The 576,716-nt window shown below is 41.5% G+C and overlaps 3 protein-coding genes across 4 annotated transcripts; 1 reads left to right on the top strand and 2 right to left on the bottom strand.

Annotated features, from left to right (window-relative positions):
* Nucleotides 1–35,309: 35,309 nt before the first annotated feature.
* Nucleotides 35,310–42,681, bottom strand: ST8SIA3 (ST8 alpha-N-acetyl-neuraminide alpha-2,8-sialyltransferase 3). Its single transcript, XM_016223499.2, has 4 exons — nt 42,503–42,681; nt 41,034–41,153; nt 38,057–38,614; nt 35,310–35,592 (listed from the first exon to the last, which is right to left on the bottom strand). The coding sequence occupies exons 1-4, from the start codon at nt 42,679–42,681 to the stop codon at nt 35,310–35,312; spliced, it is 1,140 nt and encodes a 379-aa protein (XP_016078985.1).
* Nucleotides 42,682–251,399: 208,718 nt separating this feature from the next.
* Nucleotides 251,400–524,797, bottom strand: WDR7 (WD repeat domain 7). The gene is made up of 28 exons (XM_016223510.2): nt 524,664–524,797; nt 507,597–507,768; nt 504,706–504,812; nt 503,090–503,168; nt 499,617–499,791; nt 498,626–498,702; nt 497,688–497,807; nt 496,068–496,213; nt 495,631–495,733; nt 493,485–493,641; nt 493,017–493,265; nt 492,073–492,293; nt 480,676–480,871; nt 476,846–477,060; nt 452,538–453,307; nt 451,136–451,224; nt 443,329–443,427; nt 440,723–440,841; nt 438,737–438,860; nt 415,305–415,421; nt 369,117–369,338; nt 340,341–340,527; nt 330,049–330,166; nt 327,724–327,873; nt 327,090–327,172; nt 310,741–310,840; nt 259,776–259,880; nt 251,400–254,116 (listed from the first exon to the last, which is right to left on the bottom strand). Exons 2-28 carry the CDS (start codon nt 507,753–507,755, stop codon nt 253,913–253,915), a joined length of 4,491 nt encoding a protein of 1,496 aa, XP_016078996.1. The 5' UTR covers nt 507,756–507,768; nt 524,664–524,797; the 3' UTR covers nt 251,400–253,912.
* Nucleotides 524,798–537,918: 13,121 nt separating this feature from the next.
* On the top strand, nt 537,919–564,010 carry TXNL1 (thioredoxin like 1). 2 transcript variants are annotated; one of them, XM_016223532.2, is made up of 8 exons: nt 537,919–538,191; nt 545,308–545,404; nt 547,184–547,357; nt 552,257–552,379; nt 554,037–554,106; nt 555,645–555,817; nt 557,626–557,730; nt 561,429–561,848. In XM_016223532.2, the coding sequence occupies exons 1-8, from the start codon at nt 538,094–538,096 to the stop codon at nt 561,435–561,437; spliced, it is 849 nt and encodes a 282-aa protein (XP_016079018.1). In that variant the 5' UTR covers nt 537,919–538,093; the 3' UTR covers nt 561,438–561,848. The 2 variants fall into 2 exon arrangements, with proteins under 2 accessions (XP_016079018.1, XP_016079017.1); XM_016223531.2 differs by lacking the exon at nt 561,429–561,848 and adding an exon at nt 563,776–564,010 and having other exon boundaries at nt 537,920–538,191.
* The last annotated feature ends 12,706 nt before the right edge of the window (nt 564,011–576,716 follow it).

The raw sequence follows: 576,716 nt of genomic DNA, 5'->3' as shown, positions 1-576,716 counted from the left end.
CCAGGGTCACTTGCCTTGTAAATGTGCCCTCTTTATGACCCATTTTAAAAGTGAACAATCCCTTGGGAAACCAAACAATCGTTAAAAATATATACTTAAAATATTGATTTCTGCATGTTGAGGTTGCTTACGATAGTGGGGGTTGGGTGGGGGAAATGAAACAGGCAGTGGAAGGAGCCACATCTGTAGTAGTTGATTGGATCTAAAATGTAAGATTTTTTGCTTGGCTTATTTGCCCCTTCTCCATGCCACTTCAAATCCTACCCATCCTTTAATACCCTGTCTGTAAACTTTCTGGGTGAGATCCAGAGTAGGAAATGGATTTTATGTTGCAGCCCTGGTACATATACAGTATATGCACATTTCAAGGAGGAAAGATGTCTTTTTAAAATATCCTATTGTAACCAAACTTGTATTTAAAATTAATTTCTAAAGTGGAGAGCCTTGTTCTGGGTTATTTTCTTCTCTGTATAGCATTTGTTTTTCTTGCTGCTTATTTAGCACATCATCTAATGCTTGGTGTTGTTATTTGCGTATGCGGTTCACTGGCTGCTTTAGATAGTAAGGATGCCACCCTGAAGGGAAGTCTCTAATGATATGCCATAGGACTCTTGACCCTACCTTGTTCAATATTTTTTTTGAAGTCTTTACTGAGGGTTAGAAAGATTACTCATCAAATTTGTAGGTGACACAGAGCAAGTTGCCATAGTTAACATATTGAAAGGCGAAATCAAGATTCAAAATGAAACATGAATGTTGGAATGAAAACCAACACAATGTAATTTAACAAAGACCAATACAAAAGCCCTTTATTGAGGCTGAAACTATAAATCAAGGGAGGTTCCTGGATTGTGACAATAATGCATGTGAAAAGATGGGGATATAAATCTTATATAAATGCAAAATGGTTGAAAAATATTATTCTGCATAAAAAAAGCTAATGCAATTTTATGCTGCATCAATAGAAATATGGTATCTAGCTTGCAAGGAAGGTAACATGTTGCCAGTCTTCTGGGCTGGAGATTTATCTAGCTCTAGCTACCTTATTTTAATATAAACATTGATAAGTTAGAGATTAGCATAGGTCCTCAGGATGTGAGGAAAGAGGAAACCATGCTGTATGTGGAAGAGTAGAGCAAATGTTTAGCCTAGAGAGGAGGCAAATGCTACAGTCCATGATTGCCACTTTAAATATTTGCCTAGTTGTCACGTGGCAAAGGGGGTAGTTTTTCCTGCTCCCCTGGCAGAGCTAGGACCAAAGGGTAAAACTGACAGTGGAGGTGACTTTGATTCTAATAATTAAGGTTATCCAAGAGTGCTGCAGGTTGCCCTATGAAGGAGTGAATTCTTCATCGAGGGGAGTACCCTGCAGAGGCTGAGCGACTGTCTGGCTAGGATGCTATTAGTAGGGATCAGCTGAATTAGACAACAGGTTAAAATAGATTATCTCTCTGGTTGAATTTTATAATTCCCTGAATTGCATATTTGAAAAATGTTACTGTGAAAGTGATTTTATAGAAATGATTTTAATAGATACATTAATATTCAAACTTGTGAAAACTTTAAATGTGCACAGTAGAACATTTTGTATCTCAAAGCACTATTTATAAAACTATTCCTTTATTTATGAAAAACACAACTTTGTTTCTTGTCTGCATTTCTAAAATCCAAAAAAGCTCTGAAAACCAATATTTTCGGAACTCATGTTGAAATAACCTTAACTGAACTGATATGAGACTATTTCAGTCTTTATTCCAGTTAGAATTAACAATCATATATACCTCTGTAGAGTATTATTGTATTTGGTTATACGGTGCTGCACAGATCCTGTTGGAGATCATGATTTTTACCACTGATGTTCAAAATACCTGAAAAATCCTCGATTCTAAGCTATCTATCTCCAAAGGACTTGGCTAAAGAACTGTTATTATTAGTTATCCTGAATTAGACAGTTCTTGTTTTCTCAGGGTAACTTGAATTCATTGGCCAAAAATCTAAACAATAAGCTCCATTACTTCCCTATGCTAGAATGATTCTCAAGAACTATTTTCGGGTCCTTAAAACTTGTCACAGAAGGAATTTGCTCTCTGAGCCAAATTTGTACTATATATTGAAGCAATAAGTTGCTCTGCCATTCCATATATATTTTATTAAGAGGTCGGTGGCAAAAATGATCAGTGTCAAGGATCTCTTCCCAAAGCATAATTTTATATTACTTAAGGATGGCTCTGGGTGACAGTATCACACTTTTCTGCCCTAGGTGGAGTATTTAGTAAGATCAGTTAATTAATGGCTTTCATTTTATAAATCCTTTCTATAATTTTTACTCACTCTGCAGACATTTATGGAACACCTACATACTCTATGCTCGCTCTCAGCTAGGCAACAGTGTTTAAAAGATGAATGAGATGAAGATAGTAACCTTAATATGCTCACACACTCATTTCACCCTGAAAACAACCTGTCAAATAAGCAGGACATATATTATCATTCCCATTTTAAAGGTGAAAAAATGGAATCTGGGAAATTAAAAGATTTGTTCAGAGTCACACATCCAGTAAGTTGTAGAATAGAACTTGAATTTAAGGCTTTCATTCAGAGTCTGGCTATCTTTTCCTTGTATTAACATATATTGGGAACTGGTTGCTTGCCATATAAAATGTGTCTTCTTCTCACTCAACCCTTATCAGAGATATTTACTTTTGCTTGGCTGCTCAGAATTCATAGCCACTTTTTGTGTTTGGGGAATGCACTGTGAAATAAGCTTTTGTGAGATATGGGTCTCAACTTCTTACTGTGAAAGCCAAAAAGCTCAAACTTTTCCTCTTCCCATCCTCTGGCAGTTAGAATATCAAGTTAGCTCAGCCATGGTATCTGCCTTCCTGAACATAACACACCAAAGAACAAAAGAGTGAGGACAGCCTAGAATTCAAGCTGGTGAAGGTGGTACATTCTATATCCAGCTGTGGCAGTTCATCAGCCAGGGAGGATCTTTGGCCATGATTCCTTATGCTTGTTCTTTGTTGATTTCAGACTACTTTCTGGACTGATTCTCATCCCTTTTTTAGTCTGCGCTGTAAGCCACCTGCTTTCCTTTCACAGAATTTGTCTGCAAAAGTTAGCCTGAGTGAGTTTCTGTTGTTTTCAGCTAAGAACTTTGACTACAAGAGATTCATTTTATGGATAAGGTAGTGAGAATTGTTCAGATTTTGGACATATTTTGAAGGGGAAGCTGACAGAATTTGCTGAGGGATTGGATATGGAATGTGAGAGAAAGAAAGGAATCAAGGAAGATATTAGAATTTTTGGTCTGAATAATCGAAAGAATAAAGCTATTAACAGTTCCAGTTGTCTCTTACAAACTACCCCTGAAATAGTAGACTAAGAGCCATTTTTATTATCTCTGTTGGCTTGGTTGTCTCACAGCATAATGGCTGGGTTTTGAGGGGGAGTGCTTCCTGAAGGTGAACATTCCAGGAGAACCAGGAAGAAGCCGCATGGCCTTTTATGACCAAATCTCAGAACTCACATAATGTCACTTCCACCATATTCTATGGCTAGAATTATTCACAGGCTCATCCAGATTCTAAGAGGAGGGGACATTGGAGCATCAAAGAATTTGGAGCCATGTTTAAAACTGTCATACCATTATTAGGGAACTCTAAGAATGGGTTTGGATGTGTTCTAGTTTTTGGAAGAGTTTAAGAAGGTTTGGTGTTGGTGCTTCTTTAAATGTTTGGTAGAATTCACCCTTGAAGCCACCTGCTCCTGCTTTTCTATATTGAAAGTTTTTTGTTTACTCCTTCAATCTTATTTGTTATTACTAGGTTCAGACTTTCTATTTCTTCTTGATTCAGGCTGGTAGGTTGTATATATCTAGCAATTTCTCCATTTCTTCTAGGTTGTCCAATTTGTTAGCATATACTTGTTCATAATAGTCCCTTATGATTCTTTTTATTCCTGTGGGATCAATAATGGCTCCTCTTTCATTTTTGATTTTATTTGAATTCTCTCTCATTTTTTATTCTAGCTAAGGGTTTGTTGATTTATTTCTTAAAAAAATCAAATCATAGTTTCGTCAATTAAAAATATTTGCCTATTTTTAATTTTATTTCTGCTCTAATATTTCATTCTTTCTGCTAATTCTAGGATAGTTTTTCTGGGCACAGTATTCTTGGTTGGCATTTTTTTCTTTCAGTATTTTGAATATATCACTACACTCTCTCCTGGCTTACTTAGTTTTTGCTGAAAAATCTACCTTATGGATGTGTGTGTGCCCCTTGTATATGACAAGTCACTTTTCTTTTGCTGTTCTCAATATATCCTACTGGTCCTGTTTGTCTGGAGAACTCTAATACAGTTAAACGTATAATTCTTTTTATAGACTGCTGAATTTTATTTACTGATATTTTGCTAAGGATTTTTGCGTCTATATTTATGATGGATATTGGTCCATAGTTTTCCTTTTTCATATTGTCTGGTTTTGGTATCAGGATAATACTAGTTTCCTATGATGCATTGGGAAGCTTTCTTTTATTCTGGAAGAGATTGTGTGAAATTGGTGTTAATTTTTCTTTGTGTGGAATTGGTAGAATTATCTAATGAGTCCTGAGCCTAGAGAATTCTCTTTTCTGAGTTTTTAAGTTGAAAATGTAGTCTCCTTAATATAGTACTAGCTGATTTGTTTCATATTCGGTGCTACTTTGAGGAATTGGTACATTCACCTGAGTTATATTTATATGTGTAGAATTGTTCATTCACTTTTTGATGTCTGCAGAGTTTGAAGTGATATTTCTTGTTCCATTCCTGATATTGGTAATTTGTGTCTACTCTATTTTATTTTTGTCAGTTTGTTAGATGTTTGTTGATTTTATTGACCTGTTTGCAAAGAATTAGCCTTTTTTTTCCATTGATTTTTCTCTATTGCTTTTCTGTTTTCAATTCCATTGATTCCTACCCTTTTTTCCTTTCTGTGACTTGCTTTGGGTTTATTTTGCTCTTCTTTTTCCATGTTCTTTTTTTTTTTTTTTTTTAATTGATTTCAGAGAGGAAGGGAGAGGGAAAGGGAGAGAGAGATAGAAACATCAATCATGAGAGAGAGTCATTCATTGGCTGCCTCCTTCACACCCCCTGCTGGAGATCTAGCCCACTACCTGGACATGTGCCCTGACCAGGGATTGAACCTTGATCTCCTGGATCATAGGTCAATACTTAACCCCTAAGCCATGCCAGCTGGGCTTTTTCCATGCGAGATTTTTTTTTTTTTTTAAATCTATAAAGTATCTCCTCTTTATTTAAGTTAAACAATTTTCAAAGATGGTTTCCATCTATAAAGTGGACAAAGTACAAGCTCTGTACAGCAGTTCTTTTAAAAAATCAACTGGAAAAAAAATTACGAAGCTATATTTTGAAATTTGCAAAACATACTCACAGATACCATCATTTTAGCTTTTATGAGGACATAAGAAAGACCACCACAGAGAAGATGACAAGCTGCGCCACGCTGCCCAAAGGGCTCTTAGGAAAGGATCTTTATTTGTAAAAATGGAGCGGGAGGGGGAAGATAGCCCCGATGACTACAAAATATAGCAACGGCAGTAAGTCACTTTGGCACACTGTGTCATGTAAACATAGCCCGCGTCCGGGGAGCCCTCCCGGCCACCGCTCACAACCCCCACACTATCCAAGGCCGCTGCGCCCACCAGCTCTGGGACAGGGAGTGCCCTACAAGGGACTACGTGTACCCGTCCCCTTTGAAACGTTGGTCAGACTTCTGGGTTGGGTGGGTGTGTGGGCGAAGGATCGTCAAGAACCTGATGAGAATTTGTTTTCCACCTAAGCTATATTTGTTTTCCTTCATTGGGATTTTTTTCTAACAGTAGTAATTGCTCACAGGTGACAGGGTCTGACGTCTGACGATGGGAGGCAGGGCTCCGGCCCAGTGCATCGGCACCTCCCCCACTTGTATCTGATGGCCTTACACACGTGGGAGATTGTTGATATGAAACTTTTCCTCTTTTCTTATGTAAGCATTTAATGCTAGAAATTTACCTATCAGCACTGTTTTAGCTGTATCCTACATATTTTGATATGGTGGATTTTCATTTAGTTATATGTATTATATAATTTCGTTTGAGAAATTGTGATGGAGTATTTTGAAGTGTGTTGTTTAGTTTCCAAGTTTTTAGAGATTTTTTGTTGTTCTGGTATTGATTTCTAGTTTGTTCCATTGTGGACAAAGAACATACTCTATAATGTTTTAAATTGAGCGAGGTTTGCTTTATGGCTTAAGATATGGTTTATGTTGGTATATGATCCATGGTTGCTTGAGAGGAATGTGTATTCTGCTATTGTTGGGTGGTGTGTTCTATCAGTTAAATGCTGATTAGATCCTGTTGTTGGGTAATGATATATCCTTGCTGTAGTGTAGTCTAGTTGTTCTATGAATTATTGAGATGGTGATGTTGAGGTCTCCAAATATACTTGTGGATTGTTCTACTTATCTTTCTGTATACTTGTATATCTATTATTATCTATGTACTTCTACATATATTATTAGCCTATTTTGCTGCTCTGTGTATGGTGAAAATTCATTTAGGACTGCTATGTCTTCTTGTTGAATTGACTGTAGTATAATTATGTAAAGTCCCTCTCTGATTTTCTTTGCTGGGAAGTTTATTTCATTGCTCTTGAAATTTACTGATAATGGTATAGTCACACCTGCTTTATTTGATTAATGTTTACATGATACATCCTTTTCTGTCCTTTGACTTTCAACCTATCTATGTTGTTATATTTGGATTGAGTTTCTTGTAGACAGCATGGCTTTTTTATTGATTTGAGAAAAAGAGGAAGGGGGAGAGAGAGAGATAGGGAGAGAGAGAAACATTGATTGGTTGCCTCCCATATGCACCCCGACCAGGGATGGAACCTGCAACCTGGGTATGTGCCCTGATCAGGAATAGAGCTCATCACCTTTTGATGTACAGGACAATACTCCAACCAACTTAGCCATACTGGCAGGGCAACAACATGGTTTTTAATCCACTCTGCCAATCTTTATCTTTTAATTGGTATACTTAGACAATATTTAATGTAATGATGAATATATTAGTGCTTAATTTTTTTGTATTTTGTTTGTTCTCTTTTTTCCCTGCCTTCCTTGAACATTTATTAGCATTTCATTTTGATTTATCTGTATTGTTTATGTAGCTATATCTTTGCATTGCTTTGTTCGTGGTTGCCTTAGGTATTACATTACATATACATAACTTATCACAGCCTACCAGTGTTGATATTTTACCAGTTCAAGCAAAGTTTAGAAATCTTACCTCTCCCCCATTTAGAATACATTTGTTTTAAATATTTCCTTTGCATCTACTTAGCACTGCTATATCAAACAGTGTTACTATTTTTCCCTCACTGTCAAACATAATTTTGAGAACTTGCGAGCAGAAGGAAGATGTAGTGTATTCATGTTTTTGCTCTTTTCACATTCTCCCTTCCTTCCTGATATTCCAGGATTTCTCTTTTATCACTTTTTGTTAAAGAACTTCCTTTAGCCATTCTTTTAGGATAAATCTGGTGGAAAAATTATCTTAGTTTTATTATTTTTCATCTGAGAATGTCTTGATTTCTCCTTATTACCTGAAGGGTATTTTTTCTGGATGTAAAATTCTCAGTTGACAGTTCTTTTCTTTCAGCATTTGAAGAATATTCCACTTTATTCTGGCTCCTATGGTTTCTGGTGGGAAACCTGATATCATTTGAATTGTTTTTCTCCTGTAGGCAAAGTATCATTTCTCTCTCTCTCTGCTATTAAGATTTTTCTTTGTCTTTAGTTTTCAGAAGTTTGACTGTGATGTTTATACTATTTGGGATTTAATCATTTTCTTAAATGTGTAGGTATATGTATTTTGACAAATTTTAGAAGTTTTCTGTCATTCTCTCATATATATAAATATATGTGTAATTTTTAAGTTTATTTTTTATTGACATTATTACAGATGTCCCTTATTTCCCCCCCACCTCACCCCTCCACCCAGCCCCTGCCCCACCCCAGGCCTTCACCACACTATTGTCTGTGTCCTTGAGCTATGCATATATGCATATAAGTTCTTTGGTTAATCTCTTTCCATCCCCCCACCCCTCTCCCTTCTGAGATCTATCAGACTGTTCCATGTATCCATGCCTCTCGACCTATTTTGTTCATCAGATTATTTTGTTCATTATGCCTCACTTTTATCTTTTTGTCAAATAAGGTTATAATACTCAACTTATTTTACAGGGTTTTAGATCTTGGTGTATTGGAATAGATCAGAAGACTAGGTGGAAATTTGAGCCTAGAATCCTAGGTTCATACCTGTCTCTTATACTGACTATGTCATTAAGTCACTTACCCTAAGTGTCTTTTTTGATCTATAAAATAAGAGGGTTATACTCCCTTCTTTCTTTCTGCATTAGGAAGTAAGATGTAATTATCCCTATTTCACAAATAAGGTATGTAAGATACAGAGAGGCCAAGTCACTTGTTCAGGGACAGGACTAGAAATAGGTCTCCTGCTTCCTGGGCATTTTTCTCTCTTTCATTTTTTTTTTTTTTTAAATTTTTTATTTTTTTTGTTAAAAATATTACAGATGTCCCTTTTTCTCCCCAATGACCCATTCCACCCCGTCTCTCGCCCCTCCCCAGTTCCTCTCCACGCCATTGTCTGTGCCCTTGGGTTGTACATATAAATTCTTTGGTTAATCTCTCCCCCTCCACCAACCCACCCTCTTTCATCTCTTTTTCTCTCTCTGAAGGGTAGTTTCTGAGCTTTTTGCTCAGAAAATGACTCCTTGGCTTGCCATGGCATCTGGAATTTCCATCTCTTTTCATTTCTTTAAGTTCGGCCACTGAAGATGTCAAGAGAGTTGCCACTCTGAAAAGGCACATGTAATCCACCATCAAGACTTCAGCACTGATGCCTCAATCATATTGCTTTGGCACAGAGCAGCAACTAAGGGAATGGAACCCAGCAAGGACGTTTCCAGGTACTGTTCAAAAGCTGATTTGAGATGTGGTTTCTGTGATTTATGGAAAGCTGTGTCCCAACTTAATCAAGTATGAGTGAATCTTACAAGTCTTTCAGTGTGATATTAATGTAGATCAGCAATTTTCAACTGGTGTGCCACATGAATTTTTAAAACATGGAATACCTGATATTTAGTCAGGGGCACTGACCTCTTTTCCCTTAGATTGTCAAATAAAAAAATGACAACAGCCAGCACAACAATAGTTATCTGGTGTGAATGAATCAAAATTATACCTATTATTTTTTGTCAGATTGGCAAAAATATTTTTTGGTGTGCTGCACAATTTTAGTAATTAGTTTATGTGTGCCATGAGACTGAAAAAGGTGGAAAATCGCTGATGTAGATCATTAATGTGAAGATACAGCATTTATAATAGGAATGAATAAAAATATTTCTGCAGTATATTTTCTCTGTGAAGTAGGGACCTGTCATTCAAATACCAAATGCTACTCAATCTCTTAGGTAATTATTATATAATTATTACAGCTGTTTCCATGATAGCACATAGCTGCTCTGCTCATATCTTAGGCTTTGTCCTGTGGAGAGAACCAGCTTGAATGAAGTTCCTTTCCTAGCCTGTTGAGTGGTGATTTACATGGGGGTGGTGGTGGGGGTAGAATTCCACATTTCACAAAGGGGGGTGGGTTCTAGAAGTTAATGTGTGTTAAGAAGGTATGAGTAGGAAGTAAGATTTGAGGTGGCTGGAAAAGAAAGCTGTTTGGCTGATTCATAGCCTGGAGGTACTAACATAAAGAGGAGATGAGTACTAAGGAAAACAGCCTGCTCATAGGAAGGGAATACAAAGTTTACAGCTGTATAAAAATGGGATCAAATGGGATGGATTGGACTGATGGAACTTTTTCAAATCATTCCGATCTGGCCTTTGTTTGAGTGTGTTTTGAATTTTGAGCGATGTGTTTCCTCATAATATGTATGCCATCATTCAAGTGGTTCAGTGACCCAGAGATCCAAATGCATGAAATCTCTTTAAAGAGGCAGATAGACAGGTTTCTAACCATTCAGCTATGTGGCTACATTCAGGTCCCACTTAAGAAAATTACCTGGATTTAAGATAATCCTCAGAGGATTTTGGTTCCATTAAAAACTTTGAGCACAGGATAGATGTAATCCTTGATTCCTCATTTAATAAAATATAAAGGGAAATGAGTGCACATACATCAGCACCCTGAAATAGCAGATGATTAGAAATACATTGATTGGAATATATTCAGACAGATAGAAATACATTTGAAATCACTGGATGACATTTCAGGTGGCGACATTTCAGGTGGTTGGTTGTTCCCCCTTCCCTTTTTCAATCTGATGCAAAAAAAACAAAACCAAACCAAAAAGAATGCTTCTTTCACAGAAGCATTTACACTTGTCTGTATTCACAGAATGCCAAGGCATGATATTACTCACTGATTCCTGACTTGCAAGTCAGGGAAAAGATTTTAACCATCTACCAAGTGTCAAACACTGCACTGGTTACTTTGAAGTTAACTGAAATGGAAGACAAGGACCCTGCTCTTGTTAAGGAGACAAGGCTAATAAGCCTCTGAAAAAATGTAAAATATTGCATATTAAATATATCCATGTTATAGTTTTCACACTAGTTTTGCAAGCATATTTTCATTTGATACTAGCTATATATTGAATGTTTAATATGTGCCAGACATCATAATATGTTATCTCATTTAGTCTTTCTAAGAACCCCGTGTGGTGATGTGTGTGAGCATGGCTATCTTAGAAATAAACTTTGAGATAGAGTTTTATGCAGAAAGGTTATTGTGAATGTATTCAGGAGAGACATCTGTAAGGTAGTGGGGAAGGCTTGATTGGGCAGAGGGAGAAATTGACCTGTACTTCTGTGGCAGTGGGGCCTCAGTAGATTCTGCAGGGAGCTCTGGAGATGGGATGGCCCTTCAGCATTGTCCCATACTGAGGCATGGGGACCAAACCTTTGTATCCCTTCATAAGCCAGTCATTGGTCATAGGTGGTCTCCTAGGAGGGACTGTCATTCTGGGTGAGGCAGATCCTTGCCACTGAGGGCAATTCTGAGTGATGAACTCAGATTACTCAGCACCCAGTATTCTTGGCAGCTGGGGCATGAGTGTGTTGGTCCTGAAGAGGGGATCTGGTGGAGCACTTCAGTGTGCTGCTCAAATCCACTTCCTTTTTATAAAAAATTCGCCCTATCTGGGAACATATATTGAATTTTGGTTGGTCTTATTTCCTGGGAACTTGCAAATGAAGGTTTAGTGGATAATACTATAGCTCTTGCCTCTACAGTTGATCCCAAGGTTGTAACTAATGTTTTTTATTGCCCTTCTTTACCATTCATTCTAAATTCCCCTTAACCCTGGCTAGCTCCTCTGCTGGTCTTGGTATCTTACTTCCCAGAGGTTGCTGAGCCCCTGGTTACTGTGCTTTTCTCAGGTTATGGCCACTGTTCTTACCATTAAGTGATACGTGTGGGGGCATCATGAGACTCCACAGTGGATCACCTGATAGCCACCTGACCTACAGAACCTATACTTGCACGGTAGCAAGCATGCCATTCAGTGCTTAGAACAGTGCCTGGCACATTAGAGAGTGTTCAGTGAATGATTGTTGACCAAGCTTGGTTTTACTTTTCGCAATTTCCGTTTTGATGCCCTCTTGTCCACTCTTCTCCAGAACTGTTGGCTGCTTAGCTCACTTCCTGACTTTGGTGCACACCGTGGGTCTGTCATTCTCTTAACTCTCTGATCCATTTTTACCTTGCCTACTCCACTCCCACCCAGGCCTTCTGGTCTTGCTACTACTCTTTTCAGGACCTTTGCAGTCAATTGGTAAAATAACAGCCACCTCAATGTGTATGGTGCTCAGTATGCACTTACCAGGGTCCTTCTGGAAGAACTGCTTTAATGCAAAGATTTATCCTTGATAGCAGTTATTTCAGGGGCAGTTGCAGTTAAGAGGAGCTGAATTAGGGTGTGAGGAAATTTGAATGTCTTTCAAATCACCCTGCTTATTCTACTTATGCCGAATGACTAGAATTAAGAGGGAACCCTAGGTGCAAAGAGAGTGTGTATTTGGATGCTGGAACGGGATTTCAGGATATTCCAGCTATGAGGGAGGAACCATCAGCTGGTGGACTGAGACTTAAGTTTCTAATGTTGAAAGATTAAAACAAAAATCTTCTTCAGACTTTTTCCCTTAAAGAATTTTTTATATGTTTTTATTGATTCATTAGAGAGGAAGGGAGAGAGAGAAACATCAATGATGAGAGAGTCATTGATTGGCTGCCTTCTGCACGCCCCCTAACTGGGGATCGAGCCTGCAACCAGGGCATGCACGCTGACTGGGAATCGAACTGTCACCTCCTGGTTCATAGGTTGATGCCCAACTGCTGAGCCACGCTGGCCAGACTCCCTTAAAGAATTTAATGAATAGATTGGGGATTTTGTTTGTGTAGCCCTTTAAGAAAATGTGGCTCTGTGTATAATAATCTACCCTGTCTTAAGAACCTATTCATAAACTGGCAGATTTAGAAGCAGAGCTCTAAAGCCTAAAGGCTTCAAGACCACTGTGTCAATGGTGCTAACCTGCTAGGGGTGTCTATCTCCTAACCTGTTAGGGGTGTCTGCTCACTGAAGACTGACCCCAGGATCTGAGAAGTGTAGAACCCTAGAGGCTGGCCACTCCTCTTTCCTCCCAATGCAAGAATCTGTGACATTATCTTGAAAATCTCATTACTTCTTGAGGCAGCCCTTCAATTGCTTTTTGGCTAGTAGGGTTCGGAAATCCTCTGACTCGTGACTTCCAGCCCTTAGTCGTATTTCACCCTTAGGAGAACAGATTCAGTCCTCTGCCTTTGCCAGGTGCAGCTCCAGCAATCTCTTGCTTCTGTTGCTCAGCCTGCAGAGGGTTAATTATGTATGCAGTTCTGCTCTGCAGCCAAAAACACAAAAGGCGGCGTTGAATGAAAGTCACAGAAGCTGGCCTTCTAGTGGAAGGTGCTCTGCCTCTCCTCCCAAAACACGTGAATGTGAGCAATAAGACCACCACTTTTCTGTGTGTGTGACAGAGTCTCTGCCCCTGGGCTTCTGCATCCTCATTTGGAGTTTCTGGCTCTATGGTCAGTGTCTCTAAGCACCTTAGAAATAGTCCTTGGTGTGTGTGTGTGATGAGGACTAGTGTGGGGTAGGTGTTAGGAGGGAAGAATGCCGGAGATCTAGATTATTCTTTAATTGACAAAGAAATTGACTTCTGAAATTTTTGCAGAGTCCTCAAGTAAAGCCGCTGCCCACACCATAGCCATAATCACTAAATTTGATTAATCATTGAAGATTGAGTCCAACTTTCAAATGCTCTCCCTCTGGACACAGCATCATTCATATGTTTGGTTGGTATTTACTGAATGTTCATTGAATGGATAATCCTATTGCTGTTGTGCATGGAATGCATTATCTAAGCCACCTGCGAGTTTGAGATTGACTAGGAGAGACAAGTCAGTGATATCAGTGCAATCATAATAATTGTAGCTACCATTTATTGAGTGCCTACTCAGTCAGATGTATAATTCATGTAACCCCTGCTCCACCACCCCTTACTGTAACATCCTTGGAAAGTATGTATTATCAGAGGTTTTGTGACCAATATGTCCCAGAGCTGAGACTAGGGTCCAGACTTTTCTGACTGCATAGCCTTGGTTCTCTCCATGAAGCCCCACAGCCTTCCTCACAGGAACGGGGGTAGAAATCTGTCACAAGGTACATAGTATCTTTGTGCTGAAAACATTGTGAGTTCGGTCCAGTTCACAGCCTCACTGCTCATGCAAACACTTTGTGGAATAAGTTTAATCTAGGCAGACATCCTGGAGGAGTTGTCTCCTTGGCTAAATTGTAAATGGAATGGAGAATTCTAATTCATGGGGAAATCAACTTGGGCTTGCTTTGGACTTGATTTGTTTAGGGATCAAATATACCTGAAAAATGGAAAAGCTATCCTCCTTCCTCTTTTCCCTATTTCCTTCAGCAAGGAGAAAATCTAATTTAAAGGAAATGGAGAGGGGTCCTCTCCCTCTGGGTGTCTCCTTTTGCCTGTGCTGAGGTAGGAAAACTCATCTCCCTGTTCATTTCCTTCCTCCCTCTCCCTTCAGATTGGAGTTCCCATCCTGCACTTTGTGGTTTTCACTTAACTAATGTTAATGAGATGGCATTGTAATCACCGGATTTTATAAATATCTCATCCACAAATTGGACCACAAAACCCAAATGAGCCAGCTGAGCATCTATATTCCATGAGCCTGTGTTTTCCCCATAGTCTTAACCAAAGGATGTAAAACGTGTTCTTGCTTAGAAGCTGTTCAGGCCCGTGGGTGTTAGATGCTGGGGACCACTGCTGTCTGCCTGGCCCTAACTCAAGTGGCTTGTTGGGTATGAGCCTTTCACACAGTCCTGGGTGATGTAAGGGATTTAGGCTTGATCAATTATACCCTTTTCAAGTTAACGCTAGAAAAATGAGAAATTGATTTTTTTGACGAAACAATATTTTAGAAATTCAGGATATAAAAATGGGATTTGACCTCTCTTATCAAGTCAGCTATCATGATGATGATTACAGTCTACAATTATGCCATATTTTCTATGTCACAGCCTAACTCGATCAGCTTGTCAGATTTGTTTCAGGGAGAGGGTAGAGCAATGATAAAGTGTCCAGCTGTGACTGTTTTGTGGTGTGAAGGGGAGAACCTGGCAGATCCATCTTGTTCAGCAAATCTGCTGGAGTGAGCATCCTCTGATTTGGCCATCAGAATCTAACAATCCAGCTTAATCTCTCTGCAGAGATCTATACTGAATAATTTTTCAGGTGTTTCATATTTTTATCTGGTATTTCTTATTTTTACCAACATGCTCCTATTATTATACCAAATCATAACCAAACAATAAACAAAGAGATAACATATATTGCAGACAGTCTATTGACTTACTATTAGGTTCAATAGCATTTTGAAGGTGGGACTGAATTTTACTCACTTTTGTATCCTCACCACTTAGCACACTGCTTGGCCCATAGAAAGGACTTAAGTCATGTTCACTTAATATTTGTAAATTATAGTCCAACCTTGGAACTATATGAAGAATAGTTCCCAGGATTCTCTACTGCAGTAATATGAAAGAAATCCCAATTATTTAAACTTTTCCAGTAAAAAATGTTGTTTCCTTTGGGTTAGTGACTGTTTGTAAGGTGGTTAGTTAATCCAAACATTGAGTGACCTGGTAAATGAAGTAAAAAATAATTATAATGGAAGGAGGACATGAAAAATTTTGTTAAAAATGATGACTTCTCTTCAGATATGGGAATCTGAATGACTGTATCTTTAATTTTCTCACTATTCATTTCCAAATATTTGGGAAAATGGCCATTTTCAATACCATTTATTCAATCACTGATTTAAGAGTCATTATAATCATATATGAATTCTTGGATCTGCTTTTGAAATTTCTGTCCTAGAATAGAATATATTGATTTTTCTGTCTACTCATCACTAATAATACACTTTTAATTATAGTAACTTTTTTGTAGGTTTAATATCTGCCAAGGCTAGTCACTCATTACTAATTGTTTTTTGATATTTTTTTGGTTATTTTTGCATAGCTTTTCTTTAGGCTGAACTTAAGTCATTTTGTCAAGTTAAGTTGTTCTTTCCTTGCTCTCTGCCTTCTATTTCCAAAATCTGGTTGTAATTTTAATTGAAATTGCCCAAATTAACTTTACTAATTTGTGGGAAAATTGACAAATTTATGATGTTATATCTCTCAATGTGATGTTAATTTTCACTCTAATGCTATAGAAACAACACTGTGTAGCAGGAAACAACCAGTCTAAGAATCAAGGCATATGAATTCTAGTATCTGCCCAGGGAAGGAGGTTAGAACATTGACCTGTGGACTGAAGGGTCCCAGGTTCGATTCCAGCCAAGGGCACATGCCTCAGTTGCAGGCTCGATCCCCGGCCCCGGTTGGGGCGCATGCGGGAGGCAGCCAATCGACGTGTCTCTCTCACATCAGTGTTTCTCTCTCTTTCCCTCTCCCTCTCCCTCCCTCTCTCTCTCTCTCTCTCTTCCCCTTCCACTCTCTCTGAAAAGCAATGGAAAAAATATCCTCAGGTGAGGATTTTAAAAAAAGAGAAGTGGCTAGACCAGATGATCAGTAAGTAGGGTGTTCCTGCTATTGTCCACATCACAACATTCTTGAAAGGGAGATAAAATCCTCTTTAGAATTATGCCAGGAGAAGAGTCATAAACTCCTCCTGTCCTGGGCAAATGGTGATGAACAGTTATCCTGTCAATAACGGACTCTAAAATGTCTAAGACCAGATGAGGTGACAGCCTTAGTATTAACAGCAGCCTGGATCTAAGAGTTGCTCTTATGTGTGATCTCATGGGTTCTGTTTGACCTGATGATGTGCAGGATCTGTCAGCACAGCTGCTCACAGTGCAGCGAGAGGGGTTTGAGAAAGGCCCCTAGCCCTTCCAGTCAATGGGCTGCTGCCTTTCATACCTGTGGAATAATAAGACTTTCTAGTAGTGAGACTTTGATATTTCTAGGTTTAAAACTATTGTTGAAATGAAGCTAATTTCTCAATAGGGTGAAAAATAGATCTGATTATATGAAAATAATGGGTCCCCTTTACAACAGTCACTCCTTTTTTTCAATCTTTGGAGGTAACTGATTAATCTGTATTTATAAAACTCGTGGAGACTGTAAGCTATAAGTGTCACCTCTGTGCTGCCAAAGCTTTGAAGGGGCAGAGAAGATTCTAAGTGACTTGTGTTCTAACCATTCTGAAATATAATGATGTCATGTTGATGGAATTCAGTTTATTAAAAGGGACATCTGACTAGTGTCCATCCCTAGAAGGAATCCAATGGGTAATTTGTACATAAGAGCAATAGAGACTAGAAAATATCTATGAGGTGACTGGAAAACACTCTAAAGTTCAGTGACCCTCCCTAAGGTCCTGGAAAGGGAGTAGGATTTAGACAAGGGAATAATCACTGTGTTCAAAGTTAAGTAGGACCAAGACTCTTATAAATAAATTTATTTATAAATAAATAAATTCAGTCTGTTATAGTTCAGCAGGAGGCAGCTTTCAATTTGTATGCCGCTAAATTGGCACATGTCTTTGACCCCAGACATGTACCAGTGGGTGTATCCTGTGCTGAAAATCAGGTCTGCTCAGGGAGGGTCAGATTGCTTGTAACCTTGGGAGGCTAGTAACCACCATAGAGGATGGGAGAGAGGGTAAAATGGGACGGTGTTTTAAAGTCCTCTAGCGTTTTCCCTGGTCTGTCATCCCATAAATTCCGCTACTAGGAATTTAGTCTCACAGATTCTTCGTGGTGCCTCCATAGCTCTTAACCTTTTTTTATGCTGTTGAATCTCTTTGGCAGTCTCGTCAAGCTTGTAGGCTATGTCTCATAATTTTAAATGTGCAATTATATTGTGTGTAACTATCAAAATAGTAAAAACAAAATTTTTGATATAGTAATGTATGTTTCTTACGTTAATGCATTAAATAAGATCTAGTGGTAACTTTAATACCTATTTATTTCAATGTAGTAATGAAAATATGATGTTTTAAGATATCTGCTGCAATTTAATATATGAAAATATCTAGCATTTCTATTGGTGATGATGTCACAGGCATTGTTAATATCACTATGATTTGTTGTCTACTTTCATAATTGAAAGAAATTTGTAATTTCAGTTAGAAGTTAGTGAAAATAAAGATGTAATTTGTTTCCCATTCAGATTCCTGGACCTCTTGAATTCTATTTAGGGTGAGCAACTGTTTCCCAGGACTCAGGATGTTCAGTGCTAAAATCAGGACAGTTCCATGCAAACTGGGACAGTTGGTCACTTAGTGGTTAAGCATCTTCCTCTGGAAGCTCCACAGTAAGATGTAAATTTCTTTCTCAAAGGCAACATATTATCTCACTATTACCTTTTCATTTATCAGGAGGAATTAGAATTAGCTCCAGTGACCAGATTTACCAAGCGATAGAGTTCCTTTAAATCTACTTTGCTTTAATTAAAAAAAAAAATTTTGTTTTCCATTTTCAGTGGACTCCATTGTGTTTTCATGGTTGCTGTTGGAATGCTGACAAGTTAATTACAGCATAACATTTGTTGTTTCGAATCTAAGCAGCAGCCTTTTGATTAGAGAAGTTGGAAAGTCAAGTACAGTACAGGGGTGGGCACAGAAAAGCCATGTAGGGCATAGAAAAGCCACTGCAGCAAGAGGTGGAGGAGGCGGATACCAACAAGGATGCAGGAAGGTGAAGACACTCCTCGTCTCTGATGTCCATGTACTTTTTTCAGCATCGCTATGCAAAGGGGCCCAGAGTAAGAGTCAAGGAACTTAGATTTCAGTCTTGCATCTGTCATTTACAAGTTGTGTGACTTAGGAAAAGTCAGTTCACTTCTCCAAGTCTCTGAAATTCCTTTCAATGTGCATATCCTCTGGTTGTCTTTCTGAGAAGCCACATTTTTAGTGCCCATTTACCTAGAGAGTATCATCCCCCTGCTTCTTGTTTCTAGATGGAGGGAAGAAGTATGCTGGGGTTGTTTTGACCATGACATTTCTCTCTTCACTCCCCACTTTGAGCCAGGTCTCAAAGTGCCATTAGTCATGGTTCTAGGAACTGCTGGCTCCTGTTCTGCAGGCTCCCCACAAGGGACATCATAGACTATTATGGGGCACAGGTAGCATGCAGCCCAAAGAGGTTATTTGGGCCAACTCTCTGTGGAGATTGATATTCCTGTATGTGGCTATAAAAGTGTGTGGACCTGTTGACTTTTCCTGTTTAGCTTCTATTGTTTAGTTGAACATTTGAGCCGATGGATAAAGACAGCTTACTTTGGGATCTCAGTGCTTCATCCAGTTAGTGTGGTCACTTACGGGGAGGGCTGAGCCATAAGTAAGGCTCAGTAACCTCCGAGGGAATTTTAGCATGTTTTAAATTGTTTCTGAATGGAATCATTGGGTGTTTTGGAGGAAGGAAAAGAAACAAAGTAATCAAACTTTTTTTTCCAGATCACAAAAATAAATGTTCATTGGAGAAAATTTAGAAAATTATAGAAAGGCACCAAAATTTTGCCATGAAGGGACGGCCATTGTTAATTAATGCTTCCAATTATGGATATGGAGGAAATGCTGTAATTGAATATCTGAAGGAATTTCTGAATGTATCTAATCATAAAAAGTATCTCTACTATCTGGTGGGCTTCATGCTGAAATTAAGTAGTATATGCTGACTCCTCAGAGACATTTACTTTAGAAGAAAAGCATTAACAACCCCAACAGAACTTTCTAGCTGGATGGGGAAGGCTGACCATTGAGGAGTAAATCCTACTACATGAGGCTGTTAAGTGCAAGGACCACACACTGAGCCACACTGTCTTCCTATCTCTGAAGCTGAATGAAGCATTTTCTGTTGGTGGAAATGATGCTGCTGAGGAGATAGGACTAGCTGCTGCAGGACCTTTACAGATACAACTCTAAGAAGAGCCACATGTAACCTGAGCAGTTGTACATTGAATAAGCACTTCTTGAGTACCTCTGCTGAAGGAGTCAGAATAAAAGGCACAGAGAAGTGTGGGATGTGGTCCTTAACTTCAAGGAGCTTACATTAGTTGGGTTACCAGGTACAAAGCATAAAATACAAAGCAAGATGAGTTAAAGGCCAAAATGAGTAGCAAATTCAAGGACCGCCATCAATGGTGGGGATTCAGGGCAGACTGCGGAGAACAAGCCCACATCAGGAGGAAGAACTCGGTGGGGAGTGCAAGCCTGTTTGGAGGAAGCAGGATCAGTAGTTGGAAACCAAGAGGTTAAATTGGGACAGTGTCTATGTGCACACCATCTTTTGGTGACATATGTTTTTGAAAGTGTAAAGTCTAGCCCTAGCTGGTTTGGCTCAGTGGTTGGAGCGTTGGCCCGTGGATTGAAGGGTCCAGGGTTCGATTCCAGCTAAGGGGCATGTACCTCGGTTGCAGGCTCCATCTCTAGCCCCAATTTGGGGCATATGCGGGAGGCAAACAATTAATGTGTCTCTCTCACATTGATGTTTCTCTCTCCCCCTCTCCCCTTCCCACTCTCTCTGAAAAGCAATGGAAAAAATATTCTCAGGTTGAGGATTTGAAAAGAAAGAAAGTGTAAAGTCTAAGATATTGTATTAATCTGGGTAGACAAAGTTATGTGTTGGTAATAAATGAACCCTCTCAAAGCTCAATGGTTTAACAACAGAAGTTGGCTTGGCTCACTAGAACATTGCTGTGAATGCAAAATCATGAATAGGTTTCTGAAGATGCCATTTTTTACCTCATGTCATAGGTTAGTCAACTTCAATATTTTCTACATACGTATTATTTTTCCTTTCAATGAGGCTGTCAGGAATTTACCCACCCCACCTTGCAGCCTGTGTTTCCATAGCCACTTTCTCCCTCCCCAGAGGGACTAAGTCTGTTTTTCTTTCTCCATCACAATGCTGCTCCCTATTTTATCCCTTGGGCTTCTTGTGTGTCACCAAACTGGCAGCAGAGAAGGTCAGACTCCTAGTTCCAAGTTCCTGGGGTTATTCTGATAATTCTCTCCTTACATAGGCTGGGTCTTGTGGTGCTGTGTGCTTCCTCACTCATGTCCCGAGGGCCTGGCTTGCGGGGGCACCATCAGAAGCCTGAGATGATTATGACTTGTGCATCTCAAGAGCAATCTCTGTTTACAAAACAAGGTGAAATCTGGAGTTGGAGTTACTGAATCCATGCAGGGGCAGATGAGGACACCAAGCCGGGGGGGCTGAGTGGGAGGGGTACTCTAGGGAGTTAATACATGAGGAAGGTCACTGCAGTCAGAGGAAAGCCAATGAGGAGGACTTCCATGAAGCAGAATGCTGGGACCACTTAAAGGGCCGTCAGAGAGTTAACTCTACCCCCAATGAGGAAATAGACCAGGCAATTGAGCACAAGGAACATAGGGAATTACAAAAGTTAGAATGACAAAGTTCTCTGGTCCCTTGTTCCTGGTTGGTAGTTCATGATTCTCTTCTTTATGTAGTATCCTGATTACCCCAACCCTCCTCCTTTTATACCCAAGACTCGCTGAACTTACTCTTCCATCAACCCTTCCCCCTGCTCTAGTGTTTGCCTGATATGTCAAATGGAAAATTCCTTCTCTTAGCTAGGGATGGACCAAAGAGTGAGAAAAACAGGCCATGCAGTGTTCCCAGACACCAGTGGATCATTTCCTGGTCTAGGACTTCCAGGTTGGGGGATGTCTCCCATCTGGGAACTCTTGGCTACCTATGGGAAAGAACACTTAGGCCATTTCCTCTTAGAAGCTTTCACATCCTATGTAGTTTTGTCTCCTAAGAAGGCTCCAAGTAGTCATTCTGGTCTTGATATATTTAAGGCAGAAAACTTTTTTATATATGTTTCATTCTGAAAGATGTAATGCTTCCAACAGGACAAAACAAATCTATGTGGCTGTTTCAGTTTTTGATTTTCTATTTAACTTTGCCTTTTCTCTCCTTTAAGTCACTCAATCATCCTCCTTTACTGTCTTCTATACTTTGTTAAAGATAGTTTCAGTATGTCCCATTTCTGAGAAAAATATCCCCAACTAAATTTCCACCATCGTTCCCAGCAGGCTTTGTTTGCTGATTGGGTCACAAAGGTTTCTGGAAGCTAAATCAGATATATTAGTGTTTGTGACTAAAGTTGTTTAGCTCTATATCTATATATCTGTGATATCTTCTATAAGATGAGATGAGTTTTAAATTGATCTTTAAGTGTTGAACAATGTGTCCACTGAAACATTTTAGACATTTCTTCTGAGTCTGTCACCTCATATCATAGATTAGTCAACTTTCATATTTTCTACATACACGTGTTTTTTTTTCTTTCAATGTGGTGCATGCACCCCAGCCAGATAACTCACTTACACAGGACCAATATCCCAGCACCAAGCATCTCCTTAGTGTAGGAAATGAGTTATTGTATACTAGGAACATCTTTAGAATTTGTTGACTTCGGAGATGATAGTTGATTTGTTTTTGAATCTGTTGTTGGAGGCATATCCATTTACCATCCATAGACATGACTCCCACTGCCCAATAATGCTCCGGGCTTTTGCATTATGGATTTGTTACTTTTCAAGGGGACTAATGGCACCTGGAGCATATGCGTTACTGAACTGTGTTCTATAGGCTGATGAGTCCTTGAATTACTTGGCAGATGGGGTAATATTGTAAATGGATGTAGTGGGTTGAATTGTGGCCCCCAAAATATATGTCCACCTGAAATGTGACCTCATTTGTAATAAGGGTCTATGCAGATATAATTAAGGTAAGGATTTTAAGATGAGATCATCCTCGGTTGGGGTAGGTCCCAAATCCAATGGCAAGTCCTTATAAGGGAAGGGGAAACATACAGACACACAGAGAAGGCCATGTGAAAATGGAGGCAGATTAGAGTCATATAGCTACAAGTCAAGGAATGCCGAGGGTTGCTGGCAGCTACCAGAAGCAAGGAAAGAGACATCAAACAATTCCCCCTTGAAACTTCCAGAGGGAATCAACCTTGCTGATACCTTGATTTCAGACTTCTGCCCTCCGGAATTGTGAGAAATTAATTTCTGTTGCTGTAAGCCACCAAGTCTATGGTAATTTATCATGATGGCCCTAATAAACTAATACAATAAGGGCTGTCAAATGAAGTATTTTACATGTAGTAAGGAGCATGTTCCTTAAAGCAAAGGTTGGCAAACCATAGCCCCACATTCCAAATCTGGATGCTGCCTGTTTTTGTAAATAAAGTTCTGCTGGAACACAACCATGCTCATTAATCTATGAATCATCTCTGGCTGCTTGTGTGCTACAGCAGCAGACTTGAGTAGTTGTGACCGAGATGTAAGGCCCACAGTGATGAATATATTTACATATATACAAAAATTTTTGGCACACATGCAGATTTACTTAAGAGTGTGGGACAGTGATAGAGAATAAAGAATTCTGTAGTGGTTTCTTTGGCTACCCTTAATATATCTGCTTTGAAAATCTGTATGTTTATATTTTGAATTTGCTTAAAGTCACATCTATCTAACAGAAGCAGAGATATTGATTAAAAGAAGTTCAACAAAAACAACTGATCTATAGAATTTGTGTAGCCTCAAGGTAGATTGTTTAGTTCAACCTCCTCATTTTGACTTCTTGGACTTAATGTAAATTGGAAACATTATTAGGTTGGTAGGATTGAGTAAGCAATAAACATACCCTCAGAATAAGAAAAAGAGCTATCTATCATTGTATTGAAGGTCCCGTCTCTCCCAGATGGTCCTGGGTGCTTTTTATTTGATTAGCAGTGAGGATGCGATTAGATGGGTTTTCTCTCTTGATGAGTGAAATTCTCTGAGCTCCTAAACAAGAGATACTAGTAACTGAATTTAAGTAGCACACAATAGCTTATTTATTTACCTTGGTGTAGTACATAAAAAGACATTATTTCCCTGTTGAGGAAGTCATCCTCAGTTACGACTCATGCTTTCTCCTAACCTTTGGCCTTTTTGAAAGCTTTTTCAATTTTCTAGGGAAATAAAGATTTAGAAATTTGGCCATTGAACTTCTACTTGAGCATTTCTGATTGGTTTTGAAAAAGGCTACAGAATTTTTCATATCTCTTGAAAATCCACTTTAAGGGCTTTATACAGGAAAATAATCATGGATGTACAGACATTCAGTTACAAAGATATTGACCAAAGCACAATGAAAAGTGTCAAAGATTCTAAACCTAAATTTGAAAAAAACAATGGAGATTTGGTTAAGTAAGTTATAGTGCTTCCCTATTGTGAGTTTATCATCAAAGAATATTTGGTAGCATGGAAAGATGCTCTCGGTATACTTTCAATTTGGGGAAAAAGCAGAAAACAATAGTATGCATGGTGTAGAACAAGCACACACTCAGAAAAACAGGTTTAGGTGGTTTTTTATATTTTTTTGCTTTTCTCTATTTTCTAATATTTTTTCAAAGAATATATTTGCAATAATAAGAAAAAAGTTAAACTGGAAATGAGCAGATTGTCCTTTAAAATATGTTCATTTAGAATTGAAGCTTGTTAGTTGATATAAAAATAACTTTTTTTCTTTTGTTTCCCAGAAGAATTGATAAAGTACTTAAGCTTGTTAGGAGAGTACATTTGGACAAGTCACCTTCTTTCCTGAGCCTGGGTCTCTTCATTTAGAAATGAGAGCAGTGAGTTCATTGAATCTCTAAGTTCCTGGTGACCTATGACATTCCAAGTAGTATGAGATAGTATTCAAAGCAGCCTTTTAGTCAAGCTAACTTGCCAAGAATAGTGCACTCAAATTGGGGGATACCTCAGCTGTTGCGGATGGTATCAGCCACCCCTTGGGCCTTTCGACCCTGGAGAAGGCCCACTGGAGAAGGAGCCTATACTCTTGCTTCGATTAACACAGAAAACTGATTTCTGTACTGGCCAGGGAGCCTTGAGTTAGTTTGGTCCTTTTATGAGTGGGTTCCTTTAATCCTCTTTGCCTGGATCAAGCTGTGGCATTGCATTTTCTTTCTTTCTTTTTTAATGTATTGATTTTAGAGAGAGAGAGGAAGGGCGCGGGGGAGAGAGAATCAACAGTTTGTTGTTCCACTTATTTATGTATTCGTTGGTTGTTTCTTGTATGTGCTCTGACTGGGGATTGAACTCACAACCTTTGCGTATTGGGATGACGCTCGAACCAACTGACCTACCCGGCTAGGGCACAATGCATTTTCTTAGGGAAAAATTTTTACTTTTAAAATTTAATTTGTACTAATGGGCCCCAGGCAAAGAGAGCTGGCAATTTATCTTGCTGTCAATTTCATGTTTTGCAGAAGTTTGTGAAATGTTTTGTTTTAGAGCAGTTTACCTTTTCTTTGTGAGGGGTGCTGAGGGGAATAATTAACTCGGCAAACAGTTTTCAGAAAACATAAGCCCTAAGTATTACATCTAGCCTCTATAATTTTTGTTGTCTTTATTCCAATTTAATGGGGTCATTCTTTTCTCTCTCTCTCTCTCACTCTTTCTCAGTGACCCTACTTGCATCCCAGCATTTCCTGGAGCTGCCCAGGATAAAGGATATTCCCTAGTAATATGTTGAACTGTTTCTCCAATAAGACTTTTTTAACTTTTTTCAGGATAGGCATTGTGATTTTCTCACTTTCTACCCTGTTCATATCCTGTCCAGTGTTGTGCATAGTGACCAATAAGGGTTTTAAGTTTGAATTAGAGAGCATTCAGCAAGCCCTCTCAGATGCAAACCTGTTTACTGAAGGTGGGGTCTTTTCAATCATGCAGTATTTTTTTTTTTTAACCCTACACAGTTTCTCCTTTTGCTTGAAATTATTATCAGCCAGCCTTAAGAACAGGGTGAATTTTGTGCATTAATAATGCTGGGACATTCTTGATGTTGGAAAATGGATATTGAGAAAAACAATTCCTGGCCATTAATTCATTCAGTCAGCAGACAGTAAGTGTTGACCACAGTGCTGCCTGGGCAGCATAGTCAGAGCAGAGTGAGGAGTTTTGGTGTCTGTGGTGTAGGCACAAAGATGGGAAGGGAAAGAGTCAAAAGTGATCCATAGACTCTATGATGTGTCTGTCCGTCTATCCATCTGTCCATCCATTCAACAAATACCAGTTGAGAGCCTACTAAGTTCCCAGCACTTACAGGCATTGGGGACATGGTGTGACTAAGACAGGCAAAGTTACCTGCTTTGTAGAAGGCAGAACTTATAATATGCATAGTGGGAGACATAGATAAACCACGAGTAGATAATTACTATCATTTCAGGTGAGGAACAAAAATGCTATGAAGAAAAAATAACACGGTATGGGGATGGAGGCTAATGGGGACATTTAGGGAAGGCTCTTTGAGGAAGTGGCCTAAAGAGAGGCTGGAATGAGGTGAAGATGCAAGGGAAAGAGCACTGGGCTGGGAGTCAGGCTGCGTTCTCATTTTAACTCTGCTACTCACGTGCAACACGGATCAAGTCTCTCTGTGTCTCTCCTTCACCCAGTTATTGATGCAATGAAATGATATAGGTGACTGTACGATTCAAGGTACAGATTATTATTAATAACATTAAGGCCTGTTGCATGATTTGCATTTAAAGTACCTCAGGCAAAATTGTGTGTGGGAAGCATTTTTAGTTTTTGCTGTTAGTTCATGTCTGTTGGCAGCCAAGTCCGACCTTTCTGGAGTCCCACAAATCTCCAAGGAGAATTTTTTAAAACACCAAGGATGAGGAAAAGGAGAATGGATGCACTTCATCTTTCCACTGGATGAAGTGTGTTAGTGTGTGCATGTGGGGTCTTCCTAATGGGACAGAAACAACCAGCAGTGTTCTCCAATGCACGATAAACCAGTTTATTTAAAAACAATGCATTCAGTACTGTGTTTGGCACATGAGGCAACGAGGCAGGCACATTCACACGTACAGGTACACGTGGGGAGCTGTCGAAGCAAATCATTGCATTTCTTCACAAACTATAGTCACAATGCACACACGATTACCTCTGCAAAAGAAAGATGACCGTCCTTGATCACCAGGAAGACAGAAGATATTTACATGTTCCTCAGTCCAACAGTTCTTTCAGGTCTTCATGGCTCTGTCAGTCTGGCAGCTTGTTTTTAAGGGCAGATGAGACTGCCTTTCACAAGAGACGTGAGCCTGATTCCTAAGGGCTGAGGCTTCTTCTAAAGAGCAAGAAAGCTTCTGAAGGGGGTGGGAGGGAATGAAGTCTTCAATGCCAGTCACTCAGCATGAAATAGCATTTTCCAAAACAAATGCGTCAAGTGTGTGGGGGGCAGGGCTTAATGGTTATAACAATATAAGAAGCATTTATTTTTCCCTGACACATGCTTCTTGCTCATTTCTTTAATAACTTACATTCATTGTTCTCCCGAGCCTTTGGACCTTTTGGCTTCATCATTATAGAGAGCTTTGTTCTTATTTCTGCATTAAATAGCATTATTTAAAATGATGCTAACATGAAATGGTGAAACCAAGTAGGTTAAGAGAGAGAAGACATCACAAACATTCTCTTGTCTTGACTTCTGATTTTTGCTTTCACAATGGATTGTCAACTTCCTTTCTAAAGAGTGGGGGCAGCATGATGTGGTGGAGCAGAATCAGTGTTTGGGACGTCCATACTCCAGTTCCATTTAACTAGCTGGGAAGTAAGTCACTTCCTACTTTTGGAATCTCAGTTTTCACATCTCCATGTTGAGGATGTTGACCTGGAATCTAGACCTGAGATAATGTCTAGACCTGTGAAGTTCTGCTGTGTCCTACGTGAGTAAGTGATGCTGCAATGTGATGTTTCAATATTTTCATTCTGTGTCCTGGGAGAATTTCAGTGCTAATTGCTCATGCTTGAGGATTGGATCTAAACCCATCAATAAACCACTCCCAGGGCTCTTGGCTGTCAGGCTGCTTCTCTGAATAGTAAGGGCTCAGATCTGGATCTTAAAATGTGGCTAAAGAGCATTTCTGACATGAAAACCAATTATTTTAAGTCTTGCAAAATGGTCTAGATTCCAGATTTCAGAGGGAAACCTCCCCTTCCTTTTTGCAAGTACATCAATGACTTTATTCCACCTACGTACATTGACTAAACTTCTCTTCCCATTATCTACCAATTTTCCTTCCCCACTTCCCTAGCTAACAATGCTGTGAGAGTGGCTGATCCCCCAAGGCTGGTTTTACTGTGAATCTGTTTATAATAAAACGGGGCCTGCTGGCAGGTCCCTTCTGCTTATGTTCATGGACTTATCTCATTGGTGTCCAGAAAAGAGCCAGAGAATGAAGGTGTACTTTTTTTCCCAGGCTACATGCAATTTGTTGTGAATACAGAACAACATCTGAACATGTACCTGACTCATTTAAAACAAAATGTAGCTTATCCAGTGTAGAGAATCAAGCTCATTTAGATGACTTAAGGAGAACAGCAGACAGAGGTGTACCCTGGCCTTGTAAACATAGTATAGAAAATGTCCAAAGTGAATTTCAAACCTTTACAGTCTAGCAATGCCTTACTGAACCTATAGGATATTTTACTACAGCAAGGGAAGTAGAATTGGTCCTTTATGATCTAATTTTGATTTACTGCACACAGAATAAAAACGATAGCCACTTATTGTGAGGGATTAAGTACATTTTTTCCAGCATTGCCTTCCAAAGGATTTAATTAAACCCATCTAAGAGTGGCTTTTATCAGAAAAACCTTTAGTTTGCAAACAAAACTTGTTTGGTCACTCACCAGGGTATCTGATTTCTAAACACTCAGTAAGTAGGATCTTCACTTACAGCTAGTAAGGAGGAAGAAGGAAAGTGTACTGTTCAACACCCAGGGAACTGCAGTGGCCAAGTGTTCATTGGTAGTTTTTATTTTCAGGGACCCATGCCTTACACTAGCTTAGCTGAGGGCAAGGCGTCACATGACACCTTCTTCTGCAGTTTGCCCAGTGGTGTTTCTTGAACATATGGAACTTTTCTGAGGGCAAATAAAGCCCAGCTGAGTGCATACTCAAAGCCTGGGAATGAGGTGTACTTAGGTGGGTATCCTCTGGTAGAGACATTTGAACTACGGAGCCTCTCTAGGTGTAGTGGGGCCAGGTAAGCTCATTGGATGTCTTGTTCTTTCCCTGTTCCTTTGTGGGCACTAATTTTTTCTTGATGCCTGTGAATTTTGTGTGCTGTCAGAAGGATGAGAAGCGAGTGCTCAGGGAAAATTAGTGAAGTGGGGAAATAGGCGATAGGCTACAGGATATGAAAAAAGATTATCCAAACATTGTTTCAAATGGCAGTTAAATAAAAATGTTTACCTGGAAGGTCATCCTTAGAAATTAGACAAGCCATGACTAGTAATCTCCTAAGGTACTGAGGAGTATGTTGAGAGGTTCCTAAGAGTCACATGGCTGCTAGAAAATATTTTGAACACCTAGGGTCTGTAGCCTCTGCGACCCAATAATATGCTAATAATTAGTAGAACTAACCAAAGTAGAAATGCCTCCTTGAGGGGAGGGGGTACTTAGGAATTCCTCCAAAGCCACTGATAGTCTCTCCTACTTGGTACTCACTGATTCAGAAATTGATGGGCTCTTAAAAACATTTCAGCTGGTTGACATCAACTTTGTAGCTTGAAATTGGCTATGGTGAGAGTATTTACACCACAGAAATCGGCAAGTGCTACAAATCAGGGCTTCATCATTCTTCAGAGCCAATTGTTGAACATTTAGCAGCACATCAAAGAGCTAAAATTGTTTCTGAATCTCACAGAAGGGAAGCTAAAGGAGCCCTTTACTATCGCTGATGATTAAAGGCTCTGCATGTGCACAGCTATAGAGAGGAGCCAGGCCAAAATTTCATTAGGACGGGGGCACCTTAGTAAAGGTTGGTACAAGGCAGCCAGTACCAATTGATAACCTCTCATATACATAGTTGGTCTTAGAATTTTAGCTCCTTGAATTTCTTTTTTTTGATTGGTTTCATTTTAACCTGAGGACATTTGTATGGGTATTACCTGGAGGTTGGGAAATCAGCCCCCTTTAGGAATATTTTAAGCTCTGGGAATGACATCCAAGTAGACTCTGGATGATTAATTTAACTTCCCTGTTTCTCTATCTATTTGTAAAGATAAGTTACCTGAGATCTGCCTCTCAGTTTGAAATATAAAAAAGCTGGCCTAGGGGTAAAATATATTAAAGCTATGTCTCTCCACTCTATCTTCAGGCTTGCATTCATTCTGACTAACCAGTTACTCTTTGCTTACAAATTGGTGACTGGTGACTTCAGCCAAAACAGTTGAATGACTGAGTCACTAAGACTGTGTCTGTGTTGCCATGTATCCTGATAACTTCAAGGAGCAGATCTGCTATTAATCGCTTAAGGAGTGATAAGCATTCAGCTACTCTGGTGATAATGGTATATATGACTTTGCTATATATCGTTGGTTCCAAAATGCTAGCTACATCAGAATCACCTGGGATTTGTAAGCTGGATTTATCCCAGGACATTGAGTCAAAGGTGTGGGTGGGATGGGGCCAAGAATTGTATGTTAAAGAGCTTCTCATGTCACCCAGCTTTGTTTGCTGGTGGATCAGCAGCATAATCCAGGTCCTAACCCTACAACCTTTTGTGATCTTAAATTGGAGATGGTTATTCTATGACAGGCTCTTTACTGATTCCACTGTAATCAAGAGAATGAGCATCATTAAGGATAAAAACATCTATTCAAACACATGTATCTTCAATAATTCATTACAATAAAAAGACATTTTAAGAAATACTGCATAATACAATAATGACATTCTAAAATTTGCTGTAGCAAAGCAGAGTGTGAAAGAGGCATATTTAGTCATTTTGGTCCTTGGTGTCAGTTCACCTGTGGCCTTGATTAATTGGGCCACAGATCCCAGACAGGTCAGTCAGGTGGCCCAGGGGCTCTAAGTCCCCAGTACTTATGATGCTCATCTGAGTTTTCCCAGTCACACACTCATAGCCCCAACTCTCTTTGAAATAAAAAAACAAAAAAAACAGTTCTGCACGTTCAGGGAGTAGAGGCCAGACATACTTTTGCCTGGCACATTCACACAATCAGGGGAAAAAAGATTTAGAGATCTAGAACTATACAGAAAACTGCTCAGTCTGTCATTTTGCACATGAAGACCCAGCCCAAATTATTCATTATTATTTGCACATCTTAGCATATTGAACTAAATGCAATAATACAAAGTCTGCTGTTGAAATTGCTTACAATATGGAAGGCATTGACATAAGGTATTTCTTACTTCAAGGGGTCCCAGCTGAAAATTATACATGTGGAGAAGTACATAACTATTCTCAGTATTCAACTTTTAAACTATGCATACATATCACTAAAACAAGGTTTTATAAGATGAATAGATTATTGAAGGAGATTCCAGCTATCAACGGTGAACTGTCAGTAACTGAATTGTGATTTACCAGAATCATAATTTACCAAAGGGTTTTTCTCTCATTTCAGGGGAGAATGTATGTTATTATCAGCAGACATTGTATACCTAGGCAGGCATCCCCTTTATTGTTTTGCATTAAGAAGTAAATAATTTGGGGGGATCTTTTTTCCCTGCTTTGCCACTTTTGTAACTTATTTTCTGTGCCTTGTGAACCCCAGACCAAAATCACATTTTCTTAGAGCCCATCTTCATTTGATACTGATAAGGGTATTAGATAAGGAGTTAGAATTTCTCCACTGATCACCTATATGCAATTGTGGCAAAATCACTTAGCTTCTTTGTTTCTCCATTTCTTATTTGTAATGTCAAGAATTAGGACTAGAGATGCTCAAAGGCTCTTCCATGTTCAGTGTCCTAGGGTTCTACCATTCTTTCCCTGCTTCCTTTGGCCTCAGGTCAATATCTCATTGCTGTGTAAGAGTGTCTAATAATTAGTACCTTGCCCAAAGTCAGAAGAAATGCTCTTCCATTCCTTGGCTTCCCCACCAAATAGGTTAGTCCTGTCATTCACATTCATGGAAAACTGGATGCTCGGGCACAAGGAGGCTGAGGCAGCCTCTCCCTTTGCACATTTTGGATGGTAGCCCCACGGTCAGGTGCCTGACATCAAAGTCACAGACAGATGGCACAGTGGTCACAGCACTGCTAGGCACATGACACTACTAAACACAGTACTTTTACAAAGGTCAAGGATATTTAAGACACAGAAGCAAAAGCAGAAGAACCATAGATGTTTAATTATCAGATATGGGAAAGATTTTCTGGATGTGGGAGGCATTCTTGGTATCCCATTTTAATTCTGTCTCCCTTGGAACTACATGTCTGCACGTGACATTCAGAACATCTGGTGAAAACAGAAGAACTAGCATTAAGCAGGTTGCTAAATGTTTGTGGGTTTTTTTTCTTTCTCCAACTGATTTGGTTATTTGTATTGGTGCCATGTGTAGACAGTCTTAGGGGCTTTAGGTGAAATTTATTCCAGTAGTTGAGGGTGGACTCTGCTGTGAATATCTGCAAAGAAGAAAGGTTCTGACAAAAGGATGCGCTTAACCTAGAACCAGTAAAAGAAGGATAATGAAAAGGCCAGGGGCTTGTATCTGTAGCTCAATCAGGAGTGGGGACCCAACTGATTCAGCTACAGGTCCTGTGTTCCAGTTCACTGTGCTTGACCATACAGGCCTGGAAGTTCTGGTTACTTGCACCACTGCTTTTCATATCAGGACTCGTGGGATCCACCAACTGTTTTGGTCGTGACAGTGGTTATATAGGTTTAATCTTTGAAATAGTCTTTAAAGATAAAGAGATTTTGTATGATCAACTAAAGGGTGTTTTTCTCCATGCCGGAACTGTAGGTGAAGGGCATAAAACTGCCATATATTGAGTGCTTACTACATGCTGAAAACTGGGATAAATGCTTTACCCACATATCACATCGAATTTTTGCAATAGGAGGGAGTTAAGCTGTATACAAATAATTTATAAATTATGAGAATTGTGGTTAACCGCTGTGGGAGGGCTTTACATTTTCTACAGAGATTTTTAAAGAAAAGGGAAGGGTGGTCTTTTTGGATCAGGAAGTCCTCCCTGGAAATGGGATAAGCCTGATCTTTAAGCCCATCTAGTTCTGGGAGACAAGCTGGTTTCCCCAACATTTTGAGTTCTTGTGAAAATGATAGATGAAATGATGTTGGGAGATGGAAAAGTCTTCTCACTGTAGATTAAGGTGGAGCGAAGAGTGAAATGAGATTAAAAAAACCCCAGCAAACACTTGGCTTTATGATGAGATCTAATTTAAATGGTCTACCATAGACCACTTAACTGGTTGTAAGGATTTGATTCTTAGCTTTTTTTAACCTGTCTGGTTCAAAGTGTCTATATATTTATATTTAGTGAAATCTAATGGACACATTGGGATTAAAACTCTAGAGTCAAAATCTGGCCTGTGTAGTATTGGCATTAATATCACTTAGCTGTTACCAAATGAATTAAGTGCTTAGGAAGAGCCAACTAAACATTTTGTCAGTTATCAATCTCTCAGTGATCCTGACAGAACCCACTCAGCAGGAGAACTGTAGTACTGTCCTCTTTAAAGTGACAGGAACAAGTGTGGTGTGGTTTTGCTAGGCATCAAATTATGCCATTGAATTAAAAATTTAAAAAACATTTTCCCTTCTAATTATTCCAAATATCAAGCTATTTTAGTGTTTTCCATTTGGAAATACCTATTCCAATTTCTTCTCATCTATTTGGATGATTGCTATTCACTAATGTAAAATGTGTCACAGTTGGTAACGTGTTTGAGCCTATATGGTTTTTCTTTCATTAGTTAATATCTGGATCTATGTAGGCTTCTCTGATTAGCTTTTAAAAAAATTAGAATAAGAAAGCTCCCCTTCAGAACCAGGCAGAACATGAGCATAAGGACTGTGTCTTTCCTTACTGTATTTGGTTTAATTTTAGGTATGATTATACTTTCCCAAAGAGGGGTAGTGAGCTGGTTACTGAATTACAGCAATTATTTTCAACAGTATTTGTAACATTGCAAGAAATCTGGATGAGATTTCTGGAAAAGCTACTCCACCCAAATGAATTACAAATATGCTTGACTGGCATTTGGAAAGAAGAAATTCTTATTAAAATTTAACATCAACTTGGCCAGACTTGGGGCTGAATTGGAAGAACAAAGTGCTGCTCAGTGAAAAGCCAGGGAGGGAAGTGATGTGGTTTCTACTTCTAAGGCTGAAATAATGAAAAAGAGAATGGCTCACTTATTCCTTCATGGCAGGTCTACACATCTCAAATTCCAAGAGTTATTTAGTATCCCATCTTGCCACTACACAATGGCTTTTCCTTTTGAAATGCTTAATTTGTAGATGTATAGATCTGATCTCAGTGGAAAAGGGGAATATCCAGTGTCTACAATTGTCTTGAAGAGAGCAAATGTTTCTGGAGCAGTGCTGGTGGACACAATGATAGTGAAGGTGACCTCACTGAGCACTAGTCACATGAGGGCCTGGCCTGGCCAACCTTGAAGCTTCTATTCTGCTCGAATCCTGCTGCTTCTCAAAGGCTCTGAACGGGCAACATGTTTACAACACTTTAGGCTATATGGGATCCATAACAACTTCTAAGCGTTCTTCTTCTTTCTCTTTATGACCCAGGCTCTTAAGCTGATTCATTGCATCTATATTCTGAGAGAATTCCCAGCCCAGTGCTTGAGCTGGGGGTTGGGGAGGCACTAAACCCAGGCTGGAATGCCCTTGCAGATGTGGCCACAGAATGATTTGCCATAATGGCACTCATGTCAAGTGGCCATTCCACCCAAGACATAGGCTTTCTTTGTGATAGTGGAAGACACACTGCATTATATGACACTCACACACAGGGACCAGTCTGCTGTAGAATAACTGTCTGGACTAGTGAGAACTTCCTAAAGGCATTTCTTATCAAAGTAATCATAAGAAGATCCATCATGATTTGCTCTGTTTGTCATGAAACGTCAAAGTTGCCCAGAGCCTTGAACGCAAAAAAATACAGATGCAACACATACAAGCAAAGCTAATTCACTATGATTCCTAGCAAATTATTAAACTCCATGGCAGTGGGGGAAGGAGGGCGTGGTTGTAGGGAGAGACAAAGAGATAGAGGGAGAGAGGGGAAGGGGGGGATAGAGAGGGAGAAATGAGATATGCAAACCAATTTTTTACATTTCCATTTTGAAGAGCCCAATCCCATACAAGAAAAATGAAATTCTGCCCAAGTAGACTAGAGGCCTCCCATTATGAAGACTATATCTGAGCAAAGCTGCAGATACTCTAGCTCTAGTCCTCATAAAAAACAGGAGGCAGTTTATTATTAAAATACAAACATGAAAATACTTCAAACCATTTCATTAGCAGCATGGTTCCAAATGCAACATTCCCTTTATCAATCAAGTTTTAATCATGTGGTTTCAATGCATATGTCCTGCCAAGACCCTAAAAGAACAGTACAAAAGAGGGAGAAGACATCTTTCCTTTTAAATGGCAGACAGTCCTTATAAGAAATTCTCTAGGGTTCTATTCTGATGACTACTCAGTTGGATTTGGGGCACTTTTAAAGCCACCATTTGGCACTTTCTGTTCGGAGTTCTTAGGCACAGTGTGACAGAGTCAGCTTGGTGAGCCCTTCCCCATGCATTCGGTACAGCAGCTGAAACTCAGCAGGCAGCTGGTGGGACTCCTGCCACTTGGTGGTAAATTTAGTTCCTTTTTTGTCATAGTAATGGTATGGAAGATCTTCCCTTGTGTTGGGGTCAAATCCAAAAGGCCAAAATCCATACAAGTGGATCTCTTCACATATTGCTGATGCAAGGGTGTACATGAGAATACCTGTGCTCAGCCGTTTGGGTGACAAATGTTTGTTTTTCCAGTACCTGTGGAACAATAAGTATAGGTGGATTCAGAGGCCAGTGTTGAAGGTTTCAATCAGAGAGGTCATTTGACTGTCTGGGAGGTCAGTTTGTTCAAGCTACTCTGATAGTACTTGCTTTGAATCTATCTTTTAGACCATAAGACACCTCTGGGCAGGACCACATATATATTTTGTGAGACCAAGTGAGAAATGAAAATGTGGGTTGTAGCAGATTATTAAACCAGGAGCCATGCCCTTCTAAGAACGGGCTTCTGTGTGAGACACAGGTGGCATATGTTTGAAGCCAGCTCTGCCTCTGGGTTGCCCTAGAGAGTGGTGGCTCTGACACATTGGTGACACCACAGAGGCCCACCAATGAGAATGACTGTGCTTCTCCTACACAAAGGGGCCTTGGGAGTGGGGAGGGGGTTGTTTACTCTAAAGGGACCTGTGTCACTTCCTTACCCAAACCTAGAGATTAAACCTTTCTTCTTGGGCTTGGCAAGATTGTAGGGCCTTATTTTTTAATACCCTCTTATAAAAAATCATATTCCCTGCTCCTTTGTTTTCTAACTAGGGCTTCCCAAGTCCTTCTTTACCATGTCAGGACCTAAGGAAAGTATTTATACACTTTCTGAATTAAAAAAAGCTAAATTATGGTTGTTGTTCCTTCCATACTTAGTATTTTGAAGCCTACTTTCCAACACTGCCAAATATTTGAGACTGCTGTGTGTGTGTGTGTGTGTGTGTGTTTGTGTGTTCTCATTGGCTGTGTGGGCAGAATTAAACTGTTCATGAATCAGTTTTCTATGGACTGTATTTCCTTCAAGTTTTTATTGAACCCAGGTGCTTGGTTCAAGCCTGCGTGGCTGTGGGACACTATGGCTAACACTTTGGGCCTTCTGAAAGGTTGGGGGCAGGGTAGGCCACAAAGGCCAATTTCTTGAAGTTTCTGAGCATATACAGTTCCTTCACTACTTGAAGGCTTTTAAGAAAATCCTTTCCCATTCCAGTTGAAATGTAAACATTCAGTCTTGGTTTTAATATTCTAACTTAGGAGTTAGAATGACTGGTGGCAATACAGCTGAATTTAAATAGAGCAAGAGGGGAGCAAAATGATGAGGTCAGAAGATCACAGGAGAGGCCAGCTTCTCATTCTGGGTCTGCCCTTTTGTGGACAGTGACGCTGGGTAAATAACTCCTATTCTTTGTACCTTAGTCCACCTTTAAACTTAGGAGTTGGGAGGCATTACCTCTTAAAAAGGCAACCATAGAACCTGGGAAACTGGGACAGTCCCAGTTTTTGTCTGTTGTCTTCCTCGTAATGATTACTAACATCCTCTCTCCCTCAAAGAAACGTTTCCATTTGGACTAAATGATGATGTCACCCTACCTGTTAGATACATACCAGTTTGTCAGACAACGATTCTTCCTTCTATGAGAGGTCAACTAAACAGATCTTAAATTTGGAAGACTTTAGAGGACTACCAGATGGGAAAAATCTACTATGAGATAAAAATCTTTGGAATTCCCTGTTTTCACCAGGCCTCCCAGAACCCACTGTAACTTGTAATATCTGGACAGTAAGTTAGGACATTTGGGCTCCTTGCATATGGGGAAATTAGAGTTGAGGCAATTTGTTCAGATGATTTAAAGAAAAAAAAATCCTACAACTAATCTTGCTCTATAAAATGCCCCTGGATTAGTGGTTTCCAATTCTGACTGCATATTAGAATCATCTGGGGAGTTATAAAGATATAGCAAGTGCCATCTCCTACCCTCCTCCTCCACCAGACAAATTACAATAGAATCTCTTAAAATAGAGCCCAGGCAACAGTATTTTAAAAAGTTATCCAAGTGATTCTAATGTACAGCCAGAGTTAAGACTCATCAGACTAGACGAAAATATTGCATTTCTGGTCAATCTGTCCATCAAATTACAAGGGATAACAATGAGCTCATAAAATACTATTCACATATTCTGGCACTGAAATCCAAAATTACAAAGACAGATTATGCAATTTATGATTTTTCTAGGTGTTTGTCTAATTTTGGACATCTATAAAAGAACCTAATTATCAAATAGAGAACATTTTAAGGCAATTCCATCTTTAAAAAAATGCTTGATTTGTTTAATTTAGCAGTTGGCTTTATTGGGACATAGCTATCCATTTAAAGAAAATTCTTAATCTTTAATGATTTTCATGACTGCTCGTGGGGGTTTCCACTAAGGTAGAGGACAGAGAATAGAGAGATGAGGCTGGTGAACCACCAATTCCCCCATTTGACACTTGATGACCAACTAGGGGTAGGAGATTGAACTTCTTACCTAGAATGGTTCATCCATTCATTACAAAACATAGGAGTTTGCGCTAAAATACTAAGCTAACCACAACAACTAACTAGATAGCTCCCACTCCCAAGAGATTACAATATTGATTTGCCATCTGGTGGGGTATGAGTTAAAGGCAATAAAATATACACACCTGTTGACATGTTGCATTATATTCCCAGGCCAAGCCAATTGGACCTTTAACTGACCTCTGTGTTCAACAAAGAAGTCAACTAATGTCCTGGTAACAGTTGCTGAAGTGTGGAAGAAAAATGCAGGGATCCAAAGAATGGCCCCATCGAGCTTTTTTAAACTGAGGAAAAAGTTGTTACGGTCCTGAATGGTCAAAAGATTGTTGTAATATTTTTCCAGGATGCTGGGGTTGAAGGTGGTAAGGTTGGTTTTCCTTCCAACATCTCTTTGGAAAGCCTCCGTAGGGGCGAAATTGCAACGAAAAACAAAATCTGACTTATCTATTTCTTGTCCACACCGGCTCCCTGTCAGGATCCCACTATTTCCAACCACAGCACAGATATTATAATGCTTATTCACAATGGGTGACACTTCTGGAAGCAGTGATCGGAAGTTATTGCTAATAGAGAAAACATATTTATGGTTGGAATAATCATAGTGCATCAGTTGTCCGATCCGAACACTATTCTTGGTCAAAGAAAAATTTTTTATTACATCGACATGCTGAAGAATTTCTTGCCTAAAATAAAAAGAAATTCATTAAATGCATCCCATTCAAAATTGATTTTCCATCTTATGTCTTATGCTGCCATTTCATTCAGACAATAATCATAGGCACAATGAATCCAAGAAAGATTATACATTCATAATAACTGTGGTTGTTGTGGGGAGACTGTTTCAGAACCTACAGATGTGTTACTCTCTCAGTCAAGTTGTGTGTTTAATACTTCAAGTCTTGTAACTGTTATAACTTACAGCTGTAGCTGCCATTCTTTGGTTTTCTGCTCTACATGAAGAGCGTATTTGATTAAGGAAAAGGCACAGGCCAAACTGTGTCAGAAAATACAGGGAGACAATTTACAAAGGCCTCAAAAAGCTCACATTAATGCACAAATATTGGTGACTTAGAGTCTGTTACTGGGGACTACTTGTTTGCTGTTGGACTGCAGTGTTCAAGAAATATCAGATATCACTGGTGTCCAAATAAGAGCCAAATAGATATGAGTCAGTATGGTACTATCTATTATTAAAATATGAAAATGATAATGGCAGTGGGTGTAGTTGAATATTTAATAGAAATGAGATGATAATCTCATTAAGGTCCTTTGAATAATGAAACAGGAATATTTTTCTACTTGATTATATAGAAACACAATTTAGTTGGAGATACCTAATCCTCAGAAAAAGAGGCTATTGTAAATACTGAAAAAGTGTATACTGAGAATTCAAATAAACAAGGCAAGGGTGATACTTAGTACTAATTTCAGGTTGCTTTCATGTTGAGCTTTAAGTAAAATTAAGCATCTCTTAAAGTCTCAGCTATTTAAATTATTTAAAAGAGACTAGTAACATGTTACTTTGCTATTAGATTCTCCAGTTCTAAGAAATCACATTGAATTTTCTGTACATTTTGCAATAAAAAATAGGATTAAAACTAAATGCTTTGCACATCATTGCTTTACCTAGAATTTTAAAAAATTACTTCATTTGTCAAAGTATAGAGCAGCATTAATACAAAACTGAAAGTTTTAATACAAAACTTCCAAAGTTACCAATACTGTTCTTTACAAGCTGTTCCAAAGGTAAAAGTAAGTTTAAAATGATTCTGGGAAAATTAAAGATTACCTAATACATGGATTGAAAGGAGGGAGTTTTGAGAAAGAAATATTTTTCTGGCTGGTTATTTGGGTCACATGGCCTAGTATGGGAAGAATATTTTTATTGAATAAGAAATATGTTTTGGGAAAAGGTATGACGTGTTGTACCCATTAAAGTTTTCCAGGTTTTCTATAAAATTAATATTGGATTAAAAACCTAATAGTTAAAAAGGCACTTCCTGGGTTTTAGAATTAATTATTGTCATAGACTAATTTCTAATTAAACAGTGGTTTAAAAGTTTTAATCATGATCACATGATTATGTAAAAAAAGTATGTCAACTTTTTAAGTAACATTTTCATGACAGCATGGATATCTACTAAATTTGTTTTAATTCTGTCATTAAAATAAAAAAGAGAGAGGGCAATAACTAGAAATGCTATGACCAAAACACAATCTCCTAAATAGATTGGTAACATATGTATTTAAAATAAGTATTCACACCCCTAATGAATACACTAGATGGCCTACATTCCATTTAGCAGCATAACCCCACCAAGAAGGGAGGAGTAATGACTTACCTGGGGTGCTAAAAGTAGACCAGAATCACTGAGGAGAATAAATAAATTTGAATAAATCTAATCCTTCCTCCCCACCTCAAAAACAAAAACAACCTAAAACCCAAAACCAAAACCTCAACTGCTAACTCCCATCCCACCCCTCATCAACTCCTTCATGTATAAAGAAGGCTGCTACTGACAACTAATAAGAATGATGTTGGGTAGCTTTTACAATCTATTAAAAGCTGTCAAGGTTTAATGAAAACAAACAGGCAAAACCAAAACAAAACCATACTTAAGTACCTGCATATATTGGGGCCAAGATTTTCATAGTAATTTGACAGGGATGGATCATAGTATTTTCTCTGTGTTTCAATGAGATAATACTATTTTATTAAAAAATTTTTTTTCAGTAGGGGAATGAAAATGCATTGGGTAGTCTTTTTACAATTAACTTTTTTAAAAAAATAGATGGCTTTGGCAGTATTAGCCATGCATGTTAACTATATGGTGCTCAACTAAGACCAAGTTAGGGAGGATATTGGAAATATATTTTTTCTTCCATTCAAATTGGTCTTCCTGACTATTTTATTTTATGAGAGCGCACTGCATACATAAAAAAGGGTTACCAGCCAGCCTTTGTATAGTCAGGCCAAGAAGACAATGCAGATATATCTCAGGGCTGGGGACAGAATTTTGTTGTTTTGGATTATTTTGTTCTGTTTTCTTTTTTGAGCTCCAGAATTCAAAAACACTTTTGGACCTTCCCCCGCTACCCTACCTTTGATGTAAAAACGCTGTCCGATTAAATGTCCACTTAGGTTTCTCTTGGAGTTCGTGGGTCAGAGAATTCGTAATGGGCACAAATGACGGATTTAGAAACTTCAGCGCAAACTGTGACCTGGAGAGGAGCGTGGGCACACAAACATGCTGGCCTCAGCTGGGGGGAAGCCAAGCTGGCCATTAACGTCCGCGCGGGGCGGGGCCGCTGGCGCACGCTCAGGCTCCGTCCCACCCCGAGCCCCCTGTCATTTGGCTCACCCTCTGCCCCCCCTCCCCCGCCACACACACCCGGGAGGAAGAAAAACAGCCAGGGAACCCCGTCTCCATTGTCCATCCCTCAGGGTGCGGGAGACCATAAAATGGCCGTCTCGCGGAGAGGAGAGCCGGGCTGCAGCCGGCGCGCCGCTCGAGCCGGGCGCGTGGTGAGGACCAGGAGTCAGCACCGCGGACAGCGGCCGCGCCCGGCGAGCGGGTGCCCGGGCGAATTGATTTTTTCAGAAAGGGCGAGAAACCGGAGACCTAGGGGAAGGCTAGGGGTGGCTTCTGCCTTAACCTCTTCCTTCCCGGAGCTTAGGTCTGAATTCTTCCCCTGTCTTCTGACTGGGGACCCCAGAAGCTACCGGCCCGCCCTGCTCTTCTACCCAAGTGGGGCTGCTTTAGGGTTTGCACCTCTGGCCCAGCTGGGACCACAGCATCGCAGCTTGAATTTGCCAGCCGCCCTTCGGGAGGCCCTGCTGTGAGAGCTCGTAGGGGGGTCAAAGGTAGGGGCAGGGGTTCCCCATAAGCTGCGCCAAGCTGCGCCTGGAGCCTGCCCCCTGCCCAGTCCAGCCTTGCTCCAGGCTGTGGCTTAGACTTGGGACGAGGGGGGGAGGCCCTTAGGAGCGCGGGGGAATTGCAGAAATCCCGGAAAACGGGGGGTGTGGGGGGCTGGCGGCCTGGGTGAAAGGATCGAGGTAGAATGCCCCAGGGGCTTGGTAAGAATAGACCCGCACAACATTTGATGTGAGGGAGGGGAGTGGAGGAGGCTGCACGGGGAGTGAGGCGCCTGCGCCATTAAAGTGCCTCTGGATCGCCCAGAGCCCAGCCTGGAGCCCTTGGACAGGGCCCAGGAAAGGCGCTCACCTCCCACACATCCATCTCCCGGTTCACCTCCCCTTCCCAAGCGCTCACACTGCTGCTCTCTCCACCATCATTCTCCTTAAACCCTGCCCTCATTTTGGAAATGTGGAGGGGGAGTCGAGGAAGCATAGGAGAAATGCAATCACATCGATTGGTACAACGGAGTTTAGGGGCTTTGGGTTTAAATAAATAAAATAAGGGAGGAGGGAGGGAGAACCGGAGAGAGGAATGGAAGGACCACACAGTTTATTGCCCAAAGTATCTAGGAGAACCCCAACCCCCCCCTCATCGCCCTCCCCCACACCCCATAAACCAGATGCCCGAGGGAGCTCGGAGGCCCTCACTCACCGGAATCCCGCGTGGAGCATGTACATTCGGGGCGCCCCCGGGCTGGCGTACTTGGAAGTGGTGAAGATGTTCTCCTTTTTCAGGGACACGTAGCTGATGAGCGATAAGATCAGCAGGGCAACACTGAGCATGACCAGCCCCAGCACGCTGGCGACCCGGGCCATTTTGCAGTTTCTCATCCCGGGCTGGGCTGGGATCAGGAACCTCGGGGAAATCGGTCCATTGAGCAGCCAGCAGCTCGCTGGCGCGTCAGGGTGTTTGAGTGCGTGTGTGTTCGCGCGCGTCAGCGCGTGTGGCGGGGGAGGGGACCGGGCCACGGAGCCGCGGAGCCACGGGGGCAGGGGGGAGGTGTGCGGGCGGGCCGGGGCCCCCGAGAGAAGTGGGACCCCCAAGGCCGGGGCAGGCGGGCCCGAGGCTGAGCGGGAAGATGGAGGGTCTGCGTTGCGGCGCCGAGATGGAGTGCGCTGCGCTGTGCGTCTCCGGCTGCGGGCTCAGGCTCCCCCGCGCGTTTCCAGCGAGGCTGCCATCTCCTCCGCCGCCTGCAAGATAAATGTGATTGGAATAATGTTACAGTTCGATCTAAGCACAGGATTTAATTAATGAACTCTAATCTCCCAAATAACCGGGGGGAGGGGCGGGGGAAGGAGAAGAGTAGGGGAATTGGCAGAGGCAGGGGAATCGAGGCTGGAAGGCTGCAGCCCCGTCAACAGCCTCCAGCTGAGGGGTGCACGTGAGGAGGTGGCTGTGGGTAGACAGAGGCCCAAACTTAGTTGAACGGTCCATTCGTTACTTTATAAATATATCACAGAATAGACAAATAACTGGATTTGCTGTCCTGAAGGATACACACCAGCTGGGTGCTTCTGAGATGCAGGGAGAGTAGTTTTAGGAAGGCAGGCATCTGAAAGCTGCTCTCCTCCCTGTGGAGCCACTGCCCTAGGCCCCACGCGGTAGCACCTTCCCCTGATCCCCAGCAAAGAAGGACTGACCAAGGGCTGCCCCAGCCTACCTTGGAGTACTTAAAACCTCCTTGGGATTTTCCAGAATCTCTCATCTGCCTCCTATGCTTACTATATACTTTGCTCCTCTCCAAAAGATAGGTAGTTCTGGCATCCTCTCCTTTGTCCACAGCCCAGCAGTCCCAGCACAGGGCAGGTGGCCAACAGGGTGTGGCTCTGAGTTCACCAGGCATGGAGCAGTTCTCCCTGATCTAACTCTGCATTCCCCACTTTTCTGACTCATCCCTGTGGCCAGGCCTTGGGGATGGGCCACCTGACCTAGTCCTGAGAAGCCTAGAAGCTGAAGGCATTATAAACCTTGTCCGTTTTAGTGTATTTTAGTGTAGTTTTTAGTGTACATGTCCCACTACAAAAGGCAAAGGAAAGGATGTACGTGGTGAGGCATTTTCCTATAGAAAATGACAAAGATCAGGAAGCTCTTTGGTTCTCTTTATAAAGCAACATTATAGGGTTTCCTGGGTCCTATGATATGGACTCATTCTATCTGGGTTTAAAAATCGATCTATTACTTATGCTTAGCACCTCTCTGTGAACCTTCTAAGGAAAGTCCTACTAGGCTGATTCCCATATTGCATGTTGGTCATTGAAAATCATACGATGTAAAGGAACAAAATTAGCCAGAAAATGAACAGGCCTAGAGGTGAAAATAGATTGCTCAGTAATTACCAGAGGGAAAAGTCCAGGGGATGGTACTTCGAAGAGGAACTGTGGCTGCTGGACACAGGACTTTTCACGCTTAGGATTATAGCAACTTACTACATTAAAAACTAATTAGGATATATTTTTAAAAATTACCAAGTCAGACCAGTACAAGAGTGTAGAAGGGTGAAAACACAAAATACAAAAATGAAATACCCCTCTGTCGTAATGTTTTCTAGGGAAACATTGTTATTTTGCACACAGTACTTTCCCACACCCATGAGTGCCCACTTTTGCAAACATGGCTGTGTTGACATGTGTAGTCCCTTACCAACCAAGAGTTACTTCCCCACATGGATGGGGAATTCTGGGAATGGCAGTGTCTTTTGTTAGAAGCAGCCTGATTCATTCATTTATTTCTGTTTTCTTTCATCAGTTTATTAAATAAAATGTATTGCTTATCAGGCACCATGCTGGATAGATATAGGGGCTGTAAAATCACCCGTGACCTATAATGCGTACCATCTTTTGGGGGAGTGAGGAGTAGCAGCTGGCAGTCCTATGTGAGGAGCTCAGCAAAAGAAGCCTGGCGAAAGAACTGGGGAATGAGCTCTGCCGGCGAGGGCATCTGAGCTGGGTTTTAAAGGACTAGGGATTCACTAGGTAAAGAAGTTGAAAAGGGACATTCCAAGTAGAGGGGGTCTAGGAGGCAGGGAAGATTATCGTGGGCTTGGGGCACAGCAAAAGGCATGAGGTGACTGCCACAAAAGATGATCCTGAAAAGGGAGTTGGGGTCGGATTGTGAAGAGTCCTGGAAGACATGCTAAGGAGATGGCTGTATCCTAGCAGCTCTGCTTGGGCCATCCAGCATTTATAGAGAGAAGTGGCTCAGTCTGATTTGCACTGAATGGATGTAGGAGCAGCTGGAGTCAGGCCCACCGGGAGATGGAAACAGCAGCTGTTCTTGTGAACGTCAGCTGATGTGTCCAGTGGCTCACCTGCCTGTCCACATGCTAGAAGCCCCAGTGTGCCTTAATCTGTCTGAACCAGTTGACCATTTTATGTTATGAGACACTCCTTAATAAGGCATTAGGGGGTTGACTTTTGGAAGGGCAAGTAACCCCTCCTAGACAACACAGATCATAGTGCAGTGAGCTCGAGGGAGTCCACTGGGAACCTGATCTTTGGCCATGTGATTGGAGTTCTTTCTGCGTATTATTTGCCTGACTTCTTAGTTGCTGGTAGACCTAACAATGGCCACAGAGGAAAGATCTTGGAATCCTCTGGGTTTCTACCTCCTGTTTCCTTACAGGAGATAAATACTTTATGAGTTCAGAGGTTGGAAAAGCCATTGTGGTCAAAGAAAGCTTCACAAAAGCTCTCAGATGGATCTGGAACTAAAAAGATGCATGGAAGTTTCCAGAGATGGAGATGGTAATGGGGCGGGGCAGGAGGGGACAAGCAGGCTGAGAAAAGATGTGGAGGCTGAAGAGGGAAAGGCCAGCGACTAGATAAGCCCCCTTGGAGTACAGTGAAAATGGCCAAGATATAGAGAGCTCTTATGGGCCATGTGCTTTTTATACATTATTGGTAATCTTTGCCCCGGTCTGGCAAGGAAGGCATACTTATCCTCACTTTGTAGTTGGAGAAACTGATGTTAAGGATTCGCTCAAGATAAAGCCTCTTTGACTCTAAAGTCCCCTATTTCCACTTTTGCATACTGCTTGCAAGGAGGTCCTAAGACAGAGAACTGGAAATGTGTGTGTGCCTGGGAAGGCTGAAAGCATTGTCCTTTGGTAGTGAGAACCACTTAATACTACTGATGATGATGATGTCACCTCACATTTATTGCATACCTGCTGTGTGTTGGTATTACACTAGGCATTTTACATAACTGAGCTCATTCAATGTCTCTTGTATCCCTCTGAGGATATAAGGACTGCCACCATTTCAAGGATGAAAAGCTGAGGCTCAGAGAGGTTAGGTAACTTGCCAAGGTCACACAGCTAGCGACTTCAGTGTGTTCCATTGGCATTCCAGGGTCCAGAGGAAGAGGAGCTTAAATCGTCTCCCTTTGTCATTATGGGGTTACTGAAGAAGAGAGTGCATAGTAGGCTCTTTAAAAAAGCTATTTAATCATAAGGGTGGAGAGGTGGGGACAACAAGGAAAATATCAGAGAGACACATCTGAAAAGCAGTGGACTTCTCTGGGGCTGGAAGAATGCTGGGTAAGGCTGGAGCCTGGGGACAGAGGGCTAGCCACCCTGTGGGGACAGCCGGGAGACAGCATCTTACCTTCACTGTATCATTTAATGCCAGCACAGCTGATGGTCAGTGTGGAAAGAAGGCAGGGAACTTTTCTGTTTTACATTGTACCTTAAGTCCAGGCTTGGGAGAAGGCTGGTCTCCAATACTGATTGGAGAGAAAGGTTGTCCACCTTGACTGGGATTCATGAGTTGGCTTGCCTATTGAAGAGACCATGTTTAATTAAATTAATTGTTTAGGTATAGATTAATATTAACACATGCACATAATACAAAATATAGAGCATGGAGGGAGGAGGGATGCACTCTGAGCAGTAAAACTCCCTTCCATTTTTATCTCTGTAGAGACAGCCACTGTTGCTGTTCAGAGATACTCTATGCATCCACAAGCATATGCGTATGTATTAATTTTTAAAATGTGAATTCTGAGACCAGTTTGAAGTGATGTTTATTTCAAGGTTTTTGTCTGTATCTTTACAAAAGACATTTGCATAATATTTTAACATTTCAGATGTTTGTGACAATTACGTTTTTTGGAAGCTGAGGGATTACTCATTTTGCACCTCCAGACAAATGCTTTCCTTAAAGCTCAGTGAAGCATTTCTGTGTGAAAGGAATACAAGAGCTTCGAATAGCATTTTCTTCATTGAATAAATAAAACATATTTGGAAAGCTGTCTTAAGGCTTTTTTTGTGGCCCAGTCCGTAGGAAATGGTTTGGAAGGAGCTATTATGTTCAATTGTGTTAATCTCCTGGGTTCTTGCATAGAATTTCGACTTTTCAGATGTTTGCAGCAATTACTTCTTCTAGAAGCTAAGGTATTATAGTTGGAGAAGCTACTTGAAAAATAATCTTATAGTTAAGTTTGAAGCTATTGCTATGTCTATTGTGCCCCTTTATTGCACTGACTGTGGGTATAGGAAATTACCCACAGTTAGAGCAGGTGCAATAACATTACCGAGGTACCGTCAGGGGCGGTGTTTTAAAAAGAAATCTAACTTTAGCCTTCATCTTGAGATTTTGGGCAGTTCTTTGTCCCTTGTGCTTCTGAAACTTTAATTGTCAACAGCATATCTTTGAGAGCAGACCGCTCCCTCCACTTTTTGTATGTTACAAGAGAAAATGGTAAAATTTCCATGTAATTTTAAGGTCTGCACTACCGCTTGCTGATTTATTGACGAGTGCTGCTTCCTCAGAGGGAATGGTAGGAACTGTTGAAGGGTGGACTGACAAGGATCCCCTTCCCTGGCTCTTGACCGCCTCTCCCAATTATAAGCACAGACCCCTACCTGAAATTTCTTGTGTTCTGTTCACAGGGAATTCACAGGGATACGCATTCCCTGGACTTCCCTGTATTGAAGGACTCAGTCTCAATGTGCATGGAGAGAGATTGAGCGACACCTGCCTTAGATCATGGACCTCCATGTTCTATATCAAGTCGTGTTCACAGCAATGCTATATAATAGTATTTTCATTTGTTTCTATAGATATGGGAAAAAAGACTCAGGGAAGGTAAGTAGCTTGGACAAGTTCACAACATTTAAAAAATTTAATATAGGACCATATCACTGCACAATTATTTCTCTTCTCTCCAAATCTTGGTGCCTCCCATGCCAGAAGCTTAGGGTCTGTATATGGGGGCATGAAAGATGCTTCTTGGAAGTGGATGTCTCATTTCAAAAGCCACGGATGTGGTGCCCACCTTGACTTTTGTACCCCTGTCGGGGTGTCTGAGCTTCTGTTTTGAGGAGGGCAGTTTTGAAGCAAGCCTTTCCATAGGTGGAAAAGGTTGGGCGGAGAGTATCTTAGGAGTTACAGGCAGATCGGGAATGCAATTAGCACTTTCTCTCTGATAGCAACTGGAGTAGAAGGAACCAGACAGGCGCAGAGGCGAGAGGAGGGTAACTGATCCTCCCCGCGATATCTCTGATGCTAACACCAGTTATCTGACACCTGGCTTCATTCCTGTGTAGAATTTTACCATCTTTTTATTCTTGTTCTGAGTTCAAGCTGCTTATTAGAAAAGAGAAACTCAACCATTATGTGTGCTATTTCCTTGACAAAGAATTGTATTTCTTGTATTTTTGCTGAAGGAAAGCATCAAACAAAAGTGAGTAGAGAACATGTTGTAATACTACTCGTCGCATCTATGATCATCTATGATTAAAGAAAGCCTCCCTATTGGAACTTAGTCACCACAAACAGGTACCACTGCTCACGGGGGGGGGGGGGGGGGGGGGGGCAGGCACTACCTCAAGGGCAGTCAGAATGTGGAAGATTGAAAGTATCGCTGCTTTTCTTGGAGCCTGGCATGATATATTATATATAGATAGGCTTATCCAGGCACCTGAATATTCCCCAAGATCGTCACCGAATTCTACTGCTGGCTTTGGCTCAGATCTTGGACAGTTTCCCTCATCTGCCAGGGAATTAGACTTTTGTGATCCTGCAGTATCACCGGCACTCACAGGCATCTCTTACTCTCCTCTGCTTTCTCCATTCTCTGTAACAATTAGGATTGACATGTCAGTAGGGACCTTATAACATTAAAGTTACTTTTTAATATAGGAGCATCCTTCAACACTTTATTTTTATGTCGGATGGCTGTATAATAACAATTTTAGGTAAGCTTTGCAAGACTATGGAAACGGCATCTATTACAGATCCTGTGTAAGGCTCGCTGTGAAAAAGCGAGAGTTGCAAACAGCGTTAGGCCTTCAGATAGGGGCCGTGAGCACTTATCAAAGGGCTCTCTCTTTGTAAGCCCAATGTGGAAAGGGATGCTGGTTCCATGTAGGACTTTACAGTTGATAATCACTATCTTTAGGGCCATCTTTGGGGAAAAGATCCTGACAACCATATAAATCTTACATTTTTATAGCACTTCAATTTTTTTTCAAAGTACTCTCACATCTGTTAGCCTGTCTTGACCTCCCAAGGAAACTGAGAGTTGGGCACAGCAAGTATTTCTATCCCGATTTCACAGATAAGACATAAGGAGGTTAAATCACGCAGTAGGGCAGGGGACTGAGGCTAAACAGCTATGTCTGTTGTTAAGACTGCTAGTCCATCTACTTAAAAAAAAAGACCCCTCTTTTTTATTCTCTGCAATCTAGCTTCTCTTGCTAAAATCACTTTATTTAAAGCAATGTTTCTCAACTCTACATGCACGTCTAAGTCACCTGGGCAACTGAAAAATAATGCCACTGCTCAGGCCCCATCCCAGGCCAATTGCATCAGGCATTTCCATGTTTTTTAAAAAAATTCTGTACAAATAATTAACTTTTTAAGATTTATTGACCTTTCTCTATTTCCCTCTTTCTCTGAGAGATATAATCCAAATATTCTCAGGCATCTATATGTCTTAAAACTCCTCAGGTGATTCTGATACACAGTGAGGATCAAAACCATTGCTAGAAGCAGACCGATGGCCACCCTCATGTCAAATTCAGTGGCTTTTTCTAGACTACTTACTGGACCCCCTGAACATTAATTCCTTCTTTGAACTCGCTTCTCTTTTGGTTTCCACGGAATGGCACTCTCTTGGTTCCCTGCTCTGTAATGGTGCCCTCCCTGTCTGTCTTTCTTCTTCTCTGTCTTTGTCTTGTCTTCCCAACTTACATGACTTCAGCCTTGCTCTTTTCTCTGTATGGTTACACAACATACAGGGAATAGTGGGGAGGTTTGTGCAAAGGGCCGTTTATTTGGAAGGACTTGGACATTAGACTGTAGGCCATCCTTTACTTTGATCACTGCTGCAGCTCGAGGGCCTAGGATAGCTCTAGGACCTGCGACAGACACGTGCTCAATAGCTGGATGAATGATCACATCTATTTGACTGAATTTCGTATCTGTGTGTACAGTCCTGGTCCTTTAATTCCATCTCTTGGATGTGCCACCATCTCCTCAAACCGAACCTGTTCAAAACTGAGCCTATCATCTCCCTTCCTCCTACAAAATAGTTCTTCTGAATGTTTTCCAACCATGTTACTGCTTCCAATAACCTCATATTTTCTGTCCTGTAAATTTGCTTTGAATATTCTTTCTCCTTCACCCAGGCTTGCATCATGATCTCCCCACCTGGCTGGCACTGCCCAGCCCATGGCCTCTGGTGGGGAAGCTGTGGTATGCTGTGCTCTGGGCACTGACTAGACCAGGAGTGGGCCCACCCATCCATTGCTGTTTGCCCATGTGGTGATCACAGAGACAGGCTCTCAGTTCCCTTGGAACACAGAGGCAGAAAGTGGAGAGCGTTGACTGGCAGAAATGGAGGAACTACTGGAGTGACTTTGGGAGTCACCTTCTTGGACACTGAGTGACTTTCTAGATTCATTTCCAGGTCCTGTGAATTCCTTTATAAAAATTCAGTTTTTCTTAAGTTCGCTGGCATGAGAATGTTTTGGCAACACATATCCATAATCAATTATATCAATGTTAGTATTAATATTTTTCCCTTGAAAATGATATATTTTTCTCAATTTGCTTCTTTCTTTTTGTACCATTTAAGCAAGGTCCTACCCACCTCATGCCTGAACCAGGTAATAACTTTCTAGTATTCCCACAAAGCATCTTTGATCTCACCTGGATACTGTGCAGTCACCCACTAAATATTTAATGATAGCATACTGTGTGCCCAAGCAGTGCTCCATGCTCTGGTGATCCAGTGGTGAGCGATGCAGACAAGATCTGTCCCCTTGTACTTGTGCACTAGACCGTCTGCTCCTGTCTACTCAAGGGCATTGGTTCCGCACTCCTCTCCTGCATCATGAAATTGTTGCTCTCTCTTACTCCCCTCCCAACAGTCTACAAACATAGTTTTATTTCTTCCATCTTAAAAAAAAAAATTCTTCTTTTGTCTCCCACTTTCTCCTTCAGCTATGACCCTAGCTTTCTGTCTCTCTTTATAGCAAAACTCCTCAAAAGAGTTGTCTATTCCTTTTTTTAACTTTAGTGAGGAATAATTGACAAATATAATTAAGTGTACAACCTGATGATTTGACATACATACTAATTGTAGAGTGATTACCAAGATCAAGATAATCAACATGTCCATAACCTCACATAGTTAACATAGTTGACTCTTGTGTCTCTTGTGTGCGTGTGTGGTGAGCGTGCTTGAGATCTACTCTTAGCAACTTCTAAGTATGCCGTGCCGTGTAGTTAATATACAATGTGGTATGGTATACTTGAAAGAGTTGTCTATTCTTAATGTCTACAACTCTCCTCAGAACCCACTTCAATCAGATTATTGTCTGTACCTTCCACAGAACCCACTCCTGCCAGGGTCATCAATGACTTTCCTATTGCTAAATCTAATGGTCCACCTTCATTCCCAAACTTACTGGTTGACTGTTCCTTCTCAATTCTTTGCTGGATTTTTCTCATCTCCCTAAACTCTCAACTTTATAGAAATGCTTAAGTTTGGAGACACCGAGCCCCCCTGCTGGGAGTCTTATTTCCCCCTTTCCCACATATCAATGTCCTGCCTATCCTTTGGAGACCAGCTCAGACCCACTATCTCCCAGCTCTCCTGTCATATCCTCATGGTTCACTACTTCTCTTACCACCCAGCTGCCCTGAGTCGGGGTTATGTGTGCACCTCTCTCCTCCAGTAGTGGAGAGGGAGTGCTACAGAGAGCATGCTCCCCACCCGGCTCATCCTTGTATTTCCCACGGTGTCCGAGACAGTGCCAGGCACACAGCCGTCACTTAGGCTCTTGGAATTGTTGCAGAATGTGTAGGCTGGTCCTTCCAGCTTGAGGGCAAGAATTAATCCTCTCATCCCTTCTTCCCACCCTCAGACACATTTATCCAAGTGACAAAGACATTCATTTTGTAACAAGTTGGTACATATGAGATGAATGGCTGAGCAGAGGCATGACACCTCTAAAAAAATTTAAGAAACAACAGACAATGAGACTTAAGCCATGGCCTCTAAAGTGGGTTCTATCTGATGACTGGCTGGAGTAGAGAAATAAACATTTGGCCTTCCACTTGTAGTTAATTTTCAACTAATCCTTTGAAAATGCCTAGTTTTGTGTTTGCTTTATAACATATTAATATAATTTATGATTCTTAAATGCACATATATTAGGAATGCATCTAAAACTTTTACTAATAGAGAGGAGTGACTGAAAAACCTTTGGAGACCATTGATTTTGAGAAATTTCTGTCTGGCACCATTAATCTCATTGAAAATTCTAGTCTGCCACTACTGGACTAGAGGGGAAAGGAAATAGTCATTCTAAGGCACCGATGATTTGAACAAGTGTTTTTGCAAAATTGGTCAAAATTGGGCCTATTTCAAGGGCCAAACAACCTCTCTGAAGAGGTGGGTCAGCTCTTGGTTGGGTGAGGACCAGCTTTACGTGGGAGGGGCCAACCCTTTCCCACCAGAGCCAAATACCTTGGTGCCCCTGTGGATACGGCCCACATAGTTGTAGGGGCTGGTTGCCTGCCAGCATGTCCCTTCCAGCAGACCTTTTCTAGCTGCTACATCCCCGTTTGTAAATTATTCTTTTGTTGCTCTGCTCACGGTGCTCGCCCACCCCACGGCACTTTTCTTTCCTGCTTGCCTAGGTGTTCTCTTTGGCCACCTTACCTAGATGCAAATTTTAGGGCAGGAGTCTAGCCAGGGTGCTCTGATCTGACACGGTCCCCTAAGGCAATGAATTTTGGGATGTGGTATCAGATATGCCTCCTCTCCTCACTGGTGCTGGGAAATGGGGTTCTGAGGACTGCAACAGGAAGAAATCCTCTGAAGCAAAGGTGGGTGTCTGTGTTGAAGAAGCTGCCAACACTGCTAAGCCTGAGAGATGACAAAGTATAAATCCAGGAGCAACAACTGGAGGGGTCCCCAAGCTGGGCACCAGGAGCAGATGCTGAGAGCAAGCAAAGAGGGTGGGAGAGAAGGAACCCTGAGGAACCCCCAGCTTCTCTAACCTGGCTACACATACCCTCTGTGGGAGGGTGTCATACATATGTGCTGCAGGTAGGTAAAGCCAAGAGATGGGGCAAAGATTTTTGCACTCAAATACGAAAGAGTATGGAATAAAATACAGAAAGAACATGCACCTTTAAGGTAAAAACACATGTTTGTTACAGATCCTTTTATGCCTCTTCCCAGACCCCAGAGGATTTGCCTCCCCTGTTGCCTGCTTGTGGGAAGGGCTGTACTGGAACATCTGCCTGTGGGCTGTTTAGTGTAATGGGTCAGAGGCAGAGGAGACAGGCCCCTGGGTCAGCCCCAGCGAGTGAGTGTGACACAAGCCAACTGGGCCTCCCACACAGCACCTGGGCCAGGAGCAGAGCCTGCGTGTGGCAGTCAGTCTCCGCTGGGCAATCCGATCCCACCCAGGCATGAGGTTTCAGCCTCACCTCTCTCTGCACGCAGTTCTTGCTTCTGGGTGTCACTTGCCCAGGAAGCTGAAACTAGGGAGAATTTTCCACTGTGTCGGAGCCAGGGCCCTTTCTGAGGGAGGAGAGAGCTCTTTTGGACTGGGTCAGGGCTGCTATTGGGGGTCTGAGCGGAAGGGCCTCTGCCTGTGTGGTGCAGAGTCACTGAAGGTTAGAGCAGTGAACTCTCTGCCCGATTCCATTGTTTCCTATGAGAATCCTGGAGCCCAGAGACAGATGACTGGTTGATGGAAGACACAGAAGCAAGATAACAACTTTTTAAATTAAAAATTAGAAATTGTTTTATTAGAAGAACACTTAATATGAGATCTACCCTCTTAACAGATTTTAAGTGTACAAATATAGTATAGCTATCTATAGGCACAGTCTTGTAGAGTAGATCTCTAGAACTCACTCATCTTGCTTAACTGAAATTTTATACTCATTTGTTACCAAGTCCCATTTCTCCCTCCAGCCCCTGGCAACTATCATTTTATTTTTTGTTTTTATGAGTTTGACTATTTTAGAGATACCTCATTTTAGTGAGACCATGCAGCATTTGTTCTTTTGTGATTGGCTTATTTTACTTAGCATAATATCTTCAAAGTTCATCCATGTTGTCACATATTGCAGTATTTCCTTATTTTAAAAGATGAATACTATTCCCTTGTGTGTGTATACACACACATATCTCATTTTCTTTATTCATTCATTGGTGGACTTTAGGTTGTTTCCACATCTTGGCTATTGTGAATAGTGCTACAATGAACCTGAAAGTGCTAATATCTCTTTGAGGTACTGATTTCAATTCCTTTGGATATATACTCAGAAGTGGGATTGCTGGATCATATGATAATTCTATTTTTAGTTTTTGAGGAACCTCCATGCTGTTTTCTATAGTGGCTACATTTTTTGCATTCCCCACCACCCATGTACAAGGGTTCCGTTTTTTCCACACCCTGGATAATGCTTGTTGTCTCTTTTTTAAAATCATAGTCATCCTAACAGATGTGAGATGATACCTCACTGTGATTTTGATTTTGCATTTCCCTGATGATTAGTGACATTGAACATCTTTTCATATACCTGACAGCCATTTGTATGTCTTCTTTGGAGACATGCCTATTCAGGTCCTTAGCCCATTTTAAAAATCAAGTTATTAGTTTATTTTCTTTGCCATTGAGTTGTAGTGGTTCTTTATATTTTTTGAAAATTAACCCCTTATCAGATATGTGGTTGCAGATATTCTCTCCCATTCCTTGGGCTGGCTTTTCACTCTGTTGATGGTCTCCTTTGCTGCACAGAGCTTTCTGTTTGATGTGGTCCCACTTGTCTATTTTTGCTTTTGTTGCCTGTGCTTTTGGTGCCACATCCACGCCTTATTTATCAAGACCAATGTCATGAAGATTTCCCCCTGTGTTTTCTTCTAGGGGTTTTATAGTTTCAGGAATTACATTTAAGTCTTTAACCCATTTTGAGTTGATTTATGTGTTTGGCCTAAGATAAAGGTCCAATTTGATTCAATTCTTTTGCATATGGATACCAAGATTTCTCATACCATTTGTTGAAGAGACTATCCTTTTGCATTGTGTATTCTTGCCACTGCTGTTGAAAGTAACATCTTGGCCTTTCGTTCCTCCAGTGCCTTTCATTTGAGGGGAACTGAAAGGTCTGTCTGCTCCAACAAGGCCAGGCCTTGCCACAATGGTCAGAATGTCCTAGAACAGTCTTTGCCAGAGATTTATCCTAAAAAACAGTGACTCATAAAAATATGCATAAGGATCTTTATAGAAACACTATGGAAACTAGTAAAATACAAAGTCAAATCAAAAGATTTTGGTTGTATCCATTCAATGTAATAATGTTTATTATTTTAAAAAATCTTCTTGGGGTGATTATGCACTGGCATAGGGCCTCAGTGATGGATACAGGGTCGTTAGAAACGGCAGTGTGATGGCTGGGTGCTAGACTGTGGTGGTTTTAATATTTTCTTTATACTTTTCTGTATTTTTCTACAATGAATATTCATTGTATTATTTGTACATTATTTACCTTTTAAAATAAAAATAAAATGTCTTTTTGAGTGACTATAATTACTAGTTAGTGAAAGTTGCCAGTGTATTTTACCATTTCTGGGTTCATTGAGTAGCCCACACCTTACCTCTAATTTGACTTTTGTTTTTGCTGAAGAACCTCCTTTATAGTAGTTTATACAGAGAGGGAGTGTTGGGTGGTTAAAAAAGCACCTACTAGTTTTTGTATATTTAAAATGTCTTCATTTTGTCCTTACTCTCTAATGATCATTTAGCAGAGTGTGTGGTTTTTATTACATTTTCCTTCAGCACTTTGAAGATGTTGTTGTCATCTGACATCCATTGTCGTTGCTGAAAAGATTAAGGTCAGTTTAATGAGTGTATTTTTGTAGAAAACCTCTCCCCCCCCCCCCCCCCCCGCATCTCTCTCTGAGAGCTTTTATGGCTTTTCCTTAGTGTCCTGCGGTTCTCCTGTGCTGTGTCTGCGTGGGGGTTTGTCTTTTCTCCCTTCGCTTGGTGAACACTGTCAGTCTGAGGATTCCTCCTCCCTTGTGGATTCCTAGCCATTTCCTCTCTGAATGTTGCCTTGTCACCAATTCCTCAGCTTTCTTCTCCTAGAAGTCTGGTTACGTGCATCTTTAAGTCTTTCAATCTATCCTCTATGTTTAACTATTTTGTAAAATTCTTAATTGAGGCAAAATTTATATGCAGAGCAATGCCTAGACCTTAAGTGGACAAGTTGATAAATGTATGCACCTTTTAACCACTGACCTCAATCAAGATTTAGAACATTTCCGTCACCAGGAACTTTCCCTTCTGCCTCCTCCCAGTCAATTCCCACCTCTCGATGACAACTGTTGTGATTTTTCCCAGCATATTTCAGTTTTCCTGGTCTTGAACTTCTTATAAATGGAATCAAGCAGAATATAGTTTTTGTGTCTGTTCTCTTTCACTCAAAATATTTTTGAGACTCAACCATGTTGTTGTATGTGCCAGTAACTCATTCCTGTTTTTAGCAGAGTAATATTCCATTGTAGAAAAATACCAGAATTTGTTTAATCTATTTTCCTGACTTATTTGGGGTGACTGGATTGTGTTCTAATGACTGCTTTTTTTCTTGAATATTAGTCACATAAAATCAGGAAAAAGGTCTTTGAAATCCATACTATGCCATGTTTACCTCTTAAGTCCACACTTTTTACCCCCTGTTAGAACCCAGCCTTCTCTTACCCAGCTCTTGAATCTCTCCACTTATTTTCTCTGTCACCTAGCTGGAAAGAAATAGGATTGCAAAGTCACTGACACTGAACATTGGGGAATGTGGTAAATAGAATAATGCAGCTCCTCAGTTTATTCATGTCCCAGTCCCTAGAACTTGTGAGTCTGTTATCTTACAAGGCAAAAAGGACTTTGCAGATATGATTAACTTAAGGATTTTGAAATGGGAAGATTATTGTGGGTTATTGGAGTGGGTCCAGTGGAATTACACATGTCCTCACAAGAGGGAGGCAGGAGAGTAAAGGGCAGAGGGACATGTGACAGAGGAAGCAGAGTTAGAAAAGGTGATATGATGATTGGAGCAGAGAGAGAGACGGAGATGGAGAGAGAGATTGGGAGATGCTGTGCTGTGGCTTTCAGAACGGAGGAGTCCGGCCCGAGTCCTGGAGAAGGAAACAAATCCTCTCCCAGAGCCTCCAGAAAGAAGGTGGCCCTGTGATGCATCTGAGACCTCTGATCTCTTGGACTGGGAGAGGGTAAGTTTGCGTTGTTTCAAGTCATGTTTTTGGTAGTTTGTTACAGCAGCAATAGGAACCTAGTACAGGGACTGAAGGTTTGACCTTCCTAGAAATGTTTGGAATCTAAAATGGGCCCACGGCCTGGTGTGGCTCAGCCATTGGGCGTCGACCTAGGATCCAGGCGATCAGGGTTCGATTCCCAGTCAGGGCACATGCCCGGGTTGCAGGCTCAATCAATGACTCTCTCATCATTGATGTTTCTCTCTCTCTCTCTCCCCCCCTCCTTTCCTCCCTCTGAAATCAATAAAGATATATTTAAAAAATAAATAAAACATAAAATGGGCCCAAAGGAGAAGGGCATTACTTAACTCAAATGAGTGACTGTTAGGGTGGGGTTCCAGCCACCAGGTGCTGAGACCTCACCTGCGAGGCCTGCTCCTGGGATGCCCTTCCTGAGCTGTAATGCCTGGGCTTCCTTCCTCAGTGCCATTGCTTGGGAGGAAGCCTTCTCTAAGAAGGCTTTTTCCGTCATGCTATTGAGCTGGGAGGGTGCTAGGAGCAGGTTTTAATTTATTAGAGTCAGGCCAGGTACAGTGAAGGGGACAGGGTGTAAAAATACGCGAGATTCTCCTCCTACAGGCTAGAGGCCTTATGCGGCCCTGGGCATCTTGGAGGAGATGCCCGGTTCGTAGAAAGGGCACCCAAATCCATGGCTTGGCCCAGTGAGGTCTTGCCCTTCAGTCCTACAGGCTTGGCAAGGCCATGTGGCAGCTCCTGTAACAAACTGTGCAGTGGAACCAGTTGCAGTGAGAAACAAAGGTGATTTTCCTTGCGATTCTTCAGAGATAGCAATATGTCAGCAGCCTCCGCAGAGGCTGAAAGGAAATGAATCAGTGCGAGAAAGTGACGGGTACCATCGGTGCTGAATGGTGAAAAGGACTCCGGAACAGTATCTTCATTGATTTTTTTCTGTAATTGACACAGCATCTTGGTTTGCCTTCGGGCTTCAGAAGGAGAAAACGGGGAGTCCCTGTACACAGCTTCCTTGGGTTGGAATTGAATAAAAAAAATTTCCCCGAATGAGCTGCTTTCCCTCCGTTCCTCTTTCCCTTTGTGCCTTCTCTCTACTGTCTCCCTCCTTTCTGTTTCCCTCATTTCTTCCTCCCTCCTCTCCCCATCCCTCCCAGTGTCCAGTGTCTCTCCCCCTCCCACAGTTCCTTTTGTACAAATAAAAGCTTAGACAATACACTCCATAAGGTGGGGAACCAATTTTCTCTGGATGTGACATGACGGCCCTTGAGAAAGAAAAAAATAGCAGGTTCCATCTTTCATGTTGGCTTAAATCTCATTCAGTCCGAAGCTCAATATTTTTTTGTGTGGGAAAAAAAATGCACCCCTCGCAGTTGCCATATCTGAGAACTGTCCTCTGGGGTAGGATGCTGGGAGCAGACCTGGGGTCCCCCTCATAGGAGGTGGAAGGATCACCTCCTCACTTTACTGGTGGCCCCCGGCCTCAGGGCAGAGCCTGGTCCCCAGCTATGTTGCTGGTTACGGGTTTCATAGATGGGAAAAGCAGAGGTTAGCCAGGTGACTTTCAGGAGAGCCTCCTGAGATGAGTCAGGCCTGACAGCTGAGGTGGAGTCATTTCCCTCTTGAAGCTGGCCTGACAAGGCCTGGGAGAGAGGGTCGGAGTTCCTAAGCCAAAGGGAAGAGCTGCCTGCAGATTTATCAGCAGCGGCTTGGCCGTGCCCGAAGAAAACAAGATTTGGTGCCGGGGAAGGCAGATGGCCTGATAATCTCTCTCTGTAGCAGACATGCTCGCTCAGGTGTGCTCAGAGCGGAGGGAGAGCATTCGAGACATCCTAGCGTAGAGATGTTACATCAGACCAAAAACTAAGTCTTGGCACAGAAGACATTCAAAAAGTACTTAAACTGAAACGAACTTGAGGGGTTTTTGTTCGTTTTTAAGAGGTGGCTTCAAATTTGCCTTTGCGAAACATGCTCATTTAACAAATATTTATAAAGTTCCTGCAATGGGCCGGACACTGTGTTTTATGTTGTGAATGTAATGGTCAGCAACAAATCAGACGGAATGTCCTCTTTTACAAGACAATATGAAACTACCAGTGTGGTAGGTGCTGTGGAGGAGAGGGGGTGGGGTCCCCAGAGGGATACAGAGGGAGGTCAGAAAGCAGTTCTCTAAGGAAGTGGTGCCCCTGTGCTGGGGGTTGAAATCTGCAGGAAGAGTAGGAGGAAATAAGGGGGAGGGAGTGGGGGAATGTCCAAGGAAAAAGAGGCATGTACAAAGGTCCTGGGGCATGGCAGCCTCGAGGAAGTAAAAGCCAACTCGTACAGGGCTGAGAGTGAGAGAATTGTTAGAGTAAAGTTGTAGAGTGGGGTCCAGGCTTTGTTAAGGCTTTTGGTCTGTATCTCAAAACATTTGGAGGGATGTTTTTTTTTAAGTAGCCCATGTGCAGTAGTCCAGGCAATATATGGTATTGACTGGGATTAGGGTGGAGGTGCAGCAAAGAGGATGGAGTCCACAGATACTTTTAAGAGAAACTCAACTGTATTTGGTGATGAGCTGAATGCGAATGGTGAGTGAGAGGAAAGAGTCAATGGCTCCTGGGCTTTTGGCTCGAGCAACCATCTGGATGGATGGTGGTGGTGGCATTAGCTAATGGGGAGAACCATGGAGAAGGAGCACATTTGGGATGGGTGTGAATTTGGTATTAATCATGTTGAATTTTAAGTGTCTTAAAAAATCTAAATGGAGAGTCAGGTTAACTTTTCCAAATTCTTCATGGGAAGTTCTCCTTGCTACTGAGTGAGAGCTACTACCATATACAAATTCATTTGGCCCCCATAAGACATAGGTAGGTAGAGCAAGTATTATCATTCTCACCTTTAGATGAGAAAACTGAAGCTCAGAATGGTTAAGTTGCTTGCCTAAGGTCACACAGCCAGAAGGTGTAGAATTGGGGTCAGTTTAATTCTTTGACTCCTAGTGTAGGCCCCCTTCACCGCACTGCTTTCTAGTTAAGGCATATCAACAAAGATGGACTTCTTGGCACTGTGACAAACTGCTAGAGGATATTTTGGAAGATGGGGACTTCTGCCTAGGTGGCCACATAGTCTGCCTACAGATGAGGTTGATGCCACAGAACATCCTAAGTGCTAGTGACAGACGCTGATTGTGTCAAAACGCTATCACAAAACGCTTTACCATGTGGTCATGGTTCCAGGGGTCAGATATCACATTCGAGATGCAAAATTCAACTAAGAGGACTAACATTTATTGTTGATACATTTATTCTCACAACAGCTCTGTGATATGATCCCCGTTTTATGGAGAAGTTAACTGAGGGACCTTAATATAAGTTGTATGCCCAAGGTGACTCACCCAGAAAGTGGCCAAACTGAGATCGAAACTCAGGTTGGTCTAGTGGTGAGTCTGTGCTCATTGAATAGAAGCCTCACTGGGTCCTCATGGGATGAGGGGCTGAACCAGATGGCCTTGAAAGGACCTTCTGACGCTCTCATTAAAGGTACGAATCATGAAAACACTGTTAGGGGGAAAAATAACACCAAACATGATCCTAATGTGAACAGTCTGTTGCTTTATGTTATTTTTCCCTTAATACAAGGGTCACCTCTGTAGATGTGTGGAATACTAATGCCCATTTTTGCCTGATCTTATAAAAAAAAAATCAAGCTCCCAATAAAGCAATAAAACAATTCTTATGGAGCTGTCATAGCAGGAGAAATTGTTCTATTCTGCTCATTTTTCCATTCTAGCAGTCTGCTTTTAGCTTGGGAGGAAGATATAATTTGCTAGGGAAGATTTACAAGTGGAAAAGATTTAGAAGTGGCTTAAGAAACCAAAAACAGGACAGGTATCGGGCACCCCTTTTGGATAGGGGAGTTTTCCTCGCCTCCTTTATCTTACTCTTGTGACTTCCTCTGTCCTTTGCTTTTATCTGAATGTGTCTCCCTGTCCCCCTAATCTCCCTCCCCCTAGATGTGCTCAGTGCCTTACATTAGTGGATTGCCACCTCAGCTACACTTCGGAATTGCCTGTGGGGACTTAACAAATACACAGATACTGGGCAGCATCCCAGACCAATTAATTCAGAACCTTTGGCACTGTGGCTGGGTGATGCTAACGTCTCGCCAGGGTTGAGACCCACTGCCCCGGCCATGGCGTTTGTCCCCAAAAGCCTTCCTGGGATATTTGGGAAGGGCTAATATAGGAGGTAGGCATAGGGAGAGTAGCTAGTGAAGGTGACCAAGGCAGAGATTCAGAGAGATAGAAGGGACCTTTGTATGACTGATGATGGAGGAGATCTGTGCCAGCCTGGGGTGTGGGGGTGTGGTCGGTGACATCTCAAGGAGAGAGGAAGTGAGTGAGAGAGACTGGGGAGGAGGGAACCATTGGTGGTTCAGTTGGAGTGATTTTAAGGGTGTGGGGGGAAGGCAGTGATAGAAACCTACCTAAAAGTGATGAGGGATCAGAAGTTGAGAAAGCAGGAATAGGGAGTGTATCTTTCTCTTTCAAGGCAGTTGGTGGCCAAAGGAAAGAATTCTAGAAGCAGTAGCATGTTGTGGACAAGTGAAGGAACAACTTTTTATTAAAATGGGGAACTTGAACATGTTTGTGTGTTGAAGTCAAGCACCAGCAAGGAGGGACAGAGAGGTGGAAGTGATCAACAAAGCTTCCATGTTCTTCCCAGGTTGGGATCTGACTTACTTTCAATCTTGTTACAAATCTTTGTGCTTCAGTTTCCATATCTGTAAAATGGGGGCAATGACAGGAACAGCTGCTTCAAAGGACTCTGCGAGCCGAGAGTGCCTGGCACATAGCGAGCTCGGTATGATACGTGCTTGCTGTTGTCATCTCCCCCCTTCTCCTTCCTCCCCCGTTCCTTCTCCCTCCCCCTCCCCTCGCTAACCCCCATCACATTCTTTTAGCTGCACTATGTATCTATCCCTCTCTCTTTCCCAGACCACATCCACCTGGGAGCACAGCAGAGGAAGGTGTCACAGTGCTACAGGGCAGAGGATGGCAATTTAGCTCCTCTGCCTCTAACTCTGGCTTTTTTATTATTTCCTTTACAGTCTTTAATAGCCATGCTAATTTTGTCACAAAAATCTATACTTGGTCCTTGCAGCATATGGTGCAATGACAAAACTCTCTGTGTAGCAAAGTGAGGGGGAAGGCTCATTTCCACAACTTTTAATTTTTAAAAATGTGTTTTAAATGTGGGTAACAACACCTGCAACTCTTGTCTGGCTCTTAGTTCCTGATTCTGTCCCTGAGTGTGGGGCTGTGGAAAGAGCTCTGGGCTGGGCTTCAGACAACCTGGGTTTCTTCTTTTGTTCTGCCAGCAAGCAGCTGTGTGGCCTCAGGCGAGTGACTTCATGTCTCTGGGTCCAGATGATTTCCTATGAGGGCACTGAACCACTGCCATTTTTTGGCCTTCCTGAGGCTACTGCCCACTATTGCCATCCATCTGTGATTAAGATCAGGGGCCTTACATCTACCCACCAGAGGTTGCTCAGAAGGCCAATGTTGCTGGTCATGAAAGAAAGCCATTGAGGAAAGGCAGGGCAGGGTTTGTAGGGGATCATAGAAGGCCTGTCTAAATCTCTAGTAGGCCCCCATTCTCATCAGGGAAATCCATTATTCACACCTGATTCCCTTTGTTTCAAAGACAAGGTCTGCAGGAAGGCATCCTATTTCAAGTCTGTCACATCTCAGCATGAATAAATGTCAGATGATTCTCTGAGAGTACCAGGGCCTTGACGGGAAGGTACACAGAGTGGAGAGGGTAGCAGATCACTGAGAAGGGAGAAGAGGGCAAAGGATTCTCTCATTTCACACCTGGTGTGTGTGTGTTGGGGGATGGGGAATGGCACATCTGTTAGCTATGCTGTAACAATAACTATCTTTCATTACCGTTCTAAGTAGTGTAGCGTAGTAGTTCAGAATGAACTTTAGCTCTGGATAGAACTGGTTACTATCCTCAATTTACAGACCAAGAAGCTAAAGTTCAGAGAAGTTATGTGACTTATGGAAAGTCACACAGTGAATTAATGTCAGAGCTGGGATGCAAATCCAAGTGAGCTGGCTCCAGTCTGTACTCTTAGCTGTTATGCCTTGTTGCCTCCCTAAAGTCTTGTCATTGATCTCATGTCACCCTTCTCCACCATCTACTTCTCCATGTTTTAGTCATTCATTAATCCTAGAGAGTCATCCCCCTCCTTCCTTGAAGATTTTACCTTCTGGCTGGCTGTTACTCTTGCTGATAAAATTCCTGCCATAAATCTTGGTAAATGGTCCTTTCTTACCTTATCCTACCTGCTTCTTGACCTCCTCATTCCAATTCATCTCACCATCCACTCTACCATCCTCCCAAGTCATACCTTTGACTGTTATTACCAATCGCCAGTCCCTTAATTCTAGTCGTCTCACTTTGTAACCCCCGCATCACAACTATCCAGTTTACTTTCCCTGATCCCCAAATCTAATAACTAATCCTTTCGTAGTACCTGCAGTTGACTGAGCCTATCCCCTTTTCACTGTCCTTCATCTCCCCCCACCATAGCCTCCCTTCTTCCTTACCCACTTTAATTATCATAGCCCATAATTATATTTACATTCTTTCTCAGATTTCCAACTCTGGTTAAATTCAATGTCCCCTGTACCCACAGAGCTAAGAATGGGACCAGAGAAATGCACACGGCCACACTGGCTAGTCTCACCGTGAATTCATGACACTAACTTCCATGGGCAATTCTACTGCATCTCTCAGGTTATCCAAAAATCTCATATTTGACTGAGTTCTACTTTCTTTTTCCTCCAGCCTTTCCCATATTTACTCTCAATTGATGATCTTGTCTTGCGATCTCGCTGAGAAGATAGAAGCATCGGAAGAGAACTCGCACACACATCTGCTACCAAATTCACTCCCCACCTTCATATGTGCTCTCTGTTAAAATCAAATACAAGATGGAGACCAGATTTAAAAAATCTCTGAGGAGACAAAAACATTTAAGCCACATAAGCAAAACTAAATTTAACTTATGAACATAAATGAAGTTAACTTGTTATTTCTTGTAAATGCCCGTAATCATCATAAAAGAAACTTGGTCATCTTCCTAAAATGGTAGAGATACTCACTTCTAACCAAGCCCCTACCATCCTGGAACCCATATTGTAATAATTAATCATTGTAAAGGTTAAACAGTTTCCTCATTTTCACTTTATAAGCCCCCCTATAATGTCATGCCTCTGAGTTTCATATCAGTTTTGAACTTGATAACTCCTAGTTTGTGAACTGTGCTTACATGCACAATAAACTCTTACTAAATACTATTTTATTGATCTAATGGTTTAAATTTTTATATTTTTGATAGTTTCTGGTGTCATAAGTGGGATCCCCCCTGCAAAAAAAGACTCCCATTAACTCCAAGGCTGGTGAGCATGCAGGTAGTAGTACCCACAGAGCCCATTGCGTTCACTGCCTTCTTGACAATTATAGAGTTTGAGGGTAGGTCTCTCTTGGATCCCAGCGCTGCTCCCTTAGTATTTGGAACTATCCCACTTTATACCTGTCTTTTGTTTGTGGAAACTTCTTAGTAAGTAACCTTAATTTTTTAAAAAAATGAGAAAACAGAAGTTCCCATTTGGGCATGTATTCACAATAATTCCAATTCTAATTCCAAAAAGGATCAGGAAAAGGCTGGTCCCTATATTACTTGTGTTTACCCATTGACAGCTTTGAGGCCAGGAGCCATATCTTAAGTGGTGCCCACTGTACAGTTGGTGCTCAGGGAACCTGTAAAAAATGAATAAATTATTCAAAACGGTGTCATTGTCAGGGAGCTAGAGAACATGGGGACTTTGGGTGTTCATTTAAAAGGAAGTGTTGGGGTTTGGGGGGAAACGCTTTGTGAAGTATATGATTGTCTAACCACTATGCTGTACACCTGAAACTAATACACAATAATATTGAATGTAAATTGTAATTGAAAAGTAAAATTTAAATTAAAAAAAAAAAGGAGTGTTGGGATGCAGAGGCATTGTCTCTCTGAAGCTGGTTTTGGGGAGAGGTGGTTACAGGTCTAAAGGCATTTTTAAAAGCCTATTTTTATCCAGAGCCTGCTTGTGTGCTGGGGTGTGAAATGATGAATGTATTATCAGCAGGGCCTTCGATGGGTCCGTGTGATTTGATGTGGCCAGAAACGGGTTCCTTCTTCACACAGTCTCTGGGGGCAGCAAGACCAATAGGACCACCTACTACTCTAATGATCTACACATCCTCCCCCCAATTAATGCAGGAGATGATTTTTGTCTTTTAAAAAATACAGTCTCAGCTTGCTCTAAATGTGCAGTGTCCAGAATGGTAGTCACATAAGACTATTAGCTTGGAAATGTGACCAGTCCATATTGAGATGTGCAGTGAGTATACAATAACCACCAACTATTTAAGACTTGGTACAAAGAAAAGAGTGTAAAATCCCTCATCAGTGATTTTTATATTGATTACACAATGCAATGAAAATATTATAGACATACTGGGTTAAATAACAAATTTAAATTATAGTTATTATTCTTATCATTTTAAATGTGGCTGCATAAAATTTAAAATTACACATGTGGCTAACATTGTATTTCTGTTGGACTATGAGGGGCCCATTATTAGTATGCTTGTATTTTATTTAGGTCAAGGAAGTTGTAAGATCTGAATAGGTAGAGAGGAGAATGGGATCCTGCATGGGCAAAATGCCGATAGCTGACACCACAAGGTTCATTTAGCAAAGGATGGTGGACCAGTTGGCCACAAACTCACCTCTAGGTTTCCCTGCATTTGATCTTGTTCTCTGAAGACTCGGGTGTCAGTTTCACCATCGTTTCAAAGTGCTGGTAAAGAAAGCACAATGACTATTCTGCGGCTGTGTTCTATTACTGAGAACTTGCTACGGGCCTTGGGCTGTACTGATTACTTGATCTACATTTGTACTAATGAAGTAGGCACCTGGCTATCCCCATTTTACAAATAAGCAGAGTAGACAGATGGTGCACAGAAAGATCAAGATGGTGCAAGTTACAGGAGATGGGGAGTGAGGGTAGGGAGTAGTCACAGGTGTTGCCCCAGTTCCTGGCATGACAAGTAGGGGAATGCTGGGCCCATATCCTGGTTGGGATGGCAGGAGGGACTGGTTTCCCTAGTGCCCTCCCAGCAGATGCCTGGCAGAATGTCCGATGTGCAGCATGTGCTCGTTAAACATTTGTCAGTTCACCATCTGAGCCTTCTCCCTTCCCCTCACTTTAATCATGCTCCTTCCTTGTTCCCATCACCTCTTCCCACGAAAATGCCTACGTTGCATGGTGGACAAAGGATAAGGATCGTTGTTAGAGTCAGATGGACCCAGGTTTGGAGGCAAGTCCTGCTCCTGACTGGCTGAGTATCTGGGAGGAAGGCGAGGCTCAGTTCCTCATAAGATGGGGAACCGCCACCCACCACACAGGCTGTAATGGGGACTTAATGACATGTTGAATGTAGGGAAGCTCCGGGTGCTATTAAATATTGGCTAACATCATTATTCATCATCTTCTTGTGGCTCACCTCCGCTGCCTCTCTATTTTCCTGGTCTCAGTTGCTGGAGGAGTGGAGACCGACAGATGGGGGGACTAGGGATTAGATGCGAGCAACTTCCATGCTGAGGTCCACCCCGACCTCCACCTCAGGCCAGTGCACTTTTACTCCACCTGTAAACTCCTTGGAATATGAAAAGAGCCGGTCTCTTCTGGTGTAGAAAAAGATTTTTTCATAAGGATTGTCTTTCTATAAATATTTTGAGGCTTGTTTTTTGTTTGTTTTTTTCTTTTAAATGTATGTGTAATTAGCAAGTTTGGGCAGCCGCCCTTTGGAAGCTGGTGATCTGCTTTGCAGGTGCAGGTAGCAAGTAGACAGAAGAAACCATGTCAGCAACATAGTTTCAAGTGTGATCTTCTTCTGGCTGTCTTTATCATGGTCCTATGACCAGCCACGTGCCATAGGTCAGGGATGCCGACTGAGACACTTTGTTCCATTAGAGGTGGAGGGCACAAGCTGGGGTGGCGCTCAGCCTAGGGCTCGCACACTGAATTTCAGTTCCAGCTCAAGCTTTCATGCATGATGTGGCTTTGGGCAAGTCCCTTTTCTTCAATGGGTCTTGGTGGCCTTATCTGTGTAACCCGGGGGTGGTTGGGTCTGATGGTCTCAGCTCTTGAGACCCCTGATTAGAACCACAGAGGCAGGGACTGCACCCTCCTTATTTGTAACTCCATCCCTCGTGCCTTGCGTGGTGTCTAGCATACAGTAAGAGCACTTACTGTATGCTAGACACCACGCAAGGCACCCAGGGCAGTTTCAGCTGTGACCATCTGCTCAACAGCTTCTGCTGATTCTAAAACATCTGGGAGAGCTGGATAAGAAGGGCATTTAATAGCTACATGAGTTGCTTTGGGTAAGCTGAAGGGTTTTTACCATTTTTCATCTTTTTCATCCCTATGCTATGCACATACTACACACAGCATAAAATAATACAAAGAGGTGTAATAGTAAAACTGCTCAATTGATCAAAAACTACTGGGTATATTGAAAATGATGAATAGAACGTACATATTTACTTTATGATTATGTTTAGTAAAAAAAAAAAAAAAAAGTACATATTCTGGTTCAAGAGAAAGAGCCCAGGACCTGCTTAATGCATTGCATCAGTTCTATAGATGGAACCTCTAATGTCGAAGCTGAATTGTCATGGGCTGTGATGATTTGGTTGGCAGACCTGAGAGAGATTTCCTTCTCAGCAGCTTTCAGACTCCTCTCAACGTGCTTGCCCCTGGAGGTGGGCAGGATCAGCTGAGGGGACCCACAGACTTTATTTGTGAAGTTCATTACTCTAATCCCTTAACTAAACCTGTTCCTGCAGACCATTCCTGAGGCCGTTGGGTAGACAGTGAGCTGTGGAATTCTCTTCTCTAAGAGGGAAGGATGCACGCCAGAGCATTCGGCCCAGGGAGGGACTCAGTGTGCTCGGTGCCCTTTGAGTAATAGTCATTAATAATTTAGGATTGAAGGCACATTGTATTCAAAGCACAAAATGAGGACCCTGTGCCTGAAATTATGAGCTGACTCATGTGTGGTCAGGATGGCAGGTTGGGTGCTGATCTCAGACCTTGTAAACGGACAGGCATAACTCAGCACCTGGGAGCAGATGCAACAAGGCCTTGGCCTGAGGAAGAACTGCAGGATGGGACCCCCAAGCTCATAGGTTTCTCCAGGGTTTTCTCTCCCTCCTTCCTTCATGCTTCCCCACTTTTCTCCATCAATCTCCCTCCCCCTCCCCGTCCCCTCTCCCCTCCCTCCCCCTCTCCCCCCCTTCCTTCCCCTCCTCTCCTCCTTCCTTCCCTCCCTTCTTTCCCCCTTCCCTTTCCCTCTCCCTCTCCTGTTCCCTCTTCCTCCCACCCCACCCCCTCATGCATGCACACGCACACACACGCTTCTGTACACACACACACACACACACACACACACACACACACACTTCGAACCACTCTGAAGACTTGCACAAACCAGAGCAGTGAGATACACAGGTACAAAGAAATCACACAAATGGGAGGGACTTCATCCCAATAGGACAGTTCTCATCCTAACCGTCTGAGTTTACTTTCAATTTACAGTCTTTGTCACATTTCATCCTTTCTGTTTCCTAAAATGCTCCCTTCCAAGAGCCCAAGAGGGATTGCTTCCCTTCTTCCTCTCCCAGCTCCGGGGGTGTGCTCTGGGCGGTGCTAGCACAGGGCTGGCTGCCAGTGCCCAGGGCTCCTGGAGGACAGTGTCATTCTGCCTCAGGCAGCTGGAAGGCCGGAGCAGTGGGGCTGCAAGAGACTGCTCGTTCTGAGTATAAACAGGTCCCTGCACCGGACATTGGATGGAGACTTAGAGGGGGAAAAAAGGCTGGAGCTGTGTGATTTTCCGTTTAGTTACAAACAAGATGTACAGAAAAATGCCTGAATGCACCAGGAGAGTCAGGGTGGATTTGTGGGGCTAGGATTGGGCTTTGAGTCTGAGGATGGGAATTAGGGTCCTGCTGGCTCTCACACTAGCAGCCTAGGTGGCCTTGAACCAGGCCTGTCACCTCAGCTTCCTCATCACCCAGTGAGACGGGTGGTCCAGATCGTGCCCCTCCCCTTGAGAAATGCTCTGTGAGAACTGGGCTCCAGGATTAAGGCAGCTGGAAGTGCAGCTCACTGTAGCAACAGCTGCCACTTCAATAGCACTTGGTTTTGGTCTCAAAACATATTAACATATTCAGTCCTTGCAGACAACCCTGTGAAGCAGGTGCTGTTGTTATTCTTATTTTGCAGATGAGGAACAGAGAGGTTAAGTGATGTGCCCAAGGTCACACAGCCAGTAAGGGGCAGAGCTGGGGCTCAAGTCTTACCTCTGATCCTCTGTTGTTAACCACTGTGCTACTCTATGCACATTGAGATAGTCAGGCAGGGCTCTGAGTTCTGCAGTAACGAACCAGTTTAACTTTGTTTAAGCTGGTAGTTCCCAAACTGATTTAGCCCCCAGGAAGCATCAGAGTATGATGACTGAAAGCACAGACTGGGGTCAGACATGGCTGAGTTCAGTTTTCTTCAACTTCAACTGCAGTGACCTTGAGCAGTGCTCAACCTCTCTGAACGCCAGTGTCCTCACCTATAACATGGGGATAGAGGTGATCATGATGATCATGATGATAGGGTTGCTGGGAGGATTCAAGGAACCAATGCATGAAAAACTCTTTGCATAGTGCTTGGCATATTGTATGGATGCCAACGTTTTCTGTAGACTGAGATAGACAGATAGACATATATTAGAAATACATCTGTATGTTATATAGAGATAGATACATAGATATATACACACACACACACACACACATATTTTACTGAGTCTACAAAACTGACATTCCTGAAACACCTTTTGGGCAATATTAATCTAACAATCTCTAAGGTCCTCTTTTCTCTTCCCCCTATTTTGATTTCTGATTTTTAATTCTAAACTTCTTAAGATCTTATTGATGCATATGTGGGCTTCCTGTGTGGAAAGAGCTCAGGTGCACAGGATGTTACAGCTGGGAGTGCCTTAGAGACCATAGTGTCAAACTCACTTGGTTCACAAAGAGCTCAGGCATGGGGAGGTCTAGTGACTTGGCTAAAGCCACTGTCCGTGGTGCCATCATTGGAAAAACAATGTAGCCATACGGATCCAGAGAGTTATAGTATAGCACCTCATCCCCTCTCTTGATCTGGATGGGGCAGGACTTTAATCCCTATGGGCTTTTAGAGCAGGCTCCCACAGCCTCAGGGGTAGAGCACTCTGGGCTGGCTTTCTTGAAAACCTACTCATGAGGATCTCTTTAGCTAAGTTCCCCCTAGGGCCCTCTGTTTCAGCTGTTTCCGGTCTCTCTTTGATTTGTTTTAGGAATGTGAACATTTTCTAAGATCCAAGTAATGTTTAGGGAAGGGGTTGCAAACTCCTTGGCTTTCCTGGCCAAGGATATTGCAAAGATGGGTGTTGGGCCTATTTGAGACACTGTCGGTGGTCACTGCCATAGCCTCAGGGGAGCACAGCCCCTCCCTGAAGTCATTCCGGTCCCCACACTCCACAGTGCTGATTACCAGGGCCAGCATCTGCCTTGATTGCACTTTCTAGGCTTACGATTTGTCATCGTTGCCTGAAGAGTCTTAAAGCACCTTGCTGATGAAGCCTTTTCTCTCCTACCAACCTGGGCCTCAGGAGGTTCATGTCAGACTCTGGCCCCTCCAGTGGATGGTCTCCTGCAGTTTCACACCCTGCTATGTTGGGCCCACCTCTGCCCTTTGCCCTCTGGGGCTAACTTCCCAAAGCTTTGTGTCCCCCTTTTAGAGAGTTGTTTCTGCAAAGTGGATGACCCCTCAGAGACCATAGTTTTCACCCTTTTTCATCTAGGTGGGGCAGTGACCTGACTTTAGGTCAGTAAGATGTGGGAGGAGTGAGATAAGACACTTGCAGGCTCAGACTATATAAACCTTCATGTGATCCTTGCTTTCCTTTCCTCTGTTTGCTGGGTGGATGTCGAAGTGCTGAATACACAACTTCTGTTGTGTTAAGGTTCTGATGTTTCACTATTTTGTTGCTGTAGCTAGTGTTCCCCTAATACATATTCCTATTTCTTCCACTAGTGATATTCCCTGCCCCCCAACTCCAGCTCAAGGCTGCCTCTCGTCTGAATCCTCCTGGCCCCACTGATCTCAGGGTGCGCTCTCCTCTGCATTCTGTGCCTCGCGTTGTCACACTCAGGCAGTTCCCACTTTGCTGCACAGGGGCTCGTGGAGCTAATTGAAGAGGACAGGGACCTTGTTCTATACTCATTCTGCATCTCCCAAAATGCCTAGCGCCAAGCTCGGCAAACAGTAGGCACTCAATCAATACTTGTTGATCGATTTGAGAGAGGCTGGAATGATCCATATCAAACCCAGGCATCATCTGGGAGCTTGCTGATTAAACAGATGAATCTTGCAGCCTTTCCTTAATGCCACCAACCCAGCCTTTGCTGAGGGGAGCCCCGTGTCTGAGCCTCCAGGCTGCAGAGCCCTCCTTGCTGGCCGGTTCCTGGCTGATTTCCCAGGATCCGAGGCCTCCAGGCCTCTCTTAAATGGCCAGAGCATCCATCAAATGACCTGTCGACTGAAGGTTATTCTTTGTTCTCTCTGCTCCTCCTGCTTAAAGAAAAAAAATCCACGGTAAACCCTGCTTTCTAAGTCTCCTGTTTCTCTACCTATCTGGGGAAAAGTGGCATAGTGGTATCTTCCAATTACTGTACTTGTATTTCAAAAATATGTATTTATGTTATAAGGTCTCATAGCAGTGCCATGACAAGGGGCCTGGGAAGCCCAGACCCAGGACTAGGGGTCGTGAACCTTAGTTAGCAGCATACTTTAAGCTGGTTTCTGCAGTAATGCTGCAGCCGCTGACAGGTTAGTGAAATGTTCAGCTAGACCAGGTAGTTGGCGTCGTAGTGATCAAAATATCTTAGCATCACTATTATACTTAGTCTTATTTATTTTATTTTTTCATTACTTTTTGTAGTACAAGTAATATCTGTCTAATGAAAAACAATGAGAAAACATGGAAACATAAAGAGAAAATTAGCATCACATGGATTTCTGTGAATCAAGGATAACTCGCTGAATATTTGCTGTACATCTTTCCCAGACTTTCCAATGCCAAATATACATTTCTGGCATATATACACTCCACACATACTGTTCTATAACTTGATTTTTTACTTATCAATTTCTGCCTTAAATATAGAAAGTATATTTTTAACATTATATTATTCCATTTTATGGAAATGCATCATTTTTTCAGAAAATGATTGTTATCTGTTGTTGGATATTTAAATGTTTTTCTGGCTCTGGCTGGTGGGGCTCAGTGGTTAGAGCATCAGCCAGTTCACTGAAGGGTCAAGGGTTTGATTCCTGGTCAAGGGCATGTACCTGGGTTGCAGGTTCGATCCCTGGCCCCGGTTGGAGCTCGTGTTGGAGGCAACAGATCGATGTGTCTCTCTCACATCAATGTTTCTCTCTCTCTCTCTCACTCTACCCCTCTCCCTTCTACTCTCTCTAAAAATCAGTGGAAAAAATATCCTCAGGTGAGAATTAACAAAAATAATAAAAAAATGGTTTTCTGTTTGTTTTGTTTTGCTATTATAAATTCTTTGGTGGACCTTCTTATATATAAACATTTTCATGCTTGTGTGATTATTTCCTTAGGATATATCCATAAAAGCGGAATTATGAGGTAAAGGGGAGTGTAGATTTTACAGGTGTTTAATACCTATGGCCAGAAAGGCCACATCAGTTTACCCGCCCACCAGCATTACAGCTAGTTTTAATTTTATCCAGTCAAATTGATTTGTGTATGTGGGTAGCAACCAGAGAGGCCGAATGGGGAGAAAGAATTTAAACAGTTAATTTATTTCAAAGCTGTTTATCCTGGTACAGTCTGCTCTGGTTGAATTCTACTGCTTTTTAAAAGAGATCATTTTTTTTTTTTGCCAGATGCAAGGTTGCAAAGCATCTGAAATAGTACATTTGTGTGAGACTAAAGGACATGGGTTTGTTTTCAGCATAATGCAAATGGGCAAAAGCAGTGTGTTCTGGAAGCTGTGTTGTGGGGTGTGAGTGAGGGGAGGTGTACATATTCATCCTGTGGTTCGTAGCCTCCCCACAACTCAAGGGCAGATTGTTTCAATAGGAAACAGGAGAAATCTGCTTTTGAGATGCCCAGGGAAGAGAGAAAGCAAGGCGAAGTGTGGGCTGTTTTATCTTCCAGGAAGAATGCTGGAGCAGGAAAGAGCTGTATTCGGGGAACCTGGCTTTCTGGTGTGTGCAGGTGTATTAAAATTCTCCTTAATGTGTCAAAAAAATCTCTTTCAAAGTAAAAAATAGAAACTGGTAATATCTCCCCTGTCTCCTCCCTGCCGAGCTCAATTCTCTCGTCTGCCTTTTGACTCCCACACTGCCAGCTTGCTGGTGGCTGGTGAGAGGGTTGGTCAGCATCTGTGGTGGGCATAGATGCTTTGCTGCAGGGAGCACCTTTGCCCATGGAAAGACCCTTCATATTGCCTGAGGTCACATGTCCTGATTAGCGTGGCCCCCGAGGAAAGAAAGGTGTTGGCTTATATATGAACCCCTGAGTAGGACTGCTTCTGGAAGTGGGCACTAGCTGTCCTGTGGAGAAACAGGGGAAGGAGCTTCTGTTAAACCCTATACTGGAAGGTCCAATCAAGTTGTCCAGAATGTGGGTTTGTGATTCTCCAAAAAAAAGTTTGAGACAGTGTCATGCCAGGGGAAGAGAACTGAGTTGAGTCGGGATTCCTGGTTCTGCCAATGATGCTAGGGTGACAGTCATATGACTGCTCTGAATCTCAGAGTCTTAACATGTCAAATGGCAGTGATGGGGTTGTTTGTGAAGCTCAGATGGGCTAATCCTTCTAGGCTCGCCGACTCTGTGATGTATATTCCCTGAATTCCCTGGTAGAAGTTTTCTCTCCCATCATTCCCTGTTTGGTTCTCTCATAGTACATTGTTTGTATGGCTCTTATTATACTGGGTTTGTGTACTTACATAGTTTGTGTCCTTTGCTGGACTGGGATGTCAGGGTAATGCTGGTGGCCCTGACAAATAAAACCCTCCAGGTTTAAAGGCTTTGCCCAATAGAAGTGTACTTTTCAATTACTTGACTGATGAGCACCTACCTCCATGTAGGAATTCAGGGACCCAGATTGACTGATGAGCACCTCCATGTAGGAATTCAAGGACCCAGGTTCCACTATCTTGTGGTTCTGTCATCCCCTAGATCCTTGGAGTCATATACATCCAGCCAGAAAACATGGGATGAATGAAAAGAGAATGCTTCTTTAGCATCTTGACTTTTGAGTGACTTATGTTACTTCTGTTCACATTTCATTAGCGAGCACAGCCGCATGGCTCCAGCTAGACGCAAAGGTGGCTGGGAACCTACATGGCTGCGCAGTTGCACCAGATACAACTCTCTTCAAAGAAAGGGCAAGCCTGACTCTTTGGTGGACAGTTAACTGTCTCTTCTACATCTAAGATCTCCATGAGGGCAGATTTTGTATTTTCTATGTCTTAGCACCTGATAGTGTTCCTGGCACAGATGTTCATTCAGTCCAGTAGACTTGCATCATGTGCGCATTTAATTTTGGTAAATTTAGCTGCACAGGGAAAGAGAGGAAGAAAACCTTCAAAATAGTGCCTGTTGTTCTGTTTGCCAATCCTAGGCAGTGGATAGACAACTAGAGCAGGGTCTGCAAACTACAGGTGACAGGTCAAACCCTGCCCACTGCCTGGTTTTGTAAATGAAGTTTTATGGGAACACAACCATGTCCATTGATTTACATATTGTCTATGGCTGCTTTAATGCTACAATGTCAGAGTTGGATAGTTGTGACAGAGTCTGCAAAGCCTAAAATATTTACTATCTGGCCTTTTTCAGAAAAAGTTTGCTGACTCCTGCTCTACAGAAAGAGCATGAGATGAGAGACTTGAATCTGTTCTTTTGTCAGTTTCCATTCCCCTGAGCCCTCTTAGAGTGAGCATGTCATTGTGCCAATGTGATGATCAGCCTAGTGTTTAAAGACACATGTTTTTAATACAACATGGTATCTAAATGCAAACCAACTACTTTGTGAAGCACAGAGCGTGTATACAGTTTTTTATAGGTGAAGAAATTTTAAGGGCAATGTTTATCTTGCACACTTTCTTCAGAATTTACCGATTCTTATAAAATGTGACTCCACTGTGAAAGCATGTTGAATGACTGCGTAAGTGAGCATGACAACCCTTTGGAAAGTTAAAAGGATCCTACAAATCAGAGTATCACTGTTGCTTTCATTTCTCACTTATTGTATTTCAGGAAATAGAGAGACTGCTATCTGAATCCCAGGAGAATAACCTTTAACCCCGAGATGCTCATTAAAAGTTTATATTCTACTAGTTTTGTGATTGGTTGGCCCTCTCTCCTTCTTGGTTAGTTCATTGTCACAGAAAAGAACATTTTGTTTTTTGTTTTTTAGAATGGGTGGCAGCACTACAGACATCCTGACTGGCAAATAGTGGAAGAGGATTTGACATCTAAATACATGCCACAGTGGCACCCTGGGCATTAATGCATCTTACTGGCCTCTTTCCCTTCCTTTGCTCAATTTCCCACTCTCCTGCTGATGCTTACTGGGGCCACCTCCCAAATAAACTATTTTCACTCATATCCTTGCCTCAGAGTCTGCTTCTGGGGAAACTCAAACTAAGACAGCTTGTCCTTCTAAAAATTTATTTTGTTGCCCAAACTAACCGTTGAATGTGGACTTTTGAGGGTGGAGAAGAAAAAGAAAGTTGAAATTTTTTTCCAATTTTGGACTTTCCCAGTCTTTAAGCTTGCATATGATGAAACAAACAAACGAACAAAATCTATGGAAAAAAGGTTACAAAATCAGACATCCCCTAGTTTGGGGACACCTGTGAAGCACAGTTGTGTTATCATAGTTTGGAGAATTATAAAAATGATTTCTCCAATGAGAAAATCAGATTGCCTCTAATAATAGATATAGTCAACCAACAAGAGTTTTTAAAATTACTACAGGTAATCCTGATATATAGTCAGGACTGAGAGTCACTGCTCTATGTAGGTTTAATCCATGACATTAAAATAGCATCATATAGCTAGAGTTTATTGTCTGTTTCTGTGAGCCAGGAGATGTGCTAAGTCCTTTGCATTTGCTATTTCATCTAATTTAGACAGTAAGTTGTAGGACAGGATTTTTTGTTATCTGCATTTTACAGATAGTGGGCCTATACTGAGAGAAGTAAAGGGACTTGCCTGAGACTGCACAGTCCTTGATTTGTGTCTGAAATTCAGGCAGAAATTTAGTCTCGTGCCTTCATCAGGTACCATGTGTTCATGTACTTTCTCTCTCTTTCTTAGTCAAATTTTCCAAAGATTGATGTCATCAAAGGACCAGTTTTATTTTATTGATTAATTTATATTTAAAAATAAATCTGTTTTACTTCCTTTGCTCTACTTTTCTTGAAATTTTTGTTGTTTTTACTCTTCCTGATTTGTAAGTTGAGTTTGTTTAATTTCTATCTATCTTTTGTATTAATAACTTGTTTATTGCTATTCATTGGCTTTTGAGTACTACTTTGGCTGCGTCCCATAAATTTTGCCATTTAGTGCTTTCATTGTTGAGTTTTAAAGTTTTCAAGTGTCAAAAATCCAGAAATAGCAAAATTAAAAACACCAGATTAGTAAAGTGGTTTTTAGTAAGAATTTATCATGCATGTAAGAACAGTTCATGATCTGGGAACTTTTAATACTGATGTGAAACTTGGGGGGCGTGGTATTATCAATGGCTTATAAAGTGAAAATGAGGAACTTATTTAACCTTTACAATAATTGTTTATTACAGTGGGGGTTTCCAGATGACAGGAGATTGATTTAAAGAGATTTTCTCACATTATTTTAGGAAGATGATTAAAGTTTCTCTTATCATTATCAGAGGCATTTACAAGAAATAACCTAAATTGAGTTTTGCCTATGTTCATGAAATAAGCTAGATTTAGTTTTGCTTATATGGCTTAAATGGCTTTGTCTATTTGGGAGATTGTCAGGTCTGGTCCCTATTTGATTTTATTTAACAATTTTCCTCTATTGGTCATTCTTCTGGCAAACTAAGTGTTTGACCAATTAGTATAGCGTTACTCTCAGTTACCATTGTTGACAGCCAGGATGGAGAGTCACATAGTTGCTGCTACCAATTGACTAGTTGGGATAGAGGGTCATGTAGTTACTGTCATCATCGTTTGTGTAACTATCATTGAATTCTTCCAACTCTCTAATCCTAATGGATACTGTTTGACCTATGAGTGTCTGCTAAAAGGCATTTAAAACCCTTGAGAGGTTACAAAGCCATAGGGAAGTTAATATGATGACCATAAGGAAAATAATAGCCAAGAATTGAAGAATTTCTCAGAGCAGAGATTCCCAGGAGCCAAGATTTAACCAACTAAATAAATCAAATGGATTATATTTTGATTCAGGTTTTCTTAAATCAACCTTCATTTTTCTGGATAGTGTGTAATTGTGTTACAGTTTTTTTCTGAGTGATTTACATAGGCACAGCATGCTGAAATAGCAATCACATAGCCTCATGATTACTTGAGACAGAATCTACATGAAGATGTTTTATTTCAGGAGGCAGTGCTGCAGGTAAACTTCCACTTAAATTAGGTCTCTATGTGGTGTGAGCAGTTGAGTAATTTAATAAGCATTTCTATGGAACAAAAAAACGAAGGTTAATTGAGCAAATTTTAAACTCAGTTCTGAGTTTGGAGAGCAGCTAGTTGAGAAAATTTCTAGATTTGAGTTTGAAGCACCTTTAGATGAGGAATGAGGATAACAGTTTCAATTTGATGGAGTTTTCTGTTTGCAGTTGATCTTTGATGATATCATTAGGTATTCTGGTGAACTCCCCTGAGTGGCTCATATAGCAACAGGCATGAAGGTTGTCCATACATGATCTGTTGTAGTGGTTTCTCTGAGGCTTACAGGTAGATGGCAAAATCTCAAACACACTGAACAGGACTAGAATCTGATAATGGGTACACTATAGTTTTTCTATTAAAACATTTTTTTCTATAGTCATTCCATTTTTACCAAAGATAATTATGGGGAAATGAATTTGCATGTAAAATAAACTAGTTTTGTTAAACTTGGCTTGATTATTTATATAAATGTGGTAAGAATAATGATTCTTTGTATATTCTCAATTATGACATTCCAGTCAAAGCTTTGCTAATATCTCAAGGACTTTAGAAGTCAACCTTAGTTATCTAAAATTTCCTGGTAATAAGAAATCTCAGATCAGACCTTTAAGTCTCTTTAAGAGAAGAAGCGAAGCTAAGGGCTTGTTTGTTTCCTGTTACAAGGAGAACAGATTATTATTGAACTTATGTAGATACATATATTGTCCTGAAAAATGAGAATATTTAATAAGAGTTTCTGAATTCTGGAGAGATCAGGTCGGAGGAAAAGATAAAAAGTTTCAACCTTTTTTTCTGCAAAGGTATACTTTACCAAATTGCTGCAGGTTATAGATAGCTTAAAAGAAAGGAGCAAGAAGGGTCCTTCAAACCTGGAACAGAAAGTTTTAAAGAACCAGAAATGTTTTAAATGAAGTCATAAAAATTATAATCGTTTTCTAGACTTCATTCAGCATTGTGTAATTAATTCTTGTTTTGTTTGATCTCTAGGGCTTGCACTTTTATGAATCAATCAATTTTTCCATGAGAGTTCTAGAAATTTTTACCCTGTTTAGTGTTATGATCTAAAAGTTATCAGAAACCTGTATTCTAGAGCACTTTCCATGAATCTCTTTGAAGGTGAAGTATTTTTGCCTGTAGTTGATTGTCAGTGCTTTCAGAGAGGCATCAAGAGTTAAGTAAAGCAATAAATGTCTGTGAATGAGAAATGACTTAAAAATAGTCATAGTTAAAGTTTAGGTGAGAGTTCACTACAAATGATGCAATTGATAAATAAATTTGGTTACTTTTATGATACACAATTTTATAAAATAATAACGAATTGTGACTGATAACATTATATCAAAATATATCAGATTTTTAGGAATTTCATGTAATTTATGAATTACATTAATAATACATAGCCACATAAATATAACCTAAGGAGGTTAAATATATATATTTTAATATTCTCATTGATTTTGAGAGAGAGAGAGACATTGATCAGCTACCTCCTGCATGCCCCCCCGCCCCCCCATGGATAGAGCTCGAAACCCAGGCATGTGCCCTGACTGGGAATTGAACCAGTAACCCTTCAGTGCACGGAATGATGCCCAGCCAACTGAGTCACACCGCCCAGGCCAGAAGGTTGAATATTTTTATTTGATCATGTTTCCCTGCAATGTTTAACATATTGAATTAGCCTAAGTAAATTAACATTTCCCTTTTTACAAGCAGAGAGAGTAAAATCTTTTGAGATCTGACAGGGATTCCTTATAGTATCCCTGAATTAGCTCGAGGTCAAAAATACTTTATTCAGAATTTGTTTTTGGGATGTTTGTCAAAAATGTCTAAAATTTTAAAACACTTGATCAAGTAGAATCACGGGGTCACTTAGTTATCTATTCAGCCACAGTGTCAATTAAAAGATTTCAAGGGCAAATACAAAAAGTTATAGTTTAGAAAAAAAAACTCTTTTAAAATTGAAAATACTTAGTTTTTCTAAGTGATTAGACCTGAAAGAGACATGAAGCACAGGAAATTATATATATATGTTGTTAATCCTCACCTGGATATTTTTTCCATTGGTATTTAGAGAGAGTGAAAGGGAGGGAGGCATGGCGGGGGGAGGGAAGAGAAAAAAACATTGATTGGTTGCCTCCAGCAATCGGCCCAATCAGGCCAGGGATTGAACCTGCAACCCAGATGTGTGTCCTTGACTAGGAATCAAACCTGCGACCCTTCATTGCGCAGGCCAACGCTCTAACCCCTGAGTGTGCTGGCCAGGGTGAAGCACAGGAAATGTTTGATGAGATGCAGAATTTTTGTTTCCTAAGATTACACTAAAGGGAAAGAAAACTGTATATAATCTTTTATTAAGAGCAGACCAATAATCTAGGAAATTTAGTGATCTTACTAGAGAGAAAATTAAATCTAGTTTTGTATCAGTACATTATTGATTTTAAAAACTCTTAAATAAATCTATTCAATGTCAGCCAGAATTAACCTCATAACATATTCTCTCCCCGCAAACCTGTAATTTACTATAATCATTTAGGTTTTGTCTTACTCTTTTTCTTATTCTGGAACAACCAGTCATTTTATTTAGGAAGAAATTACTGTTTTTTTCTTTTAAGAAAAACACATCCTATATTCCTTGCATACTCTTCATATAAAAACACACCTCATTTTCTTCTCATACTTTGCATACAAAATTGTTTTTCTTCGCTATTGTTTCTAGTAGTTTTATTTTTACTTATTGATTAAAAATTTTAACTATTAGTAACTGACTTTCCAGTGAAAACTGGGAAACTGGCAGTTGAGAACTGTCTCTCATACATATTAGTATCCCATAGTAGGTTAGCACATTTATAATGCATAATTATGAAAAATTATACTTTTAGTAGAGATATATGTTTTTTATAGTACAATTTTTAATATGACAAAAGAGATACCTATGATACACCAAAATAGCTCTTGTCTCTGTGTAATAATTAAGAAAGCCGAAAGAAGATAAACATGTTTAGCAATTAATATTTCAGTAAATTTTTGAAAATGAATATCCATTATTAGTTTAACTTAGTATAAACTTTTATCATACTTACATCTATTTAAATTACTTGTTTTCAATAATTAATGCTTGGATTAGACACTAAACAGCTATCTTATTTTTCATGTTGAAAAATTTTATAATATAGAGATAGTGTGAACTTATTGGACTAGTAAACCCAGGTAGAAAAAGTTGTATGTTTGCATTACATTTAATGATGACAATTCTGAAACATGTCTGCTTTTATTAAACCAAAAACTTAAATTAGCTTTCATTTATCAAAGATTATCCCGCATAGCCCGGCTGGGCGTGGCTCATCGGTTGAGCGTCGACCTAAGATCCAGGCGATTGGGGTTCGATTCTCGGTTGCGGGCTCAACCCCCAGTAGGGGGCGTGCAGGAGGCAGCCGATCAATGACACTATCATCATTGATGTTTCTGTCTCTCTCTTCCTCTCCTTTCCTCTCTCTGAAATCAATAAAGATAATGTTGTGTTTTTTTTTAAAAAAAAGATTATCCCGCATAACTAGAGAAGCATTTGGATTAGTTTCTATATTTCTGAGAATTTTAGGAATACTTAATTTATATAAGCATTTATTTTTCTTTAAGCCAAGGAAAACAATAGAGCTCTTTAAAAAATATTACATATATGTAATATACATACATGTAGAATTTCCTATATATGTAATATACACATATACAGAATTTCCCATGTGTATAATATACATACATATAGGATTTCCGGTAGCCATAACTCTATATGCTCCGTAGACTTTTACCTAAAATTTGAGAAAACATCAATTATCCATATTAAAGAGTGGAGGGAGTGGCTGAAGGAGACTGTGGGAAGCCTAAAACCCTTCTCCCTACCCCCAAGCCTGCCAGCCGTACAGATCATTAAAAACAATCTTTGTATCCCCTCCCCACTTTTGTATTCTTTATCTTAGTGACTTGGTCAGAATACATTTTTAACATATGTTGAGTTGAGTAGTCACACCCATCATAAAATAATTAGCACTATGTATTAATATCAGACGTATCAGCATTGAGAACAAGAAGCATTAGATTTCAGGGTGACCAGGTGTCGCCAGGTGCATGAGGGAGGAAGTGAGGCAAGGTGGAGTGGAGTGGAAAGTATTTCCCAAGGTAAAGGATGGCAGCATCCACCTGATGCCAGCGGGAGCATGCAAATCGTGTTCATTTGCATGAAGGTAGAAATGGAACAGGTAGGGTTTGATGGCAGCAAAGAATTCCTGCTGCAGGGCAGTGGGAACTCAAGGTGAGTAAGCAGGATGGGGCCATCATGTTTAGGGATTTTAAATTTAGAGCGAGGACTTCAGTTTCATATGGGAGGTGCGGGTAAGGCTTGGTGGGTGTTTTAAGGTCCTATCAGTGATGGGCAAGATGGGTTAGAAAGGAGGGAACAGAGTGGAAACTAAGAGGATGGCGTAAGCCTGGGAGACGTTTTGAAGAAAGAATCAGTAGTATTTAGGGACTAATTGAAAGTGTGAGCTGAGAATAGAGAAGAGTCATAAAGGTGACTCCTTGGTACCCAACCTCAGGCTGGGAGATGGTAAAGACACAGGAAAGTAGGTTTGAAAAGAAGACCACGAGTTTGGTTTGAGATGTTGAGGTTGGGAACATCCAAGGTGAAAGGTCTGGAAGTGATCAGGTTGTAGAGGAAAGAGGTGGTAGAACGGTTGCAGAGAAAGCCACAAAAAGCAGGAAAAGAGAATCTCAAGAAGTGTGTGGGGTGGGGGTGGGGTGGGGGTGTCAAATGTATCAAATGCTATAAAGAAATGAGAGCCGGGTGTTTAGACAAAGTGCTTGAGATTTGGCCATGAACACAGTTTCAGTTAATGTGATGGTCACAATCAAGTTGCAAAGATTTAAGGGAGAATAGGCAGGAAAGCTGGGGGTGGGGAAGGGGGCAAAGGTCCTAACGGGCACAAGCAACATTACTTTGTTTAACCACCAAGAATGAATTTCCGAGCTTTGAGTTGGAGGTCACTAAGACCATCACAGAGAACAGAAGACTTTAGGCCTTTGGGAAGTTGTGCTTAGTGGGGGAAAAAATTAATCTACTAAAAGCTTCCAGAGTAGTGAAAAATGGGTCTCAGGGGAAGTATGAAAGGTGATGAAGGGACCAAGTTGGGGCCCACATGGAGGGCATCGCCTCCACCTGCTGGATGGTGAGTAAAAGCTGTTGGACTCTCATCTCTGGAGAAAATGGGGTAAGATGAGTCAGTGCTTCCTCCTGTGACAGCAAGAGATGTGGCTGGCGATTCGGGGGATTTCCATGGGGATCAGAAGCAACCACTTACGCCTTAACAGTTTCCACTTGTGAAGATTTCGTTTTTGGAAGACCCTGTTGGCTCATTAAGGTTGAGGCAAGAAAAAGCTCCTCACTTTGATGCGCCTAAAGCGAAACTCATTTCTTTCAGGTCAAACATAGCATTAGCTGCACCTCCGCTCTGAGAGGAAATCTTGTGGGATTCCATAATTACAGCCTAGGAAATAGTTTCCTAGGACTCCTCCCAGAGGGAATCAGTCGGGCAATGTCAAGTCCTTGGTGGGAGGAGGAGTCTGAATGGGGATGGTCAGGTTTTAGGAAAAGGTCTTTAATCCTGCCGAGGCACTGGGATGCACCCAGGCCTGTCCATGTCACATGTTGGTGCGTGGCGCAGACAGAAGCATGCCGGTCTGAGGATGGCAGGACCTGCTTTTAGCTCTGGCTTGGTGCACTTGGATAAATCACTTACCCCTTCTGGATCTCAGTTTTCCTCACCTGTAAAATGGTGGGTGTGGCAGTGATGTGCAAAGTAACCTATCAAGCTTTTCAAGCTAAAATTCTCTGTGATTCGGTGATAAAGCCCCAATGTCACCACATGAGAGGGTAATGAAGCAGGTCATTTGCTTTGTGGGGAGATCCTGACCTTCCGCAGGGGATGTGGGGTCCAATTTTGCCATTGTCAGTGGCAAGTTTCCCCCAGGCCTGTCTGTCTGAACTAAAATAGATGATACAAACTTCTGTTTAAAAATGCACAGGAGGGCCCGGCTGGCATGGCTCAGTGGTTGAGCATCAACTTGTGATCAGGACACACGCCCAGGTTTCAAGTTCGACCCCCAGTGGGCAGGGGGGTGTAGGAGGCAGCTGATCAATAACTCTCTCATCATTGATGTTTCTATCCCTCTCTTCCTCTCCCTCTCTCTGAAATCAATGAAGACATATTTAAAACAAAAAAATGCATAGGAGGATTGTGGGGTCATTTTGTAAGAGACAAAAAGCACATGGTTTAGAAGCCTGGTGGAACATAGTCCTTTGAGATTTCAGGGGGCAAAGGCCATATAAATGCTGAGAATTCTTGTGTCGGGGGTGGGAACTGCCATTGCCTATGGAAGGAGGCCTCTGTGCTTCCTAGGAGAGGGCTTTCAAGTGTCATTATGCAATTGGTTTGCAATCATGATACCTGGGAGGAATAGCTTTAGATTTTACTTTTTTATCTGGACAATTTCCCTGCTAGGAAAACTAAATACTGATGTGTACATAGCTGTACATATGTGGGGGGTGGGAGAGGAGTGTACGTATTTAAAGAAGATGCTTTCTATAATCATGTATCTCAAACTTTTCCACTTCTATGACTGAATCATTCTGAAAGTGGGAGAGAAACCGGCCCAGATCCTGTGTGCCGCTTCACCGGTCACCCTTGTTCTTTCCTCTCCTTTATAGACAAACTTCTTGCAAGCCTCATTCACATTTTCTGTCTCCAGTTCTTTACTTGGCACTCATACCTCCCCAGCTCCTGGTTTTACCCTCACCACTTCACAGAAATGTTTCTCACTAAGATCTCTACAAGCTAAGTCTAATAGATATCTTTCCTTCTCTTCACTCCTCAGCAGCATGAACAGAGGTGGCCTGCACTGGAGCACTCTTTCCATGGTACCATAGGCCATTGTATTCTTTCCCTTTGTCTTATGCATTTTTCTGGTCCCTTTTGGGGCTCTTTCTCCTCTGTCTAGCTACTAACTGCTGTTGTTCAAGAACTACCCAGCTTCTCATTCGCATCTCTCGTTCTCCCTCCCTAATTAGTTTCATTCACACCCTTGAATGAAAGGATGTGGATGAAACCCTTTCATAACCCTCCAACTGCCAGTGATACCCAGATTTGAATCATAGACAGATTCTGCATAACCCCCTTGGGGTCAGAATGGCTTTCCATTTCTAGTGCCAGTCCCCCATCAAGGCCATGAACCACGCATATTTTTTTGTAAAAATTAAAAAAAAAAAATCCTTACCCGAGGATATGTTTTTTAAAATTGATTTTTAGAGAGAGAAGGAAGAGAAAGAGAGAGAAGCATTGATGTGAGAGAGAAACATCAATTGATTGCTTCCTGCACGCACCCCTACTGACAATCAAACCCACAACCTAGGCGTGTGCCCAGGATGGGAGTGAAACCCGCAAACTTTTGGTGTGCGAGACAGTGCTCCAGTCAGCTGAGCCATCTGGCTAGGGTCATACGTGAGTTTTTATAAAAGTAAATGATCTCTCTTTTCTAGTCAAGCTGGCAGAATCAAGTTGCTACTTTTCATCACGATAATGCACCCAATAATGTTAGGGAAAAGTTTGGCTTCCCTCCAAAGAAGACACAATTCAGTTGGAAAGATAAAACACACGCATGTGAAACAATACATTCCAGAGCAAGCTGGGAGGAGGGAGTACACAGAAGAGGAGGGGCCATGAGCAAAATCATGGACAATAGTGAAATCTGACTAAACAAGGTGTGGGCATCCCTTCCTTTGCACAGATATATCCATTAGTCAGAAAATGAACCCGGCATTCTGTAATATTCTATCAGAAATTAACACTATCACCAGTCTCATCAAAACAACATGAACAGTGCATCTAAAAAGCTATTTAGCAGAACCACTCAATATTACACGCGAGGTTTGAAGATGTCCACTTTGAAATCACTCCTTTTAATCACAGACTGAAGCAGCAAGATGTAGGAAAAATTATTCTTGCCTCAAATTAATTAGGATTCTCTGTGGTTGAAAGCCTTTTCAATGGAAGAAAAGGAAAAATAATTAATGTCGCATTAAAGATGACAATGTAAGAGGGCTCTGTGTGGATGCCACGACTTTTTAAACCACTCGGTGTTCACAGAGCATCCAGGCTTTCTTCAGGGACCTGGTCATGGTGACTCAGTCAGGAAGGGGGTCCCTTTTACTTCTGAGCGAGTGGCTCTTAGAAACTGTTAGAAGTAGAGGAGGAATGTTGCTGCCTTAGAATTTGTTCACAGGATGATGCTGGGAAAGCAGGCTGGACGCGGGCAAACCTGAATGAGTGAAGTTTCTTGCATCTGTGCCTTCCCAGGCTATCCCCAACTGTGTCCTGATTTCAAACACTCTCTTGCTAACTCTGGGATCCGTGTTCCACTGTGGAGTCTCAGGCCTGGCCGAAGCCCCACACCTTCTATCAACCTTCTTCCTGCCATCACAGTGCATCTGTCCAATGTCCTGTCCCCTCAAGGCCTTCCTCTCCCCTGTTGTCTGTTACGTTACCTTTAGGTAAACTGGTTTTTATTTGAATGGTGGCTTCCTGCAGGCAACAGTGCAGTCCAAAGACATTTTAGACCTAACAAGTATATCCCCCTGTAGTCATAGCACGTTCAGCATTGGGTGAGGAGCACTGGCTTTGAAATAGAGCAATCTCGGTTCTAGGTGGGAGCCCGACTACTTCCTAGCTGGGAGTGCCTAGGCATGTTGCCAAACCACTCCGAGCCCTGTTTTCTTTGTTTATAAAGGGCAGATCATGGTACCTACTTCTCAGGGTGGAAAAAGATTAGTGGTAATGGATGTGATGGGCTCAGCCCAGAGCCTAGAACGAAGTAGACTTTTCTTACATGCAAGTTGTGACTCTATGGGCCACTCACCCTGCCTGTGGAAATACTGTTTTTTAATTAAAATTCTCCAGATTTGGTTGAAGGAGGAGTAGTGATGGGAAGGTGATGGTTCTGCACCATCCAGTCATGTACAGACCTGTGTACTGGCTGCCTGTCCAAGCCGGCTGCTTGTCCCTGCTGGCTACCTGTCCCTGCCTGTTACCTGTCCCTGCTGGCTACCTGTCCCTGCTGGCTGCATTGCAAGGACAGTCCCTGCTCCTGTTCCCATGGAAGCAGCACTTACTGATCCAGGACACAGAATGACTGAGTTGTGGCTGGTTCTGTCTCAAGCTGGCTGTCTAATCTAGAGTAAGTTACATTTCCTGAGAACATTAAAGGAGCAACTAAAGGAGGAACCTTTAGAAACTGTAAAGTGCTATGTAAGTGTTGGCCATGAAGAATGCCATTTTCAGTTTGGTCTCACAGTCTTGAGGGAGCCAAAGAATGCTCAAATGCACGCGGGTCCATAAACAGCCCCGGACACTGGGGAGAGGGGAGATCACGAGGATTGTCTGGGGAGACGTGGGGACCTTATTTTCATGAGGTTTGGCAGAGATTGTTTTTTAAAATAGTTTATAAAACTTTCTATTTTAAAACAACAAATGTTTATTAGTTTAAAAATAATCTCCCACACACCAATTACCCATTCACTCCGACCATCTAGTCTAATCTGTATCCCACCGACTTCCACCTCTTCCATAGTATTTTCTTTGTGTGGGTTTTTAAATTTTTTCTATTACGGTTTACATTCAATATTATTTTGTGTTAGTTTCAGATGTACAGCATAGTAGTTAGACAATCATACACTTTACAAAGTGGTCCCCCTGATATTTCCAGTTCCCAGCTGGCACCGTACATAGTTATTACAGTATTATTGACTATATTCCCTATGCTGCACTTTACATCCCTGGGACTATTTCATGACTGCAAATTTGTACTTCTTAATCCCTTCACCTTTTTTACCCAGGCCCCCACCTCCCTCTCCTGTGGCAACCATCAGTCTGACAGATTGTTTTTTCAGACCTGAATTATGCAAAGACATTGTCCTCCTACAGACACCCCACCTTTTATGAAGAAGTCTCAGGCAGCTGCCGCCCCTGGGTCAGGGAAGGGAAGCACTCCGTTTTCTTCCTGATGAGTAACTTAGAAAGGACACCCTTGCTCAAATGCTGATGGCTGCTTCTTACAGTGCAGTGCCCCTTTTACAGTGATTGAGATGGTGGGGCTGGTTTTCAATGGCACCTCTCAGTCAGCCTTGTAAGAAGGACCCTAACTCCTGTGTGTCTTCTGAGCTAAGAATGTGGTCCTCAGCCTGGGGTTGTAGCTGGAATTCTGGGACAACAGGAAAAACCCTGCTCCACATTTGGTCACACACAGCTTTGCCACCAGGTTCAGGGGCAGCATGTTTAGAAGTGGGGAATGTGATGATGGCATCCACATGCATTTAACCAGAGATGCTCAGAGGTATATTATAATTATGTGTGCATCACACAGTGGCCCGGCTCAACACCGGCAAAGGCCAAGGTGAGGACAGACTGAAGGACACATAGCAGTGACACCCTTTTCTGCTTAGCCATTGTATTTCACTTAACTAATATTCAGTGGACACCAGCACTGAGCTGGTGACTGCAGTCCACTGGAGAAAACAGACATGCAAATAACCCAAATACCAGACAAGATGGAAGATGGGGGAAAGTTGGGTAAGGACTGTCTTGCACAGCACAGCTGGCAGCCTGGAGTCAGGCAGGAGTACCCAGAACCAAGAGCTGGAGAAATAGCCCTAACGCCATCACCTGTGGTCCCGGATCCAGATGTGCCGGAGACCTCCTCAAGTCTCCATTATACAGGTCAGCAAGTCCCCTCTTTAGCTTGAGTCACTTGGAGGTAGAGCTTTGTCCCATGTAATCACGGTGGTCCTGACTATACAATCAATGAGGAGACCATTTTTAATGTCTTGACGATCGCTCCAAATTGACAGCAAGATAGACTGAAATCTAGTGCAGAGGCACTTCACTGGATATTGAACCAAGGGCCTCTGTCTTAACCCAAAGTCATAGTAAACGTAAAGGTGTTTTCGTTCATACTGTATGTATATTTTATTTTGCACCATCAGTGTAGTGCTGGGGACTCAGTGATTATGCGATGCGATAAGATATGAAGTGTTATCTTTTGTAGGTTGTTGTCATTCTTGCAATTTTTTTTACTTCTTACCTCCCTATCCCCATACTCTTTTGGATTTAAATTTATAGGGATTCAGGTTCTGATATTGACCTTGTATCTCCCCAATCTTTACCCAGACAAAGGTTGGAGACGGGGAGAAGAAATTGATGAGAAAGAAGATGGGGAGTTAGGTTCAGAGTAGGGAAATGACCCTTCCCTCTTGTTGCAACCCCCTTTTAAATTTGGAAATCTGAGGGTGCAGAGGACTTGTATAACTCACTTATAGGACAAAGCCTAAGACTCAAAGGCAAGTGCTCCTAACCTTCAGGGTGGGATGAGGTGCTTGCAGGCAGGAGAGGCCAGAGCAGTCTGTGCTTCCTGTGGAAGGGTGGAGTGGCCACCCCACCCCCCACCCCAACTCGGCTGCATAGAAGCCGAGGATAGAGCTAGACCAAGGCTGAAAAGGACTCGTTCCCATCCACACCTGGGCCGCAGCAGCATTGCACAAGCCCTGTCCCCTCCTCCCTTGGAGCTTGGGATCAGCTGCAGGAAGGCACAAGGGAGGGCAGGAAATCCTGAATGTAGCTGAGATTTAAACCTGAAATAGTTGTCATCATGGAATTTGACAGTTTTCCTGAAATTAATAAGGTTGCATTTCTGACTATCAAGTAGAAATGAGATATTGATAAATACATGAAATCCCGTTACAGGAGAAACCCTTGAGTTTGTGACATAAAATCTGTACCCGCTACATACACTTTTGGCTACTAATCTTTAGTGCCAAGGTAGAATCTTCAGTTTAAGGAAAAGGGGAGATGGGTTTGACCAGCCAGGTCCCCCCCTGGCCCCCCCCCCCCCCCCCCCCCCGTGCTTGTGGACTTGTCAGCTCTGCATTTGCAGCCGTTTTTGTCTGGCGAGGGAGTGACCAGCCCACTTGCCAGGGCCCACAGCCATTAATTATAGGAATCGTTAATTTCTGAAGGACCTGAAGCCTTAGCCCAGATAGAGACCTCCCACCTCTTATTTCAAAATGTAGATTTGCTTAGGATAGAGAGATTAGTTTGTGTAAATGAAAACAGTCTACTCCTTTTAGGCAGTGGTGCTCAAACTTCAGTGTGCATCAAAGTCACCTGGTGGGGAGAGGGAAATGGTGCTGGGTAAAATGCAGATTCCCAGGCCTGGCCCCTGAAGTTCAATTTTGATGTAAGTGATCCTTGGTACACACTTTGAGAAACAGCCCAAAGAGTAACATATATACCGTTTGGCTTTCCTTAAAGGCTCTCAGAATGGACAAATAGCTCATTCAGATCTCTCCTGCAGATTAGTTCTAAAGACAATCCAAAGTTTTTAAGGGGGAAAATCATGTGAAAGGTACTTTCTCTAGCAAGTTGATAGCAACCAGAAGGGAAAACGTGCCTGGAATAGACATGACATCTTAATCATTGGTACTGAGGAGCTGTAATGCCAGACTATAGAAAGCTTAAATAAAACTGTAGCTCTCTTTCTTTTATTAAAGAAAGAAAGCCCAGGAGTACAATAGCAGAACAAGAACTAATTCGGGAAGCTTGCTGGTATGATATTGTCAATCACACCAGCGATGTGGATAAAAGCTTTTAGCACATGAATAATTTCAGTGAAAGGGCTTCATCGCTTTTTATTTGCTGGGCATTTACAGGAGAATAAACATGCTGGTATATATTATATATGGAGTGAAAGTCAGCAGCAAATGAAAGCAAAGACCCCCAGACCCAGCTACCAGAGCAGACTATGGTTGCTTAGCAACCAGGCAACTGGAGAATTCTCTCTCCCTTCCTTTCTTTTGTTTTTAGATTGTAGTAACCTTTGATCAATTTTGGCTCCACAACAAAAGCCTTGGATATTTTGAACGAAGGGTACCTGCTAATTTGTAGTGGAAGGACGTGGACCATGACACCAATTTCTCCTTCGAGTTTTATATTAAACAGCAAAACAGTCTAACATTTCTTTCAAAAGTCTTAGTGCTGGTGGGCTGGGTCCCAGATGAATCTGAAGTTACATGATAATTGCTTCCAATTACTCTAAAAGATGTTGCTGCCTGTCAACTCACTCACGTTGATTCTTCCTCTGATGGGCCAGCTTTGGAAGCCTGGTTCTTGGTTCTAAATCCAGTTCCTAAGAAGAAGTATCTGAATGCCCAAATCCTAAATCCTTGGGAGACTTTAAATGCCCATTTCTTTCAAAAAATGTCGTGGATTTAGGGAATGCTGAACTGGAAAAGGGCGTTAGAAATGGTCCCTTCTGGTCCCTTCTTTCCTTACAGGCTCTTCCCATTCAAATCCTTACAAGGCAACTTGCCAGTGTCCACAGGCCCAGCTACCAACTGCGAAAACTCCAGATTCTTCTCCCCTCAGGGAGCTTGAAAACCGTGAAGAGCAAGAGAGGGTAGAGATAACGATCCGATTCAATTCGTCCACCAGCATAGGAGGGAAATATCTGACAGCCACGATGCAGCATGTCAGTGGAGCGTCCATGGGACAAAGCGTTACCGGCTTCCAAGGATCACATCTCACCAAAGTCAGCTAATAGTTTGGATTCTAGTGGCTGAGTCCATGTCAATGAAATTAACTTTCCTGACTCAATCAGTCAAGGACTCCTAATAGGCCAATGGCTCCATTTCCTTAGAGATGTGAAGGTGGGGAGCAGAAGTTAGGAGTCGTGCCTTTCTGGCTCTGTGGTTCCTCCTCTTCCAGGTCTTCTGTCGGCTCCAGATGAGGGGCACCATGTCAGCAGTGCAATTCTTTTCCTCCTTCAAAAGGAAGGGAAAGAGTAACTTTGCTCTTGGTCTTGATCAACTTTGGAGTGTACTTGCCTTGATGAGTTAGTTTCATGGCTTCTCCGTGGCTCCTATCAAACGAGGAGCATAATTCCCAAGAGTCAGTTCCCTGGCCCGTGGGTTATAGGTGAAAAAGGGATGGATGGCCTTGGGTTACTCTCCAAACCTTGCCCAAATGTTGTCAGGTATGGTGACAACCTTTGCTGGCTAAGGATGTTGGGCACAGAGTAAGGGAAATTGTTCATCCAAACTGACCTGGAGAGTATTGTGGGGGATCCCAGAACGGTCAGAGGAAGGGAGTCTGTGTCTGCACCCAGTTTTCTGCTCTGCAGCCCCACATCCCGGTTTGTCACTGGCTTACTTGACATCGCGAGCAGATAGCAGCTCCTTGCACTTTGCTGAAAAGAGGCCGAGCAATGCTCACCTGCCCTGAAGATCCCTGAAGTCTGAGCTCATTCTTGTTCGGCTGCTCTCCACAGCACCTGTCACTTTTCTCCCTGTCCTCAGTTACTGCCACCTGAGCAACTGCCTGGGCGGGGAAGCACTTTGAACTTAAACTGTCTTTGTGTCTGTGCGTTGGGTTGAGCCTTAATTTCGATTCTCCACCTGCTTCTGCATTTCGGGAAACCTCTGGGTGCCCTCCTGTGGCTCATTTAGAACCTGGAGGATCCCAGAGACCGGCCAGCCAGACATGCGGGGGCCTAGGAAAGAAGAATCTGCTTGCTTTCTCTGCGGCTTGCCACTAACTCCCTAATGAGCTGATTCCATTTCTGTGAACAGGTGAACTAGACTGGAATTGCTTTTTGATTATTACTGCTTCCTAAAGAGGATTTAGGATTATGAGGCTACTGTCGTGAAAACGCCTTCCTCCTTCCTGGCTGCAGAAGGAGCCAGAACCTGGAAATAAATAGGTTAGTGGAACAGTTGGACTGTTGAGAGGCTCACAAACTCAAAGCAGTCACAGAGGGACATGGTTTTGAGTGGCTGAGTTAAACATTTTATAGCCAAGACTTTCATTCTGAGGCCTGAAAATTTATGTGTGAACCTAACCCAGGTGTCAGACAAGCACGATTCCTAACACACACTCTTTATGCCCTGCTGGGTGCTGGAGCTGGTCAGTTCAGTGTGCAGACAATTTAATTTAGCAAATAGTATCAACGAAACTGGTAATTGTGTGGTGCAGGGGCGAAGCAGGAGCCTGCCCGACTCAGTTCTTTGTTTTTCCCCAAGTTGAGTTGGGATCATGTAGAGGTCACTTGTAGCCTTTGTACCTTTATCCTCAATTATTAACTGTATACTCAGGATGAAGGAGTCAGAGAATTGGCAAAACGGGGAAAATAAGGCTACTGAGAAAATAGCAACAGAGGTATTCAGAGACCTAGAAATCTCTGTTGAAAATTCTTTGAATTGGGTGTGCGGCCCAGGATATACATTCCCTATAATTGTCGCTCCTTCAGCTATTGGATATAACGTTTTTCTTAGGGGACCCTCTTGGAATTAACCCTTTGGATAGAGAGAGTATGCTAATCTTAAATGTATGTGTTTCCTTTTGGTTTTAACCATTTGTACAAATTTACAGTTTGGGAAATTGACATTTAATTAAAATGCTGACTCCAAAAGCTTAGCTCCATTGACCACAATTCCAATGGAGGAAAGTCAAAGGGGATGTCAGCACCAGCAAGCTTCCACCAAGCACCGGAATTGGAAGGGAGAGTGTGGAGACCCCACGAAAGGGCTGGAGTCTGGGGCAGCGTCCCCTGGGCAGCCCTTCCCTCCACTGTCAGACTGTGGACAAGACGCTGTCAGACTGCACACCGGCAGAGCAGCCTTGATTAATTCCAGAGCCTGAAGCATCAGGACTGGCATGCAGGGTGCTGTAGGAGGAAGAGGCATTTCAGGAGGGCACTGGGCAGCCTGGGGACATCTCAAAGGGGTTTGTGAGGGGTGGGTTTCCAGTCCTTAATGGTAGATGATCCAGACTCTGTTATCATTTAATTTGCCTATCCACCAATGAGACCTTTAGGAAAGCAGACTCTTTATGGGATGTCTTTTCCACATTTGAATCCTGTGACCTATAGGGGAAAGTAATAAAGGGGCATTAGAGCTTTTTCTGGTCCCCAAACTTTCTGGCTTCAAATGTGACCAGGAGGGTGGGAAGAGAGCTATCCTCAGTCCTCATAGGACATTTACAGAGAACATATGGCCTTTCCCTAGACCAGGGTAGTCTAGGAACTTGTCTGATCAGGAGTGTGACGCCAACTGGGTTCCCAGGACACCTGTGAAGATGTTGAACTGTGTTCTGCCCTTCAGCCCCCAGTGACCCCTTCTTCTCGTTTCCTTCATTTCTCCAGAGCAGGCTGGCCTCGTGCTTTTGTAACTGGACATTCCAGCCTTATCACAGGGCTGGTCAAATGTTTGTCTTTTATGGACTTAATGTTTACTTAACATGCAAGAGTCACTAACCACACACAGCATGATAGTCTCTCAGTCAATCAAGTCCATATTCCTTTCCTAAGCCCTGAATTGCTTCCCTGGCTCTGGAGTCAGCCTCCCTGAGGCTGAGTCCTTTATCAGCTACTATCTGTAGGTGAGTTACTTAACCTCTTTGTGCCTCAGTGTCTCTGTCTGTAATATGGGCTAGTAATAGAATTTACCTCATGGGGTTGTTATGAGGGTGAAATGTGGTAATAGAGGTGAAGGACTTAGACTAGAACCTGGACCGTGGTAAGTGCTCAGTAACTGTGCCTTGATTTAATAGCACCACTACCCGATGTGGATGGACACCGTCGGTATGTTCCTGTGCTTGCTGGAGCAGGAAGAGCGGATGACTTCCTCTGTTAACACGACAAGCCCACCAGTCCTCCTCACTGCCCCAGTTATTGTTGTTGGTGAGGACACAGTTACAGTACCTCTTTCAGGGCCTGGTGATGCATGGGAAGGCCCCAAGGTGCTCAGACCATTTCTTTTAGAGCCTAGCAGTGGGGACAGTAGAAAGGAGTCTTAATCATTTGGGTCTATGGAAGTCATCTTTGAAACTTTCTTTCAGGCCGGCTTGGCATCAGTGTGATGCTCAGATAACTCTGCGAGCTGGGGTGTGAGTCTGGGTGCTCTGTTTTGACACCTGGATTCTGAATCTTCCAGTGCCCGAAAATGGGAGTGTTTCTACTGGAAGTCACTTGGGACGTTGGGGGCACATTTGTCCTCTGAGGTATGAATCACAGGGGGTGTGGGAGGGCGACATGGAGGCTAAAGAGAACTGAGGAACTAACGGAGTACACAAATTAATTTAATTTCTGGGACAACTGAAGTTTCATCATTCAATTAATGATGATTAATTAGATCTTAGGGCTTTGAAAAGTGCAGTGTTGTGGCCAGAATTCAGTATTACTGTCTGAAGATCGTGGTGGACTTACGAGGCTCTGCTCTGACTACCGGTGCTCACTCTGAGGTCTTGCAGACCGAGAAGCCGTGACTTCTGAGTCCCAGGCTGTCATCTGCAAATTTGGGGTACTAACAGAGCCTGCCTCAAAAAGTTAGTGTGCAGCTTAAATGTAAAGTGCTTAGTACAGTGCCTGGCTCATGGTTAGTTATATGCAAATGCTTGTTATTACAATTATTAAAAATTTTTATTCCAGTGGGAATATTTACTTAATCAAAGATTCTAATTAGGTGGGTTCTGGTTCATTGCGATTTCTCCATAAATAGGCAAGTCTTAGAAAATAAGTTTTTGCCCAACCGGGCGTGGCTCAGCAGTTGAGGGTCGACCTAGGATCCAGGCTGTAGGGGTTTGATTCCCTGTCAGGGCACATGCCCGGGTTGCGGGCTCGATCCCCAGTCGGGGGCATGCAGGAGGCAGCTGATCAGTGACTCTCTCATCATTGATGTTTCTATCTCTCTCTCTCCCTCTCCCTTCCTCTCTCAGAAATCAATAAAGATATATTTTTTAAAAAATTTAAAAAAAGAAAGAAAAATTTTTGATTCTAATTGTGAGGGAAATGTAGAGCATGATGCAATTGGATTGGGAAGTATCAGGCATTTAAAGGGTTTTGTCTGGTGACATGCTTCTTCCCAGGAGAGTGCTGGATCTATGCAGACAATCCATAAGTACCAATTGATTATGAAGGTGAGGCCAGATCTTGTCTGTGGCCCTTGTTTGATGTTCCCAGAATTGGGTGCCAGGGCAGGTGGCACTAGGACTCGGGAATTTTCTCTCTCCCCTTGCTGAGTTCTATAAAGAGACAGCTCTTATGCCAAAAGAGCAAGTCCCCAAAGATTGTTTTATTATCTGTAGCTCCCCCTCTTAAATTGGCCAAAGGTTGGGATTCTCTGTGGAAGACATAGTTCATCCCAGCAGGAGAGATGGTAACCTCAAGTACCTCCATTAAAGTCATCGCTAGGCCAAGCCAGGAGCAGCTCGGGGAGCATCAGTTCCTGGGAACTGGGGGCCTCCACCGTATCCAGAGCCCAGAGCCAGTAGGGCTGCCTTCCAGGTCATTACTTGCTATTGGGGGAGACACAAAAGGATGGGCACTCAGTGAGTGCTTATTTATGATACCCCTGTCCTTGTCATTCTTGTTACCACTGAGATATGTAATGTATTCTGGTCTGCTCATAATTATATGGAATGTCATCCTTTATATAGTTATTGTTGAGAAATAAAAATTTAATTAAAAATTGGAACCTTTTAAAATGGACCTAACGTAGAGCAAATTCTCAAGGGAAATAAGATTGATCAAGACATTTACAGATTTTCAACTCTGGTGTAGATAGCAATGAATTAAGAGGCCCAAGGAACAGAGAGACTCTCTTTCCTGCATTTCAGTGTCTTCTGTTTGATGGCAGAGAAGCTCAAAAGATATTGGCATCCTGATGGGAACCACAGTGTTGTGATTAAATATGCCATCGAAGGCTGTGTCTTCTGGTGTGTGCAGCAAGGGAATTTCAGAACAAGTGTTAAAGCATGTAAACAACTCTGTTATTTGCTGAGTGCACATGCTACTGGTCAGTACTATAGATCATTTCACTGTTCTGTTCCATTCCTTTTCTCTTCAGAGAGGTAAGGAAGGAATCTATGTAGGAAATAAAACCTTGACTAATTAGTAAGGCCCGGTCTTCCGTCCCTCCCATAAACTCATTTATCAGATATGCTCCTTTTTTAGCCAGTTACTTTAAAAAGCAAATACTCTTTATCAGACATGTCTCTATTTTAACCAATTACTTTATTGCATTTTTATTACAAGTGCAAAGGTTAGGCAAAGTCGATGGCTGCTGTCTGCATGGTCCTTAGTCACAGCAAACACTGCTGGTCAAGGAACTTTGGAACCAGGCTTCTTATTGTCCAAACTGTCATTAGTGCCTAAGTAATTATGACAAATGTCTTTTATATGTCAACCATTATGTTGAAAGTCTCCCCAAGTTCAAGCACATGAGAGGGGAAATCACCTCCGCCTTGGATTCTTCTGATAATCTTGAAAGATTATTTCTCAACCCTAAACGGATGTGTGTAAAATGGTCTTTTGTCAGGTAAAGCTTATGGCACTGCCCAGTCATAAATAGAGATTGATAGAAGCACAAGTATTAATTACACAGCATGTTAATTGGGTCTAAAATTCCACTTTCCATTTGAATTTTGAAATTTATATAGCCATTTGGCAATTTGTCTTGTACTAGCTTTTTGCTCATTCTAACAACCACAAATATAACATATTTCAGTGTCTCAAGCCCTTTGTGGAATAGACAGTGAGGCTGACAGAGAAAATAAATGGACATAGATATTTTAAGGGTTTGATGTTCATTCAGAGAATTCTTGCCTGAAATTCTAATCTTCCCGAGATTTTGTTCCATCTTTGTACAAAGGACGCTGGGAAGTGGGGAGAGATAGTGGAACATGGGGAATAGGTAGGCCTGTGGACCACTGAACTGACCGACTTGAGTTGATATTATTGTTACTTGGGGCCAGAATGATAGAGTTCTGATGGGATTTACCACTGGCCAGCTCTGTGGTCTTGGGTAAGTCATCACACCTTTTGAAGCTTTAATTTTCTCATCTGTATTTCAAAGGTTCCTGCTGGATGAATATTTCTCCAACTGCGGTCCGTTAACATCATTTAGTGCTTGTAAAAAATGTGGCTTCTGGCCTCCACTCGAAACCCTTGAGGGGTTGGGATGGGGTTGAGAATCTGCATGTTTAACTCGTCCACAGGTGCTTCATGCACCCAACAATCTGAGGGTCACTGGCTAGGTGAGCCCCACCGTTCCTTATGCTCTCATAGTCCATACTGCTGGCAGGGACGAGTATGGGTGACTAAGACAAGTGTACATATGGTGATGCAGCTGACAGCAGGTAGCTCGATGGGCTGTTAGTTTTGGCAGAGAGAGGGCAGTCTTCTGGCCTGTGGTCATGGAGGGATGGGACTCAAAGGTCTGGTTGCATCTGTTTTCACTTCCTTGAGGCACACCACCTTCTCCTGTGGGTGGTGAGCCTGGATAAGCCTGCCTGTCCAGGAGGAGTGCAACCCTTTGATGTTTTATTTGGCTTCTTGGAGACCAAACAATCTAACAATTGACTTTATGTCCATGATTTGGCCATGGATGCAGCCTCTGTTTCTAAAGCTGTGTGAAATTGGGATAGAGTCTTTTCCTTCTTTCCCCCATCCCTTCATCCTCCCTCCTTTCCTTCTCTAGATGGAGAGATGAATAAATAGATCAATTAAGTGACATGCATAACTGTCCTGATTTGAAGTTGTCCTCCCTCATCTTTTCAACTCCAGAGCATGTTGTCCAGATGTCACTCTCAAGGGTCTTACCCCTTCTCACTTTGTATTATCTGCTCCCCTGTTGACCTCCTTAAAAGCAGGGCTCATGCCTTTAACCCCTATATGATTCTATGTGCCTGCACTTCACAGGTGCTCAGTCTTTGCTTGCTGAATGAACCAATATGTAGCATATATAGTACCATTTCTTGAGCAACTACTATGTGCTGGCCACTTGCTTTGCACCTTAACATATGCCATCTCATTTAATTCTGCAGTCCTCTGCAGTAGGTATACTTTTTATCTCCATTTAACAGCCAGGAAAGCTGAGGCTTAGCAAGGTTAGGTGATTTGTCCAAGGTTAGAGGATTTGGCTTAGCAAGGTTAGGTGATTTGTCCAAGGTTAGAGGATTTGGCTTAGCAAGGTTAGGTGATTTGGCCAAGGTTAGAGGATTTGGCTTAGCAAGGTTAGGTGATTTGGCCAAGGTTAGAGAGCTAGTAAGTGATGAAACCAGGCTTTGGGTAGGCCTGACTGGTCCAGTGGCTGACTGTACTTCATCACTACTCTGTACCAAATGGTGTCCTCACAGGGAGTTAAGAACCAACCAGACTAGCAGCCAGGTCTCTGCCAGCGTCAGCACCCAGAGCACTGGTGCATCTGATGAGCATCCTTTAAGAGAATTCACAGTGCAACATTTTCCATTTTCACAGTCTGAATTTCCCATCACCTAATCTGTTTGGCTCATTCTAGGTATTTCTGATGCAAATGTGTCTCCTTTAGGACACATACAAGCACATCCATAAATACACTCATTTGTTCAGTTCTAAGAGCCCATTGCCAAGCTTGAAACCAGATCTGACATTTCTGAGTTTCAGTTCTTTCCCTGCTCTTTTCCCCCGCCCCTTTCAGTCCCCTCTACTCCAAGCAGCCAGAGTGAGAATTTGGGACTTTCAAGTTGTATCCTTCTCCAAGGGCACAGGGACATCCCCCTGTGTCACTTTAGAAGATTCGATCTGTAAAGCAGGCAGAGAAAGAAAGAAAATATCATTTTAGTAATAAAATCCTCAAAGTGTATTTCAGAACTTATTGTTGTAAGAAATAGCCACCTCCCCCCCCCATTTCCCCTTTCCCCAACAGCGAGCACGTGGCCTGGGAGGGGCTTCCACCCACTCTGAGTCCAGCAAAATCCTGCCCATGGATGTGTTTCTTCAGTTCGAGCCTCTTGGAGCCAGGTGTACGCTTCTGCAGGCTGAATTTAGCAGTAAATTATGTTTCGTTTTCTGTCAGCTGCCTGACAGCTAAAATCATATTTACTGTCAGAGGTGACAGGGGTCACAATGGTGATGTATTGAAGTGCCGCAGAGTCACGGGGGAGCAAGGCTGGGCAGTAGCTCTGGCCCCTTCATTGTTACCTGCTTCCTGTAGCATGTGACCAGAGATCGGGTGCCTGGGACTGAATGGTTAAGGGACACTGTGGTGCAGGTGAGCGCCACACTGAGATGCCATCTCATCACAGTCACTGAAAACATGGCCAGCTTCATACGCATCTCTTAATAGTCTTAAGATGTTGTCGAAATCCTATCCCTAAATTGCACTGTGACAAAATCAAAAGCCATTTCTGTGAGTACCTCCAAGCACTGGACTCCTAAGCATTTGGTTATATTCAAAGGAATATTGAAACTCACAGGCAGCAGGGCTTAATATTCCCCAAATGACTGATTGTTTCTTGTCATTGTCTCAGCCCCCACCCCCAGCCCTCACCCCTGTAGGACGTTTACTTTGATCACTTTTAGAGACCAAAATGAAGTGTCTTTTAGATAGGTGATAAGCCCAGCTTTATGACTTTACTGCTCACGACATGACGTTCTCTTGCACTACCCTAGGCTGGCAGTGCCTCAGGGCGTCTGACAGGCCATTCAGCCGGGGCCTCTCATCACTCCCAGTCCAGATCTTGAGCACGTCCCAGTGCAGAAGGTGCACATCTTTGGAGTTTCCCATCTGTGGTGGGTTGGGGAGCCAGCCTGTGGGGAGGGGAGGTTGACTTCCTCGCCCTTGGCCCGGGTACTACATTTCCCTCCTTTGTTAGCCCAGCTGATGATGCAGCTCACGCTGCTGAGGTCCTAGAACAGAAGCAGCAGCGTTAGGGAGAGAGTATGGTGCTGATTCGGGGAGGTGGTATGAGCACCGCCTCAGGGGAAGGGGCTTCAATGCCTCGGCCTCCCCAAGCTGAACACTTCTCATGATACAGTAGACTTCACGTTTTCTATTTGGAAAAAGATATAAATCAGTAGAAAAGCACCTTTTCGCTACAGACATCACAAACCAGAGAAGCAAAGCAATTGCAGTTACCAGATGGGATGGGGATGGGTATTAACTTTCAATTTCAAGACACAGAATTTTGTCCTTTTGATTTTTTGGTTTCTGTACAATAAGTCAAGGAGATCAACATGTGTCAACCTCTCTTCTGAGCCTCTCTCTTAGCTTCTGGTAGTTCCAGGTTTTCCTGGGCTTGTAGATGGCCCTCTTCGCCCAGTGTCTTCATATCACCTTCCCTGTGTATGTGTTTCTATGTCCAAGTTCCTCTTTTATAAGGTCACCAGTTGTATTGTGTTAGGGCCAATCTAATGGCTTCATTTTAACTCGATTGCCTCTGTAAAGGCCCTATGTCTAAATAAGGTACGGGGGGTTAGGACTTCAACATATATTTATTTGGAGGAACACAAGTTAAGCCATAACAAATTGTACACACACACACACACACAGAGAAAGAAAGAGAGACAGAGATTAAGCAGCATGGGCGATTCCATTGAGGGCTTCCACAGAGAGATGGCCTGGTGGAGAAGGCCGAGACAGGAGACATAAACTTGCTTCTTTCCCTCATTAGATTCGGTTCCCAAGTTCCTTCCAAAGTGTGATCAACTCACCGTCAAAGTAATTATAATATTTTAAGAGACCTCTATTTCACAGAATCTGGCCCCCAAAGACAGGCCAGCCACAGGCTCTTGGTGTGTAGCGGGAGGTGCTTTGTTGATCTCTAGGAAGGATGAAGGGAGGCTCTGGTCCTGAGCTGTGACTTATTTAAGGGGTTTTCAAAGGAAGCTCTGACCAATACTGATTCCTTCCTTAGGCACTGACTTTGGGATCCAACCCTGATAAAAGTGCAAATGCAGTGTCCCCATGGTAGAAGTGGCGGCCCTGAAACTCAGAGGGATTAAGTTCTTCCCTCAAGATCTTGCAGGTAGTATATGGCAGAGCTCACCTTTAGTCATTGGGTCCAGGCCTAACAGAGTCCAAAATCCTTACCCAATTGTCTGAAATTTGCTTCTGGGCCAAAGCAGGGATTGTGTGTCCCCTTCCTACCCCAAGTTCGAGGACTGATGGCTTGGGGCTGGGGCAGGATTTGGAGGAATCTGTTTCCCCCTAGAAAGGATAGTGTTCTTTATCCAAACTCACTTTTTCCCCCAGAGAGAACTAGCTGTATAAAGGCCCAACCTGAAACTGACTTCTGCATTTTTCTCTCTTGGGTTTTAGAGTTACAGCAAAAGGCAGGGAGGACCACCTACCCATAGGCAGAGAGCGCACCTTTAAAAGGGGCTCTGGGAAGCAATATTTTCTCCGTAGATCAATTCCAGGACTAAGTTCCAAGGAAACCCAACATTTCTAATCTTGGGCTAATGTCCAATCAGGTGCAGAGAAGAGAAAACCATTGGCTAAGAACTTAGTTCATGGAGGGCGAAGGGGCGGACAGGGGACTGTGACAGCCGGGCCAAACCCAGAACAGGCATCGAGAATCAAGCCTTGAGGTAGAAGGTTGGAAACTTCAGAGCTAGGTAGGGCTTGGATGATGATTTCAAGGGCAAGTTCATCCTCTTGGGCTCTGTGTAGGGTTTTCCTAAGGAATGAGTAAGATGAAATGTTAATCCAGTTTCTCTCCCTTGTTTCCAACATTCAAACTCGTGAAAGGTTAGGGTTAGTAGGTACATGCATCCAAACAGTGCCTCCTAATTTATGCGTGTGACTAAATAACTGCTCATATCCAAAGAGTGCCCTTTGCTGAGCCCTCTCACATACACTGACACTTGATAAACCCTGGGAAAGCCCTGTCACCTGCTGTACTTCTCCCTAAAGCCCTAAACACATGACCAACTGCGTACTCACCGCCCACTTCCAGCAGGCTGGAAGCTCCGCAAGACAGAGACCATAGGCACACAGGACATGCTCAACTAATGTTAATGAAACGAAAAGGAACCACTGAGACAGAGAGTCACTTGTCCGAGGCTCACAGGTGGACCAGAGCCAACGTTGGGTGCCTACTGGGTCAGGCTGCCTTCATTCTGCCTCCACACATCCTGCTTGTGTGACCAGAGCCTTCTCTGAGCTTCAGGGCCCGTGGGGTGGCCACACTGAATGCACTTGGTCTTCCCTTGTTTCACCCCAAATCTGCATCTGGAGGAAATTGCATCAAAATACACTCCGCTGACAGCAGAAAATGGCCACTGGCACACTGAGGAGCAATGGGAGGGTGTGGGGAGAGTGTCTGTGCCTAGAGTGTTTCTAGATGGTGATTATGATGGCCTCTGTGAAGCAGTAATCGGGACTGATCTTTTCTTGGGTTTTGCACTGAAGAGGGTCCCAGATAGCAGCCAATAGGGCCCCCTGGGCAGGCGGATGGGCAAGTACTGAACACTTTGAGGCAGCATTTTAGATTCAGCAAACTTGTGTAATGTGCAGAAAACAGCCTGTGCCGGGCATGGTGCTCTTGGAAGTCATTAGCCAAGGTCTTCTCGTGGAAGCCGTGCTAAGGTGTTGGGGCAGTGTCTCCCTTAGGCTGGGTAAAAGTGCAGGTCACTCCCCTGCTTGAGGTGATGACCACAATGGCAGCTTGTCCTCCTGGAGGAAGACTTGGCTACAGACACATTGCCCCAGTGACTGTCCTCAGGGACACAGGAATCAGGTCCCTTGGAAAATCTTAGGAACAGGAGGTTGAATGGTATTTCCTGTGGCATGAGAATCAGCAACCAGAATCCACTGGTGAAAACAAAGGTTCTAAACAACTAGGGATCAGGGTGCTCCAATGGCCCCTTGAGAGATGGTCAAGTGACTGCTGGGACAGATCCTTTTTTGTCTCCTCGTGAGGGAGCATGGTCCTTCCAACACCTTGCTTTCAGACTTTTGGTCTCCGGAGCTGTGAGACAATACGTATCTGTTGTTCTGAGCTGCACTGTTTGTGGCACTTGGTCACGGCAGCCCTAGGAAACAACACAGTTGCTCCATGGGGAGCTCTGGAGCTGGGTGGCCCTTAGGAATTGTTTCAGTTGAGTCTGGGGGCCAGGTCTTTGATCTTCCTCATTGACCAGTCATTGGGTATGGGCTGCCCCCACCACCAGACATCTGAGGGGCACAAAATGGGTGAGGCAGCTTCCTTTGGCCACTCTGAGCCATCGACAGCCAACACTCTCTGCCAGAGCCAGGACTGGGGTGAGAAAAGTGAGGCACCTCAGGTGCAAAATTTAAAGGGTCCCAAAGTGAAGCCATCAAGATAAATAACATTTTAATGCAAAATTATAAGTAATTATGATGAATGCAAGCATCCATGATGAACAGACACCTCTCAAAAGTTTACCTGAAACAGGATCAGCAGTACTGATTTTTCTGCTTGCTGCGGGCTGCAGTGTGGCCTGGCACCCTGCACCCTGCGCTGGGGAAACGAGTGTACTGGTCCTGAGGGGCACATCTGGGTGCACACCATAGTGCCCACTGCACCCAAGTAAAGCTGCTTTAGGACTTGGGCAGCCGGACTCCTCAGTCTGGATGCTTAACCACTGCCCTCTACTGCTTGGAAGCATCTAGAGGAAGTGTTTTAGAGGAAAGGAATGATCAAAGCCACAGGAAAAGTTATAAAGTCTGTTGTGTTCCAAAATCAGATCTACTCATTGTTCTGTGAAAGGAAATGCCAACGGCCACAGACAACTAGGGGCAGGATCATAGTGTTCTGGGGTCTGTGCTGTGGGAGAGGTTACTGTGCTGCTGATGACAAACTCAAATCAAGGTCACTGTGTCCAAGGACAAAGGCATTTTTGCTCTTCCCTTTCCTGCCCTCAGTCCACCCTTTCCAGTGATGTAGGGCTCTTCCTGGACATGTTCACTGCTGCTTAAATGACAAATCTGGGAGGTTTTATGTCCCATGTGCTGGGTCTTTGAACTCAAGGTAGATAGGCTTCAGGCTCAGAGGGATGGATGGATGGTCGGTGTACATTGACCCCTACCCTTCCTCCCAAAGACGGCCCCCCAAGGCCACCTGAGTAATTCACTCCCCTCCTTCCAGGCCTTGATTTCACTCCTCCCCCGCCCACCGACAGAACCTAAAACAAGAGACAACCTTTCTTTGCCAACTGTTATAAATCCCGAGCTTAGCAGAGCTCAGGCTGATTGCCCTGGCTTGTGTCTGTCTGTAAATGAAGCTCCTCACAGGTGATGGATGGCCCTGGACACACATTCGACCTAACTGGAAGTATCACTGTTTAACTATTTAACAATATTGTTTTGGAGCCAGCTTCTCTGGATGGCATTATCCAGGGTTGATCATTTCTAATCAATAAAAATTGTCCATGGGAACCAGGAACCAGTAACTCCCACCTCACATTGAGTGATGGAGGATGTGCCTTGGCTTTGAGCACCAAGGGCCCCTTGCCTCTTGAATAAACGTCATGTCAAAGGTTATTCTCTGTTCTTCCCGTCATGCTTAAATTTAGCAAAATTAGGATATGGATTTTCCTTTATTCTCTGTGATCACAAATGTCAGATTTTTTTTTTTCTCCCAGAGAGCTTTGCATCCCACCTCCACACGGTGTCAAGGTTGTCAGAACCATAAGTTATTCATATTTTTGACCTCTGGGGAGGCCAATATCCAAAGGGTCAGGGAGTGTTATTGGATGTCAGGATGGAAATTCACTGCTCGGCTCCTTTTGCAGTGTTACATTTAATCAGCCTGTGCAAATGCTGCTGGGGCGTTGGCTGCAGTAATTACCCCTGAAGAGCGACCCCTTCCTTATTAGTAATTACGCAGTGTGTATGCATTTCGCAGAGTCCTCACCATGGGAGCACTCAGAGCCTGCTTGTTTTTCTCTGTAAGGAGGTGGAGGTCTGTGATTTCTGCCCGTCTGCTTGAGTCACTGCCCATAACTATGAGGGAGCCTGGACGGGGCCAGGGCCATGGAGCATCCTGCTGAGGGCTGGGCCGTCCCACCGGTGGGGTCCCCTTGCCAGGCTCATCCTTGCAGGGCTCACAGTGCAGTTCTTTACCCAGAACATCAAGGCCCAGGCAGCCGTGGAAGCTTAATGATTTTCTGAGAACAGTGTGGAGAGGCCTAGAGGGCCGGCGGAACAATTAATCAATGCTAAATAATAACAATAGTTATTCTCTGATTCATTGACGGAATAAATCCCTCATTCTGACCCGCAATAGATACAGTCCAGACGTGCACCGCAGAGCCTATTGGCTCATTAGAATTCTTGCCAAGCAGCATCTTACATGTCTTCCAGAGGGGTCTATTTTCCCAGTCGTTTTAAATGCTTGGAGAGTGCTTTTGTAAGCCCCACTGTCTTTTGATTGGTTTGTCCCCATTTCCCTTGAGGCAGCTGGGGACAAGGCTCTGACTGGGTCAGCTCAGGCAGTGGGTGAGAGAGTCAGACTAGGGTTTTGGAACCTGACAGACTGTTTGTAAACTGGTCCTGCCACTTTCCTGCTACATAACCTTCATTGTGTCACTTAACCCTCTCCGAGCCTCATTTGCAAAGCGAGAGCAATAATTCTGCCGAGATGAGAACATTTTATTTTCTTCAGAGCTGGTACAAGGGAGAACCTCTGATATGGAAAGAATCCCTTGATTGGCTCACTTGGGGTTGAGCCCCCAGGGCCTGGATATCGACAGGTCCGGGCTTTAGAGGAAGTAGAAACTGGTGGGGGTGGGGATAGAGACTTCATGGGGAGGGGAAGAACCAATAAAGTGGAAAATAGTGTACACAGCACCCTTCCATATGACCTTATCTCCAATTCTTCCAGGGAACATTCAAGAAATGCTTGGTGAGGCTGGATCCCTAATGGATGCTGGTGAAGGGGTAGGAGCCTTGGTTCCAGGTGGCATGGGGCCCAGAGACAGAAGGGACAAGGCAGGGCTGAGAGAGAAGAGCCTGTAGCTCTCACAGGAGGCTACAGAAATCTTCAGGAAGGACTTGGGCTTTAAAGGGGGGGTGGTCAAGGAAATTTCACTTTCAGTGTGGAGTACAAGGGTCCCCCAGCGGACAAGTTTAGCACAGTGTGTGGCTTCTGGTAGCAAACACAGTGAACGGCTGCTTTGATACCTGTTAGTATTATCCTGAGAGCTGGATCAGGGAGGATGTGAGGTTGTTGGTTCCCAAGGTAGACAAGGATAGGAGAAGTGGAGTCTCCCACTTTCTAACTCCTACAGCCTCCGAGAAAGACTGTGAATAGTACCTAAAAAGGTGGACCACCGAGACAGCCATCCTGCTCCTGATTTTCATGTTATCTTATCCTATCTTATTAACCACTTGCAGGCTTTTGTGCTTTAGATATGCATCAGTATAAATTATTGTATTCTGAGTACACGTTCAAATGCAGCTGCTATAGCTTCTGGAACCCCGAGGAGGGAAACATCACTATTCCTTGTTGCTTTGCATCATGGGAACTTAGCAAGGGCTTCTCTATGGTTCCCCCTGCTTGCAATTCTTTCCCCTCATCTCTGCAGCTCTGAACCCCACTGAACCTTTCAGGTCCACCTTACATGCCACTTCTTCATGAATATTTCCCTGATCCTACAGCCAGAGGGTGCCCTCAGCTGGGCATGCCCACTGCAGCTCAAGGTGCCCTCTCTTGTGGTACTTGCCAATTTCTGCAGGTCACAGTGGCTACACAGTGGACCTATGACATTCACAAGGAATGTGCTCAGGGCCTTTGCAGGTTCCCAGATCACAGCTTTCATTCATCACTATGGACAATTGCTTCCACACAATTTTCTATTTAAGAGCTATCTTCCTTCTCACTTTGTATATCTATTCAGGCACCTGCTTTCTTAGGGGAACCACTTTGTTTTTGCAAAGCAACACCATTTTTACCCCTTCACTGGAGTTCCTTCATCTGCTGCCATCCAATAGAACTTTCTGCAATGATAGAAATCTATAATCTGTGCTGGCCAGTAGGGTAGAGGCATGTTATTGAGCCCTGAAATGTGGCTAGTATGACTGAAGAACTAAATTTATCATTTTAATTAATTTAAGACTCAGTTTAGCCCTGGCTGATGTTGCTCAGTTGCTGGGTGTCCTCCTGTACACTAAAAGGTGGCAATTTCGATTCCTGGTCAGGGAACATACCCAGGTTGCGGGTTTCATCTCCAGTCCGGTACATGTAGGAGGCAACCTATCCAAGTTTCTCACGTTGATGTCTCTCTCTCTCTCTCTTCCTTCCCTCCCCTCTTTCTCTCCCTCTTTCTAAAGTCATTTTTAAAAAAAGACTCAATCTAGATAGTCACACGTGGCTAGTGGCTACCATTTTGGACGGTGCAGGCATAGACACGGACAAGAAGAGAATCACACGGGTAGGTGGCCGGCTCACTCACTGACTGAGGAACCTGCTTCGCACTCATGTCTTTGAAGGATGCAGGAGTTATATATATGCCTCAGCTAAATTTCAGCTCCTTCCAGAGAAGAGAGAGCAGGAGTTAAAAGTATTAGCATGCCAATACTTTGGCATGGAGGAAGAGAGAGAGAGAGAGAGAGAGAGAGAGAGATATCAATGTGAGAAACATTGATAGGTTGCCAATCAAGTGTTTTCTTATTTTACCTTCACCACCGTTACTTTGTAGGCATGTTTAAATTTTTCTGTAGCCCCCACAGTTCCTTTCAAAGAGTCTTTCAAAGAGTGTGTACAGTGAATACTGGAAGAGAAGATGAGTGGGGATTTTGTGAAACTTAGCTGTGCTTTTGAAAGACCAGCGGCCACTGTGATTCTCTGCTTTTAAAATCGGATACAGTGATGTTTGGGGTGAGGATATCAGGAGATTGAAAAGAATCATTCAATAAATATTGATTGAAGGCACCTTCTGGTACATGGTTGTCATGGTGGAGGAGGGGATACAAAGGCTGTTTCTTTTTTCCCTCACAGCACAGCAGTTCTGGAAGCTTCCTCGAGCGACCTTTGGTGAACTTATTGGTGTGATCTGATCTTTTGACTTGAATTGTGTCCCTTCCCCCCCCACCAAAAAAAAAAAAAAAAAAAAGAAGTGTTGCAGTCCTCGCCCTCAGTACCTCAGAATGTGCACTATCTGGAAATAGAGTCATTGCAGATGTAATTAGTTCAGGTAAGATAAGGTCACACTGCAATAGAGGAGACCCTTAATCCAGCAGGACTGGTATCCTTGTTAGAAGAGGGAAAGTTGGATACAGAGACAGAGACACACCGGGAGAACACCATGTGAGGACAGAGGCAGCGATTGGAGTGTCTGCAAGCCAAGGGACACCAAGGATTGACGGCCGCCACCAGAAGCTGGCAGAGGCAAGGAAGGATTCTGCCCAGCATCTGGGAGGGAGCATGGCTCTGCTGACACCTTCATTTTGAACTTCCAGCCTTCAGAGCCATGGCAGAATAAATTTCTATTGTGTTAAGCCACCCAGCTTGTGGTACTTCATTACGGGAACCCTAGGACACGAAGCCATCTGTCTTGTGCCGAATTGGTGTGGTGACAATGATACAGGGACTCCACGGCTGGTGGGTGAGGAGACATTGGGCTGCACATTGGCTGGAGGGCACAGAGGAGATACGGGCCACGATGGGCTCACTGCAGTGCCAGCACCTAGAAGAAAGCGTTTGACAGGCGCTTCGTCACACTCTGCAGCCGCCAGAGCGGCAGGCTTGGAGCAGGAAGACGGAGCTCCGGCCCCAGCTCTACCAGTTCTCTCCTGGGCAACATGGGGATGCATTTTGAATTTTCTTCCCTTGTATAACCCAGGCATAATCTTCCCAACTGGATGGAGACCTCTGGAGGGCAGGAATCATCTTCTCCCACCTCCCCATGTGCTCGGGGCGTATTTGGTGTTTCTTGTATAAAGCCACACGAGGAGGTGGATCACATCTGCTCCACTTACTATAGGCCCGGTACAGATTCACTAAATGAGTAATAAATTATTAAGTGAAGACTCTATGTGGAGTTAGTAAGTTAAAGGGCTGGCCCTCGGGTCTGTCTCTCACGTGCTACTGACATTCACTTTGGCGTGGGGTTGATCAGGCATAATGTTCCACAAGTGTTGTTAATCCTGGATTGCTTTTATCTTTTGCATCTCAGATCGACAGAGGTGGGGAGCAGTACTGAGGGACCAGGCTGCACAGGGGGCCGTGGGTCTCTGCTGTTGACCCCACAGCTCTGAGGAGAGGGGAGGTGAGCCCAGTCTGGGTTCAGAGCGGGGTAGTGTTCTTTCAGAGAAGGACGGGGTTTGGTGAGATTTGGCTTCTCTGGGTTGCCACAGCCTAGAGAATGTCTGAATATTCCCAGTGATCTTTGAGTTGAAAATGACCTACCAAAGGAAATTAAATCAGTACCGTGGCTAAGATCAGAAATTCATCAACATTCAAATAAACAGCAAGAACAGTCTTCTCTTTACAATGGGGGATCCCTTCCGCCCTCTGTCTCTTCTTTCCTTCTTTTTAGAGCAAAACAGAATAAACACCTTCACGTTTCCATCCTGTGGCCCCTCACTCACTTGGAAATAGATTTCAATCAGATTCGAGCGGGTTTGCCTCATTAGTTTTTTCTGTTCATCCTTGTCAAGATTTCCCACTTGACCACTGTGGCATTATTTCCTTGGTTGGCCATCTCAGGGGAGAGGGGGCAGTGGCGAGGAGACCTCTGCTGAGAAAGGAAGGTTTAACAAGGAGGCTGCCCTGCGTTGCCATCGGCCCCTGTGGCCTCCACAGAAACAGCACATTCTATTTAACAAGGTCGGTTGCAAGTCCTGTGCATCCATCCCCCTCTCCCTCCCCACACCTCCCTGCTCGAGCCCCAGCCTCTTTGGGGAAAGGAGGGGGCTGCCTCGCTGGGACTGAACCTGAGCTGGAAACCAGCTTCTGTGAGCTTGGTTCCCTCTGAACGGAACTGTTGGCTCCTTCTTTGTCCAAAGGAAAATTTACAGCTCTAATTTTTACAATTTACATCTTTCATTTAATATTCCAGCCTTCTTTCCCCAAGGCCTCCAGCACTGCTCATGTCAGAAGGGACTACTTATTTCCCAAGCCCTTTTTGCATTATTAGTTTCATTTATTATTTTTATGTTTTCTATTGGGTCCATGTACATATCATTTCTCTGAAATCCCTGGAGCAACTGACAATGAGTTGGGTGGGAGCCCTCATCCCTCAGCCAGGGAAGCTAAGATGCTGTTATGGCTTCTCCAGGGAAAATGTTTCTAGCTTGTGCATTTCAAATTAGCCCCAATTAACCCCTCATCAGCCAGCCCAAAAATATCCATGCAGATGTCAGACCTTCTACTTCTCATTCCTGTCTATTCCGGACAGTAGGGGGGTTGCAGGTGACAAAATGTGATCTTTTAACTTCTCAGACAGCTGAAATGCCTTTCTCCCACACCCACTTATCTTCTGGAGATACTCAAAGTCTGAAAAGACTGGAGTTTAAAAACTCATCGTCTTGAAGTAGAAAGGCAACCTGATTTACGTTGTCTTTGAATATTGTGGTAATTCCATTAAAAAAAAGTTAGAACAGCCCCGCCACCATGGCTCAGCAGTTGAGCATCGACCTAGGATCCAGGAGATCGCGGTTTGATTCCCGGTCAGCGCACATGCCCGGTTGTGGGCTCGATCCCCAGCAGGGGGCATGCAGGAGGCAGCAGATCAGTGACCCTGTCTCATCATTCATGATTCTATCTCTCTCACTCTCCCTCTGAAATAAAAAATAAAAAATAAATAAATAAAATTTTTAAAAGCTGGAACAGCAGCAGAGCAGCTATGTGCCCTACAAGACCCACTGGAACACTGCAAAGAAGCCTCATTGTGAGGTTACACTTGTTGGCAATGGTCATTACTACATGCCCCATGTCATTTCAACACCAGCAGAGCCCTTTTACCAAGTCACCTTTCTAGACTGGTACTTGTCAGACAAATTGTGAGTTATTATGAGTGTAAATAAATCCTTACTTGGCTTCTAAGAAGCAGGAGTGTCCCTTAGAAGCGTTTCTGTTTGTGGGCAAGAGAATTGCTAAGAGCACATGTTCTGGTAACTCATACCAGAAAATTGCTTCTTTGGGGCTTGGAAAAACCCAGAAGAGTCACAGTGATTGTGTCACGGTTGCTGGATTGGAAGCTCCTTGCTGGGCAGACTGCTGTCTCCTCACCCCTACGTTACGTCTTAGCCTGGGCTAAGTAGGGAGAGACGCCTAATGTTTGTTGATCTTAGTCACTCCATTTCTTCTCACCTTGGTACAGGGTAACAGGGTGTCAGCTAGGAGGGATGCAGAAGCATGGTGGGCCTGAGGGGACCGGTCCCTCCTGAGTTGGGGATAGTTTTGTGACAGACCCCTTCGTGTGCCATTATCAGCTCCAGGGCTAACCCTTCTGTTGCCTGCTCAGCTCCCCAAGTCTTCCTCTGAATAGGCTTGTAGTGCTTGGTCATGAAGTGCATGGGGAGCTAGCTCAAGGTTAAATGGTAGCCCCTTATTTACTTTGGGCCGATTCATCACATACTCACCCACTCCTGGGCTCAACCCTGATACCACATGACTCAAAAGGCTGCAGATTTCAAGTTTCCTGAGAGACTGAAAATCCTAATATGGACAGATGCAGTTCTATGAAGAGCAGGTTGAAGGATAAGTTCATATTTACATATTTACACCCTCAAAGCATGTCCTCACCCATTATCTCATTTCTTTGTCCCTTAGCCATCAAAAATGACTCAGTTCTCTTTGGAAGGTAAACTATTTTTTCCCTATTTCCTGAGTGAAAAAATAAAACTGCCCAGAATGAGGACTAGTCTTGGAATATCTGATTAAGTTTCGGTCAGACACGTTGACAAAGAAGAATTGATTCAAATTGGGCCAACACATGGTGTGTTTATTTCTTAGAGGAAACAGTAAGTTAAGAACAATAAAAAAGAGAGAAGTATATTTAAAAAATACATATATATCTTTTTGAAAAATGCCGGTGTTGCTTATGAACCTCCTTGGGAATGGACTTCCGTTCGTGTTGAGGCTTGGTGACACGGTTTCATGTCTGACGCCCTGCCCCAGATGAACAGTAAGTCTCCGGAGCGGTCCTCACAGTCTGTAATAATATTACCACTCAGTCTGCTGTGGGGTCCCTCAGTCATTTTTTCAATTAAAAAAGGCCCAATGCTCTATTAACCTTTTGTCTGCTGCGCCATCCTTCATACTGCCATTGCCCAGAGATGACGAGCCATGTATTAAAAAAGGCATATATTACTGTAAGCCGCCTCCAAGTTCTCTGTCATTAGAAAGATGAAGTATCATTTTTTCATTAAAAAATATGAGACAGTTTGTCATACTCACAACTGCCGGGCCTGCCTGCAATCTCTTTGTTACAGGAGATGAGAGGTGACTCCCACCACTCCACATCCTGTGGCCTGAAAGCTCAGCTGAGCCCCTCCCCATGGAAGACAGGCCAGGGAAGGGTTTCGTCCTCAGGAGGCAAAGCTGTGGCCTGTCCACACTTTTTCCCAACAGCTGCTCTTTGTTGAAACACTGGCCTTGGTTTATCAGATGCCTGAGCAGTGAATAACTACTCACTTCACATCATCTATAACTGCACAGAAAATCAGGTGGCTTTCTGAGTCGCTGCCTCCTCAGGTGTGAAGCTGAGAGTTTCTCAAGGAAGCACAAAGCCCAGGCCATACGTCCTGTTCTCTGGATCCCTCTTGCTTTCAAGTCGTATAAGAAGCTGCTCAGTGGCCAAACAATCTGTTCAGGTTACCAAGGTTTGTGTCGACTTAGGATATAAGCAGGGCCAAATGGCCAGAACTCAGCCACAATTGTTATCTCTCTGGTGCCAAGTGACAGCCATTTAGGGTCAGTGTCCTGGCTTCAGGATTTCAGAGCACCCAATAATTGCCTTTTTTCCCATTGCAAGCTTTGGGGGCAAGGTGCTAAGACCATTGCCTCTTTAGAAATTCATCTTGGCTACATTGACTTGGGTATGGGGATGGGTCTGAGCACAGCTACTGTGACAATCTGATGGGTGGCACCTACTGGATTTCCATGTAATTCTGGCCAACCATGTGGGCTTGACCTAGTGGAGAAAGTGAAAAGTCTGGCCCTGCCTGTGTTGCCCCTGTTCTCCCACCTCCTAGTCTGGGGCCCTCCTAATCCCTCCAGCACCTCAGTCAAAACTGACCCAGGAAAGAAGCTAGTTTCTCAGTTTCTCATTCGGTTGGACAACCATTTATGGACTGTTCTGATTGGCACTATGACTGATTTATTCCTTCTGATCTCACTTGTGAAAACTGTGAACCAATCCTTCCATTCATCTCTCATTGGACACCATTTCCGAGTCACTTGTTAGCTCTTCTAAACCCTGCTTTCCCTCCTCATGTAAGGGACAGAATTGTCATCTATGGGCTTCCGTGTGCCAGATATTGTGGGAAGCAGTTTTGTACAGTGGTTAATATAGGTGCCAAACTTCTCAAGTTCAAATTCTGACTCTACTAAGTACTAGCACTCTGCACTTGGAAAAGTTACTTTACCTCTTCACCTGTTAAACTGGGCTATTACAGAATTTACATCATGGGGTTACTGTGAGGATTTAATGAGATTATCATGAAGTCTGTGCCTGGCACAAGGTTAACTGCTCAACAATCTCTACCTGCTGTTATTTTCAGCTGCTCACTCTGACATACTTACCTTTTTGACCCTTCTGAGAATCCTTTGAAGTAGGCATTTTATCCAGTTTTTATGAATGAGAAAATTAAGGTTCGAGAGGTTAAGTAACTTGCCCCAACTCTCCCATGGGTAAGCTGTGGAGCTTGGACTCACACCCAGGTCTGTGGCTTCCCAATTGTATCTTCTTTCACTATAGTCTGAGGTTCTAAGTGCTCCTAGTTCTTGTCTCTTGCTCAGACTCTCAGCAGGTGATATACTCTATTAAAAATGGAAGGTGCCCTCCCAAGGCATGCACTTCACTTCCTCAGTGCCTCTCCATTCTTCCCCAAACTCTTCATGGTCTGCAGTTACATCTCTACTCCATGCTAAGCCAATTCGCCAGTGTGCTTTTTGTCCCATCCCCTTCAGCTTCCTTAGGACTTGGCTTCAAGAATTTTCACCATACTCTTGCTCCTGTATCTTCCATCTCTCCCTCTCCATTGGCTCAGTCCTTTCAAATAAAAGTTTCTACTATTAACAGCACGGAGAAGATCAGCAACAACACTCCTTAATATCCCATCCATTGGTGGGCTGGAGCTAACTCCTACCAGCTCACAAAAGCTGGTTGTTAAAATTTCAGGAATTTTGCAAGACAGTTAACATCATGTCAGTAGCATGAAATCAGCCACGGTGGAAGTATTAACACTAATGGACATCAGCAAATGCTACAAATCATTTATATTTTTTGTGTCCCCAGAGGTGATTGTTAAAGTTTACCAGCATCTCACTATTCCCACCCCCATATTTTCAACTACCAGCATATCTCTTCCCTTTAAAACCAAAGTTCTTGAAAGAGTGACTTATACCCCTCTACCTCCCTTCCCTCAAGTTGCATCTACTGTCTTCAAAGGCAGTGAAGCTTTGTCTCCATTCTTGCCACCAACGTCAGCGATGACCTCAGGCCATTTTAACTCTGCAGTACTTGGTGCTGTTGACCTTCCCTCCTTCTTGATAATCATGTCGTCTTTGGCGGATGTGATACTATCCTGACTCCCTGCCTCTCTGATCACTGTTTGTCCTTTCCCCTGGGTCCTGAGGTTCTGTCTGTGTGCCCCTTCTCTTCTCTCTAGACTCACCACTCTTATCCACTCCATGATGTCAAATATGAACCAAATCCTCTTGTTTTTTGTAGCAGATGCCTTATGTGCAATGCATCAAATCTCCTCAGCCTCCTGGACTTCGGTGCAACTCTGCTTAATAGCTCCATGCGTACATAAGGATGCTCTGGGTGTCTCTCCACTTTCCTGCCTCAGGGCTTTCTCTGAAGCTGTGTAAGTCCAGATTGAGTACAGGAAGATGGAGGGGTTAACACTTCCTGGGCGCAACCCTCAAACAGCTTCCCATCTCTTGGGGAATAGTTTTGAAGTGGTTACTACCATGTAGTTCTCCATGGTCCCTCAGAGGTTCTGCAGTGAGATTGAATTCCAGTTGCCCACTGAGACGAACAACTCAGTAACACACCCTTTATTTGCCTTTTTTTTATTCCCTGTCTCACTCTCCCTTCTCCTTTACCCTGCTCCCTGATGTTACCTCCCAAGTAAACTACCTGTACCCAAGTCTGTCTCAGGTGTGTGTGTGTTTTTTTTTTTGGGGGGGGGGGGGACTAAAATATTCTATAGCTGAAATTTCAGTGCAAGACTCACTTCAGGTCTTCAGACCTGTAGCACCTATAGATGTACCTTATCTCAAGATCAACATGACCCAAACTGAGCCCACTGTGTTGATTTCTGCCTCTGCCCTGCTCTGCACTCTGGATCACTCAAGTTCCCAAGCTAGAAAATACAGAGCAGCTTTCTCTTTTACTTCATCTACCACATTAAATTACTCAGTAACTCTTCCAGTTTTGAAATGACTCTCGCATTTGTCCCCTAGGCTTAGGAGAAATTGTTGGCAATCCTTTAACTCATCAGAGGCTCTTTCCCCTCTAGCAAAGAAACCATGTAAGCCTCTCCTAGCATGCACAAAACAAAAGTGGCATGGAAGTTTTGTAGGTGCAAAATGCTCCTAGGACATCAGAAGGAGTATGTTTTCTCTAAAAGTATGTATACTGTAGCTGAGATGCCTTATTCCGTCTTCACAAGAAGTGCTGCTGGCACAACCACTAAATCACAGGAATTGTGGCTTAGTTTGATAAGGTTTGTTATAGAAATGCCAACCAATTGAAGAAGTAATTGTTGTCTTATGATAAATAACGACTATAGCCCATTGGACCAGTTTTGCTTCCTTAAACTTCTAGGGTCTAGACCCTTCCTACAGCGCTGGGATCCTGGCAGGTGTTTGGGTGGCAAGGATGACTGGATGCATACCTCTGATGCTCCGAAGTGCTGACTGCCAAGACACTGCTCTGTTTTCAGAGCTGCTAAACAAGTGTTGTTTTTTTCCAAATATCACCACTGAAGCGTGGCACCCCCTTCCCAAAAGACTGCAATTTTCTAGACCAAAATTTGACCCCAGACTCCTCCTGAGACAGATGTTCTCTCTCCTAGGAATCTGGACTTGGGATTCGGAGAGGCTGGCTCACCTAGCTGCCCACGCTGAGGTAACGCTGTTAGCCAGTGCAGACTGTGTTGGAATTGAGGAGCAGCCGTTTGAGGCAATGGTCAGTGATTGCATTGGCAGGCATCGGAAAAGCCAAGTTAAAGAATAAGCCGAAGAAAGGTGCAGAGAAACATAAGTGAGCACCCAAGACAATTCACAGAGAGGTAGACTCCAGTTTTTTGACAAAAACACTGCTTTGATGAACTTCCTTATACATGCGCATCCTTCCACACCTGTGATTATCCCTTATGATGACTTTCTGCAAATGGAGTGTCTAAGTCAAAGAATATTCGCATTAGAAGGTTTTGGATATGTGCTGCTAAATGACCCCTGAAAAAAGTTTTTATTTTTAATCAATTTTTACCCTTATTTATAGTCTGTGTCTGAGTCCTTATGTTCTTATACTCCCTACATATTCCCCTATAAAGAAAAAAATTGGGAATATTTTGAATAACATAAACATACATTTCATAGGAGAGGCAGTAAAAATGGTTGTTTAATATATGGAAAGATGCCCAGAGTCACTTATAATAGGATAAATGCAAATTGAAATGGTCCTGAGATTTCACTTTTTACTCGTCCATTTGGTAAGTTCCAGAAGCTGGGTGGCATATTCTGCGATGGCAAGACTGTGGAGAAACAAGCCCACGCATATGTTTTGGGTGGGCGTGTCTTCTTATAGAAGACAATTTGGCAACATCTTTCCGAATTAAAAATGCATATGCCCGTGGTCCCAGTAATTAACCTTCTTGGAATTCATTCTACAGATAACCTGGCATATTTGAGAAATGATGTACATTGACGATTTTTCATTGCAGCATTGTTTGTAAGGGTGAAAGACTGGAAACCATCTAAATAAATTATTGTACATCTATACAATAATAAGCTAACGATAGAGGAGTTCTTAATGTATCCATGTGAAAAATTGTCTAAAATGTATTGATAAGAGGAAAAAGATAGTGTAAAACTATATAAAATGCTCTATTTTATTTAAAAGGAGGGAAGGAAGACAAGTAACAATGCATGCTGGTACTTGTAATTTTGTATATATATTTTTTCATATTCTAAAAGAATGCAGAAGATATTCATAGTAGTGGTTGCCTGTTTGGGGTATAGTGAGCCGTGGTCAGATGGGGGACAGAGGTGGGAGGAAGACTTCACTGTGTTCTTTGGTTTTTTATTTGGGGACCATGTAAATATATTTAATTTCCCTCCAAAAAAAATTAAATTAAAAAAAGCAAAAAAAATACCATTCACTTTTCTAATTTAAAGTTTTATTTGCCTTTAAAATATTTAATGAATTTCAACATTTTTTAGGCCTATTGGCCATTTGCATTTCTTATTTGGGAATTATGCCATTCATAGTCTTTGCTGATTTTTTAAAAAATTGAAGTTTCTTTTTGTATTGATTATAAGTGCATCCCCCATACTAAGAATATTAACAACTGGCCTGGCTGACGTGGCTCAGCAGTTGAGCATCGACCTATGACCCAGGAGATCCCAGTTCGATTCCTGGTCAGGGCACATACCCAGGTTGCAGGCTCGATCCCCAGTTGGGGGTGTGCAGGAGGCAGCCGATCAGTGACTCTCATCATTAATGTTTCTATCTCTCTCTCTCTTTCCCTTCCTTTCTCTGAAATCAATTTAAAAACAGTTGACTTCCACTTAAAAAAACAACACACTAACATCTGTGTCACTCATATATTTCAAATGTTTTCCCAAGTTTATTGTGTACCATTTAGATTTAATGTTCTTTAATTTGACATATTGGGTTTAAAACTTGTATGGAGTTAAACTTATATGTTCTTTTATTTGTCAACCTTCTTTTGCAAATAAAATTAGAAAAGTTTTCCTCTCTAAGATAAGCTATTCACCTATATTTTCTCCTAATTATTTTCATGTAAATCTTTAATGCTTTTGGAATTTATTTTTATGTACTGTATAAAGCCAACATATAGCTTTTCTTTTAGCAAATGGCTAGCCAGTTGTCGCCAAACTAGTTATTGGCTAAGTCACCCTGTACCCATTAACTTGAAATGCCGCCTTCATCATAGAGTAAATTACTTCTACCCATGGGTCTACTTCTGGGCTTTCTCTTTTACTCTTCCATTGATCTACCTGCCTAGACCTGCACCACACCAGCCTGGTCCTTGTTAAGAAACCACCATGTTCGCCTGAGCTTAGAGCTTCCGCACAGCATTTGTCTAGACCCGGGGCAGGCCGAGTCCCTGTGACACACCTCGTCGTCTGCTCTGCTGGGGATGGGTGGACTTGCCCTCCACTCCACTCTGTGCGAAGGGCATATTATCCCTCTCACCATCAGTGAGCTCTTCAAGTATAAGCCTGTATCTTCTGTTTTTTACACTTGCATGTGCTTGCTGCTATCCAGCGTAGCACGCGGTTTTGTTTCAGCCGTGGAACAATGGAGAATCCACTAAATTCCAGTTTGGCCACTTTCTAGCATTTTTATGTTATCTTGGAATAGAAACTTTTCCACTCTGACCCTCAGAATATTTGCCTTTGAAATGAAGATGAAATCCTTACCTCGTAAAGCTGGTGTGAGGATTAAAATAAGCAACACCCTTAAGCGTTCCTGGCACAGGCCCTGGGACACAGGAGGGCCACAGTAAGGGTCCGTTTATTCATTCATTCAAAGTTCTCCTTCATCAAACATATCTGAGCGTTTTGATTGATTTGTTCTGCCCTCCGTCATCTCGAGCTTGGCCGGGCTGAATCAGCTTCTCCCATCCCGGCCTCTCAGACCAGGGCCTAGGCGAGCCCCCGAAGGGTTCCCGATGGCTTAGAGCCGGGTAGGATCCCAAACCACCCCGGCTGGGCTGTTCACCAATTTGGGGTGTGCATAGAGAGACGGACGGGATGAAGGGCTCTGAGCTCAGTGGAGAAGTAGGAGACTCTGGCATGTGTATGTGTATATCCATGTCTATGTATATATATGCAGGGTGGGGCAACAGGAGGTTTACAGTTTCGAATACACGAAACAGAATTTATTCTTGTATTATTTATTGATTATTGTATTTATTTGTTTTATTATAACTGCAAACCTACTTTGCCCACCCCGTACATATGTATGTATGTGAGTATATGTATATATACATATATATGTGCGTATATATAGATATATTAATGTATTTGGAGTTCTTTTGCGGGAGTATGCATTCCAGAGATCCAGAGAGAGGGAGAGAAGGTTTTGGGGGCTCCCAGGTGAGCGCTGCACTCGGTGCGCTCTCTCCCCGTCCCGCTCTTTCCTCCTGCCTTCCATTTCCTCCCACACTGCGATCTCTGCAGAACACTCCAAGCTGCTGTCAGGCCTCTGCGGCAGCTCCCAGAGCTTCTCAGCCGAGCAGCTGTCAGTCACACTTCCCTTCTCCTCCGGAGAGCAGGGTGAAATCTGTCAGTGTCGGGGAAGAAGGTGGGGCAGTGGGAAGGGGCTTGGGTGTGGAATGCGAACATGGGTGAAAACCTGTGAGGATGGAGCACAGGACCCCAGGGGCCTCGGGGGAGCCTCCCCTGACCTTCCTGGCACAGCTTGGTTTCTCCTTCCTGCAGGCTTCTGCCGTCATTACTAACTCTGGGATTTGGCTCTGCGATTGTGTGTCTGCATGTCTGTTTTCTCACTAGATAGTGAGCTCCTCAAGGCCCAAAATTTATTTTTTACCTGATGGTCCTAGTGCAGTGCCTGGAATATAGTAGACACTCAGTAAACATTTGTTGTATGGAGGAGTGAGTGGATGAGTGTTATATATGTTCTGTTGGTCGGTAGTGAGCTTTCTGCAACATCGCAGGATCATGTCACTCACTCCTTATGGTGTGGCACTGATGAGGATACCCCTAAATGAATTGACTGACCGGTTCTTGAGTGACAGTGGGGTGGCTCTGATTTCCCTGTCTTCTCCAGATAACCACAATGCGGCATTGCATCCTGGCTCCCGGTCTCTAACCGAGATGAAGGCACTGCAGGTCCATGTAGCCTGCGCCGCCCCATGCCTCACCGAGATCAAGAATCTACCTTGTAATTTACAGTGGTTTTTATTTATTTTTTAATTTATTTTTGTTTTAAATGTATTTTTACTGATTTCAGAGAGAGAGGAAGGGAGAGGGAGAGAGAGAGAGAAACATCAATGATGAGAGACTCATTGATCGGCTGCCTCCTGCATGACCCCTGCTGGGGATCGAGCCCACAACCTGGGCATGTACCCCGACCAGGAATCCAATCATGATCTCCTGGACCATAGGTCAACTCTCAACCTCTGAGCCACGCCAGCCTGGCTACAGAGGTTTTTAAAAAGGGGCTCTTAGAATAAGATCGAAGTAGGGGGAGTGTCAAGCATGTATCTATTGCTTGACTTTGGGCAAGGACTTCCCTGCTATTTTCAGCACCTTTAAAGTGGGAAACAGACTCCATCTCAAAGGGCTGGCATCAGGATTAAGTGAAATAGTTCATGGGAAGTGGTGAGCACAGTTCTGAGCATCTGTAGGCACTTGATAAATTTTAGCAATTATTACTAAGCTACATCAAGTTGTGAGCGAACAGGTGTGTTGGAGTAGATGAAAGTGGGGTGGGGTGGACAGAGAGAGAGCAAAGACTAGTAGTGAGTTTTACCTTTCTGGTTCTGTGAGCACACTGTGTTCCTAGTAAAGTGTTACTCAGAGTCATTTCGGGTATCGGGAAGGTGGGGTAAATTGAGGCAGAGTTCTCTTTCAGGGAGTGAGTGCTCTCAGCTAGGTCACTGAATACGACTGTTTTCTGCTCTCTGTTTTTTGGATCTAAGCAAATTTCTAAGGTGGAATGATTTCCATATTGATCACGCAGTGCACATTGATTGAACACCTACTGTCTGCCAGGGGATACAAAGATGAATTAGACACAGTCCCTACCCCCCAAGGAGTTTCCAACCTACTTTGAGAAACAAGGTAAAACTCAGGAAAAGTTGAATTTTGATCTAAGTGTTGAATAACAGCTCTAAACAGTCCAGCCTGGGGCAGTGCAACGTTTCTGCCTAGGGAGGGGTCATTGACAACTACTGTGCTCAGGGGAAGTGTGGGGGGGGGGGCTGGCGAGAGAAGATGCCCGAGATAAAGAGGTGTGAGGCAGAATCCAACCTCAAGAAGAAGGTGTCCCAGGGAGAGGAGTGGGGAGATGGAAGCTGTGTTTTGATGACATGTGGACCGGTCAATGGAAAGGAAGACTCATGCCGAAGGAGAGAAGCCTGGTGGGCTGGCCCCGAATGCTGAACTGAAGAGTTTGGAATATATTCAGAACCGTGGGTGGCTTTTGAGCAGGGAAGTGACACTATGAACATGATGTTCCCAGAACTTCCATTTAAGGCTTTCCTGAGTGTTCAGACCCACACTTGGAAGAAGCTGGATATCCCTATCTGGGAGCTCTTCCTGTACCCCAAGATCATGAGGGGCTGGTTGCTGTTCACTCAACTCCAAGTCCTGTTTTCTCAGGAGCTGTTTTCTAAAATCTTTTGTGGCTAAAAAAACCCATGGCTTCATTTGGTCCTCACAAGAGCTCCCTACAGAGTGAGGAGCTCACAAGTAACTTGGCCAGTCTACACATTTGGTTCGTGGCAGGTCTGGGGCAGAGCTGGGCTCACATCCAGTTTCCTGAGCCCAGGTTCAGGGACTGACTCCCATGCGCAGCTGCCTCAGGAAGCCATGCCTGACCCTGAGTGCTGGGCACAAAAGTGGATAGAAGCTGAAGTCTTTGCCTTCGTGGGGATTTTACATAATCACAATAACAGCCATTTCTCCAAAATTTATCTTCAAAATAGCTGACAGGCATCTTGGAAATGACTCAAATAAGAAATGATACTTCAAGACACCTAAAAAAAGTTACCTTCAATCCCTGCCCCACCCCAGTAGGCTGAGGTTTGGCCTTGGAACCTCATCGTGGGACTGGTGAAGGGTATGCAGAAGCCAAGCAGACAACTGGCCATGTGGACAACCAGTGGGGACCTGATGGCAGAGAGGGGGATTGACGGAAGCTAATGGCTGCTATGGGTATGACTGACATAGCCCTGCCCTGCCCCTGAATTGGCCCAGAGAAAAACTCATCTCAACCCCTTTGTAGCCCTTTAGGAGCCAGGTCTGGAGACCATCCAAGAAGATAAATGAGTGGGAAAGAGAGGAGACAGCAACCCAATTTGGCAATTAGCCCGCATCAGGCCAGGCACGATGGATTTCCAACGTCAAGGAAATTGGCGTGAAGAGCAGAGGGAGTCCTTACACTTTTCTTTCCGATTCTGGGTCTCTTTCCAGTGAGTTGAAAAAAATCTATTTTGCAAAATATATGGGCCCAGAAAGAACCGAAACCTAAGGAGAGTTTTTACCATGTGATGTATCATCCCCTTTATTTAAAATGATGAAGGAGAGAAAAATGTTTTTCGAAGTGACATTATTTATCTTATGATAATCAATGAAAGTCTCATAAACTCATATATGAAAGAAAACATTTAAGCTCAAACCAAGCAAAAACACGAGAGGTCTTAGAAGTAACCCCAATGCTCTAGGGGAGACACAGTGGTCCCTCACTGTTCCCCTTTTTCAGGTCAGGTGTGCTGGTCATTTAATTTTCTGAACACCCTTTCCTGCCTGCCAGGGTGGCTGGTCACTAATAAACCAAGGCCGACTGCTGCTGGCTCATCCTGTGCTCGTATTGTCATAAATATTACGAGACCCACTAGCCACCCTCTGCTTGGGACTGACTTTGATTATTGCTGAGTGACCGAGGGCCAGGACACCCCTGCCCACTTCTCTGGGCTCCCTTCTTTTCCAGGGAAACCAGCCACACAGGTTTGGTTTTCCTGGAAATTCTTGGCCAGTAGAACACGGGGCCTTGGGCAGAAGCAGGGTCAGCTTCCCTCCCTTGCTGTTCAAGGCACATGTTGATTCATGTTCTCTGGTTCACTGGGCAGAGGAGGTGTTTGGGACAAACGTCTCCCTCCCTCTCCCACCTGCGCCCACCAGCATGAGGGAGAGGAGGCACCGAGGAGTCTGTCAGAAGACTCGCTTCTGGGTGCTTTTCCACTTTCAGTAGTTTCTGAGGCAGTTTAGCAGGCAGCCACCCAAATGCAATGGAAAAGCTGCCTTTCCCTGAGGCTAACTTCGTGAGGGCTAAAGGAGGGGAGCTGCCTGTATTATTTGGTAGGAGAAGGCTTTAAGGAGGGTTTAGCTTCATGTGGATGCAGAGGGTCCTGATCTTTCTGATTGTGATCTGAGGGCACTAAAAGGCTCCCTGCCACTAAATATCTTACTTACCCAAATATCTCAGTGCCTGAAGCTTCACTATGCTGTTTTATGCATAAGTTAAGCTTTGCTTGTTTGCTTAAAAAAAAAAAAAAGTGTTGAGCATGGCCAGTGTGACTCAGTGTTGAGCATCGACCTATGAACCAAAAGGTCATTTGTTCCATTCCCGGTCAGGGCACATGCCCGGGTTGTGGGTTTGATCCCCAGCAGGGGGTGTGCAGGAGGCAGCCAATCAATGACTCTCTTATCATTGATGTTTCTATCTCTCTCTCTCCTTCCTCTCTCTGAAATCAATAAAAACATATTTTAAAAAATACATGTTGAGAAGCATTCCTTTCTCGACCACCTCCCATTGGTGGTTGGGCCATTGCTCCTTCATTCAGTCCTAATTTACTGAGTTTCCTCTGTGTTCGAGGGGCCGTACTAGGGAGTGAGGTTAGAATGAGGAGATGCATCGATCAGGTGACCACGAGGTGACAGCATAAAAGGCCAAGAGAATTACAGAGCTTCCGCTCTGACATGGTTGCTGTTGAACCAGCTCCAGCAGCCCTGAACCTTCCAACTACTTCTTATTTGTTGAGTCCACTGGAATCAGTAGAACCCCCACTTCAAGGAGTATAATGTGGACAGATGACGCATGAGTGGATGTCACAGGGGGTCTGGGGGCACAGAGCAGGGCACCGCACTGGACTTTCCAGAACCACTTCTCTGCCTGTTCCTGCTCTGGTCCTGGGACCGGCATCCATGGGCTTCCTTACCCTCTGGCTTCCAGCTGGGCTGGGCCAATGCAGTTCTCTGCCAGGAGATCAGAGGCCGGATGAGAGTGAAGTTGGGGTATTTGCTACCCCACCCCACTTTCTCCTTGCATTGGCCACCCTTCGGCGTGGCTGAGTCCTTCTAACGAAGGCGACAGCTCTTGCGGGGCAGCCGTCTTCTGCAGCTGCAGCCTCAGGCTCTCCACGCTCTGGAGCCTGTTTCCTCCTCTGGCCCTTTCAGACCTAGGGATGGGGCCGCTGCTGTGCTAATGCAGGTGTTTGCCATCCTTTTTGCTGGTTTCTCTTAACTCTGTTCATACTTTGCAGGTGTCCCTTCATCAAACTCTCCTGTTACCCCAACTGAGTGTGCTGTTGGTGTCCTCTGAGGCCTGGCCATGCTGGCCCCTGACCCATACCTCTGCCCCTCGTGACACCAGACACATCTCTAAAATCACCTAAATGCATGTGAAACAGAAGCTTTTACATCACTGTGCCATACTTGGTCCTACAAGTGATGGAAGCAGGGGGGGAAGCGGAGGACTCGGATGAACAGCTGTGGAAGCTCACACAATCAGTGTCGGGGGTGGCATCTTTGACCTCAGGAATGGCAGGCCCTACACAAGAAGGAGGTGGCTCTCCTCTGCCTTGGAGCCTTGTCTGGTGCAGGACTGGCCAGCACAGCCTCCCTGAGCTTCCATCGAACCTGCCCCCCTCCCCCCACTGTACAGCACCATGGGAAATGCTGTCCCCAGCCAGCAGCCAGCTCTTTGTTCCACACTAACGAAGCATGTTCTATGGGGAGCTGGGGGTTCCACTTCGATTTTCAGGACCTACAAACAACGCTCTACAGCACATTGTTTGCTAGAAATTACCCAGAGTTCAGCTCTTTCGCACTCATTCTGCTCCACGGAAAGAAGCCACAGCAACAATCGATGGGTTTTCCATGGTCTCTGACTGTCCACTAGCTCTTATTTTGCTGGCTTTATTTTGCTTATGCAGCCCCAGCTGTGATTATCAATACGTGCATCCACCGCTCCTGGGTCTGATTGTAGCAACAGTAATAGGATTTGGGGGTGGGGGTTGTCGATCTACCAAGGTTACAGTCTCTGGATTGAGGGAGGGTAAGTGAGGGAGCAGAATGGGGGGGGGGGAGGAAGGGAGAGTGTGTGAGAGCGCTAGAGGTGAGGTGAGCTCCAGAGGAGGGAGGAGAAATAGGCGAAAGCAGAGGAGATTCAACACCAGCAATGCAGTGAGCTTCTCCACTGCTCCAGGCCAGCCTGAGTCCCCACACATCCATCCCGGAGCTCAGACTCCGCGTTCAGACCAAGCCCCTCTCTCCAGCTGTTCCCTGTCACCCCTTCAATCCTTTAAATACAGGCAGATAAGCCCAGCGGGTTGCAGGATAAATTAACATGTTCAAGCAATTACCAGGGTTTTATGATAATACAAGTACAAGGGGCTTACACATTAGGTTGGAGGAGAGAAAATGAACTTCTGAATCCCTCATATTGTCTTTAAAAGTCTCAAAGTAAAACAGAAATATTTTCGTCAACTGAGTTGCAATTCCCTAGCTAATCTGAAATGTTATCTCAGATCTTTCAATCAAACCTGTGTTTATTGAGAAAGCACCTTCAATTTAAATTATTGAAATGTTTTTACTATCCATCTTACAACTCAGCTAAGCAAATGCTTAGATTTATGCTTCTCTTGGATATTAAAAATTAGCCTATAGTTTGTATCGGACACTAGGTGGGCTTAAAATATCTTGGGGTGTGTGGGTGAGTGTTGTATATGTGCATGAGTATTGTTGATAGAAGTTGTAACTTGGGTCAGACATGGGCATCAGAGACATGCAGAACTCAATCAGTTTTATTAATATCCATACGAGTTACATAGCTCTCACAGAGAGGAGGAATGAAAAATAAATCAGAATAGGATGGACTGGCGGATAGATTATTGAACCCAATCAAGTAGGCAGTTACCTGAGGAGAGGTTATAGACACTGTATGGCTTAAAAATTAGCTAAAATCACAACGCAGCGCGAAGGAGGCCTTCACGACCACTCTGTTCCTTGAGTTTTGAAAACCATGGGTAGTGACTGTAAACGTGGCTTCAGCCTGGATGCTGGGGTCACAGACAAGAATCTGGTCAGATCATGGTTAACAATCCTGATTGTTTAAGAAACCTCAGCTAGTAGGAAAAAAGCCTGGGTAGGTAAGCCCCAGATTTGTTTAGGATGACACAATTGTTTCTAAGTGCAAGCATATTTTAACCAAGGAGTTTGCCAAATTAAAAATGTAAATGTTTAAAGGAATCAAATTGATGTTTTTGTATTAGGGCATTTTGTGCATATTTTGGTACCTTAAGTACAGTGCTTAAGAGAATTTGTCTTCTGTAGTAACAGTTCAGCCTTGTAATCTTAGTTTAAAATATGAACTGAGTGATTCATTTGACTTGTGTTCTTAAATGGAAATCTTATGAAATTAACAGACAGGGTTAAAACATCTAGGAGAACTTAGGGTTCACCATACATATCATTTAATTTATTAGATTCATAAGAATGTAAGTACCAGGGAGGTTTTTCTTTGTTAAATCTGTCAAATGAGGTACTTTAAAAGGAAATAGAACATAGTAAATTTATAACTGCAGTTTTAAACTTTTAAAGGAATTTAACTAACCAAGTTTATAAATGGAATCACCCGTGAATCAAAGCCTCCCTTAAAGAGGTTGTTAAAATTTGTTAGACTTCTACATAGAATAATGAGGATTATAAGTTAAATGTACAAGCCTAAGTTAGAAGCAGGTTTTTAAATTTGGCTCTTGAAGGAGAAATACTCAGGCACCAGGGTAAAGAGCTTGGTTGCTGAAGCTAACCTGCCCCGGTTTAAAACCAAGCACTGCCATTTAATTGTGTGATCTTGGACAGGTAAATTAACCTGGTTGTGCCTCAGTATCCTCACCTGTAAAATGGGAGTGCTGACATTAATAGCAGAATATTAATAGAGCATTAAATAAGATGGTAGATTTAAGCTCTTAGGTGGTCTCTGCCATAAAATGACACCTCATTAAATGTTAGTATTCATTAATAATAAATTGAAAATCTTACTTCCCAAACCAGATCTGAAATAATCTTTTCTGCATACAAAACCCAACCTAGCCTTGGCTGGTTGGGCTCAGCGTTTAGAGCGTTGGACTGCGGACCCAAGGGTCACAAGTTGGATTCCTGGTCAAGGGCAAGTACCTTGGTTGCGGGTTTCATCCCTGGGGTGCGTGCGGGAGGCAACCAATCAATGTGTCTCTCTCTCATGTCTATGTTTCTCTCTCTCTTTCTTCTCCTCTTTACTCCCTTCCACTCTCTCTAAAAAATCAATGGAAAAAATGCCCTTGGGCAAGAATTAAAAACAAAACAAAAAAACCCCACCCCAACCTTTGAGAACATCGAAGACCTCACAGTGACATGCATGTCTAGATAAGGTGCTTCTGACACAATCCAAAGAAGTGCTTTGAAAAGTGAAAAACTTTAGACAGTTGAGCTTTACCCCTCCTCATCTGAGTTCTAAGTACTTGGCACTAAGTTGCTTAACTTATCTTGGTTGGTCTAACGTCAGAAGTGCTGGTCCAGATGTCACCATCTTCAGGTGTGGCTCCAGCCCTGCCTGCTCCAGTGGCACCTGTGAGCTCAGGTGTTTCAGACCTGAGGACCTCTGCCAGCCTCAGAACATGTGGTTAGCTCTTCATTAGCACACAGTCCTTAGTCTCTAGTGATTCAGAAGTTACGCAGTGACCCAAAGTCATGTGGATTTGAGGTCACTTGCTTTTTTGCATTAATAAATTATTTTATTATGAACATTTTCAAATATACTTAAATATTAAAGAGGACAAGTTTTGTCTTCAATAATGGCAGACTGGATAATTCAGACTAAATCTCTCACTTAGAATGAGAGAAGCTGGATATAACCTAAAAGATATCAGTTTGAAGGTACTGGAGGGCTAACAAGGCCTTGAAGAGTCATGATGCCAAGATCCAGGTGAAAAGGAAGCTTACTGAGATGAACCTGGCACCGGGGCACAAGTTCCACCCTAGAAGTACCTGCTTATTTCAAGAGACAGAGGCTGAGCAGCTGAGTAGAGCTTATAAGGCTAGAAGATAAAATTTGGGGCACAGCAGGGAAGGGGGACTGTTAAACCCCACCCCATGTTAGAGTTGGGACCCAAAGAGCTAACCCTTAGAAGTAACAGTGAGCCAAATATATACCGTCCCTTGTAGGGATTGAACACTTAAGGAAGAAAAATTAGGTAGAGAAACTTCTCTTACTCAGTATCCGGACTTAGAAGCTAGTCATTAAGACAGTGTGGAGGTGGCAAAGGACGGACAAACTGGCCAAAGCAACAGAATAGGAAGTTCAGCCACAAGCTCACACATATGCAGACACTGTGATTTTTACAGAGATGGCTCCACGGACCAGAGGAAAGGATTTTTTTTTTTAGATATCTGGTCTATATGAGGAAAAACATGCACCTTGAAAATAAGGGAAAAAATTCCAAATGGACCGTGGATCTAAATGTGACACCAAGAAATTTCCAGAAGATAACACATAAAAACATCTTCATGATTTTAAGGTAGTCAAAGATTTCTTAAACAGGATACAAAGAGTACTAGTCATAAAACAAAAGATTAATAAATTGGACTATGTACAAATTTAGAACTTCTGCTCATGAAAGACAGCTTTAAGAGTAGCGAGGCAAGCCATGGTTGAAATATTTGCAACAGTTATAAATAACAAAGGGCTCATACTTAGAATATATATATTCTCACAAAACAATAGAAAAGGGCAGAAAACCCCAGGGGTAAAATGGACAAGAGACTTGAACAAATACTTCACAAAAGATCAAATTTTAGCAACAGGCTACTTCCAAATAGCAACCGAGGGGTTAAACACAAAAATGTACAATCTAACAAAAAGCAGGAATAGCTAGCCAGCTAATCTTGCCCAAACTCCTCTCTTTACGGATACCTCATTCTGGCTCTACCTGGCCTTAGCTATTCCCCCTCGTCCCATCTCTGCCCCTTAAACACACACACACTGATATTTTTTTGCATATTCTAGTCAACCAGTATTTTTATGCTAATCATCTTCAAATGTGAAAGGCCGCTGCACTTAGAATTAGAGTGTTGCAAAGCCAGAAGAGACCTTGGTTATCATCTTAATCAAATTCTCCATTTTGCAAATGATGGAACTGAGGCCCAAAAGTCATTGGTGACTTGCTCTGGGTCAAATTTGAGCAACTTGGTCAAAGACTTCAGATGAGAACTCAAGGTCCTATATTCAGGGCTCTTTTCAGTCTACAGTTATTGCTTTGCTCTTTCAAGAATACAATAAACAGGGTTTTCTTTGGGGGTGATGAAAATGGATCTAGAGAGAGTAGTAATTACTCAACAATGGGAATGTCCTAAATGCCACTGAATCGTATACTTTAAAATGGTTAATATTATGTTATGCGAATTTCACCTTAATAAAAAAAAATCTTCAACAAAAGAATGCGGTGAGAATTAATTATGTCAGAGCCCATTATTAATTGTACAGGAATAAGTCCACTTGAACAGCATTAACCCCCAAGGCCAATGCTATTAATTCAGCCCCTCAATATCGCGGTGGTCTGCTGTAAGACGCTGGGTGAACAAGGCTCTCTGTGTTGGCTTTCATCTCTCCCGTCTTAAGACCGGCACTGTTGTTTCCAGGGTACCGTAATGTCAGGGAATTATATTTAAGCCATCCTTAACTCCTGCAGCCCACATTGATCTTTCCCTTCTCTGAGACTCCAGCACTTACAGCCTGAACCAGATGATTTAGAACTTAATTATGTTCTATCTTGTGCTGTTCTTTAATTGCTTGATGTAGGATAATCTTGTCTTGCAGTAAGACTCCAAGAGCTTTGAAGTTAGAGACTGTCTTATATTCATTTATTAATGAATTCATGCATTCATGCATGCATTTTTTTAAACAACCAATTATATGCCAGATGCTGAGGACACAAAGGAGTGTATGACCCATCAACCGATGGCAAGGAGTTCAGGGTCTGTGTAATTCCTCCAAGGTACATGGGTACATTGGCATCTAGGCTTACCTCACCCCAGATTGAATACCTCCTCTTGGGTCTCCTTTTCCAGGAAATGGATTGTATTTAGTGAGAGCTGCGCTATTAGTGAGGTTTATAAGTCGGAACATCCCCAGAGGACAGGTCCTTCTCAGTGACTTTCCCCTTCCTTGGCTCCATCCCCACTGATACGTCCTGGGGCATCTCTAGTCTGGGCTCTGCAGTTGCCTTGACCTGATCTCTTGCTGCCAGCTCCACCTTCGGCTCACCTCCTCTCCTTGTGTTTGAACTTTCTTAAACACAGATCTGATGCATCACTTTCTGATCTTAAACTTTCCAGTGAGCTCTTGGTGCCCTAGGAGAGATGAAGCCCAAACCCTTAGGCGGCCTTGTGAAGCCCTTTGTGATTTGTGCCCTTATAACTCCTCCGCCCTCATCTCTCCCACTTCCCCCATTGCCCATCTTCTAAGCTCCGGCTAAACTTTTTCCAGTTCCTCCTAGTAGGCCCAGCTCTCTCTTGCCTCTCTCCCATGCACGTGTTCTTCCTTCTTCCTGCACCCGTCTTCTCTCCTTCCCTTCTCTCCCATCCCCTTTGCCTGCCAGCTCCAGCTCAGACCTTGCTTTCTCATGGTCTCCATTCCTGACCTCCACCAAGAGCTCAGGCGCCCCCCTGCACCCTCTGCTTCTCTTGCTAATGCCCTTATCCCACTGGGTTAGAATGTTCTGTCTCCCCATCTCCCTCCCCTCTCATCCTCTAGACTAATGTTCCAGGAGGGCAGGGACTAACTCAGCTTGTTTATTATGGTCATCCCAGAGCCTGGCATCTAATAGATGCCCGGTAAATACCTGTTGATGTAATTGAATTAGGTCACATTAAAAATAAGGGGGGAAAAACCCACTTGGATCACTATCCATCCCTGAAAACTAGGAACCATCTCCTCCCCAGGTGAATGAGTTGCAGACAATAGCTCCTTGAGTTTCCTCTCGCCCAAAAGGACTCCCTCTAGCATGTCGGGGACACCAGGCCCTCTGTGTAACAATCTGAAGTCCAGAGTCAAAAGGTCTGGAGCCCGCAAAGATGAATTGGAAGACCTGAGAGCCTGAGCCCAGGAAAAGGCAGGCTTGGAAGGAGCAGGAGAGGTGTGTGCAAATAGTTAGTTTTACTTACTGAAGAGAGTTCAGTGTAGGGCCTCCTGAACCCACAACGAGTTTTGGATCGAGAGCCCTTGCAATGAGCTGGCGCCATTCTGAAGTTTTACATCCATTGACTGCCAGCACTGTCGCTCTCATCTTGCCACCCTGGGGTAAGGGGTCAGGAGCTCAGTGTATTTCAACCACAGCAACGTCTAACACATCAGGCCCCTCCAGGCCAGCTGCACATAGGTGGTCAGCTGTGGTGTGGTTCCAGTAGCACCAGAAGGCCAGGTCTCCAAAAATGTCCCCTCCTGTTTGAAAGTCCCACCTTGGTTAAGGCTCCCTTTCTTCAGTTCAAGGTGTGGACTGCAGTTAAAATGCCAACTTCTCCTTGGATGCTCATGGTGAGGGTGCATGAGAGAGCCAGGATCAGGCTCCAGGAGCGTGTGGTGGGAAACCACAAGCAGCGCTGGGCACTTCAGCAAGGAGCAGGAGAAGTCAGAAGGGCACACTACCCGGACCAGGGGAACTGGGCCCCTTAGAAGCAAGGTTACAGTCCTCTCTTTCACTTTCTGTGAGGTCCAGTCCCGGCCACTCACAGATGCCGCTCAAACCAGGACACACTGGTGGGCTGTTCCTCTGACTGGCCCTGGGTGGTGACCAAGAGCTGCCTCTGTTGAACTCTGTGACATTTCTCCATGCCCCCAGATTATCATGGAAAACTCCCCAAAACTTGCTCTCAGGCTTATTGTATTATGGGATGCCATGCCAAGGTGGCAGGTTTTCCCACCAGGGGAAGAGCATGATAGAATTTTGAACTGGGAGTACCCGAGACAGGCCAAGTTCCGGCCCCACCGTACAGAACCCCTCCCAGGACAGAACCCGGAGCAAAAGAATTAGGTGCTAGAACTGGCCCCGAGCAGGGAAAAGGTTGGTTTTGTTCATGATAAGTTACTTCTGCCCAGGGCAGAGGAAAGGCCAGCACACGTTCCCTCTGCCTGTTGGCTCTCGCCAGGGGAACGATGAGTCCGTATACACTTCGGCCCGGGCTGGGGGAGACTGGCCGCGGAGTCTCAGTCTCCTCATGGCTCTCAGAGGGAGCGCTGCAGAAATAATACAGCCTAATCCCTTAATCACCTAATGGGTATTTTAAGTCCAGCTTGTTAATGCCTGTGCCTTCCTATTCCCAATTACTTCCCGCCTCCCTTTTCTCTGTTTTGGGGTTACAGAGTCAGGGGTTTGCCACCCAGGGACTGTTAGCAGGGAGTGTGGCTTCCGTGAGTCGATCGACAGGAACCTCCCTGCCCCTCAGAAGTGAGTTAAACAGCAGCAAGGAGGCTGTTCTCCCTGCTGCTGCTCCACCTCCCTGACTATGAAACTGCTCAGAGGGGAGACCAATGGGCCCAGGAGAAACTTTATTTATCTCCCTCCCTCCATGGCTGCCTTCTTCCAGCTGCAAATGTAATTCAGGAACTGGCTACAGTGGGCAGTGGGTGGGAGAGCGGGAACGTGCAGGATGAGCCAGAGGGGCTTCCTTTGCCTTTGTCAGCATTATCCTGAACGGTATCACAACATGGGAGTTTACATCACAGCGTGTCAGGAATCAATAGCCCCATGGGGGTGGGCAGGTGGGAGATGGGCAAACTGGGGAAATGAAAGCTTGCTCCGCTGAGACAGTTTCCAGGGCTTTTTGCTTTAAATCCCTCTTATCATATCCCCACAACACAGGAAGAAATGCTCAGCTGTTCAGTGTCTGTCTTCTCCCACTGCACAGTAAGCTACATGAGGGTAGAGACTGTGAATGAATGAACGAATGAATGAGTGTGAAAGTAAAGGAGAGAGGTGTGAGACATGAGGACACGGCTCATTTCATGTGGCAGAAAACAGAAGCAACTATTTTAAATCGAAATGTACTTATCTAAGTACTGAAATATTTGTCACGAAGGATGAGACCATTAGGTCCATTTATGATTTAGTCTGTCTTGAGATAACTTATCTGTGTGTTGGAAGTTTGGACTAATTACCTTTGTGCCCAGACTGACTGAAATGACTGTATTTTCATCTTATATAGGTGCTGCTTTCAGTTTATGTAGCTACATCGTGGGCGGGGCTGTCCATTCCTGGAAATGAACCCCTGATCTCAGTCATTTGGAGAAAACCCCTCGGAGAGAGTTCAGTTCTGCCACAGCAGCGTTCCAGGGATGCAAAGTGGGGAGTTACAAAGATTTGCTGCTGATGCGAGATAGATCATGCCCTGCATAAACCCAGCAGCTAGCCACTGTGCGAGCCCTCCAGGACATAGCTGTTCTCGGGGTGGGTGCAGGCCTGCAGTCCCAGCTCTGCTGTGGCTCCTGCAGATTCACCGCACCACCTGCTCTTTCCTTCCCAGTGGGGCCACCTGCTGACCCAGTGCTTGGAGATTGGGCCTGTCACCCGTGAATTATTTTCAGGAGTGGACACATCACTTTTTCATCATTGTTTAGCTTCTTTGCACAGGGAGTTTTGACAGATTAGTGGTTCTCCTTCTTACCACCTAGATTCTTGCTCAGGAAAGCAACATGAAAACTGCCACGTGGTCACTGAGTAAGCAAGAGCCCTCGTGGAATTCTTTCCTTCCTATGTAATCTTGCATGCCAGCCCTCAGGCCCTCAGCCCTCACCTCTCCCAGGGGTGAGCAAGGGCAAATCTCTAGCACAGGAGGGCAGGTACCCATACGGGATCACCTGGATGGAGCCCAATGGGTTTGCTTGCCCTCTGTGGCCAGCTGTAGAGCCTGGACCCAGATTATTTTGAGGTTCATAACTCCAACCATAGTAGACTCTGGGTCTCTAGTAAGACTCTGTCATACCCTTTAGGGACCAGCTTAGCCACTTACCACCCTGGGGAGGAATGGGCACACATCTAGAGAGGGTCGTACAAAAGAGACTTGCCAGGAAGACCAGGCCCAGGGGGGCCCTTGGGAAAGAAGGCAACGGGCACTTCAGGGAGGAATGGAAGAGCAGCACAAGAATATTTCTGCCTTCAGAAGATGGCCAGAGCACCCCTGGGGCTGGGGACAGCCTCCAGAGCCCATGGCAGTGGACTAGAAATTGCCACTCTTTGGATCAGTAGGAGGATTTCAAGTTCAAGGGATTGCCCATTTTATACAAACAATGGAGCAGCCCCTGCTGCTGGCACCGGCCCACCTCCCATCAGGGGACTCTTGCCAAACTTACCCCAGGATGACACAGACACACCTTTTAAAGGCCACAGGTTAGATACCCTTCTGTTCCGTTCAAGTTCCCCTTAGTCTCTGCCCTGAGATTTATTATTCTACAGCGATTGCGTTGAATTGCATTTGAAATCAATTAGCACAGGTACTCAAAGATGAATGCTTAGGCTCTGAAGAAAGGTGATGAAAACATACCATTTAAATAGAAATCAATTTTCCTTTCATGTATTTCTTCCTTGCTGCTGCCCCAAAATTAATAGTTTTTAGATATTTGTGTGTAAAGGGGAGACTTCTTTTCCATAAACCATTTCTGCCGCCACCTCCTCTTGCCTCCCTGAGCTTGCACTGTATGGCATGATCCCCCGCTTGTGGCTCTACCGCCCGTCTCCACGGAGATATTTTCTGCCACGGTCTTTTGGATGAGCGCTGCAGCACGGGGAGCTGGGGCAGCCTGGGAGGAATGCCTTTGGGCTTCTTGTGTTTTGTCAACAGCAATTAAGGCGAGAGAGGTAGCCGTTCCATTCCCATGATGTCAAATGTCAGGGCAGCAGACAGTCAAGCACCTGAGAGGACCAGCCTGTCTCTGCCTTGGTCCTGATGATGGGAAATCCTGGGTGGAACAATTAGACTCTGGGCGAAGAGAGGCTGCTGAAAAGGGGATGTGAGGGAGGTGTCACTCTGGGGAACCAGAACCTTTTCAAATGTCGGTCTCAGAATTGCAGAGAAGAGAGAGAAAGAAGGAGAGAAGGGGCCCTGGACTCAAGTTCACTCTGGAAGCCCTTGTCTAACTTCTTGTCCCTTTCCTACATCTCCCTCCCCAGGAGCTGGGCACTTACTGTATCCCAAGCATTCTACTAAGTATTTTTTACATTCTGTCTCTCTTGAACATCTCCCCAACCGGGTGAGAAAAGCGCTATCATAATGCCCATTTTACAGAGGAGGAAACAGGCACAGAGAGGTGAAGTAACTTTGTTTGAGGTTGTGATGGTTAATTTTAGATGTCAACTTGACTGAGCCATGGGGTGCCCAGGTACTTGGCTGAACGTTATTCTGAGTGTATCTGGAAGAGAATAACATTTGAATCCTGTAGACTGAGTGAGGCAGATTGCCCTCCCCAGTGTGGGTGGGTCTCATCCAATGTGTTGGAGGCCTGAACAGAACAAAAGACTGAGCAAGAGAAAATTCGCTCTCTGCCTCTCTTCAAGCTGGGGCTCCTGACTTAGGATTCAGATTTAAATTTATACCACAGTTCTCTTGGTTCTCAGGACTGTAGACTGCAGATCTTGTGACTTCTCAGCGTCCATAATCACATGATCATTTCTTGTCTCACTTTGGCCTCTCTGAAACTCAGGCCAAATCCATACATGATTCTATCTCTTTAGTATTTGATGCCCTTCCATTTTTTAAAAAATTAAACTTTGGATTTTAAGATAACTGCAGATCCAAATGCAGTTGTAAGAAATAATACAGAGAGATCCCAGGTAACTTTTACCTAATTTCCCCAGTAGTTTTTGCATTTTGCAAAACTATAGTACAATATAACAACCAAGATAATGACATTGATACCCCTTCACTTTTTTCAGAAAAAAAAAGTATGAAGTGAACCTCAGTGAAGGGTATGAAAGTTCTGACCTGCACTTGTGAACAGTGGGCACATTCGCAGTTGACTTCCCTTCATAAAATGGTTTCTCTGTATCTGATGTTTAATTTTGTATTCTGAAGTGTGTGTTTTCTATAGACTACCTCATTTCATTGGAGGGGTGGTGATGGTAAGGAAATAAGTAAATGAAAGAAAAATGGCTGTCGTTAACAATTTGAGACGGGCTATGTGGATGGCCCTCAAGCTGGCCTCTGCTGCCCTCCCCATAGACTGATCTGGCCCCAGGCCTTTGAAGGTGGGGACTCTCATACACTGGACTTTTAAGAGAAAATACTGGACTTGTAAGGCAGAAGCCATGCCTTCTTGGGGGAACCTCTAGACCCCTTGATGGGTGCAGGAGGTCTCCCTGGGAGAGTCAGCAGCACTGTCCCTCCTGGTAGTCACAAGCACTGTCCCTCCTGGTAGCCACCCTCCAAGAGCAGAGATACAGCTCATGTTCACTCCAGCTTTTTGCCCTTAGTCATAGCCAAGCTGTGGACTGGCAGACGAGGAGTGAGCTACCCAGCCAGAGTACTCCAGCCTCTGGATTCTGGAGAAGAGGCTGACTAACGTGCCCCCAGTTAAATCCCCCCAAGGTTGAGGAGGTAGGGTGGACTGCATCATCCTCCCTTGCTGTTTTAGAGTCCAGCGTGGAAGAAATCCATTGCTAGTAGGGCTGATTGTTAACCTTTCACCAAGGTTCAATTCCTATTTTTCCTTTTAAAAAGTGGAAGGGGCATGTTAAATTCTGGCTTTCTCGAGGAGTTTTAGACATCTTTTTTATGCTAGAACTTTGAAATGTGCTTGTTTAGTTGTGCTTTCAGGAACACATATTTCTCTCCTGCCAGCCCTTTCCAAAACATATTGAATAGAGAATTTCTGTAATTTCACTGCAGAAAGTAATTATTGTTCAGACCCATTTCAGTTACATCTGGCACTCATTTTCTCTCTTCATCTCATTAAAGCATGTCATGAAAGGAAGGGGTTGGCACGAGTGGGAAGAAAAAAATCTTGCTACCCAAAGGCAGCCTCTCTTCATTTAAAATGTGTCAGGAGCTCCCTTGGAGAGCCCAGGGAGGCAGTGGGGTGCTGGGCCTGGGAAATTCTGCAAAGGAACTTAAAGCTGTATCCACTGTGAATGGTGAAGGTGGAGTCAATTCACCAGGGTCATCCTGAACTTAACTGACCAGTGTACTTGGACCTGAAAGAACACTGAGACATATCTATTTTACAAGGCTTAACCTATCTTAGGGCCAAGCATCATAATACAGGGGTCCCGCTGAGATACCCTCAGGGCCCTTCTCTCCCTTGCTGTGTAGGCATAATCTAAAATCTAAGATTAAAGCTAAATTAAAAAGACTGACAATACCAAGTGTTGGCAACAATGTAGAGCAAATGGAACACCTATGTGTTAATAGTGGGAATGCAAAATGGTACACCACTTTGGAAAGTTTGGCAACTTCTTATAAAGCTAAGTATATATATGCTTGCCATGCAGCCATACAAACAATTTCACTCTTATGTATTTGCCCAAGAGAAATGAAGATATTTGTTCACACATAAATTTATAAATAAAAGTTTATAGCAATTTTATTCATAATAGCCAAAAACTGGGAGCAACTCAAGTTAGCAGATGAATGTATAAGCAAATTGTTGCATGTCCATTCAGTGGAATGCTCATTAACATTTAAAAGGAACAAACTATTAATACATACCGATGGGTGAATTTAAAAAGGTTATGCTGAATGAAAAAAGCCAGACACAAAAGACTATGTGATTACGTTTATTAAACTCTGGAAAAAACAAATCTAACCTACAGTGACAGAAAGTGGATCAGTGGTTACCTGGAGCTGCAGTGGGGGGAGTGGCAGTTGACTGGGAAGGGGCAAAGAGGAACTTTTGGGGGTGATGGAAGTGCCCTCTATCTTGATTACAATGGGGATTGAATGGGTATACAAATGTGTGACAATTTATCAACATGTACACTCACAATAGGTGCAGTTACTGTATATAAATTATGCCTTAATAAGATTTATTTTAAAAATAAATTCTATGTCTCATGGTTAAGGAACCTGAATTGCAGAATCTCAGATAGAAAGAAGGCATTAAAGTTCTCTTACTTCCTGCCTCTTATTTAATAGAGACCGAGGGCCAGAGAGGTTGAGGTTGCCCATCCTCATTTGATTTCCTAACCCACAGTACAGTCTTCTTTCCAATAAATCCTTTGGATTCTCCGTCAGGTAGTAAAGTGAGACACCCAGTGTGTTCTGGAAGTGGAGTATTTAGCACCATGAAGCTCAGCAGGGAAACTTGAGTATGGGCCTCTCCACCTAACAAGAAGTCACATCTCCATTCTCTTCCCTCTTCTCCCTCCACCACCCCACATTTTCATATCCTTAAGCTCCGCCTCATAGGTGAAGCTTCCTGGGATCACCCCCATAACTGCTCTCACTTCTGAAACCCCTCAGTAGGTACACATGTGAAAAGCGACTGCGATAAAATATCTTGAGTTGCTACTTAATTCTTTCATTACTATTTTCACTTTTATGTTGGCGTATCTTGTTTCCCTGACCTCACAGCCAGTTTCTACACAACCAGAACTGTGTATTAGGAATGATTTTATATTCCCTACATCCGGGTGCATAGGAACCACATGGAAATTTCTAAAAAATACAAATACCTGGGTCCCACTGTATCTATTCTGATATGATGGTCCTGCAGGGGTGGGGGCGCTGGACATTAGGAGTTTCTTACATTTCCCCCGATGGTACAAACATATAGCTGAGATACAGAACCACATCTGCCTTCTAAATCATACTCATTGTAAAAAATGAGGCTGGGTTCCAGGAGGCTTCCCTGACAGGGAGATGGGGTATTGGAAAGGGAGTCAAATTTGTCTCCCCAAATCTCAAAAGGAACTTGATAACATCCTCCCCCAACATTCACCCCGCCAGCTTCTCTATTAGCATTTCAAGAGAAGACAGAGAACTCCAGACTGTACACTAAGGGCTTTGGCAGGCAACAGCGGACACGATTAGAATTAGACAAGCACTTGTTCCTTTGTGGGGCAAAGGAGGAAAGCAGCTGATATTTACAGCCTGGGAAGCTGCTCCTTTAAGAGAAATATGGTCCTCAGTGCTTGTTCATGAGTTAAATGTGCCTTTCTGCTCTATGCCCTGGAGAAGATTGTTCTAGGTGATCAAACCCTGTCCCTTCCACCTTAGTATAGCATTAATCATTTAGCCCTCATGGAAGGGCCTAGAAACCCAGCCAAAACCTGATTCATCACCTCAGTACAGAAGGAATCAAGGATTGGTTGAATCCTCTCTTGGGCTTCTGAACTTGGCTGTCTTTCTTGGGAGTCCGGATATTCTATCATTCTTCATTCCAGTTGGCTTAGCACTCTAAGACTGTATTTCTCAAGGTACAGCTTCCTAGTCACCTGGTAGGCTTATTAAAAATACAAAATTTTGAGTCTCACCCCAAATCCTCTGCATCAGAAACACTTGGGTGGGGGCCTGAAATCTGCATTTTAAATGAGCTCCTAAGGTGATTTTTTTTTTTTTTTGCTAGTTTAGGTGTGATGCCCACTGAAACAATGGAATGAGCACCGTACTTAGAAAGCCTGAATGTGAGTTCCCAAGCCCACCACCTACTAGTAGTATGACACTCAACGTCCATAAAATTGGACTGATTGTATTGTGACAATTAAATAAAATACATGTGAAAATGCTTCACACAGGGGCCCAGCAAACACGTTAGGTGAATCCACAGATAACCCTCTGCTTGATTTATTAATTCTTAACCTTTTATTATGCCAAGTTCAAAATATGTACAGATGTGTAGAGTATAACATAAGGAATCCCATATCCCCATTACCTAATTTCAGCAATAATCAACTCATAGCCAATCATGTGTCATCTCTACTCCCTGCCCATCTTCTCCTTGAGTTGTTTTTAAGTAAATCCCAGACATCTTATTTATTTCATCCATAAATATTGCAGTATTTATTCTTTAAAAAAACTTAGAACATTGGCAGTATTTCCTTAAGATCATCAAATATCCATTCAGTGTCCAGATTTCCTTGATTGTCCCACATACACCCACATGTGCATGAGTTTGTATTGGTTGACTTACCACTTATATCTTTTAAATATAAATGCTCCTTCTCTATCTCTTTCTTTCCTTGTAATTTTGGTGGTGGTTGTTATAGAAAAAACTACCTTCTATAGCAGTGGTTCTCCAAGTGTGGTCTCAATCAAATAAGAACTTGTTAGAAATGCAAAATCTCGGGTCTCACCCCAAACCTACTGAATCAGAATTGTCCAGTCCCAGCTCTTCAGGTGATTTCCATGCAGCTAGTTTAAGAAACATTGCTGACTGCATCCCCATGGTGCTCCTTAACATGGTCCTGTCTTCTCTGTAGTTAATGTAATTCATAGTTAGGTCTAAGGGTTGATCAGAGTTAGGGCTAACTTTTTTCAGACTATTTCATAGGTAGAGTTGTTAACCGTCTGCTTTAGATCACATTTGTATGTCTTACCTCTTAATGTAGTGCTTTGAAAACAGATCAGTCAATATTTGCAGACCAAAGAGCAAATTTCTTGCCTAATATCATTCCATATTTTTCTAACCGTTTTTAGCACAATTTCTGTATATGTCCTTAATTGTTCCACCTTTAAATTAAATTTTCATCTGAAGCAAACATGAGTCAATGACTTGGGAAACCAGAATGTTAGTGTCCATTAACTTCTTACCACTTTCTAAGGGAGTCACACCCACTTGCTGCAGCCACATAGACGAGAGCATTGGTTACCATCTGGGGTGACTTATGATGAACTTGGGAAGACCCTCTACCTGCTGGAAACTGATCCAGCTGAGATTTTGCTCCTTTTTGTTTAACACATCAGATCTCATTTATTAGATTTAAAGTAGAAATGCTCCTGAGAGTAATGGATTTATCCATTTTCTGTTACTAGCATCTCACTGGCTATATTAGGTTCTCTAGGGTGGCCATAAAAAAATAGTACCACTAGATTGGTGTCTTAGAGCAACTGAAGTTTATTCTCTCACAGTTCTGGAGGCTAGAAGTCTAAAATCAGGACCATGCTCCCTCTGAAGTCTCTAGGAAAGAATCCTTCCTTGCCCCGTCCAGCTCTGGTGGCACCAGGCATTCCTTGGCTTCTAGCAGCATCACTCCAAACTCTGCTTACCTCTGTCTTCACATGTCCTTCTTCTGCTTGTCTCTCTGTGTGTCCTTTTCTAGTAAGGACGCCAGTCATGGAACTTAGGGCCATTGAGATCCTTAACTAATTTATTTTGAGATTCCAACTAATTGCATCTGCAAAGACCCTAGTTCCAAAAAAGGTCATATTCTGAGGTCCTAGGTGAATGTGAATTTTGAGGGAACACTATTTAACCTATTATACTGGCAATATATTTTTAGGCCAGGTTGCTGAGGGAAGGGGGTTAGGGAGGTTGAGAAGAGATCTGGGGCACAGTAAACTGTCCAACTGAAACCTCATATAGGGAGTTTGTTCAACACAAAGGCCCAGTGGACAGAGGAATGGGGACACACCAAAGGGGCAGAGGGCCCCCCAAGGGCAAGGCCGGGAGGCTCTAAGATGATCCACACTGACTTTGCCATCTGCCCATAACCAGGTGTGTCATCTTTCCTACTTCACTAACCTCGAATCAACATGTGGTTTTCCACAGACTCCACTCATCTGTTACAGAAATATTCTGATGATTTCTGTCCAGTTAACATATAACTCACTGCCTGATGATCCCTGAAGTATAAGTTGAATATTGTTCTTAACTTAACCTTAGCCAGTGGTGCTCATTCCCCAACATCTCAAAATCGTGTCCACCAAAATGTGCCCCTTTTTTCCCCCCTGCACTTCTTTCATAATCAACACTGGGGGATAACAGAAAGCAAAGCGCCTATTGTTTGAGAATGCACAGCTCTGTATTCTCTTCTGTCCAAGCAGCTGTAGTTTCATAATTACCAGGAAGCCAACTTCCTAGACTGGTCAAGAATTTCAAATATTGATGCCTTCACCCTTGGCTTCTTTGGTCTTCCTTTTCTTCTAATGCTTTCCTTAGCGTATTCCATCTGTCACCTTAGTTGAGCACCTATTGTATGCAGGCGGCCACAAAGACATAAAGAGAGCACAGCAAGGTCCAGTCTATAAGGGTCCCACAGTCTAGCATGAGAGGTGAACCAGAGACACAGCCATGTATCTACCGATCTGAACATACATGGGAGAGAGGAGGGTCATATTTGGGGTTTGGAAGAAACCTTCCCAGCCCATCTTCCTTGAAGTATTTGGACCATAACATCCCTTTCGGACCCCCAGGCCCCTCCATTCTGGAGATAGAGGTGAAGGATCCCCCCAAGAGCAGGACCTGAACACTGGTAATAATAACTAACATTTGGTAAGTGCTTGCTACACATGAGGTACATCCTAAGCATGTAATACGCATGGTTTGGGTAATCCTCACTCCGTCTGTTTTTCCAGGTGATGAAACTGCAGCACAAAGAGATTAAGTAACTTGCCCAAGCCCCAAGGTCACACACTAGACAGCGAACCCAGATATTGATTTCTCTTAGAAATCAGGGCCCTGGCCATTTGCTCTAGTGCCAGCTGGCTTTACTCAGCCCCCTCAAAAAGCCCTCAAAAAGGGGAACTCACCTTCAGAAATAAAGGCAGGTTTGCCTGAGGCCCAGAGTGAGCCCTCCCAAAACAGAAGAGGCAGCTCTGAAGACCTCAGCTCAGGCCCAGAGAGGACAGGTGACAAGGAGCCAAGCCTGAGCCACCTGCAGACATGCAGGCACCTCCCATCCTCCCAGGACCACTTACTCCACGCTCATCACCACACACCAATGATGGGGTCCAGGCTGGTCAAGAAGAGCAAAGAGGAATGAGGACAGTGACTGCGATCCCCCCCATCTGGGGGTGGGGGTGAGGATGGCAGGAAAGGGAGGAAGAAAGAGGAAGGAAGGCCCCTGTCCTGGAGGCCCGGCGCTTGTTAGGGCGCTTGGAGTCTCCAGGAAGGCTGGCTGCTTAGAGCATCGGGTGAGTCTGACCGTGGGCGGGGGCGGGGGGCTGTGGCAGGGGCCGAGTGGCGGCAGAGAAAGTCCTAAGGGTTAGCCGCATCTTTTGGAAGACTCAGAATAAAAGGAGGAACAGAGAGCTTGAGAGCTTGGTGGAGGGGCTAGTCCCAGCCAGGCAGGGTCCGAGAATGTTTGCACAGGCACATCGTGGGGCTCGGTGGTGGAGCACAGGCCTGGCCGGGACAGGGAGCAGAAATGTCTGGAAATGCCCAATAATAGGGCGGTGCGGCAAGGCACGTCCATATGCTGGCCTATTTCGCAGCTGTGAAAAATTATGTTATTGAAAGGTATTTAACACCATGAAAACTATTTCACATGAAAATTTTTTCCCATAAAATGATATAAGGAAAAGAAGAATAAAAAACCTGTTATTTTTGTAAGCATCTTATTAAAGAAATATCCTCACATTCCAATTTAAAAACCAACATTATGTTATGATCCGGTTTCCCTGAAAAAATGTGTGCATATTTGCACTGGCAGGAAATACACCAGAATACATGTGACTCTTAAAAATTATTTTCTCTATGTTCCAAATTTTCAAAAACAAACATGTGCTACTTTTATGATGATTAAAAGGAGTCCAGATGGCTGGGAGGATTGGCTAGACTACTAGTAGTATTGTGCCTTTTAGTCTGTTACCTTACTGTCTGGAAACTGAGAGGAAGGGCTCTCCCCCAGGTGAGGCCCATGAAGCAGTGGGACTTTGTGTTGATCACACACCAGGTTCCGCATCTGGACCAGGTGATGGGTGGGAGGAGGTGGGGAAGTGCAAAGTGCTTTAGAGTCTGGATGGAGAGGGGAGGGAGCACACAAGGAAACAACAGAGCCGCGGCTACATGGCTTTTGCCCTTCCCAAGAACAGGCCCAGCTGTGAGGGCTGGAGTTAGTGAAGTGGGACTTGAATTAGACCTTGGAGAGTGAAAGTGTCACAATGAGAAGTCCATTGCTTTGGCCTGGAGCCATTGATCACCGGTGTGAACAGGGGAAGCCAGAGGTGGACTGGGCTGGAAGAGGGAAAAGATGACTCTATTCAGTAGAAGTGGGGGGGGGGGGTAGGGGGGTCCCAGGACCTGCTGGGACTGTCTCCAGGCTTGGTGGCTCACTCGAAGCAATGGCCTGTAGAGATGGGAAGCAAGGGGCCAGAAAGGGTGGGCTGGCTTCAGTCCCTCCCTCCACATCTTCTCTTTAGTGCCCAAGGGACAGTGCCCAAGAGACATGATGAGAGGAGACAGTGCTCAAGGGACAGTGCCTGAGAGAGAGATGATGAGAGGAGACAGTGCTCAAGGGACAGGGCCCGAGAGAGACATGATGAGAGGAGACAGTGCTCAAGGGACAGGGCCCAAGAGAGACATGATAAGAAAGGGAGCAGAGCTCAAACGCGTTAAAGCTTGGGGACAGGGAAGAGCAGGAGGGGGTATCTGCTGTCAGACAGCCTTTAGCTCTAATTAACTAGTGGAAAAGAGGGCAAGGGGTGCCATCTGTCATCTGTAGGCATGTGAGTCGCACAGTCCCCCTCCGCTTTCAGTCTCAGACTTACGTGTTCTCTGCCACAGAAACCACCTTTCGTCCTTGCCCTTCTCTCAACCCTTTCCCTGCCCCTCCCGATGTGGATTTGGGGCTGTTTCTCAGTTTCCTATCACTCTGGGATGTGCTGGGGGCAGGGGTGGGGGGTGGACTTGGAAAAAATGGCCATGCCCTGGACTATCAGCATCTCTGCTAAGAGTTGATGGAGGACGCGGGTCCTGTAAGCACATCCTTTGGGACAAGAGGCTATGATAAGCCTCGGTCCATTTCACACCCATCGAGTGCCTCCTGGGAGCCAGGCAGTGCTGTCTGCATGTGCTGGAAATGGAGCAGTGAGCAAAGACAAGACTGCTGCCTTCATGGAGCTTGTACTCTTGCGTGGGCAGAGATGATAAGGAAATAAATAATCAAAATGTACAGTACTGCAGATATTGCTACGTGGTGGGGAGAAAATTTAAGCAGGGAAAGGGACAGGGTGTGTGTGTGGGGGGGAATTGGTTCCTCAGCTCCTGAACTTTCCTCACTCTCTAGCCACGCTGTTTTCAGGCAGATGCTTCCAGTGCAATCATTGGGGTGCTGAGAGACTTTCGATGACCAGCAGCTGCTCACCACTTACACGCCTCACCCATTTAGAAATTACACCAGAAATAGCCCTGGTCTTGATCAGAGGGGGGCTGGGTGTGTGCACCTGCTCTGCTGCCACGAGGCATGTAAATTTGGGTGATGCCCGTCTTGATGTTAGAGGAGCAGATGCCAACACTTATGAGCAAATGGAATCCCCCAGGGTCAGGGCTGCCATTCCTTTTCTGCCCTCAGGAGGTCGGCATCATGAACTTATCCCCTCTCCCCACTGGGCATTGCTCTGACTAAGCAGCTATGAGGGTGGCCACGCGACAAGCCCTCATTTTGCCCCTGTCTTCCTCCCCTCTCTAAATTCATCCCAGAACTAGTCTACATAGTCCTCAGGCACGGATGCAATTTGAGAGAAGCTGGGCAAGGACCCTGTCTGACCAAAAGGACCTCTCTCTGATGCTCTCAGGGTCACGGCAGAGCCCACTCTGGATCCTACACACAGGGCTTTGCTGACATGGGAGGGGGAAGTGCTGAGAAAGTCAGACAAGGAGGCCATCCAGAGATTGGTAAGAGCAGGAAGCCACCAGCACCCTAGGGCTGGAGAGGCAGTGGGGGGAAGCTCATTACCAGAAACCAGACCAGGCCATTGGCCATGGCCACTTAGTCAAACCTGGGTCCAAGATGGAAAGGCTGCCCAGAAGGCACACCAACAGTGCTGGAGACGCTGCTGAGGCAGAGCAAGATGGGGAGATGGGAGGCATGCCCTCGCCGCTTCCCTCCTCCACCTCCCAAAGCTGCCGTGCCTCTGTGATGGTAAGTTCTATGTCAATTTGTCTAGGCTATAGCATCCAGTTATCCATTCAAACACTAATCTAGATGTAGCTATGACCATTTTTTGTAGGCATGGCTAACATCTACAATAAGTTGGCTTTAAGTAAAGGAAATTACCCTTCATAGTATTGGTGGGCCTCATCCAATCAGTTGAAGGCCTTAAGAGCAAACAGATTTCTTGGAGAAGAAATTCTGCCTTAATGTTGCAGCATCATAACCCATGGACACAGAAAACAGTATGGTGAAAGCCTGGGGAGGGGGCGGGAGGAGGGTGAAGGGGGCCACGGGGGGGGGGGGGGAAGGGGACATCTGTAAAACTTTCAACAATAAAGATAAATTTAATAATAATTTTTTAAAAAGACTGCAGCATCAACTCCTGCCCTAGTTTCCAGCCTTACAAGACTGCCTTACAAATTTTAGACCTGCCAGCCCAGCTCCCATAATCACATGAACTACTTTCTTGAAATAAATGTATCAATAATCCTTCCATTATCCATCTTATCTATATCTATCTATGTCTGTCTATCTATCATCTATCTATCTATCTATCTATCTATCTATCTATCTATCTATCTATCTATCTATCTATCTATCTATCTATCTATCTATCTATCTATCATTTGTCTGTCATCTCCTATTGGTTCTATCTTTCCAGAGAATCCTGACTGATGCAGCTTCCTATTGGCCAAAAATACATAGAAGCCAGCCGACAGAGGAGCCCGAGAAATGTAGTTCATTGTGATTCCATGCAGAGTAGGGGAAGGCTGGGAAGTGAATGCAATTAGCACAGTCACTTACCTGCGATGACATTCAGAGCTCTTCTGTTTTGTATTTTCCTCAAATGCTTCTCTCTTCTACATTTCCCAGGAGTCTGCAAAGAAAGAGCAGCCAGCATTTCTTGAGCACTTACTATGCACCACGCCCTGTGCTAAGTACTTTACATGTATTATCTCATTTAATTCCCTTGACTATCCAAGAAGGCAGATACTATTATTATCTCTATGGTGCAGATGAAGAAACAGAGAGGAGAAGGCACTGACTGTTTAAGTAACATGCCCGAAGTCATACAGCCAGTTAGCTGTGGAGCTAATATCCCAACCTCCTGGTTCCTCCCTTTCAGATTGTCCATCTGGGAATCCCATGGCTCTGGGTTTGAATTCAGGGTCTATTATTTACTATCTTTGTAATGTTGAGCAAACCTGTGAACTTTGCTCAGATTTCATTCACTCATCTACAAAAGGAGGCTATGAGAGTGGCTGAAAGGATCAGATAGGATCATGTCTGTCCAAGTGCCTCACCCACAGAGTAGAACACCAACCCAAGCTCTTGCTACTCACCTTTCTGTCCTTTCCTCTCCCCCAAAGAGTTACTGTGTATTTTTCCCTTTCACTTCACTGCACACTCCTCCTATTTTCATTTTCCTTCACCCAATTTATACCAGCTCATTTTGCCCAGCTTGACACTCAAACATGGTGGTGGATGGTGCCGTGGAAGTGTCACAATCAGCCAGTCCCAGGGCTGGAAGGAAACAATGCACGCTTTGCTGTGTCTGGTGCCCTGGCTGGAAAAAATGCAGGCCGGAAGCTTCCCACAGCAGGAAACATTTTCCAGAAGCACTAAATTTGCTTCCAGCAGATTCTTCCTGGTGCCTTTCATTGAAAAAGGGGTTTGTCTCTACCTCCTCCTAGCCCTGGAAGCCTGTGTTCACAGTTAGCTGTTTATTTTGTACACAGTGCATGGATCATGCAATAAAACATGGCCTTTTGGTTTCTTTTCTCCACGTATTGATCACTTCTGAATTTTCCATTCCAGCTTTGTCCTGCTATGATTTATTTTTAAAATAGAAGGCAGGTCGTTCTTCCTCAAGCTTCTCTTCCTTTCTTTTGTAGTTTTTCATTTTTACCTACCTACTAAGAAGAGAAAAATAGAGAAATAACCCAGGCCTGTATTTCTCAAACTGGAGGATATATACCTCTGGGGGAATCTGTGGCCATGTATCAGAGGGTAGTTTTTAAAATACAAATTAAGCATGGAACAGCTTTTTGGAGCATTATCTTACCCAAAGATTCAGCAGAGAATATTTTTATATTAAAACAAACTAAAATTTATTATAGAGTTCATTAAAAATCCACATGAATTTTTAGGTCAAAAACAGACTTTTAACTCAAGGACTTTAGGTAGAGGAAATACAGGGAGAGTCCTACACACCACACATTGACACCTCCAGCTCTCTGGATGCTGTTAACCAGCCCATAACCTCAGGTTGGAGGTTGAGGGCTTCTGTGGAGAATCTGAAAGGTCCAGAGGGAAAACCGTCTTTAAGAACATTTGGGGAAATCACCCAAAATAAAAAGGCAAGGTTCCCACACAATCTGTTATTTCTGCCACATTTTAAAAGATGAATGAACAGCCCAGGACCACTCAAGTCTTGGATATGGTGGGTCAGCACTCAATTCTATCTCTGCCTCCTCCTTTCAGGCTGTCTTCCTATACCCTTGAAACTGGAAAGCTAAAAGACCTACAGTTCCCAGACTCTCTTGCAGCTAGGGCATGAGAAAATGTTTGATTCCACTAATAAAAAGCACTTGAACAATTTTGAAAGATGGAAGGGAGGTAGAGGCCATCTCCCTTTTCCTTTGGGCTGTTTTTCTGTAGGCAGGCAAGTTGTCCTACAGCAGCCCTCCCAGGGCCTGTCTCAGGCTTTGTGGGAAGTAAGTGACTGTTGAGGCCTCATGGCAGCTCCCTGATCCTTGTATCTCTGGCAAAATGTTCTTGAATTTAATTCTTCCTGTGTCAGCCTCCTGACTCTGTCTCTGAATAGGACAAAGTAGCAGCTTCCTTGGGAGGTAGTTCTCTGAATTATTAGGAGCTCAGCATAAATCCTAGAGCCCAGTCCTCCAGTCTTTCCAGTAATTTTGAAAGCACTCAACTCCTTGTATTAAATCCCTTTATTCTTTAATATATAGAGTGATTTCTGTTTTATGGCCAGCTCCTAAACGTTGACCAATACGGTATTAAGTGGACTGTGGCAAAGACTGCTAGCTTTTTACTAATATCTAGCCTTTTTAATTCTAAAACCCTGGAGTTTTAGCTGAAAATATGGCTATCTAGCATAATGCTATTTCCCAGTCTCCCATTCAGCTAGGTGTGACCATGTCACTAAGTTCTGGCCAATAGTGTATGATCAGAAGTAATGTGTGCCACTTCCAGGTCATGCCCTCAAAGAGAATGGGCATGTGTTCCCTTCCTCTTTCCTCTTTCCCTATGGATGGGATGCAGCTGTGATGGTGGGAGCTGAGGCAGCCAACTAGGACCCAGAGATGAAAGCCATGTGTTGAAGCTGGCAGTCACATGACCAAGACAAGCTATGCTTGGACAAGCATGTGACAAAAAATAAAATTCTGTATTGAAGCTAGGGTTTTGGGAAGCTCTGTTTTAGCAGCTTAGATAGAAATTTAACATATAGAGCCTATAATTTTGGGAAAGTATTCAATAGGAAAGACAAAGTAATTGGAAAAAAGGAACTCAGAAAACAGAGACAATAAATAGAACAGGAGGAAAATATTTTAAAGAGAACCCATAGTTAACATTCTCAGGGGAAGAAGAAAAGATATTATATCCATGGGAAAAAAGTATAGAATGTTATTTTTAAAAAAGAATATTCAGAAAATAAGAGTTCTTAAAATTAATAATCAAATATTTTTTAAAAGTGAGGAAGAGTGTTGGGAAACAAGTTAAGGAAGTCTTCCAGAAAGAACAAAATGTCAAAGAGAAGGAAAACAGGAGTGAAATGATCAGAAAATTTGAAATAATTTTAGTGAGTCCAAGATCTTACAAATAAGAATTATTGTGAATGAAAACCAAAAGTGGAAGAGATGAAATAATTAAATAAAAGAAAACTTCTCCTGCCCTGGCTGGTGTGGCTCACTTGGTTGGAGCATTGTCCTGTACACTTAAAGATGGCAGGTTTGATTCCCAGCCAGGGCACATACCCAGGTTGTGGATTCGATCCCCAGTCGGGTCATGTTCAGGAGGCAACTGACTGATGTTTCTCTCTCATATCAATGTTTCTCTCTCTGTCTCTTCATCTTCTCTCTAAAATCAATAAAAAAGGGAAATTTCTCCCTATAGAAGGATAGCAGTTTCTAAATTAAAAAGACAAATTAAGTGATTAATACAATGAAACACAATGTCTCAGAATACCTGGTATAAGAGAAGATCTCAAGCTATCAGGAGGAAAAGCAATGAATGCTCACAGATAAAGCACTAGCAATTAGAATGACACCAGATTCTCAACAGCAACACAAGAAGCTGGAAGGCACTGGAACACCATCAAAACTCCAAGAGAGAATGATTTCCAGTTTAGAATTTTCTACTCAGCCAAATTATCAATAAAATATACCCATTGTAGGAAAAAAAAGTATTTTCAGACATTCAAGATATGAGATGTTCTTTCATTCATCTTTTGGAAGGAAGCTATTGAAACACATTCCTCTCCAATGAGGGAATAAACCCAGAAAGAAGGGACATGATATATAAGAGACAATAAATACAAGGGAGAGGCTGTTATGAGGTGAATTGTGTCCCTCAAAAGCTCATATGCGGGCCCGCATGGCTCAGCAGTTGAGCATCAACCTATGATCCAGGAGATCGAGGTTTGATACCTGGTTGAGGCACATGCCCAGGTTGCGGGCTTGATCCCCGGCAGGGGGTGTGCAGGAGGCAGCCAATCGATGACTCTCTCACATCATTGATGTTTCTATTTCTTTTTCTATCTCTTCCTTCCTCTCTTGAAATCAATAAAAACATATTTTAAAAAAACACAAAAACTCATATGTAGAAGTCATAAATCTCATTTGGAAGTAGAAGCATTGCAGATGTGATTGGTTAATATGAGGTCACGCTGGAGTAGGGTGGACCTCTAATCCAATATAAGTGGTGTCTTTATAAAGAGAACACGTGTGAAGATTGGTGCTATGATGCCACAAGTCAATAACTACCAGAAACTATGATGAGGCCTGGAGCAGTTCTTCCCTCATGCCAATGCTTTGACTTTATACTTCTAGCCTCCAAAACTTTGAGACAATAAACTTCTGTGTTTAAGTCACTCAGCTGTGGTTCTTAGTTATGGCAGCCCTAGGAAACTAATATAGAGGTGAAAGGACATTACCGGGTAGTGGGAAGGGGGCTCCCGAATAACGGTGGCATGCCAGGCCCAGTAAACAGTCCGTCCATCTGGAGTAAGAAGACAGAGGCTCCAGGAATGGTGTCTTCAGGAGGAGAGCCGCGTTACTGTATCATATGCTGTTTTCCCAAGTTGAAAGTAATAAAGGAAGAAGGTTTACAGCTATGTTGGTGAGCTTGGGAAGAATGATTAAATCCAAGACACACATAAAAAGGAAATGCAGTTATAGCATCCTGCTTGGCTTGGCAGTAAGCAATACCTAATCACAACAATGTACACCCTGATTATTGACTTACCCCAAAATCATCATGTAACTATACTGGGAGGATGGGAAAGTGGAAAGGGGGCAGCAAATGGGAGCTAAATTCTCTTATCCCATAATAAAAATCAACAGACAACATAAAAAAATCAATAAAAGCAAGAAGTGCAGCATAAGCATATTATTTGAAGGTAAAGAGCCAAAAAGGGCTAACAGAGTTTTAAAAAAAATGGGTGCTCAGGGAGCGGGACTTGGAGATGAGAAGGATTAGGGTCGGGGATCTGCTGTATTTTGATGTCTTTTAGCTTTCTTTTATTTTAAAGCATGTGCATGTCATATTTAAAAAATATATATACTTTTAAAAATAAAATCTTCCATTGTCCTTTTCCTTAACTGGAGTAGAGATGGAGAGTAATTTTCTGAGCCTCACTTATACCAGCCTTGGGTCCTTGCTGACAGTTGTCATACCTGAGAGCCTTCTCTTTAGTTTGTCTATTTTAGCCATTTCTCTTGCATCTCAGTTATTTCACCGTCTTTTCACTTTTTTCTGCTCTGACTCAGTTTCTCCTCACCTTTCCAAAGACATGGTAATTACACAAGGCCTGTTCCAATGGAGCACTGAAGAAATTTTGCTTTCTGGCTAGATGGCAATCACTTGATGCCATTCATTGAATCCATATGGCTTCTCCTGCCATCCTAGGGTCTGTTGAAATCTCCATTTAGGTCCCATTTAGCTCTAGTCTGACCTACAGTCTTGACAAAGACTAATTTTGTGTCTGAGCAGTTCAGTTTCATTCCTGAGTTTTGTTTCATGTGTCCGCATTGCACTAGCCTGTTTTCTGTGGCTTGTTCGACTTAGTTCAGTGTATTATATGACCCATAGATAGTTTGCATTATTAAAATTTTGTCATCTAGGCTACAGATAAAGATGGGTAATCTGAAGACCATCTATCTGAAGATCCCTTCTGGCTTGCTCTCTCTCTCTTCTGAGAAAGGGGAAATCACTGGGAGGCCGATTCTGGTTTCAACTCTGCGCAGACCCAATCTTAGTATGGTATGAATTCAAAACTAGATTCTGGCATTTTGAATGAATGGGGGAGCCAATAGCTGAGTATTTCCTGGTTGCCTGTTTGCAGTGCAGTAGGTGGACTGGGGTTAAGCTAGTCTCCTTGTGCTAGTCTCCTAAGGTTGCAGCTTATATGCGTAAGCATCCATCCATCCATTCATTCAACAAACATTTATTAAGTGCCATGGTACACAAATGTAAGAAGCACAAAACAAATGTTTATCAAATAAAATTGTGTGGCAATGAGCATCAACTCACTGAGGCAATGGAGGAAAGAGGAGAAGACCTGGCAGGAACTGTAACCCCTGCCATCGTGTGTAAGAGCTCCGGGGTTGTTGACCCCTGGCCTGAACCATAACAAGCCAGCCTGTCACAGAGCCCATCACGTGGGGCAGAAGCAAATGCCTTGCTGAGGTCTCAGGTCGATTACATCTATTGCTTCCACCTTATCTGCATGGCCTGTCACTCTATCATAGAAGGAAATTAAATTGGTCCAACTTGATTTACTCTTTACACGGCTGTGTCCGTAAGCTCCCCAGGCCTCACCCCCTTCTGGCTGACTGCACATTGATTGCTTGATGATTTGTTCTAGCATCTTCCCTAGAAGTCAGATTAAGCTATCGGGCTATAAGGAATATGGTCGTCTTTTTCTGCTTCTTTAAAGGTGGGCATCTTGTTTGTTGTCTGTGATGGTCCCGAGGTAATGCCCCTTCTCTGGGAAATGCTCAGAATAATTGCTGGACCCTCCCCAGTGGCCACTGCCGATTGCCCATGTCCATTCAATTGAGTGTCGTGAGTCCCTGTGGGTTTAGCTTCAGACAGCTTTTTGCAAAGGATGATCTGCTCGATTGCAGGTCTACTGGCCCCAGCGACATCACATGGATTGGGACTCCACGCTTGAAAACAAACCAAGAGTCCAAGACAAAGGAAGGCTCAAGAAAGAAACCTGTAGTCATCCTCCACGGGTGGGGCTGCAAGGAGACCAGAAATCGTGAGAATTATTGGGAACTGCTTCCACACGAGACAAAACGTCTGCTTGTGGTTGCTTTCTGAGTGTAACCCACAGACCTGACAGCAAAATGTAACATCTTTTGGTAAAGATAGACATAAAAATACACATTAAAACCTCTGCTATTTTGAATCCGCCTGTTACCTGCTTGCCCTCTTTGTCCATTGGGAATGGTATTTTTCTGGGTTTTTCTTTTGTGTAATGTAAATGAAGGATATTTCTGGTAAAATTTTATAAAAGTCTGTCTGCCCTTTCTGCCCTTGTGCCTCCTTCGTCAGCCCATTTCTTTGTTCCTTGCTGATTTGCCCCTCCCCTCCCCTCCCCTCCCCTCCCCTCCCCTCCCCTCCCCTCCCCTCCCCTCCCCTCCCCTCCCCTCCCCTCCCCTCCCCCTCTCCCACCTGGAGGTCCCTGAACACAGCTCCGTCTTGCTGCTTTCTCCATCCTTTCTCTGATCCAGTGTTTTTCCTGAGTCCCCTGAGCTTATTGTTTCAGGGGCACTTGCTTCCCCTCATATTTCCTAAATTTACTTGATTTTCCCCTGCATTAGGTAGTAAGAAACTTCTTAAGAATTCCTTCGTTTTATAGAAATTTGCTTTTCAAAGGTTCTCTTTGGTCTCTTCCCCTTTCTTCTTCATGACCACCTTCTTAGTATCAGAGTTTTACACCCCTCCAAATCTTTAATTCTTTTTAAAAAAAATTTTTTTTAAAAATATTGACTTCAGAGAGAGGAAGGGAGAGGGAGACAGAGAGATAGAAACATCAATGATGAGAGTCATTGATTAGCTGCTTCCTGCACGTCCCCCCAGCTGAGAGCGGAGCCTGCAAACCGGACATGTGCCCTGACCTGGAATAGAACCTTGATCTTCTGGATCCTAGGTCGATGCTCAGCCCCTGAGCCATGCTGGCCAGGCCAAATCTCTAATTCTTGTCCTGTAAGGGAACAAACTGAGAAAAAGTAAATCGCTCCTAATGCACCGTTAGAATTTGGCAATTCTTATCCTGATTTAGTCTGTAAATATTTTAGTTTAGATACCTTCTGTTCCCCCTCCCTTTCTCCCTCCCTCCCTTCCTTCTCCCCTCCTCCCTACACCCATCACCCCAAGATGCCAGCCTTGCATTTCTTTGCAAATCTCATTTCTCACATCAGCCCCTAGATGGGCAGTTAACTGTATGCTTCACACTCGTTAAAGTAAATGGCTTCATTCCTTTCCCATAAAGGAACCAAGAAACTCCAACCAAAGCCTAAGACTCTTTCCAGCTTTATTTCTTTTCAGTGTCCTCTCCCCCTACCCCCCAAACAGACAGCTTCTCTGCATTCCTCCCTCCGTGCCTGCCTGCTCCTTTCCAGGGAAGCTGGAGCGCACTTGCAGAAGGCCATGGGGGATCTGTTCTTCACTCACCTATTCAGCTGAGATTTTTCCCTGCCCAACAACTCCTCCTGAAAGCAGTGGGGCTCCTCAATCTGAGTCATTTGCAAAGGGGATTAAGGTAAAACTGAATTCTGTTCACCTTCCCTCCTCCCACCCCCGCATGAGTCAGTGCCCGACAGCTGGCTCAGTGGCTCTCAACCTTGGCTGTACATTATAATCATGCAGGGAGCTTTTAAAACTCCTACGCAGACCAGTTACATCAGAACCTCTGAGGGCAGGGACCCACACAACAAAAGGTATAAAACTTCCCCCATCTCTGGCCAGTTCCCCCATTTAGGCAAGGCCAGCACTTACCTCCCACCCTCTGCCTCCTGCAGGCTCTGGGCTCCCTCTGCCAGGAGCTGGTCCCATCCCAGCAGGAAGCAGGTGGTGAGTTTTCTGTCTGAGTGGAAACTGCCCCTCTGCAGAGCTGCCCTTGTTGCTGATGTCTGCCGCCTGCCCTCTGCCTGCTTTCTGGCTCCTGGCCTCACTTCACCCCCTGCTGTCCTGGTTTCTCCCACCCTGACCCCAGCCCCCAGTCTCCCAGCCCTCTCTTCCCTGGGCCTGCATCCAGCCTGCTTCCCTTGGGCCCCACCTTGACTCTCCCGGCCTGGCTGTCTGGTCCGACTCTCCCCATATCTTTAGACCCACCATGAGGAGGAGCTGTCCCCGGCCCATGGTCAGTGTCACAGCTCTGCTTTCTTCTAGCACCTGTCCAGCGAGGTGGTCACGTTGGTCCCTGCAACCTCGAATCCGTGCTCTACTCCGCCTCTGGTGTTCCCCTTCGCTTCCTCTTTATTACCAATTGTTAGACTTCTCGGTTCCACTGGACCCAGAATGTGATGGGGTCTCTGATCCCAGGGGCAGTGTCGAGCGAGACCCATCTGTCCTCTTTGGCTTGTGCCCACTGCCGAGGGCTGGAACCTCACATCCAGGCAAGGCTGTGCTTTGGAGCCCAGACAGAGAGACGCGGAACCCGGATCCCTGAGCACCCCAGGCTTCCTTCTGCTCTCAGTCCGTGGCGGCTCCCTCCTCAGAAACGCCTGAACAGAAAGGCCAAGGGGCTGACTGAAGAGAGAGGAGCTCGGGCACCGGGGGAGGCGGTGTCCTTTCCTCCTGACGCCTATGAGGTCACCAGCTTGGAGACCCCGAGACTGAGGGAATCCAGCCGTCTCCTGAGACCGGCGCCTGGTCGTGGGCCCACATCATTGACCAAGAGGCAACCATTTATTCACCTCTATGGCTACTTCAGGCCCCACAAAGCAAGGCGAACAAACGTGTTCCCCTGGGACGGGACAGGAACCCATGCGGAAGCCAGTCCTCGAAAGGACACTTGGCTCCTTTTACAGGGCTCATTGCGCCCTGCAGAGGGTTTGGGCCACAACACCTTGACTTTGAGGAGAGGCCAACAGTAGCTGTGTCCTGCACAGCAGCCCCTCCCACTTGTAGCTTCCACTTCTCCCTCAGGCTAGATAATCCCAAGTTCACGTGGAAAGAGTAAACGAGGCCGATCCAAACGTCACAGAGTGTGAGCGCTGGAGAGGATCTTCTGGGCCATCTTGTTCCAAGACAGTGCGCTGAGGGCCAGCCCCAGCCAGCTGCCAGTCTCTGCCTGGAGAGCCAGGCACAGGCCCCAGGCTGCTGTGTGGACCCGTCACAGAGAGTAGTAATCAGTGATCAGGGTCTGCCGTAGGTGCACGAATGGAAATATGTGCTGTATATTTACTCACTCCGACCTGTCCAGCAATGTCATTTCCAGAGAAATGAGGGGACTTACCGCAAGTCCCAAAACTGGTTAGCAGAACCAGGAACTGAACTCTTTTCAAGAAATTGCTGATTTCCAGTCCACTGCCTCCAGGCAGGTGCTTTCCATGGTGTGCCAGGAGGTCAATGCCCATATTTTCAGTAGACACTTCTCACGCGAACTGGGAGCTCTTCCGAAGCCCTATGAAGTTGGCAGCTCTGGGTTCTCCATGGGGACACTGCCAGCAAAGCCATCCATCTCGGTATCTCCTCCTTGCATACTCTTTTTCTACCTCTCAACTGAGCTTTTCTCTGAATTGAAAAAGAAGTTGTGGTACATATATAATGGAATACTATTCTGCCATAAAAAATGAGGGAATCCTACCATTTACAACAAGATGCATGAAACTTGAAGGCATTATGCCAAGTGAAATAAATCAGACAGAGAAAGACAGTTACTATGTGATCTCATATGTGGAATCTTAAAAAAACTGAAAAACCTCATAAAAAGAGATCAGACTTGTGGTTACTGGAGGTGGAAAGGGGGGGGAGGGGAAATTGGAGGAAGGTGGTCAAAAGGTACAAACTTGTAGTTATAAGATAAACAAGTACTAGGGGTGTAATGTCTAACATGATGACTACAGCTAACACTGCTGTAGGAAAGTTGTTAAGAGTAAACTCTATGAGTTCTCATCACAAGAAGAAATTTTTTTATTTTTCAAATTGTGTCTCTATGAGAAGATGGATGTGTACTGAACCTGTCGTGGTAATCATTTCACTATATATGAAAATCAAATAATCATGCTGTACTTAAACTTACACAGAGCTATACATATATAGGGTGTCCCAAAAAATGTATACACAGTTTGAGTGATTATAAAGTCAGTGTTTATTAACATACAGTTCATTTTCAAAATTTAAAAGTGTCTAGAGAAATGAATAATTTTTTGTCATCGTCAGTTTTCAAACTGATCACTGTTCTGGTACAGACACTACTGATAACGCAAAGCAATGGAACGCAAATGTCAAGAATCATTGCGTTTGGTATTTGTGCGCCCTCAGTTCATCAACTGGTGTGGGTTTTGTACCATAAACTTTATCTTTTATGTATCCCCATAAAAAAGTTTTTCTTTGTTCAAAGCTTCGTCTGCCTTTACCCATTATTTCAAATCAATTAAACCTGAAAAGGAATGAAAATTAAGAGTTATCAGCTGTTAAAGTGTGCATACATTTTTGGGGGGACACACTTTGAATAATTATAAAGGCAGTGTTTGTACTTAACTGCATTTTCAAACTTCCAGTAGCACTTTAGGATGAATTTCCTTTATTCAGAGCTTAGTCGGGCTGAAAAGAAGAAACATCAATTGAGCTGTCAGCTGCTAAAGTGTGTATATATGTTTTTGGGACACCTTGTATACACACACACACACACACACACACACATATACATACACATAAATTATTCCTCAGTAAAACTAGGGGGATACGTACATTTTCAACTAAACTACCACACTCTGCACAAAGTCTCTTCTGAAAGGTTCAAATCTGAAGAAAATTGTGCTTGTGGCCTAACCTCTGGGTAAAATTTAGTCCTGCCTAAAAAAAAGGGGCCAAGACAAGCTTCTCAAAGCCCTCCAGACTTCAAGCTCCCTTTAGGACCTCCGCCAGCCAGGCACAGTGGGAAACTGGAGCGACTCCCTGAGCTCAGACCCATTAAATGTGCTGGGCATGTGCTCCTGCCGTCACTAATGGAGTTGTGCACGCTGAGGGGAAAGAGATCAGATGAGTACCTCAGGCTTCCATCCCTAATCCTAGACGAGCGGCCTGATTAGGAGCCCAGTTACCTATGACAAAAAGCTCAGAGCACTCGGAGTCCTCTAGAGTCCCAGAACCGGTCCCTTTTCCCTCTAGTGTGGCCCATTGCGGAAGCCTTAGACAATCCACTACAAGCATCAAATGGTACACTCTGAGGGTGATTAAGCATTAAATGTTCATCAGGACAGAGATCTAAGTGGCTCTGGCAGTCATGGGATTAGGATCCTTGCAGGAAACTATGTCATGTCGGGCCCACTTCTTGCTATAGCCCCTCTGATGGCTTGACACTGGACTTCAATGACACTGTGAAGGCAGCTAGTTCATTCTGACTCTTCCTGTCATGATCATCCTTCGTGTCTTGGCAAGGTCCTTAACTTCCTGTGAGGTCACAACGACAATAGAACAGCAATAATAATAGCAGCTGGTCAGTATATATAGGCATCATCTTATTTAAATTTTAAGCTTATGGGCGAGGCATTATTAAGTCCATGTAAGAGATGAGGCGATAGAAATCTAACAATATTAAGTCATTTCCAAGGACGTAGGTATTACCCAGTAGACCTGGGATTCATGCACAGCCTGTGTGACTCCAAGCCTGTGTTCTCTGCAGTGTATGTTGAGCTGCATTGCTCATTCCCTCACCTGCAGCACCCTGGCTGATCTGGGGGTTGCCCTATGCTCCACACCAGCATCATCTCTCTTGGAAATTCCCTTCAGCTATGAGACAGATGGATGGTCAACATCATTGTACCCCAACCTGGCTGAGCACAGAATCTTCAGGAATGCCAAGTCCCACCCTAGACTCAGGGGCCTGGGCTGAGACCACAAGTCTGAATTTTGTTCACAGGGGCTCTGGTTGGTTCTGACACAGTCAAATCATATGCTAAAATGTTGGAACCACAGGCTGAGTGACCTTAAAATTCTCTTCCAGAACCAAAGCTCCCTGGTAGGAGGTCACTTGGGGAGCTGCCTGGTCACCTGCCTCTCTTCTCACTTCTCACTCTGTCAGGTGTCCCCTTCCTGGGCCTAGCCCCCACCCCAAACTCCCTGGTTTCCTCCAGCCCAGGCTAGGAATGCATGGCAACATCCTAGCCCAACTTTGGGCCCCCATCTCGCTGTCTTGCCTCTGCTTGAACCCCCATCTTTGGAAACTCTTTTCTCTGTGTTTGGATTCTAGATCCCTGTCATCTAATCAATCCTTCCAAGACTAGGTTGTTTGGGGGATTTTCAGTAGGTGATACATATGCATAGTACAAGTCTCCAGAGTTATAAATGGGCTTATTTAGAAATGTCTTCTTCCCACCCTGTTACCCAGGCACCCAGGTCTCATGCCCAGAGAGACCCCTAACCATATTCTACAAAAAGAAATACAAATGGTCGCTCTATGCACATACTGTTTTGCTTTCCTTATTTCGAGGAAATGTGTCTTGAAGATTGTTTTAGAACCAGGCATAGAGAGTCCTGCAGCTCAATCTCCTTCGCCTTGTGTGCCACAGTTTATTTTAACTACCCTCTATTGATGAGCGTTCAGGTTCCTTTCAGCCTTTGGCTAGTACACACCACAGTGAATATCCTGCATGTATGTCATTTCCCACGTGCATGAGAATATCTGTAGAATAAAATTCATGGAGTGGCCAAAAGTTATATCGTGCTCCTTAACTCCCATTTCCCATTTTCTGAGTCATATTTCTAGTCCCTGATACCCTGGGTAATAGAGCCCGGTCCTCTGCTCATTTATGTCCCAAGTCTCTAACCTGTGTCCCACTTTTCCCAAGGTTGGTGACTTCAGGGGCCTTTCAATATGTCTGGCCAGTCCACTAGTGCTTATCTGTCCAGTGTGGTCACTGCCACACCCCATCTCAGCCTCTGCAGGCTTCCACGTCATAGTAGGTGGCAGTGCTTTCCCTCTCTGCATGGACTTGCTCCCCACACATTGGGATTATGGTTCCTGTCCAAATTTCAAGTTCTTGAGTGTCCTTTCCTGCGCTACTTGGCCCCCTCGATAGTCATCTCTGTGCGTCCAGTTTCTCCTTTGTCTCCTTCAACCAAGCCTGACTGTTCACCTTTTAGCCGGCCTGCCACATTGAAACTGGAGTCCTAGCACAAGTCACGCGATCCAGACCATCTCTAGATAAAACCACAGGGCAGGTGACATTTGCCTTGGGACCTTTCTATCCATTTTCTCTGAGCTAGTCCACACCTTCAAAATGCTCTCCAACTGCCCAGAAGTTCCTCTGGACCCCTTGCTTGGGTTTCTGTCTGTATTGAACAGCTCTCTGCATTCCGGATTTCTCATAGTTCCCCCTCCCCAACCCCATCTTTATTTCAGAACATACCTGTCTTGTCTTCCATCTCCTAAGGGTCCTATTAGATAGAGTCATCCTCACTGGCAGGTGTCATCAATGAGGTAATCATCCTAGAGGCATTTTCATCTTGGTATGGGACTTCCTGAGATATCTCTACTGAAAGACTGGCACTCCAGGGGTGGGAGTTCCTGCATCAAGGCAGGTCAAGGGTGAGAGACCTGAGGAAGGAGGGCTGGTTCCTAGAGGTAGCAGGATTCATGGCATGGCAGAAAGAACACGCCTGAAAAACTGGTTCTAGGTCACCATTTCTGACTGGTCATGACAATAGCCCCTCACTTGGCAGAACCCAAGTTTCGTCATAATACATTTCTCACAGTGGTGTCGAGGTCAGCTTATTCTAGTTGACATGAATGTACTTTGTAATCAGTGAAGGCTTGTCCAGGTATGAGATATTGTTACTCTTCCCCCACACCCCCCAGAGCCCAGTGTGCTGAGCTGCCAAGAAAGCCGGCCCCTTGGCAAGCAAGGAGGGCAAGATTGTTCTATCTCATTTATACCACCTTCTCTGGGAAGCACCAACAGCAACAATAAACAGTGAAACCCCTGTTAGAGTCATCAGGGTTCATTCCAATCTCATTTTTAATCTGGCCCCAAATATTAACTTCAATTTCTTAGATTTGTAGAGTAACACATTCTCCTATGCTATGGGTAGGTGGTCTACTTAAATTTGTCTTGGGGAATGCGAGACATTCAAGTGTCCTGCTCGCACCCTCTCCGCTCTCCTCCATCTCCGGGGGACGATTCCTGCAGCTGCTATCTTCCCGTGCTTTCCTGCTTGCTCAGTGTGCTGCGGAATCCTGCCTGTCACCGGAGGTGGCAGAGCCACCCGATGAGAGCTGACAGCTTCCCCGCTGGGCGCTGCCTTGGGACTCGAGGGCTTCTGGCCTGAACTGTGCCAACCAGGTGTCTTGGATGCGATGCTCCCTTTGTTCCTCTGTGGTCCTCTCTTGCTTTCGTTCTCTGTCCATGTCCATTACGACAGGTCCAGGTCACTGCATCCCCGGTGACCTCCTCAGAGAGGCAGGGATCATGGGAATAAGTATTTTGTCCCTTAGGCCGAGAGTAATATGAAGAGTAAAGTGAATGCTTTCCGCACCAGCTGTAGGGACAGCCTGGCTTCTCTTTCCCCGGCCAACGCAAAAGGAAATAAAATCCTAAATCCCCAACGCTTATTCCTGTTCCCACTTGCTCACCCCTGCAAGCCTGAGGCAAAGGCTTTTGAGGGAAACGAGAATCCTGAGAAGTTAAAGGATTTTTTTCAAGGCTCTGTGGTTAGTAAGTTGCCTGACCAGGATCCAGGAGCCATGAAAGGAAGAGGAGGGTCCCTTTAGAGCTGAAACCAAGCAAGCACGGGCCAGCGTGCACGGCAAGGGGAGACGCTACTTAGGAAAACTGTATCTCCAAGATTATCTCGTATCAGTATTGCAGAGTTTTCCAGCTGAATATTCTATTTACAGGTGTGTCATTTATTTTCACCAATTAGGAGGAATTGGTACTAACATCAAAACCACCATCCTGTTATACCTGGCTATAATTTGCTGTGTGTGTACATGTGTGAGTGATGGTCAATAGTTAAATGCGTCTTTACTTCTATGTAGGTCTGTGTATATATTTGGCGGGGGGTTATTTATTCATATAATTAAGCTCACATCAGTAGCAAATATCTTTTACCTGTTCATTGATGGTGTTGCTTTTAGTTTTTAAAAATGAATCCCTTGCTCTTTTATAGTGCCAGGCTAAGAATTTGTCCAAATTTCATATATTCTTTCAATCAATTGCTTTAATATCAAATTTTAGTGCATCTTTAAAGTCACTTCAACACACACAGACACACAGACACACACACGCACACAGACACACACAGACACAGACATGTACACAGATACACAGACAGACACACACACATAGACACACACGTAGACACATACATACAACACACACACACAGAGACGCACAGGAACACAACACACACACGTATGCACCCACCCTAAGCGTTGGCATTTGGTTTTTGGTCTTCCACGTTTATTCAGTTCCTCTCCCCCACCATCCTTCTGGAACAAGAGTTATCACCACTTTTTTTTAGTGGGAAGTGGGGGTCATGTTGCATTCTCTGTGTTTGTGCAGTTATTTCAAACATAGCGGTCTAGTTTTCTGGGGGAGAGGATTGAATTCCCATTTGGACATGTTAAGTTGAAGATGTCCATTAGAAGCCAAGATGAGATGTCACTCATATGTCTCCCACCTCCTAATCCAAGCTGGGACTTCTGGTTCCATCTTCAGATGGCATGGTCCTCAAACTCCTTATTATCTTGGGCCCCTACTCTGAGAAACACTCCTTTGCTCAAAGTTCCTCCTTAACGTGGCACCGTAATTAAACAGAGTATTCCAGATGATGGCTGGCCAGCAGGAGGACCCCTGTTTGCTGTATAATTCTGGGAGGCCGTAGAGGAGGTTACTGGTGCCCAGCTCTAGCCTTACCACGTTGGTGCATGCCAGCCTGGCCATCCCTCCTGGGGGCTCTCTCTGGCCTCCAGAGCCCGCCTGGACTGTGCCCAGTCAGAAGTGCCAAGGAATGAACATGCCTCAGGGGAGCTGGAGTAATAGAGCCACAGCTCTCACCCCTCAGCTAGGGCGACCCTGAGATGCATGTTCTCCACCCTTCTCGGTCCCCAGCAGCATCAAGCTCCTGTCACCCCATGGCTACTGGCTTGGTATTCACCTTCTTTGGCTCCTTCCCTGTCCCACTTCCCCCACCCCTGCAGGAAGAGGTGCCGTGGGGTCACTTCCTAAATTAATGACTTGTACTGGAATCTTTATCTTGGGTTCTGCTTCTGGGGGTCCCCAAACTAAGACGGAGCCTAATTCTGCATCAGCTTTCTTAGCAGTCGAATTGCGCTGTTGCTTTATCCTGATCTTCCACTCAGATGAACCTCCAACCCTTTTTTCTTTCATGTCAGCTGCTGCCAAGTTGTACTTACCTAATGCTATGCCTTTGCTATTGATGTTTTTAACCTAAACTCAGACTTTCTGTTCATTCCTGTTATCCTCTTGGTTTATTTCCATATTCCAACCTAACAGAATAACTTTGAATATTGATCTGTTCTCTTGCTGGGTTAACTATCCCTCCCAGACATGAGTCATATTTGTAAACCTGATAAGCATGTCTTTTGTGCCTTCATTCACTTCCTGTAGGAAAATGTTGAACAAGGCAGGGTTAGGAACAGAATTCTAAATGAGATGCCTCCTTTGAATCGGTAATCAAAGATCTTTTTGGTAAGAATCCTTATTCATAGTGACTCAGGCCGAGTGCACGAATCAACCCAGAATTTACAAATTTGCCCATGAAAACATCGGGCAAGATCAGCTCAGTTGCTTTGTTGGCATCAAGATGACCCTCAGGCATGCCGTGCTTGTGATACCACTAAGAACATCTGGCTTCATTTCTAGAAGCCCCCAATCTTCCTTTTAATAGTCTGTTCTGGAATTTTATCAGGGAGCTATGTGTGCATGTCGTGGGGAGGGTGATTAAATTGAAGGTTTCTAGAATCTACCCTTCTTTTTATCTGAAAACAAGGACTTTTACCAATACCGATTATCATATTCTCATTCCTTAATTTCTTAACAACAGAAAGTCAGACTAAGGTCACCTTGGCAAGTCCTTTCAGGAGCCTGGCCGGCAATTTATCTGGAGACATCAATCCCTTGCAGCCAGGCACATGCTTCCTAGGTCCTTCCCCATCTCCTACTGCTAAGCTCTCCCTCCACTAGCAAGGCTGGTTCTTGCTGGAGAAGCCAGATGGGCCCCGTGGCCCTGCAATCCCGCATCAACCTCCTCAAACCTGGACCTCTCCTCTCCTCCTTAAAATTCTTACACCAAACACAGGGTTTAGAGACTCTGCTGTTCTATGCAGCCCTTTGCGAGCCCAGGCTCCTTTGCGTGGCCCTCTACCCCACCCCACTCAGCTCAGGGCTTCCCTGCACCTCAGACTGCCTTGAGCTTCCTGAGCAGTCAGCAGGGTTTCCTTTTTTGTTTAGCCTCTCACTCCCTTTTCATTTTCACGGGACCATTCACAGTCAATAATCCAATTCATCTCTACCCTCTCCTTTCCTGATGAGAAATGCTCCCTTTTATAATCTTTTACCTTGGGATCAGCCCCATTTTTCCGCTAAAGCACTCCAGGTGAGGTGGGTGTCTCCTCTTGTCTTTGATCCCCCCCTCCCCCCCACTGTACTGAATGTTCCTTAATTCTGCTGGAACTGGAAGAAGGTTTCAGGCTACTTCTTTTTAAATTTATTGTTTATTGGGGTGACCATGGTTAATATGAACATGTAGGTTTCAGGTGTGGGTGTCTGTGTTACGAAGTCTGTATATTGCACTGTGTTCTCCCCACCCCCTCGGGCTACTTCTGTAGACTGCAGTCATCCCGAGGCCAGAAACGGCCTGATTTGAGTTTGCACCCAGCGCAGTGCCCGGTTCTTCTAGCCTGATCCCCACGAGTTTGTGGAATGAAATTGGATAACTGGGTGCCTTCCTTCTAGCTCCAGGAATTGGTCACTTGCTGGGAGCCTGGGGCCCGAGTGCTGAGGGAAAGGGCTGGAGATGCTACCACCCTGCTGGGGAGCAAGAATCCGGTTTCCTGGCACAGGTTCCCTCTCTTCCAAGCAGCCCATCCTTCCTCCTCAGGAAGCCTCGGGAATCGAGCTGGCAAGGATGTCTGCCGTCAGCTAGCGTCTGGCTGAGTAGCTCAGGAGGAGAGGAAGCCTGCCTCCGACCTTCAGGGCTCCCACAGCTCAGGGAGCCGCTGCTCCACCACCCCTGCTGCTCTGCGGAATGGGCTCCAACAGACGCCTGCTGCAGACAGCCGCGGGCTGGGTCTGGAGGAAGGAGGGGGAAGGGAGAGGGCTGGGGAAGGAGGAATTGGGGGGGAGGAGGGAAGAGGGAGGGAAGCAGCTGGGAGGAGGAGGAGCCGGTGAAGGCTCCGGACTCTACCCCCAATCCCTTTGCAAAGCCATTATCAAAATTGATTTTAATAAATGAAAGATTTACCTGGGTCGAACATTGTTTTTAACTGGCGGCAATTAATTAATTAACCATCACTAGGCTGGACATCATAATGGGATGATATTTTGATGCTAACACATTATTGAAAAGGACAAGGCAAGCTATGGGTTCCCCTTCCCCCCAAGTAATCAATTAATCAGCCCCAAGTGAAGATTCCGACCACTGCCTAAGCTCCCGGGCACTTTAATAGTTTCCTTCACCAGATCCCAAATGCCTGTGTTAGGACTCTGTGCCCTGGCAGAGAGGCAAGTCGTCAGTGTTAAATCGGTATTAAAAAATTACAATAGCTAACTTTAGGAAATCTCTGAAACATCGTCTTCATAATTAATAAATGAAAAATGTTCCTGCAGCTAATCAATAAAGTTGTTAGAGAGAATTGATCGGAGGGGGAACTCTTTTTGTGGGTACAATTTCTCACCTATTCAGAACAAAAGACTCCCTAGAGTGCTATCAACATGATAGACATTTAAGAGTCTGACCCAAAAGGAAAAAAAAAAAAAAATAGGAAGGTGATTAATTAAAATCTCTGGGAGCGACATCTACTTCCACCCGTGGGCAGCGAGCTGGGGCAGGTGTGGAGGCGGCTAATGCGGAGCTCCGGGGAGATAGGGAAGCAGAGGTGCCGGGGACGTCCCTCACCCGGAGCTGTGCCCTGGACATGCTGGAGTCCAGCCTCTTTGGAAGGTAAACACAGGACTGGCCCGTGATGACCTGTGTCATTCAGGTTTAAGGAGCATGGTAGCCTCATTGTCGCAGGTGTGGTGTATGAAATGCGTGAAAATCTGCTGGAACGGAACAGCACCTTGCAAATTATTTTAATGTATAAAGTAGTCATCATGCTCCGGAGCAAGAACCCTGAGTGTTCTACTGGATCCCAAACCTGACGGCTCCTTGGAATTATTTGCACAGATTCTGGGACCCATGCACACCTACTGAACCAGAGCCTGTGAGTTTGGAGCCTGGGAATCTGTGTTTTTAAAATGTGCCCCAGTGATTTGGCCCCGGTTTACACCAGGCTGATGTTACCACTGATTTCATCCATTTCCCTGTCTCCAGGTATAAATTCAGGCACTGAACAGTATATATAAAGTGCCCCCTCCTTTGTCTTTTGTTGGACAAGTCATTTTACAAAATATTTGTTGAGCACTTATTATGTGCCAGGCGCTGTGCTGAGCACCTAAAGTTCACTTAGTCGATTAGTCCTCACAGCAATTCTGAGAGAAGTAACATGATTATTATTATTTTACACATGAGTAAACTGAACCCTAGAAAGGGGACATAATTGACTAAAATTCACACACCTTATAAGAGGCCCCCAGGTTTTAAAGTTAGGTTTTTCTGATTCGAGGGCATGTGTTCTCACCATTAGGACACACTGCCCCAAGTAAGTGTTGGGCAGCTGGGTGGACACAGGGCTGGCTGCTCTGAATATGCAGAATTTGAATGAAAGACTTAAGATCCATGAAACTGTACCTAATATGATTAAGTGGGCTACAGTACTATTTTGTCCTTCTTTATAGAATATCAACTACGAGCCTTATTCAAGCTGAAAAATAATGAAGGTGGGAGAGAAGTAAGATCAGAAGGACAGTTGTAATTTTCCCCAAGCATTTTTTGGCCAGTGAGCTTGCCCTTTCATTAGAGTAACTATAATCTAATTAACTGATGACTGTACATTATTCTTGGACAACTGGGGCATTGTTAAAAATGCAGGAACTGAGACTCACACCAGATCTACTGAAATAGTCAAGCAATTTGCATTTTTAACAAGCTACCCATGTGGTTCTGATATCTGGCTAAGTGTGAGAACCGCTGATTAGTTAACCCCATTAACCCCATATCCCATTCCCAAAGAGATGCTGGTTGATGGTGTAATAGGAAGTATTAGGGAGTATTCTAGTCATTTATTGCTGTGTAACAACCACCTCCAAACTTAGTGGCTTAAAACCACTAAATGCCTAAAAACAAACATACATTTTGCCCACCAATCTGAAGTTTGAGCAGAGCTTAGCAGGGAAGGCCCCTCTCTGCTCTGTGTAGCACCAATTGGGGCTGCAGTGAGGTGGGGTGAAGGATCTACTTCTGGGATGGCAAACTCACATGGCTGGTGAATTGGTACTGACTGTGAGCTGCGACCTCAGCTGGGGCTGAGAGCCAGGGATCTTGGTTCCTTTCCATGTGGGCCTCTCCACAGGCTTCTTGGGCTTCCTCACAGCATGGTGGCTGGATTCCAAGAATGTGAGTTCCAAGCAATAGTTTCTTAAAGTCCTGGGTTGGAAAACTGCTACAGCCATAGTCTGTTGGTCAGTCAGTCACAGGGCTCAGATTCAAGGAGAGGGGACATAGACTCCCTCTTAATGGGAGGAGTGTCAAAGAATTGGGGGCCATGTTTTTTATTGAATTTATTAGGGTGCATTGGTTAATAACATTATATAGGTTTCAGGTATACAGTTCTATAATACATCATCTGTATATCGCATTGTGTGTTCACCACCCTGAGTCAAGTCTCCTTCCGTCACCATTTACCCTCCCTGTACTCTTTTCTACCTCCCCCACTCCCCTTCCCTCTTGTAATCACCGTACTGTAGTCTGTGTCTGAGGGTTTTTTCCTTTGCTTAATCCTTTCACCTTTTTCACCCAGTTCCCCTCTGACAGCTGTCAGTCTGTTTTTTGTACCTATGAATCTGTTTCTAGTCTGTTAGTTTATTTTGCTCATTAGATTCCCCATATAAGTTAAATCATAGGGTACTTGTCTTTCTCTGACTGGCTTAAGCCACCAGTCAAGATTACTGGCTTGAACCCTCCTCTGCAATTAGTTTTGTCATATTGGAGAGTTCCCTTTACCTTCCCAGTCTTAGGTTCATCACCGACAGCTTGGTGAGGTGGAGCGATATTGCTCTCTAAGAGCCTCTGATCTTATGTCTCCACATGAGCATTAGCAGAGGTAGAGCATGTGGGAGCAAGGAGACTCCTCTGTGAGGCTTGTCTTTGTTCTTCAGTGGTTAATACTGTATTAAGATTCCTTCACAATATCTGAAATCCATGTCTTTGTGGGGCTTATTTAGCTTGGCTGCAGTTTGAGGTCAATTTCAGAAATCCCCCCGAGTTCCTAAGGGGGCTATGGAGGTTAACTGAACTATTGGGATATGGGTCTAGTTAGACTGTCATCCCTCCCTCAGGCCTGCCCAGCACGAGACACAATCACACAATGACTTTCTCAGAATCTAAAGATCATTTTTTCAGAAGAATTGGGCCGGGGAGATACTGTAGTATCTTCTCCAAGATCTGGTCAAGAGGGCATAAAAAAAAACCATTTTTTTTTTTTTTTGTTCGTTTGTTTTTTAATCATCACCTGAGGATATTTTTTCCATTGCTTTTCAGAGAGAGAGTGGACGGGGGAGAGAGAGATCGATTGGTTGCCTCTGTACTCGCTCCAACCAGGGTTGGGGATCGAGCCTGCAGCGGAGGTATGAACCCTTGGCCAGAGGTGAACCTGGGACCCTTCAGTCCGCGGGCCGATGCTCTAACCACTGAGCCAAGCTGGCTAGGGCAAAAATCCCCATGTTAAGGAAGGGTGGGGAGGAAGGGATGGAGGGACTGGCCAGTGCATCTCATTTCTTCATTCCAGCAGATGAGAAAGATGCTGCAGCTTCTGCCTCGCAGTGCGTGAGGGGTCAGGGAGATCAGATAGGCCACTCTGGCATGCCATTACCTGGAACACAAGAGGAGGGACTCTTGCCACGACCTCATGTAGGTGTGTGAAGTGAGGGATGTGTGAAGCACCTCCTGTAGCACCAACAACTAGTGGACCCATTCGGAGATGGGATCCCCAAATCCACATGACTGGTTCTATCTATAAGTATGATTAAAAACCCAAACATCATCATTTTCACTGTTTTCAATGGATGTTTGCAGGGCACCTCTTCAGACAGTGGCGATCAGGGCAGACGGGAAGGGCAGCAATGGAGCAGTGATAGCCTTGTTTATTGGGGGTTCTGAGTGCACTGGAGGAATTCAAAGCAGGGGGAAGCCAGACAGACATCTCAGAAAGGAGGCGTTGGCCCGGTCAACTTGGTTTGTAATGCTCCCCTTCACTTCTCACTGGAACGTATGATTGTATCACTCACAGACTCATCTTTCTTTATATACGAGATGCATTCCAAAGAAGTTCTAGTAGAAATAGTTTTCTGAATAGACTCTATTTTAGATGTGCAATAAAAGTACTTATTTAGAGGACCCTTGAGATAAATTATATTTCTAATTATCTGGATTGCCAATGCATATTTTCTTCTTCCATGCTTTTTTATCTATGAAAAAAAATCAGGATAGCCCTGGCTGGTTTTCTCAGTGGTTAGAGTGTCAGCCTGCGGACTGAAGGGTCCCAGGTTCGATTCCAGTTGCACATACCTCAGTTGCAGGCTTGATGCCTGGCCCTGGTCAGGCGCATGCAGGAGGCAACCAATCGAAGTGTCTCTCTCACATTGATCTCTCTCTCTCCCTTCTACTCTCTCTGAAAAGCAATGGGGAAAAAATCCTCAGGTGAGGATTAAAAAAATAAATCAGGATAATCTTTGATATAATTTTCGGTTCTAATATTCCATGATTGTATGAACTTGTTAAACCTTTTTAAAACCCAAAATTCAAAAAACCAAAGAGACTTTATTCCTGGGCTTGGGAATGTCCTGTTACTGGTATGGCTGTACAATAGTCCTGTTAAGCACAGAACTGTAAGTCTTTCTAAAAATAACATAAAAGATTAGGGGTTCCTCAATATCTAGGACACTCTATTGCAATTTCAGTGAAAGCTTAGGATTTTATTTGTTAGACCCTTTCGGTTAGTTTGAATTGACAGATACCCAGGGCATCCAGGCATAAACAAACAAAAAGAAGTGAGACGCTGTGGGGGGAACTCAGTGGTTACATGTCAGGAAAGTTCAAGGGATGAATCTTCAAGAACCAACTGATCCAGGGTCTCCCAGGAAGTCATCAGGACATTGTCCCTCTCTGCGTTGTGAGAAGAGTTTGTGTTGTCCTCTGTGTTGACCTATCTCAGCAGGCTTTCTCCACATGGTGGCAAAGCCACCAGCAGAGGCAGCCTTACATAGCAGCTTGGCGACCTGAGCTGGAAGGGTTCCGGGGCATGACTGGAGCCCTGTGCCCCGTCCTGAGCAATCACGTGGTTGATTGGTTGGGCCTGGACCACATGACTGGGGGGGGGGCAACCCCATTCTGAACCCCTGGGACTGATCAAGAAGGAAAGAAATAGGGATGCTGCTAGCAAAAGAAAAGGGAAAAAAAAGTCAGGTAGGCAAAAAGTAAACCCTTTGCTAAAAAACAAAATCCCACATATTTTTTATTAGTTCCCTAAGCTGCTGTAACAAATTACCACAAATTCGGTGGCTAAAAACAATGGAAATTTATTCTCTCATAGTTCTGGAGGCCAGAAGTCTGAAATCAAGGTACCTGCAGGGCTGCGCTCCCTCCGAAGGCTCTAGGGAGCACTCTTCGTTGCCTCGTCCAGCTCTTGGTGGCTTCTGGCATCCTTTGGCTTGTGGCAACATGATTTCGATCTCTGCCTCCCTCCATCTTCACATGGCTTCCTCCCTGTGGACCCCTGTGTGTCCTCTCCTCTTCTGATAAGGACACCAGTCATTGAATTTAGGGCCCACCTGAAATCCAGGATGATTTTTTCCTTAAGATCCTTAACTAGTTACATGTGCAAAGACCTTATTTCCAAATACGACCATATTCTGAGGTTCTGGGTGGACATGAATTGGTGGGGGAGCAATACTATTGAATATTGCATACATTACACACACACACATACACACACACACAACTTGGCATACATTTTCAGGAGGTTCATGAAATCATTCACTCCCATCCATGGATCATTGAAGAGGAAAATGGCCCACAGATCAAGACACCTAGACTAGGGTTTCTCAACTTCAGCATATTGACATTTGGGGCCAAATAAATTTTTGTTTGGGGGCTGTCTTGTGCATTATAGGGTGCACACTATCCTTGGCCTCTACCCACAAAATACCAATCACATGCATACCTTTCCCAGTCATGACTGTCAGAATGCCTTTAGATGTTGTCAAATGTCCCATGGGGGGCAAACCCATCCCCAGTTGAGAACCATTGGCTTATACCCAAACCTTAGGTGCTATCAGGACAGAGAGAGGCACTCTGGTGATCCAGCAATCCTGGGTACATATGCCAGAGGGGTCTCATAGGGAACATTTGCAAGAATGCTCAACACAGTGCTGCTCATGGCAGCTGGTACTAGGGACACGTTCTAGGTACCCATCCCTGCGGGGAATTAACAAGGGAAGTGTGGTTAAAGTAGACTTTTACCCTACAAACTCCTCATCTTCAGACCCAGCAGGCCTCTCTACTGTTAACCATGTCTCTATGCCAAGACTTCAAAATGCCTCAAAGCTTTGCTTTGGTATGTTGAAGTGTAAGTTCCAAAGTCACCTGCACTCACACTCTTCTGTTGTTCACAAGCTCCTTTTGAGGGAAGAAGCTGTGTTCAATCCATCTTTGTTTGCCTCCAGAACTTGCTGGACACTTTGCACTCAAACATCATTCAATACATGCTACATTTATTAAATATGTAATACTATTACCTGGAATTTATTTGTTAATTCTACATAAGATGTATTGAGATTGGTTGAGATAAAAATAAATGTTTGATTCTTTAGAAAATAATCTATTTTTAGAAAGTAAATATAATTTAACTCTGTTGCCCTGCATAAATAGGAAATCTGATTATTCTTTGATCTTACTTTTCCTTTTTAAAATTTAATTCACAAAGAGATGACCAATTGTGGATGACTCCACAGCTTAATAACGTATCTGTTAATGTTCTAGGGGAAAAAAACCCAGTGAATTAAATTAAGTATTAACAGGGTTTGAATTGACTTGGGGAACTGAAACAAATACCTATCGTACCCTGTTATGATCTAGTTATACGTATTTTTATTGCTAAGACTGACTTTGAGTTTGGGAAAAAGAGTCATGCTGTCCCTGCATCTTCAGAATCCATTGTCCTCGAGTCGTATGGTGGTTACTAGATGCTTGGTGATGCATAAATAATAATAAACACATTAGCCAAAGTGTTAAGTAGGGTCTGTCCCTATAATACATTCACTTATTCATTCCTTCTTCTGTTCATCCATTCGAAAGCATCCACGGAGCACCTATGATGTCAGACATTGTTCTAGTTCCAAGGGATTTAGGGAAAAACTAGGAACAGCCCCTGTCCTCAAGGAGCTGCCAGAATGGTAAGGAGTGGCAGGCATGTATGCAGATTGGGTAACACAGTGTCACTGGGTGGTGGCATGAGAACAGCGGAGACACCAGGTGGGTAGATCTACCTGGGAAGCGTCAGGGAAGTCCTCACGGAGAAGGTGACCCTTACATTGGCATAGAGTGTCTTGAAGAATATCAGGGGGAGGTGTCCAGTGGGCAGGGGACATTGAGATTTGGAGAGTAGAGGAGAAGTGGGTCCTGCAGATACCGACCTGGTGGTCATCAGGTTTGAGGTGGTTGTGTGAAGCAGAGGGTGGCTGAAATCCCGTAGATGGCATCGGAAGTCGCCTAGGAAGACAAAGATGAAAGAATTCTGAGCCTGAGCCAATGCAGGGGGCCAGGGCTGGACCTTTGGAACTGAGGGAAACCAGAGGAAGCTTTCCTTAATAGTCTAAGAACACAGGCTCCGGACTCAGACAGCTGACTTCTTCCACCAACTGTATGGTCTTCAACAGGTCGTTTAAATTGTACTAATACTCCATAGAAAGGGAGTATTAATAGCACATTTCTCAGAGTTGTTGGAAGAATTAAATGAAATAATGTTTATGAAACAGTGCCTGGCACATAGCAAATGATCACTGAACTCTAGCTGTTGCTATCAGTTTATAATTAAAATGGATGTGAAAGACTAAGGAACAAACTTTAAGCCTTTAACTACTAGACTGTAACATAGGTTTTTATTTATTCAAGAACTGTTTATGGAGTGCCTGTGATGTGGCCGGCATGGCTTTTGATGCTGGTAGGAAGAAAACAGTGCCTGTGGCCTGAAGAGCTTAACCAGAGGCTAAGAACCAAAAGGGTCTATGAATGCAGATGGGGAAAATATGCACCTTTATTTTCACAAAAGTAACTGAAATTTGGCATTTCCTTGGGTTATGAATGTAGGCAACAAACCATATTATATTTAACAGTACTTGTGGCTTTGTCACCAATTAAAATAAATATTTTCATATCATATGACAGTTATTGCAGATATCTGGAAATATTTATTAGAAATGGTATTTATTCAAAGTTAGGGAGTTGGCAGACCACTTTAGATACTATTATTTTGTGTACTATTAAAGAAGCACATCGATCCCTATATCATACATTTGTGGGTTCTTATTTATTCTGATGACCGTATTTCAGTACAGCTGGCTTCCTTTATAATACTGTTTTGTATCTTATGCATTTATAACATTTTATTCTGAAGCAGGATCTGTAGGTTTCACCGGATTGACAACAGGGTCATGGGACACAGCAAGTTAAGAACACCTGATATATATCCAGGTCTGGGAGGGACAGGCAAAATCACATTCTGTGAATATCTAGATAATGTCAATAGTCACAAGCTCAAGGATGACCAAAAGGCAGGGAAAAGGCATAGAGAGTGCTGGGTTGATTTAAACAGTGAAATCAGACAAGGTTTCCCTGAGGAGGTGACACTGGAGAATGGACCTGCAGGAAGTCAGGGAGAGTCACATGTGTGTGTCTTGGGGAAAGAGGGTTCCAAGCTAAGAACAGCAGGGTGAAGGGCTGAGGCAAGAGGGCACTTGGCATGTACCTGGGGTGGAGGAGAGGGGGATGAGAAGGAGCCTTGAGGCCTGGAGGAGACTTTGAGCCTCCGTCTTAAGCAGTCTGGAGTCCCCAGAACGTGGCCAAGTGCGAGCACATAGTAGGCACTCAATGAATGAGGTGTTCAAGGCAGCTAGTTCACTCCCTAGGGTTTGCTTCTGGGGTTACCTCACAGGGAGAAAGTAAGGTGGCAGCGGCTAGGTGTGGGGCCTGGGGTCAGCACAAAGAGCTGACTCTCCCTTCACTTAGCCCCAGGACTCCTGGCCAAGGAGAGGTGCAGGGTGAGCCCCAAAGAGCACAGATGAGGCCTCAGCTGCTTTGCAGGGGTACTGGATAGACCGAGGACACGGGCTTTTCCCCTGCCTGTGAGCTAATAACTGATGCTCCTGACCCTTCCTCCCCCGATGCAATAAGTCCGCACCCCCCCCCCCCCCCCCCGCAGAGTCGGTTAGTGGTTAGAGGGAAATCACAGGGTGATGGGCAGCAGCCGGTGGAATCGTCATGACCGTAACAGTGCTGAGTCCTCATTTGTCCCAGGTGCTTTTCTGAGAGCTTGACTCGTCTAATTCTCAAAACCTTTCTCAGATAGGGGATTATTATCCCCACTTCACAGACAGGGAAACTGAGGCCCAAGCTGGCCACACCCTAAGTGTGAAAAACCTCTTCCATCAGGAGGAGCAAATGTGGGGCTTCCGACTAGCACCTGACTTGTTCATTTTGTACACATGGCACCTAACTCTGCAGTCGGTGGTCAGTAATCCCCCCTGGGTGATGCTGTCCAGTCGCATCCGCTCCTCATGGTGGGCTTTAGGGAGAGGAGAGCTGCCCTTACTAGCAGGAACACAAAGGTTTCAGACAGCACAGTAAATAACCAAGTGTAATGCTAATAAACTCATCTCAGGTTTACCACGTGCCAGGCATGGTTCTTATTTATTCCTGACAATAACCCCAGGTGAGGACATTGAGGTATAGGGTGGTGAAGTGACTTGCCCAAGGTCACACAGCTAGAAGGTGCAGAGGTTGAAAGGGACCCTAGGCTGTCTGACTTTTAACCACCACAATGTCTGTGTGGGACCCAGAATGCAAGCTCTGTGGGCTTGGATGTGTGCTAAGGGCCTGCCTCTCAATACACAAGGTACCCTCAGGATAGAGGTAAGCAACTGACCTCATGATTGAGCTTGACATTTGGACAGGGAACCAGAAACCCTACGCATTGACTCAGCTTGGGGATCCATACAGCCCATGGGGCCAAACTGGGCTGGGGTTGAGGGGGTGGTAGGGCTGCTGCAGGAGGAGCAGAAAAGCCAGGGAGACCCCACAATGGGCAGGAGGCCTAGCATCACTTTGCTGGGGCAGTGCCCTGGCCAAACCTTTCCGCTGAGACCTGCAAATACTTCTGAAGCCAAACCCCATTGTTATTAGTCTTTCAATGGCTGAAAACAAGAGCTCCAAAAACATAAATCCATAAAGTAATGAAAATAGGGTTTCTGGGGGGCAAAGCCAAAGTCACGCTTCCCGTGTCCTAGCTTCTAGCTCCGCCTCACCCAGAGCACCTGCGGTAGGAGGTGAGTGGTCAGAAGGGTGCCCTGTGGCCTCCTAGAGCTGAGGCCAGGTCTCCAAAGGAGCCCGCCTCCTGTCAGCGACAGGCCCAGTGGAATGGAAGGAACTGGCTTAATAAATGTTTTTACTTTGGCATTTGGAGGAGGGCAGACCCCGGCCAGGCCCCAGAGCCCTCCAAAGTGCGGTGGGGCCTGCTGACGCTTCCCTGCCCTTTCCGAGGTGCTCTCATGACAGCTGCTACTTGGGGGCCTCTAGACTAGAGCAACTGCTGCGCAAGGTGGTGACCTTCTAAATCCAGAGCAGTTAATGAACCTGGCCGGCCCGGAGCCCCGGAGGCCGCCCCGTCCATGGTGGCTTCTGCCAAATTCCTCTTGTTATTTTTGATTCCCTCCCTCCTCCCCTCCCCCTTCCCATTATGCCTGACATTTCTAAGGCCAAGTTTTGTTACAAGCAATTAGCCTGTGTCAGGGATCTGGGGAGATGAGCTGCCTGCCAAGACACAGGCTGAGGTAGGAAGCGCCTAAGTGGGGAGGGCACTGCAAGCCGGCTGCCACGTGGGTCCCCGGTGGTGGCCCACAGACCGCCTGGCCCTGCGATGGCAGTGGGACAGGAAGCTCCGAGGTGAGCGGAGCCTACAGAAATTGGCCCTGTGCAGCCCAAATGGGAGTCTACACCATGCTCCGGAGCCTCTGCCTGCTTCTGATCTAGAAATTTACCCTCCCAACCTGAGCTTCCCAGGCCCTGGACATGCTCAGAGGCCAGAGGCCATGACCCATTTCAATCTTTGAAAAAGGAAAGAAAGAAATAATGTATTTATCCATAAAAGCTATATAGGTAACCAGATACATCATTCATATATATATATATATATATATATATATATATATATATATACACACACACACACACATATATACACACACACATAGATATATGTAACAATTTTGCCTGGAATTATTTATCCACTCAGTGTGGTTGTCTAGACGCTCAGTTATCAATTTTGTGTGCTGACTAAGAAAAACTAGGAACAAAATATTTCTGAATCAATGCATCTCGTGGGGTAGACAAAACATCTCTCACACGAGGGCCTTGATGGCAGCCAGGGGGAGGAGAGACAGGTGCCGAGCCACTGACTATTCAGCCCTGACTTCCCCACCTCATCCTCAGGTGTCCCAGAAGGATGTCCAGCCATTCAAACCCAGCCAATGGGTTTAAAATCCAACCATTGGAGTCTCGGGGTTAAAATTTAGCCATTCACACCCAACCATTGGTCTCAATGCTCTCATCTCTTCCGTGTTGGATACAGTGAAACAACTTAAGAAATCAATGTGTGCTCCTGAGAGAGTCTGAGGGCTCATCTAATCCTTCCAGGTCACAAGGAACACTTCACTAGTGGCTTTCTTGAGATGGTTTCCATCTTTGGTGTGGTGACACAGGTGAACGTTTCAGGAAGATGAGGAAGCTGAGGCCCAGGGCAGCCAAGTGAGCTGCCTAAGGTCACACATGGGGTTGTGTAGATGGCCATGAGCAGAGCTCAGGTCTCCAACCCCTGCCCAGGGCTCTTCCCACTTTGAGAATGGCAGTGGCTCCCTGCCATCTGCATTCAATCCATGTTCCAGCCACAATCCATGAAGACAATACAAAGCGAGTCGGCAAGAGCAACAAGATCTAGAAGCCCAGAGACAATCAGTTTTAGTCCTAAAGCAATAGTGCTCTCATGAACCCACTTGAGCCCTGCTGCTAACTCCACAGACCACAGGTGGTGGGGGGGCAGGGCGGTCAGGGAGAAACAGAGCAGAAGAGGGACAAGCGAGAGAAAAGTCTTGGTGGAAGCTGGGGGAGCACAGGTCTGAGTTGCAACTGGACCTCTTAATGTTAGGGATTTCTCTCTCCCTACTGAATGGGGTCAAGGGCTTGGGAAGACCATGAATGTGGCCTGAGAGTTGGGTTAACTCACCCCAAGCCCAGATCCTTCCACGTAGCCTGGCCACCATAGCTGATGGCACTCCTGAAAACCTCTCAGAGATCTGTCCTTCCACCTCTCTGCTCCATATGACACTGCTTTCCTCTTTGGGGTTTCTTCTTACCTACACCAGATCCTCCGCCTCCATTTACAGCCATAGCTGGTTGTTTCCAGACCATGCAATGAGGCTCCAGCTCAAAAGTGTTGCTGCGGAAGGTGGGGAACCCCTCCTGCAGGTGGTCCGAACAGAACACGTGACCATTCGGCACCTCCCTCCCCACGCTTAGCACCTTCACAAAATGTTCAGGGTAGTACAGTGATGTCACGGTTTTTATGACCATGACCAGAAATAAAAAATTAAAGAAAGCAGCAGAAATATGCAATTAACATCAATGGGAAGTTCCCTCATTCCCGTGTATTCACCAGCCAATAACACAAGCCCCTCCCAGGGGTCCTCATCGGGTGACTGTCGTTTCCCCAGTCGCAGCGCCCGCCTGTTACATCCCGGCCTCCACAAGCGAGGGCAGGTCATCCTTTCTCTCTGGAGTGTGATGATCTTAAGTCTCCCAGGCGTTGGGGGCCAGGCTTCACTGAGAGCCCTGCCCAAGCTGGTGTCCCCACATGCCAGCGATGCTTCACTGGAGGGCAAAGAAGGGGAGAGGCTAGCATGAAGGATGCAGACCTTCTGGACACTTGTAATTATCTGTGAATTGGAGGGGGGTCAACTTGGCGTGACCGTGGGAGTAGCACCCAAGAAATGATAGCGGAAGATCCAAGGATTGAACAGATGGAAAAAAACAAACCAGGGGAAGCTTTCTTGTTTGGCACCTGCCAAACAAAACAAAACAAAAATAGGACTTAACCAGTGTCACTCTTTATACTTAATAGGAGTCAGAAAATAGCCGTTTTCAGAATGGATTAGGAAGGGAAGCAGTTCTGGTCCTTCTGGGCAGTGCCAGCCACACAGTGGTTCTCAAAGTGTGGTCCCCGGACCAGCAGCCCCAGCAGCCCTGGGATCTAGTTAGAAATGCAGATGCTCAGGCCGGACCCCGGGCCCTTTGTACCAGGAACTCTGGGGGTGGCCCAGCCCTCCCGGTGATGCTGATGTTCACTCAATTCTGAGAAGCCCTCAACTCTGGCTGCACCCCGTTCCTGCAGGTCAGCTGGGGGAGGCATTCAATGCGAGTGGCTTCTGTTCTCTGTTCCCAGCTTTCTTTCAAAATCCTACTCAAGCCTGTCTTCCTCTTAAAACCCGAGCCATCAGCCCTGGGAACAGCCCCCTGCTCTGAAGCCACATGTACTAACATCTGTGCCTCTCCTTCTGCACTCACCTACTTTAGAGACTGTTCCCCGAACAAGGCTTGAAGTGCCTGGGGCTGAGGGGCAGCACCCTTGCCGTGGAATTCCCTCTGTCTCCCGCCCCATGATCCCACGAGCACCCTGGGTGATCCCAGGTGGTGAGCCCAGAAAGCTTTTCCTCCAAAGGAGATCCCAGGGCCTGCGTGTAAATCAAGAGATAGCCTGGGGGCAGTGAGACCTCACAGCTTCCTCCTAGGACTGTCCTCCCCGCACACAGCCAAGGAGCAGGCCCTCCCCTTCAGGCCCCTTCCTGCTATTCCCCACGTGGATTAGAGGCTGAACACAAACAGAATACAAAAGACAAAAGACAGGGAGCTTTCCTGGCTGTCAGAGTCTATAAAAGTCTGGGGAGTGACAGCAGGAGCTCTTGCCTGCTGCTGCTGCCCTGAAACCCAGAAAGAATCAATTTCAGACCCAGGGCCAAATAGTGCCCCAGGGGGCGTGCCTGTGACAGGCACTGACTCCGCCCAGACCCCAGGCTTGGGGGAGGGAGGGAGGTGGTGGAAGGGGAGGGAGGAAGGGAGTAGAGGGGGCATCCTTCAACTTACAAAGGAAATGAACATTCTCTCTCTCTTTCTCTCTCTCTGTCGCCCCCACCCCTCCCTCTGCCCCTCCGCCTGTTCCTTCCCCTCTCTCACTGGCCACTATGACCCTAGTCCTTCTGCACAACCTTCTTCAGTTCTCATTAGGGCCACACTGAAATAAGTCTTTCTTGCTGTATGAAAGCTAGTATGTGACCCCAGGACAGGGACTGTGCCACCTTGCCCTTTAGATCCCAAGTTCCCTAAAAATATGTGTTTTCTATAAACACTTGCAGTTCATTGCTAAAGACTGTTTAGGGCTCCAGAAATTACATTCGTGTCTCCCTCTGGATTGTAAGGAAGGGGTTGTTTATCAGGGACCAGCCAGTGTGGGGGTGCTGGTTTGTGCCCGCACTTGACGAGATAGCTCAAGGCACAATGGTAGTTTTATTTAATTGTTTGCTTATTTATTTCCAGACTATTGTTCATCATGTAAGTTAATGTTTTCCATGTGATGGAAAGAGGAAGCTTTCAGGCTAGGGTTGCCAGATTTAGCAAATAAAAGCACAGAGGGGAAAAAAAACCCCAAAAAGCAGGGCACTAGTAAATTTGGTTTTTCAGATAAACAACAAATAATTCTTCAATATAATTACACCCCGACTATTGCATGGGACATGTACTAAAAGAGTATTTGTTGTTTATCTGAAATTCAAATTTATGGAGGATCTTGTATTTCACCTGCCAGCGCTAAGGACCATTCAAGTAGAGAGGGACAAGGGACACTGGTAGAGGGAAAAGGCAGAAAAACTTAAAAAATATGTTACACTTTATTATGTTAATTTAAAAAGAAGAACAAAACCAAAACCTGCTTCCCAACACATTTCTTAAGAGCAGAAATCTGGCTCCTTTTATGTGCGTGCAAAGGTAGGTGCCAGGCCGGGGCCTCAGATGGAGCGGTTTTCAATCTCAGAAAGAGCTTAGCTGTTTTTGTAAAAAGGAAAGTTGGCAAGTGATTAGTGCCGATGTGGCCCAGCTGCTCTTTTGTACTTTGAAAGAAACAATTAAAATGGCTGGGACATTAAACTTTAAAGAGCTGGGTTGTTCATATTGAGAAGCTAATTTTAAAAAGAGTCTGATACCTGGGAGACGGGGGACATTTTCCGGGACAACGTGATTTCTGTCCAGCCTGCTGCCTTCAAGACTACATTTTGAAAATCATTGTAGATAGATAAATAGCTGGGTAAGAAAGCTTTGTCTTGCTTGGACAAGAAAATACCCAATGCAAAATTAATTTTTTAGTCTACAAAAGACACAATCTGAGATATTGAATACATCTGGAAAAGACAGACCCAGGACTAGTTTCTTTTTATAAATTGTTGAGGCGTTGTGATGTGACAGGTACTGGGGTTAAGAAAAAAAAAATGAACAAAGCAAATCTCTATCCTAGAGGAAGCTCACACTTAATTGGGAGGGACAGATTTCTAAACAAAGACAGTTCCCCATGGAGGTGAGGCTCAAAGTGTGGGCTCTGTGCTCACACCCAGACCTGCCACTTGGGGGTCTCTGAGCAGTAGTTTCTACACTTGTAAACTGGGAATAAAGGTGGGATTACTTCATTAGATTGTGAGGACTAACTCACCTGCCATTTAGCAAGCAATTCATAAATAGTAGCTCTTATTTTAGGTGTTGACATACCTTTTGGGACTTATGGGAGCACAGAGCAAGGAGACTGTCATTCTGCCAAGTTGCAGAGATGGGGCAGAGCACGATGGATGACTCCCCAGAGGCTGGATCTTAAAGGAGAGCAGGACTTTCTCAGGTAATTGAGGACATTCCCTTCACCTGGCATGGAGGGAGTGTGGTGTGCACAGGACAGTGATAGTCATGTTGTATGACTGTCACATGGCAATGACAGTGTTTGGGGCTATAGAGGCAACCAGGGGTTTGATTATCATGGGTGTCATCAACCATGGCAAGTGGTCTAGAGGCCTCAGAAAACTCTGGTGGAGTTTAAAGAGGGCAGGGACATAATCTGTATTTCTTAAAGATCTTTAATAGTGGGGTGGAAAATGAATGGGAAGTAGGCAAGAGCGAAGGTAGGAAGGTGAGTGACTAAGGAGATGGTGAGCACTGAATTATGTAGGTGGCCCGACAGGTGAAGAAGGTAATAGTGATACAAAAGATACTCAGGAGCTAGGCTCATCACAGGGCTTGGGGACCACCTGGGTGTGAGGGATGAGGGAAAGGAGAGGCTCAGGAGGACTCTCAGGTTTTTGATTTGGGTGACATGGATGAAGGTGCCATTTACTAAGTGGAGAACAGGTTTGGGGAGACAGAGGGATGTGAATAATGCATTCCATTTTTATTTACTGAGTTTGAAGTGCTTATGGGTCATTCAGGTAGAGACTTCTGCCTAAGAAGTCCAAACAAATAGGGGCCTGGAGCCTGGGAGAGACATCTATCTCTCTGGAGATAGGGAATATAGGTGGCAGTGGCAATGGTGAACTTCAGTGAGATGGAGGACCACTTGAGGAGCCCAGGAAGGAAACTGAGAAAAACAGCCAAAGAGGTAGGAGGAAAAACCACAAGAGCCTGGATCGTAGCCTGCAAAAGACTGAGTTTCAAAAAGGAGTTCCAAAAGGCATCCTTTAGGTGCCACTGTGTTCAAAAAGTTGTCCTTTGGGTTTGGTGGTGGTTGATGGTCTTGGGGTGCAGGCATCAATCACACAGAGGGTTGTTTCCTCAAGAGAACTGTGTTGCCTCTAAGAGCCTCAGAAGCATTGCCTGATAGATACGTGCAGGTGCCCAGAAAGAAAACAGCATTTCCGAAGAAAAGCAGATGCACGATTTCATTATAATATTTTCTCTCCCTGAGTTAAAATGGCTATGCCTCTGAAATGTTCTATGAGCTCTAGCATAACTCAGTTAGTACAGTTCATCAAGAAAACCCACACAATTACAGGCTCCATGAATAATCTCACCCCATAGCTTCTAAGATGTAGATAATTAGAAAGGACAATACCTTGAATCTCATCTCAGAGGAAATAGCGAACCTACCAAGATTTCACCACAGGAACCCCACCACCACCACCCTAGTTGATCAATGCAACTAGGTTCCATGTTTTTAAATCAATATTGATCAAGGGACTAGTACCTGTGTGGCCATGGGCTAAGCTTTATGGAGCTTATCATCTGCCTGGCACAATAGAACACTCAATAAACATTAACTATGGCTGTTGTTTAGGATGCCACATGGTTCTAGCCTTCAAAAAGTTTACAGTCTAGTTGGAAAGGGGAGACATGGGCAAGGAAGATGAATTGGAACCTACAAGCTCCATAGGGACATGGATGGAACATGAGCCTGAGCACAGTACCTGGCACAAAGGAGGGGCTCTGCTCATCTTTGTTGAATGAAGACCCTGCATGGATGAGAGGTGATGGGGAGTGTTGGAGGCCGGGTGAGCGTGGCAGATGGCAGAGGCTTTGCAGAAGAGCTGGGACCCGGCCCGACTTGACTTTATCCACTCACTGTGTGTGTGCCTTCGGCGGGTGTGAGAGCTCCCTTGTTAGATGGCAGCCATCTGTATGGCTCAGAGATGAGCTCTCTGTGGTTCTCCAGGTGCAGCCTCGTACTCAGATGGACGCTTGAGCTTTTGATAGTAACGACAATAACAGTCAGATGCAGCCGTCCGCTCTGAGCTGAAAAACGTCCCCTGTCAGACACCATTCCTCCTCCTCCCCGCCGAGTCTCAGTTGGTGTGCTGGCATGGTTCTCCTGAATGGCTCACTTGTGTATTATTTGTAATAATAGACATTAGGTTATCATAATTATCCCGTCACCTTTCATCAGGGTTTAGGGCACAGGACAGTTCCCACTGAGGTCTCAAACCACTGCTCCCGGCTGCCTGGCCAACTGGAAGGCCACTGGAGTAACTTCCCTGACCTCTGGCTGACCTGCAGGGATCAATGAACAATTAATTACTATCATCCCACTCCGGGAGAGATAGCACACTGCCATTTCTCAATTACAACTGGAAGTGCCCCTTGGCTGACAGCTGCCTGTCGCCCAAGCCCCCTCCTGATTCTGACCCCACCCCCTAAACCGTTACACACACTCACACGTGCACAGCGAACACACGGGGCTTATCCCAGACCACACCCACTTCCCCACGTGCACCTACTGACACCCACAGCCACACAGGAGTGCCCCACACTGGCCACCCTCATCTCCCGTCCACCCACTGCACCCTCGCCCACAATCGCGCTGGAGTCTGACCCAGGTCACGCCCATGCTTTCTCAATATTGATTTTCCTGATGTATTCCATGGCACCTAGTCCAGTATGCCTAAGGGCCGGGCGGCCTGTACAAAGCCAGGACTCAGGAAGACTTTGTCTTCACTGTATTTCCTGTGACATCTCTATCAACAAAACCTTTGGTATTTTCCACTTTTAGCTCTTCCTACATCTTCAGTGCCCCCTCTGCCCCATCCTAATATTCTGTGTTCTGCACTCTCCCCAGTCACCCAGCCATAGAACCTACACGTATCCTAGTCCCCTCCCTCATATAGCAAACTGCTTCAGCACATCTCTTCTCAGAGCCCCCATTCTCCCACCCGCGACAAGTGACTAAAGCTGGACCGATCAACTCTAAGCTATCTGTCCATGGCTGCTAGCTTCAGATACCACTCCTGTAGTTAACTGAGGCATTTTACCCTAAACTCAAAAGAGTAAATATGATGGCAACTTAGGGGCCCTGGTTCAGCCCCAGAGGTGGGAGTGGACTATTTTGGTCGTACAGGCTCCAAGAACCCTCGTGTCTCACTAGGTGTGCGTTTTCTTTCTTTATGTCCACAATAAGCTGCCTGAAAACTGGCATTGGAAAGATCCACGCATTAGCCAAGACTTTTTTGATTGTATGCAACAGAAACCCAGCTCCAAAAAGGACTCAGACATCCAGCCTCACTTGATTGGGGAGCCAGGAGTGTATCTAGCTCAGGCTCTAGCAAGGCAGCCACTTGCTTGAACAAAGTTAGCAGGACTTGGTCTCTGGACTGGCTGTCTCCACAAGGGCCCCTACCCTACCCCCAGGCTTAGATCACCCATATAGTGAGCAACTTCCTCTGACCAAGGAGCTGCTGCTTCTGAGAAAGTAAAGGTCCAGCCCAAGTCCCAGGGTTCTGTCTCCTGGTCTAATCTGCGTCAGTCTCCATCTTTAACCAACCCCATTGGCCAGGGCCTTGGAACATGAAACTCCAGAGAATTCCTTTCCTTTCTAAGTTCCCTAATGCCCAGAGCAGGCCCAGCCTGTGGCCAGTCATGCTCATTACTTAGACCTGCCTGGCTTCACCTGGAGCTTGCTGCCCTCCTCCCCTGCCCATCACCAGCCTCACGGGAGATCTGCCTCTCTTTAGGGGCCTGTGGCTGCGTGTATAAGTTCAGACTGGAGAGCCAAGTGGAAGATCCTGCTGTCCAGGGAGCCCTATGCTTCTGGTGATGTCATTGACTCTTTGACCCCAGTTAGCTCCTTAATTAGTTATAACCAAGAGAGGAGAAAGTATAAATGATTAGCAGACAATAGTAATTCTTCTTCTTATTATTATTACTATTATTATTATCATCGCTGTTACCATTATTATTAGACTGGCCCTCTCCCCAAACCCAGAAGCAGCAAGGGAACCAGGCCAGCTGTAGCTGTGGGCGCTCACTTTCCCTCCCAAGAAAAATCATCAGCCCTGAATGTCACTCTACAAGGAACTGAGCCTTGTCCTTGGCAGAAAACACGAAAATAATTGGAGCGCCCGTCTCCATCCTGCAGAAGCAAACCAGTCCCTTGGACTTCGGCACTAAATCATACCTCAAGCCCGTATATCTGCCCAGGGAAGAAAGAAAGCAATTGAAACCCAGTATTTAAAGGCAGACTCAGATTTATCCCACCTCTCGACAGCCTATAGAATGTTGGAGAATAGACTTTGCCTTTCTCTGGATGATAAAACAGGACCCACTGTGCAGGAATTGGCCCTGGGAAAGTTCATTGCTCATCCTCATGAGACCTTCCTAAGAAACAAAACTGCAGGCCAAACTCATAGTTCTCACAATCTTCTTCTACCCACTTGCAAAGCAAGTGTTGTCCTTCCAGCATCCAGGAGGCTCTCTTTATTTAACCAATCAATGCCCCACTGGGCCCCCATGCTAATACGCTCCCAGAAAGGAGTTTTAAGGCCAAATGTTTTGGCTTATTTCCATTCAGAAAATCTCCCTGTTGTTTGGACATTAATGAACTAAAATCCAAAGTCCCCAGCCCATTTCTTCACCCCCTAACCTGACTTTGGAAGTTTGCTGGCTCTCTGTCAAGCTGATTACCAATGACAGCAATCAGTCATCGCGCCTTGTCTGTGGGCGGGTGAGCCCAGGGCCAGACATAAGTCCACACAGACATCATCCACACCTATCGGTCCAGGGAACTGTGGGGGACACAGTGTGCTGATAGCTCCGTGCCAAGGCTTGTGGTGGAAGCTCACATTATCTTTGACAACCTGATCCAACAAACCCGCATAAATCAATCACTACAGCCAGAAAAAAAAAAAAGTTCCTGATCTACAATGGTAAATGTACGGACAAGGTCAGTGACCTGGGTTTACAACCTGGTATCTGAGTTGTGAATGTGGGGAGGAAATCAGAGGCATTTCAGAGAATGTAATTTCCAGAGACCCAGGCGGGGCGACCTGCCTTCTATTGGCCATTCTCGCCCTCAGACCGGCTTCCTTAGCTCAGCATTTGATGTCTTCTTAGGGCCTCTTTCTCAGTGTCCCTCGCAGGGCACTCAGTCCCACAGACTGACAATTCCCAAAGGCTCCCTGTGGCTGCCCGTTGAATGCTGTGCCTCTGCCCAGCATCCCTTCCTCCCTGCTCACTCCACGCCTCCCCTCCCCCCACGGGATAGCTCCTCTCTGCCATTTAGGTCTCAGCCTAGACAAGCCTTGGCCCCTCCTTCTGCTCGAGGGGACCCTCCATTAAGTTTCCTAGGGCTGCATGGCTGGGTGGCTTAAACAACAGACATTTACTGCCTTGCTGTTCTGGAGGCTGGAAATCTGAAATCTAGGTGTTGGCAGGGTTGAGTCCTTCTAAGGGCGCTGTAGATGGCCGTCTTCTCCCTGTGTCTTTACATCACCTTACCTCTGTGAGTGTCTGTGTCCAAATTTCCCCTTCTTGCAAGGACACAGTCATATTGCACTCGCGCCTGCCCTGAAGACCTCACTTGAACTTGATTACTTCTGTAAAGACTCTCTCCAAATAAGGTCACACTGGGAGGTGCAGGGAGTTAGGTCCTCAACATATGGGCCCTTATCACTTGGCACCTATTGAAAGGTGTTAACTGGCCCTTTCCTCTCCTGTTGCCCTCACCAGGGTCAGGGGGCAAGGACAGGGTCTGACTCTCCCCTCTAGTCCCGCTGCCTGCCACCGGGTAGCCACTCAGTTTTGTCTATGACTTCGCATGCCTGCCCTCACTCCCCCTTCCTGGTGACAACGCGGGCCCTGATGCCGCAGGGATTCCTGGGCTGTGGAGGGGCCGCTCAGAGACTGCCTGCTGCTGGCGGCACCGTCTTAATGACCCAGACACATCCTCCCCATCTGCTTCGCCCCCCAGGGAGCCGCCGCGCTGGGGACCCGTGTCCCTCACTGGCAGAGCATGCGTCAAGCTAATTCCCCAACTCCACTTCTTCATCTAGCCGGTGGTTCCAGGAACGCAGCCACGCGCTCTAATGGGCCCCTGTCATTAGAGGCTTGGCAAACGCTCGCGCTCCGGGCTCCTCAAAGCCCAGGGGAGCTGGCCGAGGGCTGAGAGGCACCAAGGCCATTTTCAAAAGCAAAGGGACAGCAGGGTCAAGTCTGACATTTTTTTAAAACCTGCATTTATTTAGTAAATAATGTATGTTAATGCAACGTATGCTCTATTGTGCAATAATGATGGAAACAGCCCGATCTTGCTGTCCCAGGCTTCACTGTCTTCCACAGCTGCTCAGTGGAAACCCTGCGTCCCTCTCTAGCACAGCCTTCTCCTTGGGTCCATGAAAGGGCTGCTGACATCGGAGGTCAGTCCCTGACACCCTGGCACCTGCTTGGCTGCTGCCTGCCTCCCCGTACCCTGCCATCTTCCACAGGCCCTCCTCAGACCCACAGCCTCCTGGACCATACTGGCAATGGTCATCTCCAGACTTATAAAATCACCTCATCCTGGTGACATTCTGGCCCTAATTGACATACGAGGAGCCATTGCAACTCAGCTCTTCTTCCAGGTCTGTCTCCTGAGCAGATCACAGAGGCCCCCTTTTTATATTCCCCTCTAGGGCCCAGGAGCAGTGAGTCAGAATGATCCCAATGCCAGCTGACTTAAACCTTAACATCAAATCAGATCCCTGTTTTCTGGAATGGGGAGGGGCAGGGGGTGATTGACTGCAAAGACACATGAGGGAACTTTTGGGGGTGATAGAAATGTTCTAATTCTTCACTGAGGTAGTGGTTACCTGGATGTACACTTTTTTCTACACCCATCAAGCTGTCCAATTAAAATCTGTATTTTATGGTATTAAGTCTTACCTCCATAGGGTTGATTTAAGAAAAAAACTAATGTCATCATAACAACACATAGAACCAGGTTTCTCTCTTGTTTTTGTAACTTTGAGGATCTAATCCCATCCTCTGTGGATATCTGTCTTAACAACTAATTATTATGACATAGTTGGCCCATGATACTTGTTAGAATATGGATCTGTGTGTACAGTGCAGTCACATCAATTCAAGAGCATGCTTTGGGCCCGTGCTTTCAGGAAAATTTTATCTTAACAGATTATTAAAATTCACATATAGGAAACCAGCCCAGGGCCAGCACCAGGCACCCGTTTTCACATCTGACAACCCGTAGAATCTTGGCAGCATTCTTACCTTCTTCAGGTCTCTGTTCCTTTAACTGTAAAGTGAGGCTGCAGACTGTCTCATCTGTGGCATTTCTTTTAACTTTGCAAGTCAAGAACCAAGCTGCACCATTCCTGTGAGTTTAAGAAATGCTGGGTCAAAGTTGAACGCTCTCTTTACTAGAGTGCTCTTCAGAGCTTTATAACGCCAACTGAATTATGAATCTTCAAATGTAGTTTAACATGTTTCTTTTCATTGTAGAAGGCTGTTGTCGGTAATGATGGTGGTATATATGTGTGTGTAGGGGTGAAGCTGGGATAGGTAGTGGTTTCTGGCAAATGCCTATTGCCATCTTAAGGAAAACCTCAGAATAATGTTGGAAAAATACTGCCATAGTGGGTAGAAGACAGGGTGAAGATTCAGATAACTAAGTACCTGAATACCTCCAAGATGAGCCCCAGTGATTCCTACCTCTTGGTATTCACACTTTTGTGTAGGTCCCTCCCTCATAGGCTGACCTGGGTAATCAATAGGACTTTGCAAAAATGATGGAGTATGACTTATGAGGCTAGGTCATAAAAGACATGATAGCTTCTGCCTTCCTCTCTCTTGGATCATTGACTCTGGGGAAAGCTAGCTGCCATGTCTTGGGGAATTGGAACAGCCCTATGGAGAAAGTCCAAGTGGTCAAGAGCTGAGGTGCCTCGAGGACAGCTAGCACTGGCTCTCTAGTTATGAGCATGCACCATCTTGGAGACAGATCCTCCAGCCGCAGTCAAGCCTTCAGATGTCTACAATCCCAACTGTCATTTGACCTCATGAGAGACTATAAGCCAGAACTACCCAGCAAAGCTATCCCAGAATTTCTGACCCGTAGTAACTATGTGAGATAATAAATGTTATTATTGTGGCTTAAAATAATTGTTATTTTAAGCCACTAAGGATTATTTGTTACCCAGTAATAACTAATGCAGTTAAGCAGGATTTCCATCATATTTCAATGCAGTGAGCTTTTGGGAAAGAGTTACATCCTTTAGAAGTCAAGAGCAGTGGCATTTCTCCTGGTTATACTTCCCTCCCAATTATTGGTGCAAAAGTCTGGAAGACCTAGAATCATCCCTTTCCCATCCCTGCAAACTCTATCTTGTCATTCAACAAATAAAACAAGCAACAAAAACTTTTCCTTCGAGAGATGTTTCCCTCAACTAACTGGAAGACCAGTGGTGATTGGTACTAAAACATGGTTTCCATAATTCCATTTTCACCCTCTGGATATAGCTTTATGTTTCCTTTTACCTCATGTAAAGAGTTAGCTTGCATTACATTAGGTTAGTTATATAATGAGAGCAGCATGATGTTACCTCACATTACTTTCTGTCTGTCTGTCTGTCTATCTGTTCTGGACAGAAGCTCTTGTTTTGATGAAGGGTTGTGCTTATGAAGAAGGTAGCTAACACCCGGTGCACTGTTTAGGCCATCCATTGGCCTTCATCCAGTTCCCTGAGAGTCAATGAAATGACTATGAAAATCCTACAAAGAGGGAAATCATCTCAGCAAGAAACCACATCGTATTACTATTTCAGTGCTCACTTTGCTACAATAAGGCTCTGTTATATCATGAGAGAATTTTGAGCTACCACCTAGAAGAGAAGGGACATGGTATAAAACAAAATATTTGAAGATTTATGAATAACTGATATTAATAACATGGTGATGTTTGGTCTGAATTTTCTTAAATAATGAAAAGCCAGAATGAGCCACAAATTGATAAGAATGAGCCCAGACGGCCACGCCGAGCAAGGAGGCTGCATCCCCTGAGCCTTGGAACACGGAGAATAAAACACTGTCTTTGCAGAGCCCCTTTCTTGGAATAAGAGCTCATAAAACTTTATCATACATCTATTTGCTCGACTGATGTAATCGTTTCATCCCGTTCCCGCTTTGCGAAGGCGTCTTTGCCACCGTGCGGCAGGGACTCCAGACTGACTGTGTTTGCAGAGAACGTCGAACCGTCTTCTGGAAAGGCCTGCTTTTCTGAGGGAACTCAACAGTGAAAACACCACGTGGTTTCCCCCTTTATCAAAACACATTCTCGGGGCTTCATAAAGTGGGAGCCATGTCCCCGCGAAGCAATGAGCGTGTCCTGCTGATTAACCTTATCTGCAGCCTCCTCACTCGTTTTCCTGGTCACACAGGCGCCGTGGGAGAGTAAATACCGCCCAGACCTTACCTTTCACCTCTTCCTAACCTTCCGCCAGGGGCTCCTAGCAACTGTCCTGCCCCAGAACCCAGGTAATCAGCAGAGGGGTGTGAGCTCAGCCGAAGCAATTAGTCTTTCGATCGATATCAACCAAGGAGAAGGAAACTGGGAGGCTTCATTCTGGACATTTCCTCAAAGAAGCTAAGCTGGCTTCTAGGACACTGAACACACCCTGCCAGGGATGACACGACCTCAGGAAAAGTGTACCCCCCACTTGACCCTTTGTTCTTCCATTTTACCCAGAGAAGCAAAAAGCAAAGCACCTCCAGCTTCAAGCAGAGCCCTGGGGTTTCAAAAGTGAGGGGTGGTGTAGACAGGACCTCATAGAGAGGGTGAGGACAGCCTCGCTGCCTGGACATTCGAACCCAGAGGCCACCTCTGGGTGTGATCCTGGCTGACTGTCTCACAAGAGATGCCTCTGTCGGCATCAAGATTTTATCCTTTTGACAGTTAATGGAAAGAAAGAAAGATACAACTGCCAGCAGTATGGGGGCCAAGAGAGCATTTCCAAGGCCAATGCTCAAACATCTCTAGTCAACAATATTGCCTACTTCTCTCTCTGATAGAGCTGGTTAGGGCTGTTGATCTGATTGGAATCCATAGCCATGCCTATGCTACTCTGCTTTTGATGGAAGCCATAGGGACTCAAATGTGGCTATTTGGATGGATGGATGGATGGATGGATGGATGGATGGATGGATGGATGGATGGGTGGGTGGGTGGATGGATGGATGGATGGATGGATGGATAGATGGATGGGTGGATGGATGGATGGATGGTTAAATGAATGAATAAATGAATAAACAAATACTTTTTCACATACAATATATCATTTCATCTTCAGGACAACCTGGTGAGATACAAAAGTCATGTGTCCCTCCTTTCTTTAACAGCTGTGCAAACTGAGGTGCAGAGGGACCCAATGGCATCGTAAGGTTGCATGGAAAATGAGTAACCCTGAATCAGAAAAACCCCAGTGCTCTTTCTACCCTGGAAGGAAAGATGAGTAACAAGGTAAGTGACTAATCCACAATCTCATCTTTATTGTGCACGTGTTTTAGCTAAATAATTTAATTAATAAGTAACTGGCCCTGCTCCCTGAGCTTGGGTGACCTCCTTCTCCTCCTCCTCTGTTCCTTTCATGCATGCCCAGTGCTCCCAGGATTTCACAGCCCAACAGAAACACTGCTGCTTCCAGGGCACCTTCCTAAGACACATCAGTGGAAGTTACCCTTTGCCCCTGTCCTGAGCACCTCCCTAATGCTGCTCATGCTTTCCCTCCTGCCTCATCTCAACTAGACTGTCAACTCATTCCTGGGTCCTCTTTGCAGTATTCACGACCCCAGTTTCGTCCGTATGGCCACTTCTACCACCCCTGGGAAAAGTTATAAGAGGAGGTATTTGCATCAATTATTATTATTATTATTTTTAATCTTCACCCAAGGAGTGAGGATATTTTTTCCATTGATTTTTAGAGATAGTGTAAGAGAAGGGAGAGGGGGAAAGAGAGAGAGAGAGAGAGAGAGAGAGAGAGAGAGGAAAACATCCATGTGGAGAGACACATTGATTGGTTGTCTCCTGAACATGCACCAACCAGGGGCGGGGATTGAACCTGCAACCCAGGTATGTGCCCTTGACTGGCAATCGAACCCACCACCCCCCGGTGCACAGGCCGACGCTCTAACCACTGAGGCACGCTGCCAGGACTGCATCAATTATTTTGGAGCAAAAACAAGACCACCCCAAGTAAAGGAAGTCAGGAATTGGGTAGTGTGGGAGTGATTGGAGAATGGTCCGCCTAGGGTTTTGCTCTTTCCGTACTTTCTGTTGTTGCTTCCTTGGCCCTCTGCATCCTTCCCGCACTCCTTCAGGCACAGGGTAACTATACAGCAATGAAATTGATTTGTTTTCCACTCATGTAAATGAAAAGACTTTCCCTGAAAGTACTTTCTTATTCTAATGACATCCCCATTGTTCAAAATGTATTGATATCTCTTCTGGCATTTCTTTCACTGCTGTTGAATATTCTTTTGGATAATTCTCAGTGGTGGCAACTTTTCTACCCCGAGGGTGGGCTTGGCCAAGGCTATGCGGCCAGATGATAATAACAATGTGAATGTATGGAGCACTTTACAGGTTCAGAGAACTATAATGCCCTTGACATTGATAGAGTCAGAATTAAGATTTAGAACTAGAGGTCAGAAGTGTTGTTTGGGTAGAAATTTGACATAATAAAAAAAGAAAGAGACAGGTTTTCTTGGGTGGTTCCAGGGTGGCCCAAAAGCAAGTCCCAGCACGGAATTCTGGACCAGCTTTAAGTGACGGTGGCCTCACTGGTCTGAGAGGGGGACTGTACTGGAGGGTGGAGTGGACTTGGATGCATTCATTCCAATATGCTAGTTATTACAAATCACAGCCACTGCCTTAGGGGCTTTCAACAAACAGTCACAAACTGCCTACAAAGTGTTAGGTGCCAGAATCATAAAACAGGTACAGGTTTCCCGTGTCTGGATTTGCAGTCTAATGGGGACAAATGCAGTAGTGTGACAGGTGCAGGAAAAGAGGTCTGTGGGGACAAACAGCACACAGGAAGGAGTTGTCACATCTCTTGGGGCTGATGGGGCAGAGATTGATGACCAGGCATAAGGGTGTCAGGAAGGACTTCAAGGGGTTAGGGCCAACCCTCACAACCACCCCCAGAGTATCAATATTCTTATTGTGCAGATCAGAGAAGTTAGAGACCTGAACAAGGTCACACGGCTACAAAGAGTGAAAACCAGGTGTTTCCTGTCTGCCTGGCTCATCGGTGTATCTCGCACAATGGCACTCAGGTACTAAGTGGCAGAATTTGAAGCTGAGCCTACCTGAACCCCAACACAATGCTCTCTCCACTGTAGGGCGCTGCCTTCCTTTTCCTGAAAAGTCAGGGTTCTTTGCTGTGTTTTTCTTTTAACTTTATAGGAATCTACACCTAACAGCACTGAGGACAGTCCCTGGCACAGTAACTAGAGAGAACTTGCAGGGGTCCTGCCCATTAGTCCCTGTGAGGCCCGAGGAAATCACTTCACCTTCTAGGTTCCTTTTCTCATATAGAAAAAAAAGGACAGGGCTGAACCCAGGGGAGGGGTCAGAGACCTAGGTGCCGCCAGCATCTGGACCCACCGTCACTGGGCGAGGCAGCGGGGGGACTGCGGCGTCCCCAAGTGCAAGGGGCAGCCCGCTCTCAGTAGTCCCCATTCAGGAGTGGGGCCCGGAGTTGCCAGAGCTTCCTATTATTCAAGAAAATCTCTCAAATTTTATTCTTATTTGAAATGTCCTGATCTGTCAATATCGACAACAAACTCAGCTTAAAATAAAGAAACAAAATCACAGAACCGGTTAAAAATAGATGTGTCCACCATGGGGACACGTCTGGCCACCAGTTTGCAATGTCCGGATTATGTGACATCTGAAGCCTCCTCTAGGTCTGGAATTTGGCAAGTTAGTGGAGGCTGCTTGTTTCTCCCTAGTGAAGTGAAGGGCAGGAAAAATAAAACCTAGGTACCTTCTGTCTGTGAGGCTCCTCTGGTGAGGACGAGGCTTGGTCACAGGTGACACGTTCTCCAGGTGAAGGATTTCCCTCTACCTTGGCGACAAACCAGTGGCCAAGCTCTTCCCTCCGTGTTTAAGGAGATCCCCCCACCCCGTCATGCTCCCATCCAGCTGAAGGCCACCGTGTCAAGCTGATGACCTTTGTCATCCCCAATGCCTTCAGGTATGCAAATGAGGGGCTTTTCTTTCCCAACTGGACAGACAATATGGACTGTCGCAAAGTAGATCCTTCAGGGAAGTCTCAGTTATAGAGAAAGGTGAGGTTCGGGAAATATTTTGTAAAAAAAAAAGTGTAAGTATGAGAAGGGTCATCAGATAACATCAGCTTATACAGATCCGGGCTGTTCAGAGGGGAGTCTATAAACACTCGTCACAGAGACTCAAAGGAGTATTGATTTTTTAGGAGCAGAGCGGGTCAAAATGACAATCTTTGCACATGGCAGCCCCCGCTCCTCCACTCGGGACCTTCATAACAAAGAACAAAGTCAGGAAAAGGCAGACAGATGGAGCTGGAAAGCGGGACAAAGAGGAAGCATCTCCTGGTCCCGAAAGCCTTCCCCAGGCCGCAGCACCGAGCAGGGTGAATCTCTTCAGGAAAACCAGAGCCTGGGTTTGCGTTTTGGCTGCTGTGGCTGACGGCCGCCTCTGGGACACCCACTCTGTGCAGGAAAGCAGTGGAAAAGGCCACGGCAGGGCAGGCGGTGGCCCGATGACACTGGCCATCAAAGACTTCCTGGGCTGATTCACTTGCTCCTGCAAGTGCATGGCGCACCCAGAAGGCACAGACACCATGCTCAGCAGGACCGAGATGACATCGGCATGGCCATCGTGATGGGAATGTTCTGCAATGACAGGCACGTGGGAGGGAGGAAAGGGTCACCCTTGGGTTACTGCGAAAGATGAGCAGTAGCAATGTCCACTGCATGGGCCTGGGAGAGGCCCAGGCCTGAAGCGCGAGGGGAAAGCTTCTTTAGGAAGGAAGCAGCATTTATAAATCAATGGAAAAGCATTTCCTGGTGGCTGCAGCCAGGAACATGTCAGACTGAGGAGTTAAACAAAGAAAACTCTGGTGTTATCAGCAGAGCAGACGAGAGTCGTGGCACCTGCATTCTGCTCCTTGCCAGAAGTGAGGAGCTCCCATTCTTTAGCTCGTTTTTTCCAGATCTGACCAGCTGACAAGGAGGCCAACGTGCCTTAAAAGAATCAAAGCGTTAGCCTAACGTGGAGGCTTCGAGAAGTGGTTTGGGGAAGTGGGAGGGGAAGCATGCAGAAGCTGGGGGCGAGAGGCAGGTTTAGGGAGGCCAAGAAAGACGGGCCAAGGTTGCCTGCGTTTCAGTGGGAAAGGGAGCCTGACAGGTGCAGGCCCCACTGCCCCGTCGCACGGCCACGGGGAGGTGGACATGAGGCCCACAGAGTTCACTCTAATACTGCTCCACCACAGGGCAGCTCGGGGGACAGGGAGACAAAGGGCCCCCACCCCTCACACGCAGGCTACGGAGCAGGCCGGGCCCTCAGAGGTCAGAACCCATGTGGGAAGAACTACGCTGTAAAGTTAGACACTGGCTTGAAAACAGACGGGGGCCTGCAGGCCACTCATTCATGCTGCCTACTGGCGAGTGACGTCAACCAAGAAGGTGACACTGCCGAGCAAGGGGAGCCATGAGATTAGGGTGTCGGGAGATAGAAAACAACCAAGGGGAGGAAAGCTACAAAGGACAGCAGACAGGGTGGCTACGGTGCCACAGGAGCCTGTAGCCCAGCGGAGGCGTCCTTTGAGAGCCTCACCTTGACCCCTTGAAGGGCCTTGGGAGCTCTTTTCCCAAAGCTTCGGTCTCCAGGTCGGGCATCTGGACAAGGGCCAGAGCAGACGTGAGGGAGCCCAGGCCTGAGGTGGCCAAGGGCCTTGAAGTCTGTAAGCGTGGAAAACCCAGGCAACAGAGAAGGGGGTAGGGAGATGTGCTGCAATCAGACTGTGCAAGGAATGGGGCCGGGTCAAGGGAGAAAACTCCCGAAGTGAGAAGAGTTGAGGTCCACTGAGTGACTATAGGGGAAACGTCTGACCTGAATCCCAACTTTTCGTAAACGGGACTTCCAAGAAATTTAAAGTGTGTGCTAAGAGACAGACTAGGCACCCTAGGGAGGGTCCCCAGGGCAGGATCTGACAAGATGGGAGCCATCATCCCGCAGCTGCAGCCCGAGTGCTGGGCGCCAGGGGGGCCTCTGCCACTGTCAGCCTGAGGGCAGGAGGGGCTCCTTGCCCATTCTAGAATTTTGTGAGTGTGGAGACTTCCCCTCATCTGAACATTAATGAAAACTGGGGCATGTCCATGATGACAAATTGGGTTCAAGGATGGATAGGATTCAGGCGAAAGGTGGGACTTTTCCTCAGTGGGGTAAGAAGCTTCCATACAAAGTTCATACATGTTCTGAACTTTGTACAATCTCAGTCAATCACATCTTCTTGCTAAGACCCTGTTTCTCTGTGTACACTCTCCCCACCCCTCCCTTAATAATCCCTTAAGGCTCAAGCCTGAATTTAAGCTGAAATATTTATAAAGAGAAACTATAAGCAATGGTTATTATTTAAGGTGATGTTTACATAACCAACACTAGTCTTTCATTAACCAAGTCCTTGTTTGGCCACTAGTCACTGCTGCCAATCACGGAGAGATTGAGAGCCTGCTCAGGTCCATGGAGTGGCTCCAGATTTCTCAGGCCTTACACTGGCGCCCACATTTGGGTCAGTGTTTCCTGGATAACTTGGCCCTGGGGGAAGCTCAGGGCTTACTTTGGGTAATAAATAATTACCTGTCACAAGAGCACTGCAGACAGAACCCACAATTCAGCAATTGCCCTGCTGTCTTATGGGGATTAGCCTAATCTTCCCCACTGGCAATTCTCTCTCCTCTCTTCCCCGGGCTCCCCATTCTCCTGAGCAAACACTGGCCACAGGAAGGAAGGAAACTTGTTTGGAAATTGAACATAGCAAAGACGTGTATCCTGCAAAGGGTGCCCTGCATAAAAAAATGGGAACTGGGTATTTACCCTTCTTTGGAATCCTAAAACCTCACTCTGGGTTCATCCCCTCAACAACGGACTAGGACCTGCAGGAAAAGAAGACTTCCCAGTGTCACGCAGCTGGGACAAGAGTCCAGGCTGGACTGCTCAGCTCTTTCAGGGCTCTTTTCACTGCACCACCTGTACCTGCAAAATGGAAGCTGGCAACAGAGTGTGCTGTGACCCCTTAGGAAGTCCTAGAACTAAAGCAGACACCTCAGAGAGCTCAGCAGGGAGCAGCCCGGGAGCAGAGGGGAAACCCACACTACCTCAGGGCAGCGCTTGCTCTAGAAAGGCGCATAGGCTCACGGACATTTCTCCATCATCCTTGAATGGCCCTGTGATCCATTTTACAGATGAAGAAACTACGTTTGCGAGAAGTGAAAGGACTTGCCCAAGGTCAGCCAGTTCTCTGACTGAAAGAAAGCCCCCCAGGCCGCTGCCGTCCTATGCGCTGTTTCCCACCCCCCAGCCCTTCATTTGAGAACATGTTGTCAGCCTTAGGAAAGACGCATTGTTTTCCCAAATGGCTCCCAGTAATTCTACTTCTAGCAGGAAGCTAGCTCTCTGATATGTTCTCACATCTGTGAAATGTGTGTACAAGCTTATACGCTGTGGCATTTTTTAATGATTGGAAACAACCTAACTCCCCATCAGTAGGGAATTATCCGCGTAAATCATGGTATATCCATATGGTGGAATATTATGCAGTTATTAAAAGACTGAAGCCGCTGTACAGAAGCGGATATACTGATGTGAAATGAACTGTGAGATACGATGCTAAGGGAGAAATCAAGGCCACACAGTGTGTGGCACGCTGCCTTTTGTTCAGTGTGTGTGTGCTTGTGTGCATGCGTTTGCCTGTATAGAATAACTTGAGAGACTGCCTAGGAAATTGGAAACAATGGTTGCCCTCTGGGTGCTGATGTTTGGCACATAGTAGGTGCTCAATAACTACCTGCTATTGGAGGAACAATATCCACCGTGGCCCACATTCAGTTTCCACCAAGCGTGAAATAGAAGTTCATGTATCCAGTTATTCTTATTTCCCAAAGTTGACACCAGGCCCCAAGCCAAGGTTTCCTGACTTTATAGCGGGGGTGCCCACCTGCAGCAAACATTTTTGCAGCCTGGCGCAGGCAGTGGCCACAGCAGAGTCCAGGGAGCCTAGCCTGGCGGCAGAGCACTGGCTTCACCATGGCCGGAGGGGAAATTCACCAGCTACTTAGTGTCCTTCAGGAATACATAAAAATGTTTTCTGGGCAAGTCTGCCAGGAAGTAATATTCTCTTCAGTAAAAAAAAAATGCAAACGTGACCCAGACAAAAACTCCTAAAAATCACAGGAGGAAGCCAGAATTGAAAATGCCTCCTTTTTTGTTGTTGTTAATTTTTAAATTTTTATCAAAGAAATAGGGTCCCTGGTGCTGGCAAGATCACCCCCTGAGCGCCACACCTGGACAGAACATCCTCGCAGGTCGGCCATCCCATCAGAGTTTGTCCACTTGGACTCCAGATCTGGCGTCTCTTCTCCAAAAAGATGGAGAGGTAAGAACCGAACAAACTAAACATACCAGGGGTGGATACACGATGGTCACCCAATGGGACATATTTTCTAAGAGTTGAATCTTTTATTAGGAGCAGACTAACAATAAAGACTTGAAACCAAAAATAATAATAGTTAATACTCACGGGGCACGTAAAAGTTCCAGACACCATTCTAAGATTTTAACCAAATCAAGCTTGTTTAATCTTTCTAACAAGCCAAGGAGGTCAGTATTCTGACTGTCCTCATTGTACAGATGAGAAAACAGGTTAGTTACCTTTTCCTAGGTCCACATTTGATAAGTGGTGGGCCTGGAATTTGAACCTAGAGAGTCTGGCTCTGGAATGGTGCTCCCGGAGGTCAGAGGGAGGGGAATGGTGCTGAGACAGCCGGTCATAAAGAGATGGTTTAGACTCCCAGCAGCAAAGCAGTCGGAGCTGACCTGGACCCCCTCCTGTTCCAGACACACAGGAGTCCTGAATAAAATGGAATGGAAAAGTTTTAAATTTATAGCCAAGTTGAAAAGAAAGAAAGGAAACTCCCCGGAAGCTAGAGACATGAAAAGACTATAAAATGGAGCCAACAAGCCCTGGAGAGCCAGATGGATATGGGTTCCCGACATGGGTACCTGTGACACCCACGTGTGGGGCCCAGACCAGAGTCCCTGCCTCTAAACAGGGCCTTGGGAGAGCTGTGTCCTTGTGAAGAGAAGACTGGAAAGATCTCTCCCGATGGCTCAGGGACATGGCAAAGATAGGTGTCTCCTGCCTGTGGCACCAGCAGAAATAGTGTCTGCCCTGAGAAACTAGCTCCCAAGACCTAGGGGAAGTCTGAATGCAAACTCCCCATGGGTGCAGAGATCCCAGCTTAGGAATTTTTACAAAGATAGTCACAGATGCCGGCCGGTGTGGCTCAGTGGTTGAGTGTTGACCCATGAACCCAGAGGTCACAGTTTGATTACGGGTCAGGGCACATGCCTCCGTTGCGGGCTGGATCCCCAGTAGGGGGCATGCAGGAGGCAGCCAATCAATGACTCATCATTGATGTTTCTATCCCTTTCTCTCTCTCCTTTCCTCTCTCTGAAATCAATGAAAACATATTTTACAAAAAACAAAGATAGTCACAAATGGCAGAAGCAGATGCCCTCTTATACACTCCTGGGGCATTTACTTTATTATCGTTGTCTTAAATAAATACATACTTTAATTTTTTCTTAGTTTTGATTTCTAATGTATTAAATATGTTAGATATACCCAACATAAACAAAAGCTCTTTGGAGACCTCAGTAACTTTTAAGACTGTAGAAGTCTTCTGAGACCAAAGGTTTGAGAAGCGCTGCTCTAGTGTGGGCCAGGCTCTGTGATCAGCTCTAGGAAACCAAGATAAAGGAACCTGTAACTCAGCGAGGCAAGCCATCTGAGCAGCCCACCACCCGATGGCTCTCGCCCCCTTTGCATGGCCTGCTGTGACTTTGTATGGGGAGCCCTAATATTTAGATAACATGAATGAAGGTGTCCTGTCTCAAGAGTCCAATAATTAGGACACCAAGTTATTCGTTGTTCAAACCAGGATATTTTATCTGAAGGAACATACAATTCAACATGCTGTCAAAATCAGACTGTGATAGTCACGGGCAAACCAGGACATATGGTCACCCTATTAAAAAGCTTATGTGTGCTTTTGAAAATAACTGGAGATACAGGTTGGAAAAATGTCCATGGATGGGAGGAAGACATTTGGCTACCGTTCATCTGTGAGTGATGACCCCAAGCACCTCTGGAGCAGGAGGGGGGACCTCAGGGTGGACAGCTGGGCTGAGGCCCAGAGAGGGGTGATCCCACCAGAGAGCTTGAGTGGAGGTCAGAAGGAAGTCGAGCATCCGCTTAGCTGGGCCTGGCATCCTCGGGGTTGGGCTTACCTAAATCCTGGTGTCACAGGGCTCTGCCCACCTAACTGTCCTTCACTAGAAATTGAAATAAGAACAAACAGAAATGCTTCTGGGTTGTAGAAAGGTAATGGATAAAGGGGTTTATGCTAGAGGACATTTTATAGGTACCAGGTGAATGGAAAAGGACCCTGTTTATGTGGACCCAACCCCTCATCACCCTCCGAGAGGGAGGGGTAAGCCCAGCCCACTGAGTTTGGCTGTCATTTTATTTCATCCATTTGCAAGTTTCCAAGTTAACTTTCTAAGATCCCCTGATGAGTGGAGTGTAAGACGTGTCACATATTTTATTGTCCTGAAGTGAGCAGGATCACGTGGGTGTTGAAAGGAGAAACAAGAGCCATTTCCAGATTTGTCCTGAAAAGTGACCAGCATTTGACAAAGTGTACAGGTGACTTCACATTCCATAAGCTGAGAGTCACCTGCATCAGCTTCGGCATCATCTGAACCGGGCACGGGGATGAACTCCCAGCCCAGCTGCTTGCAGCTGACCGAATGCAATGACCCCGTCCCCAGAGGTGCCGTGCTCAGGGAGCTGGGGGGTTAGACACCCATTCCTGACACTGGGCCAGCTCTCAGCTGCCGCTCAGAGACCTGGGATCCAGGTTCAGTTCAGTCACTGGTTAGCTATGGGTCTTGCCTTTTCATTCCCATTTTTTGCATCAAGCAGTTGGAGGTAATAAAGCCTCCCTGGAATGTGGTGATGATTATAGGTGAGCGTGTCGAGGTGCTTGGAAGCTATCAATAATGTAAGGCTACACTGCGTATTATATGCAAAATAAGCCCTACAGAAGAGACCTCTGAAAAGCCAGCAGAAGGTTTTTGCATTAGTAAAATAATGATTTGGTCACCAGTTAGCAAATGACCATTCTTTTAACAGCTGTGTGAGATTTAAAAAAAAAAAAAAAAAGGGCAAGAAGAGAGGGAGGAATGGAAAGAGGGAGGAAGAGAGTAAAGATAAAATTAGACAGACAAGATTGGTTCCCTTAACTCGGAATTCAATCCTGTCATCTCCTTGACAACTGGCCCTGCCGAGGGACAGGGAGCAGAGGTCAGGTCCCAGGGGTCCACCTGCCTCAGCAGAAAGCTGGCCTGGGGCCCGCCTGGCCGGCTAGCTGGAAAACCTGAAGTGGGAAGCTCCTGGCCAGCGTGCCTGCACTGTCTCCCCTGAGTCTGACTCTCACAGGCAGCAAGCACACAGGGTTGCTGACCCCGTGGGGGCCTCTGATGTGAGGGAGCGTCATGCAAGAGCCGTGGCTAAGGTCATCAGGAAGTTCTGTCCTGGACTCAGAGTCTAGAGCACCTTCCTGAGCCTGCCTCTCAGAGGCACTGGATTATGTACCCCCAGCTTCCCAGCAGAGAACACCCATAGCCTCTGCAGGGCTCTTAGGACCAGTGGCAGCTTCTGTGACCTCCCCACACTGGGCCGGGTCTCCAGTGGGCAGAGCTGGGTCTCACCATCAGCATCCAGCCCCGGGCTGGGCGGCTGTAGGTTTTCAAGGTCCCCAGTGATTCTGATGCAGCAGGTCTGGGGAGCGGTGCTGGAAACCATGACCACGCCCGAGGGTGATCATTGCTGCTCTGCCTGCAGCATCTAACTTCTATTTTTTCTAAGTAAATCATTTGGAGTATGTTGACGTTACAGAGTAGATTTCAAAGTTTGCATGAAATTTTAAGGGAAAAATCTCCAAGAAATTCCACACTTGCTATGCTGTATGGCTCGATCCACACCCCCACTCCCATAAACCTGCTCACTCCCCTGACATCAGGGTGCTTTGTGGGAAAATGTGGAAATGGCACATCTAATGTGTTCCCTTTCCCATGAACACTTGCCTTTTAAGAGGACCTCAGGGTGAAGAGCACATAGACGTCTCGGAAATAAAATTAGATATAAATAAATGAAATGATGGTAGGACTGTGGATACTGTAGATCAGGAATGCTTGGGAATAGCAGGGATTCAGGGCCCCTCCACTCATGCCAGACAGACAAATAATGAAATAGCAGCTACCATTTTCTGGGCACCTGCCAGGTGGTCTAGCTCCTCTGCAGGACAGGCATTGCCACCTCACCTTATCAGTGACCAAACTGACCCTCAGAACCATTACGCCACTAATCGCCCACCCAGCAGCTGGGATTTGCATCCAAGTGGTCGGGTCTGTTCTCCCCCAACTATGACGGGGCCCCTCTAGGAAGTGAGACCTGGCTGGAGGCAGAAGACTCATCCTGAAAAGGCAGCGACAGACAAAAGAGCCTCTGTCCCCAAGAACCCTGCAGGTGAGAAATGGCCCTTTCGAGCCAGGAACTCCAGGGCAAATGAGGAAGGCCCCAGCAGCTGGTCTCCAGCTAGGGCGGGGTCTGGGCTGGCCTCCGTAAGTGAATTCTCTTGCTTTCGTGGCTTCCCATTAACCTGCTTACTGTCATCGCAACGGCTGCTCCTATTTGTTAAGGTCCCTGGACGGGCCATGATTAGGTTTCCGGCCGGTCATAACATTATACCTGGATCATATTTGGGTTAATTGCCTGAAGCTGGGTTGATGTCCTTTCTCCGTGACAGGCCCCACGCCCCCTCGAGGCTGAGCCCTCTTTCTCACAGGCTTGGCTGTGGGAATTGTGAGGGGTCATGGGGATTTTGTAGAGCACCTGGTTCACCGCCCCAGAGGGAACAAAGGACAGTCATCGGGAGAGGAGCCGAGCCATTGCACCTCTCTAGTAGAACCTACTGGACAACTAGCCTTTTGGAAAAATAAATGGCAGGGACAAGAAAGAGGGTGAGGCCCTGGCACTGGGTCCCCAAGTGGAAGCCCCCAGAGCGCCGCATGCCTGACTCTGGGCTTGATGTACTGTCCTGCCCGCCTCGGCCAGGAGCCAGTTACAAACCTTCCAAACCCCTCTTGAGTCTCATTACTATGCAGGCCCATTTTTCATTCATCTGGAATCCACTGTAGCATTTTAATGTGGAAAGCCTGCTACTCCATTTCTCTCCCCTGAAGAAAAATGGCTTAATTTCTCCAGCTGATAGATTTTTTTCTGATCCTTCAGACAGTAGAAAAAGACCCTGGAAAATCAGCTGTTGGACTGTCCACAGACATTTTATGAGGGTCATAAAGGGCTGTGGCGGTTGATGCACTAGGCAGCATCCTGATCGGTGGCTTCAACACTGCTGTTATCAACCTTCTGCAAAAAGGATGGTAGATAGAAAAGCGATAGGTAGGTAGGTAGGTAGATAGATGATAGATAGATAGATAGATAGATAGATAGATAGATAGATAGATAGATGATAGATAGATAGAAAAATGGACGGATGAATGGATGGATAATAGTGGTTTCCCTGCCATATTTGAAGAGTATAACCCCTCTGCATATTTTCCCCTTGCAGACATGTGAGACCTTCTGATACTAAATCAGTCCAGAATCCCCTACCTACCCACTTAGCCCCAAATTGAGACAGATTTCATCAGCAGGGGGAAAAATCTATTTAGGGAGGAAATTAGAGGCAAAATTGGGGTTAATCATTTTAGCTGTGTTTTCTATTGTTCAACCCACAAGACGTAGATGGATGAAATCTGCCCATCCTGTCTGAGGCTCTTCCTCTGAGGCCGAGGATGGCCTGGTCCGGCCTGGGGCAGAAGGGGGCCCAGCACAGAGGAAGGTGGGCCCACTCCCGGAGGAGAGGACTGGGATTTCATCAGAAGAACGTGGTGGTTTAAGGCATAGGCCTTGGAGCTGAACCACCTGGGCTCAAACCCCAGATCTGCCATGTGCTAACTTTGTGACTTCAGCAAGCTACTGAACCTCTCTGTGCCTCGGTTTCCCCATTGATAAAATGGAGTGATAATAGTACATACCTCATAATATTGTGAGGATTTGGTGAGTTAATAGGCCTAAAGTGCTTAAAACAGAGGTGGGCATATTATAAGCACTATGGGAGGTAAGTCAGACTTCCCCTCTAGACCCCCTCAGTAAGCAAGTTCATTACATGAAAGATGAGATTTTAACCCCAACCAGATCATCAAATTTAATTAACTCAGCTTTAAGGTTCAAGGCCGCAGGTTGCGCTTAACTATCACTCTCCTCCCTTATACTGTTTATTGATCTTCCCTAGCATCCGAAGCCACGCTTATTCAAAGCAATAGCCTGATCTGGGCCAGGGCTCTGGGATGCAGACGAAGTGAATCCTGTGGCCCAGGGCCCTAGGCCCAGCCACATCCCAAGGGCTTGTACCTCCAGGGCGGAATTCCCTACCTTCAGCTGCTGTGGCCTTGGAGGAACCACTGGGCAGCTAGATGTCCCCCATAAAGCCCAAAAGAGTTGGCAGCCTTTACCCTGCTGCTGCGTAATTAAGATGCCTATATTCTTAGGCCTGACTTAGATGTCGCCGGATGCCTACATGAACGAGAGTTGGCTCTTTGTTAAATGTGCTTACTGACCTGTGGTCTGTTTTGGTGTTTGACATCTTAGAGGAGCTGAGGATATAAAAATTGAAGACAGATGAGTATTAGCATTGAATTTTACCATGAAAAAAATTGTACCATTGTCTGAGTGTCCTGCATCTGCGTGTCACAATGACCAGTTAGAGATTCAGTTCCAATACTGAAAGCACCTGTTTCTGATAAACCCTGATTCCTGCCTAGTGCTCCCTGTTCCTCCCACAGTGGGAGCCAGAGCTCTCTCTGCTTGCTGGCCTGTGGTCACCACAACCAGTTTGCACAAAGCCGGGACATTTATCTTTGGAGAACAGGATGTAAAACTAGAGTGTGTCAACATGATGGAGTACTACGTTGCCATAAAAAATGATACGTATGTGGATTGTGTCAATATATGGAAATGAGTATGTGAAATAATGTTAAATGGAAACAAGCAGAACACCCAGTAGATTGCACATACTGATTACAGCGCCATCAATAATCACGTCCGCACCCTCGTAAGCAAGGACGAGAGGCAAATTTGTGTATGTAAGCAGAGGGTTATTTACTGGATTTTCTTCACTCCTGTGGATTCTTTTTTTTTTTTTTTAATGAGAAGAACAGGAAGTTTGGACTTAGACCAACAAGAGAAGCATTTAGCTTCTGGTACAATTGCTTGGACAGGAAGCGACACTGGCAGTGGTTGAAAATATGCCTCGGAGGGAGCTGTAAGCCTGAAACACAGGTTTGTGAGCTAAGCAGCCCCTGCCCTGCCAGGCTGGCCGCAGCCCCAGGCTCAGTGGGGACCGAGCACCATTCTTCCAGATGGGCCAACACCAAGCCCAGCAACAGAGACTAGAGTGGAGGCTTCGGAATGTAGTGCTCACTCTTTACTGAGTTCACCCTTGCCTTTAAAGGAGGGCAATCACGTTACCCTGGTGTGCCATCATTGTGCCCATCCTCCTGGCAATTATTAACAGTAATGATCATTATTAATAATATCCCTTTTATCTCAAAAGTGTCCCTGTTAAGACAATAAAGTATAAGGTCAGCCTACTTAAAGGGGCCGCACGGGCCCCTACTTGCTGCCTGTCAGTATAAGACCTGTCCCTGAAGGCGCTGGAAACACTTGTATACAGCTACTCTCTTTCTCCCCTCAGTGACCAGGGAGCGAGGTCGGTGCTTCTGTCCGCCCTTTACAAGGACACCTAGCCGTGGGTGCGCATTGGGATTACTGGCGGCGCTGAGCTGGAGCCGGCTGGCACCAGCCCGAGAGTGGCCTGCGCACGTCTTCCCAACTCCACATCCCGCAATGTCATATTAGCAGCTTGAAATCTGCACTGGGGGAGTATTTTTGCCGTGGAAGTCAGGAAATGCTACCACCTGGGCTTTTCTACCCCCCCCCCCCCCCCCCCCCGCGCCGGGAGCTGATTGTAAAATATTTAGCAGCAGGCCTCAGATTGCTGGAGTCAGTGAAGCCAGAATGTAAACCAGCGCAGGGGGCTGTCTGATCTCACAGGTTTGTCTGAGCCCCCAGCCAGAGCGCAGAGCCTCGCTTCGCACGGAGCGCTAAAGAGCAACCAGGAACCGGGACGTGGTGGCCTGCCCTGCAGAAGGGAGACGTGGACAAGCATCTTCTTTCATTTTCCACACGTATCAGAAAACCGTGAGAATGCAGACACGAATCAATTCACTGGCCCCGGAATGTGGCAGCTTGACTCACAGCCAACTTGTCCACACCTGAGCAGGTGTGCATCCTGTTGAAGCAGGTGACTAGTGTGCTACTGCACAGCACTGAGTCTGCTCTCGGTGACAGCCCTTGAGTCGCGACTCTTTCATCAGACAAGTCTCTGAAAACCCTGCCCACTGCCACCGCAACACCCTGTCAGCATGCACAGTGGCTTATTCTTTGGCACAACAGTGTCTTGTTAATTTTTCCCGCCCCGCACGCCCCTCCTCCTGCAGCTCCTCAGCATAGCGCTTTGAGAAACCCACATTTCATGGTCACGGACAATTCATTGCTTCCTGTCACATGCTATTTATTGCCGGCTCCCTTTCATAACCATGGCAAACATATGATGAACTTTTCCCAAGTTTCAAGAAACTGTTAAAGTAACTTACAGGCACTTGGACCGTGGTTAGTGAGTCAGGGTTAATGGAAGAATTGAAGGAGAAGGAAATTCTGGTCTGATCAGGGAACCCAGATACTGAAGAGAAAAGAGCGGAAGGGACAATCCCCAGCACTGATTTCACAATAACCGTGCGTGCTCGGCTGTGCAGGCTCAGCGGATGAAAGGCGCGCTGTGCCTGCATCGATCAGACATCTCCTGGGTACAAAGTACTCTGCTAGGTGGCGCAGGATAATTCAGAAAAATTAGGGCATGTGTTTTTTGCCTTTATAAACTAGTGGAAAAGACAGGATGGAGGCTGAGGAAATAATGGGGTGCTAGTAAATGGGAGAGAGAGAGGAGACAAACAAAACAGACGATCCTTGACTTACTATAGTGATGGAGGGAGGCTAAGTCCGTGCCTGTGGCTGGACGGGACCAATCAGGGCTGTCTTCTGGAAGATGGCTTTTGAGCAGGGCCCTTAAACGTATTCCACTCACAGCTATGGGGGGACTATAGCTTCCTGATCTGAAAGCGAACCCCAAATTATGAAATCCTAGAAATGAGAAAAGACTTTAGCACACTTTTCTTCATTTCATCTGTGGTTATTCCAGAGTACTATCTCCCAGCCCTTAAATGTTTTTCTCAGTGACAATTCCATGACCCCCCAAAGTTTCTCCAAAGTTTAAGTGTGTCTAGGACCTATATGGAAGAACTGGAAGAGGTGATGGTATAACCCCTGAAGCAACAGCTAGGCTCCCACTCTGCTTTAGTTACTTGTCACTTTCCAGTGCCTCCCACCAGCCTGTGAGGTCTCCAGGGGGGGCACCATGCCAGGTTCTGTGCCCACTGCACACTCAGTGCCAAGTGCACTGAGGGCAAAGAGTAGCCTCAGCCCTTGTTGAAGGTCTGGATGGATGGCCGACTCTACTCTGCGATCACCAGGATCACCACTTTGTTCATTATTTTTATTATGCAAATCCTTACACCTATCTCAGGTGGACTCAGTTCCCCAAAAGACATTTATCTACTCATGTCACCACTTTACCATCAGCCAGAGCAAATGTTCTTTCTAGGTTTCTTCAGGCTCTAAGAAGGTGAAGTTTTATGGTGACTTAAAGATCAGATTATGTTGAGCAGATACACACACACACACACACATATGAAACAGTAACATTTCTTATTGGTGGTTTTGTAATGAATTGGGTCCACTGTAACCTTATGATGCTGAGCTAATACAGCAGTGACACTGGTTTTTATGTTACACTTGGATTTCTGTATGCCCAAGGCAGCCAACTTTAAATTATATAAGCATTTGAGGAATAAAACCTCTACATTTTGTATAAGATTGTGTTTCTATATGCAGATAGTCAACAAGAGTAACCTGGGGTAATATTCCCCAGACCTGTGCCCCTTTCCTTTGGCACAATTGGGCTGAAGTCATTGTTTCTGTACATCTCTGTGCTGTAGATAGTGCCCTCACAGAAATTCCTTAAATGCTTGCCATGTTTCAGAATAGCAGTGAAATCATAAACCAGTGTCCAATCTTCTCATGACAGAGCACCTGTTCCTGTATCCCAAACGTGACACAATGTGGTGTTTGATTCTAACCAATCACTCACAGGCAGTGTGACAACCCATAAAAGAAAGAGATGAACTCTCTATAGGTCCCCATCTTATCTAAGCGCTTTTTATGAACATCAACAATATAAACTCAGGTGGAGATGTCCAAAATTCAGCTTCATTTTTTCATTAATTCTGATAAATAATTGACCAATTTTCTTGACTCATGGTTCATTAGTCTCTATTGTCAGCTCTGATTATATTTCTTTTTGACATTTTCTGAACTTCTCACTAGGGTGTGTGTGTGTGTGTGTGTGTGTGTGTGCTGCAGGGCGCATGTGGTATTTAAGAATCCCCTTTATCCCTCTGTGCATCTGGATTAACTTTAGAGTTTAAAAATTGGCACTTACATGATGCTTAATCCCAAATAACTGTAAAGGCAGAGCTGATTTCTGGATGATGACAAGGCATTAAGGAGTAGAAAGAAAAACCTCAGCTTTAATTAATAAATAGTCATTTGGGGACAGCCACGAGTTAGAAGTCTGAGTCTCTTTGGGATGCTGGTGTTATTTTCTTTTCCTCCCCAAAAGTTCATCCCAATGTATTGTCTCAATGAACTGTAAAAGCCAAAATCTCAATGGATCTCTTTAATTCCTACTCCAGTCAAAGAATTCCACTTAACAGATTCTATTCCAATTCCTAAGAGGGCATGTAAGAGATTTCTTGGCTTGGACAAAACTCTCCACAGTCATAGAGCTCGTGGGAACTTCAGAGATCAAATACGTCAGTGTTCTCATTTCACAGATGAGAAAACTAGAGTTTAGAGAGGTCAGTTGATCTGACCAAGGTCACACAGCATGTTAGTGGCAGAGCCAGGGCAAGACCCATCCCATGCTCTGCCCATCACACCACACTCTTTGTCTAGTGTATGGACCACCTTGCTGCTACCATCTCTTATTTATTACACTTTCTCACACTGACCCTCCCACTCCCCATGATTCACTTGTTTCCTGACCACCTGTTTTACATTTCGGCCATCCATCCCACCATGAAACATTCAATTTTCACGTGATGTCTTACTAATTGCCTTCATGAATTGTTGTATAAGGTTGATGGTCTCGTGTTTGCTTACATCCATGGTTTCTGGTCTCTGTTTTTCCCCTGACTCTTGAATCCTGGGCGCATCACCTAGCAAAGGCCCTGAATATGGGTAGATATTCATTTGATTCTCTCTTCATCCTAGATTCCTCACTGTCTTCTAATTTTCAACCCACTGCCAAGTCCAGACCCTTAACTTTGAGATATTTTTGGTTCTTCTAATGTTGGCCCTTTGTAGAGGCACTGTCGCTGTCCATGGTTCTGATATTTGCAGCAGCAGCGACTGCACAGCTTGAGAGGGAAATGAGGTTATGGATTCTCCATAACACATCTGATTATTTTGGTGGACTATGTGGCCAAACAAAATTAAGTAAAATAATAATTAGAAATTATAAATATTTATATATACTCAATCAGACATGTCAAAATTGGTTCCTCTTTTTAATGACTCTTCAGAGAAGGGCTGTCAAGTGGGTGGTAGTTAATAATATGTTGGTAAATGTTTAACAAATTTAAACATTTTTCTTCAGGGGAAAAACCATGATTTATAGTGTTTTCTAATTTCTGTGATGTAAATAGTGTTTCCATAATGGCTGACTTGGAATTACCCACAAGATGTTACTGAAGATGAAGGTGGGAGGAGATGTGAATGGCTAGGTCTCAAGAGCTAGGGCAAGTTGGCTCCATGACACCATTGGTCTTATCCCAATATTGCATCTCAGGTTACCCAAACCAGATCTCACCCCAGGTGTGACATACCCAAGGTGGTTCAGAGAAAAAATATTGGGAAGGAAGTGTCTCTGAGGTAAAGCCATTTATTGAGACCCAAGTGTAAAACCAAGAGAATAACACAGATCTAGAGCACAAGGCAGACACAGGTCCCCCAAAAAGACATATGATGGATGTGATGAGAAGTATTTTTAAAATATATTTTTATTGATTTCAGAAAGAGGAAGGGAGAGGGAAAGATAGATAGAAACACTAATGAGAGAGTCATTGATCGACTGCCTCCTGCACACTCCCTGCTGAGGATCGAGCCCACAACCCTGGCATGTTCCCTACCAGGAATCAAACCTCGATCTCCTGGATCATAGGACTATGCTCAACTACTGAGCCACACCGGCTGGGTGAGAAGTATTTTTTTAAAAAGCAGGAACAGATTAGGACTAACATGAGCTTGGTATGCAAAAAAAAAGTTGGAGTTCTTTCTTCATGGTCTGTGGATGGGTGGGTTGTGGGTACATCACATTGACTTGAAGGTATGTGGCCAAAGGCAAGCTCCCTCAATGTGTCCTATGACTAGATTTTCTGAGCTCTGGATCTGAAGAGTGATATCCAAGTTCGAGGAGGCCTTTTGAGGTACATTTTGCAATCACAGATAAAATTCCATTTTTGTAAATAGTAATTTTATTCCCAGAGGGTTTTTTTTTTTTTTAAAGCTATTCTAATACTGTGGCAATGATAATAGTCAAGCCTACATTTTGGTTATAAATGACAGACCAAGTCCACTAAAAAAATGAGACATTAATGGGGAGAAAATTTGGGTCATTTCACAGACAACAAAGACCCTAAAAGGGCAAGGATTCACCTGAGATTCAGGAACAGCAAGAACAGGAATATGACAGTGTCGAGACTGCTGTCTTTAGTGTCTGATCCACTTGAGTATCAGCTACAGAGAACAAGGCATATTTCAAACTTCGAACCTTATAGATGCAGGGGGTGAAAATGACTGAACCCTTTTAGACCCAAATCAAGGAATGTCAAAGAAGACATTCATTGTCACAGATGGAATAACATCTTTCTTATGTGGCCAAGATAGTAGGGTAAAAGGAAAACCACATCAGAGGAATGACCCATATATAGCACTAGGGCTCTCCTGATACAACTCTTAACAAATTATACTAAATGACGAGTAAAGGCTCTCATAAACCAAATACGTATAGCAACTCACTGATTTTTAAAGTACTGCTACTGGGTAGTAGATCAGTTCTTTCCAAACCTGCCTGGGCATCAGATTCAGGCAGCAAATCCACCCAGATGATCTGGCCTCAAGGTCAAAATGTGTGTGTCCACCCTTCACTCACGTTATCTCACAAGGGGCTTTAAAATGTTCAAATTCTCAAGCTCACCCCATTTCTACTTAATTGAAATGTTTGGATATGGGTCCAGAAATGTGTTTTATAAGCTCTGTAGGTGGTTCTGGTGCAGCCAGTCGGATACTTGTCTATTGAACTACACTTGGAAATCCACACTCTGGGCTCTAAATGTACGTGTGCATCTGGATCTCATGGGAAATGAAAGTTAAAAAATGGAGAGGTAAAGAGAAGGTTTGTAGGTTTGTCTATATTGCAAGGGTGTAGGGCTTTTGGGAAGGTCTGCTAGCCAAATATTTTCCAACTGGTGTCAAAAATGTTGCTATTAGTGATTTAATCCCATGGTGAGAATAACAGAGGAGGTCCCTAAAACTTCGAATTATAAACGAGGAGAGAGAAAGATGAAAGTAAAGCTAGGGAGGTATTACTAAAAACATGAAAAGTGGGGGAGACAGTCATGAAAAGAGCCAGAGGACAAAGACCAGCTTCGCTATTTTAGTTTATCTCCTGGGCCACACACAGATCTTGTCAGTTCCTGCAGAGAAGTGCTCTGGCCACTGAACATGTCAGGTACAAAGCTAGAGGCCCTTGCTAAGTACAAAACCATGTGGGGAAAGGACCAGCTCCTCCAGAGCATACTCTACATGTTTTCAATACGTTCTGAGCAGTTCATCGACGTGGCCGGTTCTCTCCACGAGACCAAGGGCTTTCCTTCAGAGCAGGCCAGGCCCCAAATCCACCCAGAAGGATTTGCCCAGGAGGTCGAATCATATGTCCACCCTTGACTCACTATCTCTTAAGATCATTTTTCTTTGACTTTACAAGCCTGTTGTCTGGTTTTGTTCTTTCTCTTATCACTGCTCCCAGGCTGTCTCCCCCCTTGCGAATCACTCTCTTGTCTCCCACTATCTGACTCCTTAGCTTCAATATTTCTGCCCTCTCCCTTTGCTCTCTGCAGGAAACCAAAGTCTCGGGTTTCGCCTCTGACTGAAGCCTGAAATCTTTTCGGCGCATGTTAGAGCACCAGGAATTATTCAGGCGACAGTTTCCCTCAGTACGTGTGCTTGTCAGCAGCCATCCTGAAGGGCACCCAGCTCCGAGCAACCCTCAGAAATTATTCAGAGAGGGTCAGAGCAGAGATGGGGGTGAGCAGCACGGGGGTCCCTCATACACAAATCATTGCCCCAAGCAGCAGATTGGCCTGGGCACAGCACAGGGTTCCACATCCACCCAAAGCTTTGCCTTTGTCCAGTTAAGTGGGAGTCACCACTCAGCCTCGCCACTTTGACCCAATGTGTCTTATCTACGGACAAAATGTCACATTGCAATTTTAAAAAGAGAGGCTCATCATTGGGTGTCTCAACATTTAATGCCCCCCAGTGTCAAAATCAAAGATGGAAGAAAAAAATTGAGGGAAGGCTAATTGGTTTCCCCAGGAAATGCAGCCATGAAAAAATACCAAAATTGGGCCTTACTAAGCTGGTTTGCTGGGGGCTCTGCTGCTCCCCTGAACCACAGGTGTTGGAGCTAGAAGGAGCCTGGAGTTCTGGTCCCCTCATCTCACAAGAAAGCCACCCAGGCAGCGGTGGCAGAGCCTGTGTTAGAGCCCCTGGCTCCGACTTCTGGCCTATACCCTTCCACCCGCATACTGCATACTTTATTTTCTCATTTTGAATATCAGGAAGCTAAGGAGCCCTTCTTGGAAGTCATTCTTCAGGGGCTTAGAATCAGAGTCAGGGACCCTGGGGAAGGGCCTTCTCCTTGGGATCCCCAGACCTCTGGTGAGACTGGAAGAGATGGAAAGTGGGAATCTCCAGCAGAAGACCACCTGGGGTGTGGTCTTACCTATCAGATGTCCACGGGCAGGTATGGGTGTGGGTGGGGGGTGAGACTGAGAGCAAGGCAGCCAGAGCTCTGGAGGGCTTGAACCTGAGAGCTGCGGGAAGCCAAGGAAGTGCTGTGAGGTGTGGGGCATCCAGCTGGAGGGTACTTGGGTGGTACATGGAGGGATGGCAGAGTGCGGCTGGAGCAGGAGGGAGGCAATGGGCCCTGAGACCGGAGGTGCCCTGGATCAGGGCTCAAGGAGGTTCCTGGTGGACTATCTTCAGGAATGTGGGATCCCAAGGGTGTGGGATCTGTAGGTGCCCCCATTTCACCCTCTTCTTCCCCCCAGGTTTTAGAGCCTCTGCCTAGGACAGGGCAATAGTGAGGACCCCCACCCCCACCCCTTCAGGCTCTGTGGCTCTGTAGGGAGGCTCAGGTCCCTTCCTATGAAGGGTGGAACAGCCTGGACCACATTCCTCCTGGAGCAAAGGAGAGCAAAGCCCAGGGCTCCCTGGGGACTGGAGTCTGAGAAGAGCCCGAGGCTTTTGCAAAGGCCAGAGCGATCAATAGAGCACAGCACTGTGTGGGGAGAAAGGGGGCAAAATGGGAGAGCCGCTCAGAGCAGCAAGAGCTCTGAAAACAGATGCCAGACTCCCCCAGCCCTTTCCTTAGGGCATCTGAGAGCAAGACAGAGGCCCCCCTCCCTGTCCGCTGCACTGAGCTTCTGTATTCCCTCTTCACTCCCCCTAGCCATCCTGGGGCCTCTCCCAGGCTCTTTGCCCTCCCTAGTCTTGCCCACCGACCCTCCTATCCATCCATCCTTTCCACCCCCACCCCCCTCCTCCTCTCCATCCCTCCCTCCCCCACCCCTCCTTCTTCGGACACACACACTGGAGCAGCTGCTTTCTTTTGCACTCTCCAGTTTTCTCATTATCAGCATTTAGCTACATCTCCTTCCCATGCTAGTGGCTGTGCTCCCTGACACAGGTATGAAAGGGACACAAGACACCCGTCTTTCTTGGGGACAGTCTTTGTGGCACCTTTGTGCAAAAGGCTACTTCAGATTCTGCCTGGTAGCAATTTGCAGTGTGTGTGTGTGTGTGTGTGTGTGTGTGTGTGTGTGTGTGTGTATAAGCTGGTTTCAATATTGTTGGTTTGCTCCAGGGAAACCTAGGTTTTCATTCCCCTTCCCCCTAGCCCTGCTCTAAACAGCAATATTCGTTCCCTGGGACGCCTTGGCTCTCCACTCCTGCCCCCTCCAGAGCACTGCAGGAGGGATTGGAAAAACACGAAGGAAAGCTTCAAGGTGGGAGGAGAGCACTTTCACTGGTTTTGCCCCAGTATCTCTACTGACATCTGTGTAGTCAACCATTCCGCTCTCCTCTAACTGCCTTTGCAAAATGCAAAAACATGATTCAGGAATGTCATTAAGGCCTTTTAGCGCTTACCTGTGTGAAATTGTGAGCTTCAGCCCCCTAACAAGATGCTGAAGAAATGGGACTTGGGCTTCAAAAGAGAGAAATGCACATAGGGACACAGTGGGGCCTTGGAGCTGGCAGAGGACAGGTGGTCCTGTGAGGTCCCAGGGAGCACGGCTATTCACAGAGGGATGGCTGGATAATAGAAAATTAGCCCCGGCCTAGGACCACCAGACACCACTCATGTCTCCTAAGACATGGCCACTACTGCATCTATGTCCACCCTTCTTCCAGGTAACTGCGGCTTCCTTTGCTGGGGGTGCCACTCAGTGCTTTGCTGCTGCTTATTGTGGGTGGATGTTTGTAGCTCAGCCCCCATTAAGCTCAGATGGCTCTGCTGCCCAGTGGAAAGCAACATGGTTGTGAAATAGGATGAGCTTGGATTCGGGAATGAGACAGACTTGGCATCTAAGCCCACTTAACCAGTCATTTACAGAAGGGGTTTCCAGAGAAAGCTGTTGGATTTACACTGTCCCATGTTCAGTGAGCACTCTCTACAGGCTTCCCAACCCCCTCCCCCCCATGGTCAGTGCCCTGGGAAGTGACTGGGCTGGGTCTTGCATTTCTTTAGTCACTGCAGTGGCTTTCAGACCTGGACATGAGGCAGAGCTCCTAGTGATGCAGCAAAAGCCTGAGGAATGCAATTTTTTATTGTAAATAAAACAAATTTTGTTAATTACTTTATTGAACAAATTCAGATACTCTACCCACCTCATCTCAAATGGCCACCCTGGCAGAGTCTCATCGCCCTATTGAAATTCCCCTGGGAGCTTAGCTAGCAGCTGCTTCTCTTGTGTATGTGGCTATGAGGTTCTTGTCTGTCTCCAGCACCCAGATGTTAACCCTTTTGCACATCTGTCTTCTCTTCTTTGTCTTTGCTCCACGTGATCCCTGCCCCCACCTCTCCAGCCTGTCCTCCAAGGCAGAGCCGGCAGGGCCACAGCTGCTTTGCTCCTCATTACCCTAATTACCCTTTACTTCATTTGCATGTGAGTTTCCTCATAGGATCATTATCTTGAGGTTAGAACCTCATTTCGGCAGTTGGGGTGAAACAGGGGTGGTTTAGCCTTTTGCCCAAATCTGAACTCTACTTGGCCAACCTCTACTAGTAATCTCAGTTCCTCTCAATCCTTCCGTTGCAGTACAGTGAAACCTCAACATAGCAGATGTGCACGCCCAGCGCTGAGGCGAACAGAAACTCCTGAGCCCAGTTCTTCAGTTCCCCATTGTCCTGGTTTCCCCCAGCCACAACCAGGCGAGGTGTCTCCAGGAGCTAGAGTGAGGCTGACCAGAGGCAAAAGAGGAATGCATCTCTTCTTCAGAATCGGAGGCTCTGATGTGTTTGTTCTCAGCCTTCCCATGCCTCACATCTCTGTGACCTCCACTTCCTTCCTGACTTTCGTTTTCTGTTTATGGCATCCAGTCCCTTGTTCCTGTCCTCCTGTCCTCCTTTGCAGAACACAGGGCCAGCCGAAGTTCACCTCGAAACAGTGGATCTCACCTGAGGCAGCCATCCGGACTCAGCGCAGATCCCAGGTACTTACCGTTTCATCTGCAAGAAAAGCCGCCTGACCAGCTGGGCGTGGCAGGAGGCCACACTTTGCCTCTCCTCGACTTCTTTGTTTTCCCCGTGTCCTGCTCTAGCCAGGAATGAAAGCAGTCACTGAGTTCTCCTGGTGTAGTTAAGACAAGGTACTGTTCTGCCACAGGGTGAGGGCGTTCTGCGATGAACACGGAGCCGATGGAAACGCAAAGCAATCAGTGTTTTCCATTTTCTGGTTCATTCATTCGTTCTCTACCTCAGTCCTCCAGCTGGCAGTCCATTCAGCAGAGTTCTGCGTTTTCACGTCCTTGCTCTCCTGTTCACAGTGAATGAGGGACTGGGAGAGACAATGAGCTTAATGACCCCCTGGAGTATAAAACGGGAGGGGAGAGCAGGAAAAGGGTGCTTGGGGGGAACTGTGGGGAACTAGAACATTAGATGAGGTCTGAGAAAATCAGAAACCCAGGGATGAGAGGCATGAGGCAAGGAGAACATGGAAGTTACACTTACGAGGGAGAACAGGAGTTAACCAGTGAATTTAAAAATGGTTCTGTGAAGGTCCTGTATCAGGTATCCATCGCCACCGTATGCCGGTAAGGAACAACCCCAAAGCATACAATAACACTTACCTCCAAAGGTCTGGAGTCAGCCAAGGGCCACCTCTGGGGCTCTGCTCAACTGTAATTTCTCACACGTCAGGGCTGGCTGGCTGGCGGCGGATCTTGGCTGGGCGCACCCGGGGCTGGCTTGCTCGTGTGTCTGCTGACATGGCCCTGGCTGAGGCCAGTATTTAAGGGCAGGGCAGTCACCCTGCCTGCAGTGCCGGGGAGGGAGCTCAAATCATCATGGCAATTGGTAAGAGGTGATGGGTGTTAACTAAACTTATTGTGATTATTTTCAGTATATATATACATATATATGTGTGTGTGTGTGTATCAAATCATTATGCCATGTGCCTTAAATGAACACAATGTTTATGTCAATTATACTTCAGTAAAACTGGGGTGTGTGTGTGGAACCAGAGAGCTTGATCTATTGGAAAGGATGTTACTGAAATGCCGTACCATGGCAGCCTTTTCTTTTTTAACAAAAAGAAAAGAGGCAAAGACCAAAAGGCAAGTCGATACTCGAAGGCGCTCACTGCCTTCTCTGGCCCGGGGCGCCAGATCTGTGATGGTGCGGTCAGAACCAGTTCTTTGTGGCCCGGGTGCTGGAGGAAATGGGCACCAGGTCTGCAGCCCTGGCCTCCTGGCCTCCTGCCCTCCCCTGTGCTCTGCAGGTGCAGCGGCACCTTACAGCTGGGCTCTGGGTTGAAGGTGAATGGTAAGGGCACCTTCGGGCAAGGGGTTAGGGTCTGCTGAGCAGACTTCACCCAACATCAGCGATCCGCAGTCGCATGGCTCCGTGGTTCCCCCCTTGAGCTGTCAGGGCGGCAGTGGGAGGCAATAAGCCAGGGCCGCATCCAGAGCAGGTGAGTGTAGAGGGGCCCAGGCAGAACCTGAGAGGACTAGCTGGGTCTCCCCAGCTGGCCTGGCCTCACGACAGAGACAGGGACTTCTAAAGTCTTCGAGCAGGAAAAGTATTGGCAGTGGCCAGGTGCACAGACTCCTTTGGAAGCGGGCTTCATCTGGGGGTCATCAGTGCCACACTTCTAGTATTCCTGTCCCCCACTTCCCACATTTATATGGCTGGATGGTACTTCTTTCTCCATTGAAGTGAACTGTGGCCATGTGACTTGCTCAGGACAATGAAAAGTGAGTTGGAGTATTGGTGTCACCTCCAGGTAAGGGTGATTTAAGAGAATGTCAGTCCATGATGTTTTGAAGATCAGCCTTTATCGGACAGTAAAGAGAAGTGGAGCAAAGCCCCCAGACATGGCCACATGGAGCACGAAGAAAACATCAACCTTTCTTATGGCTCATCCTGACATGCATCCTCTGATTAAAAAACGGCCAGACTGTGCTGGGGAAGAAGAAGGGGAAGAGGGTGGGAACTAACGTTTACTGATCACCTCTTCTGTGCCCCTCCTACGTCTCAGGGCTGTTTGTCTCCCCTGATCAGTCAGGGGTGGATTTTAGAGTTTAATCCTCAAAAGGCTGACCCAGCCCCCTTGCTCCCGTGTTCTTGGGGTGAGGGGGGCTTCATGTGTGGCCGGAGGGAAAGTCCATACTGACTTTGAGGGAACTGCCGGCTTCGCCGGTTGTGCGTGAGTGTTCTGAGTGGGGGCCCTTGCTGAGCAATAGGGCTGTGCAGAAACGGGGCCCCAAGTCTCCTTACTCAGAGAGAAGTCAACTGTGAGAGTGGCCAGTGAACCGTGGTGTACCCGGAGCAGGGGGATGAAGGCAGGGCGGGGCGGGAGGAACAGGAACCAGGGACTACTCAGCAGGCAGGTGCTGGAAGGCTCAGGTGAACTGTCACAGGGAGCAAGAGAAAGGGGGACCTACCCCTTCTGGATGTGGGACAGAGGTGCTGGGTTAAACTGAGAAAGAGCCTCACACCTCCAAGACTCCATTCACTCATCCAACAAATGTGCATTATTCACCAACTATATTCCAGGCACTTTGTCAGGAAATCTGAAAAAAATACTGAACAAAGCAGACAATAGCCTCTGCCCTCTTAGAGCTTGAGTCCAAGCAGAGAGACAGGTATTAAACCAATAAATAAGTAAAATACACAGTGTGTCCAATTGTGACCACTGCCCTGGAGAGTAGAAAGCAGATGGATATGGGAGCCCAGGGTAAGGCAGGGGCCTCATGAAATGGAGTGGTTAGAAAAGGTGATTCCTGAGGGTGGCAGGGGGGATGGCAGGTTTGCAGACCTTCAGGGGCAGTATACCCTCTTATGGATGATGGCTGGGACCAGTCGAGAGGGAAATGGACCAGGAATGGACCCCCTCTCCCCAGCAGCGCAGCTATTGAATCCAGTGCAAGTGTTTGATGGGCATATGGCCTCCCTTTCTATCGGAGGAGGCATTGTCTGCTTGGGGCTGGGTCTAGCCTGGGCTGGAGGTGGGAAGGGGCTCTCTGTTGCTCCCCTGGACCTTCTGGTGGTCAAAGTCCGGCCCAGTCCAGGAGGCCTAAACCCCTCCTGCAAACCTCCTGGGGCTCCCTCCTGCCAGCTGGGCCTCTGGCAGGGTTGGTGGTGGGTCCCTTTCCTGGCCTGCATCTGTTTTCCTGCCTCTAAAAGGGGGGAGGGCAGGAAGGCGGGGAAGGAGTGCCCCCTCAGCCAGGAGGCCAGAGGATGGATGGGCTGGTCAAACCAATCGTCCATTAGTAACTCCAGTTCCATTTTCCAGGTTTACATTCTCAATTCATAAAGGTTTAAAAACTATGGATTTTCATTTTGCTTGTTGCACCTGTAACCTCCCCAAGCATCCTCCAGGGCGCGGGGTGTCAAGCATCGAGGCCTGCAAGGTAATGTAGCACCTCCGCTGCTGAGATGGGCGCTTGGGGACCAGAGACATTAAACAGACCAACAGCTACAAATCAATCAAGCCCAGCCTGGGGTCCTTGGCTGGGGCCGCTCCTCTGCCCTGTCACGTGGCAGGGTGTGTGTACACAGAGGAGTGAGGGAAGCCGGTGGAAAATTCTGGAAAGTACCTGACTAGGGCAGAGGAACACGGCCCAAACTGTTGCTGTGAAAGAACAGAGTCCAGCAAAAGGCTAGTATTTCCACCCTCCCCTGCCCACCTGAGTCCGCAGGCCAGGCTGACCCTCAGCACAGCACTGCTCCCCAGACCCTTGCCTAGGGGACAGCAGCAGGGGCCTGTGCCGAACACCTCTGCCCCCTCCCCTCTCCCTGCTCGCACAGACGGATACACCACTAAGTATTTCAGTGCACAAATCATTTTGGAGAGGGCAGGGAGAAGGCAGGAATAATGGTTTTAGAATTTTAGCAAACTTGATTCCTAGTGGGCACTTCTCCTCGGGCCTGCACAGCAAAGGCTGAACTCCAGGAGACGCCAGGTGGGGGGACAGAGCTAAGAACCCTTTACCTTCATCTCCAGGGCACTTAGCAGGTGCTCAGGATGCCCTGTCCCTGTCCCTGCATCCTGGTCTCCTTTGCCTCTGCCCCACCCGACCAGGGGCTGCTCCTTCCATGGAGGCTTAGTGTTGCCTCCAGGGGTCTCTGGCCTCTGGCTGGGCCAGCTTTCTGTGCCTAATCCCCACAGCTTGGTTTTGCCGCAGCCTCTCAGGGCTTTCCAACAGCATCCTACAGCATGGCCAGCCTTTGACCTGAAGGGCAGCTGGGCTGGCTCCTCAGTGCCCAAACCCAGTGGGAATCCTGCAGAGACCAGGCAAGGCCAGCCGCTGGAACAGGGGGCCCTCTGCCCTACCCTCATCCCCACCATCACCACCCTGCCCCGGGCTCCATCCTGCTGGGTGGAGGCAATGCCTGCTCAGATGCCTCTCCCGAGAGACAGGAGCCTGGGCTTGAATCCCAGCTCCGCCAGTGTGTTCATGAGGAGCCTCTGTCTTCTCATCTGTAAGATGGGATCACAATGCCGGGCAGGACATCTGTGAGCAGCGAGGCAATGTCTGTGTGGATGGTCCTGCTTCATGCTCAGGCTCAGGGTGCTTATCAAAGAGGACGCAGGGGAGGGGAGAGGAACTTTTGAAGACTTCAGGTACAAATCTCCGTTTCCCATAGGCACGCTGTGGGAGCAACAGTCCTCTGGCCTCACCAATCACCCTGAGGCCGGAGGCACTTGGGGATGTTTCTGATTCTGAAGATGGGAACAAGCGACCCTCAGATTAATCCAGAGCACTGAAGGAACTGTCCCTTTGCCTGTTTCCTCCTACACCAGGCTCCAAATAGGCCGATGTCAGCCAGGAGCCGTGGCTCCAGGCACTACCATCCCTGGGAGGCAGCCTTGTCTGCCCTGCTCTGGGCTGTGCAGTCCCCCCACCCCGCATGGGAGGGGAACCTCCACTGGAACAGTGAGGAGAGGACTGTGTGGGGACAGCCACTGGCAATAGCGCCTGCTCGGGTGCTGCTGAAAAGGATGTGGCCACAAAGAATGAGGGGCAGGACCTGAATTGCCACGGCCCGGAACCACCACCGAAGGCTTTCATGTTCGGGCACCAATTAATTATCCAGACCTCGGATTTGCAAAGGAGGATGTTTAATCTCCCGTTTTCCCCAGGGTCCCGACCCATTGACCCTGCTTCTTGACCCCTGCCCTTCCAGCAAGCCTGCTCCCCAGAGGCCCTGACTCCTGCAGCAGCTCGTTTAGTGAGCACCGCTGCCCGAGTGGGGGAGGTTAAGTCCGGGCTCCGGCCTGGCATCTTCTCGCTGAGGGTCCTGGCAAGCCCGGGAGGAAGGAGCCGGGGCCTGGAGGGGGTCATTGCCAAGCAGCACCCATGACCTTAGGGACTTGGCCGTTCTTTGTTCTTTTTCTGAGCATTGTTATGCAAAGAGGTTGGCTAACAGCTTCCCTGGCCGAGGCACAGCTGCAGCAGATGCAATAAAAGGACCCTCAAGGGAGCCAGCAGGGCCCACGTGTGGGAACAGAGGTCTGTGGGCCTGATTTCTCCCGGCTTTTAAACCACCCAGTGGCAAGAGAGAAGGTGCTGGTCGGCTTGGGTTCAAATCCCAGTTTTGCTTCTAATTAGCTTTTTGGCCTTGGGCAGTTTCCTCATCTGCAGAAGGAGAGAAATGAGAGTCCCTGATTTGTAGAAATTAAATAATATAAGGAAATTGCTCGGCCACTGTGAAGTTTATATATTTTCCTGGTGAGAAATTTTCCTTCCTAGCAGGTGACTCTGACCAATGTTACCCTCTTCCCCCACCCCTATGCACCTTCGTGTCCCTGGGAACCCTAAATTCTAGGAACCACACCAAGGCTTGCAGCAAGCCCAGGTCTGTTCGAGTCTCTGGTTACCCCGAGCCAGTGGTTCTCAATCAGGGATGACTTTGCCCTTGGAGGACATTTTGCAATATCTGGAGACACTTTTGGGAATCTCATCTGGGCTAAGGGTTGCTACTGTCATCTAGTGGGTAGATACCCGGGGTGCTGCTAAACATCTCACAAGGCTCAGGACAGCCCCTCAAAGCGCTATCCTGCTCCAAAAGTCACTACTGCGGAGACTGAGAGAGCCTGTGCTGTGGGCATGGGGCCCCAGTGAGAATGAGGCCAGGACAGGGAAGTACACTCTGGGCCTGCCTCCTGCCTGTCCCCTGACCCGGAGGATCTGGTGTCGCCCTACCCCAGACTCGTGCAGGGACGGGAGACTGACCTCCCTGTGACTGTTCAGTTCTCCTCATTCCCTAAAGAGTTCTGAGGAACAAAAGCAAACCCACCAGGCGAATCATGTATCCCGAGGAGCCAGCTACAATATGCATCCACGTAAATCAATGAACAAAAACCAATCGCTGTGGCACCAATTGCTAAACAAAGCCTTGGAACTAATGCCTGTAATTTCAAGTATTCACGAAAGTGGTAACAATCTATCCATAGTGCTGGGTCCTCCTCTGTCTCCTGGTGACACTTCCAGCTTTCCAGCTGTCACTTAGCCACAGCAGCTCTGAGTAGGGAGCCTCTGCACCCCCGGCCACCAGGGTCCCTCTGAGCTAAACCCTTGCTGGGAGCCCATCCTCTTAGTGGAGGCAAGAACCAAGAAGTGTTCTTTCTGCCAGGCCCTGGTTTCCGTGGTTACAGTCAGGGACCAACCAGCGGCCTAATTAAAGGGGGCAGAGTGGGGGTAGATAGAGGAGGGTGTGTGGAAATTTCTAGCACCTCCACGATTCTTTCCTCAAAACGGAGTCTGAGTCAAACTCCCCAGTGTGGCTAACATCTCCCTTTTGCTCTCTCTATGGGTATTTCTTTTTAAGCAGCCAAAAGCCGTTATTCCTGAAGACATCGCCACAAACAGCCCACCCAGCATCGAACCAAATCTCCATGCTATGATCCTTCAAATGCTACAGTTGGGGGAACACTAAATGCACAAGAGTATAAGGCTTGGTACTGTTTGTGTCCTTCACACTGACAGCCATGATATCTGAGAGGGGGACATCCCTGGCTAAGAAGAGATTTCGTCACTGGAGGAGAAAGGAATTTGAACATTAACTTGAAATTGCGTGCAAGGGAAATGACAGGCAATCAGAATCTCAATTCATTTTTTTATTTCTAAAATGGAAAAAAAATAATTATTTCAAAAGCCATTTGTCTTTCTTGGGGTTGGGTGGGGGGATTTACTCCAAACCACAAGACTCTAATAATTTAGCATCTGTTTTAGTCAGTTAGAGCACAGACTTAATTACAGCTCCTCTTGCCACATGCCTGTGAGGCTGGACAAGAGGCTGCCAGTCCTTAATGAAACAGGGTTTGTCCCTCGAAATGTGTTAGTCCAATCACCCAGCCTCGGCTTCAGAAAGGGGTGCTGGGACGGACTTTGTCTCCATTCATATAGAAATAGCCAGTGCTTTTGGGGATAAATCATGCTACGCAGTCAGTGGGAACCATGGAAACAAGCACAACTTGGGTGGCTGAAATTTAACACTCTGACCACTGGAGCTGGTATCCGAGTGCATGTCCTGGCACCACCCACTCTTGGTGTGACCCTGGGCAAGTCATGCCACACTCTGAGCTTTAGTGTTCTCACTTGTAAACCATGAGTAATAATAGTCCACACTTCATGGTGCTATTCTGAGCATTCAAATGGGTGACGAGTGCAGAGCAGGTGAAGTTAGTTCTTGCTGAACAGAAGTTAACTGCTGTGACACCGTTGTGGTGCGGTCGTCTCCCCCACCCTGCCGCTGCTGCAGCGGGCTTGAGGAGGCTGCCAGCCTTGGCTGAGCCGCTCAGCACCTGCGCATGATCTCACCTGCCCGTGTGATGGGGGAGGAATCCTGAGGATGGGTAGGCTGAGCTTCCGGTGGCCCTTAGCTACTTGATAGCAGAGCCCACCTTAACTTTTAGGAGAGTCAGGGCTGCCCAGCTGCTCAACAGTCACATTCAGGGCCTGGGGACCTGGCGTGATTTCACCTCCCGGAGCCTCTGCTTCCTCACCCACGAGGGAAGGGGTGGGCCCAGTTGAACCCTGAAGTTCTGTGATTTCAGCCTCTGTTGTCTGACCACGTGATAGAAACTGACAACGCAGGCATGCATTTGTTACCCCGGGGCAGAGAGGGTGTGTCTGGCTCTTGCGAATCCCACAGTGCCCAGCACAGTGCTGGCCAGTGCTCAATGGATATCTGCTGATCGACCCATTGATTAGATCCCTGGTCTCATGGCTTCCAGCTCCTTGCTCTTTAAATTTCAAAAAGGTCAATCAGCCCTGGCTGGTTTGCTCAGTGGTTAGAGTGTCGGCTTGCGGACCAAAGGGTCACTGGTTCAATTCCTGGTCAAGGGCAGGTACCTTGGTTGCAGGTTCGAGTCCCCGTCCTGGTCAGAGCACATGCGGGAGGCAACCAATCAGTGTTTCTCTCCCCCCCCCACCGCCTTCCACTCTCTCTAAAAATCAATGGGGGAAAAAATCCTCTGTGAAGATTAAAAAGAAAAGTCAATCAATATGTTTTCTGCAATACCGCAGTGCCACTGTGTAGTTTGGAAGGAAGTCAACAGCAGCCAAGCAGTGTCCCTGCCTCAATTTGACAGGCAGATAAAGACTTTCACACACATGTACACATACATACACAAACCATATGTGCATACATACATGCACATGTGCACACACATACATGTATGTATACATGAATGCACACACAGGCACATGCATTCACATGTGTGCGCACACATGTGCACGTGTACACCTGCACACACCTGCACACGTGCACATGCATACATGTGTGTATGTGCTCAGGAAGACTTAGTATCTCAGTCACTAGTATGTCTGTCATTTCCAGGAGGCCACCTTACGAGCACACACCCTTTGGTGGACTCACAGGAAGTCTTCCTAAAATGCTGTGCTGGGTCCACAGATTTGGAGGAAAACAAGCCAACCAGAGCACAAGGTTAGCAAGATGGTACCAAGCACCTCATGGATGCCAGCAGGCAGAAGTTCAGACCCCTCTGCAGACGTGCCCATGCCCTAATGTGCCAGGAAGGGGCAGCCTCCACTGTTGAAACGAGGCCCTCTCAGAAAGATGAACTACAGAAAAAGCCTCTAAATGAGCAATTGGGGGGGATCTGGTGTCCTCGCTGTAGCTTCTTCCCCAAAGAGCACATCTGCCTGACCCCAAACTTTCTCCATTTTCCAAGTCAGTGCCCTCGATTCCCATCAGGGTCCCTGGTTCCATCCTCTGCCATTGCTTTGCTAAGGAGCTGGTGTCCCCTTAGAGCAGTTCGAATTCATTTCTTTATATCCATACCCGTACTGAAAAGGGGCTGCCGTGGAGGGAGGAGCTGCAGGTTTTGTTCACTCGGCCTCCCCCTCCCTTTCCTGCGATCTCTCCCCAGACCTGAGCAGAGATCCCCTCCTCCCTGAAGTTAATGGCCGTAAGGAGATTTCCTTTTATTATATCTCCAACAGCCATGATATTTTACATTTGCCTTTGACAAACTCAGAGCCCTGGAATCATCATTTAGGAAACAAAGCTTAACCGCGAGCTTTTAAGGAGGGCTTTTCCCTTTCGGTTTTAGCAGGCTAGTAAAAATCAATAATGCCGAGCTCCCATCTGTAGCCCACCTGACATCTCATGAATGGTCAATGGAGCCTGCTCTGGCTGCTGGGGCTGCTGAGAGCCGTGGTGGCCAGCCCGGCCGGTTTGCATTTTTCCTGCTAATTTAAAGTCCTCTCTCCCTCCAGAAGATGCTCCTGGGTGACTTCTTTGGGGAGAAGGTTTGGTCTTTCCAGAAAGAGTTTAGAGAAACCAAACTGAAGACAGGAATATTGTTGGGTGGGGGGTGGGGTGGGGGGGGTGTTATCTGAGCACAGAGATGATAAAACTCTTTGTCCCTCAAAGGATTCATTAACCAGGACAAGCTTAGGGTGGGGATTTAGAGGGTATTATTCTGGTGCAATTAGCCATGAGCTCCAGGACTCAAGAAGCTGTAAATTGGTCCTGGCTGGTGCCAAAAGGTTGGGGACCCAAAGCCCTGTTTAGATGCTCAGCCAGCTGACAATGGGTTGAAGTAGGGACAAAGCAAAGCGCGGCCTTGGCCAGCAGACACGGTGCCCCTGTCTTGCTGGATACCCCAGGCTGTGGGTCTGTCCACCTGCCCTAGGGCATCTAAATGTTCCCTCAAGGGACAGCCCGTACAGCCAGCATGGCCTTTCCCGCAGTGTCTGCAACCCTGCTCCTGCGACCCCCAAACAATGGAGCCAAAATGCAGGAGCCGCCGTGGCCACAGGACACGGGAAGCACGGGCTCCTGAACAAGAGCCAGGCTGAGGCCGCGGAACATGAAACAGCCCCCCCCACCCCACCCCGAGGCCTTTTCAAAACCACAGACTGAACCATAATGTCCCTCCCAAGCCAAGTTTAACTTCTAAGGAAATCTTTTCAAGATGTTCAAAGCACCCGAGCGCAGTTTAGCTCTAAGCGCTACCATCTGCCGCGGAGGCCCGTCCTGTAATCCCTGGTGCGCGGGCAGAGCCCGTGGCAGGGCCCCGCTGTGCCCACTGGAGGATGCTCATCGGGTCTTGGACGACAAAGGGCCTGCGGGCGCCCGGCTCCCGGGATGGGCTACATCTGCGCTGACACCCAGCTCAGCCTGGGCCCGAGCCGGCTCTTCAGGGATCCTGGCACCCTGGGGTCCCAGGACCTGTGAGCAGGCAAGGAGGGCTCAGGGTCCGCCAACCAGGCCTGAATTCCTTTGATTCCGGAATGTCAGATGCAAATAACCCGGACCTATCTGATTCCAAGTGAGTCCCACCTTATACTGGTTTCTGTTTCTCTTCTTTTTTTCCTGTTCTAATGTATTTCAGGAGTTGGTGTGAAATTAAATAGCAGCTCATTTCATAAGAGGACCAATGCCGTTTTTAGCTACACACCATCAGCACCTGTCTCCCACTTTGTGTGTTTAGTGTTTCCAGGGAACCCCCGGCCAGGAAGTCGGTTATTCCAGGGCCAGGGTGACAGGGCTGGAGCATCGTGAAGGCTCAGAGCCCAGAGGAGGGAGAGGAGCAGGCGCCTGGGCCCCTCCAGGTATGGGGCGAAGAGGCACAAGGGTGAGATCAGGGATGAGGGAGACCTGGGGCCCCAAACGTCCAGAGTGGGGCAGAGGAGGGGTCAGCCCAGGGAACAGGTGATGACAGAAACCAGACATGTCCGCTGCCTCTGAAATCTCCTGCATCCTGGGACCCAGTCTGGCCTGAGCAGGAGAGAGAGCCAGGCACTGGGTGCCAGTGTCTGCCCCCGGGGGGCTGTGGGAGCGGCAGTGTGGAGACCGCATCCCTAACAGGCAGCTCGACTCAGAAAGGACTGTGATCACTGATTTTGGGGCACTGCTGCCCCGCCTGGGTGTCCCCTGCTCTGTGTGTGGCAGGAGCAGAGCCCTGGGGCTGTGTGCTGCCCTGGCCTGCACAGAGGGGCAATGGTCAGAAACGTTCCCAGGAGCCACTGAAACGCACCATGCCTTAGTTTTCCCACCTGTGAAATGGGAGTGGCTGACGATGAAAGCACACAGCTCACTGTGTTGTTGGCAGGGTTAATATTCACAAAGTGCTTAGAACAGTATCCAGGATGTAACCGGTGCCAGAAGAAGCTTGCCCATTATCATTATTATTGTTTTATTCATCACAGGAGTGAGAAGGTGACAGTCTTGGAGGTCATCTCGGCTGGTGGAGAAAACGAAAGGCAGCTGGGCCCCAGAACAAAGCTGGGCTCCTCTCCACCAGAGGCCAGAGTCAGCTGTTGGAATTCCAGAGCTCACTGGAAGATTCCCCCCCCACACACACACACTGGCCTGGGCGCCCAAGCCTGGTGCCTGGGCAGATCTGAGGCCACCTGCCCAGAGGCTGGGAGCTGGGTATCCCAGTGCAGACGCCTGTCAGAAGCTCTGTGAGGAGAAACCAGCCCTCGGGCTCTGCACACCACAGTCATCAGACGTTTCTGGCAGCCGCGGCTTTTCAAAGCCACCCAGGGAACTGAGGTTCAGATGCGATCTGACTGGCACGCCAGGGACTCCGGGCCTGGAGACACATCTGGCCGGCTTTGGCACAAAGAGCAACAACGGAGTTGTAAGAATGCAAGCACAGAGGGTTGGCTTGCTTTGGGTCTGGGGTTTCTCTGATTTTTTAATTTTTTTCTGGTGCCCCACCAGAATCTGGGCAACAACAGTTAAAACTCTTGGAACTCTTCAGCCACCCCTATGACCACAGGCCCAGCCTGTCCTGCACCTGGAAGTCTAAGGAAATGGATTTCATTAGGGTATTCTGGTTGCTTCTTCCTTCACTCATCCCTTTACCCCAGGGCCCACCCACTCTCCCTTGTCCTGGAGCTCAGAGCAGCAGCCATGGGGAGGGGTGACATTTGGGAGAGAGCTTTGGTTGTCACGATTGGTGGGCGAGGCAGTTAGGGATGAGGCCTGGGGCTGCTGGAGCTGAGTGTAGACTCCACATCGAGACCCTTGGGCTCATCTCCCAGCTCCACCCCTCGCTGGCTGTGGGAACTTCTCTGGCCCCAGTTCTATCATCTATAACATGGGGACAACAACCACACCTCCCTCCTCAGGCTGTTGTGCACATTCAGTGAACTAATCTGTACAAAGCCCCCAGAACAATGCCTGGAACTCACAAACAGCCTTTACCATTTTCCTATAACCTAAGGGATGCCCCTGCACACAAATAATTGTCCTGTGTTCTAAGTGACTTTCAAATCTTCCACTAAACATTTGAGTAGGTGGAAAAGTGATTTATTTCATAACGATCTGAGTCTGAAACATAACTCTTTTTAAAAATACATAAACACAAAGGCATTTTTTAAAGGTTTTCATACCCACTGAGTCTCCCAGGAATGCAGCCACTATGCTGTATCAGATATAGCACATTCACCTCCCACATTCTCATGGCTGCACCTGCCTCCCGGGCCCTCAGGTGGTGTCCTGTTCCACCCGACTGTCTGCAAGGCATCATGGTGCCACCACCTGAGGCCAACGGGCCCTGATGTCCCCAGTGTCTGATAGTCCTGTTTCTTCAAGAGCCAGATCAAAGGCCCCACTCAAGAGGGTGCAGTTGCCTTAGGGACTAGGTGACATAACCCAAAAGGGCAGGAGAGTTAACCTTTCCCGGAACCTGCTGCAGCCAGCGGGCATGAGGGTCCCTGCTCCTTTCCTTCTGGAGGAACGTCCTGCACTGAGATTTCCGCATCTGGCCTGGAACCTCCCTGCAGAGCCCAGCGGACTCGCTGGCCTGGCCATGCGGCTGAAGGAGCAGCCCCGGGCGGGCACTCTGGGAGGCTTTCTGTGCTCCCCTCTGCCTCCCGGAGAAAGCATCATCACTTCACCCGGCTCATCCTGTTTCTAGGGAACCTGGGCTAAAGCTTTTCTGAAGAGGGGAGATTGCACTTTACCAAGAAATGTCAACCATTTCAGAAAACCACATAATAAATAGCAACAACACGTAAGGTGTTTAAGTCCCCGGTACAACATACCTCCATTCGTCTCCACGTGTGGCTGGGCTTTCGTGGTGATTGCCTTTGAGTGTAGCTGAGCCTGAGTATTTACTTATCGAACTACTTCATTATGAATCACTTCCCCTTTATTTCTCCCTTATATTACATGTAGGGCATTATATTGATTTTTTTATTATGTATATAGAGAAGTTATATTATCTATAATCTTAGTATCACGATTGTTAAGAGGACATTAAAGATATTTGTCATGTAAAATGGGCATCTGGGTTTATAGAGCTGAGAGCCCAGGGGAGAAAGAGCCGCTAGGCCACCAGTCAGCTGTGTCGTCGTGGTTAAGACACTGGTCTCCATGGGCCTTGGTTTTTAAGATTGACTAAGATGGTCCCCAGAGTCCTTCACAGCTCTGCCTCCCTGAGGTTTAACTTAGATGTCATCTGCTGTTCCACTCCCACCCCCACTCCACTCCCCCTGGTATGGGGACCACAGCCAGACTGGGGGGAGCTCGCCCTAGTCGCCACTGGGAGGTCTCAGCCAGTTGTTTTTGTGTCTTAGGTAAGTCTTGGGGAAAAACAGTTGCAAATGAAGCTATTAAGAACCTCATTACTTTAACTAGGGCTTTTGAATAGCAAAAGAAAAAACTTAGTAGGGTCTTAAATTGAGGTTATCAGAGCTTTTTTCTGGAGCTGGCCATTCCTGCTTAAGAAGCAGAACTAAGGAGGCTAGGGAGAGGCTGTGGGGCCTTCCTGAGTCTTGGAGGCGCTTCAGAACCTGTCTGAGGTGCCTTCTCAACAGGGTTAAAGCTTCAGTGAGGGTATTACATACAACTGGGGCTCCAGGGAGCTGGATATTGCCTACAAATTTCCAGAATTATGTTTCATGTAAACCCAGAATTGACTGAAGACCTACTACACCCAAGCAAAGATGATCAGGACAGGGACAACCGAGCCTGTGGGGCCACCAGGACCCAGCTTGTGTCTGGGGATCTCATACTCAAAGCCCTCTCTTTCAGGCCTCCAAGAGCAGAGCCCACACTCCGACCCCTGTTGTACCCTTCAGCTGTTTTCTCCAAAGCAAGACAATAAAGTAAAACAAATCAGAAAGTGACTCCTGGACACGGGAAAGCCCCACGGCAGCCAGGTGCTGGGCGCCGGGCCCTGGTGCACCTGCCCACTGGGGAGGCTGGCCGGTCTCCACACCGGCTCCCATCAGCCCCGGGGGAGAAGTGCAGGTGGCTGCACCTGCTGGGGAGGTCTGCTCAGCCAGCCACAGCCAGAGGGCCCAGCTGGGAAGCTGCCAACTGCTCTGGCCGGGGCTCCCAGGCCAAGGGCCTCTGTTCTCGGAGAATGGTGACTGGGCGGGTGGCAATGCAGCTGAGCCAGCTTACAAGGGAACCTGTGCAAAGGCAGGTTCCCCGGCCCCCAAGCCTCACCATGTGGCACTGTCCAGTAGCGTGGCCGGGAATCTGGGTGTCTGAGCAGCCTCCAGCAGATTTGTGCAAGCTCCAGTTTGAGACCAACCTCCCGGTGACAGCCCTGCTGCAAAGATCAAAGGGTCACGGATGAATCAATCTTATTGACTTTCATTTCTGAAGTTGCAGGGCCCAGCCCAGCTCAGCAGATCCTATGGCAGGGCATGGAATACTCAGTTCCTTGGCCAGGGCCCATTTCCCGAGCATGCCCTGTACCTGGCTTTGACTCAGGACTGGACAGAGAGCCAGACAAAATCCCTGTCCTCAGGGGTCACCATTCCAGTGGTGACAATGCCTTACATTCAAATAACATGACTTACAAATACTGTCACATTGCGATCACCCCATAACTTGGCAAACCTTTCTGTGGGTATAATATTCTTCCCTTTCTACAGGTGAGAGAACAGCCACAGAGAAGCCAAAAGGCTTGTCTGAGGTTCCCCTCTTTCAGCTGAAGAGGAAGTGATTGTAAAGGCAGTCCCCCTGTCCCCCAGATTCCCCCATGGAGTCTGGCCGGGCTGATGTCTGTAGAGAAGTGCTTCTCAACTAGGCCATTCTGTCCCCCTGGGGACACTTGGCGAAGTCTGGAGACATGTTTGGTTCTCACAGCTGGGAGGGGCTACTGGAGTCCACTGGGTAGAAGCCAAGGGTGCTGCTCCACATTCACACCACATAGGATAGCCCCAGAGCAGAGTTATCCCCCCAAATTGTCAACTGTGCAGCGGGTGAGAAATCCTGACACACGGGTGGGACCAGGCAGGCATTTAACACATCAGCTTGGATTTCTTACAGATACACAACCTACTATCCATTTTACATTAGGGAAAATTAAGGGTAGCAGAGGTAACTAATGCCCAAGGTCATGTTTCCAGAAAGAGCAGAGCTGGGACTTGAACCCGTGTTCACATTTGAACCAGCCCAGCTCCAGGCATCTATGGTTTTGCTCTTGAGCCCCCCAGTCACCTCAGTCAGCAGATCAGGGTCCAAGGATCTGAAATGAACAAGGAGGTGACCTGTGCAGTCAGCAGGCCCTGGGGTGGAGCAGCTCAGAGAAGCGCTGCACCCCAACACCCCTAGCAGATGCTGGGGCCTTCTGCTTACTGCTGTCCTCAGGGTCCCGGCCTACGGTCAGGAGGCCCAGGCTCCTGACTGCCAATTTGCCTCATTTCCCACTAATAAAATTTCCCTGAAACTCATTTTTTGTTTTGTTTTGTTTTGTTTTGTTTTGTTTTGTTTTGTTTTGTTTGCAGGAGCTGATCCCCAGGAGCCTGTCTTCAAACTGGCATTAGAGCAAAGGTTTAAACCCAAAGCACTTCTCACCAACCTGAGATGAAGCTCCTGGTGTCTCCTCATGTGATCACCACAGTGGCTCAACCTGGTCCCCCAGGGCCCAGGAGCCTCCCAACCATTCAACCCAATTGGTCTGGTTGAAGGGCTCCCCAAGCCCCACCCCTCCCCCTGCAGGGGGAGGACCCTCTGTTTCCTGAGGGGAGTGGGCAGGGACAGGAAGAGGGGGAAGGGCAACCAAGGATTTCTTCCTCCCAGTTCAGAGGCGATGTGCTCCTACGGAAGAGCCACTTCCAGGGACAGCGGGGCATAGCATCTGCTTGTCGGCAGCCTGCTGAGGGTCTATGACTGTGCAGACATTTGCTGAGCCCTGCTATGGGCTTCGAGGTGGGCCTAGCACCCAGGGCCTCCTGAGGTGCATTCTGATTTCTAGGGGATGCATATCTAGGCAGAGCTGTAACCACCTACCCACCCCGCCTGGAGAGAGAGCCTGAGACAGATGAGGGAGGAGGGAAGAGAAGGGAGGCTGAGAGCCAGCACCTCAAGGAGGCTGCAGACGGTCCAGCTTCTCCTCAAAGGCTTGGGGTTCCCTCTCCTCACCCCACTTGGGTCCCTTCCTTTTCTCACCCTGTCACCCCATGTGGGCTCTGAGTCAGAGGAGAGGAGAGGCGCCAGGACTCACTGATTCGCTCCCCACAGAGAGCCTTAGAAGGAGGGACATTTCAGAACTGGATTGTTCCCCTGCATGGGAGGGGGGAGAGGACACTGACATGGCCCTGCGGGCAGCAGGGATGGATGATCAGGGTCACAGCCCATCCACTTCTCCGGGCCTGGGATGGGTTTGCTCACATCTGGTACAGGTGGGACTTTCTTGGGTCCCAGACCAAATGCCAACAAAGTTAGACAACGCTGTGTCTGAAATGTGAAGTGTGACAGCTGGTGGTCACCTCCCTGTGACAGAGGCCTGTGACTGTATTTAAGCTCCTCCCTGTGCGACAGATTGTTTGCTCAGGGCTTTAGCGAAGAAGAGGAAGCACAGGAATGATGTCGCAGAAAGAATCCACTGCAGGGACAGGACCGGCTGCCATGGTGGGAGCCGGTCAAACAGTCTCCCTGCCTGAAGTCCCAGGACCAGGGAGCAGGACTGAAAGTCAGTCAGTGTGAAGTAAGAGAGCAAGGGGACAATGGGAACCCACAGAGGACAAGCTAGACCTGCACTAGCCTCTCCTCTCCAGGCCCGGGTCCTGGCCGCTGCCCTGGAGGCCTGCCTGCAGGAGGAGGGCCCTCACTCCTGGACCTGCTCCGGGTGCCTGCATGGACCTTCCAGAATAAACACGACTACTGCTTCCCTTCTAACCCACGTTTCTCAGACAGATTTCACCCTAAACACACAGGAAAGGGGATCATGAGAAACATTGTTCAGCTTAGCTAAGCTGACATGTTGCAAAATCACCAGACATGGTTTTTATTCCAGGTATGTTTGTTTTTATCTTTCAAGCTCCTGTTGTAGATTTTTATAGACGTGTGTGTGTGTGCGTGTGTGTGTGTGTGTGTGTGTGGACTCTCCTTGAACTGAACATACCTCTGCTTTTCTCCACTGAATTCCTTTGAGGATCCCTTCAACTTCTGACAGGAAACGAGCACCGTGCCAGGAATCTGCTGGCAAAGAACACGGTGAGTGTGTATCTGTGTGTGTGCCTCTGTGTGTGCGCCGTTTCCACACACACTGCGGTGCTGGGAGTGGGAAGAGGACAGAAGGGGGTCGAAGACAATAATAGAAAATGAAGCCGCACGTTCAGGCAGTGAGGCCATGCCCTTCCCCACGACCAGATGCAGATTTCAATCAATCTAATCAATGGGCAATGTTTGCTGGCCATAAAAACAGCCCAGAGGTTGCCGGTCGGAGGCTCTAAGATGGATGACCAGTGGCCCTGGAGGTCCCAAAGGTCAAAGATGACTATCACCTTAAAATGTAATCTGTGCTGGCCCCCAGCCTGGGGCCTGGTGGGCGGTGCGGGCTCTCGGCAGTCACCGCCAAGCCAGGCGGCTCAGCCACGCCACCGGCTCAGGCCGGCAGTCGGCAGGTGGCCCGCGGGCATCACGGGCGGTGTGTCTGTCTGTCCACACTCCCAGGCCCTATCCTGTGCCACTGTCCTCCAGGCAGAGAGCCCACACATTTGTCCCCCGCCTGCTGCCCCTCATGGCATCCCACATGGGGCTGCAAAGGGCAGGGCTGCGGGTTTGCTTCCAGCCCCACCCACAGGCCCTTGTCATTGAGCAGACCCTCGGCTCCTCGGCTCTGAAGGTGGCTCCAGCCTCTCAGACACAGGAGTAAAAGGTCATCGTCCCTCATGGTGATCGTGGGAAAGGATGATGGAGCAGTGAGGGACGTGGGAGTGAGCCTCACTCTTGCGCTGTTCGCCTCTGTGCCTAAGGACTCTTTGTCCCCTCGCTCCTTCCTGGCCCGGGGGACCCCGGAGCAGCCGTGGTGCATGTCAGAGCCTCGCCAGCTCGTCCTCACATGCTGTCTCCCCCCCCCGTGCTGCCTGATGAAGGCCAGGCTTCCCCCCCCCCCCGCCCCGTCTTCACTGCTTCCCCTAATCGCTACCATCCCCGGATCCTTCGGGAGCCGTGAGGATGGGAAATGCCCGAGGAGCGCGTGGTCCAGTTGCTTTGGCTCTTAAAGGGCCGCCGCCTCCCTCCCACTGTGGCTGGTTGGCTGTCGGGGCTGCGGACTCGGAGGTGGGGTCCGAGCTGCACACGAACCTCCTTTCACAAATCATCGCCATTCGGCTAGTTAATGGTCGGCGTGTCACCAGAAGATGCAGTATTTCCCAAAAGCCAGGAAGCAAATAAATTATTACAGTTTAAAAATGAATCTATTTATTGATCTCCTTCTTTTACACTATGAATGCTAATTGTTTATCATGGTGCATGCATTTGGGATTCGTCAAAATGAATTCTTAACGAATTTCCAAACACAAAAATTATAGCAGATAACATAGAACCGAATCATCCTGCATTTCTCAGAGGCCTGCTTCTCTAGAGAGCCCTCTTGGTAAGATCTGAGACATCGTTGTCTACAGTGATTGATGAGTATGTGGCCATTACAACTACATTGTTTGAGCACCTACTATGTGCCTGGCCTTGGGTGTGATCATTTACAAATGCTTCATTGGCTCCTCACAACAGTCCTGAGGTTCTTTTTATTATCACCAGTGGCCTGTCTTGAATTTCCACAAATGTTTTTTAGTGATGAAATTCAAAATATAATAATAATCGAACACTTTTTTTTTGTAATACAGGTCTACTAATGAAAAAGCTGGAACTCTTTTTTTGGGGAAGGATATAGTTCACTGAACTGGGATTCAAAGTTAACATGTCCCGTCATAAAATCGATTGCAAACACTGATCTATAAAAACCCATTCCTAAACAATGGAATACTATGCAGCTATGAAAAAGGATCTCTTACTCTTCGAGATAGCATGGAGGGACTTGGAGAGTATTATGCTAAGCGAAATAAGCCAGTCAGAGAAAGACAAGTACCACATGATCTCACTCATATGTGGAATCTAATGAACAAAATAAACTGATGAATAAAATAGACCCAGAGACATAGAAGCATGAAACAGGCTGACATATTTCAGAGGGAAGAGGGGGAACGCAGGAAGAGATTAACCAATGAACTTATACACATCCATGCATAGCCCATGACCAGACAATTGTGTGGGGTGGGAGTGGGTGGAGGGGGTCAATGGGGAGAAAAGGGGGGACATCTGTAATACTTTCAACAATAAAGATAAATTAAAACATGAAAACCAAACCATTTCTAGCTGAGCCCCATAACAACCCAGGAGGCAGGCAGGATTCAGTCCACAGGCTGTAGTTTTCTACCGTTGCTCTAGCCCATTGGTCAACCTGAGATTTGTCAAAACCATCTGGGAAGTTTTCCCCTTATTCCACCCCAGACAAGAGATGGAGATCCAGGGGCCTGACTGGATGGGGAGATTTATTGCCACGTCAACAGCTCCCAGTCCCTCTCAGTTTACCTAAGGAGGCTGTGGGCCAGGTTACACACCTGAGACAAACACCCTGCCTTCTGCTTCTGAATGAATTTTTACTTTGAAGTTTGCCACGTCAGTCCACCTGAACACACATCCAAGGTGCTGGCCACCCACCAATTGCCCTTGAACGGTGCACCCCACAGAGCTGTAGACTCGGTCTGACTCATTCAGGTTTGTACCTAATCAACTGTGACCTTCCCCACCTGGGTCATCCAGGGTCACCCCGAGGCCTGGGCAGGGGACTAGGCGTTGCTGAGAGTCAGAGGCATCACGGGTCTTGTGCCCTGTAGTACTTTTTCTGCTTATTTCTAGCATGACCAAAGAACTTAAGTGTCCCTTTAGTCTCTGCCCCCTTCCTCATGTGACTCAAGGCTGGGTAGAGGCCGCCTGCTCTGGTCCAGCTTCTGCTACAAGACAGTGAGTTAGGGGCAGTCCCAGCGCCACTGCTAACTAAACCCTACAGCTGAGAACCCCTGGGCCGGGTGGATCCCTGCTCACCATTAACTAGCCGCCCACTCCTTCCTTCCTTTGTTTTTCGTCACTCAGCAGGGCTCATGGAGAACCTGGCACGGCACCAGATACTGAGGATGAGCGACTCGACCAGCCGGAGCCCCTTTCCCCATCGTCAAGCTGGGATAATTCAGCTTAATTCAAGACGTTGCCGCAAAGGAGGTAACAGTTCTGAAAGCTGCTACCAGAGCGGCAACATCGCTCTAAACAGGCTTCAGCATGAAGAAGGTAGTCGCTCCCTTTACACCCACCTGCCCTTGGTTTTCTAACACTGTATTTTATAAAAAGCAAGAAATATAAGTGCTGGGAAATGAATCACACAACAAGCATTGTTTTAAGTGCATTTCTCAGCCAGCAAGGAAGCTTAGCTTTTGTCCTCAAGAAATAGATCCAACATGGGACTGTCGCTTTATAGTGTATGGTCAGGATTTCAATCAATATATTGGAAGCAATCAGCCCACCACTCCCCTAGTGGGTTGCAGTGAGGGATGGCGGGGTTTGGAGGGTCAACTGAATGCAGTTCGTGTAGGTGGTTCTCACACCTGGGGCTTATGTTCCTGATCAAGGTACTGCAAATCCAAATGGGGCCAATTGAACATGACACCCCCACTGCAGCAAGGCTATCCTGTGGGATGACATGGACAGGGGCCATTGTGGAAGGCTCCCAAGGGGTGGGGAATGGTAGAAATTAAAGCATCGACACCTACTAGAATCATAATAAAATGCAAAAGAAAAGCATTGCGCGTGAATGTGAATGGTGTTTTCCAAGAATGGTGAGAGGCCTGGGCTACCCACCTCTCCCTGCGGAAACCCATGCCTCATGCCTGGCATTTAAGCTGGGTAAGTCCCCTAGCTTCTGCCCTCTTGGTGACCTCTGTACTTGCTATAGTTCTGGTTCTCAGAATCTCGATTAGACTTGCCACTATCTCCCACCTGGTCTTGCTGTCATAATTCTCTCCATTTTCTAATCTCTTCTTCACCTGCCACCGGGATCAGCTGAGAAACAGGATGGTCCCTGCCCTTAAATACTCTGAGATCTCCCTGGACTCCTTGGCATTGGCTATGAAGATTGTCAAGCCTCAGTTCACAGGCTTGGCATCATTTCCTGCCGACGTACAGTCCATTTTCAAGCTTTGGCTACAAATGGCTTACCCAATGGGAAGCTGATTCTGTCATTTAACCAGGAGCTGAAGATGGACGCCTTCAGGATTGGCTACTCTAGAACCCCAGTGGTGTCACCAAAGGCTCCGCTGCTCTGCAAACCCAGTGGGTTGGCTTGGGCTTTAGATGGGTTCCAATGTGACTCGCATGGTCCCAGGCATCACATACTCACCCAGCTATGTTCACAGATAGAAATTTCTATTCGAATGTCTCTTTTTATTGAGGATGAAAACCTTTCCCCAAAGCACTGCCTCCCAAACTTCCCTTCATATCTCATTAACCAGAATGGTATTTAGGCATTTTCCTAACCACTATTAGAACTGAATTTGCATTATTGACTTAAATTTCTCAAGCTTCAATCCCCAATACTGATGAGAGATTCCACCCTGAGCACATGGTCATATGGTGTTAAGAACACGACCAAATTCAGGCTAATCATCAGGGAAGAAAGGGGAAATGGCTCTTGGGTAAGCAATTGGCTATACTTGCCGATCCTTGAAAGCATCACCCACTTTCACACCTCCATGCCTTACTCACGGTCTCCCCTTTGCCTGAATGTTCTTCCACACTAGGCAACTCCTACTCATCCCTCAAGACCCCGCCATAGTGCCACCATCTGTGCCAAGTGGCTGTGTTGGGAAGCCCCACGTCGCAAAGAACTGTAGGAAACCTGTGGGAGCTGAGGATGGGCTCCAGCAACAGCCAGCCATTAAGAACATGAGGCCTCAGTCCTAGCACCAGAAGGAATTGAATTCTGCTCATACAAGGCCCAGATGAGACCACAGCCCTAGGCGACACCTTGAAGATCATATACTCTGTTTTCATTTTTCCACTCCTCCTAACCCACCCCAACCTATTCTCCACAGGGCAGCTAAGTCATATCACACTTCCCAACTTACAACTTTTAAATGGCTTTTGAGCCCTCTTAAAACACCCTTGACTATGGCCTATGTGAGGCTACACAATCAGGACTCCCTGCTCACCAGCTGCTCAGCACCAGTCCCATACCTCCCACCTCAGGGACTCTGCCTCTGCTCTTTCCTTTGCTGGAAGGGCTTCCCTGTCCCAGCTGCTCTTCAGGCATCTGGCCCCTTCCCTCCCCTCAGAGACCCGTGGCTGACTTAGCCACCCAGCCCTGGGTAGTTCGGTCTCAGCCCTCTCCTGCTCTCCTTCAGAGCCCATATTACGATGTGTGGCTGGCTTACCCTCCCACCCCTGTGGGCCCTGCCCCTCCCCACTAGAATGGGGGCCCTAGAAGCACACATATCACAATCGTTTCATTTACCATAGGAATCTCAACACCTACTTCACTGCCTGGGACATGGTAGTTCAATAAATGTTCAGGTGAATAAATGCGTTTAATTTTTAATCGAACCTACCAGAACATACAGTACATATTCAAGGGAATGTTTGTCTTCCTCTGTGTATCACTAGAAATGGCTCTGGAGACAAAGGCTGGAAGAAGAAAGGAAATGGAGGCAGGAATCAATGGGGCTCAGGCAGCCAGGATCCAGGGAAGCACAGACCAAGCACTTAAGCAGGTAGAGTCCTGGTCAACCAGGGGAGGGCACCCAGTGCCTGTGTCACCGTGGGGCACACTGGCTGAGCACAAGCACTGAGAATGGCTCTAAGTTAGATCATCAGAAGGAAGGGGGTGTGTGTGTGTGTGTGTGTGTGTGTGTGTGCGCGCGCGCGCACATGCACAGAATGCATAATGGGCTTCACAAAATTCACATTAGCTAGATAGCTTTTGGGATGCATAAGTGATGTGAGTGCCTGGGCTGTATTAATTTAGCATCCTCTAGAAATGCCTGGGAAATAATAGGCATTCAATGATTCATTGTGGAATAAATGAATGAAGATTGAATTTTGAGGTCCTTGGTTTTTATTGAGGTCAATATGAGCATGAAGCATGTCTCTTCCGCTACTACAAACCTGGCCTTGAAGCTTCCATCTATCAATGGGGGAAAGAGCTCTGTGGATTTGAATCCTAGCTCCCCCTCTAACTAGCTGTGTGACCTGAGGCCAGGTGCTCCACCTGCCAGTGTACCTGTTTTCTAACCTAGAGAATGCAGACTAACTCATAGGATTTTTGAGAGACTCAAATGAAATCGTGTGTATCAAACCCCTGAGTCTTGATAAACGTTACTCCTCCCTTCAAATTCTTTTATTTAAGGACCCAGGCAATGCATTTCACTCATAATACAAGGATAGGATGTCAGCTCTCCCTGTATGAGATAATTAGAACTATTTAATTCACTTCTGCTCCAAATGTTATGAAATTTAGAGCCAAACTGAATGGTAAATTGCATTATTGATATTTCAGGAAGGTTCGTCCACCCCTTTCCTCTGAAATGTTTGGAAACAACAAACAAAAAGTGAAGTGTGAGGGGACAGGGAGGAAGTAAGATGCAGGAGGAGATGTTTTGGCACTAAAGGGACAGGCAAGCACACCCGGACCCTCCAAGAGGACCCTTGACCCATTAGGAAGGAGACCTAAGATTTGTGCATCATGGACTTGGCCTATCACCAGCTCCACTGTCAAATCTGAGGCTAAGGGATATGGGTGTGGTGGTGTGTTCGGTTTGCTCTAGAAAACTCTGATATATTCCAATATTTCCTGGCATGAGATCATCCTGGATAGGGGAGACTAAGCTATGAAAACGCAACGTGACAGTAGAGCCTAGAGTTGCCTCTGTCTGGGCAGCGGGTCCTCTGTGGTCAATGCCAGCCACATGGAGTGAGTTTTGTGCTTCTCCCGTCTGGATGGGAGTTCTGGTCACCTGGGAGGTGTGTCCTCAAAGTCTGATTTTTCTATTTCATTTTTAAAATCTTAAGTTTCTAGAGTATGTTTTATATATGTCAGTGATTATGAACTTATTATAAAATGCCTCTCTGGAGAAGGGTATCCTAAGGAAGGAGAAATCACAGCAAAATTAACCTGGAGAAGAGCTCAGAGAGACACAGCCCCAGGAAGGCAGGGGGAGAGGTCAGGGAGGACTGGTCAGCAGCACCCCGTGCTATCGAGAATCAGCGAAAATGGGGGCCCACTTCTGTGGATCAAATTCTGTTTCCCCAGAGATTTCCATCTCATAAGAGAAAACACTGGTCTCAAGTTACAACAAAATCACTCCATGGAACGGTGCACATTTTAGAGCTCACACCTTTTAACTGGACCATTTCATGCTAAAATAATCCTATTATTCAAAACTAAAAATCAACATAATTCCTGCTTTTTGAAAATTAGGCACAATGGCCATAAATCCAAAGAAACAAATTATGTCCTAAAAGGTTTCAATGAACCCTTTTCTATTCTACCACGTTGTCTTCAGCTTCTAAAAGAGGATGGCTGGCCCCTTACCTCTTGTCCTTTGAGGGACCCTGGAGGGCAGAGGCTGGGCCTTGACGACAGTGTCTAGGGTGTAAATGCGAGGTCTGCTCTGTATCAGCTCTGTGATCCTGCCCATTTATCTTAAGTGATCTGCAATTTTTTCATCTGTGAAAGGGAGATAATAATTCATGGCTTTTTGGATTAAGAATTAAGCAGAATAATGAATGCAGCTGGTATTATGTCCGGTGCAAAATACGTACCCTCAGAAATGTCGGTTCCCCTGCCTTCCTCCTCTCTTTTTAAAAGTGGGCCCTTTGATCTGGGCTGAAGGCAGGAATAAAATACAGAAAAAGAATGAGTGGAAATGCACAGTTCCTTGCGACAATGAAGCAGGGAGTGAAGGCCTGAAAAACCTCTTATTTATACGTTAGGATGGCAATAATCGTCTTCATTGAAATGTACTCTATGCCAGATTCCATTCTAAGTGCTCTACATTTATCAGCTCTTTTCTCACTTAATCGTTGTAACAAGATCATGAGGCGGGTATAATCATTACTCCCTTGGACAGATGAGGAAACCGGGGCACTAGGAGACTTAAATAGCTGGGGCTCAAGGAGAGTTGTTTAGCTAATAAGTGGCAGAGGCAGATTTGAACCCGGGCGGGCTCATTTTCTGAGGCTGAGATTTGCTGGAAGGAGGGGTACCAAGAAGTATTCCTGGGATTAGCACCTACGTGGGGAAGCGAAATGGGCAGAGTGAGGAGTTGGGCTGTGATGCGGTTGCAACACCAGCGTCAGAGATGAAACTGGGACGCCCTGTGGTGATGTCCCAAACTGAGGTGTGTACCCCCATGACCAACCATGGGATGCAGCTGCCTTCGGGCAGGAGGCCGGGGCCTTGAGAAAGTGTCTCTTTTCAGCCCAGGCAATTCCTGAAGGACCCAACTGAGAGTTGCTAACTGCCAACCACCCATACCTGGCCCCCCAGCACCCATTAGTCACCCTTTGTCCTACTCAGATCCACTTACTTTAAGTTCGTCAGGATTAGCTCTTCAGGAGCAGCTCTTCAGGATTCTGGAGGGAACTTATAAGAGAAATATTAGTGGGACAAACCTCATCCCTGATGCTGCAGCTGCTCTCGAAGCCGCCACTGACACACATTTCCTCTCTGCCACCCACGTTAAGTTCCCCTCCCCACCAGTGAGAGCCTCTGCTAATCTCGGCTGCTCGCTATTTGGCTGACCCAGAACCTCCCCCGTGAGGGGTGTGAAACTGATAGCCATGCCCTTCAGGTCTACTCGTGAGACAAGGGATTTTGACTTTTGGGGGGCAGCTGCCTTCAGCCTCCTGTCATCCATTCTTTGCTTCTTTGGGTTGGGTGGATGATATGTTTCATTAATGAGCTCCAAAAATCTCTGCAGCTCAGGCCCCTCTGGCTACCTCTCCAACTTTGCCGCCCATTATGAAAATTGCACCCATTGGGTCTCTCGTTTCAGGATCGTAGCATCCCCATTGTTGCCAGGGGCCCAGTGCTGTTATGGCGTCTTCTACCTTCAGCCCTGGCCTACAGTGCTGCTGGGGCCCTTCTCACAGCACAGTCCTGGCTGCTTGGAAACAGAACATCCTCTGGCCTCTGTCACAGAGCAGTCATCTGTTGAGTTTCTGGCCTTACTCTGCAGTCCCACCACGCTGGGCTTTTTGGTTCTTTCTTCTACCATCTGCGGTGGCAGATCTGGCTTCACATCAGCCATTGTCTTCTCCAAGCTGCACAGTACCTTGTCCCTAGTTCCTTGCTAGGGTGTTAAATCCCATATTAATAAGCTCCTTTGTCTCATTTATATTGTCTCCCCTTGACCCAATACCCCCCAGAATTTAGTCCCATAATTCTAGTTCCTGCAGGTCCATGTCAGCTGGGTCTTGCACCTCCTTTGGGATCTAGTCCTCAGCAGGCCTAGGGTTTCCACAGCCGAACTCTATTGTGACTTAACCCTAGCAAAGTGGTCTAATGGCTGTGAGAGGAGGTGGGGGAGCAGCGTGGGGAGCAAGGGAGAAGCCTCTGAATCGTCCTCAAGCAAAGGAGTGGGCCCTGTAGGCCTGACAGGGAGAGTCACCAGAATCTGGGCATTCAAGACTGTTCAAGTGCATCAGCCTTGATAGCCCCATCCACCTCAATCAGGGCTCTGACCTTGGGGTAGTGGACCTTTGGAGGCTGAGTTCAGCCTCTCCTGGAGCTCCCTTCACAAAACAAGGCCTGGGCCTGACCCACAGCTCATGTTCCCTGCAAAGATGAGGTTCTCCTTAGATGCTACCAAGGACTTTCTGGCCTTCACATTCAGCCTTTAATTGGTGATTAATCATCCTCAGTTTTCATTGTCTTTTTCCCAGTGTGCCCAGCAACAGCCATCCAAATCCACTGTCTTGTAATTTCTATTTTCCTTTACTCCTCAAACACCTGCCACACTGCACCTCCCAGTGCATCCCCTTCTATCAGTATGCCACCGGAACTCACCATCAAATATCTAACACCACTGGAAGTTCACAATGCACGGCCCCAGCCTGCCAGAGGCTACCTATGGTCACCTACCACCAGTGACAGGATCCTCACTGCCAGGGCCTTGGTGGGTGACCCAGGTCCCAAATCCCACCTTAGATCCTGTCCTCTTGGATCACTCCTGGTACCAGCTGTCACAGGCTGGGTTCTGGGGAATGCAGACTAAGAGTCAGAGATCTGCGTACAGGAAGCTTATGGAAGTGTTCTCAGGATCAACACTGTAGGGGAGTGAAGGAAGCAGGGCTGGGCAGACTGTGATGCACGTCAATGAAGGCTTCAGCCAACCCCAAGGGGGTGCTAGGGCTGGGGGGGGGCCTTCACGGGTGCTCTGAAACGGAGCGAGGGGGCTGGGCCTTTGTACCTCCTCCCTGACGCATCATTGAATGTGGTTACCCACAGGACAGGGAGAATGACCTTGGGTCAGACAGCTCTCTGGCTGTGAAGCAACCTCCAGGGAAGGACTTGGAAGAGCTATTAGATGCCAGTCTCCCCGCAGCTGGGGGAATAAATGCTTCAGTCCTGGGGTGGGAGCGGAAATCTGGGCAGTGCTCGTGGTAGGCACCCAACACATCATGTTGTTCACACATCAGAATACAGGATATGGAGGGTGCATACCTTATTTTTAAAGCAAAAATAACTTTAAAAAGAAGAAAATGAAATCTGGAAAACTAGTAAAAGCCAGATAAATCTTTTATTACGTTTTTTACTTTAATTTTTTTTTTTTAGGGTTTTTTCCTTCCAGATCTCAAATGTCGGAAATCTTGCTTGCTGTGGTTGTACTAAGAGCTTCAAGTGAGAGCTGCCTGGATTGTCAGTCGTGTCCACCAATGTCCCTCAGGCTGGAGGTTTAAAGTAGTTTATCTCCATTCAGATTACATAATAATTTGGACTCCCCAAATTCCTACCATATAACATCTCTTCCAGGCTCCTAATTAATTTCTACTTATTCTTCAAGGCCCAGCCAAAATGCTTCCTCTTGGGAAGCCTAACTTGACACTACCCTACCAGAATTAATCACTTTATGTTCTCTTCGCCCATCTCTGTTTTGAGCACTTGTTACACAGTGTTATAGTCCTTGGCCAGATTGTGACCTCATCAGCAAAAGAGAAATAGTATATAGAACATATGCTTGGCACATGCTGAGAGTCAATAAATGCTTGCAGACTGAATAAAAATAATGTTTCACTGTAGCATCTTTAAATTATTCATAAATTTTAACTAAACTTTAAAGTGCCATGGGGGGTGGGCAAGTTTTAGACAACACATTTCACATTTGAGTAAACCAAAGTGCTGACTCATTTTGATACTGGTCAAAACAAGAAGATACTGGTAACAGAAAGTAGTTTCCTTTGCTTTGGTGATTTGATGAAACCTACTCTCTAAGACTTTACCAGAGTCTTGTTCAATTTCAATAGACGTATCTTTAGAAGATACTCATATAGCAAGTCAAAGATGTCCCTGATGCTAATTCCTAAATTAGATATGGTGAACCATTTTCTTTCTGAGCAACCACTCACAACTTCAACAATCACAGTCAGCCAGTCTCATGCGCTGGCTTGTCTTTTGGAATTTCCTCAGTGTCTACAAATTTGGGTGAGAAGACAACACATAATGACGTAGTGAGGAGCTGGTGAATTCAGGTGGAACCAGAGACTCCCCTTTGGGTAAGATGTCCAGACCTATATTGGAGTCTACATAAAAGCACAACAATGCAATAATCCAACAACGTTTCCCAAAGAACACAGGTGATTTATGCTCGTTTATCTGTGCTCAATGAGGGTGCCTAAATGTCTACGGAAACTATTAGGTCACATTTATTTGCTTACTATGTACCACTCTTGCCAGCCTTTTACAGGCACAACCTCACTGATGCGCGGCACTTCTGGCCTTCTCTGCGAAATTGCAGAATATTGAGGATTCTTGGCTGGCTGTGTTTTCCATTTGCAAAAACTAAAACTAAAACTCTCCAGCCAGATCTGTCTTCTCAGAATACAGTAGAGGGGAATTTTCTCATGAGAAAGAGGGTATACAAATGAAGACTGTATTTTCACTGTTATTTTAATCATCATATGACTAGCATATGTTCACAGTAAGCCTGATGATGCAAGTCCAGGAGAAAACATAGGTTCCTTTATTACTATTATTTTTTTAATTCTCATTGGAGAACATTTTTTCCATTGCTTTTCAGAGAGAGTTGAAGGGAGAGAGAGACAGAGAGAGAGAGAGAGAAACATCGATGTGAAAGAGACACATTGATTGGTTGCCTCCTGTATGCAGCCCAGGGGCCAGAGCCTGCAACCAAGGTATGTGCTGTTGGCTGCAATCGAACCCGGGATCCTCAGCCTACGGGTTGATGCTCTAACCACTTAGCCAAACTGGCTAGGGCAACAGAGGTTCCTTTAGCTACTCTGCCCACTCAGGACTCCCTTGTCCTTCTGAGCTTGGCTGGACGGTGTGGGCACCACTCGACTGTCTTCTTATCTGTAGAAAAGGAAAGAATCTGTATCCCTTTGACGGAGGTGACTCGACAGGATGAATGGGTGCGATCTTGCTGGCGAGAGTGAAGTGAATCGCTTACCTGTTCCCTAGAGAGGCACAGGCCTCTCACTCAGAGAAGCACCAAGGAGGGTGCTTTCATAAGTGATTTGTTTAAAGGGACTTGGAAAACTAGAAACAATTCAAGTTCTGAGGATACATGAACCTTCTCATGCAAAGGATTGAATCAAATGTGGAGGGTCTAAGATTTGCCAACAAGAATCAAAAAGCAAGATTCTGAGATGTTAGCACAAAATGATGCAACCAAGAAAAAAGTGCACAGGAACAAGCAGCCTAACTGCCTTTGCAGCTCCACCCCTCACAGTGCTGCCTCTATGAAATTTTAGGTCGTGAGCTCGGCGCCTTTAAGCGACAATTACCAGCACAAGCCTCCCTGCGGTCTTTTTACTTTGTAAACAGCAGAAAGAACTGAACATCTAATTTTTGAAATTCTTCTGGCTTTTCTTCTTGACCTTTGGTATTTGTATGTATTGACAGTCTCTAAACCAACTGGACAAAAACACCTTGAAGTGTCAGGCTTTAAAAATGAGTCTTCTTTTCTCTTTCTCCTGTGCAGCTTGGATTATCTTGGCCTTGTCAAAATACATTCTCTAGTTAGAGGTTGGAAATATCTCCCTCCTGGCTCCAAAGTATTGATTTTCTTCAACACTCGGCTCTGTCAGTCAGCCGAGGGGTGAAAGGTGAAAGTTCACCCAGCTCGGCTTGGCTTTACCTTCCTATTAATGTCATGCCCTTTCGTCATTTGACCGGTTTATGTGATCACCAATCATAGGGGGCTGGTGCTGCCCCGCTTTCCCTGTAAGGGTACGTTTAAGTCATCGGGAGATGCTAACACAATTCCTGGGAGGGACACGGGCGTTTGAATTGGGCCAAAGACACTGCTGTCTACTCCTTTAATGTCTATTTCTTAAACATTATACGGCTACATGATGACTGACTCACTTCAAGATGTTCTATATTTTCTGAAAATTAAAGAAGTACATTCACTACTTACACGTATAATCCTCTGTGAGCCATAATGACCTCTTTTGTTACTCTTGCTTTTTTGAAAACTAATTCCACCCTTTACTTCAGGGATTCAAATTCAACTCCAAACGAGCACTGAATGAAATGAATTTCATGATCACAGCCCAACCCCCACCCAGGGGAGGGGGGCGCCAACCCATGTCCTCACTTCCGACAAGATAGCACTTGGTACAATTAACAGTCCATTTAGGAGCAACTTAGGATGGAGATAAAGCAACATGCATGCAATTCCCTTGCCCAAACCACAGAGGGTGCTGCTGAGTTTCTGGGAGGGGTGTTTCTCGGTGCTCACCCTTGGGCACTGTGGGGCAGGGACTTCCTTTGCTGCTGTTCTACTGCCCTTTGTGAACAACTTTGCCTTTCCCAAAGCCAGCTCTCCAGGGAAAGGAATAATTAGATGGAAACAGAAGGCTTAATTTGGTACCAAAGGGAGTGGCAGGGGGAGAAAGTATATGGATTTCAATTGAGAATGTTTGAGTGAATAATGGTTTTAATGGGAAAAACAATCTTCAGTACAATTCAGTTTTATTTAACACACGTATGTACAGAGGAACATCTAGCACATATAGAATCTATTAAGTGGAGTCATCAAGAAACGTCTTGCGAGGCAGACACTTTAGTTTGCTGGCTGGACACAGTGGGTCCAATAATTACTTTTTCATACAGGTGTTGCGTCACGTCATCTTTGCTGATAAATTATCAATGAAGCCACATATGCCTCTACATTTACAAGGACAGGTCCAAATGCAGTGCCAATAAAATTATAAGACACTAAAAGCATACACTGGAATGACAATTCGAAGTTTACCTCAGTGCTGAGAAATCTAAGCTGTGATGAAGGTTGGGCTGTGGTTGTCAAAGTAGCCAAGGAAGGATTTGTGTTAACAAGAATGCAAATATTAGTTCAGCAGTTAGAGATATCTGTCTAACCGTCAGACATCACCCACCCCAGAGTTCTATAATCGGAACAGTCTACTGGCCAATAACTTGTCTGTCTGTGCAGAGTGTGTGACAGGCTGGCCAAGCCCACTGCCCAGGTGTCTGGCTCCTGTGGGCCTCACATGGTGTGTGCCACCCATGTGTGCACGTGTGGGGCCTGCCTAGCAGCCTCACCCCTTTCTCCGGATGCACTGAACATTTTGTTTTAAAAAAATCTCTAAAGTATATGTCCACTCCATCATCCCCAAACAGCTGTGGAGTCCAGAATAAATTAATCCCCACTGAAGTTCCTACAGGAAACAGGTGCTGGGTCTGAGAAGACTCGGGAGCCTCCGGGAAAACCAAGTACACCTTCTGTTTAACTCAGGTCTCTCTATCTCCATCGAACACAACAGCATGTTTGGCAAACCAATAAAGTCTACACTGTATAGTTCTTTGTTTCTTCCTGGAAACTACATATATAATCTTTATAAATACAATGTACATGCATGTTTCATAAATTCACTTTTGAAAGAACCCCCAAAGTCTACAACCAAGGAGTAGTGCAGGTTTCAATCAGCGGCAGTCACACACCTCACATCTGCAGGAAGGAGATACGCTAGTGGTCTTAGTTTCCTAACACGGTCTTTAAAACTCGGTTTCAATAAAATGGCAGATGTATTTGTGCCCGGACTGTGACCTTACTCCTGTATAATTACGTGAACCCTGACACCTACGCCTTGGAAGTTAAATGCTCCCATTATTAGTTGGCTCCTCTGTAAACTTCACACATTTTCTCTGAATTTCATAAATCATTTTCTATGTTTCATTAATAAACCATTTTACCCAAGTAACCAACCAACCAACCAAATCCCCAACTATATACAGATCAAGGTTTGTCAAGAGCAAGTCATACAAAATATTATTTTATGGGTTTTTCCCCATCACTATGAGCAAGAACCAGCAGCATCTGACCTAGTTCAGCCGACTTCAGCGTGAGGAGCTCTTGCTGCAATGTTTGTGCAGACCGAGCCTCCGTGTTCATACGGACTCCCAGATGCCTGTGCCACTGTTACTAACTTTCTAGGACACTTGTTTAAAAGAAATGCTGACTTAGTTTCCTCTAGTTGATCAGCAGTAGTTTAAAGGCTGAATTATAATAACTATTACGTGGTAACTGACCTAAGTCCCACGCGTGGGAACTGCAGGTCTGTGAAGTTTCTGGAAGGGGAGCTCTAGTTTTAACGGATCTGTAGCCACAGACACAGGTGTCCTCTTTTTAGGTATATGTTATGCTTCCAAACCTGGTTCTTTATTATAAAAGTCTGTTTAAGAGATTAGTTACAGCGTCTGGGTAATTATATTAATTAATCAGCTGAGAAGATTTTATTTTAAACTACTAAACACACCATTGCTTAAGCAGGATATGAGCAGTTCAGGAGACTACGTGTCTGGAAAACTGTATTCTCCAAAAGGAAAACAAAATTTTTTTTGGTATATTTTCCCATTAATCTCAAATAGGTTAGGTATTAATAAGGAAGATAGTGGCTAAACCCTAGGAAATCGGATTGAGCAATTTCCTAACAATCAGCTGAAGGAAAAAACCCTATGTAAACTCAGAATTTTTTTGGTAAACAATAGTATGTTTTAAGAAATCAAAGGAAAATAATTTTGAAGACTAGGACTGCCGCAGTACCTCAAAGCCGTGTCGGAATGATGGGCTCCAGCGGCCCTTGGGAAGGGGTGCGCTCGAGGGGATGCTGGCCTGGCGGGGCGGCATCACAGTGTCCGCGGACTCTCGGGCTGCGGGGCACCCAGCACAGGGGCGCCCGGGGACCGCCGCCTCCCCCCTCGGGCAGGGCGACATCCAGCAAAGCGGTGTGTGCATGCCTCTGGGTCAGTGGGCGGCCCGAGCAGGCGAGTGCCCCAGACCATGCAGAAGTTACAGACCTGGCCGTGCCCTGGCTGCCCCTGGTGGGCAGCACCGAGGAGGGCCCCAGCCTAAGGACAGAGGGATCTCGGCTTAGAGAACTGAAAGCACGAGATGCAGTTCAGGGCACGTGCCCCTCAGACCATGAAGCGGTGCTCCTTGCCGTCGTGGGCCATCAGGATGATGTTGCGGTTGGACGTCCAGATGAGCCGGGCCAGCCGGAGGGCGCTGTGGGGGCCCGGGGAGGCCGGCTGCACCGGGGGCACCTGGTAGGTTTTGATGCAGCGCAGCTGCGGGGCCGAGTTCAGCATGCCGATGCTTCCCAGCAGCGAGGTGTTCATCTGGGGGACACGGGGACACAGAGCACACGCGTCATACAGGCTCGCTTCCCTTCCCTGCCGCACGGTGGCCTAGTGACACACTCGCGGTCCCCTCCTCCACAGCTGCTCACGATCACCTAGAGCTCACTCTGAACCTCTGACGGGTCCTTTCAGTGCGTGTGAAATTGTCCCGACGCTGTTACAGTAAAAGCACAAATCCAGAGAAATTTTACTTTGTGGGGAGAACCTGACCTCAGGGAGTCTCATCTTTAAGAAGGAAGCTACATTGTACTTGTTAATAAAACGGCTCAATCAGACACTGTTTGGAAATTATGGGTCTTTTCCACCTTTTTCTTTTTTCTTAAAAAAATATATCTTTATTGATTTCAGAGAGAGGAAAGAAGAGGTAGAGAGAAAGATGGAAACAACAATGATGAGGGAGTCACTGATCGAGCCCGCAACCCGGGCATGTGCCCTGACCGGGAATCGAACCCCGATCGCCTGGATCCCAGGTCGATGCTCAACCGCTGAGCCATGCCCGGCCGGGCTCCACCTTTTTCTTAAGACCTTTGTGTTAACAGTGCTGAATGGTGAGTCCTCAAAGGCAAGCTTGGGGACTTACAGTGAGTTCAAGAAAATGAAGCAAAGTTAAGCAGTAGACAGAGCGAGAGATTACTGGGTAAAGCTCAGAATGTAACCCCCTCCCTGACCCCTACCCCCACCCCCTAACCCCTGCCCTCCTCGCCTGCCGTTTAAAAAGTCAGTTTCTAGAAAGCTCTAGTTTATTTTGAGGGGAAACCGGAATCAACTACCTCTCAGCACACTACCTGGGGCTCACTGTCCTGCTGCTGTGCTGAAGAGTCTCCTTCAACGCCTTACTGGAAATAGCTTTTTATTAGTTGGTGATTTCTGCTTTTTGGCAGCTTTTTTGGACTTGATTTTAATTTTATGTTCTTTTACTCCATTCACATAAGTGAAAAACAACACGGAAATCATGGCTCCTGAACAACTGTACACTCATCGAACGGCTGTCTCAGTAAACTGCTGTCCGAGCGACTGAGTCCGATGAGCCCTGTAGACTCCGAATACTGTTGCTTAACGTTTCCCAACAGAAATGACATGGAAGCCATGCTGGGAATCAGGAAAGAGGTCTTGGAAATAACGTTTTTCTTTGCACGAATTTCTCGCACATCTAACCTTGGTCTAGGCGTGTGAGATTTGGGGATGTGCGTGAAGCACGCAGATTGTGTGACCCAGTGTACACAGACGGGGACACGGGCCTGGCAGAGCCTCGGACACTGAGGCCGCTGCTGGCTGACGCTCTGCATGTGGATCAGGCGGCGCGCAGGCCCTTCCCTCCCCGGCCCGGCCCGGCAGCAGGACGGTGTCAGGGGCGTAAATCACGGCGTCTCTAGCAGGATGCGTGCAGGCTCCACTGACATTTTCACAATTTAAATCATCTTGAGTAATAACCCTTTTAAGATGACTAATGTTACTGATTTTACTGCATTAATAATAGTGCCGAACACAACACAGAGGTGAAAAAAATCACTAGTGTACGAGGTCACATTTTAAAACCAAATGCATGGTTATCATTAACTCTTTCTGTTAAAGTTCAGTCTCCACTCAGAGCCGGGCAGCACCTTACTGTCATCCCTTCTTCCCCCGAACTCCACAAAGGACAAAAATTAATGCCTCATTGCTTTCTGGAGTTTCCCAAAGAGTTTCAACATAAATAACAATGGTGAGCTTCATTTTATAGTTCTCACTTGTACAAAAACTAACAGTACACAATAGTTCAGTTCTCTTACAGATCATACCCAAATGATCCAGAAAATTGCTGGTTAAAATGACCTGGCATCAACAGGCATACTATGCATTTAAAAATCTCATTTCTCAGTTGATAAGTAACCACAAAGTATTTTTTATTCTTTATGGATTTCCTATGAAAATATGTATGAAGCTTGATTTCTGCTGGTGGCTTCAAATGCTCAGGGTACGCAATATGCTCAGGCAATTCCTTACTTTTAAATTTCTTTTCAAATTTAAGCAAGTATAAGAAATGGGTTGAGGGCTAAAGGGGGACAGGGAGAGAATACCTTATCGGAATTTTAGGATGGAAAATTTTTTATAAGTTCATTATTATATCTGGGTTCCCCGCATGAGCTGAGCCATCCCTCAAGTGACTGGCAAGTGCCTTTGGTATGTCAAGCAGCCTTCCTGCCTCTGAACAGGACTATGCCAGATTCTATAAGGTCCGTAACTATTGCCGCAAACTGCTGGAATGATGAAGACCTTCGTGTTAACTGTATTTTCTTGCTCCTCAGACCGTCCTTTCCTCATGACCTCTTCAAATCAGAGATGACTCTGAAGTCATAAGGGTGAGTATTACTTTTTCCAATGAACTCAGTCAAAGAATTCTCATTAGAACAACTACCCACTTTGTTACTCAATATTAATGTTATTTTGACCACCAACTGGTATAAATTATGCTGAAGTGAGGGCAACTTGAGCCTTGAATGAATGAGAATGACCTGGAGTTGTAATATTTGGTAACATTAAATTTTTTCTTGATTACAAAGATAAATACTCATTGTGGAAAAGTCAAATAAGAAAGAGAAGTATAGAAAAGAAAGCAAAAATCCCTTGAAATCTCACTGCCGAGATAATCACTAACGATTTGGTAAACACCCTCCAGACCTCCCATACACATAAGGAGAAGCCAGTTTAAGGAACTTTTCATAAACAGGCTCATGTGAAAATGCAGCGTCCCAATCTGCTCTTTTCATTCCACAGAATGCTGAGGGCGATCTTTTCATGCGAATGACTACACGTTGCATCATCTGTTTTAAATGGCGGGAGCATATTCTACTGTATGATGGAACAAATAAAAATAAATGAAGCCCATATCCATCTAATTTATCATTAGCATTTATGAAGAGGATACTTATTTGTTAGAGAGTAGTGTTAACATTTAGATGAGAGAATTATGGTTGTATCTCATTACTAAACTCCCCTTGATCAAATATCGATGGAAACAGTGAGGTGAAATATTCAAATTACGGAAACACATTGTTGGAGAGTCAAAGGAATTAAAAGATTACCAAATTACATAGTTCAATGGTTGGATATGCAAACTAACTAAACTGTAACTTTGGCTTTTTCCTTCCCTTTAAAAAGAATGCTTCACAAAACCAGTTCTGTGAAGCTTATTTTCTGAACACATAGAAACACATACAGATGTAATTCATCAAAACAGCAAGTGTTTTACTGCTGTTCTCAGTGTAACTAATGCCGCACACAGCCTTTTACTAAGTCTCACTTGAGTAATTATCTAACCAATACTTCTCATTAACACTCATTTCTCAGCAAAGATTTTAATAGCTGATGGCTTCTGTAAGGTTCTCTATTAATAAGACTTTGTTAAGTTTTCAAAATATATTACAGTACATTTACTGGAATCATATAAAAGTGTTATCATACATCATTAGAACTAAACAATATGTATCTAAATAAATCAGCAAGTCCATTTGGGGAGCAGTGGCAGATCCAACACAGCTTTCTGGGCTCTCTTTAATTCAAAGAAAAGCTCACTATACTTCTAAAGAGGTTTTATGGTATTTTCTTGATAAGTCTGAAATGTTTCTGTGCTTTCCATTTAAATTTCAGGGCCAATCTGGGTATAATTTAAGCATGTGAGAAGGGCTGCATTTTAAATTCTAACGTTGGGTTAAATTCTAACTTGGGGGTTGCCCGAGTTGCTCTGGTGCCGCGTCCACGGAAGGCCCGCGTGTGCGGACACACGAGGCAGCCCCTGCAGTGGACGAGAGCATGGACAAGGCCCCACGCACGGGCACGGGCTTCAGTGTATCGGCAGAGCCCAGATACACTGAAGAGCCTGAAGAGAACTGGGGGACGGAAAGATAGCTCAGAAAGATAGCATCCACTGGATGGTCTCAATCTCCAGGGCGAGAAAGGATGCTGACCATAATCCCATCAATGAGCTGGGCAGAAACTCTGACAAAAACAGAAAAATACTCAAGGAAGGGATGGACAAACCCCAGCAGAGCCCTGAACATCTAGATGAGGGGGAAAAGTCTTACCACACAGAAACTCAGGAAACTACTGGGAAGTTTCAAATTCCTCTACGTAAGAAATTATATTTTGGGGGGAAGTAAAGTTGGACCAAAAAAAGGAGTGTTTCTGTTTTTGCCAAAGAAGAAAGCATGGACAGAACATCAGCTCCTTGGCCAGGGACCTGTGACGTGCTGACTCAGTGTCCCTACAGCAGAGGCCCGACCTTGCACTTACACACCCAATAAATGCTGAATGAATGGAGTTTTACGTAAACACTTCTCCCGAATCTCAAGAGAACGGGAAATAAGAAAAAATTTGTATCAAAGTACAGCTGGTAGAAGAGACCACTGTGTTAGGCATGAGTAGGAAAAACAACTGGTAGGAAAACTCTTTAAAGAACCATTGTTGCAAGAGCCCAGTTTATGGGCCCGTAATGGACTTGGGGTGTAGGGTCTCAGCAGCATAGAGTAGGAGCTCTGTGGTTTCCCACCAGGACAAATGGAGAGGGGGCGGGAGCCCTCAGGAGCCGTCTAATAGGAGCCAATCGGGAGGCTGGGGTTACATTCTGGAAGGAAGGGTAATGAGCTAATAAACCGGCGAACGAAGAGGAAGAGTCAGAGAAGATCTGAGACAGGTTTGGATGTTGTCGAGCTTTAACAGAATGCTGTTCATCAAGCAATTTATTGTACCTGGTTTACATTTTAAAAAACCATTATCAAGCTATACTAGTCTTGTTTAAACTTTTGTGTCTTTCTTTTAGCTTTCAAAGCATTAAACTGAATCTCGTAAAGCATGCTTGCATGTTAGGGAAGTAAAGGTAACAAACAAAATTTTAAATTCACTTTTTTTGGCAGGGGAGTTGATAATGTCTGACTTTTTGTAATTACCAGAGTAACGTACTTAAAAAGAAGACTGGAGAGAGATTAATCACTGGTGGTGAAACAAGTTTTACTACAAAAATTATTTGTTCAAAGTTAATATTCATTTGAATCAGAATTAAACATAGGCATTCTCATGCCAGTCAATGATGCTTTGCTTTTAAAAATGTTTGGCTAGCCTGGGAATGAAGAGTACGGTGTGGGAATTCCGAATGCACACAGAAAAGAGAATATAAACAGGACATGACGTTAACGCAAGGTTGCCTCTCCCTGTATCCCAGGCCCTTTAGAGCTGCCTGGATGCCTTGTATCAGCAGCCCGAGCGTGGCTTCCCGGCCGGTTCTTCCAGGCCAGGCCCTCACACACCTCGCCCTGCTTACCTCCCACTCCTCCCCACCCCTCCTCAGCATCCGCAGGTCCCAGTCAGACGTCGCTTCCTCGTGAAGCCACCCCACAGCCTGGTCTCAGGTTCCCTCTGTACTGTCACTGATTGCTTAGTTACCTGTGCTTCCCTGAGACTAAGCTCTGTGAGAGCAGAACCCTTCTTTCCAGGTTGCTAAATGCACCCTCAGTGTACCCCGCATGCTAACATCTGGCACGTACTCAGCAAGCAATCAATACTTGATACTGGCTGAAGAAGGGAGAGAGGGCTGGCAGCTACAACAGGAAGCCTTTCCCAGCAGATCACGCCACACGCTTCAGGACCCTGTGGCGTCTGTGCTTACCTGCCAGAAGGAAATGTGGCTGTCAGTGTTCGAGTAGGTGGCAAGGTAGCGTCCATCAGGAGCAAAGGCCACGGCAGTGATTGGGCCCTTGTGTCCGTGGATTGTCTAAAATAAAATTCAGAGTCATTAACTGTAGGCATTCCACAGAACTATGACACACACGCAAATGAATTCCGTTTTGAACAATTATATCATGGATATTAGATGCTGCTACATGCTTTATCTATAAAATCAGGTTAGAGAAATCAGAAAAGCAAGTAAGTTCTCTCACTGGTCTCTTCAAGGGTTTCAATCTTGTTCTGAGTAGTCTACCTGTCTCTGAGTTGGGAAGACAGCGTGAGTCCAAGGAAAAGCACAGATTGACTGAAAGACCGGTATGCTAATTCATTTATGTCCATTAGAGGGAAGAATTTTATGATTAATTAGGAAGATAAGAAACCAGTCACCAAATCTATCCAGGGACCTCACTCATCTGTAATGAAAGACTATCAAAGCTACACCATAAAGTCCCTGCCCTGGAAGGAGTTAAAAACTATAATTTCAACCCCTTAATAATCATATATTTTTCATGTTTTATGCTTCATTTCCCACCAATAACACTGTGTTCAAATGCATATGGCAGCAATTAGTAAACAGACATACAGGCACGTGTTGTAGGTCTGACCACACATATAAATCAAATACTATTAAAAACAAGTTAACAGGGACAATTCTGAACCTTTGCCAAATAGCTCCCATTGATTTAACCATGAATAAAAAAAGGAAGTTGTATTTTAGGCTAGGTTTTTGATAAAAAGTCTTCACTAACAAAAAATTATACTAAAATTTAATGATATTAATAGTTCCTGAAAACACTGAGATACTAAGAAAATTAGTATATTAATATTGTATTAATGTCCCTACACTCAACTATTAAAGACCATACCTCTACTAAATTAAGCAATATTCAGTCTGTTCACAAGCTATATGTTGGTCTCCTCCTTTTGTCTAGGAAAAATGGGGAAATGTGTCCCCTTAAACCAAGACAATACCAGGAAGGTTTGTGTCCATTGGCTGAAGAATTGTGAACCTTGAATCTCGGTGGAAGCGTCGGGCTCATCGTGTGATTCAGTCCCATCCATATTGTAAATTTTGGTGAGACTCTTCTCGTAATTCATTTCTGAAGGGAGGTGGAAGGAAGGGAGGTTGGGAGGGGGGATACAAGGACGTGCCTCAGTGCACTTTGGATTCTGTTCTTTACTGTCATTAGGCTTTCAAGGCACCGTGGGATCCAAAATAATGCCTGTTTTTCAACAGAGAACTACTGCACTGTTCCCGCCCTGGGCTTTGGGCTGGCAGGGAACAGTGCTCTGAGTCAGACCGCCTGGCTGAATCTGGGCTCCACAACATACTGACTGTGAGACCGTGGACAAGTTCTTTAGGTCAATTAACCTCAGAGTACCACGTCTATAAAGTAGGAATGATGATGATAATGATATTGCTAATACCTGCTTCAAAGAGCTTTGTGAAAATTACATGAGTGACTATAGCTACAGCACTCTGCGCAGTGCACGGCGCAGACGAGACTTCAGTAAGTACTACCAATATCTGTGTTACCCTCTCCTTACTGGAAGATAACCAGACACATAGACTTGAAGGGTGCTAAGAAAGTGGATCCTAAATGTTCTCACTGCAGCCCGGCCGGCGTGGCTCAGCGGTTGAGCATCGACCTAGGATCCAGGAGATCGCAGTACAATTCCTGGTCAGGGCACATGCCCGGGTTTCCGGCTCGATCCCCTGTCGGGGGCGTGCAGGAGGCAGCCATCAGCGACTCTCTCATCATTGGTGTTTCTATCTCTCTCTCCCTCTCCCTTCCTCTCTCTGAGATCAATAAAGACATTTAAAAAAAAAATGTTCTCACTGCAAAAAAGAAATGGTGATTATGTGCGGGGATGGAGGTGTTAACTAAATGCTATGGGGGTGATCGTTTTGCAACATGTAAGTGTACCAATCATCACCTTAAAACTATACAATGTTATACGTCAATTAAATCTCAATAAAACTGGAAAAAATGACCAGACAAATGTAAACAACCACATAATTCAATTACTCTAGTACACCATTTAATGAAAAACACACCAAAAAAATCTCTAATCATAGATCCCAGAATCAGCACCCACTAACATTCTAGGTGGTCCAGAAGCAGACTTCAGACTGTGGTAACTGTCCATGGTACTAGCCCACAAATGTGGTGCTTAATTAAGCAACAGGGTGAGCATGCTGAGGAAGTATTGCAAGAAACGAGCTCAACACCATCTACATTAGAATGAAAATTATTGTAGGTATGGGGAAAATGTAACCAATTAAGAGGGACAAAATGACCATTCCCACTTACTAGGTCAGTTTAATGAACTCACTGGGAAAGCAGCTTTGTTTTTAAAAAAATCAAGATTCAGTTATGCTAAGAATCTGAAATTTTATTGGGCCAATCTGAGGCTATTTTATGGTTAAGATAACTGATTAGTAAGGTCTTACTTTATAACAGAGGCTGCAAACTGAAGACCCTTAGCTGAAACCTGACTGTAGATGTATTTGGTTCGGCCTGTATAACGTTTTTAAAAAATGTTTTCTGAGCCTGTATTCTAATTTACCAGATATCAGTGTAAGATCAAGATTTCTAGCTTCTCCCCAAACTGGAAGCTCTGGCAGTTCTGGGTCATAGTTCACACGTGGTGACATCAGTCAGAGATGAGTGAAGGTGGCCCCTCAGCCGTTTCACCAGTCCCTGCCTTAACACAAAAGAGGGCCTTGCGTACCTGACACCTGCTGCCTGGCTCCCTTATTTCCTGCCTGGTCCCTTGTGGCATTTAATGAAACCATTCCATTAAAAATATTTGGTTCAAATAGTTCTTCCATGCTCTGGGGTCCCAGTATGCATCTAAAAGTGTGAGCGGATTGAAAGCTCCCATAAGAAAAGTTGGCCCTCTTGCAAGCCCCCCAATGTCCAGCTCTGTGCAGGGGAAGACTGGGTTTGGGCCCTCACATCTCAAAACAGAATGCTAAACCCGCCTCCTTCAGATGAGCATCGCTCCTTGGGCAGAACCAGAATGTGCTTCAGACAATAAGGAGGATGCAGTGAGCTGGCGAGAACCCAGCAGGTCGGGGGTGGACCAGCACACTGGCCACAGTCAGGTGCCGCTCTCTGAGACTAGCTAAGCCAGCCCTGTTGTAAAGGCAGAAAGCCAGACATACAGGCTCCTCCAACAAAGTCTTCATGAAATATTTCATGTTATGTCTCCATCTTTTACAGAGGACTGGTATTTACAACATCTGTATCAGCTGGAGACACTTCTCATTGCGTCTAATAGAAGATCCTGTGAATTAAGTTCATCTTAGAATTTTCTGCCAGGAAAATGTTTATCTCTCCGGATCAATTTTGTTGCTTTCTTTTATCATGTAACAGTAATTACAGAATTTAACACGTGCTTGCTTTACTGCCAGGAAGCTCAGAGCTAAATTTATGCTCATTCTCGGTGTTTGCTGATAAATGCTCCTACTCATTTCACTGACCACCGTCCTGTCCTCCTTTGTTGTGGTTAAGATCCTGTTAGATACTGAGTTCATTAGTGAGTTTCTGCAAAGTCTACTTGACGCTTTAGATCAGAACACATTAACACATGTGCACACACGCACACACCATACCACACAGCTAGGTACCCCACAGGGCCCTTTGGGAGCAACGCAGAGAAACACCACTGAGCACTGACTGCCCTGTTGGTGACAGGCAGGCCTGCTGTCTTGGAAGAAAGCAAGGGCCACTCATGGTCGCTCAGGGAAGCTCGCTGTTCTGAATGGTTTGTGCCCCTGGTGAGTCCATTACAGCCTCAGCCGAGGGGCTTCAGCCCTCAGTGTAACGGAAATGTTGCCAGTGCCTTTGTGGGACTCTCTGGACCTGTGAGCTCTGTGCAGGCACCACCTGAACGGACTGGAGCCTCTATTCTGGCATCAGAGCTGCAGCTGGTGTGGGGACCACAGCGAACCTGTGTTTTGTGATGGGCAAACCCAATGGGCGGGGCAGGACCTGAAATGCTGAACCGGAAAGAATGTTTTCCAAAATAACAGGTTCTGAAATAAAAGGAGGTTTGTTCTACTTTTTAGAGGCGAATGAGTATCATGTCTTGTTATATTTTTAGTCAAAGAAATTGCTGCCTTGAATAGACAGAGCTGGAATATAAAGAAATTAATCTAATTCAAGAAGTGCCATGAACAATGAAAGGAAATCAAGCAATTATCCCTGGCAGGGGACGGAGCGTTGAATTGCTGAACACCCACTCCCCTTTTTTCCAATGAAAGAAAAGGAACTGTGAAGCAGGGCCAATAATGGGCAGTACTTGCACTTACTCAACAGTTTCAACAGGCACTTCCAATGTGCTCTGCAAATGTAATTAACCCTGCTGTACAGAGGAGAGACACGCCTTTCTAAGACGATTTGGTCAGCGTCAATAAAAGCTGTAACTGCCTAGAACAGTCTCTTTAAAATTGCTCTTTACATGTCTGTCTCTTCCTGGAGTTCTTGATATTGTTTCCAATGACACATTTCACAATTAAACCCCCAAAGTAGGACTCCATTACACCCACTTAAAAACGGAACAAGACCAAGGAGAAAGTTGTGTATTTATTTGCAGGTCTCATCACTTTCTTAAAGGGGAGGGGAAAAACCCAACCAAACAAAACACTTTCCTACTCCCAACATAAACTGTGAACATTTCCAAAAGTAGATAAAAATCTTGCCATCATAAATAACATCATAAAGGAAAGATTTCTAAACTACTGACCCATGTGCTTTGCATAACATTTGCTAAAATAAAGTGAAAAATAAAAGAACTTGGACTGAAGCGTCAGAGCCCCAAGGTCCAGGGGCTGAGGGAAGAGGATGTTTTGGTCCCAGGCATTCTCAGGAGCAGCACGTCTGGGTTGGGATTAAGACAGGCAGCTGCAATTTGGGGGGCAGGGGGTGTTTGAAATGTCTGCTGAGATGAAAATAGGTCCTTAGTTGGCTGCACACGGTACCTGAAATTTCTAAAATTACAATTGTGCTCTGGGTGGAGGCATTTCCCACCAACGGGCTCTGGCAGTGGAGGACACGTGTTTTCACGAGTGACAGTGTGGCAGGAGCCTGGAGTTTAGGGCGAGCCTCATGAGTGTCCACCTGTGTGGAGGCAGAAACTAGGCCAGACACTCAGAGGAGTGAGTGCCTAGGAAGTGAGGATGCGCCCCGAAGACAGGAGCAGCGGTAACACCAAGGACCTTCAAGGGCCTCTAACTTCCTCGGGGTGCCCCTCTTCAGGGTCATAGGCAATGCCAAGTGGGGTGCAGGGCATGCCCCTCTCTGCGTACACCTGAAGCACCTACCATACAGTGGGTCTCACAGATCGGGCCACAGTCAGAAGAGGGTGGGCAAGGAGGAAGGACAGGTCTGATCTGCATGCCTTCCTGACATCCCAGCACAGGAGGCCACTGATTTCAGGGCTGGCAGCAGAGAGGGAACTTCTCAAGGCAGAGAGATAAAGACATTCCTGTGATGGACAGCTCTGCTCCTTAGGCAAGGGGAAGACTCCTCCAAAACGGGGTGGGGGCATTCCAAAAGAGTAGAAAAGTTAAGAATTAATTACTTTCAAGACGCCCTTCTTTTCTCTGAAGCAACCCATTTGTGACAATTTTTTTATATCTTTAAGGTTCATCTGCTCAAAGAAACAAATTATAGATTCAATAAATAATTTAGGTAGATGATAATGACATTTAAGAAAAGACAGTCTCATCCTTGGATCATCAGATGGCTCAAGTAAAATTTAATTATCACCGTGAACCACGCCTTCTGCAGCCCTGTGTGCCTGGGCGCCTAAGCGCACATGCCGCAGGAATGTTGAGAGGGCACCTAGTCTTCCCTGTGAGTGGACAGGTTGCCTTAAAGCAGGTCAGAAGGATGAAAATCTTTTTATTTTTTAAATATCTCTAGAGAATAATCCAGAACCTCCCCCGAGGACCCTTTCCTGTGTTAACAATGGTGCTGTCCTGAAATGTTTATTACATCAAATCTAAACCCCGATGTTAGGGTGTGAGCCTGCTTCCTCCTGTCTGGCCACAGCAGAGATGGAGAGCTGGCCACCAACCTTAGAAGACCACTTTTGTAGACTTGAGTACTGTTACAGCAACATGTCCCCTTTTAACTTAATTTTTATTTTCAGGATTAAAAAAACAACTCAGAGACTATAACGTTTCCTTTCAGGGTCTCCTTTTCCAACCTTTTAAGTAATTTCTGTGGCTTTTCCTTAAATTCTCTCCAAGCTTTAAAATTGTGACATCTCAGAGTTGCACAATATCTTAAAGGCCACCTTATTCAACCACGTCTCAACACGTGCAATTTCTATGAGAAACTGAAACTTCCTGAGTCTGGCTACAGGCAGCTGGATGTTGTTATACTTTCCTGTAACACCATGCAGGAAGGCCAGCATTCTGCCCATTTTATCAGAAAACTGCAGTCTGGTCAATGGTACTATAAGGAGGCAATTTACGAGAACTTGAGAAGGAAGAGCTGGTGAAGTTGGCATGCAGGTGGCTGGCGCTCAAAGCGCTCTTGGTTACGTCTAGGCACCGGAGCCCGGTGGGCAGTCTTGGTTGTATTGCAATCCTGAGGCCTCCACTGACAAAACACAGGTTACCATCCCTGCTCTCAATCCTCTCCTACTAACCTACCCAAAGTCATCCAAACTAACTTTGCATTTTGATAGCTTATTTTCACTTAAAAGTGCACTCCCATCCAGCAGCTGCCTGCAGGCCTATTCTGTTTATCTGCCTACTTCTCCAGTTTATCAGTTCTCAGCACGTACATCATATCACTTGGGTGCTTAAGAAAACAGTTTCTGTCTCACCACTATCATCGTTGATAAAATTTAATCATATAACATCATGCTTTAAAACAAAAAAGAACTGGGTTTGTCAAAGGTCAGCTGCAAAACAGCTTTTGTCGTGAAGTAAATTTAAAAGTATACGCTAGGTACACAGCGTGCATTACTGTGCCAGGCCCCCAGGGAATCCAAAAAGCACGAGAAGAAGAAACTTTTGGAGCATGTGTTATGTGCCAGTTGCTATTGTAAGCACCTTTACACAAACACCTTAATCCTGAAACATCAACTCCATGACGGAAGGATACTACACCAGCCCTACTTTACAGATGCGGACACTGAGGCACAGGCAGGTGGTGTCGCCTGTTTGGATGAGGACCCTGGCAGCCTGGCGCCAGAGTCTGCTGCCGCAGAGAACACCAGGAAAAACCCGACAAACCACTGAGCTTTAAGCTGCCAGGCTTCAACTTCCATACACTTGATTTTCACATAACTGCCATGCATGCACATTATATACCAATATTCCTAAATGACTGTCCTGGCCAAGGAGTGATTCTGGGTAATGCCTCGTGGTGCTTGAGGTTAAGAGCTATGGGGAGCTGGGCCTCATGGGGAGTGTCTGCCTCGATGTCCTCAGTGCCAGGGAGCCGAATAGACCCCTAGACTCCTAAGCCCAGGTGGTCTGCAGGTGGCTTCTAATTCAGGAGAGGCCTGGTGGAGGGTCCCTGGAAGGGTTCAACCTCCCTCCACACCCTGGTGCTGTCCTGATCCATCAGTCTCCCCTGGCACAGAGGAGGTCTGGTCTCCCAAGGGAGCTCATGCTCCCCAAGGTCCTGCAGACCCACTGTGACAGTGGTAGGGGAAGAAAAACTCTTTTCCTTGACCCATCCCCAGCGGTTTAAACCCCTTAACACAGGCTTCAAGATGAGAAGCTGCCCCACTCTTCTTTGTCAGCTGGGAAAGAAGATGGCTTGGGCTGGTTCCCCCAGAGACCCAGGCCAGGGGCAACGGTGGCCCTGTCTCTCTCAGTAGCAGTGTCTGTCTGCTTCTCCTTCTCTCTCCCTGGCCCTGGGTACCTGAAGGTTTTCTCCCTCCCATTAGCTCGTGTGTGCCCCAAAGAGGCAATACCTACCTACAGACACCATAAATAAGTACTTGAGTAAAGAAAAATTATAAAATTAGGGACCTGGCTCTTTCTCACTTAGGGCACAACATACAGAAACTAAAAGTGTCGACCAAAATGAGGATGGTAAACATCCTCCTAAAACTCTAGACTGAAGTGAGCGGCTTTTCTTACCGGCTGTATTGTCCCCACAGTGTCGCACACAGTCCGGATGCCGCCCTTGGGCGATTTTACGATGATTTTGAACAGAGATTTGACAGTTGAGAATGGTTGTTTATCTCTGTAATTTCTTTTCTTGAGGGAGGGCTGGAGTATGTTCCTTACGCACATTATGCCAACTGTGTGTTACAGAGTCGGCCCGTTGTGGCATTTTTCAATCCAAGGGGTACTGAAACTGTTTGCTGAATTGAGTTATTTTCTATCGCTATCTAACTGAAAAGAATATACATCCAGGGTAAAGACAAGCAGATTTGGTATCACTTTAACATCTTAATGGAAAACAGATTTAAGGATAAATATAATAGAGTGAGCTATCTTAAGTTTTATTATAATATATAAGGCCTCAAGGAAACAGACTTTCTTTATTCCTTAAAAACAGCTGCAGCATTTACTCCCTATTTTCAGCTACTGGAAGTTAATGAAATGTCATTTGGGGATAAACTGACAGCGACAGATGACAGGAGCTTTTCGATAGCTACATACTGGCAATCCTTAGGAGCAAGCCGTCGTCTTGGAATTTTCTGGTGAAGGATTTTACGCTAACATGCACGTGTGGATGCGCACAGGCCCTCGCCCTCGGCTGGGAACAGCAAGAGTGAACAGAAATGGGCAGGGTTGTTTCACTGCTGGAAGTAGGCATTAGTAATAATTTCAGGTTTTTATTACACTGAGGCTTTTATGTTCACTAATATCAATGATAAATTAATCAAATTAATTTTAAAAGGTCTATAAATGAACAAGTAGAGACTAAACATTTAAATCAATAGCTTTTCCCCATGTTCAGCTCTTACAGGCATCATAACAATAGCCTCTGGTAAATGTATACACTGGGTTTAGAACTTCTTCCCTTCTACTCACCCGAGGAACCTTTTCAGATTCAAAGGACAAATTTTCCATCTCACTATTAATGGCTAAGTTCTTTCTTTCTTTGCATGTTAAAATGATCAATTTTATTGAATTACCCTTTGAAAATTGTGTTTGCCAAAAATCCCAAACACTGCAAACTTTCAATTATTTAGAAACATTGTTATCAACAATTTTGGGCTAATAAAAAATTATACTAGAATATTAACATTGTGAGAGTGAGAGTCCTAAGCTCAACAATGACAATGGAAGAAAAAAAATTAAAGACACAATTCAAACCATAACATTTTTCATATAATTCAACATTTAAGAATAACTAATCATATTAAAGAAATGACAAAATTCATGGATAGTCAAACACTGAATGCTAATGTGATTTAGATGAATGTAGTTCAGTTTTAAATAAAAGGATAGTGAATAAATTGTTCTGAAATATTCATATTGCCGTATGAAATGATTATAAAACATTTATTAAAGTATAACTCATGCTTAAAAGCTGCAGAAAATGTTTCCTTCAGCTTTGGGCAGGCCCAAAGCTAAAGGTTTTTTTGTCAGTATTTCTATTATAAATCTATTCAAACTCACGCTACAAGTCTTAAAGTGAACACATTTTGCTTTTGTACTCTCAGGCTATGAAAATTCTGTTGTAAATATTCAAAGGGTAAGAACTGGACTAACATAAAATGGTTATATAATTTTTCAAAGAAGACAGGAGAAAATATGATTAAAGGCAACACTGTGCCCCAGAAGTAGATTCCAATCGCCTCCACTGTGGGTTCCTCAGGAACATGCACTGTCCTGTCTGTCTCTACCTCTCAAACCAGCATGGCCCTTCCAGCAGGCTTCCGCAGACACATGTCCACGATGAGTGATGGAAGTCATTCTGTGAATTCTGATTTGGGTTAAGGTTAAGAGAAGATGGTTTTTGGCTAGACTAGCAGGACATCACACATGCTCCTCTGTTTCGCCTGGTCTAGCGCCTAATGGCACAACATTGTCTTATCTAGATTATACTGAAGCTACAAAGTTTATATATTTCAAAATCACATTTCAAAAGGATTTAACATTGTCATTATTCCAAAAAGAGAAATGACTTGAAGACAATTATGGAATTGCATAAAAATTTAAAACTCATACATGCTATTAACTAATATGTTACCAAACCTTCTGGTCCACATATTGTGGAGAATGATAGAGCATATACACAAATACATAATACAGATCCTGGAATTTTACTTTTATGGCTCTTCAACTTGTTAAAACAGAAAATCAGATTTGTCTGCAATGGAACCTAATTCATATTGTTCTATACATGATCCATTTCTTAAGTCAAGAAACGCCAAGTTATAAACATATAAAATTACCCTCCTAACTTAGATGTAATATTAAAAATGTTTCTTTATATTAAATAGTATAAAACAATACAATAATATATAGAGAGACTTTCTTCATATAGCAATTGAATTTGCAAATATTCCAGAATAATTACCCTGGCAAACTAACACTAATACAACTTGTCAATCCTCTGACTTACTTTTAGATTATCCCACATTTATCTAGGGATTGAAATTTGTCCTTGATAGCTTTATGGATGGGATAAATTTAATGAAACATATCTTGCTTATTTGTAAAATAAGACAGATGTTATTTGCCCCACCCTGTATGTTAGAAAGTGAGAAAGAAGAATTTGGAGCTCGGGAAAAGGCTTATGGAAGGGGAGACAGACGTGGGAGGTCTGAGCGCACAGAGATGTCGGAGGCAGGGCCCTGCACTCGCCCCTGCTCCTGGTGCACAGCAGCTCTCCGTGAACATCTGTTAAACGACTGAGTGGCGGAGATAAGCCACGAGGAGTGAGGAGGAGGGAAAGGCAGGGGGTGAGGGTGACACTACCCCTGGGAGGGGCGGGCACAGAGCAAAGGGCTGGGTTGAGTCTACAGATTACAGATGTGAAATTGTGGGTTTTAGCTAATATTTTTATTTTTAAGTGAACGGTTTCAACATTGTCCCCAATGTATAAATCACTTTTTAGGGAATTTTGTGATGGATCACTGTAGTTAATACCTAACAAAACTGCTTTGAAGTTTGACAATATTTTACCTTTTATTTTTTTTTATTATTATTTTTAAAAAAATATATCTTTATTGATTTCAGAAAGAGGAAAGGAGAGGGAGAGAGAGAAAGATAGAAACATCAATGATGAGAGTCATTGATCGAGCCCACAACCCAGGCATGTGCCCTGACTGGGAATCGAACCCTGATCGCCTGGATCCTAGGTCGACACTCAACCGTTGAGCCACGCCCAGCCGGGCAATATTTTACCTTTTAAATAATAACCTTTTATCAAGCAGTAATTATTTAATTAAGGATCAGGAAATAAATTATGAAAAAGTCAAATTTCTAGTGTCACAATCATATATTTGAATTAGAATTAAATTTATAATTACGAAGTACTGATACTAGTCAACAGCCAAACCTGACAGTTTAATATCTGTAATTTTAACTTTGCTTAAATTTCACCAATTATGCACAAATTTTAATATTTCAGGAAAGTCCTTACATAATATACTTAAGATTTCTCTGAATGTAATTATAAAAACACCAAAAAAGATATGCCATTAGAAGTTAGAAAACATGGCCTAGCCAGTGTGGCTCAGGGGTTAGTGTTGACCCCCACACTGAAGGGTCTCGGGTTAGATTCCTAGTCAAGGGCATGTACCGGGGTTTCAGGTTCAATCCCTGGCCTGTTTGGGGTGGATGTGGGGGGCAACTGATCGATGTGTCTCTCTCACATTGATGTTTCTTTCTCTCTCCCCCTCCTTCCCTCCCCTCCACTCTCTCTAAAAATCAATGGAAGAAATATCCTTGGGTGGGGATTAACAGCAAAGGTAGAAAATATGATGTATTACAGAGCTGTACACCTGAAACCTGTACAATTTTATTACCAGTGTCACCCAAATCAATTCAAGAAAAAAGAAAAAAATAGGAAAGACAACAAATAGAAATTAAAATGAAACTCATGTGTATCTGTGGATGTGTTACCACACACACACACACACACACACACACACACACACACACACACACACACACACACGTATTTGGTAGCTCATTTTGATCTACAGATCCTTTACAAAAATAAAAGGAGAAATATTTCAACCAAGTCAATAATTTATAAAACCTCATATTAATGACCACAATTACCAATTTTGTTCTGATAGCAACTCCAATGATTCACTAGATTCATAAACTTGAATCAATGCAGGATATACTGGATACTTTACTACTAACTGAAGTCATACGATGCCTATTGAAACAAGCATTCCCTATAGTGTGGTCAGAGAGACTTCACCTAAATCTGAAGGAAAATGAATTAAGTGGTTTATTGCTAAGATTCAACTCTGCAGGAATATCTACTTGATATTCTTAGAGTGGAGATATGCTGGCTTAAACCTCTGTATCTTTAATGCAATCATATCGTCTAATGGTGAGCAAAACTAAAGGCCAATTCACTATTTGATTCAATATTTGGACCATCACTCTTTAGCACTTAATAAGCAATTAATATTTGTCAATGGAAAATGCTTGGTAACACGTGGGGGTCAACAGCACTGGCCCACTTGCTGCACCCCAGCACTGACAAGCTGCCCAAATAACTGACCCTCGAGGGAAACACCTGGCTTTGATGTTTTAATTTAGGTTCTTCCCCAAAAAAGTGAACCCTCTGACGCTTGTGTTTGTCTATAACACAGAACACACGTTGTTAGCACTGTGGTTATAACTGCTATCTTGTACGTAACCCACAGATCTGTAGCTTAAAATAGCACTCTATGCCTTACTACAGATATTAAAAGCATACTTAATACTATGTATAACAATTTTATTCACTTTTGAGCAAAAGCATGTTAAACTCAAGCAAAAGCCTTCCATTTAAAATAGCTTCCTTTTAGAATAAGTGTATAAAGAAAGCAGTTAGATACATTTCGGAAGGCCTAACAGCATATATGAACTTCGCATTAGCAAAAATGACTGTTAACAGAAGCATGGTTTTTATTGTAGAGGATTAAAAATATATATATGGATTAAACAAAAAGGAAACTAAAAATTACCTATCATCCCACCACTTTTTGAAGTACCTTTAATAAAACTGGAAACCCTAACCAAACTATTCTTACCCATCAAATTCCATGCCTTAGAAGGACCACCATGAACCATTTGGCGTACATCCTGCCAGACTTTCTATCAATGTGTCTTTGAAATGATAGTGTCTACCAGTTTCTTCTAGTCGGAACAATTTGGCATTTCTCTGAACTATTTTGTTTTTTATAAAAGTATTTTATTTGGCCCTGGCTGGGTGGCTCACTTGGTTGCAGCGTCGTCCTGTCCACCAAAAAGGTTGCGGGTTCAATTCCTGGTTGGGGTGCATACCTATGTTTAGGGTTTGATCCCCAATCGGGGCGAGTACCAGCTACAACTGATCCATGTTTCTCTCTCTTTTCCCATTTCTCTCTCTAAAATCAAAACATATTCTCGAATGACTGGGGGGGAGGTGGAGGAGGGTACTGGGAGGATACATGGTGATGGGAAAGTTAAAATAAGAAAAAAGACAGCATTTAACACATATTAGTTGCTTATATAGCTTGGAAACAAGATTCACTAACCATTTTTGTAAAACAACAAAAGGCAGGCATATCCTTTTAAAGGGGAGGATTCTTTCAGAAGGAAATACAATAGCTGAAGAACTGTAATTTTTATAATATTATGAGCCCAGTTATATGGTAAACATTTTCATTTAACAGCCAATTAAGATTAATATTTAGATACACATTGTGCATTAAGACTGTGCCGCAGCACTGTGAACTGGTTACACTTACAGAATTTAAATTTGTGATTATTCAGGTGTCAGTGTTCACAACTGTGTTAACAAGGAACTTACACTTCAAAGCAAACAGCCAGTAAACCGAAGGGCACTCCTTAAAACCACTGCAAATCTTCACACTTAGGGTGGAGGAAGAGTTTGAACAGAAAGTACCCTTTCTGGATCTTTGGACAGTTTAAAATTGAATGAGAACTCTGCTTCATGCTTCCTGTTCTGCATACGGAAAAGTCAGAGCCCCAGATCAGAGCCCACAGAAAGGCAAATGATGCATGTGAGTTAAAAAAGGTCGATCTTGTAAGAACTTTTTTGTTTTTAAATTCTCAATGATTAATTTTATATTTGTTAGACAGGCCAGGTACAGAAACCAGGGTATGAGGCTCACGGGTCAGGAAGCCCCGGATGCCTAGCAGGGGGCAAAACTGGGAAAATAAGAACCTTGTCCCCAGAGTAACCTATCCTCTCCCTCCATATCACTGGTCATTGGGTTTAGACCTGAGCATTCCCTTCCTAAAGATAATATCTAGGCCTCACATGTATTTCAGCTCCAGACCCAGAAAAGCAGCAAAACCAGACAGTGGCACCTCAGGACCAGCTGCATTGACTAATGGCCCCCTACCCTGGCACTGACCAATCAGTGGAGACCACGACCCTGAAAGAGCACCCCTGGGAAGCTGAAGAATATTCTATTGAGACCCTCCCCTGAGGCCTCCCCTAAGATTCCAACTTGCAAGAGATAAATAAGCTCAGTACAAAGGACCCAGGGGACACTCCCCACCAGGGGAGTACACCAGCCTCATCTCCATCCCTCCGAGGGGACCCCACGAGACTTGCAACCAGGGCAGCAATGGGCAGCAGCAGCTCATCCTGAGCTAACCCCCTGAACCTGCCTCCAAGGCCCCCTTTTCTCTGGCTTCTCAGGGGGCCAACGCGGCCCAGCCAGGCTCTCCTGTTACCTCTCCTACGCTCCTCCTTGTTTCACTGTCCCAAGTATATTTTGCTGCCACCATGGACTCAATATCCTTTGGCTCAGTGCTGTGTAGCCCTTCCCTTTGGATCCCCATCTCCTTTTAATAAATGTAATTTTTCTTTATTCACCCGTCTGAGATGGCTTTTGAGCCTGCCCATGTACCACCGACCTTTAACCTTTCAATATCAAATGTAAGAAATAGAAAATCATTCTATTTGTGTGGTCCTGCAATTACTCCATGCTATTTCACATGCAGTCTGCTCAATTTTCTTAGGATCACATGCCAGCAACACTTTCACATGCAGATGTTTCCATACAGGCAGCCATCCAGTATGGGATCTTAAAGTTGAAGTTCAGTTGTTTGGAACTCTGAACACATTCATCCACAGAACAATGCCACAAATAGCAGCCAGATTTCTAGGCCAGCTTATAAAAGCCTATATAATTCCTAATGTTTCAGAATTGATAGTGCCAGTTCAGTCTCCTCAGTACTATTTATAACAGTTTCTATGGGGAAAAGCATTTCAAGGCCCAAGTCAGACATTTGGAACCTAATTACCTACTGTAGACACCAGAAACTTAGAAGTTCTAACATCTTTAGATATATGGGGGTTACACGTGTGTTACTAGGCCAGTGGGAGTCTATGTGGGATGTCAGAGAAAAGTATGGGATTACCATTCTTGAACCACTAGGTACTGGATTCACCCAAAGTTTAAGCTAAAGTCAGGGAGACAGCAAGACTGAAAGAGTATTCCACGCAGAAGGTGTCAGAGAATCAAAGCCCCAGAGGAAAGAGAGTAGATCTTGGTAGAGAAACTAGAAGACCTTCAGAATGATTAGGATTTATGGTGCAAGGGATGAAGGGGAGAAATAAGGATAGATGGAGAATTAGACTTAAGACAGACCTTAGAGGGCCCTGTGATTTTCAGTGAACATACACAACTGTGAACACACATCGTGAGGACTTAGAAACCCAGTATTTTAAAAAGTATTTACTGAAAGCCACTTTGCCTCTGTGAACACTACAATAAATACTACAATAATCTGCATGAATATACCTCGCAACTGACTCAGGAAGGTATGTTCTCTTTGATTTCTGGTCAACTTTCAAGAGCAGCAAGACAAAACCACAGTAAAAATGTAAAGATGTGTAATTTATCTAAAAGCTGTATAAAATTGCCCGGCTGGGCGTGGCTCAGCAGTTGAGCATCGACCTGGGATCCAGGCGATCAGGGTTCGATTTCCGGTCGGGGCACATGTCCGGGTTGCGGGCTCGATCAATGACTCTCTCGTCATTGATGTTTCTATCTCTCTCTCTCCCTCTCCTTTCCTCTCTCTGAAATCAATAAAGATATATTTAAAAAAATAAAATAAAATAAAAATAAAAGCTGTATAAAGTTAATGTCTGATTTTTTTTTTTTTGGTGAGGCATCTTGGCCCTGATTATCAGAACTGTTTTGAATGTGAACAGCATGATTTTTGATGGCTGCACACTCAAGGACAACAGTGAATGACCTTGAACGGCAGTGTATAAAACTACATTTATCACTGGAATGGCATGCTGGCTGCCAGTCAATATGCGCCTCTCATTTGTTAGGAGGTTCTCCTGCTGTGATTCCCTCATTACAATTTGCTTTTACTTCCTGCGCAAATGACAACTAGAAAATGAAGCAGCTTCTTTCTTGACCAAACTTAATCCAGAAAAAATGAGATGACAGCTGCAGCCACTCGAGTGTTGCAGGACATTTTACACATGTCTGTAAAAGGCACGATTATATATTCTAAATGTTGCATCACTGAACGCGACAGCCAACAAGTATCTCACTTTCACAGTCCACTTCATTTGTGAGAAGAAATGTTTCAGAAACATAGGATATGTTTGATTATGAAATAACTTCCTATGTCCTACTCAATCTGTTTTCATAATTAAAGAATTTGAAGTGTGGGATGCAGATAAACACTCAATTTTGGTGCCCAATTTAGAAAATATTCTTGGCTACTTTTCAATATCAGCAAGTGTGAGTACAGAATAACTCTTGTTCTATGTTTTTATGGTAACTAGTCTTAATGAAGTTTGCATTTTTCTAGGAAGCAAGAAAAGGTACATTTACTCAGATAATTTGCTTGTACTAGAGATATATTCATATCTGCAAAGCAAATCATAGTAAAGTCACATATAGGTTTAAATGATATTTGTTTTTTCATACAAGGATTTTCTGACCCACTGATTTCTAGTCATCATTTAGGACACCTCAGGGCACAGTACATTATTATGAGATGTGAAATTATCATAGAATGCTGAAAACAAAAACTTAATTTTTCCTTTTAATTAAAAAATTTACAGATACTAGAAAGCACCTTAGGAGGGGCAGACAAAGGAAAAAAAAATCCCAATGGATAATAATAAGGCATAGAAAATAAACTCCAAAAATAATGACTGCTGCGATAATTGTTTTTTGGTTTTTCTTTACTTAATGTGGCTAAACAATTTCTGTTCCTGTGTAAATACTCCCAGTTTTCTAGTTTGGGTTTGGGATTCTGTTTCCAGAAGTTCAGTATCAGTGATCAGTAAAGAAACAGATTGAAAATATGACTAGGTGGATAAACATAAACATAATGCTGAATGAAATAAGCCAGACACAAAAGCCCACATACTGTATGATTCCACTTCTATGAAATTTTCAATAAGGCAAAGCCACAGAGACAGAAAGATCAGTACTGCCAGAGAGAGAGGAAGGGGGAGGAAACCTGAGGGTGATGGGCATGTTCTTATTTTGACTGTAGTGGTGGTGACAAGGCTACACATTTGCTATCGCTCATTAAATTGTGCACTTACACTGAGTGAATTTATTAGATGTAAATTATACCTCATTAAAGCAGTTATAAATATGTAAATACAAAAAAACAGATACATTAGGAAAGAGTGAGTTACGTAACAACCGATGCTTTTCTTGCTCTGCCCGGAAGCACTGAGAAATGGCCACGCAAAGGGCTAGTTCCTTAGAGCAGGAGGCTGTGCTGTTCCCTGCAACGCATTTTCTAGCTTTTCATCAGGTCTCAGAGGAGAGTGTGCCCCCAATTTCCCCTGGGGAACCTTAACCACAACCCACCATTTCTCAGCAAGGACACCTTTCCTGTAAATCCGCTAGAAGTGCTCTTTTCCTTGAACTCCTGTTCGTCATTCCGCAGGAGGCTGCGTGTGCCACACGCGACACTTGTTCCTTTTTAATATAAGCTCTGCATTTTTGTTCAATTTATAACACTGGCTATTGATTCAGGGTTGCTGGTCCAAACCAGTCTTAACTTCTTTGTTTTAAAGTCCTAAACCTAAATTTACATCTGTTATTGTCCACAAATATTTATATTCCATTCAAAAGGTAAAGATTTAGACGTGTCTTAGAAATTCTAGAATCTGTGAATATACACGTCCACACATTAACGATTCTACCCCAGACATTTATTAAGAGTCATATTTAATAACTGGCGCAGGACTGAAACTAACAGTCCAGCTTTTACACAAGGAAAACTTTTAAATGTTTTCCAGAAGAACGGTCAAGCTGTAAGAAAATAAGAATGTACACACTTTACTTGTGTCACTGAAGTTCTAAAAGGCCATCTACTTCCCCACAGGTGTGCGACACAGTCAAGGAGCTGCTGTGCCAGCTCACCAATTTTCAGCACACTAACCCTCTTCCAAAAGGAAGTTTGTAATACCACTAAAACCAGGATGATCAGGGCCTATTAGGAAAAATAAATCTGTCTACAGAATATGGTACATATAATTACAACAACACCCCACAAAAGGGAGGACATGAAAAACAAAAATGAGATTCAATGAAGGGAGAAAAATCAGTATTTTGTTTCATCCTTAATCCACATTATATTTATTAAGGAAAATAAGAAATTAAATAATATAGGATCAGGGAAGTCAGAGATGAAAAGGGGCTAGAGCACTGTTCATGAAGCCTTTCTCCTTGGCCACTGAGTAAATTCTGGTTTATGATAGGCTTTTAAAACCATGAGTGTAATTCCAGCTAATTAAATAAAAACACTAATAAATCTCTTTAAAACTACTTTATAAACTAAAGGACTATACCGTGAGGATTTTAGCTGATTGGCATTCTCCCTAAATGTTTCCATACCATATCTGCTAATATATGACACTGTAAATATTTTGATACTCCCAGTTCTTCATGTCTGAGACCCTTCCCACGCTCAGGAAACGGTGGTCTGCCAGCCGGCTTCAGGGCTAGTCCAGAGAGCCTGCCACAGGGAGCTCTGCGCCCGTGCAACTGCAGGAGAGGGAATGTTGCCAACAGAGGGGAGAGACGCTCACTGTGGCCAGAGGGCACTGGCGCCTCTGGCCAGGGAACTGTCTTGGCAAGGCCGGGGAGTGGTTCATGCTCTCGGGAGGGTTTCTGGAGTTCTATGTCTGCCCTGGCTGGGTAGTTATCTGTAGTTTTCTATTTTTCTTGCCATCGTATCTTCTGCCCCTCTGTATTGTTGAATCTATTGTGGAAGACCATAGTGCAAAAGCATCAAATTCTCTCTTCATTAGTCTTGGCTATTCTTCCTTGATTGCTTTCTCTACCATAATGTATCTCTATCTTTTCTTGGCTGTCAACACAAAGAAAGCCTTTATTGTTAAGCTTTTTTTCCTGGCCTACATTTTTCTGAACAGTTTTTCTTTTCCTGAACCCTTTTTTCTAGATATTTTTCAAGGACTTAGAGGCCCCATGTGTCTCATGGAGAAAGGTTGAAAAGAATTCTTACTTTCCTTTTCCATTACGTTAGCTATCTCTGAACAGGTGGTTTAAAAGAGCTCTGTGGATGACTCTTTCTGCCCAACTGAGGCTTAAGATGTAATCCATTATCACCATCCCATATATATTATTTCCTAATATTTACTTATTCCTACAATATTTATTATCTCCACCTAACCAATGAATTTAACGTTTCTATATTTCTGTATTCAAAAACATTCTGCCAGTCCTAAATCCTTCACTGATTTCTTCTGACACACAATGCAAAGATGGGTGCTGAAGACCATGGAGAGACTTAGGGCCCCACTATAATTCACCAGGAAGTCTCACATTTAACTAAACGGCTGTACAATCAGGATTTTATTTTACTGACATGTTCTGTAAACATTTTCATACTGTATTTTAGAAGACTCGCTAATATCCTTATAACTCTGACTTCTTCATGCAGTGGTCATCCCCAGATATTTGAAATCAGGGGATACATTATTATGTCTTTATATGACACATTATTCATACTGGCACTTGGCTGGAATAATGGTGCTGAAAGCTTACTTTCCCTAGCTGCTACGTGCTATAATGTCCTGTCAAGAACTTGGAACAATCAAGACTAAGGCCTGCAATTTCTCAAATATTCATTATTTCTAATTTTTAAAAAGAAAGTTTCTTATTTTGTGTCAGCAGCCATTTAAATCACATTCAAATCCACAAAAATACTATTCTTTGGATAAAAAGAGATGACTTTCCATGTGCACAACTTAGTATATATTTTATTTTTTAGTGTCCTGCTTTGAATAATAACATTTGCAAAGATTTTTCACAGTTATTGTGCTATTTGATGATTAACTCATTGAAATGGACCTCCCAGCTTCAAATCATTATTCCTTAAAGAGCTCTAAACCAGTGGGTTATAAAAGCAAACAGCACAGGAAAGAAGTGTGGAAGTTCCAGGGTTAACTCAAAGCCATGAGGGCCATGTTAGGCTTCAAGCGTGCTGATGGAATTCAAGCTTTCCCTGCAGATCAGCCACTGTGTCCCACATAAAGTCTACTCGGACCCAGTTTTATTAAGTAGAACCCACAAAGCACCCACATTATGCCTCCAGTGCAGTGTCAAATGCCCACATCCAGAGACGGCAGCGCTTGGCCTTCGCCTCCCCGAGGCCCAGGGAGAGGGTCCCAGCACCGCACGCAGCTCCGCAGAGGTGCAGTCAGCCCACCTCCCGCGGCTCCGTGGGGCAGGGTGGCGGGCGCACAGAAGCCAGGAAACTTGGTTCTTCGCTGCTTCAGCACAGGGGCTTTGGGTATTAAACTATTCTATTTGGAACCACCCGTGACCTTGGCATTCTCCCGCCCAGGTTTCAGAAGACAGACTGTGCCTAAATGTGCACCTCTGTCTTCACTCCTCTGTGTCTTGTTTTCCAGGGGATGCAAAGGAAACAACACATGACAAGAAGGTGACTCCCTGCTCTTCCTCCTTCCTATAGAGATCAGCAGGAAGAGAAAGGGCTTCTTTAAACTGGAATCAGGAGGAAAACACAAACACATACTCACATTTACTATTTAACTAGAGGACACATGACTGAATGAAAAAACTAAGTTAATATGAGGAAGGCTGATTACCTTCCCCAACTTGGCTTTTGCTATAAACACTGCACATACCCTGCTGTCAGCGGCTACCTGCTCATCTACATGTAAGCTAAGAAATTTACTCATGTTTCTTGCAAAAAAGCTGGAATCTAGAGATCAGTCCATGTGCCAAAAATATCCCAAGATGAGTTAAGTAAGAAATATTGTCTTATAAGGAGAGGAATGATTCTGAAAGGCTTGATTATGTCTGCTTTTAAGAAACTACAAATAAGCACGTTTCTCCCCGCTCCCTTTGGTTGCTAAGATTTGGGTTATCTATCCACATAGAAATGAAACACCCTTTGGACAATTCAGCACAACTCCTTACTTCACTCTGCTGGGAAACACAGATATTTATAATAAAAATGCATTGTTAGTTTAACTTCAGCCACGAATACCCAACCTTACAGATCTAGCAGAAATGCCCTTTCCCCACCTCCGGATCTGACCCACGGGGAAATTTAAGACTGGATGTTGTCTTCCCAGCAAATACTTCAGCTTTGCCATAGATGTTTACAAGTGTGATAAACATTTATTCTTTTCTTTATCTGCCACTCCTGTGAGGCTATTGATCAAACCATACTTGAAAACACTCTGCCAGGGACCACGGAGAAGGACATGTGTTGTTTCTGAGAAGTAATTGCTTCCTTTCCTCTGAACAATTCATTGTTTAATCCAGGCTTGTTTTTAATCTGATTTTTTTTTTTAATGTCTCATGAAAGTCGAATTCCTTATACAACGCTCAGGCAAATAAAGATTTACATACCATAACTTCCACTAGTGCTAAATGCGTATGAAACTGTTTCTGGCTAAGAAATGTTATTCTTTCTGTATTAGGTATGGAAACATTCAGTTTCTTTTTCTTTTTCTTTTTTTAGGCTATTTGCAGGTAATTTTCCTAGAACATCACATGCTCTTTTCTATACCTCAGGTGAAATATTTAAAAAAGCTTTAAAAAATGTTTAAATGCTTGTGTGACCACGGCAGACTAAGAAGACTGAAGAACACTGCATCTGCAGAGCACCCTGCTGCTCGCTGAAGCCGGGGACTGGAGGCCCCATTTGTACTGGTTGACAAAGCAGCGAAATGGGGCAATTCCTGTGCTCCCTTCTGAATGGTTCTGGGCATTTCTAACTCCTTTGGGGGTTTCTCCCTACTGGACCAGCTGCCCCAGAGCTGGGGGAAACAACATTTTCACCAGCCATCATCAACTTCTACATGGTTTCCCTATCTACCAAGCAGCCTCATTTCACTTAGATCCTAGCTTCCATTTTCTTGGTTGCATCTGTCAAAACTGCTATATGTTTTACATTTCCAAATTAAGGAATTTAATCTCTCTGGTAATTTGGTAATAACAGCATTTTAACTTTATTTCTGAAAATTTAATTTTTAAATGCTCTCAATAATTTGTAAACTATTTTTTTAAAAAGTCTGTTTAAAAGTCCCAGAATCGAAAAGAAGCCCTATTTCTTCTCTAAGTATATGCACAAAAGATATCTGATCTTTCCTTTCAGTTAGGTTCACCTAAAAAACCAGAGTAGTGATCAGCCTCAGGCAGTGTAGATGCTTGGCTACCAGCTCCTAAGAGCAGAAACTGTGTTACAGAAAAATACGGGTTTTCCTTGCTTTTCCGAAGTTTGTTTCGCACCACTTCACTTCTAAGAAAGATCTACATTAGTACTGGATTTTGCAAACTGAGAGAAATCAAAAGAGGATTTTGCAGGGGGCCCTGATGAAGGCAGCAAGCACCAAACGGAGAGTGGCGCCCCAAGTTCCTTCCTGGGAACCACACTCTGCAGCTCAGCTTCAAGCTCCAAAGCTTTGAACTGTGTCTGTGAGCATTTGTGTTTTATCTCCACTTATTCTGGGCATCCGTTAACAAGATGTGTCCTAGGTATCAGCAAAGCCTAAGAGAGCTTGTAAGGGTGTTAACAACACTTAAGCGCAAAACTGCGTTGAATTTTGAACCTGGGAACACTCCAAAATGTTTCCATATAAATGAATGGAAACTGCTTCACCCCTTTACAGCACTCTGGCTCACAAGGTCTCCTAGGAGCACTGTACTTTCAGACAGCGGGGCAGGGAAAACACGGATGAATGAATGAGTCGAGAGGAGCCACAGCCAGCTTCTTATTCAACACTCTGGACCCACTTTACATAGCGGGACGCGCTGACGCCCCAGCCCCTCTTCACAGCTCTGCTTATTGCTCCAGCCTGTGACTGGAAATCAGTAAGCCTCGAAGACAGCAAGTGTCCAGCCTCCACATGCGCAGCAGTTCCACCGCCTGCCCTGTAGATCCGTTTTCCCCCGAGGGCTTTACTGGACAGAACGTTGTCTCACTGCAGACCAGGCCCTCTCTACATGATAGTGTCCAGGGAAAGGAACCCACAGATATGTGCACATCACACAGCGGACGCTGTGACCGAACCAGGGGGTCTAGTGCAGACAGGAGGTGCGGGGGGAGGCGTCAGAAGTTGGAAGCTGCCTAGTGGATTCTAGCAGTGAAATAACTCTGTAACACTTGGCATAAAAGGCTACATTTGAAGAGTGTGAGGCGGACAAATGGAGGTAGGGGATGAAAGGAGAGAAAATCCATTAGCTTAGGAAGAACTAGACATGGTTCAGAAACAGAACATATGGACATGATTTAGAAGAAAGCTGGAATTTCATATAATCCCAGCACTGTTCACTGTAGACAGAGTAAGCTAGGCTTGGAACATGCCTTTAGTATACGGCAGATCTAGTCCCAGCAGGATGCAGTGCTGGCCACCAGTCAGGTTTCCCCCTCCAAAGAAATAAATGCTCTGCATTCTATAATCATTTATACCATGCTTGAAAAAGATCACAAACTTTATGCCCTTAAACTTGTTTTTGCCAGGGAATAACCATTTTGAAGAGAAACACATCCTCTGAGTTCAAGTAAAATGTGTGTTGCTGAGGAAACTGGCAGGGTTTTAGCAAAGGCAGCTTTCTCAAGGCCCTTCTCTCTTCACTCATCCTGTAACTATCGGCAGATACTAAGCACTGCCTTCAGAACTGCCTATCCTTAGCATTCCTCCAGGCTCAGAAAATCTCGAAGCCTGAATTTCAAAGGGAAGTTGCTTTTGTTTCTCATAGTCTACCTCATATTATTTCAACAGACCAAATATTTGACATGCAGCTAAAAAAACTAAACTGTTTTAGCAATTTAAATTCTAGTACTTTGAGAATTTAATTCATCTGAGTAATGTACCATTGCTTCCTGACATATTTGTTGAATAAATTAATAAATTACTAGCGACCTCCTAGAAATTGAACACTGTCTAGCATGCGGTCAGCTTGGTAAAAGCCCCTCTTACAACCCTGGGCCTAGAACTTTGTAGGCGGATGCCAGAATGAAGTGAGGCATCCGCTGAGATTGGAGAGATTTCACGTGTGCTAAAGTAGCATGCAATCGAGTTTTTAAATAAGTGTCACTATAAGGTATGGCTCATGGATAGTCTGCTAATGCAGGATGCTCAGGACCTTCCTACTCCTTAGTCTAAAATCACAGAGTTCATGGAATAATGTTCTTGCAAATGTAAACATAGCCAGTGTGACGAGAGTTTACAATTAAATTATTCAGGGAAAAGTTAGGAAAGAAAACTCGGAATAGAAAAATATTCCCAGGACACTCTGAATAAATTCCCATTCATAAGAAGATTGGAAACTGCTTTTAGTGGTTTCAAAAATTAACAGAATAGCTGAAAAAGGAGGAACTCAGAAATGCTCTAAGCAAAGCAGAAGCCATGAGTTTCCAAGGACTCCCACTTCCACAGAGCCTAAGGGACACATGCAGAGCGCAGAGAAAAACACCCCTTTTGTAGTACAGGGTGAGCAAGCACACTGGATCCAGTCTAATAAACAAAAATGTAAAATAAATGACAGACTAGCAAGGAAGAGCCTGTTTCCCGAAGCGACTGCCACACAACTGACTGGCAGCAATTTATCTGCCCGATCACTGCCAAGTATGTATCCAGTAATCTGAAGATTATCCCGGGAGATGACTGATCACTTTCCAGGAAAACACCATTCCCGTGAAAGGGTTTCTTATAAATTAGGGGGAAGAGAAAAGCACACGACCCCCACATCCCACCATCTTCCCTAGACAGGAGCTCGCTTTGACGGGCGGAATAAGTGCTTTGCTAACACACTCAACAGCGAGGGAGCCTTACACAGTTAAAAGCCGAAAAAGCCTATCTAGGGAGACGGATAAATTAGATACATTTCTGCATTTCTTTTGATACAAATTCAATTTTTTAAGAGCCTTTCCCCTAGACACGACGTCACACTTTTTACGATAATAAAAATTTAAAAATCACAGCATGTGGCTTCACAGAGTGGTCAGCAAGTTTTCTAGTTTTCCAGGCAGCCCCATCTCATTACAGCAGATGGCATCATTCCAAAAGAAAAGACAAGAAAAAATTAAATTGATTACCATGTCAACCTTGGCATCCACATGCCAAATTGTTCTTTGATAAGAGCTAAGTTATTTAGAAACTTGAGCAAAAGTTTTCTGAATTCCATATTCTTGCTATCAGATATAATTTCCTAAGCTTATAGATACATATTTAAACAATATGAATATTTCCCAAATCACTCAAGAAGCCTTTCTACTTTCCTTATTTGGAGGTCAATTTACTAGCCTACTAAGTGCCTCCTTTTTTCTCCCCAAAGTACTCTATTACATTTTACCTACTTGTCACATGTAAAAACAGGTTTAATACATAGTCAACTCCCTACAATATTACTACAGTATAGATCTGAGTTGGGGAGGTATATATTTTTAGGAAATACTAGGCCATTATCCCTTCTCTCATTCAAGCTCCAAAGGGCAAATGACCACTCAGAGTTAGAATATGCCTCTTAAAAAATGTACACAAGTGCTTGCTCTAGGTTCTCTTTGCCACCCTATCCCTGAACTCCCAGGTTAGTGAAATGTTTGGGGACTAGGTTAGATTGGCCTTGAGAAGTCACAGAGCAGGACTGGGGAAGACAGTGAAACCAGGGAAAGTCTGGTCCACAGGCCTTCATTTGACTGTGTTTACATTAATGACCTTGCTTTTCAAAATAATTACTACCAATCACTTGGAATAGCTCTCCATCACCATTGCATGTTCCATCTGTGCTAACCATAAAACTTTTCATTTATACCTCTAACTAAGTAGGATCTTTTCAGCGCTAACTACTAGTTAGTATGCTCTATTGCTACATACGTACTATTTTCTACTTTTGGACAAACTCAAGCTTTAATTTTAATTTTAAAATTGGCATAAGAAAATTCACTCTTTTGGGAATAATCTGTGTGTAAGGGCCCCACACAATCCCATATTTGTCTTGACACTGGTTCTGTCATTTCTGAGACACCTTACTTTGCTAAGAAACATTCCACATAGACAACTACAGTTTCTTCCCATAGACAGACTTCACTGTGCGCAATGCTCAATTGCTGTGGGCTGTTGCCATCTCCCAAAGCAGGCAGGTACCCCATCTCCCAACTCCAAAGCATTCACCTTAATGCATTCTGCCACAGTCACATAAGTTTAGGGGGGAATGGATTCTTAGGCTGAAGGAGTGGTTGCAGGAGACCAGCTGCCTTAATGAAGACAGGTAAGGAAAGAGGGAGTTGCTATTTATTAGCTGAATTATTCGTTTTCATTATGAGTGCTTTATAAAATTAAACAGCACGGACTTGAGGTTACTTTACACTGAGCAGGCCTCATGTCTTCCATTTTAATTGGTTACTGTGATTGATTGATTTGAAGAAGAAATGGAGAATGTTAAAATTCTGGCAAAATATATTTATAATATAAATAATAATACACTTTGAGAGGCATGAATAGTCTGAACATTTAATAAATTACACATGAACTCATAATGAGAAACTGAATGGAAAGAGGTGGATCCTCTCTCTGCACTAATAATTTGTTCCTCTAAGGATTTCTGGGATCACATTTTAAGGCAGGGTATTGGGATTCACATTTTAAATACCTTGGGCTGTTGCTAATAAACCACATTTTAAATAGAAGTACACAATACTAAGAATTCAACAGAAATAGCTTTCTTTTTCTTTCTCACCCTGAAATCACTCATGTTTCTGTCCACATCTACAGACTGCCCTCAGACCCAGTGTGGTCCACAAACTTGTTCTGTTTGCTGCACAATGTCAAAAATTTTTAGAGTTCTTACCGCCCTCTGCCAGTAGAGCAGGCACTCTCCACTAGACCACCAAGATTAATCAAAATTTCATTTGACTAGTTTCTCCCATACTATTTATGAAACAAAGGAGGACGACTAGGATAGCCCGTGGGAGGCGGTACAATCTTCCTATGTTGTATCCAAAGCCGAGGAAGGCATGCACCTTGACTTTAATCTTAAGAGAACAGGAGGTGAAGAACCAGACCTTTGGATGGGCGCTGAACTGAATTAGAATCAGTCTACACAGCTGGTGTACCAGTGAGACAGTAAATGATACTTGGGTTTAGGATCAAGTACGTATAGCAATTCATTTAAGTGAAGGAGGGAGACAGGATACGTGGGGTGGGAAAAGAGAGGTCCTAAATGAGGAAGGAGCACGAGCAAAGGTCCTGGGATGTATGTGAGAGAAAAGGAAACAGCAGGTAATGGTGATGATGATGATGGTGATGATAAAGTTAGCACGGCCTACGCACAGAGACTGCAGGGAGCCTCGTGAGAGATGAGGCTGGAGCAACAGGTGGGAGTTTAAAGTGAAATAACCATGTTATAAGCAAATTTTACCTCGTAAGTATTATTGGTAGTGGTATTAACATTTATATTAGCTCAGTATTTACAATTACTTGCATTTAAAAATTATTATAGAAAACTTCAACACAAACAAAAGCAGATAGTAGTATAATCAACCTCTACATACCCTTCATTCAGCTTCCATAATTACCAATTCACGCTTAATTTGGCTTCACCCAGGCCCATTTTCTTTCCCCCTTCTTATATAATTTTAAGGAAATCTTAGCGATCAAATTATCTCATCTGTAAGATCTTTTATTTTAAAATAACACCCTACCACGGTTTTGTTTTGTTTTTAATAACCTGTTTAAAATTAAAAGTAAAGGTGGTGGAGTGTGGTGGTTCTCCCAGGAACCAGAAAAGCAAAAGGACTTCCAAATGTGCTTTTGGTCCACAGATCAGCCCCTCTGATCCTCTGACTGAAACATGTAAAAATGAGGGAAGGCTCCTTTCTAGCTAGACCAGTGATTTTCAGCCTTCTTCATCTCATGGCACACATAAATGAATTACTAAAATTCTGCGGCACACCAAAAAAAATATTTTTTGCCTGACACAAAATAGGTATAATCTTGATTCATTCAGACCAGGCAGCTATTGTGCTGGCTGCTGTCATTTTCTATTTGACAATCTAAGGGAAAAGAGGCCTGTGCCCTTGACTAGGTAATCAGGTAGTGCATGTTTTAAAAATTCTTGCGGCACGTGGTTGAAAATTGCTGCGCTAGACTGTAATGGCAGCAGCTTCTACTGCTACTCACCGGGAACTCAGAACTTTGTTCCCAATGCAGTTTCACTTGTCATGAAGTTTGCCTGTAATAAGAAGGGGTTCTCTGGGTCTTCAGCTCATGTGCCTTTTAGTTTCATGAACTGAATAAAAAATTCTATGCTTTTATGTACTGGAAATTTTGTTTACAGTTTTCTGTCTGGGATGTTCTAATCCTAATTAAAAAAAACGAATTAATACAAATACAAAATAGCAACAAAAATAGTAATTATCAGCCTATCCCTTAAGAAATGTTTATTTTTCACTTAAGAAAAAACATTAATTTCACATGTTCCTCTTTGCTCATTTAGAGGACACCTACACACAGACTGGGGTTTGGTAAATCTCTCGGCTTAAAATTCAGTTTGTTTTAAGAATGAGTCAGGTCATGAAAGCAATGAAGGATGGGCTCACCCACGAAGTACTCAAAATTTGATTAAGTATTTTGGACCTTTTCAAAATAAGAACTGTATCTCCAAGGATAAAGCAAGCTTGGATGCTATAATTCTTATTAAGAAAAAAATATTTTTTCTCTATAAGATAAATAAAACTACATATTATTATCAAGGATTATAAGTCATTTAATAAATTAGGCACAAAAAGTCTCAGCAGTTTTGGTTGACAAAAATTCTTCCTTAAAAAAAGTGTTTCATTTGCCAGAAAAGCTATTACTTTAATTCCATAACTAGATTAAAAGTTTCAACAGGCATCAAATACCTAGCTACTAGACAGGGACTTCTGGAAAACTAAATACAAATTGGACAGAATAGAAGCTCCACTAAGGAGAATTTTAGATCTTTATAAAACGAACAGACATTTTCAGTTGTTACTCAAACACTAAAATAAAAAATGACCATAACATAGACTAATTACTTGGAAAATACTCTAAGACACCAAAGCCATTCATTTCTCAGTAATTGTACAAGAGGAGCTAAAGAAAAATTAACTTTCGGTGATTTCCTTTTTTATTCTCTTTAGAACTATGCTATCACCAATACGTTAGCTATTAACCAAATACAGCTATTTAAATTTATATTAATTAAGATTAAATTAAAAATTCAGTTCCTCGGTCTCATTAGCCATATGTGGTTAGTGGATACCATATTGGAAAATGTAGACACAGAATATTTTCTTCATCACAGAAAGTTCTAGTGAATATTTTTGATTTAGAAGACATGATTATGTTAAATTCATACTGAAAATATTCAAAGGTTAGCCATGAAAATATTTGAAAGTTATTTATACAACAGCAATACACACATATACTATACCAAGTTAGAGTCTACACAAGAAAATAAAATTTATTCTTCCCTGAAGTACTATCAATTCACAAGAAATCGGAACTAAAATGTAGTTACAAAACTCATATTTTCCCCTCCCCCTGCACTGGCCTATTTTTAACTGCAACAGGGACATGTGATAAGTTAAAAGGTATTTTCCAAATCAAAAGAGCAATTAATACGTCATACAGAACTTCCAACTGTTTAATAACTTCATTTGCATGAATGCACAGGCATGCTTCTTTGGGTTTACAAGAAGGCCTCATCTTTTACTGTTCATTGAAGTGGGGTCCACCAACTGCTGCAGAATTATGACCACAAAAAATATATTTGCTTTCCATGAGGCCGTTCTTCTGAAGAAACTTTACCTTAAAAAAGAGTAAATCTATATTTTGTTCAAAGATGTACTTGGCAAGTCAACTGATACTGTTTAAACAATACTATAAAAAAAAAGCTTATGGGTTCAAATTTTGGCTTATAAGTCTGAGACCTGAATCAATGGTTTCATGGAATCAACAATTCATCTGGGGGAGAGGATTCGAGGACATGCCAATTTCCCCCGAACTCCAGGCGTGCGTGCATGCAACGCTATCAATGAGTGGCAACGTGGCGTGTTTATCATGAGATAATCACACCCCTAGAGGTTTGGAAGCACTCAGCTGAACCTTGTGCCTCACAACACACTTGGGGTGTCATTATCTCATGATAACCATACTCCCTGTCAAGCCTTATTGCTTAATTAGGGGTTACGAAGGTGATAAGACTAAAAGAAATCGGATGAACCATACCTAAGATGAATGATACCTTAATCAACTTAAACCCGGTGGCTGAGGAAATCATGAACAAACAACATACAGTGAGTTACGTATTATTTTTAGAGAAATCTGTTAATAATAAATGAGGAGAAACCCGACCTGCATTCACAGATTATTTGAATTGCATTTGCCGTGAGATATGATGCTTATGATCAATAATTTAAATTGTGTTTTCATACAGTATGTAAAATGTTCCAGAGATGAATGATAACATGAAATTTAACTCTGACCTAAGATACCCAGTTTATGCATGACAGTGATTCATCATAATCCAAACACAGAATTTAGGTAGTAAGTCTGTAGGGGAGCTGATCAATAACACCCACTCTTTTAACAAACTAACATGAAACCGAAAAGGAAAAATAATGTGATATGCCCTTTCCTATGTTTTTTCCACTAGAACTTAAAATAATCAAACATGAAAAAAAATTATAGCACCAAATGCTCTTAAAAGCCATGTCCAAATATTTAACTTTCGTTCTTTTGTTCTATTTTTATAAACAACTGCCATATTTGTGGATGGAATATAGCTCTGAGTACAGTGCACTTGAAGCTGCTTTCCAATTCACTGTGAAACATCAATTATCTTTATCAAATAACAGTATCTCATCTCAGTCCATTATCAAGATGGAGTCTTATTTTAGCTGGACTGCAGCCCTATCTGTATATCAGGGCTGGCCGCAGTGGCAGAGCGTGAGTGAAAGGCTGTGAAATAATCAATAATCATCATCAAATTGTGGTCGAAAGGTTGTGAGGATGGAAGTTTTTGATGAAACCTCACCTTTTTTTTTTTTTTTTTTTTTGGTGCAGATGATAAGGCTTAACCTTTGCAATACCTGATAACTATGACTCGGTTAGAGGAAGCCTTATATACACTTGAAAGTGGTTCTAAATGTCCAAAGACACTGAAATGCTTAGGCTTAAATGGAGTACAAACCTCAGGCTATCAAAAACCATCAGGTGGGGGGCTCAAAACCACTGTGAACCTCGTTTATAGTAACCTTGGAGCTTGACTCCACACAGACAACTCAAACATGAAATACTGTGGGTGTTACATCCATATAAGTGGAAGTTGGCTCTGCAGGAACAGTGCCTGCATAACATTGGGTCCAGTGCCCTGGCATTTTCCCCAGCGGTGAATGAACCATTGCCTAGGCCTGTGGACCTAGATTTGAGAAGAGCCTCTGCTGGAGAGTCACAGAGGCTTTACATCCATTCTCATCACACTTGTCCTAAAACTTCGTGAGGTGTGGCATGCAGAAGCATGGAGGAGAATTAATTTTTTAATTTAAAAGAACAACGCTAATTTGGAGGGATGAGAAGTGGGGTCCCTTCCTGATTTTTCTGTCATCGGGTTCTAATTACATCGAATGGACAAAAACCCAAAGTAAATGAGCTGAGAAACAACTAGACTCAAATTAGAGACAATTTTGTTGCTCAGGGTTTTGTGCAGCTCTATGAAGCTATGCTGTATCCTGCCCCTCCACCAGCCACAAGCAATACTTGCTAAAACTTTAATTAAAAATTCTTATTTTATAACAGTTTAATTTTTTTCTTTATTTTCCCCATCACCATCTAGGCGCCCGATGCCCTCTTCCACCTCCATCCCCCTCCCTCCCCACACTGTTGTTCGTGCCCAGGAATTCTCTTTTTTGAGTTTAATATTTTTAAAAACATACATTTAGAAAACCATGTATCCCTGAAACATAAAACCTACTTACTAAAATATGATAAAACAAGAAGACACAAAAATTAAATCCACCAACCAACACAAATAAATTATGATTTCAAAGAGTTAAAAAATTAAATGGTAAAGCTCACTAACATAAACTGTTGCACTATTAAGATATCCCAGTGGTGAGCTACTGATAATTGGAACATACTGTCATTGTGGTCATTAGCAAACATTTTTGAAACAGGCCCTAGTTCAGAGAATTCATGAATTTGGACACATACTAATAAACAGAAATTAACTTTATTATATTTCCCCAAATCTGAGTTTATTGAAAATAGGTTTGTTAAAGAAACTATTGTTTGTTCTGACTAATGAAAACACTCTTAGGCAACTTCAATGAAAAGTAACTAACAGTACTAACCTAACCTGCAACTCTTGCTTTGGCTTATCTTTTCTATAAAAATGTCCAGATACTTCTGGCAAGAATGGAGTAATTGTTCTCTTTTGACCTATATTACCAGTTAAACTAGTAATAGTACTGACAGTGGGTTAAAATATTTATAGTATCTCTAAGAAACATGCATTTTATTCTCTCTGTAACAACAAAAATCAAAGCCTATTTCTCAGGACCTCTGAGCTCTTTCTGAAATATTACACCACAAATCAACACTTAGGGCACAAAGAAATTATCAGTGCTAATTTTGGACTGGGAACTCTATGGGAAATAAACATTAAAATAACCTGATATTAAAATATATAAAACTTCTAATATAAAACAAAATGATATATACTCAAAGAAATCCATTTTCCACTAATTATAGCCTCAGTAAAAAAATTCTTCCAAAATAACTAAGAAGAAAGGTTTTACACTATTTCTTGTAACTGAATACTCTATCAGAAGTTAAAATGTATAATGGAGGACATTTTGACAATAACAAAGTAGAAACATGTTAATCAAATACAATCAGAAACTTCAAAAATCCATCATTCACTGTAGTAACAAATCATAGCACAATCCTGGTGACATTTCAAAATTTAGTTTTGAAAATGAGTCTTATACTGACATGTCAAGCCTAATGACAATACAGAACATTCATTAGCCCAATGTTTTAAAATTACTTTTACACTCATAATGCAAAATTTCATGGTAACAATATATGCAAAGGTAGGACTGAGTGGCTTTTAAAGAGAATAAAAACGTAATAGCATGTGTAGAATCCTGCCAGGGAGGTAGCTACTGGAACTACACGAGACAGACTCCTGAAATTGCTACAACACTTTAGCCCAAGTACAATAAATGCTCTCCAGAAACACTGCGGTGTTCTAAGCCAGAATCAGTTGGCTCTCAGAGCTGAGTGGCAATAAGATAGTGTGTTTTATTATGAGTGTCATGGAGACGGTGTGAAAAACCAAGAGCCACTGGCAGTCAGCGGCAATGGGTCAATAACGCTCCCAGAGACACTGTGCACATAATCAACAGCAAGGCCCGAGGTCCTCTCTGCACCGCACATCGCTGAAGGGCAAATCAATACAGCGGGAAGGACACTGCCCTGCTCCACTTCTCACAGGATGGCCAGTCGGGGAAAAACACCCCCAAAGAGAAAGAAAGCATACTTGCTGCTGCAGCTAACAATCAACGGGCCTTTAATGTAATCACAAATTCCCCTTCAAGGTCTCCAAAAGATCCAAACAGAAGTCATTACAAAGTCTGATAAAAATGAAACCAGAGCAAGGAAAAATATCCTATCTAAATAAGGGCCAGGAGAGACTTACTTAAATATAACCACAATTTTTCTGAGTAAAAAATTCTCTATCAGGAGGTTTTATTTTCTTAACTTTGGGGTCTGATGCTGATAGCGTGCCAGCAGATCATGCTCAGGCTTACTTGTCATTAGAGGAGTAGGCAAGAAGCAAAACCACACCAAATTTAGGAAACTGGAAATTACACTTGAATTACCCTGTTTCCAAAAAAGGAACATAATATTTTAATGTATTCTACTGGTTAGAAGGGCAACATTTTGTCAACAGTTTTTGTCTCTGACACCTTGTTAAATATATGATGCTAATATTTCACATTTTTCAGTAAAAATTTATGGGTAGGAATATGTTGATTTATTATTTCTCAAGAAAAAGGTGATTCATCACATCCATCATTCTGTTAATCATTAGGTGTTATTTCTAAGTTACTATGTAAAGCCATCCTTCTTGAAACATGAAGAAAATGTGCTGCCAGAAAACAGAATAGTGAAGAAACATTGTAAGGTTAATTTCTGATTTTTCCAAATAGATAAAATAACAACTAAAAGCATTAAAATGTGCATTAGCTCAAGCAGGAAATACCTTAAACATTCCTCCAACATAATGTTAGAGGAAGGACTACAATACGATCCTATTGTTACTGTACCAAAAGAATATTAAGAAGAGAGAAAAAACTACAATTGTGTAAAATGCTATGTGAGTGAATTAGAAAACAAAGCACTGGTCCCGTATAGGATTTTAACTGTTCCTTAAAAAAATGTTATTTATATTTTTAGCCTATTGACAAGGCTTTCTTGTTGCTTTTTTCTTTTATTCCTTGACAATTATTTATAGATTCTGAGGAAAACAGTACTATATTGTTTCATAACGCACCACCATAAGAATCCTCCAAAATTACTGTTATTCTGGGGACACATGTTTTTTAACAAAGAATATGAATTAAAAAACAGTTCCTTTGTTGATGCTGACTGTGCTTTACTATTAGGAGACCGACAGGAAGTTTACTCGTGTGTGTGCGTGTGCGTGTGCGCGCGCGTGTGCGTGTGTGTGATTACTGAAACCTGATATAAGTAAACTTAGTCTCTATAGAGCTAGGAGAGAAACTGAGTACAAATTGTCTATTTTGCACTCTACTTCCATGACCAGTAGGCTGGTACAATACGGTTAAAAGCCAGCTTCCATTTTTGAAAAGTTATATTAAATTACCTAGTCACCATGATGACAAAGTGGAAGTACTAGAGCCAGCTTTAGGAAAATACCTGCCTTTAACAAAGGAAAGTCGGCTTCTTAAAGTAGTTTGAATCTTCATAAATATTAACTTTGTTAAAACACTAACCTTATAGAACCCACCTAAAGCATAATTAGTGAAAAACAGGAGCTGTTTCACTATCAAAGATGACTCAGACTTAGATGCCACTGATGATGGGAGGCCTGAAACGAAAAGCTGTAATATCAGCAGTCTTTAAAAAGCAGTTTTCCTATGGGATCCCCCGTTGTCTCTTCACATCTTCCTATCATTAAAGAATTTGTGTTGACCTATTTAATTTTAGACCTTCCACCTCTGTCAAATCTGGCTGAGATCCGCCTGCCTAAGTCCTGCTGCTGTCCTGTGACTGAGGCGTGTGTGACATGACAGCTGGCTCATTTGCATGCTTTTCTCTTATTGGCTGAAGAAACTGCCCAGGCAGTGAAACCCTCAAAGACTGACACAGATTTTAGCCGCTTCCTCATTGTGAAAACTCGGAACACTTCTCCGCGCTTGGAGAGCAGCTACAAAACCCCAGGCACCATACATTAATTAGGATGGTGCTTTTCCCCACCAAACATGAGAAGTTAAAGATAATTTAAAATGTACTCCTGCAGACATAATGCCAGCAGATTAAAAACCTCTCGATTCTAATTGTGTGTAAAGGCTTTGGTGTTTGGTGGGATTTTCAAAGTCCCATAACCACATGATCAATCCAAGTGATTTAAAATCAATGCCAAAGCCAGACAAAGGCTGCTGTAAACAGCTCTGTATTTGCTTTATGGAAAAGGTGAAAAATCAGAGTGGACCTCTTTCTTCAGCGAGACGGCTAAACCATAAGAAAATAGCTCAAGCCTATGAGGCCACTTGCATCTCCCTGGTGGAAATTCAGAAATGCAAACTGAACCCACCCCTCTCCTGTCTAGAGAAAATTAAGAGAAAGGCTCTAAGAACTGTGCTCAGTGAAACTGATAATTCTCTCTTGCTATCATGAAAAGAATGCTTTGGCCATGATATATTGATATCAAATATACATCCAAATAATGCTCCATCCTTGGCAGAAAAGATATGCCCTTTAAATCTAGAAGTACAGGACTGCTGAGTAATTTCCTTTAAGAATCCTCAGAAGCTGAGTGCTTTTGCAATCCACCAAATTTTAAAGTAATACATGTTTTTGAAACCCTTGGACAAATGACCCTTGTTAAAGTTGGGTATGATGGTATAGCTGTCATTTCAAAGGTCTGTCTTAATGGTCCTTTCATTACTATCATTAGCATAGACTAATGCTGCTTGAACTCTTTGGGTGTGCGTTAAATTAATATTAAAATGGTTCAGAATCATAGTGTTAACCTATCAGTACCTAGACAGCATGCAGGAGAATTTTCCTCATGGCCAATCCAGAACAGTATCTTTCACACCTGTTCCAAACCTTTTCCTACTGCTAACTGCGTTACTGTGGTAAACCATGAGTCAGGTGGTCTCCTTCGGGGGTCAAATACTCTGTACCACATTTAAATATACATACCTTGAAAAGCAAAACTCTCTTGGTGCCACATTTACTCCTTTCTCAGTTTTCCAGCCACACTCCTTGGAAGTCTGCACAGCCTGCCTGCCCGTTTGTCCCCGCTGTCGTATTCCCACCCTCACCACTGTACCGAGACTGCTTTTTAGAGTCGCCAATGACCTTCTTGTGCCGAGTCTGACGGACTGCTCTTCCCTTTCTCTCACTTGATCTTTCAGCAGCATTTCCTCCATGAGACATGCTTCTCTTTTGGTGTCTGAGACAAGAGTCTTCTGATTTTCCTCATGCCCGCTAACCAACCATTCTCATGGTGTTGCCAGGGGCATCTCTTCCATCTCATCTCTAGATGCTGAACTTTTTAGGGCTTGGTCCTAGCCCCCTTCCCTTCTCACTCCATACTCATCCACTCTGAATACATCAACATCTCAATCATGTCTAAATCTTTACCTCTAGAGCCATGTACCTAGCTACATATATGAGTTCCACACGAATGCTCACTAGGCATCTCAGAGTGAACATAAAAAACCGAGCGATTAATTTTCTACTGCCCCTGAATCCACAAGTCTACTCCTCTTTCCATATGTCCCGTCTACTCCATTGTTCACATCAAAAACCTGGGAATCATCCTTGATATCTCACTCTCAGTTACCACACCAAATGCAGCATGAGTTCAATATTATCTTCAAATTCATCTCAAATTGGCCCATTTCTCTCTATCTTCACGGTCCCCGTACCAGTCTAGAATGTTGTCATCTCTAGCATGGAATATTTCTAGAATAGCCTTGTAACTGGTCTTCCCATTTCCACTTCCCTCTTCCTTCAATCCATTCCCCACACTGGAGTTAAATCAGATTAAGTCACTTGCTAGAAACCTTAATAGTTCTCCAGTGCACTCAGGAGAATATAAAAATTCTTCACATGACTCCAGGGCCCCTGTGACCTAGCTCCAGCCCACCTCCCCAGTCTTGTCTCCTGTTACTTTCCTATGAAATCTCCTTGGTGTATAATTTTTTAAAGTATAGTATTAAGGATGTATTGACAAACTAAATGCTTAGTTTCCCCAAATATGGAAGTGGCTCATATACTGGGAATTTCACTGAATTCACAGCTTGGAAAAGCAAGGCAGCTAAAAGTGTTATTGCAGCTAAGTCTGCAGAAAGTGTTCGTTTCCTCATGATTGTTAAGAAGAAATACATTATTTCACTAGTGTGTAGCACTAACATAGTAGCTGGCATAGAGTAAACACTTAAATATTTGTTAAATTAATAAATTATTTGAATGGATACTGCAGCAAGAGAAAAGGTCCTACCACACTGTGAGAGATATCCAGAAATAGAGAAACCTTGAATTGTGTGTTGTATCTGAGCAGTTGGAGAAAACTTCTGATGAAGGACAAAGCTATACGGGGTTGACAAGATATTGGTGACTTCTGTAAGCACAGTTTCTGTTAGTGATTTTATCTGGTAGAGGCTCTCTCCTGTTGTAATTTGAAGAACAGAAAAGTCATCAGAAAGGGAACTGTGGAGGGAAAGGAAGGCTGTACGTACATCTAACAGTAGTTGCTTAAAGCTCTGTCAGGGTGGGCTGGCATAACATAACAGGAAAATTCTCAAATGCATCATGGAAGTCTAGGGATTCTGGCCTCAGCTCAGGGCAGTAAGAAAAATTTCTGCATAGAAAAGAATAATTAAAACCTCAAACTAAATTTTATAATTTTATAGAATGTTTCAAAGCAAATATAGAAAAAAGTAGCCTATGATTGCAAATACCTATAAACACATGCAAATAAGTAATGCACAAACAAAATCTGTGCCGGGGGATTATGATGTTATTTTTTCCTCTACACCTTTCTTTAATGTTGCTACATTGCCTTTTCAATGGTAATACCCCGTCCAAATCAAATTCCACTCATCCTGAGGCTCTCTTTCGGTCTTTATGATTCTAGATCTAATGCAAGCTATTTCTCCTTATTTAAATTATTTGACTTTGTAGACCATGGAGGACTTAAATGTTAATTCACAATAATTCACACATTATTTGTTCCCTATATAATCTGTGATTTTATTCAGTAAACCCAGTGCTCACAACTCTAGTTTGTGTTAGCATTACGGGGGAGCATTCTGAAAAATGTAGATATCTGGGTCCCTGCTGCAGAGATTATGACTGAGAAGGTCTGAGGTAGGAGATCTATTTTGAAATAGCCTACATGATTCTGGTATGCCAGCTGGTTTGGAAAGAACCATGCCAGATGACAATGCTCAGTGAATTTATATGAGAGGAACTCCTAGAAAGAAACAGCTATGAAGGACTAAACACACAGATGCTCAAGAGATACTGGCTTTGCATTACAATTAATAACTCTTTCCCCTCGTTCCCATTTTGAAGTTTTCAAAAGCCCTCCCACACCCTTCTGCAAAGTTCCTTATCTTTTTGGCCTCACTTTGTTCTTTTGCAAAAATAAGGATGTTGGTCTACATTATTTCTCTCAGCCTAAAAAAACATGTGTGCCTGATATACAGTAAGCACTCAATAAATGTTTGTTGAATGAATGAATGAACCCATAGCTTCCTCACAAAAACCATGCAGAGTGTACTGGGGTGGTGTTAACAAGTTTGTGATAAACAGTCTTATACCTAGTAACGTGTGGCTCAGAGAAGCTAAGTAGCAGAGTGAGTAACTGGGGCTAAGACTAAATACTCTGACTACTGTACTTACTTGGTGGTCTTTCTTTCAGCAGCCTTGCTGAAGTCTGCTGATGAGACAGTGCTGGGTGAAGGACGGTCCACCTGCCTTATTCGGTATTCATACCACCACCAGTGAATGACAAACTGTTGTATATGTATAATGGCATGTAAGTTGTTACCTTTTTCTTTAACCTCTGTCTACAGTAGAAGCAGTAATTCCAGAGGCTTGATATACATGTCTACAAGTAATAAATCCGTGTGAGTTATAGCTCTGTCCTTGTAGATTTACAACTATAAGTTTTAATTCATCTCTGACAACGCATTTACATAAATTACTGCAACACAGTAACAACGCCATACGCTGAGATGTTCACCCAGAGAAATTCAAGGGGCTTAAGGGAGCCAGCTTTCTCAGAAAGGGCCACTCTCAGAATATATGAAAAGGAAGCATTTAATTTGGTGTGGTGGCCATTCTATATGTGTTTTCTTGCTCCTGTCATTCCTTTGAGAGTAAACTATGTTGTTAATACCTTTTCTCCATTAATGAATATTCTAGATTAAGACATAACTGGGTTGGGGGGCACTTCTGGTCAAGATCGGGGAGTAGGTAAATGAGGCACTCGCATCCAGGGACATATGGGAGGAACTTGTCTGGCATCAGGGCATGAACTGGCGGGCAGCTTTCTCCCAGACAAAAGTGCTGGCAGAGGTCATTGTTCCTTTGTTGAGAACTCCCTGCCACAGTGCCGACAGGTTGTCACCATCAACCTGGACCACACTATTTGCCTGGCTTTGGTGATTCCCTCAGATACCGCTCCACCCAATTTTCAGCCCCATGCAAGCTGTTTGCAGTTGCTTTTCCATATGAATGGCCTGTCCTAGCTCAGGCTTCAGACTTTCCTGAAATCTCTCAAACAAGCAGCAGCAGGCCTCAGCAGGCCCCATACCTCTGGATAAGTGGCCCCAGACCTGGCACTAACAGCAGCCTGTCTTGATTCACAGCTTGGCCTCTCCTGGGCACCTGCAAGCCCAACACAAGTAGCAGCCATCTGCAGATGATTCTGTAGCTTGTGCCAGGTGGCCCCAGGCAGGGCACAGGCAGCAGATGACTTTACGCCTCCTGGGGGGCCCCAGAGCCAGTGCACCTGGCGGTCAGCTTCAGACCACACCCGATTACAACCCCACCACATCCACGAGCTACACACTCAAGAGGCAGACTCAAAGAGCGCCCAGGCCCCACTGAAGCAAATCTTGTCCCCCACAGCAGCTCTTCTGTTGTAGTCACAGCTGGCCTGCACAGCTGATTGGCCTGGGGGTCAATCCATCCCAGTAACTCCAACAGCAATCAAGGCTCGACTATAATAAGACAGTGCACACAGCCCACACAGGGGAGCATCTAGAAGGCCCAGCTCAGGTGACTGGGGAGGCTGAGCCACTGGACCCTACAGGACACCTACTACACAAAGCCACTCTACAAATTCCAGGAGACAAAGCAGCTCTACCTAATACATAGAAACAAACATAGGGAAGCAGCCAAAATGTGGAGACAAAGAAACATGTCGCAAATGAAAGAACAGAAGAAATCTCCAATCTCCAGAAAAGGAACTAAATGAAATGGAAGCAAGCAAACAGATACAGAGTTCAGAATAATGGTTATAAGGATGCTCAAGGAAGTTAGTGAGAACTTCAAGAAACTTAGTGACAACATCAACAACATAAAAAAGGACCAGTTAGAAACGAAGGATAAACTAACTGAAATGAAGAATAATTTACAGGGAATCAACAGTAGAGGACGCTGAGAATCAAATCAGCAATTTGGAACATGAGGAAACAAAAACACCCAACCAGAAGAGCAAAAACAAAGAAGAATCCAGAAATATGAAGATAGTGTAAGGAGCCTCTGGGACAACTTCAAGTGTACCAACATTTACATTATGGTGATGACAGGAGGAGAAGAGAGAGGGAACAAGAAATTGAAAACCTATTTGAAAAACTAACGACAGAAAACTTCCCATACCTGGTGAAAGAAATAGACTTACAAGTCAAGGAAGCACAGAGAGTCCCAAACAAGAGGAGCCCAAAGAGGCCCACACCAGGATGCATTATAACTAAAATGCCAAAGGTTAAAGACAAAGAGAGGATCTTAAAAGCAGCAAGAGAAAAGCAGTTAGTTACCTACAAGGGAGCACCCATATGACTGTCAGCTGATTTCTCAACAGAAACTCTGCAGGCCAGAAGGGAGTGGCAAGAAATATTCAAAGTGATGAAAACCAAGGACCTACAACCAATATTAGTCTACCCAGCAAAGCTATCACTTAGAATTGCAAGTCAGATAAATTCCCTTGGAGAGGCAAATGTTCGCTGCCTTCCTCAGGCCAATCCGCTGGCCTCCAGGAGGGTGGCAGCTTTCTGCTATCTCAGGAGTAAATCTCAGTTTGTCACGATAATTCCATTCTCTGCCAGCATACAGTGGAACAGAGAGATGGAAAAGCTGGGGTCCCTGAGGATACCACTGAGCTGCTCATTTCAGCCTCTACATGTTTTGTTATAGAAAACAATAAATTCTTTAATTTATAGCCTCTTTTGTAATTCTCATTACTTTGTACATAAGATATCCTCACTTTTAAATCTTTCCAACAATTCCACAATTATTTTTAAAATTCCTCTTTATGCCTAACATAAATCTTTCCTTTTACATGTCTGTCTTCCCTATCAGTTCATACATAGCCCATGCCTGTTGCTTTTTTCCTCAGAAAATGTTGTTTTTACTTTTTCATTTTGGAAGCAATCTGCATTTAGCGTATATATTTAAAAATACTGTATTTTAAGGCTTATCATAATCCACTCACTCCATATCCCATCTCCTCTCCTTGTCTTCACCCAGTCATCACAGATACCAACCAAGCCCCATCACCTGCTGCCTGGGCTGCTACCAAAGCCTCAGGGAGCAAGCCGTTGTCAGTGCACCTTCTGCAGTCCTGACCTTCCCAATGGAATATCTAATAATCCTGTTGCTCCCCAGCTTAACACTCTTCAAATGGTTTCTCTGAATGTACTGACTGCATTCAGCACTTTAAAAACTTTTGAAATCAGTCCCTAGCATTTAAAAATGGGAAGGGTTTTAAATAAAAACTCAGATTTTCAGCTTATTTTGAAAACCCAGAAGTTCAGGCAACACTAGGTCCACAATTTCACGTGGCACAACTTTTACAGGGAACAGGTGCTTGCCAGTCTGCCAAGGTCCCCAGCCCTCCCAGTTTTGTCCTTAAAACTCAAGTACAATATCAGCTGGCATTTTATTGAAGGCCTATGCTGTTGTTTTATAGAGAGCAGTGTTAAAAAGAAAGGTATTTTTTGGATGGTGCTATCAAAATGGAAAAATGAAAGATGAATCTTACCTTGTTTTATTAAGAGGGCTTACCTTGTCTCATTAATTTATGCTATCTGCTTGGTCTCAGACATCTGAGTTTGTCACTGCTGATAAACTATGAAGCAATCTATCCAAGAATCTTCCCATGCTCTCACCCTTCCCTTCTCAATGTATAACATGCACATAAGAAATACTCAGCCCCCCACCAGCTTCTTCCCACTTCCCCTCCACCACATTCCCACACTCCTTTGCTCCCAGCACAGCAAAACCTTACAGTCCCTGGAATGCCCTTTGAGCTAAAGAACGCGTCTGTGCTTTCGCTGACGCTCCATCCTGCCTCTGAAGTTTTCTTCCTCCACATGAGCCTACGGGACACCTACTCAGGACTCAGCTCAAACATCACCTCCATTGCGACCCTTTTCCTGTCCTTGCCTCCCACCTTCAAGGACTCACCCTTCCCTTCTTGGTGGCTATCACATTCTGTTGCAGCATGAGACACTTTATTGCACTTGTTTGTTTGCTCTGTCATCCTACTGGACTGTAAATACCTTGCCCATACGAGCAGTCATTTCCTTCTGCACTTCATGGCACCACGGGAATACCTCTGGGCAATATGCATTGAAGGCATTATAACAGACTCTCTCTTAACTGACTTCCACTTTACTGACTCTTAGGGTGAACCAATACTCTCTACTCTCTCTGTAAAACATCCTGACTGATGCCCATTAAATGACGAACACCAGTGTTCAGAGGACCACCTGCTACTGCTCCCACCAGCTGAGCTATGTGACCTGGAGTTAACCAAAGCTATGCTAGTGGTGCTAGTTGATGTAAATATGTAGTTAAACTAAATGCCATATAAAATTTTAAATTGAGAATGGGAAGACAGCTTTAGAAAGACACATACATATACACATTCATGAAATTAAGTGTTAGACACTGCAAAAAACTGGGAAAAGCAGAAACATCTAGGATTACACTCTGAGATTGCTTTACAAGTATCTTTAATTTCTCAATCTACTTAAAAAAACAGAAGCTTGTGTGGCTTAGAAAGAAAGATGGGGACTAATAGAAAGAAAAGGCCTTGGTCTCACATCAAGAGGTGGAAAATAATCTAAATCCTATAAATATAATTTTAAAATAAAATTTTAAGAGCATTTTATGATTCCACACTTGAGCAACATTTTTGATTAACTGAGCAACTTTTGGGGCTGGCTGTGCTAAATCCGAGAGCTTTCTTGATACCTGGGTGTCTGCGCCTCCCCCACTAGAAGTGCGCTCCATCTAGAGTTCTAGCTGGGATAGGAGCTACCAGATTTTGACAATAATGCCCTTTAAATTGCCATCAACATCTCATTAGAACTATCATGAACTACAGACTCATGTCCTCAATATGTATGTTTTAGAGTACTTATGATTCATTTTTATTGAACAGCCACTATATGCCAGCCTTGTTCTAAGTACCTGATATATCAAGAGTGGATATAAAGAATATAAGGCAGTGAATCCAGAATAAATTCAATGTACTGTGACTCTCCTACCTAATGTTTTCTAAATTTATGGACTCAATGTATATGAAATATATGTATTTAGACATTTATACCTTCATTTTTTTGTGTGTTGAGAAGAAAAAGAGAATGGTTAGGAAGGAAACTGAATGGCATTGAGAAATGTAGATAAAATGTGAATTTTGGAAATCATAATAAGTTTTAATGCACCTAATGCTTTTGCAGGGATGTTGAAATGCTTGGGGAAATTGTTGTGTTTATAAACGGTAGAGCTCTCTGACTCATGTATTTCCAATTACAGAAAGAACTTAATTTTTTTATTGGTGCAAGAGTCTTGAATACTGCCATTCAAAGTATAACATGGATATAAGAAATACTCAATGAACGATGGGGTAAATAAATAGAAAAATACTCCTCTACACTGTCAGTTAAAAATATTCTTTCAAAAATTTTAAACTTTCAGAATAAATGATGGTCTAATTTCAAGCATTGTTCTAGATATGTTTCTCTTCCTAGAGGCTCTTCTCTAAATAGCACTTCACTTTTAAAACGGGAAGCTTGTTAGGTAATTCTTCACCGCAGTGTCAGGAAGCCATTGTCTTCTCTGACCATTCATCTTATTATCACCCCTGATGCCATATTTCTGGTTGTTGATTCAGAATGTCATAGGAAGCACCTGCCAGAAACCCAGCTGCTGAAAAGAGCAGGAAGAAAATACCTAAAATGTCACTGTCTAAGTACTGTAGTCAATTCTCACCGCAATTTTTGCAATCACCGCATAAGTGCCCTTGATGTCTACGCGCTACAGAATTCCGCTCAGTGAAAACTGCCTGAAGCTTCAAAACTCTGCCTTAAAGTAACATCAATCTTACTGTCCCCCGGTCCCTGAGGTCCACTGCTCCTCCCAACTAGGAGAAAAATCTTTGTTATTTTTAGAGAGAACAGATTGTTTTCCAAACTTATATTAATATAGGTTTGTTTGCTGACATTTCTGTTGAGTCTTGAATATTAGCTCTTCTGATATGTAGTCGTCTTAGAGTGCTTGCCAGAATTAAATGTATTATAGAAAATTACACTGGTTTATTCTCATCACAATGCTTTAAAGCCCATGCAGAAAATATTTTCATATCTTGCCCAGTCACCCTTTCTCTAAAAAAATATTATTTATGGAAAATGCCAGCATTCAGTGATCTCTCTAATGCTCTGCTAACATTATGTAACTTTATTTACAAAATCTGTGTTGCTGGCTTAGTATTTCCCAAGTCACAGATAAGAGGTGTCTCTACTTATCTATTGCAATAACTATTTTTCACATAAGATTTGTGCAATTCCTAAGTAAATCTAATTCTCAAAATCTGCAGCTGAGGACAAACTGGAACGAGGGAAGAGGAGCTTGAGAGGAAAACAATGAGTCCACCTCCCTCAGCCTCCATATTTGTGTTCAGGGAGTTGTCTTTTTCTTCTATCTCATTAGTGTAGCTAGAGGCCTGGCAGAGGCCGGAATATAACAACGTGACTGACCAGTCAGGCAAGTCTTGTTGGCTGGAAGATGAAGGTGAGCCAGGCTGGCCAGCGATGGGATAAACGGAGGTTTAAACACTGTGCGAATGGGCTTGGACAGGGTTCAGGGTCGCTCTCACTTCAGTGCCACCGAATCAGCGCAGGAGCAGGACAGAGGGCATTCAGGAGGCGAGGGGAAGTCGGCCGATGAAGTACCTTGTGGCCTCCTTTCCTCATGAGGCGATCTCAAGTTCAATGCGTCTGTCTCGCAGGGAGTAAGGAATCCGTGAGGCCAGAGAAGCTCAAACTTCAGGCCCATTGCTTTTCCAGCACCAGGCTGTGTGATGGGCACAAGTCAGCATTCCAGAATCTACCTTCTGCTCTTTATGGGATTATAGCCAGATCTTAGTGGCCACAGTTCTATACATACAGTCAACCTTCGCTTCTATTGTTTCCATTATCTGGCCTAGGGCAGGCGCGGCCATGGTCCTCTTACAGGATATAGGTATATCTTTCATGACTCATAGAAAGAAGCTCTATGCTGTTTCTGAAAAGATACCCCTTATAGACAAACAACACTTTGATGAGGTGTTTGTGACATACCAAAATATAACTATACCCAAATTACAAATATATTTCTGATATGATTAAGGCACACTTAGTTTTCTTATGTTTGTTGGTCAACATGTATTTTACTGTGCATTTTCTATGCACCAGGAACTAGAAAATATGGAGCTTTAAAAATGAGTTCTTTAAGGAACTTACTTAAAAATTTTAATTATGAAGTTCTTTGAATAATTTAACATTTAGGTTAAGATATCAGCCATACTCCTTCTCTCATACATCGCTGCCTTTTTTGTAGTCTTATGCCAAAAATAAGAACATAAGTGCCTAGATTTACCAAATGAATCAGCTGCCTCCAAGTGAGACAGTACGCACTTCGTAAGGAAAGTGAGCTAACAGGGGAGAACCCTGCACAGAGCCAGCAGCTGTTTATCACACAGAGTACGTTCAGAAAGGATTGGAAATCAGTGAGAGAGAATGTCAGGTCTGCCAAACCAGAGGCAGATGTTGCCAGAGGGAGGATTTCCATTGCTGGTTTAACCAAACTAATACCTGTAGCTCTAAGGATTCCTGGAACTTAATTAGACTGCTTATCAAGAGCACTGTCTACAACAAAAGTTAAGCACTTCATAGGGAGTTACTCTTTTTTTTTTTTAATCAAGCAAAATTCAAGTCAGGTATATTCTAAAATTGCTAGCAGTTGCCAAGTGAAAATGTAGCCAGGAGCAGAGCAGAGTTTTTACTCTTGAACTGCATCAAAGTTTCTGATTTCCATAATCAGTAGAGATTCAGCCCAACACCACAGGAAAGAGCCGCCTTGACACAGGAAATCTACACATGGCCCCAGGCGGGCTGCTTACCTCTCCACAGTGCTCCTAACTAGGCGAGAGAACTTAAAGCCCTGAGAGCCCGTAAACACCCTGATGTCTCAAGTTTTAGCTTTAAAATTCTCTCAAATTAATGTCATTTAATTGCAATGTAATGTATTGCCGAGTTTATTTTAATACACTAATAACCATCATTTACTGAATATTAACTACTGGGCAGGCCTTGTGCTCAGAATTTTAAATAAATTATCTTATTTACTTCTCACAATAACAGGCACTTTTTCTATCCCCATTTTACAGTGAGGGAACTTCAGCTCAGAAGTTAAAAAACTTCCCCAAGGTTATAAAATTAGTAAGTGGTGAAGATGGAATTCAAGCCACACAAGTTTCTAATTATTCATCTCTATATATTACACTCTACTGTTGGAAATCACTTTTTGGTTAAATTAGTTAACTCTACTTCCTCAATTATCTATGCCAACCATCAGCAAACTTTTTCTGTAAAGGGCCATACAATAACTATTTTAGGCTTTGGGGACAGTTGGGGCCACGACGGCTCGGTTCTGCCACTGTAGTGAGCAAGCAGTACAGACACCCTTAAGTGAGTCAGTGGGGCTGTCCTCCAGTAAAGCTTGTGTTACTACAACAGGCGGCAGGCAGATTTGGGCAACAGTCTGAGAATCCTTGATATAAGTAAAATTCATGCTCCAGACAGATCTGTGTATTTGTCCTGTGGCTTTGCATAGTCTCCTATTCTTGTTTAGAAAGAACAGGTTAAAAGAAAATAATTTTGAAATGGGGGTGGGAGGGGCAGAAGCCAATGCCAAAAGGTAAGGGAAAGGGGTTTAATTTTTCTCTTCTGTCCTCTACCAACCAATCTAATGATAACAGGCACCTACAGGACCCTCCCCTCAGCCCCTCAGCCCCTCAGCCTCTCAGCCCCTCAGCCACCGGTTCTCTGCTTCCACTGAGCCCATGGGTATCCGCTCAGCCTCTGGCATCCTGGACAGGCCACAGCCAATTTCTCCATCAGCCCTGACTCCCCATCTAGGTGGTTGAGTCTTACCTCCCCACCTAACTGGAAACCTATTCCTAAAGTTCAGTGAATTTACCTTCTACATTTTTTATGGCATATCTCCACGCTTTTCTCATGCTAGGAAAAATGCCCCACTCTCTCTGCTAACTGAGCCCAATGTCTAATTCAGGAAATGCTTTACTGCATTCCTAGTTCAAAACCCTTAATCCCTGACTCACCTCTAAAACATCACTTCTGAACATGCCAACTATACTTGTGTATTTTGTTTCAATTCTTGCCCCATTTATTTCAAATATTACAACACTAAAACCATAAAAGAACTGAGAATCATTGTCACTTAAGAGCTATTGTCACTGGATGTAATTGGTAATTGGCTGTAGGTAAGGTTGGTTTTAGAGATTTAGTTTTGTTTCCACGTTCTGAATACTGAGAGAAAAGGGTAACCTTCAGTTTCACACGAACCTGGAAGGTCAAGATTATTCAGTCATATAACTAGTGTTAACTAATGATAACTTTGGGCATCAAAATCAAGAAGCTGAGGTAGAAAAAACATCACGGGGACACTAAAATGTCCAAATGTACTAAAATCATGATCAGAAAATGAAGTGGAATGTTATTGGCATTACAAATTCCTGTTAACAAAGAATGTCTGATTGATAAGTGCATCTCAAGTAACTAAAAAATTATAAGATATTCAACTGACTCATGCTTTTTGCATTTTACTAAGACTTTCACCGAGATCCCTTACGAGGAAGAAAACGGTAAAGAAATGTATAGTTGAGCACAGTCTGTACTTTCTCATTAACTCTTACTAGCTCCCTTCACTCCTCTTTGCTCACAGGGCCTCACTGTTCCCTCTGCTGATGGCAACCATGTCTTGCCCAATAACAGAGTCCTCTAGGATTTCCACACTTCGATTTTAAGGAAGCTTGAAAAGGTCCCTTGTTGTTATCTGTTCTATACCTTGTAGATGCTTGTGGTTTATTTCTCTCAAGTCTGCTAGTAATAATATACTCCAATTTTTAAAAACTGTCTCTCTTAGGAGAAAATATTATAAACAACATTAATTTAATTTTTTAAGCAATGTCAGAGTGGTTTCATTGCCCAAAATGAGAGTTCAAAGTAAAGAAATATGTTCACCAATGAGGACTTAATGTCTTAAAAACACACAAATGAACTTTAATTGTCAAGTAAGTATGGCCAATGGCGCACAGTCTGTGCACTCCTGGGAAACGTGTCTGTGCACGAGCACACCACGCGTTAGACTCTCAGAAGGCCTGCAAAGAGAAACTCACACAGTACCTGCCTAACTTGCCTGACCCCTGAAACTTCTACCCCCGACACCTGTTACCACCTGCGAGAACCACTGCATGGAGAGAGGCCAGGGAAATTTTCGGAGAATTAATTAATAGTATATTAAATTTAAGAGATGGTTCAAAATTTTAGCCACATCTTTATGAATTTCTTCATATTTCTTCAGGAAATTCCTAATACCGCTGTCTGTGTCAATCTAATACAGTTAAATATTATTCCTAATATGGTTGAACATATCAGCATTGACAAGTGCTACAATGAAACACAGAAGTTATGACTTGGAACTACTTGTCAGTGAGCACTGCAAATTCACCAAGACCACAGCGGGGCCTTGCCCTGCTTCTGCCATTAACTAAGGGCGTGGCTCTGGGATAGAGATTTACTCTCAGAGCTTTGAGTCACTTATACCTAAAGTGGGGCTAGAGCTTTGTCCACACAACTGGTCCATTTTGAGAATAAAGAGATCAAGATGAAGATCAAAATCAAGACTTTTTCATAAAGTATTCTAAAGCAATAAGAGAGTTCTAAAAGTACATAAAGTAATATCTTATTTAAAATGGAGCAGCAGTTTCCTTCCTAGGGCACCACACTAAATGCAATTGTGACTTCTTTTCTCGAACTGTGCTAAATAACTCATTTTACCCAGTCAGAAAATTTTTACTTAGCCATTAACTATAATAATGTATCATCAAACTTGTTTTCAGAAAACACATGGCAAAAATAAGTAGTGAAATCAGAAAACTGTTTAGAGAAGAAAAGACATATTGCCCAGTGGAGTGTGAGCAGCACCACCTTCCCTGGGGCTCTGCTGCGAACTCCTGCGGCGGCCCTGCAGCCCCGCCGACTAAAGGCAGGGGGCTCTGCACCCCTCGAGTCCCACACTGAGCTGCCGATGCCTCCAGCATGAGCCATAATGTCCCAGTCAGCTGGGGAAGAGCTAGTCTCTCCCTCCTTCCAGCGGCTCCCATGCTCCACGGAGAGGAAGTCGCCGTGATTTACTTACCTGACACTTTGCAGTCCGGATGTCGTACAGGGCCACTGAACCATTGCGGGCGCCCACTGCTATCCTGTGACTCCGCTCATAGTAGCTGACCATGTAGAACCTGAATTGAACAGTTTAACAACAACAACAAATCAGGCGAGATGACCTGCACGTGGAAGTGGAGAGCAACACCTTTCAAAGATTAAAGCCAGCTCTGATATATACTTTAAAATATGTGTATCTATAGTTGCTGTATTGAGATTTTTTCAAAAATAGTTCATTTTAGTAATTCTTAAAATCAACCAAAAGAAAAATGATGCGGAATGCCACTAAGGGCTGTTAATAATTATTTTCAATGGAAAACAACTTCATAATAAAAATACTCTTAAGTTTTAAACAAAGAAATAAGACTAAAATAAATACGAAAAAAGGTTAAATATAAAAACTCAGTTTTGCTACAGTCACTATTATGTAAATCTTTTTATTTGAACAGAAATGGAAAAAATGAAAAGGCTTACATATTTGATCTAATTATGTCCTAATGGTTTATTATAGTATTAAGGAGTGAAATATACTTTCTAGCAGAGCAATCATATAAAAGTTACATAAATGTTATGCTTAAGTTCACATAAAAAATTTAGAATGAAATGAAAAAGTTCTCCAACAGAAAAAAAGCTATCTGGCAAATTCCCTAGATTTTCCACATTTATCAGTTTATCTAAATGACAGTGTGACTACAGGTAGTATAAATAAGCATATTCAGTGTTATCTGGCATTGTGTAAAAATGAAATTTAGGGAGGATGGTTTGAAGGTTATAAGAGGTTGACTTACTTTTATCTGTTTATTTTTCTTTTTTCTAGATTAATTTTCATGACTGGATTGTATTTGAATTTTGGATCTATGCTTTGTCATAATGATTTCATTGCCATCTATGCTTTGTCATAATGATTTCATTGCCATATAGCATGAGTGTGGGAAGGTAAGAATTAAAAACTATTAGAGCGTAAATACGGTATGATTTTTGTACCCTCAAAGAGTTTTGAATGCACTTTCCCATGATCTGGTCCTCCTGTCTCAGCGTGAGTTGCCCGGATGAACAAGTGGCCAACCCTAAAGACTTAGGAGGCCCGTGCATCAATTCTATCCACTCCTTACCTTTTTTATCTTTGGTTCCACACTACCTGTAAACTTTGGTAACTTCTCTGTTACCATGTTTAAAGACACAGACTAGGGAAGTAAAAGAGATGATGAAAAAGAAATAGCATCCTCTAACGCTTGCTGGAGGTTGGTGGAGAGTAAAACACCCCTGGGCCTCGGGGCCGGCTCTGAGGCTCGGCGAGGGAGCCGAGACGGAGGCGGCTGTTTGAAGGGGGCATTTGAGGCCAGGCACATTCTGACAAAGCCACTGTGCTTTTAGAGTATTAGACATTACAACGCTCATACATATTCCATAAATCTGGAAAACGACTATGTTTTTCAACTTTGTGTTTGTTACTTGTGACTAAGTAATGGGTTCGGCAGTACTTGTGTCCCCGCCCTGGCCTCAGCCACTGACGCCCTTTCTCCTAGGGGAAGGTGACCGCGTCCTTCTCGGCCCCGTGGGGGGCACTGCCTCAGCATGCCCTGCGGGGCTTTGCTGGACGCGGGTCCGGGGTGTCCTCTTGTATATGGGCTTGAGGGAAGGAAGGCTACTGAAGGCTCCTGGCACATAAAGCTTCCCCCTGGTTAAGTGGTAAGACATTAGTTTCTCAAAGTTTTTCCCATTAAAGCATCATTTCTACTTCAATAGAGAAGATAGAAATCAGCATTCAAAATCTAATGTTTTTATACTAAAAAAAAAAAAAAAAAAAAGATTGAGTTTTTAAAAGTTTACTATTTTGCTTTTCATTAATTACGTTGGTCTAAGCATTGGGCATCACTATATGTCTGTATCTATGCTTATATCCTATATTTACATCTATAGCCACATACACATAAGCACACACAATTTATATCCTTAGAATAACATGGAATATAATATCTAACAACTGTTTTAACATATTTATTCTGTGCAGTTTAATAGCCACTGGAAAGTAAATTTCCAGAGCTATTTTTAAAAAAATCTGTTATTAAGCTTTGCACAGATGAACAGCTATACTGCCAAAGTCCTTTTGCAAAATGTGAATATAAATTGCCCCTCAAAATAATCCTCTTCAAAACAACCACTGGTAAAATATATTTACGTTGACAAAATTTTTCTTAGTCAAACTAGTATCTAAAGAGTTTCCATTACACCGACCATTGTCTATGCTTTGATAGCAACCTCACCCTTCTGTATCACCTGTAAACACCATTATTTATGAGAGGAAAGAGATCAAATCTATTCTTGGTATCAAATCTGCAGTCTGCCTGAAAGGACCATATATTACAGGTCTGCATTTTTCATTCTTTGCAATTTACTACTGGACTGATATTTCTAAACAGTACCTGAAAGGATTCTGAACAGGGAAGGTCTTATGGCACGTTTTTATTGCTGGGCTTCTTGTTAACTTGTTTATTTCTTTTAGTGGGTTTGGTTGCAGTGAGCCTATCTCTGCTGAGGGTTTCCAGAGCCCACCACACCCCTGGACTACTCTTCTCGATTTGGGGGCTGTCAAGATCAAGGATGGTGAGATAAGCATTACTTGCCCCCATCCCCCAAGTTATCAAAGGACTGAAGGGAAGGATTCATTAGAGTTTTTAAGATTATTCTAGTCTTGACCTGATCCTATAGGAAAGTCTTGAATTCCTCCAAAATTGGGGAGGGAGTGTTCAGAGGAAGGGTTCCTGTGTGCTGAGCCTTCTGGAAATGGTAATGTCAGTCTCCCCTATTTGCTGCATTGATAACATGTCACTTAGGCAGCATTTCTTGAGCAACAGCTGTTCCTTGTGTTATATTCAAGTTAGAACAACGGTTCTTCTCTACTCAGCCCACCACAAGGAAATGAAGTCAGAGAGAACATTCCCACTCTTGTATGTGACAGGAGAATAAAGTGAATTGAGTAATGCTGCAAAATGTATTTCCTGCTGGGGCTGGGGTGGTCTTCATCCAGAAATTTTACAGTCACTGATCTCCACATTTTCATTACTGCCTACATGCACCCAGAGTGATCCTTTCCAGTCATAAACCACCTCTCCCATATGCTCACAACTGTCCTTCAAAACCCTATGTGATGGGGCCCTAAAGCTTCTCAGACCATCCCCTCTCTCCCTAGCTCACTCTGCTCTCGTCATACTGATCTCCTTGTATTCTCCTGGCTACGCCAAGAGTGTTCCCATGTTGGAACTTGAACACTTGCTGCTCCCTCTGCTTGAAAAGCTCATCTTCCCGGTATCTCCCCAGCTCAGGCTCTCACTTCCTTTAGGTCTCTGTTCCCAGGTTATATTGATAAAGGGGCCCTTGTGGGCCATCCTACTTAATACAGCAACCCTTTCTCTATTACTCTCGTCCAACGTCCTGTTTTTTCTTTATTAAAGTACTTATCATCTCTATTAAACAATATTTTTTTTGTTTATTGCTTCTTTCGCTCCATTGAGACTTTCTCTTTTGTTGAATGTGTGAATATATAAACATGGACCAAGCAAGCAGGATACAGCAGTAAAATTTAATTCAAAATACTACACTTATCTTTCAATGACTAGTGTATAAACATACAGAATTTTAAGACAGGTGAGTAACTGAGATGAACAACAAAGAAAATTACCCAAAAAAGTTAGGCAAAAATCAAGAAACAAAACTTCCCCATGACCCTCCTAAAAATGTATTTTTAGCTAAGACAAACAATGTCATATTTACAAGACGTTACAGTAAAGGCCCCCAAAGCCTAGGTACATTAACATGAGACTGACCATTGCATAACGGAAACTAGTTAATTCAATTTCAGGGAACTGGAAAATATTACTTGGGCTGAAACTCAAAAACGCAAATATAGTCTAAAGAATGATCTAAACAATAAAGTATATAGTTTTAGTATACATGTGGTCGTGGGGATAAAAATCATTCTAATAATTTGCCAGATATTTATATCACCACAAAAATTTCAATAAACATGATATTATCACATAAAACATAATTAAAAGAAATATTCACTTATCAATCATTATTAAATACTAGAAGAGGTTATTTCATTTCTCCAAAGCCACATTTGTGACTTTCACTCCTCAGGAATAACTCACAATGGGGTGGTTTATGATATGAAACAAATGTGAGTTGAGACCACTCTGGCACAGGATTCTGAAGCAAAACACTCTGATTGAGAGTTTGCCAAGCACCCAATACCCAAGTCTCTAACTAACTTTGGCACTCTCTATTTATAGTTTCCCTTGAATTGATGACCTTTTAAAATCTTTATCAAAAAATGGCCTTCAAATAAGAGAAAACTTGTGTGAAATTTAAAAGTCGTTTTGGAAAAATACTGTAAAAGAAAGTATGCAACTCTCAGCAGAAATATGATTTGGGAGAAAGAAACCTGCAAAGTCACTTTCTTAATCATGACTTTGGTAGGTAATCTGCAATGGTCTCAGGGTGGTGAGCTGCTGCTGCATATCATATCTTTGAGTGTTAAAATCAACAAGGAACACTCTTCAACTAATCTAAAATTAACCTACAATTTGACATGAAACCATCTAAAATCTAAGGATGTGTGGAATAGAATGTATGAAATATAACTATTCATAATTTATAATTATTTCCAATTCATTAACTACAACTACCTGCAGCTAATATTTACTGAACACTGACGGTATATCAGGCACTGTCCTAAGTACTTGTATATGTATTTTCGTAAGTAACTGAGTATTAGAAGCAATTTTTATTGAGTTGCTTTTAGACTTTCTTGATGTTGATTTCAAATGGTTCACAAACTTTTGATTCTTTTTGTTAAAACAGTATAAAGCCACATGTACTTGTAAAAATGTCAGGCACCACCAATATGTATATAGTAAAAAGCAAGTCTTACCTCTTGCACAACCTCCCTCACCAAATGGTTAATTAACTACTATTAACAATCTGGTGGATCTTTCTATGGTAAGTACATGCAAACTTCAGTAGCTATCATAATATCATCATCACCACCATTATCATTTGCACCTCTGGATATATATTATAGAAGGAATAAATAAAACGTAGTTGGCTACTTCCCTAGGGCAAATAAGTGCTAACTAGTAATATGCTAATAAATAAAGAAAATTAATGCCCCTAAATATTTTAAACGCCTATTTCCTAAAAACTTGTGATTTGCAAATAGAACCTGCTAACAACTTTGCAAATTATTTTAGCTTCAGCTTAAAGTTGCTAATACAAATAATATGATCTTGCTTTGGAACTCTTCTCTGTATCATTTCAAACAGTCTAAAAAGGAAATATTCTTTCTGCTATGCAGTAAAATGAAATACTCCTAGAAGCTTTGCAGTTTTATTTTTTTAATATGAACAACTTTAATATTGAAAGAGGGCTGTCTTTGGGGAGTTTTTAGGAGTAGAAAAATGGTTTTAGAGGGGTTTCTACTCACATAAGTACAAGAATAACATCTAAAATTATTTATTATAAAAAGTCTACTACAAAATGGTAACTAATTTAAGAATTTTACTGGAAGTTAGGACAGAAGCTGTCCTACATCCCTTTGTTCTTATCACCACATAGGGTAAGAACAAACCACAGATTAAGGAGGAGTTTTTTAAGAAATGAGCTCATGCACTGTTCTAACGTACACAGTGTTCATTTCCTCACTGGATTTTAAGTGCCCATTTAGGGTGAACTGAGCTGATTCAGCTTTTCACTTGAAAAGCAGAATCAATCAGTCTGTCTACACAATAACAAAGTGTAAGAAAAGGTAAACTATCTCTGGCCCTGGCCGGTGTTGCTCAGGTGGTTGTCATCCAGGCACCAAAAGGTTGCGGGTTTGATTCCCAGTCAGGGCACATGCCTAGGCTGCAGGTGTGATCCCGTCAGGGTGCACAGGGGAGGCAACAGATCAATGTTTCTCTCTCTCTCCCTCTCCCTCCTCCTTCCTCTCTCTCTAAAATCAATAAAAACATATTTTAGAAAAAAATATCTCTGAAAATAGACTTTTAGCTCTTCTGTCTAGATTAATTTTTTTCCATTCAGTTCAAGTTTAAATATTTATTTTACCTTGAATTTCTGTATCTTATGTTATTTATAGCTTTAATGTTTTCCCAATGATTACTTTTTATTATTTTCCATTTGAATTAACCTATTATAAATTTATTATTAAAGGAAGACATACTCATTGTAAAAGGGAAACCCAGAGAATGTAGAAAAATAAACCCTTAAGAAAGGAAAGGAACCCTACCACGAATCCCCTCCACTATGCCTGGAAACCATGAGAAACACGCTGGGGTGTTTCTTACTAGACTGTTCCCCTATTCAGACTTATACATGTACACATATGCATATTAACCCTTACACATGTAATATTCTTCTTCAAAAATGATTTTATTTAACATACTCTTCTAAGACTTTGCTAGTTTCTCTTTAATTTTCTGTTACTGATATTTTTCCATATCAGTAGAAATGGACTGACTCAACCTTTTTAATGGCTGCATGGCATGCCACAGTTCTAGTATCTCTTACTGTAACCATCGATTGGTAAGCAATAATTATATTTAGAGGACACAAGTGAGTAAAAGTGTTTTAATGTAAAGGACATTTTCTATGTAAAATCATACTAAGAGGTTCCCAACAAAGGTCAACTGAGAAATAATCAGTTAAATCTAGTAAAACCACATAACACACTTAAAATTTCAATGTCATATCACTTAAATTCACTACATTTTCCATTTTAGCACCAAAAATTCACTGATTATCCATTTATAGTACATTAGAGAAATTTATATCTTACGTCCTTGAACTTAAGTTCCTCCTTACTAGTACTGCTACTATTGTTTTATTTATTTCTACTAAGAAGTCCAAGTAGTTGAGCCATTAAACATATTGCTCAGGTCTATGCATAGATTGAGAATTTCTTCATTCTTGGCAGTGAAATATGCAATGTAACACATACTATAATTTTTGCAAAGTGATCACTGATTCAACAGTCAGATTCACAATTGCATTTAATATAGGATTTCATCTAATGACAGCCAATTTTGCATGTGGAAATAGCTCAGATTTTGGAGTCAGAAGGATTCGTCTGCCTGATAATATCTACTTACTTTTTAAAATTCAGCTAAAACATTACCAACCAAGTCTTCTTTATCCTCCTGTGCACAACTGCCAAGTCCCTCCTTTGTGTCTCTCCCTTCACATCAACTAGGACCCTTCTATGTGTCCTGGACACTCTTTTATCACAGCATTGTGACATTTCTCTGATTTATCACTCTGTCTCTGCCAAGCCAACTTTAAGACTTTTAAGGGGCAGAAAATGCTACAAGATCACACAAAGGTGAAAGACCCACTTAAGTGCAAGATACAGCAATGGACTGAAATCAACAGTCTGAAAAGTTCATTAAGACTGAAGATTCCACATTGCAACTAACCTTTAAAAAACAACCATGTGTTGAGTTTTGGTGAATTACCAAGAAGATGAAAAATTATTTTAAAAGGCAATTAAAACATTCCTCCTTTTTCAATTATATATCTATATGAGACCAAATTTTTACCATATAGTTAAACTATAAAACAACACATGGCAAACGATTAAAGACATGCAGATATGAAAATCCACCTGTCTTCTATTAAGCCTGACATTAAAGAAATCTGCAAAAATGTTAACGCTATTTTTCTTAGTATTTTCTTTTGTTTTGGCATGTAGTTATTTTTCATAAAAATATGTTTTTATACTAACATGAACTGAGTTTATTGTTATTTGAAATAAATCAATAAATATTTTTTAAGTTTCTCAGCTTTAATTTCTAATACATTAAAAATTTCTAGATATTACCTTTATAAAAAAACTTTTTAGGATCTTCAATTTTTAAAGGGTTCTGAGACTCAGAAGTTTGAGAACTACAACACTAGACTGAAAAGCACTTGGCCATCAAAAAACTGTAACCAGGGGGAGAGAGATGTTAGCAAAGTATCAGGGGCCAACATCAGATTACAGTAGACCCAGGGGGCACAGAAGTGACAAAATAGCCAGAGTGCAGACTCTTTTTCCTGGAGGAGAAATGAAAGACTGGTCAGTAGAGGAAGGAGGTGCAAAGAAAGTAGGGGTTTTAAACGAGAGCTAACAGAGCTCGCTTCCAGGCAGGGGAAGAGGAGCCAGAGAGCAGTTCAGGTCACAAGAGAGAGGAGGGTTCCCCAAAGAGCAACGTCTAAGAGGAGGTGAGAAAAGACGGAGTGAAGGGTGACGTGGCAGGAAGAGGCCTGAGCTTGGAACACAACAGTCACCCTGTCCTCTGATGCGATGGCCCACCTGTGTGTCCCCCAGTGCAGTGGGCACACCCACTCCTGCGGAGCACACGCAGGCCTGAGATCTGTTCAGCAAAGCTGGGCTTCGCTTTCCCTGACTGTCAGCACGGATATGCTCTAAATTTGTCCGTTTGTAAAATGAAGGACAGGAGCAGGTAATTCATAACGTGAGGTCCTTTTCAGGTTCCGAATTCTACAGCTTATAATTCTATAAAAATCATGCAGCAAGGTCACTGCTTAAGTGAAATAACTGGTGCCATTTATTACGAAGAAATTAAGGACCAAGTGCATGAGGCGGCATGGCTGGTCTCATTACTCAACCACAGTTATTGAGTGCCTCTATTGAGTGTTCATATTTTCTAAACTAAAAATTGGGACAGAGCCCAACAAAGGATTTCTTTTGAATCCGTGGATTTATTTGACAAGTCTTTAAAAGGCATAAAAGTTAAATTACTCTTAGTTATACATCAAATAAATTGCCTTAACTTAAAAGAATAAAAATGCATGAAATAAGGACCTATCTGGGAATTCTAGGCAGAGAGCTTTTGGCCAGATGAAGCTCTACTAGCTGCTACAGGCACTGTAACAGAAATGAACGCAAAACCCCTTTCTTCAGGCCACTTACAATCTGCATAATAAAAACATTGTGACTAAAAATTGCATTTAGAGGTACATCTAACTTTTGCTGTGAAAAAAATCCTGAAATGTCTTTATCCCCAAATACAATCCAATTTTCCCATCAATTTACAATTTCATTAAAGAATCTCTAATCCTTTATTTGTAATGCATTATTTCAGTACTAGTCCCCAGAATATAATAAAATAGCCTTGAAGTTTAAAATTGTATTCTAATCACGTAATCTTTCCAGAGGTACTTTACCTTCCTTTCTAACTGAGCCCTGCCGGTCAGCAGTTTATGAGGCTTATGTTTTTCTCTTCGGAGGTTAGTAAAGGGCACTTCTGCGAAACGAATAACCAAGGCTTACAGTGCTCATCTCAGAACAAGTATATCACACGCGCGTGCTCTGTGCTGCTTGTCTCTTAGCGACACCTGCGTGGTCCTGCACTTGCACACACATTCCTGCGATGGCATCAAACACATGCGGCAGAGCTTACACGGTGACCGAAAGAGAGAGAACTCGTCACACTGAGTGGGGCATGACAGGCCCAGTGCTGGCTGGTCTGCTGTGAGGGCTTCACAAGGATATTCAAGTTCAGTGATACAGCAGCTAGTAGCTAAACTTTAACAACGAATTCGGAGGAACCTTCGGTGATGTCGATCTTCCCAAGACTTGAAAGAGGTGAATTCTCCTTTGTCAGTGTCTAGGGTATTTTTAACTGAGGTTGCTGCATTATTTATAGGCTCGGCAATTAAATGTAAATTACTCAGAACCTTCTAAGAATAATATATGTACAGGGAGGGATGGTGCCTTTTTGAAGATCATCTAAGAGACTGAGAAAGGCAAAGCAAAGTCCAATGAGATGGGAGAAAATCTAAGGAATTCATTTCCTAAATGTTGCCTTACTGTACTTCTTACTCTGCTTATTGATAGACATAAAATTAAATTCAATGTAGCAACAATCTCGTTGCTAATATATCACGTTCTAAAAAGAATGCTGCTTAATTCCTATATAATAACATAGCCTTATTTGGTATAGTGAGGAAAAACCTGACAGACCTATTTTTTATAACTGTTTTGAAGGATGTGGGTACTGCATTCTCTCAGGGACACTGAAATCTAAGTAATTTTCTTATATTATTAATGGATGCCACTCTGTTATTAAAATAGTCCTAGAACTAAAATGTGAATTATTAGGAAATATTTAAACCTATGGCCATAAAGTTTACACAGCAGTTAAAAGTATGTGATTTTTCTATCTTTTTCCAACTATATTATAGAAAAATATCTACAGATACGTGACTACTCCAGGAAGATCAAGGATACTTCAGTTAATTAAAAGAACCTTTGTTTTTTATTTTTAGGAAATAATTACAGTTCATATTATGTGTATAATGATTATTTCTGTTTCCATGGCTTATGAAATAAAATTTAGAATGTGTGTATATTTCACACACACATACATATGTACACACAAACATGTACATACACATACTATATAAAGGTCTTGGGGACACCTGTAGACATAATACAGCAAAAAGGAAACATAGGCCTGAGGTATGCAGACGAGGTAAAGAGAATGTGGCTGTAAGCCGTAATTTACTAAAATTAGGCAGGAAATTGGGCTTTGACTTGCCTAATGGCCAAAGCAAAATTCTTTAACTTAATACTGGTAATGGGGAAAACAGAAACAAAAACACATTCTAGTTCCTTAGACAAAACAAACAAAAAATGCCCATCATTGTGATTTAAAAGCAATGTCTTGATTGAGCCTTCATAGAAGGAACCCTAAACAACGTATGACATCAACGTGTCCCCACAAAAAATGCACTGGCCACCTTCTCCAGACACTCTCGGAAGGTTCCTCAAACTGCTGGCGTCATGCTGACGAGGGACATGGGGAAGGCTACCCTAAGGAGACTGGAAACGGGGTCCAAACACAGCTCTCTGACGGCTGCGTTTAATCTCGGGATATAAACTAGAAAATGCAGAGGAATACATAGACTATGTGCCCACTTAACTAGCTCTAAGGGTTCCATTTTTTTCAACTGAGTTTTAGATAAGAGCCGATTAGTGAACAATTTGAAGGCACAGCCTTTGGCAGGCCTTCTGTGAAGTTGTCTAAGGGCAAGTTCTTAGAAACTAAAGGTGCATCGCTGGAGAGAAGGAACTCAAGGAGTGTCTAGGTGCTCTGTGGAAACTGGGTTGATTCAAGATATAAATAAATAAGCATTCAAGGGTCTAAGGTTTTTCATAACAGGACATGCTCACGAAGAACAGTGGCTTAGGTTTTGTTTTTCTTGATTTTGGATTACAGTGTTTGTTTACTTATTTTCAAACTTTAGTGTACACAAGAATCAGCAGGGTCATGGCAGGCTGATGCAGTGGCTCTCAGGTGGAGCTGGAAACCCGGTAATTCTGCTGAAGACAGCCCAGGAACTATACTGAGAGACCAGTATTCTGCACAGGGCCTAGAAGGGGTGAGCTCTCAGTACTGATTTCAAATTTCACCTTCTCACCTGTGTCCTCAGTTCTCTCAACTAATAAGCACTGAGTGTGCTCTGTTTAACATTTCGTTATGTGATCTCCTTCTCAGCACACTGAGAGTTGCAAAATCTCTAAAGCTGCGTGGTCGATAAATGACAGGCTCTCTGTTGAGCTCAGTTTTCCAGCTATGTGTCTCTTGAACAGCTCTTCTATTTCTACCATGTGAACAACGTCTGCCCCTCTCTGCATACTGGCTGCGACGTCGAGAGACATTTATGGCTCACCTCTAGCAAATACACAGAACTTCAACAGTCACTGTGGCTGGTCTTTCTTTCCTGCTCTTATTTTCCCTTGGCTTCTGCTCTCTCACAGTTTTTACATTTTACATTAACTTTCAAAGCTGCTTAAGATATTTATTCAACAAGTCATGGGTGGGGTGTGTGTGTGAGAGAGAGAAAAAGCAGGTTACAGCTGTTCGTATTAATAAATAATACAAGAATAAACTACGTTTTGCATACTCACAACTGTAAACGTACTTTGGCCCCACCCTGTATGTATAAATAGGTAAAACTGGCAAAAGCAATGAACTATGAATAAGAAGCTTTAGCTTTTATCTCGAAACTACAATTTTATTACCACTGACTAATTCATTTCACAATCTAATTCTCCCAAAACTTTAATTTATATAATGCCTTTCTTAAAGATGTTTTTGAGAATTAATGGGTTGGAAAGCACTTGGTAGTTTGTAAGGTGTTATATAAATTTTAAAGAGATGATTCCATTATTTTATTGATTGTGCACTGCTATCACCTGTTTTAATATGTATTAGCAAGAGAGTTTGGTCAGCGATGAGAAAGTATGTCTATCAAATTTTACTGGCATGTGTTCTAGCCCATTTCTATTTTTATGTAGAAGATATTACAAAAAGTTTTAACAATTGACAAAAGCTATTATCTGAACAAAATTAGAAAAGTCGAACTTTTGGATCAATCTTCTGTCAATGAATTTACAATTTGTAGCTTAAATTTTAAATGTGATTTGAACAAAGATGCCAGAAAACAAAGAAATTCAGTTAACAATATAATTGAGTGGATATATGCATCACTCATTAAATTATATATTAAGCCATTCTATAATTAATAAACCTGCATAAATAAATGGATAAATAAACAAACACACCTCAATTAATAAAAATGACAATCGGTCTATAGCAACATACAGAGGGTAAGCCTAAGCTAAGACTAAAGACTTCCACAATAACAGTAAAATGGCAAATTTAATATGCAACCTGTAAAACAAGTGATAAAACACCAACAATAAAAAAAAATCTTAGAGAAATTACCACCTTAAAAGTTTAAAAATTCTAAACTGAAAGCTCAAAACCCAGAAGCATATGAGAATCACAAGCCCACTGGTCAAGGTAAAAACAAACAAAATAAAATAAAACCCAAGAAAACCAAACTCAATCAGCATTCCAAGAGGCTACTTCATCTTGGTACTCACAGAAAATTGTAAGTTTGAGGTATAACCCCAGCAAGGCAGAATACTTTCAATTTTTAAATATTCAATGACTTCAGTATACTATATTAGCTCTTAAGTGAATATGACTTTAGGTGTGAAGATTTCCTTTATAACACTGACTAGAAGTTATTTAATATTTTGAAAAGTAAACCAAAAATTTTTAAATATATGAAAATGATGTCATCCTGCACTTTTTCTACATATAAAATATATTCAAATTTATATTAACTAATTTCTTACATATATATTTTGGGTTTTCACATTATTACAAAGATGAAGAGACCCACAGGAAACTAACATTCTCCGAATGCCTGAATCATAAGCATTCTGCCGCGTGCTTTGACCAGAATCACCTCATTTGGAAAGAATACTAAATGAGCCCATCAACCACAGCAACTGAACACGGGTACCGAGCAACACTAGAGAAACTCCCTAAGCTAAACCCGCGGCGTCTTTTAAAAAGGGGTAAAAGGAAAAAACAAAAAAGAATACTAAGTTACTCAAAAATTTTAAACACGAATGTCACATGACCGGACCGTAGATATTCATGTCATCAATTTCTGAGTTTCCTATTTTGAGAAAAGCATTTACCTATAAGTGGAGGGCTCATAAGTGCTGTGAGGCACCTAGTACAATGGAAGGGACATGGCAGATTTTCAATAAAATAACTTTAACCTCTGCTGATATTTTGTTGTTGTTCATTTATCAGCCTAGTACAAATCAGCCAATAGGTAGGGTGGCACTGACCTGTAAAATTTTTGAGGTCCCACCTAAAAACTGACAGATGTCAATTCATAATTTATTGTCTGCTCCAACTCACATGTGGCATAAGCTACAACCTTACATGGTTAATAATCTTTCTGTGTTCATGGGCTGACTCTTAAGTGGGTCTATGTGGCTTATACATTCACAGCTCAAATAATATCTGACATAATTCAATAAGAGGTAGTCAACAACTGTTTTTTATACATTCGGTGTTTCATAAAGTTATTTCTTATAAACTGTTCTGGGAAAAGAATTACACATTTTTGCTTAAACTTTGCTGACTTCCCATTGCTTACAGAATAATGGCCTAATTCCTTCCTTTGGAACTCAAAGCACTGCACTGGACTTCCATCCAACCTCCATCCTAGCCATGACGACACAGCACTTACCAAGCTCAGTGTATGTTTTTGTGCCTCTAAACATCTGCCAGTCTGGCTTCCGTGCGGTTCAAGATGCACATGCCTATTTATTCCGCAAGGCCCACCCCATCAGCTCTCCTGTGAAGGATTCCCAAAACTCACCAGCACCCGGCCTCCTGCGATACAAACCCTTCTCTCCATTTTATTGGAGCCTCTTTTACTACAGCACCGTCACAGGTACTACCACTAGTCTGCCTTCTCCAGCTATGGCCCAACCCCGGCCTGGAGCGCAGTTCTGCTCCAGCACATAGCACAGCGCCCTGGAATTACCTATCTTCATAATTACCCATCCTATGAGACCTGCGCTTCTCAGGACACCGTCTCATTCAACACCGCATCCCCGGGCCTAGCTAGTGCTTGCTACACAGTAGGTGTTCAATAAATGTTATGAAATGAATGAACAAAGACACAGTTGCTTTCTGTCAGAAAAAAACGGGCACTAAGCATTCGGTTTAGACATCTGCGTTCTTAGCGCTGAAACAGGATCCTTACTTTCCAGCGACTAACCAACAGGAATCAAAAGTGGATACTCAGGAAAGAAGGTGGCTGAAGGAATGAGGCTGCTGCCTGGGAGGAGGCTGGCTTCCAGCAAAGGGAAAAGACAGGCCTTTAAAGGGAGCAGCTTCCTCAGCTTAACCCCAGGAGGCTTGTGCACACAGCAGCGACGGTGCGGTAGGGACGCGTCCCTGACGCTCAGTAAGGTAAGTCCTAGTGAAAACGCTTCCTCGCCTCCACTAAGTGACAGACAAATGTCCATTTTCACTTAGACATTTCCTTAGAGAACAATCGACTGGGAGTATAACTGCTACATTAATTCTTAACATCAATGATCTGCATGAAAAATCTGATATATACAATTTTTAACAAAAAGAACACAATGTGGCATGATGCTAAAAAAAATTACGGTATTCTAATATGCCTAACCTACATCACGAGAAAATATGCATCTGTACATATGTATAATACAACACAGTCTTTTTCTTGCATGTCTTCATGTTTTAACTTCTGGGTGGTGTAAATTGGAAAGAGACTAAAATATAAAATCTATTGTAAATATGAAAAATACATGGGACTGCTTAAAGAGTGCAATTAATTCAGCAAACGCTTGCCAAAATACTTGGGAATGCAGAAGACATGAAGATGCATAGCGTAACATCACTGCCCTCAGGAAACTTAATCTAAAATAAAGCTTTCCTCTACACAGTACTCACAGAACAGAGCAAAAATAAGGAAGGATATCACCGAACTTATCTTAGAAAGAAAAATGTTATGTAACTATGACCAACTGGTTGTTCTTTATACAAAAACAAATTATCTTCAAATTTAAACACTATTTTTATTGATCACAGAGGTTAAAAATTTTTTAACAAAATTATCAACTAATGACTTAGTGATCAAATTGTGCAGTACTTTGTGCATTCTTCATTTTAAAAGTTTTTATTATGCATTATATTAAATCTACCACTGTATGAGTGGAAATTAAGACTTTATGTAGTTTGTATGTGTTGTAATATTTCTTCAAATATTTCTTCAAATAAATCTCTCTTATAAATTATAAAAATTTTTTTAACAAAATGTACCTGAAGCTATAAACATTTTGAGAAACAAAACTACTTTAAAAAGGAAAATAAACATAATGTTACTACCTTTTGAAATTTTAAAAAAATCCTCATTTCATTATAATTATACGCTGTACACATATACAATTCTTATAGGTATAGTTACTATATGCAACATTGTTTATAAAAGTTCTAACTGCTCGTGGCTTCTTTCTTGCTTTCTCATAAGCAAAACACCTACAATGTGCAGATGTTGGCCTTTATGTTAAAAATAAAGTTTGCCAACAAAAATGTGGCATAAAGGCTTCTACATCTCTCTCTCCAGTCAGAAGCCTCCTCTCTTCTTTCATCATGTAAACGATGCTCTGAGTAAGGGACACACAGATACAGACACACTCAACAGGTGTCCGCTCTCACTCAGGGTTTAGTCTGAGAAAGCCTCTTCACGTTGTGTTGATTACAGACTGCCTAAACTGTTTTAGAAAGCAAGCAGATATTAATTAGTGATTGAATTTCTAACTGAGTAAGACTACTAACCACGTTTAAAAAATTTTTTTTACAATTATTTGTTCCTGAGAATTATTTTGCATGCTATCGAAGGCTTCTTTACCTGCAGATGGCGGGGAAACATTCCTGAAGCCCTTTCTTTTTAACCAGAGATCCTTCGAGGCAGTACATGATGATGTCCATAACCTTTGTAGGAAAGACACAAATCTAAAATTAATTCCAAAGACTTAATTTTCCCAAATTTAAATGATTAACTTGGGCCTCACTTGCCCATGGAAATTCTAGACAGTTTAATTTTAATATTTACTTTAAAACTACAGTATATTTATTTTATACTACAGGATATCCTTTCTTTTATCTGTGAAAAACATTTATAAAATAAGACAGTGGAATAAAATAAACAACTTATTTCCTTTAGAAGCTATTCATATTTATGTCCAGTGTAGTAACTTTTATTCAAGCACCCTGTATGTTTTGTTTTATTTATAGTGAAAGATGTCAAGACCATGACCTTTAAAAATTACTCTAATGTAAACCAATTAATTCCATGGGAATGATACATGGACATAGCAATCATTTTGATTTTTGAGGAAATTTAAATAGGTATCCAGAAATGGGTCAGAAGTTAATTCATTTTAGTTATCTCTCTCTCTCTCTTTCTTTCTGGAATTTATCTTAGTACACTGGAGTATTTCATTCAGGCTGTTGATGTGTGATTTAAAACAGGGTATTCTTACCTCCACAAGAAGATCCACAACATCCGTGGGCATCTTTTCAATGAGAATTTCAATGACTCTCAGAATTTCCCCTTTCGCTCGTGCAAGAGCTGTCGTGTGTATATTCTGCTGCGACTGGGTATTTGCTGCCAGAGCAGTGTGTCTGTGCACCTATGAAAACATACCATGCTGTAGATGTGGCTGACACCTGACAGAGTTTCACATTCTAGCCACTGGTTAATTTTTCACTTATTATAATAGAAAAAATAAAAGAATTAGCAAGAACAAACCTCCTGGGGTGAGTCAGGAAATACTTTTGATTGCAAAACAAGATATTTATTACAATAAAAACTCAGTTGAGTCTTCTCTAATTAAATTCTATATGTTCCTGTGTACATGAGACTTTAGTATAATATTACCATGACATTTCTTAAGAAAAGGCAGACCGAAGGTTTGTGAGGTTGGTATGTCTGGCACAGAGGTGGATAGCAGTTAAGGGCTTCAGCAAGTATAAGACATGATCCTTGCTCTCAAGTAATAATAGTAAATGATGTTTATATGGCACTTAACTGTGTCTCAGGCACCCTGCTAGGTGCTTTATAATAAAGTTGGGAAATTCAAATAAACATGCCTCCAAAAGCAATGAGCATTGTAAACAATGTAAGTTTAGTGTGTTTTCCGCCCCCATACAAATCATGTCTTAGATGGTTCGGAGGAGAAAGAGCATTAATGGGCCTGGGTCTGGCCCTGGACTGGCTGGGGGGAGCAGGTGTGGGGATCGCGCAGGGGACGTCAATAACAGTGAGAAATACTTCAGTGTTTTACTCAAAAATGCTAAGTGAAGTGGAAAACTTGTTTTTAAAAAGTAACAAATGTGGACTATTACATTAAAATATTTAAAAATTACCTTTCTAACCAAATGCTGGAGTAGAATAAATCCAAAGCATGGCTATTCTAACAGTTCATTTAAAAATACCCATATATGTAAATGGTGCAAATTAAGTAAAAAAGCACAATTCCTATAAATATTTGTTTACTTTCTTTAAAGAGACAGTGTAATGCCTAGCATTTATAGGATCTGTGTATGTGGTTAGACTGATGCAAGGCTTATTCAGAAGAGTTAATATTACTATCTGTACACTGATGGGAAAAACCGGTAAAAAATTCCATGGCTAATAAGTCTGTTCACTTACACATACATTCACTTTATACAAATACATCTATAAACTGTATAAACACATATATACATATATGTATATTTTAAATACAGTGGAACCTCACTTTAACACTGTGTACTATTAGAAAAACACACACCTTTAAGTCTAAAAACTTATTTTAGCTATGAATTCAAAGTCCCAGTGCCTCATAGAAACCTACACAATCTGCTTTTAGGACCTTCCTTCCTCCCTTCTAGCTGCCTTCCCGTCAAAAATATTTACTGCACGCCTATTACGGATGCCTCCAGGGCAGACCCAAGCCCAATAGGTTTCAGGTTATCAGAGTGGACTCAGGAGTATTTATTTAGTATTTTAAATATTCATCACAGCTAAAGGAAAACCAACTCAGACAGAGCCCATACCCCATGGACACTGAGTCAGCACGTTACTCTCGCTGAAATGGACAAACCTTTAAAAAAATTCAGGCCCTTTCATCCTTTCCTGTCCCTCCCACTACTAAGACCTACAGGAAGGATCCTGTAATTGGTTCATTGTTCTTTACTAGTTTCGGTTAGATGTGGGCAATTAGTTGGAACACTAAGAATGTGGGAATCAATTGGCATTCAAGTCTTTATTTGTGACATGGAATAGGAAAAACAATTAGCAAGTTTATGACTTACATTTTTGTTTACAGTTGGAGAGCCAATGTTAAATAAGAAGCCTGGTTTTGATTACAGGTAGATACACTTATAAAATGTAAAGACCTTTAACATACAGGGTAGGGCAAAAATAGGTTTACAGTTGTGGGTACATGGAATACAGTTTATCCCTGAATTATGATTTATTAATCATTGTATTATTTTCCATATGCATAACTGTAAACCTACTTTTGTCCCACCTCATATTTTGAATAAGTCTTCTAGGTCAGATTGAAAAGTTATTGTTAAATATTTACAAGTGAATTAACTTCTAGAAGAGAGGTGAATAGAAAAGCACGTGGTAATGAATGCCCCGCCGTGGAATTCAGTGTGCCTGCACACAGCTACAGATGCATTCGCTGCGGGACAAAATTATTAACTCGCATTGTTTTAGAACAAACTGGAAGGATTACTTGTGGTTACGGGCGCACAGCTCACAATCTCCAGTAATTCCTCTAAATGCGAGGATGGAGCTCTGAAGCTCCGCTCACCTCTTTGGCTATGGTGGTGATGAAGGCGGGTGGTCTGGCCGTGGCAATGAGAGAGAGGGCATGCCGGGCCGAGCGGGCGGAGTCAGCTGCGGGGCTCAGAGGCAGCCCCATTGTGATGCTAAACAGGGATCAGAAAAAAGGGGAAAAAGAAAAGCAGCATTAGAAATATAGACTGAAAAGATTAGACACAGCTTATAATGTCAGTTCAAGGTCAATGGGAGCACTCAAACAGTTAGAATATAATGGACTTGCAACAATGAGCAGTGATTAGGAGTCAGGGTGTTCTGGCATCAGATACAAAATCGCATAATTAACCGTGAAGATTGAAAACAGTATGCGCATCTGTCCAAAGTGTTACAAACGCCTTGTTAACAAATTATCAAGAACTAGCACTGAATACGTATCACAAAGCGCAGAATAAGAGCAAGGACAAACACTTTGCTGGGAATCTTCCAATTTTTTTCCTTAAAAAAATGAAAGGTAATCTGTTTATAAGGCCGCATTACAAGGCTATATTTGCGACCACCTATCTGAAAGGGAGCAAAATTCACTCCTGTCCTTAAAATTATCACAAGAACTGAGAATGACAAAATTACTTTTGCTTGTATACTATTTGTAGTTTAGAATATCCTTAGTACAGCTAATTTAATCCCCCGCTTAATACTTTTAAAACCAATCCACTAAGCATCAGCATGCTCTGCCAGTAGTTATTTAATATAATGAAAAAAATCACAGTAACTGACAGCCTGTCACTGTCCGGGCTATCCAGAAGAATATGTACATGATAAAATAAACCTTTCCAAACTGTGAGAATGTCCTGATAGGACAGTGATATGTTTATGTTCCTTTGCCATCCCTAAAATGTACAAATGATAGCACAGTTTCCAAGCTTCCTTTACATAGACCACTGAGACAAGCACTGACTTGTAACTGAAGTGCAGCGTGTGATTCACACATCAACTGTATAGAAGGTGCATTTTGTTCCTCAGTAAGAGGCCCAATGATAGTTTCTTCCTCCAGTTACAGTTAGATAATTTTTCTATTTATATACCCATGGGAAGTTATAAGAAGAGGTGTCCTGCTCTAATTAAATACGTCTGTGTGCTGCCTGTATAAACTGGATTGTGTTTACTAAAAATTCTCAAAAAGTTGATCAGTATTTCTATAACTGATCTACGAATCACTATTTTGAGTATTAGTTGAAAATAAAGATGCCTCATGTAGGCATCCTCATCACTGTTAAGAGAAAGTAAGTTGATTATAGAAAATTCTACTTATAATTTCTTTGTGGCTGTTATGCTGCTTAAGTCTTTGGGAATATAACTGTCAAAGCAGGACCTCAGAAGAGAGAGGATGAGAGTGTTTCTCTGATGTTTACCACTGAAAAGAAAGATGTGAGCTGGGAGGAAAAACACATACTGAACAATAAACAGAAGGCATGCACTGGGGGGCGCGTCACCCCCACGGGAGATCCTGACGCCAGCAGTCCCAGTAGGGGCTGGAAAGAGGGTCAGCAGGAAAGCAAGGCGGGTGGCTTGGCGAGTTTCTTCTCTGGATTAAACTTTAATACTGAGAATTCAGCAGAAGAAATGTTTACTTCGTGAGTAGTGCTGGGGCTAGAATGCCTAATAATTGTAAAGTTTAGGTCGTATTTTAAGTCAACTCGTAAGGCATTCAAATGCTCATTAAACTGTTCAGATATTCTATGTTTTCTTTTCTCATCAATGCAAACGAATGGGTGTTGATAATACTGACAGGCTGAAACAAACAAAAATGATACATGTATTGAATAATCTGAACAAACCTAAGTCAAATTTCATAAGATCAATAAAAATCAAAGAATATTGGAGTTGGAAATGATCCCTTAGCAGCATCCCTGCTGAGCAGTGAGCCACAGGAAAGGAGCGCCTGTCTCCTGGGCAGCCTGTCCCACATCTGGAAGGAGGATTCAGAGGAAAGAAGCTGGATATGGAACCCACGGTCTGGGTTTGAAGTCAGGCTTTGGTGCGGCTATTGCATGTCGTCTTGTATCTGCCCCCAGACAGCCCTACAAGGTGAGTGATATCAGTATGTCATGGAGAAATCAGGTCCAGAGAAGATCTGTGAGGGGCAAAGGTAGTCGGGAATGTCTTTGGGATAGCTGAACTTTGGAGAAAATAAAGGGCGGAGGGGATTGATGGTATTATAGAAGAGAAGCTATAGAAAAATGGGGAAGGAGGTGAACCAAAGACCTAAGTTATAAGTATTGCCCACTGAATTCAGTTGAAGCTGGAACGGCGGACATGTAGTGGAGGCGCCAATGTGTGCATCTGGTTACCCCACCATCAGCATCTGTCAGTCTGGGGGCAGGCCTGCAGTGTGGACAGATCCATTGTTCTGAGGTCAGGGCTCTGCAGTGACCTTTAGAGCACCCACAGTGTAAAAGTGGGAGGATTGTGAGTGTGATAAAGGAAAGGAGTTGCCAAGGCACAGTTCAGGGAAGAAGACAAACCCTGTCTCTCTCCTCTATGGTCTAATAAATGCGCCACTACCAGGGCAACCTTCCAAGTGCACCGACTGTATTTCATGGTGAACCTGCTTAAACACTTCCAGTGGCTCCTACTGCTTCTAAGAAAAATCTTAAACTCCCTGAAGTGAGACTCGGGCATAGAGTGAGGAACCTTTTTTTTGCAAAGGGCCATTCGGATATTTGTAACATCATTCGAGGGCCATACACAATTTTTAACTTAAAAATAGCCTTCTGTCAAACATTTCATTAACTCACCCCTAATATGATGACTGGAACTGCTTCTCTTTGGCGAGGCCTTGGCAGGACCAGACCAAATGATTCCGAGGGCCATATACGCCCGTGGACATTCCCCAAGCCTAGAGTCTAGGCCCTCCATAATCCAGTTTCACTAATTCAGAACTCAGTATTTCAACCAAAGCTCTGAGGCATGCTAATTTCAAAGCTGGTCCTTAAAATTCCGTTCCTATTTCTGGTGCAGTATTTTGCCATTGCTTCTCCCCTTCCCCCTTCCCTCCCTTTTGATCAATTCTCCTGGAAGCCCACATGATATTCTGCCACTGCAATAGCACTCAATTACCTTCTGTTGAAACAAAAACAACCACTACCAAGACCTGCTTATTCTGGGCCATTAGCCCTGACTCCCATCCTGCAGACATTATGAATTAGCTTTGTATTACGAACTCTGTACTGACTGGGACCATGCCTTCTAATCCTGTTTCTCCCCATAAAGTGCCCAGTACAGGCCCTGGACAAAGTGGTAGCTCAATAGTTATGCACTAGATGAAGTTACCTGGCAAATTCTGCAGGAAAAAAATCACTTAAGCCAGTTATTTGACTGAATTGACCAGGCAATGAAGTCAAAGTAATTGATCTGGCAGTCCCAGCAGGCACCGTCTAATTCTGCATGTAGTTATCTTTAAAGTCAAGAGTGCATCCAAGTGATATATTTCAATGTGGGATTCTAACTAATGAGGAAGGATCATATTATCAGAGGTTTGAAACTAAAGGGGTGTCTGCCTTATTCTGCGATCTGCATGTACATGCAGAACTCACTCTTCATCGGGTTCTGCTTATCGGGCTGTTATGCATATCATTTGTTACACAGGTTTATAAGGTGGGCCTTTGGTTTCAGTCTTTATGCTAAAAGAATATGACATGACACACTCTCTATTTTACTCAGCATTTCAGTATACACATCCAATATGAAATACTCGAGATGATAGATATTAGAAATAAAAACATGAATAGAAAAATGGTCCACCCTGGCTGAGCCCTTTCCTTGCATGACTGCTCATTAATCCTGTTCTGATCCTTATTCCATTGTGGTAAAAGCATTTTAAAAGTTACATATAAGACCACTTCAGTTAAATGTCACCGTCTACAACTGTCAGGCTTCCCCATCTGTCAAATTAAGGAATACTGTAAGGGAATATTCAGGGGAAAAACCACTTAAACTTCCATTGAATGGCTCACAAATCACAGTCAACAGAGTTATGCATTAAATGCTTGGGTCCCCCTTAAATTTCATATTATGAAACCCTAACCCAAGCTGTGATGGTATTTAGAGATGGGCCTTTGGGAGGTATAACTGGGGATAAATGAGGCCATGAGGGTGGGGCCCTCATGATGAAATTAGTGTCCTTATAAGAGACACCAGAGAGCCCGCTGGGTCTCTCTCTTCCCAGCCATGAGCACAAAGAAGCCATGTGAGGACACAACAACCGCGTAGGCACCCAGGAGCCAAGAGGAGTCCTCAGAGTGAAATCTGCCTTGCCAGCATCCTGATGTGAGACTTCCAAGCCTCCAGAACAATGAGAAACAAATCTTTTGTTCAAGTCATCAAGTCTAAAGTATTTTGTTACGGCAGCCCGAGCTGATCAGTACAAACAGCAAGAGAACATTGAAAACACTCCCCATGGAAGACACACACTGACATTACTTTGAAAATGCATACTTAATTACATAACACCTGGGAATTCCAGCTTGCCCCTTCCTGGTAAAGCAGGTGTGCTAACAATTATTTTTCATGTAATAAGGAATCTTCAATTCCTCTTGTCACATTCGACCTCAATTTGCTAATTCATAGGTGACATTAATTTCTTAAACTCAAAGATGGCAATTCCTCCCACCAGTGCTATCTCTCAGACCTATTTCCTATGTGCTATACACATTCACAACGAATAAAACTATGTTGACATGATTCAGTTCAGTGGTTTCCTCAGATTATAAACTTTCTATTAAAAATAAATGTCATGTGAGTAGGAAAAACCATTTGAATATAGAATTTAAAGCACCTTAGTATTTATATGATGTTTCTGTTCTCTATTCCCAGTTGGCATTTATATTCTTTTTATAAAGAGTTCAAAGCCAAATTTTCTCCAACTCTATGTAGTTCAGAGGGAATCTTTCTAACATACAGTGCTTATGTGTGTGTTACCAAACCATGAGTAGCTTCCAGAGAGTACATGTTTCTCTCTTACTGCTTGGCAAACTGAGTATTCTGGAAAAGCAATGGTCCTGGGTATTTGTTAAGATCCCTCGGTCATGGCCGTGTGAAGTGAGACTGGCCACCTTCAGCAGCCAGGGCCAGCACTGCTCTGCTGTTCCCTTTCAGGGTAAGGGTCCTGCAGCATGAACTAGGAAAATGGAACCAAAATCACAGACCACAACACATATCAATGTAAGTCTAGCCTTCCAAAGCACAAGGATTGTTCAGCTCCTTTATAAAGGAGGATTGTCTTCTTTTTTTTTTTAACATTTTATCAATATGTGCATAACTGTGCTGATCTAACAAATTTATGGATCCGTAAAAAACATAATGACGGGGCGTGGCTTAGCAGTTGAGCATCGACCTAGGATCCAGGAGATCGAGGTTTGATTCCCAGTAAGGGCACATGCCCAGGGTTGTGGGCTCGATCCCCAGTTGGGAGTGTGCAGGAGGCAGCCGATCAATGATGACTCTCTCATCGTTGATGTTTCTCTCTCTCTCTTCCTCTCCCTCTCCCTTCCTCTCTCTGAAATCAATAAAGATATATTTTTTTTAAAAAACAAAACATAATACTACATTTTTCTTTTTCCTACAACTAGCAAGGGATGACTAAACCTATGCTTTCAATGAAGTGCAGCCTCTATTTTGAATTAAATGGTTCATCATGAATAAGCTGCCCATAATGATTCATTTAAAAAAATCCCTCACATCTGATTCTTCCTGTGGGTCACCTGCCATAGAAAGGGTGGCATAGTCATAAGGTATGGGCACAGCAAAGGGAGTAGGGAGACCTAGGTCATCGTCATAGCTCTCATAGTACCACCATGACCTCGGACAAGTTGTTTCATCTCTCTAAACCTTATTTTTACTTAATAGCATATTGAGGGTATTGGATAAGATGTTGTTGAAGAAGATTTTAATCTCTAATATTCTATTGCCTTATTAAAATGTGTATTGCATGTCAATTACTTGACAGTTATGAATAAATAAGAATATTTATTCTTATACATTAGCTACTCAATATTTGGCATAATACAGAAGCCTACCTGATATTTAAATAGGCAGTCAAGAAGCCTACCTGATATTTAAATAGGCCTTTAACTTGTAGAAGGCACAACATTCTTGATGGAAATTATTTCATTAAATATATATTTAAAATCTGAAAGTACACTGAAAATTCTGAGCTGACCACTCTCCATCCTTTTATTAGGCTGTTTTTAATATAGTACTTGGTTGGTCTGTAACTCTGTGGGTGTTAGATTTTGAATGCAGGTGGTCCAGAGTTAGAAGCATGGCTGTTGGAGTCAGTGAGGCCCGGGTTTGAACCCCATCATTTTCAGCAACCACAGTGTTGCTGTGAACGACAGACAAGATTCACATTTTTCTCATCTGCAAGATGGGGGTGGTAAAGCCCATTTCTTGAGTTTCCCTCTGTGTAGATGGGAACACTTGTGGAGTGTGTAGCACAAAATCTCACAGGTGGCAAGCATTCAACGAGAGGACTGCATTCCCTATCCATTTCTCTGCACACTGCTAGGTATGCAGCAGGTGCTCAAGGAAGGGGAAAACTCACTAGCACTCTTTTTATAAAGTAAAAGGTAAAACCAATGTTCTCTCTGACGCTAATCCTATTCCCCAGAGGTAACTGGGAAGGAAATTGTGCTCGAGTTTAAATGGGAGCATCCCACAGTTTAAGCTCTCCAAGGAATTAATGGGTAAAATTCTTTAAAAGCAACATTACTTTCACAATTCAGCATCTTTGGGGCACACCTATGTTGGCCCATCTCTGTCCTTCTGCGTGCCCTTGTCCTTCCCCTCCTCTCCTCATAATCATCCAAATGAAAGGTCCATGTGAAACTCCTCTTTGCCCACTTCCCTTCCGGACCACCCAGCTGTCCATCTCTCCCCATGCTCCGGACGTCTAGGCCTTTTCCTCTCCTCCCTTCGTATCCTGCTCTCTCCAGGCGGATCTCAGCTTTCCTAGAAGACTGCAGTGCCTTGGAGACAGGGTCTTTGTTTTCTGCAACTTTACAGCTATGTATACTATCTAACATCGTCCCTTCTCCACATTAGCTACTCAAGAAATGCTTGCTTAATTAATAAACATAGCTTAAAATTTGGCAAAATATTTGAAAACATGAGAAAATAGCTGGTGAGATTTTGATTTCAAAGATGTAAAATTCCAAGTCATATTTCTAAAATAAAGGCATTATAAATTCTGGAAAACACCTGCTTCATCTTGAGCCATACACAGTTTTTGCAGACCTCCCAGGAGTCTCCTCTGAGAGAGGATGCTGATATGCAGGAGGAAGGAAGAGGGAAGCTGCCATAAGAGGCATTCTCCAGGCCAGGTAGCAGGCCCGTCCCTCACGCCCCGCCCCTCATAAACTCACAAGAATGGGAAGGAGGGAGCCACTGCCTGCGTGTTTTCTTTTTCAATAAACATGAACTGAAATTTTACAGAGCATGAGCTTCTTAATGAAGCGGGCTTAACATCGCAGTCAGAAGCAGGCGGCGGAGCACCGTCATCAGTGCCCGCAGTGAAGTAGGCAGGGGGGCGGCGGGAGGGCACCGTGAGTGTGAGACGCGCGGGAGCCCCGCACACGCCCCGCTCCCTTTCTCCAGGCTCAGCCTTCTGCAGCCTGGGCCGAGTGTGTCACGGGTGGAATAGGCCATTTTCAATCTAAATCTTGTTACAGATTAATAAGCAAACATTTTCTTGCTTATTATGCAATTTATCACGATGAAAATCACATTGAACTCCTCAAGGCTAAATGCTGATGCATTCATTTATTCAGAGCGGCATATACACAGTCATACTAATCTTCATGACAGAAAAGGATATTAGCAAGGTGTAAATTACCTACTGAAAACTACAGTATTTGTGTCTGCAGACATACTACATGTAGATAAAACACAAGTGCATCTTTCTATCTTCTGATACAAGTGTCATGTAAATTCATTTAAAAACAAAATAATAACACACCTAAAATAAAAAACCATCATTTCTCTTCCCAGGCTACAAAACAAGAGTGGATACTGTTGAAACTGTGTTTAGATCAGATTTGAAAATAATTTAAAATATTATGTCAAAGTAAAATTTTAGACAATCAGAAAATGTTAAAGGCTTCCTAAGATACCTGGGGAGCTGTGTGGTCACAGCAGCGACACTGGACTCTCTGGAAGCTGCCCGTGGCAACTGCCGCCAGGAGAGGGCAAAGACTGGAAATACACTCTGGGGCTCTGAACAAAGCCCAGATGCCTCTTACTATTGCTGCAAGCTCACGGGCTCACATCCCCTCCTAACTCTTAACGTCAATCGAGAACTTCCCGACCTTCGGTATCCATAAACTGTCCTGGCCACCATCATGTCCAACTGTTCATTCTAGAAATGGGCAGCTCCTGGTCTACTGAGCACTAGGACAATGACAAGGGCAACTGCATCCCCACTGTGCTACCACCACACAGGTAACATCCGTTTCATCTCTTAATATTCGCTAATACTCTTCTAAGCACTTTGCAAATATAGACTTATTTCACAGCAACCTTCTGAGGCAGGTGCTTCAGTTAGCCCCTCTTGCAGACAGAGCTGAGGCAGAGAGGTGGAGTAATCTGCCGAAGGGCACAGAACTAGGGAGACAGCGAGGTGAAGTTTAGGAGAGGAGACATGAGGTGACAGGGGAGGACAGCTGCCTATGTTTGAAATAAAAACCTTCCTCCTGCTAATCTATTTTGGGATTTGGCGCTGGGAGGGTCCATCTGTAGACAAAGCCAAACCTTCAACTCTAGCCCTCACTTGTTTCTCTGGTCTCCACTTTCTGAGTGTAGAGCAGCCGTCCGAGAGACGACAGCCCAAAGCACGTTGGGACAGAAGAGAACTGTGGGGCATGAGGGAGGCAACCAAGAAACAGGGCGGGGAACAATGATAAGAAGGAAATTCTAATCATTGAGAAAAATCAAAGAGGTGATCCCATTTACATTGAGAAAGGTGTCACGGGGCAGTTCAAGAATTTCTACCTCTAGGAGGAATTCACACTCATAACCAGAAAATAAGCGTTGCTGAGGGTGCAGAGAAAATGGAGCTCTTGCACATTGCTGGTAGGGGTGTGAAATGGTGCAGCCACTGTGGAAAACAGGCTCCTCAATAATATGTTAAACATGGAATGACCATGACTCAACAATTCCAGTTTAGGTATTTACCCAAGATAAATGAAAATAGGTATTCAAACAAATACCTGTGTATGCGTGTTCATGGCAGCACTGCTCACAACAGCCAGGAGGTGGAAACAACCAAAATGCCCATCAACAGGCAAATGGATAAAAACAAAATGTAGTGGGGCCAAGGAGGGGATATTATCCAACTATAAAAAGGAAGTGCTGAAACATGCTACAACATAAACGAACCTTGGAAACATGGTAAGTGAAAGAAGCCAGACACAACAGGCCACATATCGCATTATTCCACTTAAATGAAATATTCAGAATAGGCAAATTCATAAAAACATTAGTGACTGCCAGGAACTGGGGGGGGGGGGGGAGTAATTGCTTAATGGGTAAGGAGGTTCCATTTTGAGTGACCACTACTGGGAATTTGATAGCGGTGATGGCTGCACAACCTTGTGAATGTACTAAATGTCACAGAATTACATACTTTAAGATGAGTATCGTGGCAAGTTTCATGTTATGCACACTGCACCACACACAGAAAAGGCTTCCTCCAAGAATCAGGAGGATGAGTTCTCAAGTCAACACCAATCCCCCAACGCCCAGCCACCGGTCACCAAGTGTTTCCATTTATTTCATTTTGGCAATGCCCTCAGCTCATCTTCCTATTCCACTGCTCTCATCATTGCTTCCCTGGATCACTGCAACCTCCTAGGACTGGTCTTTCACTGTGTGCAAACAGAACCTCAATAAAGTTGATTTAAAAATTAAAACGAGTGTAAAGAAATAATTCCCCAAACTATTTGGCCACATACATATTCTATCAGTAAAACATTTTGGGCAAGTGTGTGTGTGTACAAAATTTTCTTTATAAATGATATGCTAATACTATTATTAGCTAGTAATCACAATAAATAATTTTAGAACTGGTACTGGCTGATCATTCATTGGCTCCACACTAAATCCTAGTGGTGTTAAAATTACAGGAACATCCTTCCCTTTCACTGTCCATATCCAAAACTTCACATATTGAGACATTTGTTTATTTTTCTATTAAAAACATAATTTATAAAGAGTAATCGATGACAATGAAACAAAAGCCAGTTAAATTAACTGGAATTGAGCACATACTTGGCAAGCTGCTTCTCAGCATCAGCACAGAGTTCCAGCAGCCCCATCAGGACAGCAGACACATCCATGTATGGCTCCCACACTGTGAACCCGCGTCCGATCAGGTCGATGGCTGTTCTCCGGATAGTACTGTGCGGAGGAAGTTTGGGGCTTGGTGGCTGGAGCAGAAGAAACGTCAGTGCCTTGCCTAAAATTACAAAATAAAAGGCAGAGCAATAAAGTAATTTTACTTTTGTGATGTTTTCTTTGAAGCGTATTTTAAAATATAAACCACTTTGGGTTTCTTTCTTTTTTAACTGGAAAAGGGTTTTGAACAATAAGATGATAAAAGATCTCGAGTTTACGGTATGCTCAGCCACGTAGTTTAGAGGGATAACTTAAGTTACAATATCTTATACCATGTTCTGAAGTGTTTTAATTCCATAAAAATTACATATAAGTATACATGATTTCAACACATATCAGTGATCCTAAACTTCCAGTGTTTCTCCCTACTAGGCATTCTGCAAAATGGAGATGGCTTCAAATGATGGAATATGGTATTTCTTCACCTTTCTTCTGCATCTAACAGAGTTCATGTGTCAAACACTTCCCACCGGTGACACATCTCATTACAGACCATGTTCACCCACCGGGTGAGGGATGGAGGGATGGAGCGGGTGCGTGAAAAAGTGTCCCCTCCACCTTCTGTGTTCTGATTGAGTACGATGCTGTCAGGTGTGCAAGAAATTCTTCATGCAAGTTGGTTACATTAGAAACAGCTCTATGTGACATTTAAATCTGTTGAAATGATCTAGATTTTAATTAACGTGTCCTGCTTTCTGGTGAAGATAAGGCTGACAGTTTGTATACATGTGCCTAGTGGCGATTAAGCTGCAAAAGCCTATCCACTTCAAAAGGCATTGTGACACTTCAAAAAGAAAAACATGACTGTGTTTGTGGACTGTGAAGAGCAAACTGCAATTTAGAAGAGGTTTTTTGTTTGTTTGTTTTTTGAGGGGAAGAGATGGAACAGTTTATAAATCATAGAATAGTATATTGGATAGGGGAGCATGGGCTTCATATTTAAGACAGAGAATGAACCACAGTTTCATAACTTACTAGGGGGTAGGCTTAGGAAAGCACTCCATGAGCCTCAGTTTCCCTGTCTGTAAAATGGGGGTAATAATAGCTACCTCTCTTGAAGCGCCCAAGTGGGAAATGAATGTCAATAACCGGCAGTCAGGGCTCATGATGAAAAAGTTGAACTGGTCTGATTCAAAATTAAGAATGTGACATATAAACTTTAATGCAGTCAACAAAGAAAAACACTTATGTTATAGCTGACTCACTGTTAAGTGAGAATGGACCTAAATGCAGGTGAAGAGAGGTGAAGGGCACCGCCGAGCCAGGTCAGGAGTCTGACTGCAGTCTGCAGATCAGTAGACCTGAACCTCTCGGGCACAGAACCATCCAAGGATCTGCTGAAAGCCATCAGTCCTTCCCCAGGAAACTACCTATGTGTACCGATCTACCAAATTCTGCACAAAAATGTTCAGGAGGTCACGGACCTTGTGTTAACAACGTCTGCAGTAAACTAGAAAGGTACCCATAAGGAAAGCCTCCTTGGGAAACAGCCCCCAATGCACACTTCATTCATGCCTGCATCTGTAAATTTCATTCTCCTGCTCAGCCATGTAAATGTAACATGGAAAGCTTCAAGTTTTGTGGATCGCAAAATTATAAACTCCTTAAAAAGAGTGATCCATCCATTGTTGGCCATTTTCTGCCAGCACGTATGTGGCCTTTACCCCAGGAGATTTTTAAATATAAGTACTTCTGTGCATTTCCCTTTTCCTCAGCTCGTTTACTAGCTCCCTGAGGGTAGAAACTGTGTTTCATATAACTTTGCATCTCCCACACCATCAAGCACAGAGCTCTGCACACATTATGGAACTAAAGTTTAAATTAGATCTGCCTTTACAGCATGTACATTTCTAACACAGCTCCCTGCCCCAGTTTGTCAGAATAATATTTCAAATGTCAGGAAATCTACCACTTTGTTTATTCTTTACTTCCAGAAAGTCGCAGGAGCTGCAGAGAAGCCTCCACCGCTGCTCAGAGCAGGCGTCCAATCTAAGGGCTAGGGCTCCCTGGCGTGTTTCCTGGGTAAGTAATATTGCAGAGGGGAAGTCAAGTTTCCTAAGTACAACGTTTTATAGCATTTCGATCATCATTTTCCTTAACTGCACTCGACCAGGTCTGTATTCCTGTCAGGTGGGAGCACTCTGGCAATACTCAGGACTGGCTGGTTTCTCTGTGGTGTGAACTCTAGAGGCAGCTTCCTCACCACTCTGACAATTTTTTCCAGAGAGCAATAATAAACAATAAGTGGTCAATTTCTGGATATTTTCCATCATTTTCCTGACAAAGAGGAAAGGACAGCCTAGGGGATGCGATCATTGCCCTCCAATGAGATGGCAGGAAGGGGAAAAATAGTCAGGGTTCTCCAAAAGAGCCCTGGCCCTGCCATGGCCATGGCCAAGTGTGACGCACCCTCACAGAGAGGGTGCGCAGGTCAGCAGGACAGACAGGCCCCAGCAGCACCGCCACCTCTCCCTCCAAGTCACTTCCAGCAAAACTCTCCTCCCACATCTCTCCTTTATTCTCCTCAAAGTCTCTAGGTAACAGACAGTAAAGGTCTCACACCCACAGTCTGGCAGGCCAGGTGTGGGACATCGAGAGAAGCGGAGTGAAAAATGCCTATTTAAACACACATTTTCAATCTACTAGGAAAATATGATGCTTTTCTACAATGATCTGTTTTGGAATTATAACGACATACAAATGTTACAATTCCACATCTGTCTCTCACAACTTCTTCCAAAGAAAACATGTAAAAAATAGAAGATGAAGAGGATTTTTCAAGTTTACCTTTTGGTTTCTAGCCTTGTTAATAGGAACCTTACGACTTTAATGCTATGGGCATTTATGACACTGATGTTCTGAAGGAATAACCTAGGAAGCCTAAGACTTCGAACTTCCTGATCACATGTTCTTCCTGCTGATACTAAGGAATCAACCTTTAAGAGATGCTGGTATGATAATAAAAAGGGATAGATATATTTATGCTTTTCTCAACTTATATTCTCTAATTTAGGGTCAGTTTAACTTATAATTCCATATGATGCAGGTGTTCTGCAAAATGGACCAGGCGATGAAAAAGCCAAAATGAAGGTAATGACAGTCGCTTCCCTACAGAGAGAAAAAGTCTCATGACTGGAGAGTTTTATTAATTTGAACTTTATCTGTCAGAATTTTCTTAAGTCTTTGGTTACCCAATAAAGACTGAACCTGTATAGGATGGAATCTAACATTGTACAGAAGTAAAAATTGACTTATTTTACGTAAATGCCCCATTATTCCACAGTGCCTCACGGAGTAAGCAAGGTGGGCAACGATGCTATCATCCCCCATCATAACTAATTCCTTCATAAAAGCTCTCTAGTGGCAGTATTAAAAAATTCAAGAAAGTGGCCTGACATTCATTCAAGGCTTCCCACAATCTGGTCCCAATCTATTCATCCAAAGATTCATATAATGACTCTTCACAGAGTATTGCTATGTTGTACTAAGTGCTGGGGAAACAAAAGGGGGTAAGTTCTTTGCCTCAAGGAAATTCATCCTAGTTCAGACACAGGTGAGCAACCAGGTAATTTGAATATACTATGTATGAACAGTGTTATATTTATAAGCACAAGTTATCAAGACAGAATTTAATAGAGGCCCTTAACCCCATCTTAGGGGTATGAGAAGGCTTCCAGGGAAAGGTGACTCTATACCAAAACCTAAAGAAGCTGGCCTCTCAAAGAGAGGAGCATGGAAAGAAAACACTCCAGGCAGAGAGACTTGCATGTCTAAAGACCAGGAAATGAGCAAGAATATAGCAGAACTAAGGGATTCCACAAGGGTCACCATGGCTGAACATACTGGTGGGGGAAAAGGGTTTGAGACAGTGGGCAATGGGGAGAGAGGGCAAAGATGATGAGACGTGAGGCAGGACAGGCTCTTAGAGCCTGATCACAAAGGGGTAAGATCAGATTTTCATTTTAGAAATCAATACTCAGGTTGTCTTGTGATTAGAAACAGACAAGCCCCACTGTCTTTTTAATTGTGATCCACTTATCCCTAGCCAAATGGATTAAATAGAATTATAGAATTTTCTAATTAAAAGGACTTTAGAAAAATCTGATCTATTCCTATGTTTTGGATAAGATAACTGAGAACCATAGTAGGCAAGTGGTTAGCTGTAGGCCTGGGTAAGAGTCATAACCAGTACACTTTACAGTGATGTTTTATTCATGACACTCGACCCAACTACGGATTCAAAAGTATATCCTTTATAATCAAGCTCTTCCTTCATCTGAATTATGAAATAATTGAAGCTGCAGTTACCAGTGTCTGCAAAACAGATTAAATAAATTATATGTTTTATCTTTTCTCACACAACGAGAAGGTTGTTATAACTGGTTCAACACCTAAATATAACCATACCAAGTTCCTCTAATTGCCTTGGCTGTAACTTAGTTGCATCATGGTCACAAAATTGTTCACTGCACATCCAGCACTGCGTCCACCTTCTAGGCAGGAAGAGGTCATGTGCCAGGTAAGTCAAGCCCCTTTTTAAATCTGATTATATTTCATCGGCCAGTATCACATCATGTAATAATTCCCCTCGTTTCAAGGAAGGGTGGGAAATGCAGTTTGTTAGCTGGGTGCACAGCCATCTTCAAAACAACTGAGGTTTTGTTCACAGGGAAGGGGAGAATGGTATTGCACAGGTAGGTAGAAATTTCTGTCACATCTTTCCTGCTTATGTTAGAATGAAATTATTATTATTAATGTAGCAATTACCTCCCATACATTTAGCAAACAACAGTAAAGCATATCTTGGAATTTGTTCTATTGTCTAAAGCTAATTTTATTCCTTTATTTTCATTTTATTTTATTACCCTTTCCCATCTGCTAATAAAGTTCCCTAGGACATATGAAAATTTAAAAAAATACTTTTATGTTTGTCATAGGCTTAGCACAATGCCTTATAGTCTGTAAGTACTTAATATATATTGTTGCTTTGGCAAATACTAAAAATTACTTTATGCTATATACACTCAGCACAGTCAAAAAATTATACACAGATCAGAAACATCCAAGAGTCTGCCAAATACTTTGCCCATGGCAAAATTTCCATGGTTGTATAGTGAAATGATAAAAGTATAAACAATGTAATAATAAGTCCTTTTCATAAACCTAAATTTATTCAACTTAAAGGAGTGCTTATTCTAAGGTTATTTTCTTACTACTTTTTTGGTGAATAAAAGTTTTTTTTTTAATAAAATGAAGAGTATTTTTTTTAATGTTTGTACTCAGCAACATAAAAAATTTAAAACACTGCTAAATACCCTCACATCTTATTTTTGGAAATTTTACTGGCCCATGACATTGAAAAGCTTGGAAACAACTGCTATTTATAACACATTTACTGTCCCAAGGAACTACAAGGGTACCTTCTCCCACTATAATTATCCTACTCTCACTGGCTCATGACAGAGACTGCCAAGAGGCTCCTAACTCAACTTGTTACAGGGTGAAGTTCAACATTATTCAAGTCAACCTGGGACCGTATTCAAGGTCAAGTTACCAGATTGGTCTTTCTTAACTGTAAGGCAGCTGAGTAGTACAGATACTCTGGCAGCTTTGTAGTGGGAACTTGGCGAGTAGCAGGCCCTCCATCACCACAACCCCTGTAATCTAGTCAAATGTCCAAATGAACTACCAAAATGCAGACAGCCTCAGAACCCTGGAAAACAAATCAAAACAAAACCCTTTAAAAAGCAGAAAGCACAAAAATCCAGCCTTGGATAAATCACAATTAACTTAGACCCTCTGGCAGCTGAGAGACTAATTCTGTTGTCATGCAGTCAAGAGTGATAACAGTAGCTCATATTTTAGTGCTATTTTATCTCAAGCTTTTTGTGTGTGTGTTCCAACTTCAATCTTGCTGTTTTTAAAAGTGCTACAAAAGAGCAAAGCTGCAAGAAAATATTTACTCTTTGCTGTGACAGCAAAATGCAAAAGATGAGAAGAGGACTGGGACAGAGATAGCAAAACAGAGCCCATATAAATAGTGGTCAAAAGACTGACAGTGTTATACTGTGACTAAGTATATATATACACACATACACACACATACTGTTGTTTTGCTTTGTTAAGATGATTGTTGTCCAATCATAAACTGGCCAATAAAAAACATCAATTTAAAAAAAATTTGTAGTATCTGGCTGGTTACAATGAGCAGCCCTTTTAGAAGATTACTATACAGGCCATTACTCACACACACACAAGGGCTACTAACCAGGTAATAATTAATTTGTTTTCTGGAGTATTTATTTGTCCTTATTACAAAGCATAGGCTTACCACATAATGTACCCTACATTTACTGAATGCCTAGTATATGAAAACACTGTTAAAAATAAAGAACTATAGTTAGATATTTCTAGTCTTGGTATTGGGTGTTATTTTCAGTATCATTCATTTGATGATAAATAACACTTTAGACTTCTTTTACTCACTGAAAACACACATATACTCAGAGCCAACTGCCAGTTATAGCCACTAACCAGAACACCTTTAAAACTAACTCAAACCTTTATTTCCATACAACTACAGATCCTACTAACATGATATGTCCATGATCTGAACATGAATCAGGTATTTTTTTACCCAGTTTCTATTTGCGTAAAAAAAGCACTAAATAAGAAAAATTCACTTAAAATGTCGTACAAAATCAGTGACATTTTAACATTTTTCTCCAGCTGTCCATTTTTAATTTTATTTCCTTTTTGGGGGGGGTAGGGAGGGCTAAGTTTCCCCTCCCAGGATGCTTCCTTTGAAGCATGAACCCCCACAGGAACCCATGGACACCTCACAGGCAGTTTCTCTAAGCAGCTGGGAAGAAGGAACAGGCCCTGGAGAGCGGAAGAGGTTGGAGGGGAAAGATGCAGAGCAAAGAGTGCATCACACGGGGACCAGGGACCTTGACTGCGCAGGGCTCCTTGCTGAAGGCAAGGGAACTTGGCCTTTAGGGCAGCCAATGCTCACAGAAAACCATGGCCATAGAGAGCAATGATAAGAATTAGAAAATAGCCCGGTCGAGCATAGCTCAGTGGTTGAGCATTGACCTAGGATACGGGAGATCTCGGTTTGATTCCCGGTCAGGGCACATGCCTGGGTTGCGGGCTCGATCCCCAGTGGGGGGCGTGCAGGAGGCAGCCGATCAATGACTCTCTCACCATTGATGTCTCTCTCTTTCTCTTTCCCTCTCCTGTCTTCTCTCTGAAATCAATAAAGATATATTTTTTTAAAAAGAATTAGAAATTAAAACAGAAGCCATAGTCAAACCATATTTATCAAGGGAGAATGAAATTCTCTTACTAGAAATATTATAAAATCATAGAATTTCAGAGAATTTCCCAAAGAGCTCTCAGAGATCACTGATGATTATTACTGCTGAACTGCGACAGGGGATATATATAAGCATTTTCTTGGGCATTGGTCCGGCCTAGGATAGTTAAGACAAACTTGTTCCTCATATTTAAAAGAAAATTATGAATAAAGAAATGGCCACTAACCATCCTTGGCTCTAAATAGTAGAGAAGGGAAAAAAGGTCATATTAAAAAATACATTAATTAATAGCTCAATTACAAGGAAATTCCTGAGGGAGAACATATTCTATGCACTTCAAACCAAACGAATTTATGATGATTTATGCCATTACAATGAGTGCAAAATGAATTAATAATGATTGGCCACTTATTTCAAAGTGTAACCAAGAGAATGAAGCCCTTTTCCATTTGCTAATGTCCATCAAAAAACAAGGATGGTAGAGTGATGTCTAGAATTCCATTCCTCTGCTTTATACAGGTACTTAATCTGATTAAAAATAATTCCGATGCAGGGTGCATTGTTCATGGACATAGAATAATTAACAAACATTTCTACAACTAGATGTTTTGCATTAGTGCAGTTATTAAAAACTGCTTTTAAACTTCTAACATCCTGCATGGCATAAAAGGCAAGTCATCATTTTCTTTTAGTAAAACACATAAAATAACTTTGTTAAATTAGGAAATTAATTTGATGAAGATATTTTAAAACTCATTAATCTAATATTAGCTTAATCAAAACAGTCCCGATTCAAAGTAATTAGCTGTTTCTTGTCCTACAATGAGAAATGCATAAAATTGAAAAGCTCCTTTATTCAAAGTATTTTTTTCCTGCTCTATTTTGAGTTATAAATTAACTAAGTTGTGATATACAGTGAAATTTACTCTCATCTTGCTTTGGGTAGTTAATGTATTTGGGATGGCAGACTCAAACTGGAGGTAGTCTTATCTTCCTATAAACAAACAAGAGAATGTTATCTACTGCATATAGTCTTTTTCTGCCTATGGAAGGTAAAAAGTGCTGTTTGACAGTGTGAGGGCAGCAATAAAAAAGTAAAATAACAGAAGTTCATGATGTCTAAGAGATAAAAAGGAAAAAAATCCATTAATTTACCAAATCTTTAGTTGAGTGGTCCAAACATTTCTATGTCCTATTCTCAAAAGGTGTAGGATTATTGAATGACATGAGCAGGAGGTGGGGAGGGAAGGAGACAGTAGAACAGGAGGGTTTAAGTTCCAGCTCTAGCACCTACTGGCTGAGCGATCCTTTTACTCATTTGATATTTACTAGTGCAGGCTGTGTACCAGGCACTGTTTTAAGTGCAGGATAAACAAGTCGGCTCTCATGAAGCTTACATTCTAACTGGGACATAAAAATCAAATGCACAAATATATATGTCAAGTAGTACTAAGTCCTGTGAAGAAAAATAAAGCAGAGTTAGAGTGTCGAAAGTGACAGGGAGGGAAGGACTCTGTAGAAGGTGACATTTAAACAAAGGCCTGAGTGAAATGAACGAGGCATGTGGAGTCGCTATGTGCAGATGGTCTTGAAGCCATGGGACTGGTGGTGATCCCTGGAGAACGAGGGCAGGTACAGCAGAGCTTTCATAGGTTGGAAAGAAGAGGAACATCAACAGTGAGTACAGGTGGCTAACGGGGTGGGAGAAACAGGAGAGGGCAATGGCATAGAAAGCAAGGGAAGAAAAGTTCCAAGTTTCCACATTGCTGGAATTACATGCTATCAAGAGACAGAGACAAGGGCTAAGACTTGCTTATTGGGTTTGGCAATGCATAAGTCACTGATGATTTTATTGAAAGGTTTCAGTGGCGTGAAAGGCAGAAAAGCCTGATTGAAACAGATTGAGGAAAGAATGGTAGCCAAGGAAAGAAGGGAAGGTAAATATAGTCAGAGTATTTATTATAGAATGGACACCATTATACTTTGATTCTTATGACCACCAATAATTTAGCATCCTTCTATAGATATACAATGAGAAACAAAATAAATGAGTATCTCTGATATAGTATTTCTCACTGAAAATGAATAAAGTAGTATTCCATGTTCTATGCATAGCTTCCATCAGCCTTCTCTGGGCCCGTTCACCTCCAGGAGCCAACCGACCAGAGTGAGTCTCTGGCCTTCAAGGCAGACAGGCCTCTCCAGGGATGAAACTCCCCTAAGCCTGCAGCTGATCACTTCTGATAGAAATGCATCTTAACCCTTTCTGGTCATCTGTACACCACGCAGCATGTAGTACATCTCCAAAGTAACTGACTTACCACTCAATCAGAAGGCTCACACTCAGTTATTTTATGAATTTGCACTACTCTAGAGCTTTTAGAATTTAATTATTATTAAAAATACATGAAATCAAAACAATGACATTTTCCAAGAAATATCATAAATTTAATGTTAACCAAAAATATGACAAAAAACACAAATGTTTCAATGGTAACTTCCTAATTGCCCCTTCTTTTAAAATAATTCCCAGACTAAGTAAGGTAGTGATCATTACAAAATAAATCACCAAGTAATTTCTAGGTAGTCTAGTGGAGATTAAAATTACATGAAAAATTACTTGATCCCTTTTCTAATAACCACACTAAAATATTCAACTGGAACAAGGAACTACTGAACGTTAAACCTTTATAGTAAGTAGTGCAAGACGGGAGGGACTTACCCTTAGTGGACACTAAAAAGTTAGCTGCGATATGGTGACTAGAGTAACCAGAGGCAACGTAAACTCAGAATTGTTTTACATGCAGGCAGATGGACAAATACCAACATTCTCAATACCAGCACTCTAAATGTTTCCTTTCTACGCATTTATTTTATTGAAGTGGAGTAAGGAGGAAGAAAAAAAAAAGATGAACAAACAAGAGTCACTCTGCTGCCCGTTTCTCAGTCTGGACATCTTTGTTTAAGCTTTGACTCGGCTTAAATGAACGAATTAATATTGACAAAAACATCAACTAAGCTAATGAGTTGTTAGTTAAGGCAATAAACATGTCACATTAGAGTCAGCGCAGTAAAGAGGTAATTAGCCCCGCGAAAGCCCTGCTGATTGGAGCTGTTGAAATCCTCGCTCTTAACCTCTCCGTCCATTATCTAACCCAGGGGTGGCTGTGAATGGGGACTCGCTGTAAACTGCGGCCTTCCAGAGCCCCCAAGCCGGCGCCGAGAATTCTGGGATGAAAGGGTGTAGGTGGGTTTACAAGACAGCCATCAGCAAAGCTCCATGAAAAGCTGGAACAGAGCTCTTTTGGGACTAAATGTTAACATCAAAGAGAGAGGGCAAACATATTTCCAAAGAATTACTTGGGGGTATATGTATTTTTTTTAAAAACTCATACATAGCAATATAGTAAGTAACATAGGACATGACAAAGGAAAAGTCACTCCAACTACAAAACTCCGTTTCTTCTACAAATAAGGATGCTCTGATCCCTTCAAAATAAAGGGCCAGTTACCATAATACAATGAATTCCTGACTATCTTGGTTATAGAGGCAACCAAGATCACAATTAAAATCATACATAATAATTTATATTCATTTAAGACAAAAAACATACACATAGTACTACCGTTCTGAAATATATGTTGACATTAGTACAAATTATCCTTCAGAGCAGCTTGCTCCAGGTTTTTTTTTAAACTTCTTGCTAATTTTACCGATTTGGCTTTAGGACAACCCAAACTAGCATTGCAAAGTCTATGTTGAAAAAAACATTAGATGCTTACAGAAAAGTCACAGATGGTAGGACAGAATCCATGAGTTAAAATGCAACATTTATGAGTAAAATGCCTACTCTCTGGATTAGTGGACTATTCCTGAAATAAAGCAAAAAACCATACTGAAGACCACAATTGCAATTTGCATAATATTTATAATTAAGTTTCCCCCCAAACGATCAAACATAAGCTGTTTTGACATTGCTTCTAATATTACATATGCATATAAATCTGTTAATTGATACTAATCTATGCCTATAGATTAACTGATACTACACTATCAGGAAATATGTATGTTTCCTTTGAAATATTTGTTTTTCTTTTGAGCTTTGAAGCAAACACATCATGAATTCAAGATGACATTCATTTTACACATTTTCATAATTTTACGCTATTTTCTTTTACAAGGGAGGGAAACGTTCCACTCCACTTTTGTTCTTACGCAAGTTTGATGAAAGAAGTGGTGAGACGCGCAGTTCCTCGCCACCACTGGCGCGAATGTGTGCTGTGCGTGTCTGGGTGTCAGAGGAGAGGCTTGGGACGTTTACTATACAGTAAATCAATACGCACTATCTTTTTCAGGCTGAGTAATTTCGAAAGGGGCAGGAAGTAATTAGCTGCCTCACACCTTATTGGCTAGTGTATGGTTCTAATGTATTTTAAAAATTTTCCCTCAATATAGTTTCTTTGAACTAAATTTGAAAAACAGCTATGTGTGGCTTAATTTTCATTTATTAATTCTTTTACATGATCAAATTTAGATTGCAAAGTACTATAAACCAGTCTTCATTTTCAATAGAAGTAACACTGCAAACTAAAGTAAGGAAAGCTTTTTTCCTGTTGTTCTACTGTCACTGGTGGCCAAGTATAACCTGGAAGACAGGCTACAGTATTATTTACTTCTTATATTACACACAGAGCATATAAAAATGTCCAAATACTTTTAAACTGTCTAGGAGCAATAAAGAAAAATAAATAAGACTGTCAAAGTATTTTTAAGACTTCACATCCATGTATGGATTTAATTTGATACAGTTATTTATATAATAACTTCATAGCTAAGCAGTGTATTGCAGAACAATACATTCAATCTTGTGTTTCTATCCCAACATACTTGAAGAACATGACACATTGGCAAACCCTGTCTTACTGTGGCAGGTCGGGAGCAGAGAGCCATGGGTGTAACCTGAGCAAGTCCTCTGGGTGATTCGGGTATGTTCCCACTCCACACCTGCCCCGTCCCTTCTAGTTAGGAGGCAAAAGCGACCCTCCTCTCCCCAGTGACTGAAAGCCCGTGGACGGCAGTAGAGGGCTACGAAGTAAGAATTGGATTCTAATCCCAAATCGACAACTTGATGCCAGTTTGATCTTGGGTAACTTAAACTGGGTATTTGTCCCCTCATCTAATGCGATACAAGGAGCTGGAGAAGAGACCTACTTCCTGAGCTGATAGAATTAAATGATGTCACACACGCTCTGCCTAACACCGGGTCGGCTCCTGACACGTCCCTCCCCCCCACCTCTGTATATACTTACACAGAAACTCTTCCTTATTTTCTTCAGTCACAGGTATTTATTTGTATACTATACTAAGACTTCAAAGATGGACTTTTATAAAAATGGGAAACTACTGGGACTCCAGTCCTTTAAAAATATATAATAAAAGGCATTTTACCAAACAGTAAGAAAAAAACAGGTAAATGAATGAAGGGAAGGGATGGGAAGAGGGAAGAAAATAAAATTATATTTGTTGACTACCTGGGAGGTGGCAGGTAGTGCCCTGGGGCCTTTCCATGTGCCATTTTATTCAATTCTGAAAAAAGTTCTGTGGGGAATGTGATATTAGTTTCAAATTTGAAGATGAGGAAAACTGCTTCTCAGGAACTTTAAGTAACTTATTCTAGGCTATACTGTTAGCAATGCCAGAATAAGGTTTCCCTGACTTGAAATCCTCTGTTCTGCCCATTATACTATGTAGAATATTTATTTAAAAGTAATAGACTGTTTCATATTTCAGACTTAAGATTATATCTGCAAACACATTTTATGTTTAATGTTGCAATTGAAATACATCAAATCATTTTTCTCCTGTAACCCCAGAAACTATGAATTGGGCTCATGACAATCAAGTAATCACTGAATCATTCTAACCTGTATGAAGAATGAACAGTCTAACGGGCATAGCTCTTCAAGGATGGCTGAAAGTGTTATCTGAATGATCTACATATATTAACACATAGAATGAAGGCAAACACATACCATGACACAGGCTTTCCACCCTCCCCACTACCCTGGCCTAGTTACCCTGAGCTAGCAATGCTATTTTTCTTCCTTTCCAAATCCGCGGCGGGTGAATCAAACGTGAAGGCAAGATCAATTCTGTTCTAAGACAGTAAATGAGCTTAAGATCAGACCTGTTCTGGTTTATGGAGAGAATCTAATTATGCTAGCTTAAATATCTGTTTATACAACTGTATTACAGAGGCAGAAAAAAGAGAAAATACCTTCACCCACTCCCACTGACAAGCAAATTTCATGACTGATGGTAAAAAAAAAAAAAATTTAGTCCCACATACCATACATTCCATATTTACAGCAAAAGCTATAGAGCAAAATATCTTCATGCATCATATTTTATAAAAGTCAAGAGCTGGAACGGTCCAACCTTCTCATTGTGATAGATCAGGAAACAGGCTGAGTGAGGTTATGTGGCATCCTCTAAATTAAAGGTCCAGAAGCCAAAGCTCAGTCTCAAAAACCAGCATTCCCTCCATGGTAACACAGAGCCTCCATTAGAAATGAGGTTCAAAATGGTCATCATAGTAACTCTTGTGACTATAACCATATCCCCCAGTGCTTGGTGCCCTTTCTGGCAGTGAAGAAGCATTAAAGATATTTGCCGAATGAACAAATGCATTTGGTCAGACTCCACTGCCAATCTTCTAAGTTATCTTTCAAGGTCTTGGTTAAGTTTCACTTTATTTACCAAGCTTTGCTGGTCACTCCAACTATTTGTCCCTGAATTTCTGGAGCAAATCTTGTTTATGCCACTTAACGAAATACAGACTGAGAGAGCTCAGAATTAGAATGGACTTTAGAGATGACCTGGCCCAGAGGTGTCTAATTCTGGTGGATATTTAGAATCAGCTGATGAGCTTAAAGGAAACACAGATCTGTGGACTCACTGCAGACCTACAAATTCAGGACACAGAGTCCAGTGGCGTGAAGTTCGCTATTCTGTGGGACGGCCAGTTGCGTTGTCAGACATCTTTTTTATTACATAAAATTTCAAACATACACAAAGTAGAACAAAAAGTACACTGGACCTTGTGACCATCATCCATCCGCAACAGTGCTGGCCTCCTGGCCGGTCCTGTTTCACCTAAACCCTCACTCACTCTCCCCAGCACCTTGGATTACTTTGCAGCAAATCTCATCGGTAACTATTTCAGTGTATGTGTCTAAAAGATTGGGACTTCAAATAAAAAACAAACAAACACATAACCACCATACTATTACCACAGTAAACAAAATTATCAATAATTCCTTCATATCATCAGATAGCCCCTTAGTGCTCACATTTTGGTGATTCTCTGTCACCTACTACCTCTCCCCCTTTTCCGAAACTGTCTCCCTCTTTTTCTTTCTTTTCTTCACTTTTTAACAATAGTCTTTTCTAATCATAATCCAAATACGTCTCTTTAATAAATCTCTTAATCTATAGTTTGCCCCTCACCCTTCCGGAAGATATCAGTTCTTTTGATATATCCTTTAAACAGTATTTACAGTGTTCTTCTGAACTATGTTATTTCTACAAATTGGCTGAACAGATTCAGGTTTGAATTTAATCTTTTTTTACTATTTCTTAGATGCTGTTCTGTACTTCCACCGAGAAGTACATAATGCCCAGCTGTCCCTTTTTTGGTCATCGTAGGAGTTACTGCCCAACATTAATTGATGAGGGTGGCAAAATGGTGATGGCCTTTCATCTCTTCTTCATTTATTGGCTAGAATACTGTTATAAAGAAGAATTTTCTCCCATCAACCATTTTATTATGCTGAGGTAATTTGTATAAAAAACATAGGATAAATGTTTATTTCCCTTTATTTACCATTTTTCACAATAACAAGTTAATTTCTGGCATCATTCAAAAGTAACACTGAGGTTTGTGTGATTTCCCCCCTCAGTATCATACTGAACTCTTGGATCAAACTAAATTTGATCAAACTTTTAGCACTCATGATCTCATATAATATATAAATAAAATTTCAAGTAGGTATCAGATATAAGACAGATTGCATGTCTTAAATTCTGCGTTCTTAGGGCAATAATATTTGTATCTCTAAATCCATTAGAACAAAACTAGTTAAAAACAAAATTGAAATACTTAATATCTTTTAAAAAATTATCTATAACAAAAAGGGAATTAATACAGTCCAGGAGTTTTTTAATTGTATTGGGTAAAATATTTCTTAGATTTAGTTTAATTTGAACTTTTAGTCTTTTTTTTATTCCATCAAACTTCTGCCTCCTATGTCCTCTAAGCTGTACTTACCCTTTAACGCCCGTGAGACTATCTACGTGCTTCCTTATTCTACCTGTACAGGACTTCACGTCAATTTCCTGCATCTGCCCTAATAATTTGCCCTAATATTTACTTCAGCTTGCTTCATCCCTTCCAACACACTCACTATTCTATAAAAAAAATCAAAACAATTGTAAGTTTTGTAGTTCATCTGAAGATGACCATACCACAAAGATTCTGGCATTTTGAAGGAAGAAGCTAAAGAAAAGGGTATTTGAAGTGACCTTTCCTTAGTAAGGTAACACATTCAAACATGAACTTTCTCACAGTGACTTAACAATCATAATTGAGAGCAAAAGACTCTGCATACCTAGTTATTTCCATCTGTCAGGAATGAACTACATTACTTTTCTCGGTTTCCACATGTGGAAGGCAGGAATATCTGCCAATCTCTACTTTCCACACTGTCAGGTCATGTAGTTTAAACAAGATAACGTCCCATGTAAAGTCATCTTGAGTATCTTAGATTCAAAAGGCCACAAAACACAACACTGCCCCCAAAGTTAGGTTAATGTCATCACCAAGTTTGTGATTAAGTTTAAGTGCAAAAACACTTCTAACGAATAGCTTCATCATTAGCTAAGGTTTTAAAACATATATGTATTAAAATTTAGTCTTTGCATTTTCATATTCAAGATACAAGAGTTCTACAAATTTATCAACCCATTAACTTTTTCAACATTACATTATTGTACTTTAAATGGAGAGTTGTGAATTATTACTAAGGATGGTTCCTTGTAATTGAAATATATTGTGAACCATGTCAGGGTGAAATCAGTCTCTGTCCCAATCAAACTATTTAAATAAATTCATGTCTGGAAAATATGGAAAGCAATGATTGCTCATCACCAGTGAGAGGGCGCTGAGGTCTACCAGCTGTCCACAGCCCTTTTCTCAAGATTGACAGAACAACACAACATCCAGCCTCCATTAAGAATGGAAAAACAAATGTCAACTGGCTGCTGTTTTATTAGTAGTACTCACTATCTATAGCTCAGCTCTCAAAAGAACAAGTATATCTTACCATAATAATGAACATTATTAAAGATAATATCAAACTAATTAAAATTTTACTCGTAGAATTCAAAGACCTCAGTAAACCTCAGCTTTAGACAAATATCAGGATATAAAAGGAGACCAAAAGAAAATATACCATCTCAAAGGTGGACGTGGTACTTCGTAATATCATCTTTGCAGTCAAGGTTGTCATTAAGTATAAAACAAAAGTGCAACCCTAGGTGCAAGTATACAATACCACCAAGGGGCAATCGACTTGATACTCAAAAGTCAGAAAGGCAGCAAAGAGTTTAGAAAGAAAAATCTGCAGGGTTAGGCATGTCAGGAAGGCAACCACATAGCACATGTCAAAGAAGTTATCTGTAGGGATTTATATAATCTTAGACATAAAACACATTATTCAGAGAGCGAAAAATCTGTTGACCAAAATATTTTCTGCTGATGTAATGATGAGGGGCTCACCTCACATCTACTGCCACAGTACAAGACCGAGTCATCAGTCACTCATCAGCTTTACTATCCTTAATATAATTTCTGTCTTTTGTCCAGTTGTGATTAATTTGGGTTCTGGCTTATACAATTTGCTTCAATGATTTGGTGCTCTTCCAAATCATAGTGTAGCTGATGCTTCAACATTAGGTTGGACCATGTGAAAGGCCAATACAGGCATACCTCATTGAATCACGCTCAGCTTTATTGTGCTTCACAGGTGGCTGTGTTTTTTTACAAATTGAAAACAAGCCCCTTCACCAACAAGAAGATTATGCCTTGCTTTATTGCGGTGGTCTGGCACTGAACCCACAACCTCTCTGAGGTCTGCTTATATTTGACCACTTTACTTCCCCGAACGGCAATGTCATGTGGTACAAGCTAACACTTGATACATCACAGCCCTTACTTCCACCACACCTGCAGCACATGCATTTAAGAGGAGTCACATGGGGCTTCCATCTGTGTGCGCTCAGGTGACTATATGTGTGTGTGTGTGTGTATATATATATGTATGTATGTATATATATGTGTGTGTGTGTGTATGATAAGGGAGGCACTAAATATAAAGACTTTTTAATCTTTTATATCCATTGAATAAGCATATTATATAATTATATATACACATCCACAAAGGCACAATCTACTTTGACGTTACCAAAATTAATTTGATTTGACAACCTATAGGTTCAGCATAATGACTTCTGGGCAATGAAAACAGCCTGAATGACATACTGCCTATAACTATATAATACTATACTTTCAAAGCGGCCACATCAATATTTTAGGGCTTGTGCTACTGCCCAGAACTCTTCTCTTCCCAGAAGTAGAATGACCTGCTCCACTCAAGTCAACTGCCATAGGAAGCTCTGGGAGGTCACAAAACCGGCACTGGAGACATTCTGAGCAGACTGCTCTGTATGTGATGGTCAGTCAGACAAAGCAGAATTTTAAATGAGCTTGGGCTTAATACATTACCTTCTCTTGGCCTGAAATTCTTTTCTAGTACTTAAAAATCCAAAGAATCCTCCCCCTTTAAACCATTTCACATGACAACACTAGTGAACCCCGTCTGCCGTTTTCACCCTTTCCGAACTCCCAGAACTGATAACTGCAGCTGAAATGGACGGCGCTGCAGCGTTTTGCATCTAATGGAACAGGACTGCCTTTTCTATTTTGGAGAAAATTCATTGTAAAGTCTACTGGGACTGAGGATGAGAGATTATAGGAACCATTTCTTCAGTCTGATAAAGTAGCTAGTAGCAGGCCCAGAAATCCATAGCAATTAAAAGGCAAATAAAAGTTAAATATAGAATTTGTACATCTATTGTACATTATAATCAAATATCTGATCTTGTTAACAAATCATTAATTATTCCTTATCACTAACATCCCTGCGAAGTTGTAGGTAAGCGATGGGACATTACTAGGCCATTGAAATGCAAATTTGGGACAATAGTTGCCAACCAACATTTATTTATCTGTAAACGCAGCACAGAGTTAGTTGTGCTTACCACACACAAGCTGAGTTCAGTTTTTTGAGGCCTGGTGCAACTGTGCTGTAAACCTACCCTTTCAGTAGCCTCATGACTGCATTGCCTAAAGATCTATACAGCTAAGATAAGCGTACTTCTCAGAAAGAAACAAAATAGAGAACAGTTTCTTGGTCAGGCTCTCAAAACATAAAATAATACTATAACTTGATGCAAAAAATTTTTATTGAGCATATAATTGGCTCATTATAAAGGACAAGCAGAGAATAAAATTTTAGTGATTTGCAAGTTCTGACTTATTAGATTGTATTTTAGAATTACAATGATCAATTATTTCTTCTAGGTCAGTTATTAATTTCTAGTATCTCAGCTCCAAATCTACCATCTCCCCTTTGCTTTGTGACAGTAGAGCTGGACTCTGTAAACACCTCTTTGCCAGCTGACAGAAGGATAAGCTTTGTCAACAGTGATCCTGCAAGGGGAAAGACACTTCCCCCCAAGCAGCCCTGGCCTGCTCACTCTGGGGAAATGGCAGGCTGCTTCTACAGAGCCACTGGCACCTCACAGGCCCTCCAGTAACAGGGAGGTCAGAGCAGCTTCGGCCCATCCCTCCCAGAGTGTCAGGACTCCTCCAAGCTGCTCCGGGCAGGCCAGTGCCCTTTGGCAGGTTTTCTCACCACCCACAGGCTTGGGGTTTCCTTAGTGGCTACACCCTCTTTGAACGTCTCTCCCAGTCCTTAGCTCCTTTATGATCCATTTGATCTACCCTAGACAAGTAGCTGATCTTTTGTTACTTCTGAACTCCTAGGAGTCTCTTTTACTTCTTTAAACAAAAATTCATTTTTTAATCCTCACCTGAGGATATTTTTTCCATTGCTTTTCAGAGGGAGTAGAAGGGGGAGAGAGAGAGATCAATGTGAGAGAGACAGATCAACGTGAGAGAGACACATCAACTGGTTGCCTCCTGCACGTGCCCCTCAACCAGGGCTGGAGATGGAGCCTGCAACGGAGGTATGTGCCCTGGGGCGGAATCGAACCCTGGACCCTTCAGTTCCCTGGCCGACTCTCTAACCACCAAGCCAAACTCTGCTAGGGCCCTCTTCTACGTCTTTTAGTGGTTAACCACTCATATCTACACTTCTTTTATCTATCTGTATGTATACTAAAAACCACCTTTCTCAAGATTCATTGTAATGCACTCCCTTTTATTTTTTACTGGGAGAGCCACTTTTAGTACTTTGGTCACTGTTATTTTGACCCTTGAATACATATTATTTACTATAAAATTGGGGGAAAATGTACATATTTACGTCCCTAATCTTTTTGGTTCACCAGCATACACGTAAAGCCTCAATATCTGACTATATAAAACTTATACCTATCTCTACAGCAAAGAACAAGAAAATAAAGAAACCAACAAACTGAAAAAAATACTGGTAACATATATCTCTCTATTTGAAAAGTACCAACAGTACAAAAGTAAAGAACTAGATACCAAAAAAAAACTGCACAAAAAAACCCCACAGAGGGTGGGCAAAATGGGTAAAGCGAGTCAAAGATACAAACTTCCAGCTATAAAATAAGTAAGTCATGAGGACGTAATGTGCTGCATGGTGACTAAATAATAGTGTAATGCGTGTCTGAAAGTTGCTAAGAGAGTAGATCTTAAAAGCTCTCATCACACAAAAATAAAATTTTGTGACTATGTTTGGTGACAGATGTTAACGAGATTTACTGTGGTGGACATTTCGCAATACATACAAATATCAAATCATTACGTTGTACACCTGAAACTAATATAATATGTCAATTATACCTCAATAAAAAATAACAATAAGTACAAACAGGAATTCATAGAACTAAAAATGGTAAACAAAAGAAAATCAATCTAAAGAGTTAAAATGCAAATTAAAGTAACAATAGATATCATTTTTCATCAAACACATTGATAGACAAGGAAATATTAGTAAATCCTCAGAGTTGAAGAGGTATAGAGAAGCAAGTAGCAAGAAATCAAGGGCATTAAAAATTGAAATAAAACGAAAAACTTAATCAACCTAACTAATCCAAACATTAGATGGTTGGCAGAGTCTTATACCAATGCTTCATCACTTTCTAGACCAAGAAATTTTGGTTGGTAGTTTTAATGACTTCAAACTACATTCCTATAAGATACAGATCTCAAACCATCACAGACGTTTTATTTAATTTTCTTTTTTTAAAAAATTTGTTTTTATTGATTTCAGAGAGAGGAAGGGAGAGGGAGAGAGAGAGAAACATCAATGATGAGAGAGAGTCACTGACTGGCTGCCTCCTGCACGCTCCCTACTGGGGATGGAGCCTGCAATCCTGGCATGTGCCCTGACCTGGAATCAAACTGTGACCTCCTGGTTCACAGGCCAATGCTCAACCACTGAGCCATGCCAGCCGGGCCAGATGTCATATTTAGCTACTGAACTAAAATTCAACATAATGCAAGTCCATGAGTCGGGATATGTGTAGAGAATGTGATAGAGAAATAACTGTAGCCTGGTAAGCTTATATGAAGGGCCCATAAGGAAGGATGACAGAAAATAAGTTAAAGATGCTCAGCTTCAAACAAATGGCACAGCTATGGACTACTGGAACATATAAAAAAAGATAGAACAATTGGTACAGAGCAAACAAAATAACATAAGCAAGTTCAACTGGAAGCAATAAACACAAACACTATAGTTAGAATAAGTCACATCAACAATTTCATAGAACCCTGCAATTTGAGATGGAAGTGGCCTTAGAAATAACCTTGGCCCAGCCAGGCAGGCTCAGCTGTCGAGCATCAACCTAGGGTCTGGGAGATCACGGTTCGACTCCCGGTCGGGGCACATGCCTGGGTTACAGGCTCGATCCCAGGTTGGTGTGTGCAGGAGGCAGCTGATCAATGACTCTCTCATCATTAATGTTTCTATCTCTTTCTCTCCCTTCCTCTCTCTAAAATCAATAAAGACATATTAGAAAAAAAAATAAAGAAAAAGAAATAACCTTGTCCAACTTGCTTGTTTTATGGAAGAGGAACCTAAAACCCGTAATTTTAGTGAATTAGCAACAAAAAAATGATTGCAAATTAAAGTTATTTTTGGAGAACAAGGATGGGATTATGTCACCACACAGGGTCTATAATGCAAGTGTCAGATCTCTGCTAAAAATGATAAAGCTGTTATACAGCATAAATTATTTACAAGCAAGAACAGAAGAGCAGCTAAATTTTCCATTTGATCTGAGCTTTTTATGTTCATGTAGCTAAAATGAAATACAAGGTAAGAAACATATAGAAATTCATCCAATGACAAATAAACAGTTACCGAAAAACTTGGTGTTCTAGTACCTTTTTACATAAATCCTCTAGGAACTAATGTGCTTTGCCACAAACAGTGGGAATAAGTATGTGTTGTAGAAAAAAACATCCTAGGGTTTGGGAGAAAATGCATCTGGATTCAAATCCCTCACAAGACAGACAACCTTAAGGAAGTTACTTAATTTTTGTGAGTTATCAGTTCACTCCTATATAAAATATTGACACAGTACCTACCTCCTAAGTTTCTTAGGAAGATTTTAAAGAGTAGCACATATACATATAAATCTCCTATTAGGTGGCAATGCTTTACAAAGACCTATTTCCTTTCCTTATCCTCCTATAAACATTTCTAGAAACAATAATAACTATTAACATTCAACTAACACTTGTATGTCAGGTACCATATAAAACTAAGTAGAGGTTTTCATAGAATTAAAATATTCCTTAGGTAACATCTAACTGAAACGTCCATTTGGTGGTATTCTAATTGAACTAATAAAGACAGATATAAACTGTATTGTTTTTAAAAATCATAACAGATAAGCAATTTGAACTCTTGGAGCTCTTATCTATTTTTATTTTAATGACTATTTTTTGGGAATTGAATGGAATTTGTGAATCCTTTTCCCAGAACAGAAACACAAATGCACAAAAAAACAGCATTTTCCACATAATATCAGTGAGGTCATAAACCTTGGCTACCTGAAGAACCCTTATATTACAGTATTTCTAAAAACCCACTGTGGGAAAAATTCATTTTCTCTAATCTAAATATTTCACACCACAGATACAAGCCAATTCACAATCACAGAGATGTGGATTTTGCTCACACTTGTATCTCTGTGGCACCAGCACATCCCTAAAGGAACGATTCAATAGGTGTCCATATTGACAGGTGGCCTAGTGCTTGCTGACTTCTGAGCCCTTGTTTGTAACACAAGAAGGCTGTGAAATGGTGAAAATACACTGATTTACAGTTGGAAGACAGGTGTTCAAGTCCAGGCCTGATACTTTTGAGTAGGACCTTAAAACATTTAACTTGTGTCCTCAATTTATTGTCTGCAGGAAGAAAGGTGAATCCAGTTTCACAAAGCTCTAGTGAGTACTGAGCAAAGCTTCAGTTTCCTCATCTGAAAAATGGGACTAGTAAAAGTACTTATTTGATAGGACTAGACCTACATAGCAAAATGCCAGCCACAGAGTAAATGCTCAGTAACTAGCTATTATTAATGTGTCTTGTATCATGCTAGGTGCTGGATAAAATATCTGTCTTGCAGGGTAATAGGAGCTATGTATGAAGTTGGAATAAAAAGCATGTTAAATAAATGGCAGTCCCTCTCTCCATTTTTGTTGCTACAAGGGGGGCAGGGACACACATAAATTAGTTTCTTGATGGGAGCTGGAGAGGCTGCCATCTCCTTCCCTCCACGACTGAGGTACTCACTCCCCAAGCTCATGGGCGCGTTAGTGGCTGATAAATCTCAGTCGAGTCCCTCTGTGGGGTTTGTCTTAAACTGAAGAGAGCTGCCTCACTCAAGATCACGCCCCCTTCTCAGGGCACCAATGACTTGACTGACATGAGGATATCAAGGCCAAGTCCTAAGCACCACTTCAGGACAAGTCTTTAGGGCCATCCCAGCTCCAGAGTTCCCTGAGATGGGCTGAGGCTTTCTAGGCAACTGGAAGGCAATTCAACTTCTCCCCCTGCCCATCCCTGCTTCTTTCACTCCCCTAAAGGTATTGATCCCAGAATAGGCCTGCATAAGAATCTGTCTCAGAGTCTGCTGCCTAGGGAAATGACTTATGACACTTGCCCAAAGTAAAAAAGCTAATGAGAGATCAAAATGGTATTTGCTACAGATGTGCCAGTGTAATTCCACAATTACAAACTGAGCCGAGAGACCAAATGAAAGAATGAACCAAATGTCCGATAAGGTAACATTATAAATAATTCCCTAAAATAGTCTAAAAATGCCTTATTTTGTGGATCCAAATAAAAACGAAGAATCTCTACTGCAGATGGGCTGATGTGAAGTATCCATCCTTACGTGGAGAAGAAAATGGAAGGTTACAAAGAGGTGAAGTTCCTGGGATGCCTCCTATTTCACTTCAGAAGCAGAGACTAATTGAACAAAAAGGGGCTTAAAAAGAGAATCGTTCTGGTCTTTTATTTTATATAAGAGGAAAATATGACCTAGAGGGACACTTCACGTACCAAGTGATCCAGTCTAGGCCTCTTAATCGCCAGAGTCTGTCAGCTTTGTCCTCAATATGTGATTTTGATGTTTTATGTAAAGTGTAACACCCACAAAATTCATATATGTTCAAATCTTAGTATAAAGTGTATTATAAAACAAAATATAACTTTTCAATGGTTTTTTACTTTATATTTATTTATTTTTAAAATATGCTTTTATTGATTTTAGAGAGAGAGGAAGGGAGAGGAAGAGAAAGTGAAACATCGATGTGAGAAACATCAATAGGCCGCCTCCTGCACGCCCCCTACTGGGGATCGAGCCCGCAACCTGGGCATGTGCCCTGACCGGGAATCGAACTGGTGATCTTCTGGTACATGGGTCGATGCTCAACTAACTGAGCCACACTGGCCAGGGCTAAAAATGACTTTTGAATTAAGCATCTGCATCACTCTTCCCTCCTGTCAATGCGGGTAATTGGGATTTAACTGGGTTAAGAGTTCTCACAAAATGGCTTTATAACGAAGGTTAGACTTCACCTTTATACCTCTAACTACATTAGCAATTAAAGTTCATCAAATATTGTATCTTAATGGCCTTATCTCAAAATGAGGATAATAATTATTATCTCATTCAATGGGATGCTGTAAAGACTAAATATTTAATGGTACCAATACATTCTAAAATGCCACATAAACAAATAACATGGCACTACATAGAACAACTTCTAGCAGGTTAACATAACTGGTTAATTTTACATGTAACTGATTGAAAAGAGCCTAAGTAAGACACAGAATACTTAGATATATAACTGTTTCTAATCAGGAGAGCAAGATTTAAACTGATAATTATAAATTTAATAAAAACACCCAAATTCAAATAAGATAGATGTTGAAAATCCCTGTGGCAGGCAAATTTACCACCAAGGGATCTAAGCTCTTTGATGAAAAAAATAGGATAATGGAATGAAACTTAAAAGCAAACCCATGATTACCTTTATAATATTTTATAATTATTAAAATAAAGTAGGGCAATCATAATAGATAAGGAAAATATCTGAGACATTTTACACATTTAAACTGGTTCTAATAGGTACTAATGATAGCACTCATTTTTATATACTATTTCTTGCTTGTTAGAAATCTCTCAGAATCCCTGTCTTTTGGTTCAACAAAATAATCATAAATACAATTTGCTAAGGAACATTACCTTCTGCCCCTCCCACTTCTAGTCTTTTATCCAAAATGCTCAAGGAACAAACTTGCTTCTAAAACACTTAAACATCTAAAATGTCTGGGTATATTTTATTTACCTTGCTCGGGAAAGCGAGGAGGCACCATGCTTAAGTCCCACCCCACAGTACAGCTCAGCTCAGGGATCCCTCATGTCAGAAACAGGCACTAGGATCCCTTTACATGTGGTTCAGCTCTCTGTCTTTTAACAAACTGAAAGAGCAGTAGTCAGAGCCTTCTTCTACCAATTCCTAAGGCTTCTTTAAAAAAGCTCTGTTTCCGCATTTTATTTCCCCCTTTTCGCCTAACCTGTTTCCTCTTTCCCTAGTTACAGTAGTTATAATTTGTGGATGAAATGATTACAGTTAAAATAAAAGACATAAGTGCATGGATATTGGAATTTTATATAAAGATAAGTTGTGGTTAGAAAAGGGACAATAACAGCACTCGTCTAGGTAACTAAGCAAATGTGGTGTAAACAAATGTCTTGGGTGGAATCAGTCACTAATTCACTGATTTATGATATTCCTATATTTATATATAGAGACATATACTCAGCTATGGGAGAATTCCAGAGAAAAGCATTTATGTTCACTTTCCTTGCAGGAAAACACAAAATACAAAAGAACACCATCAAAAAATTATACAAAACACGTTGGACAAATCAGTGTTCTTCAAAATAAGTAACCCCCTTCAAATGGGAACATCCTAAGACTTTTCAAGAAAGCACAAATAATTTTAAGACATAGTTTAAAGGAATTAAATTCTGGATGCTAAATGAGCATACGACCACCTTTCCTAACACTGTGAGGATAGAAATGATCTCGCTTCAAGGAAAATAATCAGATGTGAGATTTCTGACATTTAAAGAAAAGTTAGTCAAATGGTTATGGTAAATATTCTATTGAGTATATTAAAAAGAACAACAGCAGTTTAATTTTAAATGTCAATATTCACAATCTCCCAAATTCTCTTTTGCAAATGTTTAAACTTACCATTAAAAGTTTTAGCTGTCAACATAAAAATGAGCAAGGGATTAGAAATTTCTTGATAGTCATAGAGAGACGGTGAGCTAGAGTTGGAAAGCCACCAGACTAAGTAAACATCTCAAAGTTTCATTATCTCTCATATTCTTGATGCCCAGATTCTAAACAGGGGCTCTATGTGTAAGTCCTAGACTGTCTGGAAGGACAGGAAGAGGCAGGCCTGCCTGAAGAGCCCTTGGTACAGCAGGTGAGATCTGAGCAGGGTTTTATGAATGAAAAGCAGGGGGAGTCTAGAGCTGAGAGGCCGGAGCCAGAGCATGGGAGGCCTTAGCAGGGGAGGGAAAGTCGACGCGCCCAGGTAGAAAATGGAAAAGCACGAATTTCAGGCCATAAGCAGCTTGAGTTCAAGTCTAAGTTTTACCACTTTCTGGCTGAGTCGCTTTGAAGAAGTCAGTTTCTATTTAGAAGTTCAAACGAGGGGATAGACAAGAAAGTGCTTTTGAAATTATGAAGTGATAGCACAGGCTAGTCATTAAGCCCTTTCGACTGGGAACCAGGGAACAGCAAGAATTTGCATAATGGTCAACAGCATGAGCTGTGGAGCCAACAGATGGTGCAGAGACCAAAACAGCCACTTCCTAGAGGTAAGATCTCGGCCACGCTGACTAACCCTTTCTGCGCCCCACTGGCCCCATGTGTAAAATGGAGATAATGGAGATACCCATTTTTTTTTTTTAGAGATTTATTAAATACGTTTTTTAATGATTTGAGAGGGAGGAAGGGAGAGAGAGAGAGAAACATTAATGATGAGAGAAAGTCATTGATTGGCTGCCTCCTGCATGCCCCCTACTGGGGATCAGGCTGGAAACCGGGGCATGTGCCCTGACCAGGAATCAAACTCTGACCTCCTGGCTCATGGGTCAACGCTCAACCACTGAACCACACTGGTGGGGTAAGAGATACCCACTTTAAAAGGTGATTATGAGGACTGAGTGAGTTAATGCATGTAAAGAGCTCAAAAGAGTTAGTAGCTTTATTATTATTGTTGGTGGTATTGTTATTATTACTCTCTGATTCTCAATGTCAAAGAGATATCAAGAGATTACCAACCCTAATAAATATTTGCTACATTAAGAAAAAAAGGGGGCAAAGCAGCTAAGTCTATAACAGGGCTTTAAGAGCAAAAGCCTCTAAACAGCTCCTTGGTTTCACAGCAAAAGTATGTGACGATGATCCAATGAAGTTCTCTGCTGTCACAACTGCCAAAGTAACATACTCTTTTTCCTTTGCTTAAAGGCCGAAAAACCCAAAAGAAAACACTGCAATTTGCTCTACAAAGAGTATCTTGTGATATATTCAGTGGGATTATATTTGGTCCTTAAGATGACATGATATTAGAAATAATTTTGCAATATGGCAGGAACATTTTGAGTTCGGACACTGAAGTGCCAAAAGGCATCATTATAAAATACCCTTACCTGTTATTAACATACCAACTTCAGAACAAAAGCAATATGACACAAACCCTTTGAGCTCTGATTGTAACTGTTTCGTCATTTTAAAACTGGTATTAGAATGTATTTTAAATTAAAGGTAATGCACAGTTCTTCATTCATGCTCTTTAAAACTTTTTTGTTTTTAAAGAAAAAAATTGGGCCTGGCTAGCATGGCTAAGGAGTTGACCATTGACCTATGATCCAGAAGATCATGGTCAGGGCACGTGCCTGGGTTGCGGACGTGCAGGAGGCAGCCAATCAATGACTCTCTCTCATCATGGATGTTTCTATTTCTCTCTCCCTTTCCCTTCTTCTCTCTGAAATCAATAAAAACATATTAAAAAAAGAAAGAAAAAAATTGGTGTTCCACCTCCACCTCTGACTTTTCAAATCATGTTCAGAACTAGTTATACAGTTTTCCTGAAATTATTTTATAAGTTAAAAGTTTTAACCTAAAGCTAGCTTTCATAAATTTTGGCTAAAATCTTGACCAAATTGTGAAAATACAAATCTCAGAAATGTGTTATTTGAATAAAAGCATTTACAAACCACGTTTTAACTTTTAAAAAGAAGTTTGGTAACTATGGCAACAGATTTTCTTGCTTTCTAACTTCATCTAAACCTTCTATTTGAGTTGAAACTCAAGATATGTTCAATAATCTTAGATTTTATTAACAAATAATATATATTGAGAAGCAATACGTCAGCATTAAGAATTTTAAAACTTACAAGTATGTCTGGCCAGAGAGTAGTTGGATCCACCACTAGTCAAACCAAATCCCTCAGGAATTTGACTAGAGCTTCGAGGTCTGGTCAGCAATTTAGGAGGTTCAATTTCAGCACCAAATTCAGCTCCTATGACTCCCAGTAAAACAATTGCAGTAGCTTGTTTCCGTCTTTCCTCATAAGATGTGGAAATTTTTTTCATTTGTGGGACACTTGATAAGCAACCTGCAAATCAAAACATAAGAATATAAATTAAAAGAATATCAATACAAAAAAGGTGTATGATTAGAAAAATATTCAAGATTGCTCATTCAGGAGAGAACAGTCTTTTCAAAAAATGGTACTGGCACAACTGGTTATCCACATACAAAGGAAGGAAGGAATTTGGACTTCTACCTCTCACCTTGCAAAAAGTCAACTCAAAATGGATCACAACCTAAATTTAAGAGCTAAAACTAAAGAACTTGCAGAAGAAAATAGAGATGAATATCTTCATGATCTTTGTTTACGTAATGATTCCTTAGATATGATACCAAAAGCACAATTTAAAAATACTTTTAATTGGACTTCATCGATTAAAAATGTTTGCATTTCAAGTGACAGCATCAAGAAAGTACAGACAACACACAGACTGAGAGAAAATATTGTGAATCATACATCTAATAAGGAAAATTTTATCATTTTCAGATGATAAAAATGTATACAGAACATCTCTTACAACTCAATAATAAGAAAATCCTATTTTTAGAATGGGCAAGCAACTTGAATAGCTAGCTAATTCTTCAAAGATATGTATATGTATGTATATCTATATAGAGAGGGAGAGAGCCAATACACACATTAAAAGATGCTTAACATCACTGATCATTAGGAAAATATAAACCAAAACCACAATGAGATACCACTTCATATCCACTGGGATGGTTGTAATAAAAAGGACAGATAATAAACAACATGTACTGTTGAGGATCTACTGAAATTGAAACCCCCATGCATTGCTGGTGGGGATGAAAATGGAACAACTACTTTCGAAATAGTCTGGCAGTTACTCAAAAAGTTAAACATAGTTACCATATGGCCCAACAATGCCACTCCTGGGTATCTACCCAAGAGAAATGAAAACAAATGAACACATAAAAACTTGTACATGAATGTTCACAGCAGCATTATTCATAATAGCCAACAGGTGGAAACAACTGAAAGGTCCATCAAATGATAAATGGATAAACAAAAGGCAGTCTATCCATCCAATAAAATATTATTCAGTAATAAAAAGTAATGAAGTGCTGATACACACTGCAATGCGGGTGACCTTGAAAACATTTAAGGAAAAGGTCCTCACGAAGAGCCACATATGGTATGATTCCATTTACATAAAATGTCCAGAATAAGCAAATCTATAGGGACAGAAAGCAGATGAATGATTGCCTAGAGGTGGGGCAGGACTGAAATGGTGAATGAGCACTAGGTTTTTCAGATGACAAAAATGTTATCAAATTTGATTATGCATATATCAGTACAATTCCAAATATACTAAGAATGATTGAATTCTACATTTTAAAAGGATGAAATTTATGCCATAAATTTTATCTCAATAAATCTCTTTCTACAAAAGACTGTTCATTAATTAATTTATTAATTTGCCCACTAATTTAACAAATATTTATTGAGCGTCTGCTTTGAGCCAGGGAACTACAGACATAAAAATAAACAGTCCAGGTTCTCGAGAAGCACACTAGTGCATGAAAAAAGGAGAGCCTGTTCACAAAGGAAGAAATGATGGATTTAAGACTCAAAGGATAAGTAGGAGTTTGCCAGGGACTCAGAGGGACGGGCAGTAAGAGAAGGCAAAGGGTGAGTTTTTGTCCAGATGGAGCAAAATGAGGAAGTGCAACCAGGCATGTGAAGTACTTATAACCTGGGGAAAGCTCAACATAACTTCATATTCATAAGACATACCATAATGATACCCAAGACATAATGGAAAACAATTTTAAATCATTATTAAAGCATCAATAAATAGGAGGTCAGTAGAGAAATTACATTCCTAACACAACACTTCTTTTCCAGAACTTTCTCTCACTAGGTACGCACCTCCTTCACTCTCCCCTTGTTCAGACCTACCCCACCTGCCACCTTTTACTTTTTTGGTTTTTATTATGTGATATTACAAGAGTCCATTAAATTACATAGAGAATAAAGAATATCATGATATACATGTACACAATCAACTTTGTGTAATATTATTTTACTAAAAAGTAATTAACTAATATGGATATAACTAAAGTCTACTACGGATTGGGTCTTGACTTCACGACCCCTTCCTCATGTCCCATATATCACCAGGATCCTGACCTTATCAAATGTTTTTTAATCTACCTATTGTATAACCATATCAGTGTTACCTGAAACGTTATATATGTTCTGGCCCTGAACGATGCTTGCATTCCTGGGTAAACTCTGAGTAGACTGACTAATGGATAAAACGATGGATGGATGGATGGATGGAAGTTGATCAATAGATAGGTAGGCAGGTAGGTAGGAAGACAAACAGGCCAATACACAGACTCTGAACTAAATTTGTTAATGAGGTTTTTACATTTGTGTCCACAGGTGCGACTGGACCATAATTTTCTTTTCATATACTATTCTTGTTGGGTTTTAGTGGCAATATAACACAAGTCTCAAAAACTGGGTTAAGTAACTTTCTCTCGTCAGTTCTTTAAAAACAGTTAAAGGATTCTTGAAATTCGATGAAAATCAGGGCCTGTGTCTCACAACATTTCCTCCTGCAGTCAGAAGGTAGGGGATATAAAAGTGTAGAGGAGGAGCAGGGTGATGGAATATTTTTAATTATAAATTCATTTTTTTGTAATACTATTTAATTTTCTATTTTTTCTTGAGTCACTTCTGACAGCTTATAGTTTTAAGTGCATATCTATTTTATCTAAGTTTTAAAATGTATTGGTGTGAAGTTATTTACACTATTCTCTATGATTTAAAAAAAAAATCTCAATTGTATCAGTTACTATAATCCCTTTAAATATTGTTTATGTGTGCCTTCTCTCGTATTATTTTTCATGCCTTTCTTGATCAGTTTTGGTAGAAATATATATTTTATCAGATTTAAAAAAAACACATTGGTTTTTATCTTATTTCATTGCTTTCTATTTTACTAATTTCTGCGTTCTTTTTCCACTTTCTTTAGGTTTTATCTCTATTCTCTCTTTTTCTTTGTTTCACTTTTAGGTTATTGGGTTGAATACAACTCATGCATTTACTTATTTATTTAACCCTCACCCAAGGCTGCACCCTAACCGGCATCAAACCTGCAACCCAGGTATGCTCCCCGACTGGGAACTGAACCCGAAACCTTTTCGATATAGGAGAAAATGCTCCCGACTGAGCCGCCGGCAGGGCCCCAACTCCCTTATTCTCATTACTTTCTGTTCTGACAAACACTGCCAGTCACACAGGGAACATCCATTCTCCCTCTCCTTCAATAACACCGCCTCCACTGTACCCAAGTCACAATGTACTCATACCCTTTCAATGTCCTCCAGGAACTGAGCAAGCCATAGCCTAGCTCCTGGCTTTCAGCTTTATTCATGATATATTTTAAATCCTCTATGCTCATAGGAGCCAAAAAACTGCTTCTGGAAAGCAGCTAATGGTTTCAACCCAAATTATTGCATTTCTATTCCATTACCTGTCCACAGAGGTATCTATCTTTCCTGAGCCTGGTTATGCCTCTGGTTTTCTATTTGTATATTTTACCCATCATAGCTATATATTTGGTACAGAGGGATTTAAAAAGTGAACTCCTGGAGCAAGCATGATTGGAGGTCAGCTTTCTGCTCTTTCTCATATTAATCCATCAAGCTTTTCTGGCCTCTTTCAGTACGTCACTCTATACATTAATTAAATCAATACCAAAAAAGGGCCCTCAGAGTTCAGTATGCCAACCAAGAAATTAGTAGCATGGGACTCTGAATACTTTTAGATGTTTTGTTTAATTTTTCCTCCAGTTCTTTTGCTTTGTCATTCTATAGTACTGGAGGTAAGGCAGCCAAATAACAACAGGTGTGTGTGGGGGGGGTTACAGGAGTACCAAACCATGAGAGGTCTTTGTATGGCAAGCTGAAGACTTTTAACCTTTGATTAATGGAAGGCCACTAAACAATTCTGTATAAGGTGGTGACATCAGATTCATTCATTGTTAGAAAGGTCATGAGAGTAGCAGTATGGAAGGTAGATTGTGAGGGAAAACAAGAAAGTGGAACCAAAAAATAATTCCTGCAATGATCAGGTGGAAAACAACAGGTATCAGTGGTGGTAGAAGGTCATTCATTCCATCAGTTAGTCATTCGGCACATAAAATTGAACATCTAGAGTACATGGCATTACGCTAATATGATTAATGAATTAATACGAATTAATTGGGATGAGAAAAGCAAAGCCTCTGTCCTTATTGACCTTAAAGGCTAATAAACAGAAATTAGACACGTAAAGGTTATAAAATCAATGGGAACTTTATGGACTGAGAGAACCTACAAGAAGAAGAAATGTGTACATTTCTATTTCAAGGATAGGTAATTGGGCTGGAACTCTATGAGTCAAGAGGAGGAGGGAAGAAAATGAGGCAAGAGGCCGGAAAGGGCCAGGTCACACATTGGTCATATTCACATTTCAGTTTTTATCCTCTGAACAACGGTGTTAGCATAGATGGCTGATTTTTGTAAAATTTGTCACCTTTAGAATACAACAAGGATGCCAACTTGTCCAGCAGCGCCATCCTCCAGAAGTCGCGTACGGCGCCGCCCAAGGACAGCACCAGACTGACCTGGACTTCACAAAATCCGCCTTAACTCGCGTGAAGACTCCCCTTCCTTCCTCCCCTTTTTTCCTTTGGCAGACAGGACGAACCTCTGGGCCTGGGGATAGGCAGGACTACGTCCCTTGACAGCAAGGAGAAGCTACAGAAGATGAGACAGTCATCCACTTATCCTTGTAAGATATTACAAGGACCAGTGTACAGATCAAAGGGGGAGGTTAAGGTTGGTTTGGTGTTGGGATGTAAAAACAGGAGATGCAGAGACGAGAACAGCTTCACGGCCCATGGCGAGGTGTGGGCGGTTGGTGATAACACTGCAGAAAGATTTCCGATACCCTGCCTTGAAGAATGCTTTTTAAAATCCCAATGAACTAAAACAAAAGTAACACAAAACAAAATCTTTGCAAGAAAGGTAGGTATGGCTTTTCCAAAAGCTGAATTAAAAAAACACACAAACACCTTGAGCACAAAACTTTTAAGTGTACACTTGAAATGCCATGTATTTACCTGTGCTGAAAGGCAGAGCGGAATGTGGGCAAGAAGACCTAGGTGAGTCTAAAAAATGGAAATGGTAGGATATTATAAATAATTGAAGAGATGGAAAGGACGTGGTATTAAAGTACTTAAGGAAAAACAGGGAAGGGGGGTTGGTTATCTATAAAACTAAGATGAAAACATCACAGAAAAGTTACTGTTTATTTGGATTCCAAGAAAAGTTTGGTGCAACTGAGTACAGAAAAGATTTGGTATTTTTGCAGCTAGTTTCTTAGCTTCTGCATGTCACACTTTATTGTTTAAAAAAAGTTAGTCCTGGACATTTGCCATTCATTTTTAAGCAGTGTATAGAAAGACAAAACTCTAAAATGAGCCCATAGATTCATCTTTAAAAATGTTGTAACTCTTTCATATAAAATGTTAGTTATTACTAATTTTTCTAACTTAATTTTGTATAGTACATTTCAAATCACATGCAGGCTGCTTTATAATGATGTTTCTCCAATGTTATAAAATTATAACTTCCAAGAAAAGTCATATTTCGCACCAACATTTCTTATAAAAAGCTTCAATTAAAATGTTTTCTTAACCAAAATTTTATTCACCAATGTCACCCCAATAAATTCAATATATAAAAAAATATTTAAGTAACATAAGAAATAGCTTCTAATCTGATGCCATAGTATATGCATTTCTGTCTCTTCTAGTTTTTTAAACACAAGAAGTGTTAGTAAAAGTATAAGTATGTACATGTGATTATAGATTCAAAGTATGACACTGATTTGTGATAGTTTATAGTAACTAAAGAGGGTGAAAATCCTAAAAGCTTAACCATACCAAGAAGAAAAAAAATCAATAATCACTGCCTGTGTGTTGAGAAGGATGGAAATGGCCCCTAATTCTAGGCAAAGTGATATTTAACAGTTTGATACCCCGTGTCTCAGTACATGCATTTAAAACCAACTTTATTTCTGTACAAGAACAGGCGCAAGGGGTGAGAGTTCTGTGCAACCGCATCTAGATCCGCGTAGCAGTTTACTCTGCACAGAATTCTGGAAAGGGAAGCGACCGGGGCTCCCCTCCCCCGTCTCAGCAAGAGCATGCTCCATAACAATAGTTCAAAGGAAAGCTCTATTCTGCAGTTGCACTGATTGTGCTGTCAGCTGACCTCTGCAGAAGGGAATTGCTAACCGCTGCCTGGCTCCTTAGCTGACAAATGAATGATCGCAGCTCCATCTATTTTCACTATGGCTGCCTCTAGCCCAGGTGCTCAGACAGAGAGCCTGGTGTGACATCTTAGATCAAGATGAATTGGCACAAACTCCTGATCCAAGATTGTTTTATACCATTTAATTTAGTTTCTTCCCCTGCTTGGATGAGCACAGCTCTGGTTATGGATTTCTATTCTAATGTACTGAAGCAGGCCCTGAAAGAAGCCAATGAAGCAGCTGCCGGAGCAGGGGACTGCAGGGATACTGATCAATAGGCAAGGCATTGACCCCAGCCGTTCAGCCCCGGCGACGGCCACTGCTGGAAGGGGGAGGGGCACAGGGCACACAGGGGCTGCTTCCAGGAGGAAATGAAACAACAGGGGCATTTGGAGAGCTCCGCCTCTGCTCTGGTCCCCCACCTTCCCTAGGCTCCTTTTGTTTAATTACCTCAATCTTGTCTTAACTCCCAGCCTCAGGAAAGAATTAAGACTTTAGGGAAGTTTTAATAATGTACTTTAAGACAGCCATTTGTAAATTGTATCCTTAAGCTAATAGAAAAAATCATAACAGGTGCCCTCTGCTAAGTGGCCAAAATATGAAATCTTAATTAGCTGTCAAGTACATCACTTAGTGTAATTTAAAGTTTGGCATGTGCACAGGCTCATAAGAACACTGTCCAACTGGCCATGAACACTACTGATGCTGCAATTCTATGGTACGTACATTTTATCAGTACTTAGGCCTCAAAAGATGGTAGTTCTTTGTTAACAAGTAGGGAAGTAAGAGTAAGAAAAGGTCCCCCTAAAAGAGACACATTCTGATTAGTGAATGTATAAGGTACAAATGCCCATCCCTACTTCTATTCTGACAATAACAGCAGTTTCTGATGCTTTGATTTTTTAGATTTGGAAATATTTTAAATTATGGGCTTTGCCTGTGTTTTCTCTTAAATAATATAAGACATATGCAACTAGCTGCAATGTTTTCTTATAAATAAACTGACAACCAAATGGGACATTTTGAGATATTAAAAATAAAACAATTCTGGAAAAGTAGAGCTTCCCCTAGTTTCATTTGTCTGGTGAAATTTTGTATTTTTCCACAGAGACTTGCCTCCATTTAATCATGCTAAAGGGTGGCATGGAGATCCATTTTCCTGACAGGACGGTTGATCACCCCATCACAGTAAGAAAATTAATACCTTCAACTAGCCCTGTGTGGAAAACAGAAGCTACACGCAACGGCAAAGGACATAAATGTTCTACATTTCTAGTTGCAAACAGAATACTTGTTCTGTGTGAAAATAGGTTTACTCATTACTGAGTTACTTTATACAAAATATGAGCCTTTGATTTTATTAAAACAACCATTTAATTCATGCTGTGTTCCTCAGAAGTACATAATTGTCTTTAGACTTAGCATAATTGACTCTAGATTTACATGACCAGCGGTAAACACTTCACTTACAGCTTAACTAGAACACAGGTAAAATATTTGAGAAGTTTAAGCTATTTAAAGGGCTGTGAGGTATTGATTACTTCATTTAAAAAGCAGTCAGAGAGTGCAACCAAGAGGTCAAGATAAATTTAACAATTTGAAGCACTTTACTAAATAACTCTAAAGATCATGTTAATTGGCTTTGTGCAGTTCCAGGGTAAAATTAATTTTATCCTAGCTTACAATAAAAGGATTAAGAGACATATTAAGTTCTTCAGTTTTAACTGGAACAGGAATCAATGGGTTTGAATTAAGACTAAAGGAGCTTTTATGAGAGATGGACTAGCAGCACATACTTTCCATCTGCTATTAGCCATATATTGATGAAGCTCTGTCATCGTATTAGGTATTAAAACCTGAGATAAGAAGAGACCACCAGTTTACTAGTCTGATAATATACTTTAAGTAGTGTGTGATTTGACCTGGAAAAATTGTTGTTAAAAATTTGATTCTTTGTTTAGGATTGAGTATCGTAGTGTTTTTTATAGTTGACATATATGTTATAATATTTAAAATTTTAGTAAAAATTAATAAAATGATGTGGTAATTCAATCACATTCACATCAAAATTATAACTATCATTGAAGTATTTAAAACTATGTCATAAATATATCATTAGGGCTTTCTTAAACCAAAATATTACATCCAGATTGGTCTTAGCATACCAATTTTATGCCAGAAACTTCTGGCACATGGTAGTCCAAGTAACATTTGCAAACATATAAATATTTTCTGAATTTGATATAAATTTCAATATTCCCTAAAACATCACTTTGGAAATTCAGAAATGTTTTTCTGAATTTTTATCTATTAATGATAAATAAAAGTAGAATTTTAAATGTTTTTCTTTATTCTTTCATTATTTAATAATGGGTTTTGGAATTATATGTATAGAAAAATAAACTGCTTTTACTATGCACTGACTAGCAGGGCAAAAAATACAATTTGTATTTAATAAGGCATATGTCTTATATATTAATAAACAACTGTGAGACTGTATGAATGATTGGAAAATGTGAGTGGCAAGATCTCACAGCAGAAAACTAAAGGGCAGCAGGTAGAGACTATTTAAAATACTAATTTGGACTAGGCTAGAAGATGTTTCTATTTTGGTTTTTTCTTTACAGCTGTTTTATTTTTGATCAAGTATATTTGCTAACATTAGGTTTGATTATTAAAGAACAAAAGTAAATTTAGCAAGGTGAACATTGTTAATATTGGCAATCTTGAGGGCAAGAGAATTTTCAGAATTAAATATGATTTACTATTCACAATGCCTGCATACAATTAGAATAGTCTTAGCATATATATCATTCAAAGTTCCACAAATGTTAGTAAATAAGACTACAAAAGATTTCTATTTTCAGGTTAGTAAAACATTCTTCCCAATTCTCAGCCCCAAAGACATTTTAAATGTGATGTGGTGTTATTGGCAAATAATGACTATATAAAACATTTATGATTGTATATTAAGTAAAGATGAGTTTAAAATAGTATATGACAGAGAAATATGTCAAATAGAAATATATTTTAATATATTTCTGAACATAAACAGAAATAAATTAGATCATCAAAATGAGTTGTGTTCTAATTGCTTTTAGGTGTTTATTTTAATCAGAATAACTTCAATTTCCTCCATACTGCTTCTACCTGGTAGCCTAGTGGAATATTAACAATTTACTTCTAAGATATGCTTTTAAAATAATCATTATATGGTAGTAATCAAATATGTTACTTCAATATGCATATACATTCACACATTATGTATACAGAATTATATGCACATATATAAGTATATAATACTCCTAGGGTATATAATACTCCTTGGTTTAATACCAAGGCATTAAACCTAAGTGAGCTAGAACTATATTTCTGAGATTTTAAAATATATAATCTATGTTTTAAAATCATAATGAAAAAAATGTTGGCCCTCAGTGGAGCTTCACAGTGTAAATTGTTTCCACTTAGGTTTGGCCAGAACATTTTCCATACCTACTTGCTATTGTTAGGGTTGCTTAAGAGTGATAAAATACAATGTTATAAAAATGTCAAATTTTACCAGATATGTAGTAGTAATTTTCCAAATAAACCTTGTTACATTTAAAAATAAGCAAAAATCTAATAATTCATTTTTAAAACAATTTGGTTTTAAAACTGTAGAGTAGTCTACTAATTAAATCTCAGTTATTCAATTTATCCCAAGTAGTGAAATACTTCAAAGATAAATTTGTTAAATGGGACACAAAAAGGCATAGATTGGTGGCAATCCAATCTGTTAAAAAGGACTCAAAGATCCCACTTTCCTTGGTGGTGAATCTGGGTTTCATGAGCTCATAGGAGGAATCTGTGGGTCTCTGCCATTGTGAATGTATATAATTAAATTCCTCCTCTTAAGCCAAGTGCTTTTATAGGAATATTATATACTATTTTCACCATTGTCATAACTTAGGACACTGCAAATCCTGCAAGTTTTACTAAATATGGCAAATAAATTTTGATTATATGGAAAAAAATTAAAACCGCAGATGGTTATACGGCCAACGTGTAGATTCTACCTGTTCACCCCTAGGAAATAAACGAAAACATGCAAGTTTTCTGAATGTTCCTCTCACCCTCCTTAGGAGAAAAAAAAAGATGAGCTGATTAAATATGAAAATTATGGGGCACTTTAACATTTCTTTCCAAACTTTCACATTATCAGCAAAGCTGGTGTGTGTGTAGAATACATCCAGCATTCACTGTCACCAGCACAGGCACTTCCTCCATTGCACTGCTTTGTGACACATCTGCCCCGTTTTCCTCACACCTACTGACCGAGCACATGGAAGGGGCTCCCCAAATCTCTGAGGTTTTGCTATTTTTGTTGCTGCTGCACCGTTACCCCTCACTAGGAAACTGAAGTAAACAAACATGCTATTAATTTGTATGTATGCTCGATGGCCCCCTGCTGGAACACAATAGGTTCTGCAAATGCGTACGTCTTTCCACTGCTGCTGATTAAGCCATTTTAAAAAAATGCCTCTTGCACATGTATGTCTTATGTGTGTGCAGTTGACAAAAAACATCAAATCCATTTTCCACACAATTGGATAAGAGCAAAATAAATGAACACTCCAAAATGATTTTCTTTTTTAAAGGAAATTTAATATTATCACTATCTAGGGATTATGTTGATTATTTGATAATTAGAAATCTTAAACTTTGAGAGCAACTTGTAGGTTTCTCAAGTAATTCTTGTAGCAATTTCTTATTCTTTACACGGACAAGTTCTACACCCGTTTTCCCATCTGCAATATCTTGTTCTTCCCCTTATTTTCTACCTGAACATCAAAAAGTTCATCCCCCCTCCCCCCCCTTTACTTTACTTTTAATGCAAACATTCTCAGTTTGGGAGAAAATTGAGATTTAAAAAATTCCAAATATGTGTGTCATCTCTGGAATTGGAAATCTTGTAGGTAATCATTATTAAGACTAACGTTCAAGTCTTGATTCTGAGATACATGTCAAGTTTTAAGAAGTATAAATTGTAACATTAAGAAGACCATTATTAGCTTTTTCAGGAGGAAGGAAATATTTCAAAAATAGTGGTTAGTGGCCTGTAAAATCATATAATTCTGAAAGCATAGCAAATCACTCTTATAACCTTTTTTCATACAGTTAATGTTCAGAAAAATACAACTTCTACAATAAGATTTACTTGAAATGAAAATCCTAAAGAAGACATGAGGACATGTTTTGTAAAAAGACCAAAGGGAGCACATGAGACTTAACATTTGGTAGACTGTTAGAAAACCTTCTATGAATATTTTATACCTGTGCATTACAACACAGTGAGAAATAAATTGTTACATCTGAAGTCATTTTTATTCACAAAATGGCAAATCATTTCTTATATTCACTTAAAAAATATTTTCACCTAGGTAATTACCTCTATCAACTCAGTGGCATAAAACGAGATCAAAGATGACAACTGCCTTGTTCTACCTTTGAGAAGTTAACAGGCACATCTGTTCATTTAAACGAGTATTTGTTATTAGTCATTTTTCTGAATTACTATACAATTGGTCACAATAATAAAACAATGACAAGTAACTAAAAGTTACTTTTAAGAAGTTTATTTGCAGTAAATTAGAACTTCTACAGGATTTCTTGCTTTAAATTTTCTCAGTAGGTTACTTTATAATATTATCTCTGATTTTGAAAAATGATCACCCTGAAGGGATTAGGAAGAACAGACTGGCAGTTACAAAACTGCCAGTCGCGGGGATGTGACACACAGCATAGGGATACAGTCAATAATATTGTAACAGCTATGTAGGGGCCAGTGGGTGCTGGCAACCCGGGTGGGGAACACTCTGTAAGGTATATAACTGTCTGACCACTATGGTGTAAAAAAGAGAGCATAGAATTTTACAGAAATATAAAATAAAGTGCATGTTTACAGTAGAAAAATGATCACCTGACCTCACTTCTGCTTTCTTCACTCTAGGGGACATGTGAAATAGAAACGGCAGAGCTCAGTCAGGGCGACAGGTACCCTGGAAATGAACAGCAAGGCCTCTGAAGTAATAACGGACCGAGGAACGGGTGTGGTGGGCAAGCCCAAAGCCAAGTTTTCCATAAGGATTTTATCTTTTCTAAAATCACCTCGTAAGCTATTAAAACTTGATGTAGATTAACATATGGTACAGTTCCTAAGAACTGAATAAGCAAAGAGACTTAAAGGAAAAATAGTTTGAAATGCAAAGGAGAAATAAAATGAGAAAGGGAGAGGAAGGAAAATAAGTACGAAATTTCAAGGAGAACCAAAAAGGTCAAAGGTGACTTTGACTTTTAACTTACTGATCACCTTAATAGGTGGCCAAGAAAGCAGCCTTTCAAAGAGGAAACAGCCAGGGAGCAAAAGTGAACTAAGCACCATGCCAAACGTCTAAAGCCAGCGACAGAGCGGCGCGCGGCCGGGCACTGCCCAGGGTTCGCCCGCCGTCGGCCCGCGGCCTGAGGATGCGGCCCCTCCGCAGCCTCCGGGGCAGGCGTGGGAGGGTGACAAGTGCCTGCGGCCCTGGGCCGAAGGAAAAGGCTGCTCGCTGCTCCGTCGGCCGGTCTCCCCACACTCACTCTTGCATCATTTTACGCTACATGTAGAGAGAAGAAATATGGGCCTTTAAAATTATTATAGATTTTAAGATTAATTTACATTTCCTCATTTTATGAAGGATATAACTAGTCTATCAAATTGACTCTAGTTGTTATTTGGCAAATATTTTTTCACAGACCCTTTTTTCTGTTTGTGTGGTTTCTTTTACTCGATGCTTTCTCAAATAAGTATATACGGATATTGGCATTTACTAATATTCGCTTTCATGTAAATATGTTATGTGATTTCCTATTAATCAGCAGCTCCATTTATATTTGGACCTGGGTTGCACATATCAAGCTAAAACGGCCTTTGGGCCTTGAGTTGCTGTGCAGTCCTTCCCGTGTCTAACCACGAAAGGCTAGAAAGCACAAACACCCAGAGATCCCGGGTATCGAGGCCATTGATCTGCCACGACTATGGATTTGGAAAAGCTACGACACCTGAAGTGAACACGAAGAGGCAAACTTCATGTTTTAACCTATATATGTCCATAGTCAGATGCTCAGGTTTGTAAGATGTCATGCTGTTTTATAAGACTATTTTTTTTTAAAAATCTGTTTCTGCTACATGATAACACGTACCATTTTTCAAAAATCTACCTGACCAGTTTAAATTGTTAGGTTGCTCAGGGGCTGTGAAGAGAGAGCTTTATAATCTCTTCTCTTAATTCAGCGCTTATCCAGGCAGATGCTTCCTATGTAAAAACCTAGAAAATGTACGTATTGATGTTGAGTAAACACATACACTCAGGGTGGCTCTTCCTACATGTAACTGCTCTGAGGCTCTGGCGGGAAAAAGGGACATAAAATCAGGACGCAGGTGGGCCTGGGCCCCAGCACTGCCGCGGACCACCAGTGTCCGCCGCGGGGTCACCACACGAGGTCAGCGCAGGCAGGCGACAAAGCCCAGCGCAGCAAGCTAACACCGCTTACAGTGTCTCAAGTGACACCGTCCCTCGTAGAGCAAAAGAAAAAAAGAGAATTTCTGCGTACTTTATCCAATGTTTTGATTTCTACAAAATACTCAAAGCAGTATTTTCTTATGGAAAGAAACCTCAAAACATGTAAAAGGTGAAACGTTCCCAATTTAAAAAAACAACAGAAAAACCTGATGTCCATCTTTTAAATAATAAAAAAATATAAGATCCATACAAATTCCATCTGCTTACTTGGGGTACATCCTATATCTACTCATCCTGTATTTACTATAATCACAATCACAGGCTGCTACAACCACTTTCCAAATTCTCTTACAGAAACAGATATACCATTAAGAATTTAAAAGGAAAAGAAACAAACCAGAAGTAGAGTGTGTAAAACATCTCCTGGTCCAAGATTCGACGACTTGGGGGGGGACTTTAGAATTTTATAGGGAAAGGGAGTCAGAGCTCTATTCACCAAACCAATGCCCATATTTTATAGATAAGGGAGGTTAAGTAGGTTAAGTGCTCGTGTGACAAGGGGAAGAGCAGAGAGAGTGGGCACTCACGGCAACATGATTCCAGACTCATTTCTAGAATCTTTGCTGGTCTATAAACCAGTGTTTGCTGCACAGAAACTAGTTAATATTTGACACCTGCTGCAAGATAAATCTATATTAGATATTTTCAAATCCTGCATAATTAAAGATGTTTCTTTAAAAAAAACTACACACGAACAAAATTTATAATTAAGAAAAGTCTAAATTTTGGTCTATAGTATATAATAATGTTACATATATTTGGGGCTATCTATAACAAATGTAAAAAACTGGGGGGAGATATTCTATAAAGTATATGAAGCAACTAGATTAAACTGTATTTTATATGGAATATCATGAAATATTGAAACATACTTAAAATATATAAAGTACTGAGCATAAGCATTAATACCATTTAGAAACCAAATACTTAAATAATATTTTATTCAACAGGGTAATAAAAATCAGCATGTCACCCACAGAAAATCAACACTCTCCACAGATGAAAAATTACCTCAAATACAAAATCTGAAGAAAAACACTATCTAAAAGTATAACTAAGTTTTAGTTATCTCTACATAAGCCTCCCTTTAGGTTAACGGCTATTTACTATGAGCTCACAAGCACAGATGTTTTCCAAACTTATGCACTGAGCTCCAAATACTGCAAATAAATTCATGGTCATTTCCGAAGTTCACATCATAATATCAGAGAGTAGCTCAGAGTCACCAAAAGGGTTAAAAGAATCATTTTCTACTGCATACTAGTGCTATTCTAAGCCGATAGTGTGTTTAAATCCACACCAATGAAATCAATACAGCACTGTTCTATTCAAGGTGAGACCAAATAAACCTGTCTCAGGCTTGAGAAATAGGCTTTGCCGTATACTTTGAGTGCTAAATGCCTTTCAGTCCAGAGATCTGTCATTAAATAATCATTAGCCATCATTCACTCTTCCTAAAAAGCTTAACATCTAAACTTGTTCAGCATCCTCTAAAGCAATAGTATAGACTACCAAGTAAGTACTCATTAACACTTAGGGATGCTTCAACCACTCTCTTTAACCATGAATTGTCTTATCAAAAACACCCCCAAATAGTAACACATATTTACCACTAAATTAGGGGGCAATTTATACAAATGATGAGTAAAAAGGACATCAACATAATGATCAGCCTCTTTTGGACAACATGGCATAACTCACAGAATTACAATCTACTCTTCCCTGTCTGATCTCTCCACACAAAACCTAAAGTCTTTCCTACCATTCAGCATCATATATAATTCAGCATCACATATAAGCCAAATAAAATTAAGTTACTCACTATAGAGAATTCATTAGTAAGTAATCTTGGCTTTGATCTTGTATGTATTTTAAAATAATGCTTACTTTGTCAATGTGATTCATATCTTACTATCAATATGTGATCATCTCAATGCTGAATATCAACTATAATGGACCTTGTTTTACTTTAGATATCATGAGATAGAGAGAAAATAAAGATATATTTATCTTCTTTCTATTACCTGAAAGATTAAGTAAATAATATAGAATGATCTGTATTTAGTAATGTTACTGGACCATGGGCATGAATTTCATGGTAAAGATAATTTTCTCTGTACTTATAAGAAGTTAATTCTTATATGCTAATACACTAATCCTCTCAATTTCTAGCTAATATTAATGAAAATGTCATTTCTGAGAGACATTAATTTGTACTTCATTTTTAAAAGCTCAAATAAAAACATATGGCCAGATACTTATGATCTTATCTATAGTTTTACAACTTATTATTACTTTGAATTTTAATATAGAGTTCAACCTAAATGAGAGTCATGGTATTATGTGAACATCTTATTAAACTGGATGACATCTAATATTTCCCAGGAGTATTTAGATAACTAAATACAAAATAAAAGTCTTCTTTTAGTTATTAGATACTTTAACATGCCAAATACTTATTGTATAAATATAAACTATAATAGTTAGAAACTTTCAAGTATTCTAATTATCATCCAATTCCATTGAATTTTCCATTTTTCTATCAATACTCTAACATAAACTTTCAATTGCTAAGATATGAACAAGTACAATATTATAACATGGATAGTCTGGTAAATGTAATATCATAATATCACATTTAATTTATAAAATTTTTTTCCAAGGATCAGAAATTATAGAAGGTAATATAAAACCAAATCTAATCACAGATGCTTTTCAATGGTCAAACTGTCCATTAGATGCTTCCTTGAGATACACTTTCAATATATTAGGAATACGAAATGGCCATTCCTTTTCACTTGTTAAGGTACATTAACAGTGACATTGAAAATAAAGTAGTTTACTAAAAACAAAGTAAGTAGTCAAGATAAAAAGGGGAAACTTCTTTGGAAAAATGCAAGATAGTAAAACTAAGACTCATCTACTTATGTAAAAGCATAATCTGCAGATAAGAGAAAGGGGAAATATCCAAAGTTAACATGAATATTGTGACTATAAATGCCACACTTCCCTAGAGGAGCTTTTTTTCTCTAAAAATTTGAAAATAGAGTTGCACTAAATTAATAAAAATATGAAGTTTTGCAATTATAATAATTTGCCAGAAAATGTTCTATTTTTCAAAATGTATAATTAACAAAATTCACACCACTTGCCTTTGACTCACATGACTTGCCTTTGACGTCGCCCTCCCTGGAACACGTAAACTCTTTCAGAACTTCAAGGAAGTTCTTGTTTTCTAAATCTAAGAAACAGTGCTGCCAAAGTCAGCAGAACCCACGTGCTTTCACCCCTCTAAGAACCTGTACCAGGAATCTCTAACTGCTGACCTCTTACTGACTGTAAAATCAATATATATACCACCTTTCCTAAATTTTAATTAGTTTTTCATTTTTATCATTATAATTGTTTCATTACTTTGAAACAAAATTGACCTATCTCTACAATTCATTTTAGCCTTTTTACAAGGTAAAAATAAGAAAAGGGATATTTCTTTGCCTTCCCTAACAATGCAGTTTTTTCGTATATACAAAACAACTACATTATGAAAAAGAAACAAAATTTTGTATTCAAATAATTCCTGCCTTTAAAGATATGTTAGATTAACTGTTAATACAAACATGATCAATAAAAGCAATTCATTCTTGCCTCCCCAATCTCGCTGGGTACAGGTGAAACTTCAATAAAAGCAGTACTCTTCTGGATTTTACATTTTGAAGCATGATTACTATTTTATTGAAAAGTATATAGGAGTAACACACTATTTTAAATTATAGCCATTTTGAAACTAAGTTGCAACTTATCCTGATTCTTTATGAATAGACCAGGTTCTTATTGGAAATCAATTGGAAGGCAGGAAAATTAGATAGCCATGGTTACCAGAATATCAATAAGAGATAGCAATATCCAATACTAAGTCTTATGCTAAAGTAAAAAGAAAATGAAAGATACGAAAATAAAAGGCATTTTTGCAAGCAAATATTTAAAATGCAGAAAATATTTCAATGCCATCGTATAATCAGAAATACACAAATAATAAGAAAAACCATTTTATTTAAAATTATGATCAAATCTGATTTTATTTTATATTTTTCATTTGAATATCCTAAACACTAAAACAATTGCACTAAAATGTAAGGGCATAATATAGGCAATTTAAGCTTTATTAATTTTAAATACTGAATTAATAAGAGCCATTAAATAAATGAAAAAAATTTCAAAAAATATAATGAATCTGCTATACTGATCTAAGAGTTGACTGTATAAAATTAAGATAAGAAATACAAGTAGGAGAGTTGATACATATTTAAATGTCATTGCAAAAAGACTTAATCCAAAAGACCAAACTTAAAATACAGCCATTGCTTCAAAACACATTCCAGAGTAAACTTACATTGTTATGTTTCAATATCAGATCAAAATCTCCACATTAAAAAATAAAGAATACAGACATCTGAAATATATAAACATAACAGCTGACAACAGTAAAGAGGGCTTCGGAAGGAAAACTGTTGCAGCTTTACTTTTGAAAGTTTCATTCATTGTTAAAAATACTTATATGCAAATTATCCTCTACTTTCTATACAACTGGATCTACTTAGGCTTATTTGGAAAAAGGCATAATGACTATGACATTTTATAAAACATCATACTAACATATATTAATAATCCATCTCAGCTACCCCTCAAGTACTGATTTTTAAGCTCATATATATATGGTACAATAATCTCCAAAATACTTTTGTGTAAAAGCACTGAAATAATCCAACGGTGTAATTACTAGAGTAACGTGATAGCTATATTACATTCAGAGCTATTAAGCATAAATTCCTTATCCTAATTAAATGTTCAAAATGGCTTAGATTTCCTTTTTAATAAGGGAGACAAATCAGTATCACGAGACTTATTTTTCTTAGAATATTTTTCAAAACCCTCAAACCTAAACACCCTGCTTTTTCCTAAAGAGACAAATACAGAAAATCAGTAGGTTCTTGAAACACACAACCAATAGTCCTGTTCAGAAATGAAAGGCCAATACTATATTAAAGGGAAAAAGATGAAACCACAAATAAGTAACAGAACTGCGGCAGGCCCCGCGGTGCTGCGGAAGCCCGAGCCCCAGCGCTCACCCCGCGGGTAGGAGCCCTGACAAAGCGATTCCCACCCGGGCGAGCCAAGTTGCGGGCTGACACAGGAGCGGGAGGCCCATGGCTGTCTCTCGCCACGCGCGAGGTACGCACGGCTTTATCAACGGCCTGAGTGCTGAATACAGAACATGCTCTATTTGGCTTTCAGTCAATTAAGCTTTAAGCTGTCAGCAAACAAGACTTTTAAGTTAATTTTGAATCACCGCGAATCAAGTTGAAGGTTGTGAAAGGGCGGCTCACAAGCCGGCATGAAAAAAGGCAGTTTAATTGCCTCTGAATAGCTATTATATGCTGCAATTGGCCTATTGAATCTTAGATGATCTATTTACTTATCAAAGTGCAACCCTCAAAGATTAGTAAAGAGCGAAGAATATGAACTGTATGTTACCTATTCTGCATAAGAGGACGTGTTTGAAGAAAGGTGTAAAGAATTCATCGTTTTAAAGCATATTTTACTTTTTAATGTAAAAATTGTGTGAAATGGAAAATTAGCAACACAAAATGGTCAGTGTAAAAATGGAGCATTGTTTTTTTTGGACAATAAAGATATGTTTTAAAGAGATGCACTTGTTACCGTATTTTCATGTTATTTGATATAAAATGGACAAATCAGAATGTAAATACTCCTTTATAAATGTTCACATTATAACTGTTCATCAGAGAGCCAGAAAAAGAACTGTAAAGTTTAATTAAGTCAGAGATTTAAAAACAACTTAATTTAGAATTCCTTAAATTAACTATATACTTTACTGTGGGAAGGGAAAGAACACTAAACATATTCTAATAAAGATTATTGTAACTAAGATAAAGGATTTGTCACGAAAACGGCATAAGTAAATTAGAAGGATTATTATATTTCTAATACTGCATAACATCTAATTTTTAAAAAGACTGTGGTTGACTACAATCTCAATCAGTTTTTTCCTGAAATTATTTTTTTCAATTGCGCGTACTGTGCACTATTACAGGGTTACTCATGAGTGCTGGATGCGTATATTGATTTTTTTATTAGAAAAGAGCATTGAAGCATTGGGCTGAGGCGGGGGGGGTTGCTCGGATTTTATAAACAGATGTAAACATAGGTCCCATTTAGGGATGGCAAAATGGAACCATTTTGCTTTGGCTGGAATGAGCTATGGCTCTTTTTACATGCTCGTCCTTCGGTATTAATGTACTGAACCATGCACTCACAGTTAATTTACATAGGGAAATCATATGGAGATGAATGGTTATAAAGTATTAATGGTTTGCCAGAATTTGGATAGAACGCGGGTTAATTTCAGTACTCCCTCGAGGCCAGCCATGTCTTCTTGGAAGCCTGGCCCCATCACTGTATTTCCAGTCAGCAGAGGCGATAGGCTTGGGGCTCAGTACTGACCACCATCCTTCCAGGAACTAGCGCACACCCAGGGGCTGGGATGCGTGGACATCCTTTCTCCTCTCTTTTCTACCATCCATTATTATAATCCTTTTTTTTTGCATTTATACTCACAAAATATCTTACAATCATTTACTGGTTACTCTTTACAAAAATTGGTGCTAATGAATCCGCAAATATAAAGACATTAAAGTAGAAAATGCCTGTGTGAGTTCTAAGGGGAATGGGGAAGGGGAAGAGATTGGGTATAAGAGCCAGATTCCCAAATAAAGCAAAGCAGAAACCATGTGAAGAAGGGATCTTCTTTTTCTTCACCATTATTAAGAAATTTGAACAAAAGGCCTCTTTGTGTTCAATGGTCCCAGACGTTCACTGTGCCTCTCCTACGATCTTTGCGTATTTCCCATATTTATAATAGGACACAAAGTGTTCAAACGCTTCCCTGCTACTCACATGGACTCCTGCTCACTTAGAGAGTGTGTGTGGGGACACCAGGGCACAAGGCCGACGACCCCGTGCCCACCTTCCTGCAGCTGTCATTCAGGGAACGAAGGCAGACACACAGAGAACTACCAACTACAGAACAGGGGACACTGACAGCGTGAGACAGGGACGGGAGGTAAGGATGCTGAGGCACAGAGCAGGGGCGCGTTGCACAGGTCTCCAGCAGGTGAGCGATGAAGCCGGGATGGGAAGCCAGGAAGGGAAGCCAGGCGGACACAGATGTAAGAAACCCTTTCTTCATGGGTCTCAGCTCTTACTAGGAGAGCAGATAAGTTAACAAATAATTGAAACCCAAGGAAGAACACAATTCTTGTTATTTAGCAAGGGCAACAATGAGCAAGTTAGGAATATTCCGAGGAGGTGGACCTCAGCAGGGGGAAGGGCAGGCCTCACACAGGAGATGCCATTGGAGACAGGTCCCCAAATCCATTTGCACTTGACAAAAAGACATGGGGCTGCATCTAGTGAGTAAGAATACAGCAGAAGAAGGGGCCTGTTCCAGTCACCATACATTCTTGCCCCCAACCCCATCCCCCCAGCTCCCTCTTATACCCGTTTTACCCTCCTGTCTTCCCCCATGGTACCTGGTACCTGCCACCTCCGAACATACTACAAAATATATTAATGTCATGTTTATTGCCTCCCCCGCCTCCTCTCCCTGCTAGAATGTAAGCTGCCTGAGGACAGGAGTTGAGATTTCTGTCATTTTGTTCAGGGATATTGTTCAAGGGTCTAGAACAACGCCTGGTACAAAGGTGCTTAATACACATTCCTTGAAATAGTGAACACAGCCCATGCCCAGAACAGCTTCCAGGCACTCGCAGGAAACAGGAACCAGTTTGCTCTGGCCCAAAAGAGAGATCATGAAAGCAATAAACAGAAGCTACGCCCAGAACGTGAAGTAGTTTTAGAATAGAAAACCAGGCTAAGGGGGTTAAATTATATTCTAAAAACAACTGAAAAGCCAGTGAAAATTTCTGAATCACATGGTGATTATTAGGAAGGTCAGTCTGGCAACTGTGTACTTAAGAACCTGAGACGTGACAGGCAGTAGATGCTGAGAGGTATAAACTAGGGTAGAGGCCGTGAAATAGAAGAGAGATTACACAGCACTCAAGACTCTTGTGTCTGTTTAACAGAGCTAAAAGGCACAAGAAGTGGAGAGTCAAACAGAATACTAAATCTGGGCAAATGATGCCATTAATAAAAATAAGTTCACCTGATATATAACTGGGCTTAAAGCATCTTAATGATATCCTGGCAAATTCTAGCAAGCAGCTGGAAATAAAAGCCTGGAGCTCAACAGACAGGTGAAGTTTGGACCGAGAAGGCTGGAAATTATTCCTGGTGGGTGAAAAGTAATGCCGGCTGAGCTGGCCAAGGAAAAGGAGAGAGGGGTCTGAGCAGAGAACTCTGGGAAAAGCCTAATTGCTATGAAACTTCAGGAGACAAAAAGGAACCACGGGGACTTTAGAAGGGAGAGTCCCCTTTCCTACTTTCTCCTTCCAACAAACCTTTGCACAGCCTCTCAAGTCGCCGCTGAAATGTCAAGTCTGTCGGCCGGCCCGTCCTCTATGCAGACACACTGCTTAGTGCGAACCTTCACAGTAGCATTAAAGACTCTTGGCCACTTCTTTTGTCTTCAAGCCATTATATCCCCAGACAGTGTTCTAGGGTGTCCAGGGAGCACACTCGTGCTTGTGCACACATGTATATGCATGTACATATGAGTACACATGTGTATCTGAGTGTACGTAAGATTTTGGGCTGCCAACATGTACTTACGTGTGTATGTGAGTCAGAGTGTGTGCAGAAAGTTTCCTGCTGCCAATATGCTCCTGGTCCACAATGAGCTCCATGCTCCGAGGGAAATAAAAAATCATTACACAGTGCTTTCCTTTCTCTCTAGCATAAAAGAACTCAGAAGCCCTATATATTGCCTCAAAGAAAGGAAATTACTCTGGGATGCTTGGTAATGAACCAATAAAGGATTTTAGCATCAGAGGGCCAGTACTACCCACAGAGTTGAAGTCTCATTTCTAGGGGGAGGTAGCCGACATATTCTAATGGGGTCCTCGGTGTGAGCTATTAGCAAGGAAAAAAGCAGACACCTCCTTCATAGAGCATAACTTTCTCCTTCTAGGTTACAGAAAGGATTATATAAGGGGGAGAGTTGGGCATAAGCAAAAATTATAGAATAGCTGTGGTCTCACCTAATAATCTCTACTTCTCAAAAATGCACCGGGGGAGAGGAAGAGAAGACAGTAAATGGCAATTAACTCTTGCATCAAAGTATCGCGGTTTTGTTTTTAAGAAATTTTAGGAAGAACAAAAGGCTATTCAATACCTTGTTATATGTCATAGGCATCAATACAGAAAAGTCCTGGTAATTGTAGTATAATAGCCTAGGAATATAAACCAATAATAAATCTTCTACTTAAATAAAACCTACTTAAATCTTCTATTTAAATTAAAAAAGCATTTTAGAAGTTACAGAATCTTCACAAAAATGAAAGTTGGATTCTTCAGGAGAGTAAACACACACAGGAACATGTGCTGTGACTCGGTGCTCAGAGTATGTCGGCATGCTGACTATCCATGGAGTCAGACTCAGATATTTTAGAAAATTGTTGAAGTCAGGGGAGGTCCTCTAGTTTCCTTGAGAGCTGTTCTCGAAGCTCCCGCAGGCCTCCTGGCCCATCCTTCACTCAGTGTTTCTCGGGCACACTGGAATGACTTTTCTGATGGATGAGTCTAGGACACAGAATTTGTGGCAAGTAGCTCAGCCCCTTCCCCTCTCTTTGGGATATGATTACTTGCAAAGAGCAGGTATCCTGCTCTTCTCTAGAGGCACGAGTTTTACAGAAGTAGATTCACATAGGAGAAAAGTAGAAATTTTCCAGCAAAGTCTGTGATAAATAATTATTTGGCTGTAAAATGCATTATGGGCCAAGGATAACCAAGACACCTCTGAAGAAGAGGTAAGACGTGCCCTGTTGGATATAAAGATTAATTATAAAGCTACAGTAATTAAAACAGCATGTGTTGGTGAAGGAATAGATACATTTACTAACAGGAAAAAATAAGGAGCCAAAACACAGAGTCAGGACACATATACATTGGTGCCAGGTGGGTACTGAAAATATTGGGGGGAACACTTTCTAAAGAATATGACTGTCTAACCACTATGCTGCACACCTGAAACTAATGTAAAATAATATTGAATGTAAACTGTAATTGAAAAATAAAATTTTTTAAAAAAGAAAAAAATACATATATGGACATATATCATTAAAAAAAGGTTATTTATATGAATAAAAATGAAACTGGAACTCCATACCATACACAAAAAGCAAAGCAACTGCAGATAGATTAGGAAGTTAATCTGTAATAACAACAGTTTAAAACTTTTGGACAAAAAGAGATTATCAAGGAAGAATTAAGTTACTAAAAGCACTAGTCAAAAGGAAAGGTGTATAAATTAAACTACATAAAAATAAAAAACAACTTTTTACCAAAGCCACCTTACAGAAATATAAGATTCAAACTGAGAGAAGATATTTGTTATGAATATAACTGACAAATTATTAGTATTCTAAACACAATTAGAAAGACAAATGATCCAATGGAAAAATGGGCAAAGGACTTGACTGGACATTTCACAGAAGAGGAAACACACATGCTCAACTCATTAGCAAGCAAGTCAGTGCAAACGAGGGGCACAGTAAGATACCGTTTTCTACTCTTTCATGTGGCAAAACTGTAAATGTCAACCCATGGAGAGGGTACAGATCAACAGAATCTGTCCTGTAGTCTGGACAAGAATTTTACGCTATGTAATAAAGTTGATCATTTGCATACCCTAAAACATAGCAAATTCCAGGCCCAGGTATATAGTCAAGGGCGACTCATATGCATTTGTATAGAGGACAAGCATAAGAGTGTTCATAACAGCACTGACTGTAATAGCAAAACCAAAAACCCTCAAACTTCCATTGACAGAAAATGAATAGACAGGTTCTGCTTTCCCCCATTTACTATTAGTAAGTACTCAAAAGGACTGAACTACAGCTATATACAACATAAATGAATCTTTGTAATACAAAGTACTACAAAAATATGTGAAAAAATACAAGTAGGAAATGACTGTATACACTGCCAAAGCTTTTTATAAAGTTTGAAACAAGTGAAACTAAGCAATATATTCTTTCACTACTCCTATGTATGAGACAAAACAAATAAACACAAAGCTCGGAAACAACAGATACAAAATTCAAAAGGGTGGTTGTCTGTAAGAGCAGCAGGAGGATGGAACAGGAAAGAACACACCTGCGGACAGAAATGGCTGACAATATTCTGGTTCTTGGTTTAGATGGTGTGGTGGGTTCAGGTGTGATATTGTAATTAAAATCAATTAATTGATAAAGTAAAATATATTTAAAATTAATTAAATCAAACAAATTCTTTAATGGATCAACGATGAGTGTTTCTGTCTGTGTGTTTGGTTTTCGGCCTATATTAAAAAGTGAAAACATCTTGAAAGAAAACAGAAAATGAAAAGGCACATTATTTATATATACCTTATGCAACCATTTAACACTAGAAGACAAAATTGTGTATCCCCTAGAATAATTTTAAAAGTGCACAGAAGAGAAGACTAAAAGAAATTCATCACTATGTTAACAGTTATTGTGGTAGGGCAGTGGTATTCCATATTTCTTTACCTTTTCTTTTTCTAAAACTTCTGCAGGGGAATTTACATTGCTCTTTTAATGTTAAAAAGTATTAAAACTTCATACATACAAAGGAAAATAATAACTTAGGAAATTTTCATATTTTACCTGAGCTCTTCATTTCCCCATAAACCAATAACTAATGTTTACAAGTTTACTAATAATTCAATGAATTTAAATCTGTTTGCATCTTTAAGTAGATAAACATGGTAACTTAATGTCAGAACTTACCAACATGTCAACTGTCAGTATAATTCAAAGTGTAAGAGATATTTTAAAAATAAAATCATACTAGAGTACTTATTTAGTTGAAGTCATAAATTCATCAGCAAAAGTATCTACATTTTTATTGTGAATGAAAATATATAAATATCCACAGACATCCAGGAATCTAAATATTATAGTCCATATACTCACACATGTGTATGTAAGTGTGTGTGTGCTTTTCACATATTAATACTTATAACATACTTGTTTAAGCGTTTACATCAATGTGTCCTCAGAATGGCTTAAAAGTTTAAGAGTTCTTCTGGCAACATTAAAATCAGTACTAACCTCTTGATATTTGGGTAAATATTAAAATACGGTAAATTTCTAAAACAGGCACTAAAACAGATAGCAATTGTTATTTACCTGAAAGGATGTACCCCAGATGCTTTCTTACAGGACACAATCAATGAATTGATGATTTATAAGTAACTTCTAGTTCCGGCTCTCTTGCCAGCTGATGGCCCAACTGCCCAGATTTCTGGGCCATTTCACGGTTACTTACAGGTACAGGACTATACATTTGTATGAGAACCTACACCCGTTTCCCCACCATTGCTGGCTAGAAAGACAACTCTTTTTGACTAAGCACCACACCCCAGGCACCACACTAGGTATTTTACACACTGGGAGGTGTGCATACTAGAAAGAGTCCAAGCTTTGCAATCTCACACGGAGTTTGAATTCCAGCCTTTCTGCATCCAACTGAGTGAACTTGAGAAACAAACTTAACCTCTCTGAGCCTTAACCTCTCACAGCCTCTCCATTTCTCCCTTTTCCTGCCCTGACAGTCCCCGGCTCTCTCGGCCCCACGCCCTGGGGGAAATGGGGCGCAGCTTCTTTCCTCGCCACCAGCAGTCCTTTGGGTCTTATTCTTTCCAAATGCTCACCCCATCATTTAAAAGTACCCCACCTGTACAAAACCATACCAGGCACGTCCAATCTTTTGTCATCAATAATATGTCAACCTCAAAGGTAAGTGGCTCATTCCCATAGCTTTCTGCATTATACAGTTATCTTCCTCTCTAATGAGATTTGACTAACTCTACAGAATTTACGTCAAAACAATGACTAGATGTTAGATAATACTAAAGCAATAATGTTAATAATTTTAAATAACCACATTGTGGTTTAAAGTCATTATCAGTACGAGATACATGCAGAAGTATTAATGATAAAATAATATGCTATCTGGAGTTTGCTTTAAAATAATCCAGTGGAAGGGAAAACAGATGAAATAAGACTATGTGTTGAGAATTGCTGAAGTAGTTAATCAGTAAATGGAGGTTCATTATATTATTTTGTCTAATTTTGTGTGTTTGAAAATCTTTATGATATAAAAATAATCTATGCTGAATTAAACTGGGTCTCTCTGTGTGTTTAGATTTGTTAAATAAGCAGAGTATGAGCAAGGTGGGGAATGGTCAATGAGCTGAGGTTTTTACGTGAATAAATGTATGCCAATTACAGAGAAACTTCATAACCTTTAAAATAAGCATATGCGTAGTCTTTGCTTGAAAGTAATGCAAGTCTTGCTTTAAAATATTTCATATTTTATATATTTCTATCCTTGTCACTTAACCAGGTATCCCACTATAAAATGAATGACAAAAATGTAAAGCTAATGAAATAAAATTTCAAATAATTACAGTGATGTTTATGGTTAACATGTTCTATACACTAAATACGCAAAACATTTCATGTCACATGTGGCTTAAGTCTCTTCAAATGGAGACTATATAAACATCACTCAGTTCCAATTCCAACCCATGAGAACCTGTGTTTCTGACTTTAAAACTGTTCCCAGTTTTGCATACATGCACCAAAATTAAAGTTAGTGCCAAATAACTGAATCAGTGAAACTTTTAAAAAGCTTTTTGTTATGGAGACAATTTTGATGTCCACAATGCTAAGATCAAAATTATTAAATAAATATGCTGGTTAAGGTGCAAATTCTTAAATATCTTTTAGAATTTTGCCTGAATAGAAATATTCTAGTTTCTCTGTTTTACAGATATACAGCCACATGCGTCACACAATAGAAGTATGTCAGCTCTTAATTTCTACTGTAAAAATAATCAAATCGCTCACTCTAAAGTGATTAAATTTATGTTACATAAATTTCACCTCCATAAAAAATCAAAATCTTTCAATATACAAACCTAATTCCAAAGTTATTTTTTTCACTTATTTTTCCTATGTTTTTTAAGTCTACTAGTGATGGATGATTTGATAGAGTGGCATTTTTTAATATACTAATCAAAATGAGAGGTTATAAAACTAGTTTAAGATTTTACAATAGCAAATTGGTAAACAGATTCAGCTTGTGACATTTTTACTTAAATTTGCTGGTGATTACAGTTGATGAGAAACATTAATAAATCCAATAACATTTTTCTGCTCGGCCATTTTGAAATGTCACCCATTGCTAATCGATAGACTTCTTTTCTGACTGGTCACAGTGGCTCACAAAATGGTCACAATGACTAATTTTGAGATCCCTTTACAGGTCATACCCCTAAAAAGCTTAATCCAAATAGTTTCTAGCTTTGTATGTTTGTGCTTCTTTGCCAAGGAAGGAGCCAATTATATCAAAGGCAAGAGTCGCATTCAGTTTTAAAATGCAAATAATTAAAATGTGAGCCTCTTATAGATTAACATCCCCGAATTAAATTACACTTAGCTGCAATGACATCTGTCATTCAAACAGATGTCAACTCATAAACCTGACAAAGGACAAGTTGTTGATGCAAATTTGTTGTGTGACAGATGTTTATCAGTCACAGTTCTGAGTAGTCACCTTTGACTATAAGATACTTAGTGATTTTTTAACTCTAAAAATTCACAAAACAATTAATACACAAATAAAAATTATAATCCTATTAAAATTCTAATAAAAATAGTCTCAGGAAAGTAGTATCTATTCTAACTTGAAGTTATGTGTTGGTATAAAAATTCCCATTGACAAATGGGCTAAAACCATCTTCTAGTAGTTTTACTTAAAAGGCTTCTTTCAAAGAAACGAAAATTATTACAAAGCATAAATCACCTAAAACAAAATAATTCTTTCTGTTTCTTCTTTTACTTACAATTCAGGAGAAAGAGATTAAGAGAGATGCAAGAAAACTGATATATTCATATTTAGCATTCAAAGAGATTAGGTCTATTTCAGATTTCAAAAAGAGGACATGCTTATGTGGCTGTTTTTATACAGTAGCTATTGCTCGATCTGGTGGGTGGTTTCTTAAGGAGTAATTAAACGCAAACTAAAAGCTTCTTTGATCTCTGTGCAACTGTCTGCTGAGGGAACTGCATCCGAAAATGTGTGCAGACAGGACCTGCCCACCCTCTGAAGGGAGGCCCAGCAGGAGCGCTGTCCAGGGGCTGACGTCTGTGGCACCAGCATTGTCCCAACAGTGGCTTAGGGGCTAGTTGGCTAAAAGTGACAGATGGTTTCATTTGTTCTACATTTTCACCCTTCACCAAAATTTAGGTGAATCCTGGCGAGAGATGAGAGGAAAGTACTATTACTGCACCTGTTGCTTTTACTTCAAAAAGGACCGGCTCCAGTTGGAAGAGACTAAGGAAAAATCTGTTAAATTTTGCTTTAGTTGGTCAATAAAACGCTGTAAGTAGTAGGCTGGCTTGTTTGACTACTTTGTGTATGACTGCACAAATCTTTCTACTGGTCTTCACGTTTTCTTCCTTAAAATTCAACTCATGATGCTTTAAAAAACATGCCTCATATTTAAAGAAATTGTTCTTTAAAAAGTATACAGTATATTTACAAATACGTAAAGTCCTTTACATATTTTATGAATCATGTGGTCAACGGCAAATAGCTAAATATCAAAAAGAATCAAAATATTAATACTAGAAGGGCTTAGATTCTTATTTTTCTATCCCAAATTAAGTTTTCTTAAAGTGATATTTTAAAATAATATGATGCATAATCTTATACATACCTGATCTACGATACCTTTTGTTAAACCACAGTAATGCAAGACCTAAGTTTTAAATCAAGCAAATCAAGCATTTGCACAATCTTATAAATTCTCCATCAATAAATATTTGTCATAAAAATCACAACATATACAAAGTCAAATAGAAATTTTTATGTATTGCTGAGATGTATATAACTTTCTGATACCCATGGGCAAATGGTTATGTCTGCTCTATCACGTGATAGTCATCCAGTCGATAATGCTTGAGGTGACTCCTGGAAACCCTGAAGATGATTACTACTGTTGCTTGCTAATTAAAAAATTACATATTCCCAATACTACTGCAACTCAATGCATTTCAAGAATGATTTAAAACCCCTTTCAACGCTTGTAGGTTAGACTCAATACCACAAATTTAAAACTCATTATCTTAAGCCTACACTGTCCATATATACAATGTATTCTGATTTCAAGGCATTTGAAGAAACCTCTTGGAGCATTTTTATGAACAGGATGGGGAAGTCTGAGCTGGGTGGCACTGCAAAAGGGCTGGTTTGTAGTGAGTGAGAAAACTGAACCTACATGGCACTGTTAGAGCAGGTGACGAGGTGGAGCAGCTCCCCAGTCATGTGCTCCAGGAGTCTCGTAGGGGTCTGGCCCACAATTAACCAGTTAGTATATGACACACAGGAGGCTTGTTCATCACCTTCAGGAGGACCTAAGGCTGAAGGAATAACCCACTGGACAGCAGAAAAAAGATCCCAAGTCTGAAAGATGGGCTGAAGTCAGCAAGACAGATTCAGAAAGGATAAATATCAAGTCCTGTTTCTAAACTGGAAAGACTTGAATTAACAGCACTTCTTGTAAAAATGGAGTTTAGCTGATTTCATATTAGTAGCAGTAAAAAATGTGGGATGCTCCCTAAAGAAAACCACCTTAATTTTAGAATTACAGAATCCAGATAAAGGAAAGCAGTAGTCCCATGATACTTGTACTGGTCCATTAGCGGTAGCCTGGTCAGCTGTGTGTGTCAGTTCCAGGAATGTCACTGACAAACTGGGGTACATACAGGCAGCTGATGAGGGAAAGGACTAGAAATTACATCATATGACAAGTAAGGACAAAGGGAAAACATGGGAGAAATATTCTCTCTCTCTCACACACATACACACACATCAAGCAAAACGTAGAAGGAATGACAGTGCAAACAACGAGCCCCATAGCTGCATAAGTGTGCACGGCAGGAGAATCCTAACGATGACCCCAATGAGTCACACCCTGTATCACCCCTTCCCTTGAGTGTGGACAGAGATCTGGGACTTGCTTCTAACCAACAGAAGAGAGTGACGTGATGGGACGCCACTCCCATAATCAGGTTCCATTGCAGGGCACTCTCACGACTAGGTTACAGTAAGCACACAGAGAAGGAATCCCCCGCTGGCTTGGAAGAAGCAAGCTGCTAAGGTGGGAAATGCCTTGGATGGTCCTGAGAAGCTGAGGACCTCAGTCATACAACTGCAAGGAACTGCACTCAGCCAAACAACATGTGAGACTAGAAGAGGGCCCCAGGCCTCAGCTGATACCCAGCCCTGGCCAACACCTTGACTGCAGCCTTGAGAACCAGAGCAGAGGACACAGCTAAGCCATGTCTGGACTCCATGACCCTCAGAAACTATGAGATTATTTATTTAATTTATTTATTTTTTTTATATCTTTATTGATTTTGGAGAGAGGAAGGGAGAGGGGGAGAAAGAGATAGAAACATCAATGATGAGAGAGTCATTGATCGGCTACCTAGCCTGCAACCCGGGCATGTGCCCTGACTGGGAATAGAACCCCGATCGCCTGGATCCTAGGTCGATGCTCAACCGCTGAGCCACGCCTGGCCTGGCTGAGATTATTTTAAAGTGCAACATTTGTGGTAATTTATCTTTTAGCAGTAGAAAACTAATGCAATGTACAAGCAGTGGTTGGATAACCTTTACGTGCAGTTTTGTAGTGAGGATTTCCTTGCACTGGCAAAACACAGGTCTAGGATCTGGCTACTAGATTATGAATCTCTAACTCTATGATAATATAGTAAAAATGGAGGGGTGTTATAGGGTACATGCATGGCACTAATATTCTCTACACTAAATTCATAATAAAGTGTTCAGACAACAAATGCCACTAAGAAAACTAGAGGACTGCTGAGCTCTTAGCTACCGTGTGTCTCCATCTATGGAGCTGCACCTGCATTACCTTAGGCCAGGCCCTTGTCGGCTGAACTGCAACATCTTCCTCCTACCTGCTTTCCCTGCCCTCGTCAACTGTGCACCCCACCTGCACTGAGGCCCAGTGTATTCAGCACCTCCAGCCAGTGTTCTCACTAATGGCAAATCAAATTACCTCTTTACCTGGCTTAAAACTCTTCAAAGGTTTCCAACTGTCCCCTCAATAAGAATAAAGCAGCTCAGCCTGACATACGAAGCCTTTTACCCTCTGGCCTCCTCCTCAGCATCATCTCTTACTGGTCTTGTCCTGCCCCACTCTGTACGCATCCACAGTGAACCACTTACACTTCCCCCCATGCTACACCACTTCTTGCTCTCTCCCTCCCAAGCTTTGACGCCAGCTTGGAGAGCATTTCCCTCCCCCCTTTTTGCCTGGCTAATTCCCTCAAGTTCAGTGAGGCTCAACTAGTGTGTCCTGAACCCCCGCAGGGCCCGCCCAGGCCTGTCTGGCTACACTAAGGCCCATGCTTCTGCAGGGGCAGACATCTCCCAGATACACCACTGTGCTACCAAGAGTGAATACCGCTTTCTGCACGTTAAACAGTAAAACCTATGCTGGCATCCATCCAGGTGCTCTAAAAGATCATTTATTTACTGGAATGTGCGAAAACTTCCACATGAGAGTATGTAGCTGAGTCAGACACCCCTCAGCATGGCAAGGAGCAAAGCTACAGGGGCTGTGCCCAGAGATGACCTGGAGGTGGTGCTGCGGCAGGGGCTGCTCCTACCCACAGGTTGGTTTGTCGTCCTGCTGAATCCAGGGCTGTATTGCTGGAATTTTCTTTATAGACCGCTTCCTGTTTTCCAGTTCTCTTCCCTAACCTCTAAGTCAGTCGATAAATTCATCATGAGAAAATAATGAGTAGGCGTCAGCAACGATCCTTGTGCAGGTAATGGCATTAAAGTGATGTCAAACCAAGTTCTAAAAAAATCCAAATTTATCGTGAGAAATAGCTTTCCACAAACAGGAGAATGATCCGTTCCATAGTGTACTGTATGCAGTGGAAACCACAGAAAAGTATAAATGTCATTTTATGATAAATCATACATACCTTGCACCAAAACGTCAAAATTATTTTAGGTGATGGATGGTAACTGAAACACTGTGATGAAGTTCAGGTGCGTGGGAAGTCTCAGGGCACCTGTACAGATTCTCACTGTCTCTCCTAAGCGCCCCCAAATCATATTTTAAAATCTACTGCAGATTTTTGGTATATCTGAACAGTGTATAGTGTCTTAGGTCCAATTTATCCCTGTTTAAAAAAAAATACAGACTTTTGTCCATCTGCAGATACTGATTTTCATTCTTCCTGTTTTCTTTTTCACAATTAACCAGGAGCAATTCTGTTATCACTGGAAGTTTTCATAACCCTTCGATGCAGTTTGCTAGATTATGAAAAAAATAACTTAAAATATCTAAGTCCCCTTCACTCTCCTACCCACGTCAACTAAGCTTTTTCAAATGCCTCTCCCCCTTTCTGTCCTATGCTGTCTTGCACCCTCGCAGAGCCGTCCTCTTCGGCTTCCTCTTCTTTGGAACACAGCCAGGGGAAAAAGATGGGAACACACTCTGCCTGCTCCTAGTTCATTCTGGCTTGGACTTGGTGACATTATTTTATGTCATCTTTCACTATCACCTTTAGTTATACGCTCACTTTGTTGACTTTTTAAATATTTGATATTTCTTTTAGTTTTAATTTATAAAATTATACATTGTTTAAAGACTCAAACAGTTCTATAAGTGAGTATATAAAAGCAGCAATCCCTCAACCCATCCCCCTCGTTCCCTCTTCAAAAACCACCTCTGGCTCTTTCAGAAAATTCTGTGTTGCTACTTTCTCATTTTTCAGTTTCAGTTTTATCTTATCTGTAGGCTCATCCCCACGATGAAAACTGGGTTCTCCTTCACATATACACAACTTACTTAGACATGTCTCGCACACACATATTCACACATGCACACATTCACACACACTCTGTCTTCTTCCTCTGCCTCCCAATTTATTGTATCATAGTTATAAAAAATGTATCAAAGTCAACGTTTACATTTTCATGATGATGTGCATGCTATTCACAGCCCAACTAGGTGGTTTATCAATCATGACTTTTTCAGTATTACTATTTTTTCCTCTCTGCAGTTAATACTTGTTTGGTTGTTGTTGTTGACCTGGTTTTCTATAGGTTTCAGTAATTAACCTCCAAACCCTCACCCCATTGTGTAAATCTGGAATATGGGGTAACAGGCTAGGGAGCAGAAATCAAGCCCAGCCTGGGAGGTGAAACAGATCTTGCCAAATACCTAGAACATAGTTCAACGCATCTGAAGAAACCTCAGTAAAATTACTCTGATCATCGAGAGGCTCCTCCCATGAGGAGATACTGCTAGATCTTAAAATACAAAGGCTTTACCCCCCGGAATTTTCTCTTCTCCCTGCAACTCTTAGCCTGGCTAGGTTCCTGAAGTCCGTTCCTAGGAGGTGACGGCTCACAGAACAGTGGGATAGGCTTGCAAACCTGAAACAAACAGGGAGCCGGACTTCATACACCAGGTGGCCTGGGTCACTGGATCCCAGCTTTCCTCTTTCCACCTTTTGTTGATGAAGCACCACCACCTCCACTAGTTTCTGATAAAAGAGCATGAGAGGGACTTTTTTTGAGATTTTGCATTTTTAAAAATGTCTTTATTCTACTCTCACACTTAATTGACATTTTGGTGTGGTATACCTTACTCTACCTTTGAGCACACACTTTTAAAAACACCTAATAAGTAAGCATCCTGTGCAGGGATGAGCGCTTCATTATACGTTGCTCCCTTTTTTTCCTTGGCAAGGCTAGTATGAGAGTATGGTGAAGGTTTCCTTCCACCCTTTAGGGTTTACCGTCTTTTAAATATGCTTTCCTAAGTCTAGCAGTGACTCAGTAAATGGTCCTTCAGAATCTGCAGCAGTCTTCTCTGTACCAGTCCCTCCCTCCCATTCCTCACTGGTCAGCCCTGGCCAAGCGCAGGTCTCAATATGCAAATCAATTCCTCCTGGGCTACCGTAAGGGCAAATAAATATCTTCTTTTAAGGCTGTCTTTATTTCTGTTTCACCAAACAATTCACTCTTCTTGGTCAGATTCAACTCAGACAATTGATGTGGTAAAAAGAAGCCAATAAAAAAGCATTTAAGAAAATATAATACTGCACCTATATTTCATGAGCCAGCTTTTAGAAATTTCTGAAAATTTGCATGGAACTCTGGATGTAGCTTATTTCTCTATCTATAAAGAATGTCTAGTGAATTTATATTCCTGGGAGTGATGATCAGATTACCTGGAATAAACATCAAATCATTGAAGAACTGATTTATAAGTTAGTTACAAACCATTAATTCTGTTTACTAAAGCAAATCACTTAAGGGTGGTGATGGTAACGAGGGAAGGAAGAAAGGCACACAGCACCACTTGAGCACTTACGGTGTGCCAGTTCCTCCGCTGAGAAGGCACGCATCATCTCGCTTACTCCTCCAGGCAATCTTACTATCCTCGTATTTCAGGTGAGAAAACAGGGGCTTGGGGTGGTCACGTAACTTGCAAAGGCCACACAGCAAATAAGCAGGGAGGCTGAGATTTGAACACAGGAGATACTGGAGCCTGTGCTGCAACCAGATATCTTTTAAAATATTCCAATTATACATTTACTGTTGCAGACCAGCTTTTCCTCTGTTTGATTTTAATTTGTTTCATTCTGTTTTTCCATTTCTGTGAAATCTATAGATTCACTTTTAGACATATATATGGAATGCAAGTTTTACATCACAGCAGCATGGGTTCATGGAACCTTCACGAATAACAGTTCTTCAGGTAAAAATTTTCCCACAAATAATAAACGTATCCAGTCATCAGTCTTGTGCTTTGGAGCATAAACTCCACCCTACACTCAGAGTCTGTAAGTGCTCAACACCTACTAAGTGCTCACAAATAGCTGTTGAAGGAAAAAAAGACCAAAAAAAGACCATGAAGATAGAACTAAGCACATCAGGAAGGTAGCCAATACATTCCATCAACATTTTAAATCCTTTCCATATCTGTTTAATAATAAACCCTGCTTTCAAGTAACATATAGCACATGAGGCAAAATCTGCTACCTTCCAAAGGAACACGTCTGGCCTGGTAATGACCCTCGTGCCTGGAAGGTACTGCCAGTCCCTCGGCTCTAGCTGCCCATTCTTCTTCCCAACCCTCCAGAACCTTCAGTTGAAAGACTTTAACAGTTTTACTCAAAAGCTTTTCCCATGCCTGTCCACCTCTGCCCCAAATGCAGACTGACCTCATTCGTAACTCCTAGCCTCAACTAAGCCCCAGTTCTCGGAACTCTCTCATCTAAAATCTAACACATGCACGTGCGTGTTGTGCAGCTATGTGGGAACACAGAGCCTCTCTAAAACCAGACCTCACCTTCCCAGCTAAAGGCTGGCTGTACGAAATCCTCCCTGGAACGTGCCGAGAAAAAACACAAGGCACGTGTTAATGTTTTTGTTGAATTAAATGAAAAGTTCCTTACACTTCTTGTAGATAGTATCAAAGACACCAAAAAATATATACAATAAGGACAAAGAGAGTAGCTGACTCAGTTTCCCTGAATCCTTTTAAATTAGGTTAGGTTTATTTCATTTAAGGCACCCATCTTTATTCAGGATATATAGTTAAAAAAAAAGACGGGTAAGTATTCTTACTTCATTTTTATCCTATTTATGAATGAGAATCCCTCTTTCTGGTGTATCATATGAGGAGAAAATACATTCAGATTCATGACTGTCTTCACCTCAAGTGAATGTTAACTTTCATTTGTGATTAAAAATTTCAAATTACCCTGGCCGGTGTGGCTCAGTCGGCTGAGCATAGTCCCATTCACCAAAAGATCACTGGTTTGATTCCTGGTCAGGGCACATGCCCCGGTGTGGGCTCGATCCCCAGTAGGGGTGTGCAAGAGGCAGCTGATAGATGTTTCTCTCTCTCATCGATGTTTCTTTCTCTCTCTCTCAAATCAATGAAAACATATTAAAATTTTCAAATTAAGAGTAAAAAAAGCCTTTATGTTTGACAATTTTAATCCAAGAAATCATGGGGAAATTATTCAAGCATACTAGTCAATTTGACTATCTTTTTGGGTATTAAAAGTGACTACAAAATATCAGGAAGAACTCTTCAAAACCCCACATGCATTTTAAAACCTGTTTTTCCCTTTTAACATGGTTTGCACAGTAAAAGTAATCATTCAAAGGTGTGACATAAAGTCTGTGAATTATGAGACGTTGTTGTCATTACTTTTGTGAATTACAACTTTTGGTCATATGGGTTTGTTATCAATTATAAGGGCAATTCATGTAATATACAGATATACAATAGTGTGCCACAATCTAATGCAATTTATTCTTACCCATGAGGTGTTAATACATAGCTCACAAAAGGCCAAACTTTAAGTTCATCCTGAAGGTTATCCACTCACATGAAAGGGTGTTTTTTCTTTTCTTTTAACAGCTCCTATATTCTTATCTAAGTATTTCTGCTTTTTCCTATATAGTCTAAATTTATCAAAGAGAATATATATTAAATCTGAAAATAAACCTTAAGCCTTTGTGATCCAATACTGCATATGTGCTGGTGCACTTATGTGTGTAATTTTATAGGAACATACAACAATTCTAATTTTATCTAGAAATCATATAAAGTTATCTGCCTGTCCTAATGAAAACAGGAAGTCTTTTCTTCATATTGTAAGTATTTCCTTGTACTACATAAAAATTATAACTATACTAAAAATTAAAATAGAAGTTTCTATAACACACAAAGAAAAAATGATGTATCATAATGAATATATTTGTTTCTTCATTTTCTTGTAAGAGTTTTTTCAATCACATGGTTTTGAACAAATTACTTCCATTTAAGAGCACAAGATCTAAAGGCAGACACCCTGGATTCAAATCCTGACTCTGCCATTTCCTCCTCTCTGTGGCCTTGACATGGAAGGTGACTTAACCATTCTGTGCCTCATTTCCTCTTTTGTAAAATGGACGTGAGAATGAGGCTCTATCACAGTGAGCTGCTGTGAGGAATAAAAAGAGCCTAGAGCACAGCCTGACACACAGTAGGTACTCAGCAAATGCTAGTGAGTTGTCGTCATGATAGTTAGTAAGCCCCTGACTTTTCAATATGTTCTTTTAGATAAGTTTGCTAAGATAATGCCAATGACTGTTTATTTGGCCATCCTCTTGCAGAAGTGTTACATGTAAACAGACTGTCTATACACGCTTTAAAAATGAAAGTGCTATTATTGGAAAATATTATGAAAGATTCGGTGCCAAGGCAACAGGTGATCAATTTAGTTATGGCACCTCTAATATTTGACAATACTTAATTCACTGAAATACACAAACACTTTCATGGTCAAAATACATTGCTATTAAGTATATTTCCCACTTGTAAAAGTCTAAAAAATTTTAAACAGAAACTGAACATTCAAATGGTACTTATTAGCCAAGTCAGCTGTGCTTTTCCTTAGGTGAGTCACCCCAGGCCAAGCCCTTAGACATACACCTGAACACATTAAACTGGAGTGTGTACCTTGCAATTTTCAAAAGAGGTAAAAAAGCAAGTTTTCTTAGTGCTAGACAACTGATTGCAGAAACCCAGAGGAACGCCACAGAAACACCATGTACCCCATCACACAGCATGGCTCCACTCATTCCTCAGTGGAGTGTGCTTAAATGTCAAGCTTCCTGGAAAAACTCGGCATTTCTCTCCCTCCTGTGGGCATCTCCCCCTTCTCCTCTTTCCACCTCCCATACGGCCCACCTTGCTGCTCCTGCAGTGGGGCCAAGCCCCAGAGGGATCTTGTGGAGAACAGCTACCCAGGAATCTCTAGCTCCGGGAAAAGCACAAGATTTGGGGTTTTCATTGACGGAGCTGGGCCTAGAAATGAGGCAGCACAGCTCCCAGGGCAATGGGAAGACATGCAAAGCAGGAAGAAAAGCGTGGATAAAAAGAGAGTAACCAAAATAGGGGTGCAAAGACTTACAAGAAACTGTGGCCATCATCCATCCACCAGCACATCTCCACTGTCTGGTCAACACGGACCACAGACAGGGGCCTCTACACGAGTTCTGAGAGCCCATTCCTCTGTTGTGCAACCCCCAAAAGCACCTCCCACCCCTACACTCTTAAGATTTACGTTATGAAACACATGTGTCCCATGTATTTTTTCATATCTTTTCTCACTCGAATCCTATGGGCCACATCTTTTCCTAATTTTGAAGGCATATTATTTTTCAAAAGAAAAAGACAAACTTTAAAATGGGAATCAACAGTTACTGATCAGTAGACCTAATCATGCTCTTAGATCTGTTCCAAATCTCATTTTCACAGTATCAGGAAACAGTCTATATTCCCTCACTATTCTGTTGCAAATGCTTTTTGAGCCATTAACAACATACTAAGACAGGGGAAGTTTAAATACATATATGTGTGTATAGGTTGATAGATATAGATATACACACACACAGATATGTTATATAAGAATAGTAAATATATAAATATATATGTAAATAGTTACATATATAACTAAATAGTAAATATATATAAGTAAATATATAGTATATATTATATAAGGAAAGCTATTTGAAATATGAGTTATGTTATGGTTTCACTAACTCAGTCATTTATTCTATCAGTATTGAGAAGATGTCATGTACCAGGGTCCTATTTTAGAGCTAGAAGTACAAAGAAGTGGACGTCACATGCACATGCATGACTAGGACAGGGCAAGTGAAATGGTCGCCTAAGAGAATCCCGGAGTGCAACAGCATAAGTGCACACAACAGTCTGGGAGGTCCTACAGAAGAGGGGTCCGAGGGAGTCAGGAAGATGGTGACACCCAAGCTGGGATGAAGGGAACCTGAGAAATGAGAGTATACCAGCTGGATGGAAGGGCACATACAAGGCATGAGTCATGAAACAGCAGAGACTCTGGGGAAAGTTCAGTATTGCTTAGCAGCTGGTAAAGCTAGAGATACGGGTCAGTCTTTGAAGGGCCGAGATATCTGGCCAAGGTGTTTGGATTTTGTGCTATAATCAATGGGAAGCCATTAAGCAGCAGTTAATGAGGGTGAAGGGCAATGAACTGGCTTCTGAAACTCTCACAGTGACAGAAGACATGAGCTGGAGGAGGGCAAGGGAATGGAGACAGGGAGATGGCTGCAGGAGAATATGATAATAACCCAAAGTAGAAAAAAAAGAAAGCATGGACCTAGGTATTCTCTGTGGGAATGGCGAACAGAAAACTCACTGAGAGCTATTTAACAGGCCCCTTTACAGGAACTGGCACCAAACACATGTGGACACTGCTGAAAAGAGGGAGAGCCAGTTATTCCCTGGTGTCTAGTTCTGGTGTTGGGTTGTTAATGGTACCCTCCCCTAAGTGATGCCTATAAACGATATATAAATATAAAAGGAGATGAGTTTTCAAAAGAAATATGAGCTTATTTTGGACTTGGAATGTAGGTATCTATGGGACACTGAGGCAGGAGGGCACATTAACCTGATCGTCAGAAGAAAAGCCTAGGTTACAGACACAGATCTGATGGTCATTAACATGCAAGTGGCAGTCAAAACCAAAGGAAAGGGACAGTCAGTCACCTAGCGGGAAAATGTGAGAAAAAAATGAAGACTAAAACCCATAATTTGGCTGTATCTTCATATTCCTGTCAGAAACTCTCAGATACCATATGTAGAAATAGTCTACTTAATAGCTATCAACACAGAACTAGGGCCGAGTGTCAAACGCTAGACAAAACATATTTTAATTTGCATTTTCTTCCCCTGGATTAAAAAAAAGTATGGAAAGGTAAATTATTTGGAGTGACATGTTTCACCCAGAAAACTAAAAAAAATCCACACTTTTATTTTTCTTAATATCTGTGTTCATGAAAACCACATGGTAAATAAACCACAGTGTTAATAATTTATAATTATCAAAAAACCTTAATATAGTAAATTTATATTTTGTAGTAGCTAATATTCTAAATGTAAAAGCAAGGGGAATGATCACAACTCAGAACGATTTAAAATTCATATAGATTGAGTACTAATTTTTAGACTGTCGAGTATAAATTAAAGCATGAGAAAGGGAAAGGGTGCGACGTAGATGTCTTACTCTAGTTTACTAACTATAAGGCCCCTGGCTCTATGCTTAGAAAGTACTTCTGATTCCTGAATACATGCCATAAATTTTGCTCTTTGGAACTTATGTGTACTTTAACAGGATGAATTTCCTATCTTTCAGCCAAAACAAATGTATAAACATTTTATGAATAAAGCTTTTAGTAAATGCTAAAATGCACAAATCAATATTTAGTCTCAGACTAGATGTCCTTGTCAGCTCTATCTTAGTATACTAAAGATGTTGACTTTAGTTTATGAATATATGTTAAGATGTCTGTTTTCTGATGACTTCAAAAAGCTAGACAGAACAATAAATGTTTCATTTTAGAAGTATGCAATAAAATAACTGTTTAGTAATAAACACTACTTATATTTACAGTCTTATATCACAGTAGTCTGAAATAATGGTTGAAAATTTAAGGAACAAGTATGTGATGATTTTTTTCTCTCTAAAGAAGACAATCTTGTGGTCTACATTTAAATAACATTTGCATGTTTAATATTAAGATAGAATATCCAGCAATTACCAGGCTTATGCCTGATGTCATAAGCAATAAAGGTAAACTCTGACATCACCTCACATTTCAAAAGAAAATGAAAACCTGCCGAAGTTCAATGAGTTTGAGAATGTGAGGCAGGGTAGGGTGGTGCTTAAGACCACACATAAGCTTTAGAATCAGGCAGGAATCATTTGAAGCCCCAGATCTATCACTTGTTAAGTATTAGACCTTATAAAAATGACCTCTCTCAGCTTGTTTCCTCATCTATATAGTCGGAAAAATACTGGTATCCACTTCAAAGAAATGTTGTAAGAGTCAAGTGTAAATAGATATTACTTTCCATTTCTCTTACCCTTTTCTATTTTTTCTTTTATCCATAGCACTTTCCATCTTTTTTTTTTTATAACAAATTAAATTTAAATTTTACAAAACATCCAACAGACCCATCTAGATTCACTATCATTGCTATTTTTGTTATAAGCGGTAGAATCTATCAACTGTGCTGCTCATCTACTATCAAGCTGTCTCTTTTTGACAATGTCAGTGACTCCTGACCCTTTATCACTGTTATATGGTCAGTTTGTGTCCTTGCAATATTGAACAAGAGGCAGGACATTGCAGTATGACCCTTAGAAAAACACAGTGACTTTCTTAAATGGATCCATGCATGTTTGTGAATGATATCCTTCCAAAATTCTTTTTAACCTGCAATTAGGGGGAGGTTGTTTTAAATGCAACATTTAGAGGTTGTACAGCTTCATCTGCACACAGAATGCCCTCCTTTACAATGATGAAAACTGCATTAAGATAATTAACAAAGTCACCTAAAAAGACTACCTTAAAAAATAATCATTTATCTAAAATTTTTTCTATGTATATCAGATTTCAGTGAGACTTATTTTATTAATATAATTATGACCTATTAATATTGTAATGAAAATAAAAACATATTATTTTACAAATATTGATGATATATATCTACATAAACATTTAAATTACAATACTAAAAATAAAAGCATACATATGAAAGAAACCTATAGGTTTAGAGTAATATTCTTGTGGCTCTGAAATGATAAATAATCTAGAAACAATCTTAATGCCATTCATTTAACTTTAAAGAAAATACTATTATTTTGTTAAAACAGATTTGACAGAGTACTGCAAAACCTGAAGCAATTTCATTGGAAAAGAAAGTACATTACCATGCATATTATACAGTATTAAAAAAAGGAATATGTTTTAATATTTTTCTACATGAAAAACTATTAATCTGCAAAAATAGCTAATATAGCTTTGATATGTAACTTAAAGCACGTGGTTAAAGGAAAGGACTTGATGAATCTTAGACAGAATGCTGAGTAAAACCGAGTGTATGGTTGACCAAGGTGCACTGTGGCATTACTTTGTGGAGCCGATCAATAGATATTAGCTTTAAAAAGGAGATATAGAAAGGAGAGGCAGCATATTCTTTAAGTGACAGTGAGAAGGTTTAAATTGTCTCAATCAAGACTCAATTTTTTCTTCCCAGTTTTTCCAGCTGTTCTCTTCCAGTTAAGACTCTTCTTTTTCAAATAAATTTAATTAGTTCCAATTGATCATAGCCAACACTTACGCAGTTTTATCCATGGTTCTTTATTTTTATAAGGTGACACTAACAAAGACTGCCAGGCTCAGATTTCAGGGTCACAAGACAACATTAATACCTCATTCAATTCTCACCCAAAAGAAAAATTTCCAAAATGACTATTTTCCTATAGCAAAAGCACTAAGTTATATTTCACATTTTTATTGCTATATTGGTCAATTGTTTAACTGAGTTACTTGAAAAATTAAGTTCCAGATTACTATAAATATATCATTAATACAACAATGCATATTAGCCTAACTACAGCCTCCAAATAAGAATCCACTCAAAAAACAGGAAAATATCTCTGTCATAATATACTTTCTATTTATTTTATGAGGAGATATTATTAGAGCAATTCCTTTTAAATAACTGAAAAAGAAATCAGGTTTTTTCAAAGTGAATGGTTAAGACGACCAGTTTTCCCTTTTGTATTTGAGCTCTACAATCCTAGTTATCCCAAAATAAGATTATTATGCTTGGAACAGGTTTCTCTTGATGCATCTACCATATTTTTCATAATGCAATTTATATAGGATTCTAGTCAATAAAAAGAAATATGGTTTTCTTCTAAACCTTCATAAAAATCTATACCACATCTTAATCAAGTTGCACAATCTAACCTGCATGATCTGCAGACTGCAGCATGCTAGTTGCTTTGGCGTGTTAAGGAAGCCTTTTTCCAGCTATTTAAATTCCTTGGGTATTGAACATTCTTGCTTCTAGTAGCCACGGCATGAAATAAATAAATTGCCTGATAAAAACCACTCCTAACTTACGTTCAACTGAACTTCGTACAGATTAAAATACAGTTTGTTGGCATTAATTGACCCTCCAACACTAGATTTTCATTTTTAAGCTTTTTTATTTGTTTAAACAATCAAATAAAAACACAGCCATGTGCTATAATGCAGTCTTGTGACTTTGGCAGTGTGTAATTCAAAATTTCTATGTACCGATTTAGTATTGCCTGAGTGCCCAAAACTTCATCTTTCATTCCAGAATGCAAACTGAGTTATTCTACTATTGCAAAGGTAACTTCCTTTTCTTCTATGAAGTAAACCACTACTTTTTACAGACAGAAGGCTTTGAAAGTTATAGGGATTAAAATATAACAACACAGCTATAGCATCACTTTTAAAAGCAATGAAAATGGAATAAAATAAAAAAATAGTTTAAAAAACTTGCAAATGAAATAATTTCCTTCAGTAGCTACTGAAACAAATCCCATGACTGTGAAGTGCAAAAGACCTGCAGAAAAGTGGCAAGCTTCTGAAGTAATTTATATTTAAGGTAGACGGTTTAAAAAAAAAAAAAAAAAAAAAATCAATGAACTGATAACATTTAAAAGAATTTAAAAGTAACAAGTAATAAGAACCACCATCATCTCATTTTTACTGAAAACCAGATGCTCCCCAACTTAGTCAACTCCTTATTTGCAGCAGTGACACAAACATGGGTTTTTAAGTTAATACTGGCTTTGTAAATTTTCAAGGGAGATCATTAGGTTCCCTCAGTTCCTTCCCACAGAAGCAATTTCAAAGGCATTCAGGTGCTAACAGTAAAGAACCTGCCACACAGAGCTTTAAAAGAAAAACAAACAAAACAAAACAAAATAAACCTCCCTCTTGTTTCTTTCTCCCTTTAATTTCTGTTGAAAATTTTACTGATATTTTCTGGGCATGCTTCTTCTCAAATTAGTGGTTACTATTAAGTTAATATTTTGTTGCTTCGTGATAATTATAGACATATGTCATCAGATTTTACATTTTAACCATCCACGCCAAAAACAAAAGTTTAACATTCTTAATACCAATAAAAATATCTATACTAGGTAGTTTTTATCCTCTGTGCATTGAAAGAAATCGAGCTGAATGCATCTGAAGATCCAGTAATTGGAACTGTTTAAATCTATAAAAAGACAGGCTGAAAATATGTGCTGTATGGCTTTTCTAAATTTTACTTGATGCCTGGTAATGTGATAAATAATGCAGATAAGAATGTTCAATACCCAAGCAATGCAAAAACTTTTAAAGCAGCAGCATTTATTTCTATGGTATATGTAAAAAGAGTAGCTGTAAGTTTCCTTATGCAGCTATCGCATATATTGCTATTACATCTTCAATAGTTTCAGTTTACCCTATAATTGCAAAACCTTTCATAACATAATAGATGTATTCCTCTACATGTTCCGAGGCTTTAGAAATGATCCTAGCCTCTGAATTAGAAGGTCCCCAGAAAATCAAATGCACAGCTAGCAGGTTCATTGTTACAGCAACAATGAGCAAACCTGGGCCAAATAAACAGTTCCACTTCTTCCCACTTCAAGATCAAAAGGACACTAAAGAGTCTTATAAAGCCAAACACTCCATCAATACCGGTTTCCATCCTTTCCATCAACATACTTAGTCCCACTGTAAATGACAGAAAAGCGTTTTCCAATATTGGACAAGGCTCATCCAGATTATGTTAAAGACGTCTCCTTACCAGTTGTGATGTCATCATCTACAAGGTCATGCTCTTCTTCTGGGACTTTGGCTTCAGACCCCGAGGTAGTGTCAGGGGCAGTGGTGATGGGCTGCATGGCTTCTGCTGAGACCCCAGCTAGAACAAATGGGAATCACAAGGTTTAGTTTTTAAGAACTAAGGTAGAGCAAGACTCTTCAAGCTTTTTAACATACCAGATGCAAACACAACACATTAAAAAATATATATTATGTAGTGTTCATGGGTTTGTGGGTTCATGTAGAAGATTCGACATAGTAAAGATGACAATTCTCTATAAACTGATATACAGGTTTAACATAATTCCTATAAAAATCTCAGCATAATTTTTGGTAGGTGTAGACAAAATTATTCTAAAATTATGTAAAGACAAAAGAATTAGACTAGCTGAAAGAATTTTGGAGAAAAAAATAAAGGAAATATCAGTCTGCCCCATTTTAAAACATCATATAGTTATTAAAACTATGCAGCTTTAGGTTAATAGAATAGAGAACCCATAAAAGATGCATTCAAATGTGCCCAACTGATATTTGACAGGTGCAAAAGCAATTCAATGGAGGGAAGATAGTCTCTTCAACAAATGGCCTACTGTAACTGGACATCTGTAGACAAAAATCTGAACCCAATCCTATAAAAATTAACTCAAAATGGATAATGGACTTAAATGCAGATCAAATAAGTATAAAACTTTTAGGAAAAAAGAAAATCTTTGTGATCCACGGCTAGACTTGACACCAAAACCACAACCCATAAAATAGTACCTTGGTAAAGCAGACTTCATTGAAATTAAAAACTTTTGCTCTACAAAAGATCCTATTAAGAGGATAAAAGACAAACTACAGACTAGGAGAAAAGGTTCGCAAATCCCACATCCCACAAGGGACTATACCTAGACTACCTAAGGCACTCTCGAGACTCAACAGTAAGCAATCTGGCAGTTCCTCTAAAGGTTAAGCACAGCTACCACATGACCCAGCAATCCCACTCCCAGGGAATGAAAACATAGGACCACATAAAGACTTGTACATTAGTGTTCACAGTAGCATTATTCATAAAAGCCAAAGAGTTTTAAAAATCTGAATGTTCATCGACTGATGAATGAATATATGAATCTATCACAATTTATAGATGAATTGATAATGGTGATATATTCATAAAATGGAATATTAATTAGCACTACAAGGAAATGAAGAAGTAAGAGGCCAGTCATAAAACACCACATGTTGAAATGTCCAGAACAGGCAAATCCAAAGAGACAGAAAAACATTTGTGGTTGCTTAGGGCTGGCACACACGTGGGGAAAAGAGGAGTGAAACTATAGGTAGAGTTTCGTTTTGCGTGATGAAAATGCTCCGCAACCGATTGTGGCGACAGTTGCACAGGTCCACGAATATGCTAAAAGCCACTGAATTATACATTTTAAGGACAAATTTAATGACATGCAAATTATATCTTAATAAAGCTGTTTTAAAAAGCTTTTCTAACATTTCAGGTTAACCAAGGAATTCAATCCACTTCTGTATACTCTCTTGGTTACTTTTCTGTAGCTGAAGAAAAACGGGGGGAAAAGAGCCACAGAGGACAATTATGTAATAAGAAAACAAAATTTGTCATGAATATTTTCTGTGTTAAAAAGGAGCGATGTTCCTTTTTTTAAAAATTCAACTATATTCTGGATTTTGACCATATTTGTAACTCATTCTGTTAGTCCTCACAATCAAAATTTCTGGGTTATTTTGTTACCAGTCATTAAAAAAAGACTGATTTGGTTACTTCAAAATGATATATATTTTATTTTTTAAAGATCAGCTAAATATCCTAACTTCAGGCAAACTGGGCATTTGATGGTAACAGAACACCTAAGATTCCTAACTTTGTTGGAAGATATAAAGGTGAGAAACACTGGGAGTGGGAAGACCAAATGACTACCGCAAGCAAGTCTCAAATCCAAACCACAGACCATCTAAAATGTATTTTAGCAGTTTGTTTTAAGGAAATGATAGAAACTTTTCCATTTGAACTTTTGGATCATAAAGCTATGGTAAAAGATGAGCAAAGGAGATTTAATCCTAATCATTATCTGCAAAAGAAGGAACTATACCATTTAAAAAAATTCCCAGCTATAACATAGCTATTTCTAATTGCCACTGTACTTACTGTTATATTACTATCTTGCGATAAAAGGTGGATATTATAGCAGACATTTGTAAAAGGCAAACCTATAGGATAGAAATCAAAGCAGTGGTTGCCAGAGGCTAAGGGCATGATAAGTGGATTGGCTACAAAGTCAATCCACTGAGCAAATATTTTAGAATGAAAATAACCTGTGTCTTGATTGTGGGAGTGACCATCCACATTTATTTAAAACTCTTAAAAGTGCACACTGAAAACAGTGAATTTCACTATATAAATTGTACTTCAATAAATCTTTTAAAAAAAGAATCATCAAAGGTACTACATACCACTGTCACTAAAGAGAACTGAGGATTTTGAGGATTAAGCCAGAATATGATGCTATTTTCCATGAAACACAAAGACTAGAATAGAATGTTTTACTTTCTTCCTGGTATTAAAAACTAAACTTTTTGAAACATAAAAATCACTTCATCATTAACCACTGTCAATAAGATGACAAAATATTCCTGAGAAATATGAAGAGTCCACTTGGAAAATATTTACATGGAACCTCAGTTTCTTGCATATTGATAATGAGGATTATAAACACCAATTCATTGTATGGTGGTACTTCGCTATTTTCTTATCAACCTGATGTACGTGAACTTACTGGTCAAACTATGCCATTAAATCTAAGATTTATTTATTTTTTGGGTATCCCCATAATATTTGGAAGTAATGAACATCTCATAAAGGTTTCATAAATACACCTTAAATAGAACTGTACACCTTCAATCCCATGACACAAATTCTGTTATTAAATATACTAGAAAATAATAAGTATGCTTTGGGGAAAAACATACACTAAAAAGATACAATAGAGATGATACAGAGATAAAGCGAGTAAAGGGATAGAATAAAAAACACACACAACTGGGGAGGGGGAAGGGATGGAGTAGAACGGGTCATTGGGGAGAAAAATGGACATCTGTAATATTTTAAACAAAAATAAAATTTAAAAAAAAACACACAAAAAAATCGAAAGATGTGAGATACTTCAAAAAACAGTCCCTAAATACAGAAAAAAATGAATGTACATTATGCCAGACAACAGGGGTCTATAAATGGGTTCCATACTGGGAATCAGGATGAAAGGAAGGGGAACATAGGTAAGAGAAAGTTTGGACTCAGCTCAGACAGGGAGTGGGTGGTGGGGGCTCTGGCTAGTAGCAGAATAAGAAAAAGAGAGGGCAAGGAAGACTATTACGAGATCTTCATGTCATCTAGATTTCTAAATATTTAGATTACTATTCATTGTGATCTATTTTTATAACTTTCCCATTTATATGCAACATTTTTAATCACTTAAAATTTTTTAAAATGAAAATATGGAAATACCATTTTCAAAATCAATGTAATAAAACTGTATTTTTCTCTCCCCACCAGTAAAATCAGATATATTATTCTAAAATTTATCTTTCAAAAGCTTGTAAATTGCCTTTAAAATCATTTTCATCGTGCTGGCTGATAATATCTGACTAATGATAAATAATATGAACTCAGAAGACTTCAGTGTCATGTGATTAACTTAATAATCAAAGATTAAGTACTAAAGTTTAATAGAGTAACATTTAAAATACAGCACTTTAACCAATACTAGAATATAAAATCAGCTGAGTTCATTATAATTTTATTATTTCATTAAAGATGAGATGGAAGCGATAAACAATATTGTTAGGACTCAGAAAGAAAAATACATCCAGAATATTTATAAATATTAACAAAAATTATATTTCTCATTCCATAGTAATATAAATTTCTAGTGAGTTCAAAAAAATGGATCTAAAAGAACAGCAGTATTTTTATTTCACCAGTTTCTCACAACTGTGGTTTCTAGTGGTCCAATAAAAATAAACAAGAGGCAATAATTTGATATGAGCATTTACTTTGAATAAAGTAAAATTTAACAGTAAGGAAGGGAGTTTATTTTCAGGCAGAAGGCTTGAATTTATTGGAAGCAGATCTCTGCAGTCACTGACCACACTGCCCCACATTCCCCGCAATCCTTATGACAGACAGACGGCCTGCCTCGCATTAATTCACTTCACACCACTTCTATCGATCCACAGCCAGTTCCCTAGTCTCTCTGCACACAGTGCCTGTCTGGCTGCCTACATCCACATCAGCACACAAAGGCCAGAGAAAGATAACCTTTTGCTTTCCATTAAAGACACAGGATCCACTTTTCCTTGGGCAACAGCATCAAAAATATAAAATATAACAGCATAGATGTCTCAGAGAAAAGTCTTTCTGTATGAAACGTTGGGGGCATTTATCCCTTATTCTAACTCAAGATAATTTCAATTGAGCAAAAAGAAGTTACTTTATTAAAGGCTACAAACCAATTAGAGAAATAAAAAATATTGTTAAAATTGAAGCGAATTGAAGCAAATTGTCTTCAAGCCTGAATAAAAATATAATAATCATTTGGTAGTATGCTTTGATGGTTATTTTTAAAGAAATAAAATATGTTCTTTTCCTAAACAGCATTTATATTTTTTAAGAAAATTGCTCTCATATAAAATGCAATATAAACAATTATGAGAACAACAAAAGAAACATATTTACTGAATATTTCACAAGAAATAGAAAAGACAGGAAGTACGGCATCAACAGAACATTAATGTAAAAGTATAAGGTTTCACTACTGCTCCTCTTTCCCAACAAGAACCTGAAAACGAGCCATGGTCAAAATCACGCCTAATACTTTTAATTCACTGCATGTACTTTTTCAAAGATTTCTTTTTGATTTGCTGGCTGGGAGCTAACTCAACACCAATTCTGGTTTCAGAAGACACAATAAAGCAAAGATTTATTGTTCAGCCTACAACGTGTTGGGAAACAAAGGCAAATCAGTCTTGACACACAACTGTACTAAAGAATAAACTTAAAATGATAAACTCTGGCTGATTTAAAAACCCAAATAATAAGCAGAACTATACATTTCAGAACTGAGCAAAGTATATTCTCTTGGATAAAAAAGTACCTTTGAAACGCTCTATGAATTTTCATTCTTTTGCTAGGATTACCCAGGCAGAGGTGACACCACCAAGTGGTAACAAAAGCAGTGCACTAAATAAATAAATATAGTACAATAGGTACACTGTTCTTTATAATAATAAGTAACTTTAGAAATCATAAAAAGAGAAACTGATGAAGGCTGCTGAAGCTAAGATAGCTTTAAAATAAGGAGGTTAAGATTTGGCCCGGGCCTGAAAGGTGGGAGAGATCTGAGTGAGAGGCCAGCACGCCACTATAATAAGGCAAAGCCATGAGAACGCCGAAGGCAGGGGACCATGCCAAGCTCCCTCGCCATCTGAAGCACCCGTGGAGCAGCCGGGTGCTGTGTGCCCAGCCCGCACCAGCTCCCGGGGCGGAAAGGGAAAAGACAGCGCCTAACTCCCAAGCAGCTCACATGAGAAATGAGGCCGTGGGGACTCACTGACAAAACTGAAGCATGAGAAATACTACGTTTTGTGTTTTAGAAAGATCTCTCCGTGAAGAGTAGCCAAGGACTCAAAAGCACAGGTAACAAAAAGGCACGGGAGCGTGTGCGCGCGCGCGCGCACACACACACACACACACACACACACACACACACACACACAGTTTAGAAGTTTTCATTTGAAGAAAGGCTACCACTTTTTAAAAAATGTTTGAAAACCGCTGATCCTGACTTTTTAAAAATAAAGACAGTATAAATGAGAAAATGAAGAGTTGTTTTCACATAAAACGTACAGAAGGGGGGGGGGCTCTGAACATAGGGAAGGCCGAGGAGGGGAGATTCAATCGCCAACAGAAATAGCCATGTGGAAAACGTAGATTGTAAGTGCGCACGTGAAAACACACTGTCCACCGAAGAAAAACCAACCGACTCTGCTTGGGCCGGGTGAGGATGAGCACGGGTCACAAACCACTTCCCGGCAGGAGAGCTGAGGGGCTCTGCAGGCACCCGGCTCGGCGGGGACACTGCTGAAGGACCCCAGGAGGCAGGGCGGGGAACAGAAGCACAGGAGCGTGAGGAGGCGAGGAGGAGGGTCGGGGCCAGCTGGGGCGGAGCCCGGGGCGGTGGGGAGGGGGCTCACAGGGCGCGTGGGGCAGGAGACGCTTCGGGTCCCGTGGGGCTCCGGCCCGGCGGCGAGAGCAGGTCAGCCCGCGGCGGCGGAGACCACGGGCCGCCGGCTGCGGCCCCTGCAGTGGCAGTGAGCAAGGGCCTCAGCAGCCCGAGATTTTAGGGTACGAGGAACCCTGTAACTTCTCTCTCTCGTCATCAGAACAGTCCAGGAGTTCAGTCTGTGCAGTCAGAAGCAGCTCTTTGAAGACAATTATGGGGACAGAGAGTTTAGTCTACACTAATACAAAATAAAAAATGGTACATTATCCCTTAAATTCAACGATGAATACAAGGGGCAGTTTAGCACAGTGTCTGGGATACAGTAAGTGCTCAATAAATAACATTATTAGTATCATTCATATTATCACCATTGCCAAATTTGGCTTTTCTCTCGAAGTGCTTTCCTTCCCTCAGTATTCAATATTCAACTTTGATCCTATTTGACGAACCTATTTATTTGTCTTTCTAAACTTTTCTTATGCATCGCTTCCCCCCTTTTAGAGCTACATTTCCAGGCATCTTAAAACATCTGTTTACATATAAGCTACTTAAAGCCAAAAACACTCGAGCAAATATTTACATTTCAAAGAATCAATATATCCTGTGACTTCTGTTATGGCCAATTATGTTATTTTCAAATATCCACAAACACACACACAGAAGTGGGAAAGCTTTTGATCTTGTAATCTCTTAACACACAATGAATAATTGATTTGAAAATTAAGACACAGGAATCTTGTTCTAATATCATCCTAGTAGATGACACATTTAATTGGCGGGAAGACGCTACAGGATCACACTATAAGGCATTGGTGATAAGTATTTCTTCACACTAATAACTTAGATAAACATTGTGATGTGCTTTGACTTCATTATTTGAGAATATTTAATTCTTCTACAGATAAGAAAAACATTCAGATGGGTGAAATCCGTAAGAAGTATTAAGTGTGGGTAGTAAGTAAACAAGCAGCTTGTGAGACTATGGGCAAGACTCCTAAGCCATGTTAAGTATAGACGGTAAGTGAATGAGCTGGGAGATATGTTATGTGGAAAAGGGTGAAACGAGTAAGAATGTTACCTGCAGATAAAATTAACGGAAAGACCAAGTCAGGAGACAAGTGTAAAGCTGTAACACTCCCAGAAGAAAGAGGAAAACCTGCAGAATCGTGGGCTTGCCAATGACTCTTTGATACAACACCAAAAGTATGAACCATGAGGGAAAACACTGATAAACTAGACTTGATTAAAATCTAAAAATTTATTTTATAAATGACACTGTCAAGAGAATGAAAAACAAGCCACAGCTTGAAAGAAAACATTTTAATATTACATATCTGTTAAAGGACTTGTACCTAGTATATAGTAAAAACTTTTAAGACCCAACCATTAAAAAAAAACAACAACGGCAAAACAAAATGAAAAAGCTGGGCAAAGACCTAAACAGACAATCTTTGCTATTAGGAAGGTAAAATGTTAATTACTTTGGAAAATAGTTTGGCAGGCCTTTTTGGTGTTTTGTTTGTTTGTTTTGTTTTGTAATTACATTCACACTTACATATGACCAAGCAATTCCAAACCTAGGTATTTGCCCAAGTGAGTTAAAATCTTATGTTCATGCAAAATCCTAAACATGAATAATTATTGTAGCTTTTTCATAACCACCAAAACCTAGAAATAATCCAGTTGTCCTTAAGTAGGTGAACAGATAAACAAACCTTGGGACAGCCATATAAGGGAACACTATTTAGCAACAACAAAAAAGAACTATTGATTCATACAATAATATGGATGAACTTTAAATATATTTTGCTAAGTGAAAGAAACCAAGTCCAAAAAGCTACATGTTGTATGATTCCACTTATACAGAATTTTGGAAAAGGCAAAACTATAAGAATGGAAAACAGATCAGTGGTTGCCAAGGATTGGTGGGGTAGGGGTGGGGCTGATTATACAGAGGCTCCAAAAGGAACTCTCCAAGGTGCTGGAAATGTTCTGCATGGTACTGTGATGATAGACCTCACTCTATTCATTTGTCAAAACTCAAAGGCTTATGTACCCAAAGAGTAAACTTGATTGCATGCAAGTTTTTTTAAAAAATGAATTCACCAGAATGCCAGGGAACCCGGGATGAACTGCAGCCTGTGACAAATGCATATGACTACATTATAAGTGTATGGCATAACCTCCCTGAAGAGTGTAAAGAAAAAAGGAGCTGACCTACATAACTGGGGAAAAAGGCCCAACACTGCTTATTGTAAAGCTAAAGACAAAAAGAACTATACACAAATACTGTGTTCTAGCTGGTAAACTGATTTTTCACAGAGATACGGGTTAGCAAGTCTAAATTACTGTTTATGTCTACGAAGGTTGAAAAAAACAAGTAAATCCATTATAGATAATGAGAGTCGGGTTTCCTACACTCAGAGAAAAAAAATTACAAAAGCATGAGAGGAATCCTGTGGTGGTGGGAGATACAGTATGAATTCATATCTATTTTAACATACATGGAGAGAGATACAGAAATAATTATAGGTATGTAGGGATATATTGGTTAGTATGTACATATATGTTTCCCAGTCTGTCCAGAGAGAGGGCCTAGAAGTGGTGAAATCCCAGCAAAACAAGCACACCCAGCACCCAGATCTTAATTTCTAATACCTCCTTTAGAGGGAAATGCAGACCTTGGAAAAATGGCTGATTCTAGGACTTAAGCAGGGGGAATACAAGATGAGTGGGGAACGTGTTCTGTGCCAGAAAACAGGGAAGTGACTTTAAAAAAAAATGGGATTGGATCAAAATGACACTGGAGACAATTTAAAGGAGTTCCCTATGGCTAATGCTGAAATAATTTGAGCAACATACTGGCATTATTCTTCAGTCAATTCCTGCTAAAGCTTGGTGCTGGGTCATTTGAGGACCAAACATAAGGTCCGGGACCTTGGCGCAAGAAGTTCTCAATACAGTGCTTACTACATACATTAATTTTTATGAAGAGTGTATGGCTCCATGATCATAAGGAACTGCAAATGATGTCTCAATAAATATGAAGAAGTAAAATGGTAAACCTCAACGAAAACTAAGTAAGCAGGTACAAGAAATATATTTACTTCAGCCTGGAAACATGACAAAACGGCATCAAACTGCTGAAGGAATAAACTTCCATACACTGTAACGGGCGTAACGCACCCACAGCAGCATATCGTTATTCCACATTACACTGATTAAATCTCACAATTCATTTTAAAGACTATTCATATCTAACCCGTGATTTAGAGGGGGACAGAAAGCTGAATTAACTATGGGCGCACCAATCATTGCCTCTGGCAGAGCTTTTAAAGAATTAACTTGCAATCAAGGTTTAAAAAGAATGAAAAATGAGTCAGATGAGTACTAAGATAGTGGATACTACAATGTGCAGGGAATGTAAGCTTCGATCTTTTTTTAACCCAGTCCCACAAATAAAAATAAAACCAGAAATACGTTTTTAAATGAGGCAGCACTTTTAGATTGGACTCAAACATGAGCACGAGTCTGGTGGCAGGGGTGGGTGGGGCGGGAAGTGCCATGAAAGGAAGTACAGAGCCACTAAAGTAAACTATCACTGAAGAAACTTGAGATTTACAGAGAAGGCTAACAATAAAGAACTGTGCTTCAAAGAGGGTAAGTGAAGGGCCCTGATCTACTTGATGTCGTGGGGATGCAGGCTATCTGCTATTGCAAACACCCCACGCCCACCGCTAGTCTCCACCGGAGTGCCCGACAGCAGGCCTTAGAACTACGCTCCCTCTCAGCGTAAGCAGCGCAGACCTCCGTGCTGTCAGGCTGGCCTACACATTCTTCCCAAGTACTCTTTACTGATCGTGATAATGATGATGACAATAAAATAATAGTGGCCAGTATAGAAAAATACATAATGTTGCTATGTACCAAGCACTGTTCTAAGAAGTGCTTTCCATACTACGAATGCTTCACTAAATGTTACGTGAAACACATGTACAGCAGTATCATATCTCAGTGTTCCCAGCTCTTGGAGGACCTCCGCAGCACCTAGCATATTGCCAGCAACACTGTCATAATTGTTTAATTGTATATTTGTAATGAGTATTCAGTAATCACAATTCTGGTGAATAAAAAAGCAGAACCAAAATTTTACATAAAGGATACAAATATGTGATCTCAATATTTAACTGAAGTAATGTCGTCTTGTTCCATTTACCCTTACATTGCAAAAATACAAATTCTAATATCTAATTTTAGACAGATTTATACAGTTAAAAGTGCTTCAACCTTAAAAAAGTTTTATTAGTATTTCCCTCTGAATACATCTCTTTTACATTAAGCCCCAGCATGTCCCAATAACGTAATTATTTTCCATGTTTACATGGCTTTGGTCTTGGCTCTGCTGACACTCCCATTGTTCTGTACGGTCTCTACAGTACAGCTTTTACCACACTGTTTTATTGCTCAGTTGATCACCTGCCTTCCTAACAGAAAATAAGCTCCACGAAGACAGGACCATGACTAACCCCTGCATCATCATGTTCCCCAGTGCCCACAGCTATGTTTAACACTTAATTAATAGCTGTTGAATGAGGGAGGGAAGGAAGGAGAGAGGAAAGATCGAAAATACGCTATGATATATAGATTGATGAGGACATTTAAAGTTGTTTTTAGTCTTTTATTATTTATGATAGCAATTCTACAAGCAAATATGCAGAGCGTTCATAAATGAAGTTTTAGCATATGCCCCACGTATATCTGTTTTATATTCTTATTAATAAAAAAGTCTATGATACAAGTATGTAATACAGTATTAAGAAAACTGTCTTTCTTAAAAGAAACAGAAAATACTAAATTGAAATAAACTAGGTAATTTAATTATATATATATATACACACACACATACACCATTGGAAACTACCATCTACTCACTGCCGTATCATCCTCAATCACTCAAGCATATACACACTATCCCTTAGAAATTTAATTACTCTAGCCCAGGGTTTCTTAACCTCATTACTACTGATACTTTGCATTGAACAATTCGGGAGGGGGGGGGCGCTTGTGTTTAGCAGCCTCTCTGCCTCTAGTCACTAGATGACAGTATCACACCCCCCCCCAACTGTGACAAAGATGTCTCCAGATGTTGTCAAGTGTGGGGATGGGGAGTCTGCAAAACTGCTCTGGGTGAAGAAGCACTGCTCTGGACTAATGATTCCCAAAGACCCAAGTCACAACCTCCAAGTCAGGTGAAGTGGGATATATTTTATTCAAAAGAATCTTATCAATATCAACGCACCCTGCCCCCACCCTATAACCACTATTATCGATAGAAATGTGCTGTCCCCCCAAGGCTGATTGAGATCCTTTCTCCAGTGATTAATTATGATTAAATTTTCTATTATACCACTAAAATAAAATTGTGACATCTTTTAAAAATAAAATACTTTTAACCAAGGAAATTTACCATCTTTGATCCATTACTAAATTACCACTCATACAGTAGATTATAGAAACATTTCCAAAATTAGTGTATATTTCCCTAGGACATAGAGATAAAAGTAAGAGCAGTGCCAAAAAGTGGTAGAAAAAATAGAAAAAATTATAAAGATGATAGGTTTGAAGTGGCTATAAACATCCAAGCGGAGATGGAGAAATTTAAATAAATAGTATCTCATTTTTAAAAAAATATCCAGCATCTACAATGTCATGCTCCGAGTCAAGTATGCACACAACACAATTTGGTCAAATGACTTAGCACTGCTTTTAAGATTTTACTGGTATATTTTCAGACAGACATAAACTTCTATTCTGATGAATCAACCAGATGGGGTTCTTTGGAAATGGGGGAAGTCTATAATGAAGAGATATAGTACTCTGAGAATGACCGCCAACCAGGTAAAGAAATTTGCAACTGGAAAATATTACTGAATTTAGTCTTCAAAGGAGAATTCATTGCTTCTTCCCCTTTTCCTATGTATCCTATTTATATCTGTCTTGTGGCAATTAGATTTTTAAAACTGTGTGGAACTAATTCATCACCACTCAAAGAATGAATCCTTAAAATGTCCATTTATTTCTAATAAACTATTAGAGGGAGATTTCTTCTGCATGTCAGATTCCACTATTACAATTCAAGCAAAGGAAAGACTCTTCAGTCCTTAGGACTGCAGTTACAGTTTGATTTGCTTCCTCTGACCATAATTAAACACATACACACAAAACATTTCAGACTACTAGTGGAAAATTTGGCGATGATCTTTATTTTTTACCTTTCCTTTTAATTTCTTTCTGTTCCATGTGTTTCCTTCTAGATCACTCTAGCACATTTTAACCTAAAGAGACTTTATATTGGGTGATAAGCACATGATGCAGTGTGCGGATGATGTTTTACTGAGTTGTACACTTGAAACTTGTATGGTTTTATTAACTAATGTCACCCCAATAAACTTAATAAAAAACAAGTACTTTTACCTACCTACATTGCATGGATCACCACAGTACAAGCTTCCTAATTTATTCCACAAACAAATCGCAAGAAAAACAATAAAGAAAAAGAGAGGGGAGAGGAGGCGAGAGATAAGTAGACAGGTGATTGATTGACAGAAATCTTCTATATTAATGGAAATGTAAGAAACATATAAACCAACTGAAATACATGAATTTTTTTGAAACCGTAACTGAATAAACAAAAAGATTATGAGACTACTGGGGAAATACGAACACTAAGTTATTAAACACTATTTAAAAATTCGGGTTTCTAGCATTCTAATAGTATCAGTTATTTTTTTTTTTATTAAAAATGAGTTCTTGTAACTGACATAATCATAGATCAGGTGACGTCGCACCTGAGAATTGCATCCAAATGTGGGGGAGGTGTTTAGAGGGCAGGACATAAAATAAGACTGCCTACATGTTAGTAGCTGCTGTAGCTATGCAGTAGGTACACAGAGATTCACTACATCACTTTTACTCATGTTGAAACTATTCCAAAGTAAGAAGTTTCACAAACTGAAGAGGAAAACATATTTATCTTTTACGAAAACTAGTCTAAAAAGTTATATTTGGTATTCAAGCAGATCATTTCACAAACCATCCTGACATCTCTATGCAGCAATTCCAAGAGGAATGAGAAAATCAAGATCTACTAATTAGTAGAAAGGTTTTCAATTCCCTATTTGATGTGGGGTTTCCCCCCAAACCCCTACGCATCCAACAATCATTACCCAGATTGTGTGGCGCACAGTTAATAGAAAGGAAAGAGGTAAGCCTACTTTTATAAGAAGCATTTAAATACGCTTTGGACCAAAGCAAAAAAAAACCAAAATAGTAACACCTATGTTACCAGCTCATGTGTCACATGTCCACTTCAAGAACAAATGTTTCTGTTGTGCATCACGATCACTTCATGCACACCACAAGGCCACAGGCCAAGAGGAAGCAACTATGTGCAGAATTACATAAAGAATTCCTCAACCAAAAATTTAACCTGAAACAAAGTCTCTTGCCAATGCATCTTTTAAATATTTAGTGCAAAAAAAAAAAATCAAAACTCAAGTAACATGCTTTTTGACAGGGAATATAAATCCATTTACTTATTCCATATGTAGCACATCGCAGAAACATTTCTGTACTTACTATGCCTTGGGGGGAGGGAAATATCTAAATTAACGGGTAAACCTTATCCAATGATGATTTATTAAGTCATGTGGGCAAAAAGTGATTATTATAGAGGACTATCAAGTGGATCACAGCTATTAAAAGATGACTGAATATATATGAATCTATATTCACACTGTACAATTATAGTTACATAAGAACAAATATGTCCTAAAACCAGTTAGTTGGCCAATCCAGATCTAAAAAGTTAGCACATTTTAAATCAAAATAATAAATTATGTCTCAAAGATTATGTAGTATATTCAAAAGTGTCTCTGTGCTTCCAGGAGACAACTATTTCAGACAGTATTTTAAAGCACACACTGTGCTGCACTCTGCTAGCTCCACTAAAAACACACTGATCTGCTGGAGAAGTAGCAAGAATATATCTGTACAAACTGAAAGTTGTCCTGCATGATAAATTCTAAGAATTACTGTATATAAGAAAAAGTTTATAACTCTGTCATGTATTGCTGCATGTTTTGGGGGGGTTTGGGGAAAATCATGGATCATTTATTAGAGCAAGAGGCATTTAGGGAACAAATATTTAACTAGTTTCTAATTGTGCTACATAGAACCCCAGAAAACAAAAGAAGAGCATGAGGTTTTTAATGCACAAATAAAAAAAATTTCACTTAAAAGAGAAAAAAAGAAGGTTTAAACTGCTGCCTAAATAAAGTCTTCAATTTTTTAAAGAACTCTGTTTTCTATACTGGGATTCTGGTTAAGGTTTTACATATAAATTTACTACCTAAAATGTTTGAGAAACAGGGGTTTGTTCCCTGCCCCCCTTTGGAATGGACAAGGACGGCACCTATGACCTCTCCGGGGTACAGCCAACGCGTGCCGAGGCAGGACACGCGGCCAAATGCCGGTACCCCTCTTTGCACTGGACTCTCAGCCAACGATCCGGTTCAGCAAACTACTTGTTTATCCATCATCAGAAGAATTCTTTGGGGGAAAAAACCACAATATTTTTCTCCCTGCTTATTGTGATCTGATTGGGAAACTCTGAAGTGAATGAATACATATCCTTGGTCGAGGGGGAGTAAAGCCTAGGAAAATCACCTTTGAACTCATCCTTCCTGCCTCTCACCCTTCCTTCTGGGAGTCATTATGCTCGAATCTCTTCTCCGTAAGTGGGAGCAGTGATGAAATGGAATGGGAAAGGCATCTGGCCCCAAGTACCCACCCAACATCTATAGAGGACGACCTTAGGAGGTCTCAGATTCCTGATCACATCCTAAAATAACAGGTCACACTGGAGATGATGTGGTCACTTTAAACCTCACGTGGATATTTTATAAAAAGTGCCATGACACTTTAGATTAAGGGCTACAAATGTCCCACTTTTGACCCATCACCCAGAATTCAGAGATTCACTTCAAGTTTAGTTCTTCAGACTTTGATAGTATGAAGTCTGACCCTTGCTTTCGTGGGGGAGGGGAGCAAAAAGCAAAACAAAACACCACCTGAGTGTAATGCCTGCTGGCCACCCCTAGCAGACAGTAAAGAAAAAGCCTGCACTTGATGCCTGAGACAGAAAAGTATCTCAAAATATGTAATTTACCTCTTTGTACCCACAAGCTATGCCAGGCTCGTTTAATAACGTTTAATTATCGGAGGGATTTAATGTCATTATATGTCTTCATAACCCCCTCTTCGATCTCTGTCCCCAAAGCTGAGTGTTCCTTAGTCCAAGTACACATTTCAAATATCAGTCTCACCATCTTTTCCTAGTAAAATGTAAGGTCCTTTCATAAGAATTACAAAAAAGAATTGTGATTATAGCACTGACATTAACTGTAGACACAATTTCTCAAACGACAGCCATAAAATAGGTGGTTGTGGTTGTTTTCTTTCATCTCTAAATCAAGCAAGGAAAGTCTTTTCAAGTGATGGGTAAGATTTATGGAACAAACACAGAAAGTATGTATAGAAAAATTACAAAAATACTAAGTACCGTTACAGATGACTGGATTGGCATTTAACAGGCTGAAAGAAACCAGATCAATCTCAATCTTGCTGGGGTCAATTCGGGTGCTCAAACCAATAAAACAAATTTTTTTCTTCATGTTTGTGGACCAGAAGTGCTAAAATATTAACCAAGTCTGAAAATGTCATGCACAATGAAACCATTTATAAATATTAAAACACATTTAAAATACTTATTTGTATCAAAATCTGCTTAATGAAAATAGATAGAAGATATAATAAATCATTATGACAATACTACTAAGGAAAAATAAATATAAAATATCATAGTTCCTGAAGAAATCATAAAGAGGAAGGGAAAATGAATTAAGCAAAGATATTTTAACATGATTTCATCACTTTAATCCCAGAATTTATAAATAACACTAGAACAAAATCCACCATTAGCTATTATAATAAAAATACTACAGATAATATATTGGTTCATATCATTTTCTTGCAATAGCTTTAAATTACTGTTTTCCTTCCAGACTCTAAAATCTATTGTCACATGCAGATAACTAGGCTTCAAACTAAAATATTAGAACAGTGCAATTACATGTAATATCCATTCAATAGAAAGAGGTAAGAAAATTAGAAATAGGGTATAAAATTATAAATGTCTCACTTTTAATGAAAACTGGATTCATTCGTGCATATTCAGTGTCTAAGATCTAAAACATCATAAGATTATCAGTCAGCTTTCTGCTCTATAACAGCAAGTTGAAGAGGACTCTGAGTATCTGAACTGTAATAATCTGTCCTAGAATGAAGAAAATTTATATTTAAAAGCTTACTAGACACTGGTTCTATTTCAGACATGTTCCGGTATTCATGTGCAGTGTTTTGTAAAGTACTCTATTTCCATTAGCATTATACATTTTTGTTCTTCAGCAAATCAGCAAGAGACTAATGGCACAAATCAATATCATACTCTTCATAGCAACTAATATTAGGTCATTTATTACAGCAAAGGCCACTAGGACCTTAGCTAAAGGTATATCAGGCATTTCTATTTGAACACCATTTAAAAAAAACCACACTAATGTGTCACAGGTGGAATGAGATTTTCTTTTATAAAGTAGTCTTCATCGGCTTAAGTACCTTCAGCTTCTTACAGTGGGTGGTAAGGGCAGAAACACCTCAGAGAAAGCCAGCCATGCCTCCTAGGGGCCTTGCCACCAACTGCAACGCTAGAAGAGATGCCCGAAAGAGAAGGAAGGGGCAGGAGAAAACAACAAATTATTCCAAATCCTTTCATCGCCAGGAGCTTCCCACGGGCCAGCGGACAGCCAGGTCCCCCACGTGGAGTGAGAGGGAAGAAGCGGGCACGGAGCCCACGCCTGATGGAACCGCGACTCCGCAGCGACTCAAGGAACAAGTTACTGAGCTTCCCTAGGCTCCACTCCTTGCCCTGTCCCACAGGCCAGGGCACTGTCCCAGGGCTCCTCCTGACAACCCGAAGCCAGGCCGCTGGCTACGCAGTCACAGCACCTCTGACACAGGCGACTTTTCCTACTTCATCCTGCTGAGTTCCTAACCTGCAGCACTGCCTGATTACAGACTTTTCTGCTTATTACTTAGAAAGTCCAACCAATTGATCCAGTAATGCTTTCATTTTTAATTTACCACTTCTCATTTCTAAGATGTGTAAAAAGGATATAAGGAAAATTGCAAGAATATTAAAAATCACCTCCAAGAACTCAAGTCATGTGAAACTAAAGGATTTTCCTTTAGATAGTTGTGACTGATGAAGAAGAAATTTCATTGTTATTCCATTAGGTTAGTAGCCAAACACAGATAAGAAGAGCAGGTTAATGCTGTTAAATACATGATCAGCCTAGAGTGCTTAAAATTAAGCTCAACAGCTCTGACATTCTGGAAGAAAAGAGAGGAACAAATCCCTCAGGTCCCACTGAAACACTGCAAACAGAGACAATACAGATACAGTGTGCTTTGCATAAGACAGTCTGTCTCCAGACGAACCCCTGCCGCCTCACAATATGAAAGTTCCCCAGAACATGAAGCGCTTTTCATGTAGGGCACTTAGTCGCAATTTCACTCCCTTTCTAATCACAATGCACAACCATCTCCACCGCCTTGTGACAACGTAAGACAACTCCTAGATATTCCTGAGGAAACCTCATCTTCTCACTTCAGCTAACTCACAAAGCAGGCATTCATTACACAAGGGGTACTTAAGAATTATCGGTTCTTTATGAGCAACCAAGTGATTTTCCCTTTTCCCAATTTTAATTAGAATATTTTTCACCAAAAAGAAAGCTACACCCAGAATGCAACAAAAGACCCGAGGAAATAGTCAAGTCAGCAGAACGTGAGGAGCCAACAGGGACACCACAAAGTGCTTGCTTACACTGAAGCATGGGGATTCTTTTCATTAGAGAGAACTATTCTTTGCCAGTTTACTCTTATTTTATATTTAACTCACATATGTTTGGTTACCTGGCTTCTATACTCCCAGGACCCTGGGAACAGTAAGTTAGAAAACAGGGCAGAAGCTCCTAGGGCTGAGACAAAATAGCCCAAGAGCAGACACTGGGAACAATTACTAGACAATAGAAAGAGAAAGAAAAATTATTTTTAAAAAACAGAAGATGAAACGCCAGAGGCATCTCAAAGTGGGTATTTTTAGTTCAGATAAACAGGTCCACTCTCTTCAGTAAGCAAGTGGTGGTAGTTTTACATCACAGGCCAAAACAGCTCTTACAACTGAGACATTTTGAAAGGTTACAACAAAAAGGGTTAACTTTTTTTTTATCTAGACAATCATTCCTAAGAAGGCTGTTAGAGACTTCCAAATGACTGAGGCATAGTTTAAAAGAAAGGAGGAAGGAATACTATGTAGCTTAAGGCCTTTTGAGGAAGGGGAGAGGGGGGCTCACTTAAATGATATTTACCAACCCCCTCCCTATCCTTTCCCCATCTTCTACCAGCAAACTCTGAAAATATATGCCTACCAGAGAATGCACTAATATTTACATCATTTTTACAATATACTTTTCTACTATAACATATAGTTCCATCTTACCTTCTTGCATATTGTTGGTCCATCCACACTTGTGCTCAGAATGACCACTAATTTACAATCATCAGAAAAGTGACTTCAATTCCAGGTACTACAGTGTGGCTTGTTGAAAGTCAAACCCAAAACACTGACTAGGAGTGTCTCTCAATGAACAAAGAAATCCTATTCTGTTGCCAAAGGGGATAAAAAGACGAGCCTAACCCTGGTAACCTTAACACAAAAGGAAGCTAAAAAGGCAGGGACTCGATAGGAACAAAGGATTGTTCTTTCTGATGACATCAATACGTATTAAACACGATGTGCTACACATCCTTCTATCAATATCTGAGATGATAAATTTGCAAATTAATACTGTATCGGCCATAACTGCATAAAATTACCATAGCACCCTCTTTAGAAGAGATTTTGATTTATTTAATGGTAGTAACTTTTATGTGTTTAATGTTTCTGAAATTAAAGGAGTTGGTGAGCCACTGTCAGCAAGCAGAATACAATGTACGAGAAATAATTACGCTTGCGACCTCATGCCCCGTAAGGTCACTCTGCATCACAGGCCAAAGGAAATCAGGAACCATCAGCGTTTACCTCAAGGAGTCACTGCCTGGAATGAAGGGCAAGTGTGGGTATATTTCACCAAATAGCAGGTGCCTGACCTCATAAAAAAGTCAATTATCAAAATGCTACACGTGGAATGTCACATATAAGAAATACATAATATTGGATTATGCAAAATATCTTCACTTCAAAATAAATCTGAGACAACTTAGAACATTTTATCTTCATCCGGATTATAATACAACAGCATAAAATAGCATTAATTCTTCCTTATTAAGAATAACCAATAAAATTTTCAAGTGTTTTGTAACACAAGTAATTGCAAATACATGCTAAAGAGTGAAATCTCAGAAAACATTTACAGCATTTATGTCGCTTTACAAGAACGTGTGCACTATTTATCACTCCAGTCCCTTTACTGTGAGAGTAAGAATCACAATGTACTTACCCTCACATTTGCTATCAGGAAGCAGACATTAAAAGCACACAGACTGACTGTATTTGTAAGGGACAGAATGTTTCCTAACAGGTTCAAGGACAGAGCTCCACTACCTGAAACAAAATTCTTATACCACTCAATTAGGACTTGCTTTTAGTAAAAATTTGTGAACTGGCTTTTCAGTTAAGTTGGACTGTTGTTCCTTTTCTTCCCCAGTGATTTCTGGTCTACTGCCAGAGTCCCTGGGGAATATAAATCAAGGTGAATTCTGAGGCAGTGACAACAAGGAGACCAAAACTACAGAATCCAGCACAGGAAAGGAAAGGGGCCAGCCAGCCAACACTCACTACCTGTGTTACATACTGTGCTGGGTGCTGTCCAAAGTTTCTCCAGTGCTCTCAACAGTCATAAGAAAAGCAACTGGCTTCTGGCCCACTGCTTTCCTTACGTTCTCAGACAAACCCACAGAAGGCTTTTAACGCATAATGCACTTAAAATTCCAGAAGACCCGAGACAATATGACCAGCTGACTTGTCATCTACATCCCAGCTCAATCCCTTATTGCCTGTGAAGTCAGAGAAAGTTGCTGGCTGCTTTAAACTTCAGACTTCTCACCTCTACGACGAAGGGCTATCACAGTCTATCAGCCCACTATGACATTCTGCTCTTCAGAAAAAAGCATTTTCCGAGTTTCAAATAACTAGCCAAGGGACTCTTAAATCAAGCTCAGTCATAAGTTAGGAGCTGCCAATATTGCTTAGGCAATTATTGCATATTTTAATTTAAAAGTGCGTAGGATGATTAAATTATAAGAAAATATCTGATGAGTGGTGTATTTACCAGATATATTGCTTAATATTTTACCTACTTTGGTGAATAAGAAGATTCCTATGCTAGAATAAGTTTTAGGTTTCTAAAAGATTGCTCCATGCTGCAACTTGCTACAATAACCATCTCCTTAAACATTAATGACAATGGCAGAAGCGTCTTCACTACAAGCATGCTGATGGCAGGTGTGGGCTGTCCACCAGCTGGCTCCATAACCTCTTGATCCCTTCGGACAGCAAATCTGTTCCATGGCCCTGTGTGGTCATTCCTCATTTGCTGGATGCTTTCTTCTCCTTTCACACACTCAGAATCCCTGCTCCTTTAGCTTGACATCCTTTTATTAAAATAGAAAGCTCCCAGTAAAGCAAATTAAAACTAATTTTACACTCAGTCGATGTAAAAGTTCCAGAATAGATTAATATATTATAGCAAAGCTGTTAGAGCGAGATGTTCTAGTTACATGTAGAATGCCTGTTTGTTTATTCTTGTGCTAAAAAATACAATTGTAGTAAGTGATAAGATTAAAATTTTAAGTAAGCCAGCATTCAGTTAAATTATAAAGTACTCCAGGACCCTATAACTAAATACCAAGGACTTTAATTTACATGAATGGAAAGGTTTAACTCTGACCAAGAACCATCTAGTTTATACTTATTTAAACAACAATGAGGACCGGACCATTAAGAGTAATTTTTTAGTTATATTTCTGCTCCTTTTTGTTGCTGTTGTTAAACTTAAAATGGCTAAAAATGACACTGTCTAAAAGCAAGATTAGTTAAGCCAAATACCTACTCATTCCTATACCCCAACTCTGTTTAAAATCTAAGGAAGCTGCAGGGAGCAAGCCAGAATAAACAGTGGGTAAGATAATGAGGTCTGTAGTCTGACAGTCACTAAGTAACTGAGGGACCTTCAGGAAGTGCTTTAATCTCTCTTGGCCTCAATTAACTCATTTGGGGGGAAAAAGTGGGGGTGGTAGTGATAATAGTGCCTGCTTAACAGGGTTAGTGCGACCAGTTAGTGAAATAATACAGACCAGGTACATAACAAAAGCCTGACAGAGAAAGTGTTCAATATGGGAGGATGTGCCGTTATTTTACTTGTACTGCCTCCTCTCTGGACTCTCTGGCCGACATCTGGCCCAGCAACATGTACATGTTTATCACTGCTTCGGGGAGTAACCTGTGATCACATAATGCCTTTACATTCTACCCAACGCATTCTCTTGGTTCAAAGATAAAATAAAATGGCATCCACCACCATTGCTACTGGCACCTCTCCTCCCAAACTGCCAAGAACGCAAGGCTGTGCTGATCTTAGGTGTCTTCCTTAGACCGTATTGTTTCTCAGTAAATAGTCTTGACTAAACAGATTAAAAAAATTTTAACTGGAGCTGTTAATTTGTGATGTTTTGGTTATATGTGCAATGTATATATTTGCATTTACAGATTATGAATGTATTTATTTAGCAAATATATAGTGCTTACCATGGCTTATGCACAATTCCATGTGCTTAATAAAGATTAACTCATTCCATCCTCAAATAACCCTATAATGTCTCACTATCTTCATCTGTGACAAGACTGAGGCTAAAAAAGGTTAAGTGTCCAAGGTCACCTACCTAATTAAACCACCACTACAGTCACTGCTGGCAAACATCTGGTCGAATTATACCAGTTATGATAATTGTAATCCTGTTTGAATCTGGTTTTCATTTCCTTCTTATCCAATCATGTATTGTCTTTCTTGACGTGTACAATGAGTATCTCATTAACAAAAATAACTGGTATTGGCAAAAGGTCATTTAATACGAATCCACCTACAACCCAGGCCAAATTCCCAGAGTAAAACGTTTTTGCAAAGTTTCATTGAGACTTTATCTTAAAAAAAGTAAAACTGATTTATTTTATCTTAAACAGATTAAAATTTAAATTCTGAATTCTTTAGGAAAATGAAGAATGAGTCAACTGCCAAACTTGAATGAAGCATACTTTTCCAAAATGAAGAGATGATAGCACAAATACGAATTTTCCTCAGCGCACATTTGACCTAGCAGCATGTTTACAAAGGTTTCATTATGCAAAAAATATTTATAATTTCAACAATTTTCCCCCAGGCCTTTCCCAATCCCTTCAAAGTATACTCATTTGAAAAATCCACCAGTCAAACCCTTGCTAATGTTCTCTTTTTCAACAGTACACTGGTCTAACTCTACAAGATCTTGATTTCTGAAGGATTCAGCTTGGAAAGCATCTGCCTGTGTCTGCACTTGCTTATCAGATCAATACGTAACAAGCTGGCACGATAAGCATAATCATGCAATGGGCAGAAACTGAGGCTAGTGTTAAATAGGGTAGGATTTTGGAGGGGATTAATTTTATAAGGGGTCAGTCTATTAGTGAGCATCTTGGTATATAACTATTGGGGTTTTTTGTTTGTTTCCTAACCAAACTCCAAACCATAGGGATTTCATAAAATGAATGAGCAGGATTTGGAAGATCTTTATTTTCACCTGAAGGTGAAAGACTCACTTTTGTTGACAGGTAGTAGCAAACATATTTGTGAGTTTTGGTGCTTTCCTATCGAGCATGAAAAGCTTTGTGGATAAGTATGAGAACTCTTACGAGACATGACGTGGTCCATGTACTGCGGTAAATAAGGAGCCCAGGCATCGATGGCTTCCTTCCGTCCCACCTGCTCAATTCTTCTCAGCTCTGCGAGAAGCAGGGCCTGTGCTGCTTCTCTGACCTGAGAAGACCACAGATCCCAATGTGAAAAAAAGCAGATCAGCCAGTGAGGTGTTTAATAACCAGAAAGTTCAGAATGAAAATATATAAACCACATTTATTTACACGGCAAAAACGACTAACCAAGCAATGAATTAAGGACTTAAAATGGAATAAATTGGATGCCCACAAATCAAAGACATTTTAATTACTGTTCTCACCGAAAAATATTTCAACACTAATAGACTGAATTGTGTTTGAACATTTAATCAGCTTTGGGTTTCAATTATCATTTTCCAAAAGCTTTTAAAACATTCTTGCACTTTAATTTTGCATTTTCAATTTTAAAATTTCTACATATATATTGTTAAAAGTCATTAGAACTATTAAATTTGTTTTCTCTTTTAGCATGAAGAAATTTGAACTTATCTAGTGAATTCTTATAATATATATACTAAATAGGTATTGTTTACACAAACATACAAACCTAAGACATGCTTAAACAATTTGTTTTCAACAAATAAGCAAACCTAATTCGTGTAACAGCATAAGCCCTACAGAAGAACACTAGTTTTCAAAATTGTATTACCTACATTTTTCTTCCTTGTCTTTCTTTTATAACAACTGTTGTTTTGCAGTTTTAGTTTAGTTTTGTTTTATTTTGGCAAAAGTGCCACGCGCATGGGTTTAAATAAGCTAGTCAACTGTCAAGTGATGTACCAATTAATTAATTATTTATAATTGAAAAGATAGCAGCATCTGATATGAGTTTGAACAAAAATTGTTAACTATAATTGACTTTTGAAGTGAATGCAAATATTATTCAATGCAAAACCATGACAATTTTAGTATGCTGCAGTTCCACTTGTAATTGAGAGAAGACAAGGAAAGAAGCAAATATGTTAATTACATTTGATAAATTAAAAATCTTGAGTGATGCAAACTACTCCAACTCTATAGATTTGAAATGCCATAATAAGGAAAGTCTCCAAGTCCCTGGTGATATTATATGCCAAATAATATCTAATAGAGTGTAGTCCATTAACACAAAATAATAGCTCTCATTTATTGAGCCCCTACGACTTGTCAGACTCTGCACTAACTGTTTTACTTGTGTCACCTTATTTGACCCTGACAGCAATCCCATGAGGAACATATTATTATCCCCACTTTACAAATGAGCTTCCAACAGGTTAAGTAAATTGCTCAGGGTCACAAAGTTAATAATTGGCAGAACTGATATTTAAATCCAGGTCTCTTCTATTCCAAAGACCTTCTCCTTTTATTATAACACAGTACCTTCCACTGGACTATGGCTATTCTTAGAATTTGATTGGTGAGATGATACCTGAGTGTGTGATTGGGAGGACCTGGGTGTAGGCATGTGTGCGTGAATGCATGTGTACAATCTGCATAGAAACCAGTACTTAAGAAACAGTTCCTGCCCGGCCGGGCGTGGCTCAGCAGTTGAGCGTCGACCTAGGATCCAGGAGATCGGGGTTTGATTCCCGGTCAGGGCACATGCCCGGGTTGCGGGCTCGATCAATGACTTTCATCATTGATGTTTCTATCTCTCTCTCTCTCTCCCCTCCTGTCCTCTCTCTGAAATCAATAAAGATATATTTGAAAAAAAAGAAAAGAAACAGTTCCATAAAATATATGAAACTCTTTATCAAATACTCACTGGTTAAAAAAAAAGTAAAGAAACATGTAAGCAGGAACATTACTGTTTATTACATAAACTAAAAAACCATAAATCCATATTTTCTATCACATAATAAATAGGTGATAAGAAATTAAACATTAACCATTTTATTTTAAATTTACACTTGTCCAGTGATTTTTTAATGTTTTTGTTTTCTATCCATGTCACCTCAATATTACCTCCAAGCATCGATCCTGCCACCTCCGAGCGAGCATCTCTAGAAGCGGAGGCCTAAATTTGTCCAATCCCAGCAGATCTGGCAGCATAACACAATGCATAGCTGCCAGCTGGCTCCATCCTATTAAAACGTAATATATTAAAAATATGTTAAACATTTTGGCATTCTCTAATTCAAAGATTTTTATTTATGTAAGTACACCAGAAACAAGAAAAAGGCAGATCTGCTAAATTGTTATAAATTATTTCAATTTATTACTAGCTATTTTTGTACAGAATTTTATATCAAATGTATTTCATCTCTAAACCATGTAACTGGTACTTATAAGAACTCTCAAAGTCTTAAAACAAATAAAAATAAATTTTTGCGTGACGTATTTAAGAGGTCTACATGGAAAACACATTAAATCCCTCTAAAATAAAACACATATTCAGGGATGAGAAGCATAGAAATAAATAGGCACCATATCTACAGACTTGAAGCCACTTTCAGTTAAAGGGGCATTCACACAGACATCCAAAGACAGGTTCCTGTCCATCTTTAGGCCTGGCCCTCTATCTATTACATCATGTCAGTCAACAAAGATGTCCCCTTCTCTGTCAGAGGGCCTTTAATTAAGGTACTTATTGATCCCTCTTCTTAGAAAGTGACTCAGATATTTAATCACAATCAGAGTTGAAATAAGTAACATACACTAATTTTGAGAGGAAAATGCATTCAGACATTCCACAAAATAAAAGGCTCATCATCCAAAATTTACAAAATCTTAGGTTTAATTAACTCTATGGGAATAAATATTGTTTTCCAAAATTCTAATCCACAATACATAACCTGATTATATGAAGAAGAAAGACAACACTGTAAACCACCACAATATTTAAAAGTACTACTATCCAGACATTCTTAAATAATCATGGAAACCCTATTTTAAAGGTGTCCGAAAAATATATATACAATAAATGCCTCATTCTTCCCAAATTATATATAATAATTATATATATATAAATTATATATAATAATTACCATTACCTCCTGGGGTAACATTTAAAAATAAACAATCAAGAATGCAAAAAAAAACCCACTTGTTTACTACCTTATTACAAGGTGAGTTATCTTTAATCATAGAATTTCAGCAAATCAATGTTTTAAAATAATCTAAACTGTAGCATTCTAAAATAATAACAAAAACCCCACCTCAGAATGATTATTGGGATTGTAAAAAAAGAGTGTGAGAGTGAGGGACCAGCTACCTATCTAAAGATTCATCCTGTCAGTAGGGAAATTCTCTTCAACTGAAAATATACAATTATATTAATTAAGGTGATGAGTATGCATTTTTAGATTATAATTTACTTTCAACAGAGGGATATGTATATATACATATATATACACATACACACATAAATATATATATAAATATAAATTACTACCTAATAATTTTTTAAAGTATTTTAATGTCTCATAAAAGTATGGAGTGCATTTATGAGCTAAATTTTAATATGATGATTCTTACCATTCTGCAAAGTCAATAGCTTATTTTTTAATTAAAATATTTCTATATTTCACAATAGCTTAACAAAGATGACCCTAATTATTTTTGCTAAAATCCACTCTTAACATACTAACCTTAGTACAGGTCTCTGACAGGAAAACCAAAGAAAAAAATGCATTAAATTTTTCAGTGCCCAGGTTTTCTTTTCAAAGGAGTAGTATTTCAAACATGGGCTCTGTATGTTACAGATATTGCAACTCTCTTTCTATTTCAATGGACTAGAAATATTGGTTTTTAGTGACGAATCAGCATTATTCTGGGTTACATTTGAGATTTTATAAATTTCCTCCTTTTTACATTATACAAACCGGTGAAGACTGAGCCCACAATGAAGAGAGTGGATATGTTCCATTAAGCTTCCAGGCAGTATAAATAATCCTAGTGGGGTATAAAGGTTTGTGGGTTCCATTCACATTTTCAGAAGTCCAAAAAGACTTCCCACTAGTGTAACTCCACAAGAATAATGATGGCCTAACTACATCTTAAAATTTAAAAAACCAATTTTTGCCTTGGCCAGAAAGAGAAATAGTAAGTAGGATAAAATAGGTGACTTCCTATCTGTCTATAGTCACTGGTGCTAATCATCATTCTGAAGACTTTTCAAATAAGAATGGAAATTAAGGGACCTATCATATCCCCCTCTTACTGGCACATGGTGTGTACAGAGAGCAAAGTGTGTCTCTCATGAGGTAAACAGGTAACGGTATACGTAAAATAAACTGATAGCTCTAACACCAGGGATCACAGGGAAAAACAAACATCATCATGAAAACTAGTGCACCTTTTAACTCACTGCACATCAAAGGTTAGCATCTCTGCACCTCTTTAACAGTATTCTAGATTACAGGAAACGTGGTTTACTCCAGCCAGGAGTAACATTACATTTTTATAATTGGCCCTGATCATTAACATTACCAAATAAAGCTAGAAAGTGGAAACTTTATCTCTCATACATCATCAAGCAGATTAATGTATAAATTAGATAAAAAAGAACACGTCAAATTAGAATAAAGCACAGATTGAAAGAAAGCTGTTAGCAAGTTGAGAGAGAATACCTTCATTTACTAAGAAACAGGAATGGAAAGCAGGAGTAGAGGTGGGGTCAGAGCCAGAGTGATCAGCGTCAGACCGAGCGGAAATGACAGGTGCAGGAACTTGCAGAAGAAAATAGGAGAAATAAAAAAGAGAGAATTGAGGTACAGCAGTTTCTGGAAAAAAGCTCAGTATTAGTGAGGAATGAGAAACAAAGTTGGCAAAATATAGTAAATGCAGAACTGAAAAACGATGTTTTAATCAGACGGATGGTCACTAAGGATTACAGCAGGGGAATGATATATTTTATTGAACAGCAATCACAGTGTAGTTCAAATTCCTCTTAAAATCAAAATACATTTAATATTAGAGTTGAATGATGTATTAACTAATACAAAAACAGTTCTAAAACAACTAAGGCTACAGTGAAAAACGTTAACATATTAAAAATTAGCGAAAATGTAACTCAATTTTAAAAATGTATCACGTAATGAAAAGTTTATGTTGGTCTTCATGTCAATTACATTTCTTCTAATAATTTTCTAATATTACCTATAAATTATTTTTTAATCTCTCAAACCAATATCCACTGAGATCACTTCAATCTTCCACACTCATTTTATAAAAACTCAATTTAAAATAGGCCAATTTATAAAGAATAGATATACTACACCTAACTCTTGTTAGAAGAATCCTAACATAGCTTCATTCTTTGGAGTTCAAGAACTATTTTTTATTATACAAAAGCTTTATATTCTAAGAGTAATTATTGTGAATGTTATAATCCATATAAAATAAATGCACCCCCCCCACACAAAAGTTATGTTACCAGATAAATGTTTCAGCTTAAATTATCATATGAAAAGGCAAAAGGACCGTATGGCACACACATTCTACAACTGGAGGTCAATGTTAAGATTCAGAGGTCACCATTTGGCACTTCCTTCCTATGGAGAAATTACCATATGTCATGCACAAGCATCTTCAAATTAATCCCTCTCCTTTCTTCTGTCACTGCACAGCAATAGGTTTGGGCTCCTGCACAGATTAAGCATTGTCTGCTGAGTGATATGTTTGCTTTTCATGCAGTGAAGTTCTTTTGTAACCACAGGCCAGCTGCAGGAAAACAACTTTTCATAATTCCCACACGAATGCATCATTATGTCAATCAGGCACGTGTGAGGGAAACAGCAGAACTAAAAGAAGTACATGTATAGGAGTACGAAACTGAAAATCCAGCTCCATCAACCTTAAGAAGCATATCTTGCACACAAAAAAGTTTTATCTGGGAGGTTATTTTTTAGTATAACAAACCTGTTTCAGGTCCTTATAAAATTATAATTATTTTATAATGCTATGCTTATAAAAGGAATAGAACTGTTATTAATTGCATATTTCATAAGATCTAATAATGTTCCAAAGTAATCTTGCAAAGAAATCTCCAAAATTTCTATATTTCATTGAATAATTTTATTTTCCACTTTTTCAATCATTTTTAATTATAAATTCAGTTATTACAGCTTATAAAGTATTCACTTCCTCATGCAAAAAGTTGGTAAGCCTTGGTGGTGAGCAGTGAATTTTCAGGTTTTAGTTTTCATGATCCCAAAATTGTTGAGCAAGTTCCTCTGTGGTTTCCAACAGCTGTGACATTTCTGTAATTTCACTTTTTAAAAAAGGGAGAAATTATTATTATCCCAGAACATATTATTAACTCTATCTAATTTTACCCTTAACTCTGAAAGAACACTAGAATGAGAGGGTGAGGAAATTCAATATAAGTAAATAAAGTTTAGGGCTAAATAATCATTACTTCACCTAGGTCAAATAAGTAGTGGGATTAAACGATCATGTTTTCTCTAAGTCACAAGTCTAAGAGAAACTAGAAATGCTACTGGCAAAACTGCTAGCATAGTATGTCTTAATAAAATAGTGTTCAATACAAGTAACTTATTTTTAATGAGAAATAAACAGATTCTGGGTATTAAATTTTTGGAGTCCTGTTTAAATGACGTTTCATAGAGAAAAAGCTATTTGCACTTTAATAAATTCCGTAGGCACTAAAGATCAAGAAAAAAAAAAACTATAATGGAAACCAAGGAATCAGATTTACTATGCTTTAAAAAACTCTACATTACCACCAAAAAATACTTTATTCAGTCTGTCATAACTGAAACTGAAGAAACTATAACTACTTTCATAATTAATTGAGAATATTAAAATTAATGCTGCTAGAGCTTTTAAAATTAGAGCTTTTAAAATATTTTCCAGATATAGAAAAGTCAGCAATAGAAATAAGAAAAAAATTACTGCTTCCAAAATAAAAAAGCTCAAGATTTAATGACCAATAATACAGCTGAAGAAGTTGTGTGTAGAACTGAACACCCAAGATTGACATCATAAAACATAAGCAAGCACTTGATTTCTTTAGACAGAAAAGCTGCCATGTCAACTATCAACGTGCTTCTCTCATTAAGGATTAGTGAAACACCAGGGAAAACCGCTTCAGTGCAGCTTCAAATGGCGACAGAACTGACACACGTTCTATTATTTCATTCCAGGAAAGTTTTTTAAGTAATTTTGCAGCTAAGAGCCTCTTCAACTGCTTCCTCTCACATGAAGAGAAAAGTGAAGGCAAGCAAACCTGTGTGACTACATATGTATGTACACGTGTGCTCCGGCCTCCCGTTACACGGCATGTTCATAAGTACTCAACAAAGCAATTACCTTGGTTTTCTGTTTCTCAACAGGTCTATTTCAGCCTTCATTTGAAATCTGATTTTAAACTCCATTATATATACAGGACAGAATCTTAACGTATTTTAGGTAGCAAGTACTCTCAAGACATTGGTCTAAATCTCCTGAGCCTCCTGGTACTGAACACAAACAGCCCCTTTAATATATTTTTTCAGAAGGAAAAGAAGAAAATCTAGAAAGCACAGAAAATTAAAGGCTGTGCTTAAAGAAGTAAGCATATCAAAGCTTACCACTAAAAACTGAATAAAATCATTTACTGGCGAATCACTTTCTCTAGACTGTCCTATGGCCGTGGTGAAGCTCCGAGGCGAGGGCAGAGGAGGAGGCAGCCGGCGCCCGCTCTGCCAGCCAACGCGGGGCTCAGCAACTTCTGGTTGCTTATAAACTCCCTTCATGCTACGCTCTTATGTCTTAGGTGCGTGGGCATTCCAGCTATCTTTTAAACATAAAGCATGAGGATAAAGCATGAATCAAATATTCTAAGGAAAAAAGGATATTATTAAAGCACTGTAGAGAAGAGCACAAATATCTAAGGGTAGTAGGGAGTACAAAGCTCAGACACTAGAAAGGGTACGGACCTACCATAAAGTGGAACGAATTTAGCAGCCCAAGATGGCATTCTGACAGACAGACAGATACCAAGGCAAAATATGAAACCACTTTTGTAATGCTTTATAACAACCTCTAGATCACCACTGGATTATATAAGAATTGGAAAAAGTTCAGATGTAATGATAATTTTACCTTAGCCTATATATAACTCCAGCCACAGAATTACTAGAATCCAAAATAAATAAATAAGCTAAGGCCAAAACCCAAGAACCATGGGGAGAAAAACATAAAATTATAACATAAACACTAACTTGAATTAAACATATGAAGGCTATTAAATTTTTCTACTTGGACATTTGATTAACACTTAATAAGTGCCTACTATGTGTCTGGTATTGGTCTAAGCATATAAAAACTCACACAGATGAGACAAAGATGCTGCCCTCAGGTACTCAAAGTCTGGTAGGAAAAGCAAACAAGTAACCAACCAATTAAAATACATCATAATTGCACTCCTCTGGATCTCCTCTACTAGACATAAGCTCCTTGATGGCAGACATTTCTTTTTTTCAGCCCTTATAGCCTAAGCACCTAGTTACTGACATATTGACTCTAGAGCATAAAGAGAAGGCATCTACAGATTCATTCACTCAACAAATATTTACTGAGCACCTTCTATGTATCTATCAGCCACTGTTCCAAGCACTCGTTATAAATGAAAAAAAAATGAAGAAATGTCCTTGTCCTTTGAGTTTCAAAAAAGACCAAAGTTGTAAGCCATGTTTTTAAAAAAAGAAAAGGCACTTAAGTTCAAACGAAATTTTAAGGTGTTTTCAGGTCGATCCATTGACCTGATATATTGTACTCTAAGGTTTTTGCTCTAGACCTTGTAAGTGAATGGTTAGAAACTATTGGTTAATTTATCTTAGTGATTCCTAAGACAATTTAACAATGACTACTGCTTACTTCTAAGTTTAGACAACTTAAGTTGAATCCATTTCTGAAAAATAAAATTGAAAATAATGTAACATAACTAGCTTCCATATCTATTACTGAGTAAAGGTGCAACAACTAACAAAGATGTAGTCACAATCAACATAAGCAACAGAGACACAGACCAAAGACCTATGCCATGAGATTACGGAATTGATCAAGAGAAGAACATATGTCAGAATGTGAAAAAGCCTAAAGCTTTGGGCAAATTTAGGACTAGTTGACCAAAAACAAAAATTTAGTTGTTTGACATCTCTGACCACTTTCTCGAGTGACATGCTTTACACACTACAAAATCAAGTATCTAATGAATAAAAACTGTCTCTACCAAAAAAGTACATGACTGTCAGTAAGTTTTAATTACTGGCAAGCAATGAATTAATAAACAAACTATTAGTTAGACAAAATAAACTTGGAAGAAATTATTTTCCAATAAAATATCCTGATATTGATTATGAGGAGGTGTGTTAGCTACACTATCTATATCTTCTTTATTCTCTGACCCAAATGTCTATCAAAGGTCTAATTCCCAGCTAAAGTCTTTATTCCACATAGACTGCAGCTGAACAAGGACTGGCCAACCTATAAGTGACAGTTTATCGAAAGGAGCATATCCACGTTTCCAGCCCAACTTGGAAAATGGTTTGTGAATCCACATGCGTAGCAGTGGGAGTCAGGAAAAGAAACATACGAGGAAAAAGGTTCCAAAGAAAGCCAAGGTAAGAGGAGTCAGAGTAGGAGCTGAGCATATGTAATCCTCTAACTGCTGACGTGCGGTCAGGGAACTCAGAGCTTTTGTCTGTATCTCTTACAGCTTCTTACCCTAAGTTGGTTATTTATGCTCGTGTGTTATCTACGAGATGCATATAAACTACTTGAGAGAATATAAATGACACTACTCTCTCTATCATCCCCAAAAGAGTTATTTGGAGAAAAAAATGCTTTAAAAAATTGTAAAAGAGATAATTATGCCATCTTTTCATTTTGACATTCAAATAGAAAGTGGGTTTCATGATGCCACCCTAGAGTTTTACTCTGTAACTCGGGACAGATCGCTGACCTTCATCTACTTTAAAGACAAGCACCTGTGCTGTTCTAAATGGAAATTCCTAAATCCACTGCTTTAAGTAAATGCTTTAGAAAAAGACTCGATTTTCAGTGTCTTCTTCACCGCTTCAAAACTCGATGCTTTCTAAAGGAGCAACAATAAAGCATTCCCACTTGAAAGTCCTCACACCTGAGCAGGTGAACAAATTCAATACCGTAATGGTGGTCAAGTATATAGCGCATCATGACAGTGTCACAGATCGTACTGCATGGCTGTATCTGCTATAATTACGGGGGGGGGGGGGGGGGGGAGGTTGTAATCCAAGAAGAAATATCGACTGCAAAGAATGATAACGAAGATAATGATCGTGACAACAAATAGTATCTTAACAAGAACAGATTTTAAACGAAGCTTTAAACGAACTAAATGCCAGGGAGCATGCCATGCCACTAATATGTGCTGTATAATCTGAAAGGTATTTTCAATGAATTTAGATCTAGAGCTAAAAGGTGCTGGTTGTGTCCTGATCACACTATCTACTTTAAACATGTCTCATACCTATGTGGGCCTATTTCCATTTCTCTCTGAGATAATGTTCTAAAAATGTTAAAACTAGACAACATAAAGAAATTTTACTTTAAAAGGTAATAGTATATTCAAAACATTTTAAATGTGAAAAGGGAAGAACTTCTACTTCTGGCCAGAATGCACCCAGAAGAAAAATAAAAAAGCAAAATACATGAAACATGTTAACATCATCTGCTAAAGCTGAAGATAAATATATGCAGAAATTCCACTTTGAGTTACACACACACAACAGAAATGCTTATAATGTGCAGTAAGATTCAAATACAAGAATGTTCATAGCAGAATTATTTACGAAAACCAAACACTGTAAATAATGCAAATGTCTACTGACAGGATGAATGGATGAATAAACTGTGGTGTATTCATTCAACAGAGTACGATGAGCAATAAAAACAAACAATGAAAATGAAGCCACAGTCTAATGCAACAATATTGATAAATCTCTCAAGAGAAGCCAAACACAAAAGAATACATCCTCTATGACTGACTGAATTCACAAAACATTCAAAACATGGGCAAGGCTAAACTGCAGTGTTTAGGGATTTAAACCTAGGGGGCACAACTACAAAAAAAAGAAAGTGATTCCTGAAAGTCAGGATGGCTGCCTTTGGAAGGGGGAGGTATGGCTGGGAGGGAACATCGCAGGCGGCTTCTGGAGCTCTGGCCATGCTGTTTATTCAAGGACATGGTTACAAAAGCGGTTGGCTTGTAAAAATCACTGAGCTACAGATCTGTTTTGTGCATTTTTCTGCATCTATATTACATTTCACATATAGTATACAAGTATAAAAAAAAGTTATATAACCAAAAATATTAACTTTCATTTAAGTTAATATAAACTATAAAGTGATTATATAAGTTTAATGCAACAACTGATAAAGGAGAGGGGTGACCAACCACATGGAGCTGGAATGAAGGATGGGAGTGGTGAGGAGATTGTGAGAGCTTGTCTTGCATAATGAGAAGCCAACAGACAGTGCCTAAAACTGGAAATCAAGCTACCACGTAAGGAGATGAAAATACATACCAAATAATCAGCTAAAAAAGAGAAGATGTGCCAGAGATGGGGAAAACTGTAGCTATGAAGTTGGAGGCCTACTGTTTACCTAGCAAATCTTGTAGAACTACCCACTGGTTCTTTAAAACGTTAAAATTGTATAATTTTAAATCTAAAAAAAACCCTAAGCAAAAAAGAATACCCTAAAATGCCATCATTTACAGGCAGAGCCTTCATCCTTTGTCCCTTGCTTACTGCTTCACCTCTACCACATTCTGTGAGTCACGACTGTCAGCTGGAAGGAAAGCTCTCTAAGTGGAAGTGACCCTCCCCACCCCCAACTCTCTGGTGAGCTCATTTATCAGCCTTAAAATGAGTATAAAAGATAATAAAGAGAAACTCAACCTTTCTTTTCTATCCCCTAATGAAAAACAAAGCTATAGACAAAAGTTAAAATCTAATGATTTAAATGAAAAGAAAGGATTTCTGCTTGTGGTTACAATGCATGAACTACAGGCAAATGGTAGAAGAGCTAAAGTATGGAAATATGAATTTAAAGGTTTCTAAATGTAGTTAAACAATAGGTATAACTTTTAAGCTCAAGATACAATTAAGGCACTAGTGTGTCAAGTTAAGGTGCCCCTAATGCATAAAAATTGGGCCAAAGGCAGTACAATAAAATTATGTGAAATATGCTCATTTATCAACTTCTAAATAAATCTGATTTATTTTTAACTGACATCTTAATTATCTACATTTACATCTGGAATATAACAACTTTTCTCTCTTTTAACAATCTGAGACAAACAAAATGTTATGATTATACATTAGCAGTGCCTCCGCAGTTGCTAGAGCTGAGATGTCATGTCAATTACTTAATAAGATTTAATTTTACCTTGTTTAATTTGTCCTTGCACAATATTTCTGGAAGTTGGAGGGGAACCCCGTGCCTTAGAAAGGTCTGGGGTGCTTGGTCTAGGTGGCCTTTAAAAAGAAGAAAATACATGTGTATATGTATTCATATTTTCATATTTCCAGAACCATTTAAAATATTACAATTTCTAATTCCAAATGAATTACAAAAGCAACACATACAGACATTTTCAATTTATTGCTCCAAGAAGATGGGAATTTTTTGTTTGTTTTGTACCTGTTAATATTTCCCATTTCAAATTTTAATATGATAAATTAAATAATTAGCAAATAGCAAGTAAGAATTTCAAATCTACAATTTATGTTTTATTCCAGTTTAAGAAATATTTATGATCACTGTAACATACTATAACTGACAGATAAATATCATAATTAGTACTTCTTTGTTCAATATTAGCACGCTGAGATTACAGCCCATCCTATATCATTGGTCTAAATGAATTTATGGAACAATACATTGAGTTTAAAAGAATTCAGCCCTAAAATCTGAAAAAGGTAATACGGCATTAAGAAATCTCCCACACTAGAGGCACTGTCGCATTTTGAATTCTGGCTCTACCACTTACTACTTACTGTGTGACCTTGGACACGTTACCTTTCTGTGTCTCATTTTCTTATCTGTAACAAAATATAATAAAAGTACCTACCTTATAGGGTTAAAAGCCGTATTGAGAGAGTATCTATAAAGTACTTACAACAGAGCCAGACACAAGATAAGTGCTACTTAAGCATTTGTTAGACTCAAAAAAAAAATTCTTAATATGGCCAACTTGCACTACAGTATAATAAAACCACAGTTTAAAAAGTAGCCCTTGTGACTTCTGGGAGACAGGAAATAGTAATTCAGGTTAAGCCTTCTAGAAATAGTAAAACAGTACTCTCTTGCACTTAAAAAAGTTGTTTTCTCTTTTTCCACTGAAAAATTCTGACACTACTTTTCACAGTGTTCTAAAAACAATCACCCAACATGTATTCTTCATTATATATGGGTCACAATGAAGAGAAGCATTTAACCAAATATACATTTTGAATTAAATGTTGGTTCAAACTTTAAGTAGATACAATTCTAAGATTATATTTGCTGAAATGCTAGTCTATATTTCATTTATTAAAGCTGAACTGTAACCTACTCCCTCATTCCAAATTCTTAAAAAATAGTATGTCTGAGTATAGATACAACTATTTATTTTTATCATGTTTTAAATCATGCATATTATGTTTTAAAATTTAAAGGGGAAACACTGAGATGACACAAAAATGCTAAGGAGGGTAGAACTAAAAAAAAGGCGATAAACAGTGACAAAAATAAAACAGGTTTCTCTCTTTTGAAACATAAGAGTGAAATCAAGCTCTCATGGTCACACCTGGTAGGGCCTTTCTTCATATGATCACCAATAAAAGTTGCATTGGTCATACTCATTAAGGTATTTGCCAAAGAGATGACGGACAGGAGATGCTGAGTGGTGACGGCCCGAGACACTCCGTAAGTGCCCTTTCCTACTCCCTCAGTTGCTGGAAGCTTCCTTTCTTCTTCTGCTTTCCCGTGTGACAGTTTACAGGCAGCCCGATTATAACCGGGAAGCATCAGTGACATATGCCCTCCTCTCGATAAGAGACCGAACGACACTGGGCAGTGGGGTTTCAGCATTCCAAGGCGATCGAGACAGACTTCATCCAGGACTTCATTCAAGCCCCAGGCATGCAGGCAGGACATGAACAGCTTGGCGGTGTCCATAGTTAAGTTATATTCTAGGAGGGTCAGCGGCTTCGCTTTGCTGGCGCGGTACTCAGGGTCGCTTTCTTCCCTCCTCTGCCTCATCGTCTCCTCGCCCTCCTCGTCATCGTCTAGGAGGTGCTCCTTTATGTTCTCTTTGATAGTTTCTTTCACTTGTTGGAAGAGAACGGCTGCTCGTTTTCCAGTCAGAAAAGAGCCCCCTTTGTCTGACCTGCCAGATGCTTTCTGCAGGTTCTCTGGGGAAATAAGCGCGGTGCTCGGCCTAGAGGCTTCTTCAGTCAGGAGCTGAATAATCAGCGCTTCCACATCGAAGAAAAGCACGTGTATGTCCGGGTCAGTCAGGTTCGTCTTTATTGCTTGAACCATCAGGGAGTTATGGGAATATTTAGGTAAGTTTCCCTGCAATAAATATTTTTAAAAGATGGTTATCATTAAAAGTGTTTAATTTCATACATTCATTGATGAACAATAAATGGTCAAAGGAATTTAAACATTTATTAAGCTCTCTCTTTAAGTACCTGTCTCATTAAAAGTAACTCACTAACTCTGCCAATCAGCATCATGCAAAGGATATGAACTTATACAATCAGAACTTTAGGCTGAAATAATTATAAAATAGATTCATTTTAAAGAAAGGAGAAAGTAAAAGTTTATTATTGAAGCCAGGAGTCTTTTTACTCATAGAACAGATTAAAATTTGTTTCAGTAACTCATATGTAAATTCGGTCTCTGAGAATGAACTACTGTCCCACCTGAGAGAGTAATGCATTTGTCACAGCCTCTCATACTTTTAAGTTGCTGCACCATCAAATCCCTCTTTTTCTACTTCACCCTCCATCTCTCCCTGTTCATAGATTCCTTGCCCTCAACAGAAAACATGTTCAAGTCTACTTAGAGTCTACAAAACAGTCTTAACCTTTGACCATGCGCCCTCTTCTATATATTTCTCTCTGTCCACTGCCCCTTTCAGCCAAACTTAGAAAGTAGCAGACTAATCCAAAGAAAACTTTTCAATTTCTCTCCTTCTTAAACTCTTTGTAGTATCTGACATTGTTTTTGGTGAAAGACAGACAGGCAACATATAAATGAAAAGCATAAAAAGCCACCTCTTCTAAATTCCCAGAGAACACCTTCCTGGTGAGCCTTCTAATTCTGGCCCTCCCCAGCCAGCTGCTGAAAACGCCTTCTTCCTCCCGCAACAGAACTGCCACCCATACGTAGGCGGCTCCCTAAATCCCACAATCAGCCACACCAGTCTCCTGAAGGTTCAATCCTATATTTCCAACACTTGTATTTAGATGTCCCCAGTAGCTTATATTTCATATGTCCTAATCTCCACCTTCCCACTAAACCTGCTGTACCTGTCATATCATCAGTTGAGAATCATTCCTCTTCTATTCTATCCTCTTTCACTGTCACCACATTCAGACCTATCATCTCTCCCCTAAACAGGTTTCACTGTCCCTAGTCTCTCCTTACTCCCACCCAACATCCACAGAGCCACAGACTTCTTTCTGAAACACAAATCTAATCAAGTCACTCTTCTGCCAAAGAACTGCCTTTATCATGGGTTATTAAGAGAAATAGAAAGTATGAAATTATTAAAAATGAAATCAAAATATAAGTGACTATATGTGATCTCAAGGTAAAAACAAATTTTCCAAACATAGTTAAACTTAAAATTCACTACTATAAAAACAAAGGCAACTAAGAAATTGGAATAAAATGTGCCAGAAATAGGAGTGATGAAGTTATAATCTACATAACTATTAATTAAAACCAATAAGGAAAATAAAAGGAGAAAATCCATAAATGTCAAGAACAATTCACAATAAAAGAAACATAAATAGTCTATAAATTTAGGGAAAAACCTGCTCAAACTAGTTGTCAAGGAATAAAGGTTAAAATAACCGTAAGATACCATTTACAAAATCAGCAAACAGTATACACTAAAAAATACTCAGCCCAGAGTACAATGAAAGTTGAAGCCACATACGATAGGCCTGACTTTAAATAGCAGCCTTTTGGCCGAGTAATTTGGCAAAATATATTGTGAGCCCTTAAGATTGTTTGATCCACTACATTTATTTCTAGAACCCCACCCTAAATAGTCAGAAATGCAGACAAGAATTTATGTACAAAGATGTTCAGTGAGACAGTATTCATTATTTTAAATTGAAAACACCTTATATAATCTAACAATAAGAAAAGACGTAAACAGTTTAAGCATAACCATATAATAAAATAAGCATTGCAATCACTACAAATCATACTTTCTGGGCACATTTAACCACATGGCAAAATGCCAATAGTCCAATTTTAAGTGAGATAAAAATTACACATGTGTGCACACATACACACACGCAGAGTGTGGTTCTGATTTCATTTATTTAATGCTTAAGTACATATATGAACATGGTGAGAAACACTGGAAAGAAATAGATGAAAGCATTAGTATTAATTACGTTTTGTAATGAAATTTAAAAAGATTTTCATTTTCTTCATATTTATTATACATAATCAATATATATTATTTTCATAATTAGAAAGTAAAGCTCTAGGATAAAATGGAAAATTCTTCAGCACAACATTCAGACCCATTACAGTTCGATACCAAATACTTTTCCAGCTTTAACAAACAAGCTCTAGCACCACAACCATAGTTCCTCACCCATAAGCTCTTTTATTTATTCCTTTACCCAAAATATTCTTCTTGGCTCTACTCCAGTCCCTTCTCTTCCATCAAGACCCTAATTCTCCCAATGAAAGTTGGTCCACAATGAATCCAGCCCCAATAACATTTTATGTCTACTATACATCATGAATTTGTATGTCTTGGCCATATTTACATGATTAGTTAATTTATGTTATTTACATTTTCATGTACTGTATGGGTACCAGCTATGCTTTACTCATCTTGTGCAACCCTAAGTCTATCAGAGTACTTGGCAGAATGAACAAAGATTATAAAAAATCTTTATAAAAGTATTTTTAATTGTTAATCAATTCTTCTATCATAAAATTACAACAAAATCCCCTTAACTGATGTCTTTTCTTTCTCAATTCTCCTTCCATCTGTGTTTCTTTCTAGTTTACAAGGTTTCAATTGCATTTTATAACCCAAGGCTAAAAATTTTGCAAAGCAAAGGCTTCTTTGCAAGGCATAAAACATCCTCCAAAATATACTGCTGCGTACTCCTCCAAATTTATCCCTAACCACAACCCCTATATCTTCTACTGCAACCAAATTCCACCAATTTCCAAACCAGGCAGTTGCAGGCATTTGTACCTTTGCATCCCCTAGAACAGCATGATGCTCCTTTCTCAATCTCCCTACTGCCACTCACGTCATACTTCTACCCATCCTTCAAGAAGTATCTCAAGTGATTGCTCTTCCAAGAATTATTTCCAGAATTGTCACTAATTCTGCCTCCTTTGTATAAGTCTCTGCTCTGAATTCAATGATGTTTAAAGGAAGGTAGAAAATAAATACTATTTCCATACAATGCCTAAAGAACCTTAGGTATATAAGTAATGGATAAACTTACAATACATAAAACACAAAGTTAAAAAAAGTCAAGACTTCCTGAATTTCATTCCTATATTGAATTCACTCATAATGTATTCACCTATGTTTGTGCAAGACACTGGGGATACAAAGATAAATAAGAAGGTTTTTCTAGTCATGGAACTCAGAACTAACAGTTAAATAGAGACATGTAAAGAAGTTACTACAATGTGGTATGAATGGTGCTATAAATAAAGGGGACTAGCAAGATAAGATAAAGGACACATGGCAAAGTGCCAGCTCCACTTTGGCCGACCAGAGAGAGCCTCACGGAAGGGGTAACTTGTGCCACAAAAGGGTGCTCCTGGCAGACAGGGTGCGGATGTGAAAAGGGTGAAGGCAGGAACATTACAGGACGGGTGCTCATGAAACCCTATGTGACCGCGATGAATGCTGCGGATGGTGCGTGGGGAGCGTGAAGGCCGCCCACACAGAGCGTCAGGCTCCCCCGCAGGCTCAGGGCCACTAAAGCGGAGCTCCTCTCTGAATCATCAGAGGTGCTTCTTAAAACAAAGGTTCCTGGGCCTGGCAGCTGACCTGGATCTTCATCTCTGGGATGGGTCAGAACCTAATGCTTACCCCAGATGACTCTATGCTGCAAAGTTTGAGACCTACTGTCTAAAGACTTTGATGAGGTGACTAACATGATCAAATTTAATTTTATAAATGTTAATCCACCAGCAATGTTGGCTGAAAAGAAGCAATATCAGAGTCTTGAATATGAATTGGGAAGAAACAGAAGCCATCCAGATGAGGGAAGATAAAAGCACGCAAGGATACTGAAAACGTAGAAGACGGGATAGATGGAAGAATGTGTACATTACCCTTTTATTTCTCACAGCATTGTGCTTTAAAATTGCTTTTTCAAACACTGCATATGTAATGTCAGATATTATACTTAATACTTTGTACCTACTGACACTAATTTGACCGAATGATAGATAAAATTATATATTTATAATAACAATATTATATCCAATATAACATTATTGATGTGAAAATTGTGATTAATAATGATAGCTACCACATACTAAACTGCTGCTATGGTGCACGCATTAAGCGAGGCATCAGGGTTGGTTACGTCACAGCAAAAGGTAAACTATCACCCTATATCAATACTAGGTAGACAGATGTGACACTAGGTATGAGGGAATAGGTAATAACAATATTAGATAAAAAAAGAGCCTTGAGTACTTTAGCAGATACTGTCTTTCCAGGAAAGATCGACAAAGCTGTTTTTGGAGAAAGAGAGACCAAAGAACATATAATCAAACATGTTTGGTAAAGAAACTACTGAAGCAGCCAGTGGCTTGAAGAAAAAAGAAGGCAGGAGAGAGGACACGAGGTCGACTTTCAAGCGCTCTCCTCTGATGTCAACCACATATGTGCCCCTTTCAGCACCCTCAGATCTGCCCAGATTTCTGTCTCTGGCGGGAGGTGTGCCAACAGACAGCCCATGTGCTTGGGCAACTGAAAGGCTATCTGGTGTCTAGCACCATGCTATCTGGATGTGACTGTGTGACTCCTTATCACACCGCTCATACCCTGCTGCTGATTGTGTCACTACAGCAAAAGCTGCACTAACAGCAACCCACAGTCAGAAAGAGGGTAAAAAAAAAAAAGGAAAAAGCACAACAATAAAAGCAGACGAGAAGAGAATGGGGGAGACTAAAGGAAAGGAGGAGAAGGGGAGAAAACGACTCATCTCCACGTCCTGTGGATGGACCGTATTCCTGACGTCGCCGCAGCCTGCATAGGACTTGTAATGCCTGACAATGGACTTCACCAACTTAACAAATACAGTCTCATTACATACCGTATATATCCAGCAAAGCTGTGAGGGTAAGATTTCAGCTACATGCATGGGGATGGCAGGGTTGATCACCAACGTGTTTGATATTCTAATACGTTACACTAAGAGTAGCTAAAGGAACATGAATCAAAACATTTGTCAAACTCCACAGGAACCTTGGCTTAATCGTAAGATATACACGTTTAGAGCAAAGCAACTCACTCAAATCGCCGTATATTCTTAACAATTTCAAACACAGGCTATGTGAGCCTGGGAATTCTTTGCCAGCAATGTTAGCATCCTGCTCTGCCACCTTTATTAAGAACAGCTGAAATGTGTGCTCACAAACTCACTTTTTCATTATCAGGGAGAAAGATTAAATTCACCTCGACAAATATTTGTGGAGTGCCTATTATATGCAGGATGCTTGGGAGAAAATAAAGCCTTTGTATTTACAGCAATAATTTTAAAACTTACTGGGAAAAGGCCAACAAGAAAAGCAAAATCATAAGGTGTATATATATATGAAATGGTCTCAATTTACTGGTAAAACTCAATGGTAAATGCAAAATACAAATATGGCAGGCAGTTAGACAGACATGAGCAGAGCAAGGATGCTGTGTCAAGTACTGAAGGTCACCAGGGTGAAAAACCCTGGGTGCCTAGCAACGGGCAAAAGTGTGAAAACAAGGACCTCCACACCAGGGTAGCCCTTCCTCCCCTGGCATATTGATGGTCATGTGGTTCAGACCCTCTCCTCCCCTGGCTTGTTGCTAGACATGCGGATTAGAACCCCTTAGACGGGGGACAAGAGTGGCCAGGGAACTAGCCCTTAAGCATTAAGCCCCCAGGGCAATGAGATTCTGACCCACATCAAATACATCTAGCTTCAGACCCAGAAAAGCAGCAAAACCAGACAAGCCACGCCATGGCTGACATCAGGACCAGCTGTGTTGACTAATGACTCCCTGCCCTGGTGCTAACCAATGGATAGAGACCAGGACCCTGAAAGGACATACCTGGAAAGCTGATGAATACTCTACTGGGACGCTCCCGAGACCTCCAGATAAACACCTTCAACAGGAGGACCCAGTGTGCCTCTGTGAAGCATGCCCACACCTTTCCCTTACACTCTTGCCCCAGGAGGGTTTTCCTTGCATCTCTCTTTCTCCTAAGCTCTAAGGGTCCTTCGTTTGCCTCTGTAACTTGTTTCCTAAGCTCATTTCTTCTGTGGCTCACTTCTACCTCTGACTTTCTAAAGAAACTTTCTCTTATAGTTTGAGTCTTGACTCTGAATTCTTTCTTAGCCAGAACTCAAGTATTGAGGTTGCCGAAGCAAGGTCTGGTCTGACTCCACTGTTCTAACACCGGTGCCATTTTGCAGCCAACACACACACACACACACACACACACACACACACACACACACACACACACAGTTACTTAGAAAGCTAGTAAGACATATATTTTACATTTTCATTGTAAATACTAAACCTATTATAACTTTATGTTCTTTATATAGGGGAAAATAGAGATTTAGCCATTTCAAATACTGTATTAGGAACCTAACTTAAAATATAACAGAAATGCAACAATAGGAACAAATTATTGGGCTGCTTGCTCATCACTAAAAGTGAACCTGTGGCAATAACATTAACAGTGCCAGGTAAAATTGTCTCAAGTGAAAACCCAAGGAAAATGATAGAATGACAATCATGAGATTACTCCTTATTCAAGCATGGGTAGTTTTCAGCACACACATACACACTATAAACAGCAGCCCCCAGCAACAAAAAAACTTACAATCTACAGAGGAGAAAATGTTAATGCATCTTATTATAACATTTATCATTAGTACAGAACTGAATATAGGCTGTGTTAAATCGCATCTGCTGAAATACCAATAGCTCTGTCCCCTAAAACTTATGTTATAATGATATTTTAAGTGTATTTCATTTTATCCAATGACTTAGAGAGATTTAAAACATTGGCAGTAATTTACTCTTGCACCAATTCACATCAATGGTCTGACTTAAAAGCTTACTTATTTTTGAATCATTTTTTAACACCATAGTTTTTGAGACTCTTTTCAAGTTAGTAAAATAATTTAGTATTTTTCCTGAAAGAGCACTAAGTCCAATCTATAAATACAACATGAAATGGTTTAGATTTCTACCTAAACACAGAGTTGATGTATGCCAGTGCGCATTAAACATCAGCAGATTTTGATGTTAAAGTACAAAGCAGAAATGTGGATACTTACAGAAAAAAATTTTAAAAATCAAATCTGCTTTGGAACCAGAGATCAAGGATACTAAGAATAAGACTAGGAAATGTTATATATCTAACACACACACTCACACTCACACACACACACTCTTCTATAAATATCAATACTGAATGCTAAAACAGAATACAAGAAAAAAATGTATTTAAAAATATTAATATAATATTTTACAAAAGAATTATGTAGGTATCATATTTATAATGCATGATTTAAATAATTTTTAATTTGCTAAATATGATATAAAAAACTGGTTTATTACCTAAGAATATTTTAGTAGGAAAAATTAATAAACAGTTTTACTCTTGATTATGAATAGGATATTTTATTGAATAAAGGCCACTAAAAGAACTGAAATTCTGATGCATAATGTTAAATGCAAAAGGTTCAACAAATAACACATTGATGTCTTAGTGTACTTCTAAATTTTTCTAAAAAATTAGTTGAGGGAAAAACCCCCACCATCTACTATTTTTAAAATATGGTTTTAATTTTAATGACTTTAAGTACTAGGCAAAAGGAAGAAAGGGAAAGAGGAAGAGACAGAGGTGGGAGGTGCAGGGGGAAACAAATACTAAATGGAGAAAACATGTGACTGAAATGGGTACTTGGTGCCCTCTGCTGTTCTATTGCTGTTACTTAATGCGTGAATGGTTAGGATAACTGAGATGAGTTCTTTCTCAGAGTCCATTATGCTGGAATTTGACAACTTACTTATCTTAAATATTTGGTTTTAGATAGGACAAGATTTAATGATTATGTATTAATGACAATATAATCAGAATTAATGTTATTTCACTTCCTTCCATGTGTTTTCATTAACTAGTATACTTACTAATAAGCATAAAAAATAGTTAACCTATTGAGGGATTTTAATGTTGATATTTGATACTGTACTATAATTTATTTCATATAACAAATAAAATGTAAATTACTCAAAAGTATATTATAAGTATTTAATATAAATGCTTAGATCATGCCTTTAATAAAGAAAATATCTTCTAAAGATATTTCTACAGGCCATGTCTTACCTGATAATAATGTTTGAATAATAATAATATCCAAATGGCATTAACATATTAAAAGATTAGGAGATTAATATATTAGGTTTTCACATGGAAACACAAAAGAGATTGCCTTGCAATTCTTCCCAAAGGGCCAAGTTATCAAAGTAACAAGACCAAGAGCCCAGGAGGCGGGGGCACCCTCCTCTTCTGTTAGACAGACCTTTCTATGCATCAGTTCACCTCCCCAGCATCGATTCATCTCTCTTCCAAATAAAGAAAAGACTACCTACTTCAGAGAGATGTTATAAACTGCTAACAGATAACACAATCAGTATTCCTTTCCCTGGTAAAACAGATAATAAAACCCAGCTCATTTTATCTCAGACGAATACATTAAAAACACATGGGAATACAGTTTAAACCAACTGAAGTACAGAAACTGTTAAAAAAAGAAAAGCACTCCTATTATAACCTACACTCCTGGGTATGCCAAAACCCTTAGCACACTGACAGTGAGCAACGGAAATGAGAGGAGATTCTCTGAAGCCACCTTGGTGACAGCAAGGTAAGAATAAAGCCAAAATGAAACGGTGGAAAGAAAACTGCTCTGACCAACGTTGGGTCACTGTGGCGGGCGAGCGAGCTCTGACCTCAGGGATGTCACGCGGGTGGGCCCTGACCTGTGTCTCCTCCTCCTGCCCCTCGCCACCCTGGCGCGGCCGCTTCTCACCACTGTCCTCTGCCCACTCGCCTTCCCCTGCCCACCCGCACATGGTAGCTGTGCTGGCATGTTCTCCCCACTTTTCTTCCTGATGTTAAGCCTCCACAACAAACGAATGTCTTTAGAAAAGCCTCCCCAACGACTCTTCAGGTCACTCATCTCCTTCAGGCTCCCTCCCACTGAGCGCTTACCTTCAGCAGTAAGGAGCTCGGCGCAGGGAGCCGCACACGCTTCCCTCACCGGGCGGGAGCTCCGGGTGCTGGGTGCAGGCGTGAGGAACGCCCTCTCCAACCCGCGCAGCTCAGGCCTCCCTTACAGTACGCGCTCAACAGGCGCTGAACGAATGACTGAATCAGCCGATCAAGACTATTAAACTAGTGAGTGCTGACTACCTATTGTGATCAATATTTTCAAACACGTTACCCATTTAACTTCATTACAACCTTATTACCTCCACTTTAAAGCTAAAAACAAATGGAAGCTAAGAGGTAAGTCAGCCAGTCGCACATATCACACAGCATTAGTCAATAGTTAGGGTCAATAGCTAGGATATAAGAGGAAGTTGGGGTCCCCCCGTAACTGCCTGACATTTTAATTCAAGAGGTTCTCAGCACTAGTGCTGCAGAGATTCTAGAGATGAGGTGAGGGGGAGGTGAGGGGAAGAATGAGCCCGCTCCACACAAATCAGCCCTCACATTCCAGGTCATTCACACTGACTCACTGAACACTTGATGCAGGGCACTGGAAATACAAGGAGGAATATCATATGGTCCTTTGAGGAGCTCAGTCTGATAGAGACCAGTGGCTCTCAGCCAAGGGTGAGGTCCCCCCCAGCCTCAAGGAACATTTGGCAATGTCTGGAGATATCTTTGTTAGTCTCAACTGGGAGAGGGTGCTAATGACACCTACTGGGTAAAGACCAGGGATGCCACTAAACATGCAACAGTGCACAGGACAGCCCCCAGGAAAACAATTATCCAGCCCAAAATGTCAACAGTGCTCAAGTTAAAAAACCCTGATACAGAGAAGTAGACCTGTAAACAAAGATATCTTCTTGCTCCCACATAGAAAATAAGTACTGGGATAGAAACATAAACCAAATGCCAGAGAATCAGAGAAGATATAAAAGATATAACTGACTCTACTAGACTCAGCAGCATTACCTAAAAATTTCAGGAGCCTTTGCACAGACAGTGGTCAGAGAACTGAGGCTCATGAGATGAGTGGGAGTTAACCAGGGGAAGGGGGAGGCAGGGCATTCCAGGCACAGCAAATAGCTAGTGCTGTGTTTACTGGAACCCAGGTGAAGGAGACTAGGAAACCAAGTTACAGTACACTGTGAAAAACTAAAGTCCTGATTGATGCTGACAAATCCCTCCCTTTGTCTATGCCCTTCTTTTATCTCCCTCTTCCTTTATACCCACCCACTCCCCTAGAAAATAGCACTGCCACCAAGGCTGATTGCTGCCAGGGGTGGTTGTGATTGAGGCGTGACTGTGATTTAAGAAAAACAAGTATGGCCTGGCCAGTGTGTCTCAGTCGGCTGAGCATAGTCCCTTGAACCAGGTCACAGTTCTCTTCCCAGTCCAGGCACATACCTGGGTTTCAGGCTCAGTCCCCAGTAGGGGGCATCCAGGAAGCAGCCCATTGATGATGTTTCTCTCTCATCAATGTTTCTAACTCTCTCTCCCTCTCCCTCCCTTTCTCTGAAAGAAAACACAAGAAAAGGGAAATCAGGTATCTTTATACAAACTTGGAAGAGAGAGATGTGTGGAAGGCATTACTGGAAGGATCTTTGGATATACTCTGCCTCTTCCAGTCTACTGAGAGCACTGCATAGAGTTCCAACCACAACCACTACAAGCCACATATACTTCTTGGACACTGCAATAAACTGCCTCCCTGAGAAGACTGACTGATTAAGATATTTCCATCCAAAGTTAATTTTAGGGCCTGCAATACCATGTCATATAAATCATCTTATGAATTTCATATCTGAAAATTTTTAAAACCTCAAAATCACTGTCACTGGCTCACAGCCTAGTTTCCATCCATCATCCTAGGACATTTCACCATTTATATAGGTCATTGATTTCCAACTTATGGTCTGCAGCTCTGGGTGGTTAAGGGGCCCCCTTATGGATATAAAACCACTCAAAGTTAGAGGGCAAATGACAATGTTAAACATAGGGTCATTTAGTAATAAAGCGAGTTATTAAGGCTACATGTGCTAATTATGCTACAGGTTGCTATTTCTATATTTTGCTATTTATAATTTTCTTTAAATCTTCACCCAAGGATATTTTTTTCCATTGCTTTTTCAAAGAGAGTGGAAGAAAGTGAAAGAGAGAGAGAGAAAAAGAGAGAAAGAGAAAAAGAGAGAGAGAGACACATCAACTGGTTGCTTCCCACACGAGCCCCGACAGATCAGGCTGGGGATCAAGCCTGCAACAGAGGTTCGTGCCCTTGGCCAGAATTGAACCTAGGACCCTTCGCTCTAACCACTGAGCCAATGCTATTTATAAATTTGAGTTAGCGTATGACTATAGTTTCACTGCAACCCATCTCCATCCACCACCTGACTATATTCTACTCATTATTTAATGTCCCTTCCTCCAAGAAGCCAGTCGTGATCACCTTAGGCTAGGCCAGATTTCTGCAATACATTCTGCATTTCTCAGCCATTTCACTTACTGCACTGCACTGTGTTTATGTTTATATTTCCTGAGGGTAAATATCATCTCTTATCCATTTTGGCTCTCCAGGGCCTAACATAGTACCCAGTAGTCAACAAATGTTTACTGAACTAGACTGATTCAATTATTTTCTAACAGAGGTTTTAAAAGTTGAGAAGTTTGAAAATCTCTTACATAGTCTAATAAAGATCAGATTTTTCAAGCACACTAGAACAGAAGAAGTGATTTCTTACCCAAAGTACTAACATTCATATTTAGCCACAAATCTTTATACTTCTATCAAATTTATTCCACATGCCTTCAAGTTCCCAAATAAGAGTTAAATAAAAAGTACCATACATAAGGGCTGGAAAGTATGGCTGCTGAGGAGGTCCTGGGGCTTTATCTAGTGTTTCTATTCTCCCAGCAGCCTGCCATTTGATTTATTATGTGAGATGGCAACAGAAATTTCTCCTTTGCTGTACCTCACAAAAGTTGCACAACAATCTAAATTTCTCATCAGGTAGTATGGTAGGTTCATCTATTTCCAAGGAAAAACAAACCTGTTCTGAATTTAAAACCATCTTAGAAAATGACCACCTTTTCTTGGTTCAGAATTATATTTAAGATGAACTATGAATTCCATTCATAAATCCATGGAACACCTATTACATATAAGGCACAGGGCCAAAAAGGCACTAGAGCTATGGAGTTAGTTGTTTTATTCCATGACATTATGCAATGACCATGAAAAACCCTTAGTGTCTAATTCAATGATCCTAAAAGAAAAAGGAAGAAAACCAAAACCCTGTAATCACCAAAAAATTCTAGTAAATGTCAAATACATAGTTTTGAGAATTCAATTTTATTCCTTAATGGAAAAATTGGTATCATCTTCATAGGAGCCTAAAACTAATTTCCCTCAAACTGGAGAAAAAGTTGGTGGAGAGATAACCTGAGTTGGAAATGTTCAAAGCATTCATCCCAAACCCTATGAAATATCCACACACAAACAGAAGCACACGACTCACGCCTACATCTAGTGCACTCTCCTACGTACCATGACACAGGCAAATATGAAGAAAGAAAAAGAGAGAACAACAGAATTAAAACATAGTATGTTAGAGAATGTGATCCATTTTTACAGAGACGAGAAGAATGAATAATTCATTTAACAAGGTGGGTGTATTTTGGAAGAGAGGAAAAGATGGAGAAAGAAAGAGGGAAAAGGAAGACAGGCCAGCTGGAGTTCATGAACTGCCCTGTATTTATCTGTTTGTGATAACAGCAACTAATGTAATAATGTATGTTCAGAAATTGATTACATTGCCTTACCTACACACCTATGCCTCGTCAATTACTTTAACTCTTTTAATTTACATTTCTGTTTCCAAAAAATCTTGTTAAAGATTATGCTTTAAGGGATCATTTTACCAAAAATCTTCATATTAAATTCTAAAACTTTCATTCTAGAAGCTTTTAAGGTAATTTTAAGTCTCTACCAACTGACAAACAATAGAGAGGGAAGTAGTGTCAAAAAGCAAAAGTCACTGATTGCTCGTTGGGGAGTCCAAGATCACTCTCGTGAACACTGTAAGATCATGGGATAAAGGCAGTAGGTGGAGCAATAGATAAGGAAAATTCCGTCCCAGGCTGACTGACTCGGCAATCTGTCACCTGCCAGTAGGTTAAGGATCTTCTCACATAAACAGAAAGTGTGTGTCCTTTAAATTCAAACACACTAGTATTTTACCAATATAATCCAGAAAAGAAAAAACATATTCACAAATGTGCGTCATCTAGTTCAAATAATACACAATTAATATAAAGACAATGGATACTTAATACTATTTCTCCTTAACTAATTCATTTCACTGAATTTTACACTTCACATCAAGAATATAGAAACTTAGCCCTGGCCTATGTGGCTCAGTTACTTGGGCTTCATCTTGTGCACTGAATGGTTGCTGGTTCCATTCCCGATCAGGGCACATGCTCGGGTTTTGGGTTTGATCCCCAGTAGGGGGTGTGCAGGAGGCAGATGATTGATATTTCTCATATTGATGTTTCTCTCTCTCTTTCCCTCTCTCTCCTTTCCTCTCTCTCTAAAAATCAATAAAAACTATTTTTTAAAAAAAGAATATAGAAACTTAAAGGAATTCTGGGAAGATCATGACAGCATAGTTATTGGATTTGTCCAAGTCCCCACATAAAAAGGCAATATTCATTTTTAACACTCAAAGGCAACCATGTTAATATTTTGATGTGTTTTTGTATTTACTCCCAGCCCTCCACCCCCACGCAATAATATATTTTCCATACTCCTGACCATGGTATGTACGTGATTGTTTCTTACTACGTAATTATGAGAAAGGTAGAAAGTACCAACTTTCCAAATGCTTACAAGATATAATTTTCTGGTAGGTCAGTGGTGTTTTCATGTTTTCTAACATTCAGCAGAGAGGCCCACACTTGCAACAGAATAAATATTTGCTGAACTGAGCTAACTGGCTGTGATGAATTTTAGCCCAAATTAGTATTATCTTTGGGAGGACAAAAATGATAGTCCTACAATGACTGCTTCCTCAAGCTAGGGAATGGGGCCCCTGCTGAAGAAGAAAGGGTTAACAATGTCAGTCCCAGGGGAGTGCCATCATTCACCAGAAAGTTAGGCTCTCAAGGACTTCCTTGGGGTAAAAACAACAAAAATATCATCTGTCTTTATCAGTGCTTTGAACAAAGTTACCACAGGCCCCTCCCGTGACAACATAACTGGGAGGGGTATGCTTTTCCTCTGCCTTTGACGTAAATTATAGAGTCATTTGCATCCCTCTGTTGTGGTTAATTCCACCACCAAAGCAACTCTAAACTGGTTAAAAGTTCATTAGTGTGCAACAATAGCAGCTTGATGAAATAAATTATGCTCCGTCCATACCATGAATACTCAGCGCCAATACGAATCATGCCTTCTCAGACTACCTAATCTCAGAAGGAAAAGCTTACGGTATGTACTTAGGAGAAAAACAGCAGTTTCTAAATCATTTGTCACTGAATAATCACGTTAGGCAAGAATTTATAAGCGATTTTTATTATCTTTCAATTTTTCTATTATGAACATATTACTTCAAATAAATACTTTTAAAAACTTGTGCTCTAAAAAAATATTTAAATTGCCAAAAGAAAGTAAAAAAGGGGGCCTGTTTGCTTATTTGCTTGTTTTCAAGGACTGCAAAATTCTGATGAGGGGTGAGGATGCCATAGCAGCTGAGCAGCTGATGGCTTCTTTGCAGAGCAGGAGGCACGAGCCACACCTTGGGCTAAGGAGACAACAGAGCACAGGGGCCCCGTTGGAAAAGCACCTGACTGCTGGGAGGGGCCTGACGGCTTCTCACACGAAGTGATGCTTCAGAATGGCTCAGAGGGACAAAAGGGGATGGCTTCTAGGGCAGAGTGGCAGAGTGATCAAAGACTTGAGTACCTTATACCCTGAAATTCCATTGCTAAGGACTCATCACAGCTTTGTGCAAAGTTGTATCCTGACTAGCTTGAATGCCTTAGAATAGCAAAAATTTAAAACAACTTAAATGGTCAACATTTAGAGCAGGGGTGGCGAAAGTCCTCAGGCCATATTGGCTTGAAAAATCATTTGGTCTGGCCCTGCCCAGGCAACCACAGGCAGGACTTGAAATTCAATAAATCTAGGAGATTTTTTCATAGCTAATTTTTAAGTTGATAATTTTGTATGGCCCGCAAATGATGTTATAAATATCCAAATAGCCCTTGGCAGAAACAAGGTTCCCCACTACAGATTTAGAGAATTCATTAAACAGTAACTCCCCTTACCCCTCAAAGAAAACCCAAACCTCATTAAAAACACTAAGTCTAAACAGACATGGAATGGAGCCTACTGAGTTCAATAGGGGCCCTGGTTGTGTCTGGGACTGTTTCCACCTGAGCCCACCTTCTGCACTGGAGTATGCAACGGACATCCTTAAATGCAGTTCTCTGGAGACATCAAGACCTGAGCAAATTGGGTTTGGCTACAGGTTAAGCAACTAACTAGGCCAGCATAAACTGCTGGAACCAAGAGCTCCTATACTATCATCCCAGGAGCAAAGAGTGCACACAGCATCCAGATGTGGATTCTAATTATTATCCCCCATTAAAGGGAATCACCCGTCACATACAGTCAATAAAAGGTCATTCTCCTTGGAGTCATTTCTTCAATTAATAACCCCCTACTCTCTAGGCTGCAAAAAACAAACCAACAAACAAAAAAGTTACAATAACAAAAGAAAAAAGTTCATTTTCCTCCTATAGTCACAATTTATTCCTTCTTTTTTCCCTTAAGCTTGGACAGCTCAGCTAAGGCTTCCTACCTTTATTTATTAAAGACAAGACAACAAGTAGTGTACTATAAAATTTTTTTCCTAATAACCATTTAGGACAAGCAAAAACTGAATTAATATATGCTGATAAATACAATAATATATAGCCAACATATTCATATTCTGTATTAAAATTCATCAAAGTTTTGGGATAGAATGTTAAGCAAGTTTAATTGATTCTTCAAAGGTCATACACATCTTAGGAATTTTTCTATGGCCCAAAAGCGTTCACCAGGCAAGGCCTGGTATTCCGTATGTAACGTCATCTCGCTTGTCCCTGTCGTTTCTTACAGTGCCCTTTTTACTATGAATCACAAAGTCAATTCAATCAGGATAAATTTTTTTTAGAGTCAATTTTGCAAGCAAAAAAACACAGAGTAGCTTATGTTTGACTTCTAAATTCCATTCTCTTACCCAGTTACACAGAATACAAAGCTACTGACCTTTGCAAATACAGCTCGTTCATGTGTTCAGGCTTTTGACTAATTAGACAACAGAAGGTAAGGTAAAAGATAAATCATCCGGGTCATTTTTCAATTTCTTCAACCTGGCGATTCTTCAGTATAAATAGGGTGGCTCTGATTGCCACAACAACGCCCAAGGTATAAAGGTGCCAAACAGAAAAGTACAGGCACTAGGCCTAAGACAGGCTTTCCAGCTTCACTGAGACAATCCCACTGGCATCCCCAAGATCTCCTCCCAAGAAGCAGTGTCTAAGGCAAGTGTTTTATTAAAAAATGTGTCACAAAGATCACCCAATGTGCTCAGACCTTCTTCTTAGCACATTCGTTCATGCATTCATCAAATACCACCACATGCTGTCTATGATTCACAGACTATTTATATTTATAAATCTTCTAAACCCTAGTCCAGTGTACTACTTATGCTAGTGCTGTGGAGGGTTAAAAACAGGTGATTCTGCCTTCAAGGGGTTAAATCAACTGCTTTCCTTTTAGCAGATATTAGCCTACTTTTCTCCTCTCCCACGGCAAATAAATTGGTTATATTCACCTTCCTCTCCTTCATCATTACTGACTGTCAGGAAACCATGGCTGGTAAGGGTGAATTCTCCAACTCTTCTCGACACCACATCCTCACGCGTGACTCCACCAAAAATATCAGTGAGCTCCTAAACAGCAGGAAAGCTGCTCTTCACCCTACAGCTGCTGAAGCTACTGCTCTTTTTCCTCTAAAAGTAAACTTGACACTCACTACCTCCACTTCATCCCCTACCTGTGCCTAGCTCGTCATACCCTGAGTTTTGACCCAACTACCAAAGCAGCTCTTTGTGATCACCAATGGCTTTCCCAATGACTAACTGCAAGCACTCTTTTTTCCTCCTCAAGTCTTAATGTTATTTCATTTCTCTGATCAACTCTTGACTTTTGTTTCCTTTACAATTTATTTTCAATTATATATGTGACCTAGGCCATTGGCGGTTACTTGCCCAAGATCACCCATAGGCAGCAGGTTATAGAGATGGACACGGATATGCCTGTCACCAGAACCCAGGCTCTTAACCACTCTTTTGAACTGCTTTTCAAAAATGAGGTAAAGGCTACTCCATGGAAGAACTGTACCCACAACCTTCGCACTAATAATGCCACCTTCTGATGCAGGGGTCAGCAAACCATGACCCAGAGGCCAAATCCAGCCCATTGCCTATTTTTGTAAAAAAAGTTTTACTGGGAGCCAGTCACACTCATTCACTGACATGCCATCTAGGGCTGTTTTCATACTATAATGGCAGAGTTCAATCACAGAGAAATAGACTGTATGGTCTACAAAGCCTAAAATTTTTATTATCTAACCCCTTCCAGAAAAAGTTTGCTGATCCCTATTTTAACCAACAGTCTTTTAGGTTCATCATTTGCAAACTGGAGGACACTAATACCTAACTCAAGTACCTGCAGTGAGAATCAAGGAAGACAACATATCTGGAATAATCTAATGATACCAGGCATCGCAAAATGTGAACTGCAGCCTAATTCAGGTTCTGCACTCCAGCATTTATGTAGGGGCAAAAATCCCATCCCTACTCTTTCACCATCATATCACTTCTTTCTCGAAGGTTTCTGCTCCTCCTGCACATACCCCATCTCCCAACACCACACAGAAGAGGCAAGTCTCTCCTATTACAATAAACCCAAAGCCTGTTCCAGGAGTTGTTCATTTCTGTTAACAGCTCTGCCATTCTCCCTTCAACCAGGCCTGGATCTCTGAAATCATCTGTACGTCTCCACTCTTCTCTTGCTCATCTGTGAAGTCCTATTTATTCAACCTATACAATAGCTTACAAGTCATCCCTCGTCTACATTTCCGCTGCCTAACCCCCATCCCGTCCCCATTACCCGTCACTATATCACCCCAGTAGCCTCATAGTTCATCTCCTACGTTGATATTTATGTGTCCTGCACACAAATGTCAGACACTACAAAATGTTTCTTAGACTATTCAATAGTTATTCTAGTGGGTTTCAAACGACACCTCGCTGTGGTTTTAATGTGCATTCCCCTGATGTCTAGTGATACCGAATATTTTCCCTGTGCTTACTGGCCATTTGATCCTTTCTCCCGAAGTGTACATTTATGCTTTTTTGAAAACTTGAACTATTAGGTTGTTCATCTTTTAATTCTTGGTTTACTGAAGATTTTCATATACTCATGATTCAAATTCATCAGATATACGTGTTGTTAATTCTTTTAACCAGTCTACGGCTCGTTTTTTCATTTTATTAAAGGTGTCTTTGATGAATAAAAGTTTTTAACTTTGATGAAGTAAAAAAACCACTTGTGTCAACACTGCACCATGACCCACTGAGCAAGTCCTCAGCTTTGCGCTCGAGCTCATCACACAATGATTCCCACGCATGACTCCAAACTAACGTCCCACCGAATCCCTTGGTACTTATTATGCATCACATACTACATTAAGCACTCGAAATAAAGAGATGAGCAACTCGCCCCCTGTCCTCAAGAAGCTCAGAATCTAACAGGGAAGATGGACATCAAGAAAAAGAGAAATACATGGAATACTATGCAGCTGTAAAGAAGAAGAATTTCGTACCCTTTGGGGCAGTATGGATGGACCTGGAGAAAATTATGCTAAGTGAAATAAGCCAGGCAGAGAAAGACAAATATCACATGATCTAGCTTATATGTGGAATCTTAAGAACTTAATAAACTGATGAACAGAACAGACTCAATGACATGGAAGCATGGATCAGAGACTGACGAATGTCAGAGGGATGGAGGAGGGCGGGTGGGTGGAGGGGGAGAGAATAACCAAAGAATTTATATGCATATATGCACAACCCAAGGACACGGACAATGGTGGGGAGAGGGACTGGGGAGGGGGATGGGACGCAGTGGAACGGGTCGCTGGGGAGAAAAAGGGACATCTGTAATATTCAAACAAAAATAAAATTAAAAGGAATAAAATTACTTGATTTTAAAATAAATAATCAAATAGCTCAATAAAATGGTAATAGAATGAAAACTGTTTCTTAACAACACTCTGCCACTACTACATTTCTTTTGCAATAATAACCTATGTAGAGATAACATTATTCCTATGCATTGAATTTAGCAATACATTTATAGTTGATTCGTTTTCATAAGATCATCTCTAGTTCATTTTCATTTGTTTCTTCAAACTTTGTCACATAACTTTCAGATCATCTTATAGTCATCAGTTCTGTATATTAAAACAAAGGAAGTCATGCATATTTCAACAGGAGTACAGTTATATTAGATATTCTGACTTTGGTTGTTTATATTATTAAAAAAACTCATCAACTGCTTTGAATTGTCTCAGCCAAATTGAAAAGCCTGAAAGTATGAAAAATGAAAGAGACAAAGAAAACACTGTTTACACTGAAGCTCAGCTTTCAAATTAATTTATTCTGGCTTCTTTTCTTAAAAGCAAAATAAATCTGAACATAAAAAATAGAAAGAGAAAAAAAGAAAAAAAGAAATACCAAATGAGTTGTTTTAGGAAAAGTCTGAACAGGAAGGTGTGAGCACAAGGAGAAGGCAAGAGAACTGACTCTGCCACAGGACAAGGGGTAAGGGTTGGAATGGCTTCACTACCCTCAAAGAGCAGAGGGAGTGAGGAAGCAGGAGTGGGCCCTAGTCATATTGCCTAGTAGTTAGAGCCGCAAATGGAAGGGTCTCAGGTTGGATGACGGTCAGGGGCACGTACCTGGGTTGCAGGCTCGATCCCCAGCCCAGTAAGGGCGAGTGCAGGAGGCAACCAATCGATGTGTCTCTCTCACATCCATGTTTCTCTCTCTTTCTCTCTCTCTCCCACTCTCTCTAAAAAGCAATGGGAAAAATATCCTCCGGTGAGGATAATTAATAAGTAAAAAGCAAGAGTAGGGAGGGGAAAGAAAGATAGGATAAAAGACATAGGATCCCTTTTTTCCCCAAAGCAGTGGTTTTAAACCAGAGGCAATTTTGCCCCTCGGGGGCATTTAGCAACATGAGAAAAGATTTTTCACTGTCACGACTGGGGAGAAGGGATACTATTGGCATGTAGTGGGTAGAGGACATCCTATATTGCACAGGACAGCCCCCCACAACAAAGAACTATCCAGTCCAAAATGTAAGTACTGTTCTGAGGTTGAGAACCCTGGTCTAGGGCAAGGAACAGGAGTAAAGGAGAGGACATAGTTGAGGTAACTCCAGGACGTGTTGGAACATTGGCAATACAGAGATGGCAAGGAAGGAGAACGCGTTATGCCCGGACAACCTTGCTCAAAACAACCAAAGAGGAGAAAGCAAAACTGAACAAAGGCCCAAGTTATTAATAAATGCTCCACATCTCATGCTCATGAACAGAGACAGACCTGATTGTCAAGTCAAGACAACCAACTGCGAGAGAATGGAAAAGACGGGGCAAAGAGGCTGAAGCAGAAGCTAGCAACACTTTCTGTTTCATATCATCCGATTCAATGTAGGCTCACTGCACAGCTGCCACCAGGTGTCAGGGGGAAAGCACAGAGATAAATAAATCCCAACCCCTGCCTGCAAAGAGACTAGATTTTCAGTGGAGAGAATTAGGTAAGTACATAAGTTACTATAATAAAGTAAGATATGTGTCCTAAGAGAAACACACAGGGGTTCGAATACACACATCTTGCAGATTCAATGCAGGAAGAAAGGATAATTCTACTTAGTACTTCTTGATCTTCCAGTGAAAGAAAAAAGTTATGAGACAGTGACTTCTCCAGTTCTGTTCTATAATACACAGAATCAGCAATATAAAATATCTGTTACTTCCAAATAGCCAATAGCTACCAATAACCTAACAAGGACAAAGCAGGATACTTCCATAGAGTATTCCTGCAGAGACTTGACTTTTCATTGAGAGACCTATGAGAAAATTAGTTCCCATATCCTAGAGTAAGTCCTGCACTAAGAAGAACTTAGTTGTTCTTGTTTGTTTTTTTAACTTTGGGTGGGTTTTATTTCTCCTGAGGTTAGAAAACCATCCAGAGGACAGCTCTTTAAATATCCCCCTCAAAAGAGGCCTCAGATTCAACATGAGAAAATAGTTAGAGAAATCCCTAATGGTCCAGCCAACATACATTTTTCATAAAGTGATTATCCTCCTGCAGCCTCAGCTTCCTAGCCTTTCCCCCTCCTATAATTGTTTTCCTTGTAGGCCAGGCAACAATTACCACTGCTACAAGACTGAGGAGGTTCACAAGCAATATATTTTACAATACATAAGTGTAGTGTCTCTGATATCTGGTGCTTTTATCACTAATTGCACTATAAAATGCGCTATTAAAACAGGGACAAACAAGATTGTAAAAATCACATAATGGACCATGACCACTTACAAAAGCCATTCATAAATGTTACCATACCACTTCTTTTTCTTTAATTTTCCAGTTATATAGCTATTTTTTGAAATTTTTACTTCTAAGGGATACCAACAAGAGAAAGAATATGTTTGGATATTACATATACATGTTTGCCCTTGAAAATACTGTTTTATGAATGTGCTCAAAAGTAAAATTATATAGAACATAAATGTGCTATGAACACTGAATTCCTAGGGACATTTATAAGATTCCCTGAAAAAAATTACAGGCATGGCGAATGCACTTAAGCTGTGATTTCCATTCAAACTTTAGAGAATGACAATGAAGGCATGGAAAAAAGCACAGAAGGGCCTCATAATTCTAATCTATGAAATATACAATATAACAAAGCCAATAAAATATTTATATCTGTGGGGGAAAAACTGAATGATCAAATATTACTGTCAATTACTGAAGGGCATGGGACATTGGAGCTGCCTATAGTATTTCAAATATCATTAGCACTCAACTAATTCATGGGCAAATTTTCAAGTTTGCAGCTCAGCATTTCAACATCTTCACTATTTATTCATATGTCAAAATATTTAAAAAAAGGAAATCAGGAATAAGGGAGAATGAAAATAAAAGTATTTGTGTTATCTGTTAATAATTCTAATGAATACTTAGATGGAACTAGAAATTTTAAGTAGTGACTCAGATGAAATATTGGAGTTGCCTCTAGGCTTTATTTATCCATTACCAGAGACAAACTAATTCTAATAATACCACAGAGCACAAATACTGCAAACCAAACAGTGGCTAGTCCCTACAAAAATAAAGGTAAATAACCAATTAATGGACTGGGATTGTTTGTTCTTTTAGTAGGATAATGTTTTAACTGAAAAAGAAATGATGCTTTGATTTTGAGTGTCAGCAGGAATGTGTGACTGAGCTTGGGTCTCACATAAAAATGCCATCCCCTGTGCAAGTCCACCACACCTAGTCTCAAATGTTTTCTTCAATCCTCATAATGGCCTAATTTTACTGAAATCAGAACCCACTTTTAAAACAAGTTGGTAAGCCATAATTACAGACATCTTAATTGTGTACCTAAACTATTGCGTTTTTCTCATGGAGATGTTAGCTAGTGCTCAATTTTTCAAAAGGAAGACTGTCCAAAAGTCAAAAGGACAGATTATATATAAAACATCTGCTGTTGCCCGGCCGGGCATGGCTCAGAGGTTGAGCATCAACCTAGGATCCAGGCAATTGGGGTTCGATTCCCGGTCAGGGCACATGCCCCAGTTGCAGGCTCGATCAATGACTCTCTCCTCATTGATGTTTCTACCTCTCTCTCCCTCTCCTTTCCTCTTTCTGAAATCAATAAAGATATATTTAAAAAAAAAAAGTTAAAAAACAAACAAAAAACATCTGCTGTAATTTCAGGAACTGAAGTCATTTAATTCAGCAGCAATCATGTTAAAGTATTTTTAATGGTAAGAATAATTTACTTTTTCAAAATGACAAATACTTGTAATATCCAAAACTATGTTGGCTAAACCTAAATTACAACCAGAAGCTTATTTTTCACCAGTGTCATCTCCCAATATCATTTCCTAAGACATGCTGAAGTATGTTACTAAATGAAGTTAAAGGGGGCTACACACACGAGCCCATATATAAAACTTACTTTGTCAGATGCCTCTGACGCCAAGAGGTTAGTTGCAAGGGTTTGTAGCTTATGATGGGCCATGTTTTTCAGGGCGGCAAGACTCCGTCTCGTCACGGCTTGCTTTAGGTTTACTGCTGGATGACTAAGCGAATCGACTGCGGCAGGAACTGCTTCATCACAAGCATTCAGTATCTCTACAGCTGTTATCCCCATCACACAACGATCCAATGCACCTGCAAGACATATATTCACAAATATTACACACACCATAAAATTTTAAATAGTTTAAGACAAAAAAAGCAGGGACATGTTTTAGGTAGAAATATGTTTTAACAGTGCCTCCCAGAAACATTTTCTTGTACTTCCTTCCTCTAATGATCTCCCAGGTAGCATTACCTTTATCATTTCCTCTCCCATAAGGTCCCTACCACAACTTCCCAACAGAGTCAAGTTCAGAGCCAAGATTGTAACGACTTCCCCAGGTTTTTCCACTTTCTTTACACTTCCAAGATGGTCTCCTTGACCAGTCCACACCATCACTCTACCACAAACATCGAATTCTATGACTTCACCTTCCTCTAAGTTGTATATCAATCTTAAACAAAAAACTAAGTTCGCAATTTTTCCAATTTATTCTATGTGAACAACTCCTGAAGCTTTTCTTTCCCTAGGAAATCTCCACAGAACAGGGAGAAAATATAGCTTCTCATTCTACCTGCACATTTCTTGACTCTCATTCTTAACACCCAACCAAAGGTTTCCTAGCATGTTTGTGGAAATCATTGCTTCAGCTTACAGCCAATTCAAAGCTTCTTCCCATTTATCTCCATCTGTACATTTCTTGTCTAAGTTAAGGTGCAAGCTCCTTCCTACAAAGCAGAGGTGGGAAACCTTTGTTCTGCCAAGGGCCATTTGGATATTTATTGCATCATTCACAGGCCATACAAAATTATCAACGTAAAAATTAGCCTGCTATATTTGGTCAAACATTTAATTAGCTCACCCCTAACGTGATGGCAGGGCCTGACCAAAAGATTTCTCGGGAGGTATTCGGCCAGCAGGTCGTACATTCCCCACCCCTGCTATAAAGCAATTTAATGGCAAACAGAAATTTATACAATATGCATGAGTAGTTTTAGTGTAATATGGCTTCATTTGTAAAAATACATTCCCAAAACACTAAGAGGGAAAAAGTATCTCCTCTGAGTTTAAATACATTTCATACATCAAACCTGGACTGAAACTGACTTATTTAGATTCATTTTTAATTTATTTAATAAATAAATTAATTAATAAATAAATAATGTCAATACCTTCAGGATGAGCCTAACTGACTCCCCAGAGACCTTTATATTACTAGTTAAACTCTGAACAGCAAAGCGGGAAAAAGAATGTATACTTCCTATTATGGTTGACATCCAAAATAAATTCTGCTTCTTCATTCTTAACTCAATTTAAGACTGTCATATTGACTAATAGTTTACCAAAAATCCTCCTGAAGGTCAGAATTGTGAATTCAGTATTATATATTGTATAATTTACTATGGGCTTAATTATACTAAACTGGTTATAAGAATAACATCCTCCAGCATACCTATAGTTAGAGGCCATTTGTCATTTCCTTCCAGGGAAGTCACTGGAAAAGTAACTTTGTCTTTCAGTAAGGTTTCATTTGTCAAGAATATAAAATTTAAAAAGGAATATGGGGGACATCTGTAACACTGTCAACAATAAAAAATAATAAAAACCAAAAATAATATGCCCTGGCTTGTGTGGCTCAGTTGACTGAGCATCGTCCCATGCACAGAGAGGTCACTGGTTTGATTTCCGGTCAGGGCACATGCCCAGGTTGCAGGCTTGATCCCCAGTATGGGTGTTCAGGAGACAGCAGACAGGTGTTTCTCTCATCGATGTTTCTCTCTCTCCCCCTCTCCCTTTCTCCCTTTCTAAAATCAATAAAAACATATTTAAAAATAAAAAGAATAAAAAATAAAAAAGAATATACAATTTAAAGTATCTGAAATATTCAAGTATCATTATTTAAATATATATCTGAAAAATTCAGAAAATTATACTATCTCCTTTATCATATTTACTTCATTTTTAAAAGTCCAAGACAAGTTTACCATAGTTTTGTATTTAAGATATAACAATTGTTAATTTAATATTTATAGTATGTATTTTAAGAGTATTTTATGAATGTCATTATTGCTATAAGAACTCTCTTTAATACTAATTCCCCAAAAACATATTTCTAAGTATGAGCAAGGTCATATTCCCAAGTTCAACAAAACAAAAGGTTAAGCACAATGTTTCTTTAATAACACACATGCATGTACACATAGAAAGAAACTTACTTGTACACAAACATACTCATATACACACTTACATTATGTCTAATACTCACCAGGTAAATACTATGTCATTTTATTCTCCCAGTAACATTATAAAATAAGAACTATCATTATCTTCATTTTACAGATAAAATTGAGGGACAAAAGTCCAATCGATGACTTGCTGTAGGTCACAGTGCTAGTAAGTGGCCAATTCTAAATTCAAACCAAGTGGTCTGACTCTAGAGTCCGAGACAAGCTCTGTATAGTTAGTTGGTGGGGTGGATGAAATCAGAAAACACAAAACTGTGCTGCACAACAGGTCCTTATGTAACCAAAAGGACATAAACGTAAGATCTTTATGCATATAAAATTGCATATGTAGTATGACAGCAGTTCTGGTTATAAAAATGTACAGAAGACTATAAAGAAACATGTTAAAATGATAACCTTTACCACTCAGCAATGTAATCTTGGTTCATCTTTTCTAATACTTCTGTGCTTTTAAAATTTGACAAAAGGTATGACTCTCTTATACTATTAGATAAAAAAGAAAAAAAAAGAAAAGATAAATGCAAAAGCAGACAGTCTCCAAGAATGCTTCATCTTGTCAAGACTGCCTTCGTACTATCCGTTAAAATGAGAACTCTAAAAGAAAAAAATCGCTGACAGTATGGCTATTTGTTCCAAAAAATTTTAAGAGAACTCCTACTGCACCACAGTGCAGGCAGAAATGTATATATAATCTGATTTCAAAAAGAACTATTTAAAACAAACCAACCCAAAAAAAACAACCAAAAAAAGATGAAGGAAAAACATTTAGTAGAAATATTATATAGTACAACTAGGAATGAAAAGAAAAGTTTTAATTACTGGTACATGATTACTTAAGTGAGTAAAAGTAGAATAAAATATGTTTTTAAAGCCTAAACTAATAAACACATTTACCTACATGCTTAAAGATTTCCCAGGGAAAACTATGAGATTCTATGTTTAACATGATAGATCATTGCCTATATTTTTAAGCTAAGCAATACTTGTTCTATAGTATGCCCTATACATAAAATCTTTGAAACTGAAACTTTAAATGTTATCTTTAGAACCTGAAACTTTCATTTCAATCACCTCCTACAATTAACTGCCCCATATTGCTTTTCTGCTTTTCAAATAAAAGAGGGTTTTCTTTTTTCCTCTATTGCTGAATATGAGACAAAAATGGTTTCTTCATTTTGCTCACATTTTGCCTCATGAATTATACAGAATCACTGATTTTTTGGTCTGTTATTTGTATGTCTGTCCTAATGTGTATACTGTCTTCAGTTACATTCCTTTAAAGATTGGCCAACTACAAGCATTTAGCATAGTACAACACATAGAAAAAGCAGTGATTAAAAATATAAGTTGTAATCTTGTTAAATTTTGAGGCTTTTCTCCTCATATAAACCATTTTCAATTTCTAAGAAATCAAATGTACCCATTTTATTTTCAAGTCTTTCTCTTAACACTTGATCTTACCAGTATCCATTTGCCAGACGTACACAGAGCCATCTGAACATCCCACTACTAGGTAATCGTCAGAAGGCCTCCACTTAATCACTTGAATAGGGAAAAGATGACGCGATGCCAGCATAATGCATTTTTTCTCTCGCAAACTTAGGAGTCCCACTGAGTGGTCACTGGCTACGGAGCAGACACAGTGCTGTACTCTTGCCTGAAAAGAAGCATAAACCTTAATTACATTTAGATCAAATTAAGAGTAAAATGGATCCTATCCTCAATAACTTAAACCAAAACTAATCATACCATCACTACTCCTGAAAAACCAACCACAATATTTGGTTGTGCTGAAAATATGTTTCTTTATATTATACATAAAACACCCACTTCAATCATCACAACACTAAAAAAAAAATAATAATCCTAGATTAAAGGTGGGAAAGATGCTTTGGAAAATCTGTTGTTCAAATGCGAAGATGACCTTACAAAAATGATTGCTCTATATGAGCAGGCAAAGCTAGGGGAAAAATTGATCTGTTATTATGTGTTCCCTTCCCACAGTGTGAACTTCCCTTTGTTAGCTGCCAGGGCTGCTTTCTCTGGTGCTTCTTTCTGTCTGTGACTGTCATTTAGACCCATGCTCTTCCCTGCTCCTTTGCTCAAAAACAATGCCCTCACGGTCCCTCTGCCACAATCACTTCTGAAGAGCCGCAGATACTCAGTATTATCTGTGGATGTGCTTCACAGCTTCCGTCTGTAATGTCAGCAGGCGCGCACCACCTCACTGACACACAATAGCCAATTAAATATTCTGCTGTGATTTTCTGTTCATCTCTAGTTTTCACCCTTCAAGTCCTTTTTAGAATGAGATGAAATATAAATAATTGAACAAAGATGGTAAAGATTTTTCACCAGCAGTAGAGAACCAATCCACAACCTGGACAATTAAAAATTAGTCTTTAAATTTTGAGACAATTTATAAGCAATTTAAAACTTAACTTTTGAGTGACTTTGTAGATTACACTTTTAGTTCATACTAAGATGAAATCATATGAAAACAGCCATCTGAAACTCATGATTGTACATATTGAGGCTATTTATTGAGGACAAGGCCCACTGCATTATATACACCTATCCCTTCTGTGCACCCAAAGGGGAAACATCTCACCCTGCTGGGCTTTGCTTAAGCAAAGCAGCCTGTTCTTAGCTAAAGAACAATAGCTCACTGATGGGTCTATCTCACTGAATGAGAGACGTTGACAGATACCAGATGCAAAAATAAAAAGGAGGGAAAGGGGGTAGTCAAATGTACATGGGGAACCAAAGTTACAACTGTTTTTATCCACAGAACTTCCAAGAGTCTCTAACAATCTAGTGTGAATATAATTATCTGTACAAGGGGGACACAGCATCACTCATCTCCAGTTTATGTGACTATGGTAATCTTACAAGACATAATTTTTAAGGAACACACTTTGGGGAAAACTGCTATAACTGGTTCCTCTTATGTTTTGGCTACTAAGAAACTTAGGTCTCAATTTTCTATCCATAACAGTACAAAATCTTGGGAACACATTTCTGAATGTAGAGTCTCAGTGGTCTCATCTACTTTCTACTCTCATTTTTTCTTCACCATGATTAGCTTTATTTCTAATCCTACTGAATAATGTTTATTTTTTCAAACAGCCTAAAATCAATTTTTGAATGAAGCAGAACATTAATAAAGTATAGATACTAAGATTTAACTATGTACTTTTTTCTTAAATTCAGGTGTTTCATTCTTTTATTCTATGTTAGCTTTATTTGTGCTTTTTGTTTTATGAATGTCTTAAATACTGTAATAAACACAGCTGGAATTTACTAATTTTAAAAGTTAAAACTAGGTTCAGAAAGATCATGTTAAAAACCTTTATTAAAACATCATATAGGAGTTTCTTAAACAAGCATTTATTAAGCTTACTTATTCCATGTTTCCTGATAAGCACTCAATTGAAACATAAAACATGATTTCTTTCTTTAAAAAAAATATTAAGGAATGGGGGGCAGCTGACTTATGGCACAAAATAATTACTTTATAATTAAGCACTAAATTGAAATAAAGTGGCAAACTACAAAAAATTCATTTAAATATAGGCGATGATGGTAGAATAACACAGGGTAAAAAATATAAAAATATATGCCTTTATTTTCAGTTACGTCACACTACATAAAATATTTATGAGTTTCACCAGACATAAATTGCTAACCAAAGATAATACAATGGAGGCTGTGCATTTCTACAGATTACCATTAGAGCAAACTTTGTATTTATCAAATATAGCCATCACTCAACTTAAAAAAGAGGTGGTTTGCTACATTAATAGTTAACTGCTATTTCCTATTTTGCAACACCAATCTGCCAAAAAGTGGTCACTTTATATATTTCTCTAGTCAGAAAAAATACATCTAACAGGGATCTTTTTCTTTGTATATGATTAACTAAAAGAATAATTCCTACAGTAATATACCTATGTGAGGTGTCAGATGGGTTCTAGACTTACAGGGTAATCACTACAAAAGTTACATAAATGTCTAATCACTATGTTGTACACCTGAAACTACTATAATATTGTATGTCAACTGTAATTGAAAATTTTAAAAAATGTAAAAAAAATTCCTAAACAGTATTACTTTTCCTCTATTCGTGTCCTTTAATCAAGCACGGATCTGTCACGGTACATACACTTGTCACTACTTTTGACTCTGTTACTTCAACTCACAAACTCTCCAAAATGTTTAAAATTAGCTAATTCTTAATTAAAGGCATATTCCTAAACTAACCTACTTGCAAGTCCCACCCAAGTCCACCATCATTTCATTAATGTTCACATATGCTCTTGCCATTCCTTTTCAGAGTAGAAAAAATGAGGAATGAGTCACGGTGAAGTTTGTTTTTCCTTTAAAAAAATAAGGTATATGTTTACCAATATTCTTTACTGTGTTTAGTGTTCCTCAAATTACGGTGTATTGGTAGGTCACAACATCTGAGATCGAAGAAAACTGACAACCACCGAGCTGCGCACTCCCTCTCTGTCTGCCAAATATCTCTTGCTGCAGTTTATAACTGCAGACACTAAGGAAACAAACAAAAAAGGCTTCCCCGTTCCTGAGAAACTTGACCTTCAGCATCAACTCCTCAGGAGAAGTTCACTATCAGAACTTTCACCCTCCCCATTTATATGCAGGTGGACAATTTCAACAATTCAAGAAAATGCCATCCATCCTCATAAAAAGATTTCAAAGCTCTACATCATGTTATCACTCTCATTAGTAAAAATAAAGGACGTGAAACCAAGTATTAAATAATACCACAGGTTCTACTTTAAATAAAAAGTAGATTACAGGATGTAATTTTCTTAAGGGAAACAAATATAATTTCAAAAATTCTACCTTTTTGTTTCCAGATGATGGGTTCTCTCTAACATATATGTTTACATAAATATGTTTTAAAGAATAGCTCTGTTCTTTCATATAGTGCAATAATGATGAAAATTGGCAAATGACACGCTCCATCCACACAAAAATGATCCAAAATAAGCATGATAAATTGTCCTTGTAAATGAAAATAAGCATCTGAAGAGTTAACTCTAGCTTTACTGTAATAAGCAATAGTCTGGAAATAGCCAAAATAATGAAGACTGAAAACAAAAAAAAATCAATATTACTAAGTCCAAGAAAGCATAGTTATTAGAGGTACTTAACTCGCCAGAAAAGATGGTTCTCTGCTTTTTAAATATGGATTAAAATAAATCTAATTTTTCTTCTTTCAAGAAAATGCTAGTCCAACTCGTGTGAAGAAAACTGGCCTACAGTGGAAATGGCCCAGTACAGTAAACCCTCATTAATTTTGATTCCACTAATTAATTCTGAGTTGGTTACCTTTGCAGGCTGTGTGAAAACAAATTAATGGCATAAACAAAGCATATGTCTAGCCTATTTAAATGTGTAACAGAAAAAGACCATTCTCAAGCACCACTTTGGTAATTTTAATTCAACAATGGACAGAGTAATGATAAATAATTCTCAGCTATCTGTTAAATGAAGGCACTTAAAAGATTTGCTAAAACACAATTAACTTGGTTTCTTCTTATCTGTCCTCAAAATTATTAAAGAAGCACTTCTTAAAGAATATTTTATAGTTCCTATCTCTCTTTGATTTAGACCCGGCTTCCACACAAATGAGTTGAATTATTATTATTAAATTCCACAGATCTTGGTTATTGAACATTTTTTTCCACTGACAATGATTGATTCTATAATTTGAATAATTCCATTCTACTTCACTTTATTTGATTTTAACTGGAAAAGTCACCTATAGCATTACAGGGCACTATAACAAGATAATGTGTAAGAATGTAAATTATGTAATTAAAATAATAACATTGAAAAAATGGGAACCTCATATCTTTAAATTATTTGAAAAGCATTTATGCTCTGAACTTTTTCGCTCACACACCCATTCATTAAAAAGCCTTGCGATGCATTCCCACTATATGTACATTTATAAATTACATATGTACTGTGACAATATATCATGTACACTGTAAAACATAAACAAAAATATGTATTTTAAAAGGATAATTCAAAGTTTATACAAATTTAAGATGAAATGAAACATTTTCATAAATATCTTGCTAACAACTTTAACAACTTTGTGAGCATTAGTCAAAACCTCAAAGTATAATATGTATCTTTAGAAAGGTTTTCTTGTTGTAGATACAAATATATATTTTATATAATTATGATTTTCTGGATAGCTTCCTGCCAGGTTAATCAAATGGTCCTTGCTAGAACATCATACTGTGGCTGATGAAAAGATTTAATTTTCATTGCAAAGGCCTTCCACCCTTATTTTCTCTGCCCATTTTGTGATGGCTAGGTTCAGAATTATGCAATATAACCTGCAATTCCCTAAGCAAACACATTTTAACTGGAAGCACAGCCAATGAGAGCAACGCTGTCACTCGTCTTGCTGTGGCAGGCCCATTCTTTCCCCAGGTGACAAGTGCCCATCTGATGTATGAAACAAGCAAGGCACCCATGTCCTTCTATCTAGCGAATGTTCAGAAGTTAAATTTTTAATGTTAAAGAAATGACATAAATAAGAGCTCTGATGATTTGTTCCCATACCCCAATTAACTGTCTAACATACTCCACTTTAGCAACCACTGGTATCAACTGACACAAACACCACTTAAATTTTTTTCCTGTTAGGAAACAGAACTTGTACAGCAGAGACAAAGCCTCCTATCAACTTGGCTGGTACTTCATAGGTGAAAATTCCCCAAATTCATGTTTCAACCACTGTCAGTTCTGCCCTAGAAGCAATATGCATCACTGACATCAAAAGCTAATTAAAGCAAAGACTGACAATAAGCACAAGAATATTTAACTCCGTTTTTATTTGATGGAAAAAGTAAGATCATTGGGGCAAGGAGAGGGAGGAAGATACTGGGCCAAAACAAGTTTATTCCAAGGTTAATTATTATTGTTCAAAGAATTCTGATTCTAAACCAAACCGAGTCTCCTTGTATCTGCCAGTAAATAATCTTCATGGTACATTAGTGCTGAGCAGCAGAATGCCACAAGCTATCACAGAATCTGATAGAGTCAGAATATACCACCTAGGTCACCTGGCCTGACCTTAGCATTTTACAAGACTTCATTGAAACCATTCCCAGAAACCTCTGATGTAACCTGTTCCTCAGCATCTGCCATGAGTTACAGAAATTGGAGACAGCTAGTTTAGCCCATCCACTAGCTCTCTGGGGAGGTGATTTGCTTTCCAATAGTTCCCAAATTACTTTTTCTTCTGGTTTTGCTAATTTGTTTGCTAAACTAAATTATTATTTTCCTTCACATCATTTCAGGAGCAATCTCTTAGCTGCCCCCAAGCAATTTTTCTTCTTGTCTGAATATTCTTTGACTATATGAACACTGACTCCTGTCTCTCCTTTTTAAGTATGTCCGTCATGAGACAAGCTATAAATGACCAGCTTCTTTTACTCGTAAATCAATCCCACTATCCTCTTAGTCATTATTTCTCATACTTCCCAGAACTCTTCCTATGAAACATAAATGTGCATTTAAGATGCATCATTTATCACTTTTAAATATTCTACATAAAGGGAAAATGAGAGTCTATGAATGTTAATTTCATTTAAACACTTTTACAAAACTAGATAAAAAAAAATTTCCAGAAATCCACAGATCTTTTTAAAAAGAGAGAGAAAGCAGTTGTTTTTAATGGCTATTTTAGAAAATAAGACCACGTGGTCCAACACAAACACTGGCAAACCATTTAATTGGATAATTATGTTCTAAATGAAAATTAAGACTTTTAGGGACTATTTTAAACATCATTCATTCATTATATACAAAAGATAACTAGGAAGAAATAGTGGGCTGATTAGAACTTCATCTTCCTTTGACTGCTCCTTTATTAATAAAACAGCAAATAAAACATGAAGAATTTAATGTAAGATTAATAAGATATTTCCTATCAGAGAAAAAAGGATTTAATAAGTGAGATAATTTGTTAGTTTAGGGACTGAGACAGCCCAATCTGCAGACTCAGAAAATATTCTAAGGTTTTAAGAAACTTAAAAGTGCTGCCCTTTTCCCCTTTCTGCACACCAGTCAACTGTCTAACATTGCTGTGCAACCCCACATCCCAAGAATGGGCTGCACAACACTCAAGGACTAGCGTCTTCAGTAACAAAGAGTACACTGAATTGGGACTCCTGGCGGCTGTTACTCCTGCCCTTTCTATTTCCTGACTCCTCACTTACAACCTGAATGGCACCATCCATCTGACCTAGTAACTGTGAATCTGCCTGCTTGGCCCCACCCGTTTATCCCGATCATACCTGTATACAGAAAATAAACACTGAATTTACATACCTCTGACAGACCATAGAATATTTTTTCCCTTGCTCATGAAACAAGTGGGTTAATAAATACTATCCCCATTTTCTAACTAAAGATATTGAAAGAAATTGTGTATCTCTTGCCTAGCGGTAAATTAATAGACCACATATGCTAAAAGTACCTTTGTTTAGAAAGGATGCTGGCTTGCTTTTAAGTTTATATCAAACACAGAGAAACCTAACCTTCAGTGTCCACAGTTAAGCAAGAAAGTTGTGCCTAGCCCATAATTAATGCCTGAGAAAAGCCGTAAATGGGATCAAACATCCCCCTTGATCATCTGGGGTCAGGCTGCTAAAGGTTTAGCAAAGGTTCCAGTCACACCTTTCTGTTATCTACATACAATTCCAAAGAAATGGCACAGTTTCAGCTTCTCAGACAGGTGAAACCTCCAGTGTTCAGGCAGTGAGCAGGAAAAGCACAACACCTACACAAGGCTACAGTTTCTAGGGAATTACTCTTGGTATCTTGAAATTTCTGTCATGCAATAAAAAGATGCAAAGTTAGACTGGCAGAGAAAGGGGAATACACCTTATTTGGGCAGATTCTAAAGCCCCCTGGCCATAGTTCCTAATATAGGAACAAATATATCTACAGGAAAGTCATGCCAGTGCTGGGGATGAATGACCATACTGCCTAGATGTAGTCCTTTATCCCCCAAATGAGGATGTAGATCACTGAAGACAGAAATAACAGCAGTAAGAATGATTTAATGAGCCCCTATTACAGATCAAGCATTACCTCAAAACTTTAAACCAACGCTTCACAGAAAGTATAGCCAGAGCCCCAAGATGTTAAGTGACTTGCTCACATCACCCAGAGATGAAGAGAGATCCAGATCTGTCTGTCCCTAAAGGCCCTAATCTCACTGGCATGACCAACCAGCGGCTCTTTATTTTAGGATCCACATGCCTTACAGAAGAAAGTTTTCTACAACACCTTTGGAAAGTTTTCACCAATGTCTAAAAAACCACTGACCATGACTCCAAAAAAAATCATCATAGAATAATTCGCTTTTATTATGTTTGCTTTTAGTATAGATTTCACTTTACTCTCTTTCCAAATCTTTCTTTGGAAGAATAGCTTAAATATTTTGAGCAAGGTTTCATACTTTCATCATCTTAACTCTTTTCTTTCCAATGCTCTTCCTAAGTAGGATGAAGGAGAGTGCCAATGGTCTCACAACAGCCAGCTTGCAGCCCATACGAAACCATCACTCTGAGTTCCTGGTTATTATTTTCACAGTAATGTACAAATACGTCTAATTCCTGTCAGCGTTGGCCATATCAGATCCATCAGGTAATAGTCACAGCAACTTCTCACGTGCTCCAGACTATTCTGCATCACATACACAACACTAAGTACCTCTGCAATCAGGTTGCTCATGGACATATGATTTTATGCACATCCACAAAACTAAGGCATTCAAATACCTTCAAAATACATTCAATACATCTGACTATATTCAAATACATTTAAAACTAATAAATTCAAATAGATATCACCCTTCTTGAAAATCTTCCCAAACTCCCAAAGCTGGCTTATTAAGTACCCCTCCTAGGGGTACTTACACCCTACCCTGCTGAGGGCCTTGTACTCAGGGAGGTCACAGAATACTTCATAATATTTATCATGATGCATTATAATTACTTATTTTCTAGTCTGGCTCCCTCATTAGAAGAAATTCTATCAAACAGGGACTATGCCTTATCCATTATTACATGTCTGGTCCTTGAAGGTACCTGGAATATGGCAGGCACTCACATATTTGCTAAGTAAATGACTATTCAAAAATATGTTATACCAAATTATAGCCACCTTAAAGGTCATTCAATTTTTTCTAATAATTTCTTCCATTTTAAAAGAAATTTTAACTCATTTTGAAATATTTTTATGATCAAGTTACTCAAGAAAAAGTAGTCTTTGCCTTGTGTCCTACTATCTTTTGAGCCCCAAACAAAAAGTCAAAATAATTAACCACTTCATTCACAAAGTTTAGCACCCAATCACTTTTGCCAATTACTGAAAATAAATGTATACCAATGCAATCTTCTCTACTACCAAGGTTGTGACTTAAGATCTAAAGGAACCTTTCCAAAGTAGAGGAACTAAATTTCTAAAGTGTTTGGCACAATCTCAGCATAGCCAGGATAAGAATGCCGTCTTTCTCACTACTGGTGAAAGGACCCCTCGCTGACGCTCTCTTGGTGCATCACTGATATTTTCAGCCTCCTACAGAAGAGACAGGGTTTATTATGATATTTGAATACACAGATAATATCCATAGCAGGAAATTTTCATTTTTAATCTTGAATACAATAGTAATATGACAGTGGTAAAAATCTGGAAAACATAAAATTATAAAGAATAAAATACAACACATTGTGCTTTCAATATGAAAATGAGAACTATACACTTGCACATAGGCTACACACAGCTACATGCAAGCCTAGAAAATTAGAAAGACTTAAACAATTATAAACAGGATAATACAGAATGAAGGGAGTAAAATGGTGGTTGTATAAACCTACTCCTAAGTTCGATTGAAGAGCAATCTGGCAATACCTATTCAAAAGCCTTTAAAAATTAATACGTCCCTTTATCCAGCAATTCCACATTTAAAAATCTACCCTAAAAAATTATACCAGATGTGCAAAAATACTTAGCTATACTAATTTTCATGCCCACTGTTGATAAGAGAAAAAAAATTTTAATAAAGCAACATTCTAAATTTTCTTATAAAATTAAACTACAGAATAACATTAAATATCATATTGGGTCCGGCTGGCATGGCTCAGCAGTTTGAGCTTTATCCTATGATCCAGGAGATCCCAATTCAATTCCCGGTCAGGGCACATACCCGGGTTGTGGGTTTGATCCCCAGCGGGGGGGGAGGGGGGCATGTAGGAGGCAGCCGATCAATGACTCTCATCACTGTTTCTATCTCTCCCTCTCCCTTCCTTTCTCTCTGAAATGAATAAAAATATATTTTTTAAAAAATCATACTGAAATATACTTAGTGACATAGAAAGAAGACCAGACCATATTTAGAAAGTATCTGTATTTTACATAACAATGTATTATTTAATTTAAAACAAATAAAAATTAATTTGAAAAAGACAGTACTGAATGCATAAAAACATCTGATCTCAAAATCTAAGAGCATTAAGTGTTGAGGGGAATGTTGCATCTATTGCGATATATTGTAGAAAATTAATGATAGGTATGCTTCTTGCGTTTGCTTAATTTACATTTCCAAAGTTTACTCTGCTTGGCTTCAGGGACTATGCTATAATTATAGACACTGTTTTTTAAATGCAACATTCAAGTTAAAATAATTAAAGAACCAAATTGTAAAGTAAGATAAGAGCTAATTCAGGCAAAAGCTTTAGGTATTTTTTCAGGATGAAAAAAGAAAAATCTCATTTGTTAACTGCTCTTACCAGCTGTGAAAGTTAGCCACACTCATGCATAGAATCACATACAATATTCATATTATCATATCTCTGTTTGTAAGAGCCAAGGATCCAATACCGTAAAATGAAGGCACCAACTCTAATATTCAGGTTAGATACTCGGCACTCGTTTCACAAGCCCATGCTGCCCCCTTCTGGATAGTTTGGGATATTATGTGACCTTAAAGAGATGCTATATAAATGAAAAAAAATCATTTTTAAAACTAATCTATTAAGGAACTTACCCTATATGCTCATACAGAGAAACATATATATTAATTGTACTAAATAACTTATTTTGAAATATTTTCCAAAAATTCTGTTCTAAATAAAGTTCTAATAGCAGCAAAAAGCTCTGATAATATGCTTATCCATGCCAATGAGAGAAAAAAATAAATATCAAATATGTTTGCTAAAAGTAAATAAAACATGGCACTTAAAGAAGTCACCCCCGCACCGCCCCCCCACTCCCCCCAGAAACCCATTCTTCTTACTCCCAAAAGCAAACCCAAATCTGATTTTGGTCCTTATTTTTCCATTCTATACATGTATCCAGAAATACAATGAATGGATTTGTTTGTTTTTAAAATGTAAATAAATGGTATCATACTGTAGCACACACACAAACATTCCATGTCCCAGGCCGTACTTTAAATGCAGCCACCTGTGGCACAAATCAACTGAGGAACCACGGAGAGCTCCGTGCAAAGATATCAGTACAATTCCACAGTTAGAGCTATACCATCTGGTTACTAGGGTTATTTTTTAATTTCTGAAAACACTAAGTGCAGCTTCTATTTCTATGCAATGATAGTAAATAATCATAATTTTGCCTAAAGTTTACATGTTACCATTATTTAGTTTTAAAATGGAACAGGTTTTGTCAATTCTCTTGTCACGTGTCCTTTAAGTGACCCTAGGATCAATTTACATTAAGGCTGACAGTAACATGACGGCTCTACCACAGTAAAATAATCGTTTTTGATCAACTTACACTACAGTTTTCAGGTGGAACTAGGAGTTGAGTAACCTCGCCACCATGCACACAGAAGATATGTTTCATTTCTCCAGAAAATATGTCCCAAATTATGACGGAAAAATCCACACCTCCAGACACCAGGTATCTTTGATCATAACGAGCTGAGACCTGATGAGGATACAGCAAGCATGTGACTTTGTTCCGGTGACCACGGAGTGTTCTGTGGGGTGGCCAACCTGTGGACGAGGGTTTGGATTTAAAATGGGAAAATAAAAGTCTTACAAAGTTTCAACAAATAAAACATGAATCGTCAAAACAGCTATAAATCTTATCAAAGAAAAGGCTTCTGATTTAACTCCTAAAACTGCTCTAATACAGTAGCCACTGGCCACGTGAGACCACGGAGCACATGAAACGCAGCGAGTCCAGACTCACGTGTGCTGTAAATGCCAAATACACATGAGGTTTCAAAGACTTAGGACAAAAAATAGAAATGACAATGAAATGAAAATAGTTTTGCTATATTGGGTTAAATAAAATATATTATTAAAATGAATTTTACCTGCTTCATTTTCACTTTTTTTATGTGGCTACTAAAAATTATATACAGTTTTATATATATATATATATATATATTTTTCCACTGGACAGCATTGTTCTAAAAGGTTATCCGCATTAATGACAATAATGGTAATTATTTAGTAAATCACAGAGGTACCTATTAATAAATGGAACTCTTAATATGCATTAAAGAGGAAAAACTGGGTCCTCTTTATTCACCATCATGAGGTGGCATTTATTGCAAGAACAGGCACTGAGCATTTCATTATCTGCCCATTAAACTCTGTGGGCTGCACAGCACACTAACGACTACACTGGTTCGCTGCAGCGCCAACACTGCCCCGTCACGGTCCCGGGGCTCTCTGGACACCTCAGGCCCCGGGAGGTCCTCGGCGTACCTCGCCGGAGCGTGTGCTCCCCCTGCAGCAGCTGCACGATGGCCGTCTGCGTGGCAGGCACGATAACGATGCTCCCGTCCTCGCGGCCGCACACGAGCCGGCCGTGCGCTGGAATGTACACGCTCGCGGTTACCCTAAGAGGCTCCTTGCTGCTGGGCAGCACGCTCAGCTGATCTATAATCCCGGCGGGGTACGGCCTGAGCTTATCAAACGCTTCTTGCAAACTGACAGACGTTGTCATTTCCAACCCTGTGGAGGTTTGTTTTGTATGAAAGAAAAACATTGCGCATGTTAGAAGAAAATTAAAAACATTAAAACAAACGTGCTTATAGTTGATTTAGTAATATACCAAAGAACGGTAACTGTCCTCAACCCTAATTCTAAGGAGAAAATGGCATATGACGTTATGAATTTGTTCTTCAGTGGCTGGTAGGGTGTTAAATTAAAAGAATTAAGAAGCTGCTGTACCTGATTTGCTAGCACCTTCCTCATCTTCCTGTTGCTCAGGTGTGTCTGATACGTTCCAAATACTCAGCCTTCCAGAAGAGTCCCCCTGAATTAAGAGTTTAGGGGAGTATTCCCTGGCTCCACAGAAGAACCGAGTAACAGGAGGACAAATTAGCAACTGAAAAAAAATTGTTCAAATACCTTTAGCTGTCTTTTTAATCAAAATATTTCACACAATCGCATTTTTTCAGATAAGGGTGTCAAGTACTTACCCTCAGTACCAGAGTAAAAAAAAAAAGTGCTTATAACATGAGTATTCAACAATATTTTAATGTAATTTTGTAACACTGATGTACATGTCAAACCCGGTAATATTCAAACCCGGTATTACACAAAAAAATAAGAATTATATAGTCTTTCTCTAGAATTAGTATTTATATGTTTTTTGCTGCTTTATAAAAACTGATTAATCACCACAAAAATGCAATTTACTTAACTGTCTGTCATTAAAAAATTAATTCAAGACATACCACTCTTTACCAAAAAGGAAAGTCTCCACTCAAAAGGTCAAAAGGGGAGAACTGGCTAACCCTAGCCTTTTGCCCATTCCTGATCAGTCACTAGGAGAAGCAACAAAAGTAAACTACCAACCTTGTGCAACTGGAGGGCTCCAGTTTTAAAAATGAGTATATTCTTCAGCCAACTGTGCAACTTTTCACTTGGTCACATTTACATAATCAATTTGAACCTAGCCAGATACATTAGCTATAAACTACTAGGAACAAAAACCATTCATTAGGGTCTTATGGATAATTTCATTTTAAAACAAATTATTTTTCTGCTTAAGATCTTGTGCCTTCAGTGAGATCACTTATTTGAAAATTCTAAATAGTTGTAGAATCCTAAAATTAAAGTTTACAGTATTCATTCACAGATTCTTGAATATTAAAACAGAATCTTATCCTGAAAAATAGTAATAAATAGACTTCAGTTTTGACAATTATAGTTAACAAATAATCTAATTACCGTGTTTGGGTATTAACTGTTTTCTTAAAAAGCACTAGACTACAGAAATATATATATGAAGCATAATCAATTATTTGACTTTTCTCAAATTCTGAAAATTACTGAAAGTTTTAATCAATAATATGCTGAACAAGATGAAGTTGCTACAGCAGCTCTAATAAACAATATTTCAACAAATGGGTATCTCACACCACATAATGATATATTTTAATTTAAAATGTATTGGGCAGCTGATATTTTAAAAAACATGAAATGTACTTAATTTTGTTTTGTTTTATGTATATTTTTTATAAAATCATTATCCCTTCATTTTACTGGAGGTGACTGTCTAGGTTAAAGAGCAGTAAGTAGAAATTTAAGAGAATAAAGAACTGATTATAGAGGATTTTAGTTGTACACACATGCATAAATTCTGTATATTCAAAATATTCACTGTAAATAATACTTCCCTTCCCCTCATCCCTTCACATAAAGATGGAACAATATTTTCAGAATGAAAAAGCTGTAGAAACCTAGAAATAAAGGAAACTTTATTTCCAAAACCAAAGCTTCTTTCTTACAAGTGAAAACCCAGTACTAAAAGTTGAAAACCCAGGACTAAGTGCTGTTGCAAGTTTTAAGAAATCATAATAAACTTTGGTTTTTATAGAGAAAAATTTTCTTTTATTGTTCATTTCTAAAGCCTAATGATTTAAATCACTCCATGGTTTTGGGAGACACTGCAATCCTTGTTCAGGTAACGAGCTGTCATTAGTGAGCATCACTGCATGATGATCTTTGCCCTTCTACAAGGGCCTTACATCTGCCACTGTGTTTATAACTGCATGACAGAGTAAAATAAATTTACACCATCACTATGAACTTTATCAAAAAGTCATTTCCAGTATGTAATCAGTATTAGATCACTTGTACTCTCAGAGAATGGTGAGTGCTGTATTATAGGCATATTACTTTTAAGATATGCAAATATTAAAAATGTGCTTATAATTGAGCATGTCAAAGTATTTTACAATGTCTAATGCAGTATCTTAAATTGTACTGAACCTTTCAAATGATTAGCTACCAAAAGACAGCAAAAAATATAGTAATGAAAACTTTGCAACGTAACTAACAATTATAAATAATACCTGAAGAATTTTACCTCTTTATCTGCTCGATCCAAGAGGCTATGTTGTACAGGAGGAATTAAACTTTCAACTGCTTTCCCCACATCACTGCGGAATGAATCACTAGCTGGAAGACAACTGAAAATGAGAAAAATACAATATTCAGTTAAAATATTGACATTAAATATTCTGTCAGGCCATGTGATGAGGCATCTGACATGAACAAAAAATGGATTTATAAATTATAGTTAATTTAGCAATGAATAATGAACATCATTAAAATACCCTATCTCAAAATCCTCCTATTTTTGTACTTAGACGTTAAACTGGAATTACTTGTCTAACTTAAGTTCTGAGTATTTTTAACATGTATTAAGTATTGATACTATACATGTTTTCGTATTTCCCAATTATACCCCAAATTCAGAATCTTGCTTTTGATTAAAGTCCTAACTTATTAGTTATTGAATACCTGGCAGGTAGTTTGTAAATATAACTTTGCCCATTTTCAGTCCAAATGATTACTTTATCTGCCGATACAAAGTCACCTCCAGTCCATGTCTGTCCGTTTTCACTAGGGCCTGAACACAACAGGGAATAGTCTCCCGCATCAAATACCTACAGGAAGGAGAAGAAATTTACAACCTAGTCTGTGTTGTAAACAGTGTGGTAGTAAGAGAGCTGTTGCAGTCAGACCACCTGAGCTGTACTCCAGCAACTCCACCACCTTAGAACCTTCGACAGGTTATTTATCCCCCTATGCCTCAATCGCCTCATCTGCAAAATGGGGAAAGTGAATGAATTCCTGCTGTGTTAGGCAGCCGCTGGGACTGCTGCACTGATCCCCCGACTCCTGGCATTCACACCCTTGTTAACACTCTCCCAAGTGTGTGCTGGATTTTGTGGCTGCTTCTAGACAACTGAACATGGAGAGGTGATGAGATCTCAGTTCCAAGATTAGGCCTGGCCGGGCGTGGCTCTGCGGCTGAGCATCAACCTAGGACCCAGGAGATCAAGGTTTGATTCTGGGTCAGGGCATATGCCTGGGTTGAGGGCTCGATCCCCAGTCAGAGGTGTGCAGGAGACAGCCAATCAATGGCTCTCTCATCATTGATGTTTCTCTCTCTCTCTCCTTTCCCTTCCTCTCTCTGAAATCAATAAAGATTAAAAATAAAGAAAAGATTAGGTGGGTCTTGGCCACACATTCTCTGGGGCACTCACTCTGAGGGAGAGCCCATGTTGTGACTGGTCCTACGGAGAGGCCCGCATGGAGAGGAAGGAATGTCTCCAGGAGGACCTGAGGCCTGCCAACTGTCATGTGAGTAAGCTCTGAAGCAGACCCTCCCGAGGCGAGCTTTATGATGAGACAGCAGTCCCGGCCAACACCTTGATTGCAGCCTGTGAAAACCGTGCGCCAGGTACCCAGCTGAGCTGTGCCCGGATTGCTGACCCACAGGTGGGGTGGTGATGCATGTATCAGATGGGCGATGATAAGTGTCTGTGGTTTAAACTGCTATGTGGGAGTGGGTTTTATTATGCAGGACTAGATAAGCAATACACTGCCCCTCTGAGTTGTAAGGATTAAACGAAATAATACATGGGCAGCTTTGGTACAAGTGGTCAGGGCAGGCTGGCTCTTTTTCTATTATGAAAATATTAAAGTCTGCAATGTGGAAGCAATGTAATCCTTCACCAGCTCTGAAGTGATGAAGGAAGACGTTCCTGACTCCAAGAAGTCAGGACAGAATGGCAACTGGGAATAATAACAACCTGCAAAGATACGTCAACCTGCGGAAAACTCACTACTGCTGATTATGTTACACTGACAAGATAACAACTAAAACAGGAGCAAAAGCAGAAATCAGGTCAACAGAATAATAATCATTAACTGAATCATTCTATAAACAAACAAACAAGATGACTATATATGGCCAATCCCAACACCTCAAAACATGACATCAAAGTCACAGGTGATACCAAATGGTCAAAACACTCTCGCACCAAACTTTTCCTGACATTTATCTTCAGGAGTCTGATAAACCAACACATGGAAGGGTGAAAACGCAGTTTCTTACTTATGTACTGATCTTACCCTCCAATATTTGGAGCACACAACCAAAAGTGACCTCTGTGTGAATGCACAAAAAGAGATGCTCTGGCAATTCTGACAATAAATTGGTTTGGATTCCTCCTCAAATATTGGCTCAGTATCCTGAAAAGAGAAAGATTTTCAAAATTATAGGAATGGCTTGGTTAATTAAAATTATCACACAATGATAAAGAAAACAAAAATGAAATAAAGACTTGATATGGTCATGATTTTAGCCCCTTACATGAGAACCAAGACAGTAAAAAGCAATAAAAGTACATTAAAAAAACACACATCTGGGCATGACACCTTTGCTACAAAGCTACTCAAGATTAAAATAGTGATGAGAATCAGTATCATCACTCTAGCAATAACAGATGATAAAAGTTTTGAGTCAACCCTAATTTCCGTAGCTATATGTGCCTTTAAGTTTTAAAAAACTGATCAATTCCTCCTAGATTCAATGTCTAAAAATTCCCTAGCTCAAGAGATTAGCACCAATATTGTCAAAAAATTGATCCAGCTTTCCTATAAATAGTATCAAGAAATTCAAGCCCAAAGAACAGAGGTAGAGAACCAAAATTGGCTTTGTATACTTTTTTGTGATGATTTGCTTCGTTTTTTTTTCTCTAGGGCAAACTACCTTTTAACTTAAATAGAAGCATTGAGGAAAATTCCACCTTTTCTATATGTTTCTTTACTTCCTAGCCTGTGCAATATGTTTCTCTGTTTCTATCCTTGATACAGCAAATGTCTACCATGAAAAGTGAAAAACTTAACCTACTTACAGAGACAGCATTCTACGGGATCTTCTATACTATGTCAATAAGACTATTAAAAAGATTAGCTTTCCCTTCCTCTTTAAGAAAAGAAGGCACCTATCATTACTAAAATTTAAGACTCCATAAGAAGAGAAATTAATCCAGTCTCACTTGTCTCACCTGCATGCCACTTATTTCCGAGGTAACAATCCACACCTTCAAGATGCCAGTCACTGACAGTGCTACTACTGTGTCCTCTAAGCCAAAAAGGAACAGAAAGCCAAGGTTACAAATACAATACACTGTTTCTAAATAGTAACATGGTTATAACAGTAACATGGAACATGGTTTGCCTTAATTAAATTAAATAACAATATGTTTTACAACTGGCATAAAAACATAATTCTATATTTCATAAAATAACAGAAACCAGATTTTGAAACATAATTGAGATGACCAAAAATTTGGAATTCAAGGGAAAACTGTTTCTAGCCACTTTAAATCATTTTTTTATTTGTAATCAAGTTTTTAATAATTTCAAGTGCTCTTGATCACTATGTGAACAAAGAACTTTTATCTTCAAAATTCATAATTTTAAGTTATTTATCATAGATGAGCAGACTCACTTTATTTCTTCAAGGCACTTGTTTACCCACTTCCCCACCTACCTTGCCTGTCTTCTTGACATTTTATTGCACATTACACCCTCCATAGGTTGTGATCAAGAGAAACACATGACATAAAACCTAAATTCATAAGCTTTGGGTGAGGGAGCAAACATACCAGGAACTTCCATTAAATTTAACTGTGCACAATCCCCTTCCTTTTCCTTATTTTCACATAAAATGGAAACACATCCTATGCCTCTTAAGCAAGTGACAAAACCAGGCCCAAGAAATACACAGGTGAAACTATGGTTCCTCCCACCAGTTCTACAGGGGTTCAGCTATTTGCCCTTCCCTGCAGAAAATCACCGCCACCCTCTAATACTTTAAATCTTAATCCAATCAGAGATTCCTTTATGAAGGTAGAGACAGGCCATAAATAATTAGTTATTTCTTAAATAGAAGAATATAACCAAATATGTTAATACATGATACATGACAGAGCTCTACAGTGAATTAACCAGTAAGTCATAGTGCTGAGGGCCTAAAAGGCACCACACACTGACCTTGTGTTCGGTGGGATCGAATGATGCTCATGGAGCTAATCCAGTCTGGAGATATCTTTGATACTAAGGAGTATAACACCTCAAGGCTGGTGGCATCCACAACAAGGATTTCGGGATAATGGCCATGGCATAAAAGCCTTCCTTCTCTCTGATTTCCAACAGAGAACTGATAGAACTACAAGGAAAAAGATTTTAAATGTTCTCCTTTACTTAAGACACTTGATTCAATGCATTCATCAAGCTTAGCACGAGGCTCAATTTCTTCAATAATACTTGCAGACATGTAACATATGGCCTACGTTACATATCTATGTGTACACATACACACATGTTACCTGAGTATTTCAAATACTTGACAAACGCCCTTTTCCTAATCCTACCCCCCTAAACTACCTTGGAGAATTCATGATAATAATTCGTTTTTATCTTCCTGCAGCATCCAAAACAGGACTGCTGAGTGAAGCAATAAAACACCAGAATAAAATCAGCTTTGGGAACCAAAGCAAGGGGGAAGCTCAAGGTTGGTCACAAAAATAACATGAATTTTAGATGAATGGGAATAGGTGAGTATAGGATTATAATCACTAGTTATGATCAAATAAAATTTAGAAGTTAAGATGTTGCTCTTCAAACATATTACAATCCGAAGTAAGTTCTTATTAATCTAAGTGTTATTTCAGGCTAGAGTGTGAGACAACTTGTTAAACATTCTCATGGTACACATTTACAGTTTGTGGACGAAAAACAGAAGAAAAATCAATACAATCACAAGCTACATGTTACTCATGCCAAGAATATGTCTAAAGGGTCAGATCAGTTCCCATGCACCACAGGGTGGAGGAAGAACAGCTCTCAGAACAAGACCAATGACTTATCAAGGACCCATCTTCCCTTAGCCTCATGAAATAGAACTCTCTTACTAGACTGATTCCACTACAGGCTTTTTAGAAGGTAAAGACGTCTAATATCCAGATGACCACTTCCCAAGGAGTGGACCTTCTATGAATCATATGAGGGCGATCTAGCCACAGCACAAAGGGCAATGCTGTAACCACTCCACAACGGGGGCACTACTAAAAAACCCGGGTCAATCTGCTCCCACACCCATGAGCCCTGTTCTCAGAGCTCAACATTGAATGTGCAGAAATACAATCTTTCCTCAAATATGGAGTACCCTGCATAAGAAGGACTGCAACTGCTTAAACATAAACATTGATCAGACCATGGAGCACATTCAGCAAGTGCAAGGCAGCACCACAGAAACTTTAAGAAAGATTGATTCAAAAAACAACACATAGGAGGCCCCAGGGACTGCCGGGCACTCCCATATAATAGTGTGACCATAGGTAACCTTGACCCTTATAAGGGAAGGATGTGTCAAGGAGCAAAGGACAGGTGCAGAGGAACAAACTGTCACTGATCACCCAGCACCAGCCAGGGAAGCCATGTGCCGGACAGTACCTGGAGAAGAGCTCTCTCCCGAGGGCAAGGTAATTCATCAGACCTGCCTGCCTAAGTGCCTCTCACCTTGGGCTTTAAAGCTATACTCCCAAACAATCTTTTGAACACTAATTTGGCTTCTTAAGACACTTTGATACTGGCAAAGAAAGTGTCCTGAATGGAGAAACAAGTTTTCCAAATATTAAAAAGGGATGCGCCCGGCCAGGCATGGCTCAGCGGTTGAGCATCAACCTAGGATTCAGGCGATCAAGGTTCAATTCTCAGTCAGGGCACATGCCCGGGCTGTGGGCTCGATCCCCAGTCTGGGGCGGTGCAGGTGGCGGTGGATCAATGACTCTCTCATCATTGATGTTTCTATTTCTCTCTCCCTCTCTCTTCCTCTCTCTGAAATCAATAAAGACATCTTTTTTTTTTTTTTTAAAAAGGGATGTCCTTATTTGTTATGTGGTAAGTTTAATAAGCTGGCATTTCTTTGTGATTTCTAAGTGCCAGTGTCACCAAGGTTTACCATTTCTACATGTATAAAAAAACAACACTTGCTTCTAGACCTGAGAGGGTAAAGAACACACAGGAAACAACTGTCAAACACTAGTGAACCCACCAAAAAGCATCTTCCACTTAGAGGCAGCTGCCAATTTAAATGCAGAAGGCTTAATACAGGATCTGATAAATAGTAGGCACTGAAAAAATGTTGAATAAATGAAGAAGATAATTTTTCCTCAAATATAAACCAAAAGTTTTTAAATCATAAAATTATGTGACAGTCAAAACACTTATATCCAATGAGCTCAAGACATTTATATATAATTTTTCAATTAATCTATAAAGTCAATGACCCTACATCATTTTATTACCCCATTTCTCTCTGTAAACCTGATGGTTCTTCATATGACAAAAAAATAAATAATTTATGCCCTTTAAATAAAAAGCATACACCCAACAGCACTGAAAAAGAAATTTTCAAAGGCTTTTGGCAGGCCAAGAATTCATCATAAAAGACTTTTACCACGCTAATTACCACCCCCCAAACATTTTCCATTGTTTTTCTAATTTGTGTTGGCACAAAAGGCTTTTTCCTGCAACAAATTATTGTATTTGTGATTTGTTTTTGTTTTTGTTATTTTAAGGGAGGCAGTGTGATGTAATGGAAAGAACAAAGTCCCTAAAGTCAGATAAACTTGATTTGGGATCTTGGAACCAGGAATGACTCATGTGAGCCAGGGACAAGTCATTTAATCAGTCTGGGTCTCAGTTTCCTTACGTGTAAAATTATACACTCCTGTTTAATTCATAAGGATGTGGGAAGGACTAAACAGAATGACATACAAGAAATGCTCATACAGTATTTGCTCAATAAATGTGAGTTTTCTTCTTCCCTCCCCTTCCCCACTGAGAACATAAATCATATTTTCTACATAGTTGTAATTTTCCCAACACTCAACCCAGCAAATGATAAGTAAACAGAAGCATAAAGAACCTGACAATTATGAAAGAGCAAAAAGAATACTAGGAATGTAAGTTGGAAAGTATAAATTCCCATGTAAATTCTTGTGTAAACCAAGCATATGAAATGGTCATTTCTTCTACAGAGCTGGAAAGTCAAAAAGTATACTAAGGACCAACTACACAAATAATAAAGAGGATATGATCTGTACAGTGGGTCGGAGCGTGTCAGTCATCAATGACACTCTAAAGGCTTCTGCAAGAAGGAATTCCCTTACGGAGGATCGAGAGGACTCGCCCAGCTAGCTCACTTGGGACCCAGGACAATCAGACGGCAGAGCGGCAGTGCCCTAGGCTTACGTCACGTATTTCCCCATTAGTCTCCTCTGCTTGTTCTCTCCCCCGCCAGACCATCATATAAGGAACACTTTCACTACTCCAATTCCAGTCCTCTTTTCACCTCCACCCAGCTTTCATATAAAAAGATAGGTCAATGCTTAAAAAATATTTGTAATTGTATGCCTATAGTAATTGTGCTGACTTAGGCAGTTACAGAAAGAGATACTCACCTGTATGCCAGTATGTGTGCAGGCTAATTTTGTAAATTCAATACATCTGCCATCACTCACATCCCAGAGACACATCTCTCTATAAAACAAAATAACAGTTAACTTTAAATCAGATTTTTAAAAGCACTGTTCAACCTTGTCGCAGTGGTTTAAAAGTAATCTTCCCTTAAAACTGATATATTTCAGAAAAAGTAGTGTATAATAATTAGTGCTATTCATCAAAAATTCTAGTCCTCCCACTCACCACCCCAACCTCCTTTCCAACCTGCCCACCCCTGCCCTGGTGCACATTCTCTCTGGGCACATGGTGGGATCACACTTCCCGGCTCCCTTTCGGTGGGTGAAGTTCTGTGAGTAGTTCTGGCCAGAACCGATGCAAGGCCCTCCAGAGCTCTCTTTCTCCTCTGCCTTCGTTCCAGACACTGGCTGCTTCAGACAGTGGCTACTCCCTCAACCTCAACCTCAGAGATAGGATAATAACAAAGCAGAGCAGAGCCCCAAATGACAAAAACAAGAAATGATCTTTTAATTTATATCACTGAGATGGTTATCAACATAGCTAGAAAATTTAGCATTGCAGAAAAACAAATAAAAATTAAAGTTAAAGGAATTCCAAACCTTTTTCAAGTGAAATATAACATCCCAGTTTTGATTCTGTATTTATTGCAAAAGCTTTATTGAATGCATACAAACAAAACAGCTTATGTGTCAAAACAAAGACACAACATTCAAAATCAGAAATGTCAATGATGTGTCCTTTAAAGAAATAAACTTAATTCTTTAATAGAAAAGAACATTAATAAAATGCAGTTATCCAGATATTATTGGGGTTTTCTTTGAAATGCCCTTTCCTATATTTCACATGGTATGAAACAATTTTTCAAAAAAAGCTCCATCTATTTAGACTGTGTATTCTAATGTGAGTTCTTTAATTGACTAAAAGGTACTATATTTTTACCTGATGCTGACTCTTCTTTTTCCAAACAGTTACACAAGGTTCTTTTCAAATTCATAAAATTATGAGGAGGGTGGAGGAGACAACTTCTTAAATAATTCTCTTCAATAACATATTGTGTAAATATACAATTTCCTAAGCACCAAAAAAGTTTTGAAACTTCCGTACACTCTGGACCCTACAACTACTGTCCAATGAACTGTTTCTCCAAAAGCAAGTTATATCCTGAGACTCAGGAATATACGTGGTTACACTAGCGTGTTAACATACATCAATATAACTGTATGAACTTTTCCATGGCTTCACCTACCAAATTCACACTAGCCTAGCATCCACCAGGTTTTTTAAAACTCTCAGAGTTGTCCGCCAACTCAATGACAATGCCATGGGGACTAATGCCCGGCTTTAACTTTTATGGTACTCTGAGTTTCTCAAAAGCAAGGTAAAGACATAAAAATAAATTATAATAAAACTATTATAAAAATCATTACTAAAGATAAAATGCACATTTTTAAAACCACATATTCAAATATCTTTAAATTTAGACAACTGAAGCATTTATTAAAATACTACAAACGAAAAACCCTTCCCTCCTTACTGATACACTGGCACCATTTGTAATAAGGACTCCTGAGGGACAAGGCGATGAGGAAATGCTTACCCACTTTCAGACGCACTCACAATGTACTGTTTGTCACTAGAAGCACACGCTCTAGACAGACAGGTGATTGATGCTGTATGGCCAAACAGCAGTGCTCGAGGATTAACCTAGAAATACGCAAACATGGTGTCACATTTTTAAAAATGAATCCTTTTTTTTAGGAGTCCTGTTAAATATTTATATAAATATAAAGATGTAGATTTGAGAAGACTTGCTCAGAATACCAAAAACTAAGAATAATAAAACAGTGACTCCCACCTATTTCATGCTCCCAATCACCCTACCAAGTAGTTCTGCAGATGAAATTGGAGCACCGAGAGGTGACAATACTTGCCCTGTATCATTCTGAGGGTGATGGAGCCAGGGTTCAAGCCAGGGCAGCTGGTCTTAAACACTAAGCTAGGGTATACTGAGAAATCAGGCTAAGAATGTGAATTAGCATATAAAATAATTTAACTTCCCTTGCTTTTTAAATAACAGCCCCACTGATCTAAAAGCACAGTTCAGAGTATCCTCCTTTACTAAGATCATCGCTCTAGGTACTCACTCAACTACTGCTTCTGCCATTTCTCCAACATTTTATTGCCACTGGGTTAGGCCAGGGTGCCCTTTTCACAGGTAAATGGGGACCAAGATATGGATGGCAAAAGTTTTAGCTACAGTTTTGAATTCTTTCCTAGCAAAAGAGAAGATACCATGACCTCTACAGAAGGCATTCTGTGCCTTCCCGCTGAACGCTGCATTTCTTCTTACTGGTCCTTAATAGCAGTTGCTAGAAAGTATAACACTTAAGAAGACCCTCCATATATATCAAAAGACAATAACGAAGCCACCTTTTACTTAACCTTCTTTTCCTCCCTGGGTAAACAGTCCACTTCCTTCAATGTCTGTCAAGAGATATACTTCTCTCCTAGCTGCCTCCTTCAACTTCTCACGTGCCCCTCAGTCACTTTTATCCCTCTTACTTGAACTTAAATAAATACAACATTCTAGTGAAATCCGTGCAGTAAGAGGATTGTCTCTAAGAGCTCACAAGTTAAATCTTAACTGCTTATAATCATTTCAGTAAAATGTGGTGTGATTTTTTTTTCTCATCACTGCATTGCCGATTCATATTAAGTCTGCTATCAGTCCTCATTTCTAGTTACTTTGCAACCTCCTAACCTAGCTAGTCTTTACATGTTATCCAAGTGTGGGGGTCATTTTTCCAGTTCTAGCAATTTCACACCTAGGTATATACTTAAGAGCAATGAAAACGTGTCCACACAAAGACTCATACACAAAAGTTCGCAGCAGCATTATTCAGTACGGCCAAAGTGAAAACAACCCAAATGCCTATCAACTGATAAAAAGACAAATAAAATGGAGCATACCCATACAATGGAATATATTTGGCAATTAACAGAAATGAGGTATTGTTACATGCTACAACATGGATAAACCTCGAAAATATTATGCTAAGTGAAAAAAAAACAGTCACACAAAAAAACTCACATATTACATAATTCCATTTTTATGAAATGCCCAGAATAGGCAAACCTATAAAAATAAAAAGTAGAGCCCGGCCAGCATGGCTCAGTGGTTGAGGGCTGACCCATGAACCAGGAGATCAGAGTTCAATTCCCAATCAGGGCACACGCCTGGGTGGGGGGCTCGATCCCCACTAGGGGTTGTGCAGGAGGCAGCTGATAAATGACTCTCTCATCATCAATGTTTCTGTCTCTCTATCCCTCTCCCTTCCTCTCTCTGAAATCAATAAAAACATATTTAAAAGAAAAAGATAAAAAAATAGATTAGTTGTTGCCTAGGGTGGAATGAATTATTGAAAATGACAGCTAAAGAGTACAGGGTTTGTTTTTGAGGTAATGAAATGTTCTAAAAATGACTGTCATAATGGTTCTACAACTTTTTAAACATATTAAAAATCATCAAATTGTACACTGTAAATGAGTAAATTGTATGGTATGCAAATCTTATCTCAGTAAGACTGTTATCAAAAAAAAAGAAAAATTTACTTAAAAAGTCAACTTTCTTGCCACTATATTCCAGGCCAGCTATCACCCCATTTTCTATGGTCCCCTTTACAGAAAAATTTCTGGGGAGAGTTGTCAGAAAAGGGAGGCTAAAAATATGAAAAAAGAGAAAAGTAGAATAAACCCTGCGGTATGATACTGGAATTGGAGGTTATCAAGTGAACTCTGTGTGTGTGTGTGTATGTCCCCAACTCCTATTTTCCTAGTCTGTCCACTAAGAGGTCTTAGGAGCAGAGCACATTGTGCACTCATATCCAGAGCAGTAGAGAATGGCAATAAATACACAATGATTTTCAAAGTATATACAACAAAATGTACACTTTAATTGTTTTTTAATCTTTTTGGAAGCCTCCTTCAAAATGGGTAAAAGTTTTGTGAAAAATTATACATGTAATATATTATGCCACTTAGGATAGATATTATTTGAAAAGAGCCAAAAGCCAGCAGACGCCAACTCTGATGAATAATGTAAACAATCCGCATAATACCAACTTTAGTCAAGATGTATTTCGCAGAAAATATATGATGAGGCCAAGTGTTATTCTAGATCTGTGTTGTTCTCAAGTAAGTAGTTTCTTATATTTAAAAAGCACAATAGGGCCCGGCCAGGCGTGGCCCAGTGGTTGAGCACTGACCTGTGATTTAGGGGATGGCTGTTCGATTCCCAGTCAGGGCACATGCCCGGGTTTCGGGTTCTGGGCTCAATCCCCAGTCAGGGGCGTGCAGGAGGCAGCTGATCAATGACTCTCTCATAGTTGATGTTTCTGTCTCTCTCTCTCCCACTCCCTCCTGTCTCCGAAATCAATAAAGATACATTTTTTTTTAAAAAAAGGCACAATAGGCATTTCACATACTCACTTCCAATTCTTTTGAAAGATCCCAGAGACATATCTGCCCGTCATGGCACCCGGTTACGACTGTGGCCCCGTCATCTGTTAAAAGTACCGCAGAGATGCAATGTGTCGGTGCTTTGCGACCCCAAAGGATGATGGGTAGAACAAGGCTGTTTCCTGCCATTGTGTTTTCAGACCTGGAAATGGTAACAGAATAATGACGAACATTACAATATTTCCTTCTAAAACATTACAGCCTGTCCGGGCGTGGCTCAGGGGTTGAGCATCGGCCTAGGATCCAGGCGATCAGGGTTCGATTCCCGGTCAGGGCACATGCCCGGGTTGTGGGCAAGGCAGCCGATCAATGACTCTCTCATCATTGATGTTTCACCTCTCTCTCTCCCTCTCCTTCCTCTCTCTGAAATCAATAAAGATATATTTTTTAAAAAACAAAAAACACATTATACATTTTTATTATTGAGGCCAACTTGAACTTCCTAAGCCTAAAAATTTTTCTAAGCATATATAATAATAGATGCATATACAAAAATATATAAAATCTAATTTTTGTATATATAAAACCTAATTTAAACCTCAATTAATCCTCACAACAAATCATGCAGTAACCACTACTGTCACTCCTCTTGCACAAGTAAAGACAGTGAGTCATAAAGAGTCACAGAGAGAAAGTAAAGTAATGGAAGTCAGATCAGAACCTAGGCAGATGATCTTGCAGACCACATTCTTACTCTGGTATGCTGCCAACCATAAGTGAGGTCTCCGAATCTTTTTAAGTCTCTGAGCCAGTATTAAACATCAATGCCAAAGAAAAACCCAGTGTTCTTTCACAGTTCTAAAGATTAAAAAGAGTATGTTCAGTGAGAAACTCATTCAAACTCCTTGCTGCATAATAAAAATTTAGTTCTAGTAAAAAGTTTTAAATTTGAGATGAATAACTAACCAGTATAGACTGGAGTACTCCTCTCATAGGAAAGCACAAATATAAGAAATTATTCCTTCATGTGACAAAACTGAGATCTAGTTGGTGAAACAACTAGATTTAAGTGTTATTAACTGTGTGGTTAAAGACCTAAACACTAGTTCAGCGTAGTTAGAAAGAAATGAAGACTGGAACCATCAAAGAGACCTCCACAGAAAAAAGAAGGCTGCCAGGTCTCATGAGACACTATGGGGTCACCTAGAGGCCTGAGGTCAATCAAAAGAAATGTCACTCTAGCAATTTCTTTCTGCCTAAGATTTTTAAGTGACAACAAAAATATGTGTATGTGTATAACTACAGACTCTTTAGAACGCTGAGACTGTTCCTAAGAAATTTTCAGTAATACTCAAAGGAACTGCTACCTTCTATTAAAGAAACTAACTTGATAGCCATGCTCTTAATGCTAGTCCTTTTCGCAAAAGTCTCTTCTTTAGACTACTACCTACACTCCTTATACGAAAACTAAAATCTTTTTTAAAAAAGAATAATCACTAGTAAATTAGGCCAGTAAAAAATTATGATTGACGTTGGAATGTTTTCTAAAAACAATCTATATCACATCTTTTATTTTTTGTTAGAATACATGGCTTTCATCAGTATTTTCCCCCCAAACTTCTTCTTTTTGCTATAAGTATAACGTATGCATTTAAAGAAAAAAAATTTGCCTAGCCTGCGTGGCTCAGTGGTTGCGTGTTGACCTATGAAGCAGGAGGTCAAGGTTCCATTACCGCGGATTGCAGGCTCCGTCCCCAGTAGGGCGCATGAAAGAGGCAGCTGATCAATGACTCCCTCATCACTGATGTTTCTATATCTCTCTCCCTCTCTCTGAAATCAATTTATAAAAAAGATACTTAAAGAAAAAAACCCCAAGTTTATTTTCTATTAACAGAACCCTGTATGTACCATGTTCACCGTTTCATAAACTACCATGACACTCACCATTATTCCCATATCCCTATTTGATACCAGAAAATGAAACAAAGCACTGAACTAATTTTAATAAACTTGGTACAGCATGTTCCTGGCTGAATAACACATCTAACAATGATTTTCTCAAAGTGAGAATCTGGAAGGAGTTCATTTTTCCATGGTGACAACACTCAGTTTTAAACTACAGCACCCAAAGAAGATTTCTCTCAATTAAATAAGCTCACAGCATGGAGCACAGTACAGTGAGATCTGGAAAGAACACAATTCCTCTAGCTATTTGAGGACTCATATTCAGTGCATACTGTCTGGCTTAAAGAGAGTGCAAATATGCAGATCCAGGACTGAGGCATGTGTGTGCTACAGAGAGTTGTGCCGGCTCTGATGCAACAGGCAAGGGCATTCTGGCATTCAAGTGACAAGGCAACTCAAGAAACCCTGGGAGAAGAGTGTATTGCACAGTCCTTAAAACAAGTGAAAATGCCCATCCATTACATGGTAAAGGTATGGCTTATGTCACTAGGAAACACATCAATCTCTAACTCAGCTTCTCCAGAGGCTAAATTAATTACAAGGGTTTAGGAAAAAACAAATCCCTACATCCTCACAAAAAATCAAGAACTGACAGTCAACCAGAATCTCAGAGTTCTCACTAAAGGCAATTAAGGATCTTCATAAGGGACTGGATTAGTTCCTAAAGCTGCTGTGACCACAAACTGAGTGGCTTAAACACACAATTTATTGTCTCACAGTTCTTGAGGCTAGAATGGAAAGATCTGTTCCAGGCCTCTCGCCTTGACCTGCAGAAGGCCACCCGCATGCTCACCTGGTGTTCTCCCTGTGTGCATGTCTGTCTCCAAATTCCCAGTTTTTTTTATAAGGACATCAATTATATTGGATTAGGAGCCAACTGATGACCTCATTTTAACTTGATTATAAAAACCTACACAAGGTTGCATTCTGAGGTACTGGAGGTTAGGACTTCAACATATGGATTTTAGGGGAAAACAATTCAACAGGAATACATCCTTTTAAAAGAACATAACCTAAAATTACTTAATTATCTAAAAAGCAATTCCTCTTAGGAAGTAATGATAAAGAACGTCACTATACCTTCTAGGGGATCATAGTTAACTCTTATCTGAGGATTAAGGTAAGAAGTTCTGCCCAACCAAGGCAAGGAGTTACCACTTTATGTTGTGTGTGTGTGGAGAAGGGGAAGGGGACCAGAATGCAAATTTCACTGCTGTATTTCCAAAGAAATTAGACTGTAAAGACTAACCTGTCCTGACCCCAAGATACATATATATATCCTGTCAAAGGTGCTTAAATAATGCACAATGCTATTTCCTGTCTGGTATACTCTACAAAAGCTCTACAAAGAAAGTGTCTGTTAGGTGAGACATTTAAAAGATAACCCTAAAGGACACCTGAAATGAAGCTGCAGCGGGAATCACAATCAGTAGCTGATGTGGATATGTCTTACCGCTTGGGATTAGGGTCATTCCAGTGAAATACAGAAGAAACAGAAACAACTTCTAAATAAATGATAATCCATCAAAAGGGCTTGGTGAGCAACTGGAGGACGTTTTGAAAGACACAAGAGAATAAGGCATCAGCTCTTGGCTAGAGAAGGGGAGCAGAGAGTCTCATTTACAGGACTCACATGGAGAAGCGCATTTGTGCTCCTAGGCCTCAGAATACACTTGATATTAAAACCTCCTAGATAACAGGGTATTAAATCAGAGTTGGGGGCAGACTGTAGGGAGGCGGGTTTTGGGGAACGTTCAAAACTTGAGGGCAGAGAAAACTGCTGAGGACATTTGGGCACTGGCTCTGCCACCTCTCCCCGGACACAGATGCATCCTTGCTAAGATGCTGCATTAGTTCAAAATATAAGAGAACTCAGCCTTCATAAAGTCTCCTCTAACTCTAGCTACACTTTTTGTTAACGGGGAAAATAAACTTCCCACTTGCTTCAGGCCATGGTTTTTGAGTTTTGTTACATATAAATGTATAATACTCCTAACTGCATGTTCAAAGATGCTACACACCCAAAGTTTGTAAGAAAAATATCAGTGGCATAAACGAGGTGGTAAAAATAACAAGAAATTACAGTAAAGAAAAAAGTTTAAGGCCCCTATGAGTAAGAGGGGGAGCTTTGTTGAAGGTGGGGAGAGGACAGGGAAACAAATACCACCATCCTCCGGTCCCCAGGCCCCTTCTCACACTGGCAGAAGGTAATTAAAACGTATCATTAGTCAGCCAACATATGAAAGATGAATTTGACTTAGATGGTTTAGGAGAGTCACTGTATAATGTGTATATATTTAAACTTTATACAAGTCCAGTATATAAAAGCTAGTCCTGCCTAGCTTATAAGAGAATTCAAGAAATTTACACCCCAAAGGAACACAGTGATATTTCCTTCCAGCATGGAAATATGCTAGTTCTTATTTTCAAGATTCCTTTGATACACTAGGTCCTCTTCATTTCTATACAAATTTTCAAATCAGCTTGTAAATTTCTGCAGAAAAGCCTGCTGCAATTATGACTGCAGCTGCATCAAATTCACGTATCAGTTTGGAGAGCACTGATTCCTCAAGTTTTGGTGAAATATCACTGGTGCAAAACTGCATTCTAAACCCACGGATACTTCTTAGAGGGATTTAAGGCCAAAGTAGCATGCCTGGCTTTTTAACTTCAGTCAACAACAATGAAAATAATAATTGAAGGAACACTGAGCTCACAATTAGAACTGTACTCAAGTCCTGGCCCTTGTATGCGACCTTAAAAAACTTACCCGTCTGGGTCTCAGCTTCCCCACCTGTAAAAGATGCACAAAAACACCCTCCTTCCAGAAAGCTGTCAAAAAGATTAAAAGAAAGCAAATATGTAAGGCAACTAGTAAAATACCTAGCACATGGCAGATGCTCAGTAAATATTAACCCTAAACACCCCACAAACCCTGGCCCTTCTTCACACTCTGCTTCCACATCTACCGGTTTCTTCCAGCGCCCCCACTTAATATTTAATAAAGTTGAACTTCTCAGCAGGTTAATATCTTTCATTGACTTTCTGCCACAATATACAAGTGCCACTGTGTATGTCTGTCAAACACAATTCTATTCTCTGCAAACAAGACAATTCAGTTCTGCATCACTTTATCAAAAATAACACTACAAACTCCCTTTCCAGTACTTAAGGTAGTTTTCAAGTTAAATCCTGACCTCATAACAATAGTCAGTATACATTCTGGAGCAGATTTCCCAAGTCTCCGTTTTGTGCCTGCATCGTGGTATTACAACAGTAGATAAAACAAAAGCAATTCAACCATCCAGTAGTGCTTACATACATGCAAACAGCATTCACAGAGTGTGGTACAGGAGAAACCCTGAGACCACGAGTCATAGGTAAAGACATAAAAGATGAACTTCCTAATCTGGCTTCCTTGGTCCAGGAAGGGTCCTGGAAGAAATGATGAGTGGGAATGAGCAGGGATTAGCCAAGGAAGAGGCACATGGAGCTACAGTTCTAGGCCCCAGTTCTTCCTGGTCAGTAACACTACTAGGGTGGGCATTCCCAGCAAAAAGGAAGAATATCGAGGCCAGAACCAACAGGTCAACATGCAACAACTGTAAAGGACTTGGCAGGACAGACATCTTAAGGAATTTGGAGTTCACCCTGACAGCAACGTGAAACAGGCCAAGTGATTTAAACCTGACTCTTACTACCCAAACAGAGGGCCCGGCTGGTGTGGCTCAGCGGTTGAGCATCAACCTAGGATCCAGGAGATTGCGGTTCAATTCTGGGTCAGGGCACATGCCCGTGTTGCAGGATGATCCCCAGAAGGGGATGTGCAGGAGGCAGCCGGTCAATGACTCCTTCTCATCATTGATGTTTCTCTCTCTCTCCCTCTCCCTTCCTCTCTCTGAAATCAATAAAAACATATTTTAAAAAAAGAAAAGAAACGTGGGAGGAACCAAGCACGAGGGGTAGAAGGAAAGTGAGAACGTGAATGAGGTAGAAGAGGGACAGAGGCATAATCTGGTCTTAGACAAATTACAGCTCAGAAAATATTTTCACAAAATGGCACCAGAGAATTCAACAAAAGGTGTTCCATATGAATGGCAAGAAATCACTCATCCTTCACCTGTATCGGTAAGCTGAGTCACTGCGAAAGTTGGTGGAATATGGGCCTACCTCCTGCTGTTTTGCTTTTGCTTCTAACCTTTAAGAGGTTGCAAAAGAAAGTCTTTTGTAATTGACAAAAAAAGTAATCTAGTAATGTAGGGAAGTATAGCTCATTATCATGTTACAGATTTTTATTCTGGTGGATATTTAGATTCATTAGCGACTCTCTCAAGATCACACTGTAAACTGATCTCAGAGCTCATAGGCATAAGCAGACCTCTTGTTCCTAATGAATAAGTACTGGTCACTATTCTACATTATCTTCATTTGTCACACAATTCTATTTACCAGAAAACTTCATTCTCCAGTCAATCTGGTTAATCAAGATTTCACTAAAACACATTACTCAAAGGAAAGTACAGTGTAGTATTTATGGGCAAAATGACATGCTGCCGCCTGGCTCAGTGGCACTTGGGGAAAGGTAGAGGGGAATGGGGGTAAGAGGTATTAGAAGTGATGAAGAAGGAACAGGATCGTAAGTGTGATTAACAGTATTTGTCCACATGCTCCTTAGGAATACAGGACTTATCACCCCAGCTGCTGAGAACTCTGGGTCATCAGCCCCATGAAGGATTGCCCCAGCCAAAGGGAGACATCTTGTACAAGCTCTTGCAGCCTTCCAGTGGGACGGTCCACATCCAATGACCGATCAATTTGGGGGACATAAAAGCTAGGCCCCCTCCTATCAATTCAGGATAGCTCCAGAAGGGTCATTCATTCCATCCTCAGAACTGCCCCCAGAGCCCACTGAAGCTACACTGAGACATCACAGCTCATCTTTTCTTTCAAGCCAAACCTGCCTCCTTTCCTTTCTTTCCCTGGGTGTAGTAAGAGCACCCCCCAAAAAAACCTGAGTGCTAATCCCCACCTCAGAGTCTGCTCTCTGGAGAACCCAAACTCATTTTAAGTGTTGAAGCTCTTTTTAGTACAAGAGTATTCATTACATTATTCTATTTCTATATGTTTGAAAATTTCTCTAAATGTTAAAAGGTACATGAAAAGAACTTCTATGCCCATCAATCAGGGATTAGTAAAATGAATTATGACAGAGCCTTACAATGGAACACTGCATATAAAATATGAAATAATCTCCAAAATACATAGTGGGAGAGAAAGGTGTGTAAAATACACTCCCATTTTGGGTTTTAAAAGGGGGGTACATATGTATCTACACACATCTATACACACATCTATACACATACAACATTTGTAATAATTCTGTAATGATACCAACTTTTTTTTAAAAAAACAGTAATAATGACTACCTCTGAAAAGGGAGAGTAAGAGAGGTATGAGACTGGACTGAGTGGGAATCCTAATTCTCAGGATAAATCCTTTGGTTTTAAGGTCCCCCCCCACACACACACTTTGGGTATTTCATTGTATTCAAAAAGATAGTTCAATAAATAAAGGAATAAGTACAATGGCCCCGATTCACCAGGTTCTTTTGTTTTAAAGATGCACATACGCACACAACATGAAGTTTTAAAAAACATATAGCTTCAACAAGAATCTATCCTTAACCCCTATACGTAGACATTTTTCTGAATCCTCTGAAAACAACCTACATATATGATGACAATTCACCCCAACTACTTTAAAATACAGAGCTTAAAAATAAGAACATTCTCCTTCGTGAACATAAGAGCATTATCACCATCACCATCATCAATAGCATAATTCTCGAATAGCATCTACAATCCAGGTCAGGTTCACATTACTGATTGTCAAAAAAAGAAGAGTCTGTGATAACTTTTTAAACCAGCAAGTGAAATACTCAAGTTTTACAAACTGCATTTAATTATGTCTTCAGTTGTTAGATTTATAACAGTCCCGCCTCATTTTTCTTCACATTAACTTTAAAAAAACAAAACAGATTGGTCTACATTTTAGATTTGTTTTAATTTTTTATGATACCATTAACCTTGTTCCTCTATCGTTTTTCCTACAAACGGGGAGTTGGATCTAAAGGCATCATTAGGTTCGAGGGAGACATTCTGGCGAGAATGCTTCATAGTGATGACACACAAATCGCAGGGCACCAGCACAGCAGGCGTGCTAACGCCCCGCGGTCCTGCACCACCTGACCAAGGCAGGGGCTGCCAGCTCTTCCACCATAACGACTTTTTCCCCTTTAAAACTATCAGTAACCTATGGAGTGACACTCTGATAAGCCCATCCTGTTCTGCACTATCCCATGGTACTGGTATCCCATGTGATTTCTAAAAGCTATAAAACAGTTAAGATTACATATGAAAAATCTAGCATCAGGTGGATGTTAATTTCTCTCTATTGCTTTTCTAATTCTCAAATGCAAAAGCAAGATGTATTTCTATCCCAGAACACAGGCATTTTTACAGGAGAGTCAATGTCATCTTGGGCTGTGTATTTCCTGTGCCCCAGGCAGGACTCCTGAGAATCGTAGACAAAAACAAATTCAAATCCTCTCTCCTGAGAACGGTCACACATGAAGAAGAGTGGGCCTACACTGCCCATCTACCAACAGGGAATATGAGAAGCAGGGACTACACACTACATGGCTAAATATATTTGCCACAGATGCAATGAAAGAAGAAAGAAAAGTTGTTAAAGGCTTATTCAGATTCTCAGAGAACATTCCAACATCATTTGTCAAACTAGTGTGTTTAAGTCAAATTCATAGGATGATGTAAAGGAAGTGACTGTTAAGATTACAAATTTTCACCCGGCTGGCATGGCTCAGTGGTTGAGCGTCAACCCATGAACCAAGAGGTCACCAACTCGATTCCCAGTCAGGGCACATGCCAGGGTTGTGGGCTCGATTCCCAGCAGGGAGCATGCAGGAGGCAGATGATTGATGTTTCTATCTCTTTCCCCCTCTCTCTTCCTCTCTCTCTAAAATCAATAAAAGCATATTTTAAAACAAAGGTAACAAATTTGTTTGTGCTTTTGCTACCATTTTATTGAAGACTTGGAAAAAACTGACTCAGATAATGAAAACTGTTATAATGCAATGAGATAGATAGGTCATAAAATGTCCTGAAGAAATTACTGAGCTGCTTCCTCAGAACAAAGGCTTTCTGGAGTTAAAGAGTCGTGCGGTGAGGTGGATGTGGGGTGGAGGGGGTTAATGAGGGAAAAAGGGGACATCTGTAATACTTTCAACAATAAGATAAAAAAATTTAAAATAAAAGCATGTAACATGAAAGAAAAAAGAATTGTGGGGGACACAACCTTCTGAACACAAAACTTGTCATTAAATTGACAAGATTATACTTTCTTATTTAGGTGGCAAGAAATCTGTTCCCAATGAACTTGGCATTTTAGGACTGCTTTGTAAAAGGAAGTTCCAGTATTCAGTTTCAAAAGGACATGTGGAACGAGCAGATGGCAACAGAAGACTACACTTATTTCTTATTGCTAAGCCAGCCCTGAGCACATGAAAGTCAGGTTTTGAAGCACTGGAGAGCTATGTGGTCAAAAATAAATCAGAGTTTTTAAAATGATTCATAGATTTTAAGGCATAATGAATCATGTTTAAAATTTCTGCAGCTGCCATTAGGGTGTCTGAACTCTTCTTATGCTCCAACCATCATCAACCTGCCTCCATTTCAAGAGTTACTGCTTAAGCTAAAAGTAAACTAGCCCCTACATTTTTAAAAAAATATATCTTTATTGATTTCAGAGAGAGGAAAGGAGAGGGAGAGAGAGAGACAGAAACACCCATGATGAGAGAGTCATTGATGGGCTGCCTCCTGCACGCCCCCAACTGGGGATCGAGCCTGCAACCCGGGCATGTGCCCCGACCGGGAATCGAACCCTGATTACCTGGATCCTAGGTCGACGCTCAACCTCTGAGCCACGCCCGGCCGGTCTAGCCCCTACATTTTAGGGAGAACAGATCCCATTTGGTAGAACCAGCTTCAGCTTTATCCCTGACCCACCTCTATTCTCAGCTGCCTTTCCAACCATTCCCACCTCTTCCCTTCCCATCGCCATCAAAATTCTAACTTGAGCAGTGAAGTTTCTCATTGTCCATAAGTGACACTGCCCAGAAGCAGAAACAAACACGCTTTCCCGTACTGGACGTCGAATCCGTCACAGTGTCCAGGGACCAGGAGGTGTGCTGGCTAAGTGTGAAGCTCCGACGATCACACTGCCTCGGGAAGGCCCCGGCGTCCCCATCACCAGCTGTAAGCCTTGAGGAAACAACCTCCTTCCAAGTCACATGTGCAGCAGTCCCCCCTCCTCCCACACAGACGAGAGGAAAACGTTCTGCCGGCTCAGAACTGCCGTTGACAAGGTCCCCAATCACACGCCACTAGGAAGCCCAATGTCAGACCCTACTCCACATCTCCTGGGACCCAGCAGCAGCGCCTGGCACAGTTCATACCTCGTCTTCCTCGAAACGCTTCTTCACTTGGCCTCCACGTCTTCACGGCTTCCTGCTACTCCTCTGGCTTTAATCTCCATTTTCCCTTTTTTTTTTAACCTTTAAATGTTGCCTTCTCTTCTCTGGCAACCATCCCTCCCTCCCTCTCTCCCTCAACGATCTCTCCAATTCTCAGAGCTTTACATATCATCTACAGGTATCAACATCTATTTCAACAAAGCCCCAAATTGTGGCTTGGGGCTCTCTTCTGAACTCCAGTCTCACGCACCCGATTTCCTATTTAATATCTACATCTGGATAGCTAATAAACTTCTCAAATTTGACGGGTTCAAAAATGAGTCCCTGGTCGTCTGCCCCAAACTGGCTCCTCCCCATAATCTTCTCCACCTCAGCTAATGGCAACTCCATCTGTAAGTGCCAGAGGCCAAAATCCTAGAATCACCCTTGACACTTCTCCCACACACACATTCCACATCCCAGTCCCTCGGGAAACTCTACTGCCGATACCCTCAAAGCATATCCAGACCCAGTGGCTCCCTGACATCTCCACCACAACCCGCCCATTCCAGGTCGCCAGCATCTCCCACTAGGCACAGCACGACGGCCTCCTAGCTGGTCTCCATTCCCAGCCTTGTTCCCTTACAGTCTCGACATAACATGAAGAGTGATGCTATTAAAATAAAGTCACTCCACGTCACACATCCACTCAGAATCTCCCTGTGGCTTCCGGCCCCACTCCGAGTAGAAGAAAAACCACACAACTGCTTCACTCATGAAGGAGGCTGACCTCTCCCTCGCGTACTCTTCCCCATCCACTCTGGTTCTTGGTTTTCTTCGAAGGCACCGGGCAGGGTCCCATTCTAGAACAGTGCTTCCCAGACTTCCTCCGTGCACACTGCCTTACCTCCTGCAGGCGTCTGCTAGAATGTCATCTCAGCGAGGCTTTTCCCGACCATGATAAATTGCAAAACCCACCATTCCAACAGTACTTTATTATATTTCTACAGAATACTTATGATCATCTAACATACCAAATTTTCTAATTTCTTGCTTGTCTCTGCCACTACGATGACATAAGCTCCATGAAGGTGATGATTTAGTTTGTTTTGTTCTATACTGTATTCCCAGGGCCTAGGACTCCTGCCACATATGAGGCACCCAAATATTTGTTGAATAAATGAACAAAGTAATGAATGAAATATATTTGTCTTGGTTTAAAAAAAAAGTTGTACCCATCAGCAAAATACATCTTGGTTTTACATGCTTTGTTTTCCACAGAAGAGTTTTCTATAATAATGTTAACAATTAATGTCTCCTTAATCAAATGTATTAACATACTGATTGTTTTTCCCCAGCTGAAGGTTTTGCTGATATTCTAGCCTCTTTTATTCTATCTGTGATACAAACACTGCAAGACGGATCTTAGGACTGACGAAGCACATTAGCTGACATGGTTTATTTTAACTACTCACTACTAGCTCCACTCACTAAGGCCTGATAATGAATCCCAAAACTTTTTAAAACTAAGTAAAGTGATATTTTATTAGTGAAAAGGCAGTCAAATAAATGACCTGAATGTGAGGACAGGAGGTAACTGGCACACTCCACGAATCTGTTACCACTGACATATACGAGCTACCAGCATACAGAGCAATATACATGTGCTAAACACTAGTAAAATATCGTCAATGACCTTGAAAGTTATAAATTACACTTGCTAAGCTGAATGGGAGACAGTGGTTAAAAAATCATGAATTTCCAGTAATTTACTATTCTAAAAGAGCCTACAAAATATAAGCCTTATCACTTCTAAAATTTTCTCCATCCTGAACGGACCAGTGCCCTACGTTTTATTGTTCCACCATTTTATTGTTCCACTATCCCAAGCAAACATCAGTCAAAAAAATCTACATTTTCATTAAATATCACCAAAACATAATGGAAAAGATGTCTAATGTTAGTTAAAATATTTAATATTTTTTTAGTATAGTATGTTCTTTAATAGAAAAGAAATTAAAATTCCCCTTGGACAAGGACTTTCTGAATGCAGTAATGATGCAGGTCTTCTCCCAACAAAATCTTTGTGCAAAGTTGCTTTAAGTATCAGATACAGATCAAGACAAACGAACCACATGCAAGGAGTTCAATTTTTAAGCGAACATCACTGTTGCAGTATCTGTAAGTAGGAACACAAGGTATCTGCTTACTGATGACAGGATTTCACGAAGTGATACATAAACTCTCAGTCGGTTCTGCCGATGATCAATGGCACGCATACACAGGGGCGGGCAGAGTTGGCTTACAGTTGTGAGTATGTCAAACACAGAGTTTATTCATGTATTATTATTTATTTATTGTAAACCTACCCTTGGCCACCCCTGTATGTAAGATTGCTAACTCTTTATAAAGTGCAACAACGAGATGGGCAAAACGGGAACAGAACTTACAGGCCTCACTAACCCCGTACTCTAACCGTGAAGTTTATCTGTCCCAACAAATAAAACACGTGTCACAGAGAAATGTAACAGATAAACCCACGGATAAAGTCACTACCTAGTTCCAGGCCTAACTCTACAAGCACTAAAATAATTTCAAAACTTCCACTATGAACTTTGAGCTTTTGCATGAGGACAGACCATCAGGGACCAAGGGCAGGAGCTCCTCTCTGTAAGTCAGCTCCCCTCTGGCTGGGAGAGCGCATTTTCCTTTCCACCAAAGACTGAAGGCTGTTTCCCAGACTGCCCTGAGATACAAAAAAAAAAAAAGTGTTTCAGAACCGTAGAACAGGCTGGAGCAAAGCAACACAGAGCGGAGCAGGGTGGAGCGACCGGACTGGGGCCAGCAGAGCTGCCTTGACCCAGGGCTGCCTCCAGCCCCGCTGCTTCACAGTCGAGCTGGAACACTGCTGAACTGTTCCACAATCCTGCTGCTCCCACAGCTGAGCTGCCTGCACTGAATAAAACAGTTTCCTTCACCACACCCCAAATTGGGGATTCCTGTTGGTGTTGAATTGGCACCAATTACCATCGACTGACATCCTTAGGTGATTTCATCATTGTGTGAACATCATAGAGTGCAAACACAGGTGGTACAGCCTACTGCACACCGAGGCTACATGGTATAGCTTATTGCTCCATAGGGGAGAAAAGTAATTTCCCTCTATCCTTCAGGGTTCTTGGCTAAGACATCCCTGTACTAAAAGACAGATTAGCAGGAGAAAAACAAACAAAAGTTTAATAACATGTGTACCTCCTGCGTACATGAAAGAGACTCATGAACTCTGAGTAACTCCCAAAATCTTCAGCAAAAAAGATGTTGAGCCCGGCCAGGCGTAGCTTAGCGGTTGAGCATCGACCTAGGATCCAGGAGATCAAGGTTTGATTCCTGGTCAGGGCACATGCCTGGGTTGCGGGCTCGATCCCCAATTAGGGGTGTGCAGGAAGCAGCCGATCAATGACTCTCTCATCATGGATGTTTCTCTCTCTCTCTCTCTCCCTCTCCTTCCTCTCTGAAATCAATAAAGATATATTTTTTAAAAAAATGTTGAGGGTGGGGAGCCAATTATGAGAAGCCACAAGGAAAACAACAATAAACAGGGGTAAGGTTGTTCTGCAGGTTTAGCAACACTGTCTTCTGCAATGATAAGAGTTTCTACAGAAAAGGTCATGCCCAGCTTTCAGTGAGGGAAAAACACATACAAGTGTAACCATCAAAGGGTAACTTCTCCTTGGATTTCAGAACTTCTCCCCTATCAGCTGTTTCTTAAAACTAACCAGCCTAAAATAATCCTTATGGCAAAGAGACATATTTGGCGGTGACAAATTCTGTTCCCCTATATCTCCTAGGCTACAAACCTATACAACACGTCACTGTACTAAATACTGTAGGCAACTGTAACACGGCAGTAAGTATTGATGCAACGCCCTGCACTACGGCATTATGACGGCTACGGCATCATTAGGCAATAGGAATTTTTCAGCTGCATTATAATCTTACAGGACCATCATTATACACATAGTCCACTGACTGAAACATCGTTTCACAGTGCATGACTGTAAAAAGACAGAATCTGGATGTGTTAAAGACCCATCAATTTAAAAGAAAACTATGAAGTTAGTACATAAAATAGGAGAGTAACTTTGAAACATAGAGATGGGGAAAAACTTCTTAAACAAAACCCCCAAAACAAAAATCCTAAGTCAAAAAAATTGTTTAAATTTGATTATATCACAACTATAGATTATAAACAAATGACAGAATAGGAGCAGATGCACTTGTAATATTTAAAGGCACCCCTGCAGATCAACAAGGAAAGGACTATAACCTCCAGTTGAAAACGGGGAAAGGGGTGAACAGGCAATTCTATACAAGGGAGAAGCCCGAAAGATAAAATGCACATGAAGAAAGGCTCAGTCTCCTTAGGCATGGTGAAATGTAATTTAAAATGAGTTTTTACTGTGTTATCTATTAGTCTGGTGGGGATATAAGGACATAGAAACTCTCATGAACTGCTTACAGGAGTACAGGCCCTTGCAGCTTGTTGGAACACCCCCTGGCAGTCTTTACATAAAATATGTGCGTAAATAACCTATGATCCAGAAATCACACTCCTGGATATAAATCTCAAAGAAAACATCATAGAGGTCTACAGGTATGTTTATCATTGTATTGTCGATAGTGGTAGGAAAATTAAAGTAAATGTGGGCATCCACAAATGGGAGAGCAGACATAAAATATAGTAGATATACATTGTGAAATACTGTGTAGTAGTTAGAAGCAATAGACAGAGACACGAACAGATCTTTAAAACACAATAGGGAGAAAAAAATTAATGAGATATAGAGAATGATATCCTCTCTATAAATTGAAAATGTGGGCACCCAAAACAACATACATTAATGACACATACAAACAGAAGGATACACAGCACACATATTAGAACGGTTGCTTATGGGTTTGGTAGCCAAGGGAATGGAGTGAGAACTGGAAATAAAAGACAATGAATAAAAAAATTAAATTAAAAAAGAGACAAACAAACAGGAGACACTCCTTGAAGAGCCCAGTGATGATCACTGAATCGAGAAAGATTAACTGAATCCTCTCTCTGCACCTGAAGTCCAAAACAAACTTCAAGGAATCACACCAAACATAGAGCAAACCACTAAAGCTAAGTATCATCTTACCCTTATCATGCCAAAGGCACAAGACCAGCTCACTATCAAAGTGTTCAGTGTTAATACTGTTACATAGATAAATCCCCCCTCTTCCTTTAGTTCAAAACAGAACTTATATCCAAGATAAAAATAAAATTATAAAATTGACACAAGGCTCACTACCTCAAATTTTAAGTTCCCACAGTGATACCCAAATACGGCAAAGCCCAGTTCCTTTGATTTACCTAATTATCAAGATCTTTTAAAATGTAGCTACAGGTGGCAATAAGAAACAATAAAGTGTATTCTCTAGTTTTGCTGTTAAGTAGGGCTCTGGGGCATTTAAAAAATGAAGATAGACATTGAAACAAATGAATTTCTCCACCATAACCTATAATTGAAGTTAACAAGGCATTTTCTACTTACACTGTTCCATTTTTCCAATCTGAAAGAACCACGACCTGTTATTTGGGATGAAATCAAGGCAGTTTTTGATTCTTCCTACTAATTTCAACACATCACTTTCACTTTTAAACTCCCCTCCATCCTGTCACAAGTTTCTTATAAAGCAAGAACATTTGTGTGCGTGTGACAAAATTTCAAAAAACTCAGTCAATTCTTCATACAGCTGGTGATTTTTGTCATCTTCACCACGAAGACCTAAGCAATTAACACCTGAAGGAGTCACAGCTTGTCTTTCTTGGCTCCCAGGAAATGCTACTGTGCAAGCCAGCTGCAGCTCATGCACAGCATCGACAGCAACAACGCAACTGTAGCTACCGCTGTTGCAAACTCTGAGAGCCAGCAGAGTCTGCCTAGCCCTCGAGACACTGGCAGAGCAGGTGAATCAAAACTTGAAAACGCAATTTTGGAATCAAAGGCAGGGTAGTGCCGACTGCAAACTCGTCGCTTGGGAACGCTGCCTCCCGTTTGCGAGAGGGCGTCGCAGGCATCCTCTCCCACCGAGTCCTAGCGCATCTCAAAGATGCAACTCAAGCAGGCGTCTCAACACCGCAGGCAAGGACACGCTCAAGAGGAATGCCGGTGGGTAAGGGGGGACCCTATGGATCCCCCAAATAAGCACATGGCCGGAAAACACTGTCCGTGACCAGCCCACCCATCATCACTAAGCGCCTCGCCCCGTTTAGACTGCCACTGAGAGCAGAGCGATCCCATCTCACCACCAAAGCCAGTGTCGCCAGAAACGATGTCACTTACCAGGCCAGGGCGCCCCAAAGACCCGCAGGCAAGACCCCGACTTCGCTATGGGCCTGAACCTCAGGTGCAGCCCAGCAGGGAGCTTCCCGCAGCAGAGCTCCGACAGCCGGCGCCGCCCCCGGAGGGAGCGGGCTGTGACCCCTGACCCCCGGGCCCCTTGACCTCCACGTCGTGGGCACATCCCGCTCCGGCGATCCCCCTGGGGAGGCTCGAAAGCCCGCTCCCTACCTGTCACAGCTTCATCTCCAGCCCTGATGCAGTCTGTCGGATCACCCGTAGACGCCCCGGCAAAGGAGCACAAGGCAAGGACGCATCTAAGCCGACTGCGGGTGGGAAAAAGCTCTGGGGCCGCCACCCCCCGCGCAGCTGCCGTCTCCCCGACCTGGGCTGCGGGGAGCCGCTTCTGCCAACCACGGCCGCGGGCGCTGCGGTAAATCAGCTGACGCCGGCCGCCACTGCCGTGACTTCGCAGCAACTGTCGCAAAAAAACGAGAGGGAGGGAAATGCTCAACGTTTCCATACACGCCGGGCCTAAGCTGGAACCATGGAGACGGAACGGAAGTGAAGGGGTCAAGTGTGGGCAAGGAGCGCCGCGGCTGCCATTTTGGTTATGGGAAGTGTGGTCTAGGCTCCCTTCTCGCCTCGCATGCCCACGCTGGGAGGACCAAGATGGAAGGCAGCGTGAAGTGGCGAGGGTAGGTGTTGGTTCCTTGTGACCGGGACCTGGCACGTGGACTCTTCTGCCTCCACGACTCGGACCGAGAGCCTGGAAAGTGTTAGGCCCGCAACTTGGTTACTGATTTCCTCCGGCGCCCAGATCGAGCGGTGGCGCACCACAGAGGGCCCGGCGGGGGAAGCGCCGCGCTACTGGGGGGAGGGGGCCTGGCCGGGCCCGCGCTGCCGCGGGGGCGAGAGGGAGGCGGGCTCGCGCCGCGCGGGCGGCACGGCGGCGGCGCCGGGGCGGCGTCCCCAGGGTCCCGGCGCCGCCCGCCTCCCGGGCACCGGGCCGCTTCCCTTCACTCCCCCGACTCCTCCGCAGACAGAATGGGCACCGTAACCTCAGGGCTGCCTGCAGGTTGAACGAGCTCTACAGATGTTAATGTCCCCTCCTGCTGCCTTTTCCTCCGAAATATTTGTGGAATGAATGAATGAATGGAGAATGAATGAAGGAATGAATGAATGAAGAATGAATGAATGAATGAATGAATGAATGAATGAATGAATGGTAGCCAGGGGAAAACCGGGGCCATTCTGATGGCCAGTGGTCAGTTCTGTTAAAAAGATAGAAAATATTTTCATCCCACGGCTTAGTTTTTCTTTTATAATCTCATCAATTGACCTAGGGGACAAAGTAAGAATTGTGTTGCAGCCTCCAAAGTATCCGCCGGGGAGCTTGTTACGGTGAAGTTTCCGAGTCAGTCGATCCTGAACCCTCGGCGGGTTCAGCGGCGCCCGAGGGTCCCCGTTTCTAGGAAGCTCCCAGGTGCTGCCGTGACTGTGGGGCTTGGGTCGCACCTTAAGGAGCAAAATGCGATCGCACAGGCCCGAAGCTGGGGCTGGGGGCTGAGAGCAGGGCAGGAACTACCGCTTCAGGCAGGGTAAGGTCCTAGCCGATCTGCCAAAAAGAGGGGTAAGTGTTGGTTTGGGCAAAAGGCTTTAATTCAACAGTTTATTATTGAAGGTAGAGTTTCTTATTTCCTGCAAATGGCAACCTTTTCTCTCCCCTCCTCCCCAGCTTAGGCGTCCTCCCAACGCCAGGTCGCCGACCCGTCAGTGTCCTGGATGGCAGACCCCCTGTTCTTTCACTAGGCCATGCGGCATCCTTTAGGCCCTCTGGTGTTTTCTTTCTTTTTTTTTTTCTTTTAAATTTTTATTGATTTTAGAGAGAGAGGGGAAGGGAGAAGGGGTGGGGCGGGGAGGGAGAGAAACATAGATTTGCTGTTCCGATTAGTCGTTTGTGTATTTACTGGTAGCTTCCTGTATGCGCCCTGAACCTGCAACCTTGGGGTACCGGGAGGACACTAACCAGCGGAGCTACCCAGCCGGGGCGTTCTGGTGTTTTATTATTTGCTGTTTCTGTTCATTTGTAGAGACCAGCTTCGCTTGACATTATGATGAGAATAAGTAAAAAATGTTGACCACTGAGGTCAATAGGACACTTGAAAATCAATAATTCTGAAATTCTTATACTGTAAGTTGAAATTCTGTGGTTTTCTTTGACTTTTGACTAACTGCCTGGCAATCACATGAGTTGGGATGGTGGGGGAGAGGGGGCAGGAGGAGCAGGGAAATGATATTAAATAGAAGAAATAAATTCCTTGGCCTGCTAGTTTCAATATACTCACTCCATCTGTTGTGATGATGGGTACACTTAAGACACTAAGTTCATAATCCTCTTTATAATTTATAAGTACCTTTTAGAAATACCAGGAACAGAGTGGTTACCACAGGACAGTCTTAGGTTACATTAAAGTTTGTTTGGTTTTTAAATGAAATCTATAAGATATCTTTCCTAAATAAAGTTGACTCTTGTGTTAAATAGATCTTAATTGAATACTTACTGTTTCAAATACCTTTGTAAGAATACAAAGCTTAATAGGAGCATTAATGAGAAGTTTTCAGACTATTAATACTACCAACTTTACAAAATTTATTGCCAAAGTCTATATATGTGTGTGCAATCTCCTGAGCCACAGGACTATAATAAATATTCAAACATTAATGAACAAAATGCTCTGGTTCAGAAAAATTCACATAATTTTATACATATATCTATTTACATATGTAACCTTCCTGAAAATTAAGATTTATAACTTCAGTTGGAAGATTCTGAGTATATTTATTTGAATAACTTATTTATTATTCTCATCTGGAGGAATTCTACAAAATTCTTAAAAGATTTAAATAATACATTCAGTTCAGTTTGCACATTTATTGAACCTTAACTGAAAGCAATGCTGAGAAAGTGAGAATTTGGCATGGTTAGCTTCTATAGAGGAAGGCAGACTCTGCTTCCCACCAAGACTCACAAAATAGGGAATTCCCTAAACATTGGAAAGTATGTTGGATGCTGAGCAGCTAAAGAGAATGATAACCAGGATTTATGGCTATAACGGTGCAGCATGAGAAATATACAGCATCAGGAGTAATGACTGACGTCTAGGTTGGGGTGAGGAGGAGTCATCACATTTGATTTTAGAAAAATGGGTAGGTTTGGCATAGGAAGAATTGGGAAATGAAATAACTTTGTTGCTAGTATTGAAATGTAAAACATGGGTATGATTAGAGAGGAAGTTAAACTGGGGGAAATACAGGGGGCATGAAGCAGAGGTCTGGGGAGACTGGTATGAGGACTTAGCTATTTCTGCCACATGAGCGACTCGTTCACCAGTCAGTCTTTGCCCTGTAACTCTTTTTTTTTTTTACATATTGATACAGTCTTAATCAGGTTGACCTGATAAGGTAAGATAATAAGAGGCCTTGAATGTCCTTATAAGCTTTTTTAGACTTTATTCCAAAAGCAATGAAAAGCCATTGAAGACTTGACCAATACATAGAGTGATGCTTTTCCTAACAGTATTGTATTTGTTTTTATTGTTATAGAACAAATTACCACAAATTTAGTGGCTTAAAGCAACATGCATTTATTGCCTCACAGTTTCCAGGGGAAAGGAGTCAGGCACAGCTTGACTGAGTTCTCTATTCATGATCACACAAGCAAGATGTCAGCCAGGCCACATGCTCATCTGGAGGCTTGACTGGGGAAGAATCTTATTCCAGACTCACTGAGGCTCATGCGCTTCCTGTGGCTGTATGACCGAGGCCTCTGACCTCAGGTCCTGTAGGCCACCCACAGCTCTGTGCCATGCAGGCCTTACCCAAGGCTCTCTCACGGCATGGCAGCTGACTTCTTCAGAGCCAGCAGAGGGAATCTCTACTCAGCACAAGAAAGATGAAATCACACAGCTATCAGTATTGATAATACAGATAGATACAGATAAAGCTGTAGATAGTAAACTCATCAAGGGAGTGACAGCCCATCACCTTTCCCATTTTCTATGGGTTAGAAGGGAGGTCACAAGGTTTCACCTGCACTCAAGGGAAGTGTGTCAGCCACAAATATTAATCTGGCAGAACTGGATCATGTAAATTAGGCAGGAAAGACAAGAGAGGCAAGGAGATACATTGTTGTCGTTTTAACCAAAGATGTATAGTTGTCACCAGAACAGAATCGATGGAATAAGGGTTGGGAATTTCAGTATGCTCCATTTTGATGCCATAGGCGTTAAAGAAACTTAAGCATCACTTTGTCTTTAGAATTTAGTAGCAGTTACCCTACAACACACCAATTCTTCCTGGACTTCCTGAACTGCACGTTAGTTCTCCAAAAGGCAAGGAGAATTGTTCCTCTATTTTAGGAATTTCAGAAAAGTGAGATTATCTTATGGCCCAGTGGTCTAACGGTGATCTCAGTATCACCATCATCTTCGGGTTGCTTCACGTGTGCAGCTATTTTTTTCCTTGTCTGAATTGTAAATCGTGGTCTGATGCTCCCCCACAGTGCCCAGTACTTTGCTAATTTTGGTCTTTCCTTAGCGGACCCATTCCCCTAAAAACTGTCATGGTGGGGGCTTCAGGTTAGCACTGAGAGTCCTCACCCTTTATCACGTTGCAGCAGACTGGTTTAATAAGTGCGCTTTGCGTGGTTTTGTATGATGAAAACTGAGCCCGGCTGGGCGTGGCTCAGCGGTTGAGCATTGACCTAGGATGCAGGCGATCGGGGTTCGATTTCCGGTCAGGGCACGTGCCTGGGTTGCGGGCTCGATCCCCGGTCAGAGACGTGCAGGAGGCAGTCAATCAATGACTCTCATCATTGATGTTTCTATCTCTCTCTCCCTCTCTTTTCCTCTCTCTGAAATCAATAAAGATATATTAAAAAAAAAAAAAAACTACTTGAGAACTTCCCTTGCGCTTTTTCACATGAGTGTCTACTGTTTTGAGACTTCTCTTTTTTTCCGACCTCGTGACTGCCACTGAATCAAACCACTTCTTTCTAAGCAACAGGATGTCTTCTTAAAGAAATATCTCTGCTCTGTATTCATGCCTTCTAGGGAGGAGTGAAGGTGACAAGATTGGGGTGCTCACACCCCTCACAAATGAGGATTTGGGGGCCCCTCGCCAAGCTACCAAGACCAGTGAGGGGAATTAGGCTAGTGAGGTAGAAGGCGGTGAGTGTCACTAGTGACCCTGATACCAGGGGCTGCGGCTCGCCCTGCTAACCCCCCTTTTCCGCTCCCTGTGAGGTGAGAGGACCGCAGAGCCCGGGAGAGCTGCTCCCTAAACCTGTGTGAAGCAGAGGATCCCCGTGCTGCACGTTGTGGACGACACACAGGTCCACCACGCGGAGTCCCCTTCCAGAAAGCACCACTTCCCAGCTCCGTGGAGAGCGGTTTGTGCACGGGTCCTGCCCTCTGCTTCAGGGCCGCCCTAACTTTCAGCTGGGGTTACCAGCTTCTGGCAGAGCCCCTGGCGGACGCCTGAGCAAGAGGAAGTTAGGTGAGAGCACAGTCTTCTTGGGGAGCCCCCCAGTCAGTGACCACCGGGAGGGAGAACCCCCCTGCTCGCTGCACCACCTTCTGCCTCTTCCTCGTTTGTTTCTTTATCTTCTCTCCTCTTTTTTCTTCTATTCTGACCACTGAAATGTTTCTAAATAAAAAACTTAAAAAAAGAAAAAAGATTAAGCAAAGTTTTAATAAAAGAAACGAGACATACCAACCAATGCTATATACATGTATATAAATATATACACACACGTACACACAATTCAAATGTTATAAAATAAGTCAGAAAAAAACTGGGGATTTTAACATTGAATGGACATTTGCTAATATTAAGGAAGCATTGTTAACATTTAAGGTGTGACAGTGGTATTTTGGTTAGATTTTATTAAAAAAGGAATCCTTACCTCCTAGCCGTGCAGGCTGAACTGTTCACAGATGAAACTGTATGGTGCCTGGCATTTGCTCCACAACTGTCTGAGATGAGGAGGGCCGTGGCTATGAGAACATTAACTTTTCTTCCCTTTTCGTGAACTAGTACTGTGCTTTCTTCCACCTGTCCTAAATTTAATTCTCCAAAATGGAAGGCGTTGCTTATTCAACATCTAGCGTTGGACACTGCGCTGGGCTGGGCGTGCAGGGATGCGAAGAGCTGGTTCTGCGGTCCCGTCGCTCACGGTCAGGTGGGGGGACAGTTACATCCACGGCGAGCACAGCACAGTGTGGGAAGCGACGTGCACAGGTGCTTTCTACCTCTTGCAATGGGTCAGATCCTCCCATTTTCACTTTCATTTAATGTGCTGAATTTTGGTGGAAAACACTGTTTTTAGCATTGTATACACAACCAATTCCTTGTGGTACAGAGTTCACTAACATACATTTTATTTTTACTGAATGACTTCAGTACCTGGCCCTCAGGTGTATTCAAAGTGTGCAGATACTTAAGAAGGGACTGGCTGATGTGCGGGTGTGCCTGCCGGAGGGCATGCCTGAGAGCTCTGAATGCAGTGAAAGCCTCTCTTAGCTTTATGGTTTCCTCCCCATCTGTACATTCTAGCCAGGCAATATCTACTACCCTACAACAAGCAAGAGAGAACACTCTTTACAAGTGATTAAGTGAAAACATAGTTATATATAGTTACGTGTAGTTTTTCAGTTCCAAAGAGTTAATTCCAACCCCAACACACTAAAAAAATTAAAATATGGATTTTTACTTTAGAGGCTAAGGGGATGGAAATATTTGTGTAAATACCTAGCTTTCTTAATAGAAACTCTAGGCAGTTTGATGACTTCTGAACTTCAGATATACATTTCAGAAGAATGAACTATTTTACATTTCTGGGAAACTCCCAAAACTGACTCAGAATTGTCAGCAAGTTTCTTCAGTAGTTTCCAGGAGAAAAAAAAGATTTATGACAGTGACAGATCACTGTACGACTTCCTAGGAAACTCTCTACTGCAAGACACTGCCTACTGTCCCAAACTAAAGAATATATGCTGTTCGTGGGACAAACGGGCCACCTGGTAACTTAATGGCATTATTTAAAGAAGCCCTTGATATCCATGGGGAAATCACACCCCTTTGACTGAAAAGATATTGCGCCACCTAGAGACAACTATGAGAAGTGGTATTCAGTTTTCAAATGCAGCAGCAAACGGCTAAAAAGGGTTGGGAAATTATGAAGCGTGATTTCCTTTCTATTTAATATTTATATTACACAAATTACATATTTTTCCCCTCAAAACTTTAAGTGCAAGGCAAAGATTATCATCTAAAATAAATTACCCAGTTGATAAATTACCCAGCAGAGTTAAATTGATATAATATAAAATATTCTAAGTTCTCTACTTCAGAAATAAGGTAAAACAAGCTATTAAGCAACAGTTATTTGTGTGTGTACACACACACACACACACACCAGGGTGCAGCCGATCAGCTCCGGCTGCAGTTTCTAGTGTCTGCCTTGAGGGAAGAATATTACCGGTACAGACAAAATACTTTGAATAAACATGCAGTCAGGGGGTATCCCCTGCACTAAAAATAGATTCCCTTGTAGAGAATCGAAAGGAAAAGGAAGAGCCTGAGGTCTTGGTTCCTTGAAGTGCATGGGGAGAAGTAAAAACCCAGGAAGAAACGACAGACTAGTGCATGTAGGCAGAAGGTCCACAGGCCACCTCCAGCAAGGGGTCCCACACCGTGACGTAGTCACATGAAGCAGGTGGGGCTCCACTTGAAGGGGGTGTGTAGACAGAGACACCCAGAGATCTGTACTCCAAAGCCCTATCCCCACCCCAAGCCCAGAAATTTGATACGGTTTCGGGCAGACAGAGAAGAGACAAGGTTAAGTTTCTGTTCTAGGGGGATGGAGCGGGACGATGGGAATTCAGAGTCGAAATGAAGTTGAGTTACACAGCACAGAGTAACATTTCTTGTATACCTGGTTTTGTGGACTGAGATTCACATTCACTAGGCTTCCGAGCCATTCATTTATTCAACCATTATTTATTTTGTACCTACTATGTGCAAAGGATGCTGGGAGAGATAGAGCCATAGATATCTCTAACATATCTATTTATGAAACCAGCAAACTGAACCCATGCAGCTACGAGTCATGATAGAAGGCCTTCCTCTGGTTACTGGCTGAGCTTGGTAAGAATGGGTGAGTCTGAAACACATTATATTCTTGATGAGTTAAGAGGAAAGTCGGGAGTCATTTCTGTGAAGTAAAGTTTATCTATTTCCTTTCTATACATATCTAGACCTGAATATTAGATCATAATCCTTTAAAGAGCATTCTTTGCTCATTCCAGCTGGAAAATTTCCGTTTTCTGAGCCACTACGGTATGCCATCTCTGGTTCTGCTATGGCACTTACATTTTAACTCATATAATTAACTTTTGTAGCAGTGTCTTATCTCCCTTTTAATAGAGTTGTTTCAGATCACTTATCACAGTGCCTTGTACATATTAAGTGCATAGTAAATGTAACATAACAGCAGGCACGTTATCATCAAATGATGTTTCTCAAAATGTGGACCTCTTGCATCAGCTACTCCGAGTGCTTGTTAAAATTCAGATTTCTGGGCCACCCTCCAGCTCTACTGAATCAGAATCTCTGGGTGCGAAAGTGAGAATCCACATTTTAATGAACTCACTACAGCTGGAGAACTGTGAATTTCAGAATGGGATCATCATAGTACAATGTGGGACGGCACATAGGTTCATCTTGATTTTTTTTTTTATATATATCTTTATTGATTTCAGAGAGAGGAAAGGAGAGGGAGAGAGAGAGAGAGAAACATCAATGATGAGAGAGTCATTGATCGAGCCCGCAACCGGGCATGTGCCCTGACCAGGAATCGAACCCCGATCGCCTGGATCCCAGGTCGACGCTCAACCGCTGGGCCACGCCGGCCGGGCGGGTTCATCCCGAGTGCTGACTGATAGTGGGTGCTGCCGAACGGAATGCTCAGGCTGAGTCCAGAGAGACTCTGGGAAACCCTGGCATCTAATAGTGACGCCTGCCACGGCCAAGCGAGGGATGGGGTCGGGGCAGTTTATAAGCAGCATTTGGCATTTCTGAGTGTTAATCTCAGGAATGGAGAGTGTGTTCCATGCAGCTTAGGAATAACCACAAGTTATCCTTGCAGCGGTATTAGGGTCTGGAATTTTTTCCTAAAATTTTCATGAAATTCCAGGAAATGAAGTTTTTAGGGTGGTTATACAAGTTTAGAAGAAAAATAACATCTTTTGGGGAAATTCCACCCATAAAAAGCTTATTTTACTTAACAACTAAACATTAGCTAAGTGACACAGGGATGCCAATTTACTATGAATATTATTTTTAGTTATTACTAATAAGGCAAAGAAGAAACATGGATCTTCCTTGTAGAATTCTTGTGTGGCATTTTTTTTTCCTAGCTGTACCTCTGACTTATTTATAATTAATGAAGATACTTAGAAAATACAGATGGGGGGGGAGTCACCCGAAAAGCATCACCCTGCAATAACATCTGCTAAAAGTACCCCTGCACATATATCAAGTCTGTTTCTATGTAATGTTGAGTGCAACCTGGACAGGGCTTAGCAGCTGCATAATGAGCAAGTTACACACTTCTCTGGAAGTCAGCCTTGTCATCACTAGAACAGGCGCAGCAAGTGCCACCAGGCCTGGGTCTCTGGACTGAGTGAGAATCTCTCCCCAGAGGGAGTCACCAAGGACAGGAAGACGTAGGCGTCATGTTTAACTGTGAGGATTTAACACAGTGCCTGACACGCCGGAGGCCCTGGAGAGTGATTCGTCGTAATCCACAGAGTTGCTCTGTTTTTCTGGGTGATAACCAGTGAACCCCTTACAGCATTTAAAAGCGATCCTGTCCCCATCCTTTTGGTCTTTGACCCTTGACTTTTGTGATTTGTCTCCCTGCTCTTTTATGAACCCCTTTCTCTCATTTTACTCCCTATTTGTGGTTGTCCTTCAATTTCTGTTTTAACCCCTTGCTTTCCTGTGTAATTCCTGATGAACTCATGTACTTTAGTGGTATCAACTATGACCTTTATGCTGGCAACTCTCAAATACTTATCTGTAGCTTGCTATATTAATCTCCCAGGCTCCAATTTCCCTGGTGTTTAATCGTGTGTGTGTGTGTTTTTTTTTTAAGTTTTTATATCAATCAGGGTCTCAACAGGAAAAAGATGGCACATTTGAAGTGAGTAATTGAGGAGAATTTAGTAAGGGGAGTATTAACGAACCTGTGGACAGGTTTTGGGAGAATGGAAAAAGCTGGCGTCATTAAGGAGAAAATAAAGACAAAGACATCAAGACTTGAGTTTTTCTGTAAAGAGGGGGACTAGGTCCCCACACCACTAGGGGAGAAAGACGATAATTCTTTTCAAACCAGAGGATCTCTATTTGCATGAGGAGACTGAAATCTCCTAGTGGCGGTTGGTGGCTGGAGGTGGCTCCTGCCATAAAAGCATGGGAAGCCCATCTAAGAATTACAGCTTCTGGGTATCTCTGCTTCTTCTGGGGGGTCCTAGATTTGGGGTTTTGGTGGCAAGTGTTTCTGCTGATTATGTGAAATGTGCTACCAATAGCCAGGAAGGAGTGAGTCCTACTTCCAGGATTGAAGGGACAAGGGAAAACAGGGGTCCTAGGAACTCACAAGGGTAATTATATGAAGAGCCTCTTGACAGGAGCCTTTGGTAAAGACGCAATGAATCCGGCGACACAGCAGGATGGGCACTGACAGAGTTAATAAACGGATCTCACTCTCTTTTACCCTTCAATCCCCCAAAAGAAGCTCCAACAAAGCATCCTACTGACCTAGGCCTTTTGGGTCAGCTTTCTGGAGCGCTAAGAGCAGCGTGAAGAAAGGTTGAGAGTGGATGTGAAGGAACACATGAAAAATGAACAACAGAATGGCCCTATCGGATCTAAGTTTTACAATGCCTTTTTTTATCTTGCCTCTCAGGTATCTATAGATTTCTAAGGTCTTGCTTCCACAAACCCCCTCTTAATAGTTACGCTGTCTTAGTAGAGACTTTCTGTTTGCTTTTTAGGCGAAGCTGGGAGGACCGCTGGGAATAATAACAATCCATCTGTTCTGTACTGAGTTGTGAGCCCCCCAAGCTCATTGGTTGACGCCCTAACTCCCAATGTGACTATTTGGAGACGGGACGCTTAAGGAGGTAATTGAGATTAAATAAAGTTGTAGGACGGGGCCCTAAAGTAATAGGACTGGTGTCCTTATAAGAAGAGAAAGACACCAAACATGTAAGTGCTTGTATGTGTGCACATGTGTGTGCATGCACATGTGTGCACGAAGAAAAGGTCATTTGAGAACACAGCAAGGAGGAAGCTGTCTACAAAACAAGGAGAGGGGCTCAGGAGAAACCAACCACGACAGGCACCTTGCTCTGGGAATTCTAGCCTCAAGAATTGTGAGAATTAAATTTCTTTTGTGAAAGCCAGCCGGGCTGCAGTATTTTTGTTAGGCTGGCCTGGCTGAGTAACATGCCATTGCTTCTAAATTATCTTCCACTGAGCATCTTATTTTCTGGACCTTTACAGGTCGCCTGCTATTAGATTTAACCAGTTCTCACAGACAAGAAGGCCGAGGTTCCGGGAGGTCAGCGGCTTGTCCATGGCCACAAGATAGTAAGCAGCAGAGATTTGTTTCTGGAACTTCTATTTGGCTCTAAAGCCGTTCAGCTGTGCTGGTATCACAGGAGAAAGGAAGGCAGCTCCTGTGGCTCTGCTCCAGCTGGGTTCAGTGAGGAATAATTATTTTATGTTTCTGCAGCACCCTTAAGCCTCTCTTTTCATATTTCTTGGGCTTCAATGATCACCCAAACCAATCACTCGCAAGTCTGTAACTGTCACCTACTCCTTTTCTTTAGTCTTGGAGGCATCCTTCCTGCTGTCCCCGGGCACCTTCACTCCTCCAACGGCCTCAGGCTGAAGCATCTGCGTTTCTGCAGACCCCTTCCTCTGTCACCTCCCGCCATCTCACTAAACTGGTCCAAAGGGCCACCGAACCCTGCGGCTCTTACGTCCTAATTGCTTCTCAGACACATTTCGTTTCCACCGCAGCCGCTGGAATAACCTCCGAAGCTGGTCCCGCCGCCGTCCATCCAGCCCACGGCTGCCCCCAGGCTTTACCCGAAGACGCCCGAAATCGCAAAACTGCCCTGCGGTGATTACTCTCCTGCCTTCAGGTTAAAATACAAATTTCTTAACGAGTCATGATCTGACTGCTACCTTCCTTTCCAGTTTCTTCTCCCCAGCGAAGCCCAAACGCAAACGGTTTGACTCTCGCGGAGCCGGCTGCCCTCTGACTGCTCAACGCGAACGCGCGCTGCGCTTCTTCCCAGGACTGGGCACTGGGCAAAACTCGTCTGAACAGGAATAACAGCACCTATCTCCCGGGGTGGTCGTAAGAATTAAACGAGCTACTCTGCACAATGAGCCTGTATCTTATCTGACACATAATTTGTTAACTATCAGCTGCTACTGTTACCATCAGCCCTCGGGACCCTGCTCGCCGGGAATACCCGTGGCCTCTCCCCGTCCGGCCACCCCCCCCCTTCTTTGTCAAGACAGTTCAGGGGTCACACCCCCTGCAAAGTTTCCCCTGCCCCACGCTGCTGTTCGTCTCCACCGTCTCCTCTGCAAACGTCTTTGTTACTGTAACCACCGTGTGCGTCTATCACTGCACTGGGAGCCCCTAACAGAGGAGCAGTGTTGTCTTTTCCTTATTTTCTTTCCTTCCTTCCTTCTTTCCTTCTTGACACAACTTAAAGTGCGTAACTGTTTTCTGGATGATTCCACAGAGCGCGCCCCCGTATTACGAGATCCGTAAATGACTTCCTAAAGCCTATTCTGCCTAGTGGGGCGACTCGTCCTGAATATGCGACAAGACTATCCTCGAAGTGCTTCGGGGGCGGGGGCTTAAGACCTTAGGCAGTCGCCGCGAACCCGGAGGAAAGAGGGTTCCGTCTCCACGCTCTCATCCCGAAAACCTCCCGGGGAATAAGGCTCGGGTCCCGCAACCGCGGAAGAATACACGAGTGTTTGCGTCGCACTCTGCACGTGATCTTGCGACCGCTCTGGTCTGCGCCTGCGCCTGCGCCTGCGCCTGCGCCTGCGCCTGCGCCTGCGCCTGCGCCTGCGCCTGCGCCTGCGCCTGCGCCTGCGCCTGCGCCTGCGCCTGCGCCGCTCCAGCCAGCGACAGGCTCCTCGGTGGTGAGCGGGGGCCACGGTTCGCGTTTCCGGATTGGACAGACGGAGCCAAAACGGACGGCGCGGATATGACGTCAAGCTGCGCAAGCGCCGGCGGCCCTGCCGCGCGGTGGCTGCTGGGGGCCGCACGCCTCACCTTCCCTCGCCTCCTCCCTCCCCCCCTTCCCGTCCCCGCCTCCTCACCGCTCGGCTCTCTGGCGTGACTCGGCACGGAGAGCCCCGGGAGCCGCTCCGCGACCGCCGCCGCGTCTTTCCAGGCCTCGGCCTTTTGAGCATCCCCCCTTCCTCTCCCGGGCGTCCTCTCCTTCATTTTCGAAGCCGGTGGCGTCGCTGCCTCCCTTCCGGGCTCTCTGAGAATGGTGGGAGTGAAGCCGGTCGGGAGCGACCCGGATTTCCAGCCGGAGCTGAGCGGCGCCGGCTCCAGACTCGCCGTGGTCAAGTTCACCATGCGAGGGTGAGGCCCGGCCCGAGCCCTGGGGGCCCCTTCCGTCCGTCCGTCGATGCTTTCCTTTCACGCTCCCCTGTGGTCTCGTCCTCCGGAGTGTGGCGCTGGCCGCAGCCCCAGGCCGCTGCCCCGTTAGGCCGCGGCTCTGGGGTCTGAGCCCCGATTTGTGCCCTGGGGGAGTCTGGCGGGCACGGAGGCCAGGCTGCCCGCCTTCCCCAGCCCAGGAGACACCCGCCGGCCCATTTTGAATCCTCAGATGAACCCGGCCGTGGGGGTGGCCCGCCCCTGTGCTTTCTGGTCGGGGAGCCTCCTACATCCGCCCCTGCTGCGTCGGTCCCTTTCTTTCCGGGAAGCCAGCTGTCACTTGCACCCTAGAAACCCTGAAATCTTAATTTACCGAACACTTTGATACTCCGCACCGCCTGCATGTCTGTAATGCCTTTGGAAGCTTCAGATGGGGCTGTCCAGCTAATCCGCGTAGTGCTTAGCAGCTGATGCATTTTAAATTAATGTTGGGTCAAGATACTTTTTAACTTCTTAACGTTTTTGTCTCTCGTTTGGTTAGTAACTTTGTAACATAAGCTTCCCTCTGTATGCGTTTGCATGTGTGAACACAAAAATAATAGTAGGTGTACATAGGACAGGTAGGAAGGAGACAGGTGTCCAGACGTTTGGGTTTAGCCAAAGAGACTCCTTTTTTTTTTTTTTTTTTTACCTGATGGTTAAGACGACAGGGATCTTGAAAAGGTGTTCACTGGCTTTCGTAAATCTGAACATGATTTATAGGTCGCAGAGCTGGTGGGTCTTCCATAGTGGCTGGGTACGGTGCTCCTGTGTGAGAGGGGCCTGTTTGAACCCCGCGTTCAGAACCGAGACCGAGGGAGGGTGTGTGTTCACTGACCTCCCCGTGTGTGTGTCAGTGCCTAGCTAGAAGGGTTAGATGTCTCCGCTGGATTCACCTTGACCCCCTGACATCATTAACACTTACACTAAGAGAAATATGCTGCGGGTACCACTGTTTATGTAATACGTGTTATTGTCCAGCTAACTATATAAACAAGGCAATATTTTGAATCCCAGAGCAACAAGTGATTCCTATCTATGGAACAGGCTTCAATAAATGTTTAGTGTAGAAGTGGTGGCATTAGGATTAGATAAGTTTTAGGGGATGGGAGGGATGCAGGTAGAGATGAAGACAAGTTAGGACTTATTTTTGGGCCAGTCTCTCTCACACAGAACTGAAAGCGGACAGTACGTTGAATTTTATATGGTGGAATAGAGTGCACATTTGACGTGTGGACTTTGACATTTACTAAACTGAAGGGGATGGAGATTTCGTATATGAAGATACGTCTAAAAGGAAGGGAAGAATTTGATGAGTGTGACTTCCCAGATGTAGCAGTTTTGTAATGTCTGTGCTCTGAATATATGGTAATACTTGTACGCTTGTTAAGTACCTATGCCAGACTTGATTTTAACAATGAATCTCATTCTTTGTTCACTTTCCTAATTCTAGTCAATGGGAGCACTTATATTTTTATCCCTCAAGGATACACTCTTCTTTCCCCACCCCTTTACCATAGCAGAGGGAGAGATGACAGAGTAATAAGTTATTAAATGAAGTGAGAAAAGTGGGGAAATGTTGCTATTAAAAAAACACCTCCATTAGCAATATATTAGCATTTAACCATAAACATAACTGCAGACATTGATTGGTAAAGTATTATTATTTACTGTTAAAAAGGCATTTTGGTGGGATGAAAATTTTTTTTTCTCTGTAAAAACTGAGAGCAAATAAAATGGTTTAATTTAGGTAACTTTTAAATTCAAGAGTATTAGGCAATACTTACAAATATGATACGGTTGTATTTGCCTTTAAAGTTCTTTTAACATTTTGGCCATTAGTACATTTCTACACCAACTTGATGCCACTGTGACTCCAGATTTACGTAGATGGGCATCAATATTAGACCCTCAAACATCTAACTATATCCAGTTAAATCATGTAAGAAACCTGTTAGATCAAAGTCAATGCCCCATTTTAGGCCACGAACATACTTTTCTCCAGCACCTACTTCATTTCCTTAACAATTGTACTCTAACCCTTATTCCTTATTTTTCACTTCCATGCTTTATCTGTCCTGTCTATTAATTTTACTAAAACACTATGTAGATTGTCACTCTTCTGTTTAAGAATCTTCAGTGGCTCTCCAGTATTTTTGATAGCAAAATATATGTAACATAAAATTTACTATTTTAACCATTGTTAATTGTACAGTTCAGTGGCTTTAAGTACATTCACAGCAGTGTATGTACTACCATCACCAGTATCGATTTCCTAGAATTTTTTCATCTTCTCAGACAGAAACTCTACCCTTAAACAGTAACTCCCAATCTCCGCCCTCCCATCCTACACACACACACACACTCTCTCTCTCTCTCTCTCTCTCTCTCTCTCTCTCACACTCACTCAGGGTATCCCAAAAAACATATATACACTGTAACAGCTGACAGCTCAATTTTGAAAATGAAATGTATTTTAATAAACACTGCTTCTATAATTTTTCAAAGTGTGTGTATACATTTTTGGGGAATACACACACACGTACACACCACATATTGTTTTTTGATCTGTTGATGAACATTTGGGTTGTTTTTAATGTTTAGCTATTGTGAGTATTACCAGTATGAACATTGGTGTGCAAGGGTTCATTTGACCCTGCTTTTAGTTATTTTGGGTAGCTACTTAGGAGTGGAATTGCTGGATTAGATGATAATTCTGTGTTTATCTTTTTGAGAAACCACCAAACTGTTTTCCCACCAGCAATGCATGAGAGTTCTAGTTTCTCCATATACTATTATCACTCTTTATATTTTAATAGCTGTCCTAAATGGGTGGAAGTGGCATTTGGGGGTTTTGGTTTGTGTATCCTTAATGACTAATGATGTTGAGAGTCTTTTCATGTGCTTATTGGCCATTCTTAAAAATTATCTGTGGGGAAATGTCTGTTCAAGTTCTTTGCCCATTTTAAATTGGATTGTTGTTGAGTTGTAGGAATTCTTTATATATTTTGGGTATTAATTCCTTGTCAGATACATAATTTGCAAATATTTTCTTCCATTGGTTGCTTTTTAACTTTCTTGATAATGTCCTTTGATGCACAAAAGTTGTTAATTTTGATGAAGTCCAGCTTATGTTTTCTTTTGTTGCCTGTGCTTTTGATGTCATATTCCAGAAATCATTGCCAAATCCAGTGCCATAAAGATTCAATGTTTTCATCAAATAATTTTATAGTTTTAGCTCTTATGTTTAGGTCTTTAATCCATTTTGAGTTAATTTATGTATATGGTATAAAATAAGGATCCAACTTTATTCTTTTCCATGCGAATATCCAGTTTCCCAGCACCATTTGTTGAAAAAAAAAAACACCACACCTGTCTTTTCCCCAGTGAATTGTCCTGACATCCTTCTTCAGTATTTTTAAAAGCAATTAAAATAGTCTTTACATATTATTTCACTTGTGTAAGGGCCTTATTTAAGCATTTATATTAACTCTTTCTATCTTCAAAATAATGAAATTATCCCCATTCTACAAATGTGGAAATTGAGTCGCAGAGAGGTTAAGGAACTTTAGTCCCATTGCTGAATGCACTATTTGGATTGAGTACTATCCTTGCTCTTCCCAGCCTAAGTAGAAGAGAAATGCAGGTTCATCTCTGTGTGTTGCAGAGCCCAACATTTTTCAGTAAACGTTGCTTTGTATGATTTAGCTACAGCTCTGCCTGCAGGACTAATCTTATGACCAAGGGCAATTCATTTCACTCTTTGGCATTTTTCCCCCTACTTATTAAATGGAAATAATAACATGAAACCTAATCATATTGTTTAGAGAATAAAATTATATATGTGAATTATATGCTATGGTAACCTAGTTTTATAACTGGTATTTCCAAACTGTTACTTCTTAAATATACCCAGATACATTTTAGCAGTTATAAGCAGTGTCGTTTTTGTTGTTATTATTGGTGGTTAAGCTCCAGTGTTAAAAGAATATACATTTTCTTCCCCATAAAACTCAGTGTGAATGATTTTTATCCTGAATTAATGAGTGTATCACTTTTATAATGTGTTTACTATGTATTCAATTGTCTTAAAGCAGGTGTTACTTTGTAGTCGGTTAGGTGTTATTGTTATCCAAGAAGAATGTTAATGTGTATTAGGATATTGAGTTCTAATGGCTATGGTAGATTGTCCAAATAATATGTTGTATGTATATTGTATTAATTATATATAGCAAAGTTGCTGTGGGCCAAAGGTAGCTTACTGTAGCACTGAGCAAACCCAACAGTCCATAGCAACCAGGCAGATAAAATTAGTGAGGTAGGTAGCTGTAAGATCACTAGAGGCATGGTGAGGCCCTAAGGAACATACAGAAATTTTTTTAAACTACACTTTTTAATTGAAATATAACATGCATACCAAAATACACACAAATCATTAAAGTGTATAGTTTGATAAAATTTTCAGAGTGGTTACATATATTTAACCAACACCAGCACTCCAGAATCATCCCCTGATCCCCAACTTCCTGCAGGCCCCTTCTCATTACTCTTGAATTCTAACCGTACAAATTATTTTTGCCTGGATTTGAACCTTTTAAAAATAATATTATCCTTTCAGGAGCATATAAGTAGTTTTCATCTTGGCAGTTAGTTTAGAAATAACAAAAAAGTACTGTATAGGACACTGTTTTGGATTTTTGGAATAGCAATTAAGAGTTGGGTTTTGTGATCAAATTCCAACACTGTATGTCGTTCTTGTCTTTAAAATGAGGAATTGTAAAGCTTAAATGAATTTATGGCTTTTGTAAGTTGCTTAACATATAGTAAGTGTTCAGTGAATGCTAGGCATCTTGTGTTATTAATAGAATCGATTATGATTATGCCTGCCCATTAGTAAATATAATACACCCAGAAATTACCTATTTTAAAGTTATACCCTGCAGAAAAAAATAAACTTTTAAAATATGCCTTCAGAAAGCCTATACATTTTTCTTGCCTGTTTACTAGCTCAGTGTGTTTATGCATGTTATTCTTCAAGGTAGAGCACTGAACTACTTTGGCAAATAGGGAGGAACAGCAAGTTTATGAAATAGAATTTATATTATGACTGTAAACAAAAACTTACGTGTTAAGAAGACCCTAACATGGCGCTTTCAGAAAAAGCTGATTTTGGACTGGATTTAGGAGTTAACTCTTCTAGTTGTGGTCCTGCCATTAACTAGAGTGTCTGATGTCAAACAAGTCACTCAGCTTTTTGGTCTTCACTCATTTATCAAATAATTGTGTTAGGTTAGGTCAATATAAAAGTTTTTGTTTTGTGGGTTTGGTTCTTTACGAATTGCAGAAAGCTAGCAGGTTGCCTGCTGTATTCTCTTTTTCTAAAAAAGCATAACAGTCTTCTTAAATATCCATTTTGCACATTGGACTGAACAGATAAGCTTTCAGTGAAAGAGAGGTTCAGAGATAGAAAAAGATCTCTCCTGTTTTAAACTTCTGGACTAGATGGTCTGTGGTCTCTTTTTAACAAGTTCAAAGGTCCTGCGTTTGTTTACTCTCTAAGGGCTATGAGTCAAGGTCTGCACAAGAGAAAACGTACAGTCCTGAAATTCAGGCACACTTGGGGCATAATATTTTAGAAATGGGAAAGGTCCTTAGAGAATCTATTCTCATTTTATACAGAGAAATTAGGTAAAATGTTTATGAGCTCAGCCAATAATGGAAATTAAGTTTACTCAAATACTAATGATAAACAAGGCAAACATCTTACTTAAAAGAACCAATCAATCCATTTGAATTATTATAGTGTGAAAGTAAGCTGCCAGGTAATATTTGTGCTTTTGTGTTCTATGACTTATTTTCACTTTTGACTAAAGTTTCTATCTATGATGGCTAATTAAAATTAAAGAAAATATCTAGATAAAGTTAAGTTTTGAAAGGGAACAGATATTTGCAAGGTAGCCCTTGTTTTATACAGTCTGGTTAGCTACAAGAAGTGTTTCTTCAGTACCAGTTAGCTCATACGTGATTGGTGAATAGAGCAATGATGGCAGTGTCACGCGGAGGTTGTGGAGGTTCATATTCTATTTTTCCTCAGTAGTGAGGAACAGGAATAGAAATAGAACCTTTAGCAGGAAGGAGAAAAGCCCCTAGCCACACAGGCCAGCTCCCTTTCAGGTTTATCTTAAGAAAGTGAAAGTTAATAAAACTAAACATGAGCACCCAGCTCAGTCCCTCAGAGGCTTCATTCTCCAGTTGCACTTCCTCCTGTCCCTCCCTCCCTTAACGGCAGCTCCACAGGCTTGAAAGCTCCGCCTTCCTCTGGATTTCACAGCACCTGTAAGTGGGCATTTCCAGTTGGTTGATTTGTTCATTTTAAATATCCCCTGAGGTAGCCTCTAGTGTCTGAGCCATCTGCCTAGCTGCCCAAGTATTTCCTGAGTACTAGTTACTGAGTTTTTTAAGGGATATTTTTACAAAATTGTGTGGTTTTCCTCAACCTTATTTTTTTCCATAAGCTCTCTATTTTAGAGTGAATGCTTTTACAGAAGGGAGATTTTTCAGGAATGAGTATATTGTTGTATAGCCTAAAGACGTGCTTCATTTGTGACAACTTATTTAATATTATAAAATAAAAATAGCTGTTCATAAGAAAAAGCAAAGAAGGGCCCTTGCCAGGTTGTTCAGCTGGTTAGAGCATTGTCCCAATACGCCAAGTTTGCAGGTTCAACACCTGGTCAGGGCACATACAAGAATCAATCAATGAATGCATAAATAAGTGGAACAACAAATTGATGTTTCTCTCTCTCACTCACTCTCTCCTTCTCCTCTCCCTTCCTTTCTCTCTTAAAAAAAAAAAAAAATCAATAAAAATTAAAAAAAAAGACAATGTGGTATTGATGCAAGTATATCTAAATAGTCCAGTGGAAAGAACTGGAAAGTCTAAAGGCAGAATGATCAGAGTTTATTTTATTTTATGTTTTAATTGACACAAGTTCTTTAGAGTATAAAGTAGTACAATATATGGTGTTATTTTACCAAGTATCTCTTCTACCTTTCTCACAGGTGTGGACCATGTTTAAGGATTGCCCCAGCATTCAGTACTATGAGTAATAAGTATCCACAGGCAGTTTTCTTGGAAGTAGATGTACACCAGTGTCAGGTAAGGGAAAGGAGCCCTTTTTGGAAAAAAGTTGTTTACAAATTGGTTTGAATTTCAACATTAATATCATCCTTTGTTTATCTTTTTCTGCATATAGAACTTATTCCTTTGAAGATAAGAAAATGTTATGTTGATGATTATTATAAATGTCCATTATGACTGCACTACTTAAGAGGGTAGTTCAATTATTAATTGCTTCTGAGTTTGTTTATATTAGTAGCTTTCTGATATAAAACTAATATATGTTATTAAGTTAATAGGTCACCTGGCAGTTCTGTATTTTTTTACGTCTCTTTATTTTCTTCAGATCTAGAGTTAATATCTTCTACTACAGAAGCACTGGCTGATTAGTAAGTCATAGCAGAAAATTCTTGATTATACAGGGTGTGGCAAAAGTAGGATTACAGTTGTGAGTGCACAAAGCACAGAGTTTATTCTTGTATTATTAATTATTGTATTATTTTCCATTGGAACTGTAAACCAACTTTTGCTCCACTCTGTAGTTTGATTTGCATTGACCAATTTGGAATTTTAGCTCCAAAGCTGCATACTCAGCAGAAACTTTAAAATGTTGGTTACTTTTGATTGAGCCACAGTGCTGTAGGTAGATTGTCCTGATTACCTAGTTGGAATGGCTGTGTGACAGTTCTGCATTTTCATATGTAGAAATTTGGAGGAGTTGTTCCTTCCAACACTGAAAATATAGCTTTTAGCTCTAAGGGATAGCACTGTAGCTACTCTTTTTTATGTTTTAGGCTTTGTTACATTTATGAGTGTAGAAAAGTAGTCAGTATTGTGGGAATTTGGTTAGTGTAAACCCTATATTAACATTCATTGTTTAGTACTTGTGTACATACTACTAGACTGCAGTACTGGCTCTAATTTTAAGTGTTCACCATCTCTGATCTGGAAGTGCTGTCTTCTGGAGCTGTGCTGTCCTGTAGCTACATATTTCACTTGTTTCTCTTTTCTACCGTGGATATTAGGAAATTTTAAATTACATATAGGGCTCACATTTGTGTATTACATTATATATCTTTTGGACAGCACTGTTCTAAAAGATGTCTTTTTTTAATGAGGTTTAGAGATGACATCTTTATGTAAACATTATGCCTTTTTTATGTAAATGATATGGTGATACATGCTCATAGTATTTGAACAAGGTGACACACTTGCTTTACTGTTTCTTTTACAATTCTAATGAATCGGTAGTTATTAATTAAGTTCCATTCCTTAATTAGTCTTGTAATAATTATGGAGTTGGAGCAGAATTTTAAAGGATAACTGTTGTAGTATGTTTGGTGGGAGATCAGGAGTCATTTCTGCATGAGTAGAAATGAGTGAGGATTGCAATGCAAAGGATGTTACCTTACTTTCCTGGTCAGATGGGCTACTATTTTCAGACGTGTATTTTTTCCTAGCACCAGTGGTTTGTGCTGACCTGTTAATACCCATTTGGGAAACAGTATGTACTTATGAGAGAGCTATCTGGTATTGTAAAGCAGTTTTTTTGTGGCAAGCTAACTCTTCTGCTGGATGAAGTATTTAACACTAAAACTGATGAAATACAAGGCTGTTCTTCATTGTGGATGTAAAGCTAATAATATAATATAATTTAGGGAATTGGCCTTTTTCTTAAGTAGCAATTAGGAATAAATTATTTTACATGTCTTTAATCCATATTTGTGATATTTAACTTCCGTAGAGATACAGAGTAAAAACTCAAAGTTGTTTAAGATTAGTTTTAATTCATTATGCTATCTAACTTGCCAATTCTAGGGAACAGCTGCCACCAACAATATATCAGCAACGCCTACATTTTTGTTTTTTCGAAACAAAGTGAGAATTGATCAGTATCAAGGAGCAGATGCTGTGGGACTAGAAGAAAAAATCAAGCAGCACTTAGAAAATGACCCTGGAAGCAATGAGGACACAGATATTCCAAAAGGCTATGTACGTAGACTTACAAGTGAGATCATGATATATCTTCCACTTGCCATTATTTGGTTAAAGTGAAATTGACTGTGTTTTCATGTTTTATCTTTTACTAGTTCGGAACACTTTCAAATAACTTTAAAAGTAAACTCACTGGCTGACTGGGCTTTGTCTGTGTGTGTGCTATGTGTGCTATGACCTTGGTCCTCATCGCAAACTGTTCTTGAATTTCTCCTGCTAATTTCCTTTGTCACTTAAAAATCTGTTTTCTGAACTATTTTATTTTAATAGCCATTTTAGGACTTTTAGGAATACGCCCCACCCCCAAAGTAATGTGCTAGTTGATTTTGTTTTAGAACAAAATATGACTTGAGTCTTGGATATGTTTTTCTGGTTTAAGAGTAAGTTATTATTCTAAATAATAACTTGAAGACTTAAGGACTTAAAATTTTTGAAAACTAATACGAATAGTTATAATGTAATATCTTTATATTTGAGAGTTATTCAGGAAGTAAGTAAAATTCAGAAGTAGCACTTTATGATAGCTGATTTGCTTATGCAAACTGGTAAATAAAGTTACTAATATTGGCAGATTAAAAAATGACTTTTTTTAAAAAAGTGTTACCTCAAATTAAAGCTATTATATGAAAATGTGTATATCGAGTACATTAAAGCAGATCTGGGGCTACAAGTCCTTTCTGTAAGTCCCTTAAATTAATGCTGAATAAGGAGAATCTATAGTCTAGGAAATAAGAGAGTGAGTGAGAGAGAGAGAGAGAGGTGTGTGTGTGTGTGTAGGTTTGGTGGGGTTGTGTCTTCAAAGAGTGACTTTAACGTGGTACTGACATTAATTATTTTAGGGAACTATAATTCATATTTATATTAAATAGAACTATATAATAATTTGAAATTGTAATATCCGGTTAGAAAGTATGGACATGTTGTGTAAATCAGGGTTGTGACACCTTTTGGAAAATTTTGGAAATCATTTGACTTGTTAATTGTTGTGTTTACATCTTTGTATTTTTTTCCCCTTTATTACTAAGTGTGTTTGCATGAAAACATCTTAAGAACACAACAGTCCTGCTGCTTAGCTACAGGGATACTTCTTTACACATCAGCTAAGTGTGATATCAGTGTTTGGCCTCAGGTAGGAAAATAAGCAGGAAAAAATAAAGTTTTAAGAAATAAAAAAATTTTGTTTTCATGCAAATGTTATGAATACAATGTGAAAAGCTATTAAAACATTTTCATTTTTTCCCATCTGGTGTCAATCAAGACATTAAAAGTTTTGAATTATTTAGATCTGAACAGGGTTATTAAATATTTAATACTGGTAATGTGTTCCCAAAAAACACTTGTCCCACAACACAAATAGAAACGTAATGGGAGTAAGAGACATTGAATGAAAACCTGGGTCTTAAGTAGAGTTAACTATAAGCATTACAAAAATGAATTGACAATTTTTAAATAAAATTTTTGGTTTCTTGGAATAAAGACTTTTAGTCATTATGTTTTGATACCTAGAGGCTATATGATTATTTATTTTATACATGCTATAGTTTTGAAACTCTACTTTGACTTGAGCCAGAGTGAGATAAATACATGTATCTCTTTTAGGGAGGTTTGAGATATTGCAAAAGATATTCAGAAGGTTAAGAATCATAATAGATTCTTATTCAGAAGTAAAAGATATTTTTGTGAGCATAAACTTATAAAAATATTTACAACTGATGAACATAGGTGAAGGATATATGTGTTTGTGGACTTTATTTTTTAAAATGTTTATTGAAGTTGGGAAAATTTGAAACATTATATCTTTTCTCTCTCATAAGTTGCTAAGAGTACATAGTATAGGCTCAAATAGTTCCCCTCATGCTCCCTAAATCAAGTCTTTCTTTTCCGAAGTTTGAATGTGAGGCAGTCCGGAATTGAACTTGCATTTGCACATGTTCTGAATCTTAAGGCTTGTTAGTATATTCTAGTGTTTTGAGTTCAGAACTGTAAGTTTTGGTCTATAAATTTGTCATCATTTATTAAAATCAAATCAGACATTAAATGACCCTAATTTGTATAGTAAGTAGATCTTTCTTTAACCAAAAACCTGAAGAATGGAAAGGTTTTTGTAACTTTCCGTGTATCCCATGTTGGATTTTTTCCCCCATACAGAAAAAAAGTGAAACTTATTTAAAAAACAAAACAATTGACAGAGTAGTACTACAAACACAATACACCCTTCACCTATGTTCATCAGTTGTAAATATTTTGCTGGTTTTGCTCCATCTTGATATCTAAACATTGCTACAGTATTTCTAATGTACAGCCTACACTCAAATTTCCTAAATCATCTTCAAAATATACTTCATAGCTGTTTTCTCTCTAGTGTTCTTTAGTCTGGCATCTTTTCTCTGCCTTTTTTTTCTTTCATGACTACCTGTTTTGAAAGTTTAAGCCAGCACCAGTCTAATATAGTAGCCACTAGGCACAAGGGGCTATTGAGCATTTGTTATGTGACTAGTGCAACTGAGGAGCTGAACTTTTAAATTATATCTACTTTTAATTTTAAATTGCCACATGTGGCTAATGACTATCTTGTTGTACAGCACAGGTCTAGATCATCTGTCTTATAGATTGTCCCACAGTCTGGATCTGTCTGATTGCTTCTCATGACTCTTTCCTCATTATTGGCAAGTTGTTACATAGATAGGCGATATTTATTTCTCACTGCATATTGTCAGAATATGTCTGTTGGCAGTTATGTCAAGTATACCATATAATGTCCATTTGTTTAAGATATAAAAAGCAGTTTAATGCAACTGTTTGAATGTAGTACTTGTTTTGTGTGCCCCATGATACATAAATCTAAAATCTATTTAAAATAATTCATCTATTTATTTTCATCATTAAGATATTGGAAGTGTGACGACAATGTTGTCTTCGTGCCTGGATTGTAATCTGAGATATAGTATTGAAGCTGCACCTCAGTAGGATGGACGAACTAAACATTTTAAAGATTTTGTTAAAACTACCCTTCCAAGGCAAATACTATGAACTTCAGCATAATTCTCCAACAGTAGAACTTTGCTCTATAGTGCTCCTTTTTTACCTCCTCCCCCCACTTTTCCAGTTAGCTACAATATGTTATACTAATATATTTAACATTTAGTGTAATGTAACATTTAATGTAATACAAAATAGCATTTTGGCTCTGAAACATTTAGGCTACCACATGAATAATTAGGATATATTCTAATGGATTATTATCATATTGATAATTATTTGACATATAAAAAAATTTCCTTTAGTCTTTCAGAACTGTTTATACATGCATTAGTGTCTCTTGATTTAAAAATATAATAAAGACTCTGATAGAAAGGTGAACATGCAACTGACAATTTGTAATACTTGGTAAACATTAAAAATTATCCTTGTTTAGTAGATGAAGTGGATATTTTTCCAGAAAAATACAGTGTATCAAAATCAACTCTATTAGAAGCAGAATGCTTAAATAGACCAGTTACTATAGAGGAAATAAAGAAAGTAGTAAAAGAGCTCTTCCATAAAGACCAAGATGGCTCCACAGGGGAATTCTACCAAACCTTAAAGGTCTATAGGTCAGGTAGCCTAGTGTTGCTGCAGCTACTTAAGACCATATAAAAAGAGAGAAAACTTTGAAATTTTGAAGTACGACATTGATCCCAGAATCTGATAAAGTTTTCACCAAAATAGAAAGCTACTGACCAGTTCCAGTTAGGAATATTGTTGTAAAAAAATCTTATATAAAATATTAGTAAACAAAATCCAACAGTCCAGAGGAGAAAAATAACGATCTCATAATGCGCAGAAAGGGTACTTGACAAAATTTACTACCCATTTTTTATAAAGCATTCGATAAAATCTTAATGGGGAAACACTAAAGGCATTCCCACTAAAGTCAGAAACAAGACAAGGACCACCACTGTCATCACATCTCTTGGCGCATAGTGTTGAAAATATGACAGTATTAGCTAACAGGTATATAGGAATATGTTAAATGACACCATAGGGAATCGTTAAAGTTCAGACTATTAGAAAGCTATAGGCTAAATGACTAAAAGACGAGATTTTCAGAGACGTGTTGACCAAGTATAGTCTTTGTACTTTTTTTTAATCTTTATTGTAACGATTCAACTATAAAACCTTTGGGGGACAATTTAGGAATTTTTTTCTTTTATTCCTTCACCTTTTCAGACAATTGAGAAAATTTAAACACTGATATTTGACGATATTTTTTGACAGTATTATTTTTTGTTTTAGTTGTGATAATGATATTGAGGATTGTTTAAAAAATGGCTTCTTATTGCTTAGAAATGTACACTGAAATATTCATGAGTGAAATGAAAAAAGTCTGAGATTTACTTGAGAATAATTGGGGATGGTTGGGGACTGTTTGCAGGGTAAAGATGAAATAGGAGTGGGCATGAGTTGGTGTTTGTTGTAGCTGGGAGGTAGGTACATGGTGTGCTAGTATCTTTGGTCTAAGGTCTTCGTGGATATAGGTTTAAGGAATCCATGGCCACTAGAACAGGGAGGTAGGCTTTCTTCTGATCTTACAGATATTTTAATTTGCATATTTTCCACTGTAAATACCAATATTACAAAAGTATCAGTCAATATATTACAATCTTAGTGTTAAGGACTTGGTTTCTGATAACTTATCAAGTGGGCTAAGCTTAGATTTGGCTCTAATAATTAGTGGTGAATCTCAGAAGTTCAAAGGAAAGGATTATTATTCAAGTTTTAATCACTGTTTTAGAAGAGAAAGACATTTTCTCCAAAATTACCTGATCGAGAGAGAATCACATATTTAAGTTTTTTACTAAGATTTTTATACCAAATCCAAATTCTTTGCCTAAAGTCTTGATTTAATTTTTTCAGATGGATTTGATGCCTTTTATTAACAAAGCTGGCTGTGAATGTCTTAATGAAAGTGATGAGCATGGATTTGACAACTGTTTGCGAAAAGACATGACCTTCTTGGAATCGGATTGTGATGAGCAGGTAACTGGGTGTCTGAATTAAGGCTGTATTGATTTTCAGTATTAATGCCTGCTCTTGTCTCTCTATCATGTTTCCACCTCATGGTTTTGTGTCTCTCTTTCCCAGATGACCACTGTTCCTTTCCTTTTTTAAACTTTGATTTTCTTTGACCCCTGTCCTTTCAACATGCAGACTCATCTCCTTCTCTCTTTCTGTGTGAACTGCGGGTGCACTAGGGAGAATCGCAGAACTCTTGGGTTTGGCCCCACTGCTGAGTGAACTTTCATGACTCCTTAGTCCTTTTGTTCATTCTTGCCTTGCCTTTCATACTTTTTATTCACCAAATATGAGCATTCCCTATATGTCCAGTCCTCTCTCCCAGATGTGAACCTGTGTTGTGCTTCCCTGTGCTTCCCTGCATTATGGTCACAGAGGAAGTAGCGTAGTGCTGCCTTGATTGGCCGTCTTCGTCTTGACTGTTATTTCCTTAATTTACTTTCTAGTCCAGTGACTCAGCTTTGTCTCCATTCCAGTTCATATCCTGCATGTTCACAAAAGTTATTTTTTTCTAAGTGTAAATCTGATCATGCTTCTTCTTTAAATGATTCTTCACTGGCTAAGGGTATCTTGATCTTGCTGACTTGATCTGTTTCTAGCTTTTACTCTCATCTCCCTTTCATCTGTGGTTCAGGTCCCTAAACATGTAATGCTTATTATTTTTTGACACTCTTACAAGTCAAGTATAAAAAGTACTTCTATAACTAAAGGATATAGTCTAGGTATTTTCTTAGGCAGACATACCATAATGATTCTAAAACCATAAATCTAAACCCCCTTTTCTTTGCTCCAGCTGGAGCTACCTTACTGAATAGCTTTGAGAATATTGTTCACACTGTGTTCCTTATAAATGGTGCTCTAAATATAATTTGATGGTGCCTATCAGCAGGACTGGCTATAGCTTTCCTGAAGTCATCCTGCCAGAGAAATCTGCTTCCCAGGGTAGAAGAATAGATTCCTACATCAGACACAGTTTTGGCTGGGAAGAAGATAAAGTGGACGAATGAGTCCGAGTTTCTGAGAGAGGGGCATTGTGACTCTTTTGTATCTGTTTTCATATGTGGCCTTCCAAATTCAGTTAGTCAAATAAGTTAAGGATTGAGGTTGGAGGCGAGTATAGAGCTGTAAGGATCCTCTTCTCTTGAGTTTTGGATCAAGTTGAGTCCATTTGAGGGCTAGTCTCTCCACATAACCTGTGCATTGTCTCCAAATTGTCAGGTGACATGGGTAGATACTTGACAAATAAACCATTCTAGAAAACGTTAAGTTTATATGCTAACATAAATAGTTTAAATTTTATTTTAATTTGGGAATTTTATTTGAGTTTTTAGAAAGCAGATTGCTTGCTGATTTATTGGTCACAAGACCTTAGGTTCTTATGCATAATTATAGTTAACTATTCCATTAAATTTTTTGTTGTCATTCCCTTATATGAATAAGAGGTGATTGTATTTTTCAAATGTCAGTCCAATCAAGTAATTTTAACTTACTGATTTTACATATTACATTGGTTTGTTAGATGAATAAAAAATTTTTGCCTCTGAATTAATTGTACTTAGCTGTGTATGTGTTCAAGGTGTTCAGGAGCCCTTTTAAAATGAAATTATTCTTTTCTTCACAGCTACTTATTACTGTGGCATTCAATCAACCTGTTAAGCTTTATTCAATGAAATTTCAAGGGCCAGATAATGGTAAGTAATGGACAGTTTTTCTCTAAAGTAACTTTCTGATCTGTAGACCTATTAGTAGGTCTACCTCTGTTTATTCAAGAGAGGTAGATATTCCTTGTTTGGCGAAAGAAGAAAATTGTTTTTGGAACAAAGCAAAGATATAAGTGAATGGGCAAATAATGTGAGATTTATTTCTAAAGTTTTTAATTTTAGAATTTAAGTTTCCTCTTAATCTAAAAGCAAGTGAACCTGTTCTTCCAACTGTGACTCTAAAACTCTAGATTCGAAGCAGCCGTTTTTTAGGATCAGAACTGGGAGATATTTATTTCAAATTCCTATCACAGATAATAAAACTAAGGTTCTATTTGTGCCCTCTTAATAGATTCATATTCTTTACAGATATGATGTTATAAACATGAGTGCACAGGCTTGGCATTTCTCTCTTTATTAAATAAAGAATTTTCCTTAATTCATCCACCCCTTTTTCTGTTTCTATGGAGGTGTCTTTTGTTGTTGTTGTTTTTGTCATCCTTAGGATGGGCTGGAGTGGGAGAAGGAGGACAGAGTAGGGACTAGATTTTTTTTGGTTTTGTTTTTTAATTGAATGGAAGAAATAACCAGCATCCTAAAAATGAAACTGTGTCTTTATTCTGAAAATACAATTTATTTATTTATTTATTTATTTATTTATTTATTTATTATAAATATATCTTTATTGATTTCAGAGAGAGGAAGGGAGAGGGAAAGACAGAGATACAAACATCAATGATGAGAGAGTCATTGATTGGCTGCCTCCTGCATGCCCCACATTGGGGATGGAGCCCGCAACCTGGACATGTGCTGTAACCAGGAATCGAACCGCGATCTCCTGGATCATAGGTCGAGGCTCAACCGCTGAGCCACGCCTGGCTGGGCAATACAAAATATTTATAAAAGCAAATGCTGTAGAAATGAGTATTTAAGCAGTGTGAATATTTTAACATTGTTTAATCAGCCGGAAAATACGGGTTTAGATTGTATCCTGAAGTTAAAGGGACTGACATTCTGTGAATGTGATTTTACCACTGAGCACATCCTAATTCCTAACATGAAATTTGGCAATTTGTATAATCTCCTTTTGGCTAATGGTGTCACTAATAATGCTTTCCTCTTAAGCAACAAAATGTACTAATTGTTGGCAACTGTAAGACCCAGCTCAAATGTTACTGTTTTTTATGAAACTTGTTAGCCTGCATACACTGTCAGGCTCCATTGCTACATTCTCTATACCTCCTCACTAGTAGTATTACATTTACATAGTACATCTTTTTTAGTTGAGGGCAAGAACTTTTTCTATGTCGGTGCATATGTATATATGTGTTTTAATCTAGAATTCCTGGTGTATGGTGCTAACAGGCCAAGAAATGGCTATGGTAATATTCAGACTTTCTTAGAATTCTTAAAGATGTATGTAGATATGTGCATATGTGTGTTATGTGGCTGTATAGTATGATTGTAATAATAAAGGGGAGAAAATATTATATGTTTGGTTTTTAGCATTTTGTTTTACCATTTTATAGGTCAGGGTCCTAAATACGTAAAAATTTTTATCAATCTACCCCGATCTATGGATTTCGAAGAAGCAGAAAGAAGTGAACCAACTCAAGCTCTGGAACTAACAGAGGATGATATTAAAGAAGATGGCATTGTCCCACTTCGTTATGTTAAGTTTCAGAATGTTAACAGTGTAACTGTAAGTAGTATTTCATTAAGATACAATTAATGGGTTTATGGATGACAATTTATGCTATGTTTAGTGATTCTAAATGATCCTTCAAGTAGTTATTTGTCCACTTGGTTTGAAATGAGTAAAAATGTATAATGAGCTAATTAAATTTTCTATTTAATTTATGTATCCTAAGGGAAGGACAAGTTGATATTTTTAAAATTTGTGGATTTGTCAGTTTACTTATTTGATATATACTTGGCAACTGTTGTTAAAAGTTTATTTTAGAACATTTATACTTAAACTGAAGATGTTTGTGCTTTATTATTCGTACCTGGTAATGAGTGATACATTTGTAAAATTCAGTGTACTTTTCTAGAATACTGAGTTTTTAATGTAGTGGTCATCTCAGTGAAAAACTTTGAAAAGATAATTTTATGTTAATTTATATTCAGAAGTATGCTGCTGCTTAGCAGTTATTAATTGTTTTTGTGAATTTTGGTATTGAAACCCAGCATGTGTTCTCTACTGCCCACTCAGTCCTTCAGAGGAAGGGACAGAGGGTTAGAGTAGAATAGTAGAACACCTGGAAAAGGAAAAGAACAAGCCATGCCAAACTAATGTGATTTCTTTGTTTTAGTGGAATGAATTTGGTTTTTGTAAGTTAGAAGAATGCTATGGCATGTGTTCATAATAACACCTTTTGCTTTATTTAGTGGTTGAAGGAAGGCAGTTGTTTATTGGAAAAGCCCTTTCAATCCAGAGATCCTGGTGCAGTCTCTTCTGTCATTAGAATCACGGACATAGTTATTTCATGATTGGCTCCAGTCTTTATGTACTGTGTCCTATCTCAATCAGAATTTCAGTTAAGACACAGAAAGCGTGCCTGTCACTTTTTTTTTTTGTAAAATTGAAATTGAAATGACAGTTTTGATCAGAAAGTCTAATCAGAGTAGGTGGATGAATTTTAAAAGCAGTAAATAGAAAAATAGTTGTGCTTAGATTCAAAGAGCATTACAAATAAATAAATGGAGAGCTGGTTTAATAGTCTTCTAATTATAGACTTAGAGTTTTTAATTGATCGGCTCAGTTTGAGATGAATCTGTGGTTGCCTATACAAACAACAAAAATGGACTGACTGATGAATGTCACCTGAGAATGCAAGCAGTGTGTTGTCCAAATCAAGATAGGCAGTATTATTAAGTAGACAGCATCTAGAGTATTGTGTTCTCAAATATGGAGCGAATTAAAAAATAAATCCAGTATACTGGAAAAGGACCTATGAGTAAAGCTTGTCTAACATGCTGAAGAGGGGGTTTTAAATAGAAAGTATAGTCAAGCTGAAGAAAGTATGTAGGGCATAGTGTAGTTTTAGGAGCTGATTTCCAATACTATGTTTCCTTTTAGTATTCTGGGTAATTGAATGAGTGAATATCAGAAAGAATATAACTTCAGAAATATTCTTCATTGAACAACTGTAATTTTTATAAAATTTCAACAGCACTCTGCCAATTGTAGTAGTGAATTTCATATTCTTTCAACATTTGTTGTAAAAACTTTAATTATGACCCCTCCATATCATCAAACTAAATTGTCAAGAACGTGCGTGTATGGGTATGTTGCCCTGACATCCCTGGAATAGATGGGAGTAGCAGGGCAAGCAGCAGAATTAACAGTCTTGTGGGAGTACAGTCTAAATGTAATTTGGGTTAATCCTTGCAAAGAGCCAAAGGTATATGTATTAGTAGTCTAAGGAAATTCATTAAACCAAAAACATTTTTATGAAAGAAAGGATTGTAATTGTTACTGTAAAAATTATTACTATTTTCTGGTAGATATTCGTTCAGTCCAATCAAGGTGAAGAAGAAACAACGAGAATTTCATACTTCACTTTCATTGGCACTCCTGTCCAGGCAACGAACATGAATGACTTCAAACGAGTAAGTGTGTGAAAATGGAATTTAGGGAAGTAAAAATGTAATTGTAAAGAAATTATTTTATAAATATCAAAATCCTGTCATGTTATAAAATTTTATAAGGTTAAACTAGAACAGTAAGTTCTCCTAATCAAGTTTAGATATCCAACTAAAAGAAATCTCTAAAAACAATGACAAATCCCACTGATAGTGTCTGTTAATGAATGACACCCAACTAAGAAGGTAAAAATTATTGGTTACGGAAAGTAGAAGTAATGGAAAAATGGGAGTAAGTGAAATCATTAGTATTAGTGAGTTTTTAAGAACGACTGATATTAAAATTTGGATTATTGTTTCTGATGAAAATATTTAAAATAACTTGTCTAATTTTAATACAAAACAATAGACTCAGTTTTATTACACTGAGATGCTAACTTTCAAACTATGTGCTGAAAGAACAAATTTCAGCAAATAAATTTTTAGTGAATAGAGGCATATGCCTATTTATTTATTTATTTATTATGTACACAGTCCTGAGATTTACAAAGAATTTATATGGTACATGGGACTTTTAGGAATTAGAACATTTGTACATTCGTAGAATTACTTATAATTGGTAACAGTTCCTTAGGGTGACTCTTAAAGTACACAACTACAGATCATAGAATTGCCACCAAGAGCTTTGTCAGTACAGAATGCAGGTGCTGCACACAGATTAAATGTGCAGCAGCACAGGGAGGTAGTTATCACCGAGTTCCTGGTGGCTGCATCTGGCAGGCAGTCTAGAACTTGAGATGATTATAAAAGAGAAAGAGTTTCCCTAGGGTTTCCCATGATTAGAGGAAGAGGCACTCCGCTTAACTCTTTGACCCCTGTTGGGGGAATTGGAGCCACAGAACATCCTGAAAACTTTTATTCTTTTTGATGGTAGCCACAGATCTAATTTTAATGCAATTACAGAAAAATTCATAAAGTTGCACGACATTGGATGACCTTATAAAATTGTATTCTGTTTTTACAAAATTGATAACCTTGACTATAGATATTTTAACCAGTCCTTTTACAAGTGCCATCTTCCTGTCTCACAGTATAATTAACTTTTGGGAGCTGTAGGAACAATCATGTACTTAGATCTGTCATGTTAAGTGTTTGACATCTGTATGTATAATGACAGGTCAGAAGAAGCAGAGATTAAACATCTACATTTTTATGATATGAAATGTGCTGTACTTGGAAAAATGTGTGAGCAACAAAGACATTTTGGCTGCCTGCTTTGTTACTTTGCCTGTTTGAATTAAATGCCATTGGATTTAGCTTTAACTGTTACTTGCATAGTTTGTTTTAGCTTAATACTTTCATAAGCTCTATTACTCTGTCTTACTATTTCCCATACCATTAATTCAGCTCTAGTTTCCTGCTTCTTGCCTTAGCTGATGCTGTTGGAGTTCCATTTTTCAGTCTAAGAAAGCACTCCTTTATCTTGTCTGTCTTCTTACCAGCAGCCATTTGTTAGTTTTTCTAATGTGCATTAACAGCTGTCCACCTAAGAATCTGTCTCCACTTCTTTTTTTTTAACATCCCCCATCCCACCTCTTCTAGACCAGTTTTTCTCTTTTTTGGCTACTAGACTTACCTTTTGTGGACTGTCTTTAGGATAACAAAGGTGGTAGACTATTCTTGCTTGAGAGTATTTGTGTTTGTTTTATAATTTGACTGTGTGTTCATTTAACTGAATACTTTTTTACCTTATTTAAAATTACTATCAAGCAATAGTTTTCAAACTTTTTGGACTCAGAACCCCTTTACGCTATTAAATATTCTTGAGAACGAATAAGAGCTTTTGCTTCTGTGGGCTATACTTAATATTTACCATTTAAGAAATTAAAACTGAGAAATTTAAAAAATACTTATTTACAAATAATAAACTCATCATACGTTAACACAAATAATATTTTAAAATTGAAGTATGTATTTTCCAAAACAAAAACCAGCTTAGTGAGATGAAGAACATTGTTTTATACTTTTAAAATTTCTTTACTGTTTAGCTCAGTAGAATTCTCTCATTATCATATCTGTTTCTGCATTCAATCACTTTTGCTATCTCAGGTTATGTAGCCTCTCAAAAACTCCATTGTACAAAGGCAAGTGCCAGTGTAGCCTTGTTATAAAAATAACTTATAGCTTGAAGACTACCTGAAAAGCTCTCAGGGACCTCCGGCCTGGGCCATGCTGAGAACTGCTGTGAGAATAATTTAATACTGTGATGAATGGACTTCCTTCTTGGTGTTCTGGTCTTCTTTGTACCTTGCTTTTAATGTTTGATACGTTTTAATTGGTTGAATGGTTTTCTTACGTATATTAATATTACATAACATTTCCTTTTAATAATTTCTGAGTGAGATTTGTTTTGCTTGTGTAATTTATTGTCCAATAGGGTTATTTATCAAAAGTAAGCTAATTTCATTTTTTAAAAGAATACTATGCTAAGTCAACTTCAGTGTAGGAAAATTACAATAAAATTAGTTTATGTTTAACTGAAATTGGCCAGTTTGGTCCTTTTAGAGAGTTGCCTATTAAAATAATTGGTTTCTAGTGAGGGAAATAATAGATAAGTGTGTGGTATTTGTTGTCTTTGTAGCACTGTGCTAGGTACAGCCATGATCCTGTCCATAGCGAGCTGATGTTCTTGAAGGATAATACCTGAACGTTTGCAAAGTTAGTCATGGACCCGAAGCTTAGTTCAGAGCTCTTCCTCCATAGAGTATCCTCATACTTCCCAGCCCAGTGTTATTTCCTCCTTCATAATGACGGCCGGGAACGTGTGATGGGAGAGGGCCTTGAACTAAACTTTAGGAGTAGAAATGGATGGAGGAAAAAGATAGCAGTGGGCACTCTAGGTAGAATGGAAAATAGGAACTTGGCATCAAAGTGGGAAGGAACAGGACTCGTTCCAGGACAAAGCAAGTAATGCCCTTCTTCCCTTATTTAGTCAGTCTGAATTTTAAAAGGATTATGCATAGTAATTAGAATTTAAAATTTCAAAATAGGTTTGGTACATATTTTATCAGCACAGAGAAGAAAATATTGATACCGCTGTGTAGTAAAGAATTATATAAAATGGTTTAATGCATGATAAAATAAAATTATTGAGCATTTTCAGTTAACATTTTTATATCGTATGAGTTGTTCCTAGATAATTTTAGTTTTCAGAATGTCATTGACCTCCTTATTTCACTAAGATGACAGAAGCTAAGGTAATGCTAATGAATCTTGGATGTGGATAGAAATCTTAGACCACCTTGCATGCTGTTCCAACTTTATAAGGTTATACTTTTAAGATTTGGTGGACTGGAACACACCTTCCATTTGTCTGGTTTGTGCTCTTATAGGCATTGTGCACAGATTATAATAAACACTTAGGCTGTTTGCTATTGTCAATGGATTCTTTGTGTTGCAGCATGAAAAGCTTGCCATCCTAATTGGAAGTAGATGTTTTCTTTGCTAAAATATGCTCTTTACATGTATTGCTTTATTTTAATACAAAAGTAATAAAAGATAAGTTAAAAAATGAACAAAATTGAAGGGGCTTCTGCTTCTTAGGGAATGAGGTGCATGCAAAAAGCAGAGCAGGTTTTCTATCAGTGTAATAAAAATAGACTTTCTAAACTGGCCATTCACCGTATCAGCTATTTTTGTAATTTTTCTGTCTGTTTATTTTTCAGCTTTTTTAATCCAACTCAAATGAACTAAAACCAGAAGATTTTTAAAAATGAAGTAATATAAAGATTGACCTATCTCACTCCACTCCCCTCCTTGCTTCTCTGCTCATCTTGCACCTATCTGCTCTCACCCTTCCCATGTTCTCATCATTGTTGGTGCAAGATCTCTACAGCTTCTGTCATCTGGATCAGCCTTACTGTTACCTAGATTTCCTCAGGCATCTCTTTCTTCAAATCTCATTCTAGTTGTGTTTCTAGACTGGCTTTTTATTTTGTTTTTGTTTTAGGCTTACCATAACAAAAATTACCATACTGTGTTGCTTTTCCAACTTTTTGTTGTTTTTTTACATTCTCCTGTCTCATATTTAATTTTGTACTACCTTTTGCAAAATAATATTGCAATAAAATTTACATTGTTGTAAATGGTTTCGGATTTAACTAGTTGTTGGATAATGTTTTAATCTAATCTGAAGATTAAATTTTATTTTTTAGGAACTGTAGAATCATTTTGGAAGCCAAATATAAATAGTTTCTTCAAGTTATTTTATACTAGTACTAGTGTAATATATTGATTAGGCTGTAGTTGAGATATGTGGTTGTTTTTTTCTCATTGGAACTGTAGCCTAGAAGTCGTTTTGCTCATTAATTGTGGGTGTCCCCTGTGCTTTGCCTACAAGCGAGCTCAAGGCCAGTTGAAAGACTTATGGACTGAATGTTAGGCTGGCTTAAACTATTAACAGAAGGAAAATGGACTCTTTACCGAATACATATTATTGACAGTTAATTTTGATGTACCTAGACTTTTGTTTGTCTGAGGTGTTATGTTAATATAAAGACTTCAAAATAAAAGAGCTTTACATTTGGGGTAGGAAAATCTATATTGGAATGTTAAATTTCTTTTTTTTTACAGAGAATACACATTGGCAAGTTGAGAGCTATCAACCTGTGAAACAGTATGCAGATATGTGTCTTCTACTGGATCACATCTGCTAAAATTTTAATTTTTAATATTCGTTCATTTTGTTTTCTTTTGCTTAATCTAATAGCTCTGTGTTTTGCGTGTTCCCAAGTGATACAATGATCAATAATGCTTTCAGTGTTTATCTGCTTGATTTTGTTTGTGATACAAATGGTTCCAGCCCCTATTCTTTTTTAAGAAGACTCCTCGGTGCTTAAAACCTGAATTTCTTTCTCTTATCTACATACTCTTTTCTGAGACTATCTCTTTAGCCTCTGTCTGGCTTTTTGGACTTCCTAACACATGGTTTCCTTGGATCAGAGAGGAATTCTTTTAAAGTAATAAAAGTGATCTTACTTGAGATGGGGAAAACAGCAATTCTAGCATTAAGTGACTGGGCATTCAGTGGAAGGGGTTTTACAATCTTCTCCCATGAAAGACATTGACCCAGCCATGTTTTATTTTTAGACCAGACATGTACTGAAGGCCTTTTTGAGTTTTGCTTGACTCAGACACTACCATGTGGAACAGAATCAATTTCAATACTTACAAATGTGTATAGAAATATTTTTATGTACAAATAAATAACTTGCGGGTAGATTTCTTTAGAGGCATTTTTACTATGAGAATATATTTATGATAAACTGTAGGTTTGAAGTAATTCATTCAATTAGAACATAGTTTTAGAATCTTCCCGAGATTTTTTTTTTATAGAACTGTTGGTAGAAACCAAGTTTATTCTTTATATTTTTATGCTGCCACATTTATAGCAACTAGGACATTTTAATAGACATTCTAATAGACAATTTTTCTAATCATTGACAGAAACAAGATTTATTCTTTACATTTTTTATAGCACATTTATAGTAACCAGGGTTTCTTAAAAATAGAAACTAAGCAAGATTAGTCCTTTTTAATGTTTTTATTACATGTCTACATATTGAGAGAAATGTCTAGAAACCTGTCATCTTGGACATGAAGACATACGTTTAGCATACTCTTTTAATTCTAGATTATTTGTGTTTGACATTTGATTTCTAATTGTCTAAAAATAGTATGCCAAATATGTTTCACTCATATAGCATCATTTTATTTATTAACTTCTCTAAACTGTCAACCTTGTTTTGAAAAATTGCATTTTTTCTTAAAACATTGTGGGATACCAAAAATAGCCTGCATGTGGTTTATTTTTAATTCCTTGAGGCTGGAAGGAGAGGGAGGGTCACAGTTTGTTTCAACAATGGAAATATGCATGCCAAAGAAATGCAGGGATAAAAATTAATACCAGGTTTTAAAGATGATTGCCAATTAATATTTTGTAATATTATTTTAAAATAACCTATATTTCTAAATCAGCAAGATGTACATATAAAGTTATTTTTGTTTTTCTAGGTAGTTGGCAAAAAAGGAGAAAGTCACTAAGATACAAAAGACACTGGAAGACCACATTGCAATCAGACCTACAGCTCCTGGATGACTGCTTGATTCTCGCCAGAGACTGTCACTATTCCATTCATTGCCATTACCAATAAATCATTGCTTTTGTTCAGATGATATCATTAGTGTTTCTATTGTAATCTTGATACATGCAATTGTAAATAAAAGTCACTACTTTTGCCAAGCTTAATTTTTGTCATTCTAAATAAGTATTTTCTCTTCTCATTTATTTGAAAATTGGCCGACTTTGGATTTTAAAAGAGACTTAAGTGTCAGATAGCATATTAAGCTAAAGCCAGTTTCCCCTTTTGGAGGAGCAAAATTGTTTTAGGGAATTAAGGAGTGCGTGTGCCCTCGTGTAGTCATACAGAGCAAGTGATTTTGATAAATGGACTTGGAACAGCTAACTGTGTAAGTGAGTGAAAAACTCATGTTTATTGAACAACATTTTGGTACTTGGGCTATAGAAATTACTCAAATTATGAACTACCAGAAATAAAACAAGTTTAATGAGATTTAACTGTCCTCACCTAAAATTTTTAGTAATGAAACCACAGATTTTAATCCCTTCTGAATAAACTTTAAGAATCTGAGTCATCCATTTTCTTTACTAATGGAGGTATGTTGTAATTCCACAGTAGGGAAAATTGCAGAACTCAGAATTCATGAAGCAGCATGAATTAACATCTTCTAATTGAGTATTTATTATCTTAACTACCAAAAGATACAGTGTAAATATTCAGAGAATTTAAGGTTCAAAATGAATTGGCCAAATGTATATGTTTTAAAGAGCTTTCACAAGAGGCTGGCAAAACAAAACATCTGCTCCTTATTGCTTTTTTTAAGTCTTAAAACTATAAAGTATTGGTAAATCTAATTTTTTAATTTCTCTATTTTAAAAATTAAAATGTAATATTTTAATTTCTCAAATATTTAAAAAATTTAGTGTTTGAAAAGAATACATAAGACTAATAGGTTTAATTCAGTTAATAGTACATCTGTAGGCATTTTTTGTGCAAGAATATGGTAGAGATATTTTACCTTTGGGAGACCAGTGTATTTATACACGTTTCTGAAAAAAATTATGCATCATGCATCAGTTTTTGTGTTAAAATAGTCACTTTCTGAAACCCCAGTGTCATTAGATAATGTTTAGTTCCTTTGTATGTTGGCACATTAACCGGTCTGTGGTGATGTCTGTACATCTTACGTGTTTCTTTTTTATGTGGCCTTGGGTCAAGTGAAGGCAGAAGGGCAAGAAATAAAAGTTTATAACACTCCTTAATATAAACTATCTCAGATTCATCACATCTGAAATTGAGGATTAGATTAACATTAAGAGTTTTGTTCCATACTTTGTACTTAATCTTTTTGAGTAATTGTTAAAGTGCCTCATCTGAAGTATTGCTGACCTCATCTATTTATACTTGACAGTTTGAAAACCCAGTGAAAGTAATTTCATATTTGTAAAGGATTGGGCATCAGATTTATATTGTTTATGTGACTTTTCTATAACTCAACTGGTTGCATTATGCAAACATTCCATAATTATTCAAATTGTAAATAGTGAAAGGTGAATGTTTTTAGGTAACTGTAACATGTTTCACTATGGGAAGTTTTACAAATAAACATGAGTAGTTGACATTATTTAAATTACCAAGCTGAAATGCTGATGTTTTCTCCTAAAACTGTGTGTGTATATATACACATATATACATAGATATAACACATATTACACTGAATTTTCCAGATGAATAAGAGCATTTGAAAAATGTAACCCTAGTTGTTGGTATTATTATTTTGTTGTTAATTCTCACCTGAGGATATTTTTTCCATTGCCCTTTCAGAGAGAGTGGGAGGGAGGGTGGGAGGGGGAGAGGAACAGTGAGAGAGGCACATTGACTGGCTGCCTCCTGCATGCACCCAGGCCAGGGCGGGGAGCGACCCCGCCACCCAGGTACATGCCTTTGACTGGGAATGGAACCCGAGACCCTTTGGTGTGCGGGTCAACTCTAACCACTGAGCCACACCAGCCAGGGCAGCCCTAGTTATTTTAACTGAAGCTGTTCATTAGATAGTGTTTTCTAGAAAACTAGTATTAGATTTATTGTTTTGTCAGACATGGGCAAAAAAATCTCACAAAACTTTTCACTTGATTTTGCATATTTTGTTACATTTCACATTATGATGCATTATGTGATATGAAGCAACAATGAAATACCCCGTCCATAATAGAGACAAAAGTATTTCAGGCTTTTCCAGCAAAAAGCTGAAGGCCAGAGTAGCACACAGGCTACCACCCTCTTACGCCCATGGCAGGCATTTATCACCCATGTTGCCCACATTGTCCCCCAGACTCATGTTGGAGGTAGCCACTTAATCTGTTGGAGCTGACATGTGACTTGAAACCTAGCTGCCACCTCGGTCTCAAGGCTTGAGGATGTGTGCTGGTTTATTTGCAGCATTGACAGGTATGCTGTTACTGTACACCTCGGTATTTTGTGTATGGCTGCCATTAAATACACACTTGACATGGGGGGTGTTTTACCTAAAATAGTTCAGATTTCCCCATGTTCTTAACGTCTAAAGTAAATCTTTAGTACTGTAATAAGAATAAAGCACTGGAGTTGAGTAAATTAATGAACTTAAACCCTGTCCTTTGTAAGCTTTAAAGAAAGATAAATTTAGGGCTTACCCAGATTGCTTGTGTTTATATACTTTATTTTAGCAGATTAAGTTTTGTGAAGGTATACATTTCTTCTGGAATTGGTCATTTCTAACTTTAGATAAAATTTTGTTAAGTAACAAGAAATCAATTCACTAAATGTTTTTTAAGGGAAAACTTTGGAGGAATATTTGTGTTCACACAGCTTTAGTGCCTCATTATTAGAGGTGTTATTCTGCATTTTACCAAGTTTTCCTAACTATGTATGTTTTATAATATACATATAACATGTTTCTTAGGTAAATTAATTTTAAGATACTGGATATTTTATTTCCCAATTAACCCTCTCGCCTAAGGGAAAGTATGTCATTTTAAGAATATTTTCACATCAGGTTTTATTTTTAGATCAGTACTTTTTTTTTTTTTTTTTTTTTTAATATGCCCAGCATTATAAGAATAAGTGGGCAGAGAGGAGATTTTACAGGCTAATAATATTACATTTAAACTTTGTGGCCCATGCAAAATTATTAATTGGAGAATGTGTAAGTTGTGACCATAAGATAAGAATTTGGATAAGCAACTACAACTATACACAGCTTGGAATAATATTAAAGTCTTAAGTAACCCTAAACCTGCTAGAGTATTTTACACTTGCAATGCTGCTTTATGAGAAGAAGTTTATTTAGGAATTAATTCTGGTAAGTTGAACAGGTCAGAATTAGTTGTGAAAACGATTTGTTGACTTATACTTGGGCCTGCATTTGAGATATTGGCACATTATGCTACTTAGGAGCAGGATCTTTGAAGTTTGAATCTCTAATCCTACTTGTAAGCTGTGTTATTTTGAGCAAGTGACATTCTTAGCAACCTGAGTTTCTTGTGTAAAAATAGGAACATACCTCTTAGGCTGGTTATGAAGATGAAATGTGCACAGCTTTGTGTCTGAAACAAGGATAAGTACTTAGCTGTCCCATCTGTCCCCGCTGTCCCATCTCGCTGCTACTGTTTCTTAGCCCATCGTTTGTTGCTTAGCATAATGCACTAGCCTGACTGCCTCCTTGCCTCTCACCTGGTCTCTGTAATGTGTCCTCCGTGACTGCTGGTTAGCTTTCCTTTCCTGGGTCTTCATCATCTGATCCCTCCCTCTCCATTTCCCTTATGTGCTGCGCTGTACCAGCCATTACCAGAACGTACCCTGATATCTAATGCCTTCCTCCCACCTACCTGGTCCGCCTGGCAAATTCCTACTTATCTACAAAGCAAAACTGATAGAGGTGACCCCCCCGTGATCGTGTGTGCCTTCTCTGTCGCCACAGCAAGCTGTGGTTACTTCACAAACGACATTGGAATGATCCGTAGTCTCACCTCTCTCCTAGCTTATGAGCAGCAATGATCTGTCCGCCGTACTAAACCAAAGGTACTTGGATCTCTGTCATCAGTCAACACAATATTGAACAAATTCTCGGGTTCCAAGGGGAGATGGCTTACGGTAGGTCTGAGGGAGTGTAAGAACTTGCAGCTGAGCAAGGTAAGGAAGATAACTTAGCAGTACAGGAAAAGGGCGTGTGTGTACACAGAATGAGAGCTGGAGGGATTCCTGGGAGGAGATGAAGCTGGAGGAGCAAGTAGGAACCCTGCCATGAAGCTCCTCCCGCCGTGAGAAAGATCTTCAGGCTTCCCTTAGTTTATGGGAGGAGAGAGGCGGAGAGATGAGAGCATTTGGCTTTTACAATTGGATGGAGAAGTGTTGGTTCTTAGGAAGAGCTGCAGGTTGGGAGAAGCTGAACAAGGTTTTGGATACGTTGCCTTGAGGGATGTGTTTGAAATGCTTGGCTTTCAGATGGAAAGGTCTGGTAGGCGCACAGGTGTGCGATTCTAGAGCTTAGGGCTAGAGGTGGGGAACCAGGAGTCACTGAGGTGATGAAAGTTGAAATGGGTGTTTGAATGGGGAGCTTCTAGGGAGAATGTAAAGGGGGAAGAAGGAAACTAAGGCACAAGTACTAGGGGATACTAGTAAATATTAAGGAGTGAGCAGAGAGAGGCCTGGGAAGCAGAGCTTAGTTGAGCAGGAATGTAGAAGAAACAGGAGGAGTTGGCAAAGGGGTGAAGGGATTCAGGAGGGAATGGTTACCAAACGCAGAAATACTGAACTTAGTAGGGCTCCCCAGCGGTCAGTCCTTCGAGTTGTGGAAACAATCTGTAGTCCTTAATGATAAGAACCATTGATTATATTAATATTCTTTTGGCTGAAGGGGAAATCAGCAGACAGAGTGATCCTGAAACCCCTCTGGCAAAGAAGTTTAGAGGCTTCCAGAGCCTACCCTTGAACACAGCTCTGCCTGACAATGAACAGGCGTGGAAATCAATGGCCGCGTGCCACGAGCACAGGAGGCACTGCTTTGAAGCTGCGTGAGGGGCCGCCGTCTTTCCTTCTAACCAGCGCCTTTTCTCCTGTATTTTGTTTGTAATTATAAATTTTGTTCCATCTGTCATTCTAGGACATTCTTTCATGGCTGCTTTTAGTCTCTTATGTTTGTAATTTCACAAAGATGATTCCTCTGCCAGAGTCCTTGATGGGTCATTTAGGTTCCTTAGTAATAAGATTTCCGTTTTTGTAGGGGCGACTGAAAGCCTGAGCTGTTAAAACCTGCTCTTCTGGGTTTTCAAGTACAGTAGTCCCCCCACCCCCACCCCCACCCCTGCACCCCCAGCCACAGTTTCACACTCCACAGTTTCAGCTACCCACAGGCAACTTCGGTTCAAAAATATGAAGTGGAAAAATACGGAAATTAACAATTCATGCATTTTAAGTTGTGCGCCCCTGTGAGCAGCCGTGATGAAACCTCTGGAGGCCCAGGAGGAGACTCATCCCTTTGTCCCTCTCCACACTGGAGACACTTCCCATTGGTTACTTAGTAGCAGCCTCAGTGGAGATACTGCAGTGCTTGTGCTCAAGTCACCCTTATTTTACTTAATAAAGGGCCCAAAGTGCAAGAGGAGTGCTGCTGGCGATTCAGATATGGCACAGAGAAGCTGGAAAGTGCTTGTTCTTTTTAATTTTTTTTTAAAGGTGTCTTTATTGATTTCAGGGAGAGGAAGAGAGAGGGAGAGAGAGAAACATCAATGATGAGAGTCATTGACCGGCTGCCTCCTGCACGCCCCCTACTGGGGATCGAGCCTGCAGCCCGGGCATGTGCCCTGACCGGGAATCAAACCGAGATCTCCTGGATCCTAGGTTGACGCTCAACCGCTGAGCCACGCCGGCCGGGCTCCTCTGTATTTCCTATCCTTTTGCTTTCTGCATCACAGCCTATGTATTTTCAACTGACACATCTTCTAGTTCTCTCCTTTGTTCTGTTGGTGTTCTAGTCTTTTGATAAACAATCTATTATGTCATTAATCTTGGTCTTTACATTTTTCATTCCTAGAATTTCTATTGGCTTCTTTTCAAAAGATTCTAAATCTCTGCTGCTATTCTCTATTTTTAAAATTTCTATCGCGTGGCATACCTAGTAATATTTTATTAATATTTATTTAATATCTGCAGTGTGCTAGACACTGTGTATGAACAGTTAGTAAGTGCCCTGGAAGACACTGTCTTCCTTCAGGGGGAGTCTACGATTACCTCTGCTAGGCAGTCATAGGGGGGCAGGTTACTTCCTCCAATAAGTTTATTCAATAAAATGAATCCAGGCAGCCTAATGCATTTACGGAGGCCTCTCCCCTGGGAAGGTCTGAACTTCAATCTTACCCCCTTAACACTGTGAGACTGATAACACTCTGCTTTCATAGTTTCTCTAATTTCTTATCTCTAGTCCCATGCAGCTTCATAGTTTGGCAAATGTCTTGAAGGAAATATCCGCCATGTGTCAAGATTTGTTCTCTGCTCTCCCTTCTCACTGGGATCCTGAATCCTCAACTCTCCAGTTTTTCATGGGGTCATTGGTTTGTCAGGAATTACTCCATCACAGAGCTAGAGTCTATAATGGCAAAGTCTGATAAATAAAAACGTCTAAATGTAGCTATTAAAGTTTTCGTCTGATGATTCAATTATCTGGAGTCCTTGTGAGTCTGTTTCTACAGCCTATTGCTTCTTTTTATTTTTATTCATGTTTTTGTTCTTTTAAATAGTCTTTTAAATAAGTTTAGGTGTAATTGACACAAGATAAATTAGACACAGTGTACAATTTGATACATTTTAGCATGTGTATACACCCGGGAAACTATCACCATGAAGACAGTGAATGTATTCATCATGCCCAATATTTTCTTTGTGCCCTTTCTAACCCATGCTACAACTTTCTGCCATGATCAGCTTTCTGCCACCATAGATTAGTTTGCACTCTTTTAGAATTTCCTGTAAATAAAATTATACAGTATAACCTATTTTTTCTGACTTCTTTTATACAACCTAATTACTTTAAGAATCATCCACGTTATTAGGTATTTTTATAGCTTATTCTTTTTAAATGCTGAGTCGTACTCTATTATACATATGAATATTTATTCACTCATCTGTTGATTAAAATTTGGATGGTTCTTAATCAGTCTCACTAAAAATTTATCAATTTTATTGGATGTCTCAATGGAACAACTTTGGTTTTATTGAATCTTTGTATTTTGTGTGTTTTTCCTGATTAATTTATGTTTTTACCTTTGTTTCCTTTCTTATAGATTGATTTACAATTACTTACTTTTATATATATTTGTCTTTATTGATTTCAGAGAGAGGAAGGAAGAGGGAGAGAGAGATAGAAACATCAATGATGAGAGTCATTGATCGGCTGCCTCCCGCAGGCCCCCTGCTGGGGATCGAGCCCGCCACCGGAGCATGTGCCCTGACCAGGAATTGAACCCCGATCGCCTGGATCCTAGGCCGACACTCAATTGCTGAGCCACGCCCAGCCAGGCTACAATTATTTACTTTTTTCCTACTTTTAGTGGAGATTTACCTCATTAATTTTCAGTGATATTTTTAAAATATATGTTTTAAAGTTATATATTTCTAATAACTGGATTAACTATATCCCACAGATCTGTAGTTGTCTAGACCAAAATGTTTTCTGTTTTTTTCTTTGACCCATGAGCTATTTAGAAGTATATGTATTAATTTTCAAGCAAATGGGGGGATTTTTTAATATATTTTTTCAATTTCTAGCTTAATTACATTGAGGTTAGAAAACCTATTTAATTATTGAAATGACTTAATTATTGAAATCTGTTAAAACTGTAGTTGTGGTCCCAGGTATGTGTTATAATACTTAAATTTTAATATAATTATTTAATATAATTAATTTATGTTCATTAATATTATCAACAATATAATTATAATAATATATTCTTCTAAATGTTGTATAAATTTGGTTTTTGGAAATAAGCTTAAAAAGAATGTATGTTCTTTAACTGGTGAATACAGTTCACATGTCTATTAGATTAAGTTTGTGTGTTCATTTGTTTTTCCTTGAAGTTCTGTCTGTTTTTAATTTCTAGTTCAGGTATCATGTTGTTAGACACATAGATTTAAATCTGCCTTGCCTTCCTAGTAAGTCGAACCTTTATATTTAAGAAGTGAATTTAATTTCTAGTCATGCTTCTTGCCTTGAAGTCTAGTTGCCTGTTTTTCATGTAGTGTGTTCACTTCCTCTGGGCTGGGGTAGGTTCACTCTGTTTCATGCCCCTTCCGTCTTCCCTCTCAAGGACCATGTCTTCGGTGATTCCTGCCCAGGGGTGTGGGTGGTTTTTCATTACTCTCCCCCCCCCCCCCCCCGTATGCTCCAGGCTTTATAGCTTCTTCCTCAGGATGGGCAAGTCCCTCAGGAAGATTTTAAAAAGATGGTCCAGCCTTTTTAGTTGTCACCAGTGGGAGGCTAATCTGAATTACCTAGGGTGTCTTAACAGGAAGGAGAAGTTTTGAATGGAGTCAGTTTTATTTACAGACTTCCTGAAATGTTTAGTCTATGGTAACAAATTATCATGAGTCTAAAGCCAGGTGCTTCTCTACGAGCTGTATTTTAAACATCATTTGGGCTGATAAAAATGTATGTTCATGAAAAATAAGATTTTAAAATATTACAAGAAAACATAAATATTCAAATAAGAAGGGTATGTATTACTTAGTGATAGAATGAATTAGGATAGGAGCAACTTTTAAAGATACTTAAAAATAATAAACGCTTTATTGAGATATAATTCACATACCATACAATTCATTCATTTAAAAGATATACTTCAGTGGTCTTCCATAGAGTCACAAAATCGGGCAGCCGTCATGATGGTCAATTTTAGCACATTTTCAAATCCCCTTTAGCTATCAACCTCATACCCACTCTTACATAACTACTAACTTACTTTGTCTCTGTTTCCCTAGAGTGGACATTTCATATAAATGGAATCATATGACATGTGATCTTTGTGACTGGCTTCTTTCATTTAGCATCCTTTCACGGTGCATCCATATGTATCAGTACTTACTCTTTTTTATGGCTGAATAATACTCCATCGTATGGATTATTCCACATTCATTTATGCATTTATTAGCTGATGGTTATTTGGGTCGTTTCCATCTTTGGCCATTGTAAATAATGCTGCCATAAACATTCATATACAAATTTTTGTGTGGCCATGTATTTTCATTTCTCTTGGGTATATACCTAGGAGCAGGATTGCTGGTTCATATGCTAATTCTATGTTTAACCATTTGAGGAATTCCAGACTCTTTTCCTAAGTGGCTGCATCATTTTACATCCCCGCCAGCAGTGCGTGAGGGTTCTTATTTCTCCATTTCCTCGCCAAAACTTTTATTATATGGCTTGTTGATTCTAGTTATCCTAGTAGCTGTGAAATGATACCTCATTGTGGTTCTGATTTGCATTTCTCTGATGACGGATGATGTCTAGCATCTATTAGTGTGCTTATTAGCCAGTTCATTGAAGAAATGTCTTTAGTATAAGGTTCTTTGCCCATTAAAAAAATTGAGTTGTCTGTATTTTTATTATTGAGTTGTAAGAGTTCCTAACAGGAGCTAGAGTGACGTCAGCAAAATGGTGGCATAGGAATTTCTAATGCTCATCTCCCCACCCCAAACATCAATAGGAACAACCATCCACACTCAAAAATATCTTCATAAGAGCCAAGGGTTCCAGGTGAGGGGTAAAGCACCTGAGTGAAGCACAGACATAAGAAAAGATGCACCGTGGAAAGTAGGAAAGATGGATTCATGCCACCCCATTTAGCACCCCCCCCCCCAAGCCTGGGCAGATGGCATGGAGAGGGATAGGCTCCCAATGGCAGAAGGGGAATGATGAGCACCGTGGACCTCAGAGTCCGCCTGCCCCACCCCCGGGCCGACTCTAGGTCTCTAGGTGACTCCGTGTGGGCTCCTGTGAACCCAGGCCCCTGGCTCACTCACCCTGGGACCTGCCAGCTCCAGCTGCCCCTGCAATTCGTGTGGCCCCCAGCTCCCAGGGGGCTCCTGCAAACCTGGGGTTCAGGTTGATACCCTGAACCCAGGCTCTTGGCCAAGCCAAGCACCAGGGACCCAGGCTTTTGACCCACCCCAGTACCAGTCTGGCTTCTGTGGCCCCAGATCCCCAGCCCACCCAGTGCCAGCCCAGTCCCCAGGGACATAGACTACAGACCGGCTCCTGTAGACCCAGACCCCCAGGGCGCCCCACACCAGGCCCCACAGCCCCCACAGCCCCAGCCTTGAGGCCAGCTCCCATGGACCCAGGATCCAGGCTCATCCTAGTGCCAGGCTGGCCCCATGTCCCCAGCCTCAGGAAGGCTCCATGAAACTAGACCCAGGCCCATTCCAGTACTGGACTGGCCCCCAGATGCTGAGATACTGGGCCTATCCCAGCGGTCCCAGTGCCTGGTTGGCTCCTGTGGGCCCAGGTCCCAGGTCCACCCACATAGACCCAGGTCCCAGGTTCATCACCAGAGACTTGCACCAGACCCAACCCAGTGAATCCAGGCTCTGGGCCTGCCCCTGCGGACCAGGCCCCAGGCCGATCCCTGTATCCTCAGGCAGCAGGCCTCCCAGCTGCTGGCTCAGGCACCAGGCCTGCCTTGCAAGGGCCTGGGCAATAAGCCTGCGGTGGACAACACCCGGTGACCCACCCAGAATCTCTGGGTGAGCTGACTGGGGAAAGGCTGGCCCTTGAATTAAATATAGACTATATAATTAAAATATATATATTATATTAAAATGTATATATTTAAATTCAACAAAGCCCAGAATAAATGAAGAAAGCCTCTTGATTTCCAGGTGGTGATTGGATATAGCTTTTCATGATTGCTTTCCTGTTTACCAGAACCAAGAAGTGAGCAAACTCGGTTGGAGTTTTGCCTCTATTACCAGGGTGAGGCTATATTTCCATTTCACAAGGGGCACCGTAGGTAGAGAGCCACAGTCCTGATAGCGATGGTGCCAGCGTCAAAGCCTCAGCCTGCCAGTGTGTCGTCGCTGGCACGAGGCGCCCCATGCCCGGGAAGCCCGTGCTGCGCGGGGATTAGGATGCCAGCATCTGATGCACGGGGTTGCTTCCCGCCCCCCTCCGAGTCCTGACAAGAAATGACCTTGTTCAATCCTGCTGAGCTTCCTAGATTTACTGGGTTTATAGCAACACATGGGAAGGAGATTATGTTTATTTTTAAAACGTAAAAAAAAAAAAAATGCAACCTTCCCAAGGCCTTTGTGGTGTCTGTGTGCAACAACACAAACACACACACACGCGCGATGTATGTATAATCACTTCTAATTAACTTCGGCTCTTCCTGCAAAACTAAGTGTGAAGTCTTAAAGACTTGTCAGCTTCCCCGCCTGTGAAATGTATCTACTTCTAATTGTGAGTAACAATACATTCAAGGTTAGCTATAAATGACTCCGATTTCACAGGAATCCAAAGTCTTGAAACCGCATTTGAAGATAGATACATGTATGCAAAACATTTTTGTAATATGCTTCCAGATCAAAATATAGTTATTTATGCTTATCCAAAATGCCTTTTTATTTATTTATTTATTTATTTATTTATTTATTTATTTATTTATTTACCCTAAAAAAGGATGGTGTGTTTTTCTGGCATCTGTAAAAAAATAGATTCGATGGATTTCAAAGTAAGCTCAGATATAAAAGGTATAAAGCAGCAAAGATGCTTGAAATGAATATGAGTATATCATTATCATGGATTGAGAAATGAATTCAGTTTACAACTTCACAGAATAAAATTTTTTTAAATGAGACTGCGTTTCCCCCCCAGCTTCTGGGTTGCTTTCCGAGTACTATGAACTCTCCCAGGCTTCGCCACTAGATGTCAGGAGGAGTCCGGTGAAATAAGTAGGCAGGCTTCCTGAACACAGTCTGTCACTGAACCTTTTCAAGTTTTCCCCGATTTTGCAGTTAATTTGGGCAGGAAGCAATTTCCTTTGGGGTTTTGTGTCAAAATATTCATTGCGGATTAATTTTAAGTAAGATATTAGAAACTATTAGAAAATGTGACCGTTCATCAAATGCTGGGAAATGAACTTATTAAAGCCTGGGGAACGTCTCCAGGGAGAATGTCATGTGCCACGTGGAGTACCCGAGCTGTCGTGAGGTTAGCTTAGGATCCCCCAGCCTTCCTTTCTTCCTGAAATAGGCATGGGCTTGTCAGCTGTGCAGTCAGCAAGGCTTCAGAGGATTGCTCATAAAATTAGGCCAGTGAAAGGAACAGTAAAGGAGAGGACCTTGATGATTAGGGGAGAGTCTGAATTTGAATTTGAGATCTACTAATCTAAATAATTCTGGAAGACTAGAAGTGATGGACTGAAGTTGAGAGAGAATTTGATTCAATGTAAGGAAGAGTTTCCTAAAAATAAAATAGCCCATCATTTATTGTGCCTAAAGAAGCAGGGGGTCCTTATTGCTGGAAATATTTAAACACCAACAGAATGGCCCTCAGTGGGCCAGAGGGAATCTCTGTGTGAAGTGAGAAGTGGCACTAAGTGACCTATAAGATTCTGAAACTCACAATTTTACACTTAATGATGACAGTTACTCAACAACCAAGAAGGCAGCAAGAAAGGAGTTGAGAATGTGTGCTTAGGTACATGCAAATAAATATTTGAGTACACTTATCCAAGGAAATCGAGTTATTGGAGCATCACGGGAAAATTGTGTTGGTTGTGCTGGTTGGTGGGACTCTGCCTGGGAAAAAACTGCTAAGAAGGCACCAGGTGACTGTGGTGCTTC

Source organism: Miniopterus natalensis, chromosome 7, assembly GCF_054644295.1.
Source record: "Miniopterus natalensis isolate mMinNat1 chromosome 7, mMinNat1.hap1, whole genome shotgun sequence".
Lineage (NCBI taxonomy): Eukaryota > Metazoa > Chordata > Mammalia > Chiroptera > Miniopteridae > Miniopterus > Miniopterus natalensis.
Note: the sequence above shows the minus strand (reverse complement) of the source record. Positions and strands in the feature narration are given on the sequence as shown.

Bases quoted from the DNA above. Each gene is read 5' to 3' on its own strand.
- ST8SIA3 (XM_016223499.2), bottom strand. From the start codon at position 42,681: ATGAGAAACTGCAAAATGGCCCGGGTCGCCAGCGTGCTGGGGCTGGTC. The intron at 41,154-42,502 runs GTGAGTGAGGGC...GCTCCTCTCCAG, and splicing joins ATGCTCCACGCGGGATTCCG to GTCACAGTTTGCGCTGAAGT. The intron at 35,593-38,056 runs GTGTGTATATTT...ATTGTTCCACAG, and splicing joins ATAATGCAACATGTCAACAG to GTACTGGAAAAACAAACATT.
- WDR7 (XM_016223510.2), bottom strand. From the start codon at position 507,755: ATGGCAGGAAACAGCCTTGTTCTACCCATCATCCTTTGGGGTCGCAAA. The intron at 504,813-507,596 runs GTGAGTATGTGA...GCGTATTTCTAG, and splicing joins ATCTTTCAAAAGAATTGGAA to GTTAATCCTCGAGCACTGCT. The intron at 310,841-327,089 runs GTAAAGAAGCCT...TGTTCAATTCAG, and splicing joins TGTTTCCCCGCCATCTGCAG to GTTCTACATGGTCAGCTACT.
- TXNL1 (XM_016223531.2), top strand. From the start codon at position 538,094: ATGGTGGGAGTGAAGCCGGTCGGGAGCGACCCGGATTTCCAGCCGGAG. The intron at 552,380-554,036 runs GTAACTGGGTGT...TTTTCTTCACAG, and splicing joins AATCGGATTGTGATGAGCAG to CTACTTATTACTGTGGCATT. The intron at 554,107-555,644 runs GTAAGTAATGGA...ACCATTTTATAG, and splicing joins ATTTCAAGGGCCAGATAATG to GTCAGGGTCCTAAATACGTA.